Here is a 559794-nt window from a genome sequence, read left to right on the forward strand (position 1 = left end):
AATGTATTAAATATAAAATGAAGTATTTCTTTTATTATTATTTTATTTATGTTTGAATTATAAACTTCAAAAATATATACCTTTATCGATTAAATATATTTTTACTTGATTTGGAATACCTCAAAAAAATTATATATTTTATTTTATCGCTATCATGCTCTTGCATGTCATACAAAATTAAAATTTTAAAATATTGAGAACGAAATTAAAAATCATTAAAAATAAATAAAAAATCTTAAGATTATTTAAAATATATTATTTTCTTTGAGATGCGAGTAAGCAAAACGTATAATATGTAAGTTTTTCCCAATCATGTTCTGGTATGCCACACCACTGTAAAAACAAAGGAAAAGAGAATACGAGTAGCACGAATTCGAAGGAAACGTTGGTTTGTCACTCGCACGGCAGTTTCACGGTTGCCAGTTACATTTTCGGAACTTCTGTTATCATTTCGAATTAAATTTGGCAACTTGAATATTGGCTTTGCAAGACTGAGGACCCTTGCACATGGCTGCTGGCAAACTCATCCCCAAAAATACAGCTCAGCACACGGCACCCTCCCAGTAGCTGTCTCTGTGTGTTTGTGTATGTGTACGTGTATGTGTGTTTCTGTTGAGCCCATTTGCTGATTTATATTGCATAATAACGTCGAGCTGAAAATTGCCTCGACTACGACTGCGACGATATCGCCATCTTGGCAATGTAGCGAGGAGGTCGCAGTTCCTTGAAGGAGGTGCGCCATGTGAGGTGATTCAGGTCGGCGTATACAATTTGCCAGCCAATAAACATGATGAAGGCAATGCACCGACTTCTCCGTCTTCGACTACTGTCCAACTGCCACTTGAGTCCGCCTTCCTTGTCAGGCTTCGTCCAGTGCCAATTGTTTTGATCTGTGACAATTTACGAGGTTCCTCTCGGCGATTTCGGGCGAAAGTCGATGCCACATCTAATCGACAAGAGATGCTCGATAACCATTTGCTGCTATATGCCTTTTGAGCACAGCCGCCTTCTACTTCTATGATGGCTGCCACTTGAACAGATGTCAGCGCGCAAATATTGTCGACTTTCACACAATACAATAATATTTAATAAGGCATTCTTCACTGCTGGTCACACACACAAAACAGAGAAGAAATATACAAATATGTGAGACTTCGTCTGCTTCGACTGCGACTTCGGCTGCGACGCGTCTGTGGCCGTGACGTATCTGTCAGATTAAGGAAAGGTCATAAAGTGTGGTGAGCAGGGATGACACCCGAGCAAAGGGATAGAGAGAGAGCCACAGACAGAGCCAACTAACGTTGAGATACGGCCATTGTTTTGCCCTTTATGTAAGCATGGCAGTTGGCCATGCCCTTTGCCTTTGCTTTTGCTTTTGCCTTTTCCTTTACCTTTCCCTTACCCCAACCACTTTTGAATTTCCCCTGTGTGCTGTCCTGCACAACCCGGTTATAATTTTAATCGTTTGTCTGTAGGCACTTTTCATTTTTGTACTCTTATTGTACTCTGATAAACTCTAGTCACATCTATTGCTTTCTGGCTTGTATTTCTGCCTTGGGCTACATCTCGATTTCGTTTTGCAATTGAACAACATTTACGACTGTAAACAGACATAAAACTGTCTCCCTCTCCATCTCCATCTCCCTTTCCTTTTTCCCATTTTCCCGTACGGCGTTGACTATTCCAAGTGCAGCACTTTGAATTTGATCCTGCTGCCGCTGCAGCTTCTGTGCCCGATCATCTCTCAGCACCTTCGACAATTTCCGCTAGCCCAACGCCATTGCCATTACCATTGCCATTGCCATCGTCATCGTCGTCATCGCCAGCGACAGTTATGACTACGGACGGCACATAAAAGTGACTTTAACGGCAGTAAACAGTTCATAAAAAAACTTGCAACCACATGCTCCTAGAGGCCAAACGCTGCTGACGCGCGTCTCGTTTGCACTCAACTCTCATATTTGCCAAATGCCGCTATGGCGAAGGTTAGCTCTCCAAATTACTCTTTGTTAGAATTCGTCATCAATTGGTCCCAGTCTCATAAACACGTTTCGATTAGCCTTTAATTTACTATTGACTATTTCTTCTTTGCTCTATTAGTAAGCGCATAATTGATGCTCAATTTGATTGCACTTTATTTCCATGGCAAACCGTAGAAATTTGTTGTTTAGTTTTTGCTAGTTAATACCTCTAAGCAGACCCCAGACTAAAGTGTTTACTCACACGTCGAATGGAACTCCATTAAACTATGGGAATTACCTTAAATAAACTTAATTTAATTATTAAACTATAACCATAAGTATAAAGCGGACAATTAAAATAAATTTATAAAGAGCTAATTTACTAATTATAAAACTATAAACTTCAACCTGTGTCAGATGCGGCCTTCAAGAAAACACTTAAATAAAACATAAAAATATGAAACATTAAAATCAATTTAATATTTTAATTTTTATTTTTTTAAATGAAATACATACAAATTTTTTTTAGTCTGTAAATCCTTATGTGTAAATTTATCGATTATATACAAATACAACCAAATTATATTATAATATGATATTAATAATTGTTCATTTCATTCACATTAGAAAAACGTAATTTAATATAATATGTTTTCTACTACTAATAATGAGTAATATACGGCATGTCGAAACTGAAATTATTTTTTTTAATAAATATTAATAAAAGCTAGGCTATAAATTAAAGGACATCGATGGGATCTCTCTGAACAGCTCCTCAACTGTTTATAAATATAGATATAGTAGGATATTCTCATACATAAACATCATATTTCTGATAAAAATGTGAATTTGAAGCGCATTCCAAAAATTCCATGCGATGAAAAAAAAAATTAATTTTATAAGATTGAGTTTCTAAAAAAACGAATTTAAGTTTTTACGCAACAATAACTCAATCAAAGACAAATGCTTTTTATAGTAAGTTCCCCACGCATTTGTTGATAGAGTTAAATATTATTATTTTGGGGAATTGAAGACGACAGCGCACAAAGAAACAGCGTCAGCGACAGGTGTCATATTAGTTGGAATATCAAGTCGATTAATCGCAGTGCATATTATTAAGATTGGAAAACAATCGCAGCTCTTTCTTATCGACACATTTCACGGCAAGCTCAGATTACTTAACCAAAAAAAAAGTTTCAGAGAAAACGCTTTGCAATTTGAAAGACAATCGGCCCGCTGTAAAGTCTTTCGCTCTCTCTCCCACTCATTCTCTTTTAGACATGTATTCTTCCTCTCTCGCTCTTTTTCAACTGTCTTTGGGCAGCGGCCATTATGTGCACATTTTTATGTATCTGTGGGAAGGCACGCGGCTCAGTTCCATCTCCATCTCCATCTGCATCTGCATCTCTCAGTTGGAGCTGCGCTACCTGCGACTGCGTGCGTGTGATCCCAAAGATGCAATTTATCTTTTTTTGTTGCCCGCTTTATGGGCCATAGCGTTCTTTGTGTTATTCTTATTAGCAATAACAACAACAATATCGAATGGGTATTCGATTTCCTTGTTGCATTCATTTTGTTCTCTTCGTTCGTTCTTTCTGGTTTCTGGTTCTGACTCCACGCGCTTTCCTCTTTTGGGGTTTTAATTTAAAATGGAATTGTGTGATTCTGAAGATACGAGACCGAGCAACTAAGCCCAAGCTGTCAGCCTGCGGCCTGCGGCATGTGACTGTGGTTGTAACTGTGGCTTTGCCTTTGCCTTTGAAAAAAAAAAAACACAACTCCAACCACTCCAAAAATCTGCCTTCAGTCCACTCCAACGCTCTCCTGCTTGGCTTCGTCATGCAGCCGCGTTTCGCTCGAAATGGAACGAATGACTTTGTCTGTGATAATTTATGGCCGCAGCCCAAAACCAAAAACTTGCACCACAACTGAAACTCGAACCCAACTTTGCCTGTGTCTGCGGTCTCTTCCACGTCTCGCTGTCTTATCTCTCTACCCTATGGGTAGCGGGTATAAAACTTGCACCACAACTGAAACTCGAACCCAACTCTATCTCTCTCGCTCTATCTCTCTCTCTCTCTGTCTTTCCGTTTCTTTCTCTGTTTGAGCATTGAAACTTTTTTGCCATCATACCCCGCTCAACCCTAAAAGCAACATCCTGATGCTGCTGGTGCCATCATGACGTCCGTGCCTTTGTGGTCTCATATTACCACTGCCCCTTTGAGCCCGACTCTGGCTGACAATTGTCCCATCTTTCTCTTTCGCTTTTTGGCCAACTTGAAATTGTTCATGCTTTGGAATTCTGTTGTCAACTGTTTCCAGTGCACGTTACTTGGATTAATTAAAATTTTAAATCGCTTCGGTGTAACTGTTCTTTAGCCAGAACACAACTGAAACGGATCTACAAATAAACAGAAAGAATAAAGCGAACACAGTTCAGATTAAATTCAATTCAATTCCATATGCAAATGTCTGACATGTTAGCTTGATTATGTGTTAATCTCATTGGGGCCCCGTTTCCTCAGTCAGTGTCAGACAGTGGCGAGGGGGGGTGAAGAGACAGCGGTTTTATCGACCACAACATGTCGTAGGCCCGACTTTATCGAAGCCATTAATTGCAACATAAATTTGTTTTATTTTAACATTTCGCATCGCCGTCTTTATCGAAGGCGCATTTAACTTATAAGTCGGCGTTTAAAGAGAAACTGCCGAGAATCGGAGACAGCGCAAAACTTGTTTTTGGGAGACGCCCAGCTCCAGCAATAATACTAAATATATGTACTTACTTAGCCGCAATAACAGCAACAACAACGCCAACAACAACAACATGAACAACCGTTGACGGCTTTTATTTCAGTCAAACCGCCAATTGAATCATTTTTATGATGCCCATTCGAATCATTGAAATACTCACCCTACATCCAAAACTGTCATCTTGATTGGCCGTTTCTAACTTGGCTCACACAAACACACACACACACTTGCATACTTTTATAGAAAATTCGAAAAGCAAGCGGAAAATGAGACAAAATGTCGGTAGGCTCATTAGTTTTATCACGCCTGATAGGTTTAGGCCATAACATTGAGTAATGCCTTTCAATTTAAATGGCCAACTCAGCCACTTAATGGCCAACATTTGGTTACAACCCAAAGCGCAGGTCGGGACTAATGAGTCACATCTATGAGACATATATTATATCTATTTATCTATGTACCATATATTATCTTTGATATGTAATATGTTATGTGGTGTTTCGATCTCATTAAAGGCACTGTTGATTTGTCATACTTGGATATTAATATTAAGAATTAAATATAATTCTATTCTTCAACCATCTTTACAACCACCTTGCACAAATAATTTAAAAATTAAGAACCCCTTCAAGTAATTAATGAACATTACAATAATTTAAAAATCCTAATTTCAATTAAAATAATAAGGATGTTAATGCTTATGCTAATATTAAATTTTGTTCATTTCGGCAACTTGAACATTGGCTGTAGAAGACTGATGCAAACTTATCCCCAAATAGAGCTCAGCACACAGCACACAGCACCCTCCCATTAGCTGTCTCTGTATGTTTGGTTACTAATTATAAAGAATATATAAGAATATATTAGGTTTAATATTTTGCACCAATAATGAGGAATATCGTAATCACATATTTTAGAGTAAGTTAACTCAAGGAAAGAATATCTGAAGGTGATCCAAATATTGACCCCAAATACACAAATGACCTTGTTAAAGTAAAATCGAATCTGATACTCGCACTCTGACCATATTTGTATACAACTGGGGAAAGAAATCAATGGAAACGAGTTTAAGCTGAAACAAAGACAATTCAAAAATTTTTGTCGCCGACAGCAACTCAGTTAATGAGATTTTTTAATGAATATTAAATTAAATAAAATTATTGTCAACATCAAATTAAGTTGCAAACAAAAGTTGCAATTGTTGTGTATCTCATTTATATTTTACTCGTTTACAAAATTGTATTTTATTTATTTATGCAAATATTTATGGAAGTATACTTTGTTCATTAAATTATTCAATTAAAACTTGTCTATAGCACTGATCAATGGAGTTATTGCCGGTTTAAATGACGTATTAAGATTTCACAGATTAAATTGCGATCGCATTCTATAAAGTGCTTATTTTACATTTCTCAAATTTTAAAATATACATTGATTCTCTTCCTAGGTGAAAATTCTAAGATGACTGGGACCATTTTCGAATATTCCAATTCGACTATTTTTCATTCTTACAAATTAAAATGTACATGAAAAAACTACGTTGATGTTTTAAGACTATTCCATTTAATTATACAAGTATTAATTTACATTGGGATTTTTTCTTTGCAATACTAAATGTGGGATACCTAGATTTCGTTCTGAAGATACTAACAGCAAGGTCCACATCCCCCGCAGTACGGTCCGCAACCCCCATAGCACCCACCACAGGGACCACAATATGGTCCACAGCCGCCACAAGGTCCGTAACATGGTGAACAGCAAGATCCGCAGGGTCCGCAAGATCCACAGCACGAATAGCAAGGATAACACATCTTGAATAAAGTGGACTATAAAATCGTTATGGTTAAAATCAAAATTATTAATTTTGTCTCATATTTACTTCACCTTTTGATTCTTCACAGAAATAGGTACTATTTGAGATCGTTCGCTTGTCTTTTCTTCAAATTATCTCCCAATTTAACGTATGAATGTTACTTTGTTACAAAAAACAAATAAACCTGATGACGTTTCAGAAAATAATTAAAGTTATATTTTATAATAAAATTTATGATTTTTTTTCTTTTAACCTTACATTTGAGAGTAGTCCCACAAAGCTCACAAAAAGGTTCAGATGTTTACTGGACAAGCCTTAAAATTGGAATGGACATTATTTGTATTTCTGCCAGCATCGTAGCTAAGTTTTATGAATTTTAATTTCATGGACTACTAAGATGTTTAGTTTTATTTTTGAACATTTAAATGCTTGTTTGATGAACATCACACCACGAAGCCATGTTCCTTTACTGCTTAAAGAACTCCGTATTTCCTACATCACTAGTTAATCTGATACACTCATAAGAACCGAAGAAAATCGAGCAGACTATGTACAGATCTACCTAAGTTAAATTTTATTGCTATTAGCTATTTTGTTATTTGTTTTGTAACGCTTGAGTCTCCAAATTTTAGAGTACTCATCACTGGGTCCAAGCTTAAGCCAATACTTAATTAGAGCAAAACACCTATCTGAATAACTTTTACATATTTAATTTTTTTTGACACTTTAAAATTTTATTTTTGTTTTTGCGATACTAATTGTGGTACACCTAGATTTCGTTCTGAAGATTTTAACAGAAATTTCCACATCCCCCGCAGCACGGTCCGCAACCCCCATAGCATCCACCACAGGGACCACAATATGGTCCACAGCCGCCACAAGGTCCGTAACATGGTGAACAGCAAGATCCGCAGGGTCCGCAAGATCCACAGTACGAATAGCAAGGATAACACACCTTGAATAAAGTGAACTATAAAATAGTTATGGTTAAAATCAAAATTATTAATTTTGCCTCATATTTACATCAACTTTTGATTCTTCACAGAAATAGGTACTATTTGAGATCGTTCGCTTGTCTTTTCTTCAAATTATCTCCCAATTTAACGTATGAATGTTACTTTGTTACAAAAAAACAAATAAACCTGATAAATTTGAAAAGATAATAAGAATTATATTTTATATTTTAAAATTAAATTTATGATTTAAATTTAATGAAGAAAAAAACTTACATTTGAGAGAAGTCCCACAATAAGTTCACAAAAAGGTTCAGATGTGGACTGGACAAGCCTAAAAATTGGAATGGACATTATTCGTATTTATTCCAGCATCGTAACCAAGTTTTATGAATTTTAATTTCATAGACTACTAAGATGTTTAGTTTTATTCTTAAACATTTAAATGCGTTTTTGATGAACATCACACCACGAAGCAATATTCTTTTACTGCATAGAATTTGATATTAAGTGTATTTTCTACATCACTCTAACTGATCTAATATTGTAATACTCTCATACGAACCAGGAAAAATCGCGCTCGCTATGCAGATCTACGTACTTGTACTTGTACTTGTCATATTTTATTGCTCTGGTATAATACACTCATATCATATGCAGCCTATATGCAAATCTACGTACGTTATATTTTATTGTTCTTAGCCAATATGAACACGAGGTTTAAAGTCAAACCAATATTTAATTAGAGTTTATATTCCATTTATTCTGACATTTTAAAATTTTATTTATATTGTTTCTGCGATACTAATTGTGGGACACCTAGATTTCGTTCTGAAGAATAGCAAGGATAACACATCTTGAATAAAGTGGACTATAAAATAGTTATGGTTAAAATCAAAATTATTAATTTTGCCTCATATTTACTACAGCTTTTGATTCTTCACAGAAATAGGTACTATTTGAGATCGTTCGCTTGTCTTTTCTTCAAATTATCTCCCAATTTAACTTATGAATGTTACTTTGTTACAAAAAAACAAATAAACCTGATAAGTTTCAAAAGATAATAAGAATTATATTTTATATTTTAAAATTAAATTTATGCTTTAAATTTAATGAAGAAAAAAACTTACATTTGAGAGAAGTCCCACAAATAGTTCACAAAAAGGTTCAGATGTGGACTGGACAAGCCTAAAAATTGGAATGGACATTATTTGTATTTCTTCCAGCATCACAGCCAAGTTTTATGAATTTTAATTTAATGGACTACTAAGATGTTTAGTTTTATTTTTGAACATTTAAATGCGTTTTAGATGAACATCACACCACAAGCAATGTTCTTTTACTGCATAAAATTTGATATTACTATAAGTGTATTTTCTACACCACTAACTGATCTAATGTAATACACTTAGCGCGAACTCGGTCTTACACGGTTACAAATTTGCTGCCATCCCCCTTTTAACACGCTGAAAACCTCGTTTTACACGAGTTTTTGTTAAGGAGCCACCAAAATGAGAAAACATGTTGAAGCAAACTGGCTTAAGCTATAGATGCCACCAAATGCATTTCAAACTTGATATGAATAGAAACATATTATCTCCTTACTTTTTAACATTTTTAAGTTTCTATAAAGATTAACCTGTTTAATAATTATATGAAGCAACCTTTTTAACTAAGTACCAGCTTTTAGTTTTTAAAATATGAACGTTATGCATTTATAAAAGCATATGCATAATAACTTATGGTTAATTTTGAACAAATGTATGCAACTTTAATAAAAACAGACAAAATTTGAATAAAAACATTTTTTTGCTGCCAATTTTGAATTTTTTACTGAATCCATGTTTCGCTTAACACGAGAATTTCTAGGAACGTAACCTCCGTGTTAAGCATGGGTATTTTCTACATCACTAACTTATCTAATGTAATATGTACACTCTCATATGAACCAGGGAAAACCGCGCTCACTATGCAAATGTACGTACGTTGTATTTAGTCATATTTTATTGCTCTGGTATAATACACTGGTATAATATAATATGCAGCCTATATGCAAATCTACGTATTTTTGCCAATATGATCACGGCTTAAAGTCATACCAATATTTAATTAGGGTTTATATTCCATTTATTTCGACACTTTAAAATTTTATTTATATTGTTTCTGCGATACTAATTGTGGGACACCTAGATTTCGTTCTGAAGATACTAACAGCAAGGTCCACAGCCCCCGCAGCACGATCCGCAACCCCCATAGCAAGGTCCACATCCACCACAGGGACCACAATATGGTCCACAGCCGCCACAAGGTCCGCAACATGGTGAACAGCAAGATCCGCAGGGTCCGCAAGATCCACAGCACGAATAGCATGGATAACACATCTTGAAAGATTTCAACTGCAAAAGCAGTTATTATGAAAATAAAAAAGTTTGTACTTTTAGTATCTCCACGGAAATAGGTACAATTTTGGATCGTTCGTCAATCTTATTTAAAAATAATTCCCAAATTAAATTTTCACTTTGTTACAAGAAAACAAATTAACCTGTAATTATTTCACAAATTAACTAGAGTTATATTTTATGCTTTTCAAAAAACAAGACTCACAATCGAAAGAAGTCCCACAAAAAGTCCACAAAAAGGTTCAGATGTTGACTGGACAAGTCTTAAAATTGGAATGAACATTATTTGTGCTAATTCTGACTTCTGTAGCTATGTTTGAGAAATTTCAATTGCTTTGGCTACTTTGATTATTACAAATATGGCTGAGAAATACGAGTACTTATGACATACCAAGAGTTTTCATTCACAAAGAATTCGTTAAAGAATTCACCAAAAGAGTCCGGCAGCTTGCTGTAAATATGTATTATTATATATTATGTAAGCATAATATATTTATGATAAGTAGTGCAACCATAATAATAGCGCTAGAGTCGTCAGAGGTACTCGATACTCGCTTCACAATTACAATAAAAGCAAAAGTGAATTACTCTTAAAATATTTAAAACCAAAAAACACATAAAAAAATATACTGAAGGTCATATATAGTATATACATATACTATTTTTACATGGAGTACAACCCCAAACTGGAAATACAAGTAATAACTTCTAAATTTTCTATCTGATCGCATTTTCACGAATTTGTTTATACCAAAATTTAAGATTTTATCAATATGCGGCAAAAATTTAAAACAAACTTTATATCAGGTATAACGAGGCATCTCCGACCTTATAAAGCATATTCGTACTTATATTCTTGATCAGTGGTAACAGCCAAGACGATTCAGCCATATCAATCTGTTCGTCTGTCCGTATGAAAACCTAGATCTCAGAGTATATAAGAGATAGAGCTATAGCTATGTTTCGACAGCATTTGTTATGTTTGCACGCAGATCAAGTGTGTTTCAAATATTTTCCACACCCACATCTGCTCCCGAAAATCGACGAAATCGAACAACAAGCGTATTTTAAAGCTAGAGTCGCGAATTTTGGTGTATAAAATAATAACTATACAATATAACTATTTGTGATTCCTGAACATTTGGTTGCGATAAAATTGTCGAAGAATATGTATGGACAAAAACACCTACTTACTAGGGATCCTAGATGCTTTGGCTGACAATCTGGAATATGTTGCACTCTACATATAGTATATCTTAATTGTAGTACCATACCAATATACCACATATATACTATTTAATACATTTCTTTAGTACAATATTTTTTTATGGTATTTTTATATATTTATATATAAATATATTTTGAGAATAATACCGCAATAGCTTTCTTAATTATTTTTTATATACCGAGGCTATATGTATTTGTTATATCGATATAGTTTACATTCAGAGAGTGCAAAATTTGTTTTTTTTTTTTCTATAACATACAATTATATATTTCTATTTCCACTATACTATATGTCTAGCGGGCGTAAAAAGTGGCAATTGTTTTAAGACCATTCCATTTAAATTTACAATTTAAAATTAACCATTTTATTTGCTTACTTATTATGGGAGAACCTAGATTTCGTTCTGAAGATTCTAACAGAAATTTCCACAGCCCCCGTAGCATGATCCTTAGCCACCAACGTACAGTCCGCAGCCTCCACAAGATCCACAGTATGGTCCATAGCCTCCCTAATATGGACCAGAGCTTTCACGGGGTCCACAAGATCCACAGGACGAATAGCACATAATGGACTAAAGACTTGCTTGCAAAAAAATTACGAACAAAAAGTTCATTACTTATTCTACTTTGTTTCTTCACGGAAATAGGTACACGTGGAGATAGCGTTCGGAGCAGATTTAAAATCGCTTCCCAATAAAATGTTCGTTATTTTGTTATTTAAAAACTAAAGAACCTATCGCAAATCAAGCAAATAATCAAAATTATATTTTAATATTTTTATTTTTAACTCACATTTAAGAGAAATCCCACAAAAAGTGGACAAGCTTTAGAATTGGAATGAATATTATTTGGAATAATTTGTTTATGTGAAGAAGCAATTATTTTAAAGTTAAACGAATTATGAAACATAGATGGCGCTTCTACAACTATTGAGATTTTCTTCGGTCTGCAAAGAGCCACCTATTGGTTATTAGAAAAACTACAAAACTATTTAAGGCTTGTCCCATTTTAATGACATTTTGTAAATTCTACATAAATTAATTTAATGAAATAATTAATGTGGTGTACCTAAATTTCGTTCTGAAGATGCTAACAGCAAGGTCCACAGCCACCACAGCAAGGTCCACAACCACCACAGCAGGATCCACAGTAGGGACCACATCCACTGCGACAGGGACCACAATAAGATTCACAGCAAGATCCACAGGGTCCGCAAGGTCCACAGGATCCACAGCAGGAATAGCACGGATAGCACATTTTGATTGAAATGGACTAAAAAAAAATATTTTAAATTTGAAACAAAAAATATTTGCAGAATTTACTTTACTCTCAGTTTCTTCACAGAAATAGGTACAACTTGGGTTTGTTTATGCTTTGAATATAAGTTCCCGAAATATACTTGAAAATAGTTACATAGAAACTTCCTTAAACCTTTTTAACCATGAAAAATATATAAAAAAAAAATACATTATTAGTAATTTTTATAAAAAAAAATTAACTACTTACATTCCCAAAAAATTCCACAAAAAGTACACCAAGAAATAAAGAGTTGTTTCCAGGACAAGCCTTTTAATATGAATGTCTAAAGCTAGTACTGTGGCTTCGTAATCACACAATATACTTTAAGTGCAAGTTCAATGTTTACTATGATACGATTTAAAGTTGATTTCTCGGGTTTCAAGAGCTACTAAACGAATCATGATACAAGTTGTTTAAAATAACGCAACTTCAAAAATATACCAATATTCTAAAAGAAATGTAGAAGTCATGGGGGATTCATAATTTAGTTTATTTGGCGTTAAACCGTACGAAGAAATACGGTCACACGGCTTAACCGCACATGTGTAAACAAATAAACAAAAACACCAAACACCGAAAAAATGGGAAAGTCCTCAAAGGATAAACGTGATATTTTTTATCGATTGGCCAAGGAGCAGGGCTGGCGAGCCCGAAGTGCCTTTAAACTGCTACAAGCCGACGAAACATTTAATTTACTCGATGGCGTTACGCGCGCCGTGGACTTGTGCGCTGCACCCGGAGGCTGGTCACAAGTGCTATCCAAAAAAATGTATGAGCCGCGAACAGCCGAGGAGCGTCAGCATGTCAAGATCATTGCAGTTGATATGCAGGGCATGGCACCCATTGATGGCGTTACTGAATTGCGTGCAGATATCACCAAAGAATCCACTGCCAATGCCATTATTGAGTTCTTTGGTGGACAAAAGGCGCAACTGGTGGTTAGTGATGGAGCACCCGACATTACAGGCAATCATGACTGGGATGGCTATATGCAGGCACAATTGCTGCTGTCTGCTCTCAGCATTTCAACCTACATCCTCGAGGAGGGTGGCTCATTCATGGGGAAAGTGTATCGAGCAGCAAATACTAGCGAAGTTTATCGGCAGTTAAAGCGCTTCTTTAAGGAGGCCTGTGTATTTAAACCTTCAGCGTCGCGTAACTCAAGCATTGAGGCATTTGTGGTGTGCCGTCAATTCAAAATGCCCAAAGATCATGTGCCCTGCAATCTAATCACAGAATGGTACATAAAGCCTGAGCTAGCGTTAAAAGATATTACGGGCTTGAAGTATGGTCCAGTCGAGCATCTGCCATTTGTTGCTCATCAGTGTAAATATGATGCGGATCTCAGCTACGATTTGGTAAATATACGAATTACTATTAATGGTTATTTAGTATTATAAATATTTGTATTTTAGAATGAGGACTATGAGCATCATGAGGCTGTACAGAAACCGTTGACTGCAGCGTATCAGGCTGTTATAGAAAAAACACGCAACATGAGCATGAAGTACAATTCATATGTCGTGCGCCATGATGGTGAACCGTCTGCAGAACAGGAGAAAAACGATAAGACCACGTAATTAAATGTTAATGGTAATTGTATATACATTCTTCTACTAATAAATTTCAAAATATCTAGAATATATTCAACAATTTAAGAAACTTATTACTACTATTAGTTCATAGGTGAAACATGGACGCCTTCTCTGACGGTTTAACACCATATTTATACACTTTGTTAAGACTTTCAGGAAAGTCGGGTAGCAGATTATTGAAATTCTCCACATGATGCGTATGTTGCTCTGTCCAAATTCCATCGCCCGTGAAATGAAACTCGGATTCAATTAAATACAAAATGAGTGTTAAAATCTCATTATTGTTCATTGCATGCATGTTGACGATTGGCAGATGCAGCTCCTCCAAAGCCTCTTTAACTTGTAGCAGCAACAGTTTCTCCTCAATACGTTTGCTACAATATGGAAAATTAGATTGCTTTATCAGATAAGTTTCCCAAATGCAACTCACATGGGATATAGCAGCAGGTGTATGTTCTGAAAGATATCATCCAGACCGAATTTCTTGCTTTGCAAATACTCCAGGCATTGCTTCACTTGCAGCACAGGTATGTGACACCAGTTGGGATGACGCGACAACAGATTGCGCAGCAACTGCTCGTCTTTCTGCATAATGTTTCCCAAATATACGACAATATCACGTCCCTTGGTGCGATCTGAACCATCGCGAGCAAATCTACAAAAAAAAGGAATCTTTAAGCAAAGTAACAATATAATGTTGAATTCACTTACTTGGCAAAGGCATCCGATCCGCAGGAAAGTATGTGCAATGAGGCGCATCGCACCTTAAGCTGATTCAAATAGTCCAAACGAAGACGCGCCTTGTTCTGATAGTGCACCAGCCGCATTATACGTGGATTGCTGCCCAAGACTTCAAACTGTTCGATTTGATTGATATCGCGTAGTCGCTCCAGCACTGTATCGGGTCCAAGTGTCAGCACTTCTAGACAACGCAGTACTGCATCCTCAGTGATGCCAAACGCACGCACATGCTCCAAAGTTTGCTTAAGACTATCACAATTGGACATAAGGATCTTGGGACGACGGTAACCAATGTCGCGTATATCAAGCCCATTGATTGTGGGTATCTCCTTTAAAATGCGACGTACATTGTCCGCATCCGCGTGTAAAAGGAAAGCATTCTTGCGAATCCGTTCGGCGGGAAATTTTAATACCGTGGTCAGCAACTCAATGGTATCCTGCACGGAATGGAAACTCTTGTGCCGCACACGGGAATAGACTCGCCACATTTTTTGCAGTTCTGTCTCATCCATTTGCATTCGTGCCTGCAAATATGTGTTGAGCAGCGATTGTCGCAGCTCCTTCAACGTGATATCCTCACCAAAATTAAGTGACATCTGGAAGTTATTTGGCAGTCGGGCATCTGTAAAGCTGTCAGCTAGGCGCTGTGGCACATTCAAATCGTAGGGTAGCAAGCCATGTGCTTTCAGGAAACCAATGGACTTGTTAATGACTGTGATATATTTGAATAGTGTTTGAATAGTGATGTTGTGAAAACCGCATTCGTTGAGAACATTATGGCGATTAGACAATGTCGAGGCGCCATAGTAAATGATCATAGGTTTCATGACAATATCATCTACTGTGTAGCTTAAGGATTTCAATGCATCGTATGAATTTAGTAGATCTTTTCGCTTAACTGTTTTCAGTTCAGGATGCTTTTCAAGCGCAGCTGCCCAAGTACGATATGTGCTGCCTAAAAAGATGTGCATCGCCAATATTTACAACATTTATTTATATATATCTATATTGCTTACCCAATGTTCGCGCCAAGTAACTGGGATTTAAAGATTCTTCTACGGGCAGCTCCAATCCTTTTGACTTTGCTGATTGTGCATTTTCTGGTTTCTTATTGTTTGTCTGCTTAACTGCTGCACAACTACGCGTAAATTGCACGAGGCGTTGTGCTTGGTTTTTACTATTTCGCAGCATAATTGTGTAAATGCAATAAATCGAACTTAATTCACATTTCTTAAAACCAAAAAATGAACATGCAACAGTTAATCAACACGAAATCGATTATTGTTAAAAACAGCTGCTATGCGGCTGTAATCGATTTATTTTGGCAACAGCTGATGCAGACAACATTAAAGAAGCGCTGCCAACCTAAGCCAAGGCAGGGGCGGCATTTTAGCAGCAGTTGGCAGCATTGCTACGACGCTACACGTGCATTTTGAATAGCTGTGAAAACTAGAAAAATACATTTTTAAAAATGTCGCTTTTACGCATAAGGTATGTTTTTATTACAAATTATTATTATATATTATTTACTATGCATTTGATTTGACTCCTATTTATTAATAGAAAACCCAAAACTCGCAAGGGAAAGAAAGTTCTGCTGGCCCGCGAGCCACAGCTGATTGAAGCCGCACGCAGCATGTTGTTTGTGGATGGCCGCAAATGCGGTGGCAACGTCAGACTCTGCATGAAGGATCTGCAACAGCTAAAGAAACCTCTTGTTAAGGTCTTACACCGCAAGAATGATATCACCCCCTTCGACGATCCCTCTTCTCTAGAATTGTAAGTCAATACTTAAGTCATCTTTTAAGGATACCATAAAGTTCTCAAATCTTGTAGCTTGACAATGAAAAACGACACAGCGCTCTTCACCTTTGGTTCCACGTCCAAAAAACGCCCAGATAATATACTCATTGGACGGATCTTTGAAAACGAAGTGCTCGACATGTTCGAGCTAGGCATTAAGCGTTATCAAGCCATAGCCGAGTTCAAGAACGAAAAGATTGGCTCCTGTGTTAAGCCGTGCCTGGTGTTCAATGGTCCTAAATGGGCACAAACCGAGGAGTTGCGTCGCCTGCGCAATCTGTTCATCGACATGTTCCAACGCGAAAAGGTCGACTCCATTCGCCTGCAGGGCGTGGAGCATGTGCTCAGTTTCACCGTCACCGATGACATGAATGTGCTAATGCGTTCGTATAAGATCTTGTTGAAAAAAATCGGGTCAAAAGACGCCACGCATTGAATTGGAAGAGATTGGACCATCTGCTGACTTCTCTATCCGTCGCACCAAGATTGCCTCAGAGGATCTGTACAAATTGTCGCGCAAGCAGCCCAAGCAACTGAAGGTTACCAAAAAAGAAGAACATCAGCACCGATGCTCTGGGAAATACGAAGGGTCGTGTGCATCTGGGCAAGCAGCAAACGGGTTCGATTCAGACGCGTCGCGTCAAAGCGCTGAAGAAGACGCCCGAAGAGAAGCGTAGTGATCGCCAAAAGAAGAAGGTGGCACTCAAAGCGGCTGCCGCTGAAGCTTTGGCTGCCGAGTAAAGAGAAAAATAACAACTATAGATTTCTAGTTTAGTTTGATAGTTTGTAATAAATTGGTCCAGCTTAAAATACATAATATACATTTAGTTAAGATCTTGACTTAGCAAACTAGTTTAGCTTTAAATTATTATACTTAGTGTATGGCGTCTACAATGTTTCGAATGCGACGTGACTTCGACTCGGCCAAGGCATCCTCCAGCGATCTGATCATGTGTAGCAAGCTGCTGACATCCGTCTGCACCAATAGATCCTTACGATGCCGCCGTTCATCTTCCTGCATGGCACTTAGCTCCCGCTCGCTACGTTCCGTCGTGTCGATCTCTAGCAGCTCTCGATTCTCGTTTTTTGGCTCCGTGTGCAAATACAGCTTCATGGTAATTACCACATTTGACTGCTGCAGCAGGCAACGGGATGCTGTACGCACCTCGAGGCGCCACTCCAGGTTAACCAGGCGATAGGCTCGTATGTTGGCCGACTTAATAGAACCCTCCACAAAGCTGCGTTTGCTGTTCACAAACTGCTCGAGCACCTCCTGGACGTCCTCACCCAGTTCAGGCAATAGTTGGCGTATATTTGAGTGTTCGCTCGTATTTGTTGTTACATGAATTAGCAGTGAAATCAATGCCTCCACCGCATGTTGAACTGTGGCGCTCTCCACGCTGCCGGAACACTTTTTGGCCAGCAACTCGTAGCGCTCCAAGTTGGGTCCATTCACCAGATAATCGAATGCTGATTTACAGAGTTCGACGACTTCGCTGGCCGGACGCTGCAGTAACGCCAAATGATCGCGTTCCTCTTGGCTAAGGCGCAACGTGGACATCTTAAACACAAATCCTTTTATTTAACGTAAATTATGAAAAACTCGATTCTTCTCACAACATGTAAACAAATCGGTTTTCTCCAGTTTTAAATTTGGTATGCAGCTCACGAGCAAAATGCAAATTGTAAATAATTATAAGGCTGTACTGTCTGTTGTCTTTCTTACAAATATATTTAAATACTTTAGCCTCATTAATTGCATATTGAGCTCAATTCAGTCAGTTAATTATTTTATTCAGTTATTGCAGAGTACGATTTAACTGCCCTCGATAGTATCGATAAGATATGATTCGACAAGTAATAATCGATTGCAGCTCAGTTTTTTTTTGCTTTGTTTATTGATTGTTGGGCGTGTAAACACATTGATTAGAATTATTTATTTATTGTAACAAGCTGCCGCAAACAGTATGGATTTCGATAGTCCAGAAGAAAAGGAATTTCCCGGTCTATACGCATCCGAAGCAGTCGACGCCAAGTCCAAAAAGAGCAAGGAGGAAAGTGATTGTAAGTTCTACAAAAACAAAATGTGAAATGCGTACAAACAAAATAAATACGCCGCAAACAAACGTAAATAAAATTATGTGTTATGTGTGTCATATACTTTGGTAGATAGCGAAGGCGATCACGAGAAACACAGCAAGAAGGATCTCATTGGACGACGAAAGGACAAGAAGGAAAAGGGCAAAGATCGCGGCTATGCGGCGCTAGAAGGTGAAAGTTCACCCGAAGAGGAGCTTGACACCAAGTGAGCAGAAATGAATTCCACAATTACATCATTTTCTAATCATTCATTAACTTAGAAGTCCCTCCAAGTCAAAGAAGTCCAAGACTTTCAAATTCACCAGCTCTAAAAGCAAAGAGAAACGTGAAAAGTCACGTGACAAGGAAAAGGAACCAAAAGCAACCGAGGATGAGCCGGTCCAGAAAGTAAAAGACAAGGATAAGGATAAAGACAAAGATAAGGAGCGACAGCACGAAGAGAAAGAGAACAAAAAGAAGGACAAGGAGCGTAAGGAGAAGGACAAAAAGGATAAGTCCGACAAGAAAGACAAAAAGGACAAGAAGAGCAAGCAAACACAACTTGAGGATGCCGCTGGTGTCGAAGAAGTTCTTGCCTTGGGGTATCCTATCTTCGGTGTCTCCGTCAGTTTGGCCACCGAACGCTCACGCTGCCACGATGGCATCGATCTGCCGCTTGTGGTGCGTGACTGCATCGATTTTCTGCAACAGAAGCAATCGTTGAAGTGTGAGCAAATCTACAAAGTAGAGCCCATCAAGACGCGTCTGCTGCACTACAAACGTCTGTACAATAATCGCGAGCACGATGCCACTGTGGATGAACTCAACATACCCACCGCCTGCAGTCTGCTGAAGTTGTTCTTCCGTGAACTGCCAGAGCCAGTATTGACCACCGATCTGGTGGCTCGCTTCGAGGAGGTTGCTTCGCATCCTAAAGTCACGGAGCAGCAGGCAGAGCTGCAGCAGCTGCTGGAGCAACTGCCAAAATGCAATCGCACGCTCTTAGCCTGGATGATGCTGCACTTTGATGCGGTAATACAGCAGGAGCGTTACAACAAGCTAAATGCGCAATCGTTGGCCATGTTGCTCAGTCCGACACTGCAGATGTCGCATCGCTTAATGGTGGCTCTCTTGTGCCACTGTACGAATCTCTTTCCAGACGTCAAGCTGATAAAGTGAGTAAACAGCGACAATGATTAGATTAAAACACTGCTTGTCACTTCAGTTTAAATCAGATCAAGTCGACAACATGAGTTTGGTGCCGCATAATCGTAAACGCTTCCCAAAATTTGTCCGCTTTCTACTCAGGCAACAATTACACCCCAATTGAATGTTGAATTTGTAGACTAAAGATTCACTTTTTGCCCAACAGATATGTACCTCCATTGACATCCACCAGTCCTGGGTTGCCGGACAAGCCCGAGGACATTCAGTTGGAGCTGCGCAAGCAGGACAGTCTTCTCTCTCAAATCCACAGCGAAATGAATGCGGGTTTCATCAGCAAGAAACGCGAGGAACAGCTATGGGAGGTACAACGCATCATCACACAGTTAAAACGTAAACTACGAAGCTGCGAAAAGAAACAGGAAAGGTCCATTGATGAACTGGACAGCAGCACTTCGGCACAAACGCCAGCTCAACCTGCACCCCCACCACAAATAGACACTGTTAGCGAGGATACCACCGACTCCAAGCCAGCACCGCCAACGCACATTACCCCCGCCGAAGAGCAGCCCGAGGAGCCTAGCTTCTCGGAATCGTCAGAGATTGACTATACAATCGACAAGCAGACAGGTTATTTGCTGCTGCCCAAGACAAGTGCACAACGGGATGAGCTGCTGCGACTGCAAATCGAATACGACGAGTTAATGAATTGGCAAAACGAGCTCAAAACTCGAATTCTAGCAGAACGCAATGAGGTCTTTCGCTTGAAACAGTTGTGTGAGCAGGAAATGCTTAAGCCATCAGTTGTAGGGGCCACAAGTCAGGAGCAGTTGCCAGGTGATGGCGACTATGAACGTATCATTGAGCATTATACGCGAGAGAATGCGCTGCTCGAGCATAAAAAGCAAATGCTCGGCATGGAGCTAAAAGAGGAGCGACGTGCCTGCATTGCACTACAGGTTGAGCTACGTATGCAACAGTTTTAATTTATGCACTTTTCGCTATATTATAGTTATCTCTGTCTGTATGTCAAACGAACAAAATGAGTAAGAATTCCAAATATATAAGATATAAAGCTTCATTTCAAATGAAAACAAATGAACGCGCTTATCTGCGGTATACAAACGAGTTGGCAGCTCCGGTCATTGCTGCGAACAGCTGTTCGCGCAAAGCTTTTCACATTTAACCTTGCGTCAGGTTGGACGAGCGACAGAAAGCTTTTTGGCGATTTAGAGCTATTGGGATTTTGCAAGCTGCGCGGCCGCTTATTGTTTAGCGTATATCCATTTTTTAACCAAATTTATTAAAAATCAAAACAATGTTGAAGCAAGTGACCAAACAATTGGCGCTGCAGGGCGTGCGCAGCTTTTCGGTTGGCCAACAGGTAAGTTGTCAAACACAAGAAACAAACAAAACCAATGCAATTTTCATGCCGTCAAACAACTAGAAGTGTTTACGTAATGAGAAAATTTCATAGAACAGTATTTGATTTCCCACTAATCAAATACTAAATGCAATTATAAGTTCTGAAATGAACTGCTATGCATTACTATATTATAGCTATTTAACATATTAATTTATTTCTTTTTGCTTGACAGAACAACTACAAGGTGACCGTTTGCGGCGCCGCTGGCGGCATTGGACAGCCGCTGTCGCTGCTGCTCAAGCAGAATCCCTTGGTCACCGACCTCTCGCTCTACGATATTGTGCACACACCCGGCGTCGCTGCCGATTTGTCGCACATCGATACCAAGAGCAAGACTGCTGGTTTCATTGGCGCTGACCAGTTGGGTGATTCGCTCAAGGGTAAGTTCGCTAACTGGGAGGGGAAGAACCAGAAAGGGCTTTGCTAAGTGAGGTTAGGTTCACTATCTAATGGAAAATTTCTAAAAACTTGTGCTGCGAAACAAATTAGAGTTTTGCATGTGATTTGCATAATATGATATGAGAAAATCTAATGTTAATTTTTAGCATGTGTAGATTCCTTGTGCATTCTCATACATACATATATTATGTAGTAAAGCTGATAAGAATTTCTTTGCTTCAATGGGTATTTATGGGCTCATATAACTTACTTATAATCAGTGCAGCAAGTCTTATCATCAAGTAGCTGCTTCTGGGAGCATAATACAAAAGATCAAAGTCTTACGTCGACAAAGTCAACCGATAAGTATTATGCATCTTATTACGTTAATAATACCCGGCTAGTGGGGTATTATAAGCAAATGTTAGACGAAGAAACAAGTATCTCCAAATGTATGTACGTATGTATGTACGATCTCGCTTGTTCTTGACCTTGCCCGCCTATGCTGCTCGACCTTCTATATGAACAACTATATCTCATATACTATCTATGGTAGAGCTTCCAAATTTTGAGATAATGCTGATAATTTACAAACGCAGTTGAAGTTCGTTTCAACACTTCTTTCACTTTAGAATAAAGAATATCAATTCCTCTCTATCCACTCTCCACTTAATGGCTTTAAATGTCCTAAAAATGAATATCGGGTATATCATAGCCGAGTTACTAAACTATCACTTTATTATTTGTTTTCTAATAAGCAATTAAATTCAGTAAGAATGGGAATTCAAAATAATTTGTTTATTTTAATAAATTGAAATGCATCACAACTGTGGATAAATTCATATGAAAATGATGATTATTAAAGATTGATTAAATCTATTGTACTATTCAACTATATTGAACTATAATAATGAAGGGAAAAAAGTTTATATATTAAAAAAGATACCAATAATCTCCGATTAATTGACTCATTATATTGTGTCTGCCACAGGCTCCGATGTCGTTGTCATCCCCGCCGGTGTGCCACGTAAACCTGGCATGACCCGTGATGATCTGTTCAATGTCAATGCTGGCATCATCAAGGACATTTCCAACTCCATTGCCAAGAACTGCCCCAAGGCTTTGGTGGCCATCATCACGAATCCCGTCAACACCTGTGTGCCCATTGCTGCCGAGGTCCTGAAGAAGGTAAAGCATACTTTTTAATAACCATAAATAAGGCAACACACTAATTGTTAACTTATAGGCTGGCGTTTACGATCCCAAGCGTCTGTTTGGTGTTTCCACCTTGGATGTGGTGCGTGCTCGCGCCTTCATTGGTCATGCTCTTGGTGTCGATCCCCAGAGCGTGCAGATTCCCGTGATTGGCGGTCACTCCGGTGTCACCATTCTGCCAGTGCTGTCCCAGAGCCAGCCTCAGTTCAAGGGCAACCAGGAGACCATTGAGAAGCTGACCGTGCGCATTCAGGAAGCCGGCACTGAGGTCGTCAAGGCCAAGGCAGGCGCTGGTTCCGCCACTTTGTCGATGGCTTATGCTGGCGCCCGTTTCGCTGGCTCCCTGCTGAAGGGTCTCAACGGCGAAACGAACGTCATTGAGTGCTCTTATGTGCAGTCCAGCATTACTGAGGCTACCTTCTTCTCCACACCTTTGTTGTTGGGCAAGAATGGTCTGCAGGAGAACTTGGGTCTGCCCAAGCTGAACGACTACGAGAAGAAGCTGTTGGAGGCTGCCATTCCTGAGCTCAAGAAGAACATCCAGAAGGGCATCGATTTTGCCAACGCTTAAGCTGTATGAGATCACAGCTCTTCACTAGCCAAGTCAAGTCAACTCCTTCCCAAAAATTATAAGAAACCTGTTTCCATCATAAGACATCATCTTTCAGTTTTCATCACACCCAACATTTCTATTGGTTGTTTACTTAGAAGAATCGTTCGTTTTAAGTTGAAAAGTGTACAATATTCGTCTGCCCAAAGATAATGCAGCCGGTAATGGAACCAGTTGATACTTAAAAAACTAATAAATTACCAAATTAATACGAATATAATGTTGGCAAATGCATATTATTACGGAATAAAGTCGGGGAATATAAAAATTGCAATATCTCATACCTATTAAGCGTATTAGAAACTTATCTAACACGTGTATTGCAAGGATAGTGGTTCCTCTGCTTAATGCAGATTTTCAAATACACTGTGCAAAATTGTAAACTGTTTGCTAACTGTATATAAAACCGTTTGCATAAGAACTACGGAATGTTCTTTCGCAGTGTAGCCGGCACACAGTCATGGGGTTTGCTCTGACTGTGTGAGTGTGAGTTTTTTTTTCCTGACGCTCATGTACACACTCATACATGTGCAATCAATTAAGCTTCGTTAAGATCAATTGAAAAACTTGCCCGCATGTCATCCATGCCGCCCGCTCTCTGTCTCTGCCTCCTCCTTGGGCACTATGTCTGTTTCGTTCATATGCACAAACTGTGCCTAGTGCGTACACATTTTGGAATTTCGTATCGTGTGCATATTCATGTTTATATACATACGTACTATATGACTTGTTTGTAGTTTTATGACTGACATGAGCAAAAGTCATCTAACAAATTTCTTTAAAATTAACTGAAGTATTTCAAAAGTATATTCTTTTTATGATACTTTCTTGTCTTCCATTTAGTGTATATACCTTTTTTTAAGATCTCTATATATTTGTCTTATACGTCTTTATTGTACTGCGTGTCGTTCATGCATTTAGTTTGTTGATATGATCTATTAATACCAGCTTGATCGTTTTCAGCATTTGTTCGCACCTTCCTATGAAATGAGCAAGCAAATATGAATATATGTTGCTAAGAAGTTATAATAATTCAATTTGGATGTTATCAAATTGGTTTTGAAGAAAATATTTTATTTGGTTGAAAAAGTGTTAATAAAGAAGTTGTAAAAATATCTTTATCGCCAAACATAGTTGATTCCGAGCTATTTGTAAAATTATTTACTTTACAATATTGTAAGAAAAATCAGAAATTTTATAGAAAACTTAAGAAACCATAGTTAACTCATGAGGCTACTAAGCTTTACGAAATAATTGAAAATATATTCAGCGAACTTAACTGCACTATATCTTTGTTTACAATATCAAAAGGTTGTCTCTTAATTACAATATGTAAATTATAATTATCCTTATCAAATTAGATATTACGCATATGGATCCTTTTGTGAACAGATATTATTATGCACTTCAGCAACGCATTTTCTTAGAATTTTGTGTGCGGAATGAAAGTTTTGGTTGTAAAATTTTGTAAGTTTTGAAGTTGGTCTTTTCATCTATAGAAAACAACAGTCAACAACAGTCACTTTTAAGGCAAGATAGGGATTTTAAAATTTTCTGGATATATTTTTCTTAAAAAATACATAACAGAAAAAAAAAATTGTATCATTTCATTAAAATATTTATATACAAAAAATTTTGTTTGGTTTTTCAAGAATTAAACATGCATTTTGAGGGCGAGAGTAATAAACGAATAATTCTGCAAAATCTCGATCTGTATTAATCATTTAAGTAAATGCTAAAATTATAAATACATATAGTTTTTTAATGAACTGTGCCACTAAAAAACATCTTGGCAACATTATTCATATTATAAAGTAATGTTAAATGTGTTTATGTATAGATTTTTTAAATTAACTTACGCAAAATTATCCAAAGAATTATTAATTTTTTTAATTATTTTATTATTTATAAGTAATATACAAGTTAGTTTTGCAACTACCTGTTAAGACCATAATAAATTGTGAACTATTTAGCAGTAAATCGAGTGTTTCAAAGAATTCGAAATTGGAATTGAATTGCCAGGCGATGGCTTCAATCAAATCAATTAGATTACTATTAGACAATTTGATTTGTTCATTAAGCCACTGCCGGCGATTGACCCACTCCCAATAACTCGCTTCTATTTAGCCAGCAGAGCAAGCGGACAGACAAAATACTCGTACACACCCCCAACTTAATTATCGACGATCAAAAGGCAACGATAACAGCACCAAAACAATCAATTGATACAATTTCATTCATAAAATCTGATCAAAATGCAAGCAAAAATCACAGAGCAGAGCGAACGTGATGACGACGGCAACGACAACAACGCCGATGGAATCCATCTCTCTGTCTCCATCTCTGGGTCTGGGACTGGTCAATTGCTGTGAGCGTTTTTAATGAAATAATGAGCAGGAGGAATCAATTTTCAAAAGCGTACTACACAATCGGCTTGTGTACACAAAACAAATTCAATTTTTATTTTGCCGGCCGGCCGGCACATTTACAGTGTATTTATTTTGCTACTACAAGTAGTATTCGTATATTAAAACAAATTGGAATCCATGGATTTTGCAGCCCATGCTCCCAATGCCAGAGAAAGAGAGAGAGAGACTGTTCGTAAGCGACCTTGTACAATTTTATTTAATTACAAACAATTAAGCTTCACACAACGGACACAACGGGCCTGCCAAAAACAATGAGTGACGCCCACAAGAGCGAACGCGACTCGGAGCAAAAAACAACAATTATTGAATAATATCAGACAACAAAGATGATCGATTTATTACATTAAACGACGTGCGTCTTACCTGTAATTAGTAATGATATAAATATGTTTGTTTCTTACCTAAATTTATAGTAAATCGTAGTTACAAAAAACACCTCAATATATGGTCCGATAAATATTACCGTTGACACTTTAGATGAAATTATTTGGTATAATTTTTCTGTTTCGTATTTTAGTTCATATTTTTCTCAAAGATTGCTAGTGGTCAATATACAATTTTGTACATTTTTAGATTAAATGCAGTTTGCAATGTTTATATATTATCTTATAAAATGCAGTTTGCAATGTTTATACAAGTATATAAAAATATTAATTATTGTTGAATAAATATATAATTCTGTATGCTTTTCGGAAAAAAATACATAGCGAAGTGCTTGCAATGATCTTATTAAAAAAGTTGTTAGCGAATTCGTTTTTTTCGTATAAAATAATTGTTACTTTAGTTAAATCATATTAAGGTAAGGTAAGGTGTAAAGGTGTAAACGTATTTATGTCATTATTCTAACAAAGTTTTCTAATGATATGAAATCTATTAAGTTCTGTTATCTACATAGCTACGCATTTTATTCGTCACGCACTCTCGGCTTCAAATCCCGAAACCTTTTGACTTTATTATCTTGGCGATGATCGCACCGTTTAAGTTATTATCGACAGGGGTAAGCTCGATGCTGGAGGTTTTGTGCCCCGTGTCCATGTCCAAGTTGGGCCGCATTAAATGGCGCCTTTGCCTTAAATAAGTCACAATTGTCGGCAATTAATTTGAATTACGCGCGCTGTGTTGCGATTTTTTGCGAATCGACAAGACTCCCAACACAACCAATTACAAGGGCCAGGCCCCAAAGCATCAAGCCAAGCAAAGTGGTTGTCATCTTCATATGTGGACTATATAGTAGAGCTATAGCCGCACTTGGTTCATGGTCTCTCTCTCTCTCTCTCGCTCTGTATGTGCGACATTATAGTGATTGTGATTGGCTTTAATTTATTGGCGTGTTCTCACTTTCACTTTGATTGCATTAAGTTTTATCTTGTTTCATTTTGTTTTGTGATGACATCAAGATAGATTTGAAGACAACTCTATTCAATATATGTTAATTGCAATGGATTCCACTCAAATTTAAAAAATTAATCATTGCATATAATAGATGTTCCAGTCATGTTTATTAAATTTTAACTGATTTTTTTATAAATGGTTATGAAAAGATAAGGTAAAGTTTCAATTACATTATAAATTAAAATATTTAGATCAACAATTTTGCAATTATTAAAAAAAAGAGATCCCAAAAATTCAATATAAGCTACTATATTTTTAGATATTTTCATTTTCTTACAATTAATTATGTAATTATCTATTTTAAAGATTTGCTTAAATACTTCTGCCAATTATTATTATTTTATCATTGTAATAAAATTACAAATCATATCATTTTGGAAAATAAAATGTTTAAAATTATACCTTTATAATGACATTGAACGAATACCAAAATAATATACAAAATTAACTGAAGAAATTGATATATATCAGATAAATAGTAATTATTTATTATATTCCTGAAATTAAAAACTACTAAACTAATTATAATCGAAAATGAATCAAAAGTTAAAAGCTAGCTAATATTATACTATCAAATTTGTTAAATTTATCAGTGCCTTAATTATTTGAACGCATTACAAATCGATGTTTATTAAATTGGTTCTCTGTCGAGCAAATCGGTTCAATCCCCAGAATCACAAGAAATCTTTCTGTGATGTGGAGAAAAGCAAAGTCAAGTGAAAGACTGTTGCCAAGACTGATGCTTTGAAGGGGAGCACTGGCTTCGTTAATGATCGTTTGGGTCAGAAGTCAGCTACACGTCGGCGCACATCCGTTTGCTATCGAGTACTTCTATATGGTAGTATGCCTAGTGTCTCATCATCATCATCATCGTCATGTAAACTGGTAAAGGGGGTAACAAGTGGACAGTGGATGGCGGGCAGAAGCACAACTGGAACCCCAAAGTGCCATAGAGAATTAACGAAATATGAAAAACTATACATCTTTGTCATGTCAGGTCGCTGGAGGTCTGTGGGATGGAGCGTGTGCTGGAGGGGAGGGAAAGTGTCTGTGTCTGTGGATCTGCGATCTACGGAATACGGAATATGTTCGTTCTACGATCTGTGCTCTGTGGTGACTTGGAGACATTGTCTCGTTCCGTGGGCTGTGGATTTCGAAATGGTATTTTTTTTTTTTTGCTGTTGTTGCGAGCGGAGCGACGTGGTCGACAACAAATAGCGACAGCAGAAATGGAACTAAAGTACAAAAACTATTTGATATTTTATGCGGGATTTTAAATTGATCTTAACGAAGCTTAATTGAATGCAACTGTATTGGTGAACTGTTTTGCTCGACTCTGGACTCTGACACTACACAGTGTGTATATGCGTATGTGTGTGTGTGAGTGTGTGTACGCCATATTGGAATTTCGTTGTCACAGATCACAATCGCAAAGCGACGTCAAGTATGAGTATGTCTTTGTGTACTTGTGTATGTACGAAGTAGCGAAATGCATAACACAGTCAACTGTGTTTGTGTGTGTTTGTCTGTTTGTAAGTATCGTAATACAATGTGATAATATTCCACTGACGACTGAGAATGTTGAATACTGAATACTGAATGCTGAATGATGATGCTGTGGAGTGACTGTCATTGAGTTCAAAACAAATGTGAACAAGTGCCACGATATTCACATGTATGTGTCCCTCTCTCTCTCACTACATGCATATATATGTACATATATAGTATGTGTATACTTCTTAATGGTTATGGAAAAAAAATATGAAAGATACTCGCGATCGCAGTTGGCAGTCAACAAAAGCTTAGGAAGCCCACTTTGCTTTTTGTGTGACAAACTGTACCAAGTTTCGGTTCGCTTGAAGTACAAACATCTAACAGAAATGTCTACATACTAATATCGAATTGTACTATATATACATATATGTATATCAGCATTGTTATTAGCGCCTGAATCTAAGAACATCTAAATTTTTAATAAAACTAATATAACTTTATCCAAAATCTAAATGTTCCACCGTGTTATAGCATATTGCATATATTCGCTATAGTTCATATAAAAATTTGAAAAATACGTAAATAAGAATTTATTCCATCCCATTTACAAGAGTCTTTAGTTTTAAATATGCCATTATAGTTCTAAACTTTAAATTACTATATCAAAAATGTATACATAAAGTTTAATGTGTCAAATCCTTTTGTTTATGATCCTTAGCGAGTTCTCCGCTGCCTTCATTTTGTTAAATAAAGAAATCCAGAGTGTGTTCTGAAAATTTCATTATAATAATCCATTTATGAAAAATTTGTATTTTAGATGTAGTAAAGTATTTATATTCATATTAATCCCTTACTTAATTCTCCTTTTCATTACAATCAAGCACAATTTTATTTTTTTTTAAATTTATATAAAGTAAACTCAAGTACACACTTTTAAGAAAATTTCAAAATCTTTTCTAAATTATTTTTAAAATTATGTTAATTAGGTGATGTTTGAAGGTAATTCAAATTTCTAAAAAAGTCAAAATTTCCTTACAATTTTTGGTTAAATATAAAAAGTTTTCAGTTAGCTGAGAGTCAATCCGCCAAGCAAATATATATTTCAATATATACCCTGATTTTTTTCCTACCGTGTAACGCCTAGCACAGATTTACCATTTAAAAATCCTGCCTTTATTGTAAGTGCGTTGAGTTATGAGTTAATTAAGATTTAATCAGATATCTTAAGGTAGCAACACAGAATTGCCAAGGTCTTGCTTCAACATTGACTTCGTCCCCTTTTGCTCTTTCAGCCTCCTCACGACCGTAATTGACTCTTGATCTTTCACAGATGGGTATCATCATTGACTTTTCTTAACCCACGAGGCAGCAGGACATTCCAGTCTCTCGTCTCTCAAATTCAATTTCGTTTCCCATACGAGGATGGCCCCGCACCATAAGTGAAACAGTGCCCACATAATTGGCGCAATCGCAATGCAAAACGCTGTCTGATTATTCACACGCAACCCAAAAGAGTCGCGACTCGGGTCGATGGGTAGCATCATCATCATCACCATCATCAGCTCTATCGGGTAATATACCCGATGAATACTCGGTTTTTAGTTTTTATTTTTTTTTTGGGGGTGCGTTCTTCACTCAACGCCGATCGCGTGCACATTTTCCATTCGCGTTTTCAATTCCGATTCCGTTTGTGTTTCTGTTTCCGTTGCCCGCATTTTGAGACCTGCAAAGACAATCGACATTGCCACATAGCGAGACCAAAAGTATCAAATGGTTTGTGTGAGATTTTCATGCAGTTTGTGTGAAATTTGATGGGTTTTCTCTTGGTGCCGAAGCAATGGGAATTATAACTGCTGATCCTTAAGAGTGATGCGAGTATCCTGGGAAGTTCAGGTTGAAGGTCAATGCGGGTTCAAAAGTAAGAATTGGGTGGTGTTGATGAATGGGCAACTAAATCTCTTGTGGGAATTTTGAAGAAGTTTTAAGCTACGCTTGATGGCAACAATTTAAAGTCAAGCTTTGAAATGTACATCTAATTATTCCCCACTTTAATATTATGTGGAAAACTAAAGGAATGTCTGGTGAGGACAAACACTTACTGACAGGTGGATCAAGAACAGCACAGATCCGAACCTATAAAAGTGTATACATTTATTGCTGACTGTCCCTTTTTTATTTATTATTATTTTACTGTCACTGTTCAAATTCCATGCATAAAATCTTACAAAGAATCCTCACCCAACAATCCATAGCTTTGCACTAACAACTTTTAAGTGTCGAAGCTAATACCAGCATTTGGCCAAAAGGTCGCACACGCAAACGAGCGCGCGCCAATCCTTAGAGGGTGAAACTCAGATCCAGAGTGAGGGTGACACGCGCGCAACAAGAGAGGAACCCTCGAAGAAGAAGAAAAAGGTCGCGTGAACGTGCGCCGCGATCCTTGAAGTCGAATAGTATTTTTTGTTTTAGTGGTGGGAAATTCCAATGTTCGCATTCGGACCCCTATTCGATCGTCTGACGTGTGATATTTCCAATTGGACTGGTGTTTATTATAAGGGATTCCATCTGACCAAAGCAAATCGACAGCAAAACATTTGTGGACATGCAGGCAGGTGATCGAAAACATTTGGACAATTAAAATAATAGAGTGCAAATGAGCTGACAAAATCCAGAACTGTTTTGTTTATGTAATAAATTTTGACCATAGTGCATTTGCAGAAAAAATATTCTTACTTGACTAAATATTTAATATTATAGACAGTATTATAGCTTATATATTTATTAATATCAAACTATAATTTATTAATATGTTCTGTATACTAATTATGCAGAATTAGTTTAAATAAATAAACTTTACACACGGAATGTTATAAAAAAATGTTTTTGCGGGTATTTTATTTATTTTAATTATGGCATTTAAGAGAGAAATTTTATACCCGTTACCCATAGGGTAGAAGGGTATTATAACTTTGTGCCGGCAGGAAATGTATGTAACAGGTAGAAGGAGGCATCTCCGACCCTATAAAGTATATATATTCTTGATCAGCGTCAGCAACCGAGACGATGTAGCCATGTCCGTCTGTCCGTCTGTCCGTCTGTCCGTCTGTGTGTCTGTCCGTCTGTGTGTCTGTCCGTCTGTCCGTATGAACACCTAGATCTCAGAGACTATAAGAGATAGAGCTCTAATTTTTTCGACAGCATTTTTTATGTTTGCACGCAGATCAAGTTTGTTTCAAATTTTCGCCACGCCCACTTCCGCCCCCGCAAATCAAAAATCGAATACCAAGCGTAATTTTAAAGCTAGAGATGCGAATTTTGTATATACAATAACTACTATAGTAGTTATGATTCCTGAAAATTTGGTTACGATCAGATAAAATTGTGGAAGTTATTAAAGAAATACTTTTGTATGGGCAAAAACGTCTACTTACTAGGGGTCTGAGTTGCTTTGGCCGACAATCTGGTACATTGTGCCGTCTATGGTATATTTTGAATGGTGTACTATATCGATATACCAAACATACCATTTGGTATATTTTTAGTATATTTTTTAGTATTTTCGGTGTATTTTGAAAATAATATCGCAGTATTTTGCCTTTATTAAAATGGGTAGTTATCTCACAGTCGAGCACACTCGACTGTAACTTTCTTACTTGTTTATTCAGATCTTATGTTTACGTTTTTGTAAAGTAAATATATTTTTATAAAGCCTTTATATTAGCCTAACTGTATTTTAAATAAACTTTCCTACATACATTTAAAAAGAATTATTCTTATCAATATTGGCGAAATTAAAATTCCTAAGTTTATCGGAGTTCAATTTCTGCAGGATATTTTATTTCGCTGAGAATATTGCACTTTTCCCAGGATATGCACACTATACTGCTGTCTGTGGATCTGCTGGCAGCATTTGAGGCGGCATAAATTTTCGAAGAGTGCCCGCTGCAGCGACGCTGTCAACAGCGAGGAGGCGATCAGAATCTCAGGGCAAAACAAAAACCACACCCCACTGCTGTGAAGGCACAAACGCAAGCAAAGACAAACCCAAAGGCAAAGGCAAAAACCAAAAACAAAAAGTCACACGCGCCAGCATAAAAGCGAATACAAGTAAAGCAAACACGCACACACACACACATGAGCAGAGAAGCAGTGTCGATGCATATGTCGTTGCCGTTTACTCGTACAATCCTCGCTCTCGCTCCAACACAGCATTGCTGCCGGTGGCAGCCATAGCTTAACGCTGATTGGTCGAAACGGGGCTGCGCGGCGTCGCTGCCAGCAAATTGGTATAAAAGGGCAATCATCGGCAGTTGTGGGCTCAATTAAGGCCACAGCCACAGACTCGAACGGTTCTACGCAGAGTGTTTGTGCAGCGAGCAGTGAGTTTTGCATAGTGAGTGTTGTGGTGCAGTCAACGATCAACAGGAGGAGCAGAGCGACAAACAAAAAAATAATCAACGGCAAATGCTTTTGCGCGTGCGCCAAAAACTAAATGCAATTATCTCATTTACAACAATTAGTGCAAAAGCGACAATTGATTTTGATTTTAATTTTGATTTCGGCATTTTGTGCGCACTTTGATTAAAATCAAACTAAATGGATTAACATAGAACCAAACAAATACGTGTAAAGTAAATTAATTCAAGTGTAAATATTGCGGAAGTGTTTTTGAGTGAAAAATGGAACACGCAAGTTTCGATGATCAAATCTTTGGCGACTTTGGCAGTGGTCCCCTAAGTCCACTGGGCGCCAGCAAACCATTGCTGCCAACATCTACGTCAACTTTGACGCATAGCAGCCTGCATCCTGTGATGCTTGGCAGCGTTGTCCACGAACTCTGCAGCCAGCAACAGCAGCAGCAACGTTTGCCCGACTGCAACACCATTCTGCCCAATGGTGGCGGCTCAGGATCACCGAACTATGCACAAAAAAATGGACTTTGGCAACAAGATGGGATGTTTTTCGCCCAGCCAAAAGTACGAGTATATAACAACGCCTCAAAAACTGGTCGATCAACAGCAGCAGCAGCATCATCAGCATTATGCGGTAACGCCGCCGCCTTCACATTCCCATGCCCACAACCACAATGGCATGTTGCAACACCACAAGCCACAGCAGCAACAGCAGCAGCAGCAGCAGCAGCAGCTGGTGGGGATTATGAGTGACTATCATACGCTCAACGGCAAGCTGGACTATTCGCCCAAGGATCAATATGAGCCACAGCAGCAACAACAGCAGCAACAACAACATGTGCAGCTGCAACATCTTTACGGCGGCAGTCCGCATCATAGTCATGGCCATGCCCATGTGTTGTCGCACGAAGATGCCAGCAATGGCAATGGACTGCTGGAAGCGACACCTTTGCTGCTCTCAAATGGCGCCACTGCCGCAGTGGGCAAGCATAAAAAACCCGATGAGTTGTGCGCCCAAATGGAGAATCCAAGTGCAGCAACCAATGGCATCGTCAATGGCAATAATTCCACCAATAATGGCAGCAACAGCAGTAACAATAGCAGTGCTAGCAATTCAACTACCACGGGCAACACTGTGGCAGGAGCAGCGGGCACGGGGGGCAGCAGCTGCTGGTGGCATCGCTGGGACAGCGGCCAAGAAGGACAGCAGCAACAAGAAGAAGGGAGATCCGAATGGCATTAAAAAGAAAAAAACGAGGTGAGCCATCATCATAATTTTATGCAATTAACTTAACGACGGGAAATCAATGAAATTATCTCACAATTTATATCCGCGCAACGGGGCGTATGTGTAATGTTCGCATATTAAAACCGCAGGCGGTTTCATATGCCAAAGCAGTGAAATTTACCCTTATTTGAAGTTGATTCGTTGAGCAACAACTAAACGGTAGATTAGTTACTAAAGTGATTCCAGTTATAGATCATCCTGTTAAAAAATTCTAATAAGAAATTTAAAGAAATATCAAGTTTCAAGTTTTTTAGACTCATAAATTAATTTCAATCAATAAGGGATAAAAATAAATATAGTCATAGAAAAATCAGCTATAAAAAATAAAATAAAAGCAGATTCCCATAATATTAGAAACGCATAAGATAATTTGAAGGCTTTACTTTAATTTTGAAGAAAAGTTTAGGAAATGAGAACATTTTGTATTTCCTTTTTTTTAAATACGTAATTATTAATAAAATAAATTTTTTGTATTGAATCGAAAGACAAAAAACTATGTACTATAGTTAAACAAAAATGATGCTTGCAATCATATCAATTTTAAATAATAATAATGAAATTTAAAATTATTCAAAAATTAAATTTAAAAAAGAAGTAGACATTTTTTCAAAATTACACAATTTAAATATAAAATTTATTAAATATTTAAAAGGAATTTAAAAACGATTTCAAATTTTTTAATTATCAATTTGAGAAGTCTATGAATTAAAACAGTTAATATTTAACATATGTATTTACCTGAACATTAGTTTGATTTAATTTTAAGACATAATACTTTATTCATTTGTATTATTTTTTGCTAACTTGCTCTTATTATTTCTCTTTTTTTCCAGAACGACATTCACTGCTTATCAACTAGAGGAACTGGAGCGCGCTTTTGAGCGTGCTCCTTTATCCAGATGTGTTTGCACGCGAGGAGCTGGCCATCAAGTTGAATCTGAGTGAATCCCGGGTGCAAGTTTGGTTCCAAAATCGTCGGGCCAAGTGGCGCAAGCACGAGCCACCTCGGAAGACGGGTTATATCAAGACGAACACTCCGCCAACGGCGGCATTGAACAGCACGCTGGCGCCACCTTTCGCCAGTTTCCCGCAGACGACAACAGTAACACCGCCGGGCAGCATGGACAGCTGGACCTCGTATCAGACGCCCTACGAACTGAGTCCGCAATTCGGACTTCTGTCGCCGGCCCCAAGTCCATATGGGACCTACTCCGGCCAATATGGCACCTATGTCCACGAGACGCAGCTCTTCTCGATGCGGCACTTTGACTACGGCAGTCCACCACGCATTGAGATGAATGGCGGCGGCAGTGGAGCAGCGGGTGGCAGTGGAGGAGATGGCGGTGAGGCAACGGGCAATGGCTATCAAACAACGGATCTGCAGCAACTCGATGGCACCACAAGCACGCAGCAGCAGCTAGCCGATGGCACCATGGTTACAGTGCATCATCAACAACTCAACAATGGCGGTAAATATCTCAGTGCCGAAGAGGCTAAATATGTGCAAGTGCAATGCCAACCGCCGACGGGACTCGATAACAATAATGCTGCTGCCGCTTGCCACATGGAGACGCATCATTACGTTAGCGCAGCGTCAGCCGCAGCAGCGGCAGCGAATGCATCGACATCGGGCAGTAGCGATGACAATGACAGTGGCATGCATACTGTGATCAAGAGCGAGGACACGGTGCAACAGCAACAGCAACAACAACAGCAGCAGGCGCAAAATTATGTTCTGCCTCCTTTTTTGCCCTAAGAGAAATGCTCACTCACCGTCGCCAGCAGCAGCAGCGACGCTCTGCCACAGTACGCTTCAAGCGGCCATTTTGAATAATTGCGTGCTGTGTGTGTGTGTGTGTGCGAGCATTTCAAACTGTCCTAAACTGTCTAGCAAATGTAGAGCAATTATCGATAACAACACAATCGGAATATACTCATCAGTGTGGCCATTCAACATTTATCGTTAATTTTTTTAAATCACTTGGCGCTCGCTTGCGCCTAGAACATTATATTTTTATTTATTGTTACATTTTGTTATCTGATGAGAATTGGTAAAGCCCGTTGGAGCGGCTTACAAATATTTTTAAACAGTCTATAATAGTTATTTTTTATTCTGCCACGCTGATGCGCTTTGTTGCCGTGGGTTCCTTTTAGTTTTAATGCATTTTAGTTAAGTTAACCAACCAACCAACCAGAAGCAACAAAATCGACAAGTCTTGCCAAAACTTAACATCTTTAATTATTATAGTTTTTAATTATTATTTTTAATTATAACGTTGATAAAATATCGCAACGCCAAGAATGCATTCCAAATGTGCCTTACAAGCGACGTGATCAGAAATCGAGAGATAAATCTTTTCGCATTTACTTTGTTTCTGGCACCCAACGCTTTCCTAATATTAAATACCCCACTAGAATAAGAAATACTGTTGTGTAGTTAGACAATAACATGCTTATATATTTGTATAATTGGCGCATTGGCTATACAAAAAATGTTAATACTTAGCTGCTCCTCTTTTACAAAATTCCTTAGAATTTAACTCAAATACTATAGTTATTCGCAATGTACAGACGTATAAATACACAAAATAACAATATACATATGGAAATTAAAGAATAAAGTAACATATTTTGTACCACTTTGGAATCCTTTTGAATAACAACAGAAAAAAAACTAAAACAAACAAAAATAGTAATCATAATTGAGACTCGTACTTCAGTACATTATATTCCTAAGCTAACTTATAGCATATATATAATTGTGTATATGTCTTTAATCCCTTAATACGAAAATTGAAATTCATTTCGTCAGCTGCCTATTGAAGAGCAGCACGACCCGTCTCCACAACTGCCTGCCAATCAAGGCCCTCGAAAAAGGGATGAGCCTGTAGTTGATCGTAGTCCAGACGCTGCTCTGGTGTCAGCTGCAGTAGTAGCTCTAGCAAATCACGTGCATTGTCCGATATTTCTGCAGCATCCGAGGGATATTGCACACAGCCATAAAGCTCCAAGTGACCGGGGTGTGTAGATTTGTACGACTGCAAGAAATCATCGAATTTTAATATATAAAAAGTATTATTAAATGCGGTTTGTATCTTTCATAAGAAGTGATTGAAATAGATGCTTATCTTTGTGTTTTAAATAATGGTAAAATGCGTTTAAAAGTTAATACCAGCTTGTGTCTTCGATAAGCACTGGTTGAAATATATGTTTGGGTCTAAGCTTAATTTCTTGCAGAAATTTGTATAATTAGTTAAAGCAGTGATTTTAGAAACCTTTTCTTATTGCACAATCAAATATCTTAAGCTATTGTGTGTTAATTGCAGCCTCTTTGCTCTTGCGTTGATAGTTCAGTCATAAAGACAATAAGCTAAGTTGCATATAGCACATAATTCAACAAACTCACCACACCCAACAGTAGCTGGTAGAGCACCACACCATAGCTCCACCAATCGGAGCGGAAGCTGAGCGGTCGCTCCGGCGCCACAAAGTGATTGTCCAAGGCCACCAAGCTCAGAGCCTTGTGCACATAGTTATCGTCGGAGCTTAAACCTTCGTTTTGATAGAAATACGTGAGCATCAATTGCCCAGCATTGCCCAACAAAATGTTCTCCATATGCAGATCACGCAATATCACGCCTTTGCCATGCAAACTATGGATAGCCAAGGCCAACTCACAAGCCCATTGTCGCAAACATGCCTCGGGCAGGCGCTTCACCTGCGTGTGCTGTCTGCGGGGAGTTAAGGCTCCAGCTTGCAAGGAGCTCAACGTATGGGACACAGATTTGAGAAGCTGCTGTGATTTGTGGACCAAATCGCTTACATCGCTGTCTGTCGTCAGAGCTTGCTGCTCCTCCTCAGGGAATAAATTAGCGTAATCCCCACACTTGCTCGATGTCTTCGGCTCATAGCTTTGTATGTAATCGTAAAGGCTTCCGCCCTCTGCCTGCTTGAGCAGCAAAAATATCTTTTGCTCCGACTGGAAGTAGGCCAGCAATTGTGTCATGTAGGGAACACGTTGGGGCAGAAAGATGCTTTGTGTGGGCGAATTGCTGGCCGGTTTCTCGATGCCCTTCATCACGACTGTGGGCTGCGATTGCGGCTGTGTTATGCACTGCACCTGCATCACACGTTGGCCCAACACCTTAAGAACCTTGTACTTGGCCAACTGATTCCAAGCACATTCTAAATGCTTCACATTGTCCACCTCGTCCAATGACAATTGAAATTGCAGCTTGCGATTGCTGTTTCTGCCACCACCACCGCTGGAGTTGCGCAAGAAATTCGCATGTATTTCATCCGCTCTGGCCAAATACTTGGCTATCTTTGCCTTGGCAATGAACTTGCGATCTTCGTTGGCATCATACTTTGCGCCTTCAAGCAACAACTCCACGCCATGCTTGTACAGCTTGTGTGCCTCCTCATACTCAAGATTAACTTCAGCCTGCACAGCATGACTGAACTCTAAAGCGGCTTCATAGATATAATCGCTGTCGTCGCTCTCTACTGAAGCCATTGGTGTCAAGAGACGGGAATAGTCACGTCGCGTTTCTTGGTCCTCCACAGCTTCACCGAGCTGCACTTCCTGTGCTACCTTTGCTTGCTGCTCTTCATCGTCCGCTTCTGACTTGTCCCAACGTGAATCCCTCGACTGTATGCCATTTGGATCGTGTGGATCGTAGGGCACATCGAGCTTGTCACAGATCTCAGCTATGGCGCCGCTGCCCGGTGCTTTCAGCGAGCGTTCCACATACAATTTGCGCAAGGGAGACGCATTTGGTGATTGCGCCTCGCTGAAGAATTGGGTGAATGTGTTGCATTTGTATAAAACTGGATGCTGTGCGGCAAAGTCGAGTAGCTTTAATATGTATTCCTTGCGTCGCTGGATAACCTGAACATCGAAGCGCTTAAAGTAACTGCTATCCGTCGGCTCTGGTAGCTTGCCAGGCAGCTGCATGCTTTTATGTCGACGACTTAGCTCGCGATGCAATCGCTTGATCTCATGAAACCGCTTCCACACCACGAGACAGGTTAATGCCTGTGGCACTGACCGTGGAAAAAACCTAAGAAATCGGGGGAGTGTGCATTAATTAATTGTTGGAAAACAATTACACAATACTTACAATCGAGGTAATCTTGTAAATCGTGTAGCCGCCCTTATGTTGTTGGGTATCGGTTACAGTGAAACTATGAATCCAGCCTCCCAAATTCAGGCTCATCGTGAAAACTGATTTGCCCCAGCTATCTGATGTTGTTAAGCAAATATCATCCTGTCAATTCTGTAACAGCATGCAAATATTACCTTGCAAAACAAACGTATTTTTAGAGCTTCTCACATTTTTGACGACAATATTGTCGTCGTTCCCCTCACAACTTGTTTTTCATTTAGAGGGGGAAACAATACCAATAACAGAGCAATTACATACGTAAAATAACAGTGGTAATGCATTACTGTTAATGCGCATTATAAAAATACTGTTAATGCGCATTAAGAAATATCTACAGTTTGCTTCAACTAAATAATTTTACTTTCGTCTGCATTTTATATATTTAGATTTATTATGTCTTCAATATCTGCAATACCCTTATCAGTAATTTAATTTGTATTTAACACCAATCCTTAATGTTGAAGAGTTGTTCGTTAAAGTTATGAGGAGCAATACATAATGTTAAAAGAGGAGCAAATCCAAAATTTATGTTGTGTTTAAGTTATTTGTGCATTTGCATTAATAATAGGGCGAAATTAATCATTTTTTGAAAACAAAAAATGACTATTGAAAAAAAAAAAATAACTTAAAAGAATAAACTAAAACATTTTAAACATGTGTAAATGTTAGTTAGTGCATACCAAATTAAATATATGCTGTGATATTGTTCTGGGTTTTCTATGCAAGTGGTATATTTTGGAAGTACACATATAAAGTGGGTCTGATCTTTTTATAGAGCATCAAGTATCCGATTCGTTTTAAAAATTTCTGATTCAATTTTGTTAAAAGTTAGCATTAATGAACAAATTTGAATATGTACAACCTAAAAAAGATTACTTTTATTTAAAAAATTTTTAGCAGGTGTTGTTAATCAAGTTAGTAGAATATGGTATTTTTAGATATATTTTCAATGATTCTGATTTCGGTCACACTAGCTTTAAGATTTCCTCTCTTTTCTAGTACTCTCTCTCTCTCTACGTATCTCTCTTTTTCTCTCGGGGTCTGTTACACTCTCCTTTTGTCCTCTCATTCTCAGAGACCGATTGTTACAGCAAACGTCGAGCAAAGTAAGTAAGCATTTGAAAATCAATCAAATAATTCCTACATTAACATAGTTTAGTGTCTGTGTGAGTGCGAAAAGACAGTTAACATTAAAAATAGTTTTTTTTTTTTGTCAAACCAAACCGCTTTTATACGGCGCACACTCCCGCTCTCGCAACAACTGTGTACTATAAAGTTATTCATTTTACCCCCAAAAACGTCGTTCTTTACTGTACTCGCAGATTCGTATAGAGCAGCCAGCAGCAGCGTCCACGACGACGACATTGAAAAATTGAACGGCAGCCGACGAAGCGAGCAGCGAGCGTGCGAGTGAGCTAAGCAGAGCGCTTGTCAACTCGAAAAGCAGTAGAGAAAAAGAAGGCGACGAAGACAGCAGCAGCAGAATATCGACGCCGCACGTACCGGGAGCATTTAAAATAATTTTTTCTGTGGATTAATTTTACTAAAAAGGATTTAAAACACAATGACTGAACGTGAGAACAACGTCTACAAGGCTAAATTGGCCGAACAGGCTGAGCGCTACGATGGTAAGTCCAAGAAACAAATGAAAATCTACAAAAATGAAAAAACGGGCGACAAGAAAAAAAATTTTCTAGCCAGCGGAGCGCCAACTTTGGGGAGGGGTCCAGCGTTTTTTTGCCGTCGCGTGGCCTGCGCTTCATCGACAATTTTGTGCTGAAAATGTGCACATTTTATACAATGGTGTAGAAAAAATATTAGACTTCAAATCTGAATTTTTGCAGACATTTAAATTATTTTGTGTAGGTGCGCCTCGCTGCCAAAGTAAATGTTCGACAAGACGACGACGCTGAAGCGTCGCGTCGGCGTCGCAGTCAACGATGAGTAGTGTTTCTTCGAAAAGACCGAATAGCAAATGAAAAAGAAGATGACAAGGAGGCGAGGCAGCACTGTAGAAAATGGCAAAGAAAGACAACTGCAAAAGAGAAAAATGTGAAACAAACCTGATTTTTACCGGCAAAAATTCGCGTGGTTTTTGCTTTGGCTTTTGCAAAAAGAAGAAAAAAGGCAACTTTGTTGCGCATTAAATTTTTGTTCTTTTATATAGTAGTTTCGACTAAAGAAAAGTATTGCTGGACGGAAGAGAGTGGAGAGGGGCAAATTGAAATTTTGTGTATTTAGCGTTCGTTGATAGGCGCAAGAGGGCTGCGCGACGTCGACGGGCGAATGACATCGTTGCTAAGGGCTGTTTTGTAGTAATTTTTGTATGTGCGTGCGTGTATGAGTGTTGCCAAGGCAGAGACAGAGTTGTGAAGAAAATCCTTAACAGTGCAGGAGGCAGGCGCAACATAATTTGTTAGATATTTAAATATGCTAACGGGTGGTTTAAATCGATGAGAGAAAGAGAAGTGGGGAAAACTTTTCGTCGACATTCTCTCTCTTTGTCTAGTTTCTTTCGCTGCCCAAAATGTGCTTTGTGCTGCGCAGCAGCAGAAAGGCGGCGACGTCGTCGTCATCGTACTGCGAAAAATCGATGAATGAATCGATTGTGGCTGTGGCGCAAACTTGTCGCTATACTGTCGACGAACTTCAGCATCTTGTCGGTCAAAGATCAAAATGTCTCAATATTTTCTCTTTTTTTATCATAGTCTGTTACTCATTAATTTTTAAGATACATTCTCCCTGCTACTTGGCAACTCTGATGAATTTTGCAGAAAAAAGGAAAAAATTGCACTAGCATTACTCATGTTTCTGCGCGCATGTGTATGTGTGTGACGGAGAAACACACGCATGCACGCATACTTGCACAATCGTTAACTACTCACACCAATGTAGTGTAGTCGGCGCTTTTATATTGTTGCTGCCCTGCTTATTTAATTAAAAATACTTCAATTAATTAAAATACTCAGTGGCTACTCAAAATGCAAAGCTAACCAGCGTTGTTTTCGGCGTTTGGCTAAAAAAGCGCGCGAGCTCGACAACACATCACTTAAATGCGTCGCTCTGTGCGTTAAAACGAGATAACTAGTGTGTTTTGCTCGCCTCTGCTGCCTCAACACCATACAACAGTGTGCACAGTGGCGTTTAAAAGTCTGCGCTAATGTCCGTTGTATTTGTACAAGAAAAATGAGTATTGTAATTACAGCCATGCAATTCAGCTACAATTGGCAAGAAAACTGACAACATTAACACATAGGCGGTGTTCTTAACTTCTTTTCCTCTTATTGTTGCTGTTATTGTTGGTTCGTTTGGTTTAAAGAAGTCAATCAACTATTCGTAGCCACTGCTGCCACACACACATACAGACGGGAGCACTAAAGTCTGTATCACATGTTTTTCTTCTTATTTTCGCCTGCGTGTGCTTCAAGCTGCCATAAGCCTGTGTGTGTATTTGTGTGAACACTTGGCGTTGGCCTTGTCGCACTTGGGCAGTTTCAGTCATGCTGGAGAGACCAATACAAATGCATTCCAGGCAGGCAGCCGGCAACGTCTGTCTGGCTCTCTTAGCGTCTCTCTCTCTCCTCTCTCCACCACGTCCTATGCGGCGCCCCCATAACGTCAACTCTTCGAAAACCCCCTCCTGTCCTCCCTTTTATATACATTAACGTCAGTGGCGGCGGCACCAACGTTTTTTTTCCTTTGAGTGTACTTTCAGGTGCTGGCTGCTCCCGCTTATTCTAGCTGTTATATTTTTTTCGAGGTCGCCGCCGCGTACTTTTTATTTTATTTTTTTTGTTGACGCCGCTCCTCATCACCTCAATGTCGTTAATGAAGGCGGAAAAACGACAGTCTACTCTACAAATGTTAGAATAACATTTCCAGATTTGACTGACTTTGCCTTCTGTTGTTTCTTTGTGTAAAAACGCATGCCAAGTAGGATACAAAGACATACTGGCAGATTCCTATGTATGGATGAATGAATGTCAATGCATAACCCTTTATGTAGTAGTATGTTTGACACACCCATTGCAGAAGGATCGAGAGCGACAACTACTCCTGTCCCACAATTGCGATCCCGTCTTTGTGTGCCTGTGTCTTACTAATACATGCGTATTGTAAGGTATGTATTTCAACGTGACGCGCCTTGATTTGCTATGGGTGTGTGTTCTGTTGGGTTGTGTGGAGGGGGGCTGGTTGGGTGGGTGGTTGGTTTAATTCAAAACGCGACGGCTGTTGACTTTGGCTTTGTGCCGAACATATTTGGTTGGCATATCATATCTTTTTTCCTTTTCAATTTCGTTGGTTCAATTGCGTGGGAATTTGATTTGATTAACATTTTATTAATAGTTTTTGTGGTTATCGATTTTCTATGCATATTTAAATTGAGCTTCAGCTGAACCCTCTATAAAATTATGACATTTTCCTCAATTAATCGTCTATGCGAAGAGAATTGCATCGTTGTGGCAACCTTATGTCTCACGTTCAGTGTTGTAAAGCGCATTTGCAATATTTTGTGCCATTGCCAAACAACAATTTGAAGTTCACACCAGAAAAACAACATTATTTGTACTGAATTGAACAGCATGAATCACACACAGCCCCAACTTTATTTCAATTTTCACAGCTACGTGCTATGGCAAGAAGAAAAGCAACAACGAGCGAATAACAAAGCTCCTGCTGCTATACAAGTATTAGGGAGGGAGGCTGGGGGCGTAGTAGTCAGCAGCAGCTGACTGTGAAGAGAGCGAGAGAGGGAGAAAATTGAATTGCAGGCAAAGGCAGAAATGCTACAATTACTCTATTTAGCGCTGATTTGCTTCAATGTGTGTGTGTGCATTGGCTGACATGTGTGCGTGTTTGTGTATGTGTGTGTGTTATCAGCACGCAAACCGAAGCGACGCCGTCGACTTTGAGTTGCAGCTGCCACTCGATCACAGTCACAGTAACTGCGAATGATTGTGATTCATGACGCGATGTTGGTGACGCTGCCGACGCAGCAACAACAATTATAGCTTTTGCTTAGCTTGATGAAATGGAGAAATGTGCAACAATGTCTATCTTTCTCTTCTCCGACGGTTCTTATCAAGCGCAATGACAAAATCGGTCTATAAAGGGCACGCATACTCAGCCACAGGAAACCGTTCGTTCTGTGTGTTATGCATAGGTAGGCATGACTATGTATGATGAGTTATGTCATTATTATTATAGATTGGGCGTGTGTATATGTATGCGAACGATAGATAATAATAGATATATGTATGTATATCTTCATAATTATGTAGGTGTGTGCAAATAGAGATAGGATAAATATATATCGAAAAACGCAAAAACAGTTTGCATTATCTATAAAATTTCAAAGTTTCGATCATGAATTTCTATGCAAAAATGTAGCTACTTATTCTAATTCCAATTCGATGTGATCTTTCTCGTTTCCAGAAATGGTCGAGGCCATGAAAAAGGTCGCCTCCATGGACGTTGAGCTGACCGTTGAGGAGCGCAACTTGCTCTCGGTTGCCTACAAGAATGTGATTGGAGCACGACGCGCTTCATGGCGCATTATCACCTCCATTGAACAGAAGGAGGAGAACAAGGGTGCCGAGGAGAAGTTGGAGATGATCAAAACCTATCGCGGTCAGGTCGAGAAGGAGTTGCGCGACATCTGCTCGGATATATTAAATGTGCTCGAGAAACATCTCATTCCATGCGCCACATCCGGCGAAAGCAAAGTATTCTACTATAAGATGAAGGGCGATTACCATCGCTATTTGGCCGAATTTGCCACCGGCTCGGATCGCAAGGATGCTGCAGAGAATTCATTGATTGCCTATAAGGCAGCAAGTGATATTGCCATGAACGATCTGCCCCCCAACACATCCAATCCGTTTGGGCCTGGCATTGAACTTCTCGGTAATTAATTTTAAAGTGAATTGATTTATCACATATTAATTAATGTATTTGGCATCATTTCAATAGGTGTTTTACTATGAGATACTCAATTCGCCGGATCGCGCTTGCCGCTTGGCGAAAGCCGCATTTGATGATGCCATCGCAGAGTTGGATACGCTAAGCGAAGAGAGCTACAAAGACTCGACCCTGATTATGCAGCTGCTGCGGGACAACCTCACATTATGGACATCTGATATGCAGGCAGATGGTAAGTAACCCCATCTTGTTATCACTGAACATTTGACTAACAAACAAATACTTATATCTTTGTTTTTCTAGACTCCACAACAGGCGACGGTGAGCCCAAACCGGAAATTCAGGATGTTGAGGATCAGGATGTGTCGTAATTTAAGTAAACCCCCGCCCTTCCATTAAAAAAAAAAAAACAAAAAAAACATATACCTTCTAAAGTAAATATAATACATATAATATATATGCATACAATAAAAACAACACGCAACCGGGTAGTAAACAGCAACAACAACAGCAGCAGCAAAAAGCAACAAGAAGAAGCAGCAGCAACACAACAACGATACGCGACTTCTCTGTGGGACAACCACAGATTTGCAGCAACATATAAACAAGAATAAACAGCAACAGCAAATAGCCAAGGTAGCAACAACCAGCAGGAAAAGCATGCAAAGATGAAAACTACACACTAAATACAATACTAATACTAAAACGAACAGCAATCAAGAAGAATGTATTACAACAAGAGCAACATAAAACTGAGGGTGGTCGTGAGCGTAGGCAGGACTGTTGTGGGAGCATGTTATATGGAGGTGTGCAGCCGTCGTCGCCGTCTTCGTTGTGTTATGCGATGTTTTTGGCCCTGGCTTCCCCCAAAAATAAAAGCTACAACAGCAGCAGCAACAACAGCAGCAGCAGCAACTACTACATTTGAAATTTTTTGCATTCAAGAAACAAAAGCATTATATTATATTTAAATAAATATTATATTTAATTCTGAGAAGCGAAAACAAAATAAACTTCATTTCAAAAACACTACAACACACACCAACAACAACAATACACACAAACAACGTACGCATGAAAAAGTTGGCATATTATATTTACAATTTATCAACAAGATGAGCAACACCACATAAGATACACACAACTTCAACTTTAATTTTAAGCCAGTCATAAAGTAATTAAACAAAAACTAAAATAAAAGGTAATAACATTCGAAAACAACACGATAAAAGCAAATTTAATAACCGCAAATTGAATTAAAAAACAAAGAATGAAGCGAAACGAAAACAACAAAATATGTAAGATGCAAATGCAGAAACAAAAAAAAACAGCAGCAATTAATTTAAATTTAATACGAAGTAAAAATAAAACAAAAGCAAAATGTGAAGTGAGAACGAAATGAGCAAAACAAAAAGTCAAGCAACAAAACTAAAAACGAAGTAAAATAAAGAATGAAAAAAAAAAAAAAACAATGAATGTTAGTTAAAGCGAAATTTGAAAGAGTAAAAGTAAAACGAAATCTTAAGCTTAAATTTGTATGTAATGTTAGTGTATTGTTCACCAAAAACACAACACACTCCACTACAGAGATAGCACACAGCAAACGAAACAAACACACACCAACAACATACAAACAACACTAATGCAAATGAAAAGTAATTCATTTTCGTTTTACTCTTGTATTCCTTTCCAATCATCATTGTCTTTGTCTCTTTCTCTTGCTCTCACAAACAAATCAAAAACGAAAGAAAAAACAAAAATGCAATTTAAGCGCAGATTACGTTCGTGTTTTACATTTTATACATTGTATGTACAAGAGTTTGTTTAAAAAGTTTTAAAATTCACTTCTCGCCACAAAACATTTCATATATATACATATATATATAAATATAAATATTAAAAGGAAAAAAGTATTTGTAGTTGCTAAACAACAAATGGTACACATATATATAAATATATATTGTATACATCTTAGTATATATACATATACATTCGTATATACACTTGTATATTTTCTATGCCTACCACTTATGTAATTTGTAGATTTCGAATTTTTCCAAGTGAAAATCCAACTCCCTCCCTCAACCCCAAAACAAAACAAAAACAGAAAAAACAATAACAAAACGGCGACAAATATGTTTGCATTTAACACACTCGACAAAACAACAAGGCAGTAAAAATATCATTTAATTTATTTAGCTAAAAAAAAAAAAAAACAACTAAACATGAAAACGTTTCGAGTTTTTCCTTAATTCTTGCTGCGTTGCCGCCGAGCAATTGATTTGCCCAACAACAAGAAAACAATCGAATTAAATCAAAGAGCAAAACTGTTTCGGCAATTTGCGAGTTATAGGCAAAAGAGTAATAGAAAAATAAATAGAGAAATGCCAATCGAACCGAGCAGACAACAGAATATTGAATTGGTTGAGAGGCATATTTAGGGGCAGCAACAGCAGAAGCATAATTAATAACGAAAAACAACAAAAAAGCAGAAAGAAACAAGCTAAACTGACATTCGTATTCATTTCAAATAAAAATAATAAAAACAAGAAAAATGCGCACAAATTTATTTATTAAATTTATGAGCGACTCATCGATAGAACAACAACGTCGAGAATCTCATGGAAACTTTTTCGCTCAACAACATTTGTAGTGGGTAGTGGGTGGGGAACGGAACACAACTGTAATGGAAATCCACAAATAATAGGTGGGCCGACTTTTGCCTGCGTATACGCAATATATTTGTATGTATGCATATCGTAAATAATTATGTATGTATTTGTGTGTACAAATATTACAAATTTCCTTGTTTGTTTGATTGTATGGTTTTAGGTTTTCATCATTGTTAGCTCAGTCAGTGTGGAAGCCTCTATGTATTCGCAATGTACTGATGAATGATGTACTTTATATCTTATCACATATTGCGTATATCCAGTTGTTGCTTATGTTAGTTTTGGTATTTCCCCAAAAGCTAAGAAAAACTATTTGCAAATACCGTTCTAAATTTATATTTATTGTTCACCGAATTTACATATGTAGTACTAAAACACAATAAACACGCAATTTAGAGCCATCTGGGAGGTTTGTGTTTGTATGCTATGTACTTATTTAGGCATGCTAAATTCTTCCTCTGTAAAGTAATAAACTTTATTAGCAAATTCAACATTATTACCAATTCTTTCTTTTAATGTACATACATATATTAAAACAACAACATTTTTAGTTCTTTTTATTTCGTATTTATATACATATTTCAAAATTATGTAATCAAAAAAAGGATTAGTTAACTCACTTCCCTGTTTTCACAATAATTATTTTGGGTATTTAACATTCTGAAATTAATAAAAATATTTAAAGTCCAAACTTAGGTGATGAATTCTAGCTGACAAATTGTTAATTATATTTTATGTATTTTTAAAATTATTAAAAAAAACCTCCTACATATTTTGCGCTTTTTAGTATGTAGTTTAATCTAAAAATGTTTCACCTTATACATGCCATCTTCTCAGCATTTCGATTTATATTTCTTATATGAAATTTATCAGGCTCACCTGTGCTGTTACTCGAAGGGTCTCTGGCAAGTGGATAGCAATCTTAGAGCCCAGCTGCAATGCAGATAGAAGCACCAAATAAAAGTGTCAATGTCCACTTGAGCTCAATGCCAAAGTCGGTGAGTGGCATTGAATATGAATGTCACTTTTGTTGTCTTGGCAGCAACAGCAGTGAGTAAACTAGGTCTAGTGGCCATTGTTTTGTCTGGGCAATACCCACCCCACACCCATTACAAAAGACGTGTGCCACATGTGGCACATCTATATGTATGTAGAAATGCCTTATATATCTATATTTGCAAATCTATGCAAATTGGCAGAGACCAGAAAAAGAGCAGACTGCACAAAGTGAACGAACCAAAAGGTCTAACGATTTATTTGTTAAACGTTGTTGAGCTGGAGACGACACCGAAAAAGAAATGGCGCTGCAGCTGCAAATTGAGAAGCTCAAGGGGCTGGACAACTACAAGGCATGGTCGATGACAGTGCGTGCCTATTTGGAGTCCGAAGATCTGTGGAGCGTTGTCGAGAGCGGACCGGAGAACAACGAAGAGGTAAATCTTTGCTACCAACTTCAATGATTGCCATTGACTTCAGTGCATGCTTTGCAGTCGATGCTTAAGGACAAACGCGCAAAGTTCATCATACTGTGTCTGATTGAGACGAAACTGTGCCAATTCATGGTCAGCATACGCACCGCTCGAGATTTGTGGAACTATTTGCGTACACAGCATTCGCTACGCTGAAAACAAAGACGACAGCCCTACATAAAGAAGAGACCAATAAATATGTGCTAGCAATGAATTGGATTGTTTAATTCGCATACTTATGTTTCAATAACCACCGGCTGATCCTCGGGATCCTCATCCAGCAGACCCTCAAAATGCCAGCCCATCTGTTTGCCCAGTCGCTTAATCAGCCGCTCCGCGCTCACCATCAAACCCCCCGCATACAGATTGACGAGCAACTCGCGCACATCCTTGTACACCGTGTTGTGTGGACTGGGTGTCATCAATTCCTCTGGCAGATGAGGCAGCTGATGGGCAAGTACTTCACTGTACTTCATGTAGGCCAGCTTGTGTTTGCTGACTGCCGTCTCGGAATGTGCCAGCAGTGCAAGCAATTTGCGCCAATGTTCCAAGGATTCAACCGAGTAGCCAACCAGGAAAAATACGAATGCCAGCTGCAGTTCCTCAATGAGCCCATCGGGGTTCTCATTCCTGAAGCTATCGAACAGTTTATTCACCGCTGCAATGCAATCGATGGCATGTCGAGAGATATCTGCTGGTGGTGCATCCTGGGGAACACGTGCTGGCACCGCACGAAAGCGTGGAGCAGTGCCATCCACAGGCTTCAAATTGGGGAGCATTTCACTTTCGTCTAGTAACAATTTGGCAGCTGCCTGACGTTTGCTGATGCCGCTTGCACTGCCGCGTGGTCGCTCTGCATCAGGGCAGGACTGTAGCTCAATGTTGGTGCGTATCGTGCCTCGTTTTGGACGACAGCGGGCAACGCAAGATTCACTAACGCTACCCGTCAGATCCTTCCACTTGCAAACGTATCTGTAGTCGTAGGGCGCCAGTACACGCTCCAGCTGTGTCAGATTCTTGCGAATGCGTTCACGTTCCAGCTCTGGCTCAGCTGTTTGCCGTGGACGCAGCTCCTCCAGTTCATTGTCCCATTCGCGCACCAAAATCTCGTTGGGATGAAAGTAGTGCACAAAGCCCACACGAGGCGCAGTGTCGCCATACGGTCCTCGGGAGGCACACCACACGTAATGCACGCCCGGTGGTATCATCTTGATCCCCCCGGAAATCGGGACCAATTGTGTAGGCACATAAATCTACGCCAAATTCGGTACCCACAGGAACTCCAGCTATGACGAGAACAGCACCATCTGCAAGCAGCCGCAGCGCCAAATCAGGATCCATTTGCATGCTTGAGTTGTCCTTATTCATGTTGAATACTTTATTAGATTATGATTAGAATTTATTGAATTGGTAAAAGTAAACAACGGGTACTTATTATTGTCATCACAATGCAACTAAAATATTTACTGCTTTTATTGCCACCCTGGTTTTTTACAAGCATGATGTAGCTGATCATTGTTGTGCAGCCCTTGGGAAACCATGCTAAATGGCGGTCATTTGTATGCTTAATTTTGATTGCTTTTCATGTCTATTAAAATTTATTAAAAGTTTCCATTTAATAAAATTCTCTTTTTATATTAATTTATTATATATTTGCTTAATTCCGTAGCTCAGCACTTAACAAAGCATTTACAGCCTTTGTTGCTGCCCTGGCATACGTACATATGGAAACACGCCACAGCTGATTATTGTTGTGCAGCCCTTTGTTGCGCGCTATTTAAAAAAAATATGTTTGACTACAAAATGTGGTTGTACTTTGCATTAGAGGTGGAGAACTATCGATAGTGGGCGCCATCATTTGGTTTACTATCGCCATCGATAGTGGCTCGATGGCTGCCCAACAAAAATGCAAATATAAAAATATTATGCTTTATTTTAACTAAGTTACGATTTAAAAAAAAAGAATGAAACGAATACAATAAAATATGCTTTATTTCAGCCAAGAGTTGCGATTTAAAAACAAAAGAATGTTAACATTTTTTTCTTTGAGCCGGGTTCGCCTCTCCGATATTATTTGGCCCGCCTTGCTGAATGTTCTTTCAGACTCCACGGACGTAGCCGGAATGCAAAGATATTTGGCGAAAAGGCTTGGCAGGGAAATCAGTTTGATTCACCTGGAAAAAGTAATATACTTAATTATATGCAATTTATAACTCGGCACTTTTAATTAAGGCATACCTTCATCCATAATAGATATCTTGTCCGACAATTGCCCTTTCCAGATACTGCCTCTTAGTTAAAATTGCATCTACTCTTGAGTTTACAGAATTATTCATGGAACGCTCACCCAAAAAATCGAACAAAGTATCCTGTAAACTTGAATCCGGTGCTACGGGTTGATTACTTGCGGTCTCTTTAACTGGAAAATTGGCCAGCTCATTTTCAAAACATGTTGCTGCTTGTTCAGCGTTTGAGCTATGTTGAAATCCACTTTTTGAACCGTGGATCCAAAAGCGTAGCCATCCTGCAGACTGTTCTCTGCTCATATACGGAAAGACGTTGCTTGATTGATTCCATCAATATTTTGTTTAAAGTTTTTCCTTGAAGAGTTTGTAGTAAAGGTACAACACTTTCGATTTTCCGAAAAAGTCCATATGTCATGGGAATAATCAGCGATATCGTTACGTATTTTCCGCCAGAAATTTTCTCGCTTGCTTGCTGAAAGAAAGCCAATACTTTTTCAATATCTTTCAGCATAAGTATTTCCTCAGCAGTAAATGGCTGCGGTGCATTCGTTGTTGATAGTAAAACTTTGGCAATGGCATCGTTCATTTTTATAATACGCTCAATCATAAAATAAAAACTATTCCACCTAGTGGGCGTTTCTTGCAACAAAGTATATTCTGAGCCTTCTTGAGCTAATTTGAGCTTTTCATTTGATATAGTGCTTTGCTTGAAAAATCGAACGATTGATTTACATTTAGTAAATAAAGCGCGGAGCATCTTGCACCACGAGATTTATAGTATGCGCAAAGCATGGCAGATTGCGAATATGCAATAGATCACATGCTTTAAGCATGGAGCTGGCATTGTCGGTAACAATACATACAGTTTTTTCCAGTATGTTCCATTCAATAAAAATGTCCCGCAATGTATTGTGAACAATGATTAGTTGTGCTTAGAAGTTTTTTTGTTGCTAAGGATGCTGTTTTTAATTCGTAGTTATATACGAAATACCCGTCACAGTCAAAAACTAGCATTGGCACTTGATGTCCACAAATCACACGTAACTGCGATATTCGAAACATTTACAAGGATTGCTGATAACTTGGCAGAAGTTTCGGTAAAATAATTATGCATCAGCACATCTCTTAAGTGCGTCTTGCTGGGTAATTTATACCGAGGATCCAATACATGAGTGTATTGCACGAACCCTTCGTTTTCGACAATATTGACATCTTTGGCAACCATTTCAGTTAGAGCTTTATCTATGTCTGTCTTTCTTTTAGAATTTGAATCATACATGACGGCTCTTTTAAAGTAAGACGCCACAGAGTTCATGCTCGATCTGCAACTGCTGCTTGTAGATGTATTGCCGCTTGTCTTGTATTCTTTGCCACAATCGAGACATTTGGCATATTTCTTGTCGTCAGACCTTTTAAAATATTTCCAAACATGTGAAATTTTCGACTTCTTTTTGTTACTCTGTCGATTTGGTTCCAAATCTTTTTCAGAGTCTGTGCTGGAGGAGCACTCACAGTCCGGCTTGTCGGCACTTGATGAAGACACTCGACGTTTACCTTAAATTTAACAAATTATAGATCAAAGCACTTACGTATATAATATAATAAACATACCCAGATTTAAAAAGCGATCCATATTAATTTAACTAATTGTTTCTTGTTTTTAAATTTTTCCTCGTTGTTGCATTTGACGCCGACACAGAAAATGCGCGAACAAATTTTTTAGGGATGTAAGAAGCGCACTATCGATAGCACCATCGATAGTGGATGGGCCACTATCGAAGGTGTCTGCTGCCATCGTTGGTGGCTCGATAGTGCTAAACCATCGATAGTGGCGATAGTGCTATCGATAGTTCTCCACCTCTACTTTGCATCCAGAAGAATTGTTTCTCAAAACAAGGTAATGTATTTTAGTAAACTGAGTTTAGTGTTTGTTTTGGCTGGCCGCTAACCACCCCAAGTCCATTACAAAAGACTCACCTGTACATATGTATATAATAATATATTTCTAAAACGACACAAAATATTAGGTAGCAAGACAAAGTCTATCGATTTACATATATCCATCGCGGCGCTGAGGTAGAGACGACATCGACTACAAGGCATGGTCGATAGTGCATGGAGTTTCAGAATCTAGAGTGGGAATATCTATGGAGCATTGTCGAGAGCGGACCACAAAACAACAGAGAAGTAAAGCAAACTCCAAAATGACTTCAGTGGATGCTTTTTTTCAAGGATTTAGAGCCCTTGCGGCAGCGCTGTTATTCGTAGCCCTTACGAAATAACGCAATTTTTGAAAAATCGGCTCAGACGACTACAAAGAATGATTCTTTTATTTAGCGAGAATTGGCACCCACGAAAATGTAAAAGAGTAATGCACATCATTTACTGTTTTCTACTTTTTTTATGTATAGTAAATCTTAGTTTATAGTTATAAGTATTCGTGACTGGCTCAATGATAATATAGGTTACTTAGTACTGCAAGCTTCGTTTAGTGCCGATATCGTCAAGTATTTGACGCAGTTCTTCATCCTCGAAACGACCTTCCAGTGATGGGATTAATGCCTTGGCTTCCTCCGGCGCCTCCGGGCACAGATTGCCCAGCGCGGCCAGCTCAAATTTGTGCAGTTTCTTTTGCATTAAAAGACTAACAAGAAAAAACATATTTAAATACATCTTATTATAATAGAATCTTTTTAATATTACCTGCGCACAGACATGATGGTTTCTTTGTTCTTGAACTTGCGGAAACTATCAGTATAGGCATATGTTTTCATAAAGACTTCTGAAAACTCCTGCTCTTCATCGGCAGATTCATTTTGTCGCTTGCGATGATCGAGCAGCATGTGTACCTCCGATATCAGCAATGTTTCAGCATTTTCGAACTCTAAAAAAGAATTAAATAATGTATATAAGCAAACTTGGTGAATGAAGCATTTAATTATGCTTGTGCAATTTACAAGTGAAATGTAAATAATTCGTAACGATTTTAGTTGTAAGAATGCGGTCGAATGTGCCCATTTTCAACCAAGAAATCGTAAATTTGTCGCGTTTTATTCACGTCAATCTTTATGAGCCGCCGCGCGTCTCCCAACCGCAGATTGCCTAGCTTAGCATACTCGGCAATTAATTGGTTTTTGTACTCCAAATAGGCTTGGGGTATCAAGCGGGCAACGCTGCAAAGTGTGCGTTCTCCAGCATCTAACTTGGAGTAACCGGGAAGATCTGCAAGTAAAAGATAATTTGTATTATGCTGATCGAAAGTTACTCTTTCCAACATGACTTACCCGAAATATCCATGGGACTGGCCTTACGTCGCGGGTACATCGTGTAGACCCTGGAGCTGCTGCCCTGTGGCACCTGCTCCACATGCTGATTTTGCTCGTAATGATGTACCAACTGTTGCCAGTCCAAAGCATCGTTTTGTCGCTGCCGCAAGTATTCTCTTTGTGCATGCTGCCGCTGCTTATGCAGTCGCGAGTAAAGTGCCCCACCGCGAAGTGTGCGTACTCCATGCTGCCGCAGATCGTGTAGCCAATGAATGCGACTTTGGAGCTGGCGATAGTAGCGCAGTGATTCCACCAGTAGATCAAACTCAATGGGATCCGAGATTTGCATTAGAGCAAGAAAACGCATACAACTGGCATCGTTGCGAAAGACATTCACATATTTTGTTATCCAACTGACGGTGCGATTCGGCATGATGAGACCATGTTTTTGCATAATATTATAGCGCCGATGGCGTTCTCTATATAAGCATGAAAAGAGTTTTATTAGTAACTTGGAGAATATAAAGAATTTAATATATTGTGAGCCTACCTTAAGCGATTGTTATAGGCACGTGCAAGAGCAAACTGCAGTTCCTCGAACAGTTCTCGATCGAGCAGCTCAATATCATCGTCGTTAGTTTTCTGTTCATTCATAATTGTCAGCAGGCCTTCGGCAGACGCATCGTAAGGTGTATCAAAGTCGCCACGTGCACAACGATACCCAGCATTAATCTTAAACGGCACGGATGAAATATCATCATGACGAGGCGGCTCCAACGATCGCATTTTAAACACATACGGCATGCGTTCGGGCATGTAGCAAAGTCGGGCATGTTGCAAGCCCACTAAGCGTTCAAATATGCCACCAAAGAAACAGTCATGATAGTGCCGCTGAATTTCCTTAGCCAAGTGTCGTTTACCAAGAGCATTTTCAATAGCATCCCAATTACCATAGCCATGCGTTCGCAGTGCCTGGAGCAACGTTCGTTCATCGCGGGAAGTCCAACCACATTCGTTGGCAAATACCTGTATATCGTCACGTATTACAATGTAGGCATGATTGTTTCGATGTGGGCCCGTCTCGCGGCCACGTGCAAAACACGGTGGACAAAGCTGGATGTCCAGACATTCGGAGCACTTGATATAGGGTTCAGTGAGATTGGAACGACACGTGGCACATGCTAAATTAGATGTCTGACCGCTTGTCAGCATGCGACTATTGTCGATAGCAATAAGCTCCTCCATTTGATTGTGAAATGCCTGAGCATTGTAGAATACTGTGGAACAAATTGTCGCATCATCATTGCGAGCTCGTGAAAACTTTATTGGGCTCAACTGTTGCTGCACCTGACTTGTTTTCAATTTCACTGCAAATAGGTAATTCAGTATGTTATGCTAAAAAGTTGACGTCGGGCAAACATCCGAGGCACTCTATTTGTTTATCACTTGTAAATTGCATTTGCAAAACTAAACAATTTGTATTATTGATGTTCCTGTCGTTACCTTTGGGGAATTGCAAGTCTGCGGCATCCTCGTCCACCATATCAACTGGATTCATAAACGACATGATTGGGCTTCACTAAATTGCTGCACTTTGATATAATTGTAACGAATTCTGTTTTAATTATAAATGCAACTAAATTGTTTTCTTCTGCGATGCCGCCTTTTTAGTTAATTTGTGATAAATAATAGAGATAGAGAAACATCGACGGCCTATCGATATATCGATGGAAATTCAGTATAAATAGTGTGTTCAGCGTCAAAACACTTAAAAATATACTAAAATCTATGCACTTTTCAAAATTATAATGCTGATAATGTGTAAATAGATACACATCAATTTATTTTAATGCTATTGAATAAATAATTAGAATATTCATATTATTATTTAAATGACATTGATTTAGCACACCAAAATGTTCAGTTTAGTGTTGTAAAAGATTTGATGTCATGGTTCACAATAGTGTCATGGTACTATTGAATTATTCTGACAGCTCTGTTTTTATAAAAGCGGCATGGCGGCTTGTATATTTGGATACATTAAATTCGAAATATAAGTTTCTCACATCAAACTTTACGTGAAATCGCACAAAGTAATGAATGCCAATCATATAGAACAGCCGATCGTCGACCTTGCAGAGAAACTTCCAAAATACTGCAATTACTACAAGCATTTACTAGTCGAGGAATTGGTGCTTGAAGCAGATTTTAGGCAATTGCATTATGGAAAGTGCGCGGTTATAGGACGATTGTGTGCTATTCCCGATCACTTTAAGTTGGAGAACGTGACAGTGCCGCACTTGCCGAGGTAAGTTAACAGCTCTCAGTTTCAAACGGTCAGTTGCTCATTTCTTGCCGCACTTAGTGACTGCAAATTGCCCACCGGAGCGGTATCCGTGCTACTGTTGAACTTCAACTACGACGCGCCTGGCGACACAACTCTGGCACATGGGAATTACTGCGTTGTGCGTGGAGAGGTTGTACTGTGTAATGTGGAGCAGCCCAACAGTGAACTTTTAACCATAAGAGGCTTGTATGAACATTTATCGTTGCTGGGTGACGACAACAAAGGACGTTGCGCATTTCTTGAAACTATACAGAGGACTCATAAGCCAGCACTTAATGTGTGGCATGCACGACGCATAGATCTGGCCGAGGAGTTGCTGCAAAGTCGCCTAGAGGTGCGAGTGCTGTGCCAGAGCTGAGTGAGATGAATGCACATTACGTGAGTACATCACGAAGCAACCCTCTCTTTTACATATTCGCTCAGCTGTTCGATCAAACTGGGAGCATTGACAGCTGCGTGCAGCAAGCGCATTTGGAGCAGTCTAAAGACGCCGCTTGGCTGGAGTTTTGGCAACGTGAGGGACACGAGCTGCTTGAACAAAAGTGGCACAAAACTCATCCAGATTACAAGCAGGAGATCGAGGAAGCCACGAATGAGCAGCGGGAGAACTGGGAGACGTTGTGGCAGCAACATGCAAGCCAGTTGAGCGCACATTTCTGGCATATATTTACTTGTGCTTTTGAAAATTATGCAAACGATTTGTTGAATGGATTGGGAAATATTGAGGAAGTCCTGGACAACGTGGATGAATACTTCACTGATTTAAATATTCATCAAGATCCAGACAGTGCAAATAGTTCGGAAAGCGACGTGGATGAGGATGAATCATATTTGACTGCTAATGACGATCCCGATATTTGTGACGAGCAACAGCAATTAAAACTGCTGGGATTACCTACATCCTTTGGCACTAAAGTGACCCAAAAGAAGCGCAGAATAAAGCCAAAATTTCAAAGTGAATCTGACAGTGAAAGCGATTCAAATCAATTGGAAATGTCTAAGGATGGAGAGAAGGAAGCGGCACTGCACGCGGTGCAATCTCGCAACATTAAGAAAAAGAAACGCAAAAGAGAAAGTAAAATCCCAGAAAGCCTCAGAAATAACAATACCATGTTAAAATATTGGTTTAAACGTTTCTCACTGTTTTCACTTTTCGATCGAGGCATTCGATTGGATGATGAGAGCTGGTTCTCTGTCACCCCTGAGAAGATTGCCAAGCAGATTGCTCAGCGACTTGCTAGCGACATTGTGGTGGATGCATTTTGTGGCTGTGGTGGCAACGCTATACAATTCGCCAAATCCTGTCGACGTGTGGTTGCCATTGATATTGATGCTAATAAATTGGAGATGGCTAAGCATAATGCAGCAATTTACGGAGTGGCCGATAAAATAGAATTTATACACGCTGACTTTTTGCACTTTGCTAGCAGCACTCGCTTGCGTGCCGATGTTGTATTCCTGAGTCCACCTTGGGGAGGGCCGAATTATCAAAAGAGCGTATTCAACATTGAGGAGCATCTGCTGCCGGTCGGCGCCTCACAATTGATGCAATACGCCAGACGTCTTTCGGATAACATTGGCATTTACTTGCCCCGCAGCTCGAGCATTAAACAAGTGGTTGCTCTTTCGAATGTGGGACAACAGTGCGAAGTGGAGCACAGTTATTTGGATACTCGTTTGGTGGCCATAACTGCATACTTTGGCAATGTGATAAAGACTGAGACACAGCACAGTAAACAAGAAGAGTGACTATCACATATTTTGTATCACTAGATACAAATGATAGCAGTGAATATTATTTTTTCTAATTTTCACATAATATGAATAAATACGTATGTATGTATATAGGTGTAACTAAAAAATATTTGTTAAGCTGTAACTCATTAAATACTTGTTATTTACTTATTTGCAATGGGTGACAACTCTGTTAGCTAAAACGTACTTATTATAAATCTTAGCTTAGAGGTGGAACAATTTCAATGTTTGGTTATTGTAAACTATTCTAAGATAGATCGATTAATTTCGAAATTTAATTAATTGCCTAAAATAAGTATCTTTATCCCTAGTCTCTCTGGCTCTGGCTCATCTCAATTAAGAATTCTTTTTATTATTACAATAAAATAATTATAATAATAATAAATATCTTTATCGATCAATTTACGTTGATTCATTAACTTTGGTTTCGATCAAGCTTAATGCATTGTCACCACTAATTTAAATTCCTTTGGATGACGAAATTTATTATTATTGCGCAGCCGGTCGTCGAGAAGTTTGGAAAACTTTAAGCTCTAATATTTTTAATTTTTATTTAACTACACAGTGGAAATGGCTTACCAGAAGAGTAAATTTGGTAAGTCTTGAGTCTTGGTTATGCATATTAAGCTGAAGATCGATGAAGTTTCTACAGAGCATTCAGTTTATGCAAAGGATGTATGTATTTTGTTTTGTCTGATTTAAGCTTTGACCATGCCAGAAACGGATCAAGTATTGCACACCTTGCAATCGCTGGGAATTACCAAAAAGGAAGACCAGCCTAAGAGCAATTTCCCAAAGTACATGGAAAATAACAAGAAAATGATGAGGTTCTGGTACAAGCGCTATAAACTGTTTTCACGATTTGATCAAGGAATTAAGTTGGATGCTGAGAGCTGGTACTCAGTGACACCTGAGGGGGTTGCTGAGGAGATTGCTCAGCGACTCGCCTGCGACATTGTGGTGGATGCATTTTGTGGCTGTGGTGGCAATGCGATACAATTCGCCAAAACCTGTCGTCGTGTTATTGCCATTGATATCGATGCTAACAAATTGGCGATGGCTAAGCATAATGCAACCATTTACGGAGTGGCCGATAAAATAGAATTTATATACGCTGATTTTCTGCATTTTGCTAGCAGCACTCGCTTGCGTGCCGACGCCGTTTTCCTCAGCCCACCTTGGGGAGGAACAAATTATTCAAGAGAGGAATTCGATATTGAAAAGTATCTATTGCCGGTGGGTGCTACGAAAATGATGCAATATGCCAGGCGCATTTCGGAGAATGTCGGAATCTATTTGCCTCGCAGTTCGAATATTAAACAGGTGGTTGCTCTTGCAAAAGAGAAACAACATCGCGAAGTAGATATGAATTTTTTGGGTTCTAGTTGGGTAGCCATAACAGCTTACTTTTGGGATTTTAAGTTTTAATGTTCGTTTCTCTGTGCCATATTATTCAAAATAATATATTTTCATTAATATTCATACATATAGACATAGACATTTAGAATAAGAAACTATTACAAATGTAATTGAAATACAAATAAATATGCATATATATTTTTTAAAATTTGACATTTTATATGCGTTCTTTAGGAATGCATCCATTATGAATCTACTAGCTATAGAATTTAAGAAAGAATATGGACATATATGTACATAGATGGATGAATTATCACAAATGTAATTGAAATATAAATTCTTTTATTTTTATCAAATTCTATATTTGTTGTATGTACTTTAAGATTGGATTATAGACTCACATTAATTAGTTTAAAATATGTATAAAATAGAAGCTAGCAGTTATGGTTTATTTTTAGCAACTTTTAACAAAGTTGCTTACACATTGATAACAAGTTGACTAATAAACAAAGTCTGTCCTTAATACTTAATCTCTATCGCTGCACTCTATCGCTGCACTGTTCTGTGCTGTTGCTTCATTGGCCATGCACAAGAGTTGCCAAGACAGCAGCCAAAGCGGAAGCACTTTATCCAATTTAGAGAGCTTAAAATGCTATGGGAGTGTGTGTGGTCCATCTATAGTCTGTGGTGAGTTGGCACTGACCGATGGTCATAACCAGAATGCTTCCCAGGCTGCTTCTCCAGCCCCCACCCCTTGCATGCTGCTGTCGGCCACATTGCGACATTTAATTAAAAAGCAAACGAAACAAAACGGAACGCACGCCAATTTTAAGAACTTTGTAAAACAACTCTAAGCTTTTGGTTACCAAGCGGAGGGCAATTAACATGTCCATGTCACAAAAGTTACCCATAAATTCCAGCGTAGACGTGATAACAGCGAAACACTGCGAAACGACAGCAGCAACCCTTTTCGTTGTTAACAACATACTTAGGCAAGTCTGTTGAATGGGTGTGCGGGATGTAGGAGGGGGTTGGCGTTGTGGAAGAGGTGTGTATTTACGGAATTTCTAACTGGCTGCTAACAGGCGAATGGCATCTCGTTTTGCCTGTTCTTGTTGCTGTTGATGTCTTTCGGTATTTTGTGTGTTTTGATAGCAAGTATTTTTAGAAAAACTGTCTAATTAGTTTGATTAACTTGTTACTTTTAAATGGGGGTTGTAGAGAAACTAAAATCGTTGAAATTTGCTCTTCATTCAACTCTGATTTCTGACAGTGATTGCCAGTTAGGGATCCTTTAATTATGAAATTGCATAATTCTTTTATTGCTATATCACTTTTCTCGCGGACAATTCTGAATTGCAATAATGTGTTCTGTCTGAAATAAAGATTAATTAATATAAAAAAGACTATCGGGTAAATTAAATGAAACATGATTATTAGTTTCATTAGTTACTGAAAATAAAATAATTGTGTTGTGTTACATCTCATACTAAATCGATTCAAAGGAGCAGAAGCAAAGCATGCTAGGATAGCCGCATTAATTAAATTAATCTTCATCATTTCGGTGTTGCTGCGATTTATCTATTAGGGATTATGGACATGGAGAGGAAGGTCGGCGCTCTGATCGTGAGTAAAAGTGTTTGTGAATGGAGTTCTCACGGACACCTTTTCTTTGTCTTACAGTCTGTGTGTAAGTTAACAGCCGGATCGTATTTCATCTTTTACTCTCGTTACAGCAACAACAAACCAAAGGAATTATGAAGAATGGGTGGAATGGGTCTAATATCTGTCTGGGAATATTTCGAATTTGTTAAACAATCACATCGTTAATAGAATTAAAGATTGTCGAAAGGTTGTTGTCTACGATATTGGTAAATGAAAACGTTCATATTTGAATCTAATAAATAGAGAAATTTCTTTGAGAAATAGTAGTAATACACAAAGTACTAAACTGAATAAATGATTGATCTATCAATATTGAAACCACAAGGTAAATTCTCAAGCTTTTCAATCTTAAAAAAAAATTTTTGTCTCAAAACGATGGTTCAAGAATTAAATTATGCTTGAATATTTTATAAATCAGGACTTTTCCTTTCAAGAATTTTTCTTTAAGATCGAAAAGTTATCAAAACCAATTTTACACTTTTCAATCTAGATTAAAGTGTTCTATTAAGTTAATATAAAATAATAAAACAAAGGTATAGGCCAATTCGTATTGCGATTTTAAAATTGTCAACATACAGTAATAATTGCTGAAATAATGGAGTAATACTATTTCATATAGCTGCATATTTCTTGCTTATGATTTTTATCCATTCAGTTTATAAACACAAATTCTATTACATTTTTTGCTTGTATAAATTGAATTTTAATTGTTGTAAAAAATAATTGAAGAACTTTCCTTAATTATGTATTCTTTTGCATTGCTAATATATTTATTCTTTTTATACTGCAAAAAATCGAAAAACATTGCTTTCTTGAAAATTAATATTTATGTATATATATTATATACAAGAGTTATATTAAGAAAGAATGTTTATTTATTCGAGATAATAATATGTTTAAATAATTTAAATAAATTAACTTAAAAGTTATATTTTTCTAAGAGTTAGTTTCATTTTGATGCACCATAAATCAGCTATGCCCGATTATCATTGTTTGTTCCGGCTGCTCATCACGCTTAATTAGCTTCGCCTGGGAACTAAACTGCACCTGCACAATCGCATTTTAGACTTCCTCCCGGCTGGCTTCACGGCTTCAAGTAATCGCATTTGGTATTGTCAAAACTTGTAGGACAAATAAACCACCCCAGTGTTTAGGTTTGGGCAATGGCTTAACCATCCTCCGTCATCGTCGTCGACGTAGTCGTTGTTGTCATCGTCAAGTGGCACAAATTACAGATCAAACATGCAGTCAATGTTGCAGTTGTGGGGTGACCATTTGTCAAGAACGTTGACAATATTACGTTAAAATTAAATAGCGTAATAAAAGGGTGACTTAATTTGTTTTTGCCCCGACAGACGCCACCACTCACGATTACGATTACGATACGATTACGGCCGAGATGAGCTGTGAACACGTGCTTCCTTTCTAATAAAATACGCGAACTCTCATATCTGGTTATTGTAGACAGAGACCCAAAACATCATCCGCCGTAAGTCGCCACTTTTTATGAAGCGTCCTTCCTTGTTATTGAAATTTGTTGTCAACCCCTCAGCAATATGCGGCGGCTGTAAAACGGCAATTACGCGTGTCTAATAATGGGACCAGGGCCCTATACGCAAATACTGCAAAGATTTAAGTAGCCGATAATTCCAGTACTGACGCGTGACACAATTTGTTTGTCTTTTAATAACAATTTTCACAGAATATACTTTTCATCACAACCGGATACTGAAAACATGTGCCATAGAAACCAATTAATGGAGTATGCTAAAGAAAGCTATTAAGTCGTTATCCTGTTAATGTTGTTTAAGGCCTTTGGAGAATCTCTTTATAAATATACCATAGCAATAAATAAATTTATTTGCCACCAGAGAAGCTGTAATAAAATATAAAGACTTTAGTATTAATTATTCCTTAATTCAATTAACGAGGAGATAATTTATTCATTGTTTACAATTAGCAATAATACAATAAAATAATATAATATGGGGAATATATTTATAAAAAAAACCATGACTTAAATTATTGTTAATTTAAATATTGAATTGGAAGCGCATCCTAAGTATTAAGATAGTTTTAATGAAAACTAATTATGATGTATTAAAATAAACTTGAATATAACAACATTATTTTGTCGAACGTTAAGCTACCAAAAGTTTACGAACGCTTTGAAAAAGTTATTTATGTTTGTGGCAATGCAAGTACTTTAATAATATGAACGCTTAAGAAAAGATTTATTTTAAGCTATGTACAAATTATTAGATTAGTATCAGACCAGAGAGGAGAAATATTGGCATACTTGGGATAATTTAACAGGTAGTTAGTTAAAAATCCTGTATGTTGTTGTGCTGCACAAGACAATAATTGAAGATATTGTTTTTTTTTTTATAATATAGATAGAATTGGATTCGAGGTTCATTAAAACAAGTAAATAAGTAAAGGAACTTTATTTAGTGGTGCACTAATACTTATATAATTATAGTGAAATTTTTATTGGAATGGTTTCTCAAGGAAGTAATCAACTTATTGATAATTTCTGCTTATTACGATATACAATATATCGTTTGACTTCCAGTAGTACTTCCGAGGAAATGTGCACACGAAGAGAACTTACCAAGAGAAATAAGTAGCTCAGTTATTGTGGCCACAAACAAAGGTGGACACACATTTGGCTTATTGATTAAGGATTATTCATGGCCGTGGCATTAAAATTAATAAATGTTGCCAATGTCAGAGCGGAATCACATCAGGAACAAGAGCAGGAATAACAACCAGTTACTGCCACTTGTGCGTACATACATACATACATATACATACATATGTATGTAAGGATTTCTGCACACACATACTTACACCAGCAATAACAACCACAACCACAATAATAACAATAACAATAACAACTTTGTCCCTGGGCAATAAAAAAATGCCAAGTATCGCACAAAATAAGAGCAATAATATTTAATAAATGTGCACACACACACACACAAACACACTCTGATGCGATACGAGGAGTATGTGTGTATAGAGCATACAATATGTTTTTATTTTGGTGGTTGAATGCGAAAAACCATAAATAAATATACACAGCCACAGACACACACACACACACACACACAAAAACTCTCATACAGAAAAGCGCATAAAAAGATTAAAACGTGTCGGCATCTCCGTCTCCCTGTATAGGTAGGCAGGATTTCTGTATACGCGTTTCTATGTGTGTGTTCGTGTGTGTGTGTGTGTGTGTGCCATGCCTTTTTTGGTTGAATGCTTGAGCAAGGCGGGCTGGCGAACTGCCTGGATGGCTGGCTGGGTCTCTCGGGCAAGAGGATGAGCTGCTGGGTGGCCAGCTAACATCACCATCCCCTTGGCTGGCGCCCATTCCAACCCTCGGGGCGCTCCGACATCATCATTCTTCATGGCATTTCGGTGAAAAAGAATGCTTTTGATCTTCACAAGCGAATGATTTTTAATATGACTTTTTGCTGATGATGATGACGTCGAGCGGGCGACGAGCGGGCGTGCTGCTGTTGCTTTTAGCTTCAAAAAATATGTTTACAATATACTACATACATATACGCATATGCAGCATATACAAAATACATGTAAGCGCATACATGAAGTAATCGGACAGTCAATCAGTTCATTTTACTGCAGGTGACGCACAAAAGTATGCTACGTTTCTTGTTTGCTTCACTGCAACATAAAAAACGATACTAATTAAGCTTAATTAAACGTCAATGTAATGCAGTTTACAACAGCCGCACATTTATACGAACTCAACGCACACATTCTCACACGCACACGCACACACTCATACAGCTGTGAATCGCAGCGCCTAAAATTAGGCTAACTCAAAGCTTCCTCATTTGCGCTTCGAGGCATTAGACGAGCTTCATTGGGTGCTCTGGAGTGGTGGTTGCTTGGATAGTTGGGTGCTTGGGTGGTTGGGCGGTTGGGGTGGTCGACGTCACCGCACTGGCATAATGATGGTAATTTGTTGGTTTGGCCAAAAGAGCAAACGGCATGCTTGGAATTTCAATTAATTTCCATAATTTCCAACGCTTTATGAACGAACAAAAGCAAAGCAAATGCGTCGCGATAACGAGGGTGTTTTTTTGTTGAGCCGACAAGGAAAAACTCAAGACAGAGCGCGAGACCGAGACTGAGCCCGAGAACAACAATGCGAACAAGAAAGAGACCGACTCCGACCCGGATACAAAATGCTATGCCAAAGTCTTTCGGTTTGTCCATCTGTCTGTTTGTTTGTCTATGGCTATTCACATTCCTTAAGACCGTGGCCTGATTAGCTCAAAAGGTAAATGGTTTTATTTACAAATTATAGCTAAAATAGTAATATATTTATGTATTTGCAGCAGAGCTTTACTAGATTGTTTTTGGAGCTAAACATTTTCATGTTAAGTTATTGTATTGTAAATATATTTTTGTACAATAAATTAAGCATTTATACAAAAGATATTAAAGCCTTACAGGCCTAAGAATCTGTTAAAATTTTTTGTATTTTCATATTAAATGTTATATATTTTAAACAGAAAACAAAATATATTATATTATAACACTAAAAGAAAAACTTTGAGTGAAAGTTTGTATCAGTTTTGTGGGCAAATTTTAACAGAATTTTAAGTTTAATTTTGGGATTACATAGTATGCATATATCAGAGTAAGTTTCAAAAAGTTTACCGAAACATTGAAACATTTAAATATGTAAGAAATGAAAAACTCCTAATAGAATTCATTGTATTTATTTGGTAATTTTTCTATTCTGATTTTCCAATTATTTTAGGTTGCTTCCTCTTCTCTCTCCAAGTATATTTGCATTTGTTAGTTTTATTACTTAAATTAAGGTTATTTTTTTTTTAAATTTTTGTTTGTTTTGTTTAAAATGTTGATAAAGTATTTACATAATTAGAAAAAATTTATATACATGAAAAATAATTCACCTAAAAATAATAATTACTTGTAGTTTTATAATTTGGGACATGCTGCTGAGAAAGATATTTTTTTGTCAGAGTACATTTGGATGCCATTAATGTCATATCTATTGTCATGTTGGAGAACATGGAATCTCTAATTACCTTAATAGATTAAACAAAAAGATAAAAAAGAATACGTCTCACAGCACCACATTAAGTAAATAGTAACTTCAGAAACAATTTTTCTTTTATAAATATTTGTTTTTATTTCTTATTTTTAAAAGTTTGTGTTTAAATATAATACATTTTTTAAAAGTTTATCAGTAATAGTACCGTAATACATAAGCTATAACTTAATACGAAATCAAATTCTCCAATTACCTTAATAGAAGAAAAAGATAAAGAATATATTTTAATTCCCAGCAGCACTCTAAATAAATATGTACTTCAGAAGAAGTAGGTTTGTTTTCATTTTCTTTATTTATAAAAGTTTGTGTTTAAATATGATAATATTTTTAAGAGTTTGAGAGTAATAATACCCTAATACATAAGCTATAATTTATTGTTAATATAACTATATAAATTATATATTACAAAATCTGAACAATATAATAATATTGTAGTTAGATAATGTAGTTTAAAATTAAAATGCGATAAAAGCTATTGCTTGACTTAAGCAACATTATTTATTGTAAATAATACAGCTAAAAACGTAATGTATAGTAATGTTATTATTATATGAAGCAGTTAGCAAAGTTCAGACGATTCAAAGTTGACGCATAGTTTAGAATATGTTATAATTTATTTGTTATACCATAACGTATTTGAAATGTGCTTTGCTGTCATCTCCGACTTTTCCGTGAAGCATTTGCTGTTTGTAGTTGCAATTAAAACGTTGATGCGCAACGTAAAAGGCAATAGAAAATTTTAATTAAATATGGCGCACAATATGCAATTAAAAACGCAGTTATTAGTGGCTAAAAACCAAATAAATTTCTAATTACAACGACCAGTTGCAGTCGGCGGCAAGAACTTTGCAAATCGGAAATTTGGTAATTTGGGTAAAATTAATTTTTCACTTGGGCAGCATTTTGGCAGCCAATTGGCCTAGGTACCAAAAACTCATTTCGACAATGGCCACAGTTGCAAATTGGAGTGGTTTTGACCACTAACAACATCAACAACAACAACAATAACTGCACTACTAATGGCAATAATAACAGTGGCTGCATTGGCCAAAAACACGATTTAATTAAAAAGTCAAAATGGGCGCCGAGTAGCTGCTTTGTTTGTATCGCATTGCGTTGTTGTGTTGTGTATTTTGGCGAATTGAGAAATTTCTAAATTGCGCTCATTATGCTGGTTTTGATTTTTGAGTGCCCGATGAAATGAGATGAGATGCGATGCGATGCGATGAGATACTAATTAATTTTTCGGCTAGGCATTTATTGAAAAATGCGCACATAAAACATAGCAGACTAAATGCTTTGTCAGCCATAAAATAAAATGTTTGCCGTACTCGTAATTGGCCATAGGGAAATGACCGAAATAAAAACAGATTTAACGGCATTTATTTCGGCCCAAAAAGCCATAAAAGGCATTCTATAAAAATTCATGCAAACAGCAAAAAAACAATAACAACACGAACAACAAAAAAAAACATCAACATTATAAACAACATTATTAAAAACATGCCGCAAATGTTTTGCTGCGCTCAAATTTTTGAGTCCATTTTGTGTTGTCGGCGTCCAGTGGGTGGTGTTGGTGGTGTGTGGGTGGTTGTCTCTGGTGGGTGGTGTTCAACGGATGTTGGAGGGTGGTTCATGTGCATTACCGGAGCTTTACTAAGGACATTATGATGTTCAGTTTGGCAAATGAATATCGCTGTCTCGCTTGCCCATCAACAGGCTAATGAAATTTAATGCTGCTTCGACTGAGAGCAAGAGAGAAAGAGAGTGTTGAAAACGGGTGTAAGTATGTGTGTGTGTGTGTGTGTGTGTATGGGAGCTGCGTCTATTAACATTGTGTGTGCGTGTGTGCTAGAGGACTGCGTGGCATGCAACAACACAGTGCAGCTCAATAATAATAAAAATATTTTCATTAAATAAGGAGCCCTCTTTGAAGTTTCAGCAACGCGACAAGCTTTATCTGTATACTTACTACCTATTGAGAACATTATGCATTGAAATGCCAGATTTTAATAGTTGTTACAATTTTTAATCTGAAGACAGAAATAATTTTATTTTTTAATTTCCATTTAAATTTGAATAGATTCACAACTGCCCCAATAAGTAGGCAATACTTTATGAATGGTAATATTTTATTGGCTCCCTAATGAAACCCGCGATGCAACCCTGGTCATAATAAGGGCAATTTAATTTGTGTACGTAAAGTCTTCTCCCACTCCAGAGTTTTACGGCTATTACGTAATAATTCATAATGAAAAAACTTTTGCCTTGCTTGAAAGTTTGTTTGCCCTTTTTTGCATTTATTCATTTTGTATATGTTTATTTTTATTCGAAAATAAATAAATATTATGGCTCCCACAGCAGCAGCAAGAAGAACATCATTATCGTCATTATGATGAGCCACCGCTTTTCCCCTGCCCTGCCATCCGTTCTCGTCTTCGTCTTCGTCTCTGTCGCCGTCTTCATCTCCAGCTCTATCGCTGCAAGCTGCGAAGTTTATCAAAAGGCCAAGCAACAATGGCGACGACAGCGACTGCGGCTGCGACGCCTTCTCATTCCAACAGATGCACGGACACATGCGCAGAAGCTAGCTCACACACACACACACCGCACAGACACACACACACACACACATGGGCCACTTGTAACGTGTGGAATTTTTTTTTTTTACCCTTAAACAAAAAATATTAAAATTGTGGTAAATAAACAAAATTTGTGATAATATACATGCACATACCTATATACAAAATACATGCACCATTTACTACACACACAGACACATACACATACACATGCAAATATACATGTATTTGTATTAAGCTCTCGTGTCTCTCGCTCTCGTTCTCGCTCCGCTGCAGCAGCGACAGCAGCCGAAATTTTTCTCTCTCCCTCGGCTTTCGGTGCCATTTTGCCCATTTTCCCACTTTGCTCCATGCCAGGCGTCTGCCCAATTCTTGTGGGTACATTAGCACTAATGATGATTGAAACGACAAACGTGTCGCCTCATCCTTATTCTCATTCTCAGCTTCTCAGTTCTCCAGTTTCAGACTCAAGAGAGAGAGAGAGAGAGAGAGAGCCGAGAAAGACGGAATACGAACGCATTTCTTCGTTTCGGTAAAATGCCTGACTTTGATTTAAAATGTTGTATCTCGTGGCGGATTTAAAGTTCATCGCATGGTCTCGACTCAGCCACGTCTCACCAAGCACTTGGTATTTCATTTCCATTTTTCTTGTTCGTGCCGTTTTCCTTTTTGCTTTTTCCTTTTTCCTTTTGTTGTGCATTGATTCACTTTGATGGGCGCTAATTGGGGTTTCTCTCGTGATAATGATCGTTGGTATTTCGAGTAGTTTATCAAGTGGTAAATTTAAGGCGACTTTGGCTTTAAGAAAGAGTTGCATAGCAACAGTGTGAGGAGCTTATAAATAAAATATATAGTATTCTGAGACTATAGTTTTTTACATTTAGTGATTCACTCATAAATTTGATATATTATAAAAGATAATACGTTCATCCATCATCTTTAGTATCGCAGTCATAAATGTTTCAGTAATTTTCTTGCCATAGAATATTGCTTAATTAATTAGTTGCCCTTCCGTTGTTTTTTTTTTGCCCCCACAAAGTACTATAAATAACGCTGCGCCATATTGTTTTTGCCTGCGTTATCCTGGCACCGCCCTCTCGACGTATCCAGCAAACCATCCTTCCACCCACCCAACCATCCATCCACTCACTCGCCCAGCAACCAGCCAATTATCCATTTATTTAATAATTTCAATAACTTTTCATACACTCGCGTCGAATGCGGCACAAATGAGCACAACGTGCCACAAGGAGGCAAAAGGGGCAAACGGGGATGGACGGTGGGGGGAGTGGTTGCTGCGATAGGTGGGCGGTTTGTTGGCAGGGTGCTTGCGTTTTTATGTAACTGCTGGTGGTTGCTCCTGACAATCTGAATGATGATGATGTTACGCAGCAGCAACTGCTGCTGTTGCTGTTGCTGTCGGTGTTGCTGCTGCTGTCGCAGTCGCTGTCGCCGTCACAGTCGCTGCCTCTGTCGACGCTGTGTAAATCCCGGAAAAAAGCAGACACATGAAGAGAACCGCATCCCACAAGAGCAAGAGAAAAATCACAGCACCAATTCAACACACAACCATTCACAGAGGCAGAGACAAAGCTGCGCTGCTGCGACGTCGACGCTTGATTGTTGCTGCTGTCGTTGCTGCTGCTGCTGCAGATATTGTAAAAATTTTACTGCCAGCAACTTTTGAATTCAGTTGAGTTTGCAACACGTTCACGTTCGCATGCAACCAGCCAAACGAGGCTCACATTTTCCGATTATCCGAATATATCCATCCGCATTTCATCCGACATCAATTGCAATTCTCAAAACGCGCGCAATTGTAGGCAACAGTTCATTTGCCGTCGGCTAATTTGAGACTTATTAAATCGCAGTTTAAAGTGCCCAAGTGAAGTATTACAATACTTATGAAAATATCTGAAAGATATTAATGTTATATTACATGGGAGTTATCCTATTGCTTGGATTATATCATCGCATTCCATAATCAACTACATTTCCACAGAGTAATTTAAAGGTTTGTGTATATGGTTTAACTTTCTCAGATTTCGATGGATCGCATATAAGACAGATTTGGAAATCAATAAGAAAAGGTTCGATTAGAGCAAGGAGAGGAAATAAGTTTTTTGTTACTTAATTACTCTTTGGGTTTTTATATCACGGCAACATATTTTTAAATATTCAAAATTTTATAGAAAATACTTTAACAAAATAATCTGTATTTCTCTAAAGTATTCTCCAATCCTCTAAATTCAAAATAAATGTAGCAAATATTTCTTTACAAAGAATCCGGTTTTCGTTTATAATTATCCTCTATATACATTAAAAATTAATAATATTATTAAACAAATAATAAATGAGACTTACTTTATCCTATTTTATTGACTTTAATGGCTTGAATATGGTTGTCACCGCATATTATAAAAATTAGAATAAAATTTCAAATAAAACAAAGAACTTCACATTTAGCATCAAGAAAATATTTTTTTAATTCTCAATTCTTGCTATTACTTTTTGAAACAAAATTTAATTCAATAATTTAAATTAACTTAGTGAAATAAAATATATACAGCTTATTAAAATTAGAAAACTTTGCATGATTGGACAGCTATCCGTAGTTCAGAATGAAATACTTATTGTAATAGGAGTAAATTTATATTTAGGAATTCTGCATTTCTGAATTATAGATATAGTAAACTTATACAGCTAAACTTGCAGAGGGAATACTATAGAAGTTGTATTTGCTTCTCAAAAGCTTTTACAGACATATTAGATAATTTTTTAAAATCCATACGTAATTCAGTCAATTTTCTTAGTAAAAGGATTCATACATTTTAATATAACATGACATGAATAAGGCATAATTTAGTTGTAAACCAAGAAGATTGTATTTAAACTTGCCAGAATATAATTTCAACAATTTCCAAATGATTCCCTTAGCACTCATTCATTTGTAATAATTTATGTTGCAAGGCAGATAACAGTTATTTGTGGACATGGCCACAAGTCAGTAATCTTAATGAACCTAATTTATTTAATGCCAAGCTCTAAGCACAGACAACTTGGCCGCATTTACAATCACTTGCATATATAGTATAGTATAGCATATATCAGACATTGTGTGGCTATCAAATGGATATTTTACGCACCTGAGGACAACAGCAAGAGACGTGGTAGTAATAACAATGAGACAAAGTCTCAATTAGGCTATCAAATTGCCAGTGACAACCACAGCAGCAACAGAGCAGGACAGATAGCTACAAGAGGGAAAGAGGCAGTTAGTAACAGAGTAGAGAGAGAGAGAGAGAGAGAGAGAGAGAGAGAGAGAGAGGGGACTTAAGAAAAGCTTTGCAATTAAGTGCATAAATGAATGCACTCACTCACCATGCGAATGCATGTCTCCAATGTGTGGCACAGTCTGCGGTCACTTGCAGCAGCAACTGCCTCAACCTGTTGGTGTTGGCCACCATTCATCATTTGATTGCAGGGTCAATTGTTTAACCAAGCCACACACACTCTTTACTTCCATATATGTATGTAGTGTTTATAGTATAGAGAGGCTTGGCTCATTTGGAGCAATTTACAATTGGGATTCGGCTTAAGAGGTTCTCGGATTACACGCGTTGTTGCCGCCACGGCTGGTCAAGTGCCACTTAATTGTGGGCATAATCAGAGAGTCGTTGACACCTGGAACTGGATGTGGCTTGGCACTCGGATACAATTAAACATTTCGCTTTGCATTTTTCAGGCGAGCGAGCGACCAACAAGTGGACTAAGAGTCGTCGAGGGAGCGTGCAGCGTGCAGCTTGAATTGTGCTTGTGCCAAATACTAAGCATGTTGCAAAATCCTTCCAAATATCACGCAAATCCTTTGTCACACTTTCTGGCATTGCATAACACACAAGCCAACGGTGTTGCACACACACACGCACACACACTGGGCCACCATCATGCAGGAGGACATGGACATGGACAGTTGCAACCGCATCATTCACTGCCCACGGCTGCCTTGGCTGCGGCGGCAGCAGCAGCTGCAGTGACGGCGGCGGGTCAAAGTTCATACCAAATGGAGCAGCAGCAGCAGCAGCAACTTCCCATTGGCCTCCCACCAGCAACAGCACCCACACAAACGCAAGCACAGTCTCAGACACACACACAATCGCACACACACCCCCAGCAGCAGCAGCAGCAGCAGAGGGAGCAACTGGCGACTGCGACGTCGCACGCGCAGCTCATTGAGGCGGCCGCGGCGCATACCTCCCTCGATGTGGGCAAATCGTTTACAATAGCCGCCATTTTGGGTCTTCAGCAACAGCATCAGCAGCAGCAGCAGCAGCAACAGAGCAAGGACTATAATAATGCCATTAATTTGTCTCTCAATGGCGGCAGCTCGGCAGACGCCGCTGACCACGACAACAACAACAGCAAGTGCTACAACAACAATAACAACACAAGCAGCAATAACAACAACAGCAGCAGCAGCAACAACAACTATGGCAACAACAATAGCCAAAGTGTAAATAACTTCAATTGTGATAGCAACGGCAGTCGTTACCTGTCCACAGTGCAGCATCCTCATCCACATTCCCATTCTCACTCCCAGCAGCGAGCCAATTTCGCTGCTGCTGCCGCCGTCGCGGCTGCTGCTGTTGTGGGTGGTGGTCCGTCGGCGCTGCAGAGTCTCCAGCAATTGCACCAGCATCACGCACAGCAGGCGTCGCTAAGTTTTCAACGGGACAAGCTCAAGTCGGGTAAGTGGCTAATCAAGTCGATTAATTAAAATAATGCAAATTTTCTTATTTATGTACATATATTAATGGTTGCTTTTAAAAATGATTGAATTTCTTTCAAAATAAAGCTCAATTATTTATGAGTAAATGAATATAATTAATAATATATTTGAATAGTATTTTAAACCTTTTAAGCAAGTAAGAATGCTAGAGTCAAGTGTGCTCGACTGTGAGATACCCGTACGCATTTTAAATAAAAGCAAAATATTGCGGTATTCATTTTAAAATATACCAAATTAATGCACCACAAGAATACTAAAGAATATACCGGTATTGATACAGTACTACATTGAATATATATGATATGATCGCAACCAAACTTTTAGGAATTATAAAGACTATAGATATTATCGAATATATAAAAATTCTAGCTGTTATTCGATTTCGGTCGATTTGCGTGTCAGCAATTTTAAACAAACTTCAACTGCCTGCAAACATAAAAATTGTTGTCGAAAAAAATTATATCTCTAACTCTTATAGTCTCTGAGATCTAGGTGTTCGTATGGACAGACGGACATGACTATATCACCTCGGCTGATCAAAAATATATATACTTTATAGGGTCGAAGTTGCCTACATATATTTCCTGCCCTGTGGGTAACGGGTATACAAATTCGGTCTTTTATTAGGAAAACAAGACCTCTACTTTAACTGGTTAATGAAAACACATGGAATATTTTATATCAGAAAGCTTATTTCAAGTAAAAATAGGTAAAAGATGAAATTTATTATAAAAATAATTATAACTGTTTTTACAAATTGTGTTCCGAAAGTCGAAATTGATATGTGCGTAACTTGCAGAAACAGATATACATAGTATGTCCGAACACATTAATGCCCCATTTCCACTGCCCCAAAAAACTTCCCCCATGTAAAAACTGAGTAGCAGTAGAAATGGGGTATAAGGTTTACATATACATATGTATGTATGTATATTCTGAATCAGCATCAAGACCTGACGCGATATAAACTAGTTTAAAAGTTAAGACGGCTTTGCTTTTAGTTCTTATTTGTTATTATTATTTTTATATTTATTGTATGTATATAATAAATAAAATATATATATATATGTATATATATGAATGGCTCTTCAATTCATGTTGAATTTAATTGCAAAAAAGTTTCGGAAAAGTTTTGAGCAGTAAACAATTGTCAAACTTCTGCAGACTGTAATTAAGAATGCAAGCAATGAAAGTGAATGTATTGAATTAGCTTAGTGACACCTTAATCATATTCTATTTTATTTCATTTTAAATTAAACCTTGAAAAACTGAAATATTTCATTTGAAATAAGACAACAGGAATCTTCAGTAAAATAAGTGATTTATTTTTATTTATTTACCATGTGAAACATTATTGGAAAACACAAGCATCATCTGAACTTGATTATTTTGTCTGTCACAGATTCACACAAGAAGAGCGCGCTGAAAAACAAACGTGTTCGCACAATCTTCACGCCGGAGCAGCTGGAATGCCTAGAAGCCGAATTCGAGCGACAGCAGTACATGGTCGGACCGGAGCGTCTTTATCTGGCGCACACACTCAAGCTGACAGAAGCTCAGGTGAAGGTCTGGTTTCAGAATCGACGCATCAAATGGCGTAAGCATCACCTGGAACTAACGCAACAGCGTTTGGCATTGATTAGGCAAACTCAGTTGCCCGCAGGATCAGCAGCTGCAGCAGCTGTCGCGGCCGCTGCATCATCAACATCCACATCCGCCGAGCTGCCATTGAATGCTGCCTGCAGCACTGCATCCCCCAGTCTGCTGGAGGATGACAATGAGGATAGCAAGCACTCGCTTTTGCTGCCAACGCGTCCTTTGAGTCGTGCTGCCTCCGAGTCAGATTTATCCATATGCAACGATTCGCTTGACCTGGACGGCGACAGTCTGATGGATGGCAGTGAAGAGGCATAAGCCATTTAATGATGATGATGCCACAAAATTCTTGTAAATATAGTCCAATAAATATGTATATTATTCTAATCGTAAACTCTTGGAGATCGATGTACAATATAAGAATGGCATGATTTACTTTAATGCTTAGCGTTACAAAATTAGATAGCTAAACTACATACATAGTCATTATCACATACACTGAACATTTACGGCTGGTTGGATGCTATTGATCTGTCGTAGCAGGACAGATGCACCATTTGGCCGTTGGGATAGCGCACAAAAGCAGTCTGATTTGCAAAGCGTTTCTTGCATTCGGGACACACTGTGGACTCGTTTAGTATGAAACTCTTATTCATCTCCTTATCTACGGCGGTCTTAAGTCGTGCTGCCTCAGCTCGTAAAAGTCCAATCATGATTTGACGCTCATGCTGCTCTGCCATTTGAGTGCGTATCACCGTTTCTAAATAATACTTCACCTCACTTGAATCCATATCATCCGGCAGAGACTGCAATTAAAAGATATTTTGATAATGTGCAGACTATAAATTATGCATGCTTTAGCTTACTTCCAATGTCTTGATTGGATCAATTTTCACAGTATAGGTGTTGAGCAACTCCACAGCCACTTTTAAATTTGGCGTCACATAATCGGGATGCATGGGTACATCCTCAAATGGTTGTTGCATGGGCTTCAGTATGATTTCTAGTAGGATATCGAAGACGTCTTTGTTCTGGTCATAGTTAGTTTCTGCATAAGCTTTAGCTTTTGACATATCGCCTAGCACTAGAACATATATAGCTAGCACCTTGTCGTGCATTTTAAGGCGACCCAGAATCAATGCTCGTTCCTCCAGTAGCACCTTGGTGGGAAAGTCTTGCAGTACACTATCTGGAGAATAGTGTTGAGAATCTTCTAGCATTTTGTACAGCTTCGCACGCAAAGCAGGAAGCTCTGGGGTTTCCTCTCTAAAATGAAGTCAATAAAAGGTTATACAAATGATATTACAGACATAGATAATGAAGATTAACTTACCCCTTAGCCTGCTGGGCTAACAGTTGTTGCACTTGCTTGATGTACTCCTTTATCAAAGCATTGTGGCGTAGTGTATTTGTGTCCTGCCATTCGTCTATGATATGCTCCAAATAGGGCACAACCAGTGCCTTGTGCTTGCTAACTAGAAAGTCAAGTACTTTGGCTCGAGGTAGCGCTTCAACTGCAATCAACTCATCTGTGAATATTTTCAGGCCTTCGTGCGGATCCTCAGTTAAAACCCAGTCGGCGAATTCAAAAATCAACGGCAGATTATCAGCACCCAGTGCTTGCAGATAACTTATGGAACGCTTTAGGCCTTGCAACACAGATCCTTCCACATTTGCCTGCTCCTTTAAAAGTGTAAGCGCTTTCTTGTGTTTGCCTTTGCCGTCATAAAGTATGATCAACTCCGAGAGCTTATTGTATCTCTTAAGCATTTTTTCCGACTCTTCGAGATGGCATTGATTCAATCGCAACAGTGGAGCGACAAGTGCATCATTTGTTTGCAAGTAACACTTCAACAACGTAGTATCAATAATCTCTAACAATGACTTATTACTGTTTTTGGTATCTAGTAGCTTGACAACCTCGCGCTGTCGAGCCTGCGCTAGAAATTCAATCAATGCCGTATAGGCATTTTCCAGATCGTGATCCTCTAGTTTAGGCACGCTTGGTGTAGGCACGGCATCGCAAACTGTAGACTGAGGTTCTGGTACAAGGTTAGGAAAGAGCTTGATTACGTCGTAAGGATCGATGGCGGCCTTTTCGAACTCCTTCATTGCTGGCGCGAATTCTTTATTGGTGAATAGTTCATGGGCATAAAACATATGAATCTCACGTATCGTCTGCGTTTTGTCATTGCTCTTTTCCTCGGATATATCCTGAAACCGTCTTCATTGTAATTGAAAATCATAAGATTATCATCTGGTTAAACTCACCGTCAGTTCTATTGCTAATTGAAATTTCTTTTGTTTCATCAGTTCCTTGCGCTGACTTGGAATGTCCACCATGCGAATACACCACAACTCAGACGAGGCGGCAGCAAAAATGGTGCCCTTGTCTGAGCGAACTAGGAATCTGGTGTTCTTTAGCTCTGGCAGAGATTGCACTAACGTCTCCCTGCCTACCAAACTGCGAATCTCAACAGCGTTTTTGGTACGGCCAATGGCAAACGGCTCATCCCAAACTGCAAAGGGTGAAAGTTATTGTATGTTCTCAGCCAGAGAATTTGTAAACTTACCTAATCCCAAGAGAGGGTGTGTCCACATGGTCGGCGTTGTCTTGTTGTTCATGCTACCTTCAACGCTGCCTTCCTTTGCTTGATATTGACTTGGATCAATAAGCATTAAATAGTTGTCTTTGGATATGCCCAGCATATGGTTCCGAACCAGGCAAATGTTGGGCTCCTGACTAATGGTTGAGGAGGTCAAAATCAGCTTATGCATCTTTGGTGGAGTGCACGATATCTAAAAATAATCTTAACTAAATAAAATTATTCTATTGGTATTCTTACCTTACTTACATTGTAAATTACGTATTCATCCTTGTAGCCCACGCAAACTGTTTGGTTCACCCAACAAATAGCTCTGGGCACATCGAGCAATTCAATTGTCAACTCCAATGAATCGAGTTTATCCACTTTCCAAAAGAAGAAAACAATACGTCGTTTGATGGCACAACCGATTCTTATAAATGTTGCCAATTCGCCAGTGGTTGATTTGCGGCTGTCTACATCCATAGTAAACAAGGTGCATCCTTTCGTATCTGAAGAACTGTGCACGAATTCGAAATTATTCTCAAGTCGACTCATATCGCACACATGAATCATGCTGTCGGTTAACACAAAGAGGAGATTTTCAGCCGCCACCACCTCCATCTGTGTTATTGGTTTTTTACTGAAATTTTTGTTAAACATTTGCATGTTCACGCCCTTATCTTTATCCACCGAGTACATAATAAGCTGGCCGCTTCTGGTGCCCAAAATGACATGATTTCCTAGTGGACAAGTGTACCGGTAATGTAAAGTTAATTTGAGGATATTACATTATATTTGTAACAACTTACCATAAGCAGCAATTGCTTCAATTTGAACGCCCTGTGTTAGGATTGACTGCACAGAATAAGCCTTATGCATTTTGTTCCATTTACATAAAGATTTACCAACTAAAAATGACAAATTAAGATTGCGAGTTGTTTACAGAAAAAAACACAAACAAGCCCAACCCAGCTTAATAAAAACAGCTGATTTGAAGTCCACACACTGCATAACCTGCAAGCAGGTGTTGGAAATTTTAACAATTATGTTCAGAGAAATAAATTTAATGAAATAAATAAATATAGAAACATATGTATAATAAGTAATAATAATAAGCATAAGTAAATAAATATAGGTAAACAATTTAATTATTAGCAATTGACAATAACAAGTTGGATTGCGGCTGTCGAACATGAAAACGTTAACATTTTGCAACACTATCAAGGAGTTACCACCCTGTTCAAAATAACATGACTAGCCGCATACGGCGCGCGATTTGTGAGCAAGTAAATCAATTTAAAAATAATATAATTCGTGTCATTATATTGTTACTTCACAGTTGCCACAACTAGAAAACATCTATCATGCGTTGGAGGTGCCCGCTAAGAAGCTTTCTCCTACATCACGTCCATTATTGCAATGGACATTGCCGGCAACGGTTGCACAACACGAAAACGAATTGTTGGAATCGGTGAAAAGTCAGCAATTTGATGCCACTTATCTTGAGCAAGTGCGTGTGGTGCCCAGTGCAGGACGTAGTGCAGCTAAAGTCGAGTTCCAGCTACAGCCAGACGCATTTGCAACGCATCTCTTGCAGGCAGGGGAGGCAACCACAGTTTCGCCATCTTACGCCGACAAGCATGTTGTTATTGAGTTTAGCTCACCAAACATTGCAAAACCCTTCCATGTGGGACACTTGCGTTCTACCATCATTGGCAATGTGTTGGCCAATCTTTACCAGCATTTGGGTTATCGCACTACGCGTCTCAACTATCTAGGTGATTGGGGTACACAATTTGGCTTATTGGCTTTGGGTGTGCAACTGAAGCAAGTTTCTGATGCTGAAATGCGAACTGCTCCAATTGAAACCCTTTATAACGCATACGTTGTTGCCAATAAAGCCGCCACGGAGAATCCAGCTCTGGCTCAACGAGCACGAGAATTATTCAGTGCGCTGGAGGCGGGTACCGATGATGCCATGACCGCCCAGTGGCAGCAGTATCGTCATTATACCATAGATGAGCTGACTGCTGTTTACGAACGACTTGGCGTCCAATTTGATAGCTACGAATGGGAGTCCCAATACTCGCAGAGTGAAATCACTGAAGTGTTGACTAAACTACGCTCAGCTGGGATGCTGCAAGGGGAACACGATGGACGTGAAGTTGTTGTTGTAGGTCAACGCCGAGTTCCTGTTATCAAAAGCGATGGCTCCACTTTATATTTGGCTCGAGACATTGCGGCGCTGTTAAAACGCCAGAGACAGCTTCAATTCTCACGCATGCTGTATGTTGTGGATAATGGTCAGGCTGATCATTTTAATGCTCTCTTCCAGACAGTTACGGCCTTAGACAATAGCTTGAATAATAAACTACAACATGTGAAATTTGGACGGATTCATGGTATGAGCACGCGCCAGGGCAAGGCGATCTTCCTGCGCGATGTGCTCGACGAAGCCCGTGAGGTGATGCGTGAAAAGCGAAGTAACAGTGCAAGTGAGCGACCAACAATTTACATTCAATGAAACACTGATTGATTAGAATTTTCATTTACAGCCACTAAAAAGAATAGAAGTATGAATGATGAACTCGTTTGCGATGTTCTGGGCGTGTCTGCTGTCTTGGTCAACGTATTAAAGCAGCGAAGGCAGCGAGATCATGAGTTCAGCTGGGATCAAGCACTACAAGTGAACGGGGATACGGGCATCAAGCTGCAGTACACACATTGCCGTTTACACAGCTTGCTGGATAATTTTAAACACATCCAGCTGGCAGACATTAAGCCTAGCTGGCAGCATTTAACCCAAGAGCCGTCAGATGCACTGGATGTGCTTTACGAGCTGGCACGCTTCGAGCAATTCGTGTGGCAATCCAAGGAGCAGCTGGAGGCTTGTGTGCTGGTTAACTATCTGTTTGGCTTGTGGTATGTAGAGTCCCATCCTCACATGAGGTATTAAACTAACTTCTGTGTTATTCTGTTATAGCAATGCAACTAGCCGAGCATTAAAGCGGTTGCCTGTGAAGCAGGAGCGATGCCTAGAAAAACAATCGCAACGTTTGCTGCTCTTCCATGCGGCTAAGCGCACGTTGCACCGTGGCATGCAACTGCTGGGTCTTAAACCGCTAAACCAAATGTAGTTGACGCTCTTTACTTAATATATCATAGTTTTTTATTGAACATTTGAACAGTAGAAATGCAAGGCCGCTTTGTTATTTGCCGCTTAGCGCTTCTTCCACGTGTACTTGCGACGTGCGCCTTCCTGTCCGAACTTCTTGCGTTCTCGTCTGCGATAGTCACGTGTCAGCAGACCGGCTGTAAAAAAATATATCGATGTGCAAGTAATTAGTGACAATGATGAGTTTCGGATTGTAATCGAGAAACAACTAGATAACACTTACCCAAGCGCATGGACTCAATCATCTCTTGATCAACGAAGCTGCGCAAGCTCATTGCAATTCCCCAACGAATGGCACCCGCTTGACCGGATGGACCACCGCCCTCCACATTGGCCTCCACGTCAACTTTGCCCAACATATCGCTAAAGTTCAGGGGGGAAAAGTAACTGCAAAAATACAAGTGCACAATCGTTATGTTATCGTGTGTGTTCGATGTCAAGTTCAGAGCGCTCGAGGCGGCCATTGTCTCTACATCCATACATACATATATACAAATATATGTATATAGATACTTAAGTTGATCAATGCATTGTATTTTCCCGTATATAATGCAAAATTAAACTGCGGGAGTATTTCCTGCGCTACAATAACAACAATAGATGTATAGAAATAAAGACAAAATCGTTAGCTAAATTAAATGCCATGTTAGCCACCGCTAGATGCAACATTTTGTTGCATACCAACGTCGCAATTAAATGTCTACGCTATTACCTGGTGTGATGTAAATTCTATTCATGATAACAAAATAAAAAATTTAAGAAAATCTCTATTAATCAGATACTGATGAACTTTACTGCAGGTGAAACTAAATTAAGAAGCTTTTTCAAACAATTGGCATGCCTAAGGCAAGCTTATTATTAGCTCAGAACAAGGCGATAATTGCGGGCCAAAAGCCAAACTGTGATTTGTTAATAGTAATAACATCACGTTTCTGGCACACGAAACATTTCTGTTATCTCACTACTAACGGTTTCTTTTATTTTGATTGGTGTGCGGCAAAAATTTAAAGTAATCGAACAAAATTGAAAACTGGATAAAGCGGGTTCAAAATATATGGTTAAGGAAGAGAAATTTCACTTGTTACCGACTGGTTTTGTATAACGGTGGTTAACTGTTATTTAAAGTAATTAATTCATATCTAAAACTGACATACTTTATGCAAATGCAATCGTAACTCTGACGAGACAGTATCAAAGTCCACGTTGAGAGGGAATTCCCAATAAGACAAGATATTCTATATAACACCCTTCTAAAAGGCAATAACTGTTACAAACCCCAATTTGTAACACGTGAGCTAATTATATTCCAAATTATTGTTATCATAATACTGGCATGGACATAAACAATGGAATAATACCAAGCAACAATTTACGATATTGATAGTACCATCAATTTACGAAACAAAAAAACTTTAGTTCGTTAGACTAGCATGTGGAATAATATGCTCTCGCTAGAGTATATAATGATCAACATTCACAAAAATAATTTCGGGTTTGTTTATACCAATCACATTTTGTTTATTTTATTTTTTTTTAACTATTCGGCAAATGCGTGGGAAATCAAGTCGACGAGCTTGCAAATCGTATACGAGTCTTTAAACAATATGGTCTACGGCACACAATAAACGTTATGATTAAAAACGAATAAACAATAAAAACAAAAAATACATAATAAAAGGCGCGCAAACAATGGAAAAAAACAGAAACTACAAATTTGGCAAAAATGGCAAAAATAAAGGCTAACACACAAACCAGCTGCAGATTGACAATAGCAAGCATTGACAAATAAAAGAGAAGAACAATTAATCATTGCAAATCTGACAAAATTATTTTGATTCGTTTGTATGTGTAATTTGTTAAACAATTTGTTAGATGACTTCACGCAACAGCAAATAGCGAACATGATTTTTAAATTAATGTACTGGCGAGTAAATAAAGCAAGAGACAAAAATAACCACACGCTAGTAAATTTACGAGAATGGATGGGATAGGAGAGATATTTTTACGATATGGGGATTACGAATATATATATATATTCTTATATATGAATACAGGTTGTCAAAACTGTACACAATCTACAAGGGATTAGTGTAAACATCGCTAATGCTAAAACGCTAAACGACCGGCGAAACGTCGTCTTTGAGATCGGCATCGGCATCGTTAACTGTCACCGTCTCTCGTAAAGAACTCTTCGAGCCGGCGCTTGAACGCTTCAAGTGTCGCGTCAGATTTTATTATGATTTAAATGAATTTGATAGCCGATTCTCTGGAGCGTTCCAAAACCTTCTTTCGCTTTCCTCGCACTTTTCCTCCATCAGCACTTACATGAGTGTCCACATACGAGTATCTATAAGAGCGGCGATGATGATGATAATACACACACTATAGTGATGATAGCATGTGGAGGGCATATAGTATAGTATTATACTAAGTGTACATTCAACCTCATTGGCGCGCGCTCACTTGGCTTAAGTTGGGGATCTGTTCATCCACCTCCCACATTCGTATCCACATTGAAACTTGTGGTGTACATTATCATTTCGGCGCAGTTCTTTTTATCAGTCAATCGACGTTGTTGTCGCGCTTCATATCGCGGACAAATTCACACCGAGAATCTATCTATCGCTCCTTCAGTTTGAATTCCTTTCAAGTATCGGGCTAATACAAATCCATAGTGAATAATGTCGCGACCTTCGCAGAAAAACCGGCATTGTCCAAAACAATTCTAAAGTAAATCTCAGCCGCAAGTGTAGAATTAAGATATGGTCTAATCTACATAGTATATATGCATGTATACGTTACAAAATAATAATGTTGTGTCTATAAATAAACAGTACATAAACTCAAACAACCTTCACATCATTCATAAATCAAAATTGATAATTCTCAACTCTTCTTTGTATTTTATAACAAATTGTCGAGCTATTTTGACGGAATTCTTTTTAATACTTGGCAACATCATTAGTATGATTAATTGGATACTCAAATATTCCAAATAAACAAAATTTTATTCAATTAGCATTCCTGGAATTATTCGATGCAGCTCGAAAGTGCATGCCATAAACAATATGATGCTCACATATCAAGCAACATTCTTCGGTTGTATTATCCTTTAATTTGAGAGAAAGATTCAATTACAGCTATGCAGTAAAACGACTCTCATACAGACTCTTCAGGTTCAAGGGCATTCTGGAAGCAATGCAACCAAATATATGTAGACAAAATACAAAACTCTCGTCGTCTCGCAAATTCTTTGCCTTTTCTTTCCTATGGTTTCTCGACATCTCACATAATACCCATCCATATACACATATACAATACATGATGTCCGTAGAAATTCAAATTAGTTTCAATTATAATTGAATCAACGCGAGCTGAAGAAACGAGCAAACCAAACGAAGGAACGAGTAAACTAAGAAAACGAAACAAAATTAAACACGAAGCGCGGCCCGAGTCGGAAAGGGGGAGGCGAGGCATTTTTCAAAATGACGTCGCATGTAAACGGTAAATTGCAAATGGCGCTTCCGGCTCGGCTTTCGCTTTGTGAAAAGAGCAAATAGAATATATACTATACTAAAACATTCAAAACATTCTTTCCATTTGGCTTCATTACATTTCCCAAAGCGATTCGTAATTCAATCAAGCAAAAGCGTGCAGTTCTTCAAGTAGCGTCTTTCCATTTCGAAAAAAAATAATAACAATATTTGAATATTTCCTATATACGCAACAATCGATTTTGAGGACATTTGAGAAGCAAAGGCCGAGATCATTAAGTTGGTAACGTACCATGATGATGGCAAACATTTGTTCATTGCGTTAGAAACTTTCAACTGGTTAAATTGACTGGAATTTAAAAACTGCAAACTGGTTTTTCAACTTCGTGGTGAGATGGCCTCTCTGAGAATTTAATTAATTTGTGCGCATAATAAGATAACAGCTTTTTGTCGAGATTCGTTTCGTTGTCTATGTCTGATTGACCACAGAATTAGCTAATAAGTCAACTCTTTAAGAAAGTTTTGTTTACGAGTATTATAAGCAATCTGAGCCTTGTTTCCAAGCAGAGTACTCAATAATTGGCCAGTTTTTTATACGTTTTAATTCCCTAACAGGTTTCCTAAATTCCCCTGAAAGCATCTCAACAAGAAATAAAGTTAATAATTCACAAATTTTGCCAAATAATTGACACCGATGACATATTGTTATTATTTTGTTATTGTGTCGACAATTACAACAAAAAAGCTAAATAGAATAACAACTTTACGTAATGCTCTTTAACTTATTTTTACATCAACAATGAACTGATTATGCACTGGCAATTGTGCTGGCAATCTATAGATAAAACAATTAAAGTAAGCTGCTAACTAAATAATTGTAGTGCCAATTAAAAGAACATAAAAATATACTCAAGTGCACACTTTGTATACACACCCAATACAGATATCGTTAAAGTTAACAGATCTTCCAGCATTGATTGTGACTGGCTTTGTGTCTACTATTTTAAACGCTAACTTTGTCTGGCTCGGGCTGATACCAAAAATTTACTTAACAAATGAATGAATCTACTAACCAGCACTTCGACCGAAGCGCTGACGTTGACACAAATTGTAAATAATGTGAGCAAACAAAAATTTGGCCAGAAATACTCAAAGATGTGTGTTTCACAGTTATGGGCAGTTTTATAGGGAAGAGGAATAATTTAATGTGTACAACTTGAGGAATGATAAAAAAGTGAAGCAGTAAAAATTTGATATAACCCTGTCTTATAATGTAAATGAATGAACCTAATGTGAACTAAATTTAAAAATTTAAAAATTGTTAGCAATTATTGTGTTTAAAAAGAAATGAATTGCTATCAAAAGAAAATCTCAATGAATATTTAATTTTGCTGTCTTTTATATAATATATAAAATAATTGCTTAAATAATTAAAATATTGTGCCCCTCAAAGAGACGCAGCCTCTGCGCAGCGAGTTCATATAACTGCCTGACAGTAGCACTTTCAGATAAATCCCCACAATTATGATAATACTGAAGTAGCTGTTTATATTATGATCGCTTTATCGCTGCGTCAAATGGGATGAGAATGAGAATTAGATAACTTCGACCCAAGATTGCCGCATTCGGCGTGCGCAGAGATCTGAACAACACAGGTTGACAAAAGGAAAACGCCAGGGAAAGTCGGCGAACAACGAGCAGTGATATAAGTGACGCAAAAGTTAATATTTAGTTAATATAATTTGCATTTTTTTTTTGTCGGCGAAAGTAATCGCAAATTAGTTAATTTAGTTGTGGTCCAAACACGCATTGGACCACACCTAATATCCTCACTTAAAAAGAAGAAAAGTCACTTGGTTAACCATTCAAAATTGAAACATTTATCATTGCAGCTGAGAGTGCGAAATCGAAGCGAAAAGTTTATCGCCCGTAAATGCCAAAGAGTTTCCCCCGAAAACTGGTCTATAAATTGTGTTTAGCTGATATTGGAAAGTTTTTCGTTGGTTTATTTGCATAGCTAGTGCAGCCAATCGACTTGAGTTGAATTTAAGCGCATATTTGCGCGTTTTAAATACCAACAACAATAGTGACTACAACTGCAACAGCAGCAGCAGCAACAACAACAACAACAACAGCAACTGCAACTGCAACAACAAGTGGAACTAGTACGCAGCAAGGTCTGTGCGTCGCCTTCGTCGTGGTGTCGTCGTCATGGAGAATCTTGGCTACAAGGAGGGCAGCACGAAGCCCCGCCGCATGACACGTTCCATCAGCGTCGTTACCAAAACCGAAGTGGAGCAGCCGCTCACTGACAACAATGCGAATAACCGGTAAGTGCCAGTTGCGTTGTGTTATAGCCAATGCAATGCAATTGCAGCTGAGACGAACCCTCAACACAAAAAATACAAAAACAAGTGACTTTCATGCGAAAGCGCAAAGATACTTGAAATGCGCAATGCAAAATTTGGGCTGTCGATTTTTTGTTTTTTGGGGCGGGGCTGATCAATCAGGGGGTCGTCGATTACGAGGTGTGAAAACAGGTTTATAGTAGTAGTTAAACACCGTGGATTGCGGAAAACCATAGAGTTAGCTCCACAACTAGCACTTTATTAGTTTCGTTGTTTGTCTGGTAGTTATAGATCATTAGCGTGGCATTTACTCCCACGCGATTGTTACTGCAAATCACAATCTGACTAATTTCATTATTATCATAACGGATTCAAGGTTTCGCTTTTGTTATCACTCGTTTCAATCGATACTCCTATTATTTGGTCAACAATTTAGAACAGATTTCAAATAGTTTTCCTTCAATTTTCAGTTAGTTGTCTGTGGTCCAAGTCTGCACAACAAGTCTTCAACCGATTGCAACTCCCACTCACCAAGTTTCTCTCTCAATGTTTTTTTTTGGCAAATACTCTCACACTTCAGCTTAAACGAACTCAGTCTCTCTCTCTCTCTCTCTCTCTCCGTCGCTGTATCTCTCTCTTTGTGTCTGGCGCTGGCGCTTCAAGCTCGATTGGATGAGGCTAATACTGAGCGTAGCTTACGGTTTTGCCATCAGTCGGAATTGAAACAACAATGCAGGCGGACGCGTTAGTCGCTGGCTAATAAAAAAAAACAACACACCGAACATACCGAATTCTAGCACAAAATATTCGTTAGAACGCGCGTTCGCAGTTCGTAGTAAATCGCAGCAACAACAAAACGGAAGTGAAAATTTCGCGTTTTTCACACAACATTTTTGCATTTTCCGCCCGTTAGGCACAATTGTTGAGCAGCCACAAAAGGCGTCCATTGTAAGCCACTTGTCTGTCCGTTCGTCCGTCTTTCTCTCTGTGGCATCGTATCTCGCCTAGGTCTGTAGATGGGTCACTCAGTCAATCGACTGTTCGGACTCTCGTCGTCGTATTTTGGAAATGAAATTAGAAATTGAAAATAGCCCATTAGCGAATTGGCATCATCCGTGGATATGGCTGCAAACGGTGTACGTAATCACACATCTACTCACAACACACACATATGTATTTACTTCCACTAAGTGCAGAACAAAGAGGAGAGTGATTAGAAAACAGTCCCTGACTGGGATTATGCAAAAGGCTGCATAGGAAAATATAATGATCAAGTTCGCCAAAGTCGGCGACGGCAATGGTAGTCGACATTACTCGTAAGACGCATTCCGCCGGCATTTGCAGCAGCAGCTGCGGCACTGCTCGGCTATACGTTATAGTGGACCGATCTTATTCTGATTCAACAACTGCAACTGCGACTACAACTGTGTAAAAAATAACTACAAGAGTAACTCGCTTTTGCATAACTTAACATATTCTGTCGGCTTGATCAACTACGTTTTTCTTTCCCGCATCTTAATTATGCATGCTTCAAAGTCAGCAACTAGATACGAGTTCCATGAGCTACGAGCTTTCAGTGTCACTTAAACAATATAACTATATACGAAATAAAAAAAAAAAACTAAAAACAACAGCAAAAAGAGAGAACACATAGTTACAGCGAGCGAAAAAGACACTAAAAACAAACAACACAGAAAATAATAAAATCGTATGACTTATGCATACAGATAGTATGTGATTCCGAAGAAAATCTTAAGCCCTTTACTAATTCACGTGATCTACCACCGGCAATTGTTGTAAATAAGCTCAGAAAGTGCATATAATAAATTATGGCAATAGTAATCAAATAAAATAAATTGCAAACACTGTGATAAATAGTTCAACTTCTAAAAATACAAATATCAGAGCAATGTGCGAAATTTGTTAAAAATAAATCGCTTTTAAAAGAAGTTAGTCATGGGCTCATAAGAAGTACTTATTTTTGGATTATTTATCAATCACCTTCTTGTGAAATATTATGCACGGATATAATAAGTTTGTGATAGTCAAAGTATCTTTAATAAATTAAAAAAATGTGCGAAATTATGAAACTTATAGTAAGATAAATTCTAGAGCCCCAAATTTTGTTAAGTTTGAGAAATTCATGTTATTTTATATTAAACTTTTTCTCAACTATTTGTATTTGTGGATTTGTATGTTTAGGGTGTCATTTTTATGCAATTAAATTATCTAAGAGATAAATATTAAAGCAGATCTTTAGATTTGGCTCTTAGACCAGATCTAAGAGCCTTAAAAGAAGCTACAGCATCTAATTCTATCATATTGTTTTCGTTTCTCAAGAAATGGTAAACAAGGCAATATATTAGCTATATTTTGTACTGCAATATTCTTATGGTAATTGATTAATAGCAAAGATGCTTCCAGGAAATCTTTAAAACAAACATTATCTAACGAATGCAAAATTGACCAGTTATTGGATTTCAGAGAAAGGCACTAAAAATAGATTTAATTGAATATTTAAACTGATATCAATGAAATAACAAAGTAATAAGGTGACTAATAAGAACTTTGTGTGCTCTCGAAAAACAGTTTCAAATCGATTCCACCCAATCTGATGGTGCGATGGCGCAACAACACTGACGCCATGATCGAAGCCCAGTACCCGACAGCTGGTGAATTCGAATACATGGAGTGTGGACCATCGCCGCCGGCGGAGAGTGCGCCGAGCATGTACGACAGCTTTGAGGAGCCGACCAGTGAGCTGAGCGTTCAGATCTGCAATGATACGCTTAGGATTAGCCTTATAGACCAAATGAAGAGTGCCGCCGGCCGTGTCCGCTTGCTGGAGGACATCGAGCAGGGCAACGTGGTGGCCGAGGGCCTGGCCACACACTTTGAGACCGCCTCAAAGCTGGAGAAAAATCTCAGCTACTTGTGGGCTGCGTTTCTCAAGCGCTGGGATTTGCTGGAGGGGTTGCTAAACGCTGGTGCCGATCTGCACTTTTGCGACCAGAACGGTATTTCAGCCTTGCATTTGGGTGCCTTCAGTGGCTGCCTGGCCACCTTGGATCTACTGGTGACCAAGGGCATCAATGTGAACCTACAGCCCAAGTGCTATACACCATTACACTGTGCCGCCTTTGGCAATGCCGCCGATGCGGCCAAGTTCCTCATCAATAGTGGCGCTCTCATCACCAAAGACACCACCAAACCCAACTGCGAGGAGAGTCTACTGCACTGTGCCGTGCGCTCAAATGCACTCGAGTGTCTGCAGCTCTTCATTGGTGAGGGCGCAGATGTGAACTCGCTGAAGCCCAATGGCACCAATGCCATACACTTGGCTGCCGATCTGGGGCATCTGCAGTGTTTGGAGGCGCTGTTGAACGCCCCCAATGCCGATGCCAATGTGCGCATCTGCATACGCGAAAAGGAGTCCACGGCTCTGCATCTGGCGGCCGATGAGGGCAACGTCGAGTGCGTGGATCTATTGCTGGCCAAAGGTGCAGACGCAAAGCTGAAGAATCACCGTGGCTTCACGCCACTTCATCTCGCTGCACGCACCTCCAGCTTGGAGTGCGTCGAGTCGCTACTGCGCCATGGAAATGCTGATGCCAATGCCGAGGACTTTGATCATCGCACGCCGTTGCATGCAGCCGTGGGGAAATCAGAGAATGCCTATGACATTATGGAGACACTGATACAGTGGGGCGCCAATGTGAATCACAAGGATATCTATGGCTTCACAGCACTCCATTTGGCAGCTCTCGATGGGCTGGTGCAGTGCGTGGAGATGCTCATTTTCCACGGTGCCGATGTCACCACCAAGTCGAAGAAGGGCACGTCGGCACTAAATGTGATCACTCGTAAGACGCCCGCTTCGGTGGCCATGATACGTCAGAAACTGGACGCGGCCATCACATTGCATCACTCCCAGGTGAGTTAGTCAATCATTTTTTACTTTATCCACTACAGCTTTTAAAGCCCATTGTTGTTTCTACTTAGGATCCTGTTAATCGCGAGGTGGAGCTCGAGCTGGACTTTCGCCAGCTACTGCAGCATTGCCATCCACGCGAGATCAGCTATCTAAACACGTTCGTGGATGAGGGTCAGAAGGAGATCCTCGAGCACCCGCTGTGCTCGTCGTTTCTGTACATCAAGTGGGGCAAAATACGCAAGTATTACATTGGTCGCCTCATCTTCTGCTTCAGCTTTGTGCTTTTCCTGACGCTCTACGTGCTGACCGCACTAGCGCACAATTGTTACAACGGCAGCAAGGATGACAATACCACCATTCAAGCGCAGGAGTTGTGCCAAAAGCAATCCATATTGGGCGACATGCTGCGCAATAATCCGTTTGTCATGGAAATGCAATGGTGGGTGCTGGTGGCCATCACCATAGTGGAGATATTCCGCAAACTTTACGGCATCACGGGCTACTCATCGTTTCGACATTATGTGACGCAGGTGGAGAACATTATGGAATGGTTTGTCATCACCAGCGTCTTTGTCATCTCGTACATCTACACCAAGCAGACGTACACGTTCCAGAATCATATTGGTGCCTTTGCCGTCCTGCTCGGCTGGACGAATCTTATGCTAATGATTGGCCAGCTGCCCGTTTTCGATGTCTATGTGGCGATGTATACGCGGGTGCAGGGCGAGTTTGCGAAACTGTTTATGGCATATTCGTGTATGCTGATTGGTTTCACCATTAGCTTTTGTGTCATCTTTCCCTCGTCGTCGTCTTTTGCCAATCCCTTCATGGGTTTCATCACTGTGCTCGTTATGATGATTGGTGAACAGGATTTATCGCTGCTGATCAACGATCCCGATGGCAAAGATCCGCCATTTTTGCTGGAGGTTAGTGCACAGATCACCTTCGTGCTGTTTCTGCTGTTCGTCACCATCATCCTGATGAATCTTCTCGTCGGCATCGCTGTGCACGATATTCAGGGCTTGAAGAAAACCGCCGGACTCTCGAAACTGGTGCGACAAACCAAGCTCATTAGCTACATTGAGTCGGCGCTCTTTAATGGCTATTTGCCCACCTGGTTGCGCAATCTTTTGCATTACACGGCGTTAGTTTCGCCACAGGCATATCGGGTGGTGCTGTGCGTCAAGCCATTGAATCCCAGCGAGAAACGGCTACCGCGGGACATTCTCATGAAGGCCTACGAGGTGGGCAAGATGCGCAAGCACTTTGGTCACACCATATCATCGAAGAATCCGGCCGAAAACTATTTGTCGTACAAGAACAAGTACAACAATAACAACGGCTGTGTGTCCACCGCATATTCGTTGCCAGATGCGGATCCGGATTCCACACAATTCACCACACTGACTAGTAAAATCGATGACAATGCGGATCGCATTGAGTTTCTCACACAGGAGATTCAGGAGCTGAAGCAGGCGCTGATATCGCAGCAGCAGCAAGCCAGCAAAGTGATTGATAAGCTGCTCATCGTCATATCCAATCAGCAGAAGCAAAATCTGCGCAAATAGCAGTTAGATTCCCCCATTGCCATCTAAACTACATTACTGATATTATTAATAACTATTATGTATAATCGAACTATCATCTTGAAATCACCACAAATGCTACACAAATTAGTTCTTCAAATTCTTTAGCCCTTAGACTTGACTTGTGTTGTGTACGATATATTAATGTTGCTCCCAAGTACCCAGAAAATTGTTGATATTATGTTCTAGTTATCGTGTTTGATATCGAAGCGCTTGGCGCACCCAACGTATTTATGCAATAACTATACAAGCATATATATGCTATATAAATATAATAAACTAGTTGATAGGTTATACTCTAGAGAGGCGAGAAGCTGGCAGGTTTGTTTGTGTCTGGCTTTAGGCTGTGTCTTGTTGTTTGGCGTTGTCGTCGTACGAGAAGCGTTTAAATGATAATTAAATATGCAAGTTATACCTATGTTTAATAATAAACTATGTCTATACATCTATTTGTTATATACATACATATATATACACAGCACGTCTTTGATTTCTTTCAATACTTTGGCAGCCTCTTCCCTATTTCTCCATTTTTGGTTTAAACTACTCACTCACCTGTTCTTTGCTTTGCTCCATGCTGAAGTAGGAAATGTCCTGGCCATTAATGGTTATCTTGCCTGTGCCCGGCAGACGCACCGTGACATCAGCACGTGCTGTCTTGCGAAGGCACTCATAGGTTGTCACATATTGCCGACCCTGTTCATCGATTTTGGGCTTGGGCACTTCCAGTTGCTTCGATTGATCCATTAACGGCTTCAGAAAGCGTTCGATAAATGCCTTACTTTTGTAGGCGTATGGTGAGGCAATCAAACGGTCCATGCTGCTGCAAAAATTCTGGTATTCAATGTCCGCAATCTGCTCCACCAGCAAACGTTCCAATTGTTCTTTTGGCAGGAGTTGAAAACCAGCCGTTTCTCTATAAATAAATACTAGTTATTAAGAATCTTCTAATCGGTTACGTAATACATACAATCTTTGATTATCGTCAGGTTTGTTTCCACGTCGCAACATGCGTTCTTCTAAATCGTTTAGCTTGTTGGTTTCTGCTACAATGTCCTGCGGAGGTATTGATTGCTTAAATTTGGCAAAAACTCTGAGAATTTGTAAAGCACAAACTCACGTGCAGCAGCTGGAAGAAGTTGGGCTTGCCTGTGTAGAACATGCTGTGAAAGGGACGACCCGTCTCATCGAATTCTGCAGCCTTGCGTGCTGGAAACACTTCGTCGGGTGACCGCATTGCGGGACGGGCACGTTTATCGTATAGACCAGATGGAAACAAGTAGGCAATAGCTTGCTGCAATTATTCTAAGATATAGTTGCGTACAAACCAAATGGATCTGCAAACTCACATCAATATCTTCTTGCGTAAATGTCTCGGCGTCCGCACCCATCATGTTGGCTAAGTGTCGCTTGCCAATTTGAAAATCCAGTTGCTGTGTTTTCATGAATTCATCGTGTTCGCTGGCTCGCTTCAAATATGCCTTCATGGCCTTGCTAACCTTCTGCTTTTGCACTGCTGCCGGTGTCGCCTCCACAGTCACCTGTGTGGCGTACGAAGCACCAGCCACCTGAAAAGTTATGCAAACGAATGGAACATCAACATGGGCTAAGCAAAACTAATGCATTGAGTTAAATTTCAATGTCTGACTTTAACTTACAGCTTGCGCATTGTTTACTCCATTGATTTTGGCCGCATTTTGCAATAGATTTCTGTTAGTTTTTATTAAATTTAAACCAAAAACACGGAGAGCCATCGTTGCGAGTGTTTTGAGCACGATGGGACACACAGAGGAAGACACGAATCAGCTGTTTGCCGGTTGCAGTGTTGTACAATGACTTAAAAACAAGGTGGCAACACCAATGTGTCCCGCTAGATCTGACAATGTCTTATTTGAATTTAAATGCTTAAAAATCAAACACGTTCATAATACAAATTTCATTTATTTGCTAATTTAATGAAAACTATTTAATTTACCTTAGTCATCCTTTACAATTGTTTTTTATTGACTAAATTTCAAAAACACAATTTCAATGCTGATATAGTATAGTATGGGAAATAAACAGAACATAAAATGCAATGAAAACCTTTTCAACAGCTAATTACTTGTTTACGCTATATATTTTATTATAAATAATTGCCTAAGCTTAGAGAAAAAAACTGTTATCAATTGCATTATTGGTTAAAAATGCAGCTACTACAATTCATTCTCTCACGTGTACTCCACTTGTTTTTCCTCTTCATAATTTTTTTTGGTCGTAGTACAATTTTATAAAGCAATTAAATATGTTATAATAATGTCGACACGCCTATTTCCACGCCTGTTTGAGCAATTTACGCGACGCTAAATGCCTAACAATCAAAGAGCCCGAGGTGAGCACGACTAGTACTATGGATATTAATATGTAATCGAAATCCTCTTTTAGTATATCAAACGTTTTCGAAGGCGCAACGCGTGTAACGAACAAATCTGAAGAAAAAACATTACCATTAATATTATGTTATTATTTAGATAAATAGATAAAACTTACCTAAGCCTGTGGCCACGACTAGACAGGTACTCTCCAGACCGCTGGGAGCTGTATAAATATTACGTAAACGCGCAATGGTCTGGTTATAATTTATATGATTCTCTGTGGACAAAGGTAACTCTGGTATATAAGGAATAGCACCCTCCTCGCGTCCCTGCGTGGTGGATGATATTGGACGCCGAGGATCCAGCAAATGCCAGGACATTTCAACGATTCCTCCGCTGGCTGTGCCAACTGCGGAATTGAATAAGTTTAGTCATCTTAGCAATTAATTCAAAAACGCTATCTTACTTAGAACATGTTTGTTGGTGATGCCACGCTCAGTGATAGTTTCACGTAAGGCCTCCACAATGGTAGGTATTATGTAAGATTGTCGCTCCACGAGTGGCATAGAAGGCGCTTGCAGAGAGCTCCAAACACTGTTGTTGGCCTGCGCATTACCCTCGTATAGTTCAATGGTTGCTGTTTTGAAAGGAAACCAATTGAGTTAAGCATATCAGATTGCACTTGTACCTTTTCACTTACTGATCTCAGTGCGTCGCACTTTATCGTTGAAGTAAGAGTAAGCTAACCAATTCTCGGAGTGAACAATGTGTAGTGGAGGTCGAACCTTGCGATGCGTCATGGAGAAAATCACGGAGCCGGAGACAACATCAATTAAATATAAATTGAGCACAGCTGCATTTCAAATAAAATAAATGAAAGCACTTTAGCATTGAGTGCAAGAGTAGTATATGGCTTCATTTACATTTGTGCGTAGCATCTGGCGCCTGGGTGACGAAAGCCACGAGATTAGGATTGATGTATTTGTAGAGCACAGAACGATCGCCCAAAACACGTCCCTGCGAATGCACGTGCTCAATAGGATTCTTGCTGGCAACACCAATAATGTGCTGTTCCGAATTGTGTCCACCGAGGCGTACATTCCAAATAGGTGTACACGTCAAATCCTGTAGAAACAAAGGTTCAATAACTGCTATCCAATGTGAATTGTTTTATAACTTACGTTGCCCGCATGTTTTACATAAAAGCCCTCGAGCTCAGCAGTCTTTACATTAGCAGTATACAAGTACATGCCATCCGCCTGTGAATAAAATCGTTGTATCAGAACTATTTCAATTGAATAATTACGTTGTTTACCAATGGAGTTGCGTGCTTGGGTTGCACATGTACTTTATTTGTGGCATCCAACATGAGAATGCCCTTCACAAAGTCTTTCTCTGTTTCTGGCAAAAGCGCAATCTGTTTAATCTGGAAATCGAGCTGTAGCAATCCACCTTCAGCAGCACGGCCAGTTATTGGATTGAAGCGAAACAGAACTCCATTTCCGCTAGACTGTGAAAAAAATATATGAATTTGATTTAAGTGAATTTCATATAAATACCTATGAATGTAAATTTACTTAAGACTTACTGGAAACTTTGCTACAATTGCGCACAGGGGTTGTAGTGGAAAATGTTTCGAGCTTCGTTGTACAATCAGACGCATTTCTTCAGCATTTTCGAAGCCCGACACATTGGGCAGGTAGAGTTTCCAATGATGTTTGCCAGCGATGTTGTCAATGCCAAAAATCTTACCAGTACGTGTTAACAATACTAACATTTTGTGTAAGCCAAAGGAATCGCGCACAAGCCCAGCACGTTGAGTATCGGTTGGTGGAGGACCCAATCCAATGACATGCAGGAACAGACTCTTGATTTGAAGAGCTTGGGTAGTGATGCGGCGCATAAATGCGCTGACAATGTCGCCTGCATTAAGATTAAGATAAAATTAAGTCAAAAGCACAAAGTATCTTTGACGTAATAAAACTGATAAAGAACATATAAGATATACAGATACTCAAGAAAAGAATAAAGTTAAGAGATCTCCAAATATACGCTTTAAATAAAAGAAAGTACACACAAATCAAATTGTATACTACAGAAACATATAATTTTGGGGCGTAGACTGTTTAAGAACTCTCAACTTACGCTTCAAATTGTTGGCATCCACTTCAAAAAGCATTTTGGTAGAAAAGAAATTTATTTTTGTGCTAAATGGATAAATAAGTTAGTAAATTAACTCACCCGCTTTTCCTTTCATTTCATTCTCGAGAGTGCCTTCCGTATCAGCGAGTGGTAAATCTATAAACTGTGTATCAATAACATTGGCCAATGATTCCTCACGTGCCCAACGGACTCGTCCTTGCTGCACAGCTACAATCGACTCGGCACTGGTGCCAAAGAGAAACAGACAACTTTTGCCATCGCCATTGCGCTTCAGTTTGCAGTCGAAAGAATGCAAGCTAGGTGTTCCATAATGCTCGGCGAATGCCAAGCTCATTTGGAGCTCAGGAACCGGCGAGCAGTTGTCCAAGTACACAGCATTAATTTTGAGATTCTAAAAATACATATCATGTTTAATACATATTTCTTGCATTACGACAAATTCTTAATACTTACGCCATCTGCCAAATCGGCATAGGCCACAACTTTACGGTAATTAAAGCTTCCCAGCACATAGCTGGCACTGCTGAGCTCAGGACACACGGCTTGATCCTTGTTGACACTGACGAGCTTCTTGTTGGCAATAAGTACTCCATTCAGACCCTAATGAAAATAAGTTATAGCATTAATAAGCTGTTGAACAGTTAAATGGATTATTAGTTACCGCTAGTGCCTCGATTTTTTCAGTGGGCTCCGCCTCAAGAGACGTGGCAATAACCTGTGTGCTCTTGGCCAGCAAATCCAAACTAATAAGTTGCTTGCCATCCTGGCAAACAAAATAGGTACCGCTGAGTAAACAGCTATCGGCTTTGATCCAAGCTGCCATTATCTTGCTGGTGGTACCAGTTGTGTGCCCCGAGGTGGCAAAGTAAGCAGTTACCTCAAGATGACTGCGCCAAACAGGTACCACATGATATAGCACAGAATTGCTGTAAAACCATAGCGCATCCTGTGCCCGTTCTGTATTCAAAGGTATTATGGACCACTCCCATTCAATGGTACCAATGTTGGTATTCCAACCACGCACCAAAGCCGGCGCATGACCCTGTATGGTCAACATGTCAAAGCCTAGATGCGAACCTACAGGAGCGGCTGCAGTATCACTGCTATCATCGGAGAAGCCGCTTACTTGCAGCAACTTGATGTCGCCCCTAGCCTTTTGCTCCAATACCTGTCGCCAAATAATCTCTCCTGACTTGGGACATAATGAGGCGACCACTTGCTCATGTGTACTAAGTAGGACACGCGGTTGAAAATGATTGAGGTCGACGTGGACTTGCTTTACGGCACCCACATGTGTACTACGCCTGTTATAGAATTGTTAATTAATGATTAATGTCCAAGTTGTTGTTGTTGCTCTACTTACCAGTCGAATTTCCTAATCTGGTCTTCGTAAAGTGCAGAGCAGGTGCTCAGCAGCAGCAACAACGATAAAGAGATTAGGCCACCGGCTATATGCTGTGGACGATGCATTTTGTTGTGGTTCACTGTGAAACCTCTTTTAAACTATCTTAGGCACAAATTTTGCGGTAACCGGTACGTTTTTATGTTATAAATTAATGAAAACGTCAGTAATTTGTGTTTTCCGTCATAGTAGAAAAGGGGGATGAGATGACAATTTAAGCAGGGTTGTAGCTGTTCAAAAGCAAAAGTGTGATCGCAACTCAATTGGAAAATATACCAATGAACATTGAAATTTCCCAAAAGTACCAGTTGCATATGAAGGTAACACTGTAACAGGTATGGGAATATTTTTAAAAGCGCGCAACTTTTGAATCCTTGTCGTTAATCTAAAATTTATAGTTATTTATAATAAACTGACTTACTAAAATAAAAATATTTTATACATTTTCTATACAGATTTTCCTGTTTATAAAATAAAACAATGAGTCCTATTTATTTATTACTGTAATCATTTTTTTAAATGACGATTTTGAGGTTGTACTTTATTATCAATAAACAGTAAAGCAATGAAATCTAATATGGTTAGCTGAATTATTCAATGTGCAACAAATTGAAGTCATTTTCCCGATATCATATTCTCGAATTTCACAACTGGTTTTCGTTTTCAACTCTGCTGAACTAGATGTGAGCTTGGGCATGCGAATTGCAGAGCACCTTGGCCTGAGCCCACCTAGTGTTGATATTGATATTGAGATGAATGTGCTAAATGTCATTTATTATTGGCAATCATGAATTTTAAAGCTAAACAATAAATGATAACAATTGTATAATTATTAATCATTCGGTGGAAATATTGAAGACTATTTATGTTATGTCTTTTTAGGAAAAGAAACCGCTTTTCACTGAAGAGCTACTTAATCTTAATATAAAGTGTATAATTTGAACTTAAGAATTATTGTATACGCTTTAGAAGAGAGTTCAAAATGGAAATGGATTCAAAATGCTCCTCAAGAAGGTGTTAAATGCAAAAGTGCAGATACATACATAGTTGTGAACATATAGTACAATATTTTGTGACAGTAATTTCGAGCACTCATTGGCATGATACTGTAGTTTACGTTATCTATATGCTTCGGGAGGTATATATTTATATATTAAAAAAGATTTGGCTGTCTACCAGCTTAGTTCGTCGGGCAGACCACCAGGATATTCACCCGTCAAGCAAGCAGTGCAGTGGCCAGTTGGCTTCGTAGATGCAATATGCTTGCGCTGCACTGTTTGCACCAAACCGGCGACACTCAGATAGGCCAGACTGTCTGCACCCACGTGACGCGCCAACTGCTGGGCGTTCATCTTGTTGGCGATCAATTCCTCGCGCGTAGGTATATTGATGCCCATGTAGCAGGCATATTGCAGCGGTGGACTCGCAATACGAATGTGCACTTCTCGTGCCCCAGCATCACGCAGCAGCTTAATGATGGGTCCAATCGTGTTGCCACGCACAATGGAATCGTCGATGAGGACCAAACGCTTCCCAGTCACATTTTCCGACAGTGCACCAAACTTTTTGGCCACGCCCAGTTGTCGCAGACGCGTCGAAGGCTGAATAAAGGTACGTCCGACATAGCGGTTGCGGCACAATACCTCGGCAAACTCCAGATTCGACTCCCTGGCATAACCATGTGCTGCTGCTGTGCCCGATTCGGGCACTGAACTCACAATGTCAGCTTCGACAGGTGCCTCACGCCACAGCTGGCGGCCACACTCCAGGCGCACCGAGTACACCATCTGACCCTCGAAGATGCTGTCGCCACGCGCAAAGTAAACATACTCGAAGATGCAGAAAGCCATACGCTTAAAATCGGGTCGCTCCACAATGTCCACTGTGCGATAGCCGTTGCGTGTTAGCTCAACAATCTCGCCAGGCTCCACTTCGCGTTCGTATCGTGCGCCAATCGAAAGAAAGCCGCAGCTCTCACTGGACACCACCCATCCATCGGCAGGGGTCTCTGTGCTGTTGCTCGTGTGACCTGAATTAATTGGGACAATTTTGCCAATGCATAAGGGTCGATTTCCATAGGTGTCGCGGACTCCATAGATCTTGTCCTTGAGCATGATGACCAGTGAATAGGATAAAGGTGCCAGCGTCATAAAGTGACGAATGCGCGCTGGCCAATTGGGTCCGTTGTGTTCCGAGACTCCTTCAGGAGCACAGCAGAGCGATTGAGCAATCAATTCACTGTCGCTGTGCGTGGACAGTCCAACGCCACGACCCAAGACTTCGCGGCGCAGAGATTCATTGTTGACCAGCTCGCCGTTGTGGGCCAATGCCATTGTTCCATGCGCTGTGTGCACCACAAACGGCTGGCAATTAACTGACTCTGAGCCACCAGCCGTGGAGTACCGGGTATGACCAATGCCCAGGTTGCCACGCAGCTTCTTTATTGAGTCGTCGTTGAAGAGCGTGCTGATCATGCCCATACCCTTGTGCACATTGAAGTTCTTAGAGCTCTTGCCCTCGCTAGTCACAATGCCCGCCGACTCTTGGCCGCGATGCTGCAACGCCACCAGTCCCAAGCAAATCACGTGCGCAATATCGATCTGTGTAGGCCAATCGCCACAGGCAATGGCTCCGAAGACTCCGCATTCGTGTGTCAAACCGGTTAATTCCTTGCTCTCGCTAATGGATAATGTCGTCGTCGCTGTCGACGTCAACGTGGGCGCATCGTCAGCCTCCACCTGTTGCTGCTGCGAGCAGCAGTTTTCAGCAGCAACGCGCACATGGCACGACTGAGATACATTCTTGCTGCTTGACATCTTGCTGTGACTGTCGTGGATCGCTGGGTGAATTGTGATATCTTGTTGTTAGTCCAGTTCAGCTAATGCAACGTTTTCATCTGATTTACCTGACGATTTATGCAACGATTTATATACACAAACCTTCGCTTAGCACACGCAGAAAAACTAACAGCGATCATTGGCAAATGCCGATGTCGATAGTACATCGATAACAAGTATTCGCGCAGTATCGATATTATTGCAGGTGTAACCGAATAAACGGCAATTATTTTTAAACTGTTGAATTGAATTCACAGTCTTTTGATATTTGATATCATATTTGCTTTTAAAAATGTTTTCTAAATACCTTTAAAACTATAATAGTTAATTTACAATAGTACAATAAAAAGCATAACTCACAGAATTATCGCAGGTCATTTAAAAACAACTACGAATTTCGATGTTACTTATATTATAAAAATACCTCAAGTATAGGCGCTATTACATATATAGATGCTATTGAATCTAAGATTTGTGGTAATTCATATTAAATCAACAATTATGGGCTTTTAACTTTAATTAACAGCATACATTAGAAATTTAAAAAAGTATATCATAATTAATAATAAGGCATTATTTAATTGTAATTGAGCTTAATAATATTAATTGAAAGTTTTCAAAAGTCTTTCAAGATCACCATATATATTATTTAGTTTAATTAATAGTATTCATAGATATCACATATTTAAAACAAAGTTTCAGAGCGAAGGGTGAATACATTATCTAAAAATAAACCGAAGCATACACTCCAAAATAATCAATCAATCAATCGATTTACGTGATGAAAATAATTGCATTTAATTCCAAGATAAAAATATATCTTAAGTACTTGCTACATTTTGTCACATACGTGAATCTGTACAAAAATATTCAACGTACTTACAGATAACAATTAAGTACAGACTATCTTTTAATGGTAATATTTAAGATTTTTCAATAGTTTCTCCAAAAAAAGTGTTTTCTTTAAATTGCTTACTGTCAACAGAGTCCAGAAGCGTTTTCGCTTGATCGATATCCGAATTAATAGTCTCAATTAAAGCCTCTAAGGAATCAAAGTTTTGCTCAGGTCGCAAATAGCCTACAATGCATATTTTTAAGATTCTGCCGTATAAATCACATTTGAATTCATGCAATATATGTGTTTCCACGCTCTTCTCTTTGTTATTATAAAAGGGATTCCATCCTATGCTTAACACCATTTTATGGACATCGCTGTCATTAACCTTTGCCCAACCATAGTAGACTCCAGTTTGCAGAGAATCAGGCAGCGCTTTTACCGCTTCCAGAGACAGGTTTGCTGTCAATTGTAAAAATAGAAAAACGAAACCAATTGCATTAGGTTTTAATTATCAGCTGTGGTTATGACATTGAAACATAGAAACAAACACAGACACACACACACACTCACCTGTTGGTATGCCCAGTTCTTTGGAGCCACGTCCAAATCCCCGGACAATTTCACCGCATGCATAAATTGGCAAGTGCTTTTGCATTTTGGAAATATTTTTGAGATACTCGCCCTTGTTGTTGCTGTTAGCGTAAAATTTTACGTTTGCTTTGCGGTTTAATGGATTACGATGATTACAGCTTATGAGGCTTTGCGGAATAGCCTTGATCAAATTACTCGACAATTTTCTGGAAAAACTTTAAATTATGCATAATTATTGCTGCTTGTTATGGCAACAACGCCGGCGCAAAACTGTTGAATTACCCATTGACTATCATATTTATAGTTAAAAAACCACAGCAAAACTCAGCTGATGACGTTAAGCGTGACCGTGTAAGTTAAATTTAAGAAGATATGTTTTGTACCTAAAAAATAACATAGCAAAATATACTTAGGTAAATAATTAAGTGCCAATTTTATTGAAAGAATTATGAAAATCTTGTTGGTTTTTTTTATTTTAGAAATTTGTAAAATCGCTATATTTGACTAATTTCTTCAATTTAAAAAAAAGCTTACCATATTTATTTTAATACCAACAATTATCATGAGCGGTCACATTAGAGTGGTTTATAGTCGACCAAATTGTTTAACTCACACATACACATACACGACCATACATATGTGTGTATACACTAATTTGTAAAGCCAACGAGTGTAAATATTTTATTGAATGGTTTGTAGACGTTCTGGCATAGTGTCCAACAAATTTCAAAATGGACCGAATTTGCCGGGTTTGCATGGACAGTTCAGTTACGTTGGTGGACATATTCGCCCAACGTCAGCAGCCATCGCAAAAAGAGCCCGACCTGGCTGAAATGCTAAATGTATTTTGCACTGTGAAACCGAATGATTTGCTGCCCCAGCAGATTTGTTTATCATGTGTGCTTGCCACCCAGAATGCCTACAAATTCAAATGCACTTGTGAGGAGAGCAATCGACAACTTTTGCAACTGCTCACAATAAAGAAACAACAGCAACAAGAACAAATTCAACAACAACAACAACAAGAAAACATTTCCACACAATATATAGTTCCCCTGCGACGATGCTGTTTATCATATCGCGGAGTTGCCCGTGAACTTAAATTGTGTCAAGAAGGAGCCAGTATCCCGCGATGATGAAGCACCTAGCTCTACATTCCGACAACATCCGCCATTATTTGTGAAATCTAAGGAAACACCCTTAAGAAAACGCAGAAATAAGTATAAAGTAAAGAGCAACAAACTGGGCTTGGATGACAAGTGCCGATACTGTGACAAAGCTTTCTCCAGCTCTTATGCAAAGCGATTACATGAGAAGTGAGTTCTACGCTCATATAATAATGTAATTGTAGAATTCACGAACTTTCTCTTTCATCCCCTAGACGACATACGGGCGAGAGATCACATATATGTAATTCTTGCGGCAAAGGTTTCATACGTAGTCACGATCTCAAGATACACAATAAACGTCTTCATACTGACGAACGGCCATTTCAATGTCAGCTTTGTCCACGATCCTTCATTGCCAATCATCTACTTAGAACCCATATGAAGCAACACAAATATCGCTGTGATCTCTGTCCCTCTTACTTTAAACTACAATCTAAGCTACGAATACATATGGCAGCGTCGCATGTTACAAATGATGAGATTACTAATCAAAGGATTCGCAAATGTATTGTGCAGCCGAAATCTAAAGGACTTCCAGCCTTGGAACGAGGATTACGTGATAGATTAGCGCCTGTTTCATACGAGGAACTAGATATGGACTGTGAATTGAATGAGATAGACACGCCTTTGAATTACAACGAATTGAAGTGTGACGCTCGCGATAATCTCTCCGATATTTCCGAAGATAAGCCTAAAACCTTTGTGAAACGCATAGACAAGTAAGTAGTAACTAATTAAATTATATATATTTATTTGTCATTGTCATTTATATGTATTAATTCATTAGATATTTTTGTGACATCTGTGGAAAGGGATTTCCCCGAAAATACGCGTTGACCCAACACTACCGATGCCACACAGGCGAACGTCCCTACAAATGCAGCATGTGTCCTATGGCATTTACCCAAGGACATTCGCGAAAGCGCCACATGCACAGGAAACACAGCAATTATATTAATAAGGAATTACAGATTCCGCCTTTGAAACGAGTTGTCGTTCGAGTTGCTCGCTTGCAATTGTCACATTTACTCGCTCTCAAATGCATCCAGATGACTGAAGAAAACGCTATCAAATAGAATGTTTCAAAATTGAACACCATTGAATTCAATTGTAATTATTTTAAATATTATTTTGTTATTATTTTGTTATTTAGTATTTTCTAGTATTTATTATATTATTATTATTCACGACCATTTAATTACGAATGCAGCGAAACAAATGATTATTTTTAATATAAAGAAAAATGAAATTTTTTCTTGTGTATTTAAAAATTAATAAAAATATGAATTACAATTTGGGAATGAAGTCAACGCAATTATCTTTTATTTGCAATCATTTATAAATAAGTAATAACTCGTATAACTGCCGTCTAAATATTGAACATGGATTTGGGATTCAAAATTTGCGCGTACTTTTTAAAAATTATCCCATCACTAATAAAGTGTATATATATATTTTGGTATTTTTACGAAAGCCCATTAGTACATTTCGAAATTGGATTTGCGGTCACGCTGCTTTAAGTGTGATTATCTAAACATTTATTTTTTTAAGTCAAAATGAATGTAAATGCGAGATTTCTGACAAACAGAATAGCACAACAGTGTGTATACAAGCGTATTGGTAAGAAATGATATTGTCAAGTGATGAAAACCAATCTACCTTCAATGTTCATTTCAGTCACATTTTCTACTAAGCCGACAGAGCAGTCGGCGGCAGCAGCTGTGCCCCAACAACAACAACAGCAGCAGCATGATGCAGTTGCGCCGCCAGTTCGAAAGCCAATTGTGCCGGCACATTACCGATTTGTTTACCCTGAGTTTTTACCCGATCCCAAAGTCGAATGGCGAAATTCAATTCGTGAGAAACTCGAACGTTTGGATATGTTAAATCGCCGTCGTCAAATCGAACTTCCCGAATTCTATGTGGGTTCCATTCTGGCCGTGACTAGTTCGGATCCCCATGCTGCCGGTAAGACGAGTCGTTTCGTAGGCATTTGTATTCATAGAGAGCGCTGCGGATTGCGTGCACGTTTTATATTGCGCAACGTTATCGATCACCAGGGGATTGAAATTGTTTATGAGCTGTACGATCCAACCATTCAGAAAGTTGAGGTATTGCGTCTAGAGAAGCGTTTGGACGATAGTCTCTTTTATCTTCGCGATGCATTACCCGAGTTTAGCACTTTTGATGAGCATATGGAGGCAGAAACTCTGGAAGAGGGAACGCCAGTGCCTATTAATGAACTGAAAGTTGTGTTGCGTCCACGTCCCTGGCTAGAGCGCTGGGAACGTCAAAACTTGCGTGGAGTGGCCAATATTGATCAATATCTGAAGGATAAGCATCGCAAGTCGTCAGAAAAGGTACAAAAGCCTTGGGAGAAGTACGATCTGATGAAGCAATACCGTGCCACTATTCCTGAGGAGGAGCAAAAGGAGATATTTGCTGAGGTTCATACAGAACTTCACACATTGGAACTGCAACGCAAGCGTAACAAGCGGAAACGCACCTTTGTCAAGCCTAAGCATCTGGCTTAAATATTGTTAAGCTATGGCATTTGTTATCCCTATATGTACTATAATAAAAAACGATTCTTCTGTGAAGTTAAACTTGTATGTATGATTAACATGGATTACACTACAGTATTAGATTATTAGTCATTATAATGTAGGGATCGCCTAGAAGCTAAGAAGCAAAATAATTTACAATCCACATCACATAATGCTTAGTGCTCTCTCAATATACGCGATATTTGTAAAAGTTTACAAATGAAATTGTTGCATTCCAGCCAATGATTGTGACGACAAGATAGAGTAGGAAGATAATGGGGAGCGCAATGAGTATAAGACGTGTGTTCTTTAAGTGAGGAATACCTGTAAAAGGAATGGAAGCATTAGCCAAATGTCAAGATACGTTTTATGAAAGCGGTACTCACAGTTATATCCAAGGAAAGTGATGTAGACATAATAGCTCATGGCCATCAGCCAAAAGGAGTTGCCAAGGAAACGGGAAATGAACCAAGTCTGGCTAATCAGCCAATTGTAGAAGAACAACTGTATGAAATGTAGCAGCATTAATGGCGGAAAGAATGCATTCAAATGCACATCGAATGCATAGCCCCATTCAATGTCTGGCTCGAGATTGTTGGTGCGCAAATAGCGATTCGTCACCGCCCAAAAGAATGATGCAATTATGATGCCCACAAATATGCAATCGACGAATACTACATAGAAAATGAAAGAGATGCTCTGCCAAATTGACAGTCCAAGAACATATGCAAATCCCAATGAGGTTACTGTAAAATCAAATAAGAATATCAGTGCAGATTCCAATTTGGGCAGTAACTCCAACTTACCACATAGACAAATAACAAGGAGAACCAGAAATGCAGGATCATCGCGCGCAAACTGAGATTTGGTTTGTTTCCTGTAATTAAAATTTCTATACACTTTTTGTGGCGCTATAAACAAATAGATCATTTGCCAAAGTGCAAACTCAAAATCCATTTGATTGAATTTTAGCAGTCGTCGCAGATATTTGTAACTTTTTGATGTGGCCGAGAGGCAATCCTTGCGATAGCCAACTGGAGGTGGCAGCGGCGATTGCAGACGAGATGCACTTGAATATCCAGACACCACCGAGGGCGTTGGCGATGTTGTGTATTTAACATGGCTGTATTGGCTCATTTTACGCAAATTTTATAAACTAAATATGTAAACGTAAACGTCTTTCATTTTATGTCTGCACGAACAGCTGATTAGTGGTGGTAAAGGTGGTGAGAAACATTGATTATAATACCGATGTATCGATATTCTACAACATTTAAAAAAATCGATTTTTTATGGATGGCCTCGATACATTTTTTGAACCCAAAATATCATATTAGGGATTTTGTGTGGTAAGTAAAATTTATTTAATTATTATTTTATTCTGCTTTATTCGTATCATTTGAATTTCATTTGCATATCGAGGTAGAGATTTTCTTGATATAAAAACATTTTCCGAGAGAAAATCGAGACATTTTACTGTTTGCGGTAACACTATGTGACCAGCTAATTTGAACTGCCGCCACTAAAAATATTCAAATTTATGATAACGACAAAGTTGTAATTTTTGGAAACCAGTTCTGTACAATTGTAAATTAGAAGCAAATGCAGATAAAAACGAGAAGCCAATAGAAAAAAAACAGAAGAAAAAATAAAGTCTGTAGCAAGGAGGCAAAATCATTGAATCAGGAAACATCAAAGTTTTCAATATTCTGTCAATTTAAATGTGACTAGTCATAAGTTTATACCTCTCCCATTCTCACCTTTCCAGGGAGTGGAACACAAAAATATTTTTCAGAATTACCTCACATACATGTTTAAGACCCTTTGCTTTCATTCTATACCAAGGTTTATGTAAAATGTATATTTGTGTCACTTGAAAACCAAATCGTAAATTGAAATGTTTGATTGGATACTTATAGTATTTAGTTATCAATAGTGATAGTGAGAAAAAAGGAAAAGTGAAAAGTTATAATCAATAAGTAAGCAAAAGGCAAAAGTAATCGTATAAGTAAAGTATAATTGAAGCTATAGTTACTGATAATAGTAAGCAATTAATGTACTACAGTAAAAATTATCAATACTAAAAGTAAGCCAAACAATTTTCTGCGATAATATATACATACAAGTGATGCACGTTGCTGCAAAATATTGTTACTAAAGGTGGTAGAGAATTACATGTGTAAGACTCTAAGGAACTGACCATAAATTGTCCCCCCACACTGTCGTTAAACAGACCCAAAACTCCCACAAACTGCAATCCCGACATTTAGGCAGTTCAATGGAAACGCAGAGATTCAGCTGCTGATGCTGCCAATGCGCCACAATTAAGGCATCATTGAATAGATTTTTCAACGCTGTGCGACATCAACGGAGCGGTCAACGGTCAACCTGGAAGGGTCACCGACGATCAGCTGGCTAGGGGCAAATTTATGGCACAAACTCTTAGCAATTGGACGGAAAGACAATAAGCAATCTTTATCACATTTATTGCAATGCCCTTTGGCATTGACAACAGGCGAAGATCTGAAACGCAAAGGGCCTGGACAAAAGGAAAGCGGGTGCCAAAGGGCGAAGAAGGAGAAGGTCAAAACAATGGCCGACGGCTGCACAAAAGGAGCAGCAAGCGAGCGTGCGCGCGTCTCAGACAGACACCTTTTTTGAGGTCGTCTTAGAGGTCAACGGGGGACTTACTTCACCCAAGGGAACGATCTTGAGTTTGCACTCAAACCATTTAGTTCTCTCCTGGTACATTGAGTGTTTTCTAATGGAACAGGGGATGAATTTTCCTCTAGCATACTCGTAAGTTCCCTCTCTCTCTCTCTCTTCCTCTGTCTGTTGTGCATTTCAGCTGAGTGAGTTCAGTTTGCCACTTGGGCGATCCATCTTGTCCAGGCAGCACAACACAGGACACTTCCGGATTGCATACAATTGTCATGCGGCAACAATTGCGCTTTTCATAATACACACATATATTTCTTAAATGTTTGTTTCTTCCGATTGTTTGTCACCTTTCTGTTTGCTTCATTCTTTGCTGCAAATGGTTATTGGTTTTTTAGATCATGTTACGTTTTTTTGTTTGTCCAACACATAAGAAGGATCCATGTCAGTCAGATCTTAGCTACAAGACAAACGGCTAACTTGGGCAACAGTAGTAGACAAGACAAGAAGGGGAAGAAGGATGAGGTAAAGGAGCAGCCGCCATTTCTTGGCGCCCATAAAAATTAAACGAAAATTAAGCGTAAACATGAGAATTCTGTCACATAAATATTCCCCCGAGAAAAAAGGGAGCATAGCGATCACTGCACCTTGCCAGCAACTATTTTTAGTCCTTTTGGCATCGGTCTCAGTATCAGAGCTGCAGCTGTTGACTCGTTCTCCTCTCGTATTTACATCTGCACAGTCTGCTCGCTACAGTTGACTTATGCGCTGCTGAGGTTGCTACTTGATTAACACATGTCCTGCCGCCATGCGGGCGTATCCCTGACATGCACATTGTACATAATTCTCGACGCGTTCGAGTTCGAGTTTACGGGAGTCGCAACAGCTTCGACAATATGTTAATGCTTAGTTTGTTGATGCTCTTAACTCATTCATTATGAATTGGAGGTGCTAAGTGTGCGACATGTGTGTGGCGCACTGCAAACTTGCAACGCTGCGCAGCGCACTGCATACGAATATATTAGGTTGGCCAAAAAGTCTTGCGGTATTTTTATTGAATTTTCAATTGTTCATAAAATTGGTTAGAATAATGCGCCGTTTTGTTCGATGACGAGTTCCCAACGAGATGCCAACTTCATAATGCCCCTCTTATAGAAGCTCGCTTTTCTATATATATATATTTTCTATAAATGGTATTCATCAACTTACTTGTCCAAATAGCTCTTTATGCAACTTTCAAATATATACAGCTTAGATGTTGGAAAGTGGATCGCATCAAACTAATGGGACTTATGAATAATAATTAATGTTGAGTAGTTTTATAAAAATTATAGTAATCATTTTTTTGCAAATTATTTTTAAACAGTAAAAAACCGGCAGTATCGTCAAAATATGCCGTATTTTGCCATATAAAATTGTAACTTCTAAGACATTTATCTAATCGCATATAGAACAAAGTTATTATAACCCATAGCGTATAACAACTAAAAAACATTTATAAAGTGTTCAATAAACAATTTACAATGTTTATAATGTAAAACTATTGAATCCATATGAATACTCTTATCTAAGCTCCATGCAATTTTTGTGTCTTATCTAATCTATGTAAGTATATGCATGGATAGGTAAAATAAAAACAGCTGAGAGCAGTCAGAGTTGTAAATTAAAAATATTCTAAGTAAGAATATCACGTAAAATCGAAAAAATTCAGATCCAACTCATGCGGTTTTGTCATCAACGCACTCATTGTAATGATAAAGCACGATTTGTAATTAAAATAATTTTTTAGTTTCACAATCGCTAAAACCACAGAGTTTTTCATGCTCTATAGAGAATGCCACAAGATTGCGATCCATGGATATGAATGATCGTTAAAATACAATAAATACAAAGCATATAAAGCATACAATCAATCATAAGATGCTGAAGCAGACACGCAAATCCTTAAGGAAATCAAACAATGACGCCACGAGCGCACGAGGGAAGAATCTTGAACTTAGCTGAGCTGAGGTTAAGACGACGATTTGCCAGGGTGAGGCAATGTTGCGCGTGCTCAGCACACGCTCCCATTAAATGTTTACGCTATTACGCCAGCCAAGCATTCAGGCAGAGAGTCGGGACAGAGAAAGGGACCCAAGGATCACTCCGGAAATACACAAATCTTGCGCGCCAATGTCGCGACCCTTGATGGCATTTGGCTGCTGCTGTTGTTGTTTCGGTGCACGCGTCTTCTTCTGATTGTAGCCTGACCCCGGGGTGAAGTTCAAAAATTAGAGAGTTTGCTTCACAAATGATTTTCTTATTCTTGGTCCTTTGGGGGTTTGTTTGTTTTTCCACAGAAGTGAGAGAAGATTCAAATGAGTGCGGGGTTAAGTTGGACCTATGCAATATGTGTAGATCTTTGGCGCGACCTTTAGCAACTTGACATCTGCCCGTTATGGAGCTCTACACTAATTTCTGGTAGTTTTTCATAATATTCCAGACATTAAAATTTGTTCCCTTTTTGTTTAAAACGATGTCTTAACAAACTGTCTGTGTGTGTGTGTGTTCTTTGCTGGTAAAGCAGAGAACATAGAAAAATTGAGACATGAATTGGCGATACAGATTTTTTGCCAAAAGTCGCTGTCAGCTTGAATTTAACGCCAATTGCACAGCTCACAAAAAACGACTAAAGATCGAGAGGGGATTGCGATTTCATGGCTATCAGCCATGTCACGATCGCACCAATTAGAGTCCGGCACAAAGGACATCTCGAAGGAGACACAATCAAAAAGAAAGGAATTCACTTCAACTAATCCCGTCAGCGTGTGATTGGCATGCTGTAGCTCAGCTAGGCTCAGATCAACTTGGAGATTTCAATCAATGAATGAAAATGCAACTCGAATTCCGATTTAGATTTAGATCGCCAACAATATGAAAATGTCACGCTTATCTCTGGCTGGAGTCCAGACCGTTTGATGGCAGTTGCCTTTTCCTGTGCCCTTGGCTTATGTTGTGGTTTTAGCTCAAAAGGATGTCAAGACCGGGGACCAGTTTCAGTTACAGTTTCTTTTCTGTAGCCTGCGCCTTTTGTTGTTTTTGTAGCCCACGCCGCCGCACGTTGATGTCACACCGGGCAGCGGGCATATGAAACCGGATGAAACATGAAAATAATAACAATATGAGTGCGTATCCTGTGCCAGGATATTGGCGCGCTGCCACATTGAAATCGTATTTTCATGACAACAACGAAACAGATTTGCCCCGAAATGAGATGCAGGCGTTGTTGCCATTGCCACAGCCACCGCTGCTTGTGTCCCGTGGTTCTTATTCTCCTACTCTTCTCTGTCTATGTCTCTATCTCTATCTCGGTCTCAGTCTCGTCCACGGACTCCTCCTCGTTCTGGCCGCGTGCCCGTCCATTTTGGCACTGTCATTGTGCTGACGACCGTTATTTGAATGACATTTGAATTTGTGCAGAGACCTGAACTCAGCTCACAATTCAGCAGTCTGCCACTTCATTGTTTCGCTAGCATTGGGCGTCAATTTGTTGTTGCATCGAGGTACGAATTACGAGTGCATACTCTTATTATGCGATGACTCACTCCACTGTGCACTCCGAGTAGGAGCACCGGCAGACGGCGGCGAACAATAAGGATCTTAGCTGCTAAAATTCATTGCGATTCATTTAAAATAGTTCGGCATGCATATGTAATGATTTTCTTTAAATCTCACGATTATATTCTCAACAGATCAAGACTTATTTATTACCAAGTTTATCAAATTTTATTTAAAACAGTTTAGATTATTACAAAAATCAATTATAATAAATTTATTAATTCAATAAGTTAATACTTAACATATAATATATATTTTATTATGAGTAAAAGAAAATGGTCAATAATGTTCTCAAATAAATGTTCAAATATTAATTTTAATTTATAGTATTTGATAATAAATAATATAACTTTAAATTATATATATAAGTTCTATACTTGTATACTTATCAATTAAAAAATCGTAAAATTCCTAAAGGATATTTTATCATCAACCTCAATTGAATCCTTACATTGATATTGGTGTTGCTCATAAAAAAAACGATCAGTTCGAAACCACGCCCAATTTGAACACCCCTAAAAAAAGAAAACGGAAATCATTCCACTTCAAAGGTTAATCACATAATGAGACCTCACATGGATCACGATATCTACACCAATTACCATGTCAATTGCATCGAGTGTATAAAAAAACACACCCTATAAAAAATGCGCGATAAGTGGCGCTAAGAATCATATTAGGGGTGCGTATGTGACTCCTCGATTACAGCATAATTTAAAAAACGGGCGAGGGGAAAGCAACAGGCGCCGCGTAACAAAGGGCAAGGGATCAGGGAAAATGAAACAAAAAAAAAACGGAAGTTGTTTTTTTTTTTTTATGAAGTGCTGCCTTTTTATTGGTGGTTAATTTGAGTGTGCACTCAATGTGATGAGGGTAGCTCAATGCCGATGTCGATGTCGATGATGATGCAACAAGTATGTGGCACGGGCCACGGTAAAAAGAGCAACAGTCAAAGGATAAGGATAGAAGGGTTCCTTCTTCGTTTAGGCTATTTATATAAACGTGAGACAAGGGAAGGGTTTATCTCGATGTATTTCTTTTGATTGCCTAATGTGTTGAAAAGTAAAGTAGCTCTGTCGCACGTTTCGGGCACACATTTTCAAGTTCAATGCCAGGGATCTTGTGGTGCCACGCGTCCAAAAATGCCGTCACTTCTGTGTAATCCCCTCGCGTTGATTGGTCCGCCATTATGGCGTGTCTATTCTTACGTGATTTGAAACAATACGAGGAGCTCTCTATAAATAAAAACAAACACTTTAAACTCTTTTTCGGCACTCGTCGGGCACATTTCATTTTGTTTTTATTGCCTTCCGTTAATTTGGAGTTCTCCGTCTCCTCGATGGTGACACGGAGTGTGCGCAAAGGGATTATTGAGGGGGGCTTACACGAAGTAGGGGAGATGGATATATGTAGGGACTTTAATGTGGTTCGGGTGATGGAGTGAAGATTTCAATGGTTGAGGGTTGGGTTTCATGGCGACAACAAGAAAATGGCGATTCATAGAAAATATCAAAGAGTTTTCCATTCCCAATACTTATTAATACTATAAAAATTAACTAAAATATAAAATTTAACACAATTTAGAAAGTTTATTATTTAAAAATATTGCTACGCTATATCATTCAAGTATAAATACACTAAATCGAATTAATTAATTGAAGCAACTATAAAACCTAAATGTTTTAAAGGAATACCAAGTACAAAACAAAAAGAAACGCCTTGAGTCTAGGCTAAAAAATACTTTTCTTAAAATATACCATATTGATGTAAAGAAACTGCTAAAATATATGAAAGGTATTTCGTATATAGATATACTACTACATTCAAAATATACCGTTGAGTATAAATTATATCAGATTTTCAGCAACTTAGATCGGACAGATTATTTCTTAAATTACTTTTATGATTTGTATTTATTTTGAATTAAAAACACTGCAGCTATTATTGAACGCACTCTCGCTTTAAAATGAATTACGATTTATATTCTGTTGTAAAACAAACTTAATCAGTGTGTAATAATAACAGCAAAAAAGTATAACTTATACATATACCTTATGTGGTCGCCTAATATCCTTCTGCCTGTTACATATGAACATATTCAGTACGCCCACAAAGTGATGAAGTAGCGTTGTTGAGTATATGGTAGATTCAACAAGGGTATTTCGTTATCAAATTATAATTTTATAATCTCGGCGAATGCAAACATAATAAACTTAGAAAGTGATCTACTATATACTCAACTTCGTTATCAAATTTTCTATTTTACAATGACAGCGGTTGTGAGCAGTACATACAAAAAACTACACTTCTTTACGCAAGACAAAGAAATCTAAAGTACGTCTATTTCATTGACCAACCGAAAACACGTGTAATTGCCATAGAACTTTCTGGAATCTTCGAATGTACAGTTATTTTTTCGCAAATCAACTAGCTGTGAGCAAATATTTTTCGAACAAGATTCGAACTCTGATAAGAAAAGCTTTTTTGATAATTAGAATAAGCATTATTATAAATATAGCATTTTATTTAAAATAAGAGTGAGTGCGTCTAACCTAAGACCAGCAGTGTACATATGTTCATTCAACTTTTACATATGTACATAATACACTCATATATACTCAATTTCGTTATCAAATTATTATTTCACAATCAAGGCGGTTGCAAGCTGATTTCAAGCAGCTGTTACAATTGCAAAAAATTGGAATGAAAAATCACCACTTCGTTCGATGTGTTGTTAGAAGAACACAAATGGAAAAGGGTTAGAAATCATCAAAGTAACACCTTTATTTAAGGGGTTTTCCGCTGTGCAATGCAAAATGTTTGTATTTTTGGATGAAAAGCAAGAGAATTGTCGTTGCGCTGCGCTGATGATATTGCTGATGCTGATGTGGCAAAAATCAATGTGCCGCATGGATGTGTGGCAATGGAAATGGCAAAAACTGCGTCCTCTCCCCTTTCGATCGGCAGTAGTTGAATTGAATTGATGACCAGCTGGAAAATGTGCTTAGCCCTAAACAATTGAATCAATAAGCAAAGAAAATATGTGCAACATAATGGATGCACTTCACGTTGAACAAATAAATAGACGACAGCTCGGCCCTGATGGATGCGGTGGCAGTCAACATAATCACCTGCCTGCCACCAAAATGGAAAGGATTGTGTGTTTGCAAGGACAGCTGATGATTTCCATATTGAATTTAGACTACGATATTCCAGCATGCTTCGCTGGCAGTTAACGGAAATTCGAGACCAATATCCGTCCTTGATATGTGAGTCGGAATGACAACTTTACTCATATCTCTCGAGATATCATTTGACACCTGTGTAAGTTGTTTTGGACTAATAATAATGATACCTGGTCGGAGCATCTCTAATTGCTCACATTACATTGAATTGCCAGCTGACATTTGCACTTCTGGCCGCACAAAGACCAATAAGTCGAACCATTTTGCGACCAGATACCAAATCTATTCATCAGCAAAATGTGTTCCTTAAGAAAAAAAGTATCTGTTACCGAAAGATACAAAATAAAAAACAACAATGGCAACTACCTGTTTTTAATTCACATGCCAACAAAAAAAGAGGAGAAAAAAACCAACAAAAAATTAAAAAAGAAGTGCAAAAAAATCGATTCATTGAGCATTGTCGAATAGTTGCTGTGGATATTACAACCCTCCTCTGAGGGGTGGTTTTCCCTTACCCACCCTATTGTAAGGCATATGCATTTTTCGCATCGTATTTCGAAACATTTTTTGCTTGCATATTGGGTAGTTTTTATTTTTGAGCGTTTTTTTCTTCTTTTTTTTTGGTGTGTGTTGCATTTTTTTCTATATTTTGATTGGTTGTAATCTCATTTTTTATGTGCGAAGCGTTAAATTGTTGGGGGTTTTTGATGTCGTAATAGGCGTTACATGACTTTTTAGCTTGTGCTGCAAACATTTTGATTGGTTCACAAATTGAGGGACAAATTGCATAAATTGAATTTATTGTTGGTGCTTTAAGAGTGTTCTTAAAGTGTTTCAGGCTTTTTAGCTTCTTTATTGGATGAGCTCCCAGGCATCTACGATTACTCTGTTGACCCGGGGACATCTGCGTCGCCGTCACAGCGCAAATAGAAAGAAAGGCTGTGGAACCAAAAAAAAAAAAAAAATAACAAAGTAGGAAAATAGGAAAATGTGCAGGAAGGGGGGAAATCGAATTCAATCGTGAGTAACCCACACAATTTTTATTGTTTGTGCGCGGCAAATGTAGCAAACTGTCCAAACGAAGGAATATAGTGAACGGTCAAACGAATCGACGAGACTCGCCACTGAGCGTCTGTCCGCCAGTTCATCTGTCCAGTGCAAATAGTCGAGGACGCAAAAGGATGGGCTGACTAGGACGCGTGTGCAACCCCCACACTCACACACACACACACACACTGGCACAACAACACACACAGTTGGCAGGCACACGCTGCTGTCGTTTATTTCGACTTCCTTTTTCTCTATAGCGGATGCTGGACATTATCGATGGCATAGCAACGACAACGACAACAACAACAACAGTCAAAAACAACAACAATGAGATTTTTTTTTTGTTTCCATGCTGCATGCATACGAGTAAATGCCCATGTTTGTGTGTGTGCATACATATATATGTATATTTTTAACCATTGTTATTTTACGTTAACTAAAGTGCCATCAGGGGCAGATGTTTTTTTTCTCTCTATCTCTCAGTGCTCGTCATGTAGGCGATTCTAGTTCTCCATCTCCGTTTCTCCCTTCCTTTCTGCCAACAGATTTGAATGCGAGTGGACATTGACGAAATCTACAAATTTTTTTGTTGTGTAAGGAGACAAACAAACGATTACAAGTCCACTATCTTTTACTGATTTTATAACACAGTTCTTATCACGATTCATAGTAATTGGCCAAGTAAAATGGAATTCGATTATCGTATCTATACGAGTAGCTTAACAAAAGCTCAGTAAATTAATTGGACAACAATTTTAACATTTTATTTTTTGTATTCTGAATCTTTAATTCTTAATGCCTCAACCAATTAATCATTTTTTTTTAGAATTTCCTTCGAAGTTATTAACTGCATGAATAATGTCCTGATTGTTGTTTATTACCTTTCTCCTCAATTTGTTTTTTACATTTTTGTAAATAAGCCGAATCTTTTTAAATTTGAGAAACTATAACCTTTTTAAATTCTAGTACGAAATACGTACTATAAATCACCACCAGGTCATAAGCGGTTGAACATTGTAAAGTAAAAATGTTATTTATATTTTTTAAATATAAAATGTATATTTTTATTTATTATTTAAAAATACAAATTTTTATAATACGTGTAATTTAAAAATATTTTGCATATACATATTTACATAATATATTTTTTGGTGAATTTTTCATATTGTAGCTAAAGTCTCTGTATAATATATTTTATTTTTATAGTTTTAAGGGTTTTAGTAATGGGAAAGCTATTAGAAATCAAATTACAAAATTCTTTTCATAATGATAATCCATGAGAGATTTAACCGTTTACATGTTATACATGTGTATAAGAGGTGAGAGGTTTTAATTGTTACAAAATTCGAATGTTTTTATCGAGTTTTTGGTTTGTTTGATGATTTTTGTTGTTTTCGAGTTTTTTGTTCGAAAATGTTTATAGTTTTATAGTTTATAGTTAATGTTTTATACATGATTGAACCCAATATGCGAAAGCGACTATAAGACAAAATATTAAAGCATAAAGAAGCACCTCCATCAATCCCGGTTGGGGATGAGTTTGACGTCCATTAGTTTTTAGCAGCATGTCGCATTTTGATGTTAGGGTTTCGAAGATGTCTTTTTTGTCATGCAAATGGCAATGCACCGATGCTTTTTGAGTCTGTAAATATAGTTGCGACTTTTGCAAATATACTTCAATTGAAATTAAATTGTAGTATCTACAAACCTTTGTATGCTCAAAAAGCTGACGAAGATCTGGGTCGTTGCAATTGCAGTCAAATGGATTATGATTAATTCGAAGTTGCAAGTCCTGACTTATTCCAAATATTTCCTTTGGATTGGTCAAGGAATTATAGCTGAAGTTGATGGTATGCAAGCTCTTAAAAGACTCCGTTAAATTGTCAGGCAAATGTTCAATTAGGTTGCGCGAAAAATCAAGTAGCCGAGTTTCGTTAAAATTATACTGATATATTTCGAATGGCATCATTGAGTAATTATTGTTTTGTAATAATATTGAATACGGCCGAGATTCCGATAAACATTTAAAGTCAATATTAGTACGATTCGAACAGTTTGCAAGAACTTTTGATATGCCGACTAGATCACACCCACAGTCTTGATGTATGAGAACACTTTTCGTATTAATTATGCTTAAGAACAAATAAAATAATAGAGCCTTCATTTTGACCATTCAAGCGGATAAATAACACGACAACTTCTTTTGAACAGGTCTGCTTGCCGTGTAACCTTAAGAAATAATAGCGACACAAAATTGTCGAACTGTTAAAAGCTTTCTTATCTAAACGCCTCTGTCTAAACAAAAAAAAAAATGGCTATGACTCCGATTGGTTATCGAATGCAGTCTAGTGCATGTATAATATATGCACAATACATTCAACAATAAGAAAAAAGTTGGTTCGAAACGTAAAAGAACTGAGTGGCAGTGGAAAAAGGCTATAAGAACCTTTTTTTTCAGTTCAATCTGAAAGTGATTTTAATTAATTTCTTAATTTAAATCAATTGAATTTTGTAATTGAAAAAAAAAATGTATGCATAATAATATGTGTGGAGGATGCTGCGGGTTAAACTGTTTACTTATTATATCCGAAGCTGCGATTATTGGGTTTCTTAATTTCAACCTTTAAATTTAAATACAACTGACTGTTGGTTGATTTCTATAGGTGTTTTAAACTCGTTGAACAAATAATGCTTTAAACAATAAACAATTTTTAGCATTTTTTATACCCGCTAAGGTATTATAACTTTGTACCGGCAGGAAAAGTATGTAACAGGTAGAACGAGGCATCTCCGACCTTATAAAGTATATATATTCTTGATCAGCGTCAACAGCTGAGACGATCTATCCATGTCCGTCTGTCCGTCCGTATGAAACACTGGATCTCAGAGACTATAAGAGATAGAGCTATATATAATTCTCGACAGGATTTGTTATGTTTGCACGCAGATCAAGTTTGTTTCAAATTTTTGCCACGCCCACTTCCGCCCTCGCAATTTAAAAAAATCGAATAACAAGAGTAATTTTAAAGCTAGAGTTGCGAATTTTGGTATATACAATAATAACTATAGTAGTTATGATTCCTAAAAATTTGGAAAATTGTGGAAGTTATTAAAGAAATACTTTTGTATGGGCAAGAACGCATACTTAATAGGGCTCTTAGTTGCTTTGGCCGACAATCTGGTCCATTGTGCCGTCTATGGTATATTTTGAATGGTGTACTATATCGATATACCAAACATACCATTTGGTATATTCTTAGGATTTTTAGTATTTTCGGTATATTTTGAAAATAATACTGCAATATTTTGCCTTTACTAAAAATGGGTAGCGGACTTGACTGTAACTTTCTTACTTGTTTTGTGAATCATATTTGTTTTCATTTGTGTTGCTATACAAAGTCATTACTTTGATAAGAGTTGAATTGGACTATATGCACGTATAAATTGTGGAAGTCATGCCAAGTTCCCCAAACCGGAAAATTAGTAATGTTTGCGAACCAGGAAAGAAAGTGTTCACTGACAACCTATTGAATTGTAAATAATATGTATAATAGATAGATAAATATAAGTACATATTCTTCAGAGTATCTGATACACTTTGTAAGTAAAAAAAATATTAACCATTTAAGTTTTGAAGTAGATAATTATGCATTTTAAATATTTAAATTATGAAGAAAGTGTTAAGTATAATATTACTCTCGGATATCTGAAATATTTTACTTTTTATTTGCCATCACTTGTAGATTATAAGCACTACCATCATTAAAACTAAACTGAAACTATCAATCACTCGAATCCTATTTATATGTCACACAATTTTCTGATTTTATACAGTTTAGCATATCTCTCATTAAACATGTTTGCAATTGGTTTTGGAACGAAAGCTCTGTTTATGGAGGTAGTTTTTCGTGGAAAATCGTTTTTGTATAACTAAGGTTATTATTTAATGTAAGTTGCAAAAATATTGGGAGTAAAGAGCATTTTACTTTTCAAGGAATAGAAATTTTGATTTAAAAAAAATCATAAATTTTTTAACTTAAGATTTATGGGATATTTAATATAATATGGCTGATCTGCTAGAGAAATGCGATAATTTAGATGATGCCAAAACAATCACCTGGTTGAGGAGCAGTTTATCTTTTGTTGTCTTGCTTGTTAGCAGCGCCTACTTAAAAATTTGTTCCACCTACCACATAGGAGTGCTCAACCAGCGGACCTTGGTCAGCTGTTGGACTGGTCGAGGAAAGGAAAAGTTGTTGGCGGCAGGCGGGCGAGCGTGCGCAATTCCAGTGAAAATTGTTTACAGAAATAAATTATCGGCTATTCAGCAAATCCTTCGACGCGTGTGAGGGTGAGGACGTAACTCAGAGAGGATGAAAGTGGCCATCTTAGGTGCCGACATGACGTCACGCTCGGGATCAGCAGCAAGGTCTATAATTGGCCACAGATGCTGGTTCATGGTGCAGTTTTTGGTAATGATTATGCGTAAAACTGAACAATTTATTCGTGTGGCAGTTCCTAATGTGGGCGCCAAAGACAGAGAGGGAGAGAGAGAGAGAAATGGCAATCAACAGCTCATCGACTTCAGACAACAACTGTTTGATAAGGATAAGGGCATCGTGTTCAGCACGCAGGGTAAGAGTAGCGCCTCATGGTCTATGGTCAAGAATAGTTATGAGCATGTGTGCAAGTGTGTGTGTGAGTGCGTATCGATGGCTTTTTACGGCACCCTTGCGTGTATCAATCAACTAAACACCCACACACCATGCACTCACAGTCAGTCTAATATATCTCTCTCCCACCCCTCAACTCCTGTACATTATTAACCCCCTTTTTTCGTCGCAGCCCATGCAGCGCATTGCCAGTTTTGGCATAGTGAAAAACCTTGTAACACTTTTCGAACCAACTTCGAACAGCCTCGAATTATTTTGGAATTGCTACTTGGCTTATTTTTAGACGGACAGCGTCTAAAAATGGCTACTCACATCCCAACCGAACACCAAAGCAGCCCAACTTTAACTCCAACTCCCGCTCCCACTCTCACTTTAATTCTAACGGCAACTCAATACATGTGTGTACATATATGTATGTATGTGTGCATTCAATATGGCGTGTGCACTGCTGATTTTTTGTAGCCTTCAATGTTGTTGATAGTTCTGGGGGTGGTTCTATTGTAAATACCTATTTTATGTTCAGCCCTGTGGGAGATTTTTCCGTGGCATTAATAATACTTTCATGTTTACCATTGTGTGCTGGCTGCTGCGGTTCTTATGTAGATTGTCGGATAAGCCAAACGAAATAAGCATGAAGGGTAACTACAAAATGGATGCATTCCACACACACACACACACACATACATCCAACTGCACACAACATTTTGGTGTGAAGTAGATGACAAACTCACTTCGTATAGTGTTCAAATATAGCTAGACAGTCTTATTTCAGAAAACAACTTACCACTTTCCTATTTCTTTGAGCTGCTAAACAAGCTCTAAATGTCTCTTTAAGAGTGATTTTTATATATACATATATTATATATATACTACATAAGTTTCATTAACATAATGCTACTTAAAATTTCATATAGAACTAAATACTCTTACATACACTCGGAATTTTAACTTCGATCTCTGCAATAAGCTTTAAAAAAATCACAGAAAAATAATAGAATAGGACCAAAAGGTGCAAAATGAGCAACAGCTGTCAAGAGAATAAGGGGAGACGAGAAGAAAACAAAAAACTGAACTCATGGCATAGATGAGAAACCCAAATTACACCTTTCAAATGGTCAGCAGTCAGTCGAACAAGCATTTCAAACAGTTGGATATCCTGAATGACCCCGGCTAGTTCCACTTAACAAACCAGATTCTTTACTTCTTTGTGAGCGCAGAGTTTTTTGTCTGTGGCCCGAACAAAGGGCCGCAAGGATGGCAGAACAAGACCACAAGCCGAGATAAGAGACGATTGCAAGGATCTTTAGGTAGCACAATAAGGTTAGGGTCCTGCTTGGCCAGATAAACATCTTGAAAGTCGCTTGTGTGTGCCACAAGCCAAAATGATGAAAGTCCATTGAGTTATTAGCTATTTAAGTGCGGTCAAATGATCAGGAGTCTGCTCTTGACTTCGACTAAAAGGATATGCAAAATCGAATATCAGATGCGATCTTAAGCTTTAACTGTATTATTACTCAAGACCACCATCAATGTGCAGTCCCATAATTTCCAGTGTCTCATAAATATCAATTATGCTTTGGCTGCATAATTTTTAATGAGGAAAAACGATATTTCTTTCGAATGAAAATTGAAAATTATTTAATGAACAAATATTTGAAATATTCATTTATCCCCACTCCAAAAATGCTGCAGCCAATGGCAAAGAAGCTGAAAAACCTATTTATAAAATGCTCAAAAACTCAGCAAGAAAACTGCGTTTAAGGGACGGAAAAAGAAAAAGTAATTTCCACTCAAGAGCACGCGACAGTTGTTGTTGACGTCGTCGATCCGAAGTGCGTGTGACGAACTCCCCGAACAATCCTCGATCCTCAATACTCGATCGATCCCTCGCTTCTTCATGTATAAGGCGTTTCCCCATGCGCGTGCTTATGCGTTTTTCATTATTATATCATTTCCTTTTCTTTCCGTTTACACGCAAAATACCAGTAATCGATCAATAGAAATTCCTAGACCTTTGTGAGATCTACAGAGTCTCTTGTTGGTACAATTTGCTTTGGCTAGCCCGCACTTAATAGTTTGATCGTTTAGCAGATGATGGAGCAGTTTTCCCATTCTCCTAAAGCCGGCATTTTGTGACTCAATCATTAATCATATTTCGAATAGAATAATAATTTGTATATTATATCATAAGTATATTGTTCTTTATTATATGTTCTAAATATATATTACATAAAAACATTTAGGAACTAATCTATACAATTGTTTTCAATAAATGGGATTCCTCGCACTGGGCTTTTACTTAAATATATCGAAACTAATTTAATTTTGATCCATTCGCTCAGATTGCGTTAATTTTTCTTCTTTTTTTTGTAAATATTTGTTATTAGTATGCTATAATAAAATGTAATAAAATTGTTGTGGGCTTGGTATAAAATCTCTAGATTTGTACTTCCTTTTGATCTATTCAATATCGAAAATATTGTCATTATGCCAGAAAGAATTGCAGAGTTCAAATAGAAATAAAATAAAATAATATAAAAATAAAAATTTTGTTTTTTGTTTGTAATTGTGTGCGTTTATTTATTTGATTATTGTTAAACTTAAAAGTGAAATTAGACTAACAAAATACTGAGAATACCAAAGGAAATAGCGCTGAGGTGTCGTTGTTTGTTTTTGTTTTAAGACTAAACATTTTTTTTTTTTTTTTCGTACAAAATTAAATAATACACTAATCTTTGCTTTAGAATTCGATTTTGGACTTTGGACTCTTTGCTGACTTGGCTTGACTTAAGAACTGAGAGCTTAAAGTAAGGCTTATATGCATGAGAATTTTTTAAACCTTTTTCAGGGTTTTTTGTTCGGTTCGCGACATTCGTTTGGTTGATCAACTAAATAATACGGAAATTTAGAAATAAGATTGAGGAAAGAAGTGAGAATTGGGGTTAGTTAGAGATTACACATTGAGTTGTGATTAGGGCTTATGTCTAGTGTTAGTTTGCTGTATGGGTTTTTAGGCGTTATTTACAATTCTTGACAACAAAATCAAACTAAAATTACGAATATTTACAATTCTGGGCAACGAAATAGGTTAATAATAATAAGAATAACAATTGTGTGTGATGGGCCTCTGCTTTAGGAGTGGGCATTGCGAGCCATGTGCACGAAGAGTCCGACGGGTCCGTCGCATTTCTCGCCGCACATGTTGCACTTGAAGACATCGTCGCAGCTGTGGTAGCCCATGTGGATGGTGTAGAGCACAGCGTCTTTGAAGTAAATATCACAATACTTGCATTCATAGATGGCCGGCGAGCTGTTGCTGTTGCTGCTGATGGCGCTGCTGCTGCCCGTGGATGAGGATGAGCTGGAGACGGAGGCTGTGGCTGTGGCTGTGGCAGTGGCGGCAACAACAGACGCTGAGCTCGACACGGAGACGGAGGCAGTGGCTGGCGGTGCTGCATTGCTGCTGGCATTGGAGCTGTTGCCCGAACTGGATGCTGTTGAGCTGGCACTGGTGTTTGCCTGTGGCACATGGCTGGTTTCCATCGACTCATCAGCCGAACTGGCACCCGAGCATGGATCATCGGCCAGCTGCTTGACGGCGCTGCTGCCGGCAATGGGTGACGAGGCGGTGGGCAGCTTTAAAGGCTGTTCCGGTGATGACATGGCGGCAGACTTGAGGTGCAACAGTGTGTCGAGCTTCAGCACGCGTCCTTTGCGGCGTGACGCTGTGCTGCTGCTGATCAATGGTGTATCCTCGTCCTTGATCTTCAGATTCATGGCCATGTGATTCATGTGGCTGCTGTGTGGCAGCATCTCCTCCTTGATAGGTGTGCCTTGGGACAGATCCATTGCCGAGTCCACTGACTTGCGCTCAAAATCATCGTCCTGGTCGTCGTCTTCTTCGTTATCGCTCTGTGCGGTTTGCTCGTGTTGTTGGTGCAGATGTTGCTGCTGCTGTTGCTGGTGCTGCTGCTGTTGGAATTGATCGTGCATGCGTGGCGACAGTTGGGCCAGAACGGCGGCCTGCTGCTGGGCGGCAAGCATCTGCAGATTGAGATTCCAGTAGGGGAAAAAGGCCATGTTGTGGTTCTGTTGCAGCAAACTGGCCAATGGCGGCAGCAAAGCACTGGGCAGACTCGGAGGCTGTTCACGCTCCTGGCTGGCCACGCTCTTGGCCGGCGATGGTGGCGAAATGGCTGCCACAGGAGTGGCTACTGCTGTTGGGACTGCTGCTGCTGGAGGCGGTGGAGCAACTGTTGTTGTGGAATGCAAGGGGAATCCTTGAAGTGCTGCCGAAAGCTGTGATGTTGCTGCTGTCACGGGAACAACCACGGACTGCTGCTGCTGCTGCTGTTGAGCAACTGCGGCGGCATTGCTGCTGCGCTTGCTGGATCCGCTGCAGCTGGAGCTGCTTCCCGAGATGGACTTGCTCTTGGGACCTCGGCGAGTGCCGTAGACATCGATGACAAGCGAGGGATTCGGTGTGCCATCCTCATCCAGAACCATGCCGGGCTTGTGACCATATTTGCGCAAATGCAACTTGAAGCTGTGGCAGTATTTGGTGGCATAGTCGCAGTCGGCGCAACGATACTGATACACCGAACTGTGCGACTTGCGATGCGAGTTGAGCATGGATTTGTTGACACATGTGTAGCTGCATTTGTCGCACTGGAAGGGCTTTTGGTTCTTGTGCTTGCGAATGTGATACTCCAGATGATGCTTGAACTCGGTGACAAACGGACACTTGGCACACTGTAGAATCTTGTCCGGTTTCATGTGGGTGCGTGTGTGTGCCCAAAAGTCCACCTTGGTGATGGCAACAACTCCGCATGTCTTGCACTTGTAGTTCTTCATCTTGCCATGCGAATTGTAGATGGGCATGCGGATGTTGGTATCATCATCCTCGGACTCGGCCATGTACTTCATGTCCTCACTGGAATTGGACATCAAATCGTGTTCCTTCTCTGGCTCCGCACCATTCGATTGCTGGGACTTGGCCGGTGATTTTGGTGGTGTCACATCCATGGGAGGTGTGAGCGCCTGCAATTTGTCCCCAGTTTGCAGTGTGGCTGCAACACCAGCTGATGTTGCCGCTGTTGCTATGGGTGTTGGCTGTGGACTGGGACGCATGTTGCTGGCGTAATAGTGTTGCATGGGATTGGGCAATCCTGGCGGGGTTAGCGGATTGAAGCCTCCTAATCCGAGATGATGATGTTGCTGCTGCTGCTGCTGGTGTTGTGCAGCTTGGAAGTGTTGCTGGTATTGCTGCTGCTGCAACAGTTGCTGCTGCAGTGTGACATCAAAGTGTTGCAGACTGTTCTGATCGTTATTGCTGGGCGATGGCGTCATTGCCGCTGCGCACAGCGTATCCATGGGCTGCTGCTGCTGATGTTGCTGCTGTTGCTGTTTCAGATATTGCTCCAGTTGAGTGCTGGGCAGATGTGGCGATTGCCTTGGACTGCTGGCATTGCTGTTGTTGCTCTCGTGTTGTGGCTGCTGTTGATGGTGCGACATGGGCTCCTGTTTGATGTTGGCGGCAAACATGCTGCTGTACCAGGCATTGTGTTGCTCATAGTTGGCCGACGCCGTGCTCGTCTCCCAGTTCTGCATCTTGGGCTGCTGTTAATACTCACGGCTGCAATCAAGAGAGAGGGAGAACAAATCGTTATTAACTGCGCCTGCGTCAGGTTTTTTTTTTTGGTGTTATATCTGCGTTTTTTTAGCGTTTTTCTTTTTGCTTCTATTTTTATTTTTGCCACCCCTAATCGTGCCAATGCCACCCTACTCCAACCGTAAGGGATGAGGCGTTTAGTGAGTGCTTTTGCCGAGGCTCAACAAAATGGCTAATACTGAACGTGGAAATTGTATATTTCGTATCCTGGCGTGCTCACCTATTCGATACTCGTGCTGGTTTTGATACTATATATATTCCAAATGTTATGTGGATGATCTAAACTGGTGATGATGATGATGATGATGATGGTGTTGCTTGAATGCGTCTGCACGCTGTAGAAACAAACTTGCGACTGACTGATGATTGCAAAATACTTTTGGCTTATATGCACGTTGCAGCGTTGCATGCGTTGCATGTGTGTGGCTTAGGTAGACGACGCACGCGTCAAGGGATTAGACGGGGAAAAAAGGTGAGCCGAAAGTCAGGTATCGCGAGGTCGCGAGCTCGCGACTTCGCTCCTTGATCCCATTCAAGCTGGATTAGAGAACGCGACCAATAACAAAAGCCAGACCAAAAAGTAGGAAAGAAAAAATTACGCACATTTGAATATGCGGATTTGGATTGATCCGGGCACAGAGAGCTTAAGCTATGCAGATTAGAACGCGAACACGCGAAATGCGCAAAATGCTACGAAATTTTCCCCTCGCACTGGATTAAAGTTAATCAGCGTGGATCAAAGTGCCCAGAAGACGGGATTTAGGCGGGAAGGCGCAGTCCTTAGACCTGTAAATCCACAAAGCCGTCTTCTTCACGGTAGACGCGTTTCGCGTTTAATAATAAAAAGCAAAAGGATTTAAGTTAATTGTCGGCAACAGGATCAGTGCTTAATCTATCTACCTTTCCCTTTCTTTCGAGCGGGACGCAACATTTGCGCTAATGTCGTCTGTATTTTGCTAAAAGAATGACCAACAGCTGCATTACGAGTATCAATTCTATTTCCTTTGGACATTACACGTTTAATAGTTACTTAATATTTTTACATATGCTCAGCGATTTATTTTGTGCATTCCAAAAATCTAACCGCGCCATCATCGCACACAAATAGACGATGAGCAAAAATCGTATACAAAATAGTTTTTTATTTGGATTTTATTTTTTAATTTCGGACAATTAAAAATTCCAATAATACTCAAAAATGTTTGAAGTTTTTTAAAATCATATTTTTTAACTTAATGGTCCATGAATAAAAAATGCTATAATATTTGTTTACTTTTATTTTTCACATGGTTTCTATAAACATCAATTATTTTCAATGCCCTTGCTATTTTTCGCATGAAACACATTTTAATTTCAATTTAAACATTTCAAATTAATTTGCATTGAGATTTGTGCAAATTTTCAAATGCATTTTTAAAGAGTTCTCCAATTACTGAACAGCTTGCCATCGCCTTTCTTCCCCTCGCCATCCTTTCTCCTACGCGATTTGCGTAGTTTTCAAATAAAGCTATTATTATTCTATATTTTTTTTTGCGGTTCCTTTTTTGGTTTTTGTTTTTGCCTATTGCAAATTTCACTGCAATTGGCGCATTTTTGGCCAATTGTTTGTGCTTTTAAGTAAATATTATTAAAAACGCAAAACGTCAGCAGAGTGCTATACAACAAGAGTGTGTGTGTGTGTGTGGGATGGGGGGGAGGGTGTTTAGCGTTGCCTGGTAGCTGAAATATCTACAATAATCATAGCCGTACTTATGCATAATTGATGGTTCAGGAAATTTGCGCTGCACAAGTTTTCCTCTCAATACGAGAGCAGTAAAAGCAACAAAAACAAAACAAAATAATAAGTATATTGTATAATGTGCTTAGCATATTTATTTAATTTAGCTAGTGATATTTTTAAGAACCCAAATTAATTGGCTTGTCAGTGCCGTGCAGCAGCAACAAAGAGTGCAGCGCTTGCAACTTGTCTGCTTTTTTGCACACCCAACAACAACAGCAACAACAACAACAACAGAAACAAGAACAACAAAGGCAAAAACTAAAGGCCAAGTGTAAAATTAATATTACGCCGGCTACATGCCACTCTGTGGATGAAGCAGGCAGGCGGATGAGGGGGGCAGGAGCAGCAGCAGCAGCAGTCGGGAGGTGGGCACGAGGGGGAGGCATGCTGCAGGGGGATATGGGAAACGAGTGTGAATGCAACGCAACCGAAACTGCAAACTGCAAAGTAAACTAAACATGTGCTAGTCGTTTGGCCAACCAAGCAACCAACCCCCCAACAGCCCACTCGCCACCCCCTTTGTAAAAATATCATGAAAATGGCAAAAATGGAAAATTCAGACGCAGAAAATGCGCCACAAAAAATGTTTTTGTTGTAAAATGGCAACGGCATCAGCAGCGGTTTTTGCGGAGCGGAGCGCAGAGATGCGGGATGCACAAACTGCACTAGATGAATGTGCATTATAAAAAATTATTTATATTTAGTTATTGTTGTTGTTCTTCGTGTTGTTGCTAGAACATCTTTTTGTTTATAGGATATGCATGTGTATATAGAGTACAATATGTGTGTTTGCATGTTTTTAAAGAACGCCGCATGGAATCTGTGCTAGGGTGAGAGAGGAGCTTTCAATGCCAACGAGCACATTTAAAGAAGATGCCTTCAGATATTTCGGATATGCCCGTCATACTTAAATCGTAACTCATCCATTCGATTTGTGCCACGTTCTATTGTCAGCGAACATTAAACGTGTACTAAAACAGCTGACAATCATTTTAGCATTTGTTGCCAACAAAAAAAGAAAATGATTTCGAAAAAAATATAATACATTTAACAGAATTGCTCGACTAGCAATTATCATAATTATAAAAACCATTTTCAAATTAATCAGTTTTTAATTCATTTAAAAATGTTAATTATATCCTAAAAGAATTTTGAACAACTTTAAAATAACTGTCTATATCAGAATTTTAACTTCACATAAAATGAAATTCATTATCTATTGGGATTTTTTAAAATACACAAAAATGTAAAATAGTATTTTTTTTTTGTATAATTCATTACAAGAATTCTCAAGAGCATAGCGTTATTCGACAAAGAGGAAAAAGAGCAACACGTAGAATTTGGCAGGCGAAAAGCAAAAAGCGAAAAGCGAACAACGAGACAGGCATTAAAAAATTGCAACGTTGACTTTGAATTATAGTTGCATGTCTAAAATTAAAATATTAAAAAAGAAATTCAAAAGAAATTGCTAAAAAGTCTGAGACGAGGCGGCGAGTAAGAAAGGCGGGCAAAAAATACAACAAGCAGTCGTCGGACATGTAAACAAATAAAATTAGCTGCCAGGCAACGGCAACGGCAACGACGAGTGAATTGAACAGGGGCGGACTGGGGTCGTTCTTGGACAGGGACACAGCGGGCTGGGGGGGAGGCGTGCCTGTTGCGGCGGGATCTAGCAAACTGCACGGGCAAAAAACAAGTTCGCTAGATCGGCTAAAAGCCAGACAGATTTTGAAATATTGTTTAAGAATTTTTGCCGTTGCATTTTCAGCAAATTATCTGAGTGTGTTTGTGTGTGTGTGTGTGCAATAGTGAGTGTGTCTCTAAGGTTAGACGCAAAAAGAAGCAAACGACAACAAAAAGAGGAACACCAACCATCAACTAGGGAATTGGGAATAGCAAAGAAAGCAAAAAAATAATAAGACGCGTCATTCTGTTAATACTAAAATCTACTTATGTATAAATACTATGTAGAGCTCTTTTCGGTAATTAACACAGCCAAAACAATAATTGTTATTAAATAATTTTTGGAGTTAAATTGTTTTCAATTCATCTGGATTATATACATAAATATTTGAAATGCCCACAGAGAACAATTAAAACGGGATTTATGATTTTTGTTATGCCTCAACATTTTGTTATTTGCGGTATTCTCTCGAAATTCGCACTATTTTGAAGCTTTAGCAAATTACAAATTTTGTTTATTTGTTTATGTGAAGCACAGCTGGCGAGCCTCGAAAGGGCAAACAACAAGCGAATAGTAAATCTATTATATTCGCTCATTATTTACTAAAGTTGCAATTAGCTAAATAACAACAACATGCATAGATTTTATAATTAATCAGAGTAAAGCGTATTATTTACATACCTTGGGCGACAGCACTGCAGATAAATCTCCAAAATTTTCGGGATTCGGTAATCGGGAACCGGAGGCTCTCGCGCTCTCTTCTACACTTGACCGCGGCACCGTTAAACTCAACAAAACGACGATAAATGTGCGTGCGAAACAAAAAACACACGCACTCACACACTCACGCACACGCGCACGCAGTTGGGAGGTTGTGTGTTGGTGTGTTAGTGGCTGCTCCTTTTTTGTCGTTTTTATCTATTTTTTTGGCTTTTGCTTTTTAGTTTGTTGTTTTTTTCGTTTTTTTGTATGCCAAGTTCGCGCATGTGCGAAATACCTGATTAAAGGCTGTTTTCTAATTTTCAAATCCTGCGCTATTGTTTAATTATTATTATAGAGCATTTAACACATTCACTAGTTCATTTGCTTGTGTTGGATTTTAAGCTTATTTTTTTAAGAGCAATTTGTTGTTTTTGGTTTCGTTTTCGTTTCACTAGTCGTCCTTTTTGTGATTTTTGTGATACGGTTGTTTTGCGGATGCTGCTGTGACTGCTCCTAAGCAACGTTCGGCTTATGCGAGGCACTGAGCACGACTGACACGAATTCCTACTCAACTGGCAATAGTCATAGCTAAAAATCTCCGCATAGTGCAGAAGAGCTCAAAATGCAAAGAAACAAATGTGAAAAGTGCATGCACAAAAGCAAAAACACACAACAAAACGAACACAAAACACTCACGCGCACACACAAAAACGCACACATACTCACTCAGAGCAAAAACGCACGCACAGCAGCCGCCAGCAGCCGAGTTGGATGTATTGTGACCGAGAGCGTGAGGGGATGCGCTCGTTTCGCTCAATTACAACGGTAAAAACAATTCACTCAAAACGGGACTGTAATACACTCAACAACATTCGAGTGAAATATGCCCCAACCCCAAAAACAGCCTATGGCGACTGGTCGCTGCCTCCACAAGTCCTCGCTTTCGCTCTTGCTCTCGCTCTCTGTCTATGTCTCTCTCTCTCTCCCGCTCGTCGCTTGCTCTCTTCGTCCTGGAGTTGAGTCTCTAATGTGCATCCTTTTTGGCCACGCGCTGTATTTGTTGCAGTTTAGACTCGCAGCTGCCGCAGTTGTCCGCTCATTTATTTTTTGCCAAATATTCCCTTCATTATTGATTATTGATTTTTGGTCTTATGCGTCTGTTGCTCCCTGGCTCCATCGCATCCCTCTAGGCTCCATTCTTTGGCTCCACGGTGCATTGCCACTGCACCTTTGTTGAGTGGGATGTGGCGCCCACAAATATTTTGGGCATTGACGCCTTCGGGCTGTGTCGGCAGTTAAGCAACTTAAAGCTGGCGTTCATTATGAAGTTGTGTGTGAACTGCAACTGATGAAAGTAACACGAAGCATGCAACATGCGCTGCATAAACTGTTAGCTACGAAGTTCTAGATGCCTTAAAGACTTTTATAACTCTTGTGCTTTCGCTTTCAAATGTTTTGCTCTTTTGTTTGGCAGAAATCACTTAATTTATATTGAGGTTGTGGTTTCTGAGTAAATTCTCCGTATCGTGTTAAAGGCATTCGTGTAATTAATTTAAAAAGTGTATTAAAAAATTCAAAAATTCTTGAAAAGTGTGTATTTGTAAGGTCAATATTTTATACAACTTATAAGTTATTTCAATGGGTAGTATTAAAGTATTTTATTTTAAACTTAGCGCATATCACGAAATTAAAATTTTTATAAGAAAAAAAAACTGGTAATCAGTTACATAGAAAATTTTAGAATAGAAATCCATCTACTGAATAAATTCTACATTTTCTATAATTTTGTTAAAATTATGCCTTAGAATAAAATTCTAGAAATCCGTCTATGAGCCACTCTAATAGCTTTGGGAAAATATAATTACTTTGCAGACAAATCGTTGATAACTAAAATATATATACTTAAAAATTCAGGATCAATTGTAACAATTTAAAATTCTATAATATTACGAATTTAGCTATAACAAGTACATGTGATATTGGGAAAATGTGCATGTGGTTGTAGAGTATGATGACTTTTAATGTGCCGAAATATGAGTATGAACAAGATAAATAAGTTTGTCTGTCAAATGAAATTTGTTGGCAATATTTACAAAACAAACGATTGCCCAAAATGCAAACAAAACGCTGACAATATCCAAATAAATATAGGAGGATGTGCCAGGACATTCTGCGTGCTCTACATATGCAAGGCAGATTATCTTTGCTTGTGTGGGTGTGTGAGCTGTGCAAAGAGACAGGTAGCCGAGGCAGGAGTATGAACATGCCGGGCAAAGTGTGCATCATTGACGTCGTCAACCGGATTAGCGGTGCAGACCGGACTTTGCAGCGGATTTGCGAGGCACTGAAGAAAAAGGCTTAAGGGACTAGCTACCTGACCGCGGACTTTGCCACGGACCGCGTTCATTAATCCGGCATCCGAAGATCCGCCACGGCTGCTGGGAAACTAGAGCAACAAAACAGAGCCTAGATTTAAAAGCGATTTAGATGTTGACCGGACGACGGCATAATCCAACATTACGCGAGGAGGATCAGGATCAACCTCTGTGATCCTGATCCAGTCTTGATCATGTGATTAACGCTGCTTAAGGCGGGCGCGGGTGTGTGTGGAGCCGCTGATCCTCGGAATGTGTTATGTAAAATTGTCGCAAATCCATAACAAATGTTTCTTAATCCGCTGCCTTTCCAATCCCTATCCTAACGTCTTGACGAACTGACCCTTCGCATCGCAAGTTTGCACATGTTTAGCGATGACACACTTGACCTTTTAATTGATCATCGCCTTGATAACGATCCTCTAATTGCTGAGGGTTCTATATGCAAATGATATGCTGGCTTTTCAATAACCTTTGTCCAGCCGATGTCAACAGTTCCTTAAGCCCGGCACGCTTTGTTCCCCCCCCAAGGCAATGGTGGTGGTTAAGATATCGCATTCTCGTATGCAAATGCGAATCTTGCGGTTGAAAGAATCTCAATTCAAATCCCTACTCCAAGATGAGACCTCATTAGTTTTGTTTGCCTTTAGCACACTTTTACCCCCGAGCTGAGCTGACCTCACCTTGAGTTTTTAAGCTGATTTCATGCCATGGATGATTTGCCAGTTTCATTCCCTTTTCAACCATTTGTTTTTTGTCTGTGTGGTTTCTTTGGTTTTTGATCTTTGATCTTGAGTGCAAATTGGTTTCTTCGGCTACTGCACAACCTAATTGAGATCTGATGCTATTAGCTCTTAAAAAAAAAACTGAATGCCTGAATAATTTGTAGTTTGAAAATAAGAAGGAAAAATGTTGTTCATTGAATTTGTTCTGAATGTTGGAATGTTAATCAACTTGGGAATTGTTTACTTTGTATCATCATTGAATATTATTTCGAAATAATGTTTTTTTCTGCATATAATTATTTGTATTCCTTATATTATCACTTAAAATTCCATGCATATATTAATGTTTAGGAATATTGTTTTCGTTTCACTTTAGTGTAAACACTAATAAATCAAATTCGCGCAAGGATACGCCCACTTGGCTAAGAAAGCAAGAGAGAGACAGGATTCGCAGAAACATTATGCTAAACAGCCAGCTACATCCGTAAATCCTTTTTTTAGCATGAAAAACCGAAGGATTAAAAAAAGGAAACTAGAGCAGCAGACCAACAGACACACGAATACAAATACAAGAGAAACAGAAAAGATACAGAGTACAGCAAAGATACATGGGCATAGCGAAATATGTAGTTGCTCTAATTTTGATTGTTTGTCGTAATGGTTACGCAGTAAAAGTAGCTGAAAAGTAACAAAAGCGTGAAGGACAACGCACATAAAGGCAGGACAATTGCCTAGCTTGGTCGACCGGTGGATTCGTGTACTGTTTTATGAGATACTCTCTGTATCTCTGTATCTGGTTGCCCGTGTATTTGCATGGCTAACAGTCCAAAAGGCATCAGGTAATGAGGTTAAGCGTTGGCTTAACAATGAAAATCACTGGAAAATCACGAGAAAGTTCCTTAGCTAAACATGACGAAGACGCCTCCGACAATACAAATTCAGCTACAGTCGCAGATACAGCTAGAACCATATGAAAATACAGATACAGATATATCGTGCATATCTTACCGTACTCATTAGACTGCTTGCTCTAGTTATGATTGTTCAAGGACTCGGACTCGGGCAAGGCGACAAACACGGAGAAATCACTTCCGCGTAAAGCAGTTTTTTTAGAGCTGCGCAAAAACCATAAAACATTTAGTTTTTTATGGCCACGGTTGGCGGCTATAAGCAGCAGGTAGATTATTGGTTTATCGGTTTCTGCACTGTTGGCTGCCGTTTTTTGTTCCGCACTCTTAACCCTTTCATCCATTAAGAAAAAATTGCATACGATCGGTTCGTCCTGTTCATTTCTCTTTTCCTGTGTGTGTGTGTCCTTGTCGAGTTCCAGTGAAACTCGACTTTTTTGTTTCCAACTAATGTTGCACGCTTTGTCTTCTTTATGATCTTACGGTTGTGTTTTTTTATGATGCCCATTGTTCTCACCTTACTTCTACTACATCCACTGCTATTTATTTCCTTAACCCTTTAAGCGAAAGTTTTTGCATTCCATGCACGAACGGGTTAAATTAAACTCTGTGCACTTTTTATTAGGGCTTTCGATCCTAAAAGGGTCTTCTCTTAATTCCGGGAATGCCGGATCTGTCTCTCTCTTTCTATATCTAGGTTTTTGTTCGAGTAAGTTTTCTCGATTTATAAGCACTGGGAAAATGCGTAGAAAAAGGGTTAAACTGCAACGTGAAAGGCTAATTTATGGTTAAGTGAGTGTATTTGAAAAATTGTTCAAATTATTGACAAAAATAAAACACTTAAAATATTCCAATATAAAAGAAATACATTTTTAAAAAACTAAGAAATTTACTAAAAGAATTACATTTTTTTTATAATACCAAAAATTTAAAAAATGAATGAAATCGAACAAAATAGTGTATAAAAAAATTGTTTTGAAAACTTAAAACCTTATTTTCGTTTAACACTTTTGAATTTATAAAAAAGGAACTTTTAAAAAATTTACTGCTCAACAAAATTTATTAAGAAATTTAAATTTTATTAATATTAAATTAATGTATATTAACAAAAATTTCTTCTGATCAATTCTTAGGCATTATATTATCTTTAATATGTGTGTTAACCATATTTAAATTGAACGTATTTTAAATAATACTAACAACTTATAAAATAGACTAAGACATAATTATAGTTTTTGCATTTAATAATATTTATATTATTCAAGTATAAAACTTTCCAAAGTAGAATCGCTGGATTAGTTTTCTTTAATGGTTTCGGACGTTACTTTCCGAGTTAACAGATGATACAAATCATTTTCATATGACACCCCAACCCCTCGTCTGACAATCGAGTTACATTTGTAATGCGCCTGAAATTAACGCCACTAAGTCGCTGTCGAGGTTTCTGGCAATGGAAATGGAAATGCATTTCAACAATGGCAGACTCAATACTAAAATTCCGAATTCTGAATCGGAATCCAGAATCCAGAATTCATTGTATGATATCCCTAGGATGCGGCTGCATTAAATCCCAAGCTTAGGCAATTGGCAATTTGAAATGAGCGCCAAAAATGCCAAGCACGTTGCCCAACCCCGATTGTCAACTGGAAAACTCGGCCATCTAATCAGTCTGTCCGGCAGTAACACATTTTCACACTTTCCTGACCCCTGCGGTGCCGCCAACACACTCTGCCCGAGGGTAGGAGAGGGAATCAACGGCCATTGGTTGAAAAGTAGAGCGTTGCCGGCGCCGAGAGCTGTGAGCTGTTAGCTGTGAGCTGACCCCTTGTCAACGTTGTCCTGCATTGGGATCGGCAGAGGTTAAAATTAATGCGAAAATTGTGATTGTGTCACGGAAATTGCGTGAATACGAATTTCGGGGTCACGCATAAGACGCAGGCTCAAGAAGGCAGCAGTTCATAGGGGTGGCAAGGGTCAGGATCACATACATAGTACAACATATCGGCAGCAGGGACTGCAATTTTCAAATTTATTGCTGCACAAACAGAGAGAAAAATGCTCAAAAATTGTAACGATTTCGATTCGCACACGAGACACAAGTAAAAAAAGGATTTCCATTTCCATTGTTTTGCAAGCTGAGAATTGGTTTCACAATCGAAATCGAAATGCGAATATGGACTGGACTTCAACTGGGTTACAATTGACCATTCAAATCGCCGGCTGCGGCTGACCCCTCGCCCCGGCTTGACCTTTTTCCGTCTTGATGCCAGCACGCAAAATAGGTGACACATTTAAATAATTTTTCATTACCAATGCACAATGGTCATCAAGCGTTTTTGCAGTGTTTTCATTGCAAATGGCATTTAATTGTTGACCCCTGAATGAGCATTGTGTAGTTTTATGACCGAAAATGTAACGGATTTACTCAAAATCCAAAAACCTAATCAAAAATTGTAGCAGAAATTGCAGCTGTCCCATTAAAACGAGGGAAAACTTTCTTATATAGTATAGTGTCTCTTGCAGTCGGACGAGCTTTTATACACTTTTCCATTATAGCTTAACAGGGATTTCCCCACATGCTGATGATCAAAAAAGATTACCTAAATAGCTAGCTCCCAGTTCCTGCTATAACAATATGTCGCTAATGGACAGTGTCGTCAGCCATTTTGTGTACTGCCGACTAAGCCGGAAAACGTAGCGCAAATGCGAATAAAAAATTGAACTGATTACGAAAAGTATATGAGCCTATTAGATGCAGAGACCGAGCCCCAAAAGTCTATGCGTATGCCAAAAGTTGAATTAGTTATGCCATCCAGGTTGATACCCCAACAGCACAAGAAACAATGCTGCGACACAAAATGTAAGCAAAGAGAATGGGAGCAGAGAGCAGCATATTTTATTTTCTAATGTAGGCTGTGAAATGACAGATTTAAGATACTTACGACTTACGACAGCTACAGGGCCACAGTGGCTGTAGAATACTCTATAATTTAAGCTAACAATTTCGTACTATGAAAGGTCTTAAATCTGAGTCAAAGTCGAGGTTTCTCTCAAATATAATAAAGATAAGTTAACTTAAAAAAAGTCAACCATTTTTTTTAAATTTAATTTTTTCTGTAATACATCAAGTATGTAATTGTATTCTTGCTATTACTATTTGTAACAATTTTTTAATTTTAGGATAAACAACTTTCAAAGTTTTATTAATGTAATAATTATTTTACAAGATTAAAAGTATAACAAAAACCAAAAACTTTCATTGAGTATGATATATAGGGTTGTGAACTCGTTAATAATATTAAATAACAGACTAGTCATTTTCAAATAAAAATACAGTAATTACTCTTAAAATTCCTGATTTGCAGTTCAACCTTCATAGTCCATAATGCTCTAGCTTCGAACTTGCCACTTGCCACTTCCTCATCCATCTTTAGTTCAGTCGCCAGTCGACTGTCACCCGCTGCTTTTGGATACATAGGGATGCAGGAGTCGGTCGGATCTCACCGTTCACTATGAGTATAAACACCAGTGTCATTTATTTTCGTATTATCATAATGAGTACTCGTATATTTTTATGTGTATTTCTTGCTTTTTGCACCAAGCCATTCTCCTGCCACGCCTCATTGCTGTATGTGTCATGAATGTGAACGTGTGTGTGTGTGTGTGTGTGTGTGTGTGTGGGTGGGTGTGTGTGTGTATGTAGTGTGTAAAAAAAGAAGAAAGACGAAAGTAAGTAAAACACCAAACAAAAACAGCATTCGCATTCACATTCGCATTCGCATTCGTTTGTTGTTAAATTATCACCCAAGACAGAAGCCACCCTCTCAGTCCAGGACTCTGGCTATTTATGCGTCCAGCGCAACTCCTTGCCCACCACCACAAACACTGCGAAATACTCACCCACACACACCCACACCTTGGACACACACACACACATACACACACACACACACACACAAACATACGCATTGGATTTGTTGGCAGCACATTTGTTTTTTTCCAATAGTCTGTTATGGTTGGCATTCTGGGAACGGGGAGTGAGGTAAAGTAAGAATTGCTTTTTTGTCTGCTTTGGGGTTTACGAGCGGGAGAATTTCGTATACTAAAGCCGGATTCATTAAACACATTAATAACGTTATGGCCTATATAGAATTTTATGTGAACTTGTCTCAGATTACTTTAAATTCTTGTTGCTGATCTTTGTTGTACTCTGCACTCTTTCTTTCTTTCTTTGTCATGGCTTATCTAAACTCTCAGCGTTGACTCGAAAGCAATTCAGCAAATATTTACTCAGAGATTTATTAAAAAATATTTGAGTTTCCCTAATTTCCAGCTGATAAAAATAACGATTTTTGTTTGCAACCTTTGCGGTCATTGTACTTACTTTTTGTGCTAGTCATGGAAAATTTTGTGTAAATAGTGGCGAAATGAATGACAATCACTGATGATTTCTTAATGGTAAATAGAAAATATATTTATTATATTAATACATATTTGTTTATATTTATATTATAATTTTTTTTATTAGTAATTGTTGATTGTATTCGTTAATAATATTCGACAAAACATCATGGATTGTATCAAGTTTAGATTACAAATTTTTATTTCAATAAACATTTTTTTATGTACAGTCTAATGCTTAAATACATCGCCACTTTTTTAAATCATTTATTTATTTGTTCTAATTTAAAATTTATTATACAAAATTAGATTTTTTTTAATATAACAAAAGTTAAATTCGCATGTTATATAATATTTAAATGTTATTTTTTCATTAAATTTCTTTCAGAGAAAAACTGGAACAAAACCTCTTTTGATCAAAAAATTATTAGCCTTGAACGACAATGTTAATTGATTATCTTAGTACTTGATGGACATTATTATTATTAGCTTATTTTCGACTAGAACCATTAGTAATCTAATGAGAAAAATTAAAAAAAAAAGTGGTATATTTAGTATTTAGTTTGATTGATTTTTAGATAGCCAGCAAAAGTATATAGAAATACGTTCTATATAGAAAATATACTAAGTAAGTAACATAATAGCATATGTTTGTGTTAGCTTATAATAGATTCTTAGAACAATATTAAAATAATTAATAATGCAAATAATGTAATACAAATGTAAAAATTACTTTTTATCGATTTTATAATATTTCTTCTTTTATACATTAACTTATTCATCTTCAATGATATTACAAATACATTAGATTCTGTTTTCTATTTTGAAATACGGTAATTTTTAATGGTTTTCATTGCAGCAAATAATGTAGTGATTTTTCAGCTCTTTATGTATAAATGCTTTAGTGTGCATGGGATGGGATGAGTGTTATGGAGGCTCATCAAAACCCATCAACCATTCCATGCTCTCACATTTACTAACAGCAGCCAATAACATTTTATGGCGTACGCCATTTCTATCTGCCACACACTCAAATACTCAAACATACTCACACAAGAACACAAAAACGCAACACACACACACACACTCATTCAGAGTGCGGCGATCAACGAGTGCAAAAAAAGAGAAAATCCAGCAGAAAAACTAATTCCACATAATGGCCAATCTACATAAAAAAATCGCTCGACATGAAAACCGAAAATCGATGAGCGGAACGGGAGAGGAGGAGATGAGGAAAAACAACAACAACAAACAACTGAATCACAATATTGCCACCCCGCATAAATTTGCAAATAATGAAAATGGTAAAAAAAAAATCAACACACAAACAAAACTCACACCAATGCATATACATACATATATGCGCTCATACACACACACACAGACACATTCATGCTGTTCTCGCTAAGGGGCGACTGGCGAATAAAGTTCCAAATCATGAAGCATACAAAATGAAAATCCACCCTCAAAAAAAAGTTGCCACACTTTTTTCTTTTTTTCTTTTTGCAGCCAAAAAAAGAACGCAAAAAGTCTCTGTGTGTGTGTGTGCAAGTAAATGTGTATGTGTATTAGTGTTCGTGCGGGTGGTTGGTTGTTTCGCTTTCGCTTTGTTTGCAAAACAATCAAAAGCGAACGAGTCGTCGTCTTCGCCACTCACTCTCTGCTCCTCGCTCCACTTCGCAGAGTCGTCGTCGTCGTCGTCTTCGTCACCGCCTCTGCTTTGCTTATAAGCTTCTGCTCTGTCTTCAACTCCTGCTCAGTGGAGCGTGGTCCATGGAGCACATGGCCTGCGCCTGCCGCGACATATCCCGTTCTTGATGTCGCTGGTGACATTAAATGTTACTAAGAGTTTTGTTTTTTATACCCTGTACGCTGACTAAAAGGTTCGCTTGAGCTTATTTAATTCGTTAGCATAATCACAAATCTTTGCACTTTGCTCTTCTTTAATTTTCATTCATAATAACTGTCTAAAGGGTATTACATAGCCGAGTACTCGCACTTATCTCTTGACTGCTTTTTTGCTGCTATTTCGTTTGTTTTCTTCACATGGCAAACCAATTTCAAGCATATTTTTATGAGCCCACTGTGCAGCACTGCGACGCTGTTGTCGACGGCGAGACATTCTTGGATCTCGACTAGGGTTCGAGTTCGAGGATAACGGGGGCGAGTTAGAGGCTGGGGCGAAGGTTTGGTTGGCAGGCGCAGCAGCTTTATTTTATTTTTCAAACGTGCGCTGGGACACGCCCTTTACGCCCCCCAGTCAGCGCCGCTGAGTTGGCCATGTGTTAGACGCTAATAACGTTTGCCAAAATGGAACACAGCGAATCCTGGTGGCCCCTTTGCAAAACACTGCTTAGAACGTGGCAACTGTGAATCCATACGCTGAGAGAAATTGCAGTTAGCGAGACTTTATGATATAAATTTAGTCAATAAAACTAAATGAAACTTTAAACTACATTAAAATTTCCGTCAAAATGAACTCCGAACGCAATATTTCAAGCATACATACTTTTGTGGCAAATAACATAAATAAATTTATGGTACACAACATTTTTTTGAAATCCTAATCATTTTAAACAGTAATTAGCATTATGAATAGCGAAATTACTTTTCGAATCAACAAAATTTAATGAGTGTCTAGGGTAATTCAAAATTTCCCTCAAAATGGTCTCCAAATATAATTTGAATCACATACTTTTAGGAGCGCAACATATTTGTTATTACAGACGCCTTTGAAAATTTCCAACTCATTTTAAACGCTGTGTTTAAAGCAGAAAACTTTAGTTTTAAGCCTAATAAATTTATTTTCTAACGCATTACATTTTGCTAACAGTGCACAGACTTGTAATGGACGCACATTATTTGTGGCTTATGTACATTTCGCTGGCTTTGCGACTGCTTTTTATGTGCCTTTTTAGCAAATTACAAAACTGCGCCATTTTTTTCTCTTCTCTTTCCGCAACACAACACAACGCTGTGCGCCTATAAAACAACAAAAGCTCACCATGAAAGTGGCACATACACTTGTACACACATACAACCTTACTCTCACACACATGCAGACAGCTATGGGACAATTTTCTATGTTGCCGCCTGAAAATATGCAACACTTTTTATATGTTTCTGCTTCACAAAGTTTTGCGTCATAAAATTTTTTCTGCTGCGGCTGTCACTTTTGCTCCCAAGTTGCTGTTGCTGTTGTTGTTGCTGGTGTTACTGTTGCTGTTCTTGTTGTTGGTCTGTGGTCAGGCTTTTATACTTTCCTCACAATGTGTGTGTGTGCATGCTTTTTATGACCCAATATGGCCGCCAAGCGCGGCGTACGTGTTTGTTCCTGCTTTTGTCGTTGTGTTTGTGTGTGGGTTTATGAATTATATAGATTTTTATGCGGTCGCATATTATTTTTGTTGCTATTTTTTTTCTCCCGTTTCTCTTTTAGTTTTTGTTTTTGCTGTTCGTTGTCCTGCTTTCACTGTCTTTCTTTTTTGGGGGCAATAAAAATGCCTTTTTATATGTGTGGTGATATCTGGCAGATCTCCCTGCATAATGTTAGCTCGTTTTTGCTGCTCTTTATGAATATTTCGCTGGGCCTGAGTTTGACTTTTATGTTTTGCTGTAGTTGAGCTGGCGGCATTCATTATTCCCATATTCATATAGAACCTACATACATACATATATACAATACATATATGCTCTTTATTTTGGGCTCTCTCTTTTGAGCGCTGCTTTTGTCATTTTTGCATTAATTTCATATTTTGTGTGCTCTGCTACCGCTGGCTGTTTATTCCGCATAAATAATAAATATTTTTGGTTATTGCGTCTGCACAGCATTAATAATAATATTTTCCACACAACCACATACAAAACGCTCTCGCACACGCATACACACTCACACGCACGCATCGCATAGACAAATACACACTCACATTAACATGCATCCTGCGAGGACGTTTTAGCCATGAGCTTTAATTTTAGCTCATTTTTCGTTATCAAAACATTTGGTTTATGTGTGCGTATTTGTTTTTTTTTATATACATATGTGTGCATACATAAATATTTGCAATTAAATATGGCACACATACGCACACACACAAATAAACAGAACGATAAGTCCTGCAACATTTTGGCTCAAATTCTGTGCTGCACAATATATCAATTTTTGGTAATTTATTTTTTTTACGAAACTTTCGAATTTTCGACATTTTAGTGGTCGTTGGAAAATTGGAGTTACCGCAAATTAGCTATCCAGAAATAATATATTTTTTTTTGCCTTTGCATTCTTGAAAAACACGAATTCCATTTTACCTAAATTCCACAAAAAATATGTGTAACATATTTTAAAACGAAATGCATTTGCGATTATAGCATTTTAATGATGAAAGCGCTATAACGTATTACGCATTTATTATAGTCTACGCTGTTTATGAATCGCTGAGGAAATCACCCACTTATCTATTGACATACTGTAGTGTAGTTGTGAAACTTTCCCTTCCCACTTGCAGAAAGTAGTACTACGTAGTAACCTTGTGTTCACTGAGAAAATGTTCCCGCCAAATGACACATACCTACTCATACACATAAGTAAGTATAACATTGTACTTGTTCACATGCATATTTATGTATGTAATGCTGAGAAGGCGAGTGCAAGTGTACCCGCTTACATCGGGGCCAATGAACAACAATAAATGCTTATCAGTCCCATAGGCATAGGAACATGTGCGAGTCGCATTGATTAAGACTCAAGTGCCGTTGACAGCTAATCGGATCCGATTAAGGCGCGAGCAGGCAGTATAATTTGTTCTACAATTGTAATGTACTTAAAGCTAAACTATTTCGCCAGCAACAACAACAACTGAGGCAACGACGACGCACTTTGCACGACGACGACACCAAGAGAACGAGAGAGCCAAGAGAGCACGCGTTGAAGAGAGCGCTTTTTGGCAAAGGACAGAGGCGTAGTTGACAAGCAATGCGCTAAGCAGTATTGTTGTGTCCCCTACATCTGCGCCTCTGACCCCGAGAGCCGTTATCATCTCGTGCAGTCGCCTACAGAAGCAACAACAGACAGTAGCAAAGTGCACTGCTTACATTGTTGATTTGCACGTCGGTCGAGCAGCTGGTCAAGCACAATTAGAAATTAATAGTCGCTATATAAAGATAAAGTGTCGTACAAAGCCGCGGCCATGGCGAAGGAAGAGTCAAGCGCAAGGCGAGAGTCCTGCACCGAGCAATTGCAATTTGTGCGCGATAAACTGCAAATATTTCAATCGAAAATGCTGGCTGAATTTGATCAGCGCATCTCGTGCATGATTGAGGATGTGCTGCAGGACATGCGACAGCAGGAGTTGCGGGCCCACGAATTTCGTCACTTTGAAAAGCACAAGGAGAGAGGAAACAATGCGACATCCACTTGGCACAATCGCAAACCCCAAGTCACAACAAACCCTGACGTCACTGATAATCCAAATTGGCCAGCGGATGTCCAAAATGAGAAATCAACGCCAGCGCAGCAGCAACCAAAACAACAGCCCCAACAACAGCAAAGTGAGCAACCAAAACAAAGACGACGTCAATTGCCGGATAAAGTGTTTGTGGCGCGCGAATCGTATTTAACGGCGCTGCTACAGGTGGAACACATGCGCACCATCTATCACATCTTCTACATTATTCTGGTCATGTTTCTGCTGAACGTTGTGTTCTACGACTACTTTGTCGAGGGTCGTATCAACTTGGGCCTGGGCACCTTTCGTGGCGGCCTTAAGCGTCTGCATTGGGTGATGGGTGTCTGGCTGCTGGAGCATGTCTTTGTCCTGGCGCTCTACTTCGCATTCCAAGGCTGGGCGCTTGTGCGTGCTAAGCTGCAAGCACACGGTAAACGTTTTAAAGAATCACCTTTATCCATTACTAATCTTTGCCCTTTCCTTGAACAGCTTCACTGCAACGCTTCTGGTCCCATAGCTGCCTCATCATGTACATCAGCGCCCAGCTGGTCTTTGGCTATGTCTCCACATCGCTCTGCTTAAAGTTTCGGCTGCCCTTTGTCAGCGCCTGCGTCTTACTCCTCGAGAGCACGCGTCTGCTAATGAAGATGCACGCTTTCGTACGCTTCAATGCCGAACGCGTTCTGCGGGGCAAGCAAAAGTTGGATGACGAAAGCGACACAGCGCAGACAGCGGGAAGTGGTCGCCCCTATGTTCCGCCTCTGCATTGCTATGTCTACTTCCTGTTCGCACCCACGCTTATCTATCGCGATAGCTATCCACGTACTGCTCACATACGCTGGAAGTTTGCAGTGAGCCGTCTCCTCGAGATTGTGGCTGTGGCCTTTCTCTATGCCTTCATCCATGAGCGGCATATTCACGAGCATTTCGGACAGTTTGGCAAGGAAACACTGGGTGCGTCTCAATTGATTGTCAAGCTTTTTGGCATGATGCTACCAAGTGCCGTAATCTTCCTCTGTGGCTTCTACATGATACTGCATTCGTGGCTAAACTTTACGTCCGAGCTGTTGCGCTTCGGCGATCGCATGTTCTACAAGGATTGGTGGACTTCGCACACCTACGACGGCTACTATCGCAACTGGAATGTGGTTGTGCACGACTGGCTCTACGAATATGTTTACCGCGATGTTTATACGCATATTTTTAAGGGCTCCAAGGTTGCTGCCTCGTTGCTGGTGTTCATGATCTCGGCGTTGGTCCACGAACAAGTTTTGGGATTTGCTCTACAAGTCTTCTTCCCCGTTATGTTTGTGTTCTTCGGCGTTGTGGGCGTAGCGCTGGTGTTCCTTATGCGCAGTGCACCAAAAACACTGGGTAATATATTCCTGTGGTTCTCGCTCATCCTGGGCAACGGCATGTTGATCTCACTGTACGCCATGGAGTATTATGCGAAAAAGAACTGTGACCATCTGCGCTACGAGAGTTGGTCAGACCATCTAACGCCAGCGATATGGCGTTGTTACCATTAGCCAATTTGGCTGAGCCAACGAATTTGTTAGACTATGCTTTTAATCTGTACACTTTGGCGTACATATGTTTTACATTTATTTTAAGGTAATAAAACATTATGAAAACTATTATAAATGCAAGTGCTAAGGTCTACCAATATATCATCATATATGTTAGTGTAAATCTATTTTACATCAAGGTAACTGATGGCTAAATCTCAATCTTATCAAATACTGTCTATAACGAACTGTTTTTGTTTGAACTAAGCGCATACGTTAACATTGTTTGTAGTGCTGGTCGTTTGCAACGTTTGTGTTTCCTCATCCTGACGCTTGCGGCGAAATAGGATAACGTGTGGCTCTGGGGCATGCATCATGTAGTGCACCCAACCGGGACTTTGTTGAACACCCAAATTGCGCCATTCGGTCTCCGTCATCAGGTGGGACTTGGGTACGTGTTTGGCCAAATCGGGCGGTAGGATAACATGCCTTCAAATGTAAAATACAGAATTAATCAATTGCCCGTCGTGCAACAGATGATTGACTTTACCTGTACTCAAATTTGTCATCGAAATACTTCTCGGAATATTGAATTTGATCGGCGGGCATGTTTCTTTTCTATTTATTTTGTTTTGTCGCGAATTATCGATAGTGGTGAGGCGGTTGACCGATAATTCCAGTGTTGAAAAATATAAAGGCAAGCGCAACTGCTCCTCATGCTGCTCTCTAATAACATGAAGCACAAACGCGGTAATGTAATCGATCGCAAAAGTGTCAGGTTAATACCTGAAAACAAATAATAAATATAATTGAAAATATTACGGAAAATATAAATAAAGGCTAAGTTAATTTAAATGCATAATTCAAATGCTGATTTGGACAAGAACAAATATTATCGAAATACTCCAAAAATACACCATACAGAATATCGACAATCGAACTGTTTAAAATTATTAAACATTTTACTTAAACACACAGTAATTAACGCTATTTTAGCTTAACAATTTACTTTGATCGACAATATCCAATTTAGTGGATAACTCAACTTCTTTGCAAAATACGTTAACGATAACAAGCAACTGACATTTCCAGGGCTACATAACAGTTTTGGTGTTAGTGTTATGCTGTCCAGGGCAGCAGTAACAGCTATACAGCTGTATAGCCACACTCCACATGTGCAGCCCCTTTTGGTACAACATAGTACCGTAAAAGCCAAAAATTTGTAATTTATTTACGTGAAAACCCAAATAGGGTCCCATAGCGAGACTGTAATGTGTGTATGAAGTGTCAATTCGTTTCGAAGTAGTTGTGTTCTTTGTGTGAGTCAAAAAGTTACGCGGCAATGTTGTTGTGAGTGTGTGTGCTAGAATGAGAAAGAACGAAGCAGCAGCAAATAGTAATTTGGAATTTATATAAGCGCCATCGTTATTTTTCAACAATATCCACGCATATATTTAATGCAAACGTACACACGCACTCATACAGGCAAATATATAGACATTTAGTCACTGTATTGCCACCACAACAAGAAGAAAGGAGACTCCCATGACAACGGCAGACGAGTAACCACAACAACAAGAAGAACAATAATAGCAACAACAACAGCAGCAGCAGCGATAAAGTAAATATACATATGGGCAGACATAATTAAAAATACACCAAGAGCTGAGCGCCATTAACGTAAGGCAAGAGCAACCCCAACCCTGCTCACCCTCAAATACAAATACATTGACACAAACTGACACACGCATACAAATAGATGCAAGCATGTATGGGCGTGTGTGTGTGAGCCACCTGCTGCTGCCTGAAGAAGAACTTTAAAAGCGAACAACGCTCCAATAGAGCGGTGCTGCTGCTTCAAGCTGCCGCTGCGGTGACAACAAATCAACGTAGGGCACACAAGCTGCCCTAACTTGAGACAGCAGTAACACCAACAACAACAACAGTAAAAGGAACAGCAACAACAATACAAGCAACATGAACGCCAGCCTTATATATGAGATACTCATGTATTTGAACTCATTCTATTTTGGCATGTACGCCGCCTTTGAAGTGGGAGTCGGGGTGCTAAAGGGAATCAATCTGAATTACGGTGAAAACGTTCTGACACGTGAGGCAACCATTTTGCTCTCGCTGTGCATCATCGAAACGCTGCGCATTGTCTTTGGTCGCAAAAGCAGCCTCAGCGATCGAGGTGAGTAAAGCGAACAAAAAGAAAGGCCCACGCATATATGAATACTTTTAAGCATATGTGGCCACTATTTTGTATTTGTTTACTTAATGAGCTGTAAGCCATAGGAGCAAACAAACTCAACAGTTGAGTGTTGAGTAGAGGCTGCTTTGATTGTTCTCTTCTGTTCTGTTGGAGGTGGATGAGGCTGCTATGATGACATCCTCGAGTTATTTGCCGCGGTCTCCATGGCGCGACAATGTCGTCGTCATTGTTGGTATCAGCATGCTTCCCTCCCTCCCCTGCATAGTCCGTAACCTCGCCCATTCTAAAAACGCTTTCACTATCAACATGGCGTATGCGTAATTTTCGCTTGCATATGTATCTTGCATATGTTTGTGTGTGCTTCTATACATATTCATTATGTGTTGAATTCTGACCGAACCTCTTCATAAAATTCATCACTTAAATGAAAGCAAAAATATTGCTATTCAATTGAATCATTTAATTGCAGCAGATGAAATAACTCAAGTTCAATTTTTTATTACACACATCAATTCATTTCTTTCAAAGTAAAAAACAGAAATGATATTTAATGTTGAATCTTATCGTTCATGGATATGTATAGATTATTTTGATATTTGTTCTATTACAGTTGAAGCTCACAACTTACAGGTCTTTAAAATTAAAAAAATATGAAATTAACTTTCGTTTATAGAGAATCTCTACATTTTTTGTTGCATATAAATAGTTAAAGAATATAAGTTCATTACGAGATTAGAGATTTATTTAAAAAAAATGAAAACTAAAATGCAAAAAATACTGAATTTTAACGAAAGTTGTTTTACCCAAAAAATAAAAAATTGTAAATACCGAAGAACAAAGTAATCCTAATTTGCAAAAAATTATATTTAGTTTTTGCTTTTCATAAAATTCATTATGAAAGCAAAGACAACCGCAGAAATAAAACATTTAATTAAGCTGAATTATTCAATTAAAAAGATATAAAAAGGTATTTTTGCTTTATATATATTCTCAACTAAACAATTAAATTATTAATATATATTGTCATAAAGGTGGACGATATGAAATCTTGCTGGTTTTTTATTTAGAAATTAGTTGGGATAGGGCCAATATTAAGTAGACATTCTCTTGGCATATATGTATATAGATACTAATTAATGTCTCATTTCTCTCGATTTCTCTTTCACACACAGGCTGGCAAGCGACCGCATCCGTAATATTAACACTGCCCAGTCTCGCTATTGTTATCTATTTGTGTTGTTTTCAAACTTTTGTTCTCAAACTCGAAATTCTTCTGAGTGCCTTAATGATCATCCTCCAAGGTACTGAACTAGTCTACGCCAGCATATTCATTTGTACAATGTGTCGACCCGTAACATACACCTAGCAGTTGATCAACGTTGCCACGTCGTTGCCCAAGTCTAAGATGCCAACAGCAACAGCGGCAGCATTACTTCAACCAGGAGCTGTCGTCGCTGTAGCTGAACCCGAAGCCGTATCTGAGGCTGTAATAATACGACGACGACAACGCAACTTTTGGCATAACTATGTCAAACAGTTTTCATTCAAATTGAGCGACTTTGACGTTGGCTAAGCCAGATGGAATCAATCACATAAACACACGTAAAACACACACTCAACTTAAAGGATAGATGCGAATCGATATATTAGATGAACAACCAAACAATACGCTGGCGTATTCCTGCAGTCAGTCCACCACAAAATACACAACACAACAACCCGAAGGAAATATCCAAAACACCAAAGAGGAAAACAACAAAAAATCCACAAAGAAACCGTAAAAAACGCTTTTCTAACGAGGTTGGTAAAGACGTCAAACTTTTACGATTTTATAGATATCTCTTTTATATAAGTTGTATATATTACACGATTACACTGCACAACACAAGCGCGCAATTTAATGCGCTGCGATGCGATCCGACGCGACTCGTCCGTTTCGATTAAAAGCGGCATTTGATTTGAATTCAGAGCGCATTCTTTTGTCCGAGCCATCGCTACTCGGACTCGCTCGTTGTTGGTGTATTTTTATACGCCTATAATGATCTAAAATTATATGCACATACAACTGCAACTACAACCACACTTGCCGCATAAGTAGTCTGTCTATGTGCAGCAACCTCAGCAGCATCGGTTGGCATCGTTGTCGCTGCTCATCAACGGTGCAATGTACACTTCTAATTCAAGTGTAATATATACGGGACCAACGGCTACTTTGATTAGGCCAGCTAGACGTAGAATACCAAGAGCAATATTTTAGAATATGCTGCGTATAATGTGTCTTGTCAAAACTTTCGAGAACTTCGTCCATGATGAATTGTTATACTGTGTACAAATAGCATGCTCGTAGCTCTTATCGTTTATCTGTTACCATCTGTTTGGCAGTCAGTCATGCAAGGACTTAATTAGTAGTGTATTTCATATAGTTGTCGGCAGGTCATTCGTTAGGCATCCCTGACCAAATGAATTGAGCTACACGGCTGGTGGCTGTGAAAGAGATTTTAAGCACCGAAAGGCGACAACGACCAACAGCACATAATTCAATTTAAACGAAATGCAACAACAAATGAGCAACAACGACTGAGGCAATGGCCAACACAGCAGGTCTACATTATTATTATGGTCGTCAGTCTAAAAATATAGCGCCCAACGTAAGCAACGATCGCATTGCGCATTGTGCGATCATTGCCGGGATCCATAGAGTGATGATGATACTACATTGAGTTTGCAAATCAGATCGCGAGTTAGTTACAAGTAAAAGCTAGTTAAAATGCCGCCAAAACGTCCGCCGCCGCTTGTGCCAAAGAAGCCAAATCCCAGTATGAACTACGAGGTGTTAATCTATCTGAATAGCTTCTACTTTGGCATGTTTGCCTGCTGTGAAATGGCGATGGGCTTGCTGAAAGCGATCAATCTCAGCTACACTGGCCACTCGCTAGCCCAGGACTCGGCAGTCATGATAAGTTTTATTGTGCTAGAAACGTTGCGTTTGATAATGGGACGCAAGGGAACGCTGGCCGAGCGAGGTAGACAGATATATCTAATTATAGTTGTTATCAATATCAATGTTGTGTATTTCTATACTCATTAAATAATCTCTCATTCTCTTCTCTCTCTCTCTTTATTTTGTTTCGATGCATATAGGTTGGACTGCCATACTGTCGGTCTTTTTGACCGCCCCCTGCTTTCTGGGCGTTTCGTATCTGCTGCTATTGCAGACCTACAAGCTGCGTCTAGAATATTGCCTTGGCACGCTGCAGATCGCGCTCTATTTGACCGAGGTGTGGTATGCCATTGTCTTCGTTTTCTCACTGTGTCGTCCAGTAACTTATGATTAGTAACATACAAGCAAAAACTGCAAGACGAGACATTTATACATTAACTACTTACTTAACTAAAAGAAAAAAACCAAATCAGAGATTAGCAATATAATAAAATAAAAACTACAAACTTTAAACAATTGAATAATGAGAATTGAGATATGAAATGGTCCCCAAAGCCAAATATATATAGATATACAGTATATACATTAATATATGCATCTCTACTTGTGTATAGTAAATGTATACTTCTAACGGTTTTATATTAAAGAAATTTGTTAACATCTAAGCATCAATTGGAACCAATATAACAAGACAACTACAACAACAACAAGGAAAACAACAACAAAAATTATGAACTTGAATAATTTTCACATTTGTAAGACAATTTTTTTGTATAAAATGCATAAAATTATATACATGTCCAAGAGAAATCAAAACAAAACACAAATTATCTTCATTCCTTGGACAGATTAAAAAATATTAATGTAAAAAGCAAATATTAAGCAAAGTAAATAAAAAAATAAAACAATAGTTACAATTTTAATGTTCAAACGAAAGCAGTTAAAAAGAAATATTTCATGAAATTTCAAAAGGCAATGTGTGTACTTTAATGAAATGTACTTTATATAAATCTAGCATAAAACCAAATAGAAAATGTAAGCCAAATAGAACAAACCCGAAAGTAAAACACACTATACTTAGACACTATGTAAAGCGAATCCAAAGCTAATTCAATGCAATTCAAATCCAATGCTAGTCAAAATGCAACATTGGGGATACCAATTCAGGCTTTCTCTTTCATTACAACCTCTAGTCAGAAGCAAAATCTCATGCTATCATCCTCCTCTCATCCAATTATCAATTAGGTGTAGTGCAAGCGAACCCATTAAAACTACAAAGAACTAACCTTATGTTGACAACTTTAATTGTATAATATTTATATAAATTTTCTGTTGAAATGCAAAATGTTAACATACATTTTTAAAATGCGCTAGTCGAAAGTCGAATAACCAAAGAATGTAACACAATTTAGTTATAACAAACCAAAAATAAGATTTTACGACAAATTATATACACTTGATGAAAAATACCAATTAAAGAACAAAAAAAAATTAAGCCATGACTTTTTCTCTCTCAATAACATTGCAGTAGGCTTCGCTATTATAGTATACAATCTTATAGGGTAAATAGTTTTGTTACATTTAATAAAGAAAAAAACAGGGAAAAAATACACGACACACACATTTGTTGCTTTAGATTTCCATTGGCTTCATTTTGAACATTCAACACCAAGAAGATCTCACGCATCTGCATCATTACTTTGCAATGGAGAAGAAACAAATGTCTGGTAAGTTTGAATTATTTGAGAGCGAGACTTCACTCAACTTAATATCCATTTGCAGTGCAAAATGTTTTGGAATCGCAATCGAGCAGCAGTCGTCGCGTGATGTGGAAAGTGGGCGAGGAAGAGGAGGAAGTATTTGATTCAGTTGTCAACTATCGTCTTCTATTGCCAGACAATTTGGAGCACGAACAGGCCAGTCAAAGTAAAGCTTCAACTGATGAAAAGAAAGCTCTAAATGAAGCGAGCGATGTGGCATCCAAGCGAAGAGCTCGTGTATTGGGCTACTGGCATCGTTTGTTCGATCGGCTACGCATTCAGGCCTCACCCAGTTTAGCACTGCGCTACAAGCCATCAGACGGGTCGCTCAAGGATCAACACAACAGTAAGGAAGCGTCTAAAGATCCCGCTGGCGATATCAAATTGGAGACGTGCTTTTTTCCACCTTATCAAACAGCTGTGGTGCGTGAAGTGGCGCCCACATTTGCCCATCGCTTATGCATCCCGGACGACAGTGACTCGTGTTGTTCCGGATCGATCGAGTTGCGTATTCCTCTATTGAAAACCTCGAGGATCGGCAGAATGTCCAAAGCCAGAGTTGTGCACGAAAGCACTTCGACATATAGTCAACCAGAAACAGCAGCAGCGACGACAACTGATAATGCAAAGTTTAAGCGTCGCAATAAAAAGACAGTGGGATCTTCGATTGCTGGTGCTGGTGGCAATAGCTCCAGGGTGAATAGCAGCAACAAGTCAGCATCCAATGGAAGTGCCAACTGCGTTTTGCTAACATTGCGACAGCGACAACTGGAACTTCATCGTTATCGTGTGCTCATTGAGAAGCGGCGTCTGGAACTGCTGGATCTGAAGATCGTGCGCGAACGAGCGGATTCATTACGTCACGAAATACTGTTCCACAAGGACTTGCAGCTAAAACACAATCAGATCAAGGCATATGAGGACAACAACAGCTCCCAGGCATAGAGTATAATGATCTTCGCCATCTGTTCAATTCTCAAAATCATTAAGCAGTAGTATTAACATCAAATCTCCCAAAACAAAATATACAGTGCAATAAAATTATTGGTTATTTAAAAACCCCAAGCAACCATTTTCTCATTTTTGAATTTTGAATAAGCGTTAAAAGCATAGCGGGCAAATTCTGTGTGTGGGCGTGTCGACGCTTTTGTGTGACTGTCAGCGCAGCTGTTTCTACGACAATTTTACATGCAAATGCATTTTGATGAGTTTCAAATTACAATATAGTGCGGCGTGTTCAGTTTAGAGATATGCTGCTGAGAATGTGTCGCATCTGCGGAAAAACCAATATTTGTGATAAAAGTAAAAATCTATTTGAACCGAGCAACAGGAAGTTACTGGGGCACATTCAAATGTTAACTGGATTGCGGGTAATTATTAACGGAAGTGAAAGTTAGAAACACAAATTTTTTAATATAACTACTTAGTTGAGTGCTTTAGAAGATGCTCCCAGCTCCATTTGCTTTTGCTGTCAAGCTGACCTCAAGTTGGCCATGTCTTTTCGGCGGCTTTGCATCAAAACACAAAAGAAATGGCATCCATCAATTGAAGTCCATGAGGACTCGTCCTTAAGTGAGCAGGAGAGTTTAATAAAAAGCCCTGTACCAAAAATCTCTCAGAAATGCAATGAGCTATACTTAGACAGCGATTCAGATGAGGAACCACAGCAAACCGTGCAAGTTTTAATTAAAGAAACCAGAATACACAAACATTTGATCAATGATGAAACAGCTCAGGAACACGATCATCTCGACTTGAATTGGATGCAAGTACATAAAGATATCGAGACCTACGACATAGACGACAACGAAGACATTGAAGACGACGATAGTGATGAAAAACACATTCCTAACCAACAAAATATCGAACATTCCACACAGCCTCACCGGAAACTCCTGAAAGCGAATCAGGAGACTGCTATCTACATTTGCGAGCTGTGCGGAACACACGTAAAAACAAAAGCCTCTTTTGAGCGCCACATACGCAAACATACCGGAGAACGTCCCTTTGGCTGCGAGTAAGATTACATTTACATTTAATTGTAGATGCACATAAATTACACTCGATCTAATGGAATATTGAAATACATTTGCGTAGGAAATGCGAGGCGCGTTTCTTGACGGCAGCTGAACTGCGATCACATGGTCTCACCCACACTGGTGAACGACCGTATCCATGTCGTTATTGTGATCGCCGATATGTCAGCTATATGGGCCGACTGAAGCACGAAAGACTTCACACCAATGAGCGTCCATTTGTCTGTACGGAATGCGGCAAGGCTTTCACCAATACCTACATTCTCAAGAACCATATGCTGGTTCATACGGGTGAACGTCTTTTCAGGTAGATAATATTATTTCATAGATTTTCTGAGTATAAGCTTAATTTTGACTTTCAGATGCGAGCTTTGTGATCGTTCCTTTCAGCGTAAAACTCATCTCACCACTCATTTTCGTTCCAACACGCACAAGCTGAACGTCGAAAAGCATCAAGATGCATTACAAATAGCTTAGATTGCATACACAATGTTAAAATACTATATACAGACATATAAACGTTCAATCAATTTTAATTATTTTATTTTCTTTCAATTTTAACGAATTTTTTATATCATTCAGCTTTTGTCAAGCAATAACTGTTCAATGCAAAGAAATCATTCAGCTTTTGTCAAGCTCAGTTCAGTACAAAAAAATGCAAAATTTTTATTTTTGATTGAAGGGAACAGTTTGTTCAATTTTGTTCAATCTGAAGATTGCAAAAGGTGTTCCCATTAAGAAGTAACACTTTATAAGGTTTTAAAAACGAAACTGCGAAAATAAATAGTTATATGTATATATTTGTATTTGCAGTATTGATTTTTAAGTTTTTTTTTTATATTTTGTATTCACATAGAATATATAATACTTGATAGGAAATAGAAATAGTTATCAATTTTCGTTTAGCAAATTGTATTCCGAATGAATGCAAAAGTTTGTATATTACAATGTATTGGAGTATGTATTGAGAAACAAATTTTTATCTTTTTGATTGAAGTCAACTGGGAACAGTTTGTTCAATTTTTGAGCCAGTGTTGAACTGCGGCAACAACCTGTTGGCGTCTCTGGGTGAATGGCAGGCGCTTCAGTGGGAGGGTGATAGCTGTTTTGTTTACAATTAAAGATTGCATGTATCTAAAAGATATTTTGTGCACACAATGCTACAAAACATATGTCGCATCTGTGCTATTGACACTAATGAAGTATCCAAACTCTTTGAGAAGAGTGCACGGAAATTGGTGCGCCAAATAAAACTTCTTACCGGTGTTTTTGTAAGTTAATGAAAATTATAATGATGTATTAATTAATGAACTAATTTAACGGCAGCTGGAGTCCAAACCCGACTTGCCCGATGTTATTTGCAATAGCTGCTTACAGGATTTGCACTGTGCCATAGAGTTTCGTCGCCGCTGCTTGCTTAACCACAAACGATGGAAGCCCACAAAGCTAGCGGAATCCGAATCTGGAGCATCTACAAGGGTTATTTGTGTGCGCCGCAGCACAAGAAGTCGGATGCAATATGTAGAAGATGAAGCTCCACTAAGTCCAGTTGAAGTGCTAATTAAAGTAGAGCAACCAAAATGTAATGCAATTCAAGACGACATCGATCATTTGGAGCCCCCAAACCAGACCGAAAAAGATAACAGACTTGACATAAATGTGTCGGAAGAGGAGCTCTATGTGCCACCCACAAAGGGAAAATTACGATCACGCTCACGTCTAATGAAAGCCACAATCTTAAAGCAGCCCCGCACTAAGCAAAAGCTGCCAGTTTTCTTCTGTGATCAGTGTGGAAACAACGTGACGGGAAAATCTGCCTTTGATCGCCATCTGCGCAAACACAGCGGCATTCGACCTTTTCAATGCGAGTAAGCTGAAGTATTGCATAAAAGGCTTTACTTTTTATTAATATTGTTCATCTTTTAGGCAGTGTCCTGCACGTTTTTTCTCAGCCGGCGAGCTTAAAGGTCACCTAGTGATGCACACAGGGGATCGTAACTTTCCCTGTCGTTACTGCGAACGTACCTACGTCAACTATAGTGGTCGACTGCGTCACGAACGAACTCATACCAATGAGCGGCCATTTGCATGTGCCCAATGTGGCAAGACTTTCACCAACTCCTACATACTCAAAAACCATATGCTGGTTCATACTGGAGAACGCATGTTTAGGCATGTACAATAACTTTAATTCATATAAAGATTACTTAAAGCAATTGTCCGTTTTACAGATGCGATTTGTGCGATCGCGCTTTCTCGCGTCCAACGCACTTAAAAACACACTATCGCTCGAATACCCACAAGCATAATTTGGAGAAATCCAGTGCTGAGCAACTGCAGCCGGTTAAGACGAATGAACTACAAACGACAGATGATATTGTCTCACTTTACGATTCTATCGAAGATACACAGGTTCAATTAATAGCTACTGTTGACGTAACTTAAGAACAACAACATTATTGTGCAATATTTAGTCTTTAAGTAATTTGGTGTCAGACACAACTCGATGCCTAAGAGTAAATGAATAAACTGTTTTTAGGAGGCATTTATATACAATGTATGTATATTATACATATATTTTCAGATAATATCGGTTCTATGACGCAAGCAAAAATTTAATTTATATTACTTACGCGTTGTCTTGATATCGTATACTATTACTGAACTATTGATAGACCTTTTTTTTTTGAAATATTGCTTAAATTCCACAAAAATTAGATACACGCAATCGACAAACATTTAAAAAATTAAAAATACTTATAAAATGTCTGCTTATTTGAATTGCTTGGAGTATTTTATGTATGCATTTGAATTGCTCTCCAATCAATTTTTCTGATTCCTTTCCAATATCTTCCAAATTCATTTTAGCCACAGCTACAAGACACAAAAAAAATACATATTCCGGTTTGCTAGCTTTATATCTTAAATTCAATTCACAACAGCTAAACGAAATACCACAAAAAGTCCATATTTAATACAACAGATTCCATGCCTTATCCACAATGTAATCAGCTTTTAAATTCCTGCTGCTGACGCTCCATGTTGCGCTTATGGGCGCTGGATCTGTAATGCGTAACCAGATGCGTTTGGCGTATAAATGTTTTGTTGCACAACTCGCAGCTGCAATGGAAAAAAGTTGGAATAAGCTTACAAATCAGTTTACAAACAGAGCTTACCTAAAGGCTCGCTCGCCGGAATGTATGAGCATGTGGTTCTTGAGAATGTAGGCGGTGGTGAAGGCCTTGCCACAGCTTTGGCATCCATATGGTCGCTCATTGGTGTGCGTGCGCTCGTGCTTGACTCTGGTGCTATAATCTGTGAAACAACGCTCGCAATACTGGCAGGCAAAGGGACGCTCTCCCGTATGTCTTCGCATGTGGCGCTTCAGCTCCGAGTTGGTACAAAAGCGATCGCGACAAATGCTAAAGAAGATTTAACATGAAGTACGTCAATTTCATTAAAGAGCGTTTATCAACTCACTCGCACTCAAATTGCTTGTCCCCACGATGTCGCCGGCAATGCAGATCGAAGGCCATTCGTCCAGTTATATGATTGCCACACTCGTCGCAAATGAATATCAGGCTGCCGACACGCTTTCGTCCTGGTTTTTTCTTAACTGCATTTACACGCTGTGTGTCTGCAATCTCGTCGTTTAGCACTCGGTCTAACATCGCACAGTCCTCGTCCGATTCTCTATCGGGCAAAATATAATTCACATTTTCCTGATCTCTGCCCTCTTCTTGGACGACAATTGTAAATGGTTGTTCCTCCTCTATTATTTCCACGTGTTGATCATCTTCTACTGTTGATGCTGCTGCTATCTCCTCCTTGACTAGTTCATCTTCTATGACAATGTTGTACTCCATTAAATCATCCTGTTTTAAATGCTCGTTTTCTTCAAATGTTTCCTCCTCTTTGTGATCCGTTTCAGTGATGATGTCTACTTGCTCCTCTTGCATATCAATAATCTTAGATACGGATTCTACATCCGAATCATCATTATTTGTTTCTCTTTGGCTGAACTCTAATATGACTTCTTTGTATTCCGCGGGTATTTGTTCCAACTGCTCCTCAGTTAATCCAGCCAGCAGCTCATGTTGTGCTCCAAAGACTCGGTCACGAAATCGGATTGCTTCACGTAACTCCGTTTGACAGCAAATACATATAAGGTCCGGTAAACATTCCACATTTTCTAACTGGATAAATTATTTTTAATGACCTTACAAAACTGTGAAAAATTGATTACTTACAACGATGCCTGTGAGAACTTGCAGCTTCCAAAGTATATTTGGGTTATCAAAGATGCGTATGGATCTCTTGTACGCTGCGTATCTGCCACACACTCGGCACATATTTTTAAGCATTTTGAGATTTTTAGAAATAAACAAGAATATAGTCCGATAAGTTGTTTTTTTTCCTTGTTTTAACTCCAGCTGTGTTTTCAGTGTGTACCATTCACACGTTGACGTTGACGAGCTACACATTCCAGTGTTGTAAAACACAAGATGCTTAATGTAATCATATTTGTAAATTTTCGTATCATAAATCATTTTTCGCCCCTTTATTTCTCCAATATATACAAATTCTCTAAATAAAGTATATACCCAATTAAAGTGTTTTAATAATTTTTATTTTTATCTATATGTCGTATAGTAAGTATGCTCCAATATCTTAAATGATAAGTGTACAATTTCAGTAGAAACGTATGTTATTTAGCTTTTAATCTTGAATGTGCAAGCTTTCTTCGTCCATTTCCAATTTGAGCTGATGAGCCGGATCGTGTTGCATTTGCTGCTTCAATTGATACTTCTCCACAGTTCGCTTATGGACACCGGTGCGCATATGTGTGCTTAAATGGGTCGGCAGCATAAACGACTTGTCGCACAGATCACATCTACAAGAAAGAACGATAGAAACCAGATACAAATCTACAAACAATGTTTGCTTCAATCGAGAGTGCTCAACTGTCAAACACCCAGCCAACAATTTAGTGTGACCGTAACAACTGTACTTATCGCATTTCTTATGAATAATTGTATGATCCATTTTGATAGCCAATTTATCATAAGTCGCCTATATATTGTGCTCTTCTATTTAAAAAAAAAATAAAATAAAATATATACGAGACAATCAATAGTCTCTAGGATCTAGTAGATCATACGGACGGGTGTGGGGGGCAAACCAAATGATTATAATAGTGTGACCATATCAACTGTACTTTCTTATCGCTCCACAGAATGCATGTATATTACATATGTATAGCTCTTATAATTTTTGTAATCTAGTTGTTTGAAGGGACGGAACCTCTTGGAATATCTACTTTTTTCCGCCTGTTATACATATATTATCCTTATTACCCATTTTCAATACCCTTTTACCCCAAGGATAGCGGGTAAAGGATATTTCTAAAATTAAATGCTCACCTATATGATCGCAAGCCGGAATGTGTTAGCATGTGGTTCTTGAGGATATACCCGGTAGTGAAGGCTTTGCCACAAGTGCCACACGCATAAGGCCGCTCGTTGGTGTGCGTGCGCTCGTGCTTCACTCGGGTTGTGTAGTCGGAGAAGCAGCGACCACAATACTGGCAGGCAAAGGGACGCTCTCCAGTGTGCTTGCGCATGTGGCGCTTCAACTCTGACGTAGTGCAGAAGCATTTGTCACAGATTCTAGGAAAAATAAGCCAAATCAATTACTATGATTCTCTAGTAAAAGACAGAGCAAACTTACTCGCATTGGAAATCCTTTTCGCCACGATGACGACGACAGTGCAACTCGAATGCCATGCGTCCCTTGATGTGATTGCCGCACTGGTCGCAAATATAGACGCCTCCGGCGCCACGACGACGTGGATCATCTGCTTTGATCTTTGGCTTTGGTGGCAGACTCGATTTCTTAACAACCGTTTCGTGCTCATACTCATCGTCCAATACATTATCCAGCACAGCCACCTCGTCATCCGAGTCGTACAGATAGACTTCTGTGGGGTCGGGGACAATCAACTGATCAGCCATGCCCTCAATCTTCACCACATTGCCATCATCGTCGGCCATTAGACATTCGTATTGTGCATCCTCCTCGACTATCGTGTCATCCTCATCGCCGTCATGTTCAATGATGTCCGCTATGTCCTGATCTATCTCATATTTGATTTTACCAATTGAACCACTTTCTTCCGGGGCATATTTGATGAACTCCTCCTCCGCTTGGCTGCCATCTGGATTGACTTCGCCTTCGGCATCCGACTCGGGGTCGACAGCATGACGTCCACGACGCGTTTGCGATGGCAATGCATTGGCGCCCATGATGAGTGCTTTGTATCGCTCTGGTATGTCATTCAACTGCTGTTTGCTCATTCCATCGAGCAGATCACGTTGTGCACTGATGCAACGGTCGCGGAATCTGATGGCCGTTGTCAATTCTATGTTGCAGCACTCGCACATTAGTTCGGGGAGCCCAATGAAGCTTTCCAACTGCAAAAATTCAACGAAGGAAACATTTATTTTTAATAAGCGTCAAACAATACTTTTGTGTGAGCGCATTTTTTTCTTGTAATTTACCCGCAGTCCCGTCAGCGTCTCTAAGTTGCCAAGAATTTTTTTGTTGGCCTTGTCGAAGATTTTAAACGATTTTTTAAAGCTCGCGTATTTGCCGCACACACGGCATGTGTTTTTCAACAGTTTATTTGTCGTTTTTGACATCGTTAATGAAGAAAAACACAATTTTTATATCAAGAAATAATTAAGGGAAAAAAGATGCGCGGACGTCTCGCGTTGCCAACTTTTCGTTTTGTACAGTGTTGTTTTGTCATTCACTGTGAACGATAACACATTGAACATTTGAATTGCTGTCTGTGTGTTGCAAATAAAAAAATTTAAACAAAGCACTTATTTTAAAGAAAATGGCTCTGATTTCATTTAAGAGAATAGCTTTTGAAATTATAAATGAATTAAATTTGCAATTATAATAATGAATTTAATTTATAAATAGTTAAACAAATACATCGATATTTGTTATAGGAAATCCAAGTTCAGAAGTGTAATCGATGTTTCGATAGTGTAATCGATGTTTTTCCACCGCTATCATGTCGTCGTTGGAATGGTAAGTTTCGTCTAGAAAATATAAACAAATAATTGTCTATAATCAAGCTGTTATTGAGCAGGGCTTGTGCACCGCGCTGCTATCAAGTAACCAAAAACCATCTACGTAGACATGCAACGCAGGAACATCCGCTTAAGCAGTTGGCTGCAAGTGTTGCGGTAAGGGAATAAATCCCAATTAACGAGTGATTAATAAGTGATAAAAAATGTTTATCAGGTTTTGGAAAACAACAATCCGCTGAGCTTGGCCTTGGCACTCGAGGGCTCCGATCCTTTGTCTAAGTTTGCGCGCCAGGAGCAAGAGCTCAACGATCCATTGACCCAAATGGCCAGTGAATATGTAAGCACAAATTGAATATTTTTTTCTTTTGATTGTAGTAAAATGATCATTCTAAATATTTTAGACACTCAAATCCAAACGCAGTAATGCAGTTGATCCTGAGGATAACACGCTGAACTGGAGTACGCGTCGCCTGGGAATTTTAAATCGTTTCACCACTAATGAGAAGCTATCGCTCTCCACAAGTTTTCTATGCACCAGTAGCTCGGAAGGCGGCGGCGAGAACTGTAAGTTTACTGCATACATTTTTTATTAATTGTAAAGTTAACAAATCTTTCGCTACAGTCAAAGCGCAAACAGTCGTTGCTGACAAGGTCAAGTATCGTCTGGAGCAACTGGATCACTTCGATGATGGCAGCATGCGTCACATGATGGATCTAACGCAGCAGGAGTATATACAACGTTTCGATCAGCTGAAGCAGGAGCTCATACAGTCCTGGCACAGTGATCAGCGAGTCAAGGCCCTCAAGATAGCCATACAATGTGCTAAAATGCTGTCGGACACGAGCGTCTTGCACTTCTATCCCAGTCAATATGTTCTCATCACCGACATCTTAGATGTCTTTGGCAAGCTCGTCTACGAGCGACTACGTGCCAAGGCAGCAGGTGCACCGGGAGCATCGGCTGTGACACTGCAGCGAGAACGCGAGGCTGCACGCGATACTTGTCAGAATTGGTTCTATAAGATAGCCTCGATTCGAGAGCTGTTGCCGCGGCTTTATCTGGAAATGGCCATATTTAAATGCTATGAGTTTCTAACATCATCGCAACAAGAAACTGAACAACTGCTACTCCGGCTGACGAGTCAATTGCGTGGCATTGCAGATCCTTTGGTCTCCAGCTATGTGCGTTGCTATTTGGTACGCGTCGGAGTTCCTGTTACACCTAGTAAACTTTACATACGAGACAACTTCAACGACTTCTTTATCATGTATCCACAGGTAGGTCTATCAACTCTACTTTTTTGACAACTCTCTAATTATTTTCTTTTACAGATTTTCCGCTTAGTGGCCCGCTACAACTTGCATCCAGAGATAATCACGGCCACCGCTTATTTACAACTTTATGCGCCTGCTCTGGACTTCATGCTGCAGTGTCTCATGCACAAGAGCGAAGTGTATGCCGAAGAAATGCTTAGCGAGTGTAAACAGCTTAAGAACAAGTAAGTTTACTTATTTTCGTTTGAAACTAGCTAGTTTATTCTTGCATTTTTTGAACATTTTAGCGGTGCTGTGCTTTTATCCATACTCAACTCTTCCAAAGGCGAGTTTATTGCCTCGCATGCTCATGAGTTTTTTGGAGCTTATCAATAACTGCGACACGCCCGGCATTTCAAAATCTCAGTTGCTACGACCGCTGGGCAGTTGTGTCAGTAGCTGTGCTCCGTTGCAGGAGCAGCGTGTTCCCTTTCTAAATGCCGCATTTCAAACCATCAACACGCTCACGGATCCCAATGAGTACATCAATTGTGTGGAGACCTGGACACCCTTTGTAGCGCAGTATTTTACGGTAAGTGCTAATCAGTACGGAAGTGCTTAAACTCAAATACGCCCCTTTGAACGTTAATGCTATTTATAGTGCTTTTGGTAAATTTGTATCATCGAACCAAACCATTTATAGAATAGAAAATCTAAAGTCCTTCTGGTTGATTAACCTCAAACTCACAATCCAAAACTAGCCTTTGTCTAAATGAGATTATATTATTTATTTTCTTATTCATAAATTGCAGATACACGAGGTTAATCGTTTGCTAGGTGAACTGAACACCCGCATGTGCCTCGGCAAGGCCTATGAGAAGCACTATGGTCAGCTGCAGAGTATCTTGACGAGAATCATGCAAAACTATCGCAGCATCGAGTTGCTGCTTATACAACCGCATTTTTTGCCCTACTTAGATCTATTCCATAAGGAATCGGTGCGCGTGGAAGTCTGCAAATCCATACTGAGTTACTATCGTCAAAATAGCGAGGAACAAACTTGCGATGCTGTTGTTACCAATGCGCTGATGTATCTAGGAAAGATACTAAACGACTCCGTCAAGTTAGTAAAGAGAGATCAACTTATATTGATACAATTAATACATTTGTGTTTGTATTTGATTCTAGTGCACTCACAGTAGAGGATGAACGGCGACAAATCTCGCAGCTCATTAATGGTTTCATTAACAAAGTGCACTTTGGTCGAGATTTGGAGCAGCAGCTCAGTTTCTATGTGGAGGCACGCGGCACATTTAGCAACTTGGATGCGGTCTATATAACCCTTGTGCATGCCGCGTGTAAGCTAACCATGCGTTCTTCCAATCGGCAATTGTCAAAATCGTTGGGTTTTATCAAAGCCTGCATTGCTTACTGCTTCATTACCATTCCTAGTATTACTGCTGTTCAGCAGAAAATGGATTTGTATCTGCTCTGTGGTCAGCTAGCTCTGCGGCATCTCTGCTTAGGCCAAGGTATGATTTGTGAATTAGCTGAGTATTGAATGCGTAACTAGATTACTTTATTCTTGCAGCTGATGCTTGTTTTGAAGCTGCACTTCAACTTGTCAACGAGTTGCCCACCGTCGCTGTCGATTTTGAGGGCAAACCGCGTTGCCTAGAACGCTATCTGGTCGCATATTTGTGCAATATGCTCGCCACACTGATTGTAGTGCCCGACAGTCCTGAGCAGGGCGTACTATATTTTCTGCGCCTGCTGCTGGAGATCGTAGGTAGGCGATCCTTTAAAGCGAACAGCACAGCGCCCACTATCATATATTTGCATGCTCTAGACATGCTGTATGTACAAAGTCTGGAACAGTTTCCTTACCACATCGACGGCGGTAAGCATTTGCTATGCCAATCAATAACTTGTACATTTACTAATTATTTTTTATTTAGTCGTTTCCAATGATGCACTTTACGGTCATGATCCCAAGTTCCTAGTGGAGGTGAATAACCTGTGTGGCCAAGTGGTGGATGCCATTCTACTGCAACTGAAATCTTTGGGCGCTGCCCAACAGCTGCGCACACAAGCACAGCTATCCATGGAGTTATTTATGCGCATTGTGCGATACGCAGATCTTGATAAAGAACCTCTCTGCCAGCTGGCAGTAAAACTCTGGCTGTTGGCCAACAAATCGCAGGCTGAACTAGATTCCGAAACAATAGTGCGTATATACAACCTATTTATAATGCAAGTAATGCCATTGTTAACTTTTTGTTGCAGCCACAAACGTTGTGCAGTGTGGAGCACTTTTACAAATTGGTAAAGGATGCGTCACCATCGAGAGCTCAGACAATTGCCAAGCTGTTGCTGCGTATGCGGGATAGCTGAAACTGAGAATCTATAGTCATACTATATAATCTATATATAAGTTGTGGCTAATCAAGCGTGGATAGCGGCTTGGTTACCATGATAACTACTTGAATTTCGTTGTGCAATCAAATGGCTGAATTAAGACTTACAATATTTACATAATGAATTAATCTTATGACTTACTTGGAACATATTAAATGTAATCAAACACCATAAACAATTGATTGTATTATTAAATGCGCAGTTTTTGATGCGTTTATTCAAATGTTGATTGCTTTGCGCCCGCTAAGACACAGCCGCCATAGGAATCTAAGCTGTGCGTTTACGACGTTTATACGCATCGCCTTATCGTTAATTCGCGATAAGTCGTGTGTAAGGACTATATACGAAGGTGTAAAAATATGAATTACATTTGTTTGCTCTTTTTCATTTTTGTGTATAGTTTAAAACATTTGAGGCAATTTGTCGTTTTTGGTTTTTTTTTTTGCGTGTGCATTTCAAAAATGGCTAAATCTATGGCTGACGAACTCGCAAGGATCACATATATGACATATGACGTCTGACTGAACTTAAGAACAAGCTACACGAATGGAATACCAATTAAATAATATATGTATGTATGCATGTATATTAAACTACACCGTTATGATTACTTGTTTATGTATATTTATGAATGTTGTGAATACGCGTTGAGTGATTAGAAATTGGTCTCCTTGAATTCCTTAGATTGTAGCACAGGTGCCACGTTGCCATTGCCACCGCCACCTCCTCCTCCACCGTTGGTAGTGTTATCATCGATGGCATCCGATGATGCTCCACCCACAGTATAAGCGAGCACCGTCGCATGATCCAGTTTCCCAGGTAATGCAGAGAAGGCGCTGCTGTCGACGACACGTTTACGCGCCGCACGATGCTGCATGCGATTCAGCTGTACCTCGCGCTTAACGCCATCGGGGCCAGTGGATAGCTTGAAGAAGAGTTCGCGCTGTTCGAGAGTCTTCCGACGCGCCGAGGTGATCATGCGCACAAAATCGATTAGCAGATGGCACAGACGACGCGCTGACGAACAAGGCGAAAAGGTGCCGTTGATGCCATAGCTGAGCAGATCCTCCAGGCGATAAAGCGTCAAGGCGTGCCGCTGCGGTCCCGTGACCAAGGGCAGACCCATCGCTGACTTTGGTATGCGTTGCACTGGTTGCGCTGGCGCATTGGCGGGCGCTGCAGTTGTGACACCGTGACGCGCATCGATTAGCGTCTGGGAGCGCATATACTTGGGTCGACTAGGCGCATTGCTGGGCGGACTGCCGGCTTTTGGTTGGCGCGTTCTCGCTGGCGGCGTGGCCGATGACGAATGCAGTCGCGCGTAGATCGCTGAAGCACTTTTGTTCTGACGCTTAGACGCCAGATGGCCGCCAGTTTCTAGATGTTGCATCTTCACATCTGGCGTCCAAGCTTCGGCGAATTTGCCCACCACTGGATCGAAGTTATCGCTGATGCCGTCTGATGTGAGAAATACTATATCGCCGCGTTCCAAACAGCTCATTGAGAAGGTGAGATTACTCAACTCAGGTTTGTTGCCATCGGCGGGTCCCAAAGCACCGAGCGCATCACGCATATCCCGCATTGAGCTAATGTCGTGAGAACCTTGTGTCAGTTCACGTACGCCATGCTTCTTAGAGTACACATAACCCAGCGAATCACCGACGTTGCAGGAGCACACAACATACTTGCCGGGCGCACCGTCCAACGGCAAAACCACCGCTATTGTCAGTGTGGAGAGCGCGCCACCAACCTCAAGTATGCAGCCATGTCCCTCCCACAGACTGCGCAGCAGACTGACAAACAGTTCCTGCGTGGTGGTCGCCAGACATTCCTGCGATTGTCCAAAGACTGCGCGATCCAAGTAGTCCAGACAGCCATGCACCGCGGAGCGAGCAGCCAAGCGAGCTCCATCGCCTAGAGATGAGTTAAAGAGAGAGTTAGTTGGAGCAATAGGAAATAATTTCAACGGCTTACCCCAGTTAACGCCATCGGCCATTGCCATAGCAGCGGCATCGCCACGCACCACACAGCCATAACAATCGGCAATGGGATTGCCCATGGGCTCTTTGGTTAGCATATTGTTTTCATACAGCGACACTGAGATGCCATAGGCAAAGTCACAGTCCATCTGCCAATTGTCCACACCAGCAACTGGTGTACTCAGTGTGCTGTTGGCGCTGCTGTTGTTGGTTGTCGTTGTGCCGCCCTGATTACTAACTGCCTCACGCAGCAGACGCTCACGTTCCGAGTTCCCATCTCCCGCAGCTCGAGTGGCCTCAGTCTTAGCATTCAATAGATTCTTATTGTTCTGATCCTGGGCAGGACTGCTATTGCTAACCATGCTCACTAAAATTGTGGTGGCCTTGCCGCCTGCTTCGCTTGGAGCAGCCGAAGCAGCTGGCACGCCATTAAGGCTGTGCTTTGAGTTTTTTCGCGAGCGTATGCCAGCAGCATTTGAAGTTGTTGTGGAGCCTGTTCCCGTTGCCGGCTGATCCGCATTACTCTGTCGCCTAGAGCCTGTCGGTCTGGCGAACTTGTTGCTCAGACGTGTTGAGGAGTTGAGCGCCGAGACTGGCGGCGTGCTCTTGCGAACGCCATAGGCATCGTCATTCTCCTGCTGTGTGTCGATGAAGTCAATATCGTCCGCGTAGCTAGCGCTTAAATGCAATTTGGAGCGCTTGATGCCCGTGAGTCCCTCGTCGGGTCCCGTGCAGGCGGCAGTGATAGTGTCCGAGCCGCTGGCATAGCGACCCAGCTTCAACACCGGCATCTCTGTGGGATTCTGTCCGTTGTAGATCTCCGGACCGCCGGGCAAAAACTCGCGTTGCATGCGACTGCAAGAAAAGGGAAATGAAACAAGCCTCTATAGCTCGAGACAGGATGCGTGACTTACCCCTCGAGATATTTGGTGATGAAGCTGCCATCGTCCTCGTTCTCCACGTTGCCGTTGACCCTCCGGCGGCCATCGCGCGGTTCCGCAATGAAGCTCAATTGTCGAAAGTACGTGGTGACCTTTTGGCGCAGGGACGGCATCTTGATGCCAGTGAACTCGTCCAATTAGAGATGAGTCTTAATTACACACTGTGTGCGGTATGCGGGCGGTGGTTATAACTGGGGTGGGGGGATTCACCGCCTCCAATTATGGTGCATTCACCTCATCGGCGGCAATTGTTGTGAGAGAAGTCGTTGCCTAAAGAAGATGAGATGACGAGAGAAGTTGGAGAGTTTAATTATCAATAAATTATGCAATTAAATGCGGCATCATCTCTTGCCAGGATGTGCACTTAGTCGCCACGGGGCATGCGAAGGCAGACAAAAAGCTAAAAAGGATGATTACCCTTACTTCTAATCCTAAAGCAGTTTCTCCTCCTCACGCCTTCTATTCATTTAGAATGAGGAAATGCCACAAAGGCAGCTCATTTTGGATGAAGAACGAGAGTTGCGATGAAGGGGAAACGGAATAAGGAAGAGACGACGTCACTTTTGAGTTGAAAATGACGTAAGTTCTGTGGGATTCGCATGATTAATGAACTGCTTAATGGTCGGGCTCGTTGCCTTGTGAAAGATTTCAGACGCTGATTATCCCAGAGAACAATTGTTTAAAGATGCCAGCTTAAATTGCAACTACTTGGCATTCAGTTGCATTGCGATTAGCAGCAATTGTGTTATCTTAACAATATAGCCGTAAACAGTTTCTACGGGCAAAAATAAAGTACGATTCAAACTTATCTTCGCGTACAATATATAGTAGTTAAAACAGACGGGAATAAGATGAATTTTCGCACAAGCGATTTATATAAGTAATCAACAGAGACGTAATATGATCGAGACGTGGTGATCGGCTAGCTGATACTCTATGAAAGATTTCTGCAAACAAACTTAGTGCAATTTTTATAACCAAGAGAATTAATTTAATGCAGTTGTTTATTAACCGCATGTAAATATTTATTTATGGCATGCAGTTTCTTTATTTATTATATTTAGACAATTTGGGAAAGCCAGTCAGAAAGCAAGGTAAAACATTGTAAACAAAGTTATATTTCAGCATCATAGCACTTACAGCTTGTGGTGTGCCTCGATAGTTTAGTTAGGCAGTAGAGAAGCTATTGGTCGTAAGATGGTAAGACTAACAATTATTTAACTGGACTGTGATACTTTACGCAGCATGGAAAATAAAGCAAGTTGACACAACCGTTTGTTAAGAAACGGCTGAAATTTTACCACACCCTTGGTCTAACACAGTCGAACAAGCTTGCTTAGTTTGTTTACTTGTTTGCGTATGGAAATTAGATGCAACCAATTAGATACGCTTGACGATCAGTCAAGCATATATGTAGACAAACTTTTACATATCATTCGTATTTAAAATATTAAGCATACCGCATTTATACTATTTTACACAGTACAATTAATCAGCCACAATAACAGCTGTCAACTGTTGATGTTTGTTTTTATACCCGCTACCCATAGGATAGAAGGGTATTATAGCTTTGTGCCGACAGGAAACGTATGTAACAGGTAGAAGGAGACATCTCCGACCCTATAATGTATATATATTTTTGATCAGCGTCAACAGCCGAGACGATCTAGCCATGTCCGTCTGTCTGTCTGTCCGTCTGTCCGTATGAACACCTAGATCTCAGAGACTATAAGAGATAGAGCTATAATTTTTTTTCGACAGCATTTGTTATGTTTGCACGCAGATCAAGTTTGTTTCAAATTTTTGCCACGCCCACTTCCGCCTGCGATCCGCGTGCGATCCGCGTGTGATCCGCTTGCGATCCGCTTGCGATCCGCTTGCGATCCGCGTGCGATCCGCGTGCGATCCGCTTGCGATCCGCTTGCGATCCGCTTGCGATCCGCTTGCGATCCGCGTGTGATCCGCTTGCGATCCGCGTGTGATCCGCGTGCGATCCGCGTGCGATCCGCGTGCGATCCGCGTGCGTTTTTACGTAATTATTTTCTTTGGCCGCAAATATCTCCAACACAGTCTCTTTGGGTATCCGCTTGCGATCCGCGTGTGATCCGCGTGCGATCCGCTTGCGATCCGCCTGCGATCCGCCTGCGATCCGCGTGCGATCCGCTTGCGATCCGCGTGCGATCCGCTTGCGATCCGCGTGTGTTCCGCGTGTGTTCCGCGTGCGATCCACCTGCGAACCTACTTATTCGCCTCGCGATTTATTCGCGCGCGGTTTATTCGCGAGACGCGATTATACTTCAATACTTTAATTATTATATTCAAATATTTTAAAAATATAACATAAGTGTTTTCAAACATTCGCCCGCGATTCGCCCCGCGATTTTTTCGCATTATTATACTATTAAGATTAATGTGTAATTTCGGATTTTGTTGCTTTTTGAATCGGACCATTGCCTTCATAACCCCCACCTCCCACCAATAAATGTTTTTTAATATAACCAATGAAACATTTAATTTTGGTTGATATTTGCTGATTTAAAGTTTCGTCAAATTGCTCGCCGTAAAGTTGTATTTGTATGTAGCTTCTTAGAGCATCTTCCGAGCGCCTGTTTTTCTCCCAAACTTCGAGAAGTGCAGCGTGTGGGAGCTCATAAGTTGCTGGACATAAGTAATTTTTTTGAAGAAACGTGCAAAAAGTTGCAAAAATGATTAGTTTTATGATATTAAGGATACATTTGGTAATAACTTTGCGTTTTTACCTTTTTGCAACGTTGTGCCATTTATAAGTTATACACCACGGAACACAAACAAACTTGTTAGTTTTAAGCTAAAAAGATATACATATAAAACACTTCACAGTTGGACAACAAGTCATAATAATCAAAACATGTAATCTAAGATACATTTATAAATAAATTATATATAAATTGTCGAAGTTATTAAAGAAATTCTTTTGTATGGGCAAAAACGCCTACTTAATAGGCGTCTTAGTTGCTTTGGCTGACAATCTGGTATATTGTGCCGTCTATGGTATATTTTGAATGCGGTACTATATCGATATACCACATATACCATTTGGTATATTTTTTAGTATTTTTGCAGTATATTTAGTATATTTTGAGAATAATACTGCAAAATATATTGCTTTTATTCAAAATAGGTAGCGGGTATCTCACAGTCGAGTGCACTCGACTGTAGCTTTCTTACTTGTTATAATTGAAATTTATCGCACTTCAAAAGCATGCTTGACTTGGGATATAGAAATTTCATATTACGATCTTCCAGTTGGCGCCTTTCTATGCGATTCTGCTCAGATGTTGTTTACTTACATAATGGCACCTTGACAATAAAGTCAAGACAAGTCGACCTTAGGCCAATCTTTTTCCATTTGAGTAGACAATAAAATGCGATACAAAGACTCGCACTCGGGTTACTTGAGACCCATTGTGGCTATTCAATTGTCCATTAGACACGTGCCTCTGTGTGACGAATGGTCATTTACAACAGGGTTGCCAACATGTTGTGCAGATTGTACTTGTTTTTCTTTTTTTTACTGCTTTTAGTGTCAATATGTACAACATGTACAATTTAATTAATGTCGCAAGCAATTTACGAGATAGGGTTGCCATGGTGGCTGTTAATTTACTCACAGATGACAACTCTGTGCTGGCATAATTATGAATGAAGAATAGTTTCATGAGTCTTTTGTGTGCCGATGCCGATGCAGATGCAAATGGAGAGACGAAGTTGATGTTTGTCGTTCCTCGTGCTGCTTTTGATTGACAGCGGCAAGAGCAAGAGACAGAGAAGAAGGTTGTCTACCAGGTGGCGCTGTAAAGTTGAGCACAGCACATGAATGGAAAAATATAAATAAATGGGAATTATGTAAATTGGTTGGGCCGCTGAGGCGGATGCTGTGGGTGCGGCAAATCTCTCTTTGAGATTAATGTTGTTGTTGCTGTTATTGTTGCAGCTAAATTGAATTGTTTGTGGCGCTGAAGTGCAACATTTCAATCAGTCTGATTGATTGCGGCGAGTATGCGCTTTGTTGCGCTTCAATGCATCGATTGCAACGTGCTGCATGCCACATGCAACAGGCCAACGACAAGGGGGAATTGGTTAATTTCATTCGAATGGCATCGCAATGCTTGTGGCAATTACTACGAGTATTCTAGCAGAGCACTCTTCGCTCGATGCCTCTGCTGCGGTCTCAGTTGCCTTGGCTATATAATTAAATTACTTTCCTTGATATTTTGCAATGATTGATGCGTGATCTGCCAAGGGGGAAGTTCAATTCAATTCAATTCAACCTTCGACATGCGGCTGAGCTGCAAGCTTGTTGGTTTGTTGGCGTTGGCATTGAACAAAGTGATTATTGCTTTAACACGATTGAGTTTCGCAGAAGAACTAAAGAGAGATAGAGATAGGCAAATAAAGACAGATAGAGGCAAGAGTGTAAGACTCTTTAGTAAAAAGTAAAATAGGAGGCAAATAATTTTCTTTGTTTAAATTAAAGGCAATCTCCTCATCAACCTTTTATTTTTACCCTTAGTACTTACTGCAAATGGAAACAAGATTAACTAAGGAGTAGTTAGTAGAAAATCCTATATTCTTTATCAGTATTAACACCACATTTTATTTATGATTTTCATTATATTAAGAGTCATCTCTATTCTTTATAAATACTAGCAGCACATTCTCTTTTAATCAATTTATGCGACGGTTGGATTGCGGCTTGCTTACAAAAAATATAAACTACGAATTTTAAAATTGTTAAAACGCGTTTGGTTGTCAAACACTTTTCAAGTTCATCTTTCATTTCATGGAGAATGTGGTTAGCGAATTTGAAAACAAATGCAATTCTACACGTATTGCTTCAAAGTCATATAAATTCCAATTTCCAATGTCACCAAAGCTTCACAATGATTGCTCAATAAACACCAAAGTTATTTCAGAACCAATTAAGTGTAAATAAAAGAGATTCGTCTGGCATTCTGCTTATATATGACTCTCCAAATTACTGCAGATGTGATTCATATCTTACCATTCGTAAATGTGTCGTAACTTTAACGTTTATAGGCTTGGCTCTGAGTATTTCGTAGTCTACTATTCTTTCTTGTTTATCAATGCTCTGGCATTCTGTTGTCCGCCTCGATATGTGTTCCATCATGATAGCGCTTTAATCTACAGCCGATCCCCACGATCTCCACGTTCCCCACATTCATGTATTTATGTGCTGTCTGTATATGTAAATGTTCTGCCAGTCGTGTGCCACATTTAATCGACACTTTCAGCGGGCTGTTCATATTCAAGTCATCAACATTTTCAACACTCTCGGCTAATCAGGCGTGAAAATAGACCCAAATCGCAGCCAACAATTGCGTAAGAATCCAATGGCAAAGGGGGAAATGGGGAGCGTGTAGGAGACAGAGATCCGAAAGGGGTGTTGAAATCAATGTACATAAATATTGAACACATTTAGTAGAATTTTAAATGCGAGCAAAAACAAAGACACTGCGTTCACCGCACTTTCCTCTTGCCCGCCAACTATAAATAATTAAATGATCGTATTTATAGCAACGCTGCCAGATGGCAGATGGCACAAAATGTACACAAAAACCCAACCCAATCAACAATGCTATGACCTGAACCCAACCCGGTTGGATCTGTCTGTCTGGTTGTCTTGCGTTTAATTTGTTTCTAAATTCGCAAATTCGCTTGAAAGATTTATTTTTTGTTTGTTTACGCGCTCTAGTTGTGTGTGTGTGTGTGTGTTTGTTGTTGTTCTTGTATTATTTCCGCTAAATGCGTATAAATAATTGATTGAGTGAACCCATTGAAAGAGTTTTCCCTGGCACCGTTAATTGTATTTGCACTTGCATCTCATCAAATTAGAGAGACAAAGTACAAGGGCAACTTGCAGCTTGCAGCTTGCAATTGCTTGCAACTAGTGGCAGGACTCGTGCAACATTTTCTAAAGAGCTGCATAGAGACCTTGTGTGCGGCAGGTTCTTTTGTGCGTGGCTGCTGAATAGTTGTTGATTTAATGCTCAACCAAGTGGGAAACATGCAGCAGAAAAGTCAACAAACAAGTTAGCATAGACAGTTAATGACTAAAAGGAAGGGAGGGAGGGAGGCGGAGCGACAGCGACACAGTTAATAGCCGTCGGCTGCTAAAAAAGCCACAATGACAAATGCGTCGACAACGCGCTGAAAGATGATGATGTCGACGATGTGCGCTCAGCGACTTAGGCATCTCAAGGTGGCTGCTGCATTCATTCGGGGGTCTTGCCATAAGTCAAGTGCATTGCTAGACGAAAAGCCATTCAACATAAAGCAACACACACACACACACGCACGCACACACTCGCACACTTGCGGAAAAGAAAGTGAATGTTTTTTTGCGCTTTGATTCATTGTCAGTTTCAGCCAAGTTTGAGCTATGTTTTTTTGACCCAAAACGAAAGCTGAAGGCCATCAATTCATAACTTTGTTAACTGCCAACACAAGTCATGCATTATAATGGCTTAGTTTCGCTGCTTGTTTTAAGAGAACTTAAGAGCATAATTTCTTAAACAATTCACTATCATACGGGCAGCTTAACTGAAGAAGTAGCTTAACAGAAGAGACTACAAATAGCTTATGAAACAAATGAATATTATAATAAACAATAAAATTATAGCAATTAATTAACGATTTGATTTAAAATCTATACGATCTACCAGACGAACTTATACCTGTTTTAATATATATCATTTAATGATATATATTATTTAACTTATGAAATATGGAGTTAAATTAAAAGTAAAGCTAAGCGAGGAAGTTTTACTTTAAATACAAAGGAATTATATATATCGGTAATTCTCTGGTGGAATTTGTCGCATGCGACACTTATTACAGTGAAAAAACATAAACTGAAACCATTTTAAAAATAAGCACTATATTTAGAACTTAGATTGATTTAGGAACTTTTTCTGTTTTACGACAAAATATATAAATTCGTTAATTCATTGGATCAAAACAGAAAAATAATTTCAAAATTATTCTCAAATTAAAGATTCATCTAAACGCCATAGAATTATATTCAATATTTTTTTCATTTATATTGAAATTATTGCTAAAATAAGATATTTAGATAAAACTTTATAGCGTTTTCCACTTAAATTTTCATTGATCTCACCCCAAAATGAACTCATAAATGCGACTATTGAGTTTTTCTTGTATAATTTTGTTTATCCATCCACAAAATTTTGCTACTCTCTACTCCTAACACTTCACGTCAAGAATAAACATAAATTACTTTATCTTGTGTTACAAAGTCGAAATAAAAAAGGCTTTCACATTTATTTCAGCGCATCTCTGTAGGGGGAATTTAATATGCATCATGCCTCGAATTTTCTCTACATTTCTCTGAATTCTTAGCATATGTGTAAATGGTAGGTAGTTCCCCACATCTAAATATAACATCGGACCGACAGAGTCTAGGTCTATTTTGGTTCTATTCAGGCGCAGTAGAATGTGTAATCAGGTGTAAAGACGCCGAAATGAATCATGAAAGACGTCAGCAGACTCCCAGAGTCCCAGAGTCCAGGCACATCCCAGAATGCAGGCAGACTGTTGGCCTGTTGTTTGCTGCTATTTGCAGAGTCCAGCCACCGCTTGGGGCTCCATTAAAATCCGTCTAATTAAAATTGCATGTGATGAAAATGGCATGCACAAACAACGTGGCACACAATGCAGTTCCTTCACCTCGTCGTCGAGTCGAGGAGTGGGCGAAGAAGTGTCGTTGTTGTCGTTTGGGGTGCTGCATGGAGTTCGCCCCTATTCATGCCACATGCTGCATGCTACGAGTACATGCCACATTGCCACATTGGTGGCAATACCAGTCTCGGGATTAGGCTGGGGCATTGCTTAAATTGCCAGCTAATTGGCTTTGGAGTGGTTGTTGCGTGGTGCGTTCATTTCCTGCAACAAGCTGCACGCCGAAAACAATTTGCATTAATGGCTAGCGTTGGAGGCAAGTTCCAATTTCCATTTACCACCTTCCCACTCCCCGCTCTACAATCATCATTATTTCCAGCTTCAAGCATTAATGCAACACTCGAACGTGCCGAAACTGAAAGTGTGAAATAAAATCCATAAACGGAAAAGTTGCCTACAATTTCGCTATAAATTTGTATTGCATTCTGTTTGATTCCATTGATGCCATTGATGCCATTGATTGGGGTAGCTGGGAGGTATTGGGGGCGATGCCATTTGATGGCATCTTACTGTGTCAAAAGTGCACTTTCACATGCAATGCTTTGACGTCGAAGTCGATGACGATGACGATACTTGGAGCCCACCGCCTGTTTTTTATCGCCTGCCATAATGACGCATTACATTTTACCCCCTTGAAAGGGGTTGCGCACCACCCCCTAGAAAATGTGTCAGCTAGTGAGTGTGAGCGTGAGTATATGTGTGAATTCCATTCTCTTATCGCCCATTTTCGTTGCATGTTTCAACCATGTGCTTTTGGGGTCGCGCCTCTTGGCCCCGTTTCTCGATGGGGACCCCAAAAACTTGAACGAACTTCCTAAGTCTAAGTAAGTAAATACTCGAAACAAGTACAATATGAGTGAGACTTCGTTCGACTCGAGTAAATAGGGCGAACGGGGCTCTTTCTCGCCTTTTGTTTTGGGGCCAAGTCGACAAACTGTAATTACCAGTTTCAGCTACTAGTAGATGACTAAATGAGCGGGGTTTTTCCTACAGCTGCAGCAAATATAAAGCCCATTTGTTTTTTTAGAGAACTTGTATCAAAGGAAAAGTCGAGGAAAGTAGACATTAAGCTCATAAGTAAGACAGCAACAGTAGGTTTTGCTTGACTTCTAAATAATGTTCTATTTTCATAGAATATTGAGTTGTATCAGATTTTCATTCATTAAAGAGCTTGTTAAAGGGTTGACTGAAAACTTGTATCTATTTTTGTTATTACAATCCCATTTATTATTCTTTATAATTACTCTATGTTATAAAATCTTATTTGTTTTAATTAATGACTTAATAATCGTCATACTTATTGCCCTAAAATTGTAAATAAAAATAAATCCAAAAAGCAAATTCCTTCATGCATAATTTTGTATTATTATCTAAGCGCTTTGCCATAATTAGCTGTAAACCTATGCAAAATTTGTTATACTCGTAATTGAAGGCATTTCCTTGTTCTTTTATAAGCAAAGTTGGCGTTTGTTGTTCATTGGATACATGACAGGCAGTAGCTCTATCTCCATGTAGGACTTATGATTGCAGTGCACGGCACAACGCAGCACATGAATAAATTAGCCTATGGGCACGGCCGCAGAGTAAAAGGCACGGCTTCAGTTTCAGTTTCAACGTCAGCTTCGGCTTCGGCTGAATGACAGGCTTGTCTGTCAGGCATACTAATAAGTTTAATAAGTTGCCGCAATTGAAAAATCAACTGTGTAACTCCCCAACGCAAATGCCAAATGCATTGCGAGTGGGAGATCTGGAAAGCTAAAAAAAGGAGAAATACAAAAAAGCAACACTGAACTGAGTTGCAAGACAAAGAATCAAATACTAAGTAGAAAATGTAAATGAAATCTAAATGGTTTGGGTATCAAATGCAAAGAAGTCAAGGCCCGGCCAAAGAACTGTGCGAAACAAAAGACCCCGCAACATCAACAACAACAGTAACAAGGGCAACAACTGCTTCCCCTTCTCTGTTGTCTGCTGTCTGGTGTCAAATGTCTGCCCACTGACGTCGCCAGCGTTTGGTCAATTTAGCTGTGCCAGGTGCCATTGCCATTGCCTGATACCCACACTCTCCTAGATATCGAGTAGTAGCTTTAATTTGAGTTTCATTGGCCGGATTAGTCATCGTTATAAACTGAACACGACGCGTGCTTAGAGCGAAAAAACAAATAGCTAAAGAATTCAATGAACTTTTGCCAAAGCTTTGAGCTAATTGTTTTCGATGATCTTGATGAGCGTGAATCATTTTCGAAAAGCAATTCTACAAGTTTAAAAGTTTGGCAATTTATCGACTCTCACATCGTTAAATTATTGCTAAAGAATGAAGCTCTAGAGTTCTATCGAACTCTTTAACCAGTTAATGCATTGGGAATAAAAACGAGCCAAACTATATGTATACGAGTATATCATAAAATGCCACTGAGACAACAAAGGAGAAGCCAACTCAATGGCTGGTTGGGTGGTTGCTTGCTGTCTGGCCACCGAGCTTGGGACCGCGCCAGCTGTGGCGGGAGTTAGACAGACTGGGGCGCAACTTTACGCAGCATCCCTCGTTTGGGCCAACAACAGTTGGCCTGAACAAACAACCCCAAAAAGTGACTTCCCCCCCCTCCGTACCAAAACAGAAGCATGTGGAGTGCATAGTTCACTGCCAGCTGCTGAAACAACAAAAACACCAGCAACAAAATTCTTTTTGCCTGCTGGCGAAAGTGATTGAATTCCAACAAGATTCGTGGCGCCACAAGAATTGAGTACTGGAAAAACTTTCTCGCATGAAATTAAGGCTGCATTGAATCAGATGGAAATCTTTTTGACACGAGCATGTGAGATTTAAGACGTAAAGAATTGAATCGAAAAAAGGCCAAGAAAGTTGTAAAATGCAAATGCAAAGAGAGAAATATACGAATAGAAATTTGTTTAGCAACTAAAAAGTTAAATGAAATTCTGATATTGCAGAAAACTATCAAAATATTTAAGGTTTATACATAATGTGCGGTTGTAAAGCTGAGATAAATATAAAATTATAATTCTTATTAACTTAATAATACATAAATACTTATAGAATATAAATATAAACATTTTGTCAATAATGAGTTTTGGTTGATATTCTAATTGGGCTTTTTTCTCTAATCAAATGTGTCATGAATAATGAATCATGTTTATAACCAAAAACCCCTTTTCGAAAGATTTTTAATATTCTTTCCAATTGTAAAGCGTTTTAAATAAATTATTATTAATTACATGGTTGTAATTCAATTGTTTGTGGAGACTGCAAACGCCACTAACAAAACGTCCAATTGCTTTCTTTTTTTGTAAATTAAACATAATCTTTTACATATATTTTTGTTTCCCCGTTTTATTTGTCATTTACGTAACCCTTAAGCCTTTTTGTTGCATTTTCCACACACTAAGCGGCCAGCATATTGTGGCTGGACAAGAGACACAGAATTTAGAATTCATTTCCTGTTATTTTCCGCTTTCCGCTTTTGCCACAGTTTACACAACGAACCAGGCGCTTAGGAAGCGACCTCCAACACATACGCCCAAGGTATCTTCCCCCCAATCAATTTGTGGCATGCCGTGCACTATGTTATCCTTGGCAAGTGTGCAGGCTTAAGGCACCCGCAACGTCATCGTAGCCCTCGTCATCATCATAATCATCATCATCATCATCATACTCGACCATCGAGTCGAGCCGTGTCATGTGCCGCTTTGACGTGAATAGTGAATAGCCTGCTGCATTTGGAAATTGCCAAATGTTTTTTCGGTTTTTGCGCAGTAAAAATAACTTAACTGACGACAGGAAGCGGGACATAAGTGATGCGGGGAACTTGCGACGTCAAATTTAGCAAAGTTTATAAAAACGAGGAAGCTTCATTTATTCTGAACTGACAGATGCCCTGCATTTTTTTTAGATCTTGCGAATGATTTACGTTGTAAAATTAAGTATACGTAATTCCAAAAAGTTCAAGAAAAATAAATATTTTAGAAACTGAACATTGCTCTTAATCTCTGTCAATCTGGGAGGGTTTTAGATTTTTAATATTTAAAGACAACTAAATCAGTTTTTCGGTTGTAATTTTTAAGAAATTCTTTTAAAACCACATGTATCCTTTTACCGTTAAAAACCCACATAAAATATTGTATGACATCTAAGCTGCTGTCTAAGCGCCGGTGTTGCAAAAGTGGAGAAAATGACAAGTGGCACGGGAATAGTAAATTAAATGATTTACATCTGCAGTTGCAAATTAACTGCAGTTAACACAATTTGACACTAGAGCCTCTTTTAGTTAGACCAATTTCACGCCATGTTCAGATGAACAATTGAACAAGTTATCACAAACTTCATAACGAAATAAGAAACCGGTTATTGCAGCAACAACAACAGCAGCAGTTGTGCGAAAGCTTTTACGCAGTTATTGTTGTTGTTTTTGTGGTTGTAGTATGACGACGGCGGCGTCGCAGCAGCTGAGATTTTGCAGCTGTCTGCGAAGCGCAGAGCAGGTGAATCAGAGGAATCCTCCCCACACACACACACGCACACGCACACACAACCACATCAGCAGGCAGTCAACGAAGCAGCATAAACAGTAAAAACAATGAAGACATCGGCCAAGTTGAATGACAAAAGCAACAAAAAATTAAAAAACAAACACGTACACATACACGCTAGCATACCAATACATTCTCGCACTCACTTTCGACAACAAAGTGGAGCAAGGCACAAAACAAAATAAGACAAAAACAAAGAGTCAAAGTTGATGGCGAAGCGTCATACGACTAAAAATCAATAGAAGTGGGAAGCTTACTAAAGGACAACAAAACAAAGAGCAACAGCATAAAAAACTAATAAATACAAACATATACTTACAATAATTGTTATGGTCGGTCGTTCTTATCGGGTGCGACTACGACGATGGATGCTTTACATATGTTGTTGGTTGGCGCCACACACGCACGGGCTGTTTTTGATTGCGGGTGGTGCAGGGTGGAGGCGGGCGGCAATGTAAATGGCTGTTTCTTGGTGGTGGTGTTTGTCAAAATTTAACCACTAAGGGTAACTTATTTATTTCAATATTTTATTTATGAAGCGCACTATTAAAATTTGGAGCAGTATGTAAACAAATTTATATCGTATTGCCGTTTGTTTATTCAAATGTCAACTTCGCCCGTAATTAAATAAAATTTCGAAAACATGACTCGCACATCCATTCACAATGACTTCTGAAATGTAACTATTGCCGTTGAGAAATGGCAGCGTGACCACAAGTTCAATTTCGAAATGTGCTTTTGGGGTCAGCAAATATGCCTAAAATATTGTGGCTGGTAACACTTGAAAACGGATATTGGTATTTCGCGTATTTTTTTTTAAATACATTCTTTCTTCAATATTCCACTACAAAACTAAAAACTGTCTTAAAGATTTTTTTCTAGCATATAGATCTTACGAAAAGAAATTCGAAAATTTTATTCCTAATGAAGTAAAAATCCAATAACTGAATAATTGCTGTTTTTCTTTAAGATCAGCACTGTTTTTCAGCATTTTAATACCAAAAAATTGCATGTGTTCGTAATGGTTGAACAGCTGATTAATTTGAAATTGAACTACCAACTTGCTTCACTCGACTGCCGATTGCTCAGTGGTTGGTAGACCTATCGATACGCGCCCATATGTGAACCGATATCTGCATATGCGAAGGTGGTAACACAATGTGACCATTTTCATATTCTCGTACATATCGATAGACTCGCGATAATTCCTCTGTCTTCTTTCGCATTTGGCGGCGCTTGCTCGCATAATTTTCGCAAATAAACGTAATTTAATTGTTGTGCATCGTTAAAAAGCAGCAACACCATTTTTTTGGATAACTACACTCATAATTTAAAGGTAAGTTTTTTTTACATTGATGGGAGAAATGCCAACGCTATAGTAGTACTTAAAATTCGCAACACACATACGAACACACACTGGTGCATGCAGCCAAATACACTCAGACATGAGATTTTTGCGAATCTCGTGTGTCCAAGTGCTGTTCATTGTCATTATTTTATACAAGTGCAAATATGTGAACTGCTACGTAGTTATTGTGTTAAAGCATTTAGGCCCAATTGCGATGCCGGTGTGTTTCTTTTGCGCGGGCGGCAGCGGTAAGCGGCGAATGGCGGGCTCACACACACACGTACCTAGCGACGCGCGCACATACACTCACACATGCATAGGCACGCACTCACACAGGTGAATGAACTTTTTTGCGTTGTTTTGTAATCTTGATTTTTTGCAGTCATACATGCATACATATGCATGTATGTGTGTACAAGTGTTCATACATATTTAATTGTTTTGAGTGCGTGCTAATAAAAAACATTTTATCTTAACATGACTTTTTTCTGTAAGCTCTTCGCTCCTGAGGCAAAGCAAAGCTGACGATGATCCTCGTCGATTCGTCCCGAGTTCGTTTTTGTTCGCTCATTTGGCAGCTGCATCTTTTTTTTTGCCCATTTATTGATATTGGCTTGGCGCTCTTTTTTGAGTTTATTGTTTGTTTCATTGTGGCGAAAATGTCGCAGACGTTTTCTTTACTTTTCCTTCATACGGCGAGTTCATTTGCATATTTGCTTAATTTGTTTCAACAGCAGCAGCGACAGCAGCTTGCTCAATGTTAATGAACCTGCGGTCGCATTTCGCCCGATATTTGTACAATACAAAATTTCATAAATTTCGCACAATTTTCTGTTTTGACGCTTTGCACGCGTTATAAATGATTATTTATAGATCACGGTCGTGTCTTCTCCCCCTTTTTCTCCTCTTTCCAGAAAAGAAAGAAGAAATTTGATAAGTTGTCGCTTAAAGAAATCGCAATATTTTCATATTTTATTTTTATTTTTTATTAATATTTAATTTTTATTGTTATAATTTTAATTTATTTTTTTGGTTTTCTCTATTTAAGGCAAAGCGTTTGCATAAAAATACACTTGTTGGTTTAGTTTCAAGAAGTTTTGTAAACCATAGTTTAAACTTTAAAGCACTCTATGTATATTATATGGTTTCTTGATGTTGGTTTGATTCCCGGAACTACTTTTTGCATATTTGCTTAGGCCCCACTAACTTGACATTGGTAATGCTCTAGAGGCAAGCGAAATTGTTACTAGATTAAAGCGGCATCAAAAGCAAAAAGCCCTGTTTGGGAATTTGTAAATAAACCCCGAACATTTCAAGTTCTACTTTGTATCGATAGTTGTTGTGTATAGAGAGTTTTCATTTGTTTTTCTTTTTTTGGGTTGCTTTTGACATATTTCTTTTTGATTCGTGTAGAATAGCTAACTGTAAATATATATATAATGTATACAAAAATTTTATGTGAGAGAGTTGTAAATTTGATTTACAATAAGATTAAGACATAATTGCAATAAGTACAAGTATAAGGTATAATTTATACGTATTAATATAAGAACAAGGCAATTGATTTTTTGTTGCGGGTATTTGTAAGTTTTCTTTGTTTTTTGTTTTTTTTTGGGTTTTGGGATTTGGTACATTTTTCAACCAAAGATGAGAAGGGAAAAATACAGGATTAATTATGTAGAAGAATAGAAGGGAAATTTAGGGGAAGCTCAGAGTATGTATTTGCCCTTGCCCCGATGCTCCGCTTGCCGCGTCGACGATGTGGCACCCACACCCAACAAATAGCTGGCACTGGCACCGCTGCTGCTGCCACTGCTGCTGTTGGTGGTGCTGCCATAGCTCCCATAGCTGCCATAGCTATCGTAGCTGCCATAGCCGCCGAGCGGCAGGGCGTTTAGCTAAATCATCAAGGCCGAGAACGGGTTGTAGCGCATGATCTTCGAGAGCAGAATCCATAGCACCGATGTGATCGCACACAACACTACACCGCCCCATCCCAGATCGAGGCTCCACGAGGTGAGGAACACGCGGGCGCCCAGCAGCGGCTTGGCCACAATGGCCACGCCACCGGGACGCGCCACAATGCCGTCGACGGTGCCATCGTAATCGCTGTCCAGCATGGGGCGCCCTTGCTGCCGTTTAAAGTGGATGATCATGAGCGTAAACAGCGCAAAGAGAGCTAAGAAAGAGAGTAGAGTTTGTAATTGAACATTAAATCCTACTGAAGTTACTTACCTGCCAGCAGATACATGACTCCCGTGATGAGAATGGCACTGATTTGACGCTGACAAACGCCGAAGGCGCCTACCAAAGCAGCGCTGCCCAGGATGATGAGGCAGACCAGTGAACAGGATATGGACAGGTTTTGCATTCCTTTAGACGCAGACAAGAGATTATTTAATAATTAATCTTAATCAAACATATATTTTCATAATGGGAACGTTAAATTACAAGGGATGAGGAAACGCATAAAATTCACATTGCAAAAGCCAAGCTTAAAGCGTTCGAAACATGAATGATGGATTGTATAATGCATCCAGCTGGAAAGTCAATAACTTTAGCCCGCTTAAGCCCGCCTAGCAATCTCGTATTAAATATATAATACCTTCAATCAGAACAAGAGTTAAACCAATTACCCAATTGAGTGCACAGACTGCGTCAATGAAATCGAGCGCAAAACAAACTGACCAAAAAACCAAAATGGCCAATGCGATTTACAACGTTTTGTAGCTCGTGTCCAAGTGCTAACCACAGTATGACCTATATTTAGAGCAGCTTAGAGTGATGGGGAGAGGTGGAGCACACGTGTCCATCGACAATGGGTTGGTGGTCAACAGAGTTAGTGACTGCTGGGGTAATTACTATATGTATTTCATGTCGTTATCTGCGACAAACACAGACACGCACTCATTCATTTATTATGTCCTCGACTCTGTGTGGTGGCTACTGCATAATGTAGTCCTCTTTCGAATTCTTTCCTCCGGGGGGATTTGTGTTAATGACTTGTGAAATGTGCGGGCAGAAGAGCAGGTCGAACGATTTAAGCCTGTGTGTGATTGTGGGATGACCTGATCCAGAAAAATGTACAAAATGTGTATGGAATGTGTGCAAATGAATGCTGTGTATTGTGCCGTGTTCTGGTCTTGGCGAAAAGCAGAATAAAGTGCAAGATATACAAGTAAAGATTTTTGTTTTTGTTGATTTTCATTGCCGGTCTCTCTACATACATCTAAGGTGACGTCTAGGGCACAACCTCTACAAGTTTTTGTTTTTGTTGAGTGGGAGAAAGGAATTTATGTGTGGAGTCAACGGATGAAGTGCCAATTGAGGTGGCAATCAAGAACGTAAATAAAAAAAATGTCACAAATCAATGGAAACCAAAAGGGAAAAGCCAAATGGCTTTGGAAATGATTGACGTAGTTAATACTCTGCTCATTTCATAGGTGTTAATGATTTATTTAATACTGTGAAAATAAAAAAGCTGTCCATAAATCTGTGTCATCTATAATCCCATTTAAGCAGTACGATATTTGCAACAACTGATATTATCTGCATTTCTATAATCTTCCATTTGCAGTTCATTTGCCAAAAATCGCTGAAATGTCCGCCGAAGCTGAAGCTATTGTCACAACGGCTGCTGCCGACGATGTTGCAGCACCAGAGAAGACAGCCGTCGAACCCGTTGCCGCAGATACCACGCCCGATAAGAAGGCTGTCGTGGAGGACAGCGTCAAACCAGAGCAAGATCGTGAGGAGAAAATACTGAAGGGCAAGGAATTGTTCAGTCAGGGATCTCGCAACTTTCTGGTTAAGAGCTACGACGAGGCAGCCGATGAGCTTAGCCAAGTCTGTCAAATATACGAGGAGGTCTACGGCGAGTTGGCCGACGAACTGGGACAGCCACTATTGTTGTGAGTATTCTGAAGTAATCAATGTTTGACAGAAGCAGTTGAATTGATAATTGTTTTCCTTGGCAGATATGCCAAATCGCTGATCGCGATGGCGTTGGATGAGAATAAAGTAATTGATGTACCCGACGAGGCGGCCGACGATGAGGACGAGGATGTCGATGAGGACGATGACAATGAGGACGGTGAGCCCAATGAAGACAAAAAGTCAGCCAAGGCTAATGGAGCAACAAATGGTAAAAAATTGGACAGCATCAAGGAAGGCAGTCCCTCCGATGAGGCCGATTCCACTGGCGATGCCGAAAACTCGAAGGCTGACAAGGAAGAGGGCGGCGCCAAGCCACCAACAGGAGTTGACGAAGTGAGCAGCAGCAATGGAAACGTTGCTGGTGGAACTAACAATGACGATGAGCGTCCCAGCACCTCGAATGGTAATGGAGATGTCACAGCTAGCACCAGCAATGGCGCAACAGCTAGCATGGATGTAGACCAAGAGGAGGATAATGAGGAGGGCGAGGGTGTCAGCGGCAGTTTGCAGCTGGCCTGGGAAATACTCGAAGCAGCTGCCAAGATATTCTCACGTCAGGGACTCAGTGGATTGCCCTACTTGGCCGATGTGCAGACAGAGCTGGCCAATATTGAATTTGAGAATGGCATTCTGGATGCAGCACGCGAAGATTATGGTAAAATTACATGGTTAAACTACTTTTCTGTCGATTAGCTACTAAATGGAGCTTTTATCTGCAGAGAAAGCGCTGAAGATACATGGTGAACTGCCTAATAAGAATCGTCGAGCTCTCGCCGAGTTGCACTACAAGATCGGTCTCACATATCTGATGCAACAGCTGAACAAAGAAGGCGCCGCCGCTTTGCGCAATTCTAGTGTGCTGATCGAAGAGGAGATCAGTGAGAGCAAGGCCAAGGAGAATCTCACGGAGCGTGAGAAGAGCAATATGCTCGATTTGGAGGAGACCAGACAGGAGATTCTGGTCAAGATACAGGAAATCGAAGAGACACAGGCTCAGGTAAGCTCAGCAATGCTTCATGAATCAAACGGAAAGTTAACCTTGTTTAATTTATAGACCATCGCAGAGGTGCGCGCCGCCTTGGACAGTTATATTAAGCCCATGAGCAGCAGCAACGCTGGCGCAGGAGCTGGATCTGAAGATGCAGCCGCCTCGTCATCGACAGCAGCTGCTACGGCCAATGGGGCTGCGTCCAGCTCGTCGTCATCGACAACATCGGCTGCCTCTTCGTCGGCCATCAGCAGCAGCTCGGCCAAGCCAACAGATATCACGCATCTGATCAAACGCAAGAAGCCCGAGGAGCCCAGTTCGGAGGCCGAGGCTGTATGCTCGCCAGCCAAGCGTGCTGCGGTCTAGAATTCGGTTCCATGACTGCACATTCCAGTTAGACATCTACTCACATTCACACCCACAACACACAACAAAACACATGTCACATTCTCACACATCAGCTACTTAAAAAACACACTCACTCACTACTACTCCTCCCTCCTTCTTTATTCTCCTAATTAAGTGTAAACTTTTTGTTTGCTGTTTTGAACTACAAATCATCCACTATAAGTCTGTAAGATTACAATCACAATTAGTGCTAAGTGCGTTCATAAAATAATGTTTTTATATTAAAAAAAAGAAGAGAAACTAAAAAACGAAACGAAATGAGAAACGAGTGCGAGTACGACAAGAACGAATAATAAAGGGAACAATTGCCTCGAAAAATGAAAACGAAATCAAAAGGAAGTCGTTTGTAACGAGGAAAGGGTCTTCTATATGTGAGTCAGAAGTTGATTCAGGGCTGGATTGCGCCACAATACGTACTCAGATGCGGCTGCAGTGTGATGACCTGTGACTCACTGTGCTGCCAATCGTTGCGCTGCTCCTCGCCACGCGCGTTCTCCATGGACCCAGCCAGATAGTTGACACACGGTGGCGCACCGCGTGGAAATTTTGGATTACGCCGCAGCTCCTGTAGCTGCTGCATGGGCAGATCAATGCACAATGTCCAAATACCGCCGTGCATCGGTACCAGAAACACTGAATCCCGTCGAAAGCGATGATCGGCTGCAATTAAGAATTGCAATTGTACAACAGTGCAGCATAATTGGTGAATCAATTGATTGGGGTATTTTTATGAGCGGAAGGACCAACCTTTTTTGACTTGCACGTACTAGTATTATTATATTACTTAATGATATGATATCTATTATGACGAAAAGACTCATTGACACTTATTTTTGCTGGTAATACAAATATCAGTAGGGAATAGTTTTGAGAAATGAAGCAAGACTTCACCAACATATTTTCATAGTATGCGAAATATGATTTATAAATTAAACTTTAGTTCAACTTTCGGTTCTCATTCTGCATAGTTGCCGCTAAACGAGGACAACTTTCATAAAGACTGTTTACTTACCCCTTTTATCCGGTTTGAGCACAGCGACCTTTTCATCCAGCAGCCACTCCAGATGCAGCCCGGAACGATTAGAGTAACGATCCAGACTGTTGCGATCCCACGTCACGTGCTCCCAGTGATCAGTCATGATAGCAGCACACAGCATCGCCGTGGCGCTGGTTGTCATCAGGAGTGTGACAAAGAGGAACAACACTGGCGGCGGTCCCATGCAGCAGCTGGAGCAACAGGCACTGGCGCCTGTTCCGCTGCCCATGCCGAGACCGTCCATGTGCGAACTGAGCGATGTGGATGTGTCCAATCCGCCAACACCACCTCCAGCACTGCCGCTCCCCCGACGCTGTATAACCTTGGCGCAACTGTTCTGCCGCAGTAAAATGCTGTTGCTGCGTCTCAGACTCTCAACGGCAGCAGCTGCGGCCGCAGTGGTTGCTGCGTTGCCAGCGGCGTCAAATTGCAAGGAGCCGCCAACGACGGACGAGGGATGCTCATAAATGCTATTGTGCCGACTGGGTGCAAAATAGTAGCAAGTGGTTTGACGTGGCGTCAAATCGGTTAACTCTGGTCCCGCACCACCGGGCAGCTCCTCATTGCTGCTGGAGTAGACGATCGATTGCTTGAACTGATTGGAGTAACAGTTCTGCTTGAAGGATTGCGAAGATGGTTGCTGTTGCGCTGATGCTGGAGGCTGTTGCACGTACAGCGCCTCGTAGTCGCAGTGATGCGGATTGCGATAGATCACCGGCCACGAGCGTGTCGTCTTCGAGTTGTGGCTGTAGCTGTTGGTCGTTGTGGTGCCCGTGGTGCTGTGTGTGGTGGCGGCGGTGGCAGCGGCGCAATGTTCCTCCACCAGCGGCGTTAGCTCGTTGGGTGCCTCAATGTCGCCTCCAATTGATTGCAATTGCTGCTGCTCCTGATCCTCTTGTTGCTGCTGTTGCTGTTGCTGCTGCTGCTGCTGCTCGTCCAGTTGCGTCGTGGTTGCCAGCTGTCGCTGCAAGACGTTCTTGGCAGCGCCGCTGCCACTGGCCGACCAATTGCCAGGCTCGGCGGTCAGCAAACTAAAGTCCTCCTCCTCGACCAGAGTGGCGTTGCCCACGGCTATGCCTAAGCCTGGCGAGAAAATGCTGTTAGACGTCGGCTGTGAGCGGCTGCGCAGCAGCGTAATGTGTTTGTTCGGTGCATCATGTTGCAGCTGTTGTTGCTGATGCAGCTGTTGCTGGCCGGCGATGGTCGGCGATGTGATGCTCACCTCCGGCACACATCGTGCCGTCACCTTGTACCGACTGCCGCTGCCAACGCTGACGCCGACGCCGACGCCAACGCCGGCCGCGGCAGCGCCCTTGGCACGCACCAGTCATAAGTCAGAGCTCTCGCGTTTTTTTGATCTTGTTCAAGCTCATGTGGTTCGTGGTGGATTTGGTGGTTGTGGTGGCTTTGGTGGTGACGTTGGTGGTTGCTTGTATGCTCAGGATGAGAGTGTTGTTGTTGTTGTTGTTACTGTTATTGTTTCTGTTACTGTTGAGTTTGATTTGCTTTTGTTACTAGAAATTGTGTGCGGCGCCTAAAAGTCTACTATGCCAAATTGTAACTTTGCTTGTGCCACAAAAGAAAACTACTAGCGGCGTTTGGTTTTGCTTTTGTTTTTGTAGTTTTTTTAGTTTTTGTTGTAGTTGTTGTTGTTGTTGTTCTTGTTTGTTACTTGTTGTTTTTGCAACAGGTTGAAGTTCTTGTTGCTTTTGCTTGTTTACGTATGTACCAATTTACAGTTATGTTTCGTTATTTTTTTTTGGGTTATGTTTTCGCTTTTTACTACGAATTGCAAATTTGTTTTGTCTTAGCTTGAAGCTATATAAAAAGAAAAGGAATAGAGAAAAACAAATGTACAACATGAGTTTTGAAAGAAGTTGAAAGGGTCGAAGATTGACTTTAAGACAAATATTAGCATAGAATAGTGGCAATAACATATAAACTACATAGACACATACATAGACAATGATAACATTATATAGGTAGAGTGCGAGACAACTATATGAACTACATACGTGCCCTAAAGGCATGCGTGCGACAGAGATGACAATAGTTTCGGGTGTATGGAGTAAATAATTCAAATGAAAATTCTTAAGCAGATGCTATTGAAGTAACTGCATTTATCTGTTTGATGAATACCATTCAATTTAATTACATTTGCAATTCCAAGCACAATGACTCTAATTCAATTTGATTGTGCCCAAAATTTCGTTCGCGAACCTCATGTAATTTTGTTTTCAAATTCAATTGTGCACTCAAAGGCCCAACTGAACTGACCTGACCTCACCTGCCCTATCTTGTGCCTCTTGCTATCCGCATACCCAGAGCCAAATGTGTGCTGCATTTTGCATGAGAATCCCACAACCTCAACGCTCAGCGGAAATCCGCTGGCACGTCCGTCCGTACGTCCGTACGTCCGCCTGGTTACCCGGACTGTTACCTCCTGCTATTCGCTACTTGCCTGAGAGCTGGGTTACCATCATCCGCGTTTACTGCTTGCTTCTGCTTTGCAAATTAAATTCTCAGCAGATGCGCGTAGTATTATAGGGGTCAGGTTTTCTTTTTGTTGTCAGGTGCATATGCGACCCCAACTATCTATCATAGTTATGCCAAGTATTACGTGTATCTAAATCTAAATAGAAATGGCGAATATACAAACTATTTCTAGTAGTATGCATACAATTAGCTTACAATCCATGCTAGCATCTGGCAGACACATTCGTATTCTCTTAATGAAATTAAATAATTCACAAATTTGCCCAAAACGCAAATTGCTCTGGTTTCTACACTTTGTGCAAACAGCGCAATTATCTTGGGTACGTTTGAAAGAAAAGCTGCTTAGTATTCATTTGGTCTAATTGGGGCAGTTAATTATGCAACTGCGCTTCCTTTTTGCAAACATCTGCAGTTGGGCAATTGTTAGACTTACATAACATATTATATGTGGTAAACATAGTGTTTTCATATAAAACAAATTTGTTTTACTGCAGTATTTTTTAATATTTCTACCTTTTTCAATAGGTAATTATTAGACAAGCAAATAATAGCTCATATAAGTACACAGAAAATAAAATGTATATATTTTTAAAATACCAAATATTGTGCAACAACTATTCCCATTCGGTGATTAAAATTAAAGCTCAACAAAAATGATTCTTAATTAAATAAAGAATTAAACATCTTTAAACCTCTCCTATTGCAATTAAAATGAAGAGAAACAGGTAAGAAAGCTACATTCGAGTGTGTTTAACTGTGAGACACCCGCTACCCATTTTGAATAAAATCAAAACATACCACATTTTTTAGTTTGTTTTAAAATATACCAAATAATAAATCACACTATACAAAAAATATACCAAAGGCGATATTCTGTATATTGACACCGTACTACATTCATAATCCAAAATATACCAAATTGTCAGCCAAAGTAGTTAAGACCCTTAGTAAGTAAGAGTTTTTGCCCATAAAAATGTCTTTAATAACTTCACAAAGACTATAATTATGATTTTATATACCAAAATTCATGACCCTAGCTTCAAAATTACACTTGTTATTCGAGTTTTGTCAATTTGCGGGGACGAATGTGGGCGTTGCAAAAATGTGAAACAAACTTGATCTGAAAATTCTCTAATAATCTCTAAGATCTAGGTGTCACAGTATATATAATAATTCCGAATAATAATAATAATAATTCCCACAAAATACTGAAAATCAACAGTCGATATTAAATATAAATTCTAAAAAAAGAATAGAGTTGCTAACAAATGTATATACTAAACCATACAAGCAGATGTCAGATGTCCGTCAAATATTTGTTTTAAATTTTAAAGTTATGTATTTAATTTTTCATGGCCAGTGCGAAATATCTCCGTTCGATAGACTGCTGCAAGTTGAATTCGCAAGTCATGTGTGAACTGTGTGTGCCTGGGTATCGACATCCCAAGTCAGCTAGTTACAGAGTACGTGACACTCAGCTACATACTATACATAGGTGTTGAGCACCTGCTGGCACAAGTTTACAGAAAATGTAATAAAGTGGCAGGAAAATCTGTTGCTTGTTTGCATAATTGATGACATTAATATGTTTGGAGTGTGTACAGAGAAAGATGCAAACAACCCTTTGTCATTATTATCTACTCACTCGATCAACTAGCAGGTGGAAAACAGTGGTCTGATAATTAACTCATACGTTGTTGGGTGCAATACACAAAAATAATGCACTTTTATTGCTACCCCGTTGCCAGGGGGCATAACATAAATTATGTTACGTAGCCATTTTCACTCTCTGCACCATTTGGCAGTCAACTCACTCGACGATGGGGACAATTCCAATTTTGTTGCGCCACTCCTCAATGTCAGAGGCTTACGCAATGCATTTGTGGGGCGTGTGCCAACTCGTTGCAGACACTTTCGCACACTGCTGGGAGCTGATGCACATCTATTCTATACGTGAGTGGGTTGCAAAAGTTTGTTGCAGCAGCACGCTCTTAAAACGAGCCACCAGAACTTTGCCCTCTTCCTGTTTTGCTGTTTCAACAGACGAGCACAATTTCTACGATTTACACTTCTAATGGGAAAAATGCGAAGAAAGTTTTGCAATAAACGCAGCCATAGATGCTCTCTTGAAGTCTGAAGCTAGCCAAATGGATTAAAAGTAGCATAATTGTTATTGTTTCAACGTATTTATTATGTGCGTTCAACGCATTAAAAGGGCTTAATTCGTACTATCTTCTTTGTCATAAAGCAACGCTCTACTGATTCGCTGACTACACTCTTAAAAGTTGGCCATGAAATTTACAAACATTGTATTAATCAATATGAGAGTTAACAGCACGAATTCAAAAAAATATGGTAGCAGCTTTTATTAAGTCTGGCAATTTAAATAGTAAAGCTCATAAATAAAAGTCTTGTTCATATCATGTATGCATTGAAAGGGCTTTATTCATATTCATTTCCCCTTCAATAAGGGCGACGCTGCAATGATTCACTGACTACCCTAATGAAAATTGGCAACAAGGCCATGAAATTTACCAACACTATACTGATGAATAAGATAGAGTTGGCAGCACGTCATTGAAAACTGGCAGTTCCCATTAAGTTGCATATTGCAAGTTGATGAAAGAAAAACTTTCCCATATTGCATTGAAAGTGTTTAATTTGTATTCCTTCCTTTCTATGCATATTGATTCGCTGACTACAGTAATGAAAGTTGGCTAAAAGACCATGAAATTTGACAACACTGTATTGATCAAATTGAAAGAGTTGGCAGAACGCATTTAACAAATCCAAAACTGGCAGCTGACAATTTAAATTTTCAATTGATGTATGAAAATCTTGTCCGAAAGCTTCTATAAATTGCAAGTGTGTAAACTAGTTTACCAGATTCTTGAGAGTATACAAAAGCAGCTGTTTTTTGTGCTCTTACAACATGTGCAACAATTGCCGGCAGACTTGTGGAGTGACCATTTTTTCAGCTTTTCCAAGTGCTGCGGCATTTTATGCATGTAATTAAAGTGGCACTTTATTACACTCACATACACAAACATACACACACGCGTGGCACCCTACACACACATACACTGACACTCACAAGCATGCAAGTGACAGGCAAGTTGATTGCGCATTTTGGTTTGGCTGTTGTTGTTGCCTTGGAAACGCTTCGTTCGCCGTTGTTGCCTTGACAATTAACGGCGGCCCAACAGTTTTTTTCTTCGTTTTTTTTCGTTACCTGCCCCGCCACACACCCAGAAAAGGGGTCAGCATGAATTAGCCATGGCAGACAAAGTCACTAGTTAAGGCTCACATTGTCACAGCGTCGAATGCCGAACTCTCCCTTAGTATGTGTGTGTGTGTTTCGTAAAGTGCAAATGACGCAATGCAAATGGCAAATGGTAAATGGTGAATGCTAAATGGCAAATAAGGCGAACACACTTTGCGCTGCGAAATGCGAAAATTCCACTGCCATGAAAAAGTTACTATCAAAGTTTTCTTTATGCGCTTCCTTGCACTTTCAATTTTAGCTTTTCCGAGACTCGTTTCAGTTGCAAGACTACGTGCAGCGCACAACTTGCCACAGCCTTGCAATGATGCAACCGAAACCATTTATTAGAGCATATTCCAAATTTCCATTTCACATCAGTTTCACAAAAATGTGTTTTGCTATTTTAAGTTCTTAAACAACTCCCAAAAGTATGCTACACATAATTCACTTAAAATGTTTTGAGAACAGACTTTGGGCACGAGTATTTTGTCTTTTGAACGCTTTGTAAGCGGAAAATTTTGTGGCTCAGCCTAATTAAAACTTTTTTGCTGCATGTTAATTAAAGGCTTAAGTCAGCGTCAGAGCGTAGTGAAATAATATATGAAATTGTATTTTAGTTAGTTGTGTTGCAATTGCTACTAAAAGTTTTGCAATATCTTTGAATAGGCTGTAGAAAAGTTTTTTCTATCAAATGTTTTTTCTAACAATTTTACAACTGAGTTAAAAATTTATGTGAACTTGAAATGAAATGGACACGTTAGCCGAGCTATTCCTTAAAGGGCTCCCAATTGTCCATTAGAAAAACGCCGACGTCTTGGCTTTTCCCCAATTTTCCTCAATTAATTATTCAGGATCTAGCTGAAAATAAACACATGACTCAGAAGCAGCGAATCGATTATATGTATGGTAAATAAATAGATTAACGTATATATGCTATGTAATCTAGCTAGGAATATTATAATTAAATAGATAGGATATTTGGTGAATGTGACATTTGGGCAAATTATACTAAAGCGCATTTAATACACTTGGCCTAAATAAATACTTGTGTGTCAAGCCATCTTGACAAACACGCACACAAATGTTCGCATTCATGCGAACGCATTTCATATGAGTAGAGTGCTTTTATTGCTATTACATCAATGATTTACTAAGCGATACCCTTGAAATTGGTATTGAGAGATGAAAATAGCAACCTAAATTAACATTAAAATCTATACAAACTTATCTATAGGAATTCACTAATTTTTATTTCGAAATAAATATGTATCAATAAATAAATACAAAAGAAATTTACAAATCCAAATAAAAAATAGTATAATCTCTGAGTTCTACTTAAAATCAAAATAGATTTCACGTTTTTTAGTTTGGGAGAAATAATAATAATAAAAAATACTATGTTCTTGTAATTCTACTTTAAAGCAAAACAAATGTAGATCTTCATTTTATTATTAAGAAAAAATATAAAACATATAATTTTTTTTGTAATTCTATTTAAAATATAAATAAATTATTCGTAATTCCTAGCCAATGAGTTAGAAAACTCGTACTTAGCTACCTACTTGAACTGGAGTAGAATAAATATTTACTCTCATGACTCCATTTCTACATCATTTTGACACTATCTTATAAGAGTAAAGTGCTCTACTAAATCGCATATTTAAGTATTTATATAAACAAAAATTCAATTTTCCATTTATTTATTTTTGTTTATTTTAAATGTGAGAAAAGAACAAAGATAAAACGTAAAATTTTTAATCCGACTGTACTCGTATAGCATTTGTAGCGCCATTAAGTTGAGTTTCCTAAGTTGAATTTTGTAGAAACTCTAAACTTTTAAACTTCGCACAGTTTAATGCTTAAAGCTTCATTTTGAAATTAATTTCACTCTACTCTAGTTGTTCAAATATAAAAAGAGAAATAAGTAAAAATAGGAATGTGCACCTCTTTTTATTTTATTTCCATGAATATTTAAATTTCATTAGAGAACATAGACTAATCCTGTCATTTTTATTGTTTCAGCAACGAATGAAAATATTTGTAGACACATTAAGTGTTCTTCCTTATAAGTGCTCTCAATTGTTTAATTTGAAGTGTTATATCATTCAGCTGCACACTTAAACACCTTGAAACATTAAGCTTCTAAATGTAGGGTATTCAAAGCAGATAAAAGCAGTTAATTTTACGCTCACGCAAATGCACATTCTGTCTCTTCCTCTTGCTGCTAGACGATAAGCAATAATTTCATTGGTGTGTCTAGTGAGTCGTGCCAAAGCGCTTAGTCTTAGTCAGGGAAGGAGGAAATAGAGAAAGAGGAGAGAGAGGACATTAGATTTAAGTGGTCATTGGCTGGAGCGCTGTGACAATGCAAATTGCGAACTAATTGCTGGCTTAGAAAGTGATGCGAATCTCGGCTGCAGCAATTGTCGATTAGTTGCTGTAACTTTCGCTCACATTGCCCCAGTTTGTGGCACGTGGCATTTGCCTTGTCACAACTTGGCTTTGTGCCCAGTTCGCTAGTCCATTTCTACAGCTGTCAAACCTAACTCCGCCTCGGGATTTCAGTGGCACTGGCGCTGGCAAACGCATCGACAACAAGAAATTAAATGAGAATTTGTTGTTGGGGATCTTCTCGTTTCTCGCTTTTGCCAAAAATAAACGCGTTCAAGGGCGCCGTTTGTGCACTTACTTTGGTTATTTATAACTTTCGGTTGCCCCACATAACAATTTATGCGATTTTTAACTATGGGCGCCTAGCTTACGTCTGCTTCCGTATCCGTATCCGATCCGTGTCCGTCTTACGTCTCCGTCTCCGTCTCCGTCTCCGGATGTGGAGCACTGGAGCCTCAACCTTACGACCTTCCAAGGCCAAAGCCAGAGTGAAAGTCGTAAAGTTTGCCAAAATTTTTGCTTAATGCGCAGACTGCATGAGTTAACTGGGCGTTGGGCGTGGGGAAAAACATATGATAGCAACTTGGCTTATAAACGAGGTTAAGCTTATGCCATAAACTCGATGTTGATAAGGCTGCCAGTTGCAGCTCATTAGGGCAACTTTGTGGTGGCAATGCCGATGGAAAATGCACCTGCTGTGATGCAAAATAAAACGAAAAAAAAAGAAAACAAAACTATAGAAGAAGGTGGTGTCATGTGGGCGACGATGTCTGGCGATGATGTCAAAGGCAACTGCTATGCGGGTCAATTTGAAAAATGTATGAGGCAATCGTCCAGACATGCCAAGGCAGTCGCAATTTTCAAGTGCCGTCGGCACTGAAAGCATTGTCAGCATTGCCCCCAGACGGCGATGCCGTGACGCCTTCCGTTTCGTGACGAGAACTCCTGCTACACGATTCTTCACTTTCTCGCCCTCGCTCTCTCTCTCTCTCTCACACACACACACTATAAGACTCTGGTTTTTGTTGCGCGTCGTGGGCAAGATTAGGCTTAGCAGCTCTCGCAGCTGCTTTGCTTGCATTTGCAATTTAAGTGCCCAAGGCCACTAAATGTCAAATTGAATATAAATATTTAAGCTCATTCCCGAATGATGCAGCAAAATGTTGCTGTTGGCCTTCGCTAGGTTTGTTAGTCAGTTGCTACAGCTTTTGCTGTTGCTGTTGTTGTGACTTTATCGACCAATCGAGGGCAAAGGCAATTTTGCAGTTGACTTAGGACGTAATGCCATAAAATATGAATCACATTATATACTCACACACGCACACACACACAGACAGACAGACAGACATAATTGGCACGGTCAGGCAATCAGTTTTCAGTTCCCAGTTCTCAGCATGCAGTCCCCGAGAGTATGCAACACTTTTTTTCGTTCGTGTGTTACGCAAATTGCGCATACGACACGTTGAAAGCATTCGACGGCTATCACGCTGTTGAGCCCACGCTTCGGCTTATCCTCCATATTCATGTATCGAAGTGCTGGTATTAGCGTGGATTGTGTGTCACGGAAACATCGAGCAGTCATTTTATTTAACGATTCAATGCATTAATATTTATACTTATAAATGCTACGTGTGACACTCGTTCACTTTTTATCGACTCGAAATATCAACGACTAAGCTCATTTATGTGCAGCATCTGCAGCACTATAAATAACTGTCATATTTATATTTATACCGAATGCACATGTGCACATTTACAACAGCATATTAAATTAATTGGCACGCAAACAAAAATTCAATAAATACAAAATAAAAGCTTTATTTTGTTTGAAATTTTATGGAAATTTGTCTACATTTAATGACTGATATCAGATTTTATGGCCATTTGTGCAGAGCGCTCTCTTGCTTTAAGTTAGTCACACATATAAACATCACGTATACGTAGCGTAAACAAACATTGAACCCAATGACTTTGCTCGAAGCACATTTTATGTGCTCCTAGCGCCCAAAGTTCGACTATTTCAATCGATTAAACGGAATTGCGATAAACGACGCCAATGGAATTGGCTTTTGGCCCTCTTGGAGCCCTTTTGCCGGTCCTTGCGTGCCCTGCGACCATAAGCCAAATAAAAGCTGCAATTTAAAGTTACTAACTTGGCGCCAACTCGCTGCCTTTGGCTCACCCACGCTTTTTTTGTTCTCTCGCTCGCTTGCAGACAACAATTAGATGGGGCTGAATCTGCATAATTTCGAACTTGTTGAGTACAAGTTAGCGACAAGAACCCTACTCAATGTCCTGTCGCAGGTGCAGCTGTCTGCTAGCGGATATTTACGAGCACTAGAATGCATTTGTTAAATTGCGAAATTCCTGACCAGGGATCTCGACGTGAACTCGCGCTCTTATCCTTTTTTGTTTTTAGTTGAATTCAAATTGTAATCTTGAGTTTGTTTGAAATAGTTTCTAATCATTAAAACTACATTTTTAATTTGCGTTTGAACTTAATTGAAATATTTGTTCATCATTAAAGACAATTTCATTTTCTTCGGCTTATTTTAAATATGTGTCCCTTATTTACTTCATCTTAAAATAACAGCTCATTATTAATCCCAAATGGTTTTATTGCAAATTATTTATAGTCTTGAAAATATTAATTCCTTTGTTAAAACCTTTTTTTTTTTTGTTACAAAAAAATTTTAATAAATACAATTATTTTCTCATATTTAAATCCAATTCTTTGGCAGTAATTTGATTGCTACATTTACAGTTCCAGCTGTCAATTTCGTCACCTCAGAGAGCATAGAAGGTTACGTTGTTTTAACCAAAGCTCAAACCAAAGTGGCAACCATTGTTCTAGTCGCATTTGTACTTGGTTTGCGTGTTTGGCTTGTGCAAATGGTTGTGTCAACAGCTGTGTATTGACGTCAATATTTAATTATAAGCTCTTGAGGCTTTGTGGCTGCTCGTGTGTCAGCTCTGCTCTCAGCTCTCTCTTATTTAATAAGTTCATGAGTCAGTCGTGCAATTCAAATACTGAATACGCATCTCAAATTTTCTAATTTCATCTATATATGAATAATTGCTTTCTAAGATGATGAAACAATCAATTTAGAAGTGTGCTAATACGAAATTTGGAATGCAAATGCAATTTATTAGATTAAATTAAAATGTGAATAATTTGAAAATTTGTCAAATAAATAAGCAAAAAGCTAAAAGCATTGATAAATTATTTAAAGCGCTCGAAAAAAGTCAATTGCTAGCATTCACTTGTACAATGGGGCGTATGACACAGCGTATGGCAAATAAACGAGCTGTTTACTTCTTTGTTTGTGTGTTTGTTTGCTTGTTTATCCAACCATCCATCTGTTTGATTGTTGTCTGCGTTTGTTGTCTTTGCATAATTCAATGCATTTGGCCACCAACTGACTCAGTGCTGTGTTTCTCTTTGCTGTGTTTCTGTTTCTGTGTTTCAGGCCAATGAGGCGTTAAGACCGAAAGCCAATCACCGTGTTGGAAGAATGAAACCATTTCAATCCGCAGTCGGAGGCACTTGTAGCACTCTAGACACGATAACGGACTATTCAACTTAAGTCTGCTTTTGTTTATCGTTAGATACGCGGTGTTTGCGTGTGTGTGGGTATGTGTGTGTGTGTGCATGTTTGTTTAGTGTAAAATCGCACCATTTATCAAGTCAGTCCAGGCTGATGCTTTATTGCCACACTGTGTGCTCATTTTTCAAGTTGTTCGCTCCTTATATAGGTTGAAGTATTTCCTAATATTGAATTTCAAGTACATGAAACTTGTTTTTGCCAATTTCCAAATGCGAATTCCGCTTTCAATTGAGCGTTGCGCCAAGAAAAACTTTCGAACGCGCCGAACAACTAAACTAAAAACATTTAAAGAAAGAAGCACAAAGGAAAAGCTCAACTGAACTGAATGTTGCCAGTTATTCTTGCTCCAGCTGGTTGTTTCTCTTGTTACTTTTCTTGTTTTGGGGTTGCTTGAATTAAGGACTTCACAAAAGTTGTTCCCAGGTTGAAAATTCGCCACAATATTGTTACACTTGGCTGAATTATTCAACGTTTTTGTTGAGAATATTGCGAAAAGGCTTCGCAGCATTATTTTTAGTTAAATTACTTGAATACATCATTTATTAAAATAAGCATTATTGTAATCCATGCCACATTTGCAATGAAACTGAGATTGGGAACAGACTTGACATTCAAGATTAAGAAACCAAGGAACAAGCGCTTTAATGAGCCTTATTATGTGATTTGATGTATACGAATGCGTCGCATTATATATACATATTTGTATCCACGAATTTCTCGTCGGCTTTTGGCCAACAAAAAAAATTAATGTATACGTATACGGTACATACATACATATATACGAGTATTTTAATTCCGTTCAAGGGAAAAGAAAATAAATGAAGGCGGCGCCTTTGCTCACTTTGCATAATGAAAACTTGGCAAAGTTCAAAATTTCCATGCTGTCCTCCTTGTTGTTGTTGTTTTGTTGGTCTTGCTGTTATTATCGGTGAGTGCTCTTAAATTAAACCACAAATGTCGCAAAATGTTGGCCAAATTATAAGTACAAGTGCTTATAGTATTCTTACATATTTATTAACGTGAATTTGTACTCAAATTTGAAGACAGCATTGAGAATTCCAATAATGACTGAAATATTCTAAGTATTTGGACTATGGGGTCAGACCACGCCCACACGCCCACACGCCCAATCACATACACACACGCACAGAAAGAGAGAGAAAAGAGACACTTTGCCAGCATAATGCTTGGCCATGTTTTGTTGTCATGTGACAGAATTGTGCAATAAATCAAAACGGAATGACATGAAAAAATGCCCAAAAATTGTCTAAATAAATCAATTGCTCGAGTGTCATACAAAATTTGTCTGCAATATTATTTATAAGCGCCACGTAATTAAACGCCACAGCTTATGAATGAAAGTGCGCTGAAAAGTAGGCAATGCTTTTTTGTTTATTCCCTATAAATGGGCGAAATTAGTACATAATTAAAGCGAGAGTTTTGAAAGGCAGTCAAGCACTCTTCAACGCTGCAGATGCAGATTAAATTTACGTGTAATAACAATAAACGCGGCGTAAAAACAATAATAAAGCATTGTTACGTGCATTGCACTAAATTGGTCTACTTTAATGTGTGTGTGTGTGTGTGTATGCATGTAATTGCAGTTGTCTGTGTGTTTGCAGCTGTTTGGATGTGTGAAATGAAGCACAAGGCCAACAAGTCAAACAATGGACAACAATAACAAACCGAGTGACGCGAGCATACAAAAGCAGCCGCCAAGTCATGCAAGCTGCAAGCACAAAGCAGCTGCAAATGGAACGACCTTAGGCATACCCTGTAACGGCGGCCGCTGTTGAGGGCTTCAAGGGTGTGCGAAAGACAAATATTCATCAAAAATATCACATGTGGGCTTAGCGAAGAACAGGAGAAACGTTTGAGTTGGCACGGATGTTTGGTTGAATGATTGAACGAATGGTTGCCACAGCGACTGCCACTGCAGCACGTTGCACATTGAACACATACACATACACGTACATAGAGAGAGACATTTACGGCTCACTGGCATAGCAAATACGTGCACGGATACGGGGGCAACTCACTGACATGTCTGCCACATGTCAAATACTTCGATTTTCTCTGGAGAATAAAAAAAACTATTCCAAATACGAGGCGGAGTATTGTAGGCGAGGGGGTTGACAGAAGGAGGGAGAGGGTAGAGCAGCCAGTGATGTGAGTGTTATGTTCCGGCCCAGATTGACAAGCAGGCAATGACAACAATGCATCTGTCCATCGACCGTTGCCAGTTATAGCTCTTCCTGTTGTCGAGCATGTAACACGATTAAATTCATCAGGTAAGACGCACACAAAAGGCTCGAAGACAGCAGATCAAACCGAAAATGAATACTGCCTGTGTGCATTTGAATGCTTCGAGAATAATAAATTCGTGTAATCCATCATAGCAATTCGAAGATATTTTGTCACTCAATTTATCCCCTTCTTTTATGTCTTTAGTTTTGGAATTTCATGTTGTCAACTTTATTAATGCAAATATTTTAAGGTTGCATCTTTTATTGATTTCTAAATATATTTCATAATTAAATTTTACTTTTACACGACAATTGTTTACCAATTACTTTATTGTTTTGTTCTAGTATATGTATTAAGACGCCTTAAAATATGCATAACAATTGCTATTTACTTTTATTTTTGAAGCATGTTTTAACATAATATTAAACTTACTTATTGTATATCTTATAGTAAGAATTATTTTCTTTGCTTTGGTGCATATTTCAAAGCTTATTTATAACGAGTCTGAGCCGAATTTAATCAATTTAAGTAAAATATTAAATATTTATAAATCACCTTTAAGGAAATTCTTCACATAGTTCTACTAAAGCCTACTTATAATTTTTACATAAAAACTCAATTCATTCGACGCGTTTTGTTTTATCATTACTGATTTAATTTTTTACGTACTTCAAATATCTACCTAAAAGAAATTGAATTGTAGATTTAAAAATATGATAAATTAATATTTGATAGATTTACTTCACTTGTATTTATATATCAACAACATTCGGTACGCACTGTGAAGGAAACTCTTGACATCATTTATTTTAATTCTATTCATATTCTTTAACGCAGAAACTCACAATTAATTTCACTAATTGGAGAACCTGGATATTCTGTCTGCATTCACTGTCGTCCTTCCCCTTCGTCCCTCCGCTGTTTGTGTGGTGTCACTTAAACCCATTGCTCACAGTCAGCGAACTATGCAAATCAACGGAACGTATACGCACGGATGTCAGCATCGGATAACCCCTCCAGTTGAGACTGGCTTTTGGTTGCTAGTGCGAATGCACTTTGGATGCATTTGCTTAGCTGATTGCGGCACTCCGCTGAATATGGCCAAGTGAGTGGTGCGAGTACTCGTATGTGAGGTTATGAGTGTACTCATATCTCACTGTTGCACGCACCATGAGAACTCGTGCGACGGATGGATGATGCCGGATGACGTCCATGACATGGCGACATCTCGACAGCGCAGAAAGCAAATTATGTTTTCACATAAAACGTCAACTGAGTAATCCACCGTTCTGTCACTCATACACACAAACACCACACACACACACACACATGAATATATGTATGTGTATATTCTTTTATTTAAGGACACGCTACAGCATATGAGTACGAGTATATGAAAATGTCATCGCCTGACCAAATGTCAGACGGTTTCTTGTTCCTCGTTCTCTAGCTCCTCGCGCTCCTTGTACTTGCTCATTTATTTATAGAGCTGACGCTAATGTCATTTGCATACCGAGATTCTCGGTGGATTGTTGAGGAATGTCAATTCAATTGACATGTGAAACGGAAACAGCAACAAAAGCAGACGGCGAATGACAAATTTTTATAGCCAGCAATAGTTGAACAGCGAGTTGCATTCAGTGCCACACAAATGAATGTTTTATGTGTCCCTTAGTAGATGACAGCTTTTAATGCGTTTAATTAACAAAAAGACTTTACGATAATCATCATTAAAAACTTTTCATTTGAATTTATCAATTTAACACAACGCTTTTAGTTCAAAAGATAAGGATATAAACGATAAACAAGTATGAAATCTGCAACGGCGGTATTATCATTTAAATATACCACATTATTATTTCGAAAGCAACTTAAATATACCGAGATGAATATTTGGTATAACAGGTGCTGTCAAAAATATAAGTTTAGGCTCTATCTGACTCTGAGATCTTGACCGACAGACACTTGGAGCAGCCATCATATTTTCTCGGCTGTTGACTTTGATCTAGAATATACTTCATGGGATCAGAATATCAAACATTTGATTTTGGTACAAAGTTACAAATTATACTTCTATTTAAGGGTGGCAGACCAAAGAAAATTTAATAAAAGTTAAACTAAATTATATTCAGCCATTTAGCGGCAATGAAATAAAATGGGTCAAAGAAATAAACAATGGTGTGTTCCGTTTCATATAGTTCAAGTTTGATTCCTATATGACGTAAAGACACATCAAAACATTTTATATACTCCAAAAACAGCATTAAAATTGTTTAATATCCAGAATAAATGAACCGTAAAATGAATCCTAAAACCAGATACAAAATTATTTCTACTTCTTTAATACTTAAACTAAATGAATTGCTTTCTTCAAAATTTAATTTATATTTTCAGTAGTCAGAAGAATTGAATAATCAAAGTAAGGAAATGTACATTTGTATGAAGAGAATTAATATGATAAACAAACTAAAATATAACGAACTATTGAAATACATTATTTGTAAACATAATTAATATGCATGCAGTTAACAATAGTTTAACAACAATACGAGTATTTCGAACAAAATCAACTAGCAAATTTGGAAAGCTTAAGTGTTTGGGGTGGTATTTCGTATTTCTGATTGTTTATCGTATTATGTATATGAATATGTATTTTCTTCATACTTCGATTATTTAGTAGGAGCCATGATGATTATAATATGGATATTTTGATTAAGAATTGGGGGTAAGTATTTATGAAATGCATTTATGCATAACTTCAAATGGAATACAAACAGAACACAAACACTTACGTAAAGTTGAACAAACAGCTCAGCGAGTTAGGGGAATGAGGCAAAGTGCAGCTTGTTGAGCTTGCATTCGACAAGACAGTTAACTCAAGGCGAGCACAGCACAGTTATTTTGTACAGTTATGTATTTTTTTTTTAAGTCTCATCTATATAAACATCAAGTTGTATTTGTTGTTATTACTGTTGTTGTTGTAGGCATGCTTTGGAAATTTGAGAATCGCTGAAGTTTCACGAGAACTAAACTAGCGCCAAGACAAACACACAACTACAGGCACAGATAGAGACACAGACACAGACACATATACAGGCATAGGCACAAAATTGAACATAATATATGTGTATGTGTGTATGTACGGTATGTGAGTATCTACATATATAGACGTAGAACTACACAACTGGCTGACAAACGTCTCTAAGCCTCGACAAACATGACGTAAACCCACAAAAAAGTATGCTAGAATTTTTCTCTTTCTTTTTGCTTTGCTTCTCACAATTCCACAGCTGTTGTTGTTGGGTTATGATTTCATATTTTGTTGATGTTGTTGTTGTTGTTGTTGTTGAATTTAAGAAACTTTCTAGTTTCTTTTGCTTTGCACTTGCTTTAGATTTAATATTTGTTTGTGTATTTTAATGCTTTGTTCACCAACAGATTTGATTTTAAGCGAGACGCGTAAGCGAACGGGGGGCGTGGCATTCAGACACAGCGACGACAACAAGGACATTAAATAAGGCGCAGCGCACACAATGAGCAACAACAATAACAATCACAATGACAAGCACAAACACAAACAGAAACACGCACACACACATGCAAACATTTGCGCAGGGCTAAGTGAAAGCAGAACAGAAGAAGACGGCGACAAAGAAGAAGAAGAAGTCGAAGCACACGATCACAATTGCACGATAGCTATTCAAAGCGATTGTCAATTAATCGATTGCATTTCAGCAACTGAAACAAAAGTCGATTACACAACTCTGCTGAGTGCAACAACAATTGCATCGATGAATGCAACTGCAACTATGCAACTTTTGTTTCTGCTTTCACTTTTTTGGCCAATTTTGATTTAAGAAAGCACTACATTGTTTGGCTAATTTTAAGCCCAACTACAACAACCGTGCTAGCCGAACACTTTGTTTGTTTGTTGCTATTGTTATTGTTATTGCTTTTGAACTATTATTATTGTTGTATATTGAATCGGTAATTCGTTACATGCGTCTTTCACAATTGCGACGTCTGTTGCGCACGAGAGCCGAGGACGGACTAAAGTGCGACACGGCAAAAGCGACTCGAATTCGAGTCAAAAGGACTCAAACGATTGCCACTCGTTTCGGCTTCATTCGTATTCGTTGAGCGCTTCACTTTGAGTGAGTTATTTTCATACCCCTTGTGGTTCGTTGTTATTTATAGTCACCCAGTTTAGATTCAATGCTGCCATGCATAATAATAATATTTCTCGACTATAACACAGATCTCAATTATTTGAATATAGAACATAGGGTATTTAAAAGTCAAGCATTGCTTTATGAAACAAGGCAGTTTCCTTGTCATTTGCAGTTTTTTTGGGTGCTCAGTTTTTGCTGCGGTTTTCTGCGACAAGAAGCATTTCCGGCTTCCGTTTCGCATTAACACGAACTGCAAACGGGGCTAGAGAGGATGTCAGCTAATGGAATGGGGCCTATGCACTAATAGCCTAGCCTTTAGGCCAATTCATGCTTATAAAGAGAGACGCAAAATCGAATAAAATGATGATGAAACCACGCTTCATTTGCATCCCAATCGTTGTTGGCTGCTGCTGATGGGTGCGAGGATGCGTGTGTGTGTGTGTTTGCAAAGAGAGGAGGAAGAGGGACGGCTATTACGCTCGAGGGCATTGGGTGCAAATGAGCAAAGTTGAGCGTCCTTTTTTGTTTATTGTAAGTCAGACGCCGTTAACTGCGAATGAAAGGGCTCAGAGGTGTGTCTGTTTCTCTGTCTGCTCTCATGCATGTGTGTATGTTTGAGTGTGTGAGTGGGACAGCAACAATGAAACAGATGCTGAGAGCAACCTGTTGGTGCTGAGTATGTAAATATATTGAAGTGAGTTATGTAGCTGCTGTTGTATGTAACTGTTCAGTTCTTCGGGCAAGGTTATTACAATACAACCAAATTTGATGACAGTCCATGCACAATTATTTATAACAATACCGATAATCATTTCTATACAAATATGGTGAATAATTGTTGACCTACAATGTGAATAAAAAGTGAAATGTTCGTGTTATAACTATTTAAATTGTGTCTATTGTGTCAAAAAACTCTGCAATTACTCAAATAAAATTAGAATTGGCCTGATTAAATCTGTGTATTAAGTCCAATTAAATGCACAAAATGCACAATGATGAAAATTTGATACGAACTGCTTTTAGGTGGCCGCAAGCAACGTTTAATTATCGCATGCGAGAGCGTTCAGTATTGTGCGATAAAGTGGAGTGCAGAAAAATTATTTGTAATCGAGTTTATCGCGTGCGAGTTATCGAACGATCGAAAGTATTCGATATATGTTTCTACTTCTGTCTAACTGCGGTCATTTGTAATAGAATTTAAATGAAAGAAATGAACTTATAATACATGAGCTTATATTAAGTGTTTGCTTTAGCAGTTTTCTTCTTTTTAAGATAAATTAAACATACTAATATATTGTAATAATAACTAAACTAAATTATATACGGTGAATTTATTTGAAGACTTAAATTTATCATTGTTTGGCGCCTTGTCCACTTAAAGTGTAAGCGTTGTTTGCACCCAAGGCAAGTAGGTGCCCACATTGACGTAGACACCCGGCACATTTGCCTGTCCACAACCAATGCCCCAGGCGACTAAACCAACCACATACCACACGCCATTATTGGCACAAACCAGCGGCGAGCCGCCATCGCCAGTGCACGCATCCTTGCCAGCTTCGCCGCCGGCGCAAATGAAACTCGTGGGGCTGAGCACAAAGGAGGAGCCAAGGCGCGTGGCACGCAGCGCTGTCTGGCAGTTGGCGTTAGGTATGAGAGGCACATCGACTTGCCGCATAATCGCCTGATAAGCGCCCGTTGGCCCAAAGTCGTTCTTACCCCAACCTGCGACCCAACACCGTTGCCCCACAAAGCTGGTGGTTGGCAGACAAATGGTGCCCACGGTGGATCGACTGGTGAGCGAGACAACTGTGGCCAGCTTCAGAATAGCGACATCGTTCTGCAGATTGTTGGGATTGAAGGCAGGATTCACATACACGTTGGAGATGTAGACATCCTGGGCGGGAATTGGTTCGGCTGTCCCTGAGGCATCCCATTCTCCGAGGCGCACCTTAAAGGAGGTTAAACTGAGGCAATATATAGTATAACAAAAGCTGCGGGATTATCATCTCAATATATGCTTACGCCAAGTTGTAGACCTTGTGAGCAGCTGTGAGCACATGTTGCGCTGTAATCAGCGCTCCTCCACCCAGATAAACATCCGCTGTGGTCAGCAGCGCTGCCTGCCACGGATAAGCACCAAAGCTGGCCTGGCCAGGACTCGCTAGCGACGCTCCCGGTGGCGGCGGAAAGCGTAGTCCACATTGATAGCTTCCTGCCTGGCAACAAGCCACCAAACCATAGCTGCAGCTCAAGGGAGACGCTGTAGTGCCCGCCGTGGGCTGTAAAGGAAATGTCAGCCTGGTGCTGCTTGTCGGTTCAATCAACTTACCAAGCCACCGTTGTTCACTATGCGTATGTCCAGCTGTCCGCTGCCATCGTTGGGCGGCGTGGGAAGCGGATTGGGACACGACGCAGCGGGCACGCAGCGGCAATTTGTGGTGCTTGGCGTCACAATAGAGGGAATCTGAGGCCAGGGCACCTGCTGTGGCACTTGAGGTGGCAACAAGGTGCCCACAACCAGCTGACGCGTGAGCACTGCAAGCAAACAATTTAGTGGATCAACTCGAAATTTTGATCAACTTCCACTTACGCGTATGATTAGCATAGTTTCCATCATCACTCGGCTGTGGAGCACGTTGCTCTGACATCGAATCGGGAGATCCAAAACTCCAGCTCTGCACTCCAGTGATGAGCACGTGGAGCAGCAGGTGGAGGAGCATGGCAACAGGTGGCAGCAAGTGTAATGTATTCATCGCCTCACAAATGTCGACTAAATCGATTTAGCGACGTGCCATATGACTATATAGGGCATCCATCCATGCAGCCTAAGCGGGGCTTGGACAAATAAATTACCTACCTAATGGCCTCAGTTTGGAGCTCGCTTCAACTCAGGGATTTTCCGAGCTGCATGCCGCAAAAAAACGCTGACAACAAAAACAATTTAAAAAGCCACAGCAATTCATATTGGATATTAAAGTTCGTCGATTTTTAAATGCTCTTTACATTAAGTAGTATGAAAAACATATGGAAAAAAGAAATAACAAATCAAATAATATTAAAAAAAAAGAAAAAAATTCTTAAGTAAAAAGTTTATGATATACTATATTTATTTATTTAATTCAATTGAAAATAAATAAATTAGTTTAGAGTTGAATTGTTAATTGATTTATACCATTAGTTTATATTAGAATTTTTATGAAATACTTAGTAAATTAAATACCACTAAATACTAAGTAATTAAATTAATAAAATGAAAGAACTACTATCTTTACTATTGTTTATTTAACAGAGTTTGAAGTGCATTTTTAAGATGAATATCAAAGTTACTAATTTTTAAAGAATCATTTTATGATTGCATATTTCATTAAATAAACAAAATTTAAATTGGAAAGTATTAAAAGTAACGTTTTATTAAATTAAAATAAATTGAAAACAATTTATATAACTTTTTCTTTTTATTTATTTATCAAAATTTATAAAAAATAAAAATTAGAAAAAAATTCAGTTGATAATTATTTAAATTAGCGTTATGATTGCAAACATAATTAAATATAGAAATAATTATTTGTAATTTAGATTTAAATTGTAGGCTATAAGTGCATTAGGAAAAGAAGTGAATAGTCACGATAAATAATGAGTCACCAACAAAAATTTGATTAGCCAACATTTAAAATTGAGCAGAATGACGTTATGCATTTAATACAAACAAAAGCGTTTAGATAACACTTGATATGAAGGTGCTGATAAAGAAAAGATATTAATTAAAATGTGTAGCCAAATTGGTAACAAAATATCATCACGCTAACTTTAGAAGTGTATACAAACGACCATCAATGCGGTCAGTATATACATAGAATGTGTGCAAACAAACCGGCGCAATAAATCAAATAAAACAGTAAAACTATACAAAGTAACTATTTTCATATGTATGCATGTTCAATGTGCTGTCATTCTGAACTGAACAAATTGTTCACACAATGTAGTGAGAATTATTAAATTTTAGCTTTTCATTTTCATTTTTTTATGGTGATTTTTATTCGAACCTCCATTGCGGTGGCTGTGATAAAGTCACCTCAATTTTATTATATTTGATTGGATTTTAACAACTTAATAGTTTAATTGTAGAAAAGATCTATTATTATTCTCGCAGATGTGGGTGTAGTTTTTTGTTGTTGTTATTGCTGTTAACACGCTTAACACTTTCCGCTTGGCTGATATCACAGTTTTACTTTACTTTTTTGGTATGTTCACACTTACTAGACTCGTAATCCCCCCTTGGGGTTTACCGCTGCGGAACCTAGGCATAATTAAGCCCATAGATAGTGAAGTATATTTTTCGTTTTCCTTCTACCTCAAGAATTGGAATAGATCGATATTAGTAATTGAACCGTCGAACAGAATGGGTCACGTTGAATTGGACTTTACGGCAATACCGAAATTATATGGGCCAGAAAATTTCTGGCACTGGAGAATGCTTCTTCGCTCCTATCTAGAAGCTGCCGATCTCTGGAGGGACGATCATCCTAAAGAGGTTTGTTAACTAACTCATCTACGAAATATATATATATTAGTGATTATTTTATTATTTTCATAGAATCCACATGCCAAATTTATACTCCTTGCAACAATACAGAGTGATAAAATTGAACCAGGCTATGAGGAAATGTCCCCCAAACAAGTATTCAAAAGCTTAGAAGAACGTTTCCGTCCATATTAATGTGAAATCCTATTAAAACATTATAACTTTCTATGTATTGTCAATAAAATGCTCAGAGCTATGAATTTTTGGAATTTATTGGGCTTTAGATCCAGTAAAAGTGACGCTTTTAACATTCAAGTGCCCAATATACCCAAACTTAGCGATTCTCATAACTATTGGTATTGGCGAATTCTTCTGCGTGCCTATCTCGAGGCCATTGGACTGTGGTCAGGCAACGCTCCGCTTGAGGTATGGTCAAAAAACTTTTTACTTTTATTTTTTACACGTATTTGATTACAGTGTCCGCAGAGTAAGTTTATCTTGTTAAGCACAATTGAGCTGTGGCTTGTATCTCGCGATTATGAAGCAATAGGCGCCATAGCTCTATTCGACGATTTGTATTTGCGCTTTGGAATGGGAAGAATTAATGTAATATAACAAACATCTGTTACGTTTCAAATTCAAATTACCGCCAAAGTAAACTTTCGTCAACTTGGCTGCACGAGCGCAAACTCCAATGTATACACATAATGAAAAGTAAACGAGTTGGCAGCCCCAGCTCAGGGGCCACACTGAAACTCATTCGATTATTTTGCCGCTGCTGCCAAGCTTATTAACAGGGCATTAATAATTACTCGTAATTTTTTGAAAGATTAATAATTCATTTAAAGAGATTATTTATCTTTATATAAGGGTATTGGATTTTTTTCAGACGGCTGTGCCTTTTTAAAACATTTTTTCAAAATTGCGCCATACACAGTGAAGTGTTACCAGGCAGTGGTTATAAAAGTGGTATTCTTAGTATATTTTCATCTTTAAATAGTATATTTTGCAATAACACTTGCGGTCACCTCAGAGTGATAAAACAGTTGCATTTCAGAAGTCAAATCGAGTTGACGTGCGGAGCGCGTAGGGCTCAATTTTATATTTCAAACGTACTAACAATGTTATTTTAATTTAAACAAATAAACGACGATAAACTCACAAAGTGAAACGTTATTTTAATTGGTAACAATAACAAGAATTAAACGACGCTCAAACCAAATCTTGGAAAAAAGTCAAAGCAGGCCACGAATGAAGCCAAAACATCGCGACATCATCGACATCGACACCTGTTTGCTTGCATTCCTGAGCCTGTGCATGAACGTGTCTGTGTGTGTTTGTGTCCGTATTTGTGTATGTATTCGTGCAGATGCCTGTGTGCAAATGTAAATAGGGACATGCAAACTAATTTAATTTTTTTAAACCGTGTTTAAACAATAAACAATTAGTTTGCTCACTCTTGCAATTGCAACATTTAGCAGCCATTCCGTTGACCACCGCGCGTCGCGCCTGCGCAAGAAGCAAGAAGCAGCAACAGCAAAACAGCTAAAAGCCAACAACAACAGCGCAACTACGTAAACACAAACACACGAAAACCGGTTAATGCGAGACTCACACGCACACATACCAATACAGAAAATATACTGAGTCGGTTTTTGTTTGCCTTTTTGCTTGGAAAATAGAAATAGAAGGAAATACGTACACACAACAAAGCAAAACAAAAGCACCAACGAAAAGCAAAAAGAAGAAAAATACAAGAAGAAAAAAAATCAATTTCAAGTGGTGAAAATGTGAACAATATAAGAAAAAGAAAACAAATCGGTATTTAAAGCGCAATAGAAAAAAAGAGTAAATTATTATTATTAATGATTGTGCTGTGTGCGGAAATTGGGCCCCAAATGTTTGTTAAGGGTTAAACACAAACAAGCAGCCGCCTTATCATTTAACCAAATCGATTGGCACATTAAAACGAAAGTGAATTAAAGCCACAAATAATTGTAACAGTAATTGCCCAACCAACCAACCAGTTTTTTACAGTCCACCAGACCTTATCACAAATACAATAAACGAACGCCCGGCCACTTGTTGATTAAACAGACTGGTGAGTAAATTTTTCTCTTACTGGGTCATTTTGTACGAGAAGCGCTGTTAGGCTTATTGACTTCAAACGAAAGGTATTTCAGTGTGCGTGTCTGCCTGTGTGTATGTTTCTGCAGGAGCATTTGAGTTTTGTAGTGTGCCCAGCTCCAAGTCTGCCGCAATCCCCAAACCATAACTTTCACTGAATCGCGCGCCAAAATTGGCAATGCACATACAGCCAAACGCGCTTACATGTGTATGAACGCTTACATGTGTATGAACGGTGCAACAACAATTGCTTATAAATGCCGAAAACAAAAATATTGCATTGCGATCGGTGCTGCTGCCTTTGTTAATCAAATTTGTTTCATGTATCTCTCCTATTTTTATGATTTTCATTTTGTATTTTTTGTTGATGTAACCGCCGCTCAAGTTGATTTCCGAGCGGATTTGCAGCTTCATTAAACTCAAAAACTCACTTCAAAAATTGAGTGTAAGGCGAGGCGAAGCTGATTATGAGATAATCACTCAGCAAAAGTTGCTCAACTAAATTGCGGAACATGTTTCAGTTGCAGAGTGAGTAAGAGGGAAAGAGAGAAAGAGTTGCAGATGTTATATGAAATGTTGCAATTAAAAATAATTAAACATGCATTCGCTTTGATATATAATTTGTGTTCACTGCAAAACTCAATTGAATAACTTAGATGACTCATAAGACTTATTCCCATTCATCCGAAAGGCTAGCAAATAAAATTCCAACTTCTAGAAACAAAAGAAACCACAAGAAATATTCCCACCAAAAAATGCAGAAATAAACAAACGACAAAGCAGTCAACAGCTTTATAAAAAGCAATAACAAGAAAACTATGCGCATAAAAAAAGTTATATAAAAACACGTTAACAAACCGCACACAAACAGCGAGCATACAGAATGGGGAGTTGGCTGCAGAAGACAAAGAGAAGGGGCGGCAAGGGGGAATAGATGCTGACGTTGACGCTCACTTTAAGCCACGCTTCAATTGCAAATGCCCCAGCGAGCAAATGCATTGACGCAGATACGTGGGCTACCAGTTGTTGTTGTTGCTGTAATTGTAAATTCTACAGGTTTCTGTCTGTCCGTCGCTCTGTCTGTTTGCCAGTCTGTGTAGCAGTTGTTGCCTTAATGGCGCACAACAACAACGCTCCGCAATTTTACGCCAAAGCTAAAAAGGCGACCGATCGAATCGAAGCAATCGACGATCGACGACACACAGCAGAGAGCAGTGAGCAGTGAGCAGCGAGCAGAGCTCCTCCAATCGTAGCAAAAAAAAAAACCGGGCCAGGCCAAAGCTAAAGCTGTGACAGAATTGGCAGCACTGTGGACGGCAATCTATGCAAACTGTTAAAGCTTTTTCGATCCTTTAAGGTATCTAAATACTCTTTTTCTTATAATGATGATACCCAGCTTTATCTGACGACCTTATAAATCAGTGCAATTGACAGAAAGTATGTGATGGCCAGACAATTGGACCTTAGTTCTTATCACAGCTTATCACTTATGATTGATAATGCTATGATTGTAATACATTTTTTTCTTTTATGTTATTATTGTCAATATTGCGAGAATAAGCAAAGTAAAGTGAAATATGCAGAATCTTATTAATAGCAATTTGTTAACAAGCTCATTTGCGAAATTCAACTTTAGCTCCACTGTGCAGTGTTTGTTGCATTGGCGTTGCAGTAATCTGGCTTTGGGCCCAGAGCTTCGCCGGCTTGTGGCTAACTTCGCTAACTTGGCTTGGCCACTTGGTGTTCAATTCGAATTCGCTGCGCGTTGTTGGCCACCGGCTTCACTCCGACTGCGATTCAACTCGAGTTAACTCAGCGCATTTCAACTCGACTCGATTGGGTTTTTGATGTGGCTTAAGTTTGACTCGGATTGGTTTGGTTTGGTTTGCTTTTTGGTTTTTGTTTTGTTGGTCTTCGACTGCGACTCGTAATTGTTTCATAAAACGCAAGGCTGCGTAACAAGTAAAGGGAGGAGACAAGGGGATGGAGGCAAGTTAACTTTACAAACAGGTGCGCAAGCCCGCATTTTTTTTTGCTTGGCTTTTGGGGCAACACTTTTCGATTTTAATTATGGTTTATGTGTCGTTTTCGGATCGCTCACGATATGCATACTACCTATATACTTAAATTGAATATATAGTATACATATGGTCGCCTGCTTGCCTGATGTTAACGTATGTCAAGCGGCACAAGGTTATTTAGACTGCAACAGTCTCTGCTGTCTCTGCTGAGATTTGTCGACTCTTGAGTTGCCTTTGCGGCGGTTGCTATGGCTATGGACAATGGATAGTTGAGAGATCGCGACTGTCCATGCGTATTTATAAACCCATTTGGCTAACTAAGCAAGCGAGGGGCTGTCTGCTTATTGGAGTGGAACCCATTGGGCGCCCAGTTCTAGTTTTCCATTCGAGGCTGTATCGACTTTTTACTGTTGTTGACAATAATCAGATCGCAGTACCTGGATGCGTGACTGTTGGACAGTTATTCATTTCAGGGTTAACGCTGTAGAAATCGATTCAAATTATAGGAAGATAGTAATTCTTGAAATAGCTTTCACGACGGTAGCAAAACGCGTCATCGCACTCATCTTTAATTCACTTGGAGTGGCTTATTAAGGGCAAGGTCACATAACTGTGACTCACTGACGCTAATTTACTATAGAGATTGTCGTCTCGCTCTATCTAGAGTTGTTAAATAATTGAATCACACAAAAGATTACACACTTGCAAATGCCAGTATCAAGTATTGTTATTGCTTTACGAGTGGGACTATCTATCCTTTGGCTAATTGCGTCTCTAAATGGAAGGCGACTTCTAGAATACTAATCAACAAAAGGGTATATAAGAGAATGTATCAGTTACAATTATAGATAGATGACTAAAGAAACTAATTCAGAATTCACGGAATAGATTTTGATTTGAAAAAGATAGCATTACGATTATTTATATTTATCGACTGTTGGAAAAAAAGGTAGAATTTAAATATAAAACTGAATTAATATGAAATATTAATTGTAATTAGTCAGTTTATCATTAATTAGCAATAAAATACAAAAGAGTGATAAATGGATTTTATTTATGCACAATATTCCCACTAGGAAAATAAGAGTTAAAACAGTGTGCCTTTTTATTTCATTTGTGTTATTATTATAAAAGATGTGATATTGAACGCTATCAATACACTTGATTTATATAATATAAATAAACATTTCGTTTTGATATTACAAGTGCTGTTTCCAAAAAAATCTTAATACACTTGTCTTTTGTATATAGTATATGATTTATTATTAGATTATATGTGTACTCTCAAATGTAAAACAATAAGATTGTATCTCAGGTTACGCACACATGCGTCGCAGTTTGTCGGTGCGTCGCATTTGTGTTTACACTTGATTGCAATTCATATGTACGTATCTGTATCTGGCAGATACACAAGTGTGCTTTGCATACAACGAATGCCGTTAAAATGTTTGTTGTTTTTACCTATAACTGTAACTACGACTTCAAATGGGCCCAGACTCATAACACATGTATGTATAGTATCTGCTTTAGACTCTTCGCACTCACTCACATTTTTTTTTCTGCATGCAGCGAAGCGAGCAGCAAACCGATAAAAATACACGTTTTTATTATTATTTTTGTTAGTGGCTGATGTTGTCTGTTTTCTGCTGGTTGTCTTTTTGGCCTTATTAATATTTATCAATTTGTTATTTAACTTGTTTTTGATTTTATTGTTCGTTTTTTGGAAACAACTTTTCGTAAACAAAAACAGCCAGCGATTTAAATGCCAGCGAATACCAAAAGTATTTTGCATAATTTGACCTGGAAGATGAGAGAGAAGAATCGAAAAGTCATTCGTTTATTGTTTCCCCAAATTATATACTATATACCCTATAAAGATGCGGCATTAGAGTAATCCATAGTCGTTGATTAATATCTTTCAAGGCACACGAAGCGTAATTGGACTTGTATTCGAGTATTTTCAAGGCATTGCGAAATTAGCAATTTAACCTTATTATATATTTATTAAGTACTCGTATTCTTGTTACTTTTAATTGTTATGAAGTGTGTGTGGCTCTGCGTGTTGTGTTAATTAATTGATCGTATAAAAGGCCTCGCCAAGTTATTCATTCGAATACCGAAACCAATTCGAATAAGCTTGAATTCCAGCAGCTGGCTGACGGCGGCGCATAAATATTTAATACCTTCTAAAGTTTTATGCTATGATTGGCTATTTCTATGTCTTATGGCTTACAGAACCGTGTCAAAGCATTTAAAATCAATTTTAGAACGCGATTAAAACATGCGAGTGTGTAAAACGCTTGACAGGAAAATTACCCATACGCCACATTCAGTGGACGAGTCATTTAAGGTGAAACCGAAACAACCTCCGGGCTCCCCTCGGACTATTCAAATTTGAGCCAGAGAAATGCGATATACAAAACTGTTTTGTCAGCGAAGAAAAAGCGGCTGTTAACGTCGATTTACAGTTTGCAGCTGACAGCTGAGTGTGTTACAACGGCCATTTGGCCTCAGGGCCTCACCCACGATAAGTGTGCCAAATGTGGAATATACTCGCAGTATTTACAAGCGATAAATTCCGCAATGCAACTCGAAATTCTCCAACAGTTAGTTCTATCTTCAAACTGTGAACCGTGAACGATTTGTCAACAAAACTCAACAGCACGCGCACTTGAGTGTGGCAAGTATCTGTTACTAAATTTAGTATGTAGACACCGCGCCCAAAGATACTCGATTGGCGGAATTTTGACATGTTTTCGCTTCACAAGCAAATCATTTGTTTATCGGCATAACACTTCAGATATTGTCTATCGAATATAGTTTGTATATTTGTTCTACCGCTTTGTTTTAATGGCTTTGTGAAATAACTGGCTAGAGATAGTTAAATATATCTGCGAATAACTCGCATTGTTACTAGCTGCTTGTTAGCCAAGTTGAATGCTTGCATAAGTTATAAGCCAGGTGAGCAGCAGGTACTTATCTAGTTAATTTGTTGGCAATGTACACTAAATTCATAAATCATTCGTTGCCTTATCAAATCGGATAAGCTTTGAATGTGCTTGGGTAAACAGGATGTTAGTCAAATGAGTAGAGAGTATTCGATTAATTGCTAATAAATTTATATATAATTTGATACCAATATTTGAAATCCTAGTTTTTTGTGTTAATTGACATTACATATTTGTTTTCGATTTACACAAATGTGTAATTTTCAATTTCGAAAATGTTGAACTCCAATCTCTCGAATAGAGCAATCACTGGCATTGTGTTTCATTTCCTCTTGAGTTGGAGTTGAAGTTGGAGTTCGAGTCTCTCGCTATTGTTGTTGCTTGCATCTTTGTGAGATATTTCCTGTCTAATTATGAACAAAGTGCAACAAATTCGAGTGCTAGGCGGAGTTGTTTCATGATTACATTTAATGGCCGTTGGCAAACATAATCATTTCGATTAAATAATCAGGCACTTGACTCAACTGGCAGCCAAACCGAACCGATCTTCGCACATTTGCACAGTGGCTGCAAAAAGTTGAATGTCTGTTGGTTGCTCTGTTGTAATTATGAAAGTTTTTTTTTCTATCTAACAACATCATGAGCAACATGAACAACAAACCGTTGGCCAATGTTGAGTTAAATGAACGGTATGAACTCATTTCAAAGAGTCAAGTTTATGCTGCACTGAGTCATTGCATTTCATTCATTCATCCAGCCACCATGCCAGCAACAGCTCTCGGAAGTGCAGTGAAAAGTTGTCGAATGCAACGACAGCGACAGCAGCAGCGACCACAAAAGTGGCTCTGACTCCTATGGCTTGGATTGGTTTGAATCTGAATCTGTATCTGAACCTGAAACCAGCGGCTGCCACAGCAAAGCGCGCGCAACGACAACAACAACAACAACAACGTCAGCAACTCTAACGCCTTGCAATGTGATACAAAATGCTATTGGCTTTATGCAACACAGACACCAACAAGTAACAACAACAATAATGGGAGCAACTGCAGCCAGACTTGGATCCCATCCCAGGTTGAGATTGGAGACCAGAGACCAGCAACCAGCGACCAGAGAGCGAGTGCCGTTGGCGTCGCCTTCAAAGACAAGTTTTACACCAATTTCCGCTGAGTTTTTGTTTTTTCCTCTGCTGCTGTTGCTTTTATTATTATTATGGTAGATATAAGTATTTCTTTTTGCTTTATCTTGCTTTCCATGTTGCTATTATCTAAAGGTTAAAGACTTATGATGCGCTTGTGGAATTTTCTATAATTTTTCTTCTATGCTCTCTTAATGGGGCTCTAATGTGGCAATTGGCGTCGTGTATTTTCTTTGATTGAAAAAGGAAAATCAAGTGGAAAATTGTGCAATTGATATTTAGCCAAGCATTTAAAATGTTTCCACAAATAGTTACGTGTCTCTCTGCAGCGGTTGTTAGGTGTTTACCAGCTATTCGATGGATGGCCATTGAACTATTATATCGTTCACATTATCGATAACTGGTATGGAACGTAGTCAATTGATTTATTTTACGAAATTCTTAATATTCAGAGAGAGCAGGAATTAAATTAATTAAATTTAATATGGAAACGGTGTGTAAACAAAGCACTTAAAGCCGCATTGCCTATTATAAATATCTAAAGTTCTATCATGTCATTAGACTGTGAACGTTTGTTCAACACTAAGTGTATTATTTTATCGAATCGAATCGGCAATCAATCATTAATCAGCATAGGGGAACAGGCTTGTTGCGATATACGGGCGAGTTTTATAGTCAATCATTATTTAATTAGAACCGTATATTCTTTGATGATGAATGTGGAATATTATTTAAATAATTGATCCTCATTTGAATTGCGTTTCATTAAAAAACGACGAATAAGTTATACAGAATATTGATTTGATGATGATCCCAAAATTCATTTGTCAATCGTCATTGCTATCGAGCACACTTCAATATCACGTTCTCAAATAATGTCGAGTTGGTTGTCGAGTCTAGTTAATTTGAGCTTCACATATTTCGCATGTTTGCTTTATTTATTTATTATTTTATTCTTATTGTTTAAACAAATAGTTCATATAGACACAACAATCGCCGAGTAATAACAATGCAGTATTCCAAACAAAACCCAGCAATCTTTTTTTCTTTTTTTTTCTTTTTGTGATTGTGATCAAGTATTTCCGTTTGCGGATTTGTGTGTGGTATTTCTTTTTTTTTATGTTGTTAAATTTTTTTTATTTTTTGCTGATTTTTATGCTGTTCTGTTTATTTTGACGCTTGCTTTTGTAGGTTAGCAATGCGAAACCTTGAAATTGTCCGTCTGCTCGTCCATCGTCAGGCGCTTCATCTGTCCGTCAGCTTTGCTTTGCTTTTAACATCAGCTCTTTTTTTTTTTATTTGTTTTCGCTTCTCTTCCAAAAAGCGCCAAATGGACACTGGGCCATAAATTTTCACACACCATTTTTCGCTGTACTTTTCCGCCAGCGTCGAGAGTCGAGAGTCGTACTTGGACTCAGTGCTCGTATTTACTTAAAATTTATTTATGCCAATTCGTTGTGTGCATTATTTACACGGCTTTTGCTCATGCCAAAAAATTGCTAATGATTGTTTTTTGTTTGTGGTTTTTTTTGGGCTGTGATTTCTTTATTGTCTGTAAACAAAATAATAGGGTTATGAGCTGACAAGTTCACAATAACATAAATTAGCATGTAGGTTTTCTAATTTTAGATACCAAATTAGCGGAGGCAGTCTGCTGATAAATTAATAACAATTTCATATTTTTAGAGAGCACACGTTAAAACGTAAATTTAAATTGCATTTGTGTTAACTAATCAGCAAACTTTTGAGTGTCTAAAGGTTAAACAAAATTCCTGAAAGTAAACGCAAAGTATTCGAAATAATTAAGTAATTGTATGAGGAAACGGGAAGATAGATTCAAATTTCAAATAATAGTTTTGCAATTTGTAAGCTCGAAACATATTGCTAATCTCGATCATTCGAAACGAATTCAATCCAAGTTGTCCCAAGATAGAGAGAGAGTATCGTAACAGCAACCACAACGAGATTTACATGCAACGACTTCAACAATGTTGCGGAGCTAGTATTTATGCCTTTTGGCCAACCTGTTCGGAGTTGCAAGTTGATTTTGGATTTTTGTTTTTTTGGGTGCGACGCTTGATTGATTTGATTTGGGCAGCTTCAAGCTGTCCACTTAAAAGACGTACAACTTGCGCTGTCCATGTGATGCGATGCGACGAGAGTCGTGTTGTGTTGTGGCTAAAAAGTAAAAGAAAAAAAGTTGCTGACTTGTTTTTTTTATGGGCCGAAATGATTGCGCTGATTACGTGACGCTGTCAATTGATTTGTGCGCAAAACCAAAAATGAGCAGCCAGCCAAGCAGCCAGTCGGCCAGTCAGCCGCTTTGGCTAGCGGGCAAACCAATTGTTGTTAACGTTAACGCATTTGCTGGCTTATGGCCATATGAATGAAATGGGGGCCCAGTAACTACACCAAAAAACAAAAACAAAAAACAAAATACAACTACAACTTCAACTACAACTACAACTACAAATTTTTGTGTAAGTTCGTGCGCTGCGGTGGCTTAACAACTTTTTATTGTTGTTGCTGTTTGTTGTTCGTCGTGGATAATTTTTCACGAAGGTTTTTCAGTTGTTGTTTCGCTGTTTCTTAGCCGGACAAAGGCCTCATTTCGACTACGAGTGTGTGTTGTTGTTGTAGTTGTTGTTGTTTTTATTACTGCTAAAATGTGCATTGAATATTAATTTTTTTGCTCAGAGGCCATTTTGAAATTTGTGCGCATTTATTTGAATTTGTTGAAAAAAGCAAAATAGCAATTTATATAGTTAGTATAATAGCACATTAATAGAGAAATTAAAAACGAGATCGTAGATGCATTAGAGCACTTTGCAGTAGATCCTAATGAGTTGCAAACACATGTGCGGACCCTTGAAACCTGGTTGCCATAAATATTAACGAGTTTAAGTAGTTATTTCTAGTCTTATCATCTAGCCCAGCTCATTTGGAATTTATCTATATATGAGTTAGAACCTGAAAGCCAACCAAGCGATACACACTTAATAATGATGGCTAGCAAAAAATAAAAATTAAAAATATCAATTCGCATATATTAGAATTTTATTACATCAGCGTTACTTTAGACCCTGTCTAACTATTGTGTAATAGATACGAATAGTTAAGAATCGCCTAAGCCGTCGACAACTTTTGCACGTCAATTGGAATCGACATGTTCACTACACTTGAGCAAACTTCCAAGTTGCCGACAAACTACAAATTTCCCATCTAATCGCCTAGACTACTTTGAGGAGCTTAACTAGAAGATATCCCTTAAATAGACCGATGAAATACATTGTTACTATAATATTATAATACACATCTTAGACACGTGTGCAAAGTGTCGCATTAAGACTTTTGTCCAGTGCAATTAGAGTATTTTTAGCAGGTTTCCCAAAAAAAATATTTCATGAAAATCACGTCTCATCAATTAAGTCGATGAATGGGATATTTTTAGATGCCTTTATCTTGTTGAATAACAACGCTCGTTAAGAGCCATAAGCAAAATGTCCGACGGATCGCACAAAGCTCAGAAGGAGGTTGAAGCAATTGATTTCAATTTTAATTAACACCCACATATGTGTGTTGACTTGTTGAGGGAGGCGTAAGACTCTGATGGGCGTGGCACATTCGCATGCACACATCAAGTTTTAATTGCCACTTGCTCTTTGGTCGAGGTTCGCTGAGTCTCCGAGTTGGCGGCGAGTCTCTTCAAAATTGGGGGGTCTTGACTCCCGCCCCGGCATTTGTGCAGAGAGCGTCACAATTTAATGAATGAATCAATGTACAATTCATAGTGCGACCCGCTGGCGACATAACAAATGGTTCTGGCTTATTTACTGATTACAGTTGTGACATATGTTTTGCCTTTTTTCTGAGTAGCCATGACAATCTGAATAGCTGGAATTATAGGGGTTGATATAATACGCACTTGTAAGCCCAATAACTGAGACTAATTGTACTTCGGAGCAATCGATATGCAAATGTGATAAAGAGCTTATGTGATAGCGAGAAAATGTTGTTTTTTAATTCTGTACTGAACTCAATTCAATTACTGAACTGTATTCAGCGGTAAAAAGAAAGTGAATCGATATTTGTGTTGTTTTTAGTTTAAATAAATTCAGCTGCGATTTCACAAACAAAAAAAAAAAAACACATGTTGTGCTGTAATTCTTCGTATCTGTTCCAAATGATTATTGAAATTGCTGTAATAAACGGTGTTTGATTACACACACACCTTAACTCAACTCAACTCAGCTCAGATCAACTCAATGTTTATCAATATCGCAGGTAAACAAATTGTTTTGACTTTTACGATCGATTCGTTGCGCAATTTATACTTAAGAGCGTAGCCCACATTCGTCTTAGATCTCAGATAGTTACAACGCCCACACACAACAAGTGTTGTGCCTATGTATGTATTTTAATTTTTTGTTCAGTTTTTTACCACTGTAGTGTTGCTCTTTTCCCTCCTGACGAATTCCGAGAGACTTGCTGCTGTTTCTTTCTTGCTCTTGTCATCATCGTCACTTAAACTTGACCTTTATTTCCATTTCCATTACTTATTACTGCATATTGCTGTATGTATTGTTTTGTTATTGTTATTGTAATTGCCATCATTCTTCTTGTTCTCATTGTCGTCGTCGTCGTTTTCGTATTTGTGAATGGAGGCGAACTGAGAGCCGCCCACTTGCACTCGCTACAAATGTTGCTCCCATAGTGATGAAGGGTATTTTAACTTTGTGGCAGCAGGAAATGATGCTGTCGGATCTTAATTACTTTGGTTGACAATCTGGTATACTTTGTACTATATAGTATATTGTGAATGCAGTAGAGTATTGGTATAACAAATACACATTTCAGTAACTTGTGGGTATTTTTAATTACATTGTGGTATTTTATTTCGGTATATTAATTACTTTTGTGTTGTATTTTGAATTTAGAGGTATATTAAAATATTTTCTGTATATTTGAGTATCTTATTAGTATATTTATTTGGTATATTTCGACACACTATTTTACTTTTATTAAAAACGGATAAAGAGTATCTCACAGTTGAGCACACTCGATTGTAGCTTCTTACTTTTTTGTATCTCATTCCATTTTCATTTCCATTTCAATTTTCTTATATGTATTATTTCTTTGATCGTGTGGGCGCACTTGTCTCATGCTAATCAATGTTTTTGTGTGTGAGTACTGTGTGTACACAAGTGTAGATACACATACAGAGACAGAGACAGAACCTACATGCATCTCAAAGTGTAGTTCAGTTTAGCTAATTTCCTCGTAATTGTTGCGCAAATACAAAAGACCGAGCGTCTACTATTACTTACTCACTTATTCTGCCAGTGGTTCTCTTATTGTTATTACTCATTAAATATGCAGTGGAAAAACAGCACATAAATCACACAAAATGCCTCAAAAAGGCGACTGAAGTTTTATCTTTTTGTTGTGGTGTCTGACTTATTGTGATCTCAGTTCAGTTGTATATTGCTTGTGATATATGAACCAGCTATTAGCTTTGGTTTTAATGATGCATTTGCATTTGGCTGCATTCTGCTCTTTTGTTCTGACCTGACAATCTATTAGGCTTAGAATTCCATCAAAAGATTACCGAAAACAGAAAAACAAATTAAAAAAATTTCCAAACAACGCGTTAGAGCATCATCTTAAATACCAAAATGGCCGCTAATTCTTTCAGTCGAGTCTTCAATGTCTAGACAGACAAACAATTGGAATTCTAAGCCTAGCCCAGACCTGTTTGAGAGCCAAATTAACACATGGCCAACACTTACAACAGCGACAGCAACAACAAAAACAATAATAAAGTGGAAAAAGGGCGATCCATGTAAGGTAGATGAGAGAGCATTAGAAGAACCTGCCGGCCAAGCTAACAGAGCCAATGAAAACTGACAACTGAAATCGAAATTGGTATTGGAATTGAAATTGGAATGCATTCGGAATGAATTCGGATTATTGTTGGATTTCATTGAACTGGTTTCGAGTTCTCTTCTCCTCTCTTCACTGCGCTGCGTTGCGTTGCGTTGCGGTGTTTTTGACCTTTGATGTTGCGTTTGTGAGGCATTTATGTGTTGGCCAAAGACAGCAGGCAGAAGTTAACGTTTGTGAAAAGCTGAAAAGATTTTTTTTATTGTAATCAAATTCATGGAATTTTCGACTCTAGGCGCGGCTTAACTTGGCTCGGCTCGACTCGGCTTCGTCTTCGTCTTCGGATCTTCAATGATCAATCAACAGAGGCAGCAGGGGAATCAACAACGAAAACGAATATGAATAAAAAATACAAATACAAATAAAAATACGAATATGATTATGAGTATGGGTTGACTCACAACAGCAGCAAGTTTAATTGATTCAAATGAAGCTGACGATCATGATGATCATGATCATCGCAAGCATGATCATGAATGACGATTGTCTATCCATCTGTAAGTCGCAGGTTTTGGTTTTTGTCTTTTGCCTGCCGCCGATCTTTCTGTGTATGTAAATTGATGCATGGCAATCAAAAAAAAATATAAATATAAAAAAAGAAAAACAACTCGCAGTAGCTGCTGCCGATCGCATCACAGTCTTTGCATTGTTTCCTCCCGGCAAATATCGTGAACAACGTCAACGAAATTATCAAAATACAACAAACGGCAAAACATGCAACTGGCAATTGTTGTGTTGTTGCTGTTGTTGTTGACGTTGTTGTTGCTGCTGTCATGTCATGCAACGTTTTGTGTCTCTCTTGTTTTGTTTGCGCTTCATAATTGTAAGTGCGCACCCCCGCAATCCGCATACCTCCGCAGCTTGGGGCACTTGTCAGCAGTCAGGGGCGTTTATCCGCATCGCGTTGAACTTTACAATTGTAATCCGTATTTTGCATTCGCTGCGGTCAAAGTTGACTGACAGCAGCTGAATGTCAATGTGACAATGAGACTGGCTAAAGGTGGAGTACACCCATAAATATGTATATAGTATTCGATTCGTTTCGATTCGATTCGATTTGCTTAAATACATCTCTGATAATCCAGACAGCACTACGCCCACTTGTAGACTTTCCATTCAATTATGAAAATTAGCTTGGCAAGTCTCGAGTCGTTGCTAATTGTTGGCGGTGGCTGCTCAGCTCTTAATTACAATATGATTAACATTCGGGTTAAGGGTCAGCAACTGGGCAGGGAACTCTGAGAAATTGAATATATATATGCATTTCTGCATCTGTATCACTAGAAAAGTCACGTGGCAAAACGTTGCGACTGTAATGAAGTCATTAGAGTGCAAATAACTTTTTTAATCTCTGCACAGTCTGAAACGGAATGGAATGAAATGACTTTGTTTACGAGCTAATCACGGCTCTACTTACTCTTATCTGTTAGACATTCTGATTGCAACACACTCGTAAAAATTTCTCTTGTCTGATTGAAGGAAACATTACCAAGTACTTCCTTTCCTTTTTCCTGTCCGATGTCCATAAAAATCTAATGAGTTGATAGGGAGAAGTCAACACCAGTTGTTTCGTGTCCTGTCCCTATTCAATTTGACTTGACCCTGGGAGAAGATACAAAACAGGTAAATGAATACCAGTTGCCAGGGTCCTCAGTAAATAAAATCGTTAAAAATAATGAACGCACTTCCGCTGCACTCATCGGGGTCTTAGAACTTTACACACAACATTAAAATGAGGCAGTTGAAGTGGTGTTTGTGGTTTTCACAGTCACAGAGTTAGAGAGAGAGGGGGGAACAGAAACAGAACACAGAGGGTTAGAATGTGCCGCTCAAATTAAAAGGTGCGCGACTCGCAGTCGCGTCGTGAGTCGCTCGGCAATTGCAATTACATATGGAAGATTGAGAATGAGATGGTCAGAGCAAGAGACCCAAGTGAACCGAACCGAAAAAAAATCAAAAGATGTGGGCAAACATGAACGGAAATAAAGCGCACACCGCGGTTTTCCCCTCTTTTTGGTTCGACTCTCCAGCTCTAAGTTCTCCTCTGTGGATTCCCAAGTTTATCTATAAAATACGCGTAGAAACAAAAGCAAGTTGGTAACTTGATTGTGGGGGCCGGACGACACATATAAATTATCAACGACGCAAGCGTTTTCAGTCAGCTCCACTCTTCCAGTTATGCATAGATACAGATACAGATATAAATACAGATAGAGATACAATGTAAGTAGCTATGGGTACAGCCTACGTTGAAAACGCATGTTGAATGAAATTCTTGTTTTGTGTGCATATTTACAGGGTATGCTAATAAACTTGATTTAGTTCATGCTCACAGCTTACATATTTACTTTGTTGTGCGTGAGCGTCGTGAGTCAATGCACTCACGAATGTTTCGAATATTTGGCGTAAAAAAAGCCATAAAACAATTGAATGATTTAATAATATTTCGTTTATCTTTGTGGCACACTTAGAAACAACATAAATTTGCATTCAAGTCGATTCAATAAAAGCAATCTGCGAAACCTGTTTCAAGTTATTTTAAGTATAAGCTGAATAACGAGTGGTAGTTGAATGTTAAATGTGAATCAAACGTAGTATTTAATTGATTATATTCTTAATGCAGAAATCTCTGCGGAATGTTGTTCTGGTCGAAGTAGAATATGGATAAGAATAAGAATTATAGAAGTCTATGAAGAAAGTGTTGTTTTTTATGGCACAAAAACAGAAATCTGAATGACTGACTGAGTAACTGACTAACTGTGCGTAAAGTATCTTGCGAGTGTGTTTTTCTCTCTGCTGTTGTTTACACAAATGCTGAAAAACAGAGCTTATTGTTATTGTTAATAGCGCAGAGGCAAGTATGCTGTGCCTTATTAGACACACTTTGTTTTGCTTTATTTACTCAGCGGCTTCGTCATCGTCGCCACTTCTCTTCTCGTCTCGTCTTCTAAATGGCGCTTAAAGTGCGTTGGGCGATGTGCGGGAAAATAAGGTCAGGCCGCCGAGAACTTTCCAAAATGACTTTTTTTTAGTGCTTGTAAGTAGTATACTCGTATATTGGCCAAAAAAAGAAAAATAAGACACCAAGAAACAAAACAAGGCAAGGCAAAAAAAAAGAGGTGTATTGCCATCAGCCAGCGAGGTTGAGGCCCAAACAATTTGTCAAGTTTAGAGGGGGGCACATTTGTATCTGACAGATATGCGCTTTGCATGAGAGGCCGCAGCTTAAACGCAGCCATTGACACGCGGTCGGAGGGACTGCTGCTAACCCGTTTTGCTCTTGGCCCGGCCAATTACCAAGCCCACAACATACACAACAGCAACAATAAAAACCAACAAATAAAAATAAAAACATAAAAATACTTGTGAGAATTTATCTCAAGAGTGTGGTACGAATTTGTTGTCTCTGCGCGCCTTGATTCATGCATTGGTCAGCAGCCGAGTTGTAACCTACATCTGCAGTTATATATGGTACATATGCATACATACATATGCGTGCAGATGAATCTGAAACTGTGACGCATGCACAATTGGAATGCTCGACTTGATTGCTTTTGATTAAATTTTAATTCCATTGAGGCAAGTGAGTCGATCGACTCGACTTGACTGACTCTCTCACAGCTTCCAGTCTCGATCTCCGACTTCGATTTCGACTTCGACTTACTCGACACAGTCAATTTGATTTTCCAAGCATCAAGCTGTGGATGTTTTCATTTTCGATGATTTCGTACTCTCCCATAATTGCAGATTTCATTGAGATTACTACAAATCACCTGAATGCGTTTTCATTTTCTATCTGGCGAGAAAGTTTTGCCCGCATCCCAATATCCAATTCCCAATACCAATACCAATTCGAATAAGAAATGTTCGCATATTTTGTTTTGTTTGGTTTTCTTTAAGCCGCGTGTGAAACATTTTTATTGCCACATTGCTCAAAAAACAAGCGTACATGTAAATGCAAATGTCTATCGATTATAGTAGCAAAGCTCTCTTAACATAGAAACAAAAAACAATACAAAATATTTTAATAGTTTTTGTGCTTCTTTTCTTTTCTTTCTTTGCAGACGCACGCAACCGCAACAATTTGCTTGGTAATTACACATATTATATTATATTTCATTTTCTACGTCAAATCGATTAAAAGATACTCTACTGAGGCACTGAGGTGTTGTCAGGTGATTTTCATTATTATAACATTTGAAATATAGAATTAAGCTTACCGAGTAGTAGACAAATTGCTTACTGAACATTTCTCTTATTTAACATTTAATTATTTTTTTATATAAAAATATTCTAGAAGCTTCTAGCTTATATCTACTGTAATTGAAGCTGAATTGGTTTCAAATTTGTGTGCATGTGTATTATTATAAATTTATTGTTGTCCAGATGGGGATTTATTTAACATTTAAGTATTATTAATGTTATGTAAAAAAGCATTATTTTTAAATGATCATATTTGCCATAACTGGATCTGAATACATTTAAAATTTATGAGATACAAATTTCATCTGCAATATTACAAATATATTGCAATATTTTTGCTGATTCCCAGATTCCAATTTATTCAAATTATTAGGTTTATTTTTGCTTGGGAATTTCACCATGGAATTATTTAAAAATATATTTTCTTTTAGAATTACCCAATATAGTACCCCAGAATGCTTTGCAATTTATACTTGGCGTTCTTAATTCATTACCCATATCATAAATTTATTGCAATATTTTTCCATGATGGGAATTATTTAATAAATGTTTTTAAGAATTACCCAAATACCCCAGATAGTGCTGCGATTTATAGAGTACATGTTTAAGGGTACGCATCAACAACACAGCGTAACGGTTCCTTCACTCTATTTGGAACTCGGCGGCAATTAGGGAGAACGCAAGAGCTTTTTTGAGGAGGCACGCAAAGTGTGACATGCTCCACTGGCGATGCCCAGAGAACATTAAATGTGGGTCAAACGAATCTCTTGCATAACATAGCTCAGCTCAAACAACTAATGATCAGAGACGTCGGCAAAGAGATGCCTATAAGGCGCTATTAGGTTTTTGCACCTGTTCAACTGTTGATTTGAGCGTCAAGATCGTAACTGTTGAACGGCATTTAAATGTTAATTTGCCTGCCTCACTGACGTTGACTTTTCAGCACGTTCGAGTTCGAGTTTTGTGCGTTTTAATTGCAGTCGGCAGCAACGATTCCGTTGGATCCATATACTATACGTAATTAGCTTACTCGTCGTACATTCGTACATGTAAATGTTGGCCTACTCTGTGAATTTGCTGCTGGCCCTAACCTTTAACTGGGCTTTTCGCACACACACTGCACACACGCTCTGCTGCTCTTTGGCAACACAACACGACGATGATATGGCTAAATCGAAGACAACTTCGAACACAACAAATGGGGTCGCGATCCAACGCACACGGTCTTTAAATGTTGATTGTTGCTTTTTTTTTCTGTTTTGTTCAGTTTCAGTTTGAACTTATGCAAATGCTTATCATTAGTCCCGGGACAAACTGTAGTCTGTAGTCTGTATATAATTTGTTGTAATTTGTGCTGCTGACTTCATATTAATTCATATTTTTTTAGTGTTTGAGGTCAGGCGCTTGATGTTTCGAGTGTGTGACGCAGTCGTGTATTTTCAGTATGGTAATTTATACGAATTACTTGATGGCTTACACGCTTAACTGATTGGCAATCGATTTAACTTTGCCAGTAATACAACTAGAAAGCATTATCATGATCACCCCAAATACATACTATAGCAGTATGTCAAAGGGCGGAAATTGAACAATAGAGTTGAATTTCCACATGCATCTCGAAACAATTATTTTGTATTTTGTGCACACGCGAAATTATTACCTTTTGTTTTCTTTCTTTTCTGTTTGTGCATTGTCGGTCTTCTTAAAGACATTCAAATGTTGCGTTAGCATTTTGCTGTTGTGCAACAGCTGTTAAGTAACAGCTGCAACCCTCGCCTTGCGGCGAATATTGTCGCGGCGAAGTCAACTGTAAAGGAAAGCAACGCTGTTAACGATCCTGCATAGTTAACACAGGTCTGTTATTTGCGCTACTGCAAAGAAAACCAGTGCTGTTAGCCATACTGCTTAGTTAACATAACTCTGTTCTGGAGGCTGTTAAAAGTAAAAGAGTTTTAGATTTCATTCCTAATAAAGACTATTTCGATTTAATTAACGCGAATTCGGCATTATCAATTAGCTTTAAATGTTGGTAAATCAAATAAATGTGTGCGTTAACATTGATTTATCGTATTCCTGTTGAACTTTGAACTTCACTCGAACAAAAGACTGTACAAAAATCACCAAAATAGCGAACAGGCGCATAACATAACTTGGTCCAAACAAAAACTGTCAACAAAGTTGAGTGGGCAAATATTTTTAGTAACTTTATTTCGGACGCATAAATTACAAAAATGTTGTCATTTGTCAGTTTTGAAAGAATGTAAGCAAAACTGGTTATCAACTCTCCTGTTGGTTTTATGACGTAAAGTCTTTGTGCTGAAAATACAAATTTGAATTTATAATAGCTATAAACTGTAGTGCTTTAAATATCCAAAAAAGGGATAACCACTACTGATGTTGACTCAGTTATGGGCTTAAGCTCCATAATATAAGATTTATTCTAGGTACAGATAATCTCTAATAATAACGATGGCAACTCGCAACTATCCAAAAAGAAGTAAAAGTTATTTTTAGTTGATATGTGTTAATCATCTACCTGTTGCTGCGATGATGTTCAGTTCTTGTGCTTGTGCTCAAACAGTTGGCTCGTGATTTCACTTATCTAGACACTGAGGCTTGCTGTAAACTGAAACTGAAATGGTTTTAGACATGGCTCAGTTTCACCTGGCACTGTGGCCAAGAGGCACGTCGTAGTTGAATTCACATGACATGTCATTTTGGGCACAGTGAGAGTTACTGTCCAAAAGTGTTGAACGAGTATTTTTTTTGTTTTTTTGTAAAAGCATTAACAAATTCTTGCAGTAAAAGTGCTGCTGTTAACAGCTGACCATCTAACCAACTGAGCAGCTGAAGCGATCCGAAACAAGCTTAAGATCATCTGTAAAATGTTTTGGCACATGCCAAACCCCAAAATCTTTGAGAGATCTAAGATCCGAGATCCCAAAAAAAATGGAATATAAAAAAATACAACTGGTCAGCTAGCGCCAGCCAGACCTGTCTGCTATGTTAGATCGTGGAAAGAGGAAAGGAATAATTATGAATTCGCTAAGCTATTTGGCAGCTGCGCGGTAGCTGAAATCTTTTATAATTATTAACAAAAGTGGCCACAAGACAGCAAAATGGCAGCACTAGCGGGGTGGGGAGAGGGGTGAGGGGTCATGTGGCTTGTGAAATTTACGTCAAAAGTGCGTCAGCAGAAAATCTAATGATTATTGGGATTTGATTTGGCTCGAATTTCGTTTCGCTTCGCTTCGTTTCATTTCGTTCGATTGGCCAACAATCGAACAAAATCAACGCGAAAAGCAAAAATTGCTTAAGGTGATAACTAGTTGTTGTTTTTGTGGTTTCTGTTGTTTTTCTTTTTGTTGTTGTTGCTATTATTGTACTGATTGTTTATCGCATGTTTATTTGTACGACGCGTGCGCCAAGCTTTTGTGTTAATTTGTAATAATTAATTTGCATTTTTTGCTCAACAGTCAATGAATTATTTATTCATTTATGGGTTTCGGATTTTACGCGGAGTTTTATCTAGAATTCTAGGAAAACTAATCTCTTCAGATTTAAATATTTCCAAATCAATTTGTAAATTGATTTATGGGTTAAGCAATTTAAAAGCCTATCTCAAATTCTTCGGGGAATTGCTCTGCATACCTAAGTGGATAATTTAATAACAACTTCGCATACTTCATAATCATGAAAGCAATACGGAAAACAATCTTTCTTCCTCGTTCCCCTTTGTAGGCAACTCTTGCTAAAAATGATTGGTAACTTTCATTGCGTGCCGCATTCATTGCCCAAAATGCAATTACAATTGATAAAAAAGGCAACTGCTGCTGGCTACTGGGTTTGTGTGTCTTTAATGAAAATGCATTTAATGCACTGCCAATTTGTGGGCAACAAATTGCCACAACAACAATAGCAATAACTGGCAACAGACAACATCAACAGGCGACTTGTCGTATGAAGCATTTAAATGGTTTAATGGCTGGAACGAAGCAAGAAATCTAAAAACAACATCTAACGACAATTTTGTCGTACCTCAAAAATTGCTTTTAGCTTTAAAAAAAAAATATATACTCTCCCAAAGAGTCTTTTAATTATAACGTACATTTTACTTTATAAACTTTTTGGTTTAATTGTATTTTTATTTTGCTTAAAAATTAACTATAAAAAAGTTATGTATATAAGAAGTAACCTAAGAACTGTAGTTACAATAATTTGCAACACTTAAAGATCCCTGTTGATTGTTTGTTGTTCTCTACAATTAAGTCAATAGGTTCTTTTATTTTAATGTCATCAATTTGTGTGCGCTGCCGTTTAATTTAAGTTTTTATTAACTTTAACCTGTGCTGTAATGTTGAGCGTGCCTCTAATTCACCTACGTATATTATCTAATACGAGTTTAACTCGATGTTATCGCTTTTATTTCGCTGTTCGAACTGCGCATTTCTATAATACATCCGAGATCAGTGCTTCGCCACGGTTTATTACTTTTGACATGCATGACACTCATTTGTAGTGTTGTGCGTGCTACTAAGTACACACATATACCCTACACCTTTTGAAACATACTATTAAGTCATTACTTGATTATAGAAAATGCCATATGCTGATCTATAAGGCAAATACTTGATTTCCTGTAATATATTATATCATGTATAATAAGCAATATTTATACATTCGTATAACTACAGGGTATCGTCAAAAATATGTTCAAATATGTGATGGATCAATGCTTGGACTCTGTCCCAGAGAGCAGCATGGATCAGGTTTCTGTGGAATCTTTAAAGATCTTGTAAAAAATCAATAATTATAAGAAAAAACCCAAACCTGACTACATGTTAATCTAATCGAGTTCTCACAGAAGCGTCAAGATTCTCAACAACGCAAACACCTTTTCACTTAGCTTTGTTTGCTTAAATGTTTAGAGCCAGCTAATAAACAAATTTATGAATTGCCTAGATGCGAATCGCACGTTTCAATCTGCTAAATGAGAAAAAGTAAAGTCAAAAACAATTATTGCAAAATATTAATAACTATAAATACTTTTAAATATTATTTGGCAACTTTTCCTTCGAATTAATTTCATGCACTCTGTTTGCATTGAGACTTTTCAGCTTATTTTTTTTATTTATTTTATTATTGTACACATATACATTTTTACGTTATTGAAATTGGAATTGCATTTGGAATTCGTAAGCAATTTGTGCGCTAATTGAAATTCAATGGACTGCGGCTGCCTCAATCGATTGCTGCTCCCGTTCGCCAAACAACAATTACAATGCAAAAACTTTAGAGGCGTCTCTGTGAGCGGCATACAAATCGGGGGAAAAACAAGTCAACTTAAATATTTACAAAGCATATTTTAAATCGAACAAAAAACTATAACAAATGCTGCGAGAGTTATAAATAACTAGTGAATTGAATTAGTAGCTCGTGTAATTATAATTTAATAATTAACACGAAAAAAATGATAAATCACTTTTAAAAACATCATATGACTTTCGACCATAATAATTATCATTAATTTTAATTTCTATGAATGCCCTTAACAGTCATTTGATTGTTTGATTTAATTGTCCAGCATTCTCTAAGGAAATATTTAAGTTATTTAGAATTGTACAAATTACACTGCGACTAATCGGAAGCATAAAAAGTAACTCTAGATGGAAGTCAGGGCTACTCTCACTTCCCATAGAGTGAATGCTCCAAATAATCAAGAGCACCCTTCGCCAGTGCTGCCACATCAAGGTTTTCACCTAGTCTGGCCACATGGTCGCACTGTGGTTGGACTTTGTGAGTGTGTGTGTTTGTGTAGCCAGGTGAATGCATTTGCCAGAGAACAGACCGCAAAACAGCAGTAGTCGAATTGTGTGTTGACCAACAAAGCCATAAAATTGCAACAAAAAAGAAACAACAAAACAAAAACAAAAAACGGTTAGCAGTTTCACATTTTTGGCAGCTGCTGCCTCGCACAAACTGTAGATACGAGTAGCTAAAAACAAAATTCAAAAGTTTTCAAAAAATTTTCTCACGTAACAAGTACACAAACAACAACAGCAACAACAACAACAGCAGCCAACAAACCATAAAGGAAAATACAACCGGGCTGGGCTGGGGCAATTTAGTTACTTGGCGTCGCTGTTGTATTAGTGTTTGTTGTTGTCTAGGCGCTTGGTATACATGTGTATGCGATTTTGTTGGCAACATATTTGCCAATTTTTTCGGCTCGACGTCTGCGCAATCCATAAGAGGGCATTAAGGCTGCTCGCTGGCTGGCTCGCTCGCTCGATTCTAAATATCAGGAGATTGCTGCAAGTAGCCGCTGCCGCTGCCGTTGCCGCCACACTGCGGCAAGTCGGCAACAACCTTGGCTAATGGGCCTGCTAGCTGGACTGACATGGCGATATCAACACAGCTGGAACTGCTGCAGATTTGCTGCTGTTGTTGTTGTTGTTGTTTGTCTTCTCGTTGTTGTCTGCATGTTGCAAGCATGGCTCGTAATGCTTAATGGCTGACTGCTTGGCTGCTTCCAGCTTCACTCGATTCACCTCTCTCGCATATGTGAGTGCTTGTGAGTTGGCCAATTTGCTGCAGCTATGACTAAGCAGCATATAGCCTGTTTATCTTGGCCAAGAATTTGACTCTTGATCTTTGCCAGCCATCCCGACTGTCTGTCTCTCTCTCTCTATCTGTCCTGCAAGCAATACCTTAACCGATATCAATAACGATAGCAATTTCGATTCCGATAACTACTCCAGTAGCGACGAATCAGTGGAAAATTTTCACACGAATTTCAGCAAATGCGCGTTAATTGCCTGACAACATACCGAATTCGAATTCGAGTATAAAGCAAACACGATCGCATTAAATAATAATGTTTGCTTTCAACTAGATTTTAGCACGCATTGTATTCATGAACTCGAAACTCTCGTGCTCGAATTGAAATTGCAATTACCATTTGATTTATTCATTTACATATTGATTAATACTTGCAAATTTGCTTCGAGTTTGAGTACTTTTCTCATATGAAACACAAGAATTTAGATCAGCAATACAAATATATGTAATTAGATTCAAGTGATAATAACCATGATAGCGAATATAAGAAAATGCAAAACGTTTGACTAAAAGTTGATTGATTTAATAAACTCGTATTTAATTTATACATTCCTATGTTGATTAAAATTTGTCTGGCATGGAATTTACATTTACAACAAATTGAATTATAATTAATTAGAAATGTTAATATCTATAAATAATAATGATGACAACCCTTAAGTTAAACACCCACTAATGATATCATCAATGTCTCTGACACAATAACTAGCCACTCCTCAGTCTCGACGATTCTTTCGCCACCATCGAAATAAATATGTGAAAGGCATGAGGAATTCATGACACTTATCGATGTTTGTTGCACCTCGACTATCATTTCCATCAGAATAATATTTGTTAATTAATTAAATTGCGTGCCATCCATGAATTAACAAGAGAATATCAATTACAAAACCTCCATTCACATTGTATATGAATGAGCTAAGCAGTGGTTAAAGTAACACGTGGGCTGAAAAGTCGGGCCTTACACATAGATTGTGCTAGTTTTATTGCAGTCACCTTTTTTCAGTTAATACAATCCTTCAGAAGACAGCTGCTAAAATTTCATGATATTCTATTCATTAGTTTGTAAGTTATTGAGCCAAAAGTGACACTACTTTTCTATTTTCGCAACAATGGATTAAATGCAATTCCGTTCAAGCAAAGCTTATTATAAAAGTGTTATGGGGACTCCTCTCTATCAGAAACAACAATTAAACGTTAGTTTGCTGACTTTGATAGAACCCAGTGGACGTCCAAATGGGAACACCAGAAAATATCAAAAATGCACAAAATCGTTTTGAATTCGACATTTAGCTAACATCGTAAAGATATCAAAAACATGACATGAGCATTTGACTATAACCAAAATGGCTGCCGCGTTTGCTCACTACCAACAACAAGAATGTGTATTCAATGACAGTGACAAAACTACTTGAATTTAACTTCAATTGCTCCCACATCCACTAATTTGCCAGATTAGGCTCCCAGCGACTTCTGGAGGTCAGCAGTCCTGGAAAAATGCTCGCCGATAAAAATTTCGCACGATTGAAGAGATTATCACTGAAATTTAAGCCTATTTTGAGGCAAAAATAAATCGTTCTAAAAATTTATATTGAAATGTTATAGCGGCTCTGGAATGATTGCGATGCTCTTGATAAAGATTAAGTTGATGAGTAACGCCAATTTTGATCCAAAAAGCAAGTTTTCTTTGTCAGGCCCGGACTTTTCAGCCCATGTGTTATAATTGTAATTATTATCTGTTATATTTTACAATATACTTCATCCGGCTTAGTTTCATTTTGTTTATTATATGTGATTTGATATAATTTGATTAACATTTCGGCGACGTTTGATTAACCCGATATTTATAGTATTTCTTTTGCAAATTTTATTTTTTCGAACATTCAATTAACATTTATGCACTAAATAATTAAACACTAGCTTTAAATACTGCAAAATAAAAACAACAATGGCCTTAGACTCCAGCTTAAAGTCGTTTTTTGCCGTCGTTGTTGACTTTGTCTTGCTCGATCTTGGACTTTTTATTTATGGCCTCTATATCGTTAGACAGGCACATGATTTGAATACCAAAATAGAAATAGACGTGTCCATGTGCAGGCCAGGTTACGTATAGTTGGTCAATTGAATGCTTAACGAGTCTCTTAGCGAGTTTATTTACTTTTTCCAACTTGGCAACAAAAAAAATACGTCTTTTATTTGTCTAATATTATAAAATTCATGCCAAAATGAACATAGAATGATTTTTTACCCAGGGAATATGCAAAAACTGAATATATGTATGTACATATATATGTACATAACAATAAACCCGTTTGCTATTGATTTAATATTAATAAGAACAAATTAAATAAAAAACTATATTACGAGTACAATAATTTCTTAATTGAATAGTGACAGGTTGATGGTGATAAAGATTGTAGATAATTGTTTCTAATTAATATGTAGATACTTTTATTTATTGATAAAATAATATTGTAATATTAAATTCAAAAATTATAAAATATAATCCTATATGTATATGAACATACAATAATTTTAACTCGAAAATGCAAATATTTGTAAAACTTCATATACACTTTATACACCTAATAATAAACAAGTTTTGTTATTGATTTAATTTCACCAAGAACTAATGAGTTGAGATGAATGTTAAATACATATATGTATATTGTAGAATAGGATGATAAACTGAGAGAGAGAAGCTAATATCAATATGAATTTAAATTCGAGAGGTGCTAGTTTTTTTAAAAAATATTTTTTTTTAAGCTGCAGTTATTATTGCAGCAACAAATTCTTTTGTTATTGCCGTCTTCGTCGTCGTCTTTGTTGTTGTTGTTGTTGTAGTGCAAATGCAACAACGTCGCGACATCTGTGTTTTGCATTTTGTTTATTGCTCAATTAACCCCCTTTGTCGCATATTTTTTTGCTGTTTTGCTAATAAATTTTTCTCGAACGATTCGCGACGAACCCTTTCAGGCCGATGACAAACTATTTGTCATGCTATTTTTTTCCACTGTTTTTAATTTCTTGTTTTTTTTTCTGTTTTGTGTTTTCTTGTTGAGCTGGAGAAACCCGGGGCTTTGCAAGTGCTCCATTGTTGTAGTTGAGAAATGATTTGTACAATAAGACAGTCCTAAATTTATATGCGAATCTTTTTTGAGCGCGATAAAAAAGCGACAGTGACAAGATAAGAGACAACTGAAAAGACAGGGAGATGGACAGAGAGAAAGAGACAGCGATTGCTGAAAATGTCAAATAATTAGCCAAAAGGCAAACACTTTTTGGCCTCAACTTTCTCCCTATTTGCCGTTGGCATCAACAATTACATTTATCTAGAGGTATTTTTTATTTAATTGTTTATTTATAGATATTGTGTGTTTATTTGTTTGTTTTGTCGTCTTCCTGTTGCCGCAGAAATTCAATTACAATTTGAATGTATAAATATTTATATATTTTTTTGCGATTATTGGAGCTTGTTTTCAGTATTTATTTTTGTTACTCACCTGAATAAATAATACCCTATAAATTACGCTATTCAATGAGATACTATTTCCCCTAAATAAACATATCACAGAGTATTCAGAAGTTGTCTGTGAAATACAGGATATAACAAATTCTATATGGTTTTACGATGTCTGCTGTTCAGCATTTTAATGAAGTTTTTGGCCAATTGAAATGCCATAAAAGCGGCGACTTCCAGTTCAAATAATATCATATGGAAATATGCGAAAATATACTATATATATGTTAATGCAAATAACAACAACAACTTTAGCCAGGCTTAATTCATGTCAAGGCATTCACTTTCAAAAACCAATTTCAATTTCAAAAAATCAAAAGAAAAAAGGTTTTTACTCAGACACAAAAACAAAAAAAAAAAGAAACAAGAAATCAAAATACGAACAATTTAATAAGCAACAAAATTACGCAGACATCAAAAAGTACAAAGTAAAAAATAAATAAAAATAAAAAACAAAACAAAATAACATAATAATAATATGAACAGAAACCTGCTGCGGTTGCCTCAATTAAGTAAAAACATGAAGACAAACTGAACTCGATGTCGGCTCATGTCTCGGGCCCCCATTAAAGCCAACGCCGACACCAACTCTGGCTTTCTGAAGCCGACTACGACTCCGACACCGATACGATGGCGCCCGCTCGACTGACCCCTTTAGACCCCATCAAAAGGTAAACATTAATCTGTTTACACTCAGGCAAATAAGTACGTGAACACGTATGAGTCTGTAAGTTTGTCTGTCCGTCCGTCTGTCTGTCTGTTCGCAGTTTCGCAGCGTTCTTTTGAGTGTTTCACGAACTGATTCTGGGCGTCAGGCGTTTAATAAAGTTGTACAGAGTGTGTGAAAACATTACAAGCAGAGTGCACACGACTAAAAAATACCCTGTAAGCCAAAATAATTAACTTTTCTATGTTAAGATTCTTGAAGAATGACTGTTCTCACATCTAATGCAGATACCCTTTGTTTACCAATAATGTCTGTAGGGTATAATTATACCACTTGCTGCGAATTTGCTGTAGTTAATGCGCACTTTTATTACGATTATATCCATTGCGTGGCGAGCTTAAAACTCCTGTCAATAAAAAACCTTTTTGTGGCTTTAATTTTCTTGTTGTTTTTTATGGCTGCCTGGAATTTGCGGTATTAATTACCTGTTAACTCACCTGAGTCTTGGAAGTGTTCGTGCGAATTGTGCAACTGAGATAAGTCTGGAAGCCAACAGAAGTTATCTCCAGACAGAACTGTGCTGAATGCTCAAAATGAGATAAGCTGCCGCTGTATCATAAAGAGATTAGTAATGTGCAAAACATCGCCATAAACTTTTCTAAAAATAAGTAGCAAAATCATTGAGAATCGCTTAGGTACTTTTTTTCGTTAAGTAATCGTATATTCAGTCTTATAACAACAATATCCAAATAAATACTGAATTTTTAATGAATATTGACATTTGTATAGACAAAGTCTCAGCCCATCCCGAAATGCGCAGTCATTACTCGCACCTTTGCATTGTGTCTCATCTTCAATTGTATCTCGACGGGATTGGCTGGCCGTATTGAATGTAATCTAAACATTGAATTGTATGCTTGAGAGAGTGTTTATTCAATCATTCAATTAAATGCATTCCGATGCGTTCGCACGTACAAAACTGGCAAACTTCCTTTCCATTTTTTGATTTCCAGTCGCCTTGCCTTAACTCGATATTCGTACGGCGGTGCGAGTATTCGCATTTTGTATTCGTGTTTGAATCGTGTGACACACATGCCCAAAAGCAAAAATCGAATTGCGAAACTGTCTTTAATTTATTTACTTATTTATATATTTTATTTTTATTTTTAAATTCATTTGGGAGACATTCTTGACGCTGTCTCTGTCTTTCAGTCTCTCAGTTGAAGTCGGAGATTGAGACTAAGCCTGAGTCTGAGTTCTCTCGACGTGCTGTGTCGCAGTTTGTAATTCTTTACTTACAACAACGGAGACCCATTGCTGTGGCGTGTTGCAGCCACACGCGGTGCTTTGGCTAAGTTCAATTTGGCCTAAGCAAAGTAAACAAAATGCTTATTTTTTTATTGTAAATCAACTTTTCAATTTTGCTTTGCCGTTGACACAGTTTCTCAGCAGCACAGCTCACAGTCCGTTGGTTGCACCTGAGCACCTGAGAGATCTCCGAAGTCTTTTGAGCAAAATAATAAATTGCAAAGGCTTGTTGCCAATTGAGAATGCCATGTCTCAAGTGTTTAGCTCTGGAACTTGACTTAACATAAATATGTATCTACAAGTTGTTATTCCTCTCTGTTGCTGCTGCTGCTGTTGCTGATGCTGTGGTTGTTTTGGTTTCTGTTTGAGCTGCCTGGGAAGCACTTGGCGCAGGCAAATTTAGCTGTTAAAATTGCTTAAAAATACATTTTGATAAATGACTCAACATATTTTCGAAGCTCTTTTTTTTTGGTTGGTTCTTCTGTGGTTAGTTAGTTGATGAACTGCTAAAGCTGTCCCATTGTCTCATCTAGACTCACAAGTCAAATAGATAAATTCAAACGCTCGCAAATTATATGATACGATGATCAATCACTTTTGTCTTTGTCTACGTCAAGCCAACAAAAATCTGTTGTGTAGCGACGGCGGCAGCTGTTCTTTTGAGCCAGACACAGTGAGAGACAGTCAGTCTCTATTGTTTGAGCCACAAATTTATTGACCATAATATAAATACCTGCTGTTGAATTTTAAACTGGGCTAAAAGCTTGTTTACTCGCCTTCTCCTCTCTGTCTCTATCTCTCTGTTGTTGTTCTGTTCCCTGACTGAAGGTCGAAATTCCCTTTGCTGTCAATTCCTGTTACTCATTGACTTCCTGATATGTGCACACCTGAACCTGAACAAAAATAAAAATAAAATGAAAATAAAATAAAATAGCAACACTTCCTCGTGACACCTTTTGCATATCTCATTCGCTAAGCGCGTCGCTGGCACGCACAAAAAATAATAATAAATATACTAAAGACTTGCAATTACGGTCTAAAAGGAAATAGCCGGTGAGACCACAACAAAGCCAAAATACTAAAAAAAAAAACAGGCATAAATGTTGATGTTGCCGTGTTTCGTCTTAGGGCGTCTCAGGCAAAACAATTACTTACTTTTGTTTACCTTGTTTCATACCCATTCGGCGCGCTTTCTTTGCCTTCCCCTTTTGCCATCATTTTCTGCAGAGTGAAAACTATCCAGCGATGTCAATGGCCCGAGGGTTCGACTAAGGTCTCAACAGGGGTTCGGGTTCGAGTTCGTATTCGGTAACTAATAACTACTACTGAGCATTGCTCGCAGTCGCATCCATGAATGAGTTAGACGCCCGCTCTCGGTTGACAGTCTGGCCAAAGATGATATTCATGGTTTCATGGCAAAAGTGAAAGCAGCAGCAAAAAAACCTTTGAGCAAATATCATAAAATTCCAACGACTTCGTCAAGGTCAATTGCATTTGGTTGCCACATGTCTTCTCTTCACCTTCACCAGAGACAAGTTGACGGCAAACTTAAGCGTATCAAAAATTATTGTCCTTTATCATCGTGCATATGAATTGCATTAAGTAGTTTATAAATTTGTCTGAAAAATCAGTGCTAGAGCGAAACAATTAGATAATGTTGCAGATTAGATAACAAAAAGGCAGTTACGTTTTTGATTAGCCACGCGATCGGCCAGATGATGACCACGCCAGCTTTGCACAAAACTCGAGTGTTGGGGGATTTATTTCGGTCACATGATAAGATCATAAAATGTAGTAGTCAACTTGTTGCTTACTTTGTCATCGTATCGGCAAAACGTGCAGAAGTGCTTAGTAGAAAATCATTTCAGAGAATTAGAAGCAAATTCTGATTGTTCTTTAATTTAATTGCTGAACATTCGTGGGAAAACATATTGTAAAAATAAACCCGTTTAATTTGAGCAATAATTGCTAGACTCTCGCATCAATTAAAAATTAAATATTAAACATTTACTGCCAACTAACTAAAACCGCAATAAAATCTCTATAATTAGACATTTAATACTGGTAGCTAATGGCTTTGATATGTTCGCCTCTAAATGCTTTTCCACTGCAATTATTTGTCAAAATACGCGAAATGGAAAAAGAAACACACTTTTGGGTGGGATTTTTAGTAAAGCAAACAATGTGTCTTGTAAATATCTGCATATTGTGGCTTCATAAAACAACTATTACATGACAACCTGTTCCAAAGACAACAACAATTGCATGGAGGAGGCGGAAAAGTTAGGCGCCGGGTGGAGAGGGAGATGCTGAATAGACATCCACAATTATTTTACAGGTGCCTGAGGTGCTAATTATGCGACGTCTCTTACTTAATTTGCGTCACTTGTAGACATATTACGACTTACCAAGTGAAATTACAACGAGTTGACGTGAAGTCTGGCCATTACTCCCATCGAGTAAGGTATACGAACTTTATTTTTTTGCGATTGCGGCTGGTTGGAAAAACTAGCGGAAGCCTAAGGGTGATTTTTACGGACAAACAATACATGATTATACTTTTTATGACTTGCAAATAAAGTTCAGTTAAAAGTTAATTTTATGTTGAAACTATTACAAAATTGAAAGTATTATTGGTGTGAATAATTATTACTATCCATAAATAGATTTATTGCAAAATAGTTAATTTGCTAAATAAAAAAAGTAAATGAAATTGCAAAGATAAAAAAAGATTGAGGCTAATCATTATTTGCGATTAATTAGTAATCTGCAAAAAGTTTACAAGCGAAAGTTTGCTTTAAATATTATAAATTAGTTAAGAATCACTTGTTGATAAAGTAGGTAAAGATTTCCTAAATATATACAAATTTAATAGTACATTTTCAAATGTGTTAATTTAAATCTAAATGAAGTTACAGGACAAAAAGCATTCTTTGAGGTAGCTTTAAAATTGGATATATACATAAATACATATGTATGTATATTATTGCCTTACACACTTAAATAAATCAATTGATATTATTAATCAATCAATCCATCGACAAATCTTGTTGAATTATTAGGCCATAAAATTACAATTTAGTTGTAAATCTTCCACTTCTCAGCAATCTCTTCAATCGAATGTCTTGTATTAATTGATTTCCTATTTATTTTATTTACAGCTCTGTAACATGTCACAATCTAAAAGCTATTAAGCGACAACTGCAACAATAATAGCTACACTAACAAAAAACAATAAAAGCGAGATGGCAACCAACAATAATAACAACAGCAGTGCGGTGACAAGTCCGAGGGATTCGATGGAGGGTCACGATGAAGTCGACTTCGTGTTGACGACCACGCACAACAATAACAACGACTACGATGATTTAAGCAGCGCCAGCGGAGCGATTATCAGCGCCAAAGCAACAACCACAAACACCACAGCAACAGTCACACCAAACAATGAACCAAATGTCACCAACAGCAACAACAACAACAGCAACACTTTGAAGAAGTCAAAGGAGCGACGCACACTCTTCCATTTCGGCAGCAAGAAATCAACCAACAAATCGCAAACCACAGAGTCGGAGGCAGCTCCTCCAACCACGGCAACCACAGGAAGCTTGCTGCTGCCACCGACGCCTCCAGTGCCAATTGGAACACCGCCCAGGCAGCATAAGTTCGTGAAGAGCAGCAGCATTGCCCGGCTGCTGGGGAACACTTACAATGCTAGGAAGTTCGAGCGCCAGGAGCAGAAGCGTCTGGCGAACGAGGCGAGCGGCAAGTTTCATACGTTCAGCGGTCGCCAGCGTGGAGCTGGTCCGTATCTGGAGCGTTTCAAGCGCATGGCCAAGGAGGATGGCGACATTGCCGGCAGCGATGACACCGTGCAAGTCACCAATGTGATGACGCTGACGACAGACTCGCGGGATCTCCAGTATGGCAGTCGGCAGGAGCATGTGGGACGCAGCGAGGATCAGCTGAGTACCAAGGCGATGCGCACACTGACCCGCGGTCTCGGCAAGCTCTGGTGGAAGCGGACACACAGCGTCGACATTAGCACACCAGATCCGGAGTATAAGGTGTCGTATTTGGGCAATGTGCTAACCGGTTGGGCCAAGGGTGAGTAGCAAAGAGGCATTACAACCGAGAAACTTTTAACTAATACTCATTTCTTCCCGTTTCTTTAGCAGGCGAGGGCTGCGTGGAGAAGCAGCTCAATACGCTGTGGCGCAATTACACACAGCATTCCAAGCCGGATGTCATCATGCGTGTAAAGGTCTGTGCCTCTGGACTGAAGGCAACCACCAGACAACATGGACTCACCGAGTACTGGGCCAATCGCATCACCTATTGCTGTGCACCCAAGAATTATCCGCGTGTCTTTTGCTGGATCTACAGACACGAGGGCAGAAAGCTGAAGCACGAGCTGCGCTGCCATGCTGTGCTCTGCAGCAAGGAGAAGATTGCTCAGGATATTTGTGAGACACTAAAGGTAACTAGAGAAACGTTTTAAATTGTATACGATAACTAATTAGGTTCCTTGTAGGACAACCTGGAGAGCGCATTGCGGGAATTTAAACGCGAAAAAATTCTCAAACAAAATGCGCGTCTCAGTCTGGCGAATGCCGTCTACGATAATCCCAGTCTGCCGCGTCGCAAGATCATGCTGAGCGTGGGCGGCAACAACTACAGGCCACCACTGGAGCGCTCCAAATCGGCGCCCAAGCTGATGGCCATCGAGGAAGCCATTGGCGAGGAGGATGGCGACGAAATCGAGGACACCAACGAGCCTGAAATGAAGTCCTGTTGCCAACGCGATTCCCTGTATCCGGCCATGACGTTGGGCCGTAGACGCTGTCGTCGTGGTCACTCCATTCGACGCACAGGCAAAATACAAGCGGCGGTCAGCTGCTGCTCACATCAGGCAGAAGCAGCGCTAGTGCCAGAGGGGGATGCACACAGCAGCACACCTGGCACACCAGTTGTCAACGATGGCTCCGACTCGGATGAGTTTGAGAAGCTGCTGAAGTTCGACACGACGCTGAGCAACGAGCTGCTGCCGTACTTTGACATGCAGCTGCACAAGAACAGCAGTCAGAGCCTGGGAAGTCTTAGTGAGCTGCAGGTGGAACCAGTGCCAGAGTCCGAGGAGGTGGAAGACGAGGGCGAACCTCTCAGCTTATTGCCCACCATCAACAGTGATCCCAGTGCTGATCCGCAAGCTGACTACGACAACGAGGATGTTGTGCATCTACGTCGCTCGGGCGTCTGCAGCGATGGCGAAGAGGATTACCTGGACGATGCCGATGATCATTACTTTCGGCAGGCAGCCATGCTTACCATGCTGCATCGCAGCTCAATGCGCAAGCGCAATAGCGATCAGGCGAGCCTGCAGTATCGCCATCAAGCGCAGTCATCCATCTCTTCGAATGCTTCCAGCTCAACGACAGCCAGCGGCACAGCAGCCCAAGGCGTTGCAATGGGAACGCAACAGTGCCTGGCGAGTCCGGACAGCGATGAGGGCTCCATATCCAGTGGTTGCGAGACGGCCAGCACGGTCACAAATGCTAATCAGGAGGAGTACAACAAGACGCAAAGCAACAACAACGCAGTACAGCATCAGGTGCTCGAACAGATATTGATCTACCAAAGACTGGAGGAGTCGAAGCGCAGACAGCAACTGCGCCACAACAGCGACGCCACCAACTACAGCAGCTCTAGCAGCATCACCCTTAAGCACAACTCTTCATCCCCAGCCGAATCCCTAAACGATCTTGAGGTCTCTGATCCACAGAAGCCATTGGAAGCCGATGTCGATGGCGATGGCGGCGTGTCGGACGATGACTCGGAGTGCAGCGACGAGAGCGGATATGTGGAGTACCAGGAAAAGGAACGCAACCAGGCGAATGCTGGCGTCATTGTGCCCGTTGTGGCGCCCGTTAAGCCACAGTTGCCACCAAAGCCAGCGCCAAGGCGTTCGCTTAACGGAGTTGTTGCCGCCAAGGTCGCCGTCGAGCGACAGGCAATTGCAGCTGGGGCACGGACAGGAACAGGAACAGCTGTCTGAAGAATGTGTGCCGCCCGAAAGTATGCTTTAAAAAAGGAGTTTCCGCCTTCACTTTGTTATTTCTACGCACACGTCAACCACACCAAAAGCAAGAAAAGTGCAAGAAATTGATGTAATTAAAATGTAGTCGTAGCTGTAGTCTAATTGTTAAGCTATATTTAGAAGATATGTACATTATATGTAAGTCATCTGTTGTTGGTTCATCATGCAAGGAAATAACCTAACGATATTATTGTGTAAATGTTTCTTGTTTGCGCAAATCATTTATGTAACTAAAAACTATGCAATTACAATTACAAATACGTTTACATATATTTATAGTTGTCTTATGTCTTGTTGCGAGTTGCAAGCGCAATTTGTAACAGATCGGTATACTTATTCATATACATATTTGTTTTGTTTAGAGAGTCCTTTTTCGACCTCCCTAAAAAATGCACACTAATTTCTTTGTTTTGATCGGGCTCCCATGCACTTGCCCCCCGAAGCGAATTTATATGATATGAACTCTGTAAATAAAGTATGTACTATATGTAATCCATGAATTGTATCTACTTATATAAATTATTATCATATTGGAAATATATACAACAAACGAACAGTCTAAAGTTTCCGTTGTTATTTCATTGCTGCAAAAAGTCTAGAAATTAAATGAGTACTAATAATCATTCGTCCAAAAATATTTTTATTTGCTGTTTCCAAATCAGTTTCATCTTGAGTTTCTTAATTTGTTTTGAGGGTTTATTGATTCTCAAGTTTCGTTTGAAAAACTTTTCTCATGCTAATAATACAGTTCGTACATTTTACGACTTATTGACACACTGTGGGGGGCAGAGAGATTTGTTGGCGCAGCAAATAGCAAACCGTAGACCGGAAATTGCGCAGAGACTTGTCCTGCAGCTGCTGATCGAAGACCTGTTGGCGTTGCGAGTGCGTAATCCGAGTTGAAGAAAACCAGTTAACAAAGAGGTTTAACGAATATATTACACACTTACATGATTGTAGACGATGGTGGGCACAAAGCTGGGACGGTAAAGCTTTGTGATCTGCTCAGCCTCCAGCTGCAATTTCGTGCCCGTTGGCGTCTTCATACAATGCTCGACGTCTGTCAAGAGACCCACCTCATTGGTACACTACACAAAATGCGAATAATCATATCGCTAACTGATTAAATAAATTCTTACTTTCACCCGACGCTCTCTTAGCACATATAACACGCACCTTGTCAGCATTTGCATAATCCAAGGCAAACATTTGGCAAACCACGAATTTCACCTGAATCGCTTGATTGTTTGTGCTGCTGATGACACAGCTCTGCAGACGATTGCCCTCGCACTCAGCTGGTCCATGCTGGCAGTGGAACAAAGCGCCATTCTCTTCGGACTGCGTATAAAACAGAGCTTAAATTTTATGAGTGTTCTTATCAATTTAAAATTGCAATTATACCGCCGATTTTCCAAATGGAACCAACGCAATGTCAATGTACTCCCCCAATTCCTCATGCACTGGACCCAATTGGCGCATGAAGTTTCTGCTGTCCGGACAAAGCGACTCATACAGTAGAGTAATATGTAGCTAATTTAAAAAAAGATTTTAAACAAAGCACTTTATCTGATTTTCAACTGCAACCACCTTTTCAGCCTGACGCTTATCACGTGAAGTTTGCTCAGCCAGACTGCAGTTGAGCGTGGAAAAAATGCACAAGACAATTATAAATTTAAGCATTTTTGCTGGTTTGGCAGTTTCTGAGTGAATTTTCCAATTTTCAAGGCACACGCTTTCAACCCAATCGATGGAACTCGACCTTCGATGCACTCTTGGACCTTAAGAACGATACACTCGGTGGGCAAGTACAAGATTACGAGAATGCGACCGTTCAATTCGGTTTTAGTTCGTCAACTGAACGTTTTGTCACTTTTCGGGGCTTTATTTGGACAAGAGCAGTCCAAAAGACTGCTCACGGTTATTCACACATATACACACAGTCACATATGAATGTGCGTTGCCTGGCCGTCCGCTCTTGTAAGCCGGTTTTTATATTTAGTTTGTTTTTTCTTTCTTTTCTTCTCAACTGCTGGTGTTTTTTCGAATTCCCTTACACAGAGATTCAGAACAGTATGTTAATTGACACTATACAATAGACACGGGAGAATTTTAATTTTTTTTTTTAGTTTTCTAGCGTTTTTTGATGCTCTTTATGATTTTTTCTCTTTATTATGCATGCTGTAAAGTTTATTTTCTTAAATGATAAATTTAAGCCGTTACGTTTTGGAAGTTCTGCAAAACCAATTCCTACAACCTGCAGAAAACGGTTGAAATTTCGATGTGCTTATCGATATATGCTCAAAATTAAATTTCCCTGGACATTTATATTTCATTAGCATTTACCAGGTAATAAATTTTTAATTGTTATTAAGATATTTCGTTGAATCGACTCGTTAAATATCTAAACAAATACATTCATAAATAAATATGAAAATAACTTGGTTTTTAGTTTCTGAACCTAGTCTATTAATTATGATGGTTGAAACTTAGTTAAAATTATATTGAGCAGAAATATATATCTGCCGCTTCGCTCTGATAAAAATAGCTTTGCAATTTCAAGCACGTTTTTTATTCTTTTAGTAATGTGTCCTTGTGCACTTAAAGTTCTTATATAATCTGTCTATAATTACAAGTAGAATATCTAGACAGATTGCATGTCCAGAAGGAAAAATAACAAAAAGACGTACAATTTTTGCATTCTCTCTCTAATGTACAAGCACACTGCAACTGTTTGACAACCTTTCTTGATATCAATTGTTATTTTATATGAAGTGCATAACTATGCAATTAACTAATTTTTCATGCTCGTTCAAATTAAGCGCAACATTTGCCTTTATATTTATATAGCATTCAGCATTTGTTTGGATGCTCAATAAAAATGACCGCTATTTCTATTTGTAAAAATATACCAAAATACTGTTCCTCAATTTCGAACTCGGTTACACTATATTCGATTTTGGACAATTTTCTTTAAAATAAAATTAAACTTGCGATAAAGTTTGTCTACGTTTGTATATTAAGCAAAATATGTTATGTCTAATCGTAATTTATTTATAAATATAAAATGGAAGCAGCTTTCAAAATTGTACTTAGTCTTAAGACTGTATAATTTTCCAAGTGTAATACACATTTTCACAAGATATGGTGTATTTGGAATTGCAACTTGCGACCACACTGATGACCACCACACACTATCACGATTTCTATTAACATTTTATTCCGATTGAGCCCAGCCTTTATTATCAGCCAAACAAAATCCAGAAGGCAGTAAAATGAAGAAAAAGGTATCAGGTGCAAATTAAGGAATCGAATATTTTCAATTATATATTTGGCTTGTTTCCAGGTACTGCTAATGGGCAAGAGCGGCTCGGGTAAGACGAGTATGCGTTCCATTATATTTGCCAACTATATAGCCAGAGATACGACACGCCTGGGAGCAACAAGTACGTATTTTGCCATAGTTTTGACTTCCAATGACCTTAAACATTAAAATCAAATGCAGTCGATGTGGAGCATTCGCATGTGCGTTTCCTGGGTAATCTGGTGCTCAATCTATGGGACTGTGGTGGCCAGGAAGGATTCATGAAACAGTACTTTGCCCAGCAGCGCGACAATATCTTTCGAAATGTGGAGGTCCTGATCTATGTATTTGATGTCGAGAGCCAGGAGATGGAGCGCGATGTGCACTACTATCAGAGTTGTCTGGAGGCTTTGCTGCAGAATTCACCTGAAGCCAAGATCTTTTGTCTGGTGCACAAAATGGATTTGGTGGCTGAGGAGCATCGCGAGAACGTGTTCAAGGAGCGGGAAGAAGATCTCATACGCTTGTCCAGGCCAGGCAATGTCACATGCTTCCGCACTAGCATCTGGGACGAGACTTTATACAAGTAAACGGTTAAATTAATTTTTATAGACTTCAGTTATAAGCTTTGTAATTGTATGCAGAGCCTGGTCTTCCATAGTCACTATGTTGATACCAAATGTTGCTGCGCTGGAGAACTCGCTGAGCCACTTTGCTACTGTGATTGAGGCGGATGAAGTGTTGTTGTTTGAGAAAGCAACATTCTTGGTGATCTCACACTGCCAGAGCAAGGAAAATCGGGACTCGCATCGGTTTGAGAAGGTGTCGAACATTATCAAGCAATTCAAGCTAAGCTGCTCCAAACTGGGTGCCAAGTTCCAGTCGATGGAAGTGCGCAATAATGCATTTGCCGCATTCATTGATACCTTCACCAGCAACACATACGTCATGGTGGTCATGTCAGATCCCACCCTGCCATCGGAGGCGACTCTGGTCAACATACGCAATGCGCGCAAGTACTTTGAAGAGTTGGAGAATCCAAATAACATTGCCATGAACCATCAGAATTATAAGTTCCACTGATGAAGTCATGAGAAAATGACTGTGACTGTCTTATCTCTTTGTTACTGTTCGGTTTTTTGTTTTTTAGTTTCGAGAAACACACATGGTTTGTTGTTGCACATCGAAGCGCCCTCAACGCGCCTTATAATCGTATTGCTTCCCATAATATAAATTTACTACATATACATACATCCAATACAATACACAATATATATAGCCAACAACATCTCCATATGTATCGTAGAGGTATGAGCGTTGATTTTTCCTACATTTATAAGCTTTAAAGTTTAAAATTATAACCCTTAAGTTTATATACAGAAAACAAACACATACTATACACATGTAAAAAAAAAACAAACATTTCTTAATATAAAACGCTAACAATTAAACATAGTTTTATACTTAAATGCCACTTCTGGATAGAAAACTACTACATATTTAGAAGATTAAGCACATTGTACCTATGTATAGATAAGACCCACAATTTTGTTGTACATATCACAGACACATAAATCCAAGGCAACTGTTTCAAGGCGTCGACCTCATGCCACGCTCGGCACTTTAGGAGTAGAAGCGTCTCACCTCGGCCGACAATTGTTCTACACTCGATTCATCGACGGCAACGAATCGTTTCGCTCCACGACTGAAGTAATAGATGTCTCCCGTGTAGATGTCAAACCACAGAGCGTGGATGTGCAGATCATGTGACTCTAGGCGCGCCTTGAGGAATCCATATGAGGCTATGTTGGACATTTGTTGCAGGGTATTGATTTGAGATAGTTTATCTTCGAGTGCAAATCGATGTTCCAAATCAATGTAGGCCACAAAGCGACGCAATGGTGTTTCGGAAGAGAATAGTAGTGGATCCTTCATGCCCGCAGCATACCACTCCTGAAATCTTTCCAAGCTGGTGTTGGCATGTGTGCACAGCCAAGATCGCAGTGGCGAAAGTCTTCGATTGAGCTGTAATGTATTAGATTTTCTTTAGTTTTTAATGCAATTTATTAGCTAGATCAAACTCACCTTGGATGCGAATTCGGGATCACGCAATTGATACAACAAATTCATGGCCTTGCAATCGCTGTGGCCACAAACAATGATGTGTCTGATGTCGTTCACCACACATCCCAGCTCCAATGCCGCTGGCTCACAGCTAAAGTACTCGTCCTGAAAGTGCTGAGCATGTGGTATCAGATTTCCCGCATTACGTACTAACGGTGAGAATCAGCACAAATGTTAGAATAATATAGATTAGTTAATCTACTATAGAGTGCTGTAGAATATATCTACCCACCCACAAACATGTCGCCAACATGCGTGTCCGTATATCTCGTGGGTATCATGCGACTGTCCATGCAGGTGAAAAATACGGCCTTTGGCTGATAAGGTAAATATTCAATATTAGAAGAGATATCTATAGTGCTTTTGATAAAATAATATATGTATATGTTGAATTTAATATTAGTTTTTGTTGATGGCACACTTGGACAGCAGCCAAAGTGTTGAATGGAATAGCAAGTCAATCGCTATTGGTTCATGGTCGTTCACTATGGACAACACAGACGTCAAGGATTGACAGCAAACAACTTTTAATCGCATGGGTCACATAGGGTATCTACACCTAACTAAGAATGCCCAGCAATGTTTTATATGAGAAATTAATTAATATTAGCTCACAAAATATCATTCTCTAAAATTTATAATATATGAATATATCAAGTAAGTAGACTTTGCAAGCTAAGGCAAAATTATCATAAATACGAGTATATTAAATGTTAAAAGGTCTCTTTTAAGACGTGTGCTTAAAAAAACAAACTGGTGAATTCAAAATCTGGTATAAAAAGTATCTTAATATGTTATATAGTCAAGTATATTTATTATTATTGTTTGCCCTCAATAATCAGTAATTAGTGCAACTTTAATTTTACAATTTGAAATCAGCAGCTGAAAAGTAAAAGCCACTTAGTGTATACAAAAATAAAGCCCAAAATAATAATACTAATTTCGCACTTCAGTAAACCCAACCGGTTAGCCTTTGTTTTTGTTTACCAATATGCTACAAGCGAAAGAGAGAAAAAACATTCTGAGAGCAGGTGATTCTCTCTTAAAAAGCACTGAAAGTTTTGACTAGGCATTGCTTAAATGCCATTTTATGACACATTGGGAGAGAGAGAGACAGCGCGAACGGAGTGGAGCATTCTACTTGAATCGTCTGAGACAGATAGACAATAAAAAGTGTGATAATGACCTACACACTGTCAATAATAACAACAACAACAGCGAAATTTATTCTATACAAGGCAAAAGCATGCTTCATTGATTTACTAAAAAATACACATTAAAAACTGCTTAGGTCACGTCAATAACAAATCGAGATTTGTAGTTAATCACCTCTGGATTGTCGCGAACTTTCTGAAACTCTTTGACCATTTGCTCCCTGGTCGTGTTGCGATAACGCATAATTCCTCTTAGAATTCGTTCCATGTCTGCTGCTTGGTAATTGGCACTTTGATTTTCACAATTTTATTGCACGGACTTTAAATTTAATTTTAGTCTTTTTTATTATTGTTGTAATTTTGCAATCCCACTGGAGTCTCACTCGCGTATCTGAACTGCGCACAAACGCGCTTTAGCAATTCGCTTTGGTCTGCGGCTCATTTGAAAATGAATTGTTGCTTCCAAAATAAGCGACGACTGGCAAAGAGAGCGTTAACAGCAGCAGCAGCAGTTGGCAATGTTGACAGACTCTCTCAGAGAGCAATATTTGAGTGGAAAAAGAGCTTCAGTCTCTTCGAACTTCAAGTTACATCAGAAAGGAATATTATTTATTTAACTGTATTCAATTATGTTTAGTACACTTTAAAGATTAAAAGTACCTTTCAGCTGTTTGATAAATAAAGTAGTAGCTATTTAAGTACTTAATATACCTAAGCATGTTGTGAGCACACATTTTCCTCTCTGAGAGCGAACATTGCACGTTTTGCAATCGTGAAATTGAGGGGCTCGCGTGCGGACAGGCAGAACAGACTAGACGATGGCGATGACGTCGCTGGCGATAAATTGCGGCCTCACCAAATAGAACACTCCTTAACTAGGGCAGTGGCGAGATGCCGTGTGTCCCCTTCAATCTTCAATGTGCTGTAATATTTGCCTTGTTATTAATATTAAGCACAAAACGTGCGCTTCAATTGCATAATTGAATTGAGAATGTGAAGAAGCCAGCCAGCCAGCCAGAAATTGCTCGACAGTCGTCTACTTCCAGATACATACGAGTAACATAGACTGACAGCAGACCCTTCTTATCAGCACAGCTTGAGGAGGGGACAAAAACAGGCGACACCATTGATATTGTTGTTTATTTTATTGTGGCTTCTTTATGCTCTTGTTGACTTGTAATCAACATTAATGGAACTTGTGATGTACAGCTACAGATTGCTTTACAAACTCCGGCTGAAGGATAAATAAACTCAATTTGTTGCGAGTATACTACTTATTATTTGTTATTTTTTGTATGTGTTGCTCTTTGAACTGAAAATTAGGTAAAATATATTGCCTACTTTTAGGCTCTTCAAAAGTAAGCAAATAAGATTACTGAGAATCTTTGCTGGAAATGATTCAAATTTGACGCAAATAATAGCTCTCTTTTTTAGCTAATATTAATATATTGAAACCAGTTCTTTATCTGAATGATATCTATTGTTATATTTTTTTAACCAAGCAGCAATATCTTTTTTGACCAAATATCAAAACGACACGATAGAAAGACAGGCAACTGATGTTTACTTTGAGACTCATACGCATTCAAAGTTCATTCCTCACCTGTCACATTTATATTTTTTATTGTCATTAATTTTGAGCAATTGACACAAGCTTTCTAAGCTTTTGACAAATTATGTGGGATCCAACGATAACAAATCTTTTTCAGGGCTAATGATCATTAAATAATTGATGTGTACTCGTGGAACTAATGCCAAAAGTTGACTCAGCTTTGTAGGTATTATTAAATTTATTAAAATATTAATTGGATATTTGTATAATATTACAAAAGGCAATTTAAACTTATATTGATTAGACAAATTAAAAATCAATTAATATATGCAATGCATACATTTCAATATAACCAGTTTGTATGATTAATAATAACTGTGACGTTTGTGACAATATATAAAAAAAATCACCAAAACTATAAAATATAAGTAAATAGAAATAGCTTGAACACAAAACCTGCTGCAGTTGCCTCCTACAAAGATATTGCAATTGCTCCCATATGAAGGACAAGAACATGTGTATTCAATCTACAATTGGGTCGCTCCCTAATTTTCCTAAAAAGAAAATAGACTGACTTCCAAGTGCACAACCCGAAAATACTCACATATATGTACATAAATACTCGCATGTAGTCAAATGCATTAGATAAATATAAATGCCGCCGAGCACTTCTGAATACAGACGTAGATACAGATGTATTTACAAATGTGCATGCAAGTATTAATGAACATATACTCGTATGTAGGTAAATGTTTGGGCGTGCTGACTTTGAAAAGAGAACGGTTAGATCACCATACTCGACAACAATTTCATTGTTTTTGTTGTGAATATAAAATAAATGACACAATTACTAAAATGGACTTAAAGTTACTCATTTTATCGGTATAATGTATTGACTGTTCTCAACTAATTCCAGGGTAAATAATTGAAGCGATCGTAAAAATTTAAAATAAATTTGGTCATCATATGGTAAATGAACACACAACTTGAGACCCATAGGAATGACGCAAGCTGACGAAATACACTTCAAGCGAGTACGTGTAGTTTTGTCTGTTCCTAATTTTCGAATACAAGATACTTTGAATGTTTCTCGAGCAGTCGCTTCTTTATGGTCATTGCACAACACAGTTTGGGGAATTGGTGGCGTGTATATAGTATGTATATTTATTATTTTCTTTTTCTCTGGTGACTATCAACTACTGCTAACTATTTACAAGATTGAATGTATTTAATTGGACTCCACAAACACTCATTATTCGAATTGTGTATGCAAAGTGATTAACATTAAGAGTATATTAAATTAAGAGTGCTTTAATTTTTCGGCCTCCTTGCGTGCTTTGAATCCACGGAAACTCGACTGAATCTTGACAGCCGCATCTGTTGCAATCTTTTGCTTTTTTCGCACCAAAAATCCACGGAATCCGGCTTGAATCTTTGTGGCACAGCGATCTTCAATGGACGCCACATCCGCTGACGCAGCAGGAACTTGCTGTCCATCAACAGCCGTTTTTTGGATATTTCTGTCTCTCCTCCATCAGGATGTTGCTGTGAGTGCGAGTGAGCTGTGATGACTGCGAGTGTTGCTGACGTCGACCGCTGGAGAATCGCTGGGAGGAAAGCGTGTTGCCACTGATGCGATTGGTGTTAACAGGTTTATTCGAACGGTACAACTGCTTGCGGACACGATATCCGCGAAAGCCAGCTTGGATCTTGACGGCAGCACTTTCTTCGGATTGCAAGGACGACGCTGATTCAGGTGAGCTCGGATATATGTACATGATCCCAAGCTGAGAGCACTGATCACAAAATCCTGTGTGTGTTCTTATTCTCTTTGCCTTTTCTTGCTAAATGGCAGTTACATCGACCATCGATCAGCTAACGAATTTATTTGGTTGATTGGCAAGCGCTTCTTGGCAGCTGCCTGAGAACTGACTCTTACGAGACCTATAACCGTACTGACGTATATATAACGGAATTGGCTGCTGTGCACTGAGAATTTTCATTTAATTTTTCCATTCAGAAAACAAAAGGCCCCCCCCAAAAACACACACATCATTTATGCTCTCTCTGTCTCTCACATACTATACTATAATAGTATGGTACACACATCTCCACAGAGACGAGTACGAGTGCGAGTCTCGCCCTTCCTCTTCCGACTCTGCTTGTCCCCCCTCTGTGTATCGTGTTTGCATCTTTTACATTTGTATACATTCATGTTTTGTCTGTGTATTTAATTGTATCTGTGAGTTTTCGTATTCAAATCTACGTATGTTCAGACGTCCAGACGAATGTTGTATCTACATACATACACACATAGCATATGTGTGTGCAACTAGAATTCTGTGTTTTGTTCTCTTTGAAAATTGAAAATAGTCGCGGATGTTCATGACGTTAATGATATTTAATTGAAAAATAACAACACCACCAACAACAATCCCTGAATGTTCTGCCAGCCGATGCTTCACATACTTTTACAATTAATCTCATATCCATGTTAGTATTATGTTTTTTTGATTTCTTTCGCCTTTGTTTAGGTTTCACATAGATTTACTCGTCTGTACTCTCATCACAGTCTCAAACAATAACAAATCAGCCTTTAAATAGAATTCCTAAACAAATTCACTTTAATACGTAATACAAAAACTCCTACGAAAATCGAAGATATGTATTTATTACTCTACCCAACGTGGTGCGAAGTTTCAATAAGTTGAAGAGCTTTAACACATTTTCAGTAATACTTTCTTGTATTTTCTGATTATACTGCGCAGACTTAGACTATACTAAATAAAGGTGGGTTTAACTTAATAACTGGTATGATCATTTAGAATGAAATTATTTGAAGTCTAATTTAAGAGAAATGGAAAGTGACTAAAATAAATTATATGTTCATTTAGAAAATAAAATAAATAAAACATGAAATCTATTTACTCAATAATGTGTACCGTTGTTTAGTCCAACCTTCTTTGCAACAATTCAGTGGGTACAGGGTATAAGTACTCGTGTCAAAATCGTATATATTGACGTATATACCGTATATTGTACATTTTGCATAGTTTCACATTATATTTTTGGACACTTGCATACAGTATACTGCTGTCGTGCGCTAAAATATGAATCAATTAGAGTCTTTGTGACAAACTTTCACATATGTGTTCTGAATTGAAAAACGTTATTAGAGTCTACAATATTCGGTTTGTTAAGTTCTAGTATTTTCCCCCTGCCAAGTAGATGCATACAGAGAGAATCGTGGGCACTGCACTTGCATGTGTGTATGTAGATTTTTTATTTGTTTCCATTATTGGTCGGTCGAATGATGACTATGCAATGGTTACGTTAACGAACCGGTATCTGCGGTCAACAAGAAATTTATAGGCGTTAATAGCCTTTTAAGAGGAGTGAACTCATGAAAACAACAATTCAATTACATATTCACACATACATACATGCAGTCGTATACACAATAACTTTATAACATATATATATGGATTCGCTTCTTGAACATATTGAAACGAATAAATTGTTGGCTCGAGAAGATCACGCTAACACTTGTATTGGCAAGGCATGAGTATCTACAAAATACGAAATGCGTTTGTATTTGTTTTGGCTTCTTCAACAAACAAATTTGCGTCACAATGGTGAACCAATTCCGGAAAATGGATCCTGCATTTGATGTATGGCTGAAAAGTTGAAAAATTTACCATATGGCATTAATTCTATTGTGGCAGATTGAGTATAAATCACTTTTACTCGCTTATTTAAGTTGATAGCGAAAATGAATCGACCATGAAGATAGCACATTCTAAATATTCCATTCAATTTCAATTTAAATAACTGAAATACAAAAACATTACATTAATCTTAGCTAAACTTACACAAATTAAAGGATCGAGTTATTATTTAAATTTTTATTGAGAAACATGGTTTAGAAATAGCTGATCAAATTGAAATGATAAAATAAATAATGATAACACATTCAACAAATGCGATAAAGCATTTTGCGCTGCATTCGATGTTGAAGTTCTCCACGACGGATCATGGTATGAATGACCTTCATTACTGTGCGCTCCTCGTATTTCTGTCGCAAGAAATCCTACAAATTTAAAGGTAGTGAATTATAAATGCAAAAAAGGCATAAATTACCTCTAATTATTATTTACCTGTAATATATTTTGTTCCGAGACCTGAGAACCGATGGCAAAGCGTCGCTTGAGTTGCTTCTCTATGCGATTGAGAGTCTCCTGGTCCTCCTCAGTTGTAAAGCCCTCTGCACCAGCCAGACTTCCCGTCATGGCGGCATCGAGAGTGGATACTTGGAATAATCGAAGTGCTTCGTTCACATGCTCATCGGTGGCAAACGGAAGTAAACGCATCTTGGCCAAGGATTCTGAGATACGAATCACAGCTTCTAGCTGGCGAACAGTAATAGGAATGGCATGTCGCTTATCTGCGGACTTCTCAGACTGTCCGGCGCCACTTCGCATTAGAACATAGCGACTCTTTAGTTTTTCCCCAGCGGCTTCGCTGAGTCGTGGACCGCAGTGAGTGCGACAATAATGAATGTATTTTTTAAAGGTGGCCAGTGATATTTCACCTTCGGCAGGCTCAGATGGAGCTGATTTGTTGGAGCTAAGATGCACGTTGATAATGTGTTTGGCCAGTGTAATATCGCGTGTCTCATCGTGCACATCCTTAACAATGAAGATCATGTCGAAACGCGACAGAATTGTTGGCATAAAGTCAATGTTCTCTTCGCCTTTTGTATCGTCCCAACGTCCGAAGATCGAATTGGCAGCGGCAAGCACCGAGCAGCGAGAGTTCAAAGTGGTAGTAATGCCAGCTTTGGCTATTGATATGGTCTGCTGTTCCATGGCTTCGTGAATGGCGACACGATCATCCTCTCTCATCTTGTCGAACTCGTCGATGCAGACAACGCCGCCATCAGCCAGAACCATGGCCCCGCCTTCCATAACAAAGTTACGCTGCGGATTAAAAATATATGAACAATAAATAAGTATGTTACTTTCAACCATTCATTGAATAAAGCTTACAATAGCAAAAGATAATAATTTAATAAATTTGTTTTTTATGCCTTCTTTCCAAGTAATATTTATTTCTAAATGCAAAGTTTAATAAATCTACGAATCGAATATAATATGTGTATACTGCTGACCCGTCTTAGCCTTATAAGAATGGGCAGATATTTCTTTAAATTTATTTTTCTGTTAAAAATATTCATTCTAAGTGCCAAATCATTCAACCAATGTTGTATCTCAATACAATGTAGGATTAGTTTAAAAAATATAAAAAAACAAAAAATGGATACATAATCTAATAGCTTACCGTGTGTGGATCCTTCATAACGGAAGCAGTTAAACCAGCTGCACTAGAACCCTTTCCTGAGGTGTAGACGCCAATGGGCGAGACTTTCTCCACAAACTTAAGCAGCTGCGACTTGGCTGTACCCGGATCGCCTAGAAGCAGAACATTGATGTCGCCACGACGGCAAAGACCGTCGGGTAGACGCTTTCTGGATCCACCAAAGAGCATGGCCGTGATGGCCTTTTTAATGTCGTTGGAACCAAAAATGCTGGGTGCCATTGACTTGGAGAGTCGTTCGTAAATGTCCGAGGAAGCAGCCATGCGACGGAAGTTCTCTTCTTCATCAGTAGAAATGTTGCTATAGCGAGAAATGGCTCCTGCTCCCTCAGCGTCGACGGTGATGCCAACCACACGCATGTAAGGCGCACGCACACCAAGCACAGCCTTCTCACGGCCATCCTGTCGTGTTGGTTTTCCTACTTTTCGAATAGAGTAAATGCCTTGAATGAGCACACGATTGCCGGGCACTACGCGTTCACAAATCGAGCGATCGCAGAACAATTGCAAATGGCGCGGGATTTCTCCTTGTGGCACAAAGTCGGGAAGCTCTTGCAACTTGAGGGTTTGGAAGTCGACGCACTTGCATTTGTCGGGCATGATGAAAAAGGGATCCAGAGGACATTTTGGCCGTCCGGCCTGCTCCGTGGTGCATTTGCGTGGCAGCATATAGCCTTCCAGACCAGGATTCACTTTCAGATTGGGTATGACAGTGCTGCACGAGCGGCACATGATCGACATGCGCGTGGCCTTCGCCTGAATGCCCGAAGCAGCCACAATGATGCCAGCAATTTTAACCAAACGCGAAACGCTGTCTGACTTAAGTTCGCGAATATTTGTGGGATTAGCACTTGACATCAATAGGATTTGAATATCGTGCATATGTTCCTCATGCTCCGGCCGTGGTGCTGTTATCTCATCGGCCACTTCGCGTGCCGCCTCCTCGAAGATCTGAAGATGTTCCGTAGGCTGTTTGTTCAGTTTGTCGGCAAGCGTCTCATCGAAGCCCATCACATCTTCCATTTCGATTTCGAGGAAGTAGCGTCCATTGAGATAGTTTCGCTTTAAATTATCTCTACATTACGTAGATTTTAATAAATTTGTTGTAATATTATTGAATAATGTGCACTAATTAATAACAGTTAATAATTACCTGTATTTATAATAGAAATTGTCCTCATTGAAAGTACGAATAAATTCCTTGTACTTTTTTTTCACCGCTTGCAAATTAATTTGCGCACCGTCCGCATTTTGATCGTTTCCAAAATTATCCGAGAAAAATACACCAGCATCATCAAAACCTTCCATTATGACAGTAAATAAATTTGCAACTGGAGTGGAATGAACGAATAATCCGAATAGACGCTTTACTTCTGCAAATCAACACAATTGCAATGTAGTCAATAATTTGCCGCCAAAATGCGTGTGCATTGTGCGTATATCGAAGTATTATCGATTTTACGGAGCATTCTATCTCGATAACACCCAGCATAAATAATAGTGGGATTCCTATAAGCCATTTTTTAATTTGCATGTTTTTCAATAGTGATATTAAATCATGTAACTATTGTTTATTCTTAATTTTAAATATATTTTATGTTTATTTTTATTATCGAAATAATTTTTTTTTTTATGGGCATCACTTTCTTGTGAGTGCTTGACCCCAGTGTGTCCGTTCTTGATATGCTAACGAAAAAATGCGCAAAAATATTAATAAAATAGCAATTTTTCATTTCATGATTAATTGTTTATTTTTTTCAACATTTTTTAACAGAATTTTAATCAGAGTGAGAAAATAAAGTTATAAGATTTTTAAAAATATTTAAGGAATACAACCCATTGCTTAAAATGACGCGCCCCACACTTTTTGGAAATTCAAATACCAAAATACTTATAGAAGTGTAACCAGACTTGTGTATATTTCGGCGTTAAAGTGCAAATTTTAAAATTAAACTTGAGGCCACGCTGAAACAAGAACTTTTTCGCGTGTGTTTGGGAGGGAAGCAGACCGGATTTTTACACATTGCTAAATATTTCTTGCACTTATTACACGCTTAGTACAAGTCCAAAAATCAGCAAAAATGGTATGAAAAACTAATGGTTTATGGCGAAACTCAGTGGCTGATGCAAACGTATTTACTAGTCTTCTACAGATATAAAAAATGGAATCAAGCATTGAACTCGATGGCGCGCCCGCAACCGGCCTCTCACCAAGCACGAACAATGTGATAAAGAAACTCGCCGCAAACACTAATACCAATGCAGGCGGCGCAGCAACGCCTGCTGGTCCTGGCGAAGCGAGTGCCAATGCCGAGGACATGACTTCGAGGGACTATTATTTCGACTCGTATGCACACTTCGGTATCCACGAGGAGATGCTCAAGGATGAGGTGCGAACGGTAACATACCGCAATGCTATGTACCACAATAAGCATCTGTTCCAGGGCAAGGTAAGTGAGGGAGTTTTAGGCCAATTGGAATACAAGAAAGCACACAAAACGTGTTACCTTAATCCATAATCAGTGATTTAAAGTGGGACCCATTTCTAATGTTTGCAGACCGTGCTCGATGTGGGATGCGGCACTGGCATTCTGTCCATGTTTGCTGCCAAGGCGGGAGCAGCCAAAGTGATTGCGGTGGACTGCTCTAATATCATTGAGTTCGCCCGCCAAGTGATTATTGACAACAATCTGCAGGATGTAATCACAGTTGTCAAGGGTAAAATTGAGGAGGTTGAACTGCCACATGGAATCGAGAAAGTGGACATTATTATATCCGAATGGATGGGGTAAGCTGGACAGCTCATATCACTTAATCGTTAATTAATTTTGCACTGTCTTGCATTAGATACTGTCTCTTCTACGAGTCCATGCTGGACACCGTGCTTTATGCGCGTGACAAGTGGCTTAAACCCACCGGAATGATGTTTCCCGATCGGGGCACACTTTACATCACCGCCATTGAAGATCGTCAGTACAAGGACGAGAAGATCAATTGGTGGGATGACGTGTATGGCTTCGATATGAGCTGTATTCGTAAAGTGGCTGTGACTGAACCGCTCGTAGATGTTGTGGATCCCAAACAAGTGGTATCCACAGCCTGCATGGTAAAGGAGGTGGATCTGTATACAGTACAAAAGGCAGATCTCAACTTTTCGTCCACATTTAATCTGACCATTAAGCGTAACGATTTTGTGCAAGCCTTGGTCACCTATTTCAACATTGAGTTTACCAAGTGCCACAAACGTCTGGGGTTCAGCACATCGCCTGATTCCACATACACACATTGGAAGCAGACGGTATTCTATTTGGATGATCACGTGACTGCCAAGAAAAACGAAGAGATCAGTGGCACGTTTCAAATGAAGCCAAATGAGCGCAACAACCGCGATTTGGACTTTGTCATCGACATCAATTTCAAGGGTGAATTATCTGAGATCCAGGAATCAAATACATACCGCATGCGTTAGGTCTGATGCCATTAATCCAGAAAGTGGCCTTAATGCTTAAGGCGGCTACTCTTTGCCCTCTTTAGAAAGAGAGCAATATACCATATAACAAACAAAAGAACATGATGACTAGACGTAAGATGAAATCCAGTGCGAAATGTGCAACGAATTTGTGTTGCGTCTTCTACTATGTTTAAAGTGTACCTTTTTTAGTATACATACATCATATATAAAAAATATTTTTACAAATTGTGCGCCTGTTTAAAACGATTATCCAAGCATTATTCTAAGCATATTGTACAGTGGCACAACATCCAAGTCTCTCATACACCACATAATAAAAGTGTGCGACAGACACACCATTTTACTGGACTCGTCTATTATTCTGTTTTTATATTGTTGGGCTATTTTAGAAACGCTGCTCAGTTGAGATACTCTGGACACTAAAATTATTTATTACATAAAATAATTATTTTATAACAAAAAAAATAATTATTCACTTATTCCATTTCGAAATGATTATTTTTTTGCGATTCATAGAACACTGTATGTACTTTTCTTGTTACGGGTATCAAATGTTTTCTTCTTTTTTTATGTACAAAACTAAGATTACAAAATTGTTGAATGTTTCGTTCTGTCAAAAATCTGTGGGTAATATGTGTGTGTGTGTGTTGTGGTGGTCGGACTTATTTTTTAGTTAGTTTTATTATGTCTGCGTATTATGATGGGACTTTTTTTTTTTTTTCTTTTGGTTGAATTAAGGTTTCACATTATTAATGCCGATCACGTGAATCGGACCGACTTCTGCGATCGCGGGAGAAGCTTCGTGGAGTACGAGAACGCCTTGGTGAACGAGACCTGCAATGAAGTTGTGTAAATGCAAATTATTAGAATTATACATGGTGTTATCAGCTACGATAACTTTTGCCGTGCAGCATAAAAGTATTTGAAAAGTGATTATTATGGCTACTAATTCAAGGGAAAGTCTAAATCCGATCAATCTATTTTTGTGTATCTTTATTGTTAATCTAATCTTTTTGGTATTTAAAAACTATATATCACAGTTGCACATTTATCATTTTATCACATTACGATTACGATGAATATTCGTGCCCAGAAAATTGGTGGAATAATTCCGTTTACGAATACGAAACTAAAACGAACGAAGGCATTTGGAGATTGCCTTGGTTGAGTGTGGAGAGTGGAGAATGATGGTAACGCAGTAGATGGAAAATTTGGTTGGTTGGTAATCAAAGAATCAAAGTTGTGTGTGGCGTGTGTTGAGTAGAGTTCTGGTTTGTTGTCGTCGAGACCGAGACATCTGGAGAACTTGATCGGCGGAGGAATTCGAGATTCGTTACGTTACAGTTGAAAATGTTGAAAATCTTGATTGTTGTTTTCGAAACCCTGCTGGCTGATCGGATCGAGGATGTGATTGTGGTTTTGTGGTGGACATTTTGGTTGAGAAGAGGTAGTAGCTTTTGAATCGTGAAGATGTTGCTGTTGTAGTTTGTAGTTGTTCTTGTTCATGTTGTTGTTCAATGAGGAGAAGTAGTTGTTGTCAAGGGGGTTATCCTGGAAAAATTTCGATGTAAACAAGAGTATAACAAACACTAAACGTTTTTTTAACAATATGGTTCTTGACTCTAGTTCTGATCACGAATTACAGATACTATATACTTTATAGTAAAGATACTTTGCCTCACAGGGTATAATCAGGATGCTTAACAAATCAGACAGACTGAGAATTGATATTATTAGGTGCTTGCAAATGAAATAAATACCTAAAACGTCCAGCACTTCGGCCACCGCCATTTCCTTCGGGAATTCCACGACGACCACGATCGCGTGAGCGTCCCGAAGACATCTCGACACGAATGCGTGTGCCACAGCAGCGGGTGCCGTCGAGCGCTCGAGTTGCGTCCTCGGCATCACGACGATCTTCGAACTCAACGAATGCGAAACCGGGAGGATTGCGAGCAACCCAAACGTTCCTTAATGGTCCATATTTGCTGAAAGCATTCTCAATATCGTGTTTCGATGCAGATGATCCCAAATTTCCCACATACACTTTGCAGGCCAAGTCCCATTCACGATAGCGTGGCATTTTGTTTAATTTCTGTGAAATGCACAAATTCATATTTGCAATAAACAAAATAATTTATAAATGTTCATGTTTGCACACACACACAAGCACATGCATAACGGGGATGGCGGCCACTACATTAACTAATACTTGCTGGTGCGTACATGTGTGTGTGTGCAGAGAGGGCACATGGCATTTTTTCATTTTTCAATGGCCATTACGTGTAGATTACGGTGCGCGCATATTTTTATTAAATGTAGATATTAAATAAGGGGAATAACTTACCAACTGATATATATTTAAATGTATTTGCAATAAATTTGTGAAACCTTTCAGCCCAAGTTGAGTATAAAAAAAAACACGAATACTAGAATACAAAATGAGCGAAGCTGCCAGACTGTTGATTTTAGTGTGCCCAAGAGCTGCATCACAATAATACTGGTTTTCACTTTTGAAAAACTGAAACCGGCTTGTGAGCAGGATAACTCATCCATCCTATTTTAAACATTTAATTATTTCGATATCCATCCTAGTTTCAATCATCTAACTATTTAAATTTATCAAAAAATATAGACAAACAGAGCTAAAGAGTTTAGAGATGTTTTATGTTCAGTATGTTTTCGACAGTATATTTTGGAATTGAATTTGCCCAAGTTGGTCATGTTGATAGTTACATACAAACATTTCATAACCTAAGTGCGGTCGGCTCTTCTATTTTGTTATTGTTCAATTAAAAAACGAAAAATGCGTTTAACGAACAAATTATATGCACAGCATATTGGATGGCACTTCAAGAAGCACTGGCAGGTTCAGGGCCGGCGTGTGCCAAAGGACACAGGCGCAGCTGCTGAACTGTTAAAAATGGGAGTTCAAGTGAAGACGTCGGAAGATGTGTTAAACCCAAAAACCGAACCAAAACTGTAAGTAATTTAACGTTACGTGACTGAATGAAATAAATTAAACACTTATATGTTAAGCAGCGTTGAGATTGTTGGTGCGTCTCTTAAGCCAATTCCTGAAGATGAAACACATCCCAATTGGCATTCAACTGCTTGTCATCTCTTTGGCGACAGCAATGTATTGCTTGGAGGATTGCCGCAAGCCCAAGTTCTGACCAACAGCATTGAGATCAATGAGTTTCCCCGCCAAATCGACGAGGCTATCTTCAACGCTCAGCTTCCGAAGACCCTTGATCGTAGTGTTCAGAATGCCATATTCTCGTCGCAATTGTTGGATGCACAGCAAGTGAAGTTGCCAAAGATTAAGTTGGCTGATCGTCCAGCATATAATTTGCCTCGCCTATATGGAATATCTCAAGAAAGGCGCAAGTATGTTTTTAAAAATTTGGGAATATTGTTATTAATTTTAGGTCTTAATTTACAATATATTATTTATTTTTCTGCGTTTCAGTCGCCTTTTAATGAACAAACTTTTGTTCGAAATCGAGAAATTGGCAGGTCGTTCTGTGACTGTCCGACGCAAGCTGATTGATAATGTGACATTTCAAACATCTTTAATTAAGGACAACGATGTGCTGGTATTTAAAATAAGTGGAGACAAATTAATAAGCTCAGCCCGTCCTCTAGATGCTATTAAAGGAAAATTTAATGGTGATTTGCCAGATCTGTATCCGATGAAGTCCACAGTATCAATGCCTAAGCAACACATTTACACGGAAAACACTTTTTATCGTAAGTATTGTGAAATTTTAGTTCTAGTCCATCGATTACATTCCACCTTAATTACAAATGCTTATTTAATAGCCATTCGAAAGGACATCACCTGTTCACACCCACATACGATATTCACGTACTTTGATAAGACTATTGTTGGCAATGTGCACGGATCCGAAGTCTCGAAAACTCAATTCTACGGACGATCTTTGTTGAAGGCGTTTGTAGTTGCAGCTTCTCGTGCTAAGCAATTGGGAGATGTTCCTGCGAATGGTGTTCTTCAAAAACCAATTGTAGTACAGTGCATTCAGACGGACGGGCAAGAATTCCATTTTGGAGTGCTGCAACTAAACACACTTAATCTGAGCACTGATAGTGCTACTAAAACTATTGGTTCCATCGGCCAAGTGTGGAGTTGTTTAGTGAATGTAGCTATCAAACTGGAAGACCGTACCTTGGTGGATATAACAGTGAAGCTTTCCGTATTTTGAACGCATTCTATAATAATTTTTAATGTTGCAATTTAACAATAAAGTTGAGTATGTTTGGATATTTAATATAATTGAAATCATCTACATATTTTTTTAACTGTATTTATTAATGTGCTTTGAATAATGTTCGAGATTGTTTGTAACAATATTCGAGGGAATAGTGAATAACTATAATAGGGTCCTTACGTCTTTTACGCCTATTTATAATTCGGAGAGAGATACTAAGTACTTTTTTTTCTCTTTTTTTCTTGAATGAATGGATCTGATAATACAGTTGTAAATTAAGTATTTAAAATGTGCCATTACTACTCGTATATTAATTTCTTGCTTGCGCTTGATACAAATTGCTAGCAATGCACTGGCAATCCTGCATATATGTATGTAAACATGTTTGTATAATGGAAATTCACAGGGCAATGCATGTGGATGCCATAGCAACGTGAAAGCGGAAAATTGTTTTGCATCGATATATTGGTTGTGATAAAAGCAGCTCCCTTTTGATTCAGGGTTGTGGAAGAGAGACTCACAAACATACATTCAAAATTCAAAGGAGTAAAAATCAAAATTTTTAGTAATATGAGTAAGGTACGGATACAAGCACCAACCAGTTCCAACAACAGTGCAACGTCGTCTGAAAATAGTGAAACGCAAAGCGTAGAAGAACATCCAACGATTGTGACAGAGACTAATCGAAGTGCTGCATTAATCAGGTTAGCTGAGTAACTCTCAACTTGTTCTCAACTATTGTTTGCATAATAAAATAATAATAATAAAATTATAATCTTTTCATATACATACATACGTACATATACTAGATTTGCGCTACATCACTAAATATACGTATACTTAATTTGCATACAGATTATAATACCCACCTATTTTTATTACACCACTTCTGTGTGTACCTTTTAAATATCGTATCCATATATAAATATATAGAAAAACAAATATTTTCTATTTAGGGCGAAAACTAGTTGGAGACGCATGAAAGATCTGGCGGCAGAGAAAGAAAAGGAGAATGAGGCCAAGCGACCTCCTTGGCGTGCTGTTAGTGTTTCGACACTTGCTAAACCGGACAAGAACGCTTTGCTCCGTGCCAAGCTTTTGGATGCATCTAGGTATGTGCACAGATATTTCTCACACACCCCATACAACAAAATAGATAGTATAATTTGAATTGTATTCAGACGTCTGAGAGCTGGCAAAGCAAGTGTGGCGCTTCAGACAGATTTTGTGCCCACCAAATTGCTAAAAGAAGCTAGCATTGGGCCGCAGTACGATTTAATTTTGTACAAAGATGTTGGAATTTTAACAGATGGCCAATATTCGATCAAAAAGGATGTGCATCAGCAATGTAAATGTGATTAATTACAACCTTAACAAGTTATGGATAGAAACGTACATTTTCAGATATTCTAACATATTCTATATCGCAAATGACCGATTCTATTGGCACTTCCGATGTCGCCACACAAACTCTTTTGCCCAAGGTGTATAAGGATAATGTTACCAATTCATACTCCGTCGATCTTAATAATTACGACAACGATGAAATATACCATGTAGAAAGGAGAGTCCAGGATCAACTTAAGAAGATTCGCTACTTGGATTTGTATGGAGAGGACCAGGACAATGCAGTAGTTGAATCAACAGCAGAGCAGCAAGGGATCAAGTTGAATCCTACTTCGGCATCGTGGCATTTTGAAGATGACGTTATTGAAATGGATGACGCGCAGCATTTCATACCCTATACCATTGAGCCCTTTAAGCCATGGATCAGCTTCATTCCCTTTCCGTTTCGTCTAAGTGGTAATACATTAATAGGCAGACAGAAAATTGATTGGTACGCTTTGCTGCAGTCAATTGATGATTTGATTCGAGAGTCAAATAATTTGGTGGACAAATTGGAAGGTATGATACAAGATAGGATTGCAAGGCGACAAAATGTCCTTCGAACTACAAACGATATAAAAAAATTTGAACCAAGTTCCTTTGTTTTTCCCTCTGAGCATTGGCTACCAATAATTGAGAAACAGGAAATGGAATTGCAATCATTGATTGACTCTAAATAATTCAAGTAACAATATTAGGCTTTTATTTTTTGTAAAATATCATATCAAATATAATAAACGGATTTGATCAGTCACAAAGTATAAACTTTAAAAATAGTTATTGTGAAATTTTAGTTCTAGTCCATCGATTACATTCCACCTTAATTACAAATGCTTATTTAATAGCCATTCGAAAGGACATCACCTTTTCACACCCACATACGATATTCACGTACTTTGATAAGACTATTGTTGGCAATGTGCACGGATCCGAAGTCTCGAAAACTCAATTCTACGGACGATCTTTGTTGAAGGCGTTTGTAGTTGCAGCTTCTCGTGCTAAGCAATTGGGAGATGTTCCTGCGAATGGTGTTCTTCAAAAACCAATTGTAGTACAGTGCATTCAGACGGACGGGCAAGAATTCCATTTTGGAGTGCTGCAACTAAACACACTTAATCTGAGCACTGATAGTGCTACTAAAAACTATTGGTTCCATCGGCCAAGTGTGGAGTTGTTCAGTGAATGTAGCTATCAAACTGGAAGACCGTACCTTGGTGGATATAACAGTGAAGCTTTCCGTATTTTGAACGCATTCTATAATAATTTTTAATGTTGCAATTTAACAATAAAGTTGAGTATGTTTGGATATTTAATATAATTGAAATCATCTACATATTTTTTTAACTGTATTTATTAATGTGCTTTGAATAATGTTCGAGATTGTTTGTAACAATATTCGAGGGAATAGTGAATAACTATAATAGGGCCCTTACGTCTTTTACGCCTATTTATAATTCGGAGAGAGATACTAAGTACTTTTTTTTCTCTTTTTTTCTTGAATGAATGGATCTGATAATACAGTTGTAAATTAAGTATTTAAAATGTGTCATTACTACTCGTATATTAATTTCTTGTGTCTTGAAACAACTTGCTAGCAATGCACTTGTAATCCTGCATCTATGTATGTAAACATGTTTGTATAATGGAAATTCACAGGGCAATGCATGTGGATGCCATAGCAACGTGAAAGCGGAAAATTGTTTTGCATCGATATATTGGTTGTGATAAAAGCAGTTCCCTTTTGATTCAGGGTTGTGGAAGAGAGACTCACAAACATACATTCAAAATTCAAAGGAGTAAAAATCAAAATTTTTAGTAATATGAGTAAGGTACGGATACAAGCACCAACCAGTTCCAACAACAGTGCAACGTCGTCTGAAAATAGTGAAACGCAAAGCGTAGAAGAACATCCAACGGTTGTGACAGAGACTAATCGAAGTGCTGCATTAATCAGGTTAGCTGAGTAACCTTTGTTCTCAACTATTGTTTGCATAATAAAATAATAATAATAAAATTATAATCTTTTCATATACATACATACGTACATATATTAGATTTGCGCTACATCACTAAATACACTATACGTATACTTAATTTGCATACAGATTATAATACCCACCTATTTTTTTATTACACCACTTCTGTGTGTACCTTTTAAATATCGTATCCATATATAAATATATAGAAAAACAAATATTTTCTATTTAGGGCGAAAACTAGTTGGAGACGCATGAAAGATCTGGCGGCAGAGAAAGAAAAGGAGAATGAGGCCAAGCGACCTCCTTGGCGTGCTGTTAGTGTTTCGACACTTGCTAAACCGGACAAGAACGCTTTGCTCCGTGCCAAGCTTTTGGATGCATCTAGGTATGGGCACAGATATTTCTCACACACCCCCATACAACAAAATAGATAGTATAATTTGAATTGTATTTAGACGTCTGAGAGCTGGCAAAGCAAGTGTGGCGCTTCAGACAGATTTTGTGCCCACCAAATTGCTAAAAGAAGCTAGCATTGGGCCGCAGTACGATTTAATTTTGTACAAAGATGTTGGAATTTTAACAGATGGCCAATATTCGATCAAAAAGGATGTGCATCAGCAATGTAAATGTGATTAATTACAACCTTAACAAGTTATGGATAGAAACGTACATTTTCAGATATTCTAACATATTCTATATCGCAAATGACCGATTCTATTGGCACTTCCGATGTCGCCACACAAACTCTTTTGCCCAAGGTGTATAAGGATAATGTTACCAATTCATACTCCGTCGATCTTAATAATTACGACAACGATGAAATATACCATGTAGAAAGGAGAGTCCAGGATCAACTTAAGAAGATTCGCTACTTGGATTTGTATGGAGAGGACCAGGACAATGCAGTAGTTGAATCAACAGCAGAGCAGCAAGGGATCAAGTTGAATCCTACTTCGGCATCGTGGCATTTTGAAGATGACGTTATTGAAATGGATGACGCGCAGCATTTCATACCCTATACCATTGAGCCCTTTAAGCCATGGATCAGCTTCATTCCCTTTCCGTTTCGTCTAAGTGGTAATACATTAATAGGCAGACAGAAAATTGATTGGTACGCTTTGCTGCAGTCAATTGATGATTTGATTCGAGAGTCAAATAATTTGGTGGACAAATTGGAAGGTATGATACAAGATAGGATTGCAAGGCGACAAAATGTCCTTCGAACTACAAACGATATAAAAAAATTTGAACCAAGTTCCTTTGTTTTTCCCTCTGAGCATTGGCTACCAATAATTGAGAAACAGGAAATGGAATTGCAATCATTGATTGACTCTAAATAATTCAAGTAACAATATTAGGCTTTTATTTTTTGTAAAATATCATATCAAATATAATAAACGGATTTGATCAGTCACAAAGTATAAACTTTAAAAATAGTTAATGCATTCAGCTGATTATGAATTTGGATCAAGTCAAATATCCTTTTAAATATGTATTTTCATCGTTGATTAATGCGAATAAATTTTAATTAATTATTTGTCGGTTGCATCTGTAGAACTAGATTTAGCACTTTTGCTTTTCTTGGGTAATAATTTCATGAGAATATTAGTTGCCGATGTACTGTCCAAAGGACACGATTGGTAGAGTTCTTCGCAAGGTCTACTATTTAATTCCTTTCCATGTTCCAAGGCCTCCTTTATCGCAGTACCATCCAATAGATAGTCTACGAGGGAATTTCTGCAAAAGATTGGACAATTAGAATGCTTAATTTACAGGGTATAATCTAGTCGCAAATTTATATTCTAGTCATTTAATAATATTTGTGTGTTGAGCTAATGAGTTTGTCAAGCGAATAGATACAGAAATACGTAAACATAAGTAAATATTAATAACATTGAAAATCATGAAATATATATAAATATGTTTTTGTGTTCGTGTTGCTTTTGTTTTCATATCTTAAAAATAGACCACACATTAATTCGTTGTGATTGAACTCGTCTCGCACAATAAACAATTTATATTTAGCCAAATGCTTCACGCATTGAGTACGCAAGCCCATAAACAAATAAATATACATATGTATAGCGAAAGTAAAGAATTCTTTAACTTACTCGGAGAGCATATGAATGAATTCGTCCATTTGATCCGATATTCCGGTCTTCATGTTCTTCTCCGTCGATCGAACATAGCCACAGACGGCGCGTTGCATGCAACTAGTCGAGTCAATGTTGTTTTGTCCCAGTACATCATCAATTTTGTTTATCATACTACTAATGGATGCCAGATCATTTTGGTCATCGCCTGAATATACGTCATTTTAGTGTGAAATACCAGAGTTGTTAACAGTCTACTCACTGCGTCCGTAGCCACCGTAACCGCCATGGAAAGCTGACAATATCTTGGGTATGAGAATGATGGCACCAATGCCCACCAGGGTGCCCAGCACTACTCCGCCCAGATCCAATTTGATGGGATTATATGCAGAAAGTCCAGTGCCACCTGGATAACCCTATGGCAGTGTAAACAAATACAATTCTTTGCGTCGATTTAATGCAAATTGAGAAAGTGCTCACATTCAAACTTCCATAGCCAGTCGTATAGCCGAGTCGCTCCAATCTGTCTTTTGTTGAGGCAGTCTGCGGTTCGCTGAATTGCGTCTTGTTTTCATTCAAATATGATCGACTCCATTGTGATTTTTCGCCATAAGCTCTAAAAGGGAAGTTCATGAGTAAGATGTTTGAGATAGTCTTTTGTTTAATTGTTTAAAATTGTGTGCAGAGAATTTTAGAAATTTGAAATAACTAATTGCAAGTTTGATTTGTGAATTCAAAGACCCTTAGAATAGACTCACTTTTGCTTGCCTTCGTACTTGGGAATGGCTGCTGCCAAGCTCACTAAAAACAACAAGCCAATAAGCTGCAACAGTCCGAAATATTTGGTATCCATTTGGTAAATTTATAAAGACAACTTTAATCCTTTGAACACTTGTAAATAATCCTTGTTGGTGGCTTGCCGTTTGAAACGTTGTCACTTCTTTGTGGCTTTAAACTCGAAACTAATGCTTTTTAATATGTCCGCAATCATATTTATATGTGCCCAACGAAAATAAAATTGCTCAAAAAAAAAAAAATTCGTTACTTAAAGATTCAAGCAATTTGTCCAAATTATGAATTGTCAAGCAAGTGCGATTATGCGCTTCATGCATGCTTACATTACACACACAAATAAACAAAGTTGTGAGTATGTGGGAGTGTGTGAATACTGTAAAGACACTTGTGTGTGTGTTTTATGCTGGATTTCGTTGACACGAAGCAAATATGAAATCATTCTAGCACAACGAACAGTTATTACATTTACTTACACTTACTGCACACAACAGCAGGAGTACTTACCATGTTTTCATAAGTGTCGTTGTTAAATTCATTCGCAAGCCATACTCAATTATTTCAGAAAATTGTATCACCGACCTAGCGCAATACATTTACAATACAACTTAACTAACCGTGTGTGTGTGAGTGTTTTTCTGTATGCGACAGACACAAACAACTTACGACATATTTAACTACGGATTTGCAACTAGTATAATGCGCAGCAAGCATTATATCTGGAAGTATTTGCACCTGTAACTCTTGTGCACGCAATCTTGGAATTCACTAGACCAAGAAATTTCTGGTATTGAGTCACTGACTGCTGTCGCCTTTGAATTTCCTATTATGCACTCGTATTTAAATCCATTACAATACTATATACATATTCGGATGATCATCAAGATTGTAGTCTACCTTAAAGGGTGAAGAGAGGGGATAACATCTTAGCATTCAATGTCAAAAAAATTAATTCATTAACTCAAAATTGTAAATATACGTGAAACCCATACATATTAAAAAATGAATATTTTAATAAAATGGGGTTTAATTTAGCGCAGATATGTTGTAATCCTCCATCAAGGTAAGGTTTTTGCAGTCTCTCTTTTCTATATTTGTACAATTTGCCTAATATAGTATCAGTCTTCTATCAACAGTTCGTCTAGCACAACCCAAATTTTTTGTAACGATAATTTCAATAAATGCAGTCCTTGCCGTGTTCCGTGCTGTTGTAGAAATTCTATACTGACCGATCACACCTACTCTATACTTAAACGTATTTGCCATAAGATTATCAAAAATTATAACCGCCAACTTTGCCGTGAGAAGTATACAGTATTTGATGGCGGTAATAGTATTAGTCCACGATGGTCAGACAGGCAATATAGAGGTAAGCATTGATTCCAATTTAGTGATCGTAAAAGTTATTATTTGTATTTTAGAAGAGGGAAGCGAGTTCAGTAATTCTTTCAGGCAAAGGGGATGGGATAAGGACTTTGTGAGGAGAGATGAATTCACGAATCGTAACAAATCAAATAAGGGTTATACGGATGGTGCGGGGGATGTATATGGTAACAGAGGAAAAATTTCCGGAAAGTTACAAAAGGACCAAGACAACGGTTATGAAGTCAAAGCAGGCAGTAGAAAATCCAGGAAAGGAAAAATTACTACTGAAGATGGGCGGGATGACGGACCTGGATATGCAAGGTCTCGCAATAAAAAAGGTGCGAATATTGGCGCCGATGTAGAACAATTACCAAATAAGTCGAAAAAGAAGGGTGAAGGAAAAGACGATATAATTACTGACAGTGCGGCAAAAGCAGATAAGGGAAAGCCAAGAAAATCGAAAAATCGCAATGGAAGGGATTCGGGAGAAGCTGATGAAAAAGAGGGCAAATTGAAAGGCCGCAAAGATAAAAAAGCAGCAAAAGAAAGGGACTCGGATGATACTGCAGAAAAGGAGGGGAGGTCAAAAGGGCGCAAGCCAAACAAAGGTGCGGTGGAAAAAGAAGAAAAGGGTCGCATATCGAAAAATCGTAAGGATGCTAAAGCTTCCGATGCGGCGGTTAAAAATCTTAAGGAAAATGGGGAGAAAGACGGAAAATCAAAAAAAGGCAAGGCGAGGGACTCTGGGGATACTACAGAAAAAGATGGGAAGTCTAAAGGTCGCAAGGATAGAAAATCAACTGGAGCTTTAGGAGAAACTGGAGTTGAAGATGGCAAATCTAAGAAGGGAGTGGAAAAGAAGGCAAAGAAAAATTCAGCTTCCGACGACATAAATACTTCTAAGAAAGTAGTGGGGCAAGTCGTAACAGCTGGCGAAAAGTCAGCGGCAGAAGCAAGTAAATCGAAGAAGGGAGTTGCTCCGGATGCATCCTTGGATAAAGACAAGAAAGGCGCAAGAGGTACAGAAGCAAGTACTTCTAAGAAAGGAGCGGGACAAGTCGCAACAGGTGGGGAAAAGTCAGCGGCAGAAGCAAGTAAATCGAAGAAGGGAGTTGCTCCGGATGCATCCTTGGATAAAGACAAGAAAGGCGCAAGAGGTACGGAAGAAGTAAGTACTTCTAAGAAAGGAGCGGGACAAGTCGCAACAGGTGGGGAAAAGTCAGCACTAGAAACAAGTAAGTCTAAGAAGGGAGCTGCCCCATATTCAGTTATGGATAACGACAAGAAAAGCGCAAGAGGAACGGATGAGGCATCTTCTGGGGAGAAGGGAAAGCATGGAAAATCTGCTGGAGGGACGGATAAAAAGGGTGCAAATAACAGTGGAATGAAGGACACAACTGAAGATAAAGGATCAAAAAAAACTGCACAAATCGATGGCAAGGATTCAAAGAAGGCTTCAAAAGGTGATGAAAAGGATGATAGTTCAAATGCGAATAAGAAATATGGAAAACAGCAAAAACACAGCAAGGGTGATATCATAAAAGATGAGGACATTGATCAAGAGACTGTTAAAAAATCTACCAAATTCGGAAAGAACAAAATTGGAGACAAAGGCTTTTCTAGATACAGTGACTCCGGAACTCGTCATGCCAGTCAATTTAGAGATAATTGGTCTAGGACACGCAAGGACATCAAGGACTCGAAGTTCATACAAAACGAAAGACCTTCAGGTAGAGCATTTAGGCCTACTCGAAGTGATGAAGTTCGAACTTGTGATATATTACGTGTTTACATGGAGCAGCGCGATCTTTCAAGATGGTATGTTATTGTTAGGGAAATGCTCGAAATATGTGTAATCCACAAATATCTTACTTACAGCTACCCCTGCCGACAGAATCCATGTAACGTTTGCAGAATCTGTCCGCCGTGTCCTACCATTTGTTGCTAACAATCTAGAAATTCTAACTAGCTAGCTCTAACTCTCGCCTATATTTTTTGTATAATCGTGATATACATCAATACGTATTTTTTCAGGTGTTCCTGCATACTTTGAATAATCAAAACCAGAACATTGGTTCATTTTTAAACTTTATTTGTGTTTATTATTAATACAAATTTGCATTTTATAACGGCAATGAATAAAGTCATAATATGCCAATAGTAGATAGTGGATAGAAAAACACGAATTTCGGGTGCAGTGCAGAAATTTCAATTTAAATTTACGTTTGTCCCCATCAAATTCTTATATACCTTGGACAAAGTCAACTTAAATGTTATATTTAAATCTTGGTTTAAGGATAATGTATATTTTTATTATCGCCATTCGCTCATTTAAATTATTTTTTTTTTAACAATGCAATGTTTTTCATATTTTTTCTTCTCTCCTACAAGTGGGTGATCGCAAGGGGTAGTAAATAAATTGAAATTTCAATTAATTTATGACAATCTGTTGGTGTGAATTTTGTGTGAACTTGTTATTATATTCATAGTCGTTCATTAAGGTTAATGCCGTAAAAAATTTGGCTTTTCGCCTTGTATTTATTTATATGTGAAAATGTATACATTTATGACAAATACGACGGATACCAACATATATATTTATATTTCAAGTGGACACGTTCAGCGTGCACACAAAGCTATGTAATTCAAGTTGTTATATTTTAATTTAACTTGACGGCTTTTCGGTGTATACCAATTTTTTTTTTTAAATTCGATGATATTCAAAATGTTGACAGCAGCAACAAACTATAATAAAATTGAACAATACGGAAACACTTTTTGTGGGATTATAGTAAATTCAATGACATTGTATTATGTTAATAATTTTTATTCAAATCAGTCTCTTTTGCCTCTTCCATAGACTAAACTTTATTTTAGTACTGTAGATATCTAGTTTGAAACCATCAATACAAATAATACAAGTTTGTAGGCAACTTCAATGAAAAGCTCTATGTTATGTGGGATAGGTCCAGGTTGACTTCGTTGACAATACACATACATAAATTGACAATAATTAATTTATCAGAATATTAATACAGAAAAGTAGCAGCGTTAGATTATAGGTAAGGATCGAAGTAACCCAATACGAAGTTGGATTTGAATGCGCAGAAAAAAGATGAGTCAAATGCGAAAAGATATTTTGCTAAATACTGTAAAATACGTACTCGTAGATGTTGAGCACGTATGTCTGATCTGTAAATACGTATTGATATATGTATGTATTAAAATATTATATTTATGTGTGTTGATGTACATACATACAATAATACGTACATACATAGACGTATGGACGTGTGTAAAGAAAAATTGCGCGCTCTTTTGTGTGGGGAGAGATTTGTATGTTTGTTATTCCAAAAATAAATGTATTTCTAGTCATAGAAAGAGAATGAGAAAGAGCGAAGGCTATTCAAAAATTTTTTGTGTGTACAAAAAATTATAAGAAAGTGTTCCATGCATTTCTGAATCAGAACAACTCGAACGGGCGTCAAGTGAAGAACTCGACTAGACGATAAATTCGAATCGATTAAAACGAATAGTGATTTTAATTAATTTTACAAATTATTTTCATCGCATATACATAATCATTTAAAATTCAAAATGGTTTACGAAAGTGGATTTACAACCCGTAGAACCTACACCTCCAGACCGGTCACTACATCGTACGCCGTGACGGTAAGTTGAAATATTTTCGCATTCGAGATACATCAAGAATTATCTTGAGTTATGGATAGTACATATACTATTATATATACTAGTAGTGTGGTTCTCGTTCTATAAAAACTGTGAAATTCATCTGTGCAATGTTAAAAATCGAAAAAAATAATTAAAAAAATGAATTTTTTGCAAAATTTATATAACAAGTTCCAAAATGTGTGAAGACAAATGCAGCAGATTAATTTGATGGATTTTATAAAAGGAGTTTCATTCAAACCGAATTTAACCATAAAATGCGATGTGCTCACATTTGAAGTACATTTTGAATTTTCGATAAAAATAAATTGCTTAAATCCCACTTGCTGTATTCCGTAATATCATTCTAAAAGAAAGTGCAAACCGTTTTGAAGAAAATTGAAACACGTTTTGAGTACACAAACACACACACACATTCATAAGTGTAAGTGAATGTGGATGTAAATGTGAATGTCACGCATATGAATATCGTATCAGCATTAAATTACAGTTAGTCTATAGTATGTATGTTCAGTGTATGTGTGATGTACTTATGATGTATACGCACTGGAGATTAAGATCGCATTGTTATTTATTTTTTTTGATTTTGACATAAATAAATAATATATAAAAATCGTGTATACGTATAGCGTTTATTTATATTCTTATGAACACATTTTAATGTACATGTTTGCTTAAATAATGTACCAAGTATGTATATATTATACTTTTATGAGCGCTAAATGTTTAATGTTGTAGTTGTTTTTCACCAATTTTCCGAGTGTCGAGAGACGTGGCAAACATCCGGCCCACTTACATACATACGTACATCACACATATGTACATAAATACATAGTGTCTATACATTGTATGTGCTTATGTATGTGTGAGAGCCTAAAAATATGTAATCATGAGATGCTACTAGAAAACAGAACAGTTAGTGCACTCACGACTACTTGTGAGTAGTATTTGCTCATAATTTCAAATAGATACTGCCTTGATTCTGAGATTCGCCTGCTGCACACAGAAAATCTCAAGGTTATGGCTAATTTTTGTTTTTTTTTTATCATTATGAATTCGTGCAATTTTTATGCCTTGTCATAAACTCAGCCGACGGTATTGGCAAAGTCTCGCAAAATTCCAAATATAGCCTTCTACACACAAACATACAAATTTACAAAATGTATAGAAATGTCTACGTCTATGCATTAAAATATTTGTGTTGTATATTTATTTTATAAACAATTTGAGCTGGATTGCCAACGACACTCATAAATATATTTATACTTTTTCGAAAATTTACCTCATTTTGCAGACTGCTCAAATCTGAACTCGATTATAAAACACATTTTTTGTTATTCATAATAGGTTGAAAGATTCGAGAATTTCAGTTTTTTTAAATGTGCAAATTAATGTTTAAATAATTTCGAGCGAATGCTGTCCAATGTTTTCTATTTGTTATTTTCTTGCGGCCTTATATACATACTATATAACATATTTGTCTAGATATATGTATGCATGCTTGTATGTATTGGTGAATGTACACGCACGTGTGTATGTACATATGCATGTGTGTAAGATCTATGGATACTTTATGTATATATGAATGTATAATACATACATACGAGTGTATATGTAATATAAGATGCTCGCGCATTTCGCTTTCGGGCAGATCTAAAAATATCTTTTCGATTTCCAAAACACATTCATATATTAACCACCACGGCAAAAGCGAGCAAATCGAAAGGCGTCGAAATAGCCTTCAGAAATTGGCTATAATAAATGAACAGATACTCGTATGCGTACGTACATAAAACTGACGTACTGTACAGTAGGGCATAAGGGAAGAAGAAGGCAGGGGAAGAATAGAATTTTAAGAGATCAGATTGTTTAGATTATTAAAAACTAATAAACCACATGTTGTAAATATGTATGTCAAGCATTTTGTATATATTCGTATTCACTTATATGATTCTGTTAATACTCATCTCGTCACTAAAACTGCAACTGAATGAATAAATCCATCCATATTACCAATTAATTAATTCCAGCCACACTACACTCTAACTATTTGTGTGTATATATGTTAATGCTCATGCTCACCTAAGTGTTTTGTACAAAGGAACTCACTCGTCCTCGTCCCACGTTTTTGTCCTTCAGCCACACAAATAGGGTTTGCTGTATATATGAGTCAAGCATTTGAATTCCAGGCTTATTAACTGCAATCAGTATCAGTATCCAACCTGAGTGCACCTGTAAATACGTTAATCCCGATGACAATAATGGTAATGATAACCCAGTCAACTGCAAGCAATGGCACTGCATCTTCTCTAACATCGTGTACTTGGCTTCTGAAAATTAAACCATCCACATATTATGTGACATTCTGGGCATTGCAGAGAACAAACAGAACACCAATTGACTGGGAGAAAGTTCCATTCGTGCCACGGCCCTCACTCATCTCCGATCCGGTGACTGCCTTCGGAGTGCGTCGAACGGACAATGAGCAGCGCAAGCGATCGATACTCGATCCAATCAATCGGGCAGCAATCAAGCCAAACTATAAGATTGCCTATGAACCCATTGAGCCATATGTGTCAACACGCGACAAGAATCGCACACGTATCCTTAGCTTAGTGCGCCAGCACATCGATACCGTGGAAGCCGGTGGCAATACTGCAGCCCGCACCTCTCGCGACTCCCTCGACAGCCAGCTGCCGCGAATGCACCGTGCTGTCTCCGAGAGTCTGCCGGTCCGACGCGAGACCTATCGCAATGAAAAATCCGGTGCCATGGTCACAAAGTACTATTACTAACCACATATACACCATTTAAATGAGAAGCCGAATCCCGAACTAAATCGAACTAAAAGTGAATCGAACGAATCGATCTATATAGTACCTAATTAGAATACATTCTACACATACTACAATATAGCTGTATACATACATCTATACATCTTACATCGATGCACAAGAGCCGCTCTGATGTTAACCAACTACTCGTAACGATTAATGTACAAGATCAGACATTCAATTCGTCTCTAATTTTTATCTAATACTATCTCTATCATATGTCACCATCTCTTCTGTATATTACAACTTTCTTGGCTCTAATATGTAAATGATGAAGCCATAAAAACATAAATATTCTGAAACGCATTAAACTTTTAAAGATCCGAACATGTTTCAATTTCCTTTTATAAAGCCTAAGGCGTGGTTTGACTTGATTAAATTTGACGCACTGGAATTTCACTTTTCTTGTCACATTATCATCACAAAGTTGATCTGCTGATACCGAAATTCAAGAAAATAGAAAAGACCATAGTTACCTAAATATGTTAGAACATGAAACCAAAAACAAATATTAGCGATAGGGATGCAGAGATTCTAGGAATGCATCATCGAATCAGCGGATCAGTTTTAGACATTTGATTTAGTTGAGCAGTTTTATGTGGAACAGCAAGCTGGTTGGTTTGTCTAATTTTTTTTTAACCTAGTTGCATTATCTATTTGCCATTACAATTCTCACCTAATGCATAAATCGGAATTTATAGACTCCACGTTTAGACCTGTGCACATCGCAGCCCGGCTCGCATCGCAGCCGCGCCTCCTCGGACTACTCGTACACCTCAAAGTCGAGCGTTGAGAAGAGCAGCTACGATTCAAGCAACCCCTACTCTAGGCCGGAACGCTCTACATATACCTCCACGGTGGAGAAGTCATCGCGTAGCGGCCCAGGCGGTTACAATTATAGCACCGAGAGAACCAGCACAACTGGCGCTGGACCCGGTGGTTACAGCTACTCCTCGACCACCTCTGGAAACCTGCCCGGTGGCACCAAATACCGTCACTTCTCATACCACGTCTAAGCCACAAAAATGATCTTGTAGTGATCTTGATCTTGCAACAATGCGATAGCTAACAAATTATCTAACACACCACTAATCACTCCGCTTGAATACTATTCACATTGTTGATTGTAACTTTGAATATACAATATCTAATCATGTACACGTACATATGTGCACGTATGTATGCTCTATTCTATCATCATCGGAACTGTGTATATTATTAGTCGAGTTGACTAACATCACTAATGATCCTTTTGATTGTTAAATAGATGTTTATACTTAATAGATCATGAACAATACAAAAATTATGTAATTACTCTCCATATCATTATAATTTTAATATATTTGTGATACAATAAAATGGAATCCCGTTCACTTAAAGTACACATACTCGTCTTGTATATACATGTATTATTTTTGCAATTGGTTTAAAAGAACTCTAAATACGATATTCATATGGGTCGAGCAAATACTCTTAGAAACGATACTGCCAATAATTGTTTTTTCTTTAACAATGATGAAACGGAATCCCCAGTATCAAATGCCTTACAAAATGATATTCATTGTGGTACAATATTCTATTTCAGTATCCGTCTGTGCAGAAAGTGACTCGTGTAAGTATATTCACATTCATTTGTTCACCAATTGCTCGTCATCTTTCTTTTCTGTTTTGAAATTTTTCCTATCGACTTTATTATCACACTGCTCATACTTCAATCACTCCATCGCCATCTGGAATCTTAAGTGGTTAGTACATTTGGTCTCTCTTATATAATACATTTAAAAATTGTTCTAAAATAGAACTTGGCTGATTAATATTAGTTGGAAACTTAGTTTAAAAGAGTCAAGAATCAAAAGTCAATGTCCATTTATTTAATTGGAAATATTAGAAAGATTAAAATATGGAGCACTTGCCGGGTAAACAAACACAAACAAACACTTTAATTTAGGAAAATTATCAGAAATCATCGCAAAGTTATTCATTCATTAATTCATAAGCTTTCTTCAACTTGCACATTAACAAGGTGTGCGCCTTTCTGAATGCATTGCGAGTACTCGTATTCTACTAACTTGCTGTGATTGCCGAATACACAATAGGTATACAAAACGAGCTACCCAATCTACTCGAGTTATTCAATCCCAACAAGACGCTACGTCAGTGGAACACGTGTGATTTCATCGCCTGTTCGGGTTGTCACCTCCCCCACCCGCGTTGTATCGCGTGTGATACACTCTCCATCGCCAGTGCGTGTTGTGCGCACAACAACGCGTGTTGTCTCATCTCCGGAGAGAACGACTTCCTACTCCTACTCAACACCATCGACATATTATAGTCCATCCACCTACTTGCCGTCGTCCTACTACACCTCGTCTTATGTCCCAACTTCGTATACGACATACACACCATCGTATCATTACAATCCAACAACAATTACACGCGTCTATGCACGTTCAGCATCCCCGTTGACTCCGGTGAGGATCACCACATCACCGGTGCGTGTAACACCTTCATATCTGAAGAGACTTCCTCCTGGATATGGCGCACGGGCATTAACTAATTACCTCAATACCGAACCCTTCACCGTAAGTTATCGATGTTGACCATCGACCACTTTTGTGTTTAAGTGAAATCCTAAAGATGTCACTCAGAAACGATTAACAATAATTGAATTCTCTCATTAAATTGAATTGCAACAATATTATAGACTTTTTCGGAGGAAACAGGTAGAATCCGCAATCGCGCTCAATCCCTGATTCGCGATCTGCACACTCCTGTTGTGCGCCGTGCCCGTAGCTGTACACCATTTCCCGTTACTGGGTAAGTTTATGAAGATCTGTATTAAGTCATATTGAGGGAGAAACCCAAAAGGAACAGCGAGATAAGTTGGTATATTTTAGGATATTTTAGTCAAGATTTAAAGAACAAATAATTTAAAAGACAAGAAACAAGATTAAAAAACTTCATTATTAATAAAAAAATCCTAAGCCACCTTTTCAAATTAATCAATAAAATAAATATAAAAATTAAATGCATATAGATACAAAAAAATAAATTGAATTAGATATTTCGTACTAAAACTCACTCGGTCAAAATTTCGAAGAGTACAAAACTTCTTAACATAGTTCATGTTTGAAACATAAATTTCTGACTGACCTCAAGAGCTCAAGAGCGTGCTTAAACAGTTTTCCAGCTATGTTCTTGGAATTCTTGCTATTCTCCTCTTTTGTTGAACAAAATGTTCTGCGGTTTTCATTGTGTAACATAGTATATGATACATATGTATGTATAAATAGTATGAATTCAAATGAAATTTTTGCTTAAATTGTATTTTAAAATAATTTAATTTTAATAAGCATTCCCCAAGCACATACATATATTATACATACGTGTAGGGTTTAATTTATTTATTTATTTAATAGTCTAGGTTGTCAGGATGCTTTGGGGGAATTTACACCATTATGATTATCATATTAAAATTCAATCTCGAATCCGCAAACTGTTTTTCGTTGTAGTTACACCTATGAGCCTACTTCCCAGTTGGCTCTAGATGCCTATGTGGCCAGAGTTACAAATCCAGTGCGTCATGTTGCCAAGGAAGTTCACAATATCTCCCATTACCCAAGACCAGCAGTTAAATATGTTGGTAAGTAGTTCGAATAAAAATGATTATTTGATAATATGCTAACTGTAAGTTGCAACCTGCATTGTTGTTGAAATTGGTATTAAATGCTATTTTTTAAATATTAAACAAACTAAGGTAAAAGTCATCTTGCCTCTGTAAGGATTTGTGGTGATAAGGCTTATAATATTAGAAGCCCAAAGTATGATTCGGACAAAGTTCGAACCGATATTAACCTTTTATCCTGGTACCTTAGACACCCCACATGGAAGAATGAGAACCAAAAGAAAGTTCCTCATCAGGAAGGTAAGTATCAATGATAAATGGACGTGCTTGTAAATGCCAGCTGTAAATAGCGATAGAAAAATTCCACTCATGCTCGTTTAACTCAAACTCAACACCAAAAACATAGAAAGAGGTTTCCAATAGATCGGAGATCCATTTAATAATGTCATCTTGATAAGAGAATAGATGTCTATAAGTTAATCATTTCAATAAAATGTCTGTATTAAACTCATGAGTAATTAAAAATGAAAAAATAAAAAAAACACTTTGACATTTAATGTAATAGATATAGGAGCAAACGAAATTTAATCTTTGTCACTAACGCATTTGGTTTGAGCACCCCGAATTAGTTTGTTCTTTGTATTTGACTAACTTAATTCGTTTTATGATTGATTGATTCTTTCCAGTTGAAGCTGTTGAAGTTGAGGCCTAAATGATAACATGCCTGACTTTATTGTATGGACATACAAACTTCATTTTTTTATTCGTTCTCAAATAAATTAATAAAAACAAGACTTGTGTTTGCCTGGTAGTCAATTAAGCCGATATCCAAATGACAAACAAACGATATCATCACACTCAGTCGCTTTCATTTCTAAACAAACTAATTTGCAAACAAGAACAATTTCTTACCTAACTGATAACTGAAAATCTGAATCATATTGAATACTAATTATAATGTGCATAACACTCTATTTGTGTATTAGTTATACTATATTACGATTACAGTTACATATAACAAAGCCCTTTATTTTTATATATTTTATTTACAATTAATGAAATATTCTTGGGCATTTACAGAATATTTTTTTTAATATTACAATTATGTAATTTATTCAAGTAATTATAAACAATGCCATGTATAATGAAATTATTTCAATGTATGTACATATATAAGCACAGAAGAGAAAATGTGCAACTAATTCAAATACAAAGTGTTTAATTAAGGGGGAGAAGGGCATTGAGAATCAGTCCGTTGAATTCATATACAGTCATCATATACATATAGTTTCAGGCATGGGAATGATTGTCGATATATGTGAAAATTTTAATGGGTATTAGTCTGGTGGCCTTCAATAGGTGCAATAAATCATTGAAACATCTCGTGAGTGTATTAATGACCTTGACCTATATTTTCAGATTCAATTTGCAAATGTAATACTAGATTCATTTAACTACTGCCAAAACTAATTTTAAACGACAAATGACGCAAATGCGAATTTTCCTTTTTTTTCCCCCGCCAACATGATTGATTTATTTTGTACATTTCTTCTCAGGGTATTAATTTTATGGCGAAATGTATATTTATACTTCGATGTATATTATTCATCAGAGCTCAACATGAGGTCTATCGAAATGGTTTTCCTTGGCAATAAAAACTATAAATAAAACTTATTTATATCAATTTAATATAAATGGTAAATTTTTATTTGTTTGATATAAACTTTTGATAAACTTTTTAATTCACCCACTTTGTTATAAAACCTATGAAAAAAAAAAACTATTAAATAAATGTATTTTATATACAAAATTTTGATATCAGAAAGTTTTTTATCCACCCTCGGAATCAAATCAATATAAATTATGAACAGATTTGATTATATCAAAGTAGTTTTGATTCAAAATGTTGATATGGTTGATATAATAATATAACAAATAATAACAAATTATAATATAATGATAATCTTTTTAATCTACCCTCGAAATAAGGTAATGTGTTCGAAGCATTGCCAGATAGTTATATTATAGTCTGAAATGTGTAGATGCCATCGAAATAAAATAATTTACATAATCTCATCTCAAGGTACAAGTTTGCTGACTACAAATGTATGCAAACAACAATTAAACATTAACATTTTATGATTCACTATTAGACGATAATCAAGTTTCAAGTATTTCCTCAACTGTTTTAACCCTATGCATAAGCAACATTTTATATCGCTTGAATATCATCTGAGTCTCTTTTATTTTTTGCATTTTATCTCTTATTTTTGTAATATCAACTTAAAGAGAGAATACGTATAATCGAAATTCAGACAATAATCTAAAACGCATATCGATGTTGTATATAATATATGTGTAAATGGCCTTTTTCATTTGCCAACTAATTTTACAGCATTAATAATTCGTCCTTTGATTGCGACTAACAATAGCTTATCATACTAACTTCCATTAATAACAAACAAATACTCTATTATGGGAGCCTTCTTTATCTGCAAGTCTCCGTTCCTGATGCAATGTAGGCCAATACCTCAACCTCAATGATAATGTGGTAAGTACACTAGAATGCGTAAGTGTTCATTCGAATTGAATGTAAATAATATTCATATACTCGAATATCGATACGCATATAACTTATACTACATAGAATATATATAACACTTTTATTTTTCTACAATAGCAAATGTTGATGTATTGCTGTTCATTTACATATCTTCATATGTACATAAATTCTTAAGTGTACATTCAAGAGTAGCATGGTATCATTTTTAACTAGATTTGATATTTTAGATCCCGATTTGGACCCCAACCGCCCATCAAGGAAGTTTTCTGCTCCCAGACCACTTGAGGATGAGATCGATGTGGAGGCCAAGGAAAAGCAGCGTCTGCGCCAAGAACGTCTGTTGACCGTGAACGAGGAAGCCTTGGACGAAGTTGACGTTGAGAAGAAGCGTGCTCAAAGAGCTGATGAAGCCAAACGTCGTGAGGAGAAGTATGCGATTTGATAAATTATTTTATTTGCCATGTAGTTATAGCTCTCATTTACTTTACTAAAGGGCTCTGCTCGAGGAAGCTAAAAGACGCGAAGAAGCCAACAAACAGGCTCAAGCCGCTGCAGCTCGTGCTGCCGAAGAGGAAAGATTAGCCAAGGAGGCTCGTCTTGCCGAAGAGGCACGTGTGGCTGCTGAAGCTCAAGCTGCCGCTGCTGCGAAGGCAGCAGCTGAGGCTGAAGCCAAGGCAGCGGCTGAAGCCGAAGCCAAGGCGGCAGCTGATGCCAAGGCGGCTGAAGAAGCTGCTGCTCTTAAGGCTGAGCAGGAACGTCTGGCTGAGGAAGCTCGTCTTGCTGAAGAGGCTCGATTGGCCGCTGAAGCGAAGGCAGCAGAAGAGGCCGCAGTCAAGGCTGCTGAAGAAGCTGCTGCCGCTGCTAAGGCTGAGGAGGAACGCCTAGCTGAAGAAGCTCGCGTTGCCGAAGAAGCTCGTCTGGCTGAGGAAGCCAAGGCTGCGGAAGCTGCACTGAAGGCTGAGGAGGAACGTCTGGCCGAGGAAACTCGTCTGGAGGAAGAACAACGTCAGCGGGAGCAGGAACTGAGCCGCCTGGCGGAGATTGAGAAGCAGGCTGAAGAAGAGCAGGAGGGGGAGATTGCACGTCAAGCAGCTGAATTGGCTGAGATCGCACGTCAAGAGGCCGAAATCGCTGCCCAGGAACTGCAGTCTATTCAGAAGGAGGGCAGAGACGTCGAGGAGCCCCTCGTTGAGCAGCCAGAAACTCCAGTTGAGGAACAACAGGAACCAGTTATTGAACTTACCTCTAACAATGGCGATTTATCCGTCGAGGTAGATAACACTGCCGGTGAAAGTTATGACGAGGAAGAGGAGGAAGAGTAAACAATGGAATCCTTTTTGCCGAAATTCACTATTTTAAATGAATTCTATATATTAATAATCTATTAATAATTAATGAATTTAATGCTGCTGTCTTATACTATTGTAGGATAAAATTCAATTCTTTAGTTTTCAACCATCTTCAAACGAATCAGCATATACGACCTTAGTTTCTTTATATTCGTTGTTCCTTTTGCATCTTACCATGGCTCTAGTTAACTAATACTTAAACTTTAATATAAATCTAATCTTTATTATATTGGACAAATATATAAATGATTCAGATGCCAACTATAGAGTAATGTTTTCATTTCACTAAAGATACCATACATGCCTTATTTGTATAGGGTATACAAAGGCGCGGCTTTTTGCAAACACCTCCGCACTGCATTCTAGCAAGCAAACAATTAAGGTCAGCGGTCTCAAATTTGGTCAAAAAACGAGTTGGACATGTATGTATATAGTCTTGCCAACAACTTTATTTATATATGTACTATCTGTATTGTAAATACCTCTGGGTATGATTTATGTTGAATTCTTGATAGGTAACCGATAAACAGTCACGATGCAAACTGAAAACAGCAATGCATTAGAATGGAAAAGACTTTTTGGCATTGAGTTCTTACCTATTAGAATAAATGTTAAGAGTGCAAATGTTGAATTGCAATATGGCTGCAGCATAACTCCTATTAGATTAGTTGCAGCAATAATTCCAAAGCGTCCTAAGGTCATGCACAAACTGACAGCTTTTCCTCTAAAATCGTATAGTGCAATTTGTATTAAAAAAAACTTTATACACTATATATATAAAGTAATTCACTTACCTTAAGTGCGTGGGAACCAAGTCTACAATTGCTCCCAACATTATGGAAATCGTTAGTCCAGGCAAAAGAATATAGAGACAGAATAAAATAAGAACAGCTGTGGTATTCGACAATATGTGCAATAGAATTCCACTTAAGATCGAAAGAGTTAGACCGGCCATAAGAACATTCTTGCGCCCCAAGGGATTAAGCAGAGTTCCTTGTATTGAGAACCCAATTAAGAACGCAGCTCCGACTATCATGTTATCAATATAGGTCTTAGTTGATATGGTATCGGAGCACATCTATAATATAAATGATATAAATTATATCGATAAAATTTAACAATTTCACATATAACTCTACCATTGTTGCATTGGGTTTCGGCTGCATGTACGAATTATCCAATATTTCACAAACTGTCATTGAAGAATTTGACCCAGCGCTGGAAGTTCGATTTACGATTTCAGGAAACCACAACTGCATTCCATTTGAACTGCAAATAAATGGGGTTATGAATACAGTGGAAGAGAAACAGGCTTAATTGCAATGCACACCTGAAAAACATGCCGAATACAGCCACGATGCATAAAATAAAGTTGCAGCCATGCGGCTTTTGGAATAGCGGGCGTGTGGCACGAGCAATGTTTAAAAGGAAGTTACAACCTTTAGCATTGGCCAAAATATTTTCATCCATTTCGACTTCCGGTTTTAAGCTAAACTCATTGCGATTTAAGATGCGTGTAACTGGCCAGCCACGGTTAAATTTACTGATCCAATCGACAGCTTCCATTGCTTCCGTTTCTTTGTTTAATGCAAGCAATAGTTTTGGACTTTCTGGGTAAATGAGAAGAATGAGTCCTCCAATAAGGCCGGGTAAGAGATTTGCCAGCATTATTAAACGCCATGGACGGAAATAGAAATCCCCAAGCAGATGGATTGACCAATCCGAAGATAATATTAACCATGAGACAGCTGAAAGAGAGAATAGAATAGAATATTAATATTTATATCATTTCTTTGGAATTTGCGTTTTACCTGGAACATAGATTGCAGTTAAACTAACAAACATAGTTGAGTAGTTTATTGTCACAGCACGATGACGAGGTATATTAAATTCACTCAAATATGGGTAAAGCCCACCAGAGACGCCTCCGAGACTAAATAGATTAAAAACATTAAAGTAAAGTGTTAAAGTTTAATTTATTTAATTGTTCGATTTAAACTGTTGTTTATTGGTCATATTTATAATTTGAAAATCCCAGCTAAAAATATGAATAACTAAGTAAACAAACCGCTGTATTAATTAGTAATTAACATATTCGCGACAAGCACAATAAAAGCTTCCATTCAAATTCAACCACAAAATATGCAAGACGAGATTGCCAACGGAAAATTCAACAACATTTTAAATGCGCTCGTTGTCTTGTGTTTAAACCATTTTATTTATTATCTACAGATGCTTTCGGTTACTGGTACATTTTAAAACTTCAATTTTACAACGACAATAGTATTAAATCACCAAACTGTTTTTTTATTCAAAACCAACCACAAAATACGCGAGACGAGATCGCCAAAGAAACTTCAAGTACATTTCAAATGCGCACTTGCTCGTTGTCTTGAGTTTAAACTATTTAATATATTATCTACAGATACTTTCGGTTTCTGGTTAGTCGGTTGTTTAGATTAGTTTAACACTTCAGTCTTACAACGACAACAGAATTGAACAACTAGACTGTTTTGTTTTACTACATTTTAATTGTTTTAATTCAAGAGAACGCGACTATTTAGCAAAGAAAAAATAAGCTACTAACCTGATACCGGCGATCAAGTTGATAATGTTGAAGAGCCAAACGCTTGTAACAAACATGAGAATGAACTGAAGGCCAATGCATACAAAGATTCCATAGAGTAGAACTGTACGACGACCTATAGCATCGCTGACGTATCCCCATATATAAGTCGATAGAAAGATGCCTATAACAATGAGATCGAGATGTATTTTCATGAACAACGTAAAATATATGCAAATTACTGTAGTTGGCAACTTACCCGCCACACATGCCGCCATCATAACCCCCTTCTCGGCCTGCGACGGTTGAAATTCACAGTCGGAGGCCAGCACCACGATCCCCATGGACTGTTGGGCAGCAACTGAGGTGATTGTGAGCAGACCACTCACAATCAGGAGTATCCATTGTGTCTTGCCGTAGCCTGCAATCAATCAACATAATATAGAATTCATTGATAACTCATTAACTACAGTATTTACCAATCTTTTCCAATATCTCATCATATTCTAATGCATCTCTACCAAAATTGTCATCAGTATTGAGGTGTTGCATCTTGGAGAGAACATATACAACTGATTGTCAAGACCAACTGACACCACATTATAAGCGTTTAATTCTCATTCAAGATTCGAGACACAGGTTTGAGCTACTTTAATGAATCAAGTGCTGACTGAGTAAGCAAAAACTCGTTCTGAGCTGAGCATGTTAACGCTTTTTTGATATTAACGAGTACTACTCTAGTTAAGAGGGCTTGACGAAGAGATATGTCAAACAGAAGTTCATTGTTTGTGACGCTTAAAAAAATTTAAATTGTTCTCACTGAAATCCATTCGAATAATCACTAACAAATAAACAACAAATATGTTGCCAATAAATATAAATGGTCGTTTTAAAGTAGCATTTAAATTAGTGATTAAATTTTCCGGTTGAGTAACTTTTCCACAAATTTTACTAGAGTACAAAGGTCATCATATCACTATTTGTTTTTAGTAAGTAATAAGTTTTTTTTATTGAATTGAAAAATAAATAGCTCCGCCTACGAAGGTTTTTGCCACATTGAGTATCTCACAGTTGGGCGGACACATTTTCACATCGGTTTATATGAATGAAAAATGTATAATTAATTTAACAATAACAGCTTTTATTTACGCTCTTCTCTTTCCGCCTCCATTAAAATATGTATATATTACATAGTATATAAATAATGTACAGAAAAGTGCAGTGAATGAAAAACAATAAATTGGGTACTGAAAGGTTTTCACATTTTTTCAATCTTAGCGAAAATTATAAATTGTTTAGCACTTGATGATAATGCTGTTGAATATGCATTGGTTGTAATTTAAATACTACAGTAAGTCTTGATTGGAAATATTTGTAGAATGTTTAAATAGGCAACGTCAAAGTCAACAAAGCGCAAACTGCAAAAAAATTAAGTTTTAGAAGAAATTGAGTATTAATGTATAACGACTTTCTTACCCAAAACAAAACCAGAAAATACTCCAAAAGTAATGGTACAATAGGATTCTAATAGAACTCCAATGATATTACTTCCAAAAACGCTGCCCGTTCTACCCAGCATCAAGCAGATGCAGACAGCTTTACCCCTTAGGTGGGTGGGAACCAGATCGACGACAGCTCCACTCAACACCGATATGCAAAGTCCAGGCAGTACAAGGTACAAGCAGAAACAGACTACGATGGCGATCTCATCTGTGATCCAGATCAAAGCTACAGCACAACCAGCTGCAATAGATAGTCCCCCTGTAATGGAGGCCTTTCGACCGATACGATTGATGACAAAGCCCATCACAATGTAGCCAGCGATGAGAGCCGAGCCATAAGTAATTGTGTCTATGTAGCTTTTGATACTAATTTGATCGTTGCAAATCTGTGAATCTATTGAAAACTTTATAACTACTTGTTCACACTTAAATTATTAGTTTATCTTACTTGTTAGGTTGAGGTGCGATTGGTCAATAGAGGCATCGATTACCTGACAGACGGTGGTAATATCTTCAACTATGGTCGATCCCAAGCGATTTAATATTTCTGGATACCATAAACCCATGCCAGATGAGCTGTCAATTGAAGAATTATTAGTGAAGTTAAAGTTGAAATATTTATCTGACTTACCTGAAGAACAGGCCACACATGACTGTGCAACTGATGCTGAAGTTTAATAAATGCGGTTTCTTCAGCAACGGAGCAGTATCTTGCCACATTTTCTTCAACACGATTGATCTAAATAGATAAAAAAAATCGTTGATTGACAAAGCGTTGAGATTAGCGTTTGAGACTTACGCTGAATTGGACACACAAATTCCATTTTCTCTTTCAGGAATTACGTCTATCTTCAGTTTTTCTACTTTGAGCTCCCGTAACTCCTTGCCTGAGTTTTTGAGAGCAATCCAATTGATGGCGGCAAAAGCCTCTTCGGTTTTACCCATAGATATTAGAATTTTGGGGCTTTCAGGTAGTTTCAAAAGCAAAAGAGTACCCAAAACACCGGGCATCAAATAAAATACAGTCAACAGGCGCCAAGGGCGAAATGCAAAATTATCCGTGATTTCTAAACGCCAATCCATTGTCATTACCAGCCATGCAACAACTGTGAGTAGTAATAATAACAAATTAGTAATTAACAAGGTGCAACAGAGTATTGCTTACCAGGAACATAAACCGTTGAAATACCAACAAATAAACTAGCATAGTTGATAACTAAAGGACGATGACGAGACGTGAAGAATTCCCCCAGATAGGCATATGTTGTTGATGACGCACCAGCAATACTGTAAACATATTTTAAACTCCAGATAAACCATGGACCCCACATAATAAAAGTTTTGTTGAATATTAAAGCTGATAAAAATGGTTTACTTACAAGAAGCCAACAAAGAAGCGAAATACGACATAAATCCAGTAGTTGGGAACAAATATTGAGATAAGCGAAATGATGTTGCCAGAAAATGTAGTGTATATTAACACAGGTCGTCGTCCAATAGAATCACTAAGATAACCCCAAAAATATGAAGAACAAAATATTCCTGTAGCAAAGAAATTAATATGATATATCATTATCACACATTAAATAACACTTCAACTTTTTAAATCGAAATTTAGCTGCCTTACCGATGAAACTAGCTGCACTCATGATAGCCTTATCCATAGAGCTTGTTTGGAAATCACACTGAGATACAATCGTAATGTACGACATACCCATGGTCTCGTTTATGACCATCATTAGCAAAAATCCGGATGCAAATAGTACAATCCATTGTACACGACCAAATCCTTTGGCAAAAATTTATATTTTTAACAGGACTTCATAACTTTATGTGAATAGTTTTGTTATTACCGTACCTATTAGCTTAAGTATTTCCTCATACTCATGGCCAGCACTCGCGGATTTATCCGTAGAGTCGGCATGCTTTGACTCAATATCTCGCTGGTACATTTCGTTATGGTATCTAATTACTATTTTCGGAGCCGATTCACTGTCATTACCAAAGCTGCGTCAAAATGCTACTGAAATGGCCTGGCGCGTACTATATGAAAATTATAAAATTTGTTAAAGTTTGTAGAAGTTACAAGCGAGGGAGGACGCCCTAGGTGCCAACATTTATCAGTACCCAATAAAGATAAAAAAAAGTCTGGGGATGACATCTGCTTGATTTATCGAGTCATAAGTGATACGTCGCGTTACTCTCAGTCTCATTTTTCAATTCATTAAACACACAATGCGTGATATGAGTATGTCGCCTATGTAAATACACATGCATACTCTCGGCAGTGTTAGGTACTCTTACTTAGATATAAGCATACAAACATTTGCATATAGTTTAAAGCCAATTCTATCTAAGTTTCTCAGTACTTACCCTTGACTCCCATACACATTCTTAGAATCTTTCACTCAATTATTATCATTCGTCATTAACAAATTTTAATTAAATGAGTTAGAGCAAGCACTGGTCGATATTTTTGTATATTTAATTACCAAAAAAGAGCGTGTACAGATTATGTACAAGCACACAATCAATTCAAATTAAGTGTTCAAAGTTATAAACCCCGATCTTAGAAAACACAATGTACTTCTTCTTGAAGTTGACTTAATGTTTTCTTTACTTTTCATTCATAGTATTGATACTATTCATGTCTAGACTATGAAAATATAGTCGACTGAAATTTTTAAAATTGTTGGCTTTATTTTTCAGTCGAATATGTTACTGTCCATTCAAATACAGCTCTCAGGCATGATCTTTCTTAGAGTGTAGCTTTACACCATTATAAATTAAGGTGTGAAAACAGACACCTATGGTTTATAAAGCACATAAATTTTAATTACTCGTAAACAAAGCAGCCTCATTGGGACATATTTTTGTTTACTAAAATCCAACTACTACCTTGCTACTGTATAAGGTACATATGATAATGTGTGTACTTATTTTGATCTAAGAGATGATTGCTTCACCTAGTTACTGTCCGGATATTGTTCATAAATGCGGGTATCAGGCAGTAAACGAAAATAAAACGTTAATAAAATTATTACAATGTCCGCATCTCCTTTAGAAAAAATGCTTACTCATCGTTGAACGCAGGGAATCTTATGGTGTTTGGATTGCAAGCAGTAGTACTTATGTGTTATAATAAAATTTGTGTAACATTACAATAAATTAATAATGGTTATATACGAAATGAACATAGCTATCGTCGAACCTCTTCTTAATAAATGTAGCAAACTTCCCTAGAGAAAGTAACAACCCCAGGAGAATTTACTTAATCTTAGATATTACTTTAACTAAAAGTAGTAAAAAATAAAATGAAATTTCATAATTTATGACTTGTAAGCAGTTTTCAACGGCTAGATTACCTTAATTTATATTGTATTTATTACGATTCATTTCAATAAATTAATAAATACATACCTGATTAACTATGATGATTAACTAACTGTCGTTTAGATTGTCTAAAAGAGCATGAAATTGACGATTTGTCGGTCGCACAACTCGATTGTCTTGAGTACACCACTAAACTTAGACATCTGAATGATTTCAACAAAAATAAAATAATAAAATCTTCTGACGTTTTTTCTTGGAAGCAAATACAATTGGGACTATTGAATGCTGCTAATGAATGAAAACCTTCTTAATGTAATGAATGAATGATAACCTAATTAATGTGATCAATCTGGTGAAATTTAGTTATTTAGCTGATACATGAGCTTTATTAATTTAATAATTTCTCTGCGTTATTGTATATATCACAAAATTAAAAAAAATGTAATTCAAAAATTTGCGCCTTCATTAACAAATTTATTTCAATGTACGGTCACACTTTATATTTAAATACCATCACAGTATTTTTTAGAAGATATTCACAATAGCACGTGATGCATAACTGCTACTCTTCACTGATATTGTGTATGACATTTTTACAGTTTAAAAACATTTTTAGATAAAAACCTATAGTTGTGAAAACAACTTAATGGTGACTAGCAAAATTATAACTGTTTTAGGCAGATTTCTGTATTATTAATATAAGCCGCTTACTAACTTTAGAAACTTCCAACAAAAAATAGCTTATTTATAATATAATTTTCGGTCACTCTATTTGTTGCCAACCAAAACATTGAAAGAAGTTTATAATAACAATAGGAGAATCTTATGGCGGATTTTCAAGAACAATTACGACAATATAGACAACAGAAGCAGAGAAGAGAAACATTGGACAAATTCAAAATCAAACTACGTAAATTTTGGATGCTTGGCACTGGGGCAGAGACAAGTCAGGGAAGAGACTACACTTCCATCGACGTCAAGGTAAGATACAAGATACGTATTTCACCAAAAAAGTCGTATTTACAATTGCTAGATAAACTAATAAATATTATTTTAATGTGAATTTTAGCCAGTGAGAAAGTTAAGCACCGATACATTTTCCATCAGCGAAGAGACCGAGGAGTTTGTGGCATCCAGCGAAGATGACGAGCTGGCGTCTCAGGGCAACGTCATTGCTGACGTGCGAAAGGAGAGCAGAGGCTTGAAGTACGCTCTTTGGGGTGTTTACTTTCTCTTCTGGGTTACGTTGTATGTGATAGCTATTGAACTTAAATTTGGTCTGGTCTTTTTAATGTTTTCCGCACTGTTTGGAATTTACTTTAATACCCGAACGGGGCCAAAGAAGTCCAATGAAATGAGCGCCTACAGTGTATTCAACAAGAACTGTGAAAGTATAGATGGTACACTTAAGGCAGAGCAATTTGAAAAAGAAATTCGATATGGTTCTGGGAGTGTGAGATGAGTACACTATTTAATTTAATTTTTTTTACCAATAACATCCAAAGTCTGACTGTGAAATTGTTCTTCTCTAATAAAGTTTACTTACCAAAATAATTTACTAAGTACGTTTATGAAATCGATGTTACTCCAATGAGGTGTCATTTCAAACTAATTAGTTCATTTTAATCAAATTGTTCTACCCAAACGTTCTTTAAGTTACACATCGAGTTTTGAACATTAGCAAGGTCGTTTAGTAGATTATATCGAGTCACCATCGAGTCCATTAAAATTTGAGGTGAATGTCTCGGACAACCGATTAAATTTAAACTTGAAAAATCTGCAATACTATTTTGCATTTATAGATGTAACTAGTTAAGCTGAAGAAAACACGTTCCAAACAAGGTGTCTCCTTATGAATTATTGTATTTTATGCTAGAAGATCTGCTCTTAAAAAATGTTGCATTTAAAGTTCTCCAAATTTCAAAAATTTAAATTGTTTACAATTTGTCCCTGATATTTGCTGTAATTTTAAGGAATTATTAAATAGTACAAGAATAGATTTTATGTTCACATATTTTTAATGAAATTTTTCCTTTAAACACAAATATAAATCATACATAGGAGATACTATAGAAAATATACATATTCTGTTCCTTTCGACAATGTGTTTTAGTAAATAACAATTGTAATGAAAGGAATTAAAGGAACGTAATGTGTCATATAGAATAGATAGTAAACCGACGATTTCTCATGGATTCTAATTGTATTTCTGAGTAAATAATTGAGTGTGCTCACTATGTCCATTGATAAATTGAATTAATAGACTCATGCAGAAGTATACATAATACTTGTATGTGTACATATGTATAAACACAAACCTATGTACTACTTGACATATTATTGTTTGCGCTAAAATTCGTGATCTTGTTTACATAGGTTACATATATGTATCTGCTTATAAGACTAATTAGAAAGCAGGCCCTGTTAACTAGTTTACAGTTATAGGTTACAGTTCTACAGTTATGTGCAGTCTGCGCAGTAGTATGTTTTCATAACGGTATGTATGTATGTAGTTTGTAATCTGAATATATTTCAAGAAGTGATATTCATTAAGATTAGTAAGGCTTCGTCAATAGGTTTATACATTCATATCTAAAATATCAACAGTTTCTTACAATTTCTTAATTTTAATTTAGTTTAGTTCTTATTTTCTAGTATTACAATATATTCGAACTCAAATCCAAATGTTCGACTGTAGTCGAGAGTATTCCATACTGAGGGATACCCTGTATCTCACCCCCATTTATATAATGTGTATACCTATATGTACGATTATATATAAGTATATTTAAATACATGAACACATTCAACGTATTTGCCCCTTAATTCATAATTCAGTTTCTTGCCTAGCCTCTAGACTATATATTAGGTTTGAAAATTATATTCCGGATCGAATTGCTCTCGTGAATGGAACGATAGGATTATATATACATGATTTCTAAGTTCATTAAAGGGTACAGGGCATGTTGTGCAAATTATTCTATATCTTATGATTAAGCTGTAATAATTTGATGTGAATTTACTTGTAGTTTATTGCGATTGTATAGCTATCATGATTATCGACCTACAAATGAGCATGTGGCTTTGCTCGAGTCCTGTATCGACCTTTAATGAGAATGAGTGGGGTTCACATGTAAAGCTCCTCCTGATGTGTGGGCATAAGTTCTTTCGAGGAATCCGTATGCTAGCACTTCGGCATAAAGGACTTGCGAGAGGGCAGCAGGCACATGATGCTCAGGGCCATGACCATGTGCCAGATGGAATGGACAATATGATAATTCTGCTTAGTCTGAAGAAAGGCATAGCAAACCAGGCCGACCATTACCAGCACCATGCCAAATGGCATGAAGATGATCAGGTAACGACGTGCCGGGAACCACTTGCGAGTCTTGGCACAACGTAATCCCCAGCTGGTTGAAATGAGGCAGATGCCAGTTAAAGCTGGAGCCAGGAACACCCAAAGGCTCTGTTTGTTGAGCTCCGTGCCAAAAGCCAGTAGAATGGCACCGAACATGTGCAGCAGAGAAACAAAGTGTTGTGGCAGATGAGCCATGGCAATGAGTGTCACCCAAATGGCCAAGAGACCGCAGTAGAAATCACAGAACTGCAACACACCGATTTTGACCAAACAGAAGCTATACTCATCTTCACCCGAGTCACAGGCATGATAGAAGATGGAGAAGAACATAGCAAAAAAGTAGATAATGCCTTCGGTGTAGTAGCGACGTCTGAATGCCATGTAGATGCTGGGAATGAAGAGCAGATTGCTCAGAGTGAGCAGCAGCAGTGCCACTAGGATGGATATGCTGGAGGGCACCTGAGAGTCCTCAGTGCAATCCCAGCCACGATAGCCTTTCATGCACACGCATGTGGAAAACACAAATCCGCCGGACATGTAATGGTAACATCGCCCAAAGCGACCACATCGACCGGCGACACATGGACTCGAAGAGATCGAAAAGACCACCGAAGTATTGCAGTTGTCCAGTGCGAAGTGCTGCTCCGTCGCCGCCTTATGATGTATCTCGAATAGTCGTGTCATTTCCACAAAATCGGGTGTGCACTTAGAGTCCATCATGCATTCCTTGACCTTCAGTGTTTCCGTTTCATTCATTCTGGCCAAACAGTCACTCGATCTGACGCATCTCTCATATGCTCTCGCATTTCCAGCACAGGAGCAGGGAGCACGCATATCACGGAGCAAGCTGGCGTGTTGACGTACAAATTCCTTGACACTATCGATGATGGTAACGCGAGCTGTTTCTGCCCCATGGCAGTAGAGGCCCATCGTCACGTACCTGCAATCAAAGTGGAATTGGGGTTTAAGTACATAACAGCAGCATATCTAATAGCTAAGGGTAAAAAGGGCAATAGAATTTAGTGCCAGACGAAAATGTATGTGACAAGCAGAATAAGGCATCTTCATCTCTATAAAATATGTATGTTATTATATAGCTCCCTCAATTGCACGACTATTTTAAGTCGTCGAAAGTTGTAGTTTCAGCTTTTTGTAGGCAGCTGTCTCTAAAGCCTGACAAAAGTGCCCGAAAAGTTAAGGAATTTTGTTTGTAATTTCCCAACTTTTAAAAGTTTATAATATTTAAAAACAATTTGAAAATAAACATGGTACATATTCAGAAACCAATTTTTTTTTCACTGCAGCAAATATAGATCAGTTTATCTCATTTCTCTCTCAATAAATGAATATTGTTAACAAACACCGTTGTTCGATTGTCAGTTGACACTTTAAAATTAGTTTCAAGTGTAATTATTTATAATAGTGTTTCAACCATTGAGATTCAAAATTATATCTGAGAAACAACGTGCCCTGTAAAAATGTACCGTGAATTTATAGTCTAACATGAAATGTACCAGTTATGGTACAAATTCACTAAACGCAGTACTATCGCCATCTAGCGATCAATGTTTCATTTGAACTTACCAGAGGCCGCTCTCAGGAAAAGGCACATGTATAAGACCCATGAGATCAGTGCTGTTGATTATGCTGGAGGCATGCATCAGTCGCTGGCCATAGCGACACTTGTCTGGCCAAGTGGGTACACCAGGCTCGCCAAGATGCATGCAGACAATGATCTGCATGCTTTGATTAACTCGATGCAGTTGATCGTGGGTCAAGATTAGCGTCGATTCATCTAGATCGGAGACTAGCTTCTCAGCCAGAATGCCGCCTCGCTCGGATGGTGGCAAAGTCGTCGATGGTGGTGCTTTCAAGTCATTACTGAAGCGCAGCTCGTGCTTCATGGACACGGCAAAAGTAAGTGTGCCACCAATGTCATACACATCGCCCAGTTCGAAGGCGAAGCCAGCTGCCGATTGGGCTGTCAAATTGAGCAGAGCGGGAACTGTGCCATTTGCATCCGGTTGCAAATCAAAGTCGAACATGAAGAACTCCCGATAGCTTTGCCGCAGCAGCGAATAGAAGTCCATGCCACGAAATCGATTGGGTCGCCAAGCATTCTCGGCATCGCTGTAGTTCACCAGCTGCGACTGCGTCTTGGATGAAGCATCCACTTGGGGCTCCAATTGCTGGAAATCGATTTGCAGCAAATAAGATACACTGTGCACCTCGGTGCCCTCGGTTTCGGTACGGTTCTGTTGCCGCCACTTCGGCTGAGGTTGTGGTGGTCGTGCCTCGTAACGCTTGGAGGCAGTGACAGCATCGCCAGCTGTCACTTTATTAAGACCCAGACCAGACATCGATGCAGGTACCAGGCTGGGCCAGAACTCATCAGTGGCACTAACAAACCTGAGAATGGCATAGTGCCATGTGCTGGGCTGCACATAAAATTCAATTGAGATCTCTTCCGTCTGATTTGGGCTGATGACCGTGCGGTGAATGTAGTTGTGCTCGTTACCATTGAGCCCGGGCCCAAGTCCGCCATTGAAGCTGGGCGGGAATGCGTTCGCCTGGATCTGAAAGCTGACGCCGGGACACTGCATGCACACTTCGACGAACGAGATGCGTGCGGTGGCCACACCAATGTCGTCCGGCACATAGAACTTGTAAATTATTTCATTGTTTGTGGTGGACTTGGTGTTGCCATTGTTGTCCCTGTCTCTGTCTCTATCTCTGTGGTTGTCAGATTCTGGCCTCGACCCCATTCGGCTGTTGCTCGAGTGTGTGTGCCTTTGTGAGTGTGCATGGCTGTGTGTGTAATTCTGAACAACCCCGGCATCTTCGTACGATGCGGCATACAGTTGTTGCAGCTCTGCATCTTGTTGCATGGGCTGTTGCAGTGGCAGACTGTCCTCAAAACTAAGACCGGGGTCCTCATCGGGGCTCATATTGACTGCAGTCATGTAATGGCTTTTGCCGCTTCTGTTGGCATTGTTTGACTCCTGCTGCTGACTTGGGACCAGGAAACTGGTCAGATTGCCGTTATCCACTTGGCCATCGTTAATGATAATCGGATAGAAACGTGACACCGACAACTCGGCCAGCAACAAGGTGTCGCATGATGCAGCAAGCCCTGCAATAAATCGTTGAAGTCAATTACAAATCAAGTCAGAAGAAGATTTTGAGCATTTACCTTGCTGCTCTATGCGATCGTTGTTGGGATCCGTCCAGCTGATGAAGGCGACTGCAAACCAGCTGCCAGTCTGTGGACCTTGTATATCAATTCTCTGTTGTTGCTCATTCGATTGAAACTGTAAGTTGTATATCTTAAATCTGCAAAGAGAAAACAATATAATATGAATCTAATTAAGAAAAGAGATAAGTACTTAAATTTGCAAAATTATATTTACTAAATATTATAGATACGTTTCTTAGTTTGATTCACTCTCAATTGATTTCTATAAGTGCATACTAAACTTACCTTTGGTCGGAGTTGAGAAAGTTTTTGGGGAAAGTAATATTCTCCGGGTTTATCACAGGGAAACTGTTTGCCTTTAAATGCAGTGTTACGTCCTTGACTTTGCATTTGCTTTCTGAAATAAAGTACATATTAATTTCCACAAAGTAACCGAGAGTGCTTTCTGTTAACTTACGAAAGGTACTTTTGGATTCTTCGAAGGCTTTAAAGCTGAAATACGCAGCGCGTGAATCGGGTGGAACTTCAAAGTGCAGTATAGAAACATCTTTATAGGAGGTGTACTTGAGTAATGAATTCGATGGCAAGCGCACAGTAAGTTTTCCGTCATTGTCCATTTGCTCGATTTTCTCCTGCTGTGGCTCATTCACCAAGTATTCATCCTCAACGGATTGCTGATTAAACTGCATGTTGGCATCAATCTCGATTAAATTCTGGCTCAGTTGTAGAAGCACAATGAGTAGAACTGCATTGCACCGGAAACGGTAAGTTTGCGTACGAATCATGATTATTCCTTTGTCAGATGAATTTCTAATTTCAGCTCTAGAATAACAAATACATATGTATATATATATATATATTAAATTTGACAGTTAATCACTTATACAATAAATCTCATTGTATAGAGATTTAATTTGATAGCTTCTCAGATGATAAACATTTATTAAAGTAGTGCAAAGTTTTAATATCATCTGGAAATGTCTTCAAGCGAATTTAATCAAGACACTTTAATAATGTAGCAGTTCGTTCATGCTCGGAAATTAATGCGTGTGCACGTACATGAAATTGTTTTTGGAAGCTTTGTCTCATATACGGAATTCCCAGAACATTGCTCTTCCTTCTTCAGCAATCACATTCAACTTGACAACCCTAATGATGATTCATTAACCGCTTTATTCACTTTACTACAATAAATAAACACATATAAATGCTGCAAACAAAATAAAAATTAATAGACACGTTTTCAGCACAAATCTACGACGCGTCTTGAGAGAGCTACACTTTCGAACTGGAGTTCTCTACTATTCCAAATAATGCTCCCCTGAACTTAATGTTATCAGCGCAAGTGCAATAAAACGACGACCAACTCTTATCATTATTAACAAACAAGTTCGAATGCTCTATGCATAGGCAATTCGACTAGAGAATACCCTGAGGGAAATTCATTGTGGCTATAAAATTATGTATGTTTGCTTCAATACATTGATTGTTAATAAGTTACTAGCAATTGTGTTACTTACACAGTTTATAAGCAAGAATGTATAAAGCGGCTAAGAGCATAATCATGCTCCCTCATTTCATTTAATAATTCAAGCTATATCAGGTATAATATCGCCTTAACAGTCTCATATTTATAACTGTTTTATCTGTAAAAGAAAACAAATATTTGTTATTGTTACGCATAAAGTTTGGCATGTCGTATTGAACAAGTTTTCAATAATCTATTTCTTAGTGAAATATTTATTTTCGTTTGTGAGCTTTCGATTAGATCACAGCACGATTTGTTTTTCTCAAATATGAATATCTTTTGACTAAGTAAGTTGTTTATGACCATTTGGTGTATTTATTTTTCTCTATTAATTAAAAACCAAATGTTTTTTCCTAAAATTAAATTTTGAGTTGCCTCAGTTGATGTAAGTAAATAAATAAAAGTTTTTCTACGCGGTGTTTGACCCTATTAGCAAACAAATGTAGATATAAATCCTCAAGTACCATTGCAGAGCTGTAGTCAATTTGCTTTATTAAATCTGAGTACATTACATACTGCACACATCTATGCACTCACACATAATGCGAGTGCATATCTGCTGAGTAAATACTACATTATTGCATTCGAAGGCCTTTAACACTTAAAGTGGTCAATGTTGAGCATCCGTGGTGAGCTGAAATGTGTATTAATTCATACTAGTGAAAGATACGTGTATATAGTATACATACATATGTATGTACATCATATGTGGTTGCGAGAGTGCGGATTTAAAGGCAGTATATCTCGTTCATGATTAATTTACATTTGAATTAATTTGTATGGCTTTATATTCGTATGCATAGTATATGCTTTCATTTGGAAATTGAAATGAAATCACTCTCACTATTGTTGGTAATTCACTAGGTGTAAATCCCGACACTAATGGGCATGTGTGAGTGTAGTTAACATTAAATCAATATTGCATTGGGTATACAATCAATATTATCATCACAATCACAATCTAGTCCTTAATGTCACAGACAGGTGATGGCAAATTGCAATCCGAATGCATTTATTTGTACAGCATATTATTAAGAATTGTGACCTGTTGACATCAATAATATATCGATATGGAATCATTTTCGATGTAATTATCAGCAGGCGGAAAAGCGTTAACCACAAATCAAAATAAATAAATACTCGTAGTTCTTCGATGCAAACGCAGCTCGCGCCAATCAATTGTTTACCTTACGTCACAACAACACATACTGCACTGACAGTTCAGTTGTGCTCGCAGTGTCGTCGCCTCGTGCACCGTGGAGTACTGTGCGGCAGCCTATTTCATCCGCTGCAGAGCGCACCGGGGTGACTAATGTGGTGTCATTGTACAGTGGGCTAATCAGGTGCATCTCTGTGTGCGTTGCGATCAAATACAAACATGCAAACATATGTATGTGAGTGGATATTATTTAATTTAGTTCAGTTTATTGCTCCTTCTATATAGTGTTTGACATGAAATGTGTGTGTTTAGCTCCACAGTGCACTGGCGACACTGTCAAAGAGTCAATTGCCCATTTCGCACAATCGCGACTAGTAGACAATTTCATATAAATCGCTATGTAGCACAAACAAGATGGGAACGGCAGCAATGTGCGGATTTCGAGAGCGAACATTGCCACAGTACAACTGATTGAGAAAAACTGCCTGGGCGATTTGTTTTGGCTGTTGCGCTGGCAACGCAATCTTCGGGACCACTGTGGGACAATGCATTAGTTTATAGAAAACATATATTATTCGAAATCACAGGGCTATACTTAATACTGATATTAAAATGTGAACTGTTGTACGTGTTAGTGGTCAGCTACAAAATATCCTGTAAACAAAAATTTAAAAAATTTATATAATATAAGGTTATTATGATGTATCTTATCAAAGAAAGCTCATCTATTGTATAATTTAAAATATCAATAATATTCTCAAAATCTTTTTAAAAAAATAATAAGTTTAATTTAATTTAAGAATTAAAATAAATATAATTAATAAATATATTAATTAAAATAAAGTAGCTTTACTATGAAATACCCTATTAATATTAAATAAATTAAAATGGTAAAAATTCCTTTTAAAATTATTTTTATTACACTGTAGCATCTACTATGGTTGAAGAAAAATATGTATGATGCAATGTTATCTATTGAACATGATATACCACACAATAATTTCTGCCGCGACAGAAGTCAATTGCTGCATTAATATGTAGTATTTAATTCTCTCGCCATTGATCTCGCCTACACTTGTCTATTGCCGTCACTGTACAGTTTGCGTCAGAGTGCAGATGGCATAATTTATCAACCATGAAATCACTGTGAATAATTTTTGCAGGTGTATTCTGCATACGCAATGCGTATCTACTATGTATTAATGAAGTCCAATTGATTATGTGCTTAATGAAAGACATGCGTAACATGCGCAAATCACTGCAGAGAGTTTGTCGATAACTGCATGAAACCGGCATACACCTGTTACAGTACTTAAGTGATGAAATGCATTATATTGTAAATTTATATTTAATTTTAACAAATGCACCTATGTAGAATAATTTGCGAATTAATATTTATATTTGTAAACCAATAAAGTACAAAAGCAATTACTTGGAATTGATTATTGATTATTTAAGCAGTTCATTGAGCAATTTCAGTCAGCTGGTTTCCAAGCAAAGAGACAGTTAAGCTCTTAAAGCGTAATCAAAGAATTTCAGTGTGCGAGCCACTGATCTGCAAAGAGTAAATCGAAGAGAGAAGAGCTCAAGCTCAAAGTCCCGCTCTCTCTGCAACGTGTTGGGATAAAGTTCGTTGTTTCTTTGGTCGAAAACAAGTTTTTCGTATTCCCAACAAAGCTTCGTACGCTGATCGTGAATCAGTCGCCCAAGCACTGCGCTGCCATTCGCAACGTTTGTTCGAATTTCGTGGTTCGTGATTCGGTAGAACGCACTTCGTCTGGAACGCACATCGAGAAAGTTTTGTGGATACTACATATTTATATACCAGTTCCTCTATTGCTTTGTACTGGAATGTATGTGTTTTTTGTGAGAATATGCATATAATATAATACAGAATTTAATGGAATATATTCAAAAACGGAAAAGATATCTTATATAATGGAAGAGATTTCCTTTAAACATGCAAAACGTAACTCGCAGTGAATGTGTGTGTTATTATTTCTTTCACTGCGAATCGAAAGGGTGTGAATGTGAATATGAATGTGGTTGGAGATCTACGTTGTTTGTGAGCGGCATTCAAAATATTTTATTAAATACTCGAATTACAATTTATGTGTGTGTGCTTGTGTATGTGACTTAAATGCTGCCCATAAGTGGGAGTGACGTCATCGCGAGAAGTTACGATAATTGTTAAAGTGAATAGAGATACAACAGATAGACGCGTGATATTTCACGCAAACCAATATGAAAGTTGGAGTGCAATTAGAAAAGTAATTTCTATACGCGTCGCTTGCTGCAAGTTGCGAAATCCCAACCAAACTTGGCCTCTCCCTTAAGCCTACGAATTTGATATGCCTGTCTCCTACAACAACATCGACATCGACAACGACTACGACAACGAATACTCATTGGGTATGCCCAGCGATTGCGCCATGCAGCCGTATATGACCAAAAGAGAAATCGTCAGACCGCTTTCCGCTTTCCGCTCGCCTCTCACCGTTTACTGTGGCAACGACGACTATTTTCCTCAAGCCCAGTTGGACGTGTGTGCGTCTCTCCGACTAGGTCTCATCAATGGCTTAACTGGCTTTTCTTTCAGCTTCATGCGCTGAACTGGTTGAAGGCTAAACAGCGAGCAGTGAGCAACGTCAAGTGCAAACGAAATACTCGATGATTAAATTGAATTCGAATATGTATCGAAAATCGACTTATTCGCCACAGATTCACGAGTCACATAATTTGATGATTCGCTCTTGCATTCACTGCATTCATTCGCATTAAGACTCGCCACTGCACAGTTATTCAATAACCATTCAATTTATGGCTGACAACTTCTGACCTCCCAAATTGACTTTAATACCAATGTTGATATGGCAAACACCTGCCAAATTGAAATTCCCTTTGTCGGTTGCATAAGGCTGTCTGGCTGTTGTGTCCCTGTAGTTGTTGCTGTTGTTATTTTGTTGTTGTTGTCGTTATGTTGCATGACCACGAGTCGCGGTCAGTCGAAGAGTCGCCACGGATGAAGAGAGCGGCAATCGCAGTGCACTACTCGTGGCCAAAAGAATAATTTTCGGATTGGTTTAGGGCTGTGCACAGCTCTCGGGTTCCAGTTACTCCGTCTTGTTTTCGGTCGCTTTCGAAAAGCAACTACGATGCTACTGCCCTATACTGTATATGTATCTTTTTAATTAAAATTTCAACTCTGTGCCTGTGTCCTTGGTTTCACTGACAGGCTTGCCGCTTTGGCGGTTGATTACACAATGGATCATCCCCATGGGCGGCATTTCATCTGTAAGCGCAGAGACCCGAGGCCTCCGACATCGAGGAGTATACTTTTCACCTTCGTGGTTGTAACAGCCACAATCGACTTGCTTTTCGCACATCAAGGTAAGTTTAAATTCACAACTTAAATGTTACACGTCAAAAGTTCAATGTTGAGATTCCAGTAAAGTGTATTATGATTTTTACACCAAAAGTTACTCACACTTATATATTCTCGTCTTATTTATATTATTCAATACTTGAATACTTTTCATCAACAGCTTACGCCTGATTTACTTTTTCGAGTTTGCTATTCTTTGGAAGGAACTAAGTTTTAAAACTAGTTTTATGAAAGTTTGCCTGGATAACACTGAGAATCGTGTTTTCATATTGAAGTGTTCGTTTAAGACCAAACGATACCTGAACCTATTAATTGTTATTTCAGACCCTGATATTTCTTGCAATGAAGTTGGTTTATTCTACGTAGTTTATATATCAGTTAGTAGAAATAATCTTACAAAAGAACTGCAAATATTTGATGTATCATTCTACACACACACACTGTTTGGCTTAATTCAGATTACTGTATCACTTAACAGAAACCTTATATAGTATAAACATCCTTTCAAAAATATTTGCTAAACAAGTTGTTAATAACTTTACAGTGAAAGGTTTTTTAGTCCTCGTCATTCGGCAGACAGGTTATCTTTTGCTTTTTTATGCTCGCAATCACTCAAATCAAATGAAAATGTTATTGGTACCTTTAGAACATTTCGTATATACGATTAGCCCCAGCGAAGAGCAGCAGCATCCAACACACTCGGTTGGGTTATCTGATGCACGTAGAAGGACTTAAGTGGCGATTAGCACACATTTCTATAGAATATGCAATCACGTTGGGATGCCAGTCAGTCAGAAGGGGTTGTTTTCTATGGGCTATTAATGGAATTATGTGCAGCCCTTCGCCTTTGTCCTTATCGTGCAATGAATTGCCATTTGGTAAATTGGCTCAAGGTCTTTGTGCTGCATTAACTCAAATGCAGGCAAGCTGCTGCTTTTAATGGGACTCGAGGGAGAAGTGGCTTAGTGTAGTATACAAAATAGTTGCACTCACAGTGCAATGCACTTTAACCTGGCACAGTTCATGCGATGACGAAGTCACAGAAAACAGTGTAGTGCTGACAACTTGTCACGGTCAAGGTAAATGTCAGATTTTGGTTTCATTTCCAGCAAATTGCTTGAACAGAGTCAGTCACTGATTCAGATTCACCAGCACCAATATCGCCCACCGATGGTCTTTGGTGTGGGATTTCAAGAGTAATGATAATTGCCCCAGTCGAATACTTCAGTCTTCAGTCTTATTGTCTGTCCCCAAAACGCCCCAACAATATGCCGCAAATACCAATTATTCGACAAGCTGTGACACAAAGCAATTCATTGACCCGGTAGCGATTGCTTAGTTTGGAGTAAACAATGACCGATTGTCGCATTTTTCAAATACATATAAAAATGTTAATAACTCATTTTTTACTCAGCTAATGGAGCAATTATAAATCAAGATTGCAGCATTCGCAGTAAATTATTATTATTTAATACCTTTTCATATTTCCATTTATGTTATATTATAAGCAATGAATATAGGAAAGCAAACTAGTTACCAGAAACATCTTAAATTATTTTCCTATGATTCATAAGTTTTAATTTCTTATGTCCAAACAATGTTTAAAGTATCAAAAAGAGGTCACTATTTATTTATTTACGTCAATAAAATCACAGTAGCATCCGCTTGATAGTAAATAAATCCGCTTCAATATCGTGCAGAAAAAAAACCCAAACAAACAAATGAACTTAGTAGTCGTAGTGTTTTGAAACCGGTTTAAGGTTACAGACCCGGAGACTAGAGCGGAGCAAAGTTTTGATCTCCTACTCGAAAAGTGCTCTCTCGCCAATTTAAATACACTTTGCTCGAAGTCTGAGAAGAGAGCTCGCTTACAGGCGTACTCCTCAAGCTCACGAACGACGACGAATATCTGAAGGTCGTCTGGCAAATGTGGCTAAGATACAACTGTTGACTGCATAACCGGTTCGATTTACACACGGACAACGTGAACTCTCAACGCACAAGCTTCTGCCAATTGGCATCTACCAGATTCCAGATACCAGATGCCAGTCGCCAGTTGCAAATAGTATCACGTTTCGTCGACTAAATCCAAAGCGTACTGAAATCAACTACGAAATCTCAGTACTTTCAGGATGGTTAACAACAGACTCTTGTGAATTTGTACGCTATCATTGGGACTAAGCGTCTCCAGCAGGTCAGAAAAGGATTTCAATTGCGCACACACATTCCTCCTCCTCCTCCACTCCACTCCTCACTTTCCACTCCACTTCAGTTCACCCAGAGCACGCTCCCTGGCAATCTTGAACCCCATCTTCATTTCCACTTTGGCATTTGCTTTAGGCGTCAACAAGTTGCACGTTGCGCACTTGCTTAAGTCATGTACTTTGTGCAACTAGTGGTAGTGGTCTGTCTCCCATGAAAAGTATCTGCAACTTAAATCAAACTTACTCGCAGGGCACTTAGTTGTGATAATATTGATAATGCTGAAGTCAGCAGATGGAAACATTTTCCAGTTTGCAGTTTGCAGTTTGTATGCGGAAGCACTTTACAGCGCAGAAATGTCGAGAGCAGTTCCCTTGTTTTTCTTTATATTTATCTCAGATTCCAAGTAATGGCATTAAATGCGGCATAATTCGTTTAGCTGCAAACTAAGATAGATGCATAATATTTATAGTTGGCTAAGTTAGACACTTAGGTAAATTATGCTGTTGTAAAAATGAAACAAAATAAAGGGAAAATTTTACTATTTTATATTAAAAATTAAAATAAATAGTTGCGCTAAGTTATGGGCTATTAAGGGAATACAAAACAGAGATTTTATAGCTTACAATCTTTCATTTATGTAACATCTTGCTTGTTTCAAATAGTTTGAACCCTTTACTAAACGAGATATACATAACATACTTAACATATGGATATCCATTTTGGGCATTTTCTCACTTGGCTTTTAAACGTTACTTAACTTTGGACCCTGTGACTCATAACTTAAATGAACCGACGACACTGAAATGCAAGACAAGTTTTTCAACATACAGTGAGCTCTTAAAAAAAGAATATTTGCTACACTACAAATGAATTTATTTATTTTTATTTTATTTTTATTTTTCTGCTACATTCTTAAATATTTGTTTAAAGACCAACTGTTGTTCTCTCCCCGATAAATGTAGCAGAGAAAAGAGGGGGATATGCAGTACGAGATTTACGTATCGCTTTAGGGAAGTTGCACTGTGTTGACTTTTAATTTGGGTAAATGTGTTTAGTAGTATTTCTCTGCTCTGGTAACGACAAACTTTACAACTTTGTAGAGCAGTGTAGTATGAGCGCAGATGCATGTTACGTTATTTATGAGCGAATACACTCATATATTCATACCGTTTATATGTATACACAGCCTTACTCAATCATTATGTAATTCGTTATCGATTTGTCGGAATGTATGTAGCTGTGTGAATATGATATGCCAAGCGCTGCGAGGGTCCTCAAGCAGCAAGCTGGAGGCTGTAGGACAAGAGTACAAGAGAAAGTGTGTGTAAAATCGAAAGTGTATCGCGTGACAATCAAGTTGTCCCTGAACAATGAAACATCGTTTATATTTATGGTATGATTTCAGTCGCTGCACAGGAACAAAATGGACCGCCGATTCTGTATGTGCGTGAACGCAATTGGCGCATCTCCGAGGAGGAACAGGTGGATCAGGTCATTGAACGCGTGCGTGCCGAAGATGCCGATGGTGATGATCTGGTGTTTGGCATAGAGCCGCGCTTCCTCAATCCAACTGGCTCTAATCAACAGAATCCCAAGATACCCTTTCGCATCGATCCGGACACAGGTGTCGTTTACCTCAACGAGAGTCTGAAGGGGCGAGTAAGTAAAGCAATTCATAATTGTATCAAATAATCTGTATGCTATTCAACTTTTGCAGGCCGGTGAGAATTTTCTGATTTACGTAACTGTCTCGGACGGACGCTACACGGCAAAGAATGAGGTTTTCATCAATATTTTGGGACGACGGGAGAGCACTGGTTACCAAGGCTTCGGATCCCGGCCGCCACCCTCCATCTCGAAGGTCGTGCAGAACATTTCACAGTTCCTGCCCGCATTTGATCAACTGCCTGGCGTGCAGTCCATTAGGAACGGTCTGCCCCATCGGAGACCCAGCCTCAATTTGCCGCCCGGGTTTCCATCGAATAATGCTGGCAATTTTGGGTTGCCTTCTTATGCTAATCATTACCCAGCACCTCCGCCTCCTTTGCCACCATCATCTTCCACACCTGATGAGGAGGAGGAGGAGCCGCAACAGCAGCATCAGCCCGAGGCAATTGAGAACGGCGGGGAAACATCGACAACGCCTCGCAGTCGCACCAAACTGACACCCGTAGCTAATCACACCTCCGGCAACCCTGTGGCGCCTTCGCCTACGACTGAGACAACAACAACGACTCAAGAGGAAAAGAGCAACGTGGGCAACATCACGCTGTTCACCATCAAATCCTCCTCCATTCCCATTATCATTGGAGTTTGCAGCCTGCTGGCTGTTGTTGTCATTATTTTCGGCTATCTATTTCGACGTCGCTTGTGCGCCATCAGTAAAACGCTGAAGCAGTCCAAGGAAAAGGAGGAATTGGCCAAGAAGTCCAATCCCAGCCAACTGAGCAGCACACTCACCGACGAGAGTCGCAACTCAATGGTGATGCAGCAATGGAATGGACCCGTCGCCTTTGCCAATCGTTATGTGCCCTGGGAACGTGAACAACAGCTCGCAATGACGGTAAGAATAGTGCTTTTGCTGGTTATCCTGGGTGTCCTAGATACGTCTTAAGAAATTATATGATTACACTCAACTGGAGACTCTCAGTTCGCTGATGAGTTGATGAATAGTTTATGCGTCCATTTCACAAGCACTTATTGAGGTATCCAGCGATAAGCTAGCACAATCATATTGCCAGTACTTCAGGGGATGAATTGTCAGCTCCTCAGCACGGACAGGCATATAGTATATAGTGTATAGTAGAGTGAGAGATAGAGAGGAGAGATGTGATATCGAAAAGACAGATACCGAAGCACAGATTTAAATGTCTGTCTCAATGTTCCTTCCTTCGGTTTCTGCACGTTGATTTCGCTGTCGACCTGTCATCCATTGTCGCCGGATTGACAAGCTAAAGTACGAGTAGCTCGCGGCAATATTCAGCACGCTGCTCGTTGCACACTGCTCGCTGCATGTTGCACCATTGAACATCGAACATTGTACATACATTGCACAAGGCAGCTGGCAACATGGCAGCTGTGTTTCTCGCATCCTACATTGTTATAAATATGCAAATGCACAACTGTAAATTCGCATTCTGTCGTTCCCGATTCACCATCTCTAGAAGGAAGCGCAATTTCTATCAATTGCCATCCAGCTGCATTCCGAGATACCAACTGCAGATATTATTTGGGACTGCTTCGCAAAGTCTCTACCTCATCAATTCGCATATGAAATTAAGATTGACGGCAGTCATCAAGTATGGAAATAGCGTATCCCTCCTTACATAAATAATTTTGCTACAGATAATTTATTATGCTCTTTATGCAAAATACATTTTTTAAACACACTTTTAAGCTCCAGCAGGAGCAAAGACAGCATACCCTACTTAAAGCCAATATTATTACAGGGCATTGCGATAAATATTTGGCTGATTGGTCAGGCCATAAATTCAGCATTCCACATATAATATAATTATTGTGCCGATTATCAATAGATAATGAGAACAACAGAAGGGATATGCCCTTAAGGATTGACAATATGTATTATAAAATAATTTCAAGACATTTTTTAATTGTATCATGTACACATGCGTTCATTTCTTAAATAGAATAGTAGTAATAGGCAGCATGCAGTATAATAATATACTAAGTGTACACTAATTAGAAACAGAGAATATATTTATCAATAAACACAAGCCAATAGCGATGAACAATTTGTTTGTATGTGAGGATAATAAATTAAACGCTTCAAACTAAATACACCTTTCAATTGTATAGACAGTATTTGAGATATAGTAGATGAGCATGCCGTTAACTTCAGTTTTTCCCAGGAATATTATGTTTACTCAATGTTGATAATGAGTTCATCGGAGCAATAACCTCTTTAAGGAATGCACAAAAAAAACTTAAAAAATAATTATTTTATTATGAGAGGAGAAAGTATGCCTCTTATAAATATAATTTTAATACATACTGAGCATAATGCAATAGATTCAATATTCTGATTGAGAGTAATAATACCGAGAAGACCCAGATAACAATTCGAAATAAATAGAACACATTTTGAATTAATGTTTCAGTTTTTAACAGAGTATAATGTATAGTAATTATCAATTGAGCAGATTATTTAACATTCTCATAAAAGGGAAGAGACTTTCATTTAATTTGCTATATACAGATATCTATGTTAGAGCTAACTTCAGCATTCCCACAAAATATAATCATTAATTATCAATCGAGGGATTATATAATCACTTCTGAAATGCTAGTAAAGAATTTTCGAACCTTTTTGAGATAAAATATTATATATTAATAATAATAATAATAATAATAATATTAATAGTGGGCAAAATAGTGATGAATATTTGGCAATAATTCAGCCATTCCCATAAAATATTATGCAGATTATTAATAGAGCTTTTGTGGTACCTTAATGCGAGAGACATTGTTAAATAAATGCCAAACACTTTTCAATTCTATTTCGCCAATATGACAACCGCAATATTATTGCCAAAACACAACGATATCACAAACACAATCGCCAACGCGACCGTCAATCGTCAACCGACAAACCGACAACAACAACGACAATGGGGAACATCGATTGCGATTACAACATAGTCGACTTTGCAACTATCAACAAGTGCCGCAAATGGCGGCGACACAGCAATGGCCGCATCCGCCGTGGGAGGTTCGAATCTGAGTGCTCCGCTACCAGGCGGTCGAGCTGCTGCTGCATTGGAAGGCATTGGTGCAGACTCTAACTCGGATCAATGGGAATTCCCAAGACATCGATTGAAGTTTTTCAACATATTGGGCGAAGGCGCCTTTGGGCAAGTTTGGCGTTGCGAAGCTACCGACTTGGATGGTAAGTCCTTGCCACATACACACACACACACGCGCTCAGATTGAGTGTGTGCGATATGAATGATTCAAGCAGATTATGAATCTCATGAATCTCATGGCTTCATGCAATTTATATGTTTTTTATTCCTTTACGTTTCCGTTTTTTAGGTTCGGGCGATGTCGCCACAGTTGCTGTGAAAACGCTCAAGGAGAGCGCAGCTGAAATTGAAAAGAAAGATTTACTTTCCGAATTGGAGGTAAGCATCATATGTCAACCAACTGAATGCACTTTAAATCCAAGTAGCTTTTAGGTAAAGTTTTTGGCAAGTTTTTAGTCCCAAAATCATCCATCTTGCGTCTCAATTATCCCTTTTTCTTTCTTGAAGATTTTTTCGCTACTGATTTCGGTTATCAGGAAAATTAAGGCAAGAAAAAATGTTTAAAACTTAAATTGGTTAAATGGCAAGTGGCTGATTTTTTGTTGCTTGTTTTGCTGTGCACTTTGTTTTTTGTGTTTTGTGCGTGTCTCCTTTAACTCGATGCCACTTCTCTTTTGGCTTTTCCCTTCCATACTCCTTGCTACTCGATGGCTGACATTCGTTAACTGGGTTACTGAGAGCTTGCCAGCTAAAGAGCAAAACAGCCAAACAGCCAAACATCTAGCCAAACAGCAAGGCAGCCAGCCAGTTGGCGGGGCCTGGCATTTGAGTTTTTCGGTTAGATGGAAAGTTTTTTAAATTGAAAATTAACGATGCTGAAAAGTTTCGCAAGAATTCCTTTCAGTAGCATGCAACTTGTAGACTTTAACACTCCAGCTCCGATGCTGCGAGAGTCCTCCAAGGAACAGCTGTCATCATTTTTCCCAACGCAACTGTGTCGAGAGTCGAATGTGTGTGTGTCTGTGTGTGTGGATGCTTTGTTTTGCTTTAATGCGAATTTAAACGCACATTTCAATGGCTCGCTTTAAAACTCGTCGACTCGTTCCCAATGCATCAGCGTAAAGTTGGAAAAGTGCTGAACACTTTCCACTTCAAAATGATTTTCGAAACAAGTAAAAACCGAACTTCCAATTGTTGACCTGTTAGCAACAACAAAAAAAACCTTATTGGACTTTGCTTATTTGTTTACTTGGCTTATTTGTAACCCACACACAGACATTAATTAAAAAGTTGGCTCAACGACATCCGTGTACCAAGTGCCTCGGGCTAACCGTGGTACAGGAAAAACAAATGTTTATTTGCCTGCTCGGTTTTTGATCTTAAATTAATTGCGGAAATGCTGGGAAATTGGGAAATGAGCTTGAAAACCCAACGGCCCAACAGCCCAGCCAGCCACTTATATTCCTGCAGGCAAAAGCAAGAGCAAGAGCAAAAGCATAAAACATAAAATGTAATCAGCTTTATGTCGGATAATAATCGTATAGCTTTCAATTTATAACGATAGATGTAATTTCGGGTAAATACCTTTACACTCGCATCCCATTTGAAATTGTTTATTGTGGCGACATTATTATAAATTTATGCGTTCATCCTGTTTCTGAGCATATTGTGCGCTCGGTGTGTTAATGTTTTGTGCGTTTATATAAAGTGCCGAAGTGCGAGAGAGTTATATGCATTATTATTATTATTCCGATTACATTCGGGGGCCTTGGCAATAAATTGAAATTGTGGTCAGCACTGGGAAACCATTGTAATTATCACATGGCACTTTATTGTTGACATATTTCCGTATAAAATATGATTGCAAACTTCATTATAACACCACGAACACAACGTATAAAATGAATAAGTGTTCCACCATTTCAGAATCTCAGTTGTTATTTGATGAAAATGAAAATGAAATTGTTTTCGGGTATTTTCATGAGCAATGACGACTGTCAGTCGTCAACACAGATGACACTGTCATGCAGCTGAGCAATGAATTTTGGCGGAGACAGGAGACAGATTTGGCTGGCTGGCGAATTTTACTCGTGCTTCCGTTAGCGCATTATAAAAATTTGTGTATGAATCAGCGAAAAAAGCGTTGACAACAGACAGCGACGAGATACGGATACGGATACGATAGAAGCGTGAAGTAAAGTCCTTGCGCTCTGACGCCTTGACACTAACTGATTCCTGTTGCTGGCTTCGCCACTGACAACTCGACAGAGTCCCTTTTCTGAATGGAGTAGCATCCTCGCATTGAATTGCTCTCGTTGAGTGAACGGACCTGCGCATTGGATGCCATTCGGAATCGGAATGCTGCTCAGCTGGCCGCAGGCAATGTGGATTACTAGGAGAGTTCTAGCTGTGGCTGTAGTTGAGGCTGTGCCTGTGACTGTGACTTTCTTTTTTGTTTTATGCTGTTGGGGCGAATACGAGTATTGTAGTATTATGGCATATGCCTTGACTTAGAGGAGTGTTGAGTTGCCGTTTAAGTTGCGTCCTTCATCATTAAAGCCGCATTTGCTGCTTCGCCCGCAGCAACAACAAACAACACAAACACAAGCACAAGCATAAGCACTGGGATGTGGCCTTACTATACTATATCATGTTTTGCGGATTACCCCGGCAACAAGAATAATTGCACTTTAATTTTACAACAATGAAAAATTATTAATGGTCCTTGTCTGTGCTCAATTCGGCTTGACTTCAACTTTGCGGTTTTGCGGTCGAAGTTCCGCTTTGGGTCTAGCTCATTGTGTCGCCATCTACCTTCCTCAACTCCTTCCCATTTCCTGTTTCCTTTTGCCTGCCGTCTGTCCTCTGTCTACTCCTTTATCGCCGCCGTCTTCGTCTTCGTCGTCGTCGTCTATTTAGTCCTCTTGACCTGACCCCTGTTGCTCACAAGATGGATGCATCGTTCGCGTGAAGTTGCCATTCAAGCCAAGAATTATGTGCCAAAAACTTGCAAGTTACCAATTTGCTTTCAGCTCTCTTTTTATTAGCCAACGTTCGTTTTGCAATTTGTCCACAAAAGGCACAGATATGAATATGGGAAATATGAATAAGAATATCATCATCATCCACATGTTGTGTGGATATTCATATCCATTTTTTGACCTCAAATTGTTAAGGGCAATCTGTCAGGGTTGCGTTGCAAAGGCAAAGCGAAAGCGAGAGAGAGAAAGGAATAGAAAGGAAGCCAATAAATTCTACTCCAATCTCAATTATTTTCATTTCCCCAATGCAATCGAGTGCTTGCCAACAATTGTATCGATAACTATTTACATTTTGCAAACTTTGTAATTTTCGTTAGCGAGTCACATTTATTTCAAAAGTTTTCCCTCTGGCAAATAGTCAAATAAATTGGCAAACAAGTAAAATATATACTGTAAGCTCTCATTTGGTTTTCTCAGTCCTTCCTTTCACTCTATTGCAGTGTGAAACTTTGACTTTTGAAGCCTTATAATATCATTAAGTTAATTGTGGGGATAATCCGATAAGTTCTTATTGATAGTATCTTTATTATACTAAATATGTTAATGCTTTATTCAGGTGATGAAGACTTTGGAGGCTCATGTCAATGTGGTTCGTCTACTCGGTTGCTGCACGGACAAGGATCCGACTTTTGTTATCCTTGAATTTGTGAATCGGGGCAAGCTGCAAACGTATTTGCGAAACTCCAGAGCCGAGAGGTAAATTTGCCTATCTTACTATGAATTTAAATTAATATATTCTCTATCGATTGGCAGACATTATGGAAATACACACGGAAAGTCAAACATTCTCACATCGGCAGATTTGACATCATTCATGTATCAAGTTGCCAAAGGAATGGATTATCTCACTTCACGTGGCGTAAGTGAAAATGAGAAAATTTAAAACATTTACTCAATAAATAACAATAGAACAATTTTAAATATTCAGTTAGTAAAAAATATGTTAACGTATGATGTAACTTATTGTTATTTTGTAATAATTTATTGCAGATAATTCATCGCGATCTTGCGGCACGTAATATTTTAATCACTGATGATCACGTATGCAAAGTCGCTGACTTTGGATTTGCCAGAGATATCATCACTTCAAAAATCTATGAGCGGAAGAGCGAGGGGGAAATTGCCAATAAGGTAGGCCATAAAACTTATACAGCGTGTACTATTTATAAGTTATGTGTGCACAATATATACTTCAAAGCAATGTTCGTTTAACAGAGTACTATAATTTTGATGGTTGTCACACAAGCAGTAGACTCCATAAAAACTATACGAGTGCTTGGAATAGGCTGACAACCGGAGCAACTACATATGTTACGTACATACATATGTACATCAGTTTGTTTTCATTGTTTACTAAAGCGACACATTCTAAATGTCAGCTTGTATTCTAACTATTGGAATCAATATTGATGGAGATCCCTAATCTTGTAGGATGATTCTTGTGTATTACAAGTGGAATTGAATAACTGCATACTATAAATTATACATTTTCTTTAGTTGTTAGAATGTCGACAACGTTAACTGTTTTCAACAATTAATAAAAATAGTATTTTTCCCTATTAAAAATATAATAATAGAGTTAAAGTCTCACTAAGTTTAAGTCTCATTTACTTAAATTTTCATGCAATATGCTAAAAATAAAACTCTTTAAAAAAACTCTTTTTTAGATGGATGGCAACCGAGTCGCTGTATGACAACATATTCTCCGTTAAATCGGATATCTGGAGCTTTGGCATACTAATGTGGGAAATCGTGACCTTAGGCTCAACGCCGTATCCAGGCATATCCGCCGCCGATGTAATGCGCAAGGTGAGTAATTAGCTACTACATAATACATAAAAGCACATACATAGCATACGATATTCGTGTATTAATTTCAACCATCTAAATATGTGCTACCAATAATTGCAGGTGAGAGACGGGTATCGCCTGGAGAAGCCCGAGCATTGTCGAAGGGAGCTGTACAATATAATGTACTACTGCTGGTCGCACGATGTTAATGAGCGACCCACATTCGCCGAAATAATTAAAATGCTCGACAAATTGCTGCACACCGAAATGGACTATATCGAATTGGAGCGTTTCCCTGACCACAACTACTACAACATTGTCAATCTCAGTGGAGAGAAATTGTAAGGCCTGTTCGCATATCGCATATCGAATAACAAATGCGAACACGGATCAATGCACTGCCACAAAGAGCTTTATTATTTTGTATATTTATTATTTTTTCGAATGATTAGAGGAATTTCTTCTACTCACCTTGTGTATTAAATGTAAACAGATATTTATAATACGATGAATTTAATTTATGTATAGCTAAGTTTGTTAAACAAATAAATAAGTTATAAGAACATGAATACTTGTTGATATATTTTACATTCCAGCATCTACTTTGATATGCGAAAAAGTAATCGCATCAGAGTACACACACACACACTCGCAAACACAATTTACACTCACACAATTTTCTTTATCATCGCTTTCAAGTTCGTGGGCGGTTGACGGGGGGAAAGCGGATGAGGCACATTAAGATTTAAGATTGGAGGGCAAAACCCAGACACAATTGCAAGCTGCGAATACACTCGTCTTTATGTAATACATATTAATATTTATACTTGTAATGTTAAAGGAACAAATGCGGGCAATGCTCGAAGCTCGATGCTCGATGCTGCTGCTCTCGACACACGCTCCAGTGAAAAAACCATAACAGACTAAAACCACGAGCTCTGCGTTCTGCTTTCTGCGTTTCTCGTTCATAAAAAAGAGACTACGCTTTTGTGTGTGCGAATGCACGTGGCATTATTGTCTTAGCAACCAGGACAAAAACAATAACAGCATACTCTGCTCATACCCTAGACCCAAATGCTCATGGCACTTGCACTCATAGAGCACTCATAGTATATTTTGGTATATTTAGCGAGCATCCTTCTCGGAGAGAGGTTCTCCTAGGCAGATAGTGAGAGAGTGGATGCTGTCAAATGGCCCTCTTTCAGCTAGTAAATGTAGCCATCTAATCAGTTCCAACTCATTCGATTATACGTCCATTTAATATGAATAATGCATGCGTGTTTAATTAGTGCTATTGCCAAACAAATCCATGATTGTGCAATAAAGACAAGTTGTTGCCATGAATACCCTTTGAACTTGGCTTTACTCTCTTTCACTCTCTCCAAGAGAGATAACTTTGGCAATTGGACATGCGCATACACAGATACTAACACACACACACACACACACACTAGTATCAAACAAGCTAGAGAACTAATTTCAAGTGTCAAAAGTTGTCCGAATTCACGAGCCCAACACAAAGCAAAACCTTAGGAACTCAGTGTTCTCGTGCTCGAGAGTTGAATTAACCAAAACCAGATACCGTATTGTCAAGTTTACCGAATTTTCATTGGGGATGCTGCACTACAGCAAACATTGATACAAATTACGAGGGTAGTTCAAAAATAAAACATGTAATCTTTATATTGTAAGAGAAGTACTATAAAACCTGAGTAAATTAATGTAAAACTGCATCTCACATCAGAAATGCAAAAATTATATTTCAGAAATTAATTTGGTAAGTTAATAATTCCGGAAAATTAAAAACTAACCTGCGAACTATCTATCTATCTATCTTATATTTATAGCAGCTCTGATGTCTTCGGTTTTAGAAAACCCATTTAATGCCTTCTTTTATAGCTTATATAGTCATTAAAAATAATTAACAACCCTATGAAATAGTTTCTTCTAGTTTATAAATTTATATTCAAATTTGTATTAAGTAATGTGAACCACTTAGATGTAATATTTTGTAAAATTTTACAGCGAGAGAGAGGGAATTGAAGTTTCAATAAATAATATTTCAAATTATTATTTGAAATCCAAATAAAATAATTGAAGTTTTGAAAAAATGTCATCATAAATTTGGAAAAAATTTATACTTTTAACTCAGAATGCAAAACACAAATAAATTATATTTTGGGAATAAGATATATACATATTTGGATACACCTTTTTAAGACAATTTTTCTGAATTCGTTACTGTGCTTTATAATATAATATTATGAACAGCCGAAGTAAAGTCGATTGTTTTGGGATCGATACAAAAATACTTCCCAAAATCATAAATAGTTTAATATTTAATCCTTTGGCAGTGTAAACAGAAAGATCGCTGCCAAATCCACTTCCGCTCTATCAAAACAGCGGAAAGCAGCAACTTGGCTACAAGTAAAGAGTAGTCGCGACATTTTAAACACAAGACAAACAAACAGGCACGCGACGTTTCAACGCTGACTGGGCCAAAATGACATGCGTCTTTATCTTTACTCCGTAGTCAGTCGTATTTCGGTGGGACTTCAATCATCAATCGTCAGTCGTCAGTCGACAGTCGTCTGCTTGGTTAAGTCGCAAAGCAAACAAAGCCATCTAATGGCGTCTGTGTTGAGTGCGAGTCTTATCAATGCTTTTAGTCGATCTAAATAGTAGAATATCAAATTGCCGCCAAAGATCAGATTCGAAAGGAATAAATACAGAAGAGTCTCAGTCGATAAGTCAAGTCTTCCTAAAGAGACCCCTTCATGCTGTCATTATATTCAAATTATCTAATCGAGGAGGTTAGAAACTCTTAAGCTCGCCATTTAGTTGCCACATCTGGTTGGTTTGTGGCATTTATCATTAGAGGCGCCGGATAATTATAGACTCGTCGGGTAGAGAGTCGCATTGTCCTGCACCGCAAATCGCATTTACATTGCATTATTTCTATTGCATCAATAAAACGCATTTTCAGGCATAATTAGCGACACATTTGTGAACCAAGCGACCAAGACACGACTGAGAAGCGAGAGATCGGCGCGCTTGATCCCTTTATGGCTGGCGCTAGGATTTATATGCACTTCCTTTCACATTTAAAAAGGCGAGCAGCTACCTGCCGCTGACTGTTGTCCGTAGTCTCTACAGCCTGTAGCCTGCAGCCTGCACGATCCACTTACATTCATGAAACTCAATTGCATTTTGATTCGGCTCAACTCGTGTCGCAGTCGCAGCCGATGTCGCGGTCGCGATCACAGTCGCAGACTGTCGGATTGGCGGACTGGATTCGACTGGACTGGACGAGTCTACCTGTGTCTGTGACTGGAGACCATAAGCGTTAATTTGGCTGCTCGGTTGCCTTTTAATTGCCACTGCTGGCTCAAAGTGCGCTAAGTGTTACTAAGAAAAACAAAGCCAGAACATTGTTCGATTACGATTGCGATTGCGCAGCTCAGCGTCTCTCTCTTACTCTATGGTTGACTCCCAGTTCATGTCGAGGATCGGCCAGAGTATTTAAGGAGGCACAACTCTGAGGAGTGTGTCATTTTGAAGTGAACTGCTCAAGGAACAGCAAGTGTCTCTCAACATGGTTGCAAACATTAAAGTTTTCGTCATTCTGATGCTGACAGCACATCAGAGTTGCTTTGGATATTACATCAGGAAGTCCGAAGAATCGTCGCCGACAAAACAACAAACTGCATCTGCCATCAAAAGTCAACACAACGATGAATGGGGCGCAATCCAAAATACCCTCGGACTCTCCCAAGAAAAAGGTGTGTTTCCCTCACTCAACAACTCCAAACTGACAATCAAACTAACCTGCTATTTATTCATCTTATTTGCAGTTGAATTGCTTAAGTCACAAAAAGATCAACAGGGCACAAAGGAGCTGTTGAACCGTTTCATCAAGGAGAATCCCAAATACCTAACATCGACCAAAAATAAACACACAAACACCAATGCTAATGCTAATGCAATCAAGCCACCAAGTTATCAATTCAAACGACTTCTACGAGCTTTGGCCCAGAACCTGAAGAGCTCGAACCGCATGCTGAAAACATCCTTCAACTTCGAGCTGGCCGACAGACCGCTGAAGTCCCTAAAGCGACCCAGGCGCAAGATTGCCGTCAAGATGGTGTCGGACATGTCCTCGGAACACGTTGACAATCTGATCAAAATGTTCTACGAGAAGCATAACATTCAACCCGAACCCGACTACTACAATGACCGAATTGTCCAGGACAACGAAGACGAGGGCGATTACAGTGAACAGGACATTCCACGTCAATCACCATCCGATGTCGATCCCGACTCCGATTACGAGTACGATAATCTGTACGACGATGAACGAGATGTTGGTCTCACGGCCAAGATGAACCGCAACCTGGAGTATGGTTCGTTCCAGGACCTCATTCTGCAGGCGAATCGTAATGAATGGGAACGTGAGCATGAGGAGACTAAGTTGCATAATACCAGCAATGATCACTTCATTTAGATACGTTCTAAGGGTTGTTCATATGCCGGCATTGAACATCAATCACTTGCACAATACTCATCAGCTTTAACTGGGCCTGTTTCGATTAAGAAGAGAAACATTTTTGTTAATAACTATTAATTATTTATTTGCTAATATTCTGCTACTTATATATTTATATAAATTCTTGAATATTATAGATTTATTATATTATATTATAGATTTATTGTTAATTAATTAATTAATTTTATGAAAATATAAACACAATTTTTTTTCGAATTGCAAGTTTTTTTATTATACAATGTACCATATAGAAATGGTGATTACCAATCAATGAAGAGAAGAAGAAAAAGTTTCAACAAAAATAATTAAATTTGTAATTTGATTTATTCGATTTTTCAAAAATACAAAATAAATAAAAATAATATATTAGCATAGCATTTTCAGCTATTCCAATTCGAACAGATTTATATTTTAGTGTTCCAAGTCTTCTAAGCAACTAAAATCAAAGCCTGGTATAACACAGCCAATTTGAAATGGAACATGATAAAGTTATTGCTGACATAATTTTTTGGACTACCAAAGCAGTCAGCCCATTAAAACGACACAAATCCAGATCAACAGAAAATATAAAAATTAGGTAGCACAAAATATAAACTCCAAAGATTTGTTTAGATTAAAGCAATTTATTCTTGAAAAGCATTTAGTAGATATGTATCAATCTAGGAACAATCATTGCATAGGGTGGGCGACTACTGTATACCAGTTTAGCGTTTAGAAATCATAGCTATCATAATTCGCAAACTGATCTACAGGAGTTGCCACTCTAGCTATTAAATTAAAGCAGAGCGAAAATGAGGAAAACAGCGTCAAGTACCTTCGGGTTAAGTACTGCTTGCTAAAAAGTAACAGTGTGGTTCACTGCTTTCCGAGCAGTGTGTACATGAGCTACTTTACACTGCTTTCAAGATTTCCTCTGGACTGCTCTATGAGTTGTGTAGGGTTAACTGCTTTATTTTAATATCTGCTACCAATCGAATGATATTCTGACATAAGAATATATTTTATTTATATTTTAAATCTTTTAAAGTACAAATTTAGAAAACAAGACGATATAGTTGTTTGGTGTTTTTAACAGTATTTGCGAATTAAATATGAATTGCAGCACCCTATTAAATATTTTATATAGGGATAAAACGCCATCTATGGCCTGGGAGAATGAGGTCAGGCAACAACTAAACTGTGCTACAAACTTATGCAATAACTCTAAAACTGTGTTGCTCTTTGCTATGTATACATAGTTTGGCTTAAAACCAAAGTGGATAAATTGCTAATCAGCTTGAAACCATTTACGATATTGCACAGCACTAATGTATTTATAGCAAGTAGCTTTGTATTGGCATACAACTACCGCCCTCTATCCAATAAATTTATATTAACTATTGTTTGCGCTCTCAATAGCTGCTTAATTTGTTTTGGTTGTGAAACTGGAAATCCAGTATATTTTTATTTTCAGAATTACCAAAATAACGTGGTGAGCAGTTAAGTTTAATTTCAGATTTCCCCACACGCGCTTTGAGTTATTCGTCAAATTAGGTGTTTTTCCCTATTACTCATTTTAAAAACATACTCATAACTGTGTAATTCACCAATTTTCCGTGGTTGTTAAGGCAACAGCACTAAATTGTATTGCGAACAGAAAACACAAAAGAACACGAATTGAACAGTCGCAGAATGCCGAAAGTGTTATTCCAAAAATATAAAAAGTTCTCCGGGAATATAGATCCGAGTAAACATGCTGCCAAATTGAAGGAAATCGAGGAGCGCCTCAGTGAAGATGGCGAATATTCATATCCCATGGAATATGAATATGAAATGGAAGAAGCAGAGACCGGATCGGAGGGGGTGGAAACCGAAATGAGTTTATCCGAAGGAGAGCCAGCATTGGAAATTGGCAAAATAGATCTTTCCTTCCCGGAGACTACCGAAGAATTTCAAAATAGCCCTCAATGTTTTCCTCCCTCTTACTACACATTGTCTCCAAAGGAACGTCTTTTGCTCCTCTACGCGGAAAACTTTCGCAAACAGTTTGTTCTCGGTCATCCAAAGCGTAGAGCCATGGTCCTAGCACCTCCTAATGAATGCAATGTGCAGGTAAATTGGATAAGTAGGAAAAATAACTTGGAAATTACTCTCATTTCTTTTACACCTGCAGAAGTTTGTTTGCACCACAATAAGACCGACGGCATTCGCCTATTCAGAGCTCATTTCGAGTGTGGAGGAAATTGCTAAATTCGTTGCCGACTTTGTGCAGTACGAGCCAATGGAGGATCCCATAAATCTGGTAAGAATTCAATATTTATCTCCATACTTCAACCTACTTGTATAACGATGTGCAGAACGTAGCCTATTGATCAAAATGAAGATATTCTCTATCGAGCATCTTCGTAAAAACTAGGTCTTTAAGCTTATGCATTAATTCGTCCATAATAGTACTTTATAATCACATATGGGTAATTCCCAGACAAAATTTGTCGCGTGCGAAACTATTAACAGGCAAAACAATAAACTGAAACAATTTTAAAAATAAGTAATGATTATTCTTATAGCTCTGGATTAGCACAATATTTAAAGCTAAGATTGATTTTAGGAACTTTATCAAAACTTTATTTCAACTTGTGTTCAAGTTACGAAACAATTACAAAATCGTTCTTGGCTTAAATTAAGGCGCTAATCAAGAGCTATAAGATTAATTCATACTCAAAATAAAAAATGTTTTTGTATATGTTCATTTTCACTTTAGACAGTATTGCACTCGACATTTACGCCAGAGATTTACCCATATATTATTTATTGTTTATAATTTCTCTTTTCCCATATTATAGAACACCATTAGATGAAAGCATTAATATTTTTGATATTATAAGTCAATTGATATGAACATCTTTAAATCATATGAACAAAAATTATTCAAATTAACAAGATTCAATATTGCATATCATAAACAGCTACAAACCTCATTGATATCTAAAGACATTCTTATGCAACAAACTCATTTATTTATATGAGCATTATTGCCAAGTTGACATATTTTTAAACTTTGCAAATACCGACTTTTTTAGAATCTCTAGGTGACCAAGTGTACTCTAAAACAAATAGTTGAATGTTTTCAAAAAACTATTTAACTTCTTTATAAACTGAACTGCTCTAAACACAATACACAAAATCACATAACTTTATTAAGTTTTTTTTGTTTAATTTGTTGTGCTATGATTATGAAAATTGTTAAGTTAATATTATTTCGCAACCATAACTTGTCTATTTAATAAAATAATATCAAAAGAGCGGTATTATCTTATCAAAAAATTAGCATATGTTTTTATATTATATTACAACTTCGTGATCTGAGAGAAACTCAGCTTATTTGTGTAATGTTTTCCGTCCTAGAGAATTTTTTTTTTTGTTAATTTTCTGAGTATTATACTAAAACAAAAGTTCTGTTTCATTTAAGTGACAAATAACTGTATAAATCATAGGCATAGATAATTTAGTTTAGAAGGGAAATGTCTATAAAAATGAATTACTCCCTTCTAAATATTTTAAAAATATATGAATATTTTTAGATTTAAGTTCGGATTGTTTTTAAATGTTGTCGTCATTGATATAAATAATTTGCTGTTGGCATTAAAGCGTTAAATTTGAAACATTAAAATTTGAATTCACTTACAAATGAGCTTAATGCTCATACATGTTTGTTTTGTTTTTGTTTTCGTATTTTGTTCGTCAAATGAATATCAACTCCATTCAGCTATTAGCTCAAAGATACAAACAAAGTTTGTGGGTAGTTATGCCTTCAATGAAAATTGTATTTTGATAAAAACAACAGAATCACGAATCAAAAACAACTAAGATTGGAATCTTATGTGTAAACATCTGGCTTATTAAAAATATATTTATTGTGGAAAGAACTATCTTTGATTTGTAATTTTAATTTGACCCTATAAAGCATAAATAGCGGAGTCTATACATTTCATTTAAAATTCCATATACAAATCATACATTATCATTATTATTTTTTTTTTTTATCAAAAATTTTGGTTATTTTATTTTTTTTTTTTAATATATTTATATTGATATTGATTTATTGATATTTTTATAAAATTACTAAAAATCATTATAAAGAAAATCATAAACTTCATGAATATAAGAATCATGACGGAGATTCATAGAATGTGCTCTTATTCTTTGTTAAATTGGCATATTCATAATAATTCAATTATCTTCCCCAAGAAATAATTAGTTCTCCGGCATGAGCAAAGTTTTTTTATTTTAAGTTTTTGAGACAGATAAATATGCCCACGATTTATATATTTTGCCATCTTCCTGAAAATACTTACCGTTTTTTAATGTGTTCTTCAAAATAAATAGTCAATTGGTTTCATAAAAATTGTCTAATTCGAATGTTTTATTAAACATGTTTGCAAAATGAATACATCTACTGTTATAAATTCATAAATTCATGTTATTTGAATATTTGATGGATTTCAGATTGGTAAAATTCTTATGAGCACATGTTTCAATATTTGCATGATTAGTTGAATTAATTAATAAAAAGTTTCTAATATCAAATCCGATCAATACGATTGACTCGCTCCAGTTCAGTTCAGTTCCTGTCTGTTTGTCTGTCTGTCAGTCGTTTGGGGTTTTATTTTGTTTTTGTTTTTTGTTTTTTTCTTAGAGATAAGTTCTATAACTAAAAACTTCAAGCGTTAACATTTTTCTAGTATGAATAAAAACATGAAACATTTGTTTAATTTGATATCAAGAAATGAGTAAAAGTTAAAATAATGCCAAGTATAATCGAGTAATCGAAAAAAGGAAATGAATCAATCATTTTTGTGTGGAGTATTTACAATTATTATCCCTTATGCTAAATTATTTCATAGAGAGAAAGAGTGGAAACCAGAACACAAAGATATCAATCAAATTGTGAATGGATAATGCTCAGGATCAGCTTAGACTATAGTTAAAAAACATACATACAGATACAAATACAGAGATTTACATATACAGATATATACTATATATAATTGTTGGGGGAGATGGAAGAAGTGGGTTACTCAAAGTCATGCTGTACATTATCATCGCCATCGTTATCGTTATCAATATCGTTATCGTTATCGCTATCGCTGGAACTGTCATCGTCGGACTGCTGTTGATACTCGCCCGTGATCTGGCAGTCGTCGGGATCATCATCGAGGTCACAGTGTACAAATTCGTAGGGAGGGAAGATCAGGGAGCTCAGCAGCGTGGCCGACGATTGATAAACAGCTGGCGAGAACTGTTCTATCACCTTTTGCTGCTGCTCCAACATTCCAACTGAGTTGAGGGTCGAGGTATCCGTGGCTGGCTCCGCAAGCGCCAACTTCGGTTTGTCCTATTTGCGACGACGCGACTTGTTTCTGCTTGCCGCATCGTCGTTGTCCTCGCTCTCACCCAAGAGGAGCTCACCTGGAGTTGTTGTTGTTGTCGTCGCTTCACTACTCGAGGATTTGATGGCAGCGATGAGGAATCTCAGCTGCATTAACTGCACAGCAGTCACGCGAGGATTGCTGCAGTTTTCCAGCCACTGCAGAAACTTCTCGCCATGCTTGATGGCCACCACCTCCTCAATGTCCTCGCTGTCCATCTCCATGAACTTGGCTCGCTCCTCCTCATCGGTTTTATTCGAGTTGTTGTTGTTGTTGTTGTGTGTGTTGTTGTTGCTCTCGCAGACATCGTTGTTGTTGTGATGATGCGAATCGCTGTTGAAACTCATCTCGGAATCGAGCTCAGTGTTATGGGGCGTGGACGTGGCTGCATTGCCGCCTATTTTGTATATGATGTTGTTCAGCACACTCTTACAATCCTCACCCACGCTGTTTGCATCACCTATGTTGGCTTGAGGATGTGGATTCGACGCTGCCCTTGGCTCGGGACTCTGATCGCGACTCGCTGAGGGGGGAGATTAGTGTGGGACTGGGCGTGGCAGAGCTGGCTGTCTTCACGGACTTGGCTGAGAGATCTTCCGGCTTGCTCGCCGCTTCACCTTCTGCTTCCGCTTCCAATTCGTTTTCCGTCTCCGGTTCAGCTTCCATTTCGCCATCAGCATCCGCATCATTCTCGGGATCGGTGTGTTGTTGCTCATTGGAGGACAAACTACGCACGGAGGGCGTACCTACGGTCTCCTTGGTCAGCTGTGAGTACAGAATGTTCTCGAATGGCGGCTTGGCAATGTCCCCCCAGCTGCGTGGCATCTCCTCCGGCAGCTGCCGCCTGATGTTGCAGGGAATTCGCCTGAAGAGCAGCCAAATTCGGGTTGAGTGAGTGCAAACTGGCGCCAAAGGCTTTGCACCAATTGTACCAGGCGGTGTTTTTGTCATCCAAGCTGCCCGAGGGCGTCGACGATGGTGTCAGCGGCGCTGAAGGGATGGGCGGCGTGTTGCCAAACTGATTGAGTTGCTGCTGCTGTGGCGTGGATGAGCGTATGGGCGGACTGGTGACACCCAAGGTCACTGGCGGTGGTGGCGGATACAAGCTGTTCAACCCCAGCATCGCCTGCTGCGACTTGAGCCAGTAAAGTAGCGGATCGTCGGGCAACCCGGACAATGGGGCCACGCAACCCACGAGCGAGGGCGCCAAAGATGGACTGGGACTCTTGATGCTGCTGCCACTCTTGGGATCGCAGTCGCCGGGTGTCTTTTGCTTAGCCCAGTTCTTCACCGACAACGCAGGAGTTCGCTCTCGCTCCCTCTCCCCATTATCACTGCGTGGACTCTGCACCTGGGCGAGATTTGCTTGCGCCGGTGGCTTGGGTTGGCGCAATGTGTTGGCAGTGGCTGCAAAACTGTTCAGACCCGACATGGCCGCCAACCCGGGATTCAGCTGGGCGAGCAGATTAAGATTGGAGGTCAGCTCATTGAAGCTGATCGCAAGCGGGGATTGCGAGATGCCCGTTAGACCTGATAGATGCGTCAGACTCGACAGGGGACTGATCGCATTCAGGGAGGGATCTGTTTGACCAGGTCGCGAGATGTCCGCGCCAAACACTTTGTTCTTAACTGCCGCCCCATTGAAGCCCACATAGTCCACGGGCAACCCGTTGTAGTTCATGTCCGCCAAACTTTTGTTGGTGCTGTAGTCGAGACCGTTGAGCGGCGATCGCTTGAAGGCCAACTCATCAAAGTTCATCTTGTTGGAGAAGTTCAGTGGCAGAGAAGTGTTGTCCAGACGCTGACGCTTCTCTGGGGGCCCCAGTAGATGCCCAGCCGCCCCATCCAGCTTATCTGCCAGCGCATCGGCGCACATCTTGTCCGCTGCCGATTGGCGGGACATGAAGCGCAGCTTGTCCTCGTTCTTACACCAGCCACGCAGCGTAGACTCCGGCACTCCAATGTCGCGGGCCACCGACGCTTTGGATTCGCCATCGTGGATGCGCTGTATGGCATGGATCTTGTCGCGGGGGGGTCAAGCTACGCAAAGGTCGCTTGCCCTTAGTGCCCATGCGTATGTTCATGTGGGAATAGCTGGAAATATCCAACTTCAAGCCGTTATCGAACAGTTTGGCGTCTGCAATGAGAAAGCAAGAGAGATACGAAAAGTGAGTGAAAGTTACAGAGTTTGAAGCTGGGTGTGCTCGACTGCAAGACACCCTTTTGTAGTTTTAATCATTTAGCTGAATTCTTTAAAATCTTTCTAGTATTTTGAATTGATTCTAAAGCAGTTTTTACAGTAATGTAGTTTCTAATGCGTTTTATTTTTAATATTTTAAGAATATATTTTGTAAATACTCGTAATAAGCTTTTAAACCTATGCAAATTCAACTAAGCATCCCTTCTGTTTTCTATATTTATCGACATTTTAGATCACTATTCAACCATTTTTAATTTACAAAAACTTCTAAAATAAGGAACCTGTTTTTCATATTTATAAATTGATTTTATTTATTGTATGAACAATTTTTAATTTGCAGTATCGATTAAAATGGGGAGTCATATTTACTTTTTATAAATTTCCTTTATTTTGTCTATAGATTGTAAGAATCTCTTGAGGGAATTGAAGTTTTCTTCGATCTCTGATTTGACACCAAATTAAACTCTGACTTTTAAAATTCCTGAGATCGAGGTGTTTATACAGGCAGAAACACAGACAGAGAGTCAAACTGACTTGGGAATATATTCTCTACTATTAACGCTGATCTCTAGTTGTGTGTTTATACCAGAAAGGGTTGCAGATGCTTTCCGTTAGATTGATTGCCAGTTGCCACAAAGCTATCATGCCCTTCTCTTCCTTTCGCTAGTGGGTATTGTAAGATGCAGGTGAAGCAGGAGTTGAGGTCGAAGACTTTGATAAAAAGACAAGTGGCTGAAGATGAGACACAGGACGCAAAGGAATCGGCAACTAATTGCAGTGACACACTTAAGATGCACACGCATCCGCAGCACGCCGCACGCACATAATGAATGCATGCAGCACAGCACATAGCCGAAAATAATGCGTTTCTATTCGCCAGCAGCGAATACATGGCAAGTACATGCATCCCATACATATGTACAGATGTCGAGCGAATGCTCAATGCGCGCGCCATGTACTTGCCACTGGGGTAGTTGCTGTTGGAGCATCGAGCATGGAGATACGAGGGGCGAGGCGAGTCGCACACGTTCGCACGAAGCTCCAATAAAATCGCGTCGCGCTTTAAAGTTTTACGGACAGCTCGCGAGGTAGATGTAAATAAACCGCACGCACACACCGATACGCGCTCAAGTACACGCATTCAAAGTTGAGCACACATACACACACACACACACTAGCGCAAGCATCAAAAATTCTCACACCACTGCAAAGATGGATTTACACGGCGAAATGAGCTGTGGCACGCCCCCATGCCACTAACAACTCGTTGCACGACGAGAACGCCAACTACGACGACGTCGAGGTCGTAGGAATGCCAAAAATGAAAAGGCCTGAGCATACACAAATACACACACACACACGCACACATACAGGGCAAACGCACACAGAGACAATGGAATATGCTAATTGGTGCGTTGAGTTCGCGCCTGCTCCAAATTGCAACACACACATACATACGCACACACAGAGATAGAGCCGCGAGAATCTACGAATAAGCAACAAGAACAAACCATTCGCCAACGTCACCATCGTCGTCATCGTCGTCGGCTGTGGCACGAGTGGCGACCCGAGCGCACGATGTCCACGATTTATAACTTGTTTACCTGCCTTCGTGCAAAACGGAGAACAACAACAACAGAGAGGAGAGCAACAAGAAGAGCAACAACAGTTGTAGCGACAACACGACAACATCAAGTTTGTCGTTGGAAGCTCTCTGTGCAGTGCTGTGTGTCGAAAAAAACATCCCCATGCAGTAGCAATAGCAGGTGACCCCCCTCCCCCATCCAACGTGCTCAATCAGTTGTAGCCTGTTGCGTTGCCCACTCCCAATAGAGGAGAACAGCAGCAACAACAAAAAACAAACTGCAGCAGCAGGTGCATTGCAAAAATGTCAGAAAATGCAGAGTGGGAGAGAGAATGGGAAAGAGGGAACTGAACTAAAAGACATGGACTGGACGCTTGCAATATTCAGGCCTTAAGTGGTTATAGGTTAGACTCAAGATGATGGCAGCAGACGGCAGCAGACCGTCGGTATCTTAGGAGCAAAGCGAATGACAATATGCTCCGCCTCCGTCGCCGTCTCAGTTTAGCAAGTGCGAGGCATGCAAAGGAGCTTTGCTGTTGCTGTGTTGCTGTTTGCCATTTGAAGGAGCGGGACACGCGATTTTAAAATGAAAAACACGTTTTGCGCATGACTGACACATGATTTCTTTCTTTCGAGTATGCACACACCTACAAAACACAGACACAGACACAGACACAAACACACGCACACGCACACACACAGCAACATGCAAAACAACAGATTGAGCAGCAAAGGCGGCACTCGATTCGAAACTTGCGTGTATGTGTGTGCAAAGAGAGAAAGAGAACTTAAACTTAAGAGTAATACAGCAAAAGGATCCAAAGAGTAACAATTAGTTTGTGTGTTCATAAGATGCTGTAGCGTTATTTGCGTGCGCCTTCTGCGACTAGTTTATTTAAATAGATAATTAAATAATATTGCAATTTTAATTATTTTAAATTTTTTTTTTATTATTTTAAATAAATAATATAATTCAGAGAATGATCATGCAAGTAGTTTATTTGATTTTCTTACACTTTATTTAAATCAGTTTATTTAAATGCATATAAAACGTATGTTGGACAAGAACCTTAAATGATTGATATCAATTGGAGGCCTTGAAACGGAATCCTATTGCAATGTTAAGTATTGTTTAACAGGATTACTGTTATTAGCGAAGGCTCTTGTGGCCATTCACTTTGGTGCCCTTAACCTTCAATTCAATAACCTATATACAATGTGTAAATACATAAGTTGATGCATGGCTGTGCGAGTGTGTGTGCAGACATTGAAGCTCATAACCAATGGAGTGGCAAATAACTGTGTCGGCTGTAAAGCTGTTCCCCCCCCTCCCACAAACACACACCCCACCAAACACATATCGAATAAAACTTTTACAACTGTATAAAAATTGCAAGGTCTTTTAGCATTGAGCAGCAGCAGCAGCAGAGAAGCAAAAGCTAAAGCAAAAGAATTTTTACTTTCTCTTTCAAACAGTGTCCGTCCGGTGTCCTCTACACTACCCCTCCCCACTACCTTCACTGTCCATGCCCATGCCGGGCCATGCCATTAAACTTTTCACGAACCGAACTGGGACAGTGTATGGAAAAAAATCTAGTAACAACAGAAAAAGATGAAAGAAATATATGTGTATAAAAGAATTACAGCAAGTTTGTCCATATGTGTCTGAGTGTGTGTGTTTGTGTTCGTCTGTGAATGTGTCTGGTGTGCAGCTACTAAGCGCCACACTTGCTTACATACAGACATAAACACAAGAGCTCCTTACACACTCCTTCTTCCCCACTACATTCATACTCACACACACACACACACACTCACAAAGTCATACATATAGCTGTAATGGCCGGCCGGCTGACTGCTTATTCATATATGTATGTACGTGTGTATGTGTGCTTGTACACACTCACATTTTTTTTTCTACGTCTGTCTGTTAGTTGCTGTGTGTGTGTGTGTGTGTGTGTGTGTGTATGGGGCTAAAGCTTGTGATTTTCCTATATACAATTATAATTTTATTGTATTTACTATTTTTATCGTCTCTTTGGCCTCGTATCGAACTCACTCAGACACAGACTCAGACTCGGACTCAGACTGCGATTGCATGAGGCGGGAGGAGTGGAGAAAAATAGCGGGACAGAGGGACAGGGACAGGACAGTCTGGTAAATGCAGGTCAACGACAGGAACTACTCCTCGTAGTCAACTAATATCTACAAATGGATGTCTCCATATATGTACATATATCTATGTGCAAATGGTGGGAACAATTCAAATATAGGATATGTATGAGCTTTTTTTTTATTGTTGCGTCTATGTTGTGTTTGTGCCCTTGTGTGTTTGTGTGTGTGTTTTTGTGTCTATTTCTGTTTGGGTTAATGCAAAAAAGAGTAAAATGGCTGAAAGAGTCATACCAAATAAAAAAGAAAAACAACAAGTTTAAATTGTCTGCTGCCAATTGTAACATGTGCGAACTGCAAATGACCAAAGGTCACACCTTCGCACCTGTTGAAAGACCAATATTTCTCTGAAAACTATGCCATAAATAATTCATTATACTTCAAAGTTACTTTCTCATTACAAAAGCCATATTGATCCATATTGTTGATGTTTCCATTTTGATACTTATACTCAAAATAAATCTTGTACTTCGAAAGTGTTTTATGCTTACAACTGAGATGTCTAGCCAAACATTATATAATAGTATGTTAATATCCATGAATGTAGGTGCATTTCAGATAACGACCACTCTTTGTTCCAAAAATACTATTCTTAAAGAAGGTGTTTTGACAATATAGTATGGAACAAAATATATAAATATATGCACATAGAGTATAAAAATTTGATAATACCAGTAGACGAATAAATAACATTATTGCAATAAAAACTCGCATTCAATTGTATTTGTTTCATTCTATAGCTACCAATTATTATTAGTCTATTTTACAATTTTAAATGGAGAAAGATTTGATTTAACTATGTCAACCTTATATGTGTAAATGGAATTTCTAAAGAATGCAACATAATATTAACGCTTTCCCGAAAAAGGTTACTTTTGTTATAGTTATAGTTTGAAGATAAATAATACAAAAATTCCCTTACAACCGTGGTCTGCTTGTAATTAATGTTAAAATAGTGTCATTGTTTATGATTTTTCACTAGTTCTCAAACTTTACTAACGGTTTAAGCTTATAGCTCTCAAATTCAATGGTTGCGGATATGTATAAGTAATTCGATTTTAAATCAATATCACCGACGCAATTTCGTAAACCTAAACATTGATAAAACTGGCAATGTCCATGGTCAAATTTATAAAATTTATTAAAACCTCATCAAAATAAACCAATTCTGAAGACTCTGTTTCTTCTAACTCTCTTTTTCCCAGTAGACCACTCAAATCTTAGCAAATAATTATGAACAAGTCTGAATAGGTCTATCTATCTTCTACTATTGAGTTTCGTGTTAACTCTACTGTAGATACTGGGAGATTTAAATTTGAAAAGACGGGTCAAGTTATTAAATTCTTTTCATACGTATACTTATTATTACATGCATACATATTAACAGTTAATATTTGTATTATGTCTTATGTACTACAATTGTAACTTATGCAAGTTAGAAAACATACATACAAGTAATTTTAAGACAATAATTCGTATTAAAATAAATTTTAAAATATTGTAAAATCATTTTTATATTCCTTTAGAAAACGTAAAAGAGTAATATTGATATATTGACCATTAATATTATTATGCATTATACATATATATACACATATAAATGTATACACGGTAGTTTAGGTTCAGGACTTTTGTAGTCCCTGTCTTTTCGATTATGTACTCAAGAACTCACATGTTGAAACTGATTCCAACACTTTGTATACATTATCAAATCATTTTCGTATGCAAATGAGTGAGTCACGTGTCCGTTTTCTATGGATGCCGAACATATATATATCGAATGCTGCGTAATGCATTTATTTAACTTTAATACATGAATTAAAATATTTTATTAAATATTAAAATATATTTAAGAACTTTGCACTTTCACTGAGATGTTTATAATTATAATATTATAAATTACACTTGTCTAAATACCATTTGCACAGGTTCAATATCTTATACCTTTCTTAACTGATTAATCAAGTGTAGGGTAATGTTAAACAAACTTATTTAAATGAATATTCATACTAACCTTTTTTGGGCACCTCAGCAAATAAATTGTTATGGAATCGTCCGAATATATTCGACGATTCGATTACAAAAAAATTTTTTTATTTTAGTTTTTAGAATGTTTTACTTTGTTTTTAGTTGTAGGTATTATGTTGTTCACTGTTATTATCCATAAATTGAGCAGTTTTTGTAGTTAAATATTATTTAATTGGCCTAAATAATGTGGTTACAATCCTTTTTCGTTGATTCGTTTAGATAAATTTGAAGGAAGCACAAAACACGATGCACAGCACTTCACATGTATGTTTATGGCATAAAACTAAAATATTCCGCTGGATATTTTTTGTTGCACATCTGTCGATTCAATTAGCTGAGCAGAATGTCAAATGAAATCGCGAAAATGAGCCGCGACAACGCACACGGTGTTTGAGCGACCGGCTGTCGAAAGGATATGACCGCTTTGCCGTACACCAATGTCCTGCGAACCTAAACAGCTAGCGTCCGGCGACAAACTACCGCGAGTCAGCGTCAGCGTCAGCTTCACCGTCAGCAGCAGCGTCAGCGAGCGCAGAAATCGTGAGCGAATTTTGATTTTAGCGCGGCGAATTTCCGCACCACGAACAGTTTCTCCTGAGCGCGCGGTCGCCGCTCCGTGCGACTGTGTGTGTGTGTGTGTGTGTGCGTGTGTGCGTGTGTGAGTGCGAGAGTGTGTGTAAGTAAGTGAGCGAGCCAACAGATGCACGTGTGTGAGTTTGTTTACACTCGTATGGTCAGTTTTGTTGTCGTTATGCTGTTTCTTTGCGCCTTTGCTTGTTCGTTTGTTAGTGAGTATCGGTGTCAGTGTGTATGTGTGAGTGGTTGACTGTGCTCAGCGCGCTCTCTTTCTCTCTCGCTCTCTTCTCTTCACTTCTCTTCACGTTGTTCCGTTTGCCGTTGTCGCTGTTTGCGTATTCGCGGCCTTTTTCGGTGACAGGCAAATGTACAATGATTAATAACGACCAAGACGGCAGCGAAGACGTAGCTCTGTTTCTGTTTCAGTTTCTGTCTCTCGCTGCTTTGCTGCCTCGCATCGCATCGCATCGGTCAGCCGCAGCCGCAGCACTGGCCATGCTAAAAAGGGACAAGCCGCCTCGCTTGGACACAATAGCGACACTCACACTCACGCACACACAAGAAGCACAAACACATTTGCACGCAATTCAGTCACATAGGCTTCGACGACGACGACGACGTCAGCGACTGCGACGACGACGACGACGACGCAATGTTCGTGCGGTCGGGCAGTCGGCTTTTGCGAGGCGCAGCACATCCTTCTTGGCCGCAGCGACAGGCCTACTTTCTTCTGGTCATACTGCTTGTATTCAAATCTTGCTCTATGCGGATGTGTGCAGACACACTCTCGTATGCTTCGTATATGTACATTGTATGTACATGTATACGTAAGTTTTTTGTTTCAGTGCGATGGATGGATGGATTGAAAGATGGATGGATGGATGGGCTGGCCGTTGTTGGTGGAGTAAATGTGAGCAAAATCGAATGCTGCGTGCACCGTTGGCAAAATACGAGTTATGTATGTGACATGCTTGTGCGTACGTGTGTGTGAAGGCGAAGTCGAACTCGAAGTCGTTGGCGGGATGCAGGGTTGCTGGACAGTTTCGATACAATGTCTTAGCCCTTTTTTAGCAGTTTCAGAAGACAAGCACTACAGATGGCGGAATAGCAGAATATAATGAGCAAGAGATGGGGGAAAAGGATGCGGATAGGAATGCAAATCGAAGGACTGTAGACATGGGTCCCCATTGATAACGTCACCGGCAACACACTTGATTGCTGGCGATGATGTCTTCTTGAATATATTTAGAATAGAGTATTCCATCAAGTAAATTCTCCAATCAATAGGCATCGAATAGAGGAGTCTATCTTCTTCTTCATATTCACCGCTACCTTCTTTTTTTGCCCTTAGCACGCGGTTGCTATCGCTGTTATTGCTGTTGGTCTAAGTCAAGTTTTCATCGCATTGTTGTGATGTTTGCCTTCATCGGCTGTTTACGATAACTCCCCTCTCTCTCAGTCGTTCTCTCTTCGCAGTTTTACGAGAGAGAGAGAGAACATTACATTTCGCACAGTCTCGAAGGGAACTAAGCAGCTGTTCCCATTCGGACAATGACGATGCTGTTGTTGTGTTTAGCTTATAGCAGATAACCTCAGTTCGAACATGCGTCCACGTCCTTAGAGCTGAACTTCTTGCCTAGCAGGACGATATAACCAATGCATATCCTGCATAAATTTAAAGTGCTTTCCTACGTTTACATATCATTACTAAACCAAATGGTGATAAATTGAAAACGAATTCATTTTTGAATATTCATATCAATATCGTGTTATTCAAATTAGGTATATTATTATTAGATTTATTAGTTAAATTATTAATAAATAGAAAATTTAAATTTTATATTAATTTTGTTCAATTATTTTACTTCTTCATTTATTTCCTCGATCAGCATAAAAATTAAGGGCAGTTCATTATATTTTTTTTTTATAGCTATGTATACTTGAATTGTGCAAAAGCTGAAACCTTCTCATTTTTGTGTTTATGTATGTCGTTTATATAAGCAACGCACTTATTTATTATAACATATTATACATATGGATTATATAATCCAAAGATGCAAATACTTTCCGATTATTTAGAAAAACTAATACGGGAGCTTCGCGTGGATTATATTAACGTTTTGTCCATTTGATCTCAGAAATCAAATTTTTATGTTAACAAGTAATATTTCAAGTAGTTATGAAAATCACTCTTTATTATTGCAATTAATTTAATTAATTACGTTTTAGCACTTTCCCAAAAAACGGTTCGAATATAATAAAAACCCCCTTTTCAAGAAAAAAATCCAAATTGCTCTAAAAAATTTACCAAATGTCATAAAAAGTTGTTTATTTATAGTTCATTAAGAATATTTATATATAATATATAGAGGGGTTCATTAAGGATATTTATGTTTAATATATACAATAGGTGTTTAATGCACACCGGGTATATTTTGGGGGAAAAAATGGAAAATCTGTAACCTAAAATTATTGGATTGTTTGTAATTTTCTAGCTAAATTTACTCTATATAAAACTAAAGAATAAATATTAAGGGGCATTAAGAATGATATATTTGTCTAGCATTTTAATGAGACACAATTCATGTTTTAATATAGAAGAAGAAATGCGTGTGCTAAACTCACGGTTAGATAAGGACTTTGGTAGTTGCATGTTGGTAGAAGATGATTACACAAGCAACATGTGCATACAATATATTAATGTCAATATAGCAAACGCAACTGCAGCTTGTCTTATGACCAAGAGCTGCGTCAGCTTTACCTTCAGATGCAATATCAGCTTCGTCTTCAGTTTGAGATTGAGCTTCAGAGGCAGCAGCGACAACGACAACGACATCGACAGCGATGCCGTTGACCATTATAACGAGGATAAAGGCAACAACAGCGTCAGCAGGGAGTTCGAGAAATCGCTAAGAATAGCTTTCGAAACTGACAAATACTCGTATGCATATGTACCGACAAACACATATACGCATATATCCTTACTTGAGGACTACACCTAGAGCAGCGACAAGTGCGAGTCGAAGGTATATACGGGATTCTTACTAAAAAGCCAGTCCACTTGCTCTTGGCATGGGGCCGTAGGTCGATTCGTTCGGTTCATTCGCCGTGTGCATAACACACACACACACACACACACACATACACTCAACACACGCTGCGAGCGACGGACATTTCAACATCCTTAGCGCAAATTTCGTTGCAGCGCAAAATTTAGAGTTGCTTTATCGCAAGTCACGTATGGATATATACATAATACATACATAGATATGTATGTGTGTATCCTTCAGATTTCCATCGTCGATAGCCAGGCTGTGTGAATACCAACCAAGCAATCGTCTGTCCTGTCCGTTGTCCCCTGTTGTCCTGCTGTCCATTCGAGCGAGAGCATCCAGAGCAAAGCGACCATTGTCCACCAAGTCAAAATTTTCCATTTTCGTTCTCGTTGGGTTCCTCGTTTTTGGTGTCTCGTGTACTTTCTCTAATATCTGCAGCTCCTTTTGCCCAGCTGCTTCAGAGTGAATGCCCATCCAACAGCGGCCGATTTGTCGTCCAGCATGGCTAGCAATCGTCCTTTCTCCAACTCCACGAACTCCCAACTCCTTCTCCTTGCCCACCCAACGCCTTCTGTCAAATGGCTTGGTGTTAGTGCGTGTGTGCGCACAATTACGAATTCGTCGTCGTCGTCGTCGACGTTGTCGTTGTCCTGAACTAAACTCGATTCGCTTTCACCCATACTTGTCGGCCGCCTCGCTGTCACCGTTGCCCAGCATTCTCATCATCATCATATCCCCCCCCACATGCTCTCAATTCCCATCCCATCCCTGGTGCCAGAGCTCGTGGTCCCTGTTGCCTGGTCCTCCGCCAGCTGCCAACTTCCGCACACACTCACACCTTGTTGTTGCTGCTGCGTCGGCGAAGGAAAATTTCGCGTGAATTGAAAGATGAAGGCACATGGGGCAGGACACTGGTCACCAAGCCACCGAGAGCATGTGTGTGTGTGTATCTTTGGGCATGTGTGTGTGTACATAATATACACACATACACACACGCACACATCCATCTAGCCACCCACCCAACTATTGGGGAGAGAAGTCCACATCTTCTCGCATTGTCTTCACATAGCAGTTTTAAAAACAAAATTTGCAGTTTGCCTGCTAAAAAGCTGGCTTTTATACCTACCGAAGAACATATACACACACACGCCGTATGTATTCGCATAGTCTGTGTGTGTGTATGGCACATACGAAGAAATACAAAGGCAGCGCAGTGTTTGGACTCTATATGTCTTATACGCATGTCTGACCGTTTGCCGTGTTTCCCTTTCGAACAGGTTTTGTCATCGTTTCTTTGGTCAAATCTATGCAGATGAATGCATTCGTCTGAGCTGAGTACACTCACAGTCGCAGTCGCACTCACACTTGTACTTGCACTCGCCTTTACCTTCGTCGTCGTCGTCGTATTCAAAGTGTGTGCGATTAGAGCTGCTTAAGATCGATCGTTGTTTCAACCTGTCGCATCCTTCCGCTTATCCTCTACACTGAGAGAAAACTTAAGATCGAAAAACGAATGACTAAAATGCACTGCGCAAATGTCTTGTGCTAGTAACCATTTAATAAATACCGATATTTAATTTTTAAAAAAATAAAAACAAAATATAGCTAATCAATTAGAAATATTAATAATAGTTTTCTAAATTTTATTTTCTTATAATATAAAAATACAAAAATTATTATTATTGGGTAATTGTTAAAATTAAAGATTAACATATTCTTCTTATAATATTCACTTCGTAAAAATAAATAAATAAACTAAGTACAGCAAAACAATTAGTAAAAATTATCCATCTTTAATAATAAAAAAAATTATTTAAATAACACTAAAATTAAAAATAAAACTGGGAAATAATTAAATAAACAACAGATAACCACATTAAAAAAATTATAATTTTTTGTGGTATATCATTATGATTTTAATCATTTTCAACATTTCGCTAAAAGTGATATATCATATTAATTTGTTAAATAGTGAATACGAATAATAATTGATAGAAAAATAAAAGTAGGTTAACACGGTAATAAATAAATTTAAATAATCGGTTAAAAATAACAATTTTATTTGGTAACAATTAAAAACAAATAAGAAACAATTAAGCATTAGATAAATATCATAAAATAAATAGAAAAATATTTTTTAAATGTTTTATTCTTTATATTATAATTTTATAAATATGTTTTTTTGTTTCACGTATGCGTAATTTTTCAAATGTTTCTCTCAGTGTAGCTTCTGCAGCATTGCGTACTAAAGAAATAGTTTAATCCCTTCTCCGCAGATCCGGAGTGGGCTTCTTAGTCTCTTCTTAGACTTAGTCTGAACTCAGGTCGGTGGCTACCTGCTAAGCACCCAACACACTACACTACTATATTCTGCATATACTCGTAACCCGAAAAAAGCATGCTATCCTTTTCGGACACAAGTTGGCCGCTCTTGCTCGCACTCGCTGGCGCTGTGGGATGTGTTTTGTGTCCGGCTTGCTTGGTCTTGATATAAGCTAAGGCGATTTGAGCAGACGAAAACCGCAGCAGCAGCAGCAGCAACGGCAACGGCAGCAGCAAGTTGTTATATTCAGTTTCAGAGTTCGTCCAGTGCTCCTTTCGTCTCGTGAATCCTTTCCTTGCGTTTCATTTTATTCCATGCTGTGGCATGGCTCTGCTCATTGCTGTTGCCGTTGCTGTTGCTGTTGCTATGATTTGCATATCGTAGTTGCTAGCTTGCTTTGTTTTAATGCGTCTGCCTCTGCCTCAACCTCTCGCTCACTCACTCGCTCTCTCTCTGTCTCTCTCGCTTTCGAGGAGTCTGCCTCCGCCTCAGCTACAGCTTCAGCGAGGGCCTTTGCCTTTGCCTTTGCCACCTCAGATGCCACCACCATTGCCGAGGCTTGCCGATGTCCGAGCTCTTTTGTCAGCTACCGTTACCTGAATCCGCATGTGCGCCTCTGTCTCTGTATCAGTGTATGTGTGTGTGTGTGATACGCGTGTGTGTGTGTGTATGTATGTTGCCTATGTCAGACTGCTGCTGCCCAGGATGCCGCCGCGTAAGAAGAAGGCAAACGTTGCTGGCTGAGGCTGGCATTTGTCCTTCCAATCTAAGCTAAATGTGCTGCCCACCATCCACTTGCCACCATCCAACTTGCTGCTTGCTGCTTGCCACTTCTCCTGTTGTCGTTGCCATCGTTCTTGCTGCTGCTGCAGAAAACAGAGAATTTGAAACAATTGAGGCGCCAACGGAGGGACGTCATGGCAGACGCAGCGCAGCAATTTCGACCACCAACTACTGACCACTGACCGACTCGGACTGCATCTACACCGTGCTTACGCTTAGCATAGCTCCTGCTCCTGCTTCTGCCGAACAGAGATAGCAACAGATAGAGTCCGAGAGAGAGAGAGAGAGAGAGAGAGAGTAAGCGAGAAGGAGAGCGAGCTTCTCGGGGATGCCGTGTGTGCGACAGGGACAGGCGCTGACTTTGGCAAAAGCTCTTAGCAACGTGCGGCCGAATCCTTCTCAAAATTAAACTATATGCAGCAAGGAAAGACATGCTGCACACACTGCTGCCACTTCGTCCAGTGCGTCCTGCAACCTGCGTCCGAAAACCATTCACCATTCACCATTCTCGAGTCTCGAGCCACATGCAAATAACGCAGACACATGCAGTTTTTCTTGTATCCTTTCCCCCCTTCTCACAGTTGCAGCTCCTGCTTCTTATGTATTCGCTCGAGCTTTGTTAAGATATTCTTTGCCTCTAAGATGGACGACGCTTGATACGAGTCCGAGTTGTAGCTGCAGCTAGGCGTTAGATACTTCAGCTCACACACATACACACACACACACAGACCCACACACACATACACACACACATGTGCAAGTTCAATCAGCTGCTAATTGCAGAACGTCCAAAACAGTACATAGCCAGCTAGGATGAGTGAGTTGGCAGCAACTGCAACAGCAACAACAACCACACAGCAACAAGAGCAACTGCAATATGCGATTACTCCTGCCAGGACTCGCACTTGGCAACTGAGATACTCGACGATGGTTGGACACAGTCGCATCCAGCGCCAAGTGTTTGCATAACTTTGTAGCCTTATCCAGATCCAATGCTAATCCATTACCTCGTTGCTCAAATAATATCTGCAACATGCACTTTACGTATAAGAAGTTATCGAAATAGCGACCAACTAAGTATTTATTAAACATTTGCGACTGATCCCTAATTGCAGTTAAACTGCGACTCAAGAATACTTTTTTGTGTAAGCCAACCTAAGCTTTCTTGTTAAGAAATAACTTTTATTTTTATTCAGTATTTTATATGTTAATCAATTTTACACTGATTTGCATCTACTGAGGCATACTACTTATTAATCGTGCCCAAATATCGTTGATAAACTTAACTTCTGTATTAAGACTATGCTTTTTGGAATTAATTATCAATTCGATTAATTATATTCTTCTTTTTTAAGTTGCAATGAGTTAACAAATCATTGTGGAAGCTACTCATAATTAGTAATAAGTTAACAATCTGTGTCTACTTTACATGAGAAAGTTACTTTATATATAACTGAACATTTTAGAGTATTCCATACATCACAAGTATATGTTACTTGCGCAGCTTAAAAAAAACTTAAAACAAGTAAGAAAGCTTCAGTCGAGTGTGCTCGACTGTGAGATACCCGCTACCCATTTTGAATAAAAGCAAAATATTATTTTCAAAATATACCGAAAATAATACAAAAATACTAAAAATATACCGAAATATATACCGAATATATAAATATACCGTGTATTTGGTATATCGATATAGTACCACATTGAAAATATACCACATTGTCGGCCAAAACAACTAAGACCCCTACTAAGTAGGCATTTTTGACCATACAAAAGTATTTCTTTAATAACTTCCACAATTTTTATCTGGTCGCACTATTGTTATTATTGTATACACTAAAACTCGCAGCTCTAGCTTTAAAATTATGCTTGTTATTCGATTTTTTTTTTATTTATCGGGGCGGAAGTGGGCGTGGCAAAATTTTAAAATAAACTTTATCTGCGTGCAAACTTAAAAAAAGCTGTCGAAAAAAATTATAGCTATATCTCTTATAGTCTCTGAGATCCAGTGTTTCATACGGACAAACGGACAGTCACACACAGACACACAGACGGACATGGCTAGATCGTCTCGGCTGTTGACGCTGATCAAGAATATATATACTTTATAGGGTCGGGGATACCTCCTTCTACCTGTTACATAAATTTCCTGCCGGCACAAAGTTATAATACCCTTCTACCCTATGGGTAGCGGGTATAAAAAAACAACTTAATACTTTCTAGTCAAGTGAGCTCAACTAAGATATACCCTGAACCAAACTAATTTTAGACCCCTTAGAATATAGAGTATACATAGGTGGTTAATATCATTACATTAATCTTTCAAGTTATGGAAAAAATGTAAGAATTTCGTGATATTCGTGAGTTATGAGAGTTGCCTGAAAAATGGATAATATTCATGAGCAAATATGTTATATTGGGATGTAAATTTGTAATCTTTCTAATTCTAAATACTCTAATATTTCACTCTTTAAGCTTTTTTATTAAAATTCGTTACCATTTCTAGTCAGTTTTCTACTATAAAAGAACTGACCTGAACTGGTTATGTAAATAACCACATTATAGTATTATTATCATTGGATCAATAGTTCGAAAGTGGAACGAACATAAGTTTCAAAAGATTAAAATGTATTTGACTTCTCATGTGGATTTACTTGTATACTCTTCCCAAAACATATTAAAATCGAATATATGTATGTCTTGAATCCTATAAACTAAATAACTAAAATATCAAACAATATATTTTAATATTTTAATCGTGTACTATTGTCATGAACTTAGACAATAAATATTTTACTGTATTTCCTATATACATATATACCATACAGTGTATTTAATCGTCGTTGAATAGAATGCTTGCTTTTCTCTCATATTTCTTTTTAAATTCGTCGAAGAAACCAAAAGCAAACCAAAATCCGAAACCGCGTCAGCTTCGATGTCTCGATGATGTTTTGCGATATTCATTCGTTTTCACACCCGATTTCCGAGGGCGACGAACACATAGAGAAGGGAGAAACAATGTATAGAAGGACTTGGATTGGGATTTGCGAAACGCGATGACGCTGCATCATTGGGATTGTTGCCTTAGCTGGAAATTGCCGACAAGTCGATGCGACTGAAGAGACTCGCTCGCTGAGATGAGTGTGCTACAGCCAGACAAGTAAAAATTTGCCTTTGTATTGGCCTAGCACAGAGAGAGAGAAAGAGAGGGAGAAATGCATAGATTTTGAAAGGGTTTTTTTCTTGGGTCTATTCTTGGCGTTGTTGCTCTTATTGTAATTGTTGCTGTTGTTGTTTCATTATCGATACTGCACTGCACTGCAGGTAGAGCAAAGTTGGCGATACGGCAAAACACTGCAGAGCGGAAGAGAGAGGAAGAGGATGCCAGAAGGGGGCCTCGAGTGTCGTGTCCTTTGCAGTCCTTTGCACTTGTCGACAATGAAATACAAGGAAATATTGCGGCAGCGATGTAAAGCACAAAAACGCGATTTGGCGCGCATTAAGAGCGCCTCAGAGAAGGAGGCGAAGGAGAAGCCAAAGAACTAGAGAGTGTATGTGCTAGATAGGTTACAAGGATATGGGGAAGGTGCAAAGATGGGGTTGTAACATTTGAAAACGACACTAATCAATAATTAATTATGAATGTGTATTTATCTGGCAAATCAATAAAATTAACAATAGAAAAACACACATCAATTTCTCAGTCTCCCCTCTCTGTGTGTCTAATGTCATTGGAGCAGGAGCATGTGGAAGGGTCACTCTGAAGTGAAACGCAATACGAAATTGCTGAGGACAACCGATGTGTCCTTTGCAGCGAAAGGGGCAAACTCGCTGTCGATTCCGGTTGAACGCACACAATCGCGAATTTTCATCGAAATAGAAAGCAGCAGCAACGGAAGAAGAAGAAGGCTCGGATGGGGAAGGGGAAGGGGAAAGGGAAGGGGCAACATGTCGCGCGGTCAGCATTGCCATTGCCAGAGTTACGAGAGTTGCCACAGCCAGCGAAAAGCAGCGTCGTCGTCGTCTGCGACAAACAGGGACAGACGAAAGGACAGACACGCAGACGGAGAGCAGCAGGCGGGTAAGACAAGGCAGAGATTCAAGGCAGCAGAAGGAGCAAGCAGCCGTCGTTCCCTGGCATCAATCAGAGCACAACCCCGCGCCAATTCAGCTAAAATCCGCAGTCGCCACCCTGCGGCAAAGCAATAGCGACGTTGACGTCGCAGCAGCCACAGCCGCAGCCAAGCATCACACATCCTCGAAAGTGCCCCATACCACTTCTGGTCCTTCGTCCTTTGCAGCATCACGCCATCATCTCGCATAGGCATCGCGACTTTCAGCGTATGTAGAACTGACACTGACTGACGGACCGTAGAATACGTTGCGGATACGGCTGCCACACACACTTAAACACACACACATTCGCATGCAGATGTGAATGTAGATGTGAATGTGAATGTGAATGTACATCTATGTGCATATGCAATGAAGGCAGCGCACCTCATACAAGCCAAACGAACAATAGAGAGCAGCCCACTTGAGATCAGAGCAAGTGGCAGACGCGGTGGTTCAGAGTAACCTAGCCCCAGACCAGACGGCTCTTCTCCTCGCCATCGCAGACCATCGCAGTTGGTCCAAGCCAAGCCAAGCCAAGTCGAGAGTGCCGCAATTTTGCGTCAAAAGCCCTTTTCCCCTTTCTCCCCCTTTTGGCTATCGCTTGGTCTGCCCTGCGTCATATTGGCACAAAGAAAGACCTCTCGCTGACTCGCCGATTCGCAGACTCGCCGGCAAACTGGCAGCGGCGACTCCGTTAGCCTCACCAGCCAGATAAAAAACTTAGCCATTGGTTGGAAGGAGCAACGAGCTAAGGACGATTCACTGCCCATAAGCTTTAGTTCTAGTTCTGGTTCTGGTTGCTGCTCCTGTTTCTCTATTTCTGTTGCTGTTGCTGTTTCTGGTTCGTGTTTGAGTTGTGCCTCTGGCACTTGGCTCCTGTTTTGCCATGCGAGCATGTCCATTCGGCGCGGATAAAACACATCACTCGGACTCAAAGTAAACTAGTCGCCGACTCCGTTCACCGTGTAGCCAATCCTCACACCCTCGCCTGCTTATGTGTTCCTTCCTTGCTTTGAATAAACACTCGACGACTTTGCGACCGCATCAGCGTTCTCATCATTTACACTCGCCCCCCGACGCATCGCTTCAAATTCTAGGCGGACTTGCGAAATATCCTAATAATGTACTTGAAAGTCTAAAATAGTTAATACTATATATTGATTCTTAACTTATTGATTGATTTAGCGACACCTAAGTTTAGAAAAGACACATCTTCACAGTTCAAAATAAGAAATGGCTTATAATATATGATATATATATAAGATGGGAAAAGTCCACAAAATTTTAAAATAAGAAATATGGGATATATTTTATCGTTTAGTTAGCACAACACGCCAAGATTGAGGATACAGAACAAATGAGATAAATTGTTAAAGAAAATATTGTTATTTTTGTTAGTGCAGGTAATTAGATAGTTAGACCCTTGACTTTTAAAAAAAGTAAAATTGTCTATTAAGTTTGTTTTATATTTAATTAGCTTGAAATGCAATTAAAAAAATTTGCAATATATACTATATTATTATAAATTGCTCGTTTGATTTTTAAGAAGGAATGTAAATAGGGTCTATCAAGCCTTACTTTTAGCATACAAGTAATATTACTATTAATAATAACGCCGTGCTTATAAAGTTTCCAGTTATGGATTAGCAGCGGTTGTTTCTTGCTTGATTAGCTTACTCATCTCGCAGCATTCGTGACAATTTTTAAAGCAGGAATAACCACCCCAGCCCCTAACTACCCCCACTCCCCTAAGGCAACACCATCACCACAACCACCACCGCCATCAGTGGCAGCCAAGGCAGCATCATCAGCAGCATCGACGGCATCGACGGCACCCCCAACAGTTACTACTTCCCTTGCATGGGTCAAAACATCATATGTGAGATCCCTTTACGTCGCGACATTTCCGTGCCATCGCGAATGAGGCACATTCGGTGCACGTCTCCTTTTCAACCCCCTTGTCCCTTAAAGGACCGACGCTGTCCTGTGACGCGAATGTGAACGCGGAAACTGAAGGTGATGCGATGGCGATGGTGATGGCGATGACGATGACGACGACGATGTCGGTGGCAGGAGAAATGGCAATGTTCAAATGCGCGAGTGCCATCAATATGAGCCATACGTGTGTCCTTATTTTAAGGGATATTTCACTCTGGGCTAGCTCAACCCCATCCCATCCGGTTTCACGTTGTGTCTCTGGCATTTTGCTCTTGCCTTCTCCTTCTCAGAGGGAATTAGTGTGCTTCACATTAGTAGCGTAATATAATCGCGCATGATGGAGTCGACTAACGCGGCGTAACGTGACAAATATGTTTGATTGCTTGATGGCGCAATACAACCTAAAGATACTCTTTAACCAACAACAATATACTCTACACGGCAGTCGCTGTGCTTGGGTATTATTCTAAAAACTCTGGAAAACTCACATTTCTTTATTTTAGTTCGCCAATAACCTATGTAGTTTTTTTCTTAGCTGAGCATACCCAAAGTCCATGCCAGCACATACCCTACAATAAATAATAGTCTTAAAGATTATCGCGACATAGCAAAAACAAAACCTAAACAAAGATATTTAAAGCACAATAAGAAAAATGCATTCGAAATAATTTTACTGTTCAATAATTTAATCAGTTTAAATTGCCCATAGCATGTTTTTATACTCGGTACCCATAGGGAAGAAGAGTATTAAGACTTTGTCCCGGCAAAAAATGTATGTAAAAGGTAGAAGAAGGCATCTCCGACCTTATAAAGTATATATATTCTTGATAATCGTTAGCAGCCGAGACGATCTAGCCATGTCCACCTGTCCGTATGAAACACTGGATCTTATAGATTATAAGAAATAGAGCTATAATTTTTATCCGACAGCATTTGTTATGTTTGCACGCAGATCATGTTTGTTTCAAATTTTTGCCACGTCCACTTTGGCCCCATAAATTGACAAAACTTGAATAACAAGCGCAATTTTAAAGCTAGAGTCGCGAATTTCAATAGATATGATAAATAGCTATAGTGATTTCTGAAAATTTGGTTGGGATCCGATAATAATTGTGGAAGCTATAGAAGAAATACGGTATTACTAGGGGTATTAGTTACTTTGGCTGACAATCTGGTGTATTTATCACTTAATAGTATATCTTGAATGCAGTACCATATCAATATACCGAATATACCATTCGAAATAATTTTATTATTTTTATAGTATATCATTTTGGTATATTTTAAAATTATTACCACAAAATGTTGTTCTTATTCAAAATGGGTAGCGGGAATCTCACAGTCGAGCACACTCGACTGCAGTTTTCTTACTTGATTTGTCTCTTTAAAATTTCTTACATATGTATGTATGTATGTAGTTTTTAATTCACCGTATAGGAATAATAATATATTAAATTAACAAATATTTTATGGCATTAAATAAAAATATGGACTTTAACTCACACAATTTGGTTTCTAGATTTAGATTTTTTTCTTTAAATGATATAGCTTTGCTTTCCAGCAGAGTTGACTTTGCAATAATCTGCAGTCTGAAATATTTGCTGGGAGTAAAGAAAACTACCAACGTCTTTATCTTTGGCGACACTTTTGATGGGCCTGGCGAAAACGATGCGCATATAATAAGAGGGCCCATGCTGGCGGATTTATCCACATACCCACTAAATATATATGTCATTATTAAGAAAGAGACGCGCACGAAAGGTCGTCGAAGGGGTTTTTGGGGTCTTGGAGTCTGGGGTGTGGATTTGGGTTTATGTCCGTTGTTGGTGACTATGTATCATCATTGCCTGTGATTACGACGGCGGTTCAACGCGTATTACTCGTTGCTGTGATGGCTAGTGTTTATGCCGTGCATCCTTTTGTCCCGAGGACAATAACACTTCCGTGCAGACCATTATCATAAAGGGGTTAAGTCGCTGATTTTCATCGTATGCGAGTGTGTGCTCATTTAAGAACTAGAGATGGGGGGAGCCAAGGAAGAGGATGAGGAAGAGGAAGACGCGGGTCGCAACAGCAACAGCAACACTCCCAAGCGCAAGTGCTCGAGGATTCGCGCTGAATTTCACCGCTTTGTTTCTATGCGCTCTTCACAAAGATGGCAGCGGCTCATTATGCGCCCCGATAAGCGATGTGCCTCCCACGTGAGTCCTTCGCCTCGGGTTACTAGCATACGGCTGTGTGGGTACTCGTATATGAATGTGGATGCGGATGTCAATGTGGTTGTGTGCTTGTCTTAAGGGGCAGCAGCAAGCACCATTTGACGGCAGTCGTCGCCTCCTTATGTCACTCGGTATCTATCTCCTCGGTTGTTCAGCGACTGCCAAACGCGGCCACTGAAATTTTTGTCGCGTCAGTCTTTGTTGCCGCCGAGTATTTGCCACCCTTTATGCCAATGTTGTTTTCTTACTGTGTGTTATTTTTTGTGCTGTTTTTCTGCTGCTTTTGGTGCACAATTTTTGCATTTTGTGTTGTCGTGTTGCTCAGATGGACATTGCCATTTGTGTAATTTGAGCCGTGTCCCCCTCCTGGTTAAGTAACCAAGCAGTGAGAGGCAAAGGCGCCTGTTCCACGATGCTTTTGCTTTTTGTTGTTGTGTGTTGCTTTCCTTTGTTTTTGTCATGTTCCTTCCACCATTCAGTATTGTTGCCAATGCGAATACTCGGCTTGATCCTAATTTAACACGTTCGAATAACCTTGAAGCGTTTCTTATTTCGCGCCACCGTCAACGGTGCCCGACGCGACATCAGCGGGTAAACAATAAACAGCCCAGTCACAAGCGAGACAGAAACAGAGAGAGACAATGTGTGTGAAAGAGACGGAGAGAGGGAGAGAGGTTTCACTCCGTGCTGCGGATTCAATTAGACGCTGTCGACGACTTGGCTGCCAGGGAATGGTTTTGACCTCGAATGCCGCGGTGTCTCACATGCACCCCTCACCTCTCTCGCTCTTGCCCTTCTTCCCTTCCTGCCTCTTCCCCCCACCTTGACACCGCTGCTCCGTTGTGATGACTTTGTACTGCCACGAACGCCTCATTGTGATTCTTATGGCTTCACGGGGATTTTGCATTTCAATAAACTTTCCGAAACGACGCCACACAACGGGGCGCGTTCACAAGGTTTGCACAGAATGCTATAAAACCTCAATACTCCAATCATGTGAAACATATATTGCCTAGCCAGCGAAAATATCAAGTTGGACATCAAGTTCTTCTATTAATTGATTTAATATCCTGATATTGAAAGATGACCATACTAAAGTAATGAAAACAAGTTGAATACCCTTTCAAAAACGTAATTTAAGGGAATCGTATTTCATATTTAGTAAAATATTCACTTTACAAAAATATAATCAAAATATTTTCGAAGATTATCACACTCAATAAAAATTATCATATCTTGTCCTTTCTTTTCTCTTAACAAATAATTATTTAACACCAAAATTCAAAGGGATTTGACACTCTAAGATGTCAATAGCCGAGGTGAAGTTAAAAAATATGCAAACATGCATAAATATAGTTTACCTCATATTTTAGAAGGTTATTAACAGTGGCATGCTAAGATAATATAATGATTTTATTTATTTTTTTATAATAACAAGTAAGAAATAAAAAACTTTTGGGAATAAATGTTGAATGTGGATATTTTTTATACATTTTACATTTATATATTTACAAAATGCACAAGTGATAAAATAATTGGGACGGAAGTCATTATAAAATCAACTGTCTACATTAAAAAAATATTTTTGGTTGTAGATCTTAAATTAAAGAAGGTCTATGTCAAATTTTAAGTTGTAAAAGGTAAATGATATAGACTATTGATGCTAAGCTTCACTTGGTTAAAGCATTATTATGCATTTAAAAACATATATCAGTTAAAAGAATTCATCTGTTGAACTTATTATACCCGCTACCCATAGGGCTGAAGTGTATTATTACTTTGTGCCGGCAGGAAATGTATGTAAAAGTCATAAGGAGACATCCCCGATCCTATAAAGTATATATATTCTTGATCAGCGTCAACAGCCGATAGAGATATAATTTTTTCGATAGCACTTATTATGTTTGCATGCAAATCAAATTTTTGCCACGCTCACTTCCGGCCCCGCAAATTGACAAAAATCGTTGCGATCAGATACACACTTTTGTATGAGCAAAAACGCCTACTTCCTGGAGTTCTTAGTTGCTTTGGCTGACAATCTGGTATATTTTGCACTTTATGGTATATTTTGAATGTGGTACTACATCGATATACCAAATATACCATTCGGTATAATTTTAGTATTTTTGACATATTATTTCGGTATATTTTAGGAATAATGCCGCGCAGTTTTGCATTTATCCAAATGGTTACCGGGTATCTCACAGTCGAGCATATTCGACTGTAGCTTTCTGACTTGTGTTATTTGAGAAATGGTATTAAAAACCTTTTACAAATATATTATTTAATTTATGACAAGAATTGATCGTTGATCTACTGAAGTCAAAGACCATTTCATAGATCAATGATATGCTACAAAATAAAAAAATAGCCACAAGGACACGGGACATTTTTATTAGACGCAGTTGACACCGAAAATCGCATGTCATAGACTATATGACATATAGCACTATATACGAGCATGCCGTCCACTTGGCAAGCCCAAGAAGTACAAAGAGACGTCAATGAATGTCCTCATAGGTACCTGGCAAGACCCTCCAATAATGGAAGGACACGCAAGTGATGCTGTTGGCTATTTTGTTACGCTTTATGCATGTGATGGTGTGTGTCTTTGAGGGTGTTCTGTGATATTTTTCTGGCAAATCGCTGGATAGTGTCGTTTGTTGGCCCGTGTTATAAGGGAATTGTGATGAATGGGACACGGGTAGACAGAGACAAGGACAGCAGGGCTAAGAGACATGCGATGCAGCTGCGCAGGTAAATAGTCAGTCAGGTCGGAGATAAGAAAACATAGGACGGATTAAGGATGGGTGCGATTTACAACCTTGTCGCAGCTTGAGTCTGTAACAAACTGACACGACGCGTCGTCTATAAAACGCACACCGCAGGACATCCGCTAGTGCCAACTAATTTGTAGAAATCATCTACATGTTGCATACACAGTATTACCTAGCGTTTTAAACTATGCATATAGCATATACCCAAACTATATATACATCGACTATGGTATAAATCTAGAGCAAATCTTAAATTTTGTTCAATTCGTAATTACAATGAGTTTCTTATAGAAATCGCACTGTATTTGACTGCGTACCAAACGAAATAAGTTCCTTTTCTCACTTCCTGCTGTGCCCGCAATTTCTGACAACCTTTTGCCAAGGTTCATACTTCCTTAGGTAGTTGTAATAGGTGTCCTTTCAATCGCATGCTGCGCAACAACTCGGGCGACAATTCCTGGAAAGAAACGTCTCTTTCCCTTTCCTTAAGTGTATTTCTTCTAATATTTCGCAGTTTGCGACTTTTCAACATTTAATTATATAGTATACCCTTACTTTAACTTTACTAAACTACTACTAAAATGCCATACTCAAAGTAGAAATTATAATCAAATTATCTAACCATGGCTATACGCTGGACTCTAAATAATTTTGTGGAATTTCCCTTTACTTTACTTAATCATACATATTAATTATATATGTAAAGAGATCAGATAAAAAGTAAAGTTAACTTTATTGATTGTGGAGCAATAATATAAAATAATATTAATTGCCTTCATTGAAATATCTTTTTTTAAGTGAATTCTGAAAGATCAATTTTTATCATATAATAAAATTTTATATTATTATTATTCAAGATATGGAAGGGCAGCTCGCTGCATCATCCACACCAAAAAACTGCTTGCTTCCACAACTGCAAGCAGTTTAAGCAGTGCTTCCTTTTCTCTATGCTTCCTCCAACCCTGGCCCTGTCAATAGACGGAGGCGATCAATTGACATTTATAGAGCAAAACAATACTTTTAAATAAGTTTCATTAAGGAAGGGAGTATTTTATATTATTTTTGTATTAGAAATACGCTCAGCTAGACAATGCTCTGCACCAAAAATACTCTATTTGAAATAGATTGCATGTTAATTTTATATTATTTAAATTCAATACACTTATTTTGCAGCCCACTCGTTTGATATCTCCGGATACTCTGCTGCGCAAACGTCGTGGAAACTCCTATGAAATGGCCACTTTGCTGGTGAGCATGCTAATTGGAGCTGGTCATCCGGCAATGGTTGTGTCTGGAGTTGCACGTGGACATACGGTACGCAACGAGCAGAACAATGTGCCGTATCCGTATCCCATCGAAGAGGTCGAAGCCGTTGAGGAGAAGCAAGAGAACGAGGAGAAGAGTGCCAAGTACAAGTTGCGGCCGCTGCCGGACTTGGAGAGTCATCTTGAGGAGGAAATGGCAGAAGTCCACAGGCAGCGAGCTGAAGCTCAGAACCGACATGAGCAGGAGCAGTTGCGTAAGCAAATGGCGGTACGTTTTCTTTAATTTCTTAGCAATCTGATAAAACAAACTGAAATTCCTAATCCCTATAAAAAGGAAATGGAGCTGATGGCTGTCGATCGTTATCACTATCGGCGTTCCCACGCTTGGGTTGTGATTATTAACAATGCACCGTGGAGCATAAAGCCAAAGATAACATACACCGATGTGAACGGCGATGTTGTGGAGGCTCCACCCAAGGGCATTTTCATTGAACCTTCGACGGGATTTATCTGTGAAACCAACTGCAAGCAATACATCCTAGTAGACAGCATCTGGAATCAGTATAACTACTATGTGAACAAGCAGAACTATCAACGAGTCGGCGAGCTGCGATGGGATCTGCGAGATCTCAACGATTGGGAGCACATGCTGCCCGGAGAGCCGCCAGAGATGCGTATCTATAACATGGAATCGGATGAGAATATTGCCGATGGGGAGCATGATGTGAATGATGAGAAACATCTGGATGCAATTTGCAATTGGGTCAACAGGCTGCATATTGGCTTAGCAGATTATGAACAGCGCTTTCCACGCTCCGAGAAGAAGGTTCAGTATAAAGGAGCTATTCACGAAAGATTCTCACCATATTCCCAACGTGATGGCAAAGTAATGCAGTTGACGGTGTTCGACGATGACCAATGCAATGAGCCCAAGATGCGCTACGAATATTACAAGAATCGCTTTGATCACATGAAGCATCTTAAATATAACTATGAAACGGATTTGTTTCAAGAACAGTTTGAAAAAGGACGCGATGACAGCTTAGAATGTAAGTTATCAATTTAATATGTCAAAGTTTAATGTTTGTTAATAATATTTTATTATTATATTTACTATATAAGATTCTTTTTTTTGTATGCTTATTTTTGAATATTAGTTATATTTTATATTTTAAATTAATTTTGAATACTGTACATTTCAAATTTAAAATAAATAATATTCTCTTCTAGGTATGGAATATTATTCGGACGTTTCGCAGCCTAGAAAATTGTATTTCTGCGCCAACTCTAGACTCGACTCTTTGGAAACGGTGGATCTGAATCCAGGTTTAATTATATTGCACTATAAGGACCGCTCTGACAATTGCTGGTATAAAGAGTTCCAGTTTAAGCCCAATGGTGGAGTGCTTAAAGTACGTATATAAAATTGCATATTGTCATTGTTTAGAGTTTCTTATTTCCTTCTGTCTATCTCTCTACTTGTAGAAAGTATTTGAGAGGTTTCACAAGAACGAGGAAAATGATATTGGCACCAACGATTTTGCTAGTCGTACATTCCTGTTTCAGCAGAACAAAATTATACTCAAGTTCCATTACACTTTTGGCGCCTTGACTGCCACCACAGTGGAGTTTACAAAGCCGCCCAAACCGGATTATGGCAAGGAATTGATTTATGATGAGAAGCTAACAAAAATATACAGGGTGCGATAGTCCCAACAGCAGTAAAGTATTTGGTTATTAATGTAAGTTCTTACAGGCGAATCCGTTGGATCCAGTTCGCACTAATCTCGAGTTATACAAGATTTTGCTGGAGCAACTGCAGGCAGAGGATCAAATACGCAAGCAGTTTGAAAAGGTTCAAGACGATGTGAACAATATCTTTGATCTGCGACGGTGGGAAAAACAAGAGCCCAAGCTCAAGTTCAGTCTTTTCGATCCACTTCGGAATGGAGCCGCCAGGGAAATTAGAATGCAATTGGTACTTTTTCTTTTCAGCTTATTTAACACAAAGATTCTAAATATATTTATCTATATTTTACAGTATGAGCAGGAACAGCAGCATAAGAAAGAAATGGCTAGTAAACCAGCAGATTTTTTGGCTCCATATTTGATACCTTACAAGGACCAGGAGCAGTTGACTCAAGAACAATCCATGGGGGCATATAATGCCTGTCTAAACGATTTGAAAACTCGCTTTGTTGTTCTACTCAACAATCTGCAGCGACAATATGAAGACGTAATATATTTCAATTGAACTTACCCCTATTTTGATTTATTCTACACACATCATATTGATTTTTCAGCTGACCAGCGAGGCAAAGTCCTTGAATCGTTTCCTCAACAAGTTCGAGAATCAATTCGACAACTTTGACTACAATCGACTGGTACAACAGGCCAAGGACTTGGAATTGAGAAAACGTATGGTCCAACAGCGGCTGACTCTGACACATCAGGATTCTCAGAAGAAGTATGAGTGGGTTAAAGCTTCTCTGCTGAAGGATCCACGACTCAATCTAAAGGGAGAAGAAGAAAAATCATCCGACGACTGAAAAACTTTTAAATCAGTTTAAGGCAACTGAGCAAATTTTAAGCTTGTAAGAAAATTTTGTTTCAGATTTGTGAAATGTTATTTGCAGCGTGTGAAAATTAAAATTCAAATAAAAATAATTCAACTTGTAGATATTCTTATCCACACTATAAAAATATTAGCTTAAGGTAGTTTAAAAATTAAGACAGGAGAAAGATGTATGTAAAATATTATCAAACAGTTTAAAAACTTAATAGAAATAAATTAGTTTACAAAACTGTTAAAGTATGCTGATAGGTGGGTATCATCTTTTATCTGAAGATGTTGGGCACACAATTATTATTATTAAACAATAAGTCTAAATATGAAACGTCTTGCAAAATGAAAAAAAAATATCTTAAATTGAAAACAAGTGAAAATATATTTATTTACACTTTATTAACTTTTAATAAATGTAAAATACTTTACAAATTTGAAACAGAAGTTACGATTGGTGTGAATCGGTTTTAAACTAAAGATTTTGTGCATAGAATGATGTAATGTAGATTAAATACTGAACAAAGTCTAGATAAGCAACAAAAACAAGAAAAAAATTCAATAGACTAGAATGATATAAACTGTAATGTTTCTCAGTTCTAGTTTTCGCCTTCGTTTTAGCATTCAAAGTCCAAGCCAAGTCACCACCGCGAGAATATTGCGTCCAGACGTAGGCGTGGATAAATGTCGAACGGTAGCGGATACTCGAACAGGAGAAGATGGAGGAGTGGATAGGGTGGGTTTGGAGGATGTGTGGGGAAGGGGATGGGGGTTGAAGAAAGTATGTTTAAGTGGATTCTAAAATGCGAATGCCAATTTCATGGTCTTGCATCACAACAGCAACGCGGACAGCGTCGTCGCAAAAGCAGATTCGACTGCCAGAGAGTGAGTGTATGAGTGTGTGAGTGTGTGAGTGCGAGGAAAATTCGTTTCAAAAGTGACCGTCTGAAAATTGGACAAAGTGGCTGCCGCGACCATGTGTGTGGGTTCAAGGCATACAATAAGGCATACAAACATAGCCGGAGGCAGTAACAACAACAACACCAACATCACAGACCCACACTCACACCCTCGACTCTCTGCCTTTCTCACTCTCTTACACACACACACACACACACACACACACACACTCGCAGTCGCAGTCGCCGTCGCAGCGAAGCACGTCACATAAGCACATGTGTGAGCGGCCTGAGTCTGAGCCTGAGCTCGACGGTTGTCCGTTTTTGGCGCTATACTCAAACCCAACCCCAAACCACCCACCGTCTACCTACACACACACACTCGCACACACAGAATATACACATTCATGTCCACGGCCACGTCCCACATCTCGCATCTCGCAGCTCGCAGCTCACATCTAGCAACCCACGCACACTTTGAAGCCAACTTACTTACATATACGATGTCAGTGTCCGTCCATCCCCCATCGGCGGCGTCTAAATTGCGTTTGTCCCTTGAAAGAATCGTCCTAAGATGAAAGTGCTGTCCCTTGTCCGCCAACCGTCCGTTAGCATCGCTGAAAATTTGCTCGTGGCATGAACACATGTGGCGTAATTTCGTCGCAGATTTTTGTTCGCTAACTGGACAAGGAGATTGTGTGCACTGCAACAAATTTCAGGCGACTTATTGGTACATATTTTAAACTTTTAAGATAAATAAATTAAAATTGCTATGCTTATAATTTAATTTATAGTTTTATTTTAATACTATTGAACTAGTAACTTTTAAGATCATTCGCTTAGTCAACTATTTAATAACATTGAAGCAAACGCACAATTTAGGCGCACTCAGTAGATGTATAAATGCACTTATACTTTAGTTGGGATGGGAGTATAAGATCATGTATAAGTGCTAAGTAGTAGAAGAACCCGTTTATGTAAATAACATTTGAAATTGAGACAGTTTAAGAATTATTATTTAAATATTACATTTATGTAATTCTGACCAAATGTAAATGTAAGAAATACGAAGAATAGTAAAATACAATCTTAGAAGATTATTGTACAGTATAAGACTAGGCTCAGATTAGACTTTAAAGTATAAGGCTAAATAGAAAGATGTAAAATATAAGCATAATCAAAATAGTGAGTAGAATCGAAATTCTGAAACCTATTAGGCAACAACATATAAATATTGCATGTAGATAAATAGTTAATATATGTAATATGAATACTAGTTGCCCCTTTTATTTCGCCGAGTGTAATTCGAGTAACATTTGCACTGCCCGCGACCCCCAAAGCGCCAGATATTCCTGCTTGCTTTGGCGAGCCGTGGGCCACACAGAAAGGCCTTTGTCGCAGTCGCCGTCGTCGTCGTCGTCGTCGTCGCCGTCGTTTGCTGCTGTCGTTGCTGCCTCCGTTGCTGCTGCTGCTGCCTCTGTCCCGGGTAGTGTCCAGCTTGGCGTAAGTACAGTTGTGCAAATACACTTCTAGCGGACAGTATCGCGGCCCAAGAATTTGTATTTTATCAGCATCGTGCGCGTCGCGTAGTCAAGGACTCCCAATATTTACGCGAAATACACAGACACACACTTGCACACAAGCTTGCCCGTGTCCATGTATACATATATAAGTGTGTGCAGATGTACGGTGAGCATGTATGTGTGTGACTGAGCGAGTGTGTTTGTTGAAGCAAATGGGATATGTGTTGGTGGCGGGAGGGTTTCGCCGGCCTCTTTGGATGTGTGGCATGTGTGTATGTGTGTGTGTGTGCGTGTGTTGTGTTTTTCGGTATGGGACGTTAGAATGGGAGTGGGGGAGTGTGAGTTGGGAGTTGGGAGTGCGAGTGGGATGGACGGGCAAGGCTGAGGGTTATTATACGATCCTTTCATTTTAGTCCTAAATGTCCTTCTTTCAATATTTCAAACGTGCTTCGTGACGCGTCCGTTTTGCAGGATGAGCGGGCTCGAAGGCGGCCCTTTGTGGACACGGACTTTGTCACCAGCGCCAATGCTGCCGTTGCTGTTGCTGCTGTGGCTGTGGCTGCTGCTTGAGCTACTCGCTGTTCGTTGTTCTCATTCTCATTCTCGAACTCGTTGTTGTTGCTATTGTTTGCCGTCGCTGTCGCTGTTGCCGTCGCTGCTGACGTGTTGTCGTCGCGTCACGGCGCGCTGTTTAGCGGTGGACAGACGAGGGCCACGACGATGGCTTACGGGCGCAATGGGTCTACAAGCAACGTCCTAGAGAGGGGTGGGCGGGGTGGCCCATTGCTGTAGCCGGAGTTGGAGCTGGGGACAACTTTTATCACGGCGCATTTATTTTTCTATTCCACTTATAATATATGCCAGAAACAGGATACACACTCACATGGGCATATATTGGATATTTATTTTGTATTCGAACGCGGGGCATCGGACACCGAACGTGTCAGAAGCATTGATGGTGGCGGGAGGGCGGGATGCGGGGTGAAGCGGGGTGGCGCGATGGGACGCGGCTGACTGGACGATTCGACGGTTCGACGGTTAGTTGAGGGTTATCCAGGGGTCTGCCATGTATGTGTGTGTGTGTGTGTGTCGTATATGTGTGTGTATGTGTACTCGTATTTTGTAAGTATTGGGCATTCACTTCGCCTCGAACAAAGGGACGGACACTGAAAAATGGCGAGAATTCACTTGGGTGATTTGCGCGACGTTGTGCACGACTTACAAAACACTCACACTCACTCACTCTCCCACACACACTCACACACACGTATAGTATATATTCTCATATGTGTATAATGATGAAAACATTTCTTCTTTTTTTTCCACTTTTACGTTTTTTTTTCTTATTTTTCGTCCACATGTGTGTATATACATACATCCCTAATATCCCATACACGATTATATATGTATGTTCATTCCCTTCTACACTTACTATATAATATTTTCTTCGTACATACATATTTATGAAATTTTTAGTTACAGGCTGACCTGCATTACGTGTCGCTAAAACTCAATAAACAATCTTTAAAGTTCTTATCGTAATACAACTCCAACTTAGGGCTACAATTTTAATCGGAGTAGCAGCTTATTTAACTGGCAGATACTCATTTTATTTCGCACACAAGTCCATAAATACTCGATAGAAATCTTTTTGAAGCCTTACGAACAAGATTTTGTCGATAATGTTCTAAAGAGACTATTTACTACCTATAACTATTAATGTATAGGTATAGGTTAGTTATATATAATGTATAGTTATGCTATTATTTATGTATTAAGAAAGGAACATATTCAAATACATTAACATTTGAATATTGCAATACAAAAGAATTGTGTACCATAAGTAGTCCTCGAAATTATCATATTATTATACTTTCTATCAATTGTTACTAAATTTTTGTTTAAACGAATTCATGATTATGTTTCAACTCATCTTTTAATGAATAGGACCTTCGTGTCATAAAAATTCTCCTAAACCTAACCAATAATGAAAATCAAAGTATACTAAACAAAAAAATATATACTTAGAACGAAAGTTATTAAGACAATTACATAACTAAAGTTTTCGTATTTCAATACATTCATAAACATAACAAGTACCAAATAACTTCCATATAAAATATGGATATATGGTCAACACTATTAATAGACTGCTGTGTTGATGACCATCAATATAAGGGAAGGGTATGCATCGATGTTTATTTTTCAACTACATGTCGATAACATAAATTTTATATACCGAACTTTTATTTCAACCAGTTACAAAAATTGCCCACAATCTATAAAATATACTAAAAATTTCGGTATCTAGATCATTGTGATGTTAGTTGGTGTTAGAATAAAAAGTTGCCTCTTCTCTTTACTAAATATTTCATAAAATCACTTACAATGCATCATTTTATCAATATAGCACATGCCTTGTGATAAATGTAGAGTTAATACGGAAGAACCTTTTGGAAACTGTTTAACGATTGTAGGCATATATTATAGCGCGAGATAACTACAGTTGGCCAAATGTGTAATGCAGTAGTGTGGTAACGTTGTAGTGTGGTAATGTGGTACCTGCCCCATTGGTTCGTCTTCATAACGAGTATGCGAAATTGTTGTGTTTGTGGCTGGGCTTAATGCCATCAAACTGGTTGGGCTTTAATGCTGACTCGCCTCTTGACGCCTCTTTCGCGTTCGAAGTCGCTGTTTATTGCCCTAATTGCCCCCGTCTTGGCAAGTTTAGCTGGTAAGTGCTTATCTGTGCCCAGTTGATATGTTGATGATGTGTTTACTGCAGCTTAAAGTTCCTTTTACGACTCCTTTTATTTATATCCCAAGCACACAGCCTGACCGTGAGTCCTGTTCTTGTTCTTGTTCTTGTTGCTCTCGCTGATGTTGTTGCTCTTTTTGCTTTTGCTGTTCCTGTTTCTGGCCCTCTTCCTGTTCTGTCCTGGCGTCAATAAATTTTTATGAGCCATGATGCGGTCGCTCTTGAAGATGCCAAGCCGTCCAAGCAAACTGATTTCAATGTTTTATGGCCCATATTGTTGGCCATTCACATGGATGGATGTATGTAATTCACGTTTCATTTTGCACGCGACCAAATTAGTTTTCAATTTGTCGCACATTTGCGCAAAGTTAACAATCGAAGTGTACACTCCGATTCCGCAGCCACACTTGTAAACATCCAAGCAAAAGAAAGCAATCAAATACTAAAGTTTGCCAAGAGACTCATTAATTGATAATTATTCATATACTTATTTAGCATTGACTAAGAAAAAGTATAGTATGATATCAATAACTTCTTCAATTCTATTAACATTTTTAGTCTGACTCCAAAAACTCATTGCTTGCGATAGCTAAACTCACAAAGTAGTTTTACAGATTCTTAAATATTTTTATGCATATTAAAATAGAAATAAAATATATATATATACTATAAGTTAGAAAATATCACCGTATTAATGTGTTAATGGATAAAATAAATCCTTATTTTTTAAATATATGTAGAAACTGTTCTTATTTATAATTGTTTGTAATTAATATTAATATTATCAATAAGTACATTTTGTAATTTTCGGTGCACCTGCTACCCGTAGGGTTGAAGGGCATTAAAACTGTAAGCGTGCAGGAAATGTATGAAAAAACGAATAATAAGCGTAATTTTGAAATTAGAGCCTATATTTTTTGTATTCTTTATACAGTAGAATCCGGTTATAACGACTTCGCTTGTAGTGTCCGTCCGGTTATTGCAACGAAAACTCGATGGCTTAGTTGGTCCCCATACAAACTTATACGGCGGAGGCCCCGCTTAGTACGTCTCCGCTTTTAACGACAAACCGCTTTTACCGACGAAATTTTAAACAATTCAACTGAATATTGCGACGAAAAAAATTTATCATGAAAATAAAGTCAAAAACACGAAGATTTAAGATTCAAACGAATAATTATGCTGTTAGAAATGTTTTAAATTTATTGCATTTATCAGTGATCGGCCAAAACAACTAAGAATATTACCCTAGTAAGTAAGCGCAACCAAATTTTCAGGATTCATATTGTTATTATTGTATACACCAAAATTCGCAGCTCTAGCTTTAAAATTACGTTTGTTATTTTTTTTCAGGAATCATTAATATTGTTATTTTCGGGTTTTTTATTCGATTTTTTGATTTTCGGGGCGGAAGTGGGCGTGGCAAAATTTGAAACAAACTAGATCTGCGTGCAAACAAATGCTGTCAAAATTATAGATCTATCTCTTATAGTCTCTGAGATCCAGTGTTTCATACGGACAGACGGATAGATACACAGACAGACAGACGGACATGGCTAGATCGTCTCTGTTGATGCTGATTAAGAATATACATACTTTATAGGATCGGAGATGCCTCCTTCTATCTCTTACATAAATTTCCTGCCGGCACAAACTTATAATACCCTTATGCCGCTATAACCGGATTCTACTGTATTTATGTGCAACATCCAGTACTAGCTTTTGACAATCCATTTAAATATAATTTATATAAGAGTACATTTACAATAATCACCATCACTTATACTTAAATATTCTTAATCTATAGGTTATACAAATGAATTTAATTCTTAAATGACGATTATTATTATAAAATAATTACAAGGTGCGTATAATGATAAGGATAAATTTGAAAAATTCAGATTTATGTATTTTTATAGCCTATATTTGCACACTTAAATTGTATATATGTACATGGATATTTAGCAATTTCAACTACAAAGGTATGTATGTACATTTATATGAGTACTTTGTTGCCAATCATGAGATATAAATTAATGCATAAATTAATTAACGATTTACAAAAATTGCACACATTAAGAAATATCAATTTTATAAAAACTACATATGTACATATATAAGATATAATTTAAGGCAACAAGTACAATATTTGTAAAAAGTTCCATAAGTTATTCAGTTTAAAGAGCTCATTTTCATGGTCATTGCAACAATAATATTTAATGTGTCAATTTTTAAGTAGGCTTCTAATTATGCCAAACATGATGTTGTTGAAGTGCGTGTGTGCAATCAATTGGCTTGTATCAGGGCAATGACAATCATTTAATTTGAGCATTAGTAACCTGATTATCGGGTTCAGTAAACTTTCACCAGTGTTATAATGAGCAGCAGACATATGCACACAAACACGTACATATACACGTACAATGAGAGCCCTAATGCATGTGTATATACATAGATTAATGTTTGCATTTCGCTGTTGTTGTTGTTGTTGTTGTTGTTGTCGCACTGCCAGACACACTTAACTGCTTATGTACAAGTGCGTACATACTTATGTATTGCATTGACATTGACTTTCAGCTCATTATAATAGGTACATACGCTTATTTATGACTGCACATACGTATGTGTGTGTTTATGTGTGTGTGTGTATGTGGGGAGGCATGTGAAGCAAATGCCAACCAAACTGCCACAAGCTTTAGTCCAAACAACTTGTTTTCCTAATTTAATGATAATGAGCTATTTATGGGTAAATACATTGGTTTGTGTTGCCGTCGACTGCTTGACTCCTCGTCTGTTGTACAGTTCCTGTTCCTCTTCCTGTTTCCCCCTCCGTTCTCATGATAGCGAAAGTGTTCTTATTAAAGTTGGCCAGCTTCTGATGTGTCTTATGTACAGGTGCATTCGAATCACAGGTAAATACTTAAACATTACATACTTACTGGCTAAGTATGTACAGGTAAAATTATCGCATTTGAGGCAAATGCATGTCAAACCAAACACAAGTATTCGAGCTTGAGGTCTGCTAAATGTACTTTCGATTTAGATAGCTTAACTCTCACTATCTAAACTAAAAACAACATAAAAATAACAGGCAATCGACATTTAATACAATCAATCGAATCCGCTGAGTTATGAACACAAGAAAGTTAATAATTAGTAAGGAAAAGAGTTTGTCCCCCCAGTTGATTTTAACAGTTCAATATATATATATATATTATTATTTTTATATGTATATGTATATATTATATTATTTCATATAAAATATGTTTTTGAATAACATTCTTGTAATGATAACCCATATTCCAAGGTTCTCTGGTAATAATGCTGCTACTCAATTTACATAAAGTAAGAAACTTTTTCTAAAAAATATCTATTCTGAATTGAAATATGTTTAATACATTTTGCAATGTGATGTGACGCTTGTTTAATCAGCATTCATTAAGATTCTTAATGTATTCATTAACAAGATGTTTATAGCCATAATTCTATGAATTTGTCTTACGTATAATAAGTAGTATTTTACTATCTATTCTCAATTGTCTAATATCTATTCCAAATAGAGAGCTTCAAATACATACATACTAAATATTGAATATTGGCGAACATTATTATTCATTTATTTTAATGTTCTACACATCTATTTTGAATTGGCCAACTTCAAATACATTTGAATTTATGGCATGTTGAATTATATTTTTGAATGTGTTAATCATTTCCGAGCAAAGCTTTGATCTTGTTGCAGTATCAAGTATACGTCATGTGAACATGAATTTGCAAGGCAGTATATTTTAAAGTTAATGTAATATGACATATAACTGCATTAATACTGAAGTTGTTTGGTTTAAAACCCAAAAACCTTAATTTGCCCATTTTCAATGCATATAAATATCAATACAATTTGAACAAAAAGTGTTGTTGGGCTATTGGCTATTTAAACTCTCTCATAAAACTGATTTCTTTGTAGAGTAGAAAAATGAATTTATAATTCTAGCAAATATTAAATTCATTTAATTTAACTTGAACCAAGCGAGCGAATGCTGAAAGTTGGAAGAAGAAAGCAGCTAACTTGTGTGTGATAAATAGACAGATGCTCGAGGCTGATCAATTTTTCCCTTTGTGTGGCGATTACACTGACATACGCATCAGATATTTATGCGTATATAGTTTTTGTTGCTTGTACAGAATATTTGAAACGTTGCATTGCATATACATATGTACATACTATATAGTATGTATGTTTATATACTTGCGAAATATTATATAATGAAATCTCGCAAATAAGATGGAATGAAATTGTGGTGAACTCGAGAGAATGTACAGCCAAAGTCTTATGAATGCTGCGTGTTGCGTGCATTTGTCTGTAAAGAATTATAAATTAAAATCAGCAAATTTGCAGCAAAATGCATCTCGCTGTCTCGCTCTTACATTGTGCGGCCAACGCTTGTGTCCTTACACAAGTGCTTTATCATGTGCGCTGGTATGCGTGTGTATGTATACGTGAGTGCGTGAGTGTATAAATTTTAATTTGTGCTCAACCACGTTGCTCTAACTAAAAGTGCAATAACATATCAAATACACACACTCACAGTCGCACAATGCAAATATGTATGGGCGAAGTATAAGAAGACTTTAGCATACATAGGCACACACACACACACATACGTATAATGCCACATACATGACTTGTATACGAGACTCAGATGCACATTCGCTCACATTCTTACGCACTTGTGCACTTTGCTTAGGCCGATGTCTTGCAAGCTCTTCTCTCTGCGCTCTGCACTCTGCTCTTCTCTCTTCTCCTCTGCGACGGCTGTGTTTCATTTTCCTGTCCACTCTAAAGTAAAATTACTTGAGGCCAGTTGGCTGAAACAAAAAGAATCGTTTTCGAAATTTCCTTGCTGCAGACAAATGCAGCAAATACAGCAAAAGCTTGTCCAGCTGTCCAACTGTCCGTCTGTTAGATGTGTTTGGGAATGGGTGATCTTAATACCTAAGACATATACATCTATACAAGTGTGTGCGTGTGTTTAGCTGTGTTGTGTCTTTATTTACCTCACTGCACATATGGACACACACACACACACACACACACACACTCAATTGCATTTATGCAAATGCAACCGGATGCGAACGAACTAACGATTCCTTAAATTCCTAGCTGTGTATGAGTGTGTGTATACTTTTTGGGAAATTCATATACAATATGCATATTTGGCTTTGGCTTTGGCGAATGCGAATGCGAGCGAAAGCGTAAGCATAAGCATAAGCGTAAGCGTGTATGCATCTTTTGCCGCTCTATGTGCGTCCTTAATGTCCAACAACTGAAAGTTTTGCGCAAAACTTACGTTGCCGAGCAGCAGCAGCAGGCGAACGCACAATGGGCTGGACTTGGACTCGGACTCGGACTGGACATGGGCAGGACTGGACATGGCTGAACTACACTGTGTGTGGGTTAAGCTGATATGGTGAGCAGGTGGCTAGAATATACAGTCTTGATATGGCAGTCGAGCAGCTGGCGTGCCAGAAAATCTACTGCTCCTGCCTACTTCTGCTTCTGCTGTTGCATTTGCATTGTCCTTCTTGTTTCTTCGTTGCATCGACTTCAGCGTGCTGCTTCTGCTTCTGCATCTGCATCTTTTTGGCCATACATTAAGCACTCGGGCGGCTTCAGCAAAGATTAAATTGCAAAAGCCTGTACATGTTATCATGCACACACACGCATATACACAATCACATACGCATACACTTATATAATAAGTATGTATGTAGAGACTTGCATGTACTTGCGTCTTTTGCCCGGGACTTCATCATTGGCTATCGACGGATCGAGAAACGCAAAGATTTCGCCCTCTTACTAACGAATATTTCAAAATGTAATATATACCGTATGCTACACAGCCTATGAATTATTATCATTAAGGTCTCCATTTCACATGGAAATTTCTTAATTGATACAACTTATGTCTTTTAACGTAACATTTTGCTGGGAAAAAGAGCCTTCCTTTTTATAACCTCAGTATTAGAAGATATGTTTATTCATACTTCTACAATATTATAACGCTACAATATTCATACATGAAATGAAATCTTCAACATTTGCAATAGGTAAGTTTACTCAATAAAACAAGTAAGAAACCTAAATTCGAGTGTGCTCGAAAGTATACCAAATTAATACATATATTGAAAAAATACTGAAATATATCGAATGCTTTATTTTTATATACCATAGAATATATATATAATATATAGCATATAGCTTATTAGAATTACAATATATCATAGATTACAAAATAAGCCTGATTGCCAACCAAAGCGACTAAAACCCGAATGCAGCAGCCTTCTAACATCGGGTTTTGATCGTAAGATTTCCAGAAGTTATAAAGACTAGAATTACAACTGCATGTATAGTACTACAAATTTCTCTCACTTTTTGATTTTTTGTATTCCTAGAGAACCAGTGTTTCATACGGACGGACAGACTAACCTACAAACAGACAGATGGACATGACGCTGATCAAGAATATATATGCTTTATGGGGTCGCAAAGGACCATCTTTTACATACATTTTTTTGGAATCACAAACTTATAATAACCTTCTACTCAATAGGTTGCGGGTAAGCTCTTGCTATTCAAAGAGTATGCTCGAGGAAAGGTTCAAATATATTTATTTCGAATTTAAATCATATTTAAACTGAAGAAAACTCTATATTATTTATGTAGATTATTACCAAGAGGTACATTCGCATAATGGTAAAATAAAATAAGCACTTATTTAGCAGATGTGTTGAAAATTCTAAATAATTTGGTATACTCGTATTGTGTTGCCATTATCTATGAAAACAATTATATTTCACTCAATACTAACGAATTTTTTAAATTTATCTATTTTCAACATTTAGAAGAAATATTGCATATTCCTGATCAGCGTCAACAGCCGCCTGTCTGTCCGTATAAACACCTAGATCTCAGAGTCTATAAGAGATAAAGATATAATTTTTTTAAAGCATTTGTTATGTTTGCACGCAGATCGAGTTTGTTTCAAATTTTGCCACGCCCACTTCCGCCCCCACAAATTGAAAAAAATCGAAAAACAAGCGTAATGTTAAAGCTAGAGCTGCGAAATTGGCATGTAGAATAATGGCTTTAGTCTTCTGAAAATTTGGTTCCGATCAAATAAAAATTGTGGAAGTTATTAAAGAAATACCTTTTATGGGCAAAAACGCCTACTTAGTTGCTTTGGCTGACAATCTGGTATGTTTTGCACTCTATACTATATATACTGAAGGCAGTAAGTAACATTTTAATATACCAAATATACATTTTAGTATATTTTGAAAAAGTATCGCAATATTTTGCTTTTATTCAAAATATTCTAACTTGTTTAGAGTAAAATATTGTATTCCTTTGGGCTCTTATGAATATGCGCACTTGGTAAACACAAATAGTAATTCTGAGCGTTGAGTAGACCGATCAGTACTTCTTATTGTATGTATATCCAAGTATAATTTTTTGTCAAAAATTTAAATACAAAAAACAAACAAAATAATTCATAATTCTTCAATTAATCAAAACAACATAAACAATTGCTTCAATAAATAATGACTGCGGGCTACTTCTATATAGATCTGACCTATATCAGCAAGAAGGAACATTGTTGCGGATTAATGAAAATTAATAAATACTACTTCAAATGTTGTTGAAAAATGATTAGAATTTACTATAAATGCAGATTTACTTTAGAATTTGAAAAACTATCATATTGGCTATCCTTGTTGCATAAAACTTGTCTTTTGAATAAGAAAAGTAATTCTAAACCAATAAAAATATTTATTGGAAAATGAGAAATAAGTTACTGTTGTAAATGAGAGTTACCTGCTACTCTTTTATTAGAAAGCAATATTAATTTTCTCCTAATTCAAAGTGACAAGAAGAAGAATAGAAAATGTTAATAACAAAACTTGGTCATCAACACTGCATTTATCTGAAATGATAATTAGCCTTTTGTCCTTAATAGCTACTCAGTTTATAACGCAATCTATCAGACTTCTTAACAATGCTAGTTATATATTAAAAATAATAATTTGCATTTTGCTGCGACTTTAAGAATCTTGCATTACACTTTTATTCGCTTTATTTTGTGTCTGCCTTCATCCCTTTAAATGAAACTTTAGAAACAACAAATATAAAATTTAATTGCTAATATTTAGGTTATAAACCAGAGACTGGATCTGAAAATTGTCAATCTTAGTAAATGGTACTAAAATTATTCATTGTGTTTTCGAGACTGAAATACAACTTCTCTCTTTTGCCAAAAAACAAATTTGACAACTTTGTAAGAAAGCTAGAGTCAACTGTGCTCGACTGGAGATTCCCGATTCTCATTCTCAATCAAAATAAAACAATTTGAGAGCGGTATTATACCGACAAAATGTTAAAATATAGCAAAATCTATATTTGGTATAATGATCTACTTTTATGACAACATAAAATATACAAAATATTAAACCAAACCAATTATGACCCGCAGCTAATGATATATAAGTCAGAAGTGTGTATATGTAAGTCAGAAGATACCCGCTACCCATTTAAATAAAAACAAAATATTGCGGTATTATTTTCAAAATGTACCGAAAATACTACAAAATACTAAAAATATATCAAATGGTATATTTGGTATATCGATATAGTAACACATTCAAAAAATACCATAGACAGCACAATAAACCAGATTGTCAGCCAAAGCAACTAAGACCCCTAGTAAGTAGCCATACAAAAGTATTTCTTTAATAACTTCGATAATTTTTATCTGATCCAACCAAATTTTCAGGAATCATAACTACTATAGTAATTATTGTATATACTAAAATTCGTATATACCAAAATTCGCAACTCTAACTTTAAAATTACGCTTGTTATTTGATTTTATGATTTGTGGGGGCGGAAGTGGTCGTGGCAAAACACTGGATCTCAGAGACTATAAGAGATAGAGCTTTGAAACAAACTTGATCTGCGTACAAGCATAACAAATGCTGTCGAAAAAAAATATAGGCCGACATGGCTAGATCGTCTCGGCTGTTGATGCTGAATATATGTTATGTATATACTTTATAGGGTCGGAGATCCCTCCTTCTACATGTTACATACATTTCCTGCCGGCACAAAGTTATAATACCCTTCTACTCTATGGTAGCGGGTATAAAAATAAGTTTATTAAACAATAAGTTTTTCAATAAGAGCTTAATTGAATATAAATAACAACTTGTGATAGAGCTCGTATAATTTATGCAAATAACCCTACGATATATATAGTATATATAGATTTCCTAAAGACGACTGTTACTTGATCTCACCACTAATATAAATAATTTCTTCTTTTATAATATAAATAATTTAAATTGTAATTTAATTTAATTTAATTTTTAATATCACATTGATCTCAAAGTTGTATTTTTCTCAATGCATTCTACAATTAAGTTTTGGAAACATGCTAATTAAAAAGAATTAACTTATTTGCCAAATAATATAACAACTACGCTAAAATAATAGCCAATAATTAAAGTTTTTAGTTATCAGTTAGATTTAAATTTTTAGATACAAAACTAGAATATTTAGAGCTGTTGAAATAGTTTTAATAAACATCTTATGAGATCGAATATTAAAATCTAAATTTATTCCCAAGATTATCACATTCGTCTGCTAATCATCTAGCCAATGGGATGTAGTCGATAGGAAGCGAATGAATATGAGAGAGAACCTGATCTATTGGGATTGTGTTAGCTGAGGCAATCGAGCAGTGCAATTAGAAAGTCCTGTTTCTGGACTTTAAAATGTAATGCCAAATGGATTCTTACCACGACTTGGTCGCTTGCTTGCTTGCTTGGCTTGCTCGCTTGTTATATACAATACACACATTTATATGCAAATGCCAACTACCCCACATTTACGCAAGCTGGCAAATGGAAGAAAATCGAGTTGAGAGTTGGGGTTGCCAATGACGGACATTCAGGAAAGGGAAGGAAAGAGAAGGGAAGGGGTTAGTTTGTTAGATGTCCAAGGCTTATTCACTCTTTCACGTTCTTGGTCAACAGTGCGACGTCGGCGGGTTTCGTGAAATAGCCAACTATTATACATACACACACATATATAAGGCCGTATATTTTTGCTGTCGCAAACCGTCTCCGTCTTTCATTCGAGCTTGTTCTGCATCCCCCAACCATTGTCCCCATCCCCAACTCAGAGTGCCGTCGTCTCCCGTCAATTGCATGTATGTTTGTGTATTAATTTACCCTCCCACTAGCTCGCTCACGCATACGCTCAGGAGCGGAAACTCTGGCCAAGCTGACCAAGCTGACCAGGCTGCCCAAGCTGGCCTCGTAGCAACTTGAAAAGTCGAATTTTCAGAGCCTCCATTTTCGTGGACTTACAGCTAGTACCTTGCTTGCTCTTGTTGCCACGAATGCTGCTGCTGCTTGCTTTCCTTCTCGTCCTCGGCCTTTGCTTCAACTTCAACTTCAGCCACGACGACGATGACGACGACGACGACGACGTCGACGATGGCGATGCCGACGCAACGAAACGTGACCTAGCCGGTTAGGATATAGCCCACATAGCCACCATCTTCATATCCATTACACGCCGCACTGGACCAGTGGCAGCTCCTCCCATTCGTATTCGCATTCGCACATTCACCTCCTTGCCCTTCCCCTTCCCCTCTCCATTCCCATTCCCATCCCTCGTCCTCGCCATGCGTCTTCGCCCTGCTCTCGAGCCATTCAACCAGCCGCGTCTGACGGCGTTGTAGCAAGCAATCGCAAGCCGTATGCAAACAACATTTTGCACAGCAACTGTGTGTGGAGGTTCTATGCTGTTGTCCTGCTGTCCTCGTTGTCCTTGCTGTCCAGCCTGTCCTGTCCTGTCCTATGCTGTGCTGTGCTGTTCTTGCTTGCCTCCTTCGTTTGGGGGCTTCCTTCGTGCCATTCGCTTTGCCTATGCCATCGCTTGTGCTGCTGCTCCTTCGTCGTCGTCGTAGTCGTCTTCTTCTTCTTCTTCTTGCGTCCTGTGCGATGTCCGAGCTATGTATGTGAATGTGCACACATACACACACACACACACAACAACAACAACAAAAACATGGCATCGCCTCGTGTGTTTGTGTAAATGTTCGCATCTCTAAATTCGCATATACAGCAGTGGTCAACTATGGAAATTATCGATCGACTTGCTTTTGGTGTCAGGTGGTTTGGGCGATGGATGCGGTGCCAGGCGAAAGGCGAAAGGCAACGGCAAAGGCAAAGGCAACGGCAACGGCAAAGACAGCTCCACCACCAACACCACCACCACCTTCATGATGGACACGCAGCCCAGCTTCTCTTCTATGCCAACGAACTGCCAATGCTGCTGCTGCTGCTTCTATTGCTGCCTCAACGGATTTCGGGGGCGGCAGCATCACCCAAGGCGGAGATGGCTGCAATGGGAAGTGGGTTAGGGATAGATTTTGGCATTGGCATAGGGACTACGACTACGAATACGATGGCAACAGCAATGCTTGCGACAGCGACAGCGACAACATACTGCGAGGCAAAGGCAACTGCAAAGGCGTTGCACGTTGCCTATGCTGATGTTGCTGGAGCTTCGAGAATAAGTTGGCATCAACGTTAGCGACAGCAGCATGCCACTGCTGCCTGCACACATGAATCAGCCATCGTCTCCAGCTGCAACTCCTCGTCAAGCTGCTGCCTCCCTTCTAACGACCAAGAGATGACGATGACGAGAACTAGAAACGTGAACGGTGGTCGTGGACGTCGACAACGGCAACGACAACGACATCGATGAGGCCGAGTTCGAGCTCGAGTCTGAGGCGAGAGCATGAGCATGAGCATGAGAACGAAAACGAGAATGAGAATGAGATGACGATGACCAAAAGGAATGAAAGCTAGAGCTACTCTGCATTTGTGAAGCATTCGGCGGAAATATTCGGCCCAGCTCTCTCGTCTTTTCAGCCGTTCTATAGCACAACCAACTCTCCCCATTCCCCTGCACATGCTGCCCACACATTCAGATGGCCCCCATGGCACATCAAAAGGCTGCTGTTGCGACTGCGACTGCGACTGCTGGTGGTCTCCATTCGACCAAGCGACCATTCAAAATAGGCGAGTGGGTTGCGCAAGTCGTTGCGAGCCACAGGATGTGCCGGCGAAGGAGTAGGAGGAGGAAGGGTCTGAGAGGAGGCCAGAAATTGCTTATGCGACATCTAGTGCTTTGGCTATTGCCTCCAGTTTTAGTTATGGCAGGCAAAGTCAAAGACGGCTGGTCCATGGTAACGCCAACTACAGTCCAGTTGCCAGTTACCAGTTGCCAGTTGCCAAAACAAGAAAGCCATGCATGTGTATACGTCGTGTATATATGTGCTTAAGTTAGTATATGGATGCTTGGACTTCCCCTTCTCCTCCCACCCTTCAGGGGTGAGGAGCTTGTGTTCAAAAATTTGCGCCGTCAAGTTAAAGGCCGCTGATACCGATAACTTGATCCGGGCACATGGCCATGTTCTCAAGTTTTAAACACGAAACAACGTCTATAGCGAATCAGAGTAGACTCTGAGTCCCTTCCCCTTTCCCCTCCTCACTTTTCGCTGCTGCCAAGCAACCTTTTTGCTGGGGAGGCAAGAGGATGGACGTGTTCTGCGTGTTCATCGATGCATTAACTTGACCATCCGATGTTATACTCGTTGCCTCCTCTCGCACTGTACACTGTAGTAGCAGATTCTTTAGCCTCGCCGCTTTTACCATACCCAGGCAACCAACCAACTAACTCATTTGTACCTCTTTCAAGTGCCCCGAGTCCACAGATATTTTTGTTTGCCTTTTGCGGCAACGACATTACAGCAATAGGCGAGTCTTGGCTTCCAGCATCTACATCCCTCCTCTCACAATCTCTATCTCTAGTCTATCTGACTGTGTCTCTTGAGATTATTAGATTGCGAATACTCAATGACTGAGCGACTGGTCAGCGTATTGAAACTTGTGGTTCATCGGATATAGAATTCGATTTTGGAATCGCATTTCAAATGAAATTAGGTTCACTTTACTTCTTCTTAATTTTTTTTGCTGTTACAGGTAGAAATTGGAAAAGTATATAGCGGAGTGATTTAAAAATTAAAGAAGGTTGACAATATGTAACGAGTATTTTAGATCAGATAATATAGCAAAGAAAGAATTACTGAGTGGATACAGCATTAACGAAAATAAAAGTACCAGAATATTAAATAAATTTGAAATTAAATCACACCAACAATAAGAAAGGTTCATGAAATAAATAGAAATAAAACCCAATAACTACAATCAGAAATGAAATAAATTATGAAACAAAGGTACAACATTTAAAATTTATCCAATAAAACGAATTAAAGTAAATTAAAATGAACTTGTATTCAAAAAGATCAAATGAAAGAAACTAAATTAAAAAAGTACAATTTCAAAAAGAGAAAAACACACTAAAAATAAGAATTTAAAAACTTGTTACTACTAAAGAATTAAAGGTTCACAATAGAAACTATGCCATTACACTCAGCTTAAAGAGCAATAAAATATTATAGCAGAAAGGACATTTATGTACTCCAAGTTTAAGGTTAGTTAACAGAGCAAAAGGAAAAGTATTATATGATTATGATAACCTATTGATTTGCATTCGGCACCATTGTTGTTGACTTTTATTTTAATCGAAGGCAGCAAAACATAAGAAGAGGAACAGAAACAAGAAGAAGAGAATGAAGAACAACAAAACTATGCAGACGTCTGGACATCTTATTGGGATTAACCTAGTCCCGTTGTTCAGGAGGATCCAACAAGTGGCCCATAAAAATACAAACGAACATATACGGATGGGCATAATAATTTATGCGCTTTGCTCCACTTTCAGTTCGCCGAGTGCGAAGTACCACAGTCAGCTTTATTTTATTTTTATTTCTATTTTATTCTTATTCTTTTATGTGTTCTCTCTTTTCGGTTTGGTTCTCTGTTGCCATTTACTAGTTGCCTGCCTGCCTGCCGCTCTATTCTCTGTTTGCTGATGCTTATACGACGTGTTTACGTTTTCTTTGTGCGACTTATCCTCACACTGAGACAGAGACAGAAACTGAGACTAAGAATGGGGGGAGAGGGTAGCACAAAAAAAAAGTGAAGCAAATGCTTAAAGGCAGAAAGAATAAAATATTTATTCATCCATTCTAGATTTCATTCATGAGCGTTTACTATTTCTATTCGTACTCAGAGTCGGAGTCGGAGTCGTTCATGTGCCGAGCTATCATTCCCGCGTAAAACTTCTCCCATCGTCGTCGCACTTTTTCTCCATTTCTCTATGGTATTCTACTACTGAATTGACCCCGCTTCCTCTCACTCTCTATCTCTAGTTGCTAGCTGCTCTGTTCTTCCTGTTGCAAGTGCTTTTTTGCTTGTTCTTTTTTATTCAGTGCCCCACTCAAAGTTACAACTTAACTGTTATTTTATTACAACATTTAATAAAAATCAACAAGTGCATGACTCGTCTGCTGCTACTCGTAGAAAGGAGTGGAGTGCCTCCTCCCGCACCTCCTCCTCCATCTCTGTGTGCTCTCTCTCTCTCTCTCTCTCTGTGTGTCCTCGCCCTTGTTGTTGGTGCTGAAGCTGTAGTTTGCGCTTGAGCAAATGGAGCGTGATTTTGTGGCTCCATCAAGTTTATATTAAGTGTTGGTATTAAAATAAAAATGCTTGTTATTTGTCTTGCCTTTTTATTTAGTTGCTGTTGCCATTGCCGTTGCCGTTGCTGTTGCCCATCTTTTTTATTACCAGCATAGAAATGAACTTAATCCTTGGCCGCCACCAAGCTTGCAAGCTTGGCTCTGAACTACACGACATCTACAGGAGCTGGAACATCAAATCAAGCGTGATCTAATTACCCAACGGCGACTGTCTAACCGACACAGTCTGCAGCCTATAGCCTGCAGTCTACATTCATACAACATACAACACACAACAAACATTCTGCAGTCGACTGCCTGCAGCCTCCTCAGGAAGCGACAAAATATCGAATTTCGATCAAAGCCAGCATGTCGCTTAATTTCGTGCTTAATTTGTCGCCGGCGAAAACAGGCTTCAAGCATCGAGCATCGAGACGGGGACCCTACCCTTAACGGTACTCGGTCTTAATGCTAATGTCGCGTTTCACTGATTCAACCTATGCGCACTTGCACCACTATAACATGCGAGTAAGCGAGTATTCGATAGTAGTATTTAGTTACTGCGCCCCATCTCGCTGAATCGCCGATTTATGAGGTGAGCTGGAGATAAACACACACCACAGGTCAAAAAAATTGTAGCGGTTTTCATTTCATTTAATAATAATAATAATATTCTGAATTATGAATAACATCTGAATTATGAATAACATGTAAGCAATATTAAATACAAAAAAATTGTATAACTGTTGCTACTAAACAATTGGCTTTAAGATTAAGTATTAAACAAATTATTCCATACCTATTAAGAGACTAACAATTATAAGAAAAAGTAGAATATATATTGTGCTATAATATGTATACATATACTTATAATATATAAGTATAGGTAAACTTCTAGAATCTAGAACCTAATGTCTAGGTTTAAGAAGAATTGGGTTTTATAATACAAGAGTATTTCTATATTAATTACTATTCCCTTGATTGTACGGATGGGTTTATATTATATATGAGATCCAAGGCTGTGTTGTTAAGGCATTACACTTTGAATAGTACCGAATAACCACTTAAATAAACTATTTAAGAAAATATAATAAATAATTTTTAAAGTTAATGAAACGGAAACAATGTAATTACAGCTTATTATACGATATAATATAGAATACGGAATTATTTGACAAATTATCCAAAGCTACTTTATAAAGTAATAGCAATTATGTGATTATTATCTAGTTAAATGTAATAGTGGCATATAATTTTGAGTAATCATTCGAATATTATATTTAAATTATCATTAATAATCAAATGTTTTTGCACATCAATCTTATTTCAAATAAAACAAGTAAGAAAGTTACCCGCTACCTATTTTTAATAAAGGCAAAATATTGCAATATCATTTTCAAAATATACCGAAAATACTAAAAAATACTAAAAATATACCAAATGGTATGTTTGGGTAGTAGTAGGCGAAGTAAGTAGGCGTTTTTGCCCATACAAAAGTATTTCTTTAATAACTTCCACAATTTTTATCTGATCGCAACCAAATTTTCAGGAATCATAACTACTACAGTAATTATTGTATATATCAAAATTCGCGGGGACGGAAGTGGGCGTGACAAAAATTTGAAACAAACTTGATCTGCGTGCAAACATAACAAATGCTGTCGAAATTATAGCTCTATCTCTTATAGTCTCTGAGATCCAGTGCTTCATACGGACGGGCGGACGGGCGGACAGACGGACAGACGGACATGGCTATATCGTCTCGGCTGTTGACGCTGATTAAGAATATATATATTTTATAGGGTCGGAGATGCCTCCTTCTACCTGTTACATACATTTCCTGCCGACACAAAGTTATAATACCCTTCTACCCTATGGGTAGCGGGTATAAAAAATAAATATTAAACAAATTTTAACGCAAGTAAGCGTGCGTCTAACCTAAGACCAGCAGTGTACTATTAATATTACTGATTATGCTATTTGGGGAATAAGCAAATTTAAATGTTTCCCAGTTTTAATCCAGAAACAAAAACCAGCTTTTCCATTTCAATTGTTTTCATAAAAAAGTCATCTCACAGAAAATTAAGATATTCTATATATTTACCCTGAACATCGATTTAATAACGTGGTATCCAAAAGTCAATTAATTTCATCGATGGCTTCTTAAAGCATTCTGAATCGTTACATGATATTAAAGACTCAGCACCATTGATTAACATTAAAGATATTGGTCGATTGAATAAGTGGATAAAAGTATATGTAAGAGAGTGGGTGGAAATATTTTATGTGCGTATGTGACAGTATAACAGTATAACAGTGTGCAGCAAAATAACTTTCACCCTATTATTTGTGGATTGACTTTTCGCAAAGTTTCACCCTACGAAAAATAAAGCAGAAAAAATCACATTAAATAGTCTGACACTGACCTAGCCTAATGCCTTTCATGTTATTTAGCTCACAAAAGAAATGAAATAAAAACTCTGAATGTGGCATAGTATCATTCCACACACACACACACACACACACACACTTTTACAAACACACGTACTCAAATGCAGACACACAGAAAAAGAGAGACTCAGTTCAGTTACAGGCAGAAGGCAAGGGCACACATTCTATTACGAATGAATACAAACATACTTACTACAAGTCTGATAGCAATACATAAAAAATTTAATAAGCATGTATTTGTATTTGTATATGTATATGTGTATGTGTATGTGTATGGTTAAGATGGGTGAAGGACACTCGCAAACACAGACACACACTTCTTAATAAAGGAAGTTTTGTAAATATTAGTCAGACATCAGGCTCGTAAACGTGCATGCATTAGTGTGGATTATGTATCAAATAATCCGAAAATGTTTAAAAAGAATACAGGAAGAGCAACAGATAAATACTAAGGCAAGCCATTCTCTCAGCATTTAACCCCCCTCAAATTGGGTTTGTGTGAGCGAATGAGTTGCCAGTTTCAGAAACAGAGAGAGACAGAGAGAGAGGGGGAGCTAGGGAGAAAGAAAGTCGCACTCTTAGGTACTTGTGAATTGAATATAAAAACAAACATAAAAGTTTCACGCCTTCTTCTCTAACCTTACCCAGTCGCAATATTGGTCAATATCTAAGTATGTACATATATATAAATATATGTATATATATATGGTATATATAGTTTTTGGTAAGTATGCAGGGCCACTTTCTTTCTTCTAGCATTGAGACACCTAGAAAAAAGAAAAGAAAAAAAACAGAGAAAGAAATGCCGGCTATGGCCAGTGACCAACCCCCAACCCCAATTCCAATCGCAATGCCAATCCCGGCACCAAACCCCCAACCCCAACCTCAACCCCAACCCCAACCCTAGCCGACCTCGACCTCGACACCAGTCTGGCTTTGAGTAGACCAACGACTAAGGAGCACACAACATACGACATGCAATATATATTTTTATGTAGACAAAGTCTGCTCGAAAAAGTGCAAACAAAAAGGAAAAAATAGAAAAAAACAGCAGCAGCAGTAGAAAAAAAGTAAAAAGAAAGAAATCCTTACACATAGACAGAAAAGAAGTGGAAAAAATTGGTTTTATGATTCAAGGACAGGAATCACATTATTCTTACAACAGGATAAAACCCACACAGACACTAGGTTATGGGAGGTCCCCCCTTCCACCACACTCCCCAGTCCCATCCCCCATCACATCCCCTGCAATCCTTGTCCAAGTCCAGACATGCCATTGCGGTCATACGCTGCCCGCTTTTGGCTCGATTCGAAGCAATAATTTAAGTCCAACATTTTTATTGCTACACATGCACTCTTAAGTATGTATGTAAGTTCTCTACTATTTACAGACACACACATATACATACAGACATACTATATAGTGTACATAGAGCGAGAGCACTTTCGATTTCATTCAATTGGACTTTGAACTTTTGTTAAAAGAATATAAAAATACTAAAAACATCACAAAAGTGAAAAGTTGAAAGTTGTACTCTTTGCGTTTTCTTTCTTTTATTTTTGCGTTTTTCCTTTTTTTGCCTTAGTCTGCTTTCCATTTCTGTTTTTCTCTGCATTTAGCTTGATTCGTTTGACATAATTAAAAGCATTGTGTTGATTGCATTATTGTGTGTTATTCCAGATGATTTGTTATGTAAATAGGAACGAATGATTTTTCCTGTGTAATCGAAGTTGTAGGAATTTGACTTTGAGACACCCTGTATTATTTGACACTCTTTAATTCATTTTATTCTCGCTAGATGGAGCCAGTTAACCTTGCAATTTTTATATTCGTTCCACCAACAATTCTTTCATAAAACCAATGTCAAAGTCTGAGCATAGCTCTAACTTGTTGCAACGTGGCTACGAAACGATCTTTATTAAGTGCCAATTACGACTATTATGTTATTATGTTAGCATATCAACAACAAATGATATTTGGCCATAAAAGCCAAGTCAATAACAAATCTGTGGTGTGGTTGTTACCACATTTTCAATGAATTTCTTGATTTTATTACACACCCACCAACACCCACTCACTCGTGGAGACATGCATACGTGCCACATGTGGCACGCGTCTTGCTTTTTAACTGTATTCACAATTTTTCTACTCCTTGTCTAAGGGAGCACATACTTATCCAGCCGGCGAAAGCGAGAGTAAAATTTTTATTTCAATTTTATGAGCTAAAACAAACAGACAAGTTCATGTACGATTGACATGAAAAGTGAGCAATGGGGGATGGGAGGGAGTGCAGGGAATTGAGGGATTCAGTCCGTTGATGTCGATGCCCTCGGTTTACGATTGAGTCTATTGTGCGCAGTTGCCACATTAATAGCTCACTTCTCAGCAGTTTATGTTCAGTACCTGTAACACATAAATTCTGATACTAAAAGAAGGCGTGAAAAGACTGCAATAAGATATACGACTCCACATACGGGTTTTGCAAGCATTAATGCTCTTTATGACTGGCTACTTAGCAGTGATTATAAATTTATTGGCAATTAATTGGCAATAGAACTACACACATTGCTATTGCACGTTCATTAAATAGGTAGGCTCTTCTAGTAATAGACAATACGTAGTAACATTTATAAATATATGTACTTTTCCACAGCGCTTATATCTAGTTTTATGCTTTATTTTGGGACTACCATGTTTACCACAGCACATACTACTATATGATAATTTACCACAATAAATAACTGGCATGGTCTGAATAATTTTTAGCACCGAAAATAAATGCATAATTCACATTAGTCTATTAGATTAATTATCAAAATGTGTAAACATGTTTTAAATAATTGCATAAACTAAAAACACAGAATATTTGCATGGCAAACGGAGTAAATTCAATTTCTAAGTGTGCATATTTAATAGAGGGTCACTCTAAAGTAAAAGAGAATCTCTATTATTATGATAATATCTTACAATTCAAATTTAAACATATTACATATTATTGTGAGTTTCTCAAAATCAATTATATTTCAAAAACAATACAAAATAAAAATGAGGAATTGCTTTCGCTCTTCTAATTATAGCACTTACTTACGTACATAAATACTTACTTACATACATACATATATACAAACATACGTACCCTACTCACACTGTTGCCACTTTTGGTACATATGTACCAAAACTGGTACATTTTTTATGCGTTGGTACATTGGATCATTTTTTTTCATTTTGGTACATTTTCAATATGCCTGGTCTAGAATTTAAATTTTTCATAAAATGTTATGTTCACACATATTATTTTAACAAATGGCTCTGTTCCACCAGACACAAATTTTGTATCAGTTAGAAATTTAACCATGACTAACACTTGAAAATATCGTATACAGTCGATTTGCAACGTATTGTGTCAATTGAGAAAATATGTATGCGCCAATCTAAGGTCTATCACTACGTAAATAGTTATATATTGTGAATCACAATTTGTGAAATACAAAAAATCTTTCGTGAAAAAATTTGTGGTACATTTTTGCTAAAATTGGTCAATTTTTTCAAAATTTTGGTACAAAAATTTTTTTTGGAATGGCAACCGTGCCTACTCAGACAAAAAAGAATGTACAAGTAATTCACTGTACCGAAAAAAAATGTACCGAACCTAGTTTAAATGTACTAAATGTGAACGCGATCTGTTAAACTGTTAAATGTAAACGCATGCTAAGCCAATTCGGTACACTGATCGCTGTTATGTTAAGTGACCATCAATAGCGCAACATTATTCTGTTATGTTAAGAAGAAAAAGGTAAAACAAATGAATGCAGTTATCAAATACGAATAAAAGTGAAACGCAGCCAAGGCGGCAGGCATATAATTAAGTAGCTCAAGTGTTGAAGGATGATTTAAATACGACATTGACCTCTATATACGGAATGCCTACACAGTGAAATGCAGCTTCACATAGAGGTTAGAGGTTAGGGGTTAGAGGTCACTCGCACCGCTGCAATGTCACACGCACTTAGTACTTATTTGCGCATAAATAAGTACATACTCCAGTTAAGTATATGCTTAATAATGTAAACACAGTTGCACATGCTTATGTACACACATGTATGTATAGATATGTGCATAAATATGTACATACTACATGCAAAATCGTAATGTGCACTATGTGGCTGCTATTTCAGGCTAGACGAGTGTGTGTCTGTGCATCATTATAATAATAATTATGACAATAATTATGTATGTATGTATGCTTATTAATGTGCACGTGTCTGTTGACGCCAGCTCATAAATACTCAACAGCCAAACACTCAAACACACACATACACATAGACACACACATATTTGCACAAATTAGGGCAACGTCAACCTATTGCCTATTTAATTATAATGAGCTCATTCCGATTGCAACTGCACATTGTGCATGCATTTGTATGTGTGTATGTGCGTGTGTCTTCAAACATATGTACTTAAGTATGTGTGCTGAATGTAACCAGATATGTATGTTACTTTGACTAATGCTCTGCCTATGTACTTAACTGCAGATGTATGTAAATATGTACGGGGGAAGCCACATAATAAACATAACCTTGAACTTGAGTACCCTCTGCATATAATTATCCCCAAGTATATGTATGTCATGTTCACATTTGACGTCCGATTGTGCGAAAAACAATTGATTATAATATGCATAATAATGAGGTGAAATGCACTCTTAAAGCACAACTGAGAAAAAGATACAATTTCATGCAAGCAGAATGTAAACATAGACTTTTATTTTTATATTTCTTACTTTTATTATATAAATTGTTATAAAATAGGAAGGAATTTAATCCAAAATTTTTAATTGTTGACCTCAACGAGAAAAACTATTTTGCATTGAATAAAAATTATTCTAATCGCCGTCGGCTTCGCACGTTGCTTATTGCTCTCTGGAGTAAAAGAAATATGCTCCAAAAACTACACGTAGTGATATTTATTTATAAGATATTGAATTCATTCAATTCTGAGTTCAGTTATCAGTTTATTGTGCTGCTCCAATGACAATGAAATATCGTCAATTAGCTCTTAGATTTGATGAAACTATATTTTTAAACATAGTACCTATATTTTAAAACGTATGTAATACTTTTATTTTTCTCAATCAGTACAATTGTTTTCTTAATATTTACTTACTTATTTCATTGTTACAAATTAAATTTATGTATACTCATTAAAAGATAAATACTTCTTTAGATAGCATAACTACGTTGTTCAAGAATTTCTTTTTAAACGCTAAAATTTGTTTATACATATATGATTTCAATTGAAATGCGTTTGTCCAAAAGATTATTAAATGTAAATACTTATGTAATTTTTTTGCAACAATTATTTTAACATGCAAATAAAATGTATATTAAATATGTAATTCCAAAATGCTATCTGTTGATTAATCTTAATCTGCACGTTTTTTAAGTCATTGGTATTATTGCTATCTAGTGTTATGTTAATGTATAGTTTACCGATTCCTTTTACGATATGCAAATAAAATCAATCAAATATGGTGTTTATTAAGTAATTATTCCTTCTACTTAATGTCTGATTAACAAATCAAAATGCACGCCATACGTATACTTAATATAGTTTTGTTTAGCTACTGATTCTGCTACACTCAACTTGGCGTATACTTACTTTAAAGCATTTTTATAGCTATGGATTCGAATACGTATTCTACAATAATATGTCTAATTAGGGTGTAGCATATCGAATGACAAGAATTCGTATGTTCGATGCATGTATCTAAAATACAACATGACATTTCATTAGCTTGACTGAGAAGAGAAAACTTGGAGCAAACTTCGTTTGGACGGAACTCTGACTGCGGACTGCGCTCACATCGTAAATATGCAAAATGCCCAAAAATATCAAAATTTTGCTTAAACATCCACTTCTTTGGCTTTCGCTTACACATAAAAAACACAACAGCAGAATTTGCCTATATACAAAAATTTCATCTTGCGTATGTACATATCAAGTATACGTACGAGTGTACGCTATGTATGTGTTCATTTACCATACCCTCCATTTGTATATAAGTAAAATATATCTATACATTTAAGAACGCGTATGTGCGAGTGTGTGTGTGTATGTGAGTGCTTACAAGCTGTCCGGTGTGTGTATACCTACACACACACACACACACACTCACACGCTACATGTGTGTATGTTTGCTTTCGAGAAAACGTCTAATTCTCTAAAATGTGAAATTTTACAATCGCCTAGCGCACATCTTTACCTCCATCTACCAGTTTGCTCCCACGACGCAGCATCAGCTCGAGAGATGTTGCCCGTTGCCTGGACATTCCACCCTCCCCTTCCATGCTCCCTCTCCGTTCTATCCCCTTTCCCCACTCCACTTTCCATTTGCTATAGCCATGGCCAAGCTAACCATCAAGTCGTCGTCTGTCCCGTCTCAGTCCCAGGCAACGTTGCGCGTTGCTTGACCAGAAACCCATGCTCAGCCCTCGCCTGCGTCCCGCCCACGCCCAAGCCGAAAACCCAAGCAGCAGCAGCAGCAGCAACAGAAACAGCAGCAGTAGAAGCAGAAGCAGAAGACCAAGCCCAAGCTCACACCCGAGTCGAGTCACAATTCCACGTCAGTCCGTGGCAAACTGCCCACAACGAGTCCGGCGGTCCCCAATCGCGCCGAACTCCCACTCACGTACTATTTGCGGCATCGTCCGCTATATGGCACTAACACACACACACACACACATTTAGCTCACACACATACACATATACATACAGAGAGAGACTCACTCTTATCCTTTTCACATGTCGCAAGTAGTATGCAAACAACATTTTGCAGAAACAGTTCGTTCCTTGGTCTTCGTTTTATCTTCATGGCAGACCCTTACTTATTGTGGGCACTGACCATCGTGTTGCCCTCCCCCTCTGCTTCCCCTCAAACCACTCTCGTTATATGGATGTGCATGTGAATGTTGTAGATGTGGATGTGGAAGCTGCTGTTGCTGCTGCTTTCGATGCTTGATTCAGCTTCAGCCTCAGCCACAGCAACGTTTTCGTGTGTCGTCGTCGTCGTCGTCGTTGCTTCTAAGAGTAAATGCTTAGTGTGTGTCCATGTGTGTGTGTGTATTGTACGTGTGTGTGTGTGTAGTTGTTAGAGAGGGTGATTCTGTAGGTTTGCTTGTATTTGTGCAGATGTCCGCTTCAAAATTCGCATACACAGCAGTGGTCAACTATGGAAATTATCGATCGACTCGCCCCTGGCGCCAGGTGGTTGGGTGCTATGATGGAAACGTGGCGATGGCGACAGCAACGACGACGACGACGACGACTACGACTACGACGACGACGATGGCAGAAGCAATCTGCGCTGGGCCGCAAGTTGCTTCTAGATTCATATGTGTGTGTGTGTGTGTGTGTGCATGTGTGTGGAGTCAAGAGTAAGGCGACGCACGAGGCGAAAGGGATTCGCATTCAAGCTAAATGGCAAGAACGTTGACGGCAACAGCAGCAAAAGCAACAGCAGCAAGAGATGCCCAAAAAGAAATTGCGGACATTTACATTATGTGTCCATGTGTGACTCTACCTAGCATGGCCAAACGTTTGGCTACTACTCGTAACATAGCGATGGCCATGGCGATGGCGATGGCTAAGTGTGCATGAGTCTCGACCGTATAGAAGTTATAACAGAGAGAGATATGCGGGGAGGGGGAGAAGAAATATACGTGGGTCGCCGTCTGCTGGCGATATGTCCTCTTGTACTCTTGTCCAGAGACGTCCACATGTCCAGCTGTCCACATGTCCAAACGTCGCTTGCTTGTGCTATTCTCTTCGCTCCAGTCGAGTCGAGTCCAGTTCTCTGCTATGCGATGCGATGCGGTCCTAGGCATTGAACTCGGAGGTCTCCACATCTACATCAAAGTAGAAAGACTAGCCTCAGCCTCAACCTCAACCAGAACCTCAGCTTCAGCCTCAGCTTGGACGTCAGCTCATGCTCTGCTCGTCCTAGTTCTCGTCCTAGATGGACATTGGGAGCCATAACAACACAAGGCAGACGAAGGAAACGAATGACTAACGAAGGAAATTGCTGATATTGTATGGAGCAAAAGTTGTGCATGTCTGTCTCTGGCAACGGCGCGCTTTAGTTTTGACAGGACCTAGCTCACATACAACAACACACACAAGCACACACATATGTACGTTTTCATATTTCAATATATATATATACACATATCTGTAATACATACCAAACTGGGAGAATTCAAATACCCACGACACGCGCACATGAATATAACCGCCGCCTATATGAAGGCAGGACATCGTTCGTCCTGCAAGTGGACAGCTCTACCCTGAGTCCGACATCTTGGCTGGACTCGGGCTTCCATTTCGTTAGCCAAGAACTGCTCCAAGTTATCTTCCACACCAAAGCGCAAGCAATTATTCGTCTCGCATCTAAGAGAGACCAAAACTCCTCGATGAACAACCATATGCAAAACAAGACACCTCCTACAATGGATTCCCTTATTAAATATATACTCCTACGCTGAGTCTGGCTATTTCTCTCTCAATTTACTCGCAAGGCATCTGCACTAAAATAACACAGAGCTGAGATGGCGAAGGCGTCCAATAATTGAAATTGTCTCCAACCGCACTTTGAAACATTTCTGGGAGCAACCTTTCCTTATAACAAAATTCATAGCTAAATAAAGTTGGTTGGGCAATCATGAAAATACCTTATCCTACCTCTATTCAATAGAAGTATCCTTGAAAGTCTATCTAATACCAACTCCCAGATTAGACCTTATATTTAAATATAAATTATAATAATTAAAAATTATTAGTATAAGTACGCACAATTTATTTGATTTAATTATTTTAGTATTCGACTCATATGCCACCTTTGGTGAAAGTAAACGCAGAATAATACGAAATTGATATGGTGAAATCGTGTATTAGCCATTAAAACAATTGATCCAATGGTTAACTGTTATACATACATATCTACTACAATTACATAAAATATATTATCAGTTGCTACGTATCACAAAAATCAATTTATATAACACGTAAAACGCGTCTCATTAATCAATGGAATCTTGACTGAATGGTAAACAAGAAATAAAGCTCGACCGTGAGATACACGCTATCCATTTGTAATATTTCCTAAATAAACCAAATTAATATACCGCGAAAATACTAAAATATATCCAAAGCTTTACACGCGATTCCTTACTGATCATAAATGAATTTTCAGTAATCATAAATACTGCAGTTATTATTGGACGAGTATGACAAAAAATCAACTCTAGCTTAAAAATTAGGCTTGTTATTCGTTTTTTTTTTGTTGTGCGGGGCGGAAGTGGGTGTGGTAATAATGTAAACAAACTTGATCTACGTGCAAAAATACTTAAATCTGCATTTCTTATTATCTCTTAGATCTAGGTCTTCATACAGACAGAAGGAAATAGTTATATCGTCTCAACTGCTGACGCTGATCAAAAATATATATACTTTATGGGTTCGGAGAGTCCTTCTTCTGTCTGTTACATGCATTTTCGGCAGGCACAAAGTTATAATAACCTATTACCCAATTTTAAGCGGGTATAATTATAAGCAAATTTTAAAATATTACATTTCCTGCTATATCTTATAACGACTCCGGTTATAGTGTCCGTCGGGTTTTGCGACGAGAACTCGAAGGCTTGGTTGGTCCCCATACAAACTTATATGAAAGGGTCTCCGCTTTTAGCGACTTACATATACCGACGAAATTTTTCACAATTCCCAGTTAGTTTTAGCTGTCGCCTTAACTTATGCTTATAATTACGCATATATAATATAATATGTATACCACTTATTATGAAAAAACCATGTTATTGAATTAAAATTTTACAATTTTTGGTTTGATTAAAAAATTAATTTACTTTATTTTAAAAACCTATTACGAACATGGCAACCATAAAATAAACAAAAAAAACTTTTTTAAAACCTTTTACGTTAGTCCGTCTTCCGGGTATAACGATGAAAAATCATCGGTCCCTTGAAAGTCGCTATAACCCGATTCTACAGTATATATACTATATATTTATTACCTATGATGTTTGGTTTGAAAGTTCATTACTCAGATAAAGTTACATTTGGAATACCACGTATGTATATTCGTTTATATTCAAAAGTATTCAACATTTTCGAAATTCTTATAAATCAAACTACCAGAATATTGAAGTATTATTATAGTATGTGTGTATGTTAAGCAACATGTTATTTAAACTAAGAAATATGACGTGTTTTAACAAAAACGTTTTTGCTTGATATTAATATTGAGCTGATGTGTGAGGTAAGGAGATACAATTAAATCTCTGATGATTATTTTGATCAACCGTATATATAGATTGAAGTGTCTATCTAAAATGAGTATGCTTATACTAAAGATTAAACTTATGTGAAGTTAATATTAATTCCGTGTGTGGCTGTTGTTTATTCACTTTGTATAATCATAGCCATCTACAAAGTCTTATAAGAGAGATACATTAAAATAAAGTCCAACAAATGTAATTTGATTAATTATATTAATGTTAATTTTATATAATTTAAATTTGTATGATAATATGATCAACTAAAACGTACACAATAAAAGATGTTAATTCTATGCACATCTTAGTTTATCCTCAATAAATCAAAGATCAAAGATCTTCAAATCCAATAATAATTTTAGTAGAGATACAGCGATGAAATATTAGATTGCTAAGTGCAGAATGCAGCTCCATTGTGACCTATAAAACAATGTTGTCCAATTAAACTGTTAAGCTGTGGCAAATAGAAACATGCCTGCAGCCAAGTCCGAAAATCGTGGAATGCAAACGCTGAAAAAAAACTATTTTTTCCGCCTTTAGCCGCTGTGGTCGTCGTGTCAAAAAGCAACAAACATCCAAAATACACACATCACAAGCACTTTGCACGTCCATACATGCCTAATCGGCGACAGTATCACATGACGATGACGCCACATCGAACGCGATTCAGGACGCAGTACACAGGACTAAAGACTGTGGACCACATGTGCCAGTGGCACTTTGGCTGTTTCTGCTGCACTCCGAGCGAAGCCAAAGACGTAGTGAAGCAGAAGGCGACGGTGGTAGCGGTGTATGCAGAAACAGAAACGGCTGAAAAAAGAGTCAAGTGCATCAAGATGCATGCCACTGGGCAAACAAGCGGTTTCCAACTGACTGCCTAATCCCCTTAAATGGCGCGGCCTCGTCCTTCTGTCCGTCTGTCCACTTGGACTGCACGTTGTTCGGCGCTTTTTTTATGCCCGTGGCTCGCAGCGCTTAGTGAGCTGTGTGACGGCCGCAGTTTTTGTTTTACCGCAATTTTGGCGCATTGGTGAAAGGCATTTGGCAGTTGGCAGTTGCCATTCTGTTGTTGCTGTTGCTGTTGCTGCTGCTGCTGCTGCCTCTTGGCCACACACACTCGAAAAAAACGGAGTCACTTGATTGACCTTCGCTCGCATCGCAGCTGCACTTTTTTGCGTCCATTGCTCGGCGTCAACGATATCACGGCAGTTGCCAACTAAATTTCCATATGGTGCAATTTTGATGCGTGCTAACCCAAAAATGCCGTTATTCATGGCAGCTTTCTTTTCTCGATTTCGTTTTTTGTTCTTTTTTCTGTTAGCTTCGCGAAACACTCGAAAAGTGAATTTTTTGCCGCTGCGATTTGAATGCAACACCTTTGGCAACGAAGCATCCGGGGCACAAACATTGAATATGGAAAAAAAGTGCGGCCATTCAACAGCTGCCAAAAGCACTGAAACTGATACATATGCATCTGACTCTGACTCTGACTCTGAATAGCAGTGGCAGGAAGTCAAGGGAGCTAAGGAGTAAAGGAGTCCTAAATGAAGCCCTACCGAATTCCAAACGATGCTAAAAAGTGCATTTGATCAATGCTTGCTACTACATAAAAAATGAACTTAAATAAAATGGATATATATATACAGTTTGTATAGTTGAATAGTTGAATAGAATGACCCACTTGTTGATACACACCTATCTATGATTGTATATACATCTTGTTATATACCGCTTCTTAATGCGTTTCGCCTTCAACGACCCAAATGAGAATGAGAGAAAAACTTACTTCGAACGTCTAGGTTTGGCTAAATTCTTTTCGTGTAAGTCTCTCAAAGTTTACAAGGTCAAGAAAACTTTTCAGTCATTCGGCAAGTTTTGAAAGTCAGTAAATAAAGAATTTCTATGCACAGCTTTCCAGCTCTCCGATGCAGTTGTAAAAGTCTTCAAACAAGCGCAAAAGTAAACATTATTGAAATGCTCACAGCAAGATTCGACTCCTTACACACATGTAAATATTCAATAATTTGTATTTTATAGTCTCCAAATATCATCATCATAATCAAAGTTTAGCACAGTCATCGGCAGTAATTTACTGCTAAATCTTTTAGCCTCTCTTTCAAAAGTTTTTATATATGAATAAATCGTGAATCTTTTATTTTATGACAATGTAAATTTTCATTGCTTAAAAGAAAATACAATTATGCTTTTACCTTTGAGAAAGATTGATGTCAAAAGCACCATATATTTGATAAGATATTATTCAATTGTCAGCATAAGGATTATGAAGCATTTTAGAAACCACATTTGGATAGCAATCATATGAATGTGAGAAAAACATGATTATTAAGTAAGGAATAATAAAACTGTATTAATACTTAATTATGTTAATATCACTCACTGAATTCAGCTGGAAAAGAAATGCAGACTTAATATAACTATGTAAGTTAATCTTATTATATTGTACTCATCTATATTTTGGTTTACTTTACTTTAATCTATTTTATAATATCTAGTATATAATAAATCAAATTTATTTCTTAAAGCAAATCATTTTCATATATTAAGAATGCAAAATAAAGAATTGAACCATTTTTATAATTACTAGTAACTAAAATATTTTAAATGCCAACACATATACAAACAAGAAAGTAAGTTAAGTCCCATCCCAATTTCAATAAAAGCAAACCAGTAAGCTAATATTCTAAAAGTATACCAAATTAACAAACCGAAAAATACTAAATTCATGTATGCCGAAAACTATATATGTTATGGGATATCGACATTCAAAATATACATTAAAGTTCTAGATGGTCAAGTACACCAGACTGTCAAGCAGAGCAACTAAGACGACCGCTACAGCCATTTTTTTATAATAATAACATATAACATGTTAAAACTATTTTTTGTATGTAAATTTATTAATGTTTACCTGGTTACAACCATATTTTTAGGAATCATAACTACTGCAGTTATTATTGCTATTCGATTTTTGTCAATTTGAGTTGCCACAAGTGGTGAACTGAATGCAATAATAACACATCCTGTTATAGTCTCTGAGATCTGTCTCTGGGATCGGGGATGCCTCCTGCCTGTTACATAATTTTGTTGTAATGTTGTTACCTTTGACTTCACTACATCCAAAACTAATTTTGCAAAACTGCCCGATAAGGTTAATTTACCTTGAATCTTTATACAAAATAGATGAGTGAAGCTTTATAAAAATTAGATGCTACAGCATTGAAAATGTTTACCTTCTTTTGGAACTGAAATTCATTAGGGAATAGAAGAAAACGTTGAATGGTCTAGAGGGATTCTATTGGTCGACTTCTATTCTATACTGTTAGCTTTATTGAATTAAATATCTAGAAATTGGAATTGTTCTTATATTGTGTAAGAGTCAATTTATTTTAAAGAAGACATTTCATGTGTTATACAACATAATAAACAATTTCATTAGTTCGTCGGATACTTTATTGTATGAACCGCTCCAATAGATTAAAAAAAATCAACATGTTAGATTAAACGAATTCATTCTAAATGTACAATATATAGTATGTATAACAGAGCAACGTTTTTAATAAATATATAAAAATAAGCACTAACCTTTCGTGTTTCTATATTTTCACATGTATTTTATTTTACTCAAAAGTAAAAGCAATGTTCCCAATTGAAATTTTGCAAGGACGTTTGGACAAAGACTTTCAAAGTTTGTAATCAAACCCTTTATACGCATTACAGAGTTAGTGAGTTGTGTTGAGATGAACAAAAATTCATGTACTCGTAATTACCCAAGCCCATCCTAGCACATTCATCCACCATAGGACATGGCAGAGGAAGAGAGCAGAAAAGAGCACGATAGTGACCTGTTGTCCAGCGGGAATCACCTCAGCATCAATCGCTGCCACGTGTGAGCTGTAAAATTTATGTCAAATTTTACTACTTCACTGTGGCATTTTGATTACACTACTAACCCTATTTTGAGAAAAGTTAGATTTGACTAAACATAATATCCTGCCCGCCGCTGAACCCCATCGCCATCACCATCGCCATTCCCATCACCATCGCCATTCCCATTCCCATTCCTATTTCCATTTCGAGGACCATCTCCATCGTCATCGCGACGAAGAATAACCTTCTATCAGGACGGACATTTGGTGTTCGTGGGCTTAACGAACCTTTGCCAATCTGTTGACCACTGTTACAGTTTTACGAGTGTGTAAAGGGTACACACATATTCGTACATAAATATACTTGGCGTGCTTTGTAGTACATATCTGCACAAATATTTACATACATAGCAACGCATCTTATGATACACGCTTTTCATTTACAACAAACACCTACATACATACATACTTATTTATTCCAGCTGTATATACGCACACTTATGTAATGTACATACACTTATAGGCATAAGTGTCTATGTATGTATTTTTAATGAAAGTTCACGCACTACATACAGACATACAAATGTATATATATATATATATATATATGTATATATATGTATGTTTGATATGTATGTGTATGCGCATAATATATTCGTAATAACATTTTCCAAAAACCCAGTCGTAAGCATTTTTCAGCCGTTTCATCCCTTTTCTGGACACTTTGGGGTTACAACGGACCGTCGTCGTCGTCGTCGTCGTCGTCGAGGTGGAATGGTGTGCGTGTGCTGTGCTGTGCACAACAAACACCTCGCGAACATTTGTCCAGCCTCCACAAACCGCATCTATCACAAATTTGAGCTGCTCGCAAATGCTCTAGTCCATTCTGAGCCGGTCCGGTCCGGTTCGGTCCGGTCCCCGGTCCCGGTCATAGTCCCCTGCCACTTCCCCTGCCGCTGGACCAGTCCGGTTTTGGGTCGAGCTGACAGGCCTAACGACAAGGCTGATGGTCCAGCGAGTTTCTAACGCGCATACCCAAATCGCACCGCACTCTGAGCAATTATTAAACGAGTCGGTGGCACGTTAAATTCTGTCCACTTTGGAGCCGGGACACCATCTGTGTTATGAGGTGTGCGTGTATGCGAGAGTGTGTGTGTGTGTGTAGTGCTGAAATAGACATCGCAAGTTTGTTTAACAACAAGTATAGTAAAAGGGTTTGTTTTTTAATGCCACCTCCGCACATGACACAAAACTAGGCCTCTTTCTGACATTTGTATCCTATATACTTACACACAAACCCCTATACATAATATATACATAATGTATAGCATATATACTATATATGCTTATGTGCTCACAGCTATTATAAATGACCAACTCACACACACACACACTCACATACACTCGTGTATAGTGTGCTGTGGACCAACCTGGCCGTTAAAGCGTAAACCATTTTAAACAAAATGAAAAACTTTTCATTATATTCGTAGCACATTTCGTTTGCCACTCTCTGGACCAATTAAAATAGTTAATGAACCTTCTCATGTCCACTATTGCCAAAAACTCACAATTAGTCTTACCGAAACACCAACATACATTTATACGCAGATACGCAAACTTGTTATACATACTACGTACGTTCAATATGCCTAGCATTAATCAGACCAAAATCGAGTAATTGCCTAAGAAAGTAGAAACTAACAATGAGGAATACACACAAGATTTTGTATTGTACTTAAACTTATTTTAAATTGTAATCTATAAAATTGTTGCTTTTGTCTTTGTCAATATCAATTTTCATAAAAGTTCGTATGTAAGAAAGAATTCTAATAGAGATGTCCGCAATGGGTAATTCCATTGCGAAATTTGTCCCGTGCGAAACTTTTTACAGTGCACTGCAGTGAAAATAACATAAACTGAAACAGTTTTAAAAAATTCAATGTAAAGAGTCTCGCAGGGGACAAATTCCGTCATGGAATTACCCATATATTGTATAATTATATTATTGAATTCAATTTGTATTGACCGAAAAAGGTGGTAAATTATAAATTGAACGCAAATATAAGATGAGCGTCAAATACGAGTACATATCAAATTTCACTGGAGATTAAAAACGATTAAAAACCGTTCATCATCAAAGTTGACTACTTCAATTGGCAATGTGGAAAGAGCAATAAATTGGTTATTATAAGGATTTGACCTCTGAAATTTTTGATGTAGATGAAAAAATTGACAATAATCATATATGGTTTCAATACTTCATAACTTATAACAACAATAATAACTTATATTTAAACTATTTATAATTATATATTTGAACATTTACTAAATAAAATAGGCTTTGATTGTACTTTTTTAACAAATAGTTTTTTTAATACAAAGTTTGTATTACTTTATAGGGATATTGAAAACACGGACCTGAAGAGTATAATAAAATATGAAGATTACCATCACCTGTTGAAATCGTTGAAATATAGCAACAAAAAGTTGTGTAGCAACAGTATTCAAAGTATTTAACGAAAACGAAAATTGTAAATTCCTTACATATACTTAATTTATATGTATATTGCTCACTTACTCGATTAGTGATCAGCATAAGAAAGAGCGTCTAATTGAAATCCCGTTACAAACATGTTGTTGTAAAGTAGAGTCGCAGGACACTCTCAAAGGATATTCCGTTATGGGCCGATTGGTACGGAAGACCAGTTTGGCGCCGTCACTGATGAAGCGGCACTTTGGGTCATTTGTTAAGATTAGATGCTGGTATACGCAAATGACTGCTTAAGAATTCATATCCTGCAGATCCGACTACCTAATTTTTCAAATCACTTTCGGTGACAGTCTAATAAAAAAATAAAAACACAACCGGTATCGAGCCTTAATTTATCAAGCGTCAAACGCACATAGTATGTTTGTCTTTCCATTATCAAACCGGACACAAATTACCAGAGAAATAATAATAAGCGAAGGATTGGGAGATAATAAGTCCCTTTTCTCACGAAACATTTTGTTATGGGCAACTGTGATGTCCTGCTAACGGATTCTCTGGCCGGACATCAGAAATTCATTGACGCTTTTGCCGAATGTTGATGAAATCTACGTTAGAATGACCTTTGCTCCTTTGTTTACCAACCCAAGGTTTTGTATGCATTGGAGAAAGTGCACCCCAAGAATAAGAAAAGGAAAGGGAAGGGAAGAAGGGTTAGTTTTTTTTTGTATTACTTACACATGACGACAACATCCTTGTGACGCGCGCTTTATAATGAATATTTTGAAATAAGTATGAGAATGTTTTGTTTGCATACACAAAACATTGTCGCGTTGGTTTTACGCTCTTTATACCCTGTTCTCAATCCCATTCCAAGAGGGTGTAATTGAGTTATGCGAATGTCTTTACAACTCACAACAGTACTCAAGTCAAACATTGTCATTTCTTATGAGGACAGTGTTCAACTTTTCTGATAAACTCTTAACATTTTTAAACAATTTGTCAACCTTCTAAATGTATAATGCTTAAGTTTTGCCTCTTATGACATCCATTTGATTTGCAGCAAAATGATTTCTTTACTAGAATCCACTCGACAAAGGTTTATTTAGTGTTTGCTGGTATGAGTCGATTGTCAAGGATAACGTAGAGCACTGTTCCCCTGCCTTAAAGGCTTGTGCCTTTTATTCTAATAAGCTCCAAACTTCCAGACGCGTCGTGTCAGTCTGACAAAGGACACTCAAGTAATATGTCATTGTTGGCTCAGATAAGATTAACATTTTATGGTGAGATTAGTGCCCAAGTAGTCGAAGAACTTTCTCACGTCTCCTTTTACCTTTAAAGTTTCACCTAATATCTGAATCTATAAAAAAGAACAACAATTATTTATTTATTTAAACTTAGTAGAGAACAAATCATAAACTAGTATCTATTAACACTTGTATTGATTTAAATAAATATATTCTTAATCCTTTACACCGCAGAGCATAATGCTAGTCGAGCTATGTCGAGTTGGATTATTCGTACTTGTTACGCTTTTGGCGCAGGGTGTGAAAACACCATGATGACAAAGGTCCAAAGATAGACTTTGATGTTTAGCAAGGACAAAGAAGTAATAGAGCAATACACAGCAGAGAGAACTAGAAAAAGAAATATGAAAACAAAAACACAATTCCAGCAAAAGACAAAAAAAGTGATTATTTGCGAAAGATGCCCGTTTCCATTTCCATGTTGTTAAACGAAAGAAAAAAATAAAAATAAATACATACATACGTACTATACGTACGTTTGTATGTAAATTTGTAGAACGATTGTGAAAACTTTTGTCCAACATTGTGCGAAACTCTTTGTCTGTCTACAAATTTTGTGTTTCCTTTTCTCGTTTTTTTTGTTTTTGATGCCCACAATAAAAGGACATAAATGTAGCCTAGATTTTAATAAGTATAGAATATAATACAAACAAATCAGAAATAATAAGTAAGAACTCTTCAGTCAAGAGTTCTCAGCTTTATACTATGCCCATTACGCTGCTGCTGAATAAATTTAAATGCCTGGATTTGTATTTACTTGAAATTATAAGTGACACAAAAGGCGCAACATACAACATCTTTGAAGAAACTAATGAGCGATTAACCTCAGCATCGCGTCGCATTCTTAATGCGATTTCACGCTTGCATCAAAGAAGCGCCCCAGGGGCGTATGGAGGTGAGGACGGGGGCAAAGGAGACATGCAACTAATCTGATTGTAATTGCTGCATGCTAGAGAATGAAAAACCATTCAACACGCAAAACGCAGAAAGAGAGCCAGTCGAGCCTGCTCAAAAGTGGCAAACGTATCTTTTGCTGCCAATTATTCAAACGCGATCGAGATGCGATCGAGAATAAATTGGCTATAAAAGTCCTTGCACTCACTCACACACAAGCAAAAACAAAACACAGCACATAAGCTCATACATTAACTAGAAGCTTTAATGACTTAAGTGTGAATATTTTTGATAAAAGATTATTTATTGGAAAGCCGTTTAGTTTATTGTACAATTGCTGGAGGTCTCAATAATAATCGATGTTGGAAAGAGGTTAGTTACGTTATGCAAGAAAGAGTTACTTTTATGACTTATTTTATAACAAGTATAAGTATTACACTAATAAAATAAGCTTAATCTATACCCTCTTCTCACCAATCGAGCCCATCTTAATACAATTGTACAAATCAATGTTTGTATTTTTTTGCAATAATTGGTACCAAATTATTATTTATTACCTACATAGATAATTATTTACTAAATAAATAAGCATTGTTCACCAAGTTTGAAACTGTGCTAAATAATTTAGAAAAGTGAAATTTCCAAACTAAATGATTTGATATACCAATGCAAATGAAATGTACCAACTATGTTTAAAATATACCAAACTTGATAAACGAGTGCAAATTAATATTGTAATTAATATAAATTATTGCAAACTGAAAACATCGAATGTACACATGTAGAAAAATTGTACAATTTCTTTTATAAATGTACCAAATGTAGCAAACGAAGACAGATTAAAATTATTAAACTGTGGCGTATGCTAAATGCAAATAATTAACATAAATATAAGTAAATAAATCTTTATATATTTTTATATTAAAAATACGGCAATGTTCTTGTTAAATTATAAAAATATTTTACATAAATGTTCCAGTTTACAAGTATATATTGTGTAAATTGTACATATGTGCAGCACATGCATATGGCAACAATATCAGCAACATTCATTCCGTCGGCACGCAAACTTTAATTACAGGGGCCATCCGGTAAAGTTGCGGTGGCGGTGGCGGTGGCGTTGATGGTGATGGTGGTGTAGTGGATGGCGATGGTGATGTTGATGGCGGTTCGGCTTGGTTCGAAACGTGGCTGAATTGCGGAATCGAGACAATGCGATCGGTTAACCTGCTGCTATAATTGTCAATCATATGCTGCGAGTTTGTCAGACAAATTGAGTCTCGACACACACTCACATTGTTACACATATGGTAATATGAATGAGAGCACAAATTGTTGATGACTGTTAACCACCACAAACATAAAATTCGTTTCCTTTGGTCTTTTACCAACTTAATTACCAGTACAATGTATGTATGTGCGTAAATTTATATGTACTCGTTCAATGTACTTGTGTGTGTGCATATAATGTGCACCTAAATATAATGATTCCTTTTTGGCGATCGGTTACGGATCAGCCGGGTTACGAGGCGTCACAATATTGACAGCGGTTGGATGCCAATACTATTGATATGCCCAGAGGTTCGCTTTTAAGTAATTTTATCCTCATCCAGAATGCCACGAAGATGTCCACAAGCAAAAGCAACGATCGAGCAGCTCGCATGCAATGTGGATGGATGGACGACGCATGCATAGAAAGCTCGCTTGCTTTCGATCGCTGGATGGCTGGATGGTTGGATGGTTGGATGGCCGGATGGACGACATGAATGCATGGGAGCATTGTCAGTCGCGTAATCATCGTAATAATTCGCTTCAACTTCAACCGTTGGCAGCAGCAGCAGAGTTGGCAGCAGCAACAGCGGCAACAGCAGCAACGAGAAGCCAAGCGGAAATTACCAACACGCGATATTTAATTTTACCAAAAGGTGAACCAATAATTCGTCTGCGGCTGCGGCTCTGGCTTCGACTCCAACTTCAACTTCAACTCCAACTCCAGCTTCGAGTCCAGCTCGGCAACTGCTGTTGCTGCCACTTCGATGCTGCCACTCTGCAGACAATTTCGTTGCAACTTCTGCACATTCTTGCAGGCAAATTTATACCTAGACTTTTTTTTGCCAGGCACTAGATGAGCCCATTATCCAAAAACCATCTTAACCTGTTTACGTGTCACGGTCATCGCCAACTTCATCCGCCACTGTTTTCTTCCAGCTCGCAATAATTCGAATGAAGGCAATTTCGACATGCACCGGAGCAAGTTCGTCTATCGGCATTATCAAGATTTGAATATCATGAGTCCAAGTATATTTACTAATTATAGAAACCATTGAAGCTACTGTAAGATATTTAAATATCTAAGATCGCGGGATCACTATAAATAAACCAGGAAAGTGAAATTGCATTTCAAAGGTTTCATGCCCTTGAACTGCTTGCAAGAAAAGACCTTCGCTTTACAAGCAGTGCACTGCTTGCAACGCCTTTCTGCTTTTGGTATTCATTGATTTGTAGACAGACTAATCCAAAAAGTCTTAGAATTAAACAAATAATTATAAAATAATTTGAAAAAATATATTCATTAATACTTACTTGCGACTTTAAAGTAAAGCGTGTATTTATTGTATTACTTCAAATATAGAAACTATAAACTTATCAAAAAGAAAACAATTAAATTCATTCCGAATTTGCAATGTCTTCATTAATGATCATTGGCGTATCACACATATTGAAATAGTTGCACAACTGATTACAGTGACTTTGTGTTATTGCTTTAATACAAAATAACCGCAAATTATTATAATAAGTCTAAAAAATCTTGTCAAACATAAGATTTCCCTACTAAACCTTCGATTTTAAATTTTTTCCTTAACTTATGATGAATTTTGAAGCTCACAAGACTCGTATAATGAAGTTGAAAAAGATATTTAAAATTCTGTTCATGAATGATATAAAATAGCCAGAATCTAAGGTCCATTCATAATCTGCAAATTGTTTTATAGAAATAAAAAAAAACTATGAACAATTTGGAAGTCTATGGAACATCGAAACTCTATATAGAAAACGCTGAACTGAAATAAATGCTGAAACCAATGAAGTAATAAACACAATTTGTTGATTATTTTGAACTATACTCGCATGAATGTATATTTGCATCTCATTAGTTTATTAATTAGTTGTAGTTAATTATTAAATTACTTACAATTACAAATATGATATTTAATTCTTACAACGTAATGAAACAAATCTAATAAATTAGTTTACAGATATGCCAAAAATTGAAGCTATTAGCTATTTAAATACAACTAGAACTGTTTCGACTTAATTAAATTTTATTGCATTTGGCTTTTCTCTTTTTTTGTTTTTTATTTTTGTTTTATTTATACACAGTCAACGATGGTTGTTAATAGTTAGGTATGACATTAAAACGTGATTAGTATTGTTGCTTGTTGTTTGTTCTTCTTGTTTTTGTTTTCGTTTTTGTTTTAGTTATTGTTATTGTTGTTTATTATTTGAATACTTATTGCATTGATTAAAATCTGAAGAGTAGTATACTCAATTATTTGGCGGCAATTTGCTATCTTGGCCAGATTAAAATAGGTTTTATGATTGAGAAATCTAGTTGAGTTTATTGATGTACGACGACGCTTAAAAGACCCGAAACTTGAGCAATTGAAACTTGAAAAATACTCGTTACTTTTATGCAAATATCTACAATGTGTGAGGAGATTCTCGAATTGACTATTGCTCGCCATCGCTGTGAATCGATGTGCTCGAGGTGCTGCTCTTGTCCGGACTCTGAGATCTGCTGTTGGCCGGACTCGAGACCTTTGAGGCACACGAGCGCACGGATAGATCTTCTGGCTCACTGTCGTAGTAGCTCTCCTTCGAGGACTCGCTGTGCACCGAAGGACTCAGGCGCTTAAGCAGGACATCGTTGAAGCCATGTAAATCTGGCTCGCTGCCAAGTGGGGTTCCAGTTGCTGCTCCTGCTGCTCCCGGATGCATTGAAGCCGCAGCAGCGGCGAAGGCAAAAAAGTTCAGACTCGCACTGAACATTTTGCACCAATCCAGCAATGCTCCCTGACCCTGTCCCTGGGCTTGAGCTTCGGCATCTTGCAGTTGCGGTGGAACTGGAACAGTTAATGGAACAATCTCTGGAGTGGGTGTCGATGTTGTGGTGACTCTGCCTTCGATGTCGTTGTTGTTGCTGTCATTGCTGTACGGCGGTTGGGCAAATGGCATTTGGGTGGATTTGGCTGGATCCTTGGCCCAATTCTTTACACTTAGCAGCGGACAATTGTATTTCTTGGTCTTATCCGATTGAATGTCCGTAGTCTTTGAATTTAGACTGAGATTGAGATTAGGAATGGTAGCTGCTGTTGGAGTTGTTGCTGTGTTGTGTTCCACCTTGGGTGACAACTTGGAGTTGAAGAGTGCCAAGAGATTGAGCTGATGCACCATGTTGTTGGTGGAGTAACCACCGCTGTTGTTGGTCACTGGTGAGGCAGGATCTGTGCCGGCAGAGCGAACATCTTCGGTGTGAAGGCCGTTGCGCTTGAGAAACTCGACCAAGGCGATCTTCTCGAGCAGCGCTTCGTTGTGGGAACTGTAATCCATGGCTGGAAATGGCAGACCGCTGAATCCGCCCAGCTCATCGTAGCCTGGCATTGTGGCGAACTTTGGCGGCAGCAGCTGTAGCTCTAGTTTGGCGCGTTTTTCGGGCGGTGTATCGAGACCGTGTGTGGCCAGCTGTTGGCCCAAATTGTCGCTGCCCAATTGGCGGCACATAAACCGTAACTTTTGCTCATTTTTACACCAGCCACGGAGTGTGGACTCTGGTACACCAATGTCCCGGGATACACTTGCTTTCGTCTCGCCATTATGAATGCGTTGAATGGCACGGACTTTGTCGTTTGGCGTTAGATTCCGCAACGGTCGCTTGCCCCGTGTGCTCATGCGAATGTTCATGTGCTGATAGGCTGAGATATCCATTTTGCGATTCGTTCAATTTCTATTTGCTGTCGCGCGAATCGCCAAAGTTTACGCACCAAGAAAAGCAACAATGTGTGAACTGCGATTGCGAATGCGACTACGATTTGCGATTGCGATTGCGACTGCGGGCAAAGTGTTGTGCACTCTTCGGATTAACAGAAGGATGTGATTTGGTTTCAGCGGACGTCGTCCTATCGAAGCTTTATCGCTGCGACAGCGAGTTCAAGGCGATTGCGGCGAAAAGAGAGCCGACTCCAAAAACCGCCTGCCAGCCAAACCACTTACTCACTCTCACTCTCGCGCTCACACATACTAACGCACGCACCCACCCCACAACCGCTCGCTCTCTGACTCTCGCTGTCTCTCTCTGTGTGAGGTGAGAGCATAAAATAAGAACAGTGCAAGAGCAAAGCAGCAACAACTTGTTACTCTTGTCACTTTGAATTCGCTTGGCGCAAACTCAGTTTGCAAGGAGTTGATGGGAACAGTATTGTAAGGTAAGCCAAGTCTTAGTCGCCTTAACTCTTGTTTTGGGTACGGCTCAATCGAGTTCGATTTCTCTCTCACACACACAAGCACAGACTCAACCAAACTGTCTCTTAACTTTGAAGACAGAAACTTTGGTAATGCATTTGATTTGGATTTCCTTCTATCTATTTCTCACCTCGCAATCCACACTTGTGGTCATCAAGTGTCCAACTTTTTCCACATGGATGTAAGTGCACGAGTGTCGACAATATTACAAATCCACACCTCGTTTCTTTAATGCTGCACTAGAATTCTAAATTTGTATTATTGCATAATCATTAGATTACAAATTCAAAAAAGGAATTACTGCTGTATGCAGTCATTCAATAAAACATAAAAATTATCTACACTTTAGCTAAAATTCGAAATTACCTTAAGGCGTTCCTCAGAAAAGGCACTTTAATAAGTTAAATCGTCTTTTAAAAACTAAGCAAAGTAAATAGCTATCTTATAATATTTTTAGAGTTTATACAGCATTCGTTCATTTCCCTTCATGTTTATCTTTTAGAATGCAAACGTTCTCTACACTAAAATGACTAAATTACCAAATATGCTTACGATTATTTGGCTTATTGTTGAACAAATTGTTATACATATGTTGTTTTTACGTTTTTACATATAGTTTTTATAATGCCTTTTATAATATATCTCCTTTGTTTACTATATTAATGGTGATATGATTATTCGAGAAAGTAGAACGAGTTTTGTTGTGTTTAAATTAGAGCGGAAATGAAATTTTGGCGCCCAACATGAACACATCGATATAGATGAGTTCGCCTAGTATGGACAATTCGTAAAATATCGATATATCGGTATTTCTCTTATACCTTCCGATGGGAAGGTAGTGTTAAATTTGAAAATCGCGGTTAATCGTAATAATAATAGGAGGTACGTATATAAGTTGGATTGGCTATATATATACTCACCAAATTGCCATATTTTATTCATAATGAATGCAAACTTAGTTTAAAGGACGTCGAAATAATACATCGTCTAGGGAGACGTGACAAAGCGCCATCTAGTGTACGGGAGTAGAATAACACGCCCTGATTACTTCCACGGTCGAGCTAAATTAAAAAATTTAAACATAATTTGCACATTGCATTGGTTTTATTTTGTAATCCTTATGAAATTCATTTTATATTATTTAATTTAAACTATATACAGAAATATTTCGCATATTAAGTGTGATAATATTCGTCTAAGAGTTTGGGTGTTTTTATGAAAATAAACACCTCGACTCGTCTCCAAATCAATTAAATCCTGGCTCCCTAATACTGTTATTCGACTGCAAAACAAAATTCGTAAAAACTACCTAATTTGAATATACAGACACACAAATGAATTTTAACATATGAACTTATGTTAGTAATTATACAATATTGTCGAATATTCTCCACAATTACATTAAAGAATGTTCAGCAGATTGGAACCGGGCTATTACTATGTCATTCAAATTTTACGTTTAAGAATTAAGTATATACGTTAGATTAATATACGATCAATCTCATCTCCAATGAAATGATCAGAACCATCCATCGTTGGTTTCTATTACACTAAGTTTTCATCTTGTCTTTATTGTTTTAACCCCATTTTTTTTTTTTTTTTTTTGTTAAGGATATACTCGCATGTATTTACATATGCAATATACGATATTATAAAATGCGAAATGAAATCAATCATTAAGTCTTATGCAATAATCCCATTAAATGTAACTATTAAATTGTTATTGGTAGTATCTGTATCTCATCTCATCTCATCTCATTCCATCTCAGTGAATATGTGTTTACAAGTATATTTTGTGCACGTACTCGTTTTGAATTGAATAGTTTTGATAAGTGGAAATTAAAAATGGGTTATGATTACAAATTATTGCAAATAAATTTTTGGGAAATAAGTCTGCTGACGATACATTTCAGAATTCTTACATATGTAAAAGTGCACATCTGACATAGAAATCGCTTACATAAGAAATGTTGAATTTATTCGGTATTTTGTGCATATATCATCGTATGTTATATTTGCTATATACTATTTTAATGGTTGTGCTTATGCTTTAATCTATGAACCAGTTTAACCCGCACATATGAAGTTAAGACGATTATTTGATTGAATTTGTTGTTGTTTTTTTTTTCATTTTCTCATTTCATTCATTTCTTATTTGTTTTGTTTGTGGTATTCATTGCATTACTTTCGTTTGGTTTGAGTTTGGTTTGCTTTGGTTTTTTGGCCATGCACCAGTTGAATCTTGTCTTGTAATCGGTCCATCCATGAACACTCTAGATATTATACGTATATACAAGAGTCTATGTACAATAAGCTATCTTTTACTTTACTATACATACATGTGACTATATGTGTAGTTCTTTTATAATGATCGTAATTCTTAATTTAAACAATTTCATTCATATGAATTTTATATATATAACAATTGTTAATAGCTTATAGATAATGATCCCATTTGCCCAATACAGCGGCCTTCTTCGTCAAAGCTGGCTAATGTCAAACGCGACAGCTTATTGCATAATACTCCATTGCCATTATTTTGAATAGGATTTGGTTCTGTAAAGTAAAGAATATTATTAGTAAATCTATGTAAATAGATTTGTGGTTAATAAGCACTTACCATCATGAAAATGTTCCGCTGAATTTCCTTCCTGTTTCCGTTTTCGAATCTGTTCCGTGAAATGCAATATAAGCGCATCAATCATAGCCGCTTGCTTGGAGAAAACTTGTACTAGTTTCGATATTTGTATTCCATTTTCCACAGCATCAAACTGAAAATGCGATATAATCAGTTAGTATGTATATACATACATATGTAGATATTATAATCCAATACTAACCTGCAGGAATATGCATGTAAGACACTCGGGATCATCACTAGCACTTGGCTTTGCATAATCCCATGACATATCTTCATATCGGAGTCCCAATAAAAGTGTCTTTAAAAAAGATTACAAAAATTAATAATATTACTAGTAAAGGAAGTACTCGTAAAAGATTGAAAAGTAAATCTTGTAGACTGACGTGTTCATAGCAGTCTATTATAAAAACTCCTCTCTCATTCACCGCAATCAAGACCTCCATATCCTTGTGGTTAACCAACGACATAATTCCCCTAACAGGTTGTTCCATTTGTCCATGAAAGAACGCAGCGCTGTTTTAAAGAAAATATAATTACATATTTGTTAAAATTTTGAAATAGAATAGTTAATAATTGTCAGTAGAACAGATAATAGAAATCAATTTATAACTAAAACTTTATTAATATTTTAATTATGATACGACACTGAAATTTATATTTAAGAAATAAATAATATTAAAGGAAATTTAAAATATGGGTATCAATTATAAATTCTCTTCTACAAAAAAAAGCATATAAGTCAAGTCGGCTGAACGGATTATGAAACAAAAAATTAAAAAAAAAACGATTTAATCACTAATTTTAATTTAAATTGGAAAAGCGGATATCTCTCTATCCGACAGATATCTCTGAGCTCTAGATATCTGTGCGGAGATGATTAAATCTTCTTGGCTAGATATTAAAGCAAGTAAGAAAGCTCGGTTGTGGGATACCCACTACTCATTTTCAATAAAAAAAAAATATTGCGGTGTTATCGTTAAATTTTACTAAATTAAAAGTACTCCGAAAATATACTATATACTATATACGAATTTAGTAGCAAACTAATCTTATTGGCCATGTATTGCAAATTGGGCTTCAATTCTCAACTTACCCATAGAACGGCAGCGCCCAGCAGAATTCTAAGTACTTTCGCATAAGTTTCCGAGTTGTGGCTGTTTGCGGCACTCGCTTGAACTGCTCCAGAAGCTTAATTTCTGCTGAATTCTTTTGGCTAATGGGCAACCACAGCCAATTAGAGCTCTTCGCCACATGTTTTGGCAGAAATCGTGACTGGTTCTCTCTGCATATATCAATCAAAAGCTTTATTAACTGAAAGTACTCTGTAGTCAATCATACAGCTGTTACTTACCTGAAGAATCCCACAGTATGCGTATGAGAATTGTAGGGTCCAAGCTCAATTCTAGCTTGAATGCCGCCCAGCATAAGCGAATGTACGGGTTCCATAATATATCTTCCGGTCAACACATAATGCTTTGCCTCCTCATAAAGCAGTTCCACAATTCGATGATCCCTTTTGAAATAAATCGAGGAATAATTATCGAAGAGAGTTTAATTTAGATTAACTGACTACACTTACTTGATTTTCTCCTCGTCGCGCTTGGAGAAGAACACATTGCGCTTGAGAACAATCATGGGCTCGTCATACTTGCGTTCGATTGGATTGCTACTACTAAACTTCTCCAGCAGACTCGACCACGCCACACGCACAATGTAGGGGCAGTGATGGGCCTTCAGCTGCATCTCCAGCAAACCACTGGTCATCCACAAGCCGAAGATGCTTTGCGCCAGCAACTTGTTCGAGATGCCCAGCTCCTCGCAGCCCAAGGCAGCGGCAAGCATCACTTGCGAGGGGCATTGAGCCGTGCCCTCGATCTCCATGTGCACGGCCACTCGCGACATTAAGTATACGCATGTTGGAATTACCTAGAATAAGAAATGAATATTGCATTAAGTATATCAGAAGTGTGCAACACAGTCAACTTACATTCTGCAGAGTGCGAGCTACCAGAGAGTTGGGTTTGCCTGCACTTGAGTATGTGGTGGATGATGATGATGATGGTGGGTTGCCGCCAAGCACTCGTTTCGATATCGCAGGATTCTGTTGAGCCTCGTTGCTGTTGGCATTGCTGTTGCAGTTCTGCTGGACTGGCAACAGATTTGTCAAAGCACCTGAAAATAAAAAGGAGTGAGTTTCAACTTAAGAGAGAGAGAGAGAGCAATGAAAGTCACTCACCGGAAGGACTTCGCACTCCAGTCAGTGGGCCAAGTGCATTGGCATTGTTCATGATATTTCCGCTGATTTCTGATATATGAAGACTCCCACTGTGACACTGCGGATCGTTGGCTGACATCGACATGGCCGATGTGACTTGTGACGAGGTCATGCAGTTATCGTTATCATTGCGGCCGGCGGCACTCACGACACTCGACACACTGGCCGACGAGGCAAAGGTGCTGCCGACCGCTGTCTGAATCTGAGCGGTGGTCACCACACGATGCACCGTGTACATCACAGGTGGAACAGGCACATTGACGGGAACGAGCGACACTGGCGTTTGCTCGCAGGTCACCACGTTCGCATTGTTGAGATGCGTTTGAGTAGCGGCCACCACGCGACCAACTGCTGCAGCCGCATTCGAATACATGGGACACTCGGAGCCATCGTCGAGTGTCTCCAGCACTGAGCTGGGGCTACAGGCGGTTGATTGTTGAGCGTGTTGCAACTGATGGTTATGATTGATGTGTTGCAACTGGTGTTGCTGCTGCTGTTGAAGTTGTTGATGCTGCTGCTGAAGCTGTTGCTGCTGTTGCTGAAGTTGTTGCTGCTGTTGTTGAAACTGTTGCTGCTGCTGTTGTTGCTGCTGAAGTTGTTGCTGCTGAAGTTGTTGTTGCTGCTGCTGCTGCTGCTGTTGTTGCGATGGGCCTGGGCTGTCATTGTTGATGCGCTTCCCCAAATAATAATCGTCCCGACACTTGACATCCGTTGTATTATAATATAGGCGTGATCTATTCAGAGTTCAACAAATCAGATTAAAATGTAAATACTTTTCAAATCCTTTTCACTTACTGGTAGTCTTGGGTTGTTGTCTTCTTTCGATTATACTGCAATGTTCCCAATGGAACAGTCATTATGTTGATATAATTTCCAGCATTATTCGTATTGCTTGCACATTGAGCACTGTTATTGCAGTTGGGATAAACATATGGACTTCCTGCAGCATTGTGGTTGCCAACAAAAGCCTTGTTGCCACTCCCAACGCTGCCGCCTCCATTCAGTGGTGTCATATCCCTTGGAATGAAACCCGTTTCTGGTTGATTTGTGCCACAGGCCAAGTAATCCTGGCCAGCATTATTTCCATAGCTCATCTTATTTGTGGGGGTTTGGGAAATGGGCGATGGCGATGAAGTCGGTTGCATTCCACCTCGGCAGTAATATTGGTTCGTCTCCATGTTGGCATATCACGCTATAATCAAACCACCTAGAAACCACAACAAAATATGCATAAACATGAAGTATTATTTATTTATTTATTTACAAAGTTATATTTTACGAAGTACACAAACAGATTACTAACTAATCAGCATGAAGGAAAAAAAATAAAACATTCTAAGCAGAGAGAAATTTGCTCAAAAAAAATCTAAAACGATCGATTACTTAACGATTGCAATCACAAGAAACTGGTTTCGAACCCAATATCGATAAATGTAAGTCAAAATTCATGTTTTATCCTGCAGATGGCGTCAGCTTTGTTGTTATTGTGCACGTCCTCTCGCTACCAATTGTTGATGTTAATCGATAAATATTGCCGACAGGTTTTTTTGAAACCCAAAAACACAAAAAGGTTTAAATAACAAAAGTAATGTCCAGTTGGCGAATGAAACTCAAGCCCCCACAATTTTACTTTCTTTTTTTTTGTATTATCAAATAGAAATTGTCATTTATGTCTGTAAAATTGAAAATTGAAGATATAAAATAAAGCATGTACAAACACTTGACAATATTTCCTAAAATAAACTACTATATTTCTTCTTAGCATTTGAAAAATCAATCCTTTCGCAAATCGTTGAGTTCTTAACACATTTACCGCAGAATCTTTCCAATGTATACAACACAAACCATTTACAAACTTACATTGTTCATACTTGCGTACATACATTTATTCATATGATGTATGTATGAATGTGTGTACATACTTACACTTACAGCAATTAAGTCCATCTGACTGCGTGGGGCTTGAAGGACGTTGTTGTCATGCACTTATTTATTTAGGTATGTATGTATGTATGTGATTATACATATACATACATCTCTCCACTTATATGTATGCAAGTGTACATGTTATTGTAGCCATTTTCATCTTATAATATTGTAATTAATGATTCACTAAGTTTCACCATTTTAATCCGTAGGAATTTGTAAAATTCTCACATACTTTTGATTGAAATCATTTTGACAATTTTCACACACTTATTTTCATTGCATATACATATGTATGTATGTACATATGTACATACATATATGTATGTAGTACATACGAATCTAAGAAAAAATCTGTAACACGCAATCCACAATAAGCTTATAAAAAGTCTTCAGTGTCCTTTCTGTTTTTCTCTACGTACTTTTTTAATTTTACGCCCTCATTCTTAAGGCAGAACAAGTTTTCTAACTTTAATCTAATTAAATTATTCGCGAAGAAACTTTACGCGAGATGAACACATTTTTTAGCTCATTTATGTCAAAACGGGCGCCTTGCTACCAAACCGTATAAAAAATCATCTCCATACTAGAGCAACTTCAATAAACAAATACATGCAAACTTGGATTCCACACGAATAAGCTGGAAAAGCGCTTGCGCAGGAAATTATCGTTCATGGTCAAGCGTGCTTTCGATAACTTTGTGGGCAACTTTAAATAGTTTTATGTAACGAAATTATACCAAAAATTAAATTGTTATTAATAAATTGACGGGCTGATATATTTAATAAAAAATTAAGTCGTTAATATTTCAAATGTTATCGAAAATATATCAATAATATTTGCACCCTTCGTCGACATTGATAAGAAACTTGACGAAAGCACATCCGAAATATGTCACACGGCAACAGGGCAAGACTTGTTCCAACATTTAAAAATCCTTAATGAAAACAAAATTTTTAGGAATTGTTTTTTTATTATTATTATTTAATTTCCAACTATTACCACTCAGCAACCAAGTCATTCAATGACTTATAACAGCGAAATCAACAAACATTAAATCAAATAGTTGAATTTACATACATATATAGATCGATTATATGTAACATTTAAAAGTATCCATTAATTCTTTTTCAGTTGAATCAATCTTATTTTTTTTATATGAAAATCAGTTAATTTAATTTTGAAATAAATTTCCTTTCATATCCAATTTCAAATCATTTACTTTCTAAACTTTTGTAATGGTGGTGCTGAAATCTTAATCTTTCCAGGGATATTTCTAGCTAGTGCTTCTTCTTTTATACTCTTCAATAAGTCCTTCTCCCTATTGTTACAGGCTTTGTCCATGGAGAACTTATTAATTGCCACTTCAGCTGCTTTACCTCGTTTTCCTGTGCCAGGTATCAACTTTACTTTGAATCTATGAACGAAAGATTATAAAAAATTATATATTATAATCGATTTGTGTAAACTTACTTGTATTGCTGCAATGCTTGGTACAGAGCTACTACTGGAATGGCAAATAGCAACTCAACATCCTCAAGTGCTTGACCTGCAAGAGAGTCCAACAAATCAGCGTCAACACCAATCGGGGTATCATCGTTAGGTCCTTTTTCAATGCAATTCCTTTTTCAACTTATTTCATCATTTGCTGGTAATTTGTCTTTCCCAGATGAACTGAGTATCATCATTCGAATTTTACGCTCCTCTTCATCCTGATCCTTATATTTCAATTTCATCTTTTTTAATTTACCCTTTTGGCCGCGTTTTACTGAGTTGGCTTGAGTTTTCTCAACCTCAGTCCTTTTTCCTTTTTTTATTTTTCTTCTTATTTAAAACTTGAGTCTTCTTCCGAGAAGGTCCAGCTTCAATAATGTCAATTTCTTCATCTTCCACCAATTTTTCAGGTATCTTGAGTTTCTTCAACAACTGGAGTTTCTTGATTATCATTAGACAATTGTGATTTTACGGTAATTCGGCCAGTATCGTGTTCCACCTAACTTCAGTATTAGGAAAGCCATTTGTAGTACCTTCACTAACATCATTGGCTTCGCTAATATCATCAAGTAAGGGGTATGTTACTTTCAATCGCAAGTGCATACCGTTCTGAAGGACATACAGTCATATGAACTGCAGCAACATAGAGAACAATGATCGGCGATACGCAGTGAAGAAAAACTAAAGAAGGAATTGCAAAATCATCATCTGTGCTTCTGATTTTTCGCTCCCCTTGATGACGTTCTATGATGCTATCTTCCTGTTTAAAAAGCAAACTTAAGCCCATTATCAGATGGCAAGAGTGTAAGAAGTTTTTCTTTCCAAGAATCATAAAGCTTTCAGTACCCAAATACTCTCCTGTGGGGGCAGTTTTACTCACTTGGTCGCTATTGACCCAATATGCATTCGTAACCACCTTTGCATCCCATGCAACACTGTACGAGATTGCCATGGTGCCAGCTTCAAGTAGTGTTTTGGGTCGAATATCTCCTCCAGTTGTATTGCGAATTATAACACTCGAAGCTCCCTGAATATCGGCATGGACATATATATCTTTCGGTCGCATATATCTGTTGAAGTTTATGAATAAAGGTTAATTTAATAAAAATAAGTAAATTTATTATTTCTTTCTCTCACCTTTTTACAATCAATTCATTCTCATGCGCGTCTCTTCCTCCAATAACTAAATAGTTTTCATAACTAACAAACCAATAGAATTTCTCAAACCAGAAAAGTTTTCGAGCTTTCGCTATATTTGATATTGTGCGCACTTCCTTAAGAGTTTGCTGTGTTTTACGTTCCGCTGACTTCAGCTTTCTGCTGGCTTCAGAGCTTTCAAACCTTGATGGCTTTCATTAAGTTGGGTAAGTTTCGCTTCCACATCAAAAGATTTAACAGCAACGTTGCTGACTTGAGTCTTTAAGGATTCCTCTTCAACCTGTTCTTTTTCCTTTTCGTTGACATCTTCGGCGGAAACATTTACGGCGTGATTTTGCAATCCTTGCTCAAGTAGAATATGCTCAATAACAACAGGACCGCAGTCCAAGACTGGCATTAACACTCATCTCAAATGCTCGCCAGGCTTTAAAGATGCAATTATCTTACGAATTACTTCTTCGGACAACTCTGTGCTTTCCTTTTTGGCCCTGTTAATGGGCTATTTCTCACGAACAGCAAATCGCACACTCTCGCCTTCAGTGTGTGGCCGTAAAATGTATAATATGGTTTGCTCATAATCAGTCATAGAGCTCTAGAAATAGATGATAGGCAGCGTCTGCAGTGCCAAATTGAAAATCAATTATTCGGCCGCCGCCAAGTTGGCTAATTTGCTCAAAGCGCTTTTTTCAAATGTTGCCTTAACTTCATGCTGAAACCAGAGGAAGCCACATTTTTTAGCCATTCAAATCCTGTTGTGTGGAAACGCGTTCCCGACTCGAGTAACAATGTGACCTTCTCTGTTGATGACCCGCCATGAAGACGGAATAGGTACGTCTTGTTATCGATATCATAGATCTGATTAACGCGATAGCCGACCAACCTGAATCAACATAGGAAATATAATTAGTATTTATTTAAATACCTCTGCAACTCAGTAACGCCAGATATGATATCGTATGAATTGAAGCGTGTTTTCATGGTTAAATCTTAATGCTTATCACAGTTTTTGCCTGCAATAAATAATATATTAGAAAGTTAATGACTTACTTTAACTGCTGAAATGGTTTTGTTAATATATATGTAAATACTATATATTAACGCAAGTGAAGTATACAAGTCAAGCTACTTTTTATATTTGCTGAATTTGACGCAACGAGAAAACTATATAATCAATCATTAAGTTTTAGCTCCCTTTTTACAAGATATTAAATTAAAAATTATTTATTATGATGTGGAGTATTATTGTGGACACCGGCACATATTTCACAACCTACATGTATATACATATGTATGTATGTGTGTATTTATGCGTAAGTATTGACAGGCAACTAATTAGTTTAGTTCATTTTACACATTGCAAAAAGCAAATAAATTAATTAGAAATTCTAAACACAATTTCCTTTAGCCGACAATGTGAATTTATTGAATGTGACCAGAACTTGAATTTCAAGAGATACCAAATATTTTTTCGAAATAAGTAAGTCAAATTGGCTTATGACAAGTTATACAGTATTGTTTTATAAATATATACTCAAAAAAATCATAAATTTATCCTAAGTCGTTTTTGAGATATTTCAGGAAAAGTACGATAACCTCAGCTCCAGCCCCATACAAAATGAGCACAAAAAATCAATGTTGCCGATTAATAACCTTAACATTTTTTTTGACTTTCTTGTCGGCCATAGCGCACATTATACTTTCGTAGATCTAACTATAAGGAAGATATATAGCAATTTTGGTTGAAATCCTTTAAGCTGTTTTTGAGAAAATTGACCTTTTCCCTCTTTGGCGCAACAAGCTTCGACTTGGTGTTCATGTTAACCACTTGAATGTATTGTGTACGTCAACGTCCAAGACCTACAACAAATTTCGACCAGCACTTTACTTGAACTAATTACATATATTTTTAGACATTTTTCAATTATAGACAAATATTTCAAAAACAAAATTTTCATTTGTTTTTCTTTCTTAATGGTATTGAGTTAAGGTTGTTATATACGTATGTATGTAAATTCAGAAGAGTTGCAGTCATAATATAGCTTTTCAATTATGCTCTAATATACATAAGTTCATAGTTTTATAATTATTCAAAATGATTGCCAATATATATACAGTAGAATCCGGTTATAACTACGCCGCTTATAGCGTCCGTCCGGTTATTGTGACGAAAACTCGATGACTTGGTGGGTCCCCACACAAATTAAATTGATTAAAACATTAATTAGTTATATTTTAAAAACCTATGGCCACCATAAAATAAACAAAATTTTATTTTTAATTTTTTAGTAGGTGTTCCGGATATAACGACGGTCCCTTGAAAGTCGCTATAACCGGATTCTACTGTATATATCTATAGATAGTTATGTTTCAGAGTTGCCACCAAGTTCATAAAGGGTGGCCCAACTTTCGACCGTAACACGTGTTGCCACCATGGTAATATTAGTTTGGCAATAATCACTAAAATCTAATTTTCTCGAAAACGGCTTAAACGAGTTGAATAAAACAAATTGCAAAGCATTCAAATTTTTTATGTTTATACATATGTATGTATTATAGCGCCTTGTCAGACAAAGTCTAGGAGAGCGTATAATCGAAAAATGTAGATGTTATTTTGAATTTTTTCGGAAACTATGATAATTTGCTATGTAGTATATATTGCGAAATGATACATATGTTAATTATCTATTTTTTAAAGTATTGAGCAATTATGTACAAAGTCAAAATGTTGAAAAATCTGCCAAACAAAAGTTCGAAGCTAACTTTTTGTAGTAGCTTCGCAGATGTTAAGCGTTGCCATGCCAAATTGAAATTGATTTGTAGTTTTCGCAATAATCACAAAAATTGAATTTTACCGAAAACGGCTTAACCGATTTGAATAAAACAACAATCAAAATATTTGTCTATTTGATTCGAATAGAATGAAATAGCGCGACATGGCCTACAAGAATAATTTGATGATAGCGTTAACATAGCGTTTTGCCGCTAACAGTGGTCAAGTAAACTGCAAAATTACGATTTAAGAATATAAAATTGCAAATATTTATAATTTATGACAAAGCAATATATATGTAAAGAGAGTATTTAAATGTAATTTTAAATTATAGTTATAGTTGTTTCATTTAGTTATTTTCTGCAACTATTTGAAGTCCCGCCAAGGTCCAAAAGGTGTTATTTAACACTGACTGGTTCCACGCTGGTTCCAGTTATTTGATGCACCTGCGAAATGAACTTGTTTTTGCGGGTTAGGCAAAGGTCAATTTTCTCAAAAACAGGATTTCAACCAAAATTGCTATATATCTTCTTTATAGTTGTATCTACGAAAGTATAATGTGCGCTATGGCCGACAAGAAAGTAAAAAAAAGTTATGGTCATTAATTGGCAACATTGATTTTTTGTGCTCATTTTGTATGGGGCTGAAGCTGAGGTTATCGTACATTTCCTGAAATATCTCAAAAACGACTTAGGATAAATTTACGATTTTTTGAGAGTATATTTATAAAACAATACGCTATAACTTGTCATAAGCCGATTTGGCAGATAACTAGTCAAAGCCGAAATATTGGCAAAAATGTTGCTACCCCAATTTTTCATTCACGATTTTAGTGCATAAATACTGCATGAAATTTGACGAACATGGAAGATAATTTAATTTTGTATTGTTTTGCATTTAAACTTTTTTAATTTAAGTTTAAATATCACGTAAAAAGACGAAAATAAAAAGTTTTTTTAGCCGATATTTTTTGATCGATATGTGACGCCAAAGTTGCGGAGCTATCTTATAGGCTTATATGTAAATAATAAAAACTATTTTTAAAAATTTAATTAACTATAATAAATAATGTATTGAATTATTTCTGCTTGGGTAACGTTAAAATCAAATTTGTTACCCCTTCATCTTCACTCTAGTTGCTACTTGTGACTCGTGACAAAGTAGCAGTTACGTGTCAACACTGACGGCTTCTAACAACCACAACAAAGGAGGAGACTGAAATAATGTACAACGGCTGTATGTTTTTTGCGCTGCACTTAGTAATTAAATAAATCCTGCCAAGATGCCGATTATGTATAATACTGGAGAGTGGTTCAAGGTGCGACCAGACTACTATAGGTAATACACCAATCAAAACTTAATTATTTGAAAAACTATAGCAACCAATTCGTTACTTTAATTTTGCGATTCAACGCCCACAGAAAAGTGGAGCTGGCGACACCCGACTGGCCGATCGATATTGATTTGGAGTATATGCAACTGGTTGCAGCTCCATATGGTGGTCCTTTGGCAGTCATACGTGATGCGGTGCAGCTAGTGCCAGTTCAGGGTAGTTCCCGGTCGATGATAAGGATTTTTGATACCACCGGAAATGAGACTGGTCACATATTGGTAAGCAAACAGAACGGGAAAGTGTTTTGAGGTGTCAATAACTATATATGAGCTACAATTGTTGCAGTGGAATCATGGTAAACTCATCTCTATGGGCTGGTCAGACACGGAGGAGCTCATTTGTGTGCTGGAGAATGCCAAAGTCTTTGTGTTTGACATGTTTGGTAACGAGAAGGAGTCTTACAGTATTGGCGGCGAGGCGAGTGTCATTAAGATTCTGGAGGCCAAAGTCTTTCAATCTGCGGCCGGCACTGGTGTCGCCGTGCTGACCACATCTGGTCGCATCTTCCTAAAGCAGAACAGCAACAAATCTGAGCGCAAGCTACCCGACTTACCAAGTAAGCTGATTAAATGCCTAATTAATAATAACACATTAACAATATAAATTGTAGATTCGAACGTCAGCTGTTCCTGCTGGGAGATAATTACAGAAGGACGCAATAGCTATTGCTTGCTAGGTCGCGAACGTGAAGTTATTAAGCTAATGCACGGTCAGACAGTAGGTACTATAACAGCGAACTTGTTTGAGAAACCGTATGATCGAATTATCAAGATATCGGCATCGTACAACCATCAGCATTTGGCATTGTACACAAACACTGGATTGCTTTGGCTGGGCAGCGTTGATATGCAGCAAAAGTATTGTGAATTTGATACTGGACGCAAGGATAAGCCGTTGCAAATTGAATGGATTATGAACACGCACAACACAGATGCCGATGCTGTCGTCATTTCCTATCCATCGTATCTGCTGATTGTAAATCGCAATGCGGATCGTAGTGAATTCCCCTACGATCCCATCATGTTCCTTGTAGCTGAAATGGATGGTGTGCGCATCATAACGCAGAGTTCACATGAAATGATACAACGTTTGCCCAAATGTGTGGAGAATATATTTGCGGTGAACAGCCAAGCGCCGGCCAGCTATCTGTTTGAAGCGCAGAAGAAGTTCGAAGAGAAGTCTTATAAATCAGATGAATATCTGAGCATGTGTCGATCCAACATTGAATTGGCTGTCAACGAATGCATCGAGGCGGCTACCTATGAGTTTTGCCCCGAGACGCAAAAAAGTCTAATGCGGGTATGTTTCCGAAATATCTTAGTCACAATAAATATAAAAATAATTATTAATTGTAGACAGCATATTTTGGCAAGGGATTTATTCCGTCACATAATCCAGAAGAGTATATGCACATCCTAAGAATATTGCGAGTTTTGAATACGTTGCGGCACGAGAAAATTGCCATCCCGCTAACTTATAAACAGTAAGTTGCTAGATCAACAAAAATTTACCTTTGCTTAATTAACATAAAATTCACAGATTCTCGCATCTGAAACCTGATGTCATTCTTAGCCGTTTGGTCTTTCGCAAACACTATGGTGTGGCCATCCAAGTAGCAAAGCATCTTAAGCTACCCGAATCTTGGATTCTAGAGCATTGGGCTTTCCATAAAATTATGCATGATCCGAGTAAGAGTTGCGCGGCTCGTCATTCGCTTTATTCCATTTAATTATAATCAATTTGCAGACGATAATGAGGTGGCTCGTAAGATTACAGAGAAGTTCAAGAATCCTTCCATTGAGGGTATTTCCTACTGCAACATTGCTGAGAAAGCGCATCAAAGCGGACGCGATAAGCTGGCCATCATACTGCTGGAGATGGAGCCGCGTGCCTCATTGCAGGTGCCGTTACTGCTCAAAATGGAAGAATTTGAACGAGCTGTTGCCAGTGCCACACAATCTGGGGATACCGAACTAGTGACATCGGTGCTGCTGGAAATCAAGAAGAAAATGATGCTTTCCAATTTCCATGTGAGTTCCTAGTTGGCATTTTATCTTTTAAAATTTTAACTAAACTATTTAATTCTTAGATGCTGATACGTAACTATCCCTTGGCTTTGAATATCTATAAGAAAATTATGTCAGAGTCAAGTCGAACTGCACTTTATGATATCTACAACACTGAAGATGATCACAAGTCCATTGCTGAATATCATTTCAATAATGCAATTGATAGCGAAGGACTCGAATCAAATCTGTCGCTAATTGGCAACAGCTACTCGCAGGGTCGTTGCACTGTGGAGGCTGAACTATGCGCCGACATGGCACGCCTCCTTAAAATGCAAAAAACACATGCTAATAAACCAAATGGCGGCGAATCTATGAGTGGTCTATCTATACATGATACTATGCTGCAGCTGCTGGAAAGAGGTGAACTCAAAGAAGCCGAGAAGATGAAAACCGATTACAAGGTGCCGGATCGACGTTTCTGGTGGATGCGTATACTGACCTTAGCCAAGAAACACAACTGGACGGAGCTAGAAAAGTTCTCAAAAAGCAAAAAGAGTCCCATCGGCTATGAACCTTTCGTAGAGGTTTGTGTGCAGCAGGAAAATGCAAAGGAGGCACAAAAGTATATTGCACGATGTCCAGATCAACGCAAGGTGCATTGGTACATGCGAGCCAAGTGAGTTGACATATATTTTTAAATTTTGTGTTTACTAAAATATATTTATTTATAGTTTGTACGATGAGGCCATTGATTGCGCCTTTGAACAACGAGACATGCACTGTCTGTATGAGCTGCAGTTGAAGATTCGAGTGTTAAGAGATCAGGGACTGATCGAAAAGATCGGTAATGCGATTGCCATGCTTGAAGCGAGAAGATGAACAAAACATTCCCCAAACATAAGATATGACTATTTATTATATGTACCATCGATTGCTGTAATTTAATTATCTGAGCCGGGGTAGCTCTTATACCATATTACTATCACAACTTCGATTATAAATATACCCAATAAAATTGTTAATATTGAAAGTGAGACATTGCCTATTTGAACTTAAGCCACTGAAATAATAAAACCAACAATTTGTTCAAGGACATTTTTTATTGTACACATAGTATATGAAATACATATGTATATGTAGTTATGTATATGTATAATAGATCACATAAAGCAAAAAGAGAACATTTTACTACTTGTTTTGTTGTTGTGTGGGGATGATGATGATAATGATAATGATGTCGTTTTGTGTATATGTAGGTTATTTGATATTAAACCCGTTATATTTCAAGTCTCTACAACTTTAGCCCTTGTTACAATATATATATATAGATATATAAGTTGATTTTGTTGATGGTTACATACACGTATGCATCAATTATTCTCTACATATACATAGTTATGAATTTTAGTAAATTACAGTACATAATATTTGTAGTTATGTATATAGTATAGTACATAATTAATCGTATGCATGTAGGTAGACTATGAATACATTATTTATTCATGTAGCTTAAATCTTTTCATTTTTTTTTTTCTGTGTGTTGATTTTCTTTTTGTTATTTTCATATTTTTTTTGTTTGTTTATAATTTGTATGTTTTTTTCGTTAATAATAATATATATTAAATATATTTACGAACATAACAGCAGTCTTATATAAGATGAAATACATTTAAATATAGAAATAGGTATATTCAATTTATTGTTTTCATTAGAGGGTTTTGAGTTGTTTTCCAAAGTTGTATTTTGCCTATTTCAAATTTGTAGCGCAAAAGTATGGACTATCTTTATTTCTTCACTTTTACCCTGGCAGATCGAAAGACAATGGACAGATGTGATTCAATTGGCCCCATTAGGCATCTTCATTAACTATTGTTAGTTATGGATATTCCTAAATGGGGGGATCTGCAAGGGTCCAAAAGCCTCGGCGCGCCGAAGATACTTTCTTTCATTTCTCTCTTGTTGATATAAAAGTTGATAGCTAATCTATAGCGGCTGGTTTTAAGCCGCATAAGCGTGTGTTCTTAGAGATAATTGTTATAAGTTTAGGGGCGCACATTAATGTAATATTTATTATTGTAGTCTAATTTTAGACGCTGGGCGTCTGCAAATGCGCTTCAAAATTTGTTTGGCGGTTGGCGGCTTTAGTTAGGTAAACTAATTATTCATTATGTATGTATGTATATATTTATGTTTACGTTTTGTATATGTAGTAGGTATGTAGTATGTATGTATATTAAAAATTTCAATTAGTTTGTTCTGTTTTCGTTTCGTTTCAAATTATTTCAATTTTATGCGTTATTCGTACATAAGGAACCCAATTGCATATTTTAAGATTTATTGTTGGGGGTGGGAAGGTCGATATAACGCTTCCATATTTAATAGTTTTCTTTCTTTTCATTTGTTTAATCATCTCTCTAATAGTTAATATTAATTTTGTATGCATGCATAAAATACTTTGAATATGACTCACTTCATAGAAATCGAACATACACTTATTTAATTGTTAAATGTATATATGTATGTATATATATTACAATTAAGGACGATCAAAATTTGAATTAGATATTACTTTAATTTCATAATCGAACACACACACACACAGACATTGACACGCACGCATAAATAGAACATATTATCTAATAATTTGCAATTATAAATTAAATGTACACATATCTATATATATTATATCATATAATACTATAACTACTACAGAGTTATTGTGGGTTCTAAACGGAAACGGAAACGGCGAAGCATTAAGACCTCTATATTATTTTTTTATTCCTTCGTTTTAAATCATTATATTTTTTTTTTCATTTGCAGCTAGCTAATACATTTGCTTGCATATTCGATTTTATAATTTTTTCTTGCATACCATATCAATTACTTTCGACACTTATCTCTTAGTAAGAGATAAATTTCGTGTCTACCGAAAAATTTTGCTAGTGTGAAGAACATGGTTCGTTTTATGATTGTTTATGTTTTTTTTTGTGCCGATTGATGAATTTCTAATAAAGTTATACCAGCTGCAAGGAAACATGTCCAAAGTAGCTGGTAGCAAATTTTGTGTGTGTGATAAATCAAAAAATTTAATTTAACTACGATAATGACTAGTTGAAGAAACACCTTCAAAAATTTATTTACTAAATTTTACGGTTATATTTTTTTTTTAATGATTTTCATGATAGTGTATTTTCTTTTCTTTTGTTTTCGAATATTTTTCTAATGCATTGTGTTCAGATAAGCAGGATTTTCATGTTGGGAGTTGTGCATGATGCCAATCATATAATTTATGTTAATTGATTTCTGTTTTTGTTTAATTTTGAGGGATATGCCTTTTGGATAGTTATTGAAATGTGAATTTTACATTCATGTATACATACTGTAGTTATTGTTTTTTTTTTCTTTTTTTATGTGTGTGTGTTATTCTTCTGTTTTTTTTTTTCTTTCTTTTTTTATATTTTGTTTTGTGTGTTTTGTTTGCTTGTTTGTTTTCTATAAAATATGAAACTGCAACAATCTTGCGCCCTTGTCTTCTTTTTCTGTCTATTCCTCTCATCTGCCATATTGACAAATCCTCTTGCTCCGCATTTTTTAAGTGCTCTCCATACATACATGAACATACTTCTCATCACAGCCAACTCTCTATGCGGCACTGAGCGTCCGACGATCTAATCTCTGTCAATTGATCGTTTTCTTGAAAAGATTTTGATGTATGTGCTCGTTCTGCAGCGCGCACATTTGGCCCACAGCAACAGCGCGCAACATGTTGCTGCCCGCGTTGGTGCCGCTGCCACCGCCTCCGCCGCCGACGCTGCCAGTGTGCGTTGCATCTGCAACAACGCCGCCGGATGCCGCTGCCAGATTGTCGCCATTATTGGACGATGCTGATGCGTTGCGGGTAGCGCGTAAATTCGAAAAGAATTTCTCTTTGATGGCCAGGGCGGAATATTTGTGCTCAATAAAAGTTGGCGAGATTTGCATGGGCGTCGTCGCTGTTGCAGTCGCTGACGATTTGATGGCAGTTGTCGCCGCTGTTGCAGTGGGCCTGGAGTATTTGGCAGCAGTCACCGCGGTCGCTGCTGCAGTTGCAGTTTGTTTGCTGCTGCTGTCGCTGCTGTTGTTGCTATTGCTGCTGTTGATGATGTGTGAGCAGGAGTAAGAGGTTTCTGCAATAGGTAGAGAGAAAAGGAAAAGAAGTAACGAAATCATAAAATAAAAACCAAAATGCTAACAAACCGAAAAGACAACAACAAAATTTTGGGTTAAAGTTGCGAGATAAGAAAAATACGAGAACAAAAAAATATATATATTGCACAAGAGGTGGAAAGTTTCGGAATACGATTTCAGTTGTGTTGTGTTCAACTTAAATGTAATGAGAGAGTTCGGTGGCTAATGCTAAGTTCCATTGTTTAAGCATAAAAAAAATATTAAATGTAATTAAATATATTTATATTTATGTAGTATATATAAAGTGTGTGTCTATATGTGAAATTCATTTTCCTAATGCTTAAATCATAAATAATACTTTTGTTTCGCAATTTCTATTTGCCTCTGACAATAAAAGTTTCATCATTTAAATTGAAAATTAAATTCAAAAATTTGCATTTTATTACAATTTATGCTTGTTCTTTGTTTCGTTAAGATTTTTTTTTTTTCTCAAATTATTTCCGTGTTATTTTTGTTTGTTTTGTTTTTCAATCGTTTCGTCTATATGTGTTTTTATACATGTCTAATTAAATTAAGAGGAGATCAAACGTTAATCGCTAACTAAAAATGTATACAAAATCATATTGCACAATCTTTACGATTCGTGTTTTCATAATACATAATACAGAGTAAGAGATAAGTGAAATTCTCTGGTCTATAAGCAAAAAAGCAGTCTACGAAATGTTTTCCAATGGGTTTTGGTGAGTGACTTCTTCTATCGCCTCTTGCCAGGCGAGGGCGTCTCTTAAAGTTACAATAACCAACTAAAAAAATGAGTAAACTAAGCAGTGGCGAACAAAGATGTTCTGTTACAGTATATAGCTAAAATTGTTAGAATGTTTCGTTTTGTTTTTGTTCTGGATCTGGTTCGTATACGAGAAGCGGCGCTTGATTTTTTTTTTTTTTTTTTTTGTTTTAATTATATTGGTTGGGCCGCAGCCGATTCTAGAGCGCACTTTCGACGCATCAGTAGCTTCTTGAGTATAGGCTACGTTTCAGTGTTGACAACGCCAGCGCCGACAACTTCAATGGCCGCCACAGTGATGGTGCCCGAAGTGACAGCCGCAGCTATGGAAGACGGCATATCCTTGCTATCAACTGTGCCACCAACAACCGTAGCATGACTGTTGTCAGCGAGTGCATCTGTTGCAGTTGCCACAATTGGCAACTCATCTGTTTCCATTGGCTCGACGGTGGAAGCACTTGTTGCTGCCGACAACGCAATGCTGTTGGTCATGACATGCTTCTGCTTTAGAGCAACAGTTGCTGAGTTCTTGGTTAGCTGATGAAGCTGTTGTTGTTGTTGCTGTTGTTGCTGCTGATGTGTTGGTGTTGGTGAGCTGCTCTTGCTGCTGCTAATGCTGCTTGTGGGACTGATGGGCAACACATGTTGCTGCTGCTGTTGCTGCGGTGGCGATTGAATCAGATGTGTTGTAACCGTGTTGGGCTCCTGCAGCAACAGTATATTGGTCTTGGTAACATTGGGAAGCTTCTGCTGCTGCTGCAGCATGTTGCTCGTGAGCGAGGCCACCAGAGCCTGTTGTTGCTGCTGCTGCTGTTGAAGATTGTGACCGGCTGTTGTGGTGAAAGTCAAGGTCTGTGTGTTCTTGGTGGGCGAGGTGGCCGGCGTCAGTATGCCAAGGTTAACCAAATTGGGCAGCGTGATTTTAGTGGGTGTGTTGTTGTTACTGTTGGCAACAACAGCAGTTGTTGCGACATTGTTGCCGTTTGCCTTGGGCATGTTGTCAACCAACTTATGCTGCTGTGCAATGTCCACACCGTTGGCCACATTAGTGGCCAGCTTGAGTATTTTGTTGGCCGTTGCATTGGCAGCTATTAAATTGCTAACGGACTTTGGATTATTGTTGTTACCGCCAGCAACAGCGGCAACGGTATTGTTGTTGTGGTTGTTGTTGGCTTTAATGGATACTAAACCGAGTGTGCTGCGCATTAAACTGTTGTTGCTGTTACCTGTTGTGTTTGTTGTTGCTGTCGCTGCGGTCGGCGCGTTTGCGTTTTGCGACTGTGTGCCGATGTTCATTTGTTGCTGCTGCTGCTGCTGTAGTTGCTGCTGTTGAGGCAGCGTTTGCTGCTGCTGCTGCTGCTGTGGTACATTCGTCACAGTGACAATGTTGCCATTGCTGAGCTGTTGCAACATGTTGCTGGCAGTGGCCGCTGTGCTGGACAAACTATTGCTGCCCAAGCTGCCAGCACCAAGGCCACTAGTGCTGGTGCTGCTCGACATGTTGCTACTCGACGGACTCAGCGAGCCGAGTGACTGCGAAGGTGAATTGCTGCGCTGGATCAAACCGTTGCCATTGCCATTGCTTGTCAGCACGCCGTTGCCTCCGACCAGACCATTATTGACCGCAGGCTTGCAGCGGGTCACTGGCTCTGTGTCAGCGGCCGCCGATGCTGCAGTCAAATTGGCAAGCTGCTGGGTGGTGAGCACGCTCTCCGGCTGTGTGTTGTGTGTGAGCAGCGCATGGTTTTTCAGGCCCTGCGCCGTTTTATAGCTCTTGCCACAGTGGCACTTGTAGCCCTTGCGCACTCTGTGAAATTTGCGGTTTGGAATGGGTTAAATGAGTTTCGAAGTGTGATCAAATGTACTACAAAGAATGCTCTCTCACCTGCCATCCTTTTTGTGTCCGTTTTTCGAATGGTATTTGATGCCATTCACGTTCTTGTAGCGCTTCTTACAACCGGGCACGGGACACGCAAACGGTTTCTCATTGCCTGGCGTGCCATTACTGCCGCCACCGGAATGCCTGCAAAAGTGACGCATTAAATGTGTGGAACTGGTATTGCAGTTATGAAAAAAGAGGGGTTAACTCACCTGCTGCCATAACGCATTATGAACTCCGAACTAAACTCCTCTGTGGTCCAAGAGTCATTGCTATCCTCTGATTCCGTAACGACCATTTCATCCTCGTCCATTTCACTGCCTGTAAAACATAAAATTAAATGTATGAGGCTTGCTTTCATCATCAGCTTGTAGTTAAACGACACTTACCAGTGGGCGTATTGCTGCGATTGGACGATGACATGCTATAGCTATGATGCTTAATGGCCAGTTTGCGTTTGAGCTCTGCATTGCCAGTGTTGCCGCCGCTGCCAGTGTTGGTAGCATTGTTGCTGTTGTTGTTGTTGCTAGCGCTGCTGTTGTTGGTGGTGTTAGACAAGAATGTGGAAGCCTCCTTGCGCGCATCATCGGAGATGAAGCGCAGCACGTAGCTCAACGGCAGCGATGCGGGCTGTGCCAGCTCCTTTTGCTCGACCACCTTAGGATCATAGTCTGTAAAGAATCAAATTACAACAATAAGCATATTTCCAATATTCAATACAGTCATTAAATATTCCAATTAAATTCTCAGACGCAATGCGGGCAAGCAAATGTGAACCTGCAATCCAAAAGGCATTTCAAACTGGCCATAAATTATATGATTTTTTTTTTACTTTTTATATTATTCATTTATATGTTAAGTTTGCAAATAAATAATGAGTGTACAAGTGAAACAAGTTTACGCCGTCTGAAGCCGGCATTAGAGATGAGAGTTAACGTGACACGACACACCTTCCACACACACACGACTTTGGAATCCCGGTGTGTGGATATCTGTTTATCACTTGCAACGTGCCAAGCACGATTCATAACTCTCATCTCTATACAACGCGTAAACACAGCCCGAGGGAGGCACAGCAGCGCAGCAGTATTTATTATTGAAATGTTAAAATAAAATAAATAAATAAAATGTGAGCGCATATGTAAAATTTATTGTATATGCATTGAACGACTGGCTACAGTTTATAATGCGACTGCTGACGCATTCTATAGGGGGTCTTATGATTGTACATAGGGGTGTGTGTGTTCAGAGGGATGGTGCGAGGTTGCTCCACAGACGAGTAAAGCACATGGTTGGCTATCTTATCGAGAAGTTGCTGGCTAACGACAAACGACAAGCATAAGCTCGACGTCGTTGTCGTCGCTTGCTTAATCAGTCAGTGATGGAATGGATATGTAAAAGCCTAAAGCTTCCACATACATACGTAAACATATTTGTTTGTACATATGTTTGTTTGTGTGCGTAACCTAACCAGCTTTTGTGCCTGCACTCATTTTTTTGTTGAATTCAAATGCACTTGAGTCACCCTGCAGTGACATTCAATCGATAGGCAAGCGCAACAGGTAATCGAAAATATCTCACCCAACCATCTGCTGTTATCGCTGTTGCGGCTGACTACGCACCACCCACATACCACCCGCACTTACTCATCGCACATACGAATGAATCGATAACAACAATGTGCGATTGCCTGACTGCACACAAGTAACGATTTTAATTGTGAAACATATGCTGCAAATTAGAAATTATATCAATAGATTTATTTACAAAGCACAGGGCCGTTCCAAGTGCGTATTTTGTTATCTGTTGCTATTATTAAAATATGGGCAGCACAATATGCAACACATCGATGACACATTCACACGTACTAGCAATAATAATATTTTAGAGTGTTATTCAATAATTTATTGCCACTACAAACGTGTTTTGGCTGATGAAATATCTACATACAAATGCAGTCTTATCACCGACACTCTCTCTGGCTCTTCGCCGCTACTTTGCAGTAGTGTAAGCACAACACGGCATCGACATTTGCTACGGTCAAATCAGTTTACAATATTTTTCGCATACATTATTGTTATGATTTGTTATTGTTGTTGGTGTTGTTGCTGTTTGCTATAGTTGATAACCTCAGGCGCTTGTCTCGCGGTTCTTGTTTCTCTCACATGTCTGGGGTCTAGGTGACAATATTGCAACTGTTTTGACCAGTTGTTTATCAAATTATCGAGCCAGCAGAGTGAGCAACGTGTTTGTTCTTAAACAAATTTGATTTAGCTATACTATAAGCAACTAGAACCCAGTACGAATATATAAACTGCAAATCGTATATATGAAGCATATATACTATGCAATGTTAAATGCATTCACATTTTGAAAAACAAAATAAACACACAACACACTCACACAAACAAACAAGCTGCGTTGTTGATATTCCTGTTATTCTTATTGCTTTTGCTTTTGCGTTGTCATCTGAGTCATTCACTTGTTGCAGAATTTTGTACCAGATAATATAATAATTACACACTCACACATACAACAAGTACATATGTGTATATGTGTTTGTAAGTACAGATGTTGTTTTCGACGCTCAAAAATATTCCAATCAAAAAGTCAACATATCGAAATTTGATAAAAGGGCCAAATGTCATTGACTTAGAGAAAACAATATCAAGTTGAAAAAAATATGGTAAATTGCAATTATAATCAAGTTTGGTGCCGGCTTGTGTCATTGTACATAATAAGACTAATCATATTGCAAATACAGAAAGCCATATTGCAGTTCGCAGTTGGCAGCGTGTGCACATGTTATCGATAAAATTACATGGCTTGTGTAACTCTCACACACTTACTGTACATGTGTTGTGTGTGTGTCTGTGTGCACAACAGGTGCCTGGCAACTGTGCAAAGGACAAACTTGAAGGTCTCTCGCCTGCTAAAACGTTGCCATGGCAGCGCCAAAGGAAACAGTGAGCAATAAAGGAAAGAAGAAATAACTCCCAGCTCCCGCTTGCCGTTAAGCAAATAGAACATGTGAAGGTTGTTGATGCGATAATCACGAGATAACCGGGCAACTGGGACATATATACAGCAAATACATAGTTACGTATGATGTATATTACATATATGTACATACTATATATGTATATACATTTATTATGTACTATACACATTCGGCATACATATCAAGTAAATGCGCACGCAGCACAAATCTTGCGTGATGATAAAATGTTGGGCAAAAGCTTATAGATTTATTCTAAATGTAGATATAGATGCGTATATGTATGAGGTGTGGGTGGGCGTGGAAGCCATTAGCATTGCCAACTTTATGTAATGTCTAACTCCCAAACCTCCCCAACGACGCCATTTACTGCTGACCGTTATCAAAACAGCAGCAGCAGCAGCTACAACAACAACGACGACAAGAATAACAAACAGCTGCTGTTGTGTTAAAGCACCACCAGTGTTACCACCACCCCATGTATTCCCATCACCACTGAAAACAACACCCCTGCGTGAACACACACACTCACACTTATACATATAACACACACTCCCATTCGTCGCCACATTGAAGCCAAGTGGCAACACTGAGCTTAATTTTATTGATTTTCCACCCCCTCATTGATGTGCACACACTGACAACGATGCTTTACCTGGGCAAAGCAACGATGCTAAAATTAGAAAGCACATTTGTTGTTGCTTAGGAAGCCCAAGCCGGCGCTTTAGTTCACGTAACTTGATTAATTGCTTCTCCTCCCATGCCCACAAACAAATGTGAAATGTAGGTAATCGGACACGTGTGTATTAGACAAGAATTGATTACCATTATTTGCTGTGGTACATTATGCGTACTTTTGACTAGCTAAATATAAGAAGGAGCAGCTGCTGCACCTGCAAAAGACGCGCTCAAATCCCAAGCACAAAAACTAAGGTCACCAGCAAAAAAAAGGGCGCTCACTTGCCGTTCGTTGCTGTTGCCGGTTGTTTGGTTGTGTGTGGTACAGATGTTGCTACGCTGGCGGCTTACCCATACACTCACACGCACACACATACACTTGAGGCAACATTCTCGTGTTGTTGTTTAATGGATCACCGGCTTTTTACTTGTTTTGGTTTTTGCTTGCCACTCAATTGCCCTCTCGCTCGCACCCATGCTGCTTGCCAATCCAATAGCAAGCGCACACACACATAAACATATATGCGCTGCTCTCTGCATGTAATTGTGTAGAATGAATGCTGTACATGGTGAGTTGTATGTGTGTGTGAGCACAGGTAATTCAGCTTGGCTTGTCGCCTATTGTGAATGCGCTCGCTTGTTTCTTCAATTGAAGGCAACGACGACGACGCGTACGCATTATAAAACGTGCGTGCGTATTTAAGGCCTGGCCATATTGATTTTCCATGGCACACTTTAATATTGTACATTGCACTGCAGATTTGCTGCTGCACATTGCAACAACAAACACAATTTATTTTATCGAACTAAAAAATTGATTTCAGGGCTGCAGTGCAACAACAATTTTAAACACGCTCACAAATTTTGTATATGGTTTATTGTTTTTTTGTTACCTTTTATTCATTAGCGGCTCGAATACATATGCACGCACTCGTATGTGTGTATTCGTGTATAAATAAATAAAATAAACAAACCACACAGCGATGACAACGACAACGAGACGATGCCGCCCCGACAATATCACGCGACTAATTAATGTTGTTTGTCATTGATATTTTGAGCACTTTTACACTTGTTAATGGGTCATTTTGTTGTTGCCCGTTGCGGTACTTACCTATATGTGTGTCCTCAATGTGTGATATTAAGTCGCTTAGACTTGGAAATGTTTTAAAACAGCCATTAAATTTGCAGATGTTGATCAGAAACACGGCCATATCACTCGACGCACTCGACTGACTGACTACACTGCGAGTTTATGTAATGTGGTCACTGTTAGTTTTCTGTTATTGTTTTGGCATCTAACTTAACAGCCCGCTGAACTGTTATTAACAGCAAGCATTAATTAATTCCACAGTGATGGCGTACGATTGCTTTCCTCCGATTGTCCGGTAATCCGCTCAAAATATTGAATTTTCTTTTGCACAATAGAATGTGTGTAAATGATGCGTTCAATATGATGATTTAGCCGGCTTTTTTAACTTGGCAGATATAAACATTGAGAACGCTCAAAGTTGAATTTAACAGCAGCTGGTAAATGGCTCCGCAACACGGTCTCTAACAATCGATAACACAGCTATAACAGAGATTGTGGTTATGTAAAGTTGTTTTGAAACAAATACTGTTAACTATCGATATAAGTGGTTGCAACCAAACAATTTTGCGGCTCCGTCAAAACTAAATGAATTACGTTTTCTTTTGCATTTGACACCGCAAAAATTCAATATCAATGCAGCTTTTATCGGTTTTGTTTAATGTTATGATTTGTAGAGCCAGTCGAGGTTGTGAAGCGATCCGCCGATTAGTATGTATTTGTGTGATTCCTCCCTGGCTTGTCGACACTCACGCACACTTATGCAAAAATGCTGTTATGCAATTGAGGGCTGCAATGACATTTACACACGAATTTGCAGTGTTTTAGTAGTGTAAATTACTTTTACGATGCAGGCAATGATAATTATAATTGTTTAGACTACTCACAGCATCCTGTTTTGGTTGTGCCGGGCTTAAAGATTCTCAAATTCCCAGACGATGTGACGACACCACGACGCGTGGCTGTATGTGGACCAGGGCTGAGTGCATATTCGATATGCAATCGATAAGACAATATGGTCGAACTGTAATTATCTCTTAAAGATATTTATATTTTAAACATTTTATTATAATTTACAAAAACTTAGATTTAGAACATTTCTTTTGTTAAACACAATGTAAAACAAAAACATGTAGAACATTTATGTATATTTAAATTTTCGCGCCTAACTTTGTCAGTCTAAATCTAGTCACTCAAAAAAATGTCGCATTTAAAACTCTCTTAAAAATGAATTGCTCGTTGCTACGGGCAGTATCAATACAAATATTGACGGAAAATTTTGCAATTAAAAATTGTTAAAATTCATAATTTAATAGCTGTTAACATTTGCCGGCTTCGGTTTCCAAGGCTACTTCCAATTCACCACACTGCAGGCTTGCATTCAAAGAAGTGCATCGAATTATTTATTTAAATATTCAAAATATTACAAATATCATTACAAATATTGCAAGTGATTATATTTTATATTATTATTTTTTACAATATATAGAGCATATTTATTCTAAATGAATGTAAATAGTTTTCGTTTCTTTAAATTAAATTAGATAGATTTTAAAATCAATGTATGCCTCGATTTTTATGGTATATAGCACATCAGCTGCAACTGAACTCCAGAGCCACCGGTAATACCATTATTATGGGTTAAAAAAACCGATAAGTACGTTGCTATCGAAAAACGTTCGTGCGCGCGCAACGAATGTAGATATCGTTCCAATTCACCACGATTGGGCTGCTTGCTTGACGATTCGTAGGGTAAAGCAAAAATTCGCGTTTAATACGGTTCCACTGTTGTTAAGGGTTTGTTCGAAGTGAGTTCTGCGGAGATATTTCGCCTAAATGTAAAATATGGAGCCCCCCGCTCTTGCCTGCTCTCGCTGGTTGAATAATCACCCGTAATGGAAAATGCTGAAAATTCATCTTTTACCTCTAAAGTTTTTCTCAATTGTTGATAAAAGTGAAAAAGTGTTATCAGTGAAAATAATTATTTTTCTTCTAAACGTGTTCATCAATGTCGCCATCTTGCGGCACATGCACACACACTCAGCACACATATACTTAAATGTCACACGCCCGTGTGAAGAGAACTGACAGTGCATAGTGTGCGTGTGTGTGCAGATTCGTTGCGTCACTAGAAAATAGTTTGAAGAAAAAGTCTTCGTGAAAATCTTGAACAAGTGAAAAAGTAAATACAAATTTTTAAAAAAGGAATTTAAAAGCGTGTCATTTTTGCATTTAAATAGCCGAAAATAGGCCAGAAAACTATTATATAAATTACGTAACAGCGAATTGCGAGCAGGCAGCGGCGGCATCAACTAGATTTGCAACAACAATTAATATACTTAATACTTATTTATTTACAACAAATCTATCTATTTTTGCAGAGCTCCGTGCGCTTGCTTCAATTTTGTGCGAAACGCCGATTAAAATTCAATTAAAAATGTTCGTGTCGACAGTCTCTCGCATTGCCCCCGTTGCCAGGACCGTGGTAAGTTTTCATTTTCCATGTAGTTTCTTTCGTTGGAGATGCAAAAAAGAAAAATTTAAGTTGTGCTATATATTAGTTACATAATTTTCATTTGCCGCATTGATTTTCGTTGTAAAGAGAGCAAAAAACCTTTGGCTCGACGTGTGGTGACTTTGAATTCCAATGGAAAACACATACAGTTACATAAGTTCGATGGCGACTTTGAGGTTATGTGCCACAAAAAGACTTGCAATTATAAAATAATTACAATGCAATTGCAAAGCTATTTGAATCTATTTAATAGTAGAAAAACAATATAGCTATTTATGTATTTAGTCTGAAGTTAATGCTAAGAAGTTAAAAAATATTGTATAATCAGTTCAGTGTTAAGTTAATGCTTCACGTTGAGGTTAGAACCGGTGAAAGCTTTCCAAGCTATTTTCTGTATACATATTGTCTTTAATAATATATAATTGCAGTTAAATTCAATAAACTCAATATCAACTATCAGAATTAGGGGATTAGATTGGAGCAACGTGCTTAAAAGCCGCCCAAGCAAAATGACAACAACAAAAACAAACAACAAAGTTGCTTAACTCATTGCATAACTTGGCAATAATTAGACAACTTTTTCCTTTTTTGATCTCAATCGAAACTCAACTACTATTATGGCTAATTACATAATTTAATTTATTCTACTTCCAATTTGTAGCTCCTCGCCAACTCCAAGCAATACTTGCGACCATTGAGCAGCGCCGTCATCAGCCAGAGCCAAACTTTGGCCGCTCAGAACACAACCCCCGTTGCATTACTGCCACAGATCAGGTCATTCCAGACCTCGCCAGTCACGCGTGACATTGATTCGGCTGCCAAATTCATTGGTGCTGGTGCTGCAACAGTCGGTGTCGCTGGTTCCGGTTCGTATTTGGTCTTTGTCTACATTTATATATGTCTTATCTGTCTGATAAATAAGGTTCATCATTTGGGATTTATACCGCTCATCGCCAGTCAGTTACAATCTAGCATCTGGGGCACACATAACGAGTATCTGATTACTCCTAACATACGCCTCGGGAAGGTCTGAGATTTGGTCAAAGCTATTGGTTGAGCTTCATTTCCTAGCAGGAAACTTGTGCAATCACAAGACGAAAGTACCAGAAATTCTGCAATTCCTTTTTTTTAAGATGCATTGCATTGAAATCTTTCGTGACCAGCATTTTAAGTGCGATGTGCTTGCTGCAAACCTCTTTTAAAGGTGCGCAGAACTCAATTCAGACTAATCTGTGACTGACTACAGATGAACGGTTAAAAAGACACAAATGACTGCAACTCCAATTCACCATCTCAATACCATTGTATTCACTTGGTCAATATGCTAAGTGAATGCCTTGAATTCGGCATTTGCCGAAGTTTATTCAACTCACTTCCTATTGTTATCTGTTCATTTTTTAATTAACCTATTTCTCCCCTTTTTCTATGACAACCAATACGACAGGTGCTGGTATCGGATCAGTATTCGGCTCCCTCATCATCGGTTATGCCAGAAACCCATCGTTGAAACAGCAGCTGTTCTCTTATGCCATCTTGGGTTTCGCCCTGTCTGAGGCTATGGGTCTGTTCTGTCTTATGATGGCTTTCCTGCTGCTCTTCGCCTTCTAAGCAGTCGCTCCTCGTCCTGTTTTTTTCGTGCTCGAGAATTGTTTGCGGGTTGAGTTGTGAGATGCCAACAGCATCTTGCGACAAACGTCGTGTAGCAAGAACAACGGCAACGAGAAAGCAAAGTATAGAAGAAGGAACAACAAACAACCAACATCAACGTTCGTTTTTCGATTATTAATGATACAAATGATTGGTAGCAAAAACATCTTGTGTACAATCTAATTATAAAATAACAACAACCACATAATATATGTAATTTTGTTTTTAAAAAACATTCGAAAACGTAGTAATCGCCTACCAACCAACAACCAAACATCGCGGACGAAGAAAACACTTTTGTTTTAAGTTAGAAAATCAAAAAATAAGCAACACAACTTGCTAATAAAAAAAGAAAACAATGGAAAACACTCGGCTCAAGTGAGTAGCAAACAGAAAAGAAAAAACTCGATACGATACGAATGATATATAAGTGAGTGTTGAGCTAAAAGTTGCAATCAATTGAAAACAATTGTAAAATTTAGATTTTTAATTCAAATGCCAGCTTTAGGTTCACACACAGCCACAGACAACAAAAGAATCTACGAATCGAAAACATTTCACTGCCACTATACGGCTTCCTCCATCGAGAAGTGTGTGTGAGGGGGTTGAGCATGTTATCAAACTCTCTCTCCCATTGCCATCAACATCGGCTAGTAGCACGTGCAACTCTTTCTCACACAACTATTGAACTGAGGCCGCCGTGGTGTGCATGCAATGCACCTGTGTGTTTCTGCTAGTTTTGAATTTATTGTGGCGCGTACTGATAACGTTTCATTATGTTTAAATCTGTTTTTTTTTTATGTAATATTTAATTGCCACTTAATGCAGTTTAATTTTCACATTGTTGAATAAAGTTGAGTGTTTTCTTGGCTAGAACAACACGAAGTAACGGAATCTGAAAGATTGTGAAATAAAGGAAATATGAATGCGACAAAGTAACAAATTGTCTTTTAATTGGTTTTTAAATAAATTTTGTTGGGTTGTGGCTGACAGCGTATAACGGCTTTTAAATATTCTACAAATAGCGCCAAAAATGCAACTCTGTTCATGATTGAATCATTATTGCAACCCTGCGTTAGCTTGGCAGTCACATGTTGCCGCAACGGCAACACGCTGCTACTCGTTATCGATAAACTTAAATTCTTGTTTACGATATCAAAACAAAATCACATTGTTAAATGGATTTTGCTAAGAAAATACTAGGTAAATACGGCTGGAAAGAAGGCGACGGCCTAGGAAAAAACAACACTGGCATTGCAGTGCCGCTGAAAGCCAGCTTAAAGTTTGACAATGCTGGCCTAGGCGTTGATCGTGCCACAGAATTTAATGATCACTGGTGGGAACGTTGCTTCAACGAGGCCTCCTCCAACGTGAGCGTACAAGTGGAGGAGAATGGAAAAGTAAGCACTGGACGTAAGGCGGGCGAAGAAGCCGTGGAAATATCCACAAAAGGTTACTCTGCTCGCAAGCTAAAGAAAGCTAAGGATCAGCAGCGAGATGCAGAAGGTGGTGCGGTCTACGAGAACTTTTTAAAATCAGCGCTGCTCACCCAAGAGGGCGGTGAAGTGGTGAACACAGATCGCATCAAGGTCGATGACATTACTGTCTCCAAAGTGCATGTAATGACGGATGAGGAGTTGTTCAAGGCTTGCGGAGGACGCACCGCGCACAAGGGAGCGCGTCATGGTTTGAAATTGAGTGGGAAACTCGCACGCGTGGAACAGCAGGAGCGAGAGATGCTAGAGAAGCTGCATGGTAAACGAAGGGATCCCGAAAAAGAAGAGCCAGTGAAGCTGCAGGACAAAATAAGGGAGCCCGAGCCAGAGGAGCCAGTGAAAGTGAAAAAGAAGAAACTCAAAAAGAACAAGGCCGAGGTTGAAGAGATTGCAGATGAAGCGACGCCAGTTAAAACGAAAAAACGCAGGCAAGTCGAAGCTGCGGAAGAGGAATCCTGCGAGCCCAGCAAGTCTAAGAAAAAGAAAAAGAAGCACAAGCAAGCGGAAGAATAACTAGCAGAATTTCTTTTGTTTTCTTTTAATGTACATACAAAGTGTATTTAGCTTGTAATAAATCTAATAAAACTACGTTTGGGTCACTTAATCATAACGCTGATCTTTACTTTCTTCCCTTGGCTTTAATGCGTCGCGATTTACCCATTCGCTTGTTCACCGAGGCACCAGCTTTGACGCCACGTTGACGTCTTGTTGACTTCTCCGCCTCGAGTCCGGCGGCCGAGGCTTTTGTGTTGCGCTTTTGTCCCTTCTTTTTGCCACCAAAGCCGAATTTTTTGTTGCGTTGTTTCCGTTTGTCAGCGGATTGCTTCTGCTTCGATTCCAGCGCCTTGGCATCCTCGAGGAAGTCCAGATTCTTCAGCTTGCCCTTTCGGAACTTTTTGAGCTTATCCAGCATCTCCTTCTTCTCAGCTTCACGCTGTACCTTAGTCTGCTTGGCCAGCATTTTGCCCATCTTGCGCTGTTCGCGTATTTGCTTGATGCGTTCTGATTTCGCTTGTCCTTGCTGTTTGGCCATCAGATTGGATCGCACCTTCTGCATGTGTTCGTCGGATTTGGCCATCTCGGCGAAATAGTCATCGGGACGACGTGTCTTAATGCCCAGTTTGTGCAATCGCTGTATTCCCTCGACCACTGCGGCTTGAGCTTGACGATGGAAGAGCATTTCGCGTTTGAAGTCATTCAACACGGGATCCTCTTCGGGGCGTACATAGGGTATCTTGGCATTGCCCTTGAACTGATTTGCGCGCTTCTGTTCGTGTTTCTCCAGCTGAACAGCCAACTCCGGAGCAAGAGGCGCCAGATCGTTAACCATGTCTAAGCGTTCTTCCCAGGGAAGATCTAGACGAATGGCTTGTGCCTTGGCTAATAGCTTTGTCTGCAAATTCAAAATATTTAATATGTGCACCTGTAACTTTTTGGTTTTACTTACAATATCATTGATTTTGACGCGTTGTCCGCCAAATTCCACATTTAGACCCGGTTTCAGCTCACCACGCTCGAAAGCGGCTTGCAGCTGTAAAATACATTAAATTCTGAGTACTGGATTGTTTCAAACTGTGTCGGCCTAACATACCTCTGCATCAGAATTGTCATCTGAATCAAATTCGGAGCCACTGTCTTGTAATTCAAAGTCGGACATGATGCTAAACTATTTAATAAATGAAAATGCTGATATAAAAACAATATCAACACGTGCGACGATGCGACTGACCAGTGTGATCGCAAATTGTATTTTAAATTTGACCAAAAGTTTGCGCCATACATGGCCACACTGGCCTAAACAAACTGTTATCCAAACAACACACAGTGTTTACATATCATGGTTACGTAGCATTCAGCTTACCACTATAATCAATTTCACATTATTATTAACGTTAACGAAATTTATGTTTTTATTTATATAGATGTAATTAAAATGAATTATTTATTAAGGGAATATTATTATTAGCGATATTGAAAGTTGTGTTATTAATTTATGGGCTAATGTTAATTGCATTGGGATGTTACCTATTAAAAAATGTCTGTTAAATTTGAATGAGAGTCGTATTTGACCCTTTTTTAGTAATTCATAAAATTAACCTCAATTATATTAATTTTATTAAAAATAAATTTTATTTCAAAATTCAAATTATTTAGAACATTATTCGAAAACTGAAGAGTTGCAGAAAATAAATTGCCAGTGTTTATCACTATGAAAATGTTTTGATTTGAATGGCGTAATGCAATTCAAATGCAAAGAAGAAGAGTTCCCACACAATTCAATTTGATTTGCAAGAAATAGTTTACGGCCGAACGTTCGAATTTTTATTTTACTTAAATTATTTTAAAGAGCGCTGCATTAAATGTCGAATCTAGCGAATATATATGCAGAGTTACTGCGCAGATATGGTGATCACTATACAATCACATATAGCGCGCCGCCCAGTTATTTAATTCGATTAATTGGCGCGCACGAAGCTGCTGGCAAAATGATTTACGTCTATAATGAGAATCGCAAAGGCGGCACCACCATTTCAACGACGCCAACAAAATTGTTAATGCAATCGGAACGAGAACGTCGTCCTAATAATGGAGTGGATCTCGATCTCACTGGCAGCCCGCTGAAGGACGATTGCGTTGTGGATGCCATTGGTGATTTATCTCTTGCCGACTTGAACATTGTTAATCGGAATCCTTGGCGCCAGGATGAGGAATATCATCGCGGCCAGCCAGTGGATAAAGCCCGTGCCATTATCTGCAGTGAACACTTTCAGCAAGCCGGTGATGGCCAAGGATCCGTTTGGTTTCTATGCGATGGCAGCGATCACAACCAAACAATGTTGTTGCAATATGAATTCAATCCAAAGCATTTTTCACGCGGGATTGTCAGCTATGCTGGAGTTCTTCCATCATATATGGTCACTTCACAATCGCTGGTGAGACAACATGGCATGGCTGACGCGTTGGAGACCTTCATTGAGAACTGTTACCAGGTGAATCCCTCGATGACGTTGCGCTTCAATTGGTCCACAACAGCTGCGTTGCCGTTGCTAGTCGATCTGAGTGCTGGCAATTTGGTGTTGAATCAAACATTTCGGGTCAGCGATTGCGGTCCTTTGACCGATGACTTTATGAATCAGCTGAGAATATTGATTTATATTAGGGAAGATATCCTCAACTATCACAGCGATGAGAAGGCGGGTCGAATGCGTGATCCTGTTTATCGTTGTGGTAGCGGCATCGATATGGACGAGCTGCGTGAATCGATCAATAAGACAATGACTGAGGTTTCTGGTTTTACGGACGTCTTCACAGATGGGCATGCGGAGAACGACATTGAGGAGGTAGTGCAGCAGGCCAAGCTGCGACGGGTTACCGATTTGACCGACAAGCTTTGGGAGTTGCTAAAATGTAAGTAATGAAAGTACTATGTAGATTTTTTAAATTAAATTCTAATGGGTTTGTAATGTATACTCTTCTTTCTCTCTATATTATATATTAAATAAATTTAGTTTTAACAATTATCTTTTTATTGTGCGGTAAACAACGTTTTATAAAATAATTCCCATTTGTTTAGGTTGCACTTCGTATAAGGATCTGAAGATTGCCTTCAACATGCTCTTTCAATGCGCTGTGCGCTGCAACATTGTGGTAAATTTAAAGATCCCTTAATACCATGACCATACAAGTCTCAACTTTTATTTTACTGTGACAGAACATGCCGACCAACAAGAATCGTTTGGCTGAAATCATTTCAAATCTGGCCAACAGTCGCTTGGCAATGCCTTGCCTTAGTGGCGCCGAACCCTTGGAATTGCTGTTGGAGATTGGGCTGGAAAAGGTTTACAAGGATTATGAGTTTATCTTTACGGAAAGCAAAATCTGCAGCACCAGTTTGCTGAAGGGCAGCACTACAGCAGCTGCAGAAACTGATGCTGGCAATGAGCTGCCCAAGCTGCGCAAGTCGCTTCACAATGCTGTGCGAGGTGATACTGCACCCAATGGCGCTGGAGCTGGTGGCATGCGGAAAACGCTGTTGCATCATAGTGCTGACAGCAAGCAGGCGGCTGGAAAATTTCAGAATGGCGATGATGGAGGATTTAAGAACAGTACATTTGATGAAAAGGACAGTCTGATGTCGATTTCAAAGCTATTTCAAATACATTGCACGCTGGAGCACATTCTGATGATACACATTAATTTGAATTTGCCAAATGGTAGGAGAGAAATAGAATTTGTTGACGATTTGTAACTGATTTAATCTTATATATTTAACAGTCTATGCCGATGTCTGCACTCAGTTGTTAAACAAATCACCGCGTCAATTGGAGTGCATTGATGATCAAGTAAGCGATGTTGTTGACATTCAGCTGTCTGCTCATTATGTGCGCGAACATTTGGACGGCAAGGATCCGCACTCACGGCATATAACCATGAAGTCGAGCAACAAGTTTAGGGAACTAACAACCACATTCTACTTCAATCTCGAGAACATTTGTCCACCTGATTTGGTGCAATGCTTTCAGTCTGATGGTGAGTTTCAAAGCCATTTAAATAGTTTAACAAAGCCATGTTAATTATTTCACATTTTACAGACAAGGAAATGGTCAAGGAGCGCACGTATCATTCGTGGCTATATCGGAAAATTCGCACACTAAAGTAAAATCAAAGCGCGGTTGACATTGTAAATGTTCACATGAGATTTGAAAGTATTTCGTGCGTAATAGAATTATAAACAATTTGTACCACCAATTGTCACTTGTTTTACAACCTGCTTTTCACACGGCGCTGCCCCAAAATCATGCTCAATGCGAATTCCTACAAGTTTTAAGCCGTTGTGTGCTTGCTTGCTGTGTGGAGAAACTCATGTACTTTGACTGGGTATCAGTCATGCATGAGTATTGCCTTGGATAGCTCAAGGCTTGGAATCTTTTGGATTTAGATAGTAAGCACCCGCGTTCCAATTGCTGTCTCTGTATGTGTTTTGCTTACCATATTCTAAACAAAATGCACAAAAAAAAACAGCGAGGAAATGAGCAGGCAATCAGGCGTAAAGTAATGCTATAAATCGGACCACATTTGTGTCTGGCCCATTGGCCAAGAGGAGGAGCACAAGCAGAAGGTGGTCGACTGGTGGCCATAGCGAGTATCCACGAAATGTTACAATCCAATTAGGCGTCTTGGGCCACTTGTACTGTTGTCGTTGAATGCTTAACCCGATTGATTTTCAAGTCTCAGACGTGCGTGGAACGCGCTGCGGTTCGGACGTGTTTTGTGGTTGTCACTAGCCAATACTGGGCTAAAAACAAAAGAAAACCAAACGAAAAAAGGAATTTTCAACTTGAGTTTGAAGCCTTTAAAGTGCCGCACCACATCCTTAGCAGGAGACACAAATTGAAAATTGGAATTTTGAGTCGCCGTCGCAGCAGTTTTCGCAGTCTTGAAGCCAAGCTATATAGAGTTAAACCAGTTCTAAATGCCAATTATCGCGAGTGGATAATCTAATTAACAAAATGGTGTGTGAGATATACAAATAAAAATGAAAACACAAGATTTATTTAATCTTGTAAAGGATTAAGGACATTTGATACTCGCTGCTGAAATAACCTTAAAAGTGCAAAGTGAAACCTCACAAAAAGCCTTTGTTCTTTTTCCTTCTGAGTTTTTTTTAATTTTCCAAGTTCTGAGAATTATTTCCCTGTGTTTGCTTTCTTGGGGTCTTGCAGGGTCTTGAATTCTTCTTCAAATTTGGCTATGCCTTCCTTACCATAACGCTGATCATCATGATCTGGATGTCCTTGGCGCGTGCCTCGATGTTCAGTCGCGAAACGGAAGAAACTCGTTATCCGCCGTGTACTTACAATGTGATGTGTACGTGTTCCCAATCCTCGACAGATCTGGGCATTGTGCACTGCAAGAATGTGCCGTTTCCCGCATTGCCACGCATGGTGAACCAATCGAAGGTGAGTAAGAGGAAACTGTTAAGGAAATTACTGGAGCAATCGGGTTTTGTCGTAGGTTTTCATGTTACACATGGAGAATACGGGATTGCGAGAAATCGAGCCATATTTCCTGCAATCGACAGGCATGTATCGCCTGAAGATATCGGGCAATCATTTGACTGAGATACCCGATGATGCGTTCACTGGCCTGGAGCGTTCGCTGTGGGAATTGATATTGCCACAAAACGATTTGGTCGAGATTCCTTCGAAATCACTGCGACATCTGCAGAAGCTGCGTATTCTGGATTTATCGGATAATCATATAACGGCCATACACCATGATTCGTTTCGTGGCCTAGAGGAATCGTTGCAGAGTTTGATACTAGGCGAGAATTGCATTTCCATGCTGCAGTCGCACAGTTTTTCGGGTCTGCTCAATCTCGAGACGCTGGATTTGAGTGGGAATAGTCTGTTTGAGATAGATCCCAATGTGTTTATTGATGGGATGCCGCGTTTGACGCGGCTGTTGCTTACGGATAACATTCTCTCGGAGATTCCCTACGATGCACTGGGTCCGCTAAAAAGTCTGCGTACGCTGGACATTTCCCACAATGTCATCTGGTCTTTGAGTGGTAATGAAACGTATGATATTAAGGCCAACACCAAACTGAATCTGGACAATCTGCACTTGGAGTACAATCACATTGAAGTGCTGCCACCGAATTCGTTCAAATATTTTGATACCGTCAATCGCACCTTCTTCGATGGCAATCCGATACACACACTGCGAGTGAGTCGCATCTAAGAATTAAACATGATCCCTGATTGATATGATATAATGATATGATTTATTATTCATTAGGATGATGCATTTAAACCTGCTCGCATACGCGAGATCTATATGCGTTATTGTGGACTGACGAATATTTCGCCGGTGGCCTTTGATAGTTTGGTGAATAGTCTGCAGATTTTGGATCTGTCGGGCAACAATCTAACCAAGTTACACCACAAGCTGTTCAATAATTTCGATGTCTTGAGGTAAGTGGTTGGAGACTCAAGCCTAATCGGATTGGCTGGCGCCCGCCCAACAGCGATGTGGGGCTTCCCCTAAGTGTGTGACCTGCTTTCGAAACGGAAACGTGACGAAAAAAAGGGGAAATGAAATAAGTAGCTAACCAGCATTTTGCTTTTCCACTTTTCCTTCTCTCTTTTTCTCTCTCTCTCTCTTTAAACAGGGTCATCAGCATGCGTGACAATAAGATCAAAATCCCGAAGCCCACAGAAACCTTTAATGCCATGCATTACACGTTGCTTAAACTGGATCTGAGTGGCGATCGCAATGATCCAACCAATCTGCAAACGTTGCGCAAGTAAGTGACCCCAGCACAAAAAGAAACAATCCTGTTCCCCGCACCCCTTATCCCAGCAAATCGTATTTTGTATTTATTTGCAAAAAGTATGACCAGAATGCGGAACATGCGATCGCTGTCCATCTCACGCATGGGTTCCTCCTCGGTGGGTCCTGAGGACTTCAAGGACTTTGGTGTCGAACTGGAGGATCTGCAGATAACGCGAGCGAGTCTCTCGGGCATACAATCGCATGCTTTCAAGCATGTACGAGGATTAAAGCGTCTGGACTTTAGTGAGAATGGCATTTCTAGCATTGAGAATGATGCGTTCCATGAAGTTTGTTTTCAGTTAAGAGTTTCCTTTGACTCCTTTATAATTTATGCATTAATTTGTAGATTGGACACTCGCTGATCTCGTTGAAGATGTCGCATGGCTACTCTGGCAGTGCTTTGCCTGCAGAGGCATTGAGACATCTTACTTCGCTGCAGGAGCTGGACTTTAGCAATAATCACATTAGCAGCATGAGCGATACGAGTTTTCATTTCCTGAAGAATCTGCGATTGCTGGAGCTGCACGACAATCGCATTGAGCAGGTGCTGAAGGGCACTTTCCAAGGCGATATACACTCTAAGCTGGAGGAGATTTCGTTGCGTTTCAATCATTTGACATCGATATCGCAACACACTTTCTTTGACTTGGAAGCGTTGCGCAAACTACAGTTGGATGACAATAAAATCGACAAGGTCGAGCGTCGTGCATTTATGAATTTGGATGAATTGGAGTATCTAAGTTTGCGTGGCAATAAACTAAACAATCTGGCTGAGGAATCTTTCCAAAATCTGCCCAAACTCGAGATTTTGGATATGGCTTTCAATCAGCTGCCAAACTTTAATTTCGATTACTTTGATCAAGTTGGAACGTTGTCCAATTTAAAGGTGAATGTTAGCCACAATCAGATCCGGCAGCTGATGTACAATTCATCATGGAGTGGACGCAATGAGCATGGTAGAAAGAATCACGAATTATAAATACTAAAAGTTGCTAATAATCTTTGTTTTTAAAGGCGGCATGTATCACTCGAATATCAAGATCTTGGATCTGTCCCACAATAACATCTCCATTATCTATCCTGGCTATTTCCGGCCTGCTGAGATTTCGTTGACCCACTTGCATTTGGGTTATAATTCGCTCATGGTGCGTCTTTCTAAGTAAAAAACTTAATAGTTTACTAAATATTGCCTTTCTCATAGAACACCACTCGAGATGTGTTTGGCAACATGCCGCATTTGCAGTGGCTTGATCTAAGCTACAATTGGATACATGAACTGGACTTTGATGCCTTCAAAAATACCAAACAACTGCAGTTGGTCTTCTTCGATCATAATTACTTGACCGACATTCCACAGGATATCTTTAAGCCAGTGCAAGGATTGCGCATTGTGGACTTTTCGCACAACAAACTGCGCGGTTTGCCCGATAATCTCTTCTACAATGGCGGCATGGAGAAGTAAGTTGGGTTAAACAAATATTTGTAGAATATATGATATACGAGTATATTTTTTTAATATTTGCAGATTGGATGTCTCGCACAATATGCTACTGAAGATACCATCCTCTTCGCTCTCCAGTTTGGCTGCCTTGACGCTCTGCGAACTGCATTTGTCCAATAATTTCATTTCCACTATACACAGCATGGATCTGTCGAACAAGTTCAGAGTGAGTACTAACAGTCCTCGATTTAAAAAAAAAAAAAATTTATTCTTCTTCATCTCTTTCAGTCCCTTCGTTATCTAGACATCTCGTATAACTATTTGCTGCGAATCGATGATGCTGTCTTTGCCACAATGCCCAAATTGGCAGTTCTCGATCTCTCCCACAATCGTGATCTTAAAGTTATGGATAAATCGTTTATGGGACTGGAAACTTCACTAATTAAGCTCGGCTTGGAGAATGTTTCACTCAGCACAGTGCCTGAGATACGTTTGAAGTATCTGCGAGAGTTCCGTCTGGGCTACAATGAACTGCCTTCCATTCCCCAGGAGCTGGCGCATAACATGAGCAATCTGCGCATGCTGGATCTCTCGAACAATGACTTGACCAATGTTCCTCTAATGACGCAATCGCTCCCACATTTGCGGTGAGTAAAACAAACTTTATTTTAATTTTAAATGTAATTTATAATTGTTTATTTTACAGCCGTCTAATGCTCTCAGGAAACCCGATTACCTCGCTCAACAACAACAGTTTTGATGGCGTCAACGAGGATCTCGAAATGCTGGACATCTCCAACTTCCGTTTGCATTATTTCGAGTATGGTTGCCTCGATTCACTGCCCCACTTGCGTTCCCTCAAGCTTACTGCCTATTCGCACCTAGAGCACTTTAATATTCCTCATTTGCTGCGCCATCATCACAATATCAGAGAGCTGTGGATTGAGGCACCGCAGCCTTTTACACGCATTGTCAAAAAGGGTTCGGGACCCACGCAGGAAATGCAGACAGTACAGCTGGGCATGCCAACAGATCTGCTGCGTGAAATGGAAGGACATCTGCCATCAAAGTTGACAAACATTACGTTTAGTGGGCCGCAGTTTACGAATATTAACGAGCGCATACTTAGAGTGAGACTTTTTTTAAAAGCTTTCTTAAATATTTAATTACATATTCATCTCTTTTAAATTTAGGGCATGCGTTCTCCTTACCTGTACATGCAATTGTTTAATACTTCACTGCAAGCCTTGCCGCCAAACTTCTTCAAGCACATGGGGCGGGTACGCAATATTTCGCTGGACATACGCTATCACAATCGCAATTTGAAAAAGATACCAAATCCCAAACACTGGCGCAGTGCCTTATCTGCCGAACAGCGTCTTCCTAACCGACCTCAAGATGTCTCACACGGATCTCAACTGCGATTGCGATTTGGGGTGAGTTTAGTTAATCAAGTGATGAACCATTTGCTCATTCTGTCTTCTTCCTTTAGTTGGGTGGAGTTCTGGCAGCGCAAGCGCAGACAATACATCTGCTCCTCGCAGACTTGGACCGATACAGTTTTCCGCACGTTCATGAACTCACCGTGCCAGGTTTATGGACGCCACAATTGCGATGATCACGACGACGATCTTCGCGAGACGCGTTGTGATAACAAAGGCGGTCAACAGCTCTTGGAAGTAAGTGCACATGAATTGATATCAAAGTGTTAATTAACTATAAATTTAATTTATCAATTGCAGGCTTTGAAATTCGATCTGGAGTGCGGTTGGGACAATGCCAATTGTAAAGAAACAGCCCTGATTGTAATAGCCGTGTGCCTGGGCTTTGTGTTTTGGATGTGACTTCTGTACTTTGCATATAAGACGTCCACCGACTTTTACGATATTCTAGAGCGAGTCTATGGCAGGCAGGTCGTCTAAGTTGGTTGTGTTTCCTTTGGGAACTGGCCTAGTTGATGAATTGTGCCTGACCATCTAGAAATTAAGCGTGATGAGACTTTTTCTTACCTTCTTACCTTTTATTTTCTTCGACGACTCCCTTACTAGCACTGAACACCCAGCGAAGTTGCTTTAGAGTCCACAATTTAGAGTCCTTGGCCAACGCCTTATATGTAGGAATCCTCACCTCACCTCACCACATACCTCATTCCATTTCAACTTTATATACCATTTGTAGTACTTAAAATATTTGATATTACTTAAAATAATTGAATTAGTTTTCTTTTGTATTTTATTGTGCAATTTTCTTGTCTATGTTATCCACATACGTTAATCCTCCGATTTATAACTATATACATTACTTAAGTTAGGTCACTTCGCCGCTTAAACAATTCCAATTGAAAGTCTGTAAAATGTTTCATAAACATAATAAATATTTACGGTAGGTTAAATAGACTTTTCTTTACATTATTTTCCTTTTCCGCTCTGTCACAAATTGTCTAGCATTAAACCTTGCAATTTTTTATGGCCACGAGCAGCAACAGCAAATGATGTACCGTGGACACAGTGGCAACAAACAATTAAAAACTTTGCCATAAAGTTTGTGACTTTTCTTCTCTTTTTTTCCATACGATAAATTATTATGTAATGCCCCCCCACATTGAACTTTTTCCAGGCCTTGTATACATTTATTTTTTCCTGGTTTTCCCTCACTGTTGTTGGTTTTTTTCGGCAGTTTTATTGAGCTAAAGTACTTTGTGATATATGCTATGGAAGTGGAGAAGGGGATGGAGGCATAAGGCAGAAGGCAGCGACTCCCTAAACTTCAAAGGGGGCGGCGACAACCTCAGCAGCTTCCTGTTTATGCACTTTGCCAATGCCAGTGGCTGGAGTTGGTGCCTCAGAGCGACCGCAGTATTTGAGCTGTGTGTGTGTGGGGGCGAGTTGTTGATTATATTATAGCATAACTCGGTAAATTTGTTTGCCTTACCTGCTGCCCAATTAAATTTTCAAAGCGTGGCTGCACAAATGTCCAGGCACCCATATTGCGGTGCTCCTCCTGGCTCCAAATGAACGCTGTATTAAAGAAGCAAAGAAAAGCGTAAAACAGAAGGTTTGCAGGTTTATGACGAGCACTTACATTGCACGTTGCCGTATTGCGCCAGCTGGGCTTGCAGCTCCTGCACGGGGAAGGGACACAACGATTCCAGACGCACAATGGCCGTATCGTGAGCCTCTCGCTTCTGTCGCTCCTCGACCAGATTGTAATAGTGCTTGCCGCTGCACAAGATGACCTTGCGCACCTGTTCCGGTTGCACGGTGTTATCTCCTGTAATGGGTACAGAGTGAGTTAAGAAAAGGGAAGCCATAAAACGACAGCTACTGTATTGTACCTAGCACATTGTGGAACATGCTGCCCGGCTGGAAGTCCTCGTGCGTTGAGGTCGCTGCCGACAGACGTAGCAGAGTCTTGGGCGCTATCACCACCAAAGGCTTGCGGAAGTTGCGTGCCAGCTGGCGACGCAGCACATGATAGTATTGGGCAGGTGTTGTGGGGTTCACCACATGCACATTGACGCCATCGCCATCGGGCGATGTTTCCTTCGAGTCGCACAGCTGCAGGAAGCGTTCGATGCGGCACGAACTGTGCTCGGAGGCAACGCCATCGTAACCATGTGGCAACAGCATGACCAGTGCATTTGAGTCCATCCATTTGGCTATAAATAGATTGAGCAGTTGATGGGGGATAAATTGAGGATTTGATGTAGCAAGTCATGCGAGGCAGTTTACTCACTTTCGCCCGAAACTATGAAGGTATCAATAATGATTTGGGCACCATTGGCAAAGTCACCGAATTGCGCCTCCCATATAATCAGATTCTGAGGATTATCAATGGCCATGCCATATTCGAAAGCCAGCACAGCCTCCTCGGATAAAATGCTGTGAGCCAGCTCCAATTTGCCACCGTTGCCGCCTTCGATGTGATTGAGTGGAATGTACATTTCGTTGGTCTTCTGATCCACCAGCATGGCATGGCGATGGGAGAAGGTACCGCGTCCCACATCCTCGCCACTGATGCGTACATTGTGTCCCTGGTACATCAGACTGCCAATGGCCAATGCCTCTGCTGTGGCCCAGTCGATTTTGTTGCCTGCCTCTAGCTTCTTGAGGCGCCCTTGGATGTGGGTCTTGAGCAGATGCGGATGCACGGACTAAAAGCAAAAGGAAGTAAGTTATGATACTATAATTACGTGTGCTAAGATTTTTTAAGAACAATAATATAACAAGTTGGTACAAAGTTGTACTCTATGTAAAAGAAAGTACAATGCTGAGAGGTCTAGGAGACTGTAGCCAACTTACAAAGTCCTCGGGATAGGCCACGCTCTGCTGGCCAATCCAGTGCAGCAGACCATAGTCCAAGCCAGTGTCCCAATAGGTCAGTTCATTTGCTGGTGCCGAGGTGAGGCCAGCCCATTGCTTCTCAAAGAACGAGGGAGGCGGTACGTAGGTGAGCGCCAGAGCCAGTTCCTCGCCCAGATGAGTCATGTACTTCTCACGCAGCTGCTTGGCCTCGTCTTTGCTTAAGACACCTTCTGTGGCCAATTTGTCGGCATAGAGATCGGGCACAGACTGACGCTGATGAATGATTTTATAGATCAAGGGGTTGGTAAACGTTGGGTCATCGACCTCATTGTGACCCCAACGACGGAAGCAGTTCATATCGATGAAGATATCCTTGCGGAACTCGCGCTGATAACGGAAGGCCAAGTTGGTGATGCGTGCCACAGCTTCGGGATCATCTCCGTTGACGTGGAATACAGGCGCCTGTATCGACTTAGCCAAATCGGAGGAGTAAGCAGATGAACGTCCACGCTCTGCAGGCGTGGTGAAGCCTACTTGATTGTTGACAATGAGATGCACGCTGCCGCCGACTTCAAAGTGCGGCACGTAGGCCATGTTGAGGCACTCCTGATTGATGCCCTGGCCGGCAAAAGCGGCATCACCATGGAGTATCACATTGACCACATGTTGGCCAAAGGGTTGAGCTGTAGCCGCGCTGTCGAAAGCGCCTTCGCCGCGAGTCTGCTGCTTGGAACGTGTCTTGCCCATAGCCACAGGATTAGCTGCCTGTTCGAGTGAGCGGAATGAATGTGTAATCCTTTCTAATACAAATTTAAAGACTTACCTCCAAGTGAGAGGGATTACGTATCATGCTAAAGTTGATGCTTTTGCCCAGCACTTGCAGCTGCTCCGAAACATCTGCGCACACAAGATATAAGAGTTTTGATTAAATTACGCATACGCAGCGTGTGTTCGACGAACAACAAACAAACGAAATAGAAAACAAGTAAGAAAGCTACAGTCGAGTGTACTCGACTGTGAGATACCACTACCCATTTTGAATGAAAGCAATATATTTTGCGGTATTATTCTCAAAATATACCAAATATACTACAAAAATACTAAAAATTATACCAAATGGTATATGTGGTATATCGATATAGTACCGCATTCAAAATATACCATAGACGGCACAATATACCAGATTGTCAGCCAAAGCAACTCAGACCCTAGTAAGTAGGCGTTTTGTCCATACAAAAGTATTTCATTAATAACTTCGACAATTTCTATCTGATCGCAACCAAATTTTCAGAATTCATAACTAATATAATAGTTATCATACACACCAAAATTCGTAACTCTAGCTTTAAAATTACGCTTGTTAATCGATTTTTGATTTGCGGGGCGGAAGTGGACGTGGCAAACATAACAAATGCTGTCGAAAAAATTATAGCTCTATCTCTTATAGTCTCTGAGATCTAGGTGTTCATACGGACAGACGGACAGACGGACAGACGGACGGACGGACAGACGGACAGACGGACATGGCTATATCGTCTCGGCTGTTGACGCTGATCAAGAATATATATACTTTATAGGGTCGGAGATGCCTCCTTCTACCTGTTACATACATTTCCTGCCGGCACAAAGTTATAATACCCTTCTACCCTATGGGTAGCGGGTATAATGAGAAGAAGCTAAGAAACTTGAACTTACGGAAGTGAGTTATGACGTCGGACATGGCCTCGACGTTGTCGGCAAACTCTGATGTGCCGCTTAGTTTGCGAAAAACTTTCGCCGGTCGCATGTTGAACATTGCCGCTTGCAGTGAGGTGCGTCCTCGGTGGGGCATCGCCAGAACCACATGCTCAACGTTTGCTGTTGTCATTGTTGTGGTGGGCGCCATAGGTGGTCGAAGTAGAACATCATTTTTGGGGTTAGAGAATCGTTTAAGTGCATGCTGAGACCCAGCAAAATATTGTTGAATTCAGTTCTTAGCTCACCTTGCACACTGTCGCGCAGTAGCTGCCAGAAGAAGGCCAACATGGACTCGGCTCCTTCGCCGCTATAACGCTTGACTGTGGGAAATTTGAGGGCCATGAAATTGTCCCATGCCTGCGACTTAATTAGCAATTCGGCAATTTCGCAGCGCTCCGTCGACTGCAGCTGGTGTTCGTTGAGTGTCTCAAAATTGCGAGCCAGCCATTCGCGTTCCTCAGTATCCTGTACAAGGAGAAGGGGGGTCAGAGGTCAGCTATTTATGTACTTATTATATGGCTGCTTACCTCGATGTAGGCAAACTCAGCGCTCGCTGCGCTGCCGCAGTAAATGTCCCGCAGCAGCTGCTCCAGCTGGGCAACATTTTGGACATTTTGGCTGCCACCAGAAGATGCCGCTGGAGCACTCAAGAGGTTGGCGGTGCGCACCGCTTGCTGCGTCTGCAGTCCATAAAATGCGGGATTTAATTCCTGCAGCTCGCTGCTGTCCAACGCACACACAAACAGAGTTGACAACACACAAAAGAATGAAAATATAAATATAAATTATATGTTTCTGCTGTCGTTGCTACTGGGATTGCTTGCTCCTCGAATGGTGTGGGCGAGGATTGCGAACGGTTTCTTTTTTTGTTATTTACCTTTCGCTGTTGGGCTCTTTGATGCTGATGGGATTTACTGCCGCCAATTTGTGTCCGTGCTGGCGAAAGGCCTCGACCCAGCGATAGACATTACCCTGAGAGTTCCTTGCCAGTTTCGCTTCTTCCGCAACTGCAGAGCCAAAAAAAAAAAAAAAAACATGCGTAAACAATATAAATTTTCTCTCGCAGTTATAAATTATTAAAAAACGAAAGAAAGAAAAACGAATTTCTGTTGTGTATTGCCACATTGTGCGGCCTTTTGAATTTATTGGCATTTTACTTTTATGGCATCTACATTTTGAGCTTAGGCTTTAGGTCCACTGCTTGACCTCAACCATTATTTGAGGTATATTCCCACTTCCGGTTACCGTGACTACTGTGCTAAACAGTCTTAAATTGTATTTACAATTTAACGATTTTTGTCGATTATGTTTGTCTATCAATTTAGTTACAGCTACCATTAATTGCTCTATGATTTAGAAGGGTATTTAGGGTTCGTTGCCATAAAGTACACATATATAGGCTGGCTATATATATTTGATATGTGCTCGTATGTGTGAGATATGGTTCTGTTCGTTTTATTGGGTTTTTTTTATGGCCTTTTATTTTTTGTTGGGCCAAACCGTTGATAGCTCGTTTCTTGCTGAGGTGTTTATGTGCCAACATATTATCCTGCCTTAAAGGATGTGCAGTCGCTTAGGGATTGCTTCTATGTACACATAACCAACGGATCATTGACAGTGCTTTTGGCCAGCTTACTTGGAAATGCATTAAAACTTGATTTGCTTAACAATTTATGCAATTTCTTTGACAATATTTTTTGGTGATAAATCAATTGAAGGTCATGCAAGCTCTCCCTTTGCTGGGACACACACACACACACAATGAATGATGTATTATATTTGTGGCGAAATATTTCCAACTCGAGCGTGTAAATATTATTGAACTGGCGTCGCAAATACCCAAAGAATAATGGCCACCGGACAGTTATGCATGGCAGGGACAACAACAGAGCGAGAGAAAGAGAGAGAGTGTGAGAGGGGGAGCAGAGGAAATGCACAGGAAGGATGTGACTGAAATCAAAAGAGCGCCAGTAGTTGAGGGCAATACCAGTCTGATTGGCATGTCAAGTGAATTAAAACGGCACAATGGTCCAGAAGCTCACAACTCGCAACTGATGACATTCAATACAACAGCAGCAACAAGAGAAAAACTGTGTTGAAGCCGTAGGATAAGTCTTCAAAGGGACTGGCAAACAAGTGTCTCTGGTGCAGTCAATATCGCACCAAAGGTGAGTTCAACTTCAATAACACTCCCAGGCTTGGATGTTAATAGGTCAGACGAGTTTCCTGCTGGGATAAGTCTGTTACCCAGGACTGAAAACTCATTGTGTTGCTGTTGCCAAATTGTGTGGCCTGCTAAGGCATAAATCCAATTTGAATATTTGTTTCCTTTTTGTGTTCTACGTGTTTTACATGGCATAGTTTCATTTTAATTTATACCAAAAGATACATTATTAATGCCTACTACACTAAAGCAACGTCTGGCGACTCGCAACAGGTTGCTTCAGACATGTTGCAAGTGCGTGTGTAAATAGTTTGATAACTGCAGGCAAGCAAACGAACATGTTTGAAGTGTGGCTGCTGCTTGTCCACAACAATTTATTGTGTTTTGTTGTCGTGCTGTTGTTGTTATTGGCTTGTGGGGTGAAGGGTTTGCGGCTTCACTCAAATACGCATTGATAAACTGCCCGGCGGCAACAAGAGCAGCTTGTCCATTGATTTACAACTACACTTGCACTACAGCAAAAAGTTTCAGTTCGCTTTAAACGTTTCCACTGTTTGTTTGGCTGTCGTTTCACTTATCAGAGCATTTTCTGTTTTTGTTAATAATGATTGTTATCTCACCGACAGGAAATTTTATAATATTAGATTAACTTAGCACAGATTAGCAGCATTCACTTTCAGGTACAAGTTTATAAATAGTATTTTTGTTGTTGTTATTCTTGGCTGCAACTACCTTCAAAGACGCGCTTGGCGACCGGTCGATAGCCCCAGACGCCCTTCTTGCTGTGATAACTGCGGTGTGGGCGTGTCTGTGTGCCCACTAGGCCGGCAATTTTGCCTTCCGAACTCACAAAGTGACGCAGCATTTTCGTTATTTAATTCACACAAACAATATAAATAAGTTTTATTTTGTATATAGTATATACAGCAGCTTCTTCCTTCCGCAACTTTGCCGTTGTCAACTGCAGCTGCTCGCGCTCAACCCAGAACTGAAATTCATTTCCAACGCCTTCTATTTAGACCCCCTGGACTTAGCAGCTATGCTGATAACAAGCCGATCAGCAGACACAATTTGAGACAAACAATCACAATTTTGTTCTCTTCTTGACGCTCTTTCTAAGTAAAAAGTTCTCTTCGCGTTCTTAATGCGTAGCATTTTAATGCTAACTTTGCTCGCAGTTGTATGTTATTCTCACTCTCCTTTCAAAATGTTTGATGTGACTTTAATGACCCGTTGTGGTTTTGTTTGATGCAACTTAAAGCAACTCGTTAATAAATTATAATGCATTGCATACTTTTAGGCTGGGACTAATTAACGACGACATTGTAAACCGCATTTGTTCACGCCAAAATCATAAATTTAAAATCACAAGTATAGAATTTTTAATACATTCAAAATAAATTGACTCTGCATATACAAATGTATTTATGTAAGAGGAATATGTGTGTACCAAATTTACATATTTACGAATTTTGCCAATGATAAAAATAAATCTTTGTTGTGAACTAGATACATATATTTAAGTAGAAAATAACATATATGTTTGTTATTCATTATTGGACTATTTGCGTTCTGACTAAATTATTTTTATCTTTTTAATTATCAGCTGTGTGTTTCTTTATAATTTAAAAATTGATCAACTTTCTAAACACTTTTTATTGGCAATATTTTATATTTAATGCCTTTCAGTGTACTTGTACATTTTTAGTAAATATTGCATTTAAAGCCAATTTTGTACTTTAGAATTTTTTATTTCAATCCAATTAAGACAATAAAAGTTGGAAAAACAAAAACTTTGTGCTTGCTATTTTTTTTTTAATTCTTATTATTATTTTATAATAATAATGATCATTGTGTTTTAAAATAAAGTTGAACTTTAAAATTGCAAATTTTGAAGTAATTAAAAGTTAGTAAACAATGCTTTCTAAAACATTTTCTGTGAGCAATATTCAATTAATAACCTCGGAAATATCGTGCTTTGTCAAGCTGTGAAGCGAATGCTGTTGTCATAATGGTCTCCACACTACTAATTTTATGCGACTCCTGTTATGGCAAATTTTCATTTCAAAACGAAATTTTATGGAAATTGTTTTTGCGATTTTCGTCGCTTGTCGAAATGAAGTGCAATTGTTTACGTGTGTTGTTTTCATTCATAAAATGAAAGCCCAAGCGGAAGTGCTGCGTTGTTGAAAATGATGGCTCATTGTCTATAATTATAATTGGTCACTGTGGTGGTAAAAGGCTTTTCAAGCTCGAGCCCATTGAATTGACGACAAGGAAGAATGGTGATTAACTGTAATGGAAATGAATCACAAATCGTAATGTAGCTCAAAGTCAACAAAAGCTGTGAGCGCAGATAACACAGATATTGAGAGTGGGAAAAAGAGAGCCAAGAAGCGGCGGAGAGCATTGAATAAACAATTGAATTTAGAAACTTAACAACTTGCACAATACAAGCAAGAAAACCGAAACCGAAACCAACATCGAGTCGAGACCTGGCCAACAAAATGTAGAGCGCCAAAAGGAATGCGTTATCAGTGCGTGGTGGTTAAGCTGATAAGATAAAAGTGTGGAGCATAAAACAGATAACGGCTAACGTTTCACAATCGAAACAAAAAAGAAAACGCTGACAGGTTGGAAGCAGTCGACAGGTTTCGCCAACGCCCCAACTTCAGTCCTAACTGAGCGTGGCGCTGAATCGAACGTATTTTTCTGGCTCTTAAGGTTGGTAAAGTGGTCAACATCGATGAAAGGTGTTGAAAGAGTGTTGAGAGTGCGATAAGAATAATGAAATGCTGATAAGCTGCATGAATTGATGATGTCATCAAGTGAAAAACCCTTTTGATTGCTCAATTTGCAAGTGAAAAACTCATAAAATACAATATTTCCCAGTGTCATTTTGCATAATTTGCATTCTTTTCTTGTGTTATTTTACAGTGCGCCACGAAATACGTATAAAACGAAAACGAATCGAGAAAAAAATACAATAAATATTAGATATAGTAGGTGATAAAAAGGAAAAGTGAGAATGCGCTTCAAACTGTTTGTGGTCTGTGCGCTGGCCTGCGGCTTCATGGCCTACGTGCTGGCCAACGAGAATGTATCAACGGAAGTGGAAGATCAAATTATAAAGACCGTGCCCGCGAATAAAGCACCCAAAATTGTTGAAGCTGCCGAATTTGTCGAGATTCCCGAGGAGCTCAAAACGACACCCGCTGTCAAAAAGGTCGACAAAGTGTCGCCACCCGCAGCAGTCGCTCCAGCAGCAGCAAAGGCATCGTCTCCTGCACCAGCTGCGGCTAAGCCACAAGCCAAGCCAATTGTACAGGCAGCAGTGGCAGCGGCGGCGCCAATGAAGCTGTTGCCCGTTGCCTCGAGTCGCGGCACAGATGACATTTTAACTGTGGCTGGACTGAAGCCACAGACCAAATCTGGGGCACTAGTTATGCCATTGGAATACCTTGGCGAGCTGTACGATGTGGATACCAGTGGCTACAATTGGGGTAAGTGTACATGAACAGTCCGACAAAACGGAGCGCTGAATCAGTTCACGCATTACTCATACGCCGTGTTGAGCGTTGGCTTTATCTTATCAGCGATAATGTTCGCTCACTTGCTAGCTTACCAATATTTGCTCGATAACTTGTTCGACTTTTGGCGACGCAATCCCAAGCAGGTGTCTGTGTTTTTCTGTGTATTGGAGAGTTTACTTGACTCTGCGTAAGTTGCCGTTTGGCTCTCGTAATTCACATTGCCAGTTTTGATAAGATAAAACACACATATTCCGGCATTAAATGCTAACGAATATTTTTTTGTTTTTGTTTTCCAAACAAAACAAGACACAGTCATTGAGAGAGCGAGGATGAAAGAGAGTTTAGTAAGCGTTCATTGGCAGCAATATAGTTAGCGGGGTCTTATTGAAAGTATGATTCAGTTTACAGCAATTCTGATAAATGACATCGCCTGGTGCTAAATTGTAATTGAAACAGAGAACGGAACTGCACAGTAAAAGGGTCCCGTTTATGCATTAGTCAGAGCGCTGATTACGTACCTTGATTAAATATTTGTGTTATATAAACGCTTTCGAATAAAATTCTCGAGAATTTCTAGCTATTTTTAGTTACTCATCGTTTGTCAATATGCTTATCAAAATATTTCGATTTTAGTTGCTATTCGTGCAAAGCAAAGTCGGAGTTTGTTTTATGCATTTTTATTTTATTTATGTCAAGTTCATTTAACTTATGTGAAGCATGATTAATGTCAATAGTTAGGGTATTCTTTTTTTTTGTTTTTGTATTTATTTTATTTATGGTCAAGTGGGGTTATCTTATGTTAACCATGGTGTGATTAATAACTAATTGTAAGAGCATTCTTTTTTTATTTTTTTTATTTATTGTCAAGTTTTGTTATCTTATGTTGAACATGGCGTATGAGTAATATCTAATAGTTAGGGTATCCTTGGGAGCATGCACTAAATTAATAACTCGGTTGGTCAGTCGATTGCATATTCATGCACCCATCGAGATGCGCTGCTCGTACTCGGCAATGCGCAGGCGAACAGGGACAACGAGACTCAGGTCCTCCATCATGGCATGACGTTGTGGTCGCAGTGTTGCAGCATTTGAGTTCTGACGCGAAATGGTCGCCCTCGATTTCTCCATTGAGGGTTTGCGACGCAATGAGCATTTGCGTTGCACGCCATTGTTGCCATAGGCTGTGGGCGGCTTTGCATTGGGAGTGGCAAACTGATAGGACGCTACATCAGGCACTGATGTAGCTGTTGCCGATGTTGTGGCAGCCAAGCGTTTGGGTTTAGGTGGCGGCACTAGACCGATGTTGCCGTTGCCATTGCCTGTGGTGGCCACGCCCATCGGACGGCTGGAGCGCAGCAGCGAGATAAAACGATTGGCATTGTTGTTGTTGTTGTTGTTAGTGTTTTGGGCAGTGCTGCGAGCGGATTCAAAGGTGTTGGTTAGCTTGTTGAAGAAGTTGATTTTGTCGCTGACACTGCGTGTGGTTTCATCATGACCCGCGGCCACAACATCATCATCATCAGCAATGTGGCTGCTGGAAGTGAATGTAGCGTTGCAATCCTGTTGTTCCTGTCGTTGCTGCTGCAATGTGAATTGTGGGATGTGCTCATCGGAGCCGTTGTTGCGCTTGGACATTTCCAGCACTTTCTCGCGCAGCTCCATGGACCAACGCTTCTGGCTCTTGTAAAGCTGTGGTCGCAACTCTGGCAGCGGCTTCGCTATCGGTTTTGGTGTAGCCACCGCATTCGCTTCTGGTCCGGTAATTGGCAATGCCAGTTCGCTGGTGAAGCGTGGCGTCGGCGGACGCGGCAAATGCTGCAAGTGTTGCTTGGCTGGCAATGGAGTCGAGGTAATGGGTGCAACAGCAACTGCAGTCGTCATTTCCTCCTCGTCGATGTCCATTTCAAGCTCGCTGAAGCTTGTCGCTTCGATTACCGGCACTGCTGCGGGCAATTTGTAGTTGTAGAATTGAAAGTTGAACGTGCTAATGCTCATTTTGCGATGATGTCTTTACACGACGGCGTTTACAAACTGAATGTATGCCACTTCAAGGAAACGCTGCGCTTATATAGCTGCTGACACAGTTCGCTACCTGAGTCCAGATGGCAATTTACCTGTTCAGGTAGTTGTTCAATCACGATGCGGTGGCCTAAAAAGTTGCCCAGATTAATGTGACATAAATCCTTGCCGCGAACTTGACTTGGCCAACGTATTGCCGCGTTTTCCAGGAATTAGGTAGCAAGCAAAAAGGAAAAAAGTAGGAGAATTGCAAAGGTTTCCAATGAAATGCAACCCGAGCACGCGAATTTTGCGTATTTTCCGCGCACCAATTTACCCGAATCCACGATGGGCAGGACCATAAATCAGACAAATGTCGCGGCAATTCGTTCGCTAATCCCCTGTCCCGATGTATCCTACCGCACCTAAAGTACAGCCAAAAGTTTAGCAAAAACTGTTGTTCACATTATGCTGTGTTACCCAAAAAGGATTAGCGTGCCATGATAATATTTTATGGCCTGACAACTCTCGACACTCGCGATTCATAAATAGATTATAAACTCTCAAAAACTGATCCACAAATGTGACAGCTGTCGTTTCACAAAAAAAAAATCAAAATGGAAAAACTGGCAAGATTTTATGAGTTTCCTGGTTTTAGAAAACTCACAATTTTCAAAATCAACAGCGACTATTAATTAGCCAACTGCTGTCATCGACAATTATGGCGTATTATAAACACTCGCAAATTCACAATTGAAAATCACTCTCTCAATACACTTAATTGACGGCTAAAAGAGTTCAGTTTGCTGTGTAGCTCAGTTTAATGGATAAAAAAATTATGCTTCATTGCAAATTGATGCATTAATTGCTGCCTCGTTGGACAACAACAACAGCACATGCCATTGTCATAAGGCAGTTAATGAAATATTAAGTACGCAATTAAATCACAATATTTCACTGTTTAAGACAATGGCCGAGCACTAGAGTGCTGTCAATTTTCATAACTTTAGAGGCTTTCAGCTGACAATAGGTTCTTTTATGAATTAAAAAAAAAGTACGACAATTTTTTCTACGGCAAAAGAATTTCCCAGAGACACATTAATAAATGAGTAAAATTCATTAGTGATGTTTGAATTGTAATTAGATAAAGAGTAAGCAGAGGACCTTGAATTGTTTGTCGTTTGTTTGCAATGACTATTTATAATTGAAGGCCACATCTAATTAATTATGTTATTAAAATCCCAATTTAATGTTGAAAGCCACTCAACCCACGCTTTCTTTTGATTAACAAGAAATAGCTTTAATATTTAATGCACACATTGTAAATTTGCCAATTTAATAATATTATACTACCATACTTCGACTTCAATTTAAAATCATATTCAACACACACTTTTTCAACCACAAATATGCCGCAATCTTTAGGTTTGCTACAAGTACAATTGCAATTTATTGTGCAAACTTGCCTTGTTGTTTGTGGCGCTCGACAATTGGTCAGCTTAAATTGCCTTTAAAAAGGCAACGCCACAAGCAACAACAAAAAGAAATTAGAAAGAAAAATGTGTGGCAACAGAGAATGGGTAGAGAAAAAAGTGGCAAGGCAAAAGAGAACACACGGAAAATTGTAGCTGGCACAAGTTGGTAAAACTGAAATGAATATTAACTGTGACCTTTAATAGCTAAGTGCATGAGGTGGATGGGGCGGGGGCAGGAAGAGGGGGCAACGAGCACGGAAGACAGTGTGCGTAGTTGCAAGCACGAGGCAGCAATTTTGTAAGTGAGTCAGCAGGAAGCTGCAAGAACTTAAGACGGGGCGAAGGCAACGGCGAAAAAGTGGCAAGCCGACAGAAGACAGAACCGAGCCAGGCTTGTGGCAGGCAGCAGCATGTAGAAGATTGCAAGTGGCAACTGGGAAAGTCTTAAGTTTATGTGCCGCCCACAGAATGCATCCGGCCTAAATTGAAATGCAGTATAAGGCAAGAAAAAAAGTGTTTAGGCAATGTTCTGGGTTGGGTTGGGTTGGGTCTAAGTTTCTTGGGCTTCTGGCGGAATTGAATACGTAATCTCTCTGAGGATTAGGTGTTGAAATTTGAAATTATTACGTGTATAATTGCGGCAGCGTCCGCACGCACTAGCTGTTGACTCGACTTTAATGTGTACTTATCGTTACGTGTTGCAGATCCCAACAACAATGTGGCGCCACCGGATACGGCCTCAACCGCTGCTGGTGGTTATACAATTACCTCCGCCCGTCTCGCCGAGCTGCGACAAAATTTCATGTACTGGTTCTTCGACAAGGACATGTATGGTGGCCGTGGCGACTATCAGTTTGACATTCATGCCTCGATGACGCAGCTGCACAAGAATCTGAACTTCCAGATGCCCTTCTACGGTTTCCGTTTCAACTACACACGCGTAAGTCTCTCCTCTTCCTTCAATGATGATGACTCACAAATTGAATTCAATCTCTATGTTGATTACAGCTCTCGCTTAATGGCTACTTGGAGTTCTCTGACCCACCCGAGTATCTCACCTATCCACTGGTCTTCCCCATCAAGGACTGGCCGGTTAAACGGGATCCCTCGTTCATGGGCATCTTCTTCAGTAAGTGCCGCGTTGGCCGCATCTATCCCACTGATATCGACCAGCGTACACCCGGCGTTTACTGGCGGTGAGTTAAAATGTTTGACTATCTCTATTTGCTTCCGACATGTGCTGCTCGTTTGCATTTATAATCACAATTATTGTTGGCTTCTTTGGCCATTTGCATATATAAAATCACTTCAAGCATCACACACTCACACACTATCGCCTGCTGTTTTTTCTCCGTTTTGTTTAGTTTAGTTTCAGGATTTCTGTTGCACACACGCACACACACACACATTGTGCAGCATGTTTGCGCAATGGTCGAGCTCCATTTCCGCTTGCACATTGTGTGCAAGTATTCGTATTCATACTCGCAAACTCGTTGTTATTGTTTCTGACTAGTTACTGTCATTTATTGCCACAGCATTTCTGCATTGTTTGCACGACAACCACCTGGCTCCGGCTCCGGCTTCGGTTCGGACTAGGGTTTGGGTTCTGGGCGTATTTTGGGGGCGAGGCTGTCGGTTGGCTTGTGCGCCGTTCCGCTATCTGCCTCGTATTTGTTACCCACTGAGCTGTCAGTGTTGCTGATTTCAGCAACAGTCATTTCTGCGTGCATCCATTTCAAAATGGCGACCACACCGAGCACACAGGTGTGTGGCAGACAACAGAGTTGGCTAGCTAAATGACCTCCAAAAAAAAAGCTAATTGACTCTATGAAAAATTTAAACAAATTGCATTTTGAATAATACTTGTTTTTGCCTCAAGATTTGTCTAAAATCTGTTGCTATTTTAATGTAAAATTAGACAAAAACGTTAAACGTTGTGATAAAACGTTGCACAAAAAGGGTAATTTGTTGTATGACAAATTTAAAGAAATAAGACTTTAAATGATACCTTGTTTCTGCTTCAGAATTTCTCTAATATCTTTTACTATTTTAATGTACAGTTGATGCCTCAATTTTAAGATAAAAAATAGTAATTGGAAAATTGATAAACAAATCAGATTTTAAGTAATACTTGTATTTGCTTAAGAATTATTTAAAGTCTTTTACAATTTTAAGTGAAACAGTTTGCGAAAACTTTGCATAAAAAAAAAGAAATTGTTTGAAAGAAAAATGTATAGACAGAACTTTATTATATGTACATATTTTATCTTAGGAGTTGTCCAAATCATTTGCTATAAAAAAACCAAAATTTAGAGCTGAAGTTTTGCCCACAAAATAGCTGTTGCAGCTGTCAAAGCTAGCTAGTTTTTGGCTTAAATAAATACACACGTCTGCACTGCTGTCATTTGATATCGATGCCAACTCGAGCCCATCACGTGCGAGTATACGAGGCAATTTCATTATGTCGACGCCATCGGGAGCTTGGTGTTCGTTTATTTTTTGTTTGGCTCTACTCGAGCTCAGTCAGGCTCTGGGTTTTGGTGGGCATTGCATTTTTCATTGCCATGCAACTGGAGCATCATTGGCAGGAACCAAATGGATGAGTAAATTGGATATTCAACGCCCAAATGCCTCGCCTGCTTTTCGCTGTGCAACACAGTCCATAAAGGTGGATATTTTACATAAAGCCCATTTTGATATTTTGTTTTCACTAATTTCAGGAATAATTAAATTCACTTGTGACTGCACATTTGCCAAAAACCCAAAATGTTCATGGTACATGCACTAAAATTATGCGTTCAACTTTTTGTTTTGCTGTTTATGCAAATGAATATTCCATTTCGTTGGCCTTGCTGACACACACACACACACATAGAATATATCCTTTCAACTTTTAGCACTGCCAAGCTTTGTATTGTAATTACCGAAACAAAAATATAATAAAAGCAGAAGCAGAAAGAGAAAGAGAAAGAGAAAGAGAGAGCTAGAGATATTGCATTAATTAGCCGCACCGTTGTCAACATCTAAATCTAACCTAAAGTTTTTTGCCATGTTGTTGGCATATTTCTTTTGACTTTTATTTGCGCTATGCTTGAGAGAACATTTAACACATTGAAAACAAGGAACAATTCAGCGGCTGCTGGTATGATTTATATGGTTTTGCTTTAGCTAAACTCTCTGGCTTACAAAAAAAGATGACAGATATAACATAAATAACATTGAATTGAAATTGTTAGAAAAAAAAGTAGGACATAATCCAATAATACAGTTTAGTAAAAATGCTGAAAAATCTTCTATGACCATCACGCGACCATCTCTAGCTGCCTGGAGGACCGAGTTGCCCAGTGAATGTCCAGCTGTCGACAAATTGGTGCGACAAAGAAATTAACGGGCTGTAAAGCGCATTTGTTGAGCAGGGAGACAGAGAGAGCGCACTCTAGTGAAAAACTCAGCGAAAAAAGAGAGCGAGGCGATGCGATGCGAGACAATATGACAATAGTAGTATGTGTTGTAGCCACGGCACGTCCAATGCATTTTCATTTTCCATTGCCATTTGCCATTTCCACTTCCATTTCCATTTTCATAGTTTTCATTTAGATGTCGAACAATATGTCAAACCAGCAAACGCCGACGCGCAGCCCTTAAAAAATTGTTTGAAGGGCAGTGAATTAAGCGTGGGCGTTTGGTCCAGTTTGGTGGACGGGTTTCACATTCTGGCATTTAATTGTCTTGGCAAAAATGCTGCTCAAAACTTTGATATGTGTGTGTAGATGTGTGGGCAGCCATTGCAATGGCTGGAATTTAATTTAAATAACTTTGCAAAGAGCAAAAACCGGGGGGAATTCCCATAGAAGAACAACGTCAATTGTAATGGATGCAGAAGCAGAGTAAATTCCAGTTACAGAACCCCATCGCACATAAATTTAATTATACGCTTAACGAATGCTTCCAGAATTAGCCCAAACCAAAGTCGATTGGCAGCTGCATTACGCATACGCCACGTGGCATCGCTTAACTCTGCTGTGAACTTGCCAAGTTTTGTTTGCACTTCACTTTTTGCGTGCCATGCAGGGCTTGACCATTAAATGTGCGTTGAACGCACGATTAATTACACACGCCTGTGAAATCAAAAGCTGGCAACAACACGACGAAGCTTAGATACTCTACCAAAAAGTTGTGCATGCAATAAAACGCTTTTAAATTGCTTGCCATCAAAAACGAATTTCTTCTGAACTACGTGATACTCGTTTTGTTAGGGTATCCAGCATTATGCCCTTTTGCTAGCAAAACTTTCTCAAAAGTGTTTGTTAAGCGTTCAAGTGTGTAAATCAGCGGCGTTGAGCTTTTAATTGTTGTTTGCCAAGGGCAAGCAACACAACGGCGATAATTCTCTGTGGGCGTGGCGCAATTAAAACATTATGTTGAGGGGCGTTTGCACGTTCATTTCCATGCCGAATGTTCAGCACAATTAGACTGGTCAACACGCTTATTCGATGCTTAATATTGCGTCTCGAGCTGATCTCTCTAGAGTCCTGTGCTGTCTGCATCTATTTAAAGTTCATGCCGAATATTCGACAACACTTAAGTTGATCAACTTTTCGTCTGTGTCTGTCGTTGGCCCATTTTGTTGAACTATTTTTCTTTTACGATTGCGAGTACTACTTTTGAGCACAGAGCTGAAAGACGGGCAAAGACGAAGCATTCCGTGCAGCGTATATGCAATTTTCGCCATTTTCTTTAAGTACGGCCATTGTTTCACTTTCATTTACACACACATACAGATATACAGAGCAAGAGATGAAATTGGGCCAAAAGTAAAAGAAAAGTTAGACAGAGACGTTGAGAAGGATGTCGGACTGTTTCATGCAAAACTGTGAAAAAGGCATTTTAACCCAAAATGCAGACAAAACTGCGGCGTCGACGGCGCCCGAATGTATGCAATAAAGTACATAATGGCGTAGTTCAAGAACTGGCACGCCAAAGAGAGAGAGAGAGAGGAGAGAGTGGAGAAGGGAAGGACTGTGGAGGTGGTTTTGCCTGTAAGAGACGCTGGCTGACGACTGGCAAAACGAGCAGCCCAGCGTTTGTTATATATGTGCCTTGTGAATTTCCATTACTTTTGTTGCTCTGTCGCTGTTACTGTGTGTGTGCTTGACTGTCTCTGTCTCTATGATTGTGTGCTTGTGTGTGTGTGTGTGTCTGAGAGTGTATATTTAGCTTTTAGCTTACTTGCACGTGGAACTCGTTGGCTTGGTTTGACTTGGCTGCTGCGCGCGCATTTTTAGGCTGTGTGACAATTTTGCCATCTTTCTCACAATTTTCTTTTTCTTTTCATTTTTTTTTATTTTTATTTGCTTTTTTGTCTATTTCGGCTTGAATGTCAATTGCAGACATTTAAAGTTTCATGGCAAAGGCAGCTGAGCCCCGAGTTAAGGTTGCTTGGTAGGTGGGGCAAACAAATGATAAACTATGCAAGTGCATGTGCATGTGTCTCTGTGTGTGTTCAGTTGTCTCTTTGCGGTGTGAGGTTTTTACTATGTGGTTTTTCTGCTTGCCTTTATACACATTTCTACCCAGTAAACATGGGCATGAATAGCAAAGGATTATCACAAGCAATCTATCAAACTTTAAAGTGTTGCTCCCTTTCTCTCTTTTTGCACAAACTTTTACTTGATTAATATATTTATTTATGGTAGCTTGTAAAAATTACCAAAAATGATGTTAAATTTTTTGTTGAGTTCCTTAAACTTTAAGCATTATTTTTAAGGTATTCAAGAGACGTGCACAGTTCATATTCCGTTTAGTGTTTGTTTGTGCTGTATGGCTTCTATTTTAACATCATGCTGGCACTTTTTGCGGCTGTGTGTGCTGGCCTTTTTTGGCTGTTGGTTGCGCTAACAATGTGGACAGCATGTGTTTTTAGTCTGTTGAGGCTAAAATGCAATTTATTTTCGATTGCCAGCTGCTGTCAGTTATAATTTATGAGGGCCCTAATTGCATCAAAATACCGAGTAGGAGGACGTGTACTTGTTAACTAGCAAATAGGCTGTCGAAGGGAATGCGAGCGAGTTTAGTTTATAGAATAATGTGATGGCAATTTCATGTATTTTATCTACATTTATTGCAATTTATTTGCATATGATTTGCGCGTTGAATTGTAAATAAATAAATGTTGCTCATACGCCGCGTTGTGCAACGCAGCTGTGTGATGAATGCACATCATGAATACACGAGCACACTGTAATGTTTTTCCCAGTTTGCTGTGCACTTTGGTGGCAGCGGCAGCGGTGTCGACTCCTACTGCTGCTGCTGCTGTTGCTGTTGTGTTTGCTTTACTCGTATGGTAGTTTTTACCATCGAGGGAATCGATAAATTGTTGCATGGCTGCATAAATGCAAATAGTGCACAGACTCGTACATTTATCAATGTTGCAACTTACACTCAACACATGCTGTACAAACAACAAACATTTCGATTTTTTCGATTTGTTTCGTTTCGCTTCGACTGCCATAAATATTTGCAATTTCATTTAATTGCAAAACTCTTTGTTTGCGAGCTCTTCGCTTTGTAAAGCTTCAAAGGACTCCAAAATGAAAATACGAATAAAGTACAAATATCAGTGTCATCATAAATATTGTTTTATTCAATATTATGTTTCAATAATTAATGCACATGCAACTAATAAATAAGAGTCTTATCATTGATTAGAGTATTAAATGCAGCAATTTACTGACAGTTAATAAATAGTTTAAATTGTTTGAATATCCTCAGGATTGCTAATCGACTTTAATTTTTCGTATCTTGAAACTCAGCTTATGGCTGCATGCAACAAATTGCCAAATGAAAATTGAACAAGACAAGCAAGCAAGGGGCAAAGTTTGCCGGCGTGCGTTGTGTGTAATGAATAATTAAGGAAAATAAATCATACGCAACGTTGTCAGAAACCACTTGAAAGTGTTCACGCTGCGTGAGAGCGCAGAATACGAAGAATCTGAATTAATATATGACCAAAAAAGAAAAAACAAGAAGAACATGCTTAAAAATCAGCAGTCTGGCCGTGTGCTGATTTATATGCCAAACATCAAATCCATTTATCTTCATACTCGTGCAGAACTCTGACGCCTTAGAGGATTCCCTGCCATTGATTTGATTTCACATTAGACTCATACTTCTTTATGTATTTATACTTTATATACTTTTGATACTTATGCATATCTGCATATCATATATATTTTCAGTGTGGTACGTGATCTGATGGGACGCACGGACCGTTTTGGTGTCGAGGTGCGAGAGCGCACCATGTGGGATATTCGCACTGGCGTTGTGGGTGCTGATACCTTTGTGCCCAAGCACGTTGTGATCGCCACCTGGAAGAATGTCTCCTTTGCCGGCGGCATTGACAACTCGCTTTTTACGGTAAGTTGCCAGTAACAACAACACTTGAAACTTTGTGGTAAACTAAATTTTCATTTCAACTTGCAGACAAACACATTCCAAATGGTTTTGGCCACCGATGAAGTCTACACTTATGCCATCTGGAACTATGCGGTGCTTAATTGGTTGTCGCATACTGAAGCTGGCGGCGATACGACCAAGGGCGAGGGTGGCACTCCAGCATATGTAAGTCACATAATTAAAGTTCTTCTTCTGCTTAAGTATTTTAGGTAAAGTCTTGGCATTCACAACCACATTCAAAGTCGCAGTCGCATTCGCAGTCGCACTCGCACTTAATTAAACACTTTACACAAAAGGGAAATTCACTTACACACAGCTCCCTGGCTCCCTCACGCTCTCTCGGAGACGAGCACAAAAGCACGCGAGCAAAACAAACGGCGCAATTTTCATTAATGGTTGCCGAGCAACCAGCGGGCAAAGTTTTGTGCACAGTGTTTCACAGTTTCAGTTTGCGAATCACTTTTCAGTTGCCGCACATTTAATGCATTAGTTGCATGTCATAATTTGTGTTGCAAAACTGAAAATTATCTCGACATCAAGCAATGCAATTTTCATTCTACTATTGTCTTCTGACAGATCTGTGGCTTGTTGGGCCATGTTTTGTGACCAGATGTGCAGACATGAGCAAAGCAATGTCAACAAGTTTTACTCAAGCGTATTAAAGTTGTCACTAACACGAATGAACGCAAGATAATATTGAGTCTCTGCTTAGTCACATTTAATTAAATCATTAAAGAGAAGATATATAAAATAAGTGCCAGTAAATCTATTAAACAACATTGTTTTAGAATATATACTCTAAAACAATAATTATTAGAGAGCATACGGCAGTCGCATTTTGCATATAATTATGTTTGCTGTTCGTTTACATTTTGGTTATTACAACTTATATTAATTAAGCATCCAGTTAGAACTTTGCCTACATGATTGCAAATTGTTGCGCAAATTGAATTTGCAATTTATAACATTTGGTCAAAAGTTTCAAATTGCACAGACCAGACAACCACTTGTTTTGTAAATTAATTGGAATTCAAATTTATTGCATATACAATTACCGAAATAGGGGAAAGGTTGTGCTCATCAAAACTGTTTGTTTTATGTTTATGCAGGTCGGTTTCAACGCTGGCAACGGCACCCAGGCTTATGAGTATAAACCTTACAGTCAGAACATGGTCATCAGGGACTTGGCCAATCGTGGTTGGGGCAACGGTTTCCCAGGCCGACATATTTTCCGCCTCGATGAACAAATTCTAATCGGCTCGTGCAACAAAGATATAGGTGCGTATACGTGATATGGTGTAATGGATGAAATACTAAAATATGTTGTAATATTTACAGATGCTGCCCTGCTGCCACTGACCTTTGCTCCCGAGTCGGGCAACATGTTGGGTGGCCAGGTGGTCAACATAACTGGACCCTGCTTCGATCCTGACATACGCGTTACTTGCCATTTCGATACCGAGTCTGTGCTGGGTACCTACGTCGATCGTAATCGTGTAATTTGTGTGCAGCCCTTCCTCAAGGCCGAGGGTTATATACGCTTCCAGATCTCGGTGGGCACTCAGCGTTTCAAGTGGCGTGGAAAGTACTTTGTGGAGACACCCGCCGCGGCCACTGAGAAGATTTTCTTTGCCACCGACGATGTGCACAAGAAGAATCCCAACGAGATTCGCATCACCTGGAATGCCTTCAATTTGACATCGAATGCGAACGCGAATGTTATGATTTCACTGTGGGGTTATCGTGAAACAAAAATCGAACCACAACTCGAATACATTGATGTCATCGAGGCCAGTCTGACAAATACGGGCAGCTATGTGATCACACCCTCCCAATTACCTCAACCGCCACAACATCAACAATGACATGCAGTTTGGCTTCCTGCAGATCAATCTGACCCAGCCCGACCAATACTCCAACCTGGCGCTTAGTCCGTAAGTACACTAAGTGCTGATGTTATCTATCATACGCCACGTTGTCCAGCGCTTGCTCGCTTGCTCTGGCTCCGGCTTCGGCTCCAGCACCGGCTCCGGCTCTGTGTTTATTATGTTTTAATTGACTTTTAGTTGTGTCAGCTGCCCAGCCCCCCCCTGTGTCGTTCATATTTTTATTCAATTTGCCACAGCAATTTCAAAGAGCTGTCCTCAGTCAACTCTAGCCATCGACCTTCGGGCATTGGGGACCAATCAGCTTGCACAGTGCACTCTCCTCTCCTCTTCTCCTATCTCTGTCTCTGTTCTCTGGTGGCGTGCCGTAGACGACGACAGTTTGTAATTACAGGCATTGGCTAATCAATAGCTTAGCGAAATGTGTTTTCGATGGCCGCAGCTACTTGCCACTTAACTCAGAGTGTTGCGCTACTGTCCTCATTTGCATGATGGCTTAAGCCTTTTTCTTATTTAACTTTACAACCACTTCACATACCCTAAACATGTAAAAATTACTAGTGGGCTGTCTACAAATTGTAGAACATATTATTAGTGTTAATTAAAAATTCTCCAAAAGTTTTTAAACTCAATTTAGAAATAGATAAAGTCAGCATTTAATTTTAGCATATATTTTAAATAGAGTTTCAACTCAGAGTATCAACCAGTCGTGCTTTTCTATGCGTTTCGCATTTTGTAATTATTTCGCACTTAAACTCGAAGTATTTGAAGCTGCTCAAGGCTCATAAAAAACGACTATAATAAAAATTACAAGCTGCCGAGGAAATTCTTTCTCAAACTGCAATATAAATACTGCGAATAATAGAAATAGCTTTGGCATGTTTTTTTTTTGCGCCCCAGTTATCCCCCCATGTTATAATCGAGTAGCTGCATAAAAGTTTTGTTGAATTTTTAATGATTACTTCTGCAGACTTTTATATTAAGTTGAATGCGAGGCGGAAAATTTAAATTCGCTAGCGAATTTTCTGTGCGAAAATTGGCCCAATTGGCAGCGGGCGAAAAACTCTTATGTTTGGGATTTAAGTTTATGATGCCTTTGGGTGTCGTTACATTCTACTTGGAGCCACGTGGCTCTCTGTCTAGCTGGCTGGTTAGCTGCCTGATATATAGTATTACAGTTTTTAGTATTTAATTTGTATTTGATGAGCAACACGCGCCACAGTCGAAACGTATGCGAAATGCACTTGAAAATGTTTTCATTTCATGCGCAAATATTAGTTTGAGATTGGGCCCACAGTGCGTATGCTTGTTGTGTGTCGATACGAAATTGTAACTAAGAGTTTGTGTGTTTGTGTTAATTCTACAGCATCCTGTGGTCACGGCCCATTCCGCTGGCCTGGTATATGGCGCCCCAATGGGAGCAGAAGCATGGCAAACGTTGGCCCCGCGCTCTATGCGATAATTGGATCCGTGCCGACCGATTCCTCAGGTAAGTCAAGGTCCCAGGCAGGTCCTGCTAAGGCTGTGCCCCCTGCGGCTGCATTTACATTTTGTGCTAATTAAAAGCTGCCTAGTGTCCCCAAAAAAACAAACGCTGGCCGCCTAATTAGGCAGACAGCTCGGTTTGTACCGAGCAAAGAATTATCAAAATAATCTGAATAATACGAATTTGTAATACAGAAACTTTGCCGCCGACTTGCCGCTTTGTCCCTGCACCCTGGAGCAGGCTGTGCTCGATAAGGGTCGCTTCCGGCCGGATCGTGAGTGCGACAAGGACTCGAACCCCAGTTGCTTGCGTCATCGTGGCGCTATACATTGTGTTGTCAGTGGAACGCCAGTGTAAGTTATCCTCTTTCATTATGCTTGATATAAAACTTTAAAATCATATTTCCTATATAGTGCCCAAGGTGCTGAGCAGCAGTGTTGCTACGATCGCTATGGATTCCTGATGTTGACCTACGATCAAATGTGGGGCTCGCGTCCACGCCGTATTCACAACCTGGGCAAGATGCCATGGAACGAGGCCAGCAAAGTGCCATCGCTTTCGATGTGGTTCCACGATATGCGTCCATTCTACTCCTGCTGCTTCTGGCAGGAAGAACAGGCTGTTGGCTGTGAAACCTATCGCTTTGAGCGTCGCCCTTCGCAGGATTGTGTTGCTTATCAGGCCCCTGGCGTTGCTGGCGTCTTTGGTGATCCACATTTGATTACGTTTGATGGCACACAGTATACTTTCAATGGTTTGGGTGAGTTTGTGTTGGCTCGCAGTACCGATCAAAGCGAACGCTTTGAGGTGCAGGGTCGCTTCCAGCAGATGCCACCGAATTATTACGGCCAGGTGATGGCCACTCAGCTGACTTCGGTTGCCATGCGTGGCAATACAACAACGACAATTGAGGTTCGTCTGCGTCCACTGCACGCTCGCTGGCGTTATCGTCTGGATGTGCTTGCCGATGGCCGAAAGGTGTACTTTGATCGCGAGAGTTTGAAGTTCCAGCACTTTGATGGTGTCACCGTGTATACTCCAACGTATCTGCTGAATCAGTCACAGGTTGTGGTGCAGTTTGATGCGGGCATTGGCATTGAGGTCGTGGAGAACGAGGGCTTTATGACGGGTCGTGTCTTCTTGCCGTGGAAGTTTATTGTAAGTTGTTGCTATTATACAGAGACTGTAATCATTATACGCTTTCATTCATAATGATTTTTATGATTTTCTTCATTAATAATTATTTAACTTGAAGTAATTTTATAAAAACATCATTAATATGCTTTCCTTTTCCATTTTCTTACATCTAAATTCTCAATTCCTAAAACGATAATCATCATCACTGTTATTAATTTGTTTGCTGCCTGCTTAACTCAACTGCTTGCAGAATAAAACTGCTGGCTTGTTTGGCAACTGGAGCTACAACAAGTTGGATGACTTTACGCTGCCCAATGGCCAAGTGGCTTCCATCAATACCAACGACATGCGCAGTCTGTATTACAACTTTGGCCTCAAATGGATGCTCACAGATCGCGATGTGTCTGGTGTGGGTGCAGCATTGTTTACACGCGAGTTTGGACGCATGGCCAGCTACTATTCGAATGCCTCGTTTGTGCCGAACTTTGTGATGAACCCGGTTGATTTCTTGCCCGCCAATCGCAGCTATGATGTGGATCGTGCTGAGGAGTTGTGTGGCGAGTGTTCACAGTGTGAATATGATTATGCAATGACGCTGGATCGAGATTTGGCGCACTTCACAAAGAACTATTACGAGACTTTGGTCAACATGCAGACGGAGAATGCACAGTAAGTAAAAGTGAAAATCTCTCACTTTGTGCAACTGTTAATTTTTGAATTTCTTGCAGACGCGTGGTTTCCTGTGGCGTGTTGCAAACGCCGCGCTTTGGACGCAAGCTCAGCTTTGACTTTATGCCTGGTGCAAAGGTTGCGTTTGAGTGCAATGAAGGTTTCATTTTGGTGGGTGATCAGCGTCGCGAGTGCTTGGCGAATGGTCTGTGGAATCTACCCGAATATGGCTACACCGAGTGTCTGCGTAAGTTTTGCACATTTTCTCATTTTACATTTTATTTTGTTGTTCTCCTTGTTGTGGAATATTTTGCTCATCGTCAGCTATATTGCTGAATTGTTTGCCCCTCTTTTTCTTTGTTTTTGGTTGACCACGTACAGGTGAAGTGTATTACACGCGTCGTATCGCTTTCATTGCAATTGGCATTATCCTGCTCGTTATTGTCCCGCTGATGCTCTGCATTGTGTGCGGAGTCTATCGCTATCGTCAGAAGCAGTTGAAGGAGGATCCCCACTGGCAGATGCCTGTGCTGCCGCGTTCACGCGCCGGCTCGGCACGCAATTTGCGTGTACTGAACTATGATCCAGAAGACGATAGCGATACCGATGCGAGCACGCTGAAAAAAAGTAGGTCCTACGATAAAGTATATCGCACGAACGAACCATTACCGGGCAAACCGCAAATTGATTTTCCAGCTAAGAAATGGGATCTGGACATGAACGACGAGGATGTGACATCATCGGAAGGTAGTGATAATAGAACAAGCACAAAACGTGCCACGGACATTTCCTACATTAATAAAACTAACGCTGCCCATGCAACAGGTGAGAAACCCAAGCAGACCGGACGTCGCTCCCTCCGCTCTGGCTCCGGCACCGAACTGAATCACGATGGCACCGCCATCGATGATGAGGCTGGCCATCATGATGACGATGATGACTACGATGAGGGTGACATACACACGGGCACTGTGCATCCGGCTGGCTACCATCAGCCGCTGTCGCCCGAGGAGGCCGACCACTTGCATCAGCAGCAATACAGCCCGACGTTCAGCGGCGTCGATAGTCGCACAAGTGGCGCCAGCTCCATCAACTACACGCCCCAGGCAGCGGCACAGAATCGTTTTGGCGGCGTGCCCGTGTTGCCCAACAACACGCAGTACTACAATAGGCCGCCATCGGGTGTGCCACAAGCAACTGCAGCTGCCACAGCAACGCCTGTGCGCATTGCGCCCACACAGCTGACGCAAGACAGTGGACTGCCCTCACCTCCGCTGCCGCATGCCACATCGCCAACGCCATCGGTGCAAAAGTCCACAGAGGTTTAGGACTTGCCACCAAAACTCATGCATTCCATACTACATTTGCCTAATGTGCACAGGCTACAAAGTTCAAATTTGTATAACTAATTTCATACACACACACACACATATAACATAACATTACTATTATACTACCTAATAATTATTGTACTTGTATTGTTTAACTTTGTAAATTGCCCACCTGTCATCGTAATTTGTACTCGTAATTGTTTCTACTGTTCTTCGACCATGACTTTTTGCAATTTTCACCACTTACAAAACAATACAACATATATACTATAGTCCTATGCATAATGTATAACCCAAATAGCCCAAGAATATTAACTTTACTGTTTACATTTTATTATTTAAATATTTCATTCAACACAAGGGAATTTGTTGTTGTTGGCCATTTTGTACATTTTGCCACTGGTTACGAGTTAAACAATTATCTGTTTTTGTCAATTGTAAAGTTCATCATTTAATAAATAATAAAATACTTTGTTAATACTAAACTCGTATGTTAAAGTTTCCCACAATTTTCAGCGTGCTCACATAATGCCAATTGTTACATGAAAGTTGACACCTCGCTCTGTTTTTTGTCAAGTAAATTGAAAGTTTCCTTAGTACCTGCATCGAAGATAATCCAGCGAATGCCTGTCAATTTTCTGTAATAATTTGCATAACGAGCAAAACCAAATTGCATTCACGATTTACACTACGCAACACACTTAAGCACAGCTTCATAAATGTAGATAAATACGCGATTGAAAGCACAAAAATAATTCCTTGTACATATCATTTCAATGATTCGATATGAAAAGCACTGAAATCTTTTAAAGCACTGAAAGTAAATTATTTATTTTAGAACTGAAAGAAAAAATAAAAAGCTTTGACAACATTAAAAAAAAATTATATTAGTATTTCAATGACTTTATAGCTAATATTTAATTATTATTCGAACCTTAAATACATTTTAGCAGTTACAAAAAATAATAAAAGGTTAATACAATTTTATAACTCATAATATCAGGATAATAGGGATTTTGACTAAGTTCTTAAATAAATAATATCAAAATTCAAATAATATTTGACCATAAATTTTAATTATTATTCGATATTCGAAATTAACTTGGATGTTACAAAATTGGACTTTAGAGTTTTTGTAAATTTGTTTTGTTGCGTAGTGTAATGTGCAATGCAGTGCAAAGTGAATGCCACGAAATGTATAACGAAGCAATAGGGCCACAGGCAGAGACATTAATCTTGAGCTAACTGTCACGTGTTTCCCCCCCCCTTGGACACGCCCCACGCCTCCACACTGTGGCACGCCCTGGGAGCACAGCACAAATGTATTGTGTGCATTACGCTGTTGTCAATCAATCTTGAGCAAATTGATGGACAAGTTGCTCTTACTTATGTGTGAGTATATATGCGTGTGTGTGCCTTATGTGTGTATGTGTGTGTGTGGGGCGTTGTCTGTCATGGTTTGAAAATTTCGCAGCATGACGATGCGCTCAAAAGTAGGCAACTAGTTTGATGCTCTAGATGCTGAAATGGATGGCCATGAAAAGCTTTAGAGAGAAATGAAGACCCGAGTGCTTGATTAATTTATGAATATCATTTCTCAACTGGCAAAATACGTGGCCAACAAAAAACATTTGTTCGCATTCCACTTTCCGTTCATTTCTTTCATTTCTTCTTGTGGCTGCACCTTTAAACTCACGCCCTTGCAGGTCACGAAGAGCATTCGGCCCGGGTGGCAAGCATATCCCTGGGCATGGTGTTGCTTATTGTGATTCCCTGTCTGCTGTTGCTCGTTTGCGGTGCAAATTATTGGATACGCGAGCAAATTGCCAAGGAGGAGGCCGAAGCAGCTGCAGCGTTGCTGCCGAAGTCCAAATGGAAGCGACCGGTGCGAATAGAGAATGGCAACGAGAATGCGAACGTGGAGATTTGATTATCGCGTTAATGAGGCGCGTAATGTGAATCATGTGATGGGATTTAACTGCTCGTTGTTCCATTAACCTAGACATAAACTATACTGCACTTGCTATTTATTTATTACCAATAAAAATGTAACTATACAAACTAATTCTCGGAATAAACTTATTAAAACACATTTTCAGGGTTCAATAAGATATTTTATTTATTTATACTTTTAGGTTACATGTATGTTTTATATATTTATATTTATCGTAGATTTAACATATTTAACATTTACACGTTTACATAGAGCAGGACAGATAGAAAGAGAGGGCGAAGGAGTGAAAGAGTAGAATGCAATTTCAGCTTAACTTTTTGTAATTTATGTTACAATACATTATTATGAACTCTCAATCATCTCCCGACTCTATTAACACTTTCAACTGATTTGCTATCCAACAATGCATTTACTTTAATTTATTTGCATCTTAAGCTAAAACACATAGTACAAGTGACTTACAAGAACTTTCAGCTGAACAGTTAAGTTAGGTATCTAATAGATTGCAGTTATCATCGTATTCGTATTCGTAACTTATTGATCCGTTAAACAATACAGTTGATATTGTGTGGTTATAATGCTTTTGGAATTTATCTTCTTCGAAATGTGATGGCTTAAGAACTATAAAGCTATTTTCAGTTTAAGTATAGTACTCATAGAGATTTGTCTTCATAACACTTACATACATACGTACGTATATATTGCCGATAGTTCGAATAGATGTACATTAAATTTCACAAGCGAATACACATATTATTATGTTGTCTTTGTTTTTGGATGAACTTTGGTTTTTCTTATCATAGTACTTAGTTGAGTTACGAATGCTGTTGCTTTGGTTCATACATATATTTGATAATTATCTGATTATTTGGTTATCTTTGGTTATTATTATTTACTTTGTTTGAGTGTAGTTCTTGGTGCATTTGAGTTTGCTACATACGCTTTTGGTTGTTGTTCTTGTTGTTGTGGTCAATTGCCCTGTATATTAGTTAGTTGTGCGAAACTTATCTGCGATTAGCCAGAGGTAGTTCAACCTCCTTCTAATTTCTCTACATTCTCAATCATGTATTTATTGGCTACTTGTTGTTGTTGTTTTGTTTGGTGCCAATTTTGTGGTATACTTAGGTATAGTTTACGATTTCTGCTTAATTAACTTTTGTGGATTAGAATATTTGCCTTACATCGTTTGCTCATAGATATTTGTACAGTTCTTGTTCGTATGAGTAAATTTTGTTTGTTTGGAAAGAATCTTTAGTGTAGTATATAATGAGTACAATTATAGTCGTATAATTAGAATTATGTGTGTAGTGCCTACGTAAATTACATCTATAGTACAAAGCACAAAAAGTTCAGCCTAAGAAACCATCACAAAGTAGAAAAATAAATATCAACACATTTAGTTATATTCACAAACATTCGAAAAGCATCACGAATAATTATTAAACTCAATTATATTTTACAGGTAAACCATTCACATCATTCATTCCATATTTTGTTTGCTCTAATTACTAAATACAACATACGAGTAGTTACTTTAAGGGAAATCGTTTTGCCTTTGTTTCATATCTGATTACTGAAAATAAAGAAAATATATTGTTAAAATTAATTTTATTACTAAACAGTTTTCTAACATATGCTAGATTATTGAACCCTTTAAAGTAACACATACAACCGAGGTAAAAAAAATTTCTTATTTAAATGTTGTAAATCGAGCATTATGTAAATGAAAAGTTCATTAAGTTTTCAGCTTGAGTGTCTCTCACAGAGCCTGCCATAAAATGCGGTTAAATATAAAAAAAAATCAAAGTCCCAAGGCTTGGCGACGCCTTACAGTTGCGCACCATTGAGTTTGTTTGTTTTGGTTTTGCTTTCTGTCTACAGTATTCAGTATTCAGTTTTCAGTTTACATTTTTATTTTCTTGGCTACTCGGCGCATGCAATTCAATTTGAACCCTTTACGGGCAATTACGCTGCCAAGCCGAGCTGGCTCTCTGGCTGCTAACAGTGTCAATGTCAAAGTAGAAACCTGGCCACCATTGTGGCAACATTTGCTGCTTCGTTTTGTATGCCAACTGCGTGGGCTACGAAAACAACAATAAAAAAACAAACTACAAAGGCGCAAAACAACTTTTGATTGCCAAAAAAGCAGCTCACCGTTATCTGCTCTCTGCTCTTTGGGCCTCTGACTCTGACTCTGATATAGAAAATTAAAAATTGCAATCACGTAAACAGCTAGAAAGCTCAAAGGTCTTGCCAAGGGACGATTATTTATAACTGAAACGCAAGTTGAAGATTTTTATGGGTTTCTCTCTATGTTTTCGGTTTATCTCACTCTCTTTTCTTTACTCTCTCTCTTTCCACTGCGGTCAGCGAGGCCAAATGCTAAATACGAACTGCATATAAATTGAATTTGCTATAAAGCACAACAAGAGGGAAACACATCCTTACGTAAGGTGCATGTGTGTGTGTGTGTGAAAAGGAATAAATAACTTATTTAAAGCTTGACAATGGCAGAAATTGAAATTCGGGGCGTGGTTGTTGCATTCAGTCTCCTCTCTGTTGATCGTAATTGCACATGCATGTAAACCGTAAGCCGTTGACAGGCACCTACACCCATGGATGGCTATCAGAGACACGAGCTCACATACAGTGACACGCTAAGCAATTTAACAATTTTACAGACAATTAAACAACAACATACTGAACCCGCTCAAGCTCCTTCTCGCAGGACACTGTAAACTCGGACTTTGTGTGCGCCAGCTTTGGCTGGCTGCTGGCTGCTGTCATTGAATTGGCTGATGCTCAACAAAAATGGCTTAAATGTACTTGCAGCCTGGTGTCTGTACACAAACTATCGATTAGTTTAATGCGCAAAAATACGAGCCAACTTCGAGCTTGGGCATGGGCAAGCACAAAGCTATCCCTAGTTCACCATGTCACTTTCATATATTGTATGTTTGTATGTGTGTTTGTAGTTGGGTTTGCCTGCGGGCGGAGTATATATAACAAATTGAATTAAAATTGTAAATATCACAACATTCGGGCGCGAACTTTATGGCCCACAAATCAAATGCACAAGCTTTGTGGACTGCAGCCTGAACGAATGTTGCGCATACGCTCCGTTGACCGCCTTCCTCGCCTGAGCTATCAAGCGATGTGTGTGTTTGCCTCTACACAACTGCACAGCCGTTGTGCATGTCGTGACAAAATGTGGCGCAAAAGGACAACAAAAGCTGCCCTCAATGTTGTTGCTGATGTTGGGGGCGTACAAGTTTTCATTTTTCATTGTTTTGTGACCATGAAACAAAGGCCAGTAAAATGGGAGAGACAATGCATTTGGAGGCAAATACTCAAAATTATTATATTGTTAGCAGAAATGTACGGCAAACAAACGCTGTCACTAAACGAAAATGTATACCCGTATTTTGTAATTAAATACTTTGCAGTCGAATGCATCGTAGTTCGATCCTAAAGCTGAGCGTAACGCATGTTGAGCAAAGCCAATAACAAATTGCATGAGTGCTCAATTTAATATGCTAAGCTCGATTCGAATTGATTTGTTGTAGGCAACATTTGTGGCATTAGCAACTGGATTTGCTTGCAGCTAACTGCAGCTGTGGCTGCTGCATCAAGTGGTGGCAAGCGAGTCGAATGCCCAAGGTTGAGTGCGGTGCATGGCCTGCTGCAATGTATGCAAATGAAAGGCGTCTGTTTGCCAACCCTGTCATCTGTCTTTCTGCTCTGACTGTTTGCCTTTCTGCCTCTCTGTGCAGCTGTTTGTCTGTGCGTCTGACTGTCTGTCTCTCTGACAATGTCGACTGGGTTTGAAGAGCGTGCGTTTGTGTATGCATTTAGTTAATGTTGTTGTTAAATTGTGCATTGTATGTTTGTGTTTACAGGCGTTTCCACTTTAATTGAAATTAGTGCCGAGTTTTCGATTAACTTCACTTGCCTTAATTGTTTAGAGAAGCGCTTCAGTTCGTCAGAGACAAATGTTTGTGCATGTTACACGAATGGCGGCTTTACAGAAATTCACGTAATTAAGTGGACAATTACATTGGGGACTTTGTTTAAGAATTCTTTTTATGTGAACTCCCAGGTGACAGCAGTGTATGATCTTTGTATCATTTATTAATAAAGGGACCGAGAATATGAAACTTTATTTCAGCACATCTAAAAAAAGATCAAATAGGAAAAGTTCTATAAGGCTAGAGCTCAAAAACTAACGACGTTGGCAAAAGTTTTTCAATGTTTTGGAATGAGCCAAGGGCCACACAGCACATGGCCACAAAGTAACCCAAAAAAGAGCCTGTGCGCTGTGCAGTTTTTGTTTGCTTAAGGTAAGCAAATGGCACAAGTTGCGGTGTGTTTGGCCCCTTAACAGTAACAAGATGAAATAATTCAATAAAAAATAGAAAGAGAAAAAGTTTCTTTGAGGCGGCTGCTGCTGCTGCTTGTTTGTTGAGCTTTTGACCTTCGGAATTTTGAAGTGTGCCAACGTGCGAGTAATTTCTATTAAAATGCGCAACACATGTCAGAGAGAAGTTTGTCGCCACTTTATGCGGATGCGAAACCCTTTTAGGTCCCTAACTAATTTTGCATTACACACACGGCGTATGCGTAATTTTTCCTGTTGCCTGAGCTGACATATAACATGTCACGCCTCAAAGTATGCAAAGCAACACCGGAAGCAACAGCAACAGCAAGAGCCATGGCCATGGCACATTGCGATTATCATCATCATTGACGTCGCCGTTGTCATCAGCATTAACGTTAGACGTATTATTATCTGGCTAAACTTTTTGCCATCCCTTTTTTTCGTTGCAAACGTTTTTTTTAAGCATCTGTCACAAGTATTAAATGCTGAGTGGGCATATTAGCTTTGTCAAGCAAAATGAAACTGCTGACAACAGAGATTTCTATACATTATCAATGTGAGACTCAAAGAGCTATTTGTTGAAATAAATGTATATAAATCGATTGATTGCTCGATAAGTAAGATATGAATAAATTTAAGAACAATGCGTATGTAGAGTATATAAAATTCAGTGCGTTTAGCTCAGTCTTATGACTGCTTTTTGTGCTCTTTGTCGACTTGTTCAGGCTTGCCTAGCGATATGAGCTTACGACTAGCAGCAGCAGTGCTTTGCCTCTGACATTTTGTCGTCGGCGGCTCATCGCAATCATAATTTCCATCTTTATGAATTTTTAATGAGAAAAAACCAACTCGAACTGGAAGAAGCCGCTTAGCACAGCACGGAGCTGTGCCTGTCACTTGCAATTTCAACTAAATTTTTTATAAGGCTGACACGCAATGGCCTTGAAAAGGACAGGATGCCCAGACCCAGTCACAGCGACAGCGACAGTCACAGACCCAAACCCGAAAACCGAATCCCAGACACGACACAGATCCAGGTCACGCCTTAAGCCTGCACAGCCGAAAGCATCAAGTTTATGTTGTATTTAGTTAGGCAAATATTTATTTGATTGGTTTTGCGATTTGCATTTGCGTATTTGTGATGTAAGCGATGCGAACAGAAGAAGGAAATTGTGCGACGACAAATGAAAGGAAAGGAATGGAATAAAAATAAAGTAAAATCCAAAGAAAATGAAATATACTTGTATATTGATGGATCTGCTTGAATTAGGTGCAAGCATCGCTGGATATGGAAATGTCAAGAAAAAAGAGACGTATAAACAGACAGAAAATGATTGAATGAGGCGCCACATGATAAATGACCCAGATGCAGAGGCTGGGGGCATTCGCATTGACACAAGTTGCAAGTCGTCGATGATAATGATGATGCTGTTGATGATGATGACTAGGATGGGTGCACAGGAAAACTCTTTAATAAGGCAAGCAAGCAGACCTAATTAAGAGCTCATTAAAGTTGATTCAGGTGTATTCAGTATTGAGCAAACTGAATGCATTCACTGTCCTTAATTAAACCAAAGAAAACGAGAGAAAAGGGAGACCAATGGCAATCGTCGTTGTGGGGTCTTCTGCATATCAAATTCTAATTAAACTAGCAGCTTCGCAATTATGTATATCTCAAATATCAATAGCAGCTGCTGTGCAATTACAATATTAAAGCATGCATTCAGCATTAAATTTTATAGTACGAAGTAATATTGAAGGAAAAATATTGCGAATTGCGTGAAAAAAGGCAACAAACCTGCGGCAACATCCTGTACAAATAAGCCGGATGCGAAGAATAAATAAAAGCCAAATAGAAGAAATGAAGAAAAATTATAAGGGAAATCTGAGAGATGGGGGAGATGGGGATGCAGATACAGAGATTTAGATACGGTTGTGGAAACCGGATGCCTGCAGCAGACAGTGGCGAGAAAGTGTTGCCGGAACTTGACCAACCCAGTGAGGCATGCTCGCATTTCATTTTGTCTCTGGAAAGAAGGACTGTGAAATGTGTTGCCAACAATATTTCTGTAATGACCCTAAAAATTTCTTCGCCTTCGTTATAAATTCAAATCAGCTGCTAAACAAAAAAATGTGATTTATTTAAATTTTCTTAAATGTGCCAAACCAGCAATTTTTTCACCCTTTTAATTATCCCAATTTGTTTGAGTGAAATGAGAGCATAGGGAAGCATAGCGACAGCTAATCAATGTTAATCCATTTCTAACGAGGCATCGTTAGCAGCTATATATAGATATAACATACATACATATACATACATATATATATTCTTGCACTTGAATGGCATCATCATCAAAATGCCTTCCAACTTTGAAGTCATCAAATTGCAATGTTGTTGTTATTGTTATTGGCTGGCATTGTTGGCATTTAACGATAATGTGCACATATCGAGGCCATAAACAGACATTGAGAGCCAATATAAAATGACTGCCAAACAAAATCTGTATGCAAGTCTACAACTCTCTCTCGGAATTTGTATCCTTATTCTTTGTATATATCTGTGCACGGGTCGATGTGCGTGGGCGTTTAATGCGATTCGCTATGCCCCCCAATGTCATACACATTAACAAAGTTTTTGGGGCTAAAGATAAACTTGAGTTACATTGATACGAGGGTCGCTTCTTCTGCTTGACCTTCCACACAAATACAAGAGAAAACTATTATAGTATTTTTACTGCGATGACCTAACAAAAAGTATTTCACAAAAACTTTCACCATAATTGACAGCAACTGTGCAAGTTAATATTAGCTGAATAAAGTCAGTCGGACTAAGCTAAAGTTGGCAGCCAGTCGACAAGTGCTGTCGTCACCTGTAAGCCTCATTTAATTTTCAAGCTGCCCTCGCTTACTTCGATATTTATACATATCTGTCGCAGTTTGTCTGGAAGCCTTTCTGCTTCTGCGGTTGTTTGTTTATGCCAAATATTTGATACGAAAATATGTGTTAAATTCCATCTCTCGTTGGCTCTCCCCCCTTTCTTTTCTTTTTGGCACTTTCTACTTTTAGCTCTGCTCGTTTTGTTGTGGTTGCTGAAATTTATATATATATGTATATAAAACTCGCTTGCAGCAGTTCGGATAGCCGAACTTTTGTAAACAAAAAGCCACACACACACAAAACAAATGCAAACATTACGCTGGGCTCCAAACGGCTTGCTGCTGCGAACTGTTGACAATCCTTTTGCAGCCCAGCAAAGTATGCTACAAAATATGTTAGACAAAATGGGGTAAAAGACGAGAGCTGATGCTTCTGCTTCTGCTGCTGCTGCTGCTATTTAACTGTTTGCTATATTATGGCTTTTATATTGAGTTGTTTTGGACTTATCTAGTTTAATGTCAACTGGCTGTGCAAACAACGTTTCCAAGTGGCATGAAAGTTCTACGAGCAGAGCGGTTCTTCTCCTTTTTTATGGCCGTTATCAAATCTTGTTTGGAGTTTTAACACGAACACGACACTCTGCCTAATGGCAGTTCATAGGAAAAAAAAACGGGGCATAAAAATCATACATAATGCTAATTTTCCAAGCACTGATACAGCGGTGACTTTGATTTATGCAGTACAAATAAGCGTTGGTAAATATGCCATAAATTACGTATACGCAACGTAATGGCTGAAGAAATGTAAATCATTTGTAAAATACTTTAGACACAAGTGAGGCGTGTCTTCTTCGACCCACTCGGCTTTGAACAAAAGTCACTTGAATGCCTGGCTGAGTGGTTACAGATAGAAAAGCATTAACATAAATTACCTTGCACAACGATCCAACGATGCTGATGCTAACTTCCATGCACCGACCTCCAACCTCCAACCTCAATGTGCAGCAGCAGCAGCAACAATCACACACAGATGCACACACACACACACACACGCAGTGCACAAATGCAGGCCAAGATAGGACAAATACAAAGTCATAGCAATGAAGTGGTTAAGTGGCCAACTTACACACAGACAAACAGACAGTCAGGACATACACACACACACATATACACACAGATAAATAGACAGTCACATGGCTGCTGAAGGAGTCGAGGAGCGGCAAACCATTACAGCATATTTCCACTCAGCAGCCAGTTGAATCCTCACGCGGTTCTTCTTATGCATCCAAGGGAGCGGTTGGACCCTTTGCGGCGGCTGCAGTTGCTCCACCACTTCCACTTGCTCCGCCTGCGCCACCGCTTGCAGAGGAGGTACGTGAGACGCTGGCATGTCCCATGACCAGGCGCGGTGTTGTTGTTGGCGTTGTAGGCTGCAACAGCGGCGAGTCGAGGCTACCATTGCCACTGGCAGTTGCAACACTGGTGGCACGTGTCAGGAACCAGCAGTCCATGGGCGTTGGCTTGCCTTTCATAATGACTGGGCCGCGGTACTCCAAATGAAATGAATCGTCCTGGTTGATCTCTTGGCACAGCAGGCTGTAAAAATGCACAAGCAAAGAGCGGATTGTATGGCATTAGTCAACTTATCCTTGGATATGATTTAAGACTGCTGCGTGCTCCACTGTCGCAAAGTGCACACAGCACAGCCAGTGAATTATGTGGCATTCTTATTGGTAATGCAGCGTCGCATGGAGAAAGGTGAAAGGGTTTCTACTGAGCTCAAATTGACAGCAAGCTGAGAAATGATATATGCAGCCATTATTCTGAACAAAGTGCACTTGATTAAAACTTAATCGCTGATATAAAGTTTTCATTTGATCAACGTTTTGGTTTTCCGATAACGAATTTAAGATTTATCTAATTAATTTTCAAACTAAATTTATGAGAATAATATGAATAAATTATACATAAATACTCTTATTTGCTGCCTTTGACATTTGACACATTGTTAAATATGCAATCTTTTCGATGAAACTATTATTTTACAATAACATTGTTGAATTTTGTTGTCATCCAAATTGAGTCGAAAAAAAGTCTTCAAATACATTGTAATAAAAAATGTTATTGTATCATTTTTTCTACCCGTTCGAAATGACATTTTTTCGCAGAAAATTTTGCTATTTGTACTTATTTCCTGTCATAAAATTAAGCAAATTTCTGTATTGTGTGTTTTGCAATCAAAAGTTTCACACATTGCGCCTTTTATGTTTTATTTTTTTTTTGTGTGTTTTGCTGAGCATAATATTTAATTTGTCTGGCTGGGATTTCGTTGCGCTTGTTGCGGTCGCATTTCCGTTTCCGTTTCGTGCAGCCACAACATTTTATGTAAATACGCCATTAAATGTGCGAGTGTGTGTGTAGCATATACTATTATGGCAGCTTGTAGTGATTGCATATACATTTAACTCAATTTATTCGCAGTATTTCCCAGGACTCGGCCCGAATATTGGCCACAATTCTGATGCCATTGGGCGCGTTTTTAATTAGCATTGCGTTGGCCAATGGAAATGTGTATCTGATGTGTGTTGTGTGGATGTGAAATGGGTAATTTGCATATGCATATATCTCACAAACTTAATAAAGTGTGCTTTCCCCTAGCCTTAAACAACCATTAATTCTCTCTCTCTCTCTCTCTCTCTCTCTCTCGGTCTTCTCGCATTTCCATTGTTTGTCCAACTGATTAAAGAGTTGCAGCCAACCGTAAAGTGACAATCAAGATATCGTGTCAGGTTAATGTGTTTAATTAATGTCTTCATTCCCCTGGTTCAGGAGTTACTCAATGCGTAATTGCCAAGGCAAATATTTAAGACATTGTGTAAATATTAAGCATGGCGCATGAATATTTAAGCGTCCAATTAATATGCAAATCAATAAAAACAATACTCAGTCAACAAGTAAACAATGGAAGGTGCTTTAAATTTCATACAATTGAAATAAGCTTAATTTAATGCAATAAATTTCACACGGATTGCTGAGCAATTAAAACTTTCCATTATTCGCGAATTGTAAGCGAGTGCGCTGCAGTAACGCGATATGAAATTGTTCTCAATAATATTAAATATTATTGAAGCACCAGAAATGTCTCTTTGCTGTATTAATTACATCTCTGAATTATTATGCACTCTCTCTCTGCAGTGCATAATTAAACAAAAGTCAGCGATATTAAGTTTAAATATTCTGGCAAATAAAGTAATGAGCCTTTATTATACAACAACTGACAATGCAAATACTTTAAGAATTTGATACTCTCCTTTCTGACAATTTTTGATAACATCGAGAAACTATCGCAGTGAGTAATTTATTGGAAAAACAAGCAAGAAAGCTTCAGTTGAGTGTGCTCGGCTGTGAGATACTCGTTACCCATTTTAATAAGAGCAAAACAGTAACGTATTATTCTTATAAAATAGCAAATATTATACCGGAAAAATAATTAAGTATACTGAAAGCCATATTTGGTATAGCAATAAAATACTACACTAAATATATACCATACAGAGGTCAAAATATACAAGATTATAGGACCCTAATGGGTAGCTGGTATAATAATTATGATTAATTATATAATTAAAGATTTTGTAATAATCTAAATTATTATTTTATTCTTATTGTACTAAAAGCAAATGTTAAAAATAGTTTAGGTTGGGAATCAAATTGTATTATTTCAACAAACATTTTAATTTAATTATCTATTTCCTACAGCCATATATTCGATTAAGTAAATTTGCTGAAGCTAATATGGCAATGAGTAAATATCAAGTGAGCCCCAGAATGAGCAAGAGTGGTTGAAAGAGACTGGAGAGAAATTCGCTGGAAGAAACATATATATATATACACAGAGAGCAAGAGAGTGAGAAAATAAGGGAGAGACGAGTGTCAGGTAAACAGCTGAGCGATTTGTATGAACATTTTTGGCTCTGTTTTGTTGTGGCTTCTCAGTTGGCAGACGGCGGTTGAACAGCGTGAATTTCTGAACTTAAATGCGTGGGCGGAAAGTGCGATATAATTGAACGCATTATGCATAAATAAAGTGTGATAAGTACAGGTAAGTTCAATTCAAATAAACGCATGATATTGTAAATGCAAAATAGATGCCTATGGCTGGTCAACAATTTAACCGGCCAGACACCTGTTTGATGGCAAAAATATAAAGAAAACAAATACTAAATGAAAATATCACGCACTATAATAGAAAACACGACACTTGCAGTTGTAAATTGATGTTGGCACTTGTAAATTGATTTAGTTGAATTGAATTTGCAGTAAATGAATTAATCAAAGGCAAATACTGCGCAATGTTTGTTTACAATATTCCATTGGCTGTGTTTTGTTATTGTTACTCGTCGCTCGTCATATCATTGCCAGCATGAAAAAATCAATAAAGAGCGTGCCGAGAAAGAGCAAACACAAAATAACATATTTCGAATGCTCTTTCTCTCTTTGCCGCTCTCTCTTGCTTCCTGCTGTGGCTCACCCTCAAAAACACACAGAAGTTTTCTACGTTGATGGTCAAAAATTCATTGACTTCCACGCGCGCAACTTTGTTTCACGTTTGAGTTCGAGTTCGAGTCCGAGTTTGAGTTGTGTGTGATATTCAATTTTGATTTTGGTTGCATTATTATTATTGGCATTATTATAATAATTGCAAGTTGAGTTGTTTGAAATGTTTTTGCAGCTGTTCGAGGAATTGCAGCGGCTGGTAAGTCAATTAAAACGGCAATTGGCTTCTCTGCTGTGGCTGTCATTGCCACGACACTTTTACGGCTTCCGGCCATTGGACGGCACACGCGGCGCCATTAGCCGTGCCAGCCACCAGCGCTGTGGTCGCGCACCGCGTCGCCAATTGGTCATGGACTACATATTCGAGTGCTTCTACAATGACACCTTCGAGCACATCACTCGCAACGGGCTGCAGGATCGGCAATCGCGACGCGACATTCTCGATCACCTTAGCGCCATTATCAAGGGCTGCAGCGAGGGGCAGAATGTGCACACCGAGGAGGTAGCTAGCTTGGCTGTGGTTGCCGCTATGCGATATCATCAGCTGGCCAAGGATGGCAATGGGAAGGTATAATGAAATACACTAATTTCTATGTGTGATTAATATGCATTTTGATGGCACATAATCCTGTCGAAATGAGAACGCCTAGCAAATTTAATTTGAAATGTGTTTGATGCAAAAACTTTTCTATCTCTCGCCCGCACACATAACATACCACAGGTCTGCCTCATGGGGAAGTATCACAACATTTTGTATATTGCTTTGCGCACCTGTTGGGATTGGGGCGTGCGCGACTCTGAGGTGGTCGTTCAACTGTTGGGTAAGTCAAAGGCAAAAGGCACAGAAACTTAATAATTTAATACCCATACATGCACGTACATATTGCTGCACGTATCTGCGAGAGAGAGAGAGTGTGTGTGTGTGAGACGTGTGCTTTGGGGCATGGCCTTTTGTTTTGCATATTTTAATGAATTTTATGACATCGCATCAGATTATAACGCCCGTAAGCAGGCGGGATTCAAGATCTCATTTAATCACGTGTTTCTGCTAATTGCCAGCTGAAATTGCGTTAAAGGTACGAGGAAAGTGTTGCTAATGCCGTGTTGCTGTTTGCCTCTCTGCTGCTTCTGAAAGTGTAGTTCTCCCATGTTGCATCGTAAAACGTGAAACTTGTAAAGTGCCTTAAAGTGTTGCATGTTATTTGGGCCATGCCTCACAACTCTCTCGCTCTCTCTCTCACGTTTGGCTGCTTGTGCGTGTTGCCTCTAATTAAAACGCTGCGTAAATTTGCCAGCCTGAAGACCAAGTTAATGGTATGCCAAGGCTCAACGTGCATCTGTAGTGTGTGTGTGTGTGTGTACTTTCTCACTTTTTGCCTGGTGTGCGTGGCATGCGCTGAAAATTTCGTTTTTTTGATCGCGCGATTTTCAGCACTACACAGCCATATCTCCGACCACTCTCCATCTCTCGCTCTCTGCAGTTATGATTGCCAACAGCTATGCACAGTCCTGGTTCTTGCTTTTACAAACAATTTCTGGCTGCTGACATTTTGGAAGCTTCCGTTTCCCGTTTTGCCACAGCGACTCCATTTTGTGGCCGTAACCTAACGCGCTGCAGGCATCCACTTTTTAACATGTATGCGAGCTGCCAAAAAAAAAGCAACTGCGAAAGCGTGCTGGCAACAAGTGCAGCTTCTTAATTGGCTCGCTTTTTAAGTTTTTGGGAATGTACATATCGTATTTTAACAGCTTGACTTCTGGTTTATTCTATTTGTTGCTTCACAGTTGCGATTTACCAGTGCGAAAAGACGTTCGAGCGCATCTTTCTGGGCGCGCTGTTTGGTCCACATGCGCCGCACTTTATAGCTGGCTGGCGCAGCGATTTTCGGGATCAGGTAAGCCAACATTGCCATTGTCTTGCATAACGATGAAGTAAGAGACGTTTTCTCTCTTATGCAGCATGAGAATGTGCGGGCCATGGTCTACTTTCTGAAGCATGCAACACGCGAACAACTCATGTTGCCCGTGTGGATACCACGCTTCGAGCAGGAACGCCAACTAAGGTGAGTTGACAGCATGCCGAATTTATGGTTGCCATTTGCGTGCCGAAAATTTGCAAACACATTTTCGGCTAGAAAAGTTCTCCTAGACAACTTGGTTTTCTCCTCACACACATACACACACACCACAGATACCCACACACTCACATATACAAACACAGTTGACAATAGCAACAACATTTTGTTGCTTGTTTGTTGCTCTCGTTTGCTCGTATGTTATTTCTGGTTTTTTGATTGCCTGCGGCTGCAAAAAGTTGTGTCATATTCTAATTGGAAAGCCAACAGAAAACCTCTTTTTACTTTTACCTAGCTATTTTAGCTATTTTTGGTAAAAATATCATACAAAATATATGCGAAAATATTACTTAGACTTTAGTTTAATGGACACTCTTTGCGCTCCTAATTAAATTGCGACAGCAATCAATTGCAATTTGCGCTTGATGACCTTGAACATTTTAATAAATAAGTATGCATAAACCAGTTGAAATGCAAAGAATGTCGCAGAATCTTTATGAGAGAAAGCGGGAGAGAAAAGGAAATTGCAAATAAAAGGATTTTAATTAAATTAATACATATGGCATTGTTTGTTCGCTGTGCCTGTTTGTCAGACATAATTGAGTAAAGGATAGCGACACTTTACAAGCCCATATACACACACACTCACACGCACACACACATACAGAGTGACATTCATTTAAACAATGGCCGCTGTGGCTTTCAATCTCAGCTGCTTGTTCCTTGGGCTGCTGTTGGTGTCATGTATAATTAAGATTTTCACTTCTAACACGAGCTCAGCTCGTTGGCTGTCTCATTTTTTAGCAGCCGAGAGATTTATGAACGTATATCTGTGTGTGTGCTGGTGTGTGTGTGTGTGTGTTTCACAATGTCCCACAGTCTGTTTGAGTGTGTTGCGATAAGCTGAAAACCAACAGCCAGCGATGTAAACCTTTGTTATTTTGGCTTTGTTTGCCAGCACTCCGGAGGATTAAAGTCAAAAATGCGTGTAATAAGCGCACAAAGCTTCTGCCAGGCTAACACTCAAGCGTTGATACATGCTTACCCCCATAACACACACACACACACACACACACACACATACACATGCGCGTGCAAGTTGTATAAAAGAAGCTCACTGACAAACATTAAGAGTACATTTATGACGCCCGCTCTCGCTTGAATCTCCAACCAAGGCAACACAAATGAATAAGCATTAATAGCTGTGCGTGTGTGTGTGTGTGCGGAAGAAAGTAAAAAAGTATGCAATGTGATAATAAACACAAATCAACGCCACAAACTCCCAAGGAGACTCCGTCTTTGTACATGCCAAATCTATCAGAGAAGAAGTGCAAAACAACAAAAAAGGAGTACGGCATTTATTCATAGAGAGCTTGAGCTGAGCTTATAAACTGAGCTGAGATTTTTCAATTAAATTTGCAGGTGATTTGTGCATGTTAAATACATTTGAGAGTTGCTATCAGACAACTAATAAAATGGTATGGAAAATTGTCGAGAATTTACAATGGGCTTTAGCACCAGTCATTTTGCAAATAACTGAGACTTTGTAATTGTCAGTTGCCTAATAAATTCTAAATTAATTTGTCAAGACTTGAAAATGCGCTTATCGTCTGCCCAGCAGAGCAATTCTCTATCTGCGTGTGTGTGTGACAGCAAATCACCTGACAAGGAGCTTGCGTTGATGTGTCGCTTTATTGTGGTTTTTAGGCTTTTATTTGCCTACTTTTATGCGTAGACATAAAAGCCAACAGAGGCACAAACAATGACACACTCCATTTCCATATGTGGGCTTGTGTGCGTGTGTGTGTGTGTGCGTTTGTGACTATGGCTCGAACGTGCCGCAAAGCGCTTCAAGTGCATACTATGTACATGCTACATGCTAATGCCTCAATGGAGGTAACCGCCTAGCCACTCGGCGTATACGCAATATTGAAGCACTCTATCCCACAGGCTGGATGGAGCTTATGGATGGCATATGGAAAACTTACAAAAACCAACCAACTAAACCAAGCAGCTGTGGCAACAGATAGCAAAAGGCAAAAAGCATAAAGCAACAAGCAGAAAGCTGAAAGCTGAGAGCAGAAAAAAGAGCAACAAGCCGACAGTCTAATTTGATTTTGGCACTATTCCCTGCTCCAGATTACAATGACTTGCTAGCAACAACTCGTTCTCTCGTTCGTTGCCTGAGTTAAGCTAATGTAGCCTTGCCATTTTGGTCGCCTTTTAAGGACAGCTTTGTGGGCGTCCATTAAAGCGGCAACAGCAACAACAAAGTGTGGCCTAAAAGCTGCAAACCATTTACGCACTTACACGATGCCAACTTTTCACATTTGGCAACATGCTTAACCCACTTAGTTGCTCATATTTGACTGCACAAATTTATTCATCTCATTATCTTCTTGTTTTTTTCTTTTCACTTTTGCAGATTCATTGATGTGCCCATCGAGTCCTGCGGCTGCTCGTCACCTTTACGCATTGCACTGCAAGCGAATGCGCCAGAATTGCTGCTAATATTGCTCAGGTAAGAGCTTCCGTTTAGTAGAAGGTTACAGCGGTGAGGGAGAGGCAGAGACAGGACGGAGACGGAGGCTGCGTTGGGCAACGAGCCACTTCAATTAGTGCAGAAAACTATGTTAAGCGAGCGGCACTTGGCGGTGGCGACATCGTAATGTATGCAGCATAAAACTCTGCGCATCGCTTAGCATAATCAAGAGGTCCGACTGACAATGCCACGACCCCGTGCACATCCCCCGCCCTCTAACACCTCCCTTTGCGGCTGCTCGCGCTCTATCTTGTCTGCCTCTTGAGCGACGCAAATATTAACATTAAATATGAAAGTCGCTGCCAAAGCGAATTTGCATGACAAGGCGACGTCTCCACTGTGTCTCATGGTCGCCAAGCAGCTTGACACAACTTATGAGTGTGCACTCAACAGCAACAACTACAACTGCAACGGCAACAGCAACAGCAATAGCAGCAACAGCAAAATTCTGAAACCAAAGCAACAACTAAAATTCATAAAATTTATATGTAAACGCTTGCAGTTTCGAATAGTTCTCAACCACTCAGTCACCGTCCTTGGCTCTATGAAGCTGCAACTGCAACTGCGAGTGCCACTGCCACTGCCACAGTCGCCTCTGGCTCTCCATTGGCGTTCTGTGCTGGCTTTTCTCTGCGGTCGGCAATTTATTGTTTTATAACTTGATATTGCCCCGATGTGCTTTTCCTATATTTTTGTGTTCTTGTGGTTTTGCGCCCAGCCCAGCCCATCCCCACTCCGCCACACTGGCCACGCCTCATTGCTTGCACAGCTTTTTGGCAAAGCGCTAGGGCGCTTTCAATTTTTGATGCAGCGCCAGAAAGTATACTTTTGCATAAAATGCGAATATTGATTGTCAGCCAAAAAAAATGGCGATTCCAATCAAATCAGAACAACGAACGAAATATGGAAAACCAAAATTCAATGCCATGCTCAAGAAGGCGAATCGTAAATGCTCTAATATCGATGCCATAAAATGTTACAAAATGTGTGTATTAACCATAAAGATAATGGAAATTTTGAAGTAATACAACAACATAGTCTCAGCTGAATAGTTTTTATAGCGCTATTTTAGACAGCGTCGTGTTTCAGTCAAATACCTTGAAGAGTCGTTAGTTGCCTTGATTGGCAATAGACGCGTTCAATAGGTGGGAAAAGAGAGAAAAACAAGGAATTAAGTGGGTGGGCGGAGAAAACTCTCATTGGGCCGCCTGTTGTCAGTGCTGCCATTGTTGCTTTTGCATTGACGCCTTGCTGCCTGATTGCCGATTGATTTTTGCTGGCGCTGTTGCTGTTGCTACTGCTGATGTGGCCATAAATAGTCGATATTGTTTACGCTTTTGATTTGAGTTTGGCTTTTCGCTTTGCTGCATTTGTTCATTTAAAATTGGCCATAAAATATGCAAATTGTGTGGCTTTTTATTTTTCTGTTCTACTCGCGTATAATTTCTGTAGCGCATCCGGGTTAATTTTGCACGCCACAGGCAATTCTTGAATATATTTCTAAATTATGCAACATCAAACACATACAAACTCAAATGTAAATTTCTTAGATGGCAACTTACACGCTTGCTTTGCCGAGTGTCAAATGCAAATGAAACGCGATATGCAAAGCGATTGAAACATGTACAATACTATGTATATATATATATATTTTGACAAACATTTTCAATTTCAAATGTGACAACGCTCATGCCATTTGCCAGTTACTGTCAACTGGCATCATACACAATTTGCACTTCATTTGCAAAATTCTACATAGCACATAGAGCACACACACATATACGCAACGTTGGCCAGCTTATGTGTGGACGAGTGGCAGGGTGTTTGTGGGCGTGTCATGTGTGCTTATGACAGGACGTCGTCGTCGTTGTCGTCGTCGACTACCGCGACCCGTGTTCTGTTCATTATTTCATTTGCACATTGTGTTTATCAGCGCCAGACCACTTTGCAGTCCCCAACGCAGTTATAGACCCCCAAAAATGAACCCATTCAACCCCATTCCTACCCAACTCACTTGGGCGCAGCCTCAGCAATGTCGTCTACAAATTACTGTTAACAACCGCAGAACATTTGCCCAGCTCTCTCTTTGCTCTCCCCGCCTCTGACCGCAAGCTAACCAACTACGTGCTCCAGCAGCAACAGCAGCTGGTTGCTGGCAACTGGCAGCTGGTTGCTTGTAACTGGCGAATGGCAACTGGCAGGTCGTTGCACGTAGCCAACAGTTAGCCGCATTCGTGACCGCTTATCATTGCAGATATGGTGCCGCACCACAACCGCCCGATGGAGGCACCTCCGTGATTATTGCACTGCTCGACAAACTCATCGAGAATGGACGCAATTATAGCTATGAACTGGTGCTTTGCCTCAAGATACTGCTGCGAAATGTGGCCATGATTGAGATGCCATTCAAGGTGAGTTCGCCAAAGACAAAGCAAAGCAGAGCCTTAAGCAAACGAGTTGAACTCAACTGAAACGCATATGCGGGATATCATCATCATCATCAGCATCACATGTCAGAGTCTTTATTAACTTTCTCTTTCTGTTTGCAGCCAATTGTGTATGCATCACGACGTGAAATGTTTTTCGAGCGATACGGACGTCTCTTAATGGACAAAATTATTGGCAAGGAACAGGTCTATGGCGTGCCCACCTTGCGTCATTTGTGCCGGTAATTATCAACTCCTGAGCTGCTGAACTTTTGCCATGGGCTCAAAGGCAATTGTCGGCTGTCCACTTGTCTTTGATGTCGACAAAGCGAGAGACGATGGGGTCTATGGAAAGTTGATAGGCTGATAGGAGACGAATGGGAGGAGGATGATGGCTGAAGCTTACTGTCATCGTATGACAGCTAAAGCACATGGCTGCTGACGTTGCCAACAAGTTTAACTTTTTTTATTCAATTACTTTGGCTAAGATTGCTGCTGGTTCGCAACGCTTGCTTGACTTTCTACGGGTCTCTCTCTCTCTTTCTCTCAGTTTACTGATAAGCCTGCAAATTTAATAAGTATAAAAGTCGGAGCAACTCTCTGACTAGTTGACAAGACAGCCTAACTGTCTGGCTGTCTAACTGGCCGACAGTTTGTCGGCCTAAAAGTCTGATTGACAGACAGTTTGACAAACCATTTTGTTGACGCTTCTGTTTGGTAACTTGGAACTGCCTTTAATTTTGGTCTTGGCTTTTTGTTTTGGCCATGGCCGCCAACACGCCGTTGCTTTCATTATTATGCGGCTTACTTTCTTTTGTGCCCTTTGTGCCACTGTCTAGGCTTTATCATAGCTGCCACGACTTTGTCACAGTTTAAGCAAATGTCTGGTATCAAATATCGGGGGGAATAAACGCTCTAAGCGTACGAAGGGGAGGGGAGATTGTGTACTCCAACTCCACCACCACCAGCTGTTGTTGGCTTAATTTAATTGAATTTCTTACAAATTTGATTAGTGCTCGAATTAAATCGATAAGCTGTCAGGCTATTGACTAATTTGATAAGTTAGCAGAAAAACTTTCTCTGCGGTTGTCACCCTGGTCACTTCGATAGGGTTTCACTTGCGACACACTTGGAGTTGGCCCCGTCCCCCCTCACCAACTTGTTGTACTGCGAGTATTTGCTTCGTATGTTTGCCATTTGCCAACTCACGTTGCACATAAAATTCACAACGACTTTGTGCCGCACTCGCACACTTTAGATGTGTACCAATACCCTAGAGATTTAATCATACTTTAGTGTGTACTTCAGTTATGCAAAAATATAGAAAAATGGTTAGAGAAAAATAAACTTTTAGAAGCTCAAAAAAAACTCGTATAGCCTCTTTAATAATATTTGAAAACACTTTTAGGGTATTTCCTAGTCAAGCATACTTCGCCACTTTCTTTCTATTTGCTCGTTTTCCAGCTTGTTTTTCTTGGGCCAATGTTAGTATAACCGCGTACTTGCATATCGGAGCGCAACTGGACATGTATATATATTGAGTATATAGTCTATATAAATACTTGTGTATATATGTATGTGTGTGTGTTGAGTCAACATGTTTGTGTGTAATTGCATTGATACCCACACGAAGGACCCGCAGCTCAGTTTGCGATTGCCAATCAGATTTCGATTGCTGTTGCCGCTGCCTGGCATTTTATTTATGCATATTTGTTGTGGCAGCTTTCCCTTTTACATTTTTCGCAATTGCAAGTTGAATTTATTTTGCTTTCAGCCCTCAGTGTCCGTGATTTCAATTTGTGCTTATTAATGCCACTCATCGTGCTTCCTTCTGGTTGTTCTGGCAACTCGGGCGTATGCTTGACATTGCGTATACGCCAAGTGGTCGCACAAATAGGCAATGCTTGTGGTTTTTTATGGCTGTGCGCTTAGTAGGCCGACGCATGGGGAGTTGCTTCATTGATTGCTGAACTGCCTGTGAGGGTCATAAAAAAGGCGGCGCGCACACACAAAAGCGCACTTCATTTGCCACCTCAATAATGTTGACACGACAAATTAACAAGTACATCAAAAAGTTGTCTCAAGTGCAAGTCGCCTCGTTGCGGCCAGCTTAAACGACAGATTAGCATTTTTTGTGAATGCTTTATAAACCCAATTTTCGCTGGGAAGCGTTCAAGTTTTGCACACCTCTTATGGAATTTTTGTTTTTTTTTTTGTACAAAATGTTGTCTGCTTGTGCGCCACATATTCGGAAGTATTACAAAGTTTTCTGGCTATCTGAAGCGTTCGCTATGCTTTACAGAAGCTTGATTGCTTGCGAATCAAGTGGAAAAAGTAAGAGCACAATACAAGTACGAGTATAGGAAAAAAGGAGAGAAAGGAAAGAAAAGAAAATCAGCTCACAATTTCCGGCACTTGAACTTCTCTTCTTTGGTTTCTTTTCTGTTCGGTTCTGTTTTGCTCTGCCGTTTGCCTGTGTGGCGCAAAAAAAGCGTAACTTTTGAGTAAAAGTAAAGTTTATAGAAATTTTCTTACAACAAAAGTTTTAAGCACATGAACTTTGGCATGCTGCTGCTGCTGCCGCTGTTTTTTTCTTGTGTTTGTTCAATGTGAGCTTATTATGTGAAACTTAAATTAATTTATGAAATATGTTGTGAAGATTGACAGACAACTGGCTGCGAAATGCTAAACAGAATGTAGCAGCTACGGCTAGGGATTTTTGGGGTGAAAGTTTGTCGCATTTTACGAGATTCAAAGCTGATATAAGTTTCTTTTTTTATTTCTTATCTACATCGCACAGCTGTCGCATTCGTGACATACTGCGAGAGCATAATCAGCTACCGAATGGGATCGATACACTTAGATTGCCCAAACGCCTGCAGCGCTATATTGACCTCACTGAAGAGCTTGAAGGACCCGAATTGCAGCATCAGCAAGAGCAGCAGCATCATCAGCAGCAGCAGCCGCAGTCATTAGAGAAACCCATGCAGAGGCTGACAAATGCGATGCAGAGACTCGAGACGATAAGCGGCGGTGGGAGCGAGAGTGAGAGCGAGGATGAAAGCGAGAATCATGTGCAGTTGCTGGAGGCGGTCACAGATGCTGAAAAGGCAGCTGTCGCAGCCTTTGTGGAAACCGGCAATGGCGCCATAACCGAGGAAGCCAAACAGGCGGCCATAGCCGCTTATATGCTGGCAAATGAAACGTCGAACGATGACTACAATCCGCAGGAACACTCGAACCCCTTTGAACTTAGTTAGCTATTAAGTGTTACACACTCACCGATAGGTCTCCTCGCTGATGTTGATGCGACCGGGCACACCGGTGGTCTCAGTGCGACTCGTTAGATTCACAGTGTTGCCAAAGAGGCAATAGCGTGGCACTCGATTGCCAATGACGCCGGTGACCACCTCGCCCGAGTGGATGCCGATGGTGATTTGCTGTGGGAATTGAATAAGATAAAAGTTATTTCTATATATAGTACTTATACTTCTGCTTATTGCTAGGGCAAAACAATTTGTAATCGAATTTATTTACTGAATAAAATGTTAGTTAACTGGATTCCTTTCATTCATTGCAGCCAGCTAACATTGAGTCCAGCACTTCATTGTGCTAATAAACTTTCGCCTTTCGGCTAAGTAAGCCCGGCAAGAGACTAAAGCCAAGTTGCAAAAACTAAAATCCAACCGAGTTACCAGAAACCGACGAAAAGTTGCCACAATTACTTTGAAAAAGTTGCAGTTGCTGCTTCTGCCGCTGCTACTGCTGCTACTGCTCTGCGGCAGCCAAAACTTTTCTTTAATTAAATTTAAAACGAAATGAGCTGCGGCTGCGGCTTTAGGTTTTGATGGCGAATGTGACTGCAACTGCAACTGTGGCAAGAACTAAAAGGCAAAGGGCGACACAGAGCTCGCCAGCTGATGTGTGGCATTAACACGCATGTGAATAAGTGTGTCAAAGTAACAGAATAGATTGAAATACTGCTAAACTTAGGAGAAAACCTTTAAAATTAGGGTCAGTCGTTGACATGTTTAAACACGCTATCCATAGAGTATTATAGGGTATTATAACTTTGTACCTGCAGGACTAACTTACTACGGATCTAAGTTTCTTTGACTGTGCTCTAGTATTTTAATATACCAAATGTAGCCTTTGGTATATTTTAAAATTATTACCGCGCCGTTTTGCTTTTATTCTCAATGGGTAGCGGGTATCTCACAGTCAAGCACACTCGACTGCAGCTATCTTTCTAATTATTAATGGTTACAGGGTATTAAAACTCATTACGCTGCGCTGATTACATATCCTTGTTTTTAGTTTTGTCAATAAAATAGATGAGGTCAGCGAAAAGCGCAAAAGTAAATCACAAAATTAAAAGTGAATTCGCCACAGCTGCATTAAGTGATTTTTGAGTTTGTGGCCATCTGGTTGAATGCGAAAAGTGCGAGTAAGTAAATCAAATCAACGCCAAGAGAACATGTGGTCAGCAAATACAATTTTGGTAAGTGAATTGAAACTGGCACAAGATTCATTTACTTCATGGTTTATCTCATGCTGCTGCACAACATTGCAGAAATTTAGTAGAAAGTGTTTGTGCATTAAATTGGAGTTGTTTATTGATTTTTTGAGGAAGACTTTCGATTATTTTATTGCTGTTTTCTAAGTGTAGTTTTATGTATTCCATTTAGTTGGAATTTTATTTTTGGAGCAGCTTGACCAAAATTTTAGTCCATCGACTCAAGTTTGTGGAAAATATGCAAGAAAAGTTTTTGTGTGAACAATTTTGGCAATATTTATTGATAGCAGCAGTAAAAGTGGCCAAGAGTGGCTGAGAGATGAATGCGAGGAAGCGCAAAAAGTTTTTGCTTGCAAAATAACTATGCATAATTGGCAACTTGAAGTGGCAGTGAAAACTGTGAAATGGCAACTAGTTATTTTTGTGCTATACTTTTTGTAACCAGCAGCTAATGAAGCGCGAAATGGTTACGAAATATGTTCAGTTGTCTGTGTGGATTGTTAATTGCATTTCAGCTGTCGAAGGATGAGAGAGAGGAGATATTTTCTATCGCTCGATGCACAGTTTTTGTCTTTTTTGTCTCTTTTTGATAGTCGCTCGTGCAGACCAGAAGGTTGCACATGCATCAAAGTTTACGTGCAACTGTTGGCCTGAACAGTTCAGTTCAGCTCTCTGATGACAACGCGTATAACTCGGTTTTGAGCAGGGGGAAGGGAGAGGAACAGGTTCAGTAACCGTACGTGTTTCCGGCTACATTACCAAAAGCAATCAGTCAAATATGAAATACTGGCAGCCGCAGTAGTTGACTGCAGCGTTTGGTGGCACGCAGCGTTGGAGAGTGAGTTGGATGAATGGTTTAAGACACAGTTGCCTCTCAAGTGAGCCTGTGTGTGTGTGTGTTTGAGCAACGGTATTCGAGCAAAAACAACTTTGACAATAAAGCCAAGCGACATGAGCTGAGCATTCGAGGACGAGTTGTCATCTCTTTCTATATTGCTCTCCTGCTCTCTTTATATCCATAGTTATGGCTTGTTGCACGTACACTACACGCACACACTCACACATACACAGACAAAGGACAAACGCACACACATATATACAATGTGACTGACAAGCCACAAGCATTGTCCACATGAAGTACAACGATGCCGACGCCGGCGTCTGCGTCGACGTCGACGTCGCAGTTGCCAGTTGGCTGCTGTAATTGTGAAGGATGTCATCAAGTGGGCAACCCCCCATTATGTCTGTGTGTGCGAATCAAGCATATGTACACACACATACATACACCAACAAATATTCGTATATATGTATCTGACGTATATTTTAAGCTCAGGCACTCAAAGGCAAAGTGTTTAAGCCCGAAGAAGAGAGCACAAAAAAAACCGCAGCAGGCAGAATACAGAAGGCATCAAATCGTAGCACGTCGGCTCAGCTGACGGTTGATGGTCAAGTGGCCAGGAAGCCAAGGTCCTCATTGAGACCACGACAGAGAAAAAGATGGGGAGACAGAGGCAGACACAGAGGAAGAGATGGGGTAGAAGGACAGCATGTCATACAACTTGATGCTCGTCCTTTGATATCGTGTCAACAATTTCGAATTAATTTTCGCAATTTTCACAAATTTCCTCAAGTTTTCTAGCAACTTTGAAGTTAGTTTCAGTTGAGCACATCAACTTTTCCTTTTCGTCGTTACTTTTTTTTGTGTGTGTGTGTGTGTGCGTTAATATTTTACGTGTTGCCAGTTGTGAGTGGCAGTGGCAGTTGCAAGTTAGCTGCTGGCTGGCAATCCATGATTCAATGTTGTCTATGCCCCATTGATATTTACGCACCATTGAGCCGTTGTTGCCACTGCGCTGCTTAAATGCATTCAGCAACAAATTGCGCGAACTTGTTCAAGTTGCAGCTTCACACGAATGCGCACGGGAATGGGGACAACTTTCAAATGCATTCATTGCGCACAATTAGAAGGAGGAAAATGCGCGGAGACAGGGGAGAGGGGGCGGTGTAGACTGCCACTTGCAATGCATGTCGCCGCCAACCTCTCTAGACTCCACTTGAAAACTTGTACATTAGTTGTGCATACAATTTGCAGCATTCATTTAATACAGTCATGGCAGGCCAAGTGTGCAACAGACAGGATAAATGGGCAACAACAAATTCTGAACTGTGAGTGTGTGTGGCACAAACATTTTGCCCTAATTAAAAATGATAAAGTTTACGAAGTAGTACAAAACTTACCACGGGATTGGAGCCCATTTTAACGTTCTTGGCCATATCCATCATGTCTAACGCCACTCTCGCCATGCATCTGGCATGGTCCTCACAGTGGTCGGGCAGTCCGGACACAGCCATATACTTATCGCCAACAGTTTCCACCTGCAGGCAATATTGAAAATAGAAATTTATGTCTATACGGTCAACGGTTTGACAGCTGCCCCAAATATGGCTAAAAGGAGCTTGTAATTAAGTTTCTGGCAAACGTTGATGGCAACGTTTTGACAGGCATTTTAGGAGCAGCAGCCACCATTCAATGGATATTTATAATGTGTAGTATAAATAGCATTGAGTTGAGTCATTTGTTCGCTCACCTTGTAAACGTTCAGGTTACGCTTGGAGTCGGTGAGGGCGTCGAAGACCGTGTAGAGCTCGTTAAGCATTTTAACAATTTTCATGGCGCCCTCGGGGTCCGTGTTGGCCGCACAATATTGCCCAAACCCGACAATGCCCGAGAACATAAGCGTTACGGAGTCGTAGCTGTCAAAACACACACACAAATGTATAATAAATAATTGTTGCAAATAGCAAATTGTTTGTATTTATGACCAAGTACAACTGGCTTACCGTTTGGGTGGAACTGGACGCTGATGTCGTAATTCATTTGCCACAGACTTGGGCAGCACTGAGTAAAGCAACCTGACAAAGAAAGTAAACACAGTAGAAGAAGAAGATAGATAGATGGTGAATGGCAGCGGAAACAGCAGAAATGAATGACAAACAAATGCAAAGAAAATGTTGAAGTAATTTTAATTTCGCGCCTGAAAGCATGCAATGATTTTTGCTGCTCTTCGTTTCGCTTTCAGAGTCTGAACCGAGACAGAACTGAAGCTTAATGTGTTTCTATTTTCGTATTGCTTTGCATCATTTTTCTTACCTGTCTGTTTTCTGCTTCTCACTCTCCAGATCGCGAAACGTTTGCTGCAGCTTATCCGTCAGCATTTCCAGATTCTTGGTCAACTTGTATTCCGCCTCGAATTTCTCAGACAGCAGCACCAAATCTCTGGCCGCATCATGCAGCGGCACATCGGAGATGTAAAGTCCCTTTCTATGTTGGTTGGAATCAAAACAAAACAATACCGAAAAGTAAGAGAAATGACACGCATTTCGTTTTACTTAAGTCTATTTAAATTTGCTTGGCTTCTGAACCAGCGAAGTAGCAAATAAAATAAAATATGTACAAGAGCCAGACGCCCCCAAAAGGAAAAAAAAGAAGAAAAATACAACAACGACACACTGAGGACTCTGTACGTGGGCGATATGTCTGGCAGGTCTAGGTTTCTGGGTTTCTGGCCAGGTGTGGCGCAAAAACATTTTTACTGTCACCAATAAATTTCGCTAGGTATTTGCAATTTCTTTCAATTTATATGCAGAAATAATAAACAGCAGCCCATAAACAGTCAACAGCAGCTTCTCTATAAATCCACGATTAAATAAACGACAGTAAATTTTAAAGCCGCGACAACTACTATTTGATACAGCTTAAATCATACTTAAATTATTTCTCACTCACTTGGTTAGATCATCCAAATTCATGACACTGGGATAGCATTGAAAGAGTATGCGATCGGTTTCTGGTATATACATCATTTGGCCCTTGTATGGAAGATAAGAAGTGATAAAAGACAATGATAAAGCGAAGCATTCCACAATTATAATAAAATTGGTTTTTTATGCTGGGTTTTTGTGGCAAGCCGCGTTAAATTTTATGCACAATTTCAATTCCAATCGCAATGGCGGCGGCTGTTCGTAATCGCCCATTTTGTTTATTCATTTCATTATGTTGGTGAGTCTGTTTGTCTGCATGTGTGTGTGTATGTATGTGTGAGTATGGTTGGCCACATATTGAAATCAATGCGGCTGATTGCAGACAGACGAAGCATGACAGCTAAACAGTTGAACAGTTGTTTGGTTGTTTGGTTGTTGGCCAAAAACAGAAACTTACCTTCAGTCTCAGAAAACGTTGCTCGTGCCGGCTGCTCATGGCGCCCTGTCTCGTCTGCAGAACATAGATGGTGTTTATGTGCGACAGAATGTTCTCGAATGTGAGCTGCAGGTGTGGTCTGATGGCCTCCACCACCTCTATCAGTGAGCAGTTCTCCTCGGCCACTCTGGTGAAACGGAAAAAAGCAAAAGCATGGTTAGTTGCCCTGAATGCCTGAAAGCGAAGGACAGTCCTAATGGCTAATCGCAAAACAACAGCAACAGCAAGTTTGGCCATTAAACAGTAGTGGAAGCAAAAGTAGAAGATGGAAAGACGATGATGGCGCAAATGGAAGCAAACTTACCTGGGTATTACGCGGGATACGGCCTTGCCGGCTTGCACGACTTTCATTTGTCTATCGAACATTAAATGGAAGGGAAACACCTTACAGAATGTGGCAGGCGAAATGAGAGGCGCTGTAAATGAGAGAAATTTGGTGGGGCAACGAGTTTACCGATTAGCCTTGGCTATTAGCCAAATTAATGCGCAATGTTTGTCGCTTTGTTACCTTCGCAGAGAAACTCCATGTCATCGCTGGCCGCCGCTTGTTCATCCTTTTTGGCATCCGCTTGGGATTTGGCGGCCACATTGATTTCACGTATGAGAAACTGCACATGGTCATAGCGCTCGATGTCATCGCTTTTGTTTTTCAACAGACGCAGGCACTTCTGCTCCTTGTCGCCATCGCAGTCAAAGCTGTCCTGTGCCAGCGGTCCACTTGGTTGTGTGGCCTTCGATGTTGCAGGCGATTGCTCAGCTGAAAGAGAGTGGGGCAAAAAAGAAACGTAGCAAGGGAGATAACAATTGAAGATTAACAACAAACATAGTGGAAAGCAAGAAAACATAACACTTCAGCTCACCAATACAAAAGGTGGCACAAAGCTTAGAGGCTCAGCAGGCAGTAATATAAATCCCTAAAGTCTGATTGTGATTGGTTTAGCAGTTAGCAAACTTGTTAGATTTTATAACTGGGCAAACCAAAGCAGATTACATTCGATATATAAGCAAGAGCGGGTCAGATTCGTTTATTCTTTTATTGGGTATTCGTTTTCTTGGGTATGGAATGGAAAATCATCAAAGTGTGTCTCCTGCCATGTTGGCTGGGAGAAGCGATTATGCTGCTGTGCTGTACTAATAGGGTGTCTGTAAGCGTAATGAGCCTAAAGCAATTTGTTTGCCTCAATTGATGCTTACCCAGCTCACTGGCAATCTGCTGACCATCGTTGTTGTTGTTGTTAATATTGCTGTTGCCGATGCCATTGTTGTTGCTCGCATTGTGATTATTGTTCTGCTCAGAATTCACAGAGGCTGAGGCGGATGCGGATGCAGAGGCGGTGACGGAGACAGAGGCAGAGGATGAGGATGCACAAGGTAAAACTGGAGCATCCAAACCCACAACTGTCGTGTCTGTGTCCAATTGCTGTTGTTCGCGTGCCAAAGCACGCTCCTTCTCAGCCTCATCGATGGGCTCTCCTTTGCGCTTCACAATGTCGATTTCCACCTCGACTCCATGCAGTTTCGATGCAACGGCCTGTGAGAGATAAGAGCAGAGAGCGGAGCGGAGCGGATGAAGGTGTGTTGCACTGTTTGGCGTGGCAACCACACAATGCTTGCTTGCTTACCTTGACTATGCCGATGACAATGTGCTCCAGGCCAGGACGTTCCGAGTAGTAATGCAGCAGCAATTCGCCATCTTTCTCGGTGCAGCGAAATGAGGGTGCTCGCATTCCAGGATACAGGGTGCCCAGATGGTCGTGTAAGGCGTCCAAATTCTGTGTGTGTGTTCATTTGTGTTTATGGTTCAAGTGTGTGGTTGTCGTGTTTTCATTTGTATTCAATGAAAATGCAGCAAAAATTCAATTTCATTTTTCATTATGACTTAGGAATGGGCAACGAATGAATGGATGACTGCATGACGATGTTGATACTGATGCTGATGTTGATGTTCATGTTGATGTTGATGCTGTGGCTGATGGGAATGATGATGGTGATGGCAATGGTTAGATGGTTATGTCGATGTCGATGTAGCTGTTGATGGTGTGTTGTGTTGTGGTGGTGAAAAGTGTGGAAAATTGAAAATAAATCGAATGTGAGTGCAACAAAAGACGCAAGGCGAAGTAACACACCCAGGCAACCGTATTTAAGTGGGCGGCGCTAGGGCGTGTTCTCAGCTTGTGTGTGTGCGCATTGAAGCAAAATAATGATTATCAATGTGAATGGAGAGAGGGGATAAGGTTACGAGAGAGAGAGAGAGAGAACAGCATCGAATCGATGGCAACATGAAAAATGACTCAGTGCGAAATTGGTAAATGGCGAATGGCAAATGCGATGGCTTGTGTTTGGCTCGCAGAGATCATCTCCACTGCGATGCATGTGAAATGAGCGTAAAATGCGAAATGTGCTTTAATTAAAAACGCAAAAAACAATGTGTGTGGGTCTGAAGACTTCTTGTTTCACCTGCAGAAAGTCACGGGGCGTTGCACCCAACACTTGTAATATTTTATCATAGCCCGAATCCTGACAGAACTCAAAGAATGTCTTGCCAAACAGTTCCAGTATGTCGTCAGCCGGTATGTCTGTGGAGAAATTGTGTTGAGTATAATATAATAAAATAGTATACGAGTATGTGCGGAATGTTAATGGCCAGGTTCTTTATGAGCCACACACACACACGCAAACACTCGCAGGAAATAATAAAAAGAATAACAACAATTGGCAAGCTACTTACTGAGTATCTCAACAGCTGCTCCAATTAGATTGTATGTTATTTCGTCATCGTAAATTTGCCGCACCAGAAATTGTCCTTCCATGCTGACCATGGCTTTTTTTCTGTTTGTGTTTCATTGTCGTCGTTGTTGATGTTGAGGCAAGTATCAAAACGTTGAGTGTCGGTTGCACCAGCAGCAGCATCAGCGACAACGCCAAGTCGAAATATGAGGAGAGAGCGTGAGCATGAGCGAGCAACAGGAGAAGAAGAATGAACACAAAATACATACATTAATTTTAATTAAATTGCTTTTGTGCTTCAATTTATGAGTGCGTAAGTGTGTGTACATTTGTACACACACACGTAAGTACATTTGTTTGCTTATGCGTATTTTTGGCTTGGAGCAGCAATAAAGACCGAATGCTTGGCGCATGACGTCTTACAAAACATTCAGCATATAATTTCCCATACTTTTTTTTTGGTAATCTACAGCCTTTTTACGAGAGCACGTTGACGAATGGCAAAAACTTCTTAAGAGGCTTTCTCAGGCAACTTTAAATAAGATCCGTTAAGTATTTGCATTGAATAAGAAAAGCGCTAGCGAGAAGCGCACAAAATCCACTAGATGAGCATTGTGCAAATCGACTTTATTATTTAATAGAACTTGTGCCAAGCTGTTGCCAAAACAAATTGAATACAACGTGCCAAACACTGAGCACGAAAAAATGAAAGGAACAAAAAACATCGAAAAATAAGACAAGAAAATGCAGACGTCGCAGAACTCAGCCGAACCGAAACAGAAAAGAATGTAACAGAGCAGAGCAGAAATCAGATAGAAAAAGTAATAGAAAAGTAGATGTTATACGTGCGAAAGTTTTTCCATTTTCCCATTTTCCCCTCCCCACCGAGAATACCTGGCCACCCACATCCCTCTCAGAGCTCTGAGCTCACTCTGAGCATCTTTTGCGGTAGCTGCTGGAGTTTTACAGGTGGTCGGAGGCGTTGACGAGGGCGGCAACAACACTTCGTTATTGCTCATTTCAAATGTGCGTCGAGCTGTGAGCCACAAGCTGTGAGCTTCTGCACCGACTGCAGCAGCAGCTAAAGCAGTTGTCAAATTGCAAATTGCAAATGATATCAACAGCTGACGCTAGCAAATGCGATTAAATAAAATACGAAATGCTGCTTCACTTTATTTATATCACATGATTCACTTAATTTAATCAAATTGCAATATTGGTTTGGTGAGAAATTTCTTAGAGAATAGACTAAATAATGAAGTGTTGAATTCGTTTTTAATTTCCGACGATGGGGAAAAGTGGCAAAAAGAAGCTGCAGCTATTCAAAATGCCAAAGAAAACTCCACACTTTTGTATACTACAGAAAGTGGAAATTGATTTTCAGCAGCAATTTATTATTCTCTGAAACATTGCATGCAGCTGAGTGCGTACGAGTGTGTGTGCGTGATGTGTGGCAGGAAATTCTAAATTAAAATAGAATTTATGCAAGCGATGTTGAGCATCGTTATAGCAAATTCTCTAAAGTTGATTTAAGGTTGAATATTAACATTTGCTTTAAATGCAGGCTTCAAAATTTAAATATACCCTAATAAATTTAACTAAATGTATTTGCTAAGAGTTGCCTCTGGGCTCATTTGGTGCGTTGCTCATTTCGTTTCTTCATTTCAGCCTCGAAGCCATTGAAGTGTCTATCGTTTAGATTGTGCACCGACAAATTTGGGTGCAAATTAAATTAAGGGCGTACATTTTAGGGCTACCCAAGAGACGACACACCTGTCTACGTTGCGTATGATTGATTTTTATTGATTTAAATGTGTGGGTGTGAGAGTTAATGTGTGCGTGCGTGTGTGTGTGTGTGTCTGTGTGTTTGTGGCGCCTTTTGATCGACTGCTTAATTGAAAAAGTTAATGTGTGTTCGCGCACGTAATAAAGTGAGATATCAAATTGGCCATTTTGATTTGGATTCCTGTTTTTTTCGCTCCTCGCGTTTATCGTCTAATCAAAAATGTTGCATTAAACAAAATCAGAAGTTTTTATATGTATGCTTCGCTTTGGCATAAAGTCAACATTAATTTTCGACTTTCTAAGCAGCGTTTAAGCTAATTTATGCTGTACAAATTAATTATACAGCAGGCAATTTATCACCTTGTTATTTGCAGCTACTCACGACATTAAGTATACACCATGTAAGCGGAGCGTAACAAATGCAAGGCGACACTTAGAGTAGCGTTCTTTCTCTGCCACTGCCACTGTCTCTACTTCTTAGCTGCTAACAAATTCAATTTCCGCTCGCAGCTCAAATATATATGTTTTTCGCTCTCTCTTTCTCTCTGTGCTCGCTCTGTTCTCGCTCATTTAAATATTGTGTGTGTGACTGGACAGACCCAGAGAGAGGATGGCCAACTAAGTGGCCTAATCTGGCAAATGGCGTTGGCCATTGCACGTCTAATAATATGAAAACATTTCGCGGCCAAATGGCCTCATCCAATGGCCCGGCAATAATATACTACGTACTTATGCTCTAGTGTTTGTTGTGTGTTTTTCTCACTCGTTTTGTTTTAACTTTTGTTTTTCGCTTTTCGCTTTTCACCTGTTATCTAGTTGCACGTGCAATGGATAACAAATTTTTCTTTTGGGGGCGATGGCAAAACCATTTGGCAATTAGATATTTGCAGTCGGTGAATAGCCGACGGCAGGATTGGGCATGATTTTGTTATTGACGCTCTCGCGTGTAAATATTATTGTTTAATATGCCATAAGGCAAACGTTTTACCCGCAAATACACAAACATGCTCACTCTTCACACCCACACACACAAACACACTTACAACACTGAAAATGCGCAGCTCAGGGATTTTATGTGACTCAGACACGCAGCTGACTTGTACTGGAGCTGTCATGTGGGGTTCTCTCTCGCAGTTTATTGGTGGGCCACTAAATCTCTTTATTATGAACTACTTGTTGGCTTTTGGCCGCTCAAAAACTTTAAGTTGGCTTTACAAAGTTTTTTTTTATGCACAAGAAGAACCCGCAATTGATATAGAATCAATTAGCTAATTTGATTTGTTGTCTGCGGCTTTTAGTTGACTTTTGCCGCAATTCACCGAAAATCTGTTGTGAATCTTTAATGAGATTGTTGTGTGTCGCATCTGTGGATTTTGTATTTAGTGGCAAATCGGTTGGGTTGTATTTTGGGCATTAACCATCCATCTGTCGACCTTGGCTACCAGCTGGAATAGCTTATGAACTTTCATTCCATGCCAATGATGACAAAGTTGCTTCATTTTGTGGGCGGCTCAAAACTTAAGACTTTCGTTTGTATGTGTGTGTCGCTTTCATCTCTCTCACACACACACACACACACACACACAAACGACCCACACACAGCCCCAGCGAAAGTAGCGCATTTCAATGGCTGGGGCACTTGGCTGAAGAGCGCGCCGACTCGGCTCTGCTGAGCTAAATATAAAACACATTCAGTTTGTCTTTGGTTTAGTGTCCTTTCAGTGTGGTACTTTCATTCTGTGGCGCACAATGTAACAAAAGGATAAAATATTTATAGATACACTGCCAGATTTATTGAGCTTAATTCCTGCTATTTATAATTTCAACATTTGTCCTGAGTTTCAGCTCTCTGGTTTTCTCGCTTTCACTTTATTTTCGTCAAGTCTTTATCAGGTGCTTAGTTAGTCGCCTATGCATGACTGCAACGTTCTTGGCTGGCTTTTTTGTAAGTGGCTGCTGCTGCTGCTGTTGCTGCTGCCTTTGCACCGAAGACCCCCGAAGAACAAGTGCAAAGCTGCAGCGCAGAAACGGAAACGAAATAAGGTTAAAAGCCACTTAAGACTTGTGCAAGTTAATGTGGCACATAACTCAAGTGAGTCACATATTTTATTGTGCGCACAGAGGAGCACAGAAACAACGTGAAAACATTGCACATTCTCACGCACACACACACACACATACAGGCAATTACATATATGATGTTCATGTGTGCGTGTGTGACTAAAGTTGGGCCATGGCCAGGGCCAGGTCATACATTAGCATTGGTAATAAGAAACGCATTCTTGTTGCTCTAATTCCTTGCCAGCAATGCCAAATTGTAGCCAAGGCGAAGAGAAAGACAGAGAGTCTGAGAGGCGAGGCGAGGCGAGGCAATCAAATAAAATCGTAATGATACAATCGATAACACTTATTGTGGCAATTGAGATAAGATGGCAAAACAATTTTTAAGAGTCTGGTAGCGCAAATAGCTCTACAATTGGCCACACTAAAATGGGCAGCAAATTAACATTGAAATTACGTACTAAACGCTATAAACGCGATACCCTGGAACAGTGTAAATCAGGCTTTACAGAGTATTTGCCTTTCATTATTTATTTATTTTGCTGGCTGCTATTCAAAGCATCACAACTTGCTTGTACTTAGCGCTAAGCGTTGCGAACTGCGTTTGATGTTGTCGCTGAATGAGGTCGTCTTTGTATGTGATTAGCGTTAAACAGACGTGATATAAGTTTTTAATGATAAAAGCGAAAGCATTTCGATGTCACTTTGTGTGTGTGTCTGTGTGTGTGTGTCTTACTCATCATCAGCATCATGATTGTCAATGTCATTGTCATTGTCACTGTGATTAGCTGAACTGAGTCAATTTAGCTATGGCTTAGCACAAATTTAACCATGGCCACGGGGCGTATGATTAACCTTTAGCACACAGTCTCAAGTGTATGCCGAGGCAGAACTTAATCTGTCTCACTCGCAAATCGGTTGAAGCGATAAAAAATCAAAGAGCGAAAACCGAAGAAGCAGTTACTACTGTTATTGTTGTTGTTGCTGTTGCTGTTGCTGTTGCTGCTGCTGCTGCTGTGGTTGGTCAAGCAAATTAATGAATCCCACTTTTGTCCAAGAGCTCATTAATAACTGTCCACATGCGTGGCAAGCGCAACTTTGTCACGGGAACCTGCCAGGCTGCCAAGTTGCCTGTCTGACAAGGCCCCAAGCACACCAAATCGAAATCCACTCGTCCATTTGTTATGCCACCAAAACCATTTTGTGGCTGCTCATCGATTGAGTTTCTCCTGTCTCATTTTCTACTCTGCTCTGCTCTGCTGTACTGTCTTGTCTTGTCTTCTGCTTTGCCTGCGCTATGCTTTTCGCATTTTCTGTTTTTCCTGTTCTTTTTTTTTTCTTTGGCTTGGCCAAATTTATCTATGCGCGCACTGTGACATCTCGAAATTAGGACATCATTAGCAACTGTCGATGAGCGCTGATAAATGCGGTACACGGCCTTTTGCCGCTGCCAGTTAATGCTGCTCCCCGTTAATGTTGCCCGAAGGCTGCTTTTGCAGTTGACTGAACCTCTCAGACGATAGACTGCTGTGCTGAGCCTTTAATTTTTGTTTAGTTTTTAAGGCAATCCTATCTTGTTATCTGCGAAATTCATGCAAATTAGAAATACTCGAAAATGAACTCGTTTATAATGAGATATTTCGATAGTGTAAAGGGTAAGTGCTCTTCAACCATACATATTTGTTTTCATATCCAGCGTATAATCTATTTAATTGGATAGAGGTCTAAGGACATGACAATCAAAGCGTTGCTACGCCAGTTAGACTTCTTACCCATCGATTGAGTTCCGCACTGACGCCTTTGGCGTACAAAACTTGGCGAAATAGCTTTGCGAGACTCGAGGAATACTCTGTAAAGCAACGCAAATTTTATAGCCAATAAAATTAATCAGTTTTCACGATAGGCTGACAGTTTTCACATGCTGAAATCAATTCCAACTTTTATTGGATTTTCTGTTAACTGGACGTATTTCGGATAGAATATGTTTATTAATTTTTATGGTCGATTTAGAGGGTATTACAAAGTTAGCAAGGGCATTTCATTTAATGATGCCCAACGGCCAGTGCGGCACACACACAAAGCAATGCAAAATTTGAAGTGACACAAACGAGGCAGCAACAAAATGTCGCAAATTGACAGTGGCACAAGGCAAACACTTCCGGTTTGACATGCGAATGCACTGTGGGGAAAAGTTGTCACATTTTGAAAATGAAGTATAAATTGAAACAAGTGAGTCTTATTAAAAATAGGTACCAGAAAAATCAAGAGAAGAGACAAATTCTGAAGCTCTTTAATGTAAATGATGTAAAATTTTTTTATGCTCAAATTGCTTCATTATTATTAAATTACGATCAAATTATGGACGTTTTTCCCACAGTACACAGTGCAGTAACAGTTATGCAGTTGCATTGGCGCCGCAGGCAGTTGAATATCTGTCCCCGTTGTCCTCGATTTTGTCCTTGTTGTTGTTATTGTCGTTGTCGCTGTATGTAGTTTGTCGTTTGTCGCTTTGGTTGTCGCTGTCGTTGTCGCTGTGTGCACTGTAAGGGGCGGAAGTAAACACTCGCCGATATGTTCACCAATGTCTTGTTGGTATATGCAAATCAAGAGAAATTTTCTTTCAGAGATTTACAACGCCTGCTATACTACTATTGCTACTGCTGCTGCTGTTGCTGCTTCTTCTCGGTCAACACCATCGATTTGCATGTCATCAGTGGGAAAACGTAAGGCACTGCGGGCACAAGCAAATATAGTATGTTAGGCACAAATAGAGTAGCTTAGCTATACTTCGAGCTCTCTATTGTCTGGGACAGCTGTAGCCTGGAATTTGCTGTCAAGAGGCATCTGTTTGCTGCTCGTTGCACACACAATGCAATGTTGGAAATGAAAAGTTTACGTTGTTGCCGTTTTGGCAGCGACCAATGACAGTTTCATTGCGAGTTGAACTAGGTCTGTTAGTTGAATTTACTAAATGTAAGTGAACGAACGCACAAAAAAACTAGACAAGGTTATGCTTCGTTGATTCGTAGAACGCGCTCAAAATAAATTGCATTCCAGCCGTGCGTTGCTTTGTTAAAAGCATACAGAAGACCTTTTAGCTGCAATGCAATTAATACGCATTCCGTTGCTGCAGTTGAGCGTAAAGCGTGGCATGCCAAAGCAAAGCAAAGTAAAGTGAAATGTTGAGCACCCACACACACAGTGCGTATGAATAACCTATAAAGTATTGCGTATACGCCCCATCCGTGAATCTGACAATTCGCGACCAGCATATTTCACTTATTTAATTAATATTTGTTGCCTACTACCCGCAGGCGCCGCTGTCAATCGCGAACTAAGGGTGGCTTTTTGCTTAAGAGCGGCCAAACTCTGGCTGTGGTCGTTGTTGTTGTTGTTGTTTGGCTTGTATCAAGTTATTATTATGAATTAATGGGCTTTGTGTGGTCTTTAGTTTGGCACAAAAGTCGATAAATTTATAATTAGCTTTTGGCGTTAAATGAGATGGAAATAACTTAAGAGCAGGCTACAAAAGCTTTGACTTTCTCCACGTTCCAACTTGACTTTATAAGAACGCAGTCCGATAAATTGCCAGCCATGAGCTTAGGGCTTTAGTTCCTTTTAACTTGAGCTGCTATCTGCTTATACAATTTAGCTGAGCTCTGCTCAGCCATCTACAAAAGCAATTCACTGTATTTATTTATGTGGAATTGTCCAAAAATTTAATTGCACTGCTCATTTAATTTTAATCGAGTTAGAGTTATACGGCAAACATAGTTGAAGAAGTTAATGTGGATTATGGCACTTCATTTGAGTTGAACGCACGAACGGACACTTGGTCAGAACGACTGCTATTGAAGAGCCATAACAGGCGATAATGTGAGAGCACTGCGCGTACATATTACGTATGCGTCGCGTTGCCAGTTTTGAACGCACGCACGCGACGCGTAATTCATAAAGCGATAAAACGAGAGCTGAACATAAAACGCGAACTTACAAACATAAAATGTGGGCGTCGAACTTTGTGGGCGTGGTGTTGGAATGAATGAATGGATGGATAAGTGGGTGGGCACCTGGTAGAGCAGCGAAATGTAAGAATATGAAGCAATCAAACGCACAATAAATGAAGCGACCAAAAGAAAAGAAAAAGGTCGTGGAGTCGCCAAGAGGAAATGCAATCAAAGCTAAAAGTAATCTCAGCGATAAGTGCGAAAACGTGTCAATATTGTATGTTAAGGTAGTAAGCTGGTGTCAAAAGGGGCGAGCTGGTGTCTGGTGAGGAGGAGGGGGAAGAGAGAAATGCCTGCACATGACACTCGATATACATATTGAGATGTCGAAAACAATTGACAAACAGCCGGCGACAGTTTTGTTTGTTTGTGCAAAGATATGAAAATATGACACATTCAGCTTTGCAAATGCAAAAAGTTGAAGACAAACTAACACGATTCAAAGTTTTTCTCTTTTATTTTTCGGAGGGTGAAGGATTGTTTGTTCACGCTCTCGGGGCAACCCCACGCATGTTTATTTGTCTTGGTAAGCGACACACCAATACATACAAACACACACACACGCACACAATGAAGAAACACCGCAGACAACTTTTGTGTTCTTTTTGTACTTAAAACTAGAAGAAGTTAGCAGAAAAATGAACGCCTTGGCTGGGATTGAAACTTTAGACGCATCAACGCACATTTGTTGACGCATTCCAACACACACACACATATGCCACACACATACACACGTGCTTACTAACACACTCAACTCGTTACATGCCTGAGAAATGCCATTTCCGACACTCACACAGACAAACACACTTGAAAAGCGACTCGAATTTCCATAATGTCTGCCATGAAAATGCGATCGATTTTCGTGTGGCACAACCAAAAAAACATGAAGAGAAATGAAAGGAAAGAAAAATAACAGCATAATGCTGCGGGCTAGGTCGTGGCAGGAGGTGTGGTTCCTTTTTTTTGTATACACATGCTGTCTGTGTGGATGTGTGTATGAATTTCTAAAGAGTAGCAAGAGAGTCAGCCGCAAATGGTAAGCTAAAATAAAACCAGTAATATGAAGCTTGGACATGGGTGTGAGTACAAATCCGCCGCCTAATGGCCCAAAGCGACCCCAAAAAATGCAAAAAAAAAGAATGTTGTTGCGCGGTTTTTAAGCGGCACTTAGTGAAGGGCTTCCGAATTAACATGAACATCAAAATGCGTTTTTAATGGCTAAGGAATTCAACTGTCTCTGCCACGTGTGATATATTTTAGCATCATATGAAATCTGTGCCTATTTTCTAGCACGGTTGAGTGACAAAACGCTCGCTGATAGCCCCCCATTGGCATCCTTTTGCTGTGCTTGTGTCTGCGTGGCAGCTCGTTACTAGCTCAAAGCTGAGCCACACGGAATGAAGATTGATGACTCCTTAGCATTTGTCAGCAGTTGGCCCAGCTGCTTGCTGCTTTTGCTGCTGACTGCTTGCCGCTTATTCAAAGTTAATAAGTCGCAAAATGTTCGTTTTTTCTGTGCAGAACAGAAAGCCATTGGAACGTGTTCTGCAAAATTCGCACAAATTTGCATTTAATATGCCTCAAACAACACCAACAACAAAAGCAGAAGCACCAGCAAATAGCTGTAGCTCAGTACTATGCGGCGTATGCGCAATAAGTGAAGCGAGAATGTGGCCCATACAAAACGGAGGCGTGAAGCTAATCCTACGCTTCGTGGCGTTGTCGTCGACGTCGTCGTCGTCCGCACCATTATATATCACATTTTCCATCCCACTAGCTGCGCCCCAATAAAGACAGAGGCGGGTCATGCAAAAATTAGGGCCAGTTCAGCTAAAGCTTTTGATGCAAAATAGAAAAAGCCAAAACAGAAACAAAAACAAAAACGAGAAAAATTCTAATCAAATTCTAGGAAAAGTTACACATTCCGCGCAATCTTTGCAAAGTTCTAATAATGTTTTGTTACATATTTATTATTAGTTTTTGGTTGGCTTAAAATGGATTTCGCTAGCTGCAGCATTCGGGTCGAGTTTACGTTTATATTTACTTTCCAACATAACGTGTGCATAATCAATCGACTCATGCCCCAATTGTTGGTCCAGCATGTTGCGGGCAGCAGAGCATTAACAGTGAATTTTTGGCAGTAAACGCAGTAGCTCATCTCACTGTGAGTCTGTGTGTGTGTGTGTGTGTGTGTGGGAGAGAGATATACTGGTATATATATAAGTTGACTGACATATTGACAAACTGGCAGACAGGCAGCGAGGACGATGGACAGATGTGGGTGAGGACCTTGAGGGTTAGACGCCATTCCGACACATGCAGCTCGCCCTTATTGTGGTCGTGTGTGTGTGTGAATGTGTGTGTGTGTGTGTGTGTGTGGTTGTGTGTGATGTAAAACATTTTATAGGCAAATCGATTTTTGTCTAAAGTGCCACAAACACGCACACTGGCAGCAACAGCAACAGCAGTAGCGATAACAATAACAAGGACTTTCGCAACAATAACAATAAAGCGGCACTGCGGCAGCGCAGAGATAGAGACAGAGGCAGAGAAGAGAAGCATTTGCGAGAGGCGGGAGGTGTAGATTTCCGGTCTGTGTATTAGTAAGAACAACAGCAAGAACGACAACAACAACAATTACTGACACATTGACCGTGGCCAACTGTGTCTCAAGAGTTAATGTCAAGCGTTTCAGCCTCAGCCTTAGGCGAGAGCGAAAGTGGCAACGGTTATCTCTAACACATCTGATCCTTGCCGCACATCAAAGTCAAAGTCAAGTTGCAAAGTAAAAAAAAATAGTAGAAGTAGTAGGCAGAATTCATACTTAAATTGTCAGAGGCAGCTTTAAGCCTTAATACACTCTCCTATTTAGGGGGGCAGATTAATGAGGCTCATTTGCAGATTGATGTGCTGCAATTATGCGGCAACAACACCCAACACCAACAATGTGCCCATAAAACACTTAGCGCACAGATTCTGATTAAGTGGAGGCGACTCGCACAACTGTCGAGGGAGCGACGAATTTGTTTAGTGAATTGACTTTAAAGCTGAGCAAAGCGACTTGCTTGTTGTTTGCTGGTTGCTTTAAAAGCAATCAACTTGAAGCCCAACGACAACTTTCTCATTCTCATTTATTCGTTTTGCGGTCAGCAGTGTGTCAATCAAGGCAAATGCCATTGCCATTCATATTGAAGGCACAGACAGATAGATAGACAAGGCGGAGAATCAGACAGAGAATCAGAAAGAGAGAGAGAGACAAAGGCAGACAGCAGAGAAAAGTAACGGCACGCACGTATGCGCTGCTCCTCGTATCCTGTCAATGGTATTCGCCTTTGGTCTTGCCTTCTTTTTAATGAACGCTTTGACAATGCCTTCGAGTGCAACAAAACGAGAGTCTAACGAGGACAATTGCCGTCTTCGTCTGTGCGTCAATGTGTGTGTGTTGGTAGATGGCTCAAGTGTGGGCCAACGTCAATGCCAATGCCTGGCCGCCTCAAGTGGAAGGATAATGAGTGTCTCTCTTGCCACAGCCAGCGGCCACATTGCCACACCAACAACTGACATTGCTATTGCTGCTGCACTGATTGCTCACTGTCAATGCCAACTGCTAGATGGCAGCAACCAGTAACTGGCTGCAATGTAATTAAAGTCATGTCATTGACAGCCTCATTGGCAGTTGGCGCTTTAAGCTAAGGGTCAACCGAGGAAAGCTGAAACCTAACAAGAAGTTGCTTATCGCGTTACCATTGTTACGACAACAGCAAATGAGAAAAGTTGCCTCTCCATTCTCCCTCATATTTTTGCTTTAGATAATTAAAAGGGTTCTCCGAGCGTGCACATCTGGCAAGTTAATGCTCGACTTTTTTGGCAGCTGACTTGCGGTTAAGCAATCAAAAAACATAAATCATGGTCAATTAGTGAAAGCAACTCTCTTTCTCTGACGTCATGGTAGCCTGCGTTGCCCAGGGTAGCCTGGAATGCCTTGCCGCAGAGACAGAGAGAGAGAGGCAACAAAGTGGAGGGAGAGGAGCAAATGACTAAGGCAAAGTCAAAGGCAACACACAAAAACACACAGCGAATGGGCGAGGAAGAGCACACAAGATGTGGAGAGGGCAGAACTACAAATGGTGGTTAAGCAAATACACACGCAATATCAATAACTTAATTAAGATAAATGCGAATTGTATTTAGTCATAGACCATATACACATACATGTAAGAACAATAGAACACACACACACATAAAAGGGGGCACGTGCCGGGTGCCATTTTGGGCTGGTATTTTTTGCCCGGATATCCGTTAATTCTTGCGCTGCATTTGGTATGTGTGTGTATGTGTGTGAGAACTGCCGCAGACCCAGCGAAATCTTTGTTAACATTAATGCGACGCGTGTTTTGCTTGTTTATGTCCTACTAACATCACACACTCTCCCTCCACACACACACATGCACACACACAATTAATTTATGTACTTTGGCGGCTTGGGGGCTTGGGCGTGGCAGTGCGTGCCAATGTGAAAAATGGATAATTAGTTAATTGCAGCTCAAGCTCAAATTGCCGTGGCAGACAAATGTGCATAAATATGTGTATTTTACTTATTAATTAATTGCGCCACATTGTGAAATTTAGCAAGAATCTGCAACTGAAACTTGAGCTGCCAACACAAAATTGTAGCCAACACCTTTGGCAATTGTGTCGACTCCCAAATTCCACGAATTTGCTTTGTTGTTGTTACCCTGCCTTTAAGTCTGATGTATGTATATACTTTTGCCCTTAGCTGCGAAACTTAATTATACTCTTTCTTAACTTCGAAGTGCGCCACGAGTTTCACTTTTGGGTAAAGTTAGTTGCACATTAACTTACTTGATATTCTGTTTAACTTGGCTATGACTTTTCTCTTTGTTACTTACTTTATTTTCTCCCATATTTCCTCGCCAAAATGTTTGAGCACCAGCAACTCCAAGGCGTAGTTCACAAAGCCATACTGCAACGAAAGTGAATAATGGCAAAGCATAAGCACGAGTGATTAGTTTTTTGTTTGGTTTGTTTGTGAAATTGGATAAATTATATGATAACTACTATTATAATAAGCAATTTATTTAACGCACAATACTTATTTTATCTTGTTTTTATTTATGTCTTTTCGTTCATCAAGACACAGATACAGTTTTTGAAGTGGCCAAACGGCAATTACAGAAACATTTTTATGGCCACTCAAATGAAATCATAAAAACGGCAGCTAAAATTGAATGCTCGCACATTTTAATTACATTTGGCAGGCGAAATACGAGCACTCGTAAGTGATAATAAAATGGCGTCCAGTGCGAATGAAGGCCGGATCGGTAGAAACTCTTTTTGGGCTCCCCAAAATAAAAGGAGAGCGGGAGGCGCTGCGTTTAACGTTTGTTGGCATGTTGTGTTATGTATTGGGTATTGTAAATGTGAAAAATGTGAAATCAATAACGATTGCGCATTTCATTTCTTTCAAATGTATCCTATAAGCAATCAATTTGATTTGTTATGCGAAATCAAACCCAGACACACACAGACAGACAGATATATAGACTTACAACCATAGAGACAAGCAGATAGTCGAATGCCCATGGAGCTGGAGCTTGCAAGATGGCGCACAATCAATCGTTTCCGCCGGAAGTAATACTAAACAAGCAAAATACTTGAAATATATTTACATACATTACGCATACGTCGCCCCAAACCTGGCCCCAAACCTGCTGCTGCTGCTTCGCTCTTCAGCTTCAACCATGCTTCTTCAGCTCGGCTGCCTGATGAAGATGTATCTAACAGATACTTGATGTTTATTGCCTTTGTTGCGCACATTGAAATGTTGCAACAACAAGCCCAAGTCTTCAGCTAACCGTGTAAGGTATACGCTCTGGGTAATTTCCAAATAGAAAACATGTGAAATGTGCCATCATTAGATATAACATTGCGTCGCTTCGTTTTTGCATTTATCCTTGGCAAAACAGTAGGCTTTATTTACTTAATTTACGATTTATTTTCGCAACGCACTTGAATTGTGTGTTTAGTCGCATCATTTTAAATTCACGGGTTTAAATATAAATTTGTTTATTTTTATGACACAATTAAAATAACCAATTTCAACAGATGTATTTATTTTCATTCAATTTGCACTGCCAATAAAACTGTCATTTATGAAAGCTAATATTTATATAAATTTTAGTATTTATATTGCGCTTTGCCCCCATTTGGTAACTTACCATTTTTGCTGCCTTTTTTATTGTTGTTCCTGCTGTTGCTATTGAATTGAATATACGTTGTCGATGCTTTAATCCACTTTCACATATATATGCACATTTGTAAATATGTCTAACACATGCAAATCATGGCTTTGCGTTTGATTTCAATATTTAATCTCGCTGCATTTCAGTTTGACATTTTTGTCTGAGATTGATTAGTTTTTTTTTTTTTTTTTGTTTGCACCGTCGAAGTTGAGTTTTCAGCTTTACGTGGAATATGTCAAAAAAGAAAAGATGGAAAATAAATTTTGAATAAACAAAACTATTGCAAATATGAAAAGTGTGTGTTGAGTTCACGTTTTGGGTCCCACTGATGCCATTGATGGAGAATCAGAAATGCCACAAAGGACATGAATATTTCATGAGTTTTTACATTGAAATCGGCTTAACGTTGCTTCCATCTCTACGCTTTTCTCTTATTCGTGTTTCGCTTTAAATTCTGCCTGCCTGCTTGCCTTGGCTTTCTTGTTTTGTTTTGTTTTTTTTTTTTTCTGTGTTTTATTTATATTCCGTATATATTCCGTAAATATTCCGTAAAGGAGCCTTGGTAGCCTTGTTTTAAGGACGGGCTGCTAATCAAATATTCCAATGAGAGCAAGTGACTGAAGGAGCCCTAAGCATTGGCCCAACAGTTGCAGCTATTTGTAGTGCCATTTGCTGGCGGCTTATTGCAGCTGTTATTGCATTCTTGCATGTTTGTTGCATGCCACATGCAACACGTGCAAAAGCCAAAGGCGCTTTTCCACACAAGCACACAGCGGCAGCAGCAGCAGCCATCAACTGGGTCACAATTGAGGCAGGGCAGCAGCCAGAGAGAGAGGCATGGCAGCAACAAACAGCACAAAGGATGCATAGGGCTGGTTAATTACACACACTTGTATGCTTACGTGAATGTGCATGAAGGTGTGCGTCTCTGTGTGTGCATGGCTCCAAATTTATGCGACCCGTGAAGTGTGCAGCAATTAAGGCGTCGCCATTTTGAGCCAAGCAAAAGCAAAGCAATTGAAACTTGCCAGAGTTGCTGCTCTACAAGTGAGCAGCAGAGTCAAAAGTGTTTCAAACTCAGAATCAACAGTCGAGACAGCTGAGCCTAGTCTTAAGGCGAATACTCGTAAGTATGTATAGTGTATGCCTCGATTTGCACAAAGTTTTAAAGCCTCCAAAGACCCCAACTGAAATATCGATTTTCATCTGATATACAAGTGTGCAAGTCTGTGTATGTGTCGTTGTTGCTGTTTCATTGCCCATTAGCGCGTTCGCGAAGGTGCATAACCTGGACTTTATATACATAAATGTATACCATATATATATGCGCATAAGAGCTTTACATAAGTGCGGCATTGCTTAACTTTTGCGGCAGCCACGTCACATTTATCGCTTATCGCTGTCAACCTCCATCGCGTTTTTGTGTTTGTTTGCTCAGAGCTTTTCCCAACTGATTTTCCGTTTATTGCATATTAATCAGGCGAATTTAGCTGATAAATAAGCTCTCAGAGGTCGCGGACATCGGCCACTTTTGCCATCACAGTCAGTCGTTCAAGTGGCTTCCAATTCAACGAATTTTAATTACGTGCAACATTTGACATTTTCGTAATGGGACCGTCGCCTTGGCAGGTTTACAATGTGTAAATAAGGGTCTCGAGGGTCAAAAGAGAGCGAAACGCTGTTTGCTCTGGCTTAAGAAAGGCTGCCGACTTGCGACAATTTGTTTAAGTCTACGTTTACAATTCATGAATGACCTTAATGAACGATTGGCATGTCGTGCTCGCAATTGCCAAAATGGTGACAAAATTATGGCCAGCTATCTAACTGAAAACTAAATGATATTTACTCGTGTCTGTGTGTGCACAAATTGTCTGTCAATTTGGCACTAAATGTACAATAACTGAGTAAACGATGAGTCGGTCATTAAGTGGGCTCATAGTCATTTCATAATGAGCCGCCATGTCCAGCGGTTGGCTGCACGATTTCGGCAAACACACAAACCTATATATATATATATTGAGCTCGGTTACAAACTACTGGCTACTGGCTACTGGCCGGCCGGGAACATTTATCAAATATAATGGACGTTTACTATCGTTCAGACAAACGACACAGAACAAAAACAGAGAAAAAAAAATATAAAACAAAACAAAGGCAGCAGCTAGCTCGTAGTACAACAACTAGAACAACTCGAAACAACTGTCCACAAATTGCCGTGGGCACGCAAAGCCAAATGTCTAATAAACTTTGACATATTGGAGCAGATATTTCTATCTGCTGGTCTAGTATTCACTTCTCTATCTTTCTCTCACGCTTTCCCATTCACAATTAGTTTTTTTTATGGTGTTTCCTTTGTTATTGTGTGAATTGTAATTTTTTTCTTTTGCGAAAAAATACCAAAAACCGAAAACATAAATTATTGCACACCCTCGGTGACGGAGAGTACGAGACAATAAGGACTCTGAAATATGCGCACGGAAATAAATTAGAGCCCTCAAAAGTATGCTTTAATATTTCGCGAAGCGTTGCGCATACGCCACATTGGTCCAGGCTAGTCCAAGCAACTTGTCTTGGCGGGTTTCTTCTATTGTATTGTTGTATTGTACGTTTGTTTTGAACGCGAGATTGTTTTTATTGAATGATTTGCGCCGCCTTTCAGCCGAGTTCTTTTCTTATTCGTATTTTTTTCTCGTTATTTCTTGTTTTTATTTTTACTTTTTGTGGTTGTTGTTGTTGATGTTGTTGGTGTTGCCGTTGTTGTCGCTGGTGTTTCTTTTGGCGTGTGATTTATTTGCTTTGTATTTTAGATTTGACTTTCACTTGAGTTTCACTACCAACATCCTGGCACACACAAAAACACACTTACAAACACTCACACACACACACTCACTCTCGTAGCAGACGGCACACAGTCACAGAGCGTGTTCTGTGCTCGGCTAACTTTTGATAAGCGAAGCGAAGTGAAGCGCGCGCGAGCCTATTCAAGAGTCTCAGCCTCGGCTCAGTGTGTGAGCACAATGAATGAACAGTTCGCTTGAAAGAGCCATCGACGACTGAGCAGCCGCCGTTGCGTGCTTGTGCTATTAAAGGCGAACGCGGCAGTAACACAACACGACAGGACACTTGTGCGCTTTCCTTACTACCGCTGCTTGGCTCGCTGCCTCGCTGGCTGGCTGGCTGTGTCAGCTCCTGTCGCCTTTCTGCTGCCAGCTGCCAGCCGCTTGCCAATTGCCTGGCGTGCTCAGCTGTTTGTCGAAAAGCTGTGAGCGTAAAAGCTCTCTCTCGCTTTTCGAGCAAGAGAAAGAGAGAGGGTGGATGCAATGATTGCAGCTACTGACCGATAGATGGCTATGCTCCTACTAAGATGAAGCCTTAATAATCGTTTTTAATTTAGGTTAACATTTTTGAAAACACTGTTGAATGCCATGCCATTGCACTTTATATTAATTGAGCGCTGCACTTTACTCAACAACTGTTGCACCTCTTTAGCGACACATCAATCAGTTGGTCAATTATTTTAATTTCTTTCCTCCTCAATAATGCAAAACAAAAACACAATGAAATGGCCTGTGGCGTCGCCTGAATATTGTCACAACGTTGGTTTCTGTTTAATTCAACTTTTATTTGACTCACGGTCAAAGACTGAAAGTGCAGCCACAACAACCACAACAAAACGCCGCTGTGTTGTCTGATAAATGTCACCATTGGGCCAGCGGGAGAAGTGACGCTGACAGCCCAACAATGCCGCTGACTCTGACGCTGACGCTGACACTGATGGAACGCAGTTCTGGCGCAGAGAATGGGCAATCAGGTAGCGCGGCCACTGGCGACACTAGAAGCTGATAGCAGACTATTAAAATCACAGCCCACCGACCACGCACAAATGATGAAGTCGAAGTGGAAAGTATTGAGTAAGTAAATACCCTTAAGTTCGAAGTACATAGATATATATGCTGCATTATTTTTCGGTACATTGGGTTTCAGAGTTTCAAATCAACTCCATAGCTTGCAGATAACTATCCGACTGGCATTTAATTAACAGTCAAGTAATCGACTTTAACACAGAGAGTATGCTTCGCACAAATACAAGTGCAACTAGTCATCGAATTAAAACGGAAAGTATTTGTATGTGTTGGTAGTAGGTGTGCTTAGTGTGCGCATCTTGCACTGGAAACAAAGGACAAGTGCAGCTGGATAATCGCATCACACTTGAGTAAATAAATTCCTGAAGTGGAAGCAGCCAAGCGCAGAGCCAAACTTGTAGCCAGCTGTCTATCTGAGATGCACAGCCTAACAGACAGCTCGCCCTCAACTTTGGACATGCCAGAGAGAGGGAACTACTTAGATGAATATCGAAGTATCTCGCTGTCTCTCAGTGCAATGCAATTCGAGTTAATGCGAAACATTGTACAAAACTTTTCGCTGACTGCACGTTACAGGCGCCATAATCAGTTGTTGCTGCTATAAAGCAAAATGTACACAAGATTCACTTCAATGCCCAAGCTTTTGTGCCCATAATTTCAACATTTAATCAAGCATCGTGTTGGCCAGCAGCAGCAGCAGGATAATCATTGAACCATTCGTGCAATCAATCAAACGGTGTGTATCAAGTTGTGCAAATAATAGAAGGAAAGCCTCTAACAATAAGCAAATGCCAGATGATTGACACTTGAATCTGCAATTATGGCATCAACATTCCAGGGAAATTCAAAATCAATTGAGCTGAGTGCAGCTTTTGAAATAAAGCAAAGAGAAAGTAGAAAATTTGATAAATTAATTGAAATATTTGCTTATTTCGTAGTTAACTATTTTGCAGTACTTAATATTTGTAATCTGCTAAAGACAGCAATTCATTTCTTACTGAAATACCTGAGCAAATGTCTCGCTTGTTTTCAAAAGTTCAATAAAAAGAAAGCGTACTAAAAGGGTTATTGTTGAGTTGCTCTTAACATTTTGCACTTCCTCGATTTTATTGGTACCTTAGGAATCCTTTGCTCAAACACTGTAATATAAAATCAATTTGCCTAGCAAAAATCTAAAACATTCTTTGAGCTCACGAGTATTGTGCGTCGTTAGATAAAAGCATTTTAGAATTTTTATTGGAATTTAATGCTCACCTTTGCGCTTTTATAGTTTGTTATTGCATAAATATTTGAATAGCATTGCAAATTTTGCATTCCAAGGACACGGATGGATTTCAAAGGCCGCCAAGGGACGGAAGGTGAACAACTGCAGTTGACCGAAACTACACAAATATGCATCGACAGCAAAATGCCAAAAGGCATCTCAAGCCAACTACGACATACGAGAAGATGTATCATTAGTTTGTGCCAACGTGTAACGTGGCTAACATGTGAACAAAATGTTCTGCCAGAATCGAACGGAGCCAAAAAGTGTAGTTAACGACTTTGTATAGCGAAAAGCATTAAACATTTTAAATAAATTTGAATAGACAAATCTCTCTCAATTTATTTAATTTATTGATGCTTCGTTCATCAATGAAATTCGAGTTAATTTTATTTTATTATTTTTATATTTATTCAAATAGTTATTCCCAAATTTCAGTTTAATTTCATTTTGTACATTTCTTGCAATTTATTTCATTCATTGGAGCACTTTGAAATCTTATAAATTTTGGTCCATCAAATGAAGTAGTTGCGGCAAACCAAATCACTTGACCGCCACACACCGCCAATCTGCCAATGGAAAACAAACTCTTAAAAAAAAGCGAAAACGAAATCGAATTCAAAATCAAACTGATCTGCCCTGACAGGCAACGCAACGCGCTAATCTCAAGAGGTTGTCGACAACTTCAGAGACCCGTTTCTCATTATATACAATTTCTGTTTTATTGTTGTTAATCGACAGATAAATACTTGTGCCCTCCACTCAGTAGAGGAGCGAGGGGAGACGCAAAGTTCAGCTGGGCCCAGAGTTAATTGTTTTGACATAGAACAGCTACCGATGGAGCTTGCACTTGAATCTCCGCTAGAACAATCGCCAGAGAGTTGAAAGAAGAGTTGAGATGAGAGCGAAGCGTTATCTAATACCGACTATTAAATTGGGTAATATTGCTTTGTTCAGATAGAAGGAGACATCATTAGTCCAATAATATATATGATATATCTATGTAAACTAAAGATGGAGATAACATAGATTCCATAGATTCTAATCCAGTCAAATGTAAATGCTCGTACTTAATGCACCTGTGAGAGTTGCACTTAGAAAATAACCATGTTATAATGTGCTAATAGTCTGATTAGGATGAATAACTTGTATGATGATACTGATAAACACTTTACTCTGTGCTCTGTACTCAGTTTTATTTTTCTTTGGGAATGAAACTGAGCAAACAACTTTGCTCAGATAAGCACATCTCTTCTCATATAAATACGAATATTTAATGTTAAAGTCGTGAGGCGGTTTGCGAATATTAACTCTATAATTGTGCTGTCAGTTGAGAGTGAAGCGTCGTGCGGCAACAACGTGTCGGAAGGTTTTAACGGAAGGTCTTAACGGACTTATCAGTTTATTCAATGAGTTTCTTGAACTTCATCAGCGGCTAAATAATGCATTGGCTATATCGGTTTCTTTTTATTTGCTTGCTGGACCTGGGCGTCTTAGCTCATGTTAGACTCGCCGAGTTGAATTATAGAAGTACGCCGGATTACGAAAGATATTGTCCGCCTGAAGATTTTGAACACTCTTATCTGTCAAAGGGAGAGAGCAACAGTTTGATTAAAGAGACTCATGTGAATCACTTCAGGAGAACCAAAATAGGTAAAAGAGCCACAATGCGAGACCTTTGCCTAGACAGCAGTGGATTGCCAGTGCAACGGCAATGTGAAGACTATTATGGAAGTGCCATATGGGAGCCAATCGACAACATAAGCTGCAATTCTGGAAATAATCTTAGCTGGGGGCTCAACCAGCTGCATGAAGAGCTACTTCGAGGCGATGACGAACAGGTCATCTTGACTCGACTGCAGCATTCGCTGAGCGAGGGTCGTGGCCAGTTGACACCTGTTGATGTCTACATTACTGCGCAAATCTTTAATTCGTTCGTAGAGAAAGAAAGATATAATGAAGTTCTGGGTACGAATTTGATAAGCATCTGCAGTGAGATCATGAATATTAATCAGACTGTGCTTGAGCTATCTGCAAAGGTGAATGCAACTAATGTGTTGCTGGAAAATTTCGATAAATTTATGGATGAAATCTCTGAACAATTTGTATCTGAGGAGAGATGTGGCAACGTGTTTATGAGTGCATCAAGAGAATCTAATGGAGCCAATGTAGAATTGCATAACTACTCTGATATTGGTGTTCAGGCTCTGATAAGCAGAAATCTCAGTGTATTTTATGTGAATCCAAGTTGTTACAATATTACTGGTCTGGCAATTTATTCCGCTGCCGGACCAGATCGCATTTCGACTAGTAAAGACTTCTGGTTTCGTTTTGTTTATGCCAATGAGAGTATAGAAAACTTTATGCTTGAATTTGATCTGGAGACTGCAGTTTACATAACGGATAGGTATGTGAGCCGGCTGTTAAGCAATGATCTACCCTACGTAGTGTTTAAAATCTACGAGAACGATGCATTATTTTTAAACCGTTCAGAAGAGCCCAAGAAACGAGTCAGAAGTAAGGTTTTATCTGGAAAGCTACTAGGAGATCATGGTAAGTGAAATAAGTGAATTACTAATGTATTATGGCTTTACCAAGAATATACAATGTGTATCAGATACTCAGCGGAATTATAGCATGCAGTTATTGCTACGAAAGCCGAAAGAATTGGGTGGTGAATGTAGACGATGGGACAATCATCATTGGCAGTATTATGGAGTTTCTGATAGCATTGATGGTAATATTTCTGAAGACTATGTCCTCTGCGTAGGCTATGAATGGCCAATGGGAACAAACGTTCGGATTCAATGGGAGGCACAAGAAGATAACATTGAATATTGTGCGGCTGAAGATTTTGAGCACACTTACATAATAAAGAGCGAGAATGGCAGTTTAAGCACAGAGTTGCACATCAATCACTTCAGGAGAACCAATGTGAATACCCTTGCAACAATGGAGGATCTTTGTCTAGACAGCAGTGGATTGCCAGTGCAACGGCTATGCAAAAACAACAATGGAATTGCCATATGGGAGCCACTCGACAACATAAGCTGCAATGCTGGAAATAATCTTAGCTGGGGGCTCAACCAGCTGCATGAAGAGCTACTTCGAGGCGATGACGAACAGGTCATCTTGACCCGACTGCAGCATTCGCTGAGCGAGGGTCGTGGCCAGTTGACACCTGTTGATGTCTACATTACTGCGCAAATCTTTAATTCGTTCGTGGAGAAAGAAAGATATAATAAAGCTCTGGGTTTGAATTGGATAAGCATCTGCAGTGAGATCATGAATATTAATGAGACTGTGCTTGAGCTATCTGCAAAGGTAAATGCAACCAATGTGTTGTTGGATAGTTTCGACAAATATATGGATGCAATCTCTGAACAATTTGTATCTGAGGAGAGATGTGGGAATGCGTTTACGACTTTTAGAAGAGAAGAGAGAGAACCTATTGAAACTTATGTAGAATTGCATAACTACATTCATATTGGTGTGCAGGCTCTGATAAGCAGAAATCTCTGTGTATTTTATGTGAATCCAAGTTGTTACAACATTACTGGTCTGGCAATTTATTCCGCTGCCGGACCAGATCGCATTTCGACTAGTAAAGACTTCTGGTTTCGTTTTGTTTATGCCAATGAGAGTATACAAAACATTATGCTGGAATCTGATATGGAGACTGCAGTTTATATGACGGATAAGTTTATGAGTCAGCTGGTAGGCATTGATCTACCTTACGTAGTGCTAAAAATCTTCGAGAACGATTCATTATTTATGGACTATTCAATAGAGCGTAAGAGACGAGTCAGGAGTAAGGTTGTATCTGGAAAGCTACTTGGAGATCATGGTAAGTGAAAAAAATGAATTCCTAATGTATTATGGCTTTACCAAGAATATACAATTCGTTTTTAGGTACTCAGCGGCCTTATGGCATACAGTTATTGCTACGAAAGCCGAAAGAAGTAGGTGGTGCTTGTAGACAATGGGATAATGACCATTGGCAGTATGAAAGAGTTACCAATGATACTAATATTTCGGAAGACTATGTCCTCTGCATAGGCTATGAATGGCCAATGGGAACAAATATTCAGCTACAATGGGAGTCACATGAAAAAAACACTAAAGAGAATTCAAATGAATATTGTGCGGCTGAAGATTTTGAGCACACTTACAAAATAAAGAGCAAGAATGGCAGTTTGACCACAGAGTTGCACATCAATCACTTCAGGAGAACCAATCTGAATATTCTTGCTACAATGGAGGATCTTTGTCTGGATAGCAATGGTCTGCCAGTGCACCGGCTATGCGAAAACAAGAATGGAATTGCCACCTGGGGTCCACTTCAAAATGTAAGTTGCCTTGCAGGTAATAACATAAGTCAGGAGCTTAACCAACTACACGAAGATCTATTTAGTGGAAGGCAGAGCCAAGAGGTAATCTTAGCTCAAGTCGGCCAATCAGTGAGCCAGGCTCAGGGCCAGCTAGAAGCTGTGGATGTCTACAATACTGCGAATATTTTTGGTTTACTCGATGCGAGTAAACCGAACTCTACGGCGATGGGTGCGAATTTAGTAAGCGTCTGCGGTGAAATGATGAAAATTAATGAGACTGTGCTAAGGCTATCTGCAAAACTCAATGCAACCAACGTGTTGCTAGACAACTTTGAGCAAAATATGGATGCACTCTCTGAATATTTAGTGCACGATGAGAATTGTGGCAAAGTGGTTGAAGAAGCAGCAAGAGAATCGGCTGAAGCTGGTGTTAAATTAATTAACAAAGCGGATATTGGTGTACAGGCGTTGATAAGCAGCAAACTCAGCGTATTCTATGTGAATCCCGAGTGCAACAACATCACAGGAATGGCTATTTATTCGGATGCAAGTCCTGATCACACCTCATCTAGTGGCAAGCTCTCGTATCGCTTTCTTTATGCCAACGAGAGTGCGGAGAGATTGAAGAGAGAGCCACGACTGGAGACAGCAGCTTACATGCCGGGACATCTTTGGAGACAACTACGACACAAGGGTGCATCTTACTTTGTGCTCAAGGTGTATGCCAACGATGCGCTCTTTGTAGAGACCTCGATGCAAAGCAGGCCAAGTCTAAATGTTAAAGTGTTATCCATCACCATACCAGGATACGATGGTAAGTCTCATGAATTCTTGCTGTATATGTCTTCTATGATTTAAAGCTGCTTTCAGATAAATTGCCAAACGCTGTTCAGTTCTTGCTTCGCAAACCGCAACAAGTGGGCGTGGTCTGCGCCTACTGGAATTATACGACGTGGAATGAGAATGGCATCACAACTGGCAGCAATATGTTTGACGACATTGTGGTGTGCGAAGCCGATCATCTGACGCAGTTCTCTGTTCTGCTAGGCGTCGACGACTTGCCAGAGCCACATAAAACAATTCTGAGCGTATTAACATTTTTCGGCTGTGGCCTCTCGCTGTTTGGCATGCTGGGTATCTTTCTCACTGCAATGCTGGTCAGCAAGTGGCGAGAGCAAGCGTCTACAAAGGTTCTACTCCATCTCTGCCTGGCCATATCCCTGCAATTGTCACTATTTCTGTACTCTACCAGTGGCCATTGGTCTCACCAAGGGAACTGGATTCGCTGTTTAATTTCTGGTGCAGTATTGCAGTACTCTGTGCTGGTCGTCTTCACCTGGATGCTCATTATATCGATGCTGCAGTTCCAACGTTATGTTACAGTGCTGGGCATGGACCGGCCACATCATTATATTCTCATCTCTGCGATTGTGGCCTGGACTCTGCCGTTAATCCCCACGCTTCTTATCGTGTTTCTAGATGAAAAATCATACAAGCCTTCACAGAATGACTTTTGCTATCCCTCCGGCGATGGCTTGCTCCTGGGAGTGGTATTGCCCATTGCTCTGGTGACCATTATCAATGCTTTCATGATGATTCGCATCGTTTACAGCGTCAATCAGGCGCTGAGATCTCGACGCAAACTTATTTTCCAGCAGTTGCGACTGTTTGTGCTGCTCTTCTTTTTGCTGGGCATCTCTTGGATTTTTGGTCTCAGCAGCTATTTAAGACTGGGTATTACATTTTCATATCTTTTCTGTATAACAGCCGCTTTGCAGGGTTTGGTGCTATTTTTGTACTTTGTGATTTTTAATGCGACACATAGACAGGCTTGGCTAAAATTCATTTGCCCCAAACTGGTGAAAGTGGATGCGCCGAAAGACAAAACGCAGATACAGTCCACCACATTTTCAACAAGCTCTTCCAAAAAAAATGCCGTAAAAGTTAATTAATAGTGTTAATTATTCATAAATAAATAATTTGTATTAAATATAGATACAATTTTGAACTGCTTTGTGGAACTCAACACAGCTTTACGAAGTAGTTGAACTGCTTACTGGTTTGTTGCGTAACTTAGCAGAGACCCGCTCTAAATCGGATATAGCAAACTTAGCAAAGACACACTTCATCGCAAGTTTGCGAGTCACTGTGAAGTATGTCAGCACGGAAAAACACCAGCTCGACAATTATTACAACACCAAGAGCGCCCCTTAGCGAAGACAAATGATTGAACCGGTTTTGCAGTTTTAGATGCTCTGTGCAAACTAACTTGACGTTTATGAGAATTGTGATTAACAGCGTAGCTTATACGAACTGTTGACCTCACCATAAAGATTTCATATCTAGGCAGAGAATTTAAATAGTTTCATGTTGCACATTTGGAATATAGAGATTGTTGTACTCATAAATGAATAAAAAAGGAAATTTGAGGTATGGCACATAAAAATTTAACGATGCTTCTGGTCTTTTTGGCCCACGTTTCCGAGAGCATGACCTTATACGGCCATTTGGTGCAATTCTACGCTAGGTTTGCTTATCGGCTTGTCCGGTTGTGCGCGCCGTTTTCCGTACCTTTTAATTTATTGCTTCTAAATTATGTAAATGATATGACAAAGTTAATTTTTAGTGAATGTGTTTCTGTGTGTTGTTGTATTTTTGAATAGTCGGCGATTATTACGAGCGGTGCGTGGCTTCACCTTTTGTCTCTCATTCCGCGTGCTTCGAGGCTGAAACTAAAAAGGCCGTAACTCACAGTTATATATACTTTGTATTTACGTGTATTTTGTATGTTTGTGAATTTTGTATTCGTGTGGCACAAATTAGCTTAGACTTAAATTAGAATACCGACTTTATTGTATAATGAAGAATTAAAATATCATTAAATTATATAACCAGCAGTAGGATTATAACAAATTAAACTCATTTACTGGTTGCCGCTGCCTCAGCCGCTTATGCTGCTGCTGCTGCTGCTCACCGAGAACGGCATTCCGCAAGTCAAAAAACCCCTCATTTGAATAACAGAGGATGCCGACGCCGCTGCTGCTGATACCAATGTCGATGGCGATGTTGATGCCGGTGACGCCTCGAAGTCAGCGTATCAACAGCAACCGTAGCGGGATGTATGAGGTTCCGGGTACCACATCCCTGCCCTCGGGCAAGAAATTCATTGCATAATTCTTTGGCGTGGGTGAATTGGGCGGCACGGCATAATCCAAGCTGCTCTGTGATGCAGCAGCGACAGGCTGCCGATAAGTTTGACGTTGCACTTCCGCTCTGCTCGGTTGCATCAGTTGTGAACGCTGTTTGTCCGCCTCCTGAAAGCGCTGCAGGTGTCCCAAAACGATGCGACGCAATGCTGCCATCGTGCTTGCACTGGGCACATTATAATAATATGCCTGACTCTGTGTCGACTGCAACTGCGACTGCAACTGCGACTGTGATTGCTGTTGCTTCTGCGGCTGTGACTGTGGCCGTGTCTGCGTGTGGCGTGGCAAGTAGCCGAGATTGCCGGCACAGACTACGCTCAGCACTGATAGGAGCTGGAAGACAAATTACAGACGAAACTTTGACAAATTGTTCGCTTGACACTCGGCTCGGTTACAGGCGGCAGCAGAACTTACACAAAAGCACGTTCTATACATGACTCACGCGCTGCCGTTTGTTATGATTCACAAATGTCAGGAACACTTTCGGTGCTATCGGTGCTCTTCACTCGAGACTCGACACTCAGCACTCGGATAGACGCGTCGTTGCCAGCCTCGCAGACTCGTTGCCTCAACCGCCGTTAGATGACTGAAACATTGGCTCCGGATGCCAACTCGTTTCAAGTTCAGGGGCCCAGAGCAGAGGCAAATGCATTTACATAAATTTCTAAACTGGCCAGTGCTAGACACCAGCCATCTCCATCTCCATCTTTTGCGCAAAGTTGTTCAGATAGTTGCTGTCGTTTTATTTTTCAAAATTAATTCTTTTTCTTGGCCTGCCAACACGTCACGTGATTTATGCAAATATTCCTTCCATTCGCGAACATTTTTAAGTGCTTTTTTTTGTTTTTCGTTTTCTGTTATTTTTGTGCTGGCTTCCACATTCACTTTAGCTTGATCTTGTTTTGCCATTGTTTTTGTTTGTGTTTCTATTTTTGCTGTGCGCTCATGTTATAATTATTATTTTGACTTTATCAATTGAGTTTAATCGATCACTGCGCGTAGCTCATTCTCAGGTCGCAAAACAAAACTCGCATTAAAAACACAATAGAAATGACATGATCACAATGGCAATCTACCAAATTTCACAGCCAACGTGTTGGAGATGCGATGAGATTGGAATAATCTGCAGATCTTTGTGTATTTTTGCAATACTAGTCGCAAAACTATAATGTTTCAGTGAGCATAGACAACGAGGCGACGGCATTATAATTATGCTAATTTTCGTTGATGTTTTAGCATATATCATTTTTGTGGCTTTGTGGCATTATCACGCCCATGTACGTATTAATTTTGAACATTTAATTTACATAATATTCGGTTTTCCGAATGCGACGTGTGGCCAGAAGAGGTTAACACTCCCTTTTGTCGAAGTACAATGGAGATCGATCGGTGAACAAACATATGTAGTTTTATATTGATTTTTAATCGCTGCTTCTTTGTGTTTGGCCCGCAGACAAAAGCAATCCATATCTCGATCTGAATTCGAGGCACTTTATTCACTATTCATTCGGAGACTAAGTTGTCATTCGAGACGATCGCTTGACAACTCAACTAAAATATGATTGTGTTTTTGCCAATTTTGGTTGAGGAGCTCGTTTATAGATGATAATCATATGCCAAAAATAATAATAGATATATTTATATTCATTACCAGGTTGTTTGCCTAAACATTATGGATTGTTTTACTCTAAAGTAGGCTAAATATGGAGTCATGTAGACATACATTGAGTTGATTCTATTGTTATGATGAAATTTGATATTTATTGTCACAAGTGTTTTCGCTTTTCAATCACTAATTTATTTACCTTAATTTAAGTCGAATAAAATCGAAATGCTAATTTTTGTTTTTATTGAAATAGTCAATCGACTTGGGCGGCTGCTCCTAATTATGGCATCATAAAATGTAGAAAAGGCAATCAACTGGCATGCTAAGTAGTTTATGGCATCGAAATGTAATTCCATGTTTAGCTTTAAATACTTGTGCATTGTTTTAAATTTCGTAATCGGATTTTGGCAAACGATTTGAATTTATTGATTATACACATTGCAAAAGCAATTACCTAATGGCGTTTTCCTCAAATTGGTGGCAATCTCTTCTTCATTCATCTCATTCTTTGTTGGCTTTTGGAATGGGTATCCACAAATGAATGCCCACGCTTGCCGCAGACACTTTGTCCGTCTGCCCGTCTGACTATCTATCGATCCATTGTCCTATCCGTTCTCAGCAACTCATTAAATGCCACAGACGCACTAACTGTGCCGAGGTGTGAGTCTTTGTCGCCGTTGAAAACCAATTGCCACAAAGCCAAGAGAAACGGGCAAAAAGGGTAACGAGCGAAACGGAAAACGGGAAACGGAAATGATGCGCAACGTTGGCGTCAGCTATGACACTTAATTAAAGCGCTGCATTGGAATTGATTTAAGCAAGTGTATTACGTCGTAATTAGAATTTGCCATCATCTAAATTGTGTTTCGCTTAACATGCAAACTACTTTCAGAGCTGCTCAGCTTAACGCGTACTCGTAATTATGCAATGAATTGTGTGTGGAAAGTGTTATATCGATTCCATAGATGGTAGAGGAAGTAGCACATTTCATTTCTTGCACTGTCAACTCCAATCCCGTCTTGTTCAACGTAATTAAAAGCACTGGTTTTTCTGAAAAAAGCACCTGAAAATATCGATATATTCATTAGACAGCGTTTACCAACACAGTCTAAAATAGACTAAAATAGTCTGTGTTGAGAAACGCCGTCTAAAAAATGAATAAATCGATATTTTGAGGTGCTTTTTTCAGAAAAACCAATGCACTTAATTACGTTGAACAACACGGGATTGGAGTTGTCAGTGACAGCACCTGGACGCCACCCTGCAAGAAATGAAATGTGCTACTTCCTTTACCATTTGTCTTTGACAAGAATGTGGCATGCAAAATATCGCATGTAAGTGCATAATCCGGATATATAAATGAACGACACAGTTTTTAACTAATAAATACGAACCATTTTTGTTTTTATAGATTGTAAATTGTAGCAAGTTTTACTTTCAACTAAATGAACTGTTGGATCGCATCGAGAGCATGACGGAACTAATTAATTCATCACAGCACATTAGCTGCCATGTGCAGCATTCAAGCATTATTACAACGTGCTTGGAGCTTCTGGCCAAACAAATGGGAATCCAAAGTTTAGTGTGCGCTTCAGTGATTACGGTAATACAGCATTATTGGCTATAGATCAGCTGCGAATGATGCCATATGAGCTAAAATATAAATTAGATCAACTGCCACCGCGTATGTTTGAATGCCGGCTGGCTTTGATACAACCATCGTCATTGATTGAAATGTTGTCGAAATGTTGACTACGATGACAAAGTGCGTAACTATTGAATTGGAGATATACTCATTGGTCGACAACGTCGCTCCTGTATCACTGCATATGCGTGATGGACTACTCAGTGACAAAATTGTTGAACGACAACTGGCTCGTCGAGCAGATGAAGATTATATGTCGCGTATGGATCATGACTTTCGCATACGCAAGCAGGAGGTTGCTGACCATGTAAGCCATACGGAAAAACTTCACATCAACGAGGATTATTTACGTTCTGCTCAGAACCTAAGTGATCAAAACTTGAAGCCACCACCCCTAGATAAATGCAATCAAACTATGTATAAGGTTTAAAGGGCCATACAGTCCACTTAAAACATCTACATATGTATGTGTTCAATGCTACGCGTCGGCTTATTTAAGACTGTGGTAATTGAACGAGAATCAATTAATGCAGTTCTTCTAGATACCGAGCCACAAGATCGCTATGATCAAATGGTGGTTGCAGCGTGAAACCGATTGTGCTAAGTTGACTGCTCGAGGCACTATTCTTATGTCAAATATTCAAGGCTTTTCTGCATTGATGACTATGCTCTTTTGTCCTACCATGCAAAAATCAAAAGCAATAAGGAACAAACGAAATATGTGCTTATTTTACCTGGATTTGGCTTCAATAGAAAAATTGTGCAGTCTCATTTTGAAGAGCACAACATGATCGTCAATTTGGATGTCGCAGTTCTTGAGGACAATATTCGTATTGTAACTATTAATTTGCAATAGAATTGATTTCATTTTTAAATTTTAAAACTTATTTTTTAGATCAACCAAATTCGTTACAATATCAACAGTATGTTCTTCCACAGCGACCCTAATCAACTGCCCACCACCAGAGATGAGGGTCGTGCTACTATTTTTAAACGGTCTTTATAAATGACTATCAATTGTTGCGATTTTTCTTAATTTCTTTATTCTGTAGGCTTCTGAACAAAGATCGGAATTTTATTGAACGTCACCTGTCAAATTCTGATTATGTTTGGAAGGACACATCTGATTTGGAACCTGCCGCCGAACCGTTTGGCAAGCGAGCCATATTGCCCATACATTGCTATTACGAACTCGAAATCGAGAATATGAGTAACTTGTTGGCCTTACAAGCTAATTACAAACAACTTTACGGGTGGCGCAACTTGTAAGTATTTATACGCCTTGAGTACCTTACACATAATAAACATGTTCATTTATTTTGCAGTGGAGGAGTTATGTCAATGCTGACATGCAAATTGTGTAAAGTAATGCTAGAAAGCGTTACCCAATTGCGCTTGCACAAAAGAGCATTGTCATCAATGCAGAAAAGGCGTGAATATTTGGCATAAGAGTAGTGCCTCGAGCAGTCAACTGTCAGTTTCACTGACAGACGCTGCAACCACCACTTGATCATAGCGATCTTGTAGGTATCTAGAAGAACTGCATTAACTGATTCGCGCTCAATTACCACAGTCTTAAATAAGCCGCAAGCAACCTCCTGCTTGCGTATGCGAAAGTCATGATCCATACGCGACATATAATCTTCATCTGCTCGACGAGGCAGTTGTCGTTCAACAAGTTTATCATTGAGTAGTCCATATCGCATTTGTAGTAATACAGCAGCGACTTTGTCGACCAATAACCATTTGCTTGAGCTTCGACTCGCATGACAGTTGCGCGCTGAAAGTGACGCTTATGCTTGGCCAGAAGCTCCAAGCCTGTTGTAATATTGCTTGGATCCTGCCATGACAGCTAAGGTGCTGTGGTGAATTAATAAGTTACGTCGTGCTCTCGATCCAACAGTTCATTTGGATGAAAGTAAATCTTGCTACAATTTAGAATCTACAATAACAAAAATGATTCGTAATTAATTAATTAATTAATTAATTATGATATTTCATAAAAATCCGGATATGCGTATGCGATATTTTGCCTGCCACAATCAAAATAAATTTCAAACGATACACAAAGGGCGTATCATAATCATCATAAAGCTGAAGCTGCTTGCCCCGAAATATCATTTTATTTTATTTTTTGCTTTTCGTTTCTTCTCTGGCCAGCTGGATTTCAGACTGAAATCCGCAATTGCTGCGTGTGGGAAACTCCTACAAATGGACTGGTTGATTGTGATGTAATGAGTTTAATGGGCTTTTGAACTAAAGCCAATTGAGGAAAGGCATTTTATTTTATACGGATTTGCTCGGAAATGATGAGGACCCCTTCGAGGATGATGTGGCGAATGGACATACTACGCATACGCCATGGTAAACGAGTGGGAGTATAAGAGACAACAGCAAAAAATTTAGTTATGCCTGACAGGCAGCTTCAGCACGCTCATATTTTATGCATGACCAGCTCTCGCTGAGCTGTCAGCCCTGTTGCCTGTCAGTCGAGGGGCTGGGCGAATTGCTTTCCAATTGACTAAGCACACTACTCAGCCAAGTACTCACGTGCAAAGTCTTCAGATGGCTCAGACAGAAGAGGCAGCAAAAACGGAGAAAAAGGTTGGCCCATTGCTTTGGCGAAAAACTGGGCGCGGTCAAGTTGCGATTGCCATTTGTTGGGGCGCGCCGGGACGCGTCCCAATAAACTTCAAGTTATCGGGTTAATCAAATGGATCATCGATTTTATGTTACAATGACACGAAATCCAGCACAGACAAAACTCATTATTTTTCATGGCTCTGACGCAGTTGTCGGCCCCGAAAAAAGGTAGACAATCCGTCGAAGAAACAACGCTGAAAAGTCGATAAGCTAATTAAAATAGTTGCAACAACTCAATCGGGCAGCCGAAGAGGCTTCAAAGTTTCGTTTTCAGGGCACAGCTTTTACCTTTGACCCCTCGAGCTGCGCATTATTAATGATGCTCGCCGGTAAATGTCATTCATCAAAATGCGAAATTTAAGTTAGAGTCTCGTCATTTTCATTTCGATTGTGTCTGTGCGAATTTACGAGAGAGTTCCCCAGAGCTGGCAGATGGATGCTGCGCTTTGTGCAACATTTAAATATAAATACGAATATATATGTATTGTATATTTTTATAAATATGAATATTACGCTAGTCTCTGACGCTGATGTATGCAAATGCTGCTCATTCATTTTTGACGCAGTTCCCAAGGGTCATGTTAATGCGGCAGTTGTTGCCCTCGGCTCAAAGCACTCACTTGGCTTTTAGCGATTCTCGCTCGACTCTCGACTCGACTCGCTCACCTCTCTCTCTCTCTCTCTTTCTCTCAACTCTCCACTGCCGGCTTATGCATAAATACATGAAATATGCAAATCCCGCATACAACGCAACGCAACAACAGCTTATCTATGTGTTGTGCTGTGTATCATGTACTATTTGGCAATTTTGCTTTTGCACACTTCCCACCAGCAGCAGCAGCAGCGGCAACAACAGCATGAATCAAACTGAGGGGCAGCTACTACATAGACTACAACTAGTACTTCTTGCCACTGGCTACTGGCGACTCTGGCAGCCCCACAGGTTGATGGCACTCTTGTGTATTTGGATTTGGATTCAGTTTTAGTTTGCTGCAAAACTTGTCCATCCGAAATTGCAAAAGTTTTGCACTGAATGTAATAAAGTTCTTCATGTGCATGTGATTCTCTATTGGTATTGTCCAGTGTACACCTGAACCAGGGAATTCTCATTCTTTAAGCTGGCATAAATAATCTAAATGGACTTTCTATGCTCAACTCTTGTCTCTAATAAATTTACAAATTTATGCAAAACTTAAAACAAAAAAAAAGAAACAAAAGTCGAATTTAATCCTTTCGGGCAGGCCAATTTCTTCTGGTTCAAAAAATGATGTGAGACAAAGAGCATCAAATTGGCTTCATTGAGTTCGTTTTATGATGTTTTGGGGCGTAAAGAATCGCACGTGGCACGTTGCTAGAATTTCAATTGAAAGCTAAGAGAGAGCACACAGAGACACGACAAGACACAAGGAGAAAAGTGGCACGAATTAAAAGTCAATCGTAAGAGCAATGCACTTTGGGTGAAATTGAAATAAAGCTGAGCAAAAGTTGGCATTGCTTATTTATGGACTCCGGGAATACTGTGTCAATGTCAATGATTAAAGATTGTCGATAAGGATACGAAGTGAATTTGCATAAAAACGACGTCAACTGCTTGGAGATGCTAAGCAAGTGGCTTCACTTGGTCATAATCGTCATACAGTGGCACATAAAAGTAGGCAACACGCTGGCTAGTAGCCAGGCCTGTAGCCAGTGGACTTGAGCGTAATCAAATTAATATCATGCTCGCACTTCAGCAAATAACTGTAATATGGCTCTTGGTCTCTCGAAATTATAGCACTTATGAAGCACCACTTTAGCTACGCAGACAGTCAGACAGAAAAAGCGACAGACAGAAGGGTAGACAGATGGGCCAGAAGGCAGACTGAGCTCTTCTTTTTGTAATATGTATTTATCTCGTGTTGAAAACCTCATCAGGCTTAAGCACAGTGCTTAATTACCCACAGCCACAGCAGAAGCAGTAGCAGCATCAGTGTGTCCTTGTCTCTGTGTGTGTGGGTGTTAGTGTGCTTCACTCTCAGCATATGTGTGTGTCAGCTTGTGTGTGTTCGTGCTGTATTACTTCATTTGCCTACCCATCCGTCACGTAGGCAAACAGAAGTACGAGACACCACACTGAAACCGCAATGACACAAGCGGCAAATAACCGCAAAGAGCAAAAAAAGCGAAACAAACAAAATTTAATAAATTATTTAATATCCACAATATGGCCTGCAGGCAGTGTAAACTTGTGTCATTACTTACGCTTAAAACGAGTAGAGAAAACATCGAAGATGAGCTTTAAATGCCTCACGTGTATGGAGCCCATTAATAGCCAAGTTTTATTCTGGTTGCCATCGCGTGCATAATTAAAGCTTTGACCTTTTGCCACGACAGGTGCAAAGGCATCGCTATAATGCTATTTGCAGTGTCAACAGTGTGTTATTTTTAGAAATCTGAAATAGTCAATGTGTGTGTGTATAAGAATTGCAGGTCATTGCTTTCGTTGTGCAAAAGCTGGATGTCTCCTCAAGCTATGTAAATGAAATGCTGCTGATCTTCCCCGGTGATAAAATACATTTTTATACGGATGCCAGGTGTGACCCTTGGCATAAGTCTTGCCAAGCCATTTACCATTTACCATTGACCTTGGCTCTCCGCTTCAGCTTTTTAATTAATGCGACAGCTGGCCAACGTTTTTTTTGCTTTAATGGTATTTTTATACAGAATGCGAATAAATTTCAGTTTACACAATGAGGCGAAATATTGAAGATGGAAATGTTTAGAAATTACTCGCCTTTGCTTTTGTTAGCGCTACACAGATTTATATGCGGAATGTCCCTTTGAGTCGCCCAATGGAATCCCAACAGATGCCTCTTTAATGAATACATATACCTGATTATGCAAGTGTATGTGTGTGTGTCTGTATGTATGTCATTCTTTATTCAATAAAAGTGGGGAGGCAAAACACATTTTGCACGCAGACCCATAAAGTCCTTATGGTTGACGAGGCGTTTAAGTGCTTAAAAGTCAGCGCAACTTTTCCAATTTTTATCGAGCAAATATAATGTGTGTGTGCTTAATATAAATGGCATGAGTATGTGTGACAGAGTGTCTGTGCCTGTGTGTGTGTGTGTGTCGGAGTCGTTAAAAGTGCTTAAATACCGATACGGATCATTGAATGGCAGTGACAGTTAAATTTGATCCGTGCTCAGGCTCCAGAACACTTGCGTTTTGTTCAACTTTGCCATTGCTGCTGATGTTTGCTGAAACTTGGAACTCTGGCACTCGGTCCTCGGCAATCAGCAATCGGAACTCGGTACTATGTAGGTGCTCAGGACTCACTTTTTTGCCCCAAGTCCTGCTGAAAATCTACCCTAATCACATTTACTCGGCCAGCTAGCTTTTAACCTTGTCAAGCGAGTAAAGCGACGCATTGCAACAATGCTGTTGCAACTTTGTCTACGTTGTGGTTAAGGGCTCTGGGAAATTTATTACTTTCGCTGGCGGCAGCTCGAGGTTTGTGCCCCGCTCTTCTCCCTTCTGCCCAGCAACAGTCAGAGGTTTGTTGAGTGATTTTCTTGGTCGCGCAACATCAACTTGTTTGAGCAACGTAAATGAGTAGAGAGCAGAGTAAAGTTGAGTAGAGTGTTGTAGCCAAGTGTTGAACTGCCGGAAACTTGTTGCTTGCCTCTGTCCGGTTTATGGTTTATGGCTTGAAAGGAGCTCGACATAGTTTGTTGACTCGATGGCTTTGCAATTTTAAAGTTGCTCTCACTAATTGGCATTTGGCTACGCAATAATTACAAATTTAACAATTTGCACTTCAGCTTAATGTCGTTGCCATTGAAGAAATTTGTATTATTCTCGCATTCGTTGGCATATTTATTTTGGTTTCCGTTCGTGTCTATTAAAGATATTAGAATTCATGGGCAAACCTGTGCTTTGATGGCATTTGAAGCAGGCGAAGCCACAGAATTCTATAATTCGCTTCGCTTTTGCACGTCTGTCACGTGGCAATTTACTTTCTGTGAGTGTGATTGTGTGGGTGTTCGGAGGTGTGTGTGTGTCAGCAATAAAGCAATAAAGAAAAGTGAAAATGCCGAGCAATGAATGTGACACTTTTGATTGAAAGCAAGGACATGTGTGTACATAACCGTATGCGTAAGGGGACTGGATGATGGACTGCTTTGCTTTTCTCTCCTATGCTCTGCTTTGCTTAGCTCTGCTCTGCTCTGCACCTCAATCAAATTCATACTCGGAATAATATAATACCCGTCTGAACAAATAGTATACAAATACGAGTATGGCATAGAATACGACTAGTCTCTGTTCGAGTTCGTCAACGGCATTTGACTGATAATTGAAAACGTGTCAACAACTTAACAAGTTCCGCATATAGAAAAACGTTCCACGCAGCTTTTATATCCTCGAGAAAAACGTGCTGCGAGACGCTGCCATAAAGATTATTGAGCGAATCCTCATCATTCTCCACTTCCACTGTCTGTGAATGAAACTAGATTTGCAAGTCATAAAAAAAAAAAAGATACTTTGGCTGTATACAAAAAAAATGGTAACAATAATTTGTAAATAATTCGAAATAGAATAAGTGTAATATTTGAACTCGTTTTTACATTTGTCATGTGTGAATTGTTTGTTCAATTAAGTATTTGTGCAAACACTTTCCGCTAGCCCCTCCCCCTCTTCCCTTCTCATCGTTTTGGGGGGGCATTTGTAAGCGTGTAGTTGCGTCTAGCGTGGAAATTTGCGGCCCCGTGCTAATGACAAACCAAATAAACGATTCCAACGCGTTTGAAGTTCGTACAAAGCGTTATCTTTTGCCCGAAGTTATGCCACAGATCGCGAGTCATTTTGTTGAATTAAATTAGTAATGTTCGCCGCTATTTACGCTCGAACACGATAAGAACTCGGTCCGGCCGGCAGATATTGTTGTTGATAGCAAACAAAACATAACAGCGATCGACAGCAAGTGACTTCGCACCGGGCAGTTGTGCGTGATATTCGCTGAGAGTCGGACGTGAAAACACAAATTGAATACGTTACCTTAGGTCGAACTGGAAATTCCCGAGAATTGAGCATTAGCCAAAGTCTGAGTCATATTTTTGGCAATGAATGTTGTGCTTATCGTGACGCTGATCGTTTTCGCGACAGTCGTACAAGTTACTACGCACAGTGGTGAGAATTCAGACAGTGGTGAACGATTCGATAAATGCCCAGATGAGCGAATGATTTGTCGATTGGGAGATCGTAGTTATACTCCAGTAAACTGTTTACCTAAGCAAAAAACGGCAGACATACCAGGCTTTGTGTACTGCAATCATACGCACTGTGAGCCGGAAGTGTTCGAGCACGATTACATTGTGCGCAATCATGACCAAACGCCGCACACCAACAAATGGAAGCGTACCAGAGTTGGTGAAGCGGCTACACTACACGATGTTTGCCTACTCCGCAATGGTCTTCCAGTCACCCGCAAGTGCCAACTGAAGGCAATGCGTGCCCAGTGGGAACCCATTGATCAATGGTCGAAGGTTGTGTGCATGCGAACCTTTCGACAGCATTCGATCAGCGTGGAACTGAACACTCTGCACGATGACATCTTGGAGGGCAGGCGACTCACCAACAGCACGCAGGGACGACGCAGCACAACAGCCATGATGAGGAGCATGTTCCAGCAGCGTCAGCGAACTGTGTTGCCAGCGGATATTCATGTAACGGATCAAGTCTTTGGGGTGCTCATGGAGCAGCCAAAAGATGGAGCATTGGGTGCGGATTTGATTAGCATTTGTCATGAAATTATGTCCACAGATGCGAATGTGCTGCAACTATCCGCAACACTGAACGCTACCAATAGTCTGCTCAATAAGTTTGAAAATTATATGGATGCACTGCCCCACTTTGTGCGCTGTGGCCAAACAATGGTACAGCCAGCCATTGAAGAAGGTGAATCAGTCGATGCAGATGTTGAAACGGTTAAATTTCTAAATTTTGGAGTGCAGGCTTTGATAAGCAGCAATCTGAGTGTGTTTTATTTGGATCCCTCATGTCGCAACATCACGGGCCTGGCAATTTATTCAGCTGCAAGTGCAGACCGGCAGCATTCCAGCAGCGGTTTTTTGGTATCGATTTCTGTATGGCAGCGAGAGCGTGAATAAACTCAAGCAGGAATCGAATCTGGAGGCTGCAACGTTTGTGCCACAGCAGCTTTGGGACAGCATCAAGTCAGCATCAGGTGTCTCAGTAATGATTCTTAAAATATACGCACACGACGCGCTCTTTGTGGAGACTGCAGAGCATCGCAGTCGGCGACCACGCAGCAAAGTGTTATCCATATCGATTCCTGGACTGGCGGGTAAGTGAATCAATGAGGCTGCTTTTTTTGCTGCTTAACTAAGAAAACAATTATTCTCGCCAGATGGGAAACTGCCTCAATCACTGCCATTGCTGCTGCGTAACGAGAATCAACGGCATCCGGATGCGAGGGCCAGCGAGACGGGCAGCGGCTGTGGCTATTGGAACTATCAGACGTGGCTGACTGACGGGATTACGACTGATGCTGACACAACGGATATTCTTCGAGATCCCAATTATCGTTTGCCAGACGACACATCTCACACAGTTCTCATTTCTGGTGGGCGGCAGTTATCGCATCAATGACTTGGGCGACGAAGTGCTGGTCAGCCCCATAAATGAGCGGGTGCTCGACATAATATCCATTGTGGGCTGCGCTCTCTCCCTCTTCGGTGTGCTGGGCATCTTTGTGACTGCGGCCCTGTTCAAGAGCTGGCGCAGTCAAGCCTCCACCAAGGTGCTGTTGCATCTCTGCCTGGCCATGACACTGCAAATGGTGCTCTTTGTGTTCATCAATACGGACGATTTGTCAGAGCAATTAGTTGTGCATGGCGATACCGTTCGCTGCATCCTCCTGGGTGCCACACTTCAGTATTCAATTTTGGTGCTCTTCTGTTGGATGCTCATCATTGCGTTTTTGCAATTCCAACGCTATGTCACAGTGATTGGCATCGAACGGCCAAAGCATTACATACTCAAAGCCGCCCTAGTTGCCTGGCTATTGCCATTGTTGCCCACACTGCTGGTGGCCTGTATCGATCCCAACAGTTATGTGCCGACCAAGGAACAGCTCGACACTGACACGGGCATATGTTATCCCTCGGGCTATGGCCTCACTTTCGGTGTTGTGCTGCCCATCACACTCATTGTCGTTGCGAATCTTGTCATCTTTGTCTATGTCTTCTACAGTATTTCGCATTCACTCAGCCAGAGTATTCATCGCTCTGAACGTAAGATGGTCTACAAACAAATTCGTCTCTCGATATTGCTTTTCTTCCTTTTGGGTCTCACATGGATCTTTGGCATATTTGCCTTTATGCAGGCTGGCGTCGCATTCTCATATCTTTTCTGCCTGACCGCCACCATGCAGGGCTTTGTTCTCTTCATTTACTTTGTGCTGCTCGATGAGCTCAATCGAAAGGCCTGGCTGGGACTGTTGTGTCCAACCAGAAGGAAAATGAATGTACAAAAGCGCACAACAGAACTGCAGTCGATGACGACTACATCATCCAACTTTTCAGGCAGATCGGTGCATTAGCAACATGCTCCATTTGTTTAGATTATCGAACAAATTATCGCTTGTCAATTATTTATTTAACGTTAAAATAGTAATAAAAATAATTAATAATATTCTATTTGTTCTAGTTTTTTCAGCATTAAATACTGAAGCATTTATTAACCTCGCCTGAGGTGTGTAATTGAACCTCAGAAAGCTCTCAGTTTGATTAGCTGAGTGTGAAATATTTAACGCACAAGTGATTGAAAGTTCAACGTCATGCTTGTTGAATGAGGACGAATAAATAGCAGACAGGCAACATAAGCTTTGCTACAAGTTCCAAGTTCCCACAGTGTACACAAATAGCAGCAGGGAAATTTAATACTTTACTCTTTATGTATTTTTATATTTACGGTGTGAGATAGTAGCGACAGTTGCTTTATGGCCAAGAGAACATGCAGGCTAGCAACGGCATTTTAGCGTTACATGGAAAGTACATTTAATGCACTTTCGTAAACTTTTCCTTTCTGACAAATGGGCATATCTTATCGCGATGTCAAGGACAGCATATGGAGCAATATTTAAGTGTGACACTGAAAGCTGTCAGCCAGGCAGGCGACCGTCTGTTAAATGTTTATTTTAATATGTGACTTAAAATTACCTGCTTGTTTGGGTTTAAGGATAAGGACAATGTGCGAGTATGTGCTTGAAAAATACATTTTGTATTTTGTAGAAATCTTTGAAGCCAAAAATGTCAACAAACTTGGCAGCGCAAGCGAAGCAATGGCCAAAGTCAAGTCGAGCAAAAATTGGCAACAAGTCAACAGCGAACAAACAATGTCTTAGATGTGTGCATTAAAAGTCAACGACTCGGCAAATGAATTGCAGGCCAAACAAATTAAATTTACCCTCACATAGCAACCAGCAACAAGCAACAAGCCAACAAGGCAACAAACTTTCCCTGAAGTCACAATCTTTTGCTATCTAATTACATTTCATTTTGATGGCGACCCCTTGGTAAACGCTGCGTATGAGTTATTTTGACGACAAGCCTCATTTTATTATCAAGCTAAGTTTGGACTTGCCTTTTCTCTGGCTTTTCAGGTTATTCCTTTGCCCGTTCGCTCACATTAATTTTGCTAATTGTGCGATTTATACGACATTTGGGATAGAACGAAAACACTTTGATTGACTCGCTCGCTCGCACTCTCTACCTAGAACTGGGTATGTATTTAATGCTCGTCCGTGCATCGGTTTAATTAGCCAATTAATATAAATAATTCTGCTGATACCTCTGCTATCGGCAACAAAAAATTGATTATATAGTGTTCTGGCTTAAACTTATCGCATTAAATATTTATGCCCACCCACATGAATCAAACTTTTTTTTTTCCAGATCTTTGCTTTAGTTTGATATTTGAGTGATGCTCCTTGGGGTGGGTGTAAGTCAATGCCTTAATTCAAATTTATTCTGCGAACGGGAAAATAATACACACGTTCGCTAGATATGACCTTGGTCCCAGCGGTAGCTTGAATCGCAGAGCTGTGCAAGCATCTTAATTGCACCTTTGAGTTAAAGTGTGCCTGCTCACGTATGAAAATGTAGCACTTGCCCACAAAACTTGGCCTCACGCTTGTTGTTCTAGCCGAATCAACTGATTACATTTTTGAAATTTCGCAAAGAGCACGAAAGAGAGAAAAGTCTTTGTTAGTTGGCGATGTTTTCGATGCTCTGCGCATGCGTTTGGCTCTCTTAAAGTGGTTATGCCCCGCCTGCATTTGATTACGACAAAATGTGACGTTAAGTATACGACACGTTGCCGGTGCGCCGAAGGCCAGACAAACAGTTTGCGACGACCAACTCATTTTCACGGTACTCGAGCGGAAGTGCGAGCCTCAATAGTCAAATCATGCAGTCAGAGAACTAGGGAAAAAGGCGAGACAAAATTCCTCGTCCAAAGACTGATGCTCGCTGCCTTTGTTATAAGGTCAGCTAATGGGACAACTTAATCGCCGTCTATATGTATGCCTAGATGCAATAATTTTGCATAAAAGTCGAGGTAACAGCATGACGCTTGTCTGGCTGACCTTCTACAAAAAGCAAATAAATTGCTTTCGACATGGCTTTAATGTGCTCACAAATTCTTCAATTAGTCCTCGCATCTCTCAGGTTACATTTACAGGCTGATTTTAGACCTGAAAAACCGCACAAAACCACATTAAACACCACTCGTCAGAAGATCCAGAACCTGACATTGCGTTGCCTTCACCATGTCAATTGCACCAAAGGAATTCGTTTCGCCCTGTGGCTCAGTTAAATTGAAATCTTTTTGGTGGCATCGCTTTAGGTGTCTTTCTCCAGACAACAGGTTGCCGAAATTTAATGAAATTAGCCATCTTCCCACTCGCACAGCAGCTGCTCCCGTTCATATTCAGTTACAGGGTTCTGCATAAGTAAACAGCTAAACAGTCACACGAGCAAGCGAGAGTTTTGATAGTCTCCAGCTCAGACATGTAAGCATTTATTTTGCTACTTAAATTTGCAAAGTTACCTTTTGACTCATTTCTGACAAGATAAACACCTCCATCTGACAGGTTTTCTTATCAAGTATTTACAACTACTTATTCGGATCATTCGCAGTGCTGTAAATAATAAATGTGCCCATATCACTTTTGATTCGTTTCTCTCAAAATTTTGTGATATGCAATGATTTATAAATGTATTTGAGTGTCAGTCACAATTCTGGGAATTTTATGGTAATGACTGCAAAATGAAGATATCCAAATAGTCACACACACATGTTTTCTGTGTAATTAGATTTCTGTTGCATATACAATATGGATTGTGTGAATAGGAAAATCCATAGAAAATTGTGCACGTAACGAGAAAATTTAGTCAAATATCCGCACAGGTGGTGGTAGCGTCAGTTAGCTCTAATTAGATTTACGTTGGCTTTGGGCCACCCTGTATAAATGTCGGATTATACTCATATGGGTTTTACAATTTTTAGCTGCTTTAATTTCGCACAATTTGCATGGCAACAGACATTATTTACACACATGAAACGCGAACTTTGACACAGAGGCAGAAACAGAAAACAGAAGCAACAGCAACAGCAAGGGGAACGGCAACGGCTGGAGGTCGAATAGCAGGGGAACCAAAAGGTGGCATGAAACTCTCAGTACATATGCGGCCAGTGTGTGTAGGATGTGTGTGTGTGTATTTTGGTAAGAGTTGTGCTAACTTTATACAGTTTAATTTAATTAGAGCGTCTGTCAGGGTGGCAGCTTCAGCTCCGACGAAACCTAATTTCATTTGATAAAGAGGCCAGGCCCAGCAGTTGCTCCACTTCCACTGACATATGATGCTGTTTGCATAAAGTCTCAACTGGATTAGCTAGCTTATTCAAACTGCAGAGCACTGCACGCCGCAACATTTGCATAGACTTGACTGCCGCTTTTGATTTATGAGCTGCTTAGGTTACATTTGAATCAAGCTGGCTTCGTTCTTTTTCATTTTCATTTTTATTTCAGCCTCTTATAGTTTTCCTCGACTTCTCCAATCAAGGGTAATTCCTTTTGGTATTTGTGCAACTGTAAGAGAACATTTTTGAGCAATATCTTGTGGAGCTAGATAGTGGCTGATTGAAATGGGATTTCAGTCCCTTGATGCTTGTTTGATTCACTGCAATTTAATTAATTTTGTTGCGGAGGCCTTGAACTGTTTCATCAGTCAGTCGCATATCACATGCTCTAAAACCAAAGACGCAACGATTTCAATTACAAATTCGTTTTGCGTGCTTTCTGTTACAATTCCCCGCACTTAGAGTAAAAAGTTTTGCAATGCCAAAGACTGTACTGAGACTGTAAAGCAAAGTTGCTGAAAGACAAAAAGTTCGACAACAAATGCTGAGATAATGCAGCAGAAACATTTCAAATGAAAAACCACTTAGACGAAGACAAAGATTTCTACTTGAAAATACTGCAATGTCGGACGATAAGTTCGCCATTCCCCCAACTAGAGTTGACTTTCTAATGGCAAAATAAAAGCCGACTGGTCAGCTTTCTACACAATGTCATGAAGCTTGAGGATAAACTTTGATGGCTGCACATGCATTTTGTAGCTTGTTTAACGACAGTAAAATAGGTAAAGCGAGCGACTTAAGATTGATACGTGTGGTCACGTAGCCTGATTTACAATTTGTTGCGCCCACAAAGCGTAAACCTTGGACAACAAGATCTCAACACGGTAGAACATACAAAAAAATTAATTTGCAACTTAAAAAAAATACGCTAAGTTTTCGAAAGTAATGCTAAAGCTGTTATTAAATTAACAAAATAATAATAAAATGTACAAATTTGTTGTTTATTTGTAGCTTCATCTATTCGTTAATGGCAGGTACTACTGTACATAATTTTGTTCCTTGGGCTACGTGACGTTACGCCTTACTTTGTTATTTTTGTTTGTTCTACACGTTTCATGTTAAATTTATTTTTACTTGGCCGACATGTCGTATGCATAATGTGATTCCTGTTGCATATTGCACGAGCATATTGAACAATCGTTTGATGACTCTTTTTATGGCTGCTGATGGCCAATTAAATATCAATGATATGCAGTAAATAAAATTACTCATTCGCAACTCAGATCGATTTTATTTACTTATTATTAACCATTTTTTAATTACAATTTATTATGCGTACGTTTCGAGCGTTTTCCGCGGAAAAGCAAACGAAAAACTCTGCTACTATGAACGACAATAATTGACACGTGGCGCGTACGTAATTGCCACAAAATAAAATGCTTAATGGCAGGGAATACTTCAGAGTTTGTCAGCTGTGCGTAAATTGGCAACAGCAACCCTATTCATCGTAGACAATGACAAGGTCTAATTAAAAAAGAAGAGTGTGAGTTAAACAATCTAACTTTCGAGGAAAAATATCTTTTATTTTTTCCATTTGCTAAGGAAGTGTATCATGGGAACGAGTATACTTTTTTGTACAAACAATTTATTTGCGTTTTTTCATGCATATAAATGTTAAATTCAGCAAATTGTTAATGTTTTCTCTGGTTAATTTCGAATGGCCGCATTTGCGTTTGCTTCAACAAGTGCACAATCCGAAAATTAATTTATATGAGTCCCTAAAAGAGCTTTAAAATTAAATACCAAATTGAATGGCTGAAAATGTTGAAAACACGCTCGTAATGTCTTAAGAGCCTTTCGCATACGCTGGCTCAACTTTGACTGCCCGGCAACATCAACAAGCAACTGATGCATTTTTTTATGTAAAAGCATTTCACAACGTGTGTGGGTGTGTTTGTGTGTGTGTGTGTGTGGGGCATGTGGCGTGTGTGCAGCTTTTATCACTTGTTTCCTTCCCATTTTACGAGCATTTAAATACAATGAAGATGAACGAGAACCGAGCGATGGCAGAGGCAAAAGTAAAAGCAGATGCCAAGCAAGGTAGAATACATGAAACTTGTGGAATGGCAAAAAGGTGAAAGTAGCTCACGTTACCAAAGTTTATATTGCGGGATATGCAATACATTCACTACTTTACTCATTAGCTGTTGTTGG

The 559794-nt window shown here is 39.0% G+C and overlaps 81 protein-coding genes, 7 long non-coding RNA genes and 1 pseudogene across 123 annotated transcripts; 48 read left to right on the top strand and 41 right to left on the bottom strand.

Annotated features, from left to right (window-relative positions):
• Positions 1-6259: 6259 nt before the first annotated feature.
• LOC133836439 (uncharacterized) lies at positions 6260-9448 on the bottom strand. Of its 5 annotated transcripts, XR_009893732.1 has the most exons (6): positions 8612-8626; positions 8409-8524; positions 8163-8352; positions 6787-6842; positions 6600-6712; positions 6260-6541 (listed from the first exon to the last, which is right to left on the bottom strand). It is a non-coding gene; the product is annotated as an uncharacterized LOC133836439 (long non-coding RNA). The 5 variants fall into 5 exon arrangements; XR_009893731.1 differs by lacking the exons at positions 6787-6842; positions 8163-8352; positions 8409-8524; positions 8612-8626 and adding exons at positions 7758-8008; positions 9419-9448; XR_009893729.1 differs by lacking the exons at positions 6787-6842; positions 8163-8352; positions 8409-8524; positions 8612-8626 and adding exons at positions 7758-8033; positions 9419-9433.
• Positions 9449-12097: 2649 nt separating this feature from the next.
• LOC133836437 (uncharacterized) lies at positions 12098-12769 on the bottom strand. Its single transcript, XR_009893728.1, has 3 exons — positions 12614-12769; positions 12430-12538; positions 12098-12379 (listed from the first exon to the last, which is right to left on the bottom strand). It is a non-coding gene; the product is annotated as an uncharacterized LOC133836437 (long non-coding RNA).
• A 147-nt stretch (positions 12770-12916) lies between these two features.
• LOC133835538 (tRNA (guanosine(34)-2'-O)-methyltransferase) lies at positions 12917-14049 on the top strand. Its single transcript, XM_062265519.1, has 2 exons — positions 12917-13764; positions 13822-14049. Exons 1-2 carry the CDS (start codon positions 12988-12990, stop codon positions 13984-13986), a joined length of 942 nt encoding a protein of 313 aa, XP_062121503.1. The 5' UTR covers positions 12917-12987; the 3' UTR covers positions 13987-14049.
• LOC133835535 (transcription termination factor 5, mitochondrial) lies at positions 13987-16037 on the bottom strand. The gene is made up of 4 exons (XM_062265515.1): positions 15759-16037; positions 14713-15697; positions 14432-14656; positions 13987-14375 (listed from the first exon to the last, which is right to left on the bottom strand). The coding sequence occupies exons 1-4, from the start codon at positions 15931-15933 to the stop codon at positions 14087-14089; spliced, it is 1674 nt and encodes a 557-aa protein (XP_062121499.1). The 5' UTR covers positions 15934-16037; the 3' UTR covers positions 13987-14086.
• Positions 16038-16073: 36 nt separating this feature from the next.
• On the top strand, positions 16074-17377 carry LOC133835537 (ribosome production factor 2 homolog). The gene is given in 5 exon segments (XM_062265518.1): positions 16074-16233; positions 16306-16521; positions 16579-16948; positions 16950-17087; positions 17089-17377. Coding segments are annotated over 5 exon segments (942 nt in total). The 5' UTR covers positions 16074-16213; the 3' UTR covers positions 17287-17377.
• LOC133835539 (uncharacterized) lies at positions 17316-18290 on the bottom strand. The gene is made up of 2 exons (XM_062265520.1): positions 18163-18290; positions 17316-18106 (listed from the first exon to the last, which is right to left on the bottom strand). Exon 2 carries the CDS (start codon positions 18104-18106, stop codon positions 17420-17422), a length of 687 nt encoding a protein of 228 aa, XP_062121504.1. The 5' UTR covers positions 18163-18290; the 3' UTR covers positions 17316-17419.
• A 129-nt stretch (positions 18291-18419) lies between these two features.
• LOC133835534 (ralA-binding protein 1) lies at positions 18420-21172 on the top strand. 2 transcript variants are annotated; one of them, XM_062265514.1, is made up of 4 exons: positions 18420-18609; positions 18715-18850; positions 18909-19799; positions 19997-21172. In XM_062265514.1, the coding sequence occupies exons 1-4, from the start codon at positions 18513-18515 to the stop codon at positions 20772-20774; spliced, it is 1902 nt and encodes a 633-aa protein (XP_062121498.1). In that variant the 5' UTR covers positions 18420-18512; the 3' UTR covers positions 20775-21172. The 2 variants fall into 2 exon arrangements, with proteins under 2 accessions (XP_062121498.1, XP_062121497.1); XM_062265513.1 differs by having other exon boundaries at positions 18421-18609; positions 18906-19799.
• LOC133835536 (malate dehydrogenase, mitochondrial) lies at positions 21010-23637 on the top strand. The gene is made up of 4 exons (XM_062265516.1): positions 21010-21172; positions 21387-21594; positions 22584-22780; positions 22839-23637. Exons 1-4 carry the CDS (start codon positions 21107-21109, stop codon positions 23376-23378), a joined length of 1011 nt encoding a protein of 336 aa, XP_062121500.1. The 5' UTR covers positions 21010-21106; the 3' UTR covers positions 23379-23637.
• A 6002-nt stretch (positions 23638-29639) lies between these two features.
• On the top strand, positions 29640-31429 carry LOC133837893 (uncharacterized). The gene is made up of 3 exons (XR_009893880.1): positions 29640-29731; positions 30962-31147; positions 31202-31429. It is a non-coding gene; the product is annotated as an uncharacterized LOC133837893 (long non-coding RNA).
• Positions 31430-33043: 1614 nt separating this feature from the next.
• LOC133836503 (retinal homeobox protein Rx) lies at positions 33044-37291 on the top strand. Its single transcript, XM_062267029.1, is given in 5 exon segments — positions 33044-33657; positions 33659-34300; positions 34302-34402; positions 35266-35323; positions 35325-37291. Coding segments are annotated over 5 exon segments (1911 nt in total). The 5' UTR covers positions 33044-33411; the 3' UTR covers positions 36189-37291.
• LOC133836502 (ribosomal protein S6 kinase delta-1) lies at positions 36544-39898 on the bottom strand. Its single transcript, XM_062267028.1, has 4 exons — positions 39769-39898; positions 39554-39711; positions 37839-39492; positions 36544-37470 (listed from the first exon to the last, which is right to left on the bottom strand). Exons 2-4 carry the CDS (start codon positions 39649-39651, stop codon positions 37249-37251), a joined length of 1974 nt encoding a protein of 657 aa, XP_062123012.1. The 5' UTR covers positions 39652-39711; positions 39769-39898; the 3' UTR covers positions 36544-37248.
• Positions 39899-40556: 658 nt separating this feature from the next.
• On the top strand, positions 40557-45941 carry LOC133835989 (14-3-3 protein epsilon). Its single transcript, XM_062266196.1, is given in 6 exon segments — positions 40557-40706; positions 40923-41228; positions 45037-45461; positions 45463-45507; positions 45574-45754; positions 45826-45941. Coding segments are annotated over 5 exon segments (783 nt in total). The 5' UTR covers positions 40557-40706; positions 40923-41164; the 3' UTR covers positions 45894-45941.
• Positions 45942-49473: 3532 nt separating this feature from the next.
• Positions 49474-51191, bottom strand: LOC133837549 (protein AAR2 homolog). Its single transcript, XM_062268345.1, is given in 3 exon segments — positions 49474-49836; positions 49900-50880; positions 50882-51191. Coding segments are annotated over 2 exon segments (1131 nt in total). The 5' UTR covers positions 51032-51191; the 3' UTR covers positions 49474-49836.
• On the top strand, positions 49493-49877 carry LOC133837550 (uncharacterized). The gene is made up of 2 exons (XM_062268346.1): positions 49493-49627; positions 49685-49877. Exons 1-2 carry the CDS (start codon positions 49493-49495, stop codon positions 49817-49819), a joined length of 270 nt encoding a protein of 89 aa, XP_062124330.1. The 3' UTR covers positions 49820-49877.
• Positions 51192-54216: 3025 nt separating the features above from the next.
• Positions 54217-56910, bottom strand: LOC133836355 (DNA-directed RNA polymerase II subunit Rpb4). 2 transcript variants are annotated; one of them, XM_062266802.1, is made up of 5 exons: positions 56679-56910; positions 55726-56542; positions 55194-55654; positions 54867-55131; positions 54652-54793 (listed from the first exon to the last, which is right to left on the bottom strand). In XM_062266802.1, the coding sequence occupies exons 1-4, from the start codon at positions 56740-56742 to the stop codon at positions 54896-54898; spliced, it is 1578 nt and encodes a 525-aa protein (XP_062122786.1). In that variant the 5' UTR covers positions 56743-56910; the 3' UTR covers positions 54652-54793; positions 54867-54895. The 2 variants fall into 2 exon arrangements, with proteins under 2 accessions (XP_062122787.1, XP_062122786.1); XM_062266803.1 differs by lacking the exons at positions 54867-55131; positions 55194-55654; positions 55726-56542 and adding an exon at positions 54217-54553 and having other exon boundaries at positions 54613-54793; positions 56679-56869.
• A 251-nt stretch (positions 56911-57161) lies between these two features.
• LOC133836358 (uncharacterized) lies at positions 57162-57880 on the top strand. Its single transcript, XM_062266806.1, has 2 exons — positions 57162-57483; positions 57541-57880. Exons 1-2 carry the CDS (start codon positions 57272-57274, stop codon positions 57878-57880), a joined length of 552 nt encoding a protein of 183 aa, XP_062122790.1. The 5' UTR covers positions 57162-57271.
• Positions 57881-57885: 5 nt separating this feature from the next.
• LOC133836356 (trimethylguanosine synthase) lies at positions 57886-59663 on the top strand. Its single transcript, XM_062266804.1, has one exon. The coding sequence runs from the start codon at positions 57886-57888 to the stop codon at positions 59269-59271; it is 1386 nt and encodes a 461-aa protein (XP_062122788.1). The 3' UTR covers positions 59272-59663.
• A 75-nt stretch (positions 59664-59738) lies between these two features.
• On the top strand, positions 59739-60836 carry LOC133836357 (trimethylguanosine synthase-like). Its single transcript, XM_062266805.1, has 2 exons — positions 59739-59872; positions 59981-60836. Exons 1-2 carry the CDS (start codon positions 59848-59850, stop codon positions 60703-60705), a joined length of 750 nt encoding a protein of 249 aa, XP_062122789.1. The 5' UTR covers positions 59739-59847; the 3' UTR covers positions 60706-60836.
• An 8843-nt stretch (positions 60837-69679) lies between these two features.
• Positions 69680-72443, bottom strand: LOC133838825 (uncharacterized). Its single transcript, XR_009894001.1, has 3 exons — positions 72367-72443; positions 70158-71916; positions 69680-70092 (listed from the first exon to the last, which is right to left on the bottom strand). It is a non-coding gene; the product is annotated as an uncharacterized LOC133838825 (long non-coding RNA).
• Positions 72444-73812: 1369 nt separating this feature from the next.
• Positions 73813-76774, top strand: LOC133839050 (homeobox protein B-H2). Its single transcript, XM_062270363.1, has 2 exons — positions 73813-74750; positions 76194-76774. The coding sequence occupies exons 1-2, from the start codon at positions 73835-73837 to the stop codon at positions 76703-76705; spliced, it is 1428 nt and encodes a 475-aa protein (XP_062126347.1). The 5' UTR covers positions 73813-73834; the 3' UTR covers positions 76706-76774.
• On the bottom strand, positions 76744-79976 carry LOC133839047 (vam6/Vps39-like protein). Its single transcript, XM_062270361.1, has 7 exons — positions 79785-79976; positions 79243-79715; positions 78961-79186; positions 78659-78906; positions 77721-78601; positions 77254-77653; positions 76744-77193 (listed from the first exon to the last, which is right to left on the bottom strand). The coding sequence occupies exons 1-7, from the start codon at positions 79852-79854 to the stop codon at positions 76894-76896; spliced, it is 2598 nt and encodes an 865-aa protein (XP_062126345.1). The 5' UTR covers positions 79855-79976; the 3' UTR covers positions 76744-76893.
• Positions 79977-80086: 110 nt separating this feature from the next.
• Positions 80087-82521, top strand: LOC133839049 (probable arginine--tRNA ligase, mitochondrial). The gene is made up of 4 exons (XM_062270362.1): positions 80087-80261; positions 80315-81470; positions 81531-81897; positions 81959-82521. The coding sequence occupies exons 1-4, from the start codon at positions 80226-80228 to the stop codon at positions 82110-82112; spliced, it is 1713 nt and encodes a 570-aa protein (XP_062126346.1). The 5' UTR covers positions 80087-80225; the 3' UTR covers positions 82113-82521.
• Positions 82120-95320, bottom strand: LOC133839051 (small ribosomal subunit protein uS9m). Of its 2 annotated transcripts, XM_062270366.1 has the most exons (7): positions 95171-95320; positions 94862-95080; positions 94633-94806; positions 94483-94568; positions 94060-94428; positions 82374-82537; positions 82120-82287 (listed from the first exon to the last, which is right to left on the bottom strand). In XM_062270366.1, exons 1-7 carry the CDS (start codon positions 95264-95266, stop codon positions 82196-82198), a joined length of 1200 nt encoding a protein of 399 aa, XP_062126350.1. In that variant the 5' UTR covers positions 95267-95320; the 3' UTR covers positions 82120-82195. The 2 variants fall into 2 exon arrangements, with proteins under 2 accessions (XP_062126350.1, XP_062126348.1); XM_062270364.1 differs by lacking the exon at positions 82120-82287 and having other exon boundaries at positions 82401-82537; positions 94068-94428.
• Positions 84718-93988, top strand: LOC133839045 (transient receptor potential channel pyrexia). 4 transcript variants are annotated; one of them, XM_062270356.1, is made up of 4 exons: positions 84718-84880; positions 87537-87974; positions 90582-91926; positions 91995-93988. In XM_062270356.1, exons 2-4 carry the CDS (start codon positions 87856-87858, stop codon positions 93492-93494), a joined length of 2964 nt encoding a protein of 987 aa, XP_062126340.1. In that variant the 5' UTR covers positions 84718-84880; positions 87537-87855; the 3' UTR covers positions 93495-93988. The 4 variants fall into 4 exon arrangements, with proteins under 4 accessions (XP_062126340.1, XP_062126341.1, XP_062126342.1 ...); XM_062270357.1 differs by lacking the exon at positions 84718-84880 and having other exon boundaries at positions 87520-87974; XM_062270358.1 differs by lacking the exons at positions 84718-84880; positions 87537-87974 and adding an exon at positions 88690-89128 and having other exon boundaries at positions 91995-93987.
• A 292-nt stretch (positions 95321-95612) lies between the features above and the next one.
• Positions 95613-99654, bottom strand: LOC133839046 (ER membrane protein complex subunit 1). 2 transcript variants are annotated; one of them, XM_062270359.1, is made up of 13 exons: positions 99393-99654; positions 98691-99333; positions 98483-98629; positions 98108-98420; positions 98012-98032; positions 97455-97789; positions 97182-97376; positions 97048-97125; positions 96790-96991; positions 96567-96719; positions 96333-96503; positions 96042-96275; positions 95613-95980 (listed from the first exon to the last, which is right to left on the bottom strand). In XM_062270359.1, exons 1-13 carry the CDS (start codon positions 99497-99499, stop codon positions 95820-95822), a joined length of 2760 nt encoding a protein of 919 aa, XP_062126343.1. In that variant the 5' UTR covers positions 99500-99654; the 3' UTR covers positions 95613-95819. The 2 variants fall into 2 exon arrangements, with proteins under 2 accessions (XP_062126343.1, XP_062126344.1); XM_062270360.1 differs by lacking the exon at positions 98012-98032 and having other exon boundaries at positions 99393-99653.
• A 267-nt stretch (positions 99655-99921) lies between these two features.
• LOC133836021 (amidophosphoribosyltransferase) lies at positions 99922-102454 on the bottom strand. Its single transcript, XM_062266287.1, has 2 exons — positions 102337-102454; positions 99922-102270 (listed from the first exon to the last, which is right to left on the bottom strand). Exon 2 carries the CDS (start codon positions 102245-102247, stop codon positions 100604-100606), a length of 1644 nt encoding a protein of 547 aa, XP_062122271.1. The 5' UTR covers positions 102248-102270; positions 102337-102454; the 3' UTR covers positions 99922-100603.
• A 587-nt stretch (positions 102455-103041) lies between these two features.
• LOC133836024 (putative riboflavin kinase) lies at positions 103042-104080 on the bottom strand. Its single transcript, XM_062266291.1, has 3 exons — positions 103980-104080; positions 103677-103912; positions 103042-103565 (listed from the first exon to the last, which is right to left on the bottom strand). The coding sequence occupies exons 1-3, from the start codon at positions 103991-103993 to the stop codon at positions 103192-103194; spliced, it is 624 nt and encodes a 207-aa protein (XP_062122275.1). The 5' UTR covers positions 103994-104080; the 3' UTR covers positions 103042-103191.
• A 145-nt stretch (positions 104081-104225) lies between these two features.
• On the top strand, positions 104226-105969 carry LOC133836025 (zinc finger protein 540-like). The gene is given in 4 exon segments (XM_062266292.1): positions 104226-104816; positions 104818-105013; positions 105079-105585; positions 105654-105969. Coding segments are annotated over 4 exon segments (1380 nt in total). The 5' UTR covers positions 104226-104428; the 3' UTR covers positions 105943-105969.
• Positions 105970-106330: 361 nt separating this feature from the next.
• Positions 106331-107466, top strand: LOC133836022 (large ribosomal subunit protein bL19m). The gene is made up of 2 exons (XM_062266288.1): positions 106331-106486; positions 106544-107466. The coding sequence occupies exons 1-2, from the start codon at positions 106423-106425 to the stop codon at positions 107398-107400; spliced, it is 921 nt and encodes a 306-aa protein (XP_062122272.1). The 5' UTR covers positions 106331-106422; the 3' UTR covers positions 107401-107466.
• On the bottom strand, positions 107455-108634 carry LOC133836023 (protein unc-50 homolog). Its single transcript, XM_062266289.1, has 3 exons — positions 108219-108634; positions 107799-108158; positions 107455-107736 (listed from the first exon to the last, which is right to left on the bottom strand). Exons 1-3 carry the CDS (start codon positions 108547-108549, stop codon positions 107600-107602), a joined length of 828 nt encoding a protein of 275 aa, XP_062122273.1. The 5' UTR covers positions 108550-108634; the 3' UTR covers positions 107455-107599.
• A 16780-nt stretch (positions 108635-125414) lies between these two features.
• Positions 125415-132964, bottom strand: LOC133836623 (protein hunchback). Its single transcript, XM_062267207.1, has 2 exons — positions 132392-132964; positions 125415-128210 (listed from the first exon to the last, which is right to left on the bottom strand). Exon 2 carries the CDS (start codon positions 128183-128185, stop codon positions 125708-125710), a length of 2478 nt encoding a protein of 825 aa, XP_062123191.1. The 5' UTR covers positions 128186-128210; positions 132392-132964; the 3' UTR covers positions 125415-125707.
• Positions 132965-145900: 12936 nt separating this feature from the next.
• Positions 145901-148529, top strand: LOC133835676 (sterol O-acyltransferase 1). The gene is made up of 2 exons (XM_062265705.1): positions 145901-146692; positions 146752-148529. Exons 1-2 carry the CDS (start codon positions 146005-146007, stop codon positions 147789-147791), a joined length of 1728 nt encoding a protein of 575 aa, XP_062121689.1. The 5' UTR covers positions 145901-146004; the 3' UTR covers positions 147792-148529.
• LOC133835683 (cyclin-dependent kinases regulatory subunit) lies at positions 147829-148460 on the bottom strand. The gene is made up of 2 exons (XM_062265713.1): positions 148321-148460; positions 147829-148259 (listed from the first exon to the last, which is right to left on the bottom strand). Exons 1-2 carry the CDS (start codon positions 148377-148379, stop codon positions 148034-148036), a joined length of 285 nt encoding a protein of 94 aa, XP_062121697.1. The 5' UTR covers positions 148380-148460; the 3' UTR covers positions 147829-148033.
• A 373-nt stretch (positions 148530-148902) lies between the features above and the next one.
• LOC133835681 (uncharacterized) lies at positions 148903-153266 on the top strand. The gene is made up of 3 exons (XM_062265712.1): positions 148903-149964; positions 151158-151785; positions 153127-153266. The coding sequence occupies exons 1-2, from the start codon at positions 149748-149750 to the stop codon at positions 151349-151351; spliced, it is 411 nt and encodes a 136-aa protein (XP_062121696.1). The 5' UTR covers positions 148903-149747; the 3' UTR covers positions 151352-151785; positions 153127-153266.
• LOC133835680 (transmembrane protein 216) lies at positions 152586-153831 on the top strand. The gene is made up of 2 exons (XM_062265711.1): positions 152586-153008; positions 153127-153831. Exons 1-2 carry the CDS (start codon positions 152753-152755, stop codon positions 153318-153320), a joined length of 450 nt encoding a protein of 149 aa, XP_062121695.1. The 5' UTR covers positions 152586-152752; the 3' UTR covers positions 153321-153831.
• Positions 153832-154471: 640 nt separating this feature from the next.
• On the top strand, positions 154472-155758 carry LOC133835678 (uncharacterized). The gene is made up of 2 exons (XM_062265709.1): positions 154472-154653; positions 154709-155758. Exons 1-2 carry the CDS (start codon positions 154632-154634, stop codon positions 155629-155631), a joined length of 945 nt encoding a protein of 314 aa, XP_062121693.1. The 5' UTR covers positions 154472-154631; the 3' UTR covers positions 155632-155758.
• A 78-nt stretch (positions 155759-155836) lies between these two features.
• LOC133835677 (transcription factor Ouib-like) lies at positions 155837-159269 on the top strand. Of its 2 annotated transcripts, none has more exons than XM_062265706.1 (4): positions 155837-156056; positions 156114-156703; positions 156784-157029; positions 158954-159269. In XM_062265706.1, exons 1-4 carry the CDS (start codon positions 155937-155939, stop codon positions 159165-159167), a joined length of 1170 nt encoding a protein of 389 aa, XP_062121690.1. In that variant the 5' UTR covers positions 155837-155936; the 3' UTR covers positions 159168-159269. The 2 variants fall into 2 exon arrangements, with proteins under 2 accessions (XP_062121690.1, XP_062121691.1); XM_062265707.1 differs by lacking the exon at positions 158954-159269 and adding an exon at positions 157085-157362.
• Positions 157805-158946, top strand: LOC133835679 (transcription factor Ouib). The gene is made up of 3 exons (XM_062265710.1): positions 157805-157993; positions 158049-158590; positions 158649-158946. Exons 1-3 carry the CDS (start codon positions 157880-157882, stop codon positions 158905-158907), a joined length of 915 nt encoding a protein of 304 aa, XP_062121694.1. The 5' UTR covers positions 157805-157879; the 3' UTR covers positions 158908-158946.
• Positions 159270-159595: 326 nt separating the features above from the next.
• On the bottom strand, positions 159596-161221 carry LOC133838964 (transcription factor Ouib-like). Its single transcript, XM_062270240.1, has 4 exons — positions 160973-161221; positions 160203-160918; positions 159899-160144; positions 159596-159842 (listed from the first exon to the last, which is right to left on the bottom strand). The coding sequence occupies exons 1-4, from the start codon at positions 161204-161206 to the stop codon at positions 159731-159733; spliced, it is 1308 nt and encodes a 435-aa protein (XP_062126224.1). The 5' UTR covers positions 161207-161221; the 3' UTR covers positions 159596-159730.
• Positions 161222-161330: 109 nt separating this feature from the next.
• LOC133838965 (transcription factor Ouib-like) lies at positions 161331-163528 on the bottom strand. 2 transcript variants are annotated; one of them, XM_062270241.1, is made up of 4 exons: positions 163283-163528; positions 162453-163195; positions 162146-162391; positions 161331-161616 (listed from the first exon to the last, which is right to left on the bottom strand). In XM_062270241.1, the coding sequence occupies exons 1-4, from the start codon at positions 163421-163423 to the stop codon at positions 161442-161444; spliced, it is 1305 nt and encodes a 434-aa protein (XP_062126225.1). In that variant the 5' UTR covers positions 163424-163528; the 3' UTR covers positions 161331-161441. The 2 variants fall into 2 exon arrangements, with proteins under 2 accessions (XP_062126225.1, XP_062126226.1); XM_062270242.1 differs by having other exon boundaries at positions 161602-161650.
• A 175-nt stretch (positions 163529-163703) lies between these two features.
• LOC133838961 (VPS35 endosomal protein sorting factor-like) lies at positions 163704-167792 on the top strand. The gene is given in 13 exon segments (XM_062270236.1): positions 163704-163823; positions 163885-163981; positions 164040-164162; positions 164227-164389; positions 164448-165103; positions 165158-165324; positions 165388-165448; positions 165450-165671; positions 165892-166202; positions 166268-166611; positions 166671-166979; positions 167038-167306; positions 167366-167792. Coding segments are annotated over 13 exon segments (2847 nt in total). The 5' UTR covers positions 163704-163806; the 3' UTR covers positions 167474-167792.
• A 114-nt stretch (positions 167793-167906) lies between these two features.
• Positions 167907-183407, bottom strand: LOC133838962 (PP2C-like domain-containing protein CG9801). Its single transcript, XM_062270237.1, has 4 exons — positions 183043-183407; positions 170391-170687; positions 169472-170331; positions 167907-169411 (listed from the first exon to the last, which is right to left on the bottom strand). The coding sequence occupies exons 2-4, from the start codon at positions 170528-170530 to the stop codon at positions 168153-168155; spliced, it is 2259 nt and encodes a 752-aa protein (XP_062126221.1). The 5' UTR covers positions 170531-170687; positions 183043-183407; the 3' UTR covers positions 167907-168152.
• Positions 183408-183925: 518 nt separating this feature from the next.
• On the top strand, positions 183926-189727 carry LOC133838963 (protein NASP homolog). The gene is made up of 5 exons (XM_062270239.1): positions 183926-184059; positions 187649-187982; positions 188049-188662; positions 188727-189004; positions 189062-189727. The coding sequence occupies exons 2-5, from the start codon at positions 187672-187674 to the stop codon at positions 189359-189361; spliced, it is 1503 nt and encodes a 500-aa protein (XP_062126223.1). The 5' UTR covers positions 183926-184059; positions 187649-187671; the 3' UTR covers positions 189362-189727.
• On the bottom strand, positions 185032-191766 carry LOC133836740 (uncharacterized; the record flags this gene model as incomplete). Its single annotated transcript, XM_062267330.1, has 4 exons — positions 185032-186250; positions 186307-186444; positions 189821-190063; positions 190416-191766. Coding segments are annotated over 4 exons (2013 nt in total), but the record flags the coding sequence as incomplete, so codon positions are not given.
• Positions 191767-192135: 369 nt separating this feature from the next.
• On the bottom strand, positions 192136-208573 carry LOC133838966 (uncharacterized). 3 transcript variants are annotated; one of them, XR_009894035.1, is made up of 3 exons: positions 208446-208573; positions 207239-207868; positions 192136-192257 (listed from the first exon to the last, which is right to left on the bottom strand). It is a non-coding gene; the product is annotated as an uncharacterized LOC133838966 (long non-coding RNA). The 3 variants fall into 3 exon arrangements; XR_009894036.1 differs by having other exon boundaries at positions 207239-207435; positions 208446-208565; XR_009894034.1 differs by lacking the exon at positions 208446-208573 and having other exon boundaries at positions 207239-208437.
• A 1361-nt stretch (positions 208574-209934) lies between these two features.
• Positions 209935-211397, bottom strand: LOC133838471 (phenoloxidase-activating factor 2). The gene is made up of 4 exons (XM_062269590.1): positions 211209-211397; positions 210948-211153; positions 210641-210897; positions 209935-210582 (listed from the first exon to the last, which is right to left on the bottom strand). Exons 1-4 carry the CDS (start codon positions 211369-211371, stop codon positions 209994-209996), a joined length of 1215 nt encoding a protein of 404 aa, XP_062125574.1. The 5' UTR covers positions 211372-211397; the 3' UTR covers positions 209935-209993.
• A 1585-nt stretch (positions 211398-212982) lies between these two features.
• On the top strand, positions 212983-213400 carry LOC133839516 (uncharacterized). Its single transcript, XM_062271113.1, has 2 exons — positions 212983-213149; positions 213213-213400. The coding sequence occupies exons 1-2, from the start codon at positions 213018-213020 to the stop codon at positions 213333-213335; spliced, it is 255 nt and encodes an 84-aa protein (XP_062127097.1). The 5' UTR covers positions 212983-213017; the 3' UTR covers positions 213336-213400.
• On the top strand, positions 213384-214465 carry LOC133839517 (uncharacterized). Its single transcript, XM_062271114.1, has 2 exons — positions 213384-213566; positions 213618-214465. The coding sequence occupies exons 1-2, from the start codon at positions 213384-213386 to the stop codon at positions 213753-213755; spliced, it is 321 nt and encodes a 106-aa protein (XP_062127098.1). The 3' UTR covers positions 213756-214465.
• LOC133839512 (uncharacterized) lies at positions 214195-250548 on the top strand. Of its 3 annotated transcripts, XM_062271107.1 has the most exons (6): positions 214195-214325; positions 214823-215241; positions 231382-231408; positions 246798-247740; positions 247809-248113; positions 248168-250548. In XM_062271107.1, exons 4-6 carry the CDS (start codon positions 246882-246884, stop codon positions 249686-249688), a joined length of 2685 nt encoding a protein of 894 aa, XP_062127091.1. In that variant the 5' UTR covers positions 214195-214325; positions 214823-215241; positions 231382-231408; positions 246798-246881; the 3' UTR covers positions 249689-250548. The 3 variants fall into 3 exon arrangements, with proteins under 3 accessions (XP_062127091.1, XP_062127092.1, XP_062127089.1); XM_062271108.1 differs by having other exon boundaries at positions 214204-215241; positions 247812-248113; XM_062271105.1 differs by lacking the exon at positions 231382-231408 and having other exon boundaries at positions 214204-215241.
• Positions 243633-246281, bottom strand: LOC133838572 (uncharacterized). Its single transcript, XR_009893958.1, has 3 exons — positions 244792-246281; positions 244370-244529; positions 243633-244165 (listed from the first exon to the last, which is right to left on the bottom strand). It is a non-coding gene; the product is annotated as an uncharacterized LOC133838572 (long non-coding RNA).
• LOC133839515 (GILT-like protein 1) lies at positions 250116-251593 on the bottom strand. The gene is made up of 5 exons (XM_062271112.1): positions 251318-251593; positions 251132-251260; positions 250907-251068; positions 250681-250818; positions 250116-250600 (listed from the first exon to the last, which is right to left on the bottom strand). The coding sequence occupies exons 1-5, from the start codon at positions 251408-251410 to the stop codon at positions 250496-250498; spliced, it is 627 nt and encodes a 208-aa protein (XP_062127096.1). The 5' UTR covers positions 251411-251593; the 3' UTR covers positions 250116-250495.
• A 1263-nt stretch (positions 251594-252856) lies between these two features.
• On the top strand, positions 252857-254482 carry LOC133839513 (ras-related GTP-binding protein A). The gene is made up of 4 exons (XM_062271109.1): positions 252857-253014; positions 253074-253173; positions 253233-253617; positions 253676-254482. The coding sequence occupies exons 1-4, from the start codon at positions 253003-253005 to the stop codon at positions 254112-254114; spliced, it is 936 nt and encodes a 311-aa protein (XP_062127093.1). The 5' UTR covers positions 252857-253002; the 3' UTR covers positions 254115-254482.
• A 172-nt stretch (positions 254483-254654) lies between these two features.
• On the bottom strand, positions 254655-256760 carry LOC133839514 (beta carbonic anhydrase 1). The gene is made up of 4 exons (XM_062271110.1): positions 256485-256760; positions 255388-255472; positions 255117-255304; positions 254655-255056 (listed from the first exon to the last, which is right to left on the bottom strand). The coding sequence occupies exons 1-4, from the start codon at positions 256575-256577 to the stop codon at positions 254655-254657; spliced, it is 768 nt and encodes a 255-aa protein (XP_062127094.1). The 5' UTR covers positions 256578-256760.
• A 2238-nt stretch (positions 256761-258998) lies between these two features.
• LOC133839635 (abnormal spindle-like microcephaly-associated protein homolog) lies at positions 258999-259822 on the bottom strand. The gene is given in 2 exon segments (XM_062271263.1): positions 258999-259383; positions 259385-259822. Coding segments are annotated over 2 exon segments (477 nt in total). The 5' UTR covers positions 259640-259822; the 3' UTR covers positions 258999-259161.
• Positions 259823-261751: 1929 nt separating this feature from the next.
• On the bottom strand, positions 261752-264655 carry LOC133839630 (DNA replication licensing factor Mcm5). Its single transcript, XM_062271257.1, has 4 exons — positions 264391-264655; positions 263202-264312; positions 262019-262840; positions 261752-261951 (listed from the first exon to the last, which is right to left on the bottom strand). The coding sequence occupies exons 1-4, from the start codon at positions 264543-264545 to the stop codon at positions 261835-261837; spliced, it is 2205 nt and encodes a 734-aa protein (XP_062127241.1). The 5' UTR covers positions 264546-264655; the 3' UTR covers positions 261752-261834.
• A 505-nt stretch (positions 264656-265160) lies between these two features.
• LOC133839633 (protein arginine N-methyltransferase 1-B) lies at positions 265161-267057 on the top strand. The gene is made up of 4 exons (XM_062271261.1): positions 265161-265321; positions 265381-265687; positions 265796-266025; positions 266085-267057. Exons 2-4 carry the CDS (start codon positions 265400-265402, stop codon positions 266704-266706), a joined length of 1140 nt encoding a protein of 379 aa, XP_062127245.1. The 5' UTR covers positions 265161-265321; positions 265381-265399; the 3' UTR covers positions 266707-267057.
• A 60-nt stretch (positions 267058-267117) lies between these two features.
• Positions 267118-269211, bottom strand: LOC133839636 (RNA-binding protein 1). Of its 2 annotated transcripts, none has more exons than XM_062271265.1 (3): positions 269057-269207; positions 268470-268804; positions 267118-267543 (listed from the first exon to the last, which is right to left on the bottom strand). In XM_062271265.1, exons 2-3 carry the CDS (start codon positions 268790-268792, stop codon positions 267459-267461), a joined length of 408 nt encoding a protein of 135 aa, XP_062127249.1. In that variant the 5' UTR covers positions 268793-268804; positions 269057-269207; the 3' UTR covers positions 267118-267458. The 2 variants fall into 2 exon arrangements, with proteins under 2 accessions (XP_062127249.1, XP_062127250.1); XM_062271266.1 differs by lacking the exon at positions 267118-267543 and adding an exon at positions 267686-268260 and having other exon boundaries at positions 269057-269211.
• A 142-nt stretch (positions 269212-269353) lies between these two features.
• LOC133839631 (large ribosomal subunit protein mL37) lies at positions 269354-273645 on the top strand. 3 transcript variants are annotated; one of them, XR_009894112.1, is made up of 5 exons: positions 269354-269691; positions 269752-270099; positions 270182-270302; positions 270358-270462; positions 270535-270676. XR_009894112.1 is itself a non-coding variant. In XM_062271260.1 (4 exons), exons 1-4 carry the CDS (start codon positions 269516-269518, stop codon positions 273595-273597), a joined length of 1230 nt encoding a protein of 409 aa, XP_062127244.1. In that variant the 5' UTR covers positions 269354-269515; the 3' UTR covers positions 273598-273645. The 3 variants fall into 3 exon arrangements, 2 of the variants coding, with proteins under 2 accessions (XP_062127244.1, XP_062127242.1); XM_062271260.1 differs by lacking the exon at positions 270535-270676 and adding an exon at positions 273173-273645 and having other exon boundaries at positions 270182-270462; XM_062271258.1 differs by having other exon boundaries at positions 270182-270462; positions 270535-271006.
• Positions 271474-273082, top strand: LOC133839634 (uncharacterized). The gene is made up of 4 exons (XM_062271262.1): positions 271474-271645; positions 271898-272053; positions 272123-272289; positions 272346-273082. Exons 1-4 carry the CDS (start codon positions 271512-271514, stop codon positions 273005-273007), a joined length of 1119 nt encoding a protein of 372 aa, XP_062127246.1. The 5' UTR covers positions 271474-271511; the 3' UTR covers positions 273008-273082.
• Positions 273646-274083: 438 nt separating the features above from the next.
• On the top strand, positions 274084-275733 carry LOC133837110 (uncharacterized). Its single transcript, XM_062267769.1, has 4 exons — positions 274084-274281; positions 274536-274691; positions 274762-274928; positions 274985-275733. The coding sequence occupies exons 1-4, from the start codon at positions 274148-274150 to the stop codon at positions 275644-275646; spliced, it is 1119 nt and encodes a 372-aa protein (XP_062123753.1). The 5' UTR covers positions 274084-274147; the 3' UTR covers positions 275647-275733.
• A 105-nt stretch (positions 275734-275838) lies between these two features.
• LOC133837111 (uncharacterized) lies at positions 275839-278017 on the bottom strand. 2 transcript variants are annotated; one of them, XM_062267770.1, is made up of 6 exons: positions 277699-278017; positions 277158-277420; positions 276880-277015; positions 276662-276815; positions 276418-276607; positions 275839-276043 (listed from the first exon to the last, which is right to left on the bottom strand). In XM_062267770.1, the coding sequence occupies exons 2-6, from the start codon at positions 277250-277252 to the stop codon at positions 275839-275841; spliced, it is 780 nt and encodes a 259-aa protein (XP_062123754.1). In that variant the 5' UTR covers positions 277253-277420; positions 277699-278017. The 2 variants fall into 2 exon arrangements, with proteins under 2 accessions (XP_062123754.1, XP_062123755.1); XM_062267771.1 differs by lacking the exon at positions 277699-278017 and having other exon boundaries at positions 277158-277425.
• A 78-nt stretch (positions 278018-278095) lies between these two features.
• LOC133837109 (protein PIF) lies at positions 278096-280648 on the top strand. The gene is made up of 4 exons (XM_062267768.1): positions 278096-278254; positions 278328-278560; positions 278613-280374; positions 280435-280648. The coding sequence occupies exons 1-4, from the start codon at positions 278211-278213 to the stop codon at positions 280502-280504; spliced, it is 2109 nt and encodes a 702-aa protein (XP_062123752.1). The 5' UTR covers positions 278096-278210; the 3' UTR covers positions 280505-280648.
• A 1359-nt stretch (positions 280649-282007) lies between these two features.
• On the top strand, positions 282008-292878 carry LOC133835924 (protein anoxia up-regulated). Of its 5 annotated transcripts, none has more exons than XM_062266113.1 (7): positions 282010-282228; positions 286666-286692; positions 287177-287662; positions 287785-287897; positions 288593-288723; positions 291496-291697; positions 291762-292878. In XM_062266113.1, exons 1-7 carry the CDS (start codon positions 282154-282156, stop codon positions 292588-292590), a joined length of 1863 nt encoding a protein of 620 aa, XP_062122097.1. In that variant the 5' UTR covers positions 282010-282153; the 3' UTR covers positions 292591-292878. The 5 variants fall into 5 exon arrangements, with proteins under 5 accessions (XP_062122101.1, XP_062122099.1, XP_062122097.1 ...); XM_062266116.1 differs by lacking the exons at positions 291496-291697; positions 291762-292878 and adding exons at positions 288838-289005; positions 289392-289497 and having other exon boundaries at positions 282012-282228; XM_062266115.1 differs by lacking the exon at positions 287177-287662 and having other exon boundaries at positions 282009-282228.
• LOC133836741 (uncharacterized) lies at positions 292615-298701 on the bottom strand. The gene is made up of 17 exons (XM_062267331.1): positions 298544-298701; positions 298313-298474; positions 298065-298227; positions 297851-297972; positions 297485-297791; positions 297317-297424; positions 297134-297261; positions 296660-297079; positions 295663-295761; positions 295443-295604; positions 295205-295367; positions 294429-294550; positions 293948-294365; positions 293757-293886; positions 293412-293695; positions 293214-293341; positions 292615-293159 (listed from the first exon to the last, which is right to left on the bottom strand). The coding sequence occupies exons 1-17, from the start codon at positions 298635-298637 to the stop codon at positions 293113-293115; spliced, it is 3057 nt and encodes a 1018-aa protein (XP_062123315.1). The 5' UTR covers positions 298638-298701; the 3' UTR covers positions 292615-293112.
• A 1995-nt stretch (positions 298702-300696) lies between these two features.
• Positions 300697-301572, top strand: LOC133836062 (uncharacterized). Its single transcript, XM_062266348.1, has 2 exons — positions 300697-300999; positions 301088-301572. Exons 1-2 carry the CDS (start codon positions 300844-300846, stop codon positions 301478-301480), a joined length of 549 nt encoding a protein of 182 aa, XP_062122332.1. The 5' UTR covers positions 300697-300843; the 3' UTR covers positions 301481-301572.
• A 441-nt stretch (positions 301573-302013) lies between these two features.
• Positions 302014-321809, bottom strand: LOC133836058 (uncharacterized). Of its 2 annotated transcripts, XM_062266346.1 has the most exons (7): positions 321200-321809; positions 308093-308218; positions 307030-307394; positions 306858-306969; positions 306570-306709; positions 304961-306509; positions 302014-304316 (listed from the first exon to the last, which is right to left on the bottom strand). In XM_062266346.1, the coding sequence occupies exons 3-7, from the start codon at positions 307355-307357 to the stop codon at positions 303203-303205; spliced, it is 3243 nt and encodes a 1080-aa protein (XP_062122330.1). In that variant the 5' UTR covers positions 307358-307394; positions 308093-308218; positions 321200-321809; the 3' UTR covers positions 302014-303202. The 2 variants fall into 2 exon arrangements, with proteins under 2 accessions (XP_062122330.1, XP_062122329.1); XM_062266345.1 differs by lacking the exons at positions 308093-308218; positions 321200-321809 and adding an exon at positions 307632-307986.
• On the top strand, positions 310965-325013 carry LOC133836059 (tyrosine kinase receptor Cad96Ca). The gene is given in 12 exon segments (XM_062266347.1): positions 310965-311112; positions 312495-312649; positions 316255-316508; positions 316567-317412; positions 319512-319758; positions 319905-319993; positions 323213-323352; positions 323410-323515; positions 323647-323769; positions 323771-323787; positions 324324-324465; positions 324568-325013. Coding segments are annotated over 12 exon segments (2346 nt in total). The 5' UTR covers positions 310965-311110; the 3' UTR covers positions 324793-325013.
• A 2994-nt stretch (positions 325014-328007) lies between these two features.
• LOC133837059 (uncharacterized) lies at positions 328008-329179 on the top strand. Its single transcript, XM_062267713.1, has 2 exons — positions 328008-328229; positions 328302-329179. Exons 1-2 carry the CDS (start codon positions 328043-328045, stop codon positions 328949-328951), a joined length of 837 nt encoding a protein of 278 aa, XP_062123697.1. The 5' UTR covers positions 328008-328042; the 3' UTR covers positions 328952-329179.
• Positions 329180-330499: 1320 nt separating this feature from the next.
• On the top strand, positions 330500-364112 carry LOC133839587 (coiled-coil domain-containing protein lobo). Its single transcript, XM_062271203.1, has 9 exons — positions 330500-331084; positions 331146-331274; positions 361348-361707; positions 361774-362488; positions 362670-362851; positions 362925-363140; positions 363196-363417; positions 363481-363675; positions 363743-364112. The coding sequence occupies exons 1-9, from the start codon at positions 330665-330667 to the stop codon at positions 363986-363988; spliced, it is 2685 nt and encodes an 894-aa protein (XP_062127187.1). The 5' UTR covers positions 330500-330664; the 3' UTR covers positions 363989-364112.
• On the bottom strand, positions 333634-343367 carry LOC133839588 (protein distal antenna). Its single transcript, XM_062271204.1, is given in 5 exon segments — positions 333634-334910; positions 334912-335211; positions 335213-336433; positions 336435-336538; positions 342373-343367. Coding segments are annotated over 4 exon segments (2436 nt in total). The 5' UTR covers positions 336486-336538; positions 342373-343367; the 3' UTR covers positions 333634-334046.
• A 44498-nt stretch (positions 364113-408610) lies between the features above and the next one.
• On the bottom strand, positions 408611-411061 carry LOC133839589 (protein distal antenna-related). The gene has a single exon (XM_062271206.1). The coding sequence runs from the start codon at positions 410257-410259 to the stop codon at positions 409006-409008; it is 1254 nt and encodes a 417-aa protein (XP_062127190.1). The 5' UTR covers positions 410260-411061; the 3' UTR covers positions 408611-409005.
• A 1810-nt stretch (positions 411062-412871) lies between these two features.
• On the bottom strand, positions 412872-418229 carry LOC133837346 (uncharacterized). 3 transcript variants are annotated; one of them, XM_062268070.1, is made up of 12 exons: positions 418058-418228; positions 417642-417989; positions 416505-416916; positions 415671-416443; positions 415422-415606; positions 415014-415360; positions 414786-414947; positions 414528-414716; positions 413818-413947; positions 413634-413732; positions 413414-413564; positions 412872-413349 (listed from the first exon to the last, which is right to left on the bottom strand). In XM_062268070.1, the coding sequence occupies exons 3-12, from the start codon at positions 416885-416887 to the stop codon at positions 413222-413224; spliced, it is 2547 nt and encodes an 848-aa protein (XP_062124054.1). In that variant the 5' UTR covers positions 416888-416916; positions 417642-417989; positions 418058-418228; the 3' UTR covers positions 412872-413221. The 3 variants fall into 3 exon arrangements, with proteins under 3 accessions (XP_062124054.1, XP_062124053.1, XP_062124052.1); XM_062268069.1 differs by having other exon boundaries at positions 417636-418229; XM_062268068.1 differs by having other exon boundaries at positions 417642-418228.
• A 580-nt stretch (positions 418230-418809) lies between these two features.
• LOC133836743 (ribosome quality control complex subunit NEMF homolog) lies at positions 418810-421360 on the bottom strand (annotated as a pseudogene).
• A 2875-nt stretch (positions 421361-424235) lies between these two features.
• LOC133839556 (vacuolar protein sorting-associated protein 16 homolog) lies at positions 424236-427493 on the top strand. The gene is made up of 9 exons (XM_062271159.1): positions 424236-424395; positions 424479-424668; positions 424736-425006; positions 425061-425749; positions 425806-425933; positions 425990-426138; positions 426197-426480; positions 426540-427135; positions 427191-427493. Exons 1-9 carry the CDS (start codon positions 424340-424342, stop codon positions 427336-427338), a joined length of 2511 nt encoding a protein of 836 aa, XP_062127143.1. The 5' UTR covers positions 424236-424339; the 3' UTR covers positions 427339-427493.
• Positions 427494-429255: 1762 nt separating this feature from the next.
• LOC133839557 (putative mediator of RNA polymerase II transcription subunit 26) lies at positions 429256-439084 on the bottom strand. Of its 2 annotated transcripts, XM_062271161.1 has the most exons (7): positions 438943-439082; positions 438080-438845; positions 433679-433960; positions 433502-433610; positions 433296-433433; positions 432637-433217; positions 429256-430625 (listed from the first exon to the last, which is right to left on the bottom strand). In XM_062271161.1, exons 2-7 carry the CDS (start codon positions 438177-438179, stop codon positions 430138-430140), a joined length of 1698 nt encoding a protein of 565 aa, XP_062127145.1. In that variant the 5' UTR covers positions 438180-438845; positions 438943-439082; the 3' UTR covers positions 429256-430137. The 2 variants fall into 2 exon arrangements, with proteins under 2 accessions (XP_062127145.1, XP_062127144.1); XM_062271160.1 differs by lacking the exon at positions 429256-430625 and having other exon boundaries at positions 431558-433217; positions 438943-439084.
• A 623-nt stretch (positions 439085-439707) lies between these two features.
• On the top strand, positions 439708-442452 carry LOC133839592 (ATP synthase lipid-binding protein, mitochondrial). The gene is made up of 4 exons (XM_062271209.1): positions 439708-439863; positions 440437-440540; positions 441232-441436; positions 442015-442452. The coding sequence occupies exons 2-4, from the start codon at positions 440493-440495 to the stop codon at positions 442176-442178; spliced, it is 417 nt and encodes a 138-aa protein (XP_062127193.1). The 5' UTR covers positions 439708-439863; positions 440437-440492; the 3' UTR covers positions 442179-442452.
• An 883-nt stretch (positions 442453-443335) lies between these two features.
• On the top strand, positions 443336-444317 carry LOC133839591 (G patch domain-containing protein 4). The gene has a single exon (XM_062271208.1). It carries the CDS (start codon positions 443396-443398, stop codon positions 444224-444226), a length of 831 nt encoding a protein of 276 aa, XP_062127192.1. The 5' UTR covers positions 443336-443395; the 3' UTR covers positions 444227-444317.
• Positions 444225-445465, bottom strand: LOC133839590 (probable rRNA-processing protein EBP2 homolog). Its single transcript, XM_062271207.1, has 3 exons — positions 445305-445465; positions 445161-445244; positions 444225-445106 (listed from the first exon to the last, which is right to left on the bottom strand). The coding sequence occupies exons 1-3, from the start codon at positions 445368-445370 to the stop codon at positions 444333-444335; spliced, it is 924 nt and encodes a 307-aa protein (XP_062127191.1). The 5' UTR covers positions 445371-445465; the 3' UTR covers positions 444225-444332.
• Positions 445466-445929: 464 nt separating this feature from the next.
• On the top strand, positions 445930-448718 carry LOC133838645 (protein zwilch). The gene is made up of 5 exons (XM_062269815.1): positions 445930-447121; positions 447288-447361; positions 447426-447927; positions 447989-448243; positions 448306-448718. Exons 1-5 carry the CDS (start codon positions 446074-446076, stop codon positions 448371-448373), a joined length of 1947 nt encoding a protein of 648 aa, XP_062125799.1. The 5' UTR covers positions 445930-446073; the 3' UTR covers positions 448374-448718.
• Positions 448719-448939: 221 nt separating this feature from the next.
• Positions 448940-454884, top strand: LOC133838642 (chaoptin). Its single transcript, XM_062269808.1, is given in 16 exon segments — positions 448940-449226; positions 449437-449673; positions 449729-450442; positions 450515-450690; positions 450888-451022; positions 451119-451338; positions 451398-452007; positions 452066-452196; positions 452253-452509; positions 452577-452718; positions 452781-453139; positions 453199-453622; positions 453686-453832; positions 453834-453928; positions 453985-454171; positions 454235-454884. Coding segments are annotated over 16 exon segments (4017 nt in total). The 5' UTR covers positions 448940-449223; the 3' UTR covers positions 454415-454884.
• LOC133838643 (probable 2-oxoglutarate dehydrogenase E1 component DHKTD1 homolog, mitochondrial) lies at positions 450087-461677 on the bottom strand. Of its 2 annotated transcripts, none has more exons than XM_062269810.1 (12): positions 461430-461677; positions 459411-459540; positions 459061-459253; positions 458779-458998; positions 458492-458653; positions 457620-457693; positions 456794-457561; positions 456228-456645; positions 455827-456150; positions 455574-455762; positions 455424-455509; positions 450087-455356 (listed from the first exon to the last, which is right to left on the bottom strand). In XM_062269810.1, the coding sequence occupies exons 1-12, from the start codon at positions 461560-461562 to the stop codon at positions 455252-455254; spliced, it is 2802 nt and encodes a 933-aa protein (XP_062125794.1). In that variant the 5' UTR covers positions 461563-461677; the 3' UTR covers positions 450087-455251. The 2 variants fall into 2 exon arrangements, with proteins under 2 accessions (XP_062125794.1, XP_062125793.1); XM_062269809.1 differs by having other exon boundaries at positions 459061-459256.
• Positions 461678-463323: 1646 nt separating this feature from the next.
• LOC133838640 (protein mesh) lies at positions 463324-482152 on the top strand. The gene is given in 17 exon segments (XM_062269807.1): positions 463324-463421; positions 463635-464200; positions 468408-468643; positions 468712-468899; positions 474942-475119; positions 475186-475323; positions 476268-476436; positions 476497-476990; positions 476992-477092; positions 478411-478533; positions 478725-478883; positions 478944-479688; positions 479918-480336; positions 480396-480583; positions 480718-480963; positions 481033-481083; positions 481162-482152. Coding segments are annotated over 16 exon segments (4413 nt in total). The 5' UTR covers positions 463324-463421; positions 463635-463725; the 3' UTR covers positions 481665-482152.
• On the bottom strand, positions 465039-466485 carry LOC133838647 (protein bottleneck). The gene has a single exon (XM_062269819.1). It carries the CDS (start codon positions 466223-466225, stop codon positions 465206-465208), a length of 1020 nt encoding a protein of 339 aa, XP_062125803.1. The 5' UTR covers positions 466226-466485; the 3' UTR covers positions 465039-465205.
• Positions 482153-485002: 2850 nt separating the features above from the next.
• Positions 485003-531236, bottom strand: LOC133838644 (guanylate cyclase soluble subunit beta-1). Of its 3 annotated transcripts, none has more exons than XM_062269813.1 (18): positions 530960-531236; positions 528070-528312; positions 526741-526814; positions 513979-514079; positions 513708-513826; positions 512873-513022; positions 512445-512781; positions 511759-512007; positions 511555-511666; positions 511212-511377; positions 510780-510862; positions 510144-510314; positions 509834-509905; positions 509581-509746; positions 509231-509368; positions 505759-505916; positions 491809-492472; positions 485003-485194 (listed from the first exon to the last, which is right to left on the bottom strand). In XM_062269813.1, exons 2-17 carry the CDS (start codon positions 528070-528072, stop codon positions 492154-492156), a joined length of 2418 nt encoding a protein of 805 aa, XP_062125797.1. In that variant the 5' UTR covers positions 528073-528312; positions 530960-531236; the 3' UTR covers positions 485003-485194; positions 491809-492153. The 3 variants fall into 3 exon arrangements, with proteins under 3 accessions (XP_062125797.1, XP_062125796.1, XP_062125798.1); XM_062269812.1 differs by having other exon boundaries at positions 530809-531236; XM_062269814.1 differs by lacking the exons at positions 491809-492472; positions 530960-531236.
• LOC133838646 (uncharacterized) lies at positions 494864-506037 on the top strand. Of its 3 annotated transcripts, XM_062269817.1 has the most exons (9): positions 494865-494978; positions 495609-496001; positions 496155-496254; positions 497219-497328; positions 497393-497496; positions 499934-500029; positions 502305-502461; positions 502600-502718; positions 505277-506037. In XM_062269817.1, exons 2-9 carry the CDS (start codon positions 495783-495785, stop codon positions 505734-505736), a joined length of 1365 nt encoding a protein of 454 aa, XP_062125801.1. In that variant the 5' UTR covers positions 494865-494978; positions 495609-495782; the 3' UTR covers positions 505737-506037. The 3 variants fall into 3 exon arrangements, with proteins under 3 accessions (XP_062125802.1, XP_062125801.1, XP_062125800.1); XM_062269816.1 differs by lacking the exon at positions 494865-494978 and having other exon boundaries at positions 495582-496001; XM_062269818.1 differs by lacking the exons at positions 502305-502461; positions 502600-502718 and having other exon boundaries at positions 494864-494978.
• Positions 509870-510670, top strand: LOC133838649 (uncharacterized). 2 transcript variants are annotated; one of them, XR_009893965.1, is made up of 3 exons: positions 509870-510009; positions 510173-510352; positions 510419-510670. It is a non-coding gene; the product is annotated as an uncharacterized LOC133838649 (long non-coding RNA). The 2 variants fall into 2 exon arrangements; XR_009893964.1 differs by having other exon boundaries at positions 510173-510670.
• A 3318-nt stretch (positions 531237-534554) lies between the features above and the next one.
• On the top strand, positions 534555-539563 carry LOC133837400 (uncharacterized). The gene is made up of 4 exons (XM_062268146.1): positions 534555-535773; positions 535838-537067; positions 537133-538365; positions 538422-539563. The coding sequence occupies exons 1-4, from the start codon at positions 534663-534665 to the stop codon at positions 539501-539503; spliced, it is 4656 nt and encodes a 1551-aa protein (XP_062124130.1). The 5' UTR covers positions 534555-534662; the 3' UTR covers positions 539504-539563.
• A 724-nt stretch (positions 539564-540287) lies between these two features.
• Positions 540288-541922, bottom strand: LOC133837401 (uncharacterized). Its single transcript, XM_062268148.1, has 2 exons — positions 541172-541922; positions 540288-541090 (listed from the first exon to the last, which is right to left on the bottom strand). Exons 1-2 carry the CDS (start codon positions 541190-541192, stop codon positions 540641-540643), a joined length of 471 nt encoding a protein of 156 aa, XP_062124132.1. The 5' UTR covers positions 541193-541922; the 3' UTR covers positions 540288-540640.
• Positions 541923-551635: 9713 nt separating this feature from the next.
• Positions 551636-554330, top strand: LOC133838096 (adhesion G-protein coupled receptor G7). Its single transcript, XM_062269060.1, is given in 4 exon segments — positions 551636-552761; positions 552763-553000; positions 553064-553230; positions 553232-554330. Coding segments are annotated over 4 exon segments (2436 nt in total). The 5' UTR covers positions 551636-551756; the 3' UTR covers positions 554258-554330.
• The last annotated feature ends 5464 nt before the right edge of the window (positions 554331-559794 follow it).

The sequence above is a fragment of the Drosophila sulfurigaster genome, chromosome 2R (assembly GCF_023558435.1).
Source record: "Drosophila sulfurigaster albostrigata strain 15112-1811.04 chromosome 2R, ASM2355843v2, whole genome shotgun sequence".
Taxonomy (NCBI): domain Eukaryota; kingdom Metazoa; phylum Arthropoda; class Insecta; order Diptera; family Drosophilidae; genus Drosophila; species Drosophila sulfurigaster.

Bases quoted from the DNA above. Each gene is read 5' to 3' on its own strand.
- LOC133835538 (XM_062265519.1), top strand. From the start codon at position 12,988: ATGGGAAAGTCCTCAAAGGATAAACGTGATATTTTTTATCGATTGGCC. The intron at 13,765-13,821 runs GTAAATATACGA...TTTGTATTTTAG, and splicing joins CGGATCTCAGCTACGATTTG to AATGAGGACTATGAGCATCA.
- LOC133835535 (XM_062265515.1), bottom strand. From the start codon at position 15,933: ATGCTGCGAAATAGTAAAAACCAAGCACAACGCCTCGTGCAATTTACG. The intron at 14,657-14,712 runs GTAAGTGAATTC...TTTTTTTTGTAG, and splicing joins GGATCGGATGCCTTTGCCAA to ATTTGCTCGCGATGGTTCAG. The intron at 14,376-14,431 runs GTGAGTTGCATT...TCCATATTGTAG, and splicing joins CACCTGCTGCTATATCCCAT to CAAACGTATTGAGGAGAAAC.
- LOC133835539 (XM_062265520.1), bottom strand. From the start codon at position 18,106: ATGTCCACGTTGCGCCTTAGCCAAGAGGAACGCGATCATTTGGCGTTA.
- LOC133835534 (XM_062265513.1), top strand. From the start codon at position 18,513: ATGGATTTCGATAGTCCAGAAGAAAAGGAATTTCCCGGTCTATACGCA. The intron at 18,610-18,714 runs GTAAGTTCTACA...ATACTTTGGTAG, and splicing joins GAGCAAGGAGGAAAGTGATT to ATAGCGAAGGCGATCACGAG. The intron at 18,851-18,905 runs GTGAGCAGAAAT...TCATTAACTTAG, and splicing joins GAAGAGGAGCTTGACACCAA to AAGTCCCTCCAAGTCAAAGA.
- LOC133835536 (XM_062265516.1), top strand. From the start codon at position 21,107: ATGTTGAAGCAAGTGACCAAACAATTGGCGCTGCAGGGCGTGCGCAGC. The intron at 21,173-21,386 runs GTAAGTTGTCAA...TTTGCTTGACAG, and splicing joins GCTTTTCGGTTGGCCAACAG to AACAACTACAAGGTGACCGT. The intron at 21,595-22,583 runs GTAAGTTCGCTA...TGTCTGCCACAG, and splicing joins GTTGGGTGATTCGCTCAAGG to GCTCCGATGTCGTTGTCATC.
- LOC133836502 (XM_062267028.1), bottom strand. From the start codon at position 39,651: ATGAGCCTGAATTTGGGAGGCTGGATTCATAGTTTCACTGTAACCGAT. The intron at 39,493-39,553 runs AAGTATTGTGTA...ATTTCTTAGGTT, and splicing joins TACAAGATTACCTCGATTGT to TTTTCCACGGTCAGTGCCAC. The intron at 37,471-37,838 runs GTGAGTTTGTTG...GATTTCTTGCAG, and splicing joins ACCAGCTACTGTTGGGTGTG to TCGTACAAATCTACACACCC.
- LOC133837550 (XM_062268346.1), top strand. From the start codon at position 49,493: ATGGCGCTGCAGCTGCAAATTGAGAAGCTCAAGGGGCTGGACAACTAC. The intron at 49,628-49,684 runs GTAAATCTTTGC...CATGCTTTGCAG, and splicing joins GACCGGAGAACAACGAAGAG to TCGATGCTTAAGGACAAACG.
- LOC133836355 (XM_062266802.1), bottom strand. From the start codon at position 56,742: ATGTCGTTTATGAATCCAGTTGATATGGTGGACGAGGATGCCGCAGAC. The intron at 56,543-56,678 runs GTAACGACAGGA...ACCTATTTGCAG, and splicing joins AGACTTGCAATTCCCCAAAG to TGAAATTGAAAACAAGTCAG. The intron at 55,655-55,725 runs GTAGGCTCACAA...ATGCTTATATAG, and splicing joins GCCTATAACAATCGCTTAAG to AGAACGCCATCGGCGCTATA.
- LOC133836358 (XM_062266806.1), top strand. From the start codon at position 57,272: ATGAATGCCAATCATATAGAACAGCCGATCGTCGACCTTGCAGAGAAA. The intron at 57,484-57,540 runs GTAAGTTAACAG...TGCCGCACTTAG, and splicing joins ACAGTGCCGCACTTGCCGAG to TGACTGCAAATTGCCCACCG.
- LOC133836356 (XM_062266804.1), top strand. From the start codon at position 57,886: ATGAATGCACATTACGTGAGTACATCACGAAGCAACCCTCTCTTTTAC.
- LOC133836357 (XM_062266805.1), top strand. From the start codon at position 59,848: ATGGCTTACCAGAAGAGTAAATTTG. The intron at 59,873-59,980 runs GTAAGTCTTGAG...GTCTGATTTAAG, and splicing joins TTACCAGAAGAGTAAATTTG to CTTTGACCATGCCAGAAACG.
- LOC133839050 (XM_062270363.1), top strand. From the start codon at position 73,835: ATGTTGCAAAATCCTTCCAAATATCACGCAAATCCTTTGTCACACTTT. The intron at 74,751-76,193 runs GTAAGTGGCTAA...TGTCTGTCACAG, and splicing joins ACGGGACAAGCTCAAGTCGG to ATTCACACAAGAAGAGCGCG.
- LOC133839047 (XM_062270361.1), bottom strand. From the start codon at position 79,854: ATGCATAAGGCTTATTCTGTGCAGTCAATCCTAACACAGGGCGTTCAA. The intron at 79,716-79,784 runs GTAAGTTGTTAC...CTTGTCCACTAG, and splicing joins TGAAGCAATTGCTGCTTATG to GAAATCATGTCATTTTGGGC. The intron at 78,602-78,658 runs GTGAGTTTAACC...AGACGGTTTCAG, and splicing joins AATTAGCAATAGAACTGACG to GATATATCCGAGGAAAAGAG.
- LOC133839049 (XM_062270362.1), top strand. From the start codon at position 80,226: ATGACTAGCCGCATACGGCGCGCGATTTGTGAGCAA. The intron at 81,471-81,530 runs GTGAGCGACCAA...TTTCATTTACAG, and splicing joins AAAGCGAAGTAACAGTGCAA to CCACTAAAAAGAATAGAAGT. The intron at 81,898-81,958 runs GTATGTAGAGTC...ATTCTGTTATAG, and splicing joins AACTATCTGTTTGGCTTGTG to CAATGCAACTAGCCGAGCAT.
- LOC133839045 (XM_062270355.1), top strand. From the start codon at position 89,290: ATGGTAGTCGACATTACTCGTAAGACGCATTCCGCCGGCATTTGCAGC. The intron at 89,421-90,581 runs GTAAAAAATAAC...CTCGAAAAACAG, and splicing joins GCAACTGCGACTACAACTGT to TTTCAAATCGATTCCACCCA. The intron at 91,927-91,994 runs GTGAGTTAGTCA...GTTTCTACTTAG, and splicing joins TCACATTGCATCACTCCCAG to GATCCTGTTAATCGCGAGGT.
- LOC133839051 (XM_062270366.1), bottom strand. From the start codon at position 95,266: ATGGCTCTCCGTGTTTTTGGTTTAAATTTAATAAAAACTAACAGAAAT. The intron at 94,569-94,632 runs GTGAGTTTGTGC...ATACCTCCGCAG, and splicing joins ACTTCTTCCAGCTGCTGCAC to GACATTGTAGCAGAAACCAA. The intron at 82,288-82,373 runs GTAAGTGTTATC...ATTTTTTTACAG, and splicing joins GATTGAGTCCATGCGCTTGG to CCGGTCTGCTGACACGTGAC.
- LOC133839046 (XM_062270359.1), bottom strand. From the start codon at position 99,499: ATGCATCGTCCACAGCATATAGCCGGTGGCCTAATCTCTTTATCGTTG. The intron at 98,033-98,107 runs GTGAGTTAATTT...TGCTTTTTGAAG, and splicing joins TGAAATGAAAGGAAAAGCGG to TGGATGCCAACAATTTGAAG. The intron at 96,276-96,332 runs GTAAGATAGCGT...TCAATTCCGCAG, and splicing joins CACCAACAAACATGTTCTAA to TTGGCACAGCCAGCGGAGGA.
- LOC133836021 (XM_062266287.1), bottom strand. From the start codon at position 102,247: ATGTCAAGCAGCAAGAATGTATCTCAGTCGTGCCATGTGCGCGTTGCT.
- LOC133836024 (XM_062266291.1), bottom strand. The intron at 103,566-103,676 runs GTGAGTGTGTGT...TACAATTGACAG, and splicing joins AGAACTGGGCATACCAACAG to CAAACCTGTCTCTGGAAGCG.
- LOC133836022 (XM_062266288.1), top strand. From the start codon at position 106,423: ATGAATGTAAATGCGAGATTTCTGACAAACAGAATAGCACAACAGTGT. The intron at 106,487-106,543 runs GTAAGAAATGAT...TGTTCATTTCAG, and splicing joins GTGTGTATACAAGCGTATTG to TCACATTTTCTACTAAGCCG.
- LOC133836023 (XM_062266289.1), bottom strand. From the start codon at position 108,549: ATGAGCCAATACAGCCATGTTAAATACACAACATCGCCAACGCCCTCG. The intron at 108,159-108,218 runs GTAAGTTGGAGT...TTGATTTTACAG, and splicing joins CCTTGTTATTTGTCTATGTG to TAACCTCATTGGGATTTGCA. The intron at 107,737-107,798 runs GTGAGTACCGCT...TTCCTTTTACAG, and splicing joins CACTTTCCTTGGATATAACT to GTATTCCTCACTTAAAGAAC.
- LOC133836623 (XM_062267207.1), bottom strand. From the start codon at position 128,185: ATGCAGAACTGGGAGACGAGCACGGCGTCGGCCAACTATGAGCAACAC.
- LOC133835676 (XM_062265705.1), top strand. From the start codon at position 146,005: ATGGCGAAGGAAGAGTCAAGCGCAAGGCGAGAGTCCTGCACCGAGCAA. The intron at 146,693-146,751 runs GTAAACGTTTTA...TTCCTTGAACAG, and splicing joins TGCTAAGCTGCAAGCACACG to CTTCACTGCAACGCTTCTGG.
- LOC133835683 (XM_062265713.1), bottom strand. From the start codon at position 148,379: ATGCCCGCCGATCAAATTCAATATTCCGAGAAGTATTTCGATGACAAA. The intron at 148,260-148,320 runs GTAAAGTCAATC...TTACATTTGAAG, and splicing joins GATGACAAATTTGAGTACAG to GCATGTTATCCTACCGCCCG.
- LOC133835681 (XM_062265712.1), top strand. From the start codon at position 149,748: ATGAACGCCAGCCTTATATATGAGATACTCATGTATTTGAACTCATTC. The intron at 149,965-151,157 runs GTGAGTAAAGCG...TTTCACACACAG, and splicing joins AAGCAGCCTCAGCGATCGAG to GCTGGCAAGCGACCGCATCC.
- LOC133835680 (XM_062265711.1), top strand. From the start codon at position 152,753: ATGCCGCCAAAACGTCCGCCGCCGCTTGTGCCAAAGAAGCCAAATCCC. The intron at 153,009-153,126 runs GTAGACAGATAT...CGATGCATATAG, and splicing joins GGGAACGCTGGCCGAGCGAG to GTTGGACTGCCATACTGTCG.
- LOC133835678 (XM_062265709.1), top strand. From the start codon at position 154,632: ATGGAGAAGAAACAAATGTCTG. The intron at 154,654-154,708 runs GTAAGTTTGAAT...ATCCATTTGCAG, and splicing joins GGAGAAGAAACAAATGTCTG to TGCAAAATGTTTTGGAATCG.
- LOC133835677 (XM_062265706.1), top strand. From the start codon at position 155,937: ATGCTGCTGAGAATGTGTCGCATCTGCGGAAAAACCAATATTTGTGAT. The intron at 156,704-156,783 runs GTAAGATTACAT...ACATTTGCGTAG, and splicing joins GAACGTCCCTTTGGCTGCGA to GAAATGCGAGGCGCGTTTCT. The intron at 157,030-158,953 runs GTAGATAATATT...TCCGTTTTACAG, and splicing joins ACGGGTGAACGTCTTTTCAG to ATGCGATTTGTGCGATCGCG.
- LOC133835679 (XM_062265710.1), top strand. From the start codon at position 157,880: ATGCTACAAAACATATGTCGCATCTGTGCTATTGACACTAATGAAGTA. The intron at 157,994-158,048 runs GTAAGTTAATGA...ATTTAACGGCAG, and splicing joins AACTTCTTACCGGTGTTTTT to CTGGAGTCCAAACCCGACTT. The intron at 158,591-158,648 runs GTAAGCTGAAGT...TTCATCTTTTAG, and splicing joins ATTCGACCTTTTCAATGCGA to GCAGTGTCCTGCACGTTTTT.
- LOC133838964 (XM_062270240.1), bottom strand. From the start codon at position 161,206: ATGTGTAGCTCGTCAACGTCAACGTGTGAATGGTACACACTGAAAACA. The intron at 160,919-160,972 runs GTAAGTAATCAA...TAATTTATCCAG, and splicing joins AAGTTCTCACAGGCATCGTT to TTAGAAAATGTGGAATGTTT. The intron at 159,843-159,898 runs GTAAGCTCTGTT...TTTCCATTGCAG, and splicing joins TCCGGCGAGCGAGCCTTTAG to CTGCGAGTTGTGCAACAAAA.
- LOC133838965 (XM_062270241.1), bottom strand. From the start codon at position 163,423: ATGTCAAAAACGACAAATAAACTGTTGAAAAACACATGCCGTGTGTGC. The intron at 163,196-163,282 runs GTAAATTACAAG...GAATTTTTGCAG, and splicing joins AGACGCTGACGGGACTGCGG to TTGGAAAGCTTCATTGGGCT. The intron at 162,392-162,452 runs GTAAGTTTGCTC...TATTTTTCCTAG, and splicing joins GAAAAGGATTTCCAATGCGA to AATCTGTGACAAATGCTTCT.
- LOC133838962 (XM_062270237.1), bottom strand. From the start codon at position 170,530: ATGCCGTCCCTGCGCCAAAAGGTCACCACGTACTTTCGACAATTGAGC. The intron at 170,332-170,390 runs GTAAGTCACGCA...CTTTTCTTGCAG, and splicing joins ATCACCAAATATCTCGAGGG to TCGCATGCAACGCGAGTTTT. The intron at 169,412-169,471 runs GTAAGCCGTTGA...ACTCATCTCTAG, and splicing joins GGCCGATGGCGTTAACTGGG to GCGATGGAGCTCGCTTGGCT.
- LOC133838963 (XM_062270239.1), top strand. From the start codon at position 187,672: ATGTCCGCCGAAGCTGAAGCTATTGTCACAACGGCTGCTGCCGACGAT. The intron at 187,983-188,048 runs GTGAGTATTCTG...TTTCCTTGGCAG, and splicing joins CTGGGACAGCCACTATTGTT to ATATGCCAAATCGCTGATCG. The intron at 189,005-189,061 runs GTAAGCTCAGCA...TTTAATTTATAG, and splicing joins TCGAAGAGACACAGGCTCAG to ACCATCGCAGAGGTGCGCGC.
- LOC133838471 (XM_062269590.1), bottom strand. From the start codon at position 211,371: ATGAATACATTACACTTGCTGCCACCTGTTGCCATGCTCCTCCACCTG. The intron at 210,898-210,947 runs GTAAGTTGATTG...TTTCCTTTACAG, and splicing joins TAGTGAACAACGGTGGCTTG to CCCACGGCGGGCACTACAGC. The intron at 210,583-210,640 runs GTAAGCATATAT...ATATTGCCTCAG, and splicing joins CACAAGGTCTACAACTTGGC to TTTAACCTCCTTTAAGGTGC.
- LOC133839516 (XM_062271113.1), top strand. From the start codon at position 213,018: ATGGGTCACGTTGAATTGGACTTTACGGCAATACCGAAATTATATGGG. The intron at 213,150-213,212 runs GTTTGTTAACTA...TTATTTTCATAG, and splicing joins GGGACGATCATCCTAAAGAG to AATCCACATGCCAAATTTAT.
- LOC133839517 (XM_062271114.1), top strand. From the start codon at position 213,384: ATGCTCAGAGCTATGAATTTTTGGAATTTATTGGGCTTTAGATCCAGT. The intron at 213,567-213,617 runs GTATGGTCAAAA...ATTTGATTACAG, and splicing joins CAGGCAACGCTCCGCTTGAG to TGTCCGCAGAGTAAGTTTAT.
- LOC133839512 (XM_062271107.1), top strand. From the start codon at position 246,882: ATGGCAACCAACAATAATAACAACAGCAGTGCGGTGACAAGTCCGAGG. The intron at 247,741-247,808 runs GTGAGTAGCAAA...CCGTTTCTTTAG, and splicing joins GCTAACCGGTTGGGCCAAGG to CAGGCGAGGGCTGCGTGGAG. The intron at 248,114-248,167 runs GTAACTAGAGAA...GGTTCCTTGTAG, and splicing joins ATATTTGTGAGACACTAAAG to GACAACCTGGAGAGCGCATT.
- LOC133839515 (XM_062271112.1), bottom strand. From the start codon at position 251,410: ATGCTTAAATTTATAATTGTCTTGTGCATTTTTTCCACGCTCAACTGC. The intron at 251,261-251,317 runs GTGGTTGCAGTT...TTTTTAAATTAG, and splicing joins ATAAGCGTCAGGCTGAAAAG to CTACATATTACTCTACTGTA. The intron at 250,601-250,680 runs GTAAGTGTGTAA...CAACGCCAACAG, and splicing joins CCACCATCGTCTACAATCAT to GTCTTCGATCAGCAGCTGCA.
- LOC133839513 (XM_062271109.1), top strand. The intron at 253,174-253,232 runs GTACGTATTTTG...AATCAAATGCAG, and splicing joins GACACGCCTGGGAGCAACAA to TCGATGTGGAGCATTCGCAT. The intron at 253,618-253,675 runs GTAAACGGTTAA...AATTGTATGCAG, and splicing joins TGGGACGAGACTTTATACAA to AGCCTGGTCTTCCATAGTCA.
- LOC133839514 (XM_062271110.1), bottom strand. From the start codon at position 256,577: ATGGAACGAATTCTAAGAGGAATTATGCGTTATCGCAACACGACCAGG. The intron at 255,473-256,484 runs GTGATTAACTAC...TTACCTTATCAG, and splicing joins AAGTTCGCGACAATCCAGAG to CCAAAGGCCGTATTTTTCAC. The intron at 255,057-255,116 runs GTGAGTTTGATC...AATACATTACAG, and splicing joins ATCCCGAATTCGCATCCAAG to CTCAATCGAAGACTTTCGCC.
- LOC133839630 (XM_062271257.1), bottom strand. From the start codon at position 264,545: ATGGAAGGTTTTGATGATGCTGGTGTATTTTTCTCGGATAATTTTGGA. The intron at 264,313-264,390 runs GTAATTATTAAC...TACGTAATGTAG, and splicing joins AATTTCTATTATAAATACAG to AGATAATTTAAAGCGAAACT. The intron at 261,952-262,018 runs GTAAATAATAAT...TTAAATTTGTAG, and splicing joins CGGAACAAAATATATTACAG to GATTTCTTGCGACAGAAATA.
- LOC133839633 (XM_062271261.1), top strand. From the start codon at position 265,400: ATGGAATCAAGCATTGAACTCGATGGCGCGCCCGCAACCGGCCTCTCA. The intron at 265,688-265,795 runs GTAAGTGAGGGA...TAATGTTTGCAG, and splicing joins AGCATCTGTTCCAGGGCAAG to ACCGTGCTCGATGTGGGATG. The intron at 266,026-266,084 runs GTAAGCTGGACA...GTCTTGCATTAG, and splicing joins ATTATATCCGAATGGATGGG to ATACTGTCTCTTCTACGAGT.
- LOC133839636 (XM_062271265.1), bottom strand. From the start codon at position 268,792: ATGCCACGCTATCGTGAATGGGACTTGGCCTGCAAAGTGTATGTGGGA. The intron at 267,544-268,469 runs GTATTTATTTCA...ACTTCATTGCAG, and splicing joins CGAAGTGCTGGACGTTTTAG to GTCTCGTTCACCAAGGCGTT.
- LOC133839631 (XM_062271260.1), top strand. From the start codon at position 269,516: ATGCGTTTAACGAACAAATTATATGCACAGCATATTGGATGGCACTTC. The intron at 269,692-269,751 runs GTAAGTAATTTA...TATGTTAAGCAG, and splicing joins CCAAAAACCGAACCAAAACT to CGTTGAGATTGTTGGTGCGT. The intron at 270,100-270,181 runs GTATGTTTTTAA...TCTGCGTTTCAG, and splicing joins ATATCTCAAGAAAGGCGCAA to TCGCCTTTTAATGAACAAAC.
- LOC133839634 (XM_062271262.1), top strand. From the start codon at position 271,512: ATGAGTAAGGTACGGATACAAGCACCAACCAGTTCCAACAACAGTGCA. The intron at 271,646-271,897 runs GTTAGCTGAGTA...TTTTCTATTTAG, and splicing joins CGAAGTGCTGCATTAATCAG to GGCGAAAACTAGTTGGAGAC. The intron at 272,054-272,122 runs GTATGTGCACAG...AATTGTATTCAG, and splicing joins AAGCTTTTGGATGCATCTAG to ACGTCTGAGAGCTGGCAAAG.
- LOC133837110 (XM_062267769.1), top strand. From the start codon at position 274,148: ATGAGTAAGGTACGGATACAAGCACCAACCAGTTCCAACAACAGTGCA. The intron at 274,692-274,761 runs GTATGGGCACAG...AATTGTATTTAG, and splicing joins AAGCTTTTGGATGCATCTAG to ACGTCTGAGAGCTGGCAAAG. The intron at 274,929-274,984 runs GTAAATGTGATT...GTACATTTTCAG, and splicing joins AAAGGATGTGCATCAGCAAT to ATATTCTAACATATTCTATA.
- LOC133837111 (XM_062267770.1), bottom strand. From the start codon at position 277,252: ATGGATACCAAATATTTCGGACTGTTGCAGCTTATTGGCTTGTTGTTT. The intron at 276,608-276,661 runs GTGAGTAGACTG...ACGTATATTCAG, and splicing joins TTACGGTGGCTACGGACGCA to GCGATGACCAAAATGATCTG. The intron at 276,044-276,417 runs GTAAGTTAAAGA...AATCTTTTGCAG, and splicing joins TTCATTCATATGCTCTCCGA to AAATTCCCTCGTAGACTATC.
- LOC133837109 (XM_062267768.1), top strand. From the start codon at position 278,211: ATGGGGTTTAATTTAGCGCAGATATGTTGTAATCCTCCATCAAG. The intron at 278,255-278,327 runs GTAAGGTTTTTG...TTCTATCAACAG, and splicing joins TGTTGTAATCCTCCATCAAG to TTCGTCTAGCACAACCCAAA. The intron at 280,375-280,434 runs GTATGTTATTGT...TCTTACTTACAG, and splicing joins CAGCGCGATCTTTCAAGATG to CTACCCCTGCCGACAGAATC.
- LOC133835924 (XM_062266113.1), top strand. From the start codon at position 282,154: ATGGTTTACGAAAGTGGATTTACAACCCGTAGAACCTACACCTCCAGA. The intron at 282,229-286,665 runs GTAAGTTGAAAT...ATTCTATTTCAG, and splicing joins CTACATCGTACGCCGTGACG to TATCCGTCTGTGCAGAAAGT. The intron at 287,898-288,592 runs GTAAGTTTATGA...TTTTCGTTGTAG, and splicing joins ACACCATTTCCCGTTACTGG to TTACACCTATGAGCCTACTT.
- LOC133836741 (XM_062267331.1), bottom strand. From the start codon at position 298,637: ATGTACCAGCGAGATATTGAGTCAAAGCATGCCGACTCTACGGATAAA. The intron at 298,228-298,312 runs GTAAGGCAGCTA...TCTTTGCTACAG, and splicing joins GAGTGCAGCTAGTTTCATCG to GAATATTTTGTTCTTCATAT. The intron at 295,605-295,662 runs GTAAATACTGTA...GATTGATTGCAG, and splicing joins TGAGATATTGGAAAAGATTG to GCTACGGCAAGACACAATGG.
- LOC133836062 (XM_062266348.1), top strand. From the start codon at position 300,844: ATGGCGGATTTTCAAGAACAATTACGACAATATAGACAACAGAAGCAG. The intron at 301,000-301,087 runs GTAAGATACAAG...TGTGAATTTTAG, and splicing joins ACACTTCCATCGACGTCAAG to CCAGTGAGAAAGTTAAGCAC.
- LOC133836058 (XM_062266346.1), bottom strand. From the start codon at position 307,357: ATGATTCGTACGCAAACTTACCGTTTCCGGTGCAATGCAGTTCTACTC. The intron at 306,970-307,029 runs GTAAGTTAACAG...ACTTTATTTCAG, and splicing joins AGAATCCAAAAGTACCTTTC to AAAGCAAATGCAAAGTCAAG. The intron at 304,317-304,960 runs GTAAGTTCAAAT...CTTTGATTGCAG, and splicing joins TTTCCTGAGAGCGGCCTCTG to GTACGTGACGATGGGCCTCT.
- LOC133837059 (XM_062267713.1), top strand. From the start codon at position 328,043: ATGGTTGCAAACATTAAAGTTTTCGTCATTCTGATGCTGACAGCACAT. The intron at 328,230-328,301 runs GTGTGTTTCCCT...TCTTATTTGCAG, and splicing joins CGGACTCTCCCAAGAAAAAG to TTGAATTGCTTAAGTCACAA.
- LOC133839587 (XM_062271203.1), top strand. From the start codon at position 330,665: ATGCCGAAAGTGTTATTCCAAAAATATAAAAAGTTCTCCGGGAATATA. The intron at 331,085-331,145 runs GTAAATTGGATA...TTACACCTGCAG, and splicing joins CTAATGAATGCAATGTGCAG to AAGTTTGTTTGCACCACAAT. The intron at 363,141-363,195 runs GTGCGATAGTCC...AAGTTCTTACAG, and splicing joins AGCTAACAAAAATATACAGG to GCGAATCCGTTGGATCCAGT.
- LOC133839589 (XM_062271206.1), bottom strand. From the start codon at position 410,259: ATGGATATCTCAGCCTATCAGCACATGAACATTCGCATGAGCACACGG.
- LOC133837346 (XM_062268069.1), bottom strand. From the start codon at position 416,887: ATGGAGACGAACCAATATTACTGCCGAGGTGGAATGCAACCGACTTCA. The intron at 416,444-416,504 runs GTAAGTGAAAAG...AACTCTGAATAG, and splicing joins ACAACAACCCAAGACTACCA to ATCACGCCTATATTATAATA. The intron at 414,717-414,785 runs GTAAGTAACAGC...TGATATATGCAG, and splicing joins CATACTGTGGGATTCTTCAG to AGAGAACCAGTCACGATTTC.
- LOC133839556 (XM_062271159.1), top strand. From the start codon at position 424,340: ATGCCGATTATGTATAATACTGGAGAGTGGTTCAAGGTGCGACCAGAC. The intron at 424,396-424,478 runs GTAATACACCAA...CAACGCCCACAG, and splicing joins GTGCGACCAGACTACTATAG to AAAAGTGGAGCTGGCGACAC. The intron at 425,934-425,989 runs GTAAGTTGCTAG...TAAAATTCACAG, and splicing joins ATCCCGCTAACTTATAAACA to ATTCTCGCATCTGAAACCTG.
- LOC133839557 (XM_062271160.1), bottom strand. From the start codon at position 438,179: ATGGCCGTGTTTCTGATCAACATCTGCAAATTTAATGGCTGTTTTAAA. The intron at 433,961-438,079 runs GTAAGTACCGCA...GATTCTTTACAG, and splicing joins CATTGAGGACACACATATAG to ACTATGATCCTAAGGTGGTC. The intron at 433,434-433,501 runs GTGAGTTAACCC...TCACTTTTGCAG, and splicing joins ATAATGCGTTATGGCAGCAG to GCATTCCGGTGGCGGCAGTA.
- LOC133839592 (XM_062271209.1), top strand. From the start codon at position 440,493: ATGTTCGTGTCGACAGTCTCTCGCATTGCCCCCGTTGCCAGGACCGTG. The intron at 440,541-441,231 runs GTAAGTTTTCAT...TCCAATTTGTAG, and splicing joins CCCCCGTTGCCAGGACCGTG to CTCCTCGCCAACTCCAAGCA. The intron at 441,437-442,014 runs GTTCGTATTTGG...CCAATACGACAG, and splicing joins AGTCGGTGTCGCTGGTTCCG to GTGCTGGTATCGGATCAGTA.
- LOC133839591 (XM_062271208.1), top strand. From the start codon at position 443,396: ATGGATTTTGCTAAGAAAATACTAGGTAAATACGGCTGGAAAGAAGGC.
- LOC133839590 (XM_062271207.1), bottom strand. From the start codon at position 445,370: ATGTCCGACTTTGAATTACAAGACAGTGGCTCCGAATTTGATTCAGAT. The intron at 445,245-445,304 runs GTATGTTAGGCC...TGTATTTTACAG, and splicing joins ATGACAATTCTGATGCAGAG to CTGCAAGCCGCTTTCGAGCG. The intron at 445,107-445,160 runs GTAAGTAAAACC...TTGAATTTGCAG, and splicing joins GCGTCAAAATCAATGATATT to ACAAAGCTATTAGCCAAGGC.
- LOC133838645 (XM_062269815.1), top strand. From the start codon at position 446,074: ATGTCGAATCTAGCGAATATATATGCAGAGTTACTGCGCAGATATGGT. The intron at 447,122-447,287 runs GTAAGTAATGAA...CCATTTGTTTAG, and splicing joins GCTTTGGGAGTTGCTAAAAT to GTTGCACTTCGTATAAGGAT. The intron at 447,928-447,988 runs GTAGGAGAGAAA...TATATTTAACAG, and splicing joins TAATTTGAATTTGCCAAATG to TCTATGCCGATGTCTGCACT.
- LOC133838643 (XM_062269809.1), bottom strand. From the start codon at position 461,562: ATGCTGCGTCACTTTGTGAGTTCGGAAGGCAAAATTGCCGGCCTAGTG. The intron at 458,999-459,060 runs GTAAGCAGCCAT...CTCCTTGTACAG, and splicing joins CTGAGTTTGCCTACATCGAG to GATACTGAGGAACGCGAATG. The intron at 457,694-458,491 runs GTAAGTTCAAGT...TTGTGTGCGCAG, and splicing joins CGACGTCATAACTCACTTCC to ATGTTTCGGAGCAGCTGCAA.
- LOC133838647 (XM_062269819.1), bottom strand. From the start codon at position 466,225: ATGAGCATTAGCACGTTCAACTTTCAATTCTACAACTACAAATTGCCC.
- LOC133838646 (XM_062269816.1), top strand. From the start codon at position 495,597: ATGTTTTTGCAGCTGTTCGAGGAATTGCAGCGGCTGGTAAGTCAATTA. The intron at 496,002-496,154 runs GTATAATGAAAT...AACATACCACAG, and splicing joins CCAAGGATGGCAATGGGAAG to GTCTGCCTCATGGGGAAGTA. The intron at 497,497-499,933 runs GTGAGTTGACAG...TCACTTTTGCAG, and splicing joins GAGCAGGAACGCCAACTAAG to ATTCATTGATGTGCCCATCG.
- LOC133838644 (XM_062269813.1), bottom strand. The intron at 511,378-511,554 runs GTAAGTTTGCTT...CCGTTTCACCAG, and splicing joins GTATCCCGCGTAATACCCAG to AGTGGCCGAGGAGAACTGCT. The intron at 492,473-505,758 runs GTGAGTGTGTAA...GCATTTTTACAG, and splicing joins ATCAGCGAGGAGACCTATCG to CCTGCTGTGCCAAGAGATCA.
- LOC133837400 (XM_062268146.1), top strand. From the start codon at position 534,663: ATGCATTGGCTATATCGGTTTCTTTTTATTTGCTTGCTGGACCTGGGC. The intron at 537,068-537,132 runs GTAAGTGAAAAA...ATTCGTTTTTAG, and splicing joins AAAGCTACTTGGAGATCATG to GTACTCAGCGGCCTTATGGC. The intron at 538,366-538,421 runs GTAAGTCTCATG...AGCTGCTTTCAG, and splicing joins CACCATACCAGGATACGATG to ATAAATTGCCAAACGCTGTT.
- LOC133837401 (XM_062268148.1), bottom strand. From the start codon at position 541,192: ATGTATAGAACGTGCTTTTGT. The intron at 541,091-541,171 runs GTAAGTTCTGCT...TTTGTCTTCCAG, and splicing joins TGTATAGAACGTGCTTTTGT to CTCCTATCAGTGCTGAGCGT.